The 442148-nt window shown below is 40.7% G+C and overlaps 2 protein-coding genes, 4 long non-coding RNA genes, 1 other non-coding gene and 3 pseudogenes across 30 annotated transcripts, besides 16 other annotated features; 7 read left to right on the top strand and 3 right to left on the bottom strand.

Annotated features, from left to right (window-relative positions):
• Positions 16703–17282: an enhancer, noted in NCBI's record as "OCT4-NANOG-H3K27ac hESC enhancer chr1:119837197-119837776 (GRCh37/hg19 assembly coordinates)". NCBI's record gives its function as "activates a minimal SCP1, AML or CMV promoter by ChIP-STARR-seq in naive H9 embryonic stem cells {active_cell/tissue: H9 hESC(naive)}" and the evidence as "EXISTENCE:reporter gene assay evidence [ECO:0000049][PMID:30033119]".
• Positions 17283–17862: an enhancer, noted in NCBI's record as "NANOG-H3K27ac hESC enhancer chr1:119836617-119837196 (GRCh37/hg19 assembly coordinates)". NCBI's record gives its function as "activates a minimal SCP1, AML or CMV promoter by ChIP-STARR-seq in naive H9 embryonic stem cells {active_cell/tissue: H9 hESC(naive)}" and the evidence as "EXISTENCE:reporter gene assay evidence [ECO:0000049][PMID:30033119]".
• Positions 17863–18442: an enhancer, noted in NCBI's record as "H3K27ac hESC enhancer chr1:119836037-119836616 (GRCh37/hg19 assembly coordinates)". NCBI's record gives its function as "activates a minimal SCP1, AML or CMV promoter by ChIP-STARR-seq in naive H9 embryonic stem cells {active_cell/tissue: H9 hESC(naive)}" and the evidence as "EXISTENCE:reporter gene assay evidence [ECO:0000049][PMID:30033119]".
• Positions 35883–171460, bottom strand: WARS2-AS1 (WARS2 antisense RNA 1). Of its 4 annotated transcripts, NR_125975.1 has the most exons (7): positions 171063–171460; positions 170043–170109; positions 164787–164903; positions 161110–161291; positions 50140–50409; positions 48912–48954; positions 35883–36668 (listed from the first exon to the last, which is right to left on the bottom strand). It is a non-coding gene; the product is annotated as a WARS2 antisense RNA 1 (long non-coding RNA). The 4 variants fall into 4 exon arrangements; NR_125976.1 differs by lacking the exons at positions 35883–36668; positions 48912–48954; positions 50140–50409 and adding an exon at positions 77678–78398; NR_125974.1 differs by lacking the exons at positions 35883–36668; positions 48912–48954; positions 50140–50409; positions 164787–164903; positions 170043–170109 and adding exons at positions 128033–129878; positions 130395–130466.
• Positions 45119–45288: an enhancer, noted in NCBI's record as "active region_1591". NCBI's record gives its function as "activates an Ori minimal core promoter by ATAC-STARR-seq in GM12878 lymphoblastoid cells {active_cell/tissue: GM12878}" and the evidence as "EXISTENCE:reporter gene assay evidence [ECO:0000049][PMID:35858748]".
• On the bottom strand, positions 52715–52815 carry LOC124904832 (small nucleolar RNA U13). The gene has a single exon (XR_007067428.1). It is a non-coding gene; the product is annotated as a small nucleolar RNA U13 (small nucleolar RNA).
• Positions 55915–63653, top strand: LOC107985192 (uncharacterized). Its single transcript, XR_001738199.2, has 2 exons — positions 55915–57335; positions 63519–63653. It is a non-coding gene; the product is annotated as an uncharacterized LOC107985192 (long non-coding RNA).
• RPL6P2 (ribosomal protein L6 pseudogene 2) lies at positions 91739–92563 on the top strand (annotated as a pseudogene).
• Positions 171122–171431: an enhancer, noted in NCBI's record as "active region_1590". NCBI's record gives its function as "activates an Ori minimal core promoter by ATAC-STARR-seq in GM12878 lymphoblastoid cells {active_cell/tissue: GM12878}" and the evidence as "EXISTENCE:reporter gene assay evidence [ECO:0000049][PMID:35858748]".
• WARS2 (tryptophanyl tRNA synthetase 2, mitochondrial) lies at positions 171184–280640 on the top strand. Of its 13 annotated transcripts, NM_001378227.1 has the most exons (8): positions 171203–171301; positions 171398–171588; positions 187173–187257; positions 235249–235506; positions 266194–266274; positions 269507–269592; positions 277643–277761; positions 278497–280640. In NM_001378227.1, the coding sequence occupies exons 3-8, from the start codon at positions 187237–187239 to the stop codon at positions 278943–278945; spliced, it is 1014 nt and encodes a 337-aa protein (NP_001365156.1). In that variant the 5' UTR covers positions 171203–171301; positions 171398–171588; positions 187173–187236; the 3' UTR covers positions 278946–280640. The 13 variants fall into 13 exon arrangements, with proteins under 13 accessions (NP_957715.1, XP_047285061.1, XP_016855527.1 ...); NM_001378226.1 differs by lacking the exon at positions 171398–171588; NM_001378230.1 differs by lacking the exon at positions 187173–187257.
• RPS3AP12 (RPS3A pseudogene 12) lies at positions 184545–185361 on the top strand (annotated as a pseudogene).
• RBMX2P3 (RBMX2 pseudogene 3) lies at positions 225856–227651 on the top strand (annotated as a pseudogene).
• WARS2-IT1 (WARS2 intronic transcript 1) lies at positions 248569–264451 on the bottom strand. The gene is made up of 2 exons (NR_126447.1): positions 264324–264451; positions 248569–249002 (listed from the first exon to the last, which is right to left on the bottom strand). It is a non-coding gene; the product is annotated as a WARS2 intronic transcript 1 (long non-coding RNA).
• Positions 251323–251523: a silencer, noted in NCBI's record as "peak395 fragment used in MPRA reporter construct". NCBI's record gives its function as "represses an SCP1 promoter by STARR-seq MPRAs in K562 erythroleukemia cells {active_cell/tissue: K562}" and the evidence as "EXISTENCE:reporter gene assay evidence [ECO:0000049][PMID:32103011]".
• Positions 268827–269328: an enhancer, noted in NCBI's record as "NANOG hESC enhancer chr1:119585151-119585652 (GRCh37/hg19 assembly coordinates)". NCBI's record gives its function as "activates a minimal SCP1, AML or CMV promoter by ChIP-STARR-seq in primed H9 embryonic stem cells {active_cell/tissue: H9 hESC(primed)}" and the evidence as "EXISTENCE:reporter gene assay evidence [ECO:0000049][PMID:30033119]".
• Positions 294599–294768: an enhancer, noted in NCBI's record as "experimental_115 CRE fragment used in MPRA reporter constructs". NCBI's record gives its function as "activates a minimal promoter by MPRAs in K562 erythroleukemia cells, with activity observed for the introgressed 1:119559796 or rs1325930 variant allele {active_cell/tissue: K562}" and the evidence as "EXISTENCE:reporter gene assay evidence [ECO:0000049][PMID:34662402]".
• Position 294683: a transcriptional cis regulatory region, noted in NCBI's record as "Neanderthal adaptively introgressed variant 1:119559796 (GRCh37/hg19 assembly coordinates) or rs1325930 in the experimental_115 CRE". NCBI's record gives its function as "modulates activity of the experimental_115 enhancer by MPRAs in K562 erythroleukemia cells {active_cell/tissue: K562}" and the evidence as "EXISTENCE:reporter gene assay evidence [ECO:0000049][PMID:34662402]".
• Positions 309386–310209: an enhancer, noted in NCBI's record as "H3K4me1 hESC enhancer chr1:119544270-119545093 (GRCh37/hg19 assembly coordinates)". NCBI's record gives its function as "activates a minimal SCP1, AML or CMV promoter by ChIP-STARR-seq in primed H9 embryonic stem cells {active_cell/tissue: H9 hESC(primed)}" and the evidence as "EXISTENCE:reporter gene assay evidence [ECO:0000049][PMID:30033119]".
• Positions 310451–311512, top strand: LOC105378933 (uncharacterized). 2 transcript variants are annotated; one of them, NR_135035.1, is made up of 2 exons: positions 310451–310566; positions 310963–311512. It is a non-coding gene; the product is annotated as an uncharacterized LOC105378933 (long non-coding RNA). The 2 variants fall into 2 exon arrangements; NR_135034.1 differs by having other exon boundaries at positions 310451–310587; positions 310966–311512.
• On the top strand, positions 322346–428809 carry TBX15 (T-box transcription factor 15). 8 transcript variants are annotated; one of them, XM_047429138.1, is made up of 9 exons: positions 322346–322501; positions 322727–322957; positions 380024–380237; positions 385245–385346; positions 387039–387210; positions 388253–388420; positions 397677–397741; positions 412731–412828; positions 426340–428809. In XM_047429138.1, exons 3-9 carry the CDS (start codon positions 380137–380139, stop codon positions 427122–427124), a joined length of 1491 nt encoding a protein of 496 aa, XP_047285094.1. In that variant the 5' UTR covers positions 322346–322501; positions 322727–322957; positions 380024–380136; the 3' UTR covers positions 427125–428809. The 8 variants fall into 8 exon arrangements, with proteins under 8 accessions (XP_047285094.1, XP_047285080.1, NP_689593.2 ...); XM_047429124.1 differs by adding an exon at positions 420891–420989 and having other exon boundaries at positions 322346–322957; XM_005271161.5 differs by lacking the exons at positions 322346–322501; positions 322727–322957 and adding exons at positions 323513–324265; positions 420891–420989.
• Positions 323580–324112: an enhancer, noted in NCBI's record as "H3K4me1 hESC enhancer chr1:119530367-119530899 (GRCh37/hg19 assembly coordinates)". NCBI's record gives its function as "activates a minimal SCP1, AML or CMV promoter by ChIP-STARR-seq in naive and primed H9 embryonic stem cells {active_cell/tissue: H9 hESC(naive and primed)}" and the evidence as "EXISTENCE:reporter gene assay evidence [ECO:0000049][PMID:30033119]".
• Positions 324113–324646: an enhancer, noted in NCBI's record as "H3K4me1 hESC enhancer chr1:119529833-119530366 (GRCh37/hg19 assembly coordinates)". NCBI's record gives its function as "activates a minimal SCP1, AML or CMV promoter by ChIP-STARR-seq in primed H9 embryonic stem cells {active_cell/tissue: H9 hESC(primed)}" and the evidence as "EXISTENCE:reporter gene assay evidence [ECO:0000049][PMID:30033119]".
• Positions 325966–326643: an enhancer, noted in NCBI's record as "H3K4me1 hESC enhancer chr1:119527836-119528513 (GRCh37/hg19 assembly coordinates)". NCBI's record gives its function as "activates a minimal SCP1, AML or CMV promoter by ChIP-STARR-seq in naive H9 embryonic stem cells {active_cell/tissue: H9 hESC(naive)}" and the evidence as "EXISTENCE:reporter gene assay evidence [ECO:0000049][PMID:30033119]".
• Positions 351119–351733: an enhancer, noted in NCBI's record as "OCT4-NANOG-H3K4me1 hESC enhancer chr1:119502746-119503360 (GRCh37/hg19 assembly coordinates)". NCBI's record gives its function as "activates a minimal SCP1, AML or CMV promoter by ChIP-STARR-seq in naive H9 embryonic stem cells {active_cell/tissue: H9 hESC(naive)}" and the evidence as "EXISTENCE:reporter gene assay evidence [ECO:0000049][PMID:30033119]".
• Positions 382596–382890: a silencer, noted in NCBI's record as "tiled region #5383; HepG2 Repressive non-DNase unmatched - State 13:Ctcf, and K562 Repressive DNase matched - State 10:DNaseD". NCBI's record gives its function as "represses a minimal TATA promoter and a strong SV40 promoter by Sharpr-MPRA in HepG2 and K562 cells {active_cell/tissue: HepG2 | K562}" and the evidence as "EXISTENCE:reporter gene assay evidence [ECO:0000049][PMID:27701403]".
• Positions 405120–405525: an enhancer, noted in NCBI's record as "ENSG00000092607_1:119250477-119250882 (NCBI36/hg18 genome assembly) insert fragment". NCBI's record gives its function as "drives selective reporter gene expression in differentiated C2C12 myotubes {active_cell/tissue: C2C12}" and the evidence as "EXISTENCE:reporter gene assay evidence [ECO:0000049][PMID:22144875]".

Below are 442148 nucleotides of genomic sequence, written 5' to 3'. Positions count from 1 at the left end.
TTACGCTGCAGAACAAGCAGCTGCTAAAATTTCAGTGGCTTAAAACAAAAGTGTATTTCTCACTCACACTGCATGTTCAAAACAGACTGGTAGAAATCTTCTTCTCATTGTAGTCCCTCAGGGACCCAGGCTGATGAAAGCTCCTTCCTCTGCATGGAGTAAGATGGTCTTCAAGTAATCCACAGTCATTCAAGTTAGTAATGAGCAGAGACAGAGGGTCTTGAGTTGTTATTTTAGTGCTCTGGCCCATATCATTTCTGCCCACAACCCATTGGCCAGAGCTAATTAGAGGGCCATGTCTGACTTCAAGGGTGTGGGTAAGTGTAGTCTCTACATTCTTCAAAGAAGAGAACTCAGTATTGATAACAGTAGAAAGATCTGATATAGACTGACTTCAGTCTCCAAATATTTAGTTCTGTCCTCTTAATACATGTGGAACATACTCCTCCCTTTCCCGACAAGATAACATAAATATCCTGCTAAGTCAATACATTAAATTCAAAGTCTCAGATCTCTGAATGAAGCGTCATGGAATCTTCCTTACGGAATCTCACCTTGTGGTTTCTCCATCAGGTCTGTATGCGGCAACTCTTTTTTTTTTTTTTAAACAGAGTCTCGCTCTGTCGCCCAGGTTGGGGTGCAATCTGAGCTCACCGCACCCTCTGCCTCCCAGGCTCAAGCAATTCTCCTGCCTCAGCCTCCTGAGTAGCTGGGACCACAGGTATCCATCACCATGCCTGGCTAATTTTTTTTTTTTTTTTAATAGCGATAGGGTTTCACCATGTTGTCCAGGCTGGTCTTGAACTCCTGACCTCAGGTGATCCACCTGCCTCGGTCTCCCAATGTGCTGGGGTTGCAGGTGTGAGCCACCACGCCTGGCACAACTCTTGACCTTAAGGAGCTGTGAACTAAAAAAACATGTGCTCTGCGTCCTCCTTTCTGCTGCACCCAATACACAGTGATAGAAGAGGAAAGTGATCATCTTGATAACACCTATTCAGAAAGGGGGAGAATGGGAGATGTGAGTGGCCTGTGGAAGTTCTGGATCCTGCTGGGTTAACTTTTGAGGCCCTCTCCTTGGAGTGGAAATATATTTTAATTAATCTCTTATTCTTCAGGTTAGAGGAGCTTTTGGATCCATTATTCTCTGTCACTTCTGGTCTACTCCATGGGAGCTTCTTTATTTTTCTTTGTCCCTCTTGACTACATCTAAAATAGGCATTGGGGAATATGATTTCATAGGAGATGGAGCATCTATTCCAGTCTACTTCCTTCCCTGAATGATTCGAAGTCAGGGTCTCAACAGTCACTGCCCTTTTAGCCAAGCCCCATGGCTCCTTTGGCTGCATGCCTCTCTCAAAAATTCAGTGAGCCGAGACTCCCCATATGTTGTATTTCAGTCTCTTTAAGTGCCACTAACCATTCCCTCAGCCCTTTCTCAAATGTGGTTCCCTTATTTGCTGTTTGATTTCTCACTCCCAAACCTATCTCTAGACTTAAGTGCATGCCACATCTTTCTTTCCTTCCTTGAGTGCTTTTATCCGATTAAAAGGATTTACTGGCACCCTGTCCTTCATTGGATCTTACTTTAAGATGCCTTACTCCACTCAGAGCTCTTAACAACTGTATTTAATGACTACACCCTTAATTTGATCCTCCCCACAAGGCTGAGTTTTATTAGCCTTTGTTTTTCACAGTCTTCCTCATTCTTATCTTTTATAGTTTAGAATTGAGAAGCAGTTGACTTTGCAACCCCACCACTCCCTGAAGTTTTAGATGCTCTCTATTCTCTTTCATTCCTATTTCCAAGTAAGTGAATTCTTTGCTGAGACCATCTCTTGCTTATAGGACCTTGACAGGTATAGCCAACAGCAACCAGTGCACACTACGATATTCTTTCCCAACCTCTTCTCCTAGTTAGAAGCACGATATGGCTCCAAAATAGTTAGATGCATGATATGCCTGCAAAATGACTGAAGGTGGCAACTTTATAAAATGCTTTGCCATTAAATGAAGTGGATTACCAACTTTCAAGCCTCTAATATCAGTTTTCTCACAACCTATCACCTGGCACATAAGCCAATGTCATATATTTCGGGACTGTTTTTTTTCCCCCATTTGGCCATATTATTGTTGTTGCTATTGTTATACTAGCCCTTCTTTCGGCTCCAATATTTGTATCAGTAGAATAGTCTAGGTTATGCTTTGGTAAACAACCACCCTAGAATTTTAGAAATTTAAAACAACAAAGGTTTTTGGTTACTCAGACTATGTGTTCAACAAAGATTGTCAGGAAGACTTTGCTCATTGTAATCACATAGGCACCCAGGTTGATGGGGGCTCTGTCACTGCACCCAGCATGGGAGGGTCTTCGGCTGATAATTAAATGCTCCAGCCTCAAAGGAACTTGCATCGTGTCCCCGTACTACTCATTAAGTAGCACTAGACATATGGCCATGCTGCCTTCAAAGGGTCACATCCTTAATCCATTGAGTGGTTTTTCTTTTTTACTTTCCTATCCTAGATACACAAAGCAGGCCACTGATAATAACATCTACCTGCTTCAGTGGTCCAGGTGAGAGTGATAATGGACGTGAACTTACGGATTTGAACTTTTTGAAGATCAGTCAAGATCAAGACAGTGAATAAGACAGGGAAAGGTCCAACTCAAACAAATCCAACTGTGGGTTGGTGGAGAAAGATGATTTTTTTTCAGCAATGATAACTCTGAGTGACATTCAGGCTAAAACAAAACCACCAACCCACAGAAAAGCACCTCTAATACCAAAGGGTGAGTGTTTCAGAGCATGAAGGAGGAAAGCCAACAACTAAAATTCTTTGTCAACCGCGCCTCCATTTAGCCTTACTATTAATAATTGAGTCCTCACTTAAACAGCAGCTTGTAACCCCAGACCTCCAAACCTTGCAGCTGCTCATGGCTGTGATTTTTACTTTACACATACAGAAACAGATGCTGAGACCTACTTTTCTATCTCTCTGACCTTACACTGTAGTTCTTTTATTTTCCTCTCCAAGTCTCCTTTTGAGATTGATGAAAACTCTGTGTGTTAGAAAAAGAAGCCCTTTCCATTTTCCTACCCAAATTCCTCCTCTGTCAAGTTTCTTAGTTTCTATGAAGGAGTTACTGCTGCAGAATCTTCAGACTTCATTATTAGGTTTGGTTTTGGTTAATGTCTTTTAATGATGTGGAGAGAGGTGATAACTGCATATTAATAAGATTCACAAAAGGAGCCAAATGGAAATCTGTTGCAAACTCCAGTGGTGACAGCAATAAACTAGAACTCTGGAGAGAACTGACTGACAAGCAGGGAGCAACAAGATGTGCTGAAACCTGCACATGTGATACTGACACTGCAGGGGAAAGAAGCAGAAGTTTAAACATTTTTTTTTAAAGGGAAGAAGCAATGTATAAAACAGCAGTCAGAGAAGTCTTAAGGATGAAATGAAAAAACAAATGCTGAAATTGCAAAAACCTAGTCTCCACGGGAGGAAGTTGAAAGGATGTGGTAATTCTGCTGACTTCACTCAGCACCTTCCACCTTACCTTTCTCCCCCATGATGATGGTCACAGGTCCCAGGTCGAGAAAGCCAGTATATCCCAATCTCATAAACACAGTGGTTCTGGTGTAGACATGTAACCTGATGAGTCAAATAAGACTCGTTTCTTGGATTTTGTATTTTATTTTATTAGAACTAGTATAAAAATAAGAAGCTTTCTTCCTACAAGGATTGGAAGTTATACAGGTAGTATAAACCTATAGCTGTCAGAGTTCACCTAATAGAGAAGACCTGGCTGTGACTGAAATCAACATAAAGAAAAGCAGAGTTGACAAGAGAGAGAGAGAGAGAGGGATAGGGGAAAGGGGAACAGAGGGAGAAAAAACAAAAGAGAATAAGCCTTCTGGAACCAGCCACGCCTGATGTCATAACCTTTGATCGCTCAATTATGTGTATTAATAAATTTCTTTTTGTATAAGGCAGTTTCAGAGCACTAACCCAAGGTATCTTTTCAAACATACTGCCTTTTTTTTTCTATACCCTTTACTTTCTAGCCATACTGGATGACTCCAATTTCCAGAGTATTTTGGAAAAATTATTCTTCTGAGGTCTCGCTCAAGCAGCTTTCCTCCCCTTATAATGGAATAACACTGATTCTGCTATATTTGTGAAAATTCTCCTATCCTCAGGGTCCAGTTCAGACTATCTCTTTTGGACATTCCTCCTGAACATTCAGTGGGATGTGATCTTTCCCTTCTTTTTTATTATATGTGAGTAGACTAGTATAGATTTGGAAAGTTTGAATAAGAACAAAGTTGGAGGATTAAGACTACTTGATTTGAAGAATCACTATAAAGCTATAGTGATTGTGTCAGTCAGGAGTCTCTAGAGAAACAGAACCAATAGGGTGCTTTTCCTCTCTTTCTTACTCTCCGTGGTGTGTGTGTGTGTGTGTGTGTGTGTGTGTGTGTGTGTGTGTGTGTCAGTTGGCTCAATTCATATGTATATCACACGATCGTGGGGGCTGGCAAGTATGAAATTTGTAAGGCAGGGTGGCACTGGAAGCCCAGGCAGGAGTTGAGATTGCAGTTGTGAAGCAGAATTTCTTCTCCTCCTGGAAACCTCAGTTTTTGTTCTTAAAGCCTTTCAAATGATTGATGAGACTTACCCACATTACTGAGGGTAACCTCCTTTACTTAAAGTCAACTGATTTTTTGTCCTTGTGATAGTTTGCTGAGAATGATGGTTTCCAGCTTCATCCATGTCCCTACAAAGGACATGAACTCATCATTTTTTATGGCTGCATAGTATTCCATGGTGTATACATGCCACATTTTCTTAATCCAGTCTATCATTGTTGGACATGAGAACACTTGGACACAGGAAGGGGAACATCACACACCAGGGCCTGTTGTGGGGTGGGGGGAGGGGGGGAGGGATAGCATTAGGAGATATACCTAATGTAAATGACGAGTTAATGGGTGCAGCACACCAACATGGCACATATATACATATGTAACAAACCTGCACGTTGTGCACATGTACCCTAGAACTTAAAGTATAATTTAAAAAAAAGTCAACTGATTGGAGATGTTAACCACATCTACAAAACGTTTTCACAAAAAAATCTACAAAATACCTTCACAGCAACATCTAGATAGATGTCTGATTGTACAACTGGGTACTATAGCCTAGCCAAATTGGCACATAAAACTAGACTTCACAGTAATCAAGACAATGTGGTATTGGTATAAAGATAAACAGATAAACTGATGGAATAGAATAGAGAGACTAAATAGCAAAGTACACACATATGGACAAGTGATTTCCACAAACGTCCAATGGCAGAAAGTAGTGAGAAAATAGTCTTTTATACAATAGATTAATTGGATATCCATATGCAAAAATGAACTTTGATCCATACCTCTCACCATATACAAAAATTAACTCAAAATGGATCATAGACATAAATGCAAATCCTAAAACTATAAAATTTCTAGAAGAAATCATTAGAGTAAACCTTTGTTATCTTGGGTTTAGCAAAGATTTCTTAGTTATAATATCAAAAGCATGATCCAGAAGAGAACAGATTGATAAGTTGGACTTAATAAAAGTTTTAAAAAGACAGAGAATGAACAGACAAACCATAGACTGTGAGTAAATATTTGCAAAGCATATATCTAATAAGTGACTTATACTCAGAATTTAGAAAGAACTGTAAAAAACCCGACAATAACAAAACAACATAATTTTAAAATGGACGAAAGATGTTAACAGACATTTTGCCAATGTAGATATACAGATGGCAAATAAGCACATGAAAAGATGCTCAACATAATTAGTCACTAAGAAAAGCAAATTGAGGAAATGTGCATTAAGGAAATACACAAGAGGTATTACTGCTACACACCTATTAAATTGGCTAAAATTAAAAGACTGAGTATATCTAGTGTTGGCAAGGAAGGGGAGGAATTGGGACACTCATATACTGCTGGTAGGATGTAACATAGTACAACCGCTTTGGAATACAATTTGGGAGCTTTGTAAAATGCTCCACATACACCTAATATGTTATGCAAACATCCCACTTCTACATATTGACCCAGGAGAAATGAAGACATTTGTCTATATAAGACTTGTACTGGCTGGGCGTGGTGGCTCATGCCTGTAATCCCAGCACTTTGGGAGGCTGAGGTAGGTGGATCATCTAAGGTCGGGAGTTTAAGACCAGCCTGGCCTACATGGCAAAACCTCATCTCTACTAAAAATACAAAAGTTAGCTGGGCGTGGTGGTGCATGCCTGTAGTCCCAGCTACTCAGGGGGCTGAGGCAGAATTGCTTGAACCCAGGAGGTGGAGGTTGCAGCAAGCTGAGATCGTGCCACTGCACTCCAGCCTGGGTGACAGCAAGACTCTATCTCAAAAAAAAAAAAAATCAAAAAAAAAACTTGTACATAAATATTTATGGGAACTTTATTTGTAATAGCCGAAACCCAAAATCAAGCCAAATGTTAATCAACTGGTGAATGGATAAACAAACTGTGACATAGCAATAGAATACAATACAATTCCCCAATAAAAACAAATGAATTGTTGATACATGCTACAAAATTATTGAATCTTATGCTGCAAGAAAGAAGTCAATAAAAAAAGAGTACATACCATAAGATTTCATTTATGTAAAATCCTAAGAAATGCAAACTGATATATAGTGACAGGAAGCAAATCAGTGGTTGCCTGGGGACAGTTGGGGAGAGCAAGAAGGAAGGCCCAAGGAAACTTTTGGAAATGATGATATGTTCGCTATCTTAATTATGGTGCTGATTTCACGGGTATATACATATGTCAAAACTTACCAAGTTGTGCTCTTTAAATATGTGCAGTTTATGGTATGTCAATTATACTTTAATAAAGATGTTAAATAAAAAGTAAACGCAGGCTAATGACAGGAAATTTCAAACAAAGTAACTAAAGAACTCCAAGGGCTAAAGTTGCATATTTTTCAGCCTAGGAGTTCTTTTTCTTTTCTTTTTTTTTTTTTTTTTTTGAGACGGAGTCTCGCTCTGTCGCCCGGGCTGGAGTGCGGTGGCACGATCTCCGCTCACTGCAAGCTCCGCCTCCCAGATTCATGCCATTCTCCTGCCTCAGCCTCCAAGTAGCTGGGACTACAGGCGCCCGCCACGCCCGGCTAATTTTTTGTATTTTTAGTAGAGATGGGGTTTCACCGTGTTAGCCAGAATGGTCTCGATCTCCTGACCTCATGATCCGCCCGCCTCGGCCTCCCAAAGTGCTGGGATTACAGGCATGAGCCACTGCGCCAGGCCCAGCCTGGGAGTTCTTAAGTGGAATTTGTCAAGTTCTGACTCTGCCATTTTTAGCCTCTCTAAGTCCCATATTTATCACTTGTAAAATGGGAGTAATAATCTTTCTTCCTCTGCTACCTATCTCAAGGGGATTATCGTGAGGACCAAAAGTGATACGGCATGTGAAAGTGCTTTGCAAACTACAGCACATTGCACAAATGTCAGCCATTGGTTTAGTTGTTATACACCATCTGCATACTATTCTTGCCTAATATATATGCCTTATGCCAGCTCAAGTCCTAATAGCCCGTATATAAAGTGTAATTAATTGTACAAGTTACTGGAAAAGCCCTGAAACCCAGTATTCTGGGCATGACACATCCTAAATACATAACAGATTTTGAAATAAATCAGTTTCAGCCCAAAGAAGAATGCAGGAAACAGACAGATGCCTTCACACATATGCCAAGTGAGTGAGACCCACCCAATCAGGGACAGAGTCCAGGGCAAGGGAACGCAGCCAGGATACAGGCTTTTTGTTCCCTGCTGGAGGCTGTCATAGGGGACAGTGACCCCATAATATGGCTAGCCCCAATGTGCTGAGAGGCTCTCTACATTTAGAGCCAAGCTCACTTGGAAATTAACTGCTTTTTTCTTGGCTTCTGACACTAGCCAGCCAGAATAATGGGGCCACAAATCACATTGGTTTAAAGTTGAAGACTACAGAAGGAGAAATGGGTAAATGTGCTTAGTGTTGCCCACCTTCTTTTCGTGCCTTTGGCTTTGTTATTTAGCTGATTCTAAATCACAACTAACACTGTCCCTATAATTTGGATTTATTTGAACTTGTTGGAACTTTCCCCCCCAAATCTTGCCAGGTCCCTTGAACAGTTAAGACCTACTGTTTGAGCCCATGTTTCTCCTGCTGACCTAGGAAGGGGAAATCCTGTGGGGTTGGGCTATGCATGGGAAGGGCTGCATTTGATGCCGCACAAAACCAGGGCTGGCATTCCCTGGATGAGCTGTGCCTGAAAGGAGCATTTGGGAAACAAAGAAGGAAGTTTGAGAGATGGCTTGGATGGAAGGAACAAAGGTGTCATGCAGGTGTGTGTGTGTGTGTGTGTGTGTGTGTGTGTGTGTTATAGGCAAGCAGAGCAGAATTACATCAAAAAGTGGGAAGAAGTCAGGGAACACAGTGCCCTCAAAAGCTGAATGGTCAGTAATAAGTCAAGGAATAGATGTAAGAGGCATCCTACAAACAAATGTCTCAGATGAGGCTGGACCTTCTTCTTTCATGGGACTCTATGCATCTCTCTGGCTGGGGCTGGTTTTCTGAGACTGAGTGCACTGGTCACCATGACCCCTAGACGCCATGCAGCAGAGGCTTCTGTGGCTGGGCATCTCCTCATCCCACATTCAGGCTGGGAGGAGTGGACAGACAGCTTGTGGGAATTCATAGGTCTATTTAAAAGCTCTAGGCAGAGACATTGCAGCAATTACTGCATATTGAAGGAGTACAGTTTGGCTCAAGGAAATCTCCTCCGGGATTTGGAAGTACATTTTTCTAATTCTCAAAATATTAATCCCAGCTCAACTGAGCTACGCTGATAGCCTGGGATGCTTGACCATTGCCCCAAGCAGATTTTGCTCTCAGGTACTCATAAAGTCCAGTTGAGGGGTTCCTGATAGGACCTGCCTTTTCTAGAAGGGGAATGATGATTTGAGGGATGCTGAAGCTTCACTGCAAAACAACATGAAATAGAATTCCTCTGTAGATGCTTGAGAGTTTATCATTAAAGATTTATTCATCTTGTTTGCCATTTTCTTTGCTTTTTTAAAAAAATAAGTTTTATTGTGAATATTTAAGGTATGCAATATGATGTTATGGGATACATACTGATACTGCAAAGGTTGCTGTAGGGAAGCAGTTTAACATATCCATCATCTCACATAGTTAACCACTTTTGTTTGTTTGTTAAATGAGCTGCTAAAATATACTCATTTAGCATGAATTCCATGTAAAGTACAATTTTATTACCTGTAGTCCTCATGTTGTATTTTGATCTCTAGACTTATTTATCCTATATCTCTGCTACTTTGTATCTTCTGATCTACATTTCCCCATTTCCTCCTCTCCACACCACCTGCTTCTGGTAATCGCTGTTTTGTTCTCTCTCTCTGTATAATGGAATTTTTTTTAGATTCCCTATGTAAGTGAGATCATATAATATTTTTCTTTTGGCGTCTGGCTTATTTCATTTAGCATAATATCCTCTATGCTTATCCATATTGTGGCAGATGGCAAGGTCTCATTCTTTTTGAAGGCAGAATATGTATTAATATGTAGCGCATTCACTGTTTCATATAGACATCTGCTCTCCCATGTTCACTGCAGGGGGTATTTCTAAGAGGATTTAGCCACCAAGTCCTAGACACCTCAATGTACATTTCCTGATCATTTTTTTTCCACTATGGTTAGAGGGCTGACTATAAGTCTACATTGGTAGAGTCCTATGTCTCAGAGGAGAGGGAGCTCCTATGAGGGGCAAAGGACAGAAAGTGAAGGGGACAGGAAACTAGGCAGAAAGGATCAAAGACAAACCTCATTTTTGTCACCTTTTTCCTCAATGTCAAGAGTCTAGTGTCCACCTTCAATAATTTGAAGGCTATTATTGTTTGGTAAATGTGATATCTGTAAACTTCAGATAAAGGAGCACAGACAAGAACACCAGTAGTCAAATGGGAGATGCATTTTGTTATCACCGGTAAAGGGGCAGATTCCAGGCTTCAGCACTGAGCCCAAGCTCAGCCAGGCCCCAGCACATCTCTGTTGTTAATAATGCTATTCCTCATGTCTCCATGGTGCCTCTAGCAAAGCCAGCCTGGCCATGTTGGGGGATGCTCTTTCTGCCAAATGTCTGTGCACTCTTAAGGGACAGGCTGAGAAGCACAGCCCTGTAGAATTGTAATTTGAAATATGAAAGCATGAAACTCTTCCAGATACTGGATATTCCTTTGTGTCCCATGCTGTAGAGTCCTTCTCTTGAGCCAAAGCTGCTCCTGCAAGCTCCATGCTAAATGAATGAAAGTGTGCTTCTCTACCTGGGGTACACACAACCAAGGGGGCCCGTGACAGATAGCAGGGTGGGACAGGGAACCACAGGATAATAGTTTTGCGTCTTCTCATACAGTCAGTTTTATTCAACAGGAAATAGCTGGAAACATTTTTCTGCATGGAATAGAATAAAAATTGCATATGAGATTTCAAAAATGTACTTTTGAGCTTTCTTTCTGCTGCCTCAGGTGGTGCCTTGCAGACTCCCAAAAGGAGGCTTGAGTCACCCCTTACAGAGGGACAGCCTTGCCCTTAAGCCCACCGTGGATTTAAAAGCCTTCTCAGAAATACTTTGGGTTCTTCTTCATTTCTGAAATTAATTCTACTAGTAGAATATAATTCTTTAACTCTAAGGCTTCGAATTTCAGTAACATAAGGATACCAACCCCTGTCTCCAAACACTTTTTGACCATTGTCAGTTATAGCTGATGGATTCAGTGTGAACAGAATCCATCGGGCTTTTAAACCCAAGCAAAATCTGGTGAAAAGGAGAGAGGAACACTATGTGGGTAGCGTTAGAGTGTATTTCCCTGATTTCGTGACTGTGCCAAAGATCAGTCTTTATCACGTCATGTTGTAGCTTTGCCTGCAAACACCTAGCCCTGAATTTGTCCACAGCCTTATACAGTGATGTGCCCTGGCAGTTTGAACCTAACTTCATTACATTTGGTCTGAAGGAACTATTCCAACAGAGTTTCCTGGGCTAGGAAGAGAGGTTCTCATTTAGCAGGGGCACCATCAACATTGTTGTTGATTTGCTACTGAACATTTCAGCCTGCCCTGGGGGTAGATCCAGGTTTTGTGTCCTATGAAGCTTATGCAATTTGGGGGAGCCCTATTTAAGAAAAATAAATGTTAAAATAGCATATCTTTGCAAATTTACAAAAATATATGAAGAACACATTGTTAGGCTCTCCCAAGCACTTGGAAGGGGCCGACACAATTGAGACAATTGAGGGGTCTGAAGTCTCAGCCTTGTTAGCTTGACCGTAATCTACCTCTGTTCCTACGCTTAAATGTATTTTTATATCTGGTGATGGTGCTTGCAGGGGTTGCTAGTGACATATTATTTTCTCTCCCAGATGTAGCAATCTGTATTTTTCCAAGTTGCATCTCATTTCATAGCTTCCTGCCCAAATTTTCCAGTCACATTGGGTCCGTATCTATTTCTTCTTTCTGGCCAGGCTTTAGAGCAGCTCCCTGGGAGATGTGCAGGGGCATTCAAACAATGGGGTTGGCCCAGGAGCATGGAATTTCCTGAAAGACAGCAGGCGTCTCTGGTGGGTTGTTGGGATAGATGATCAACAATGTTTAACACTGGAGATGGAGTTGTACCTGTCCATGCCAAGAGCCTTTCAGAGGCAGCTCATGTGGAAACCATCAGTCCCAGTCCCACTCATTAGCTAACTCAAAGGCAGCCAAGCCTAGGGACCAGAGCTCCCATAGCCAAGAACAAAAGTACCATATGCCCCAAACCAGCTAAGAGTGCTGATGAGGAATCTCCCAAAAAGAGTCCCCATTTTCCCATCTATCTATCTAAAAATAGGTATAATAAAAATTTACTGGATTTGTTAGTACTCACACATATACCTCAGTCAAGATGAAACATCACAAAATCAGTTACTTTATTTCTAGGCTTACAGTGCTTCAAAGGCCCCCCACTGCATTTATGATATTTATGACATTCTAAATAATACTTCCCTCTCTCATCTTATTCCTCTTCCTCACACTTCAGGATCAGGCGGCACTAAAGTTACGTCAGCTCCTTAGAAAAGCTCTGCACTCTTTCTTTCTTGCCCTCACACAAGCCCATGACTTTGGAACCCACATCTCTTTTATAAATGGTTAACTCCTACACTAACATCTCAACTTGGAGACATATTCTATACTCTCATAGTACCTTGGACACTCATCACATTTTACCACTGTACTTAATGCCGTTCTTCTCTGCTACACTAGAAGCATTATGTTTTCATTATCTACTCCATCATAAAAAATGACCAAATAGTGGCTTAAAACAATATTGATTTTATTAACTCTCATGATTCTGCAGGGTGACTGGGCTAGGCTGGGTGATTCTTCTCCTCTAAATGATGTTTGGAGCTTCAGTCATCTGGGGACTGGACCAGCTGGTGTGTCTAAGACAGCTTATCCATAAAGCTGTTAGTTGATGCAGGCTGTTGCCTGGAAATTCAGTGAGGGCTGTTGACTGGAGGGCCTCAGTATTCCTTCCATGTAGCCTCTCCATTTGACTTGGCTTCTTACAGCATAGTTGCTGGATTCCAACAGGAAGAAAGTGGAAATGGCAAGTCTTTGTAAAACCTGGGGTCAAAAGTCCCAGGATTTCACTTCTACTGCATTTTATTGGTTTAAGTAGTCATAAATCCAAGGGGAGGAGAAATAAACCCCACTAGTTATGCACATATAGGGAGGAAAAAAATTGATGGCAGTCATTTAAAAAAATTATATAGCACACTATGAGACCAGTGAATAGGTCTGTCTTGTTCTCCAGCACCTGGCTTAGTGCCTAACCACTAAGGGTTGGCACTTTGCCTATTCAACCAAAGCATCTCTTTCTTCTAATTCTTTGCTAATGCTTAGGTTTGGTCTTTGTGTTTGATGTATGTTCTACTCTCCAAACCATGTAGGTTGACTTTTCCTCTTTATGGTTTGCCAAAAGTAAAAGTAACAACTCTGATAATATATTACTTAAATAAGAGATGTATTACTCAAAACCAAAAGGGTACTGGATGCAACCAGAATGTTATATGCATTAGCTGAAAGTCTGCTTCCAGCTGCTGCTTAGCAGATTATTAGGGCCTCCAGGAACAGCACCTGCCTCCACCACCCCCATTTCTGTTGCTGTTACATCTGACCACCAGAGTATAGGCAAGGATGAGGGATCAGAAATTGGGGTTCTCCAGGAGGTGGAGGTTGCAGTGAGCTGAGATTGCACACCACTGCACTCTAGCCTGGGCAGCAGAGTGAGACTCTGTCTCAAAAAAAAAAAAAAAAAAAAAAGAAAAGAAAAAGAAAAAAAAGAAATTGGTCTGTTATCTGGTGATATACACTTGGAATCTGGCTACTCTAGCTGGTTTCTTTGGGCCAGCTTTACAGTTTCTATAGAGCATGGTAAGTGTGATTAAAAATGTTTCCTAATCACTCGCTTTTAGGTTAGAAACGCCTAGGGTTCCATTTAACTTCAATCATTAGGAAAGAAGGAGAGCGTGATGAAGTCAGTTATCGGTGGAACTTTAGGCAGCACATTAAATATGGGGTTGACTGCCACTATCACCACCCTAACTGGTGCCACAGGCTGGCACCAGAGGAACGGGCATTAAGATCACATATATTATCCTGGGAACAGAGTGTCTCGAGGACCAAGACTTCTGTCTTTTTTGGTCTTCAGCTGTGATACCTACCCAGGCTTATGCTTTCCATGCTCTCACTTACCCTCAAGGTACAGAAATGAGATGACTATACTTCTCAACTCATGGCACCCTCCTCAGGCCATGGCAAATTAGAAAATTTAGATTCAAAGTTCCTTTCTTCCTTGTACATTTTTGAAGATATTAACTACCCTTTTGTTCTTCTTGTTTTCAGTGTTAAGTCTGATATGAATCAGATTCTTATTCTTTTGTAGTCAGTCTTCCTTTCCTCTCTAGAAGCTGTTTTTGATACTCTTACTTTTCATTATAATGTGTCCTAAAGAGTTTTGTTGTTGTCGTTATTAATCCTGTTTGGCATTCGGAGCTGAGAATTACAGAATTTACCAATTTATGAAGGCCCACTAACTAGTACATTATGCAGATGGACATAAACATCATTTTTATTCAAAATTATAAGTGTTGAACTTTTCTGGATGCATAGAGACACACATATGGTAAGCGTTTAAAATAGGCTTTACGGACTACCACAGGTACTCAATAAACATTTGTGGGTCAGTGAATGAATAAATGAATGAGTAGCACATTGCCTAGCACATAGTAAATTCAAGGTAGCTATTATTATTAACAGAAGTGCCACATAAATTTAGAAAACTGCAAAAGACTTGATCTCTGCTCTGTAGTGATCTTAGTCTAGTTGAAATAAGTAGACAAACTTGCAGTACTTATCACATCATAATGTTCATTTGAAATACTACAGCATCACTGGAGAGGGAGTTAACTAACTCTCTGAGAAGCTTTCCCAGAGAAAATAGAGCTGAGTTTTGAGGATAGCGTAGGACATTACAGGATAGAATAAAATAGGACAGGACAGGGTAGGATAAGATAGGACAAGATAGGTCAAGATAGGCTAGGCTAGGCTAGGCTGGGCTGGGCTGGGCTGGGCTGGGCTGGGCTGGGCTAGGCTAGGACAGGACAAGACAGGATAGGATAAGAAAGGATGGGATGGGATGGGATGGGATGGGATGGGATAGGATAGCACAAGACAGAACAAGAAAGGATAGGACAGGACAGGATAGGATCGGATCGGACAAGACAGGACAAGAAAGGATAGGCCAAGACAGGACAAGACAGAACAGTATAGGACAGGACAGAATAGGATAGGATAGCATAGCAGAGAAGTGAAAAAAGGGCATTTTAGCCAGAGAAAGGCTCATGCAAAGGCCCGCATGGGACATGCCATCTTCAGTTTGTTGTGGCTAGAATGAAGACTAGAGGGAGAGAGAGGAAGAGGAGTGAGAAATTATCTCAGATAAGTGAGAGAGCTGCCTTCTGAATCCTTACTTGATCCTCAGTTACTCTTCACACAGTGCCCTAAGTAAGTTTTACAGATGAGGAGACTGGGTTGAGAATGGTTAGGGGAGTCACCAAGGCCACCTGGTTTTGAGAGGCAGAGCCAGGACATGAGCCTAGATCTGCACCATCTGCTAAGAACTTCAAGAACAAGGACTGCCTGCAGCAAATTCCCTGCACTTGGTTTTATCCATCTCCAAAAAATTATCAGGGAAAAAAACTCAACAAAGGAAAGGGCTCTGTAATTGTTTTTAGGGACAGTGACAAAGCAAGGGCATCTGCCTTGCTCTGCACAAATAGGAGCAAGACTTAAGAGGACCAAAGGGCCAGAAACAGCTGAAGGAAGGAAGGTAAATGGCTCAGCTGTGAGACTCACAGAGACAAAAAAGGGAGGCTTGGGGTAAGGGTCAAGAGGCCTATTCCTATTTGGGGCTAATGAAGACTATTAGACGCCCTAAGCACTGAAAAGAGGATACTCTCATCAAGTTATAGAAAATTAAAAAATAGGGGCCAGGCTTGGTGGCTCATGCCTGTAATCCCAGCATTTTGGGAGGCTGAGGCGAGAGGATCACAAGGTCAGGAGATAGAGACCATCCTGGCTAATATGGTGAAACCACATCTCTACTAAAAAAATACAAAAAAATTAGCTAGGTGTGGTGGCGGGCACCTGTAGTCCCAGCTACTCGGGAGGCTGAGGCGGGAGAATGGTGTGAACCCGGGAGGCAGAGTTTGCAGTGAGCCGAGATCGTGCCACTGCACTCCAGCCTGGGTGACAGAGCCAGACTCCGTCTCAAAAAAAAAGAAAAAAATTAAAAAATATACATGAAAACATAAAGTAATGATAAGGAAGTCCAACAGAATTCTCTCTCTATTTTTCTTTTTGGATGACAGCTCTAATTTATTAATTTTTTTTGAGGGTGCTAAGGTTGTATTTGGGGAACCTGATGCCCACTGAGTGGTGTTAAGAACTACTCCCCCATTTTGCAGACAAGGTGACTTCAGTCACAGGAGAGATGGGTCCAGGGCTTTGCCTGAGCCTTCAATCTGCCCTGGGAAATGAACAGCCTTAACTCAGATGAAAGTCTCGGTTTTTCCATTAAAAGCACTTTCCCATAGCAAATTCTGAATGCAGCCTGAAATCAAGATGTGCTATGAAATTTATTCCTCTGGGGCATACGTGCAGCTTAAACCGCTTGTTTTACAAACAGGAGAAAATTTATGGTTAAAAATTTACTCTGGGGAGAGGTTAATTAGAGTTTCTACTCTGGTTCTTGAAATACCACTAGCAAATCTCATGCTATTACCCAGAGCTCATCTTACTTGGCCAGAGGATAACCCAGGGCTTGAAATCAGCTGAGGTTCAGTTTTAGAGAAAGCAGGAGCTCTCTCCAAAACTTGCCCTCTTCATACCTGCTTGAAGCTCCAAAATTTGACATGAGGAAGGAATATGATTTCAGAATGCAGAATATGGACTGTTCTGGCAGAAAAGTAAGCTTGAAGAGAGGCCTCATAATACAAAGCAGTAAAGATCAAGAAAAGACACTCCAACTTCTTTACCTGTATAATTTCCTAGTGGGTCTGAAGGGGTGCTGAGACCTCTGATATTTTCAGCAAAGTGAGCCTTCTTATAGCCTGGTTCTTAAAGCAGCATGGTCGTCCTGACCTCTAGGAAGCTTAATATCAGGTCTAATGAAATACAACACGTGGCTGACATCAGAGCCTGTCTCAGACCACACATCAAAGGGAAGGAAGTAGATGCTTTGATCCTCTCAGTCATTGCTCTCTACAGAAAGCTTTAACAAAAGAAGGAGGGAACTGGATGGGGGTGGGGGTGGGAATCAGGGACTGGTTTTTCCTTCTGCTGGTAATGTTATTCTTCAAGTTTTGGAGAACAGGCAGGAGGGTGGGTGTAGGGAGTGATTTTCCTGTTGTAATTTCCATGGGCTGAGGTGTCTATCTTCCCCCAAATCCCTGCCCTGCCTGTACAATGATTCCTGAATTCTAGGGTTTAGTTTGCTTAGCTTGAGTTTTTACTTTTATTAGAATATAAACCCCTCCTAGGACAGGCAATAACAAATGCCATATTATCCCACTCTTCAGTAAAAGTATCATGTTAGAATGCATTTCAGATTTTGTCATTATACCAGCTAAAAGTATCTTGGCTCCTGGTGAGCACAGGGTGCAGTCTGCATGTGTTCCTGGGAGGGCTCGCCTTCCCACTAGGACCTCGACCCTGCCTAGCCTCTGGTCCCCATGTCTGCCCCTCCCTGCATGAACATTAATCTCCAGCAATTGCCCTGAGCTGTCCTGTGGCTTTTCATCCCTATTCATGCAGTTGCTTGCTCCTGCCTTAAGATATGCTGTCCTCTGGGGTGGAACACCAGCCAAAGGTCAAATGTTATCCTGGTTCCTTACAAAGATTAGGCCATGAAAACATTTATCATATAAATAAAAAAAGATAAATTGCACCATGGCGTATCTGTTTTTTGTTTGTTTGTTTTTCTATTCTGCAGGTTTTCAATGAAAGGAAGAGTGTGAGGCATTAAGAAGCCTGAGGAAGAGAGGAGAGAGGGGCTAGGGGCTCCCGCCTGGGAACAGGGAACTGCAAGAGGGCCTGTTCAGTGCTTTGGCCTAACTCGAAGTGGTGCCGCTAAGGTAGGGGTAGGAATCTGACTCAGAGCTGATGAGCACAGGGACAAGCCTGGCACACTTGGTTGGGGTGGGGAGGAGGGACAGAGGAAGCAAGAGCCAGAGGAGGGGGTTAGGCAGAGGAGGCAGAGCAAAGCTTAGGAAACCCTGGCTAGCAAGGCAGAAAGGAACAGGAAGGTTGCTGCCCCAGGTGCAGTGGAGTCAAAGGCCAAAGAACCCCAAAATAGTTGCCTATGAACTTTTTAGCGTCCATCATGTTGAGTCTGTTTTCCCTCGGCAGTTAAAACAAGTCTTAGTAAAATGTGAGGGAGTAATTGCTAAAGCCCAGATGAACCTGAGGAGGTGGTAGGTTAAATTGTGGTTGGAGGTGTGTGATGGGAGACTGAAGTGAGATACAGGGGTACAGAGAAAAATGGCCGGTGCCCAAATGGCCTTCCCCTTCTCTCCCCTGGGGCTGCGGAGGTCCACGGAAGGAAGAGCTCTCTCCCCCAGCGCCCCTCCTTTCCACCTGATAGGGCTGAGGCCAAGGTTTTCTCTAGGACCTTGACTTTGACATCTGCCCTGGGGGAAGATGACAGGGTGGTGACTGGCCAGGAGTGAAAGCACTGAGATAGGGACATGGGGACAACGTGGCATCATTCTCTGCTTCTTTTCCTGCAGCATGTGCTATTTTCACTATTCTCCTCATGCTGGTGGCACCTATGCTCCCTACCTACAAACTGAGAGTGGTAGCCACCTGTCACCCTGAATGGAAGTCATGGGTAAGAATGTGGCAGAGAGCAAGCACTTTGTAATCCATTAGCTTTGCTTCTTTGATATGCCTTGTGACGGCGGACATTACCTGTGTTAGTCAGAGTAATGTCCTAGAGGGACCCTGACTAGAGGGACAGAACTAATAGGATATATATATATATATATATACACACACACACACATATGCATATATGAGTGTATATATATACACATATATGAGTTTATTAAGTATTAACTCACACGGTCACAAGTTCACACAATAGGCCATCTGCAAGCTAAGGAGCAAATAGAGCCAGTCTGAATTCCAAAACTGAGAACTTGGAGTTCAAGAGCAGGAAGTATCCAGCACGAGAGAAAGATGTAGGCTAGGAAGCTAGGCCAGTCTCTTTTTCACATTTTTCTGCCTACTTATATTCTAGCCTCACTGGCAACTGATTAGATTGTGCCCACCCAGATTAAGGGTGGGTCTGCCTTCCCCAGCCCACTGACTCAAATATTAATCTCCTTTGGCAACACCCTCCCAGACACACCCAGGATCAATACTTTGTATTCTTCAATCTGATCAAGTTGACACTCAGTATTAACCACCACATTACCTAAGCAATCTGAGCATCAGTTTCTCCCCTGGAAAATGGAAGTAACAATAACATCCACTTCTTGGATCATTGTAAAAAGTAACTAAAGGAAGGTATATAAAGCATATAAAACAGCACCTGGCACAAGGATATGCTTAACATACTGTACAAGAGGAAGCTGGAACATCTTCCAAGGCATTGAGGAGCTTGGTGTGGGCGCCTTGGATTTTGGCTTCTCTTTATTACCTATAGTAATAAAGATAACGCGTGTTTTTACAATAAAAAAGTATGCAGAGAAATTTCAAATGCACTAAAGGCCTATCTCTGAAAAAGTAAAGGCATTATACACATCTGTCTTCTTGCTTTTCTTAGTTCAGCAATGCAGCATTCATCAAAGAAGAGGATAAAAATGGTGATTTTGTCCCACTGAAGTCCTAATTATGCTCATTGAAATTTACATATTTAAGTATTCTTCAGAGGTACTATTCTCCATTCTTAGATAAGGGGGTGTATGAATACCACTTAAATGTGTATATGTTTACTCTTTAAAGTCAAGTCTCTACAGACAGAAACAATCCCCCAGCAGAAAGAAGTTGGGGAGAGAAAAGGGAAATAATGAAAGAAAGAAAGAAAGAAGAGAGAGGAAGAGAGAGAGAGATAAAAAGAGAAAAAGAGAGAGAGACAAAGGGAGGCAGAAAGAGAGAAAGAGAAAGGAAGAACAAAGGAAGGAAGGAAGGAAGGAAGGGAGACAATTTATCCAATACTCCTCTCTCACTCTTTGCCTCCAATTGGTTAATGTTCTGCCCTAGAAAAGTAACTCCCTGGCACTTCTGGGTTGTATGACCAGTCCTTTGGTTATGCCCCGGGGAAGCCAGATTCCATGCCCTGGGGAAGCTAGATTCCATGCCTTGGGGAAGCCAGATTCCATGCCTTGTGGTGTGGAGCTTCATCCAAATTTGGACTTGGTGGTAGGAGCTAGAGACTCTAGCTGGTGCAAAGCTGGTCACCCTGACAGCAAAGCAAGCAATTGAGGGCCTGAGAGACAGTGCGGCTGAGAAAATCTGTGGAGACCCTTAAGATGAGTCTGATACAGAAAGTTAATTTCTTAAGATGGAAATTGGCTCATTCCAAGTAATCATTTCCTTAATATTGAATGTATTTCTCTTGCTTCTGGAGACTTTGACATTAAAAAAACTTCGAGTCATTTATAAATAACCAAATCTAAGCTTCTCATCTATCAGCTTCTTAAATTTTATTTGGAGGAACGAATAAAATAATATTTGAAATCAAATTTTTATTTGGAACCCTGGCATTCAAATCACCAGTGCTTTTATTTTAAATTTAGATTTTTAGGCATTACCTTACATATTTTAAAATTCATATTTATTATTGTTCTACTTCGAAATGGGAGGTCTTTTATGTGGATGGCTTTAGTAGTAGATACGTGATAGAGAACTGGGTCCTAATCGTGTTTGGTGTCATGTCACCTGGTCTTTCCCTATGGACTAGAAGAGTAGTTTTAATTTTTTGGGATTTGAGGTACACTAGGAGTTCTGGTAGTACTCCCTGAAGGGATGAAAAGCCTCTGAACCACATGAATTCACCCCATAATCATCATATCAGTACAGCAAAGTCTCACGGTGCCTGTTAACAGTGTCCTCTTAGGGCTCTAAGCACAGTCACCCTTTAGTTCTGGGCGGCTGTTTCAGTAGAATCTGCTCTGACCTTGGCTTCTCTTGCCTGCTCCCAATATTCTCGTGTGTGTTTTGGTAAAGGTCATACCCCTTAGCTCTTGGTCCCAGTGATCTCTTCTTACCAGATCACATGACCTGCTCAATTCTGTATTCTGTTGGACAGTATTGCCATAATGGCAATTCACATATAACAGAAATGGACATATCAGTGAACATTTGGCAGCACGCTTTTTTTTTTTTTTTGAGATGGAGTCTCACTCTGTTGCCCAGGCTGGAGTGCAGTGGTGTAATCTCAGCTCACTGCAACCTCTCTGTCTGCTGAGTTCAAGTGGTTCTTGTGCCTCAGCCTTCCCAGTAGCTGGGATTACAAGTTAGCACCACCACACCCAGCTAATTTTTGTACTTTTAGTAGAAACGGGGTTTCACGTGTTGGCCAGTTTGGTCTCCAACTCCCTAACTCAGGTGATTCACCCACCTCAGCCTTCCAAAGTGCTGAGATTACAGGCGTGAGCCACCATGCCCAGCCAGCAGCACCCTTCTGGAGGGACTGTACTTCCCTGTTGTGCTGTGACACACAGTTGCAAAACTCTGGACTAAACGTTAGACCAAATCCCTTCTAGATCTAACCTCTTTTTTTAAACAGCTTTATTGAGGTATAATTGATATACAAAAGGCTGTACACATTTAATGTATACAACTTGATGAGTTTGAGATGAGTAAGTTCTAGAGATCTGCTGTGCAATTTAATTGTGACTGTAGTTAACAAGACTGTATTGTGCACTTAAAAATTTGTTAAGAGGTAGATCTTGTATTTTCTTATTACAAAAGCAAACAAAACCCCCAAGAAACAAAGAGTCACGAGGAAACTTTTGGAGGTGGTCTATATATGTCTCTTACCTTAATTGTGGCAACCATTTCCTGAGTATATGCAGAGATCTAACATCCATTTTTATAATCACAACAGAGAATAGGGAAAATGACAAAGCAAGTTAATGACAAGCAACCTTAAAACCCAGAGATCTCCTATTCAATGCTAAGTTGTGGAAACTCTGGTTCCTGTTTAAGAAGCACATGTTTCAGTCTCCTTACACCCCTACCCCCACCCTGCCATTTTCTTGTCTGAGAAACACTGTTGTTAGACATTATTATTATTATTATTTTGACACAGAGTCTCACTCTGTCGCCCAGGCTGGAGTGCAGTGGTGCAATCTTGGCTCACTGCAACCTCCGCCTCCCGGGTTCAAGCGATTCTCCTGCCTCAGCCTCCTGAGTAGCTGGGATTACAGGCATGCACCACCATGCCCAGATAATTTTTGTATTTTTAGTAGAGACGGGGTTTCACCATGTTGGCCAGGCTGGTCTTGAACTCCTGACATCATGATCTGCCCACCACAGCCTCCCAAAGTGCTGGGATTACAGGCGTGAGCCACCGTGCCCAGCTGTTGTTAGACATTATTATCCATTCTTGATACTCCCAAGATCTCTTTTCCAGGAAAAAAGAAAGTGGGATGACTAGGTACGTTAGTCCATTCTCATGCTGCTAATAAAGACATACCTAAGACTGTGTAATTTATAAAGGAAAGAGGCTTAATTGACTCACAGTTCAGCATGGCTGGGGAGGCCTCAGGAAACTTACAGTCATGGCAGAAGGGGAAGCAAACTTGTCCTTCTTCACAAGGTGGCAGAAAGGAGAAGTGCCCAGCAAAAGGTGGAAAAGCTCCTTATAAAACCATCAGATCGTGTTAGAACTCACTATCACGAGAACAGCAGCATGAGGGTAACTGCCCAACGATTCAATTACCTCCCACCAGGTCCCTCCCACTACATGAGGGGATAATGGGAACTACAATTCAAGATGAGATTTTGTTGGGGACACAGCCAAACCATATCACTAGTGGACTGTTATTTAGTTTGGGTCTGGGTTCCCACACTTCTTCTGCTACACCAACCAGCTATGTGACCTTGAGCAAGTCATTTAAATTCTTTCTCTTTCCGGCCTTCAGTCCTATGAGATAAATATAGTAGCTGCTCCAGCTTCCATACTGGTACATTCTGAAGTGATGACTCCCCACCGTCACCTTCTTCATTCAGTCCTCCTCTTCTCACACGTGGTTCATTCTACTCCCTGACCCCCAGCAGTCAGCCCTGTGCCAAGTGTGTCCTTGGTCCAACCTCCTACACCTATGGCCACAGCATTTTTCTAAGCATACATCTAGTCATGTTTCTTACTACAAAAACCTTATGAAAATACTTTATTTATTTATTTTTTTAAGAGACAGGGTCTATCTCTGTCACCCAGGCTAGAGTGCCATGGCATGATTATAGCTCACTGTAACCTCAAACTCCTGGAATCAAGGGATTCTCCTGCCTCAGCTTCCCAAATAGCTGGGACTAGAGGTGCACACCACTGCACCTGGCTAATTTTTAAATTTTTTGTAGAGACAGGGTCTCATTATGTTGCCAGTCTGGTCTTGAACTTTTGGACTCAAGGGATCTTCCTGCCTCAGCCTCCCAAAGTGCTGTGATTACAGGTGTGAGTCACTGTGCCTGGGCTTTTAAAAAATATATTTCTTTTGAAAAATGTTTATTTTTGTAGAGATAGAGTCTATGTTGCTCAGGCTGGACTCAAACTCTTGGCCTCAAGTGATCTTCCCACCTCTGTCTCACAAAGTGCTGGGATTACAGGGTAAGCCACCATCTCTGGACATGATAATACTCCCTTAATGGCTTCTAGCTGTTCATGAAATAAAGATTAAACTGCTTAGCTTGACCTTCAATGTCCCCTAACCGTGCCCCTGTCTAACTTCATTTCTCACCACTTCTACCCTCATCTTCATCCTCAGGGTATCTTGGCACTGCTTTAGTTTCTCTACCTTAGGATCTTTGTACATGCTGTTCCGTCTGGAATGCTTTCCTCCATCTGACCCTGTCCACCTCCTCTTTGCCTAATAACTAACTTCTTTTCCTTTACATCTCAGCTGAAATGGTCCTTCCTCCAGGAAGGCCTTCCCTGAACATTCCATGCCCAACTTGATCAGCCCCCCATTACATTCCTTCATAGATGCCTACACTTTTACTTCCTAGAACTTGCTGCCATTTATAAATATATACTCATATGATTTTATTGATTAATGTCTATTTTTTCTCTACTAGAATGCATGTTGCCTAAAGTCAAGAACTATGTCTGTTTTGCTCACTATTTTCTTCCCAGGGCTTATTATGGTGCCAATTGCTCAATATATATTTGTTGGTAGAATAAAAGGAAAGATGGGTGGATGACAGATAAATGCAAAGGAGAAATATGTGACCTTTCCTATCCTGGCCTGATTTGCCTTTCCCAGCTCCATTTCCCATACTCTCTGCCTTGATTTTTCAAGGTTCCTCTATGTCTCTTGCATTCCAGTCACCTAAAGCTACTAAACTATTATTAAGATGACACTGTGTTTACTGCCTCTGCTGCTGTTTAGCAAGACAAAAATGCCTTGATATGTTATATCAGTTGTTGCTATGAAGATGATTCTAGTGTCACAATAAAAACAGAATTATAGTCTGTTTAAGGGAACAACCAATAAATAAGGAAGAGATTTTGGTTTAGAAAACCGAAGACACCCAGGAGCAATGGTGGCTGTTTGAATGCTTGAAGGACTGTTATTAAGATGACTAGACTAATTCCCTACAATATAGAGATTAGACCCAGAAACAAAAAGTGGAAGATACAGGGAAACAAATTTTGGCTTGATAGAAAGCAAGAATTGTGTGATAAACATATGTGGCAGAAAAGGAAATGGGTTGCTTCGAGTGCTGGTGACTCCATATACCTAGAGGTGCTTCAGCTGAGGTTAGATGGTCACTTTGAGATAGTTGGATTTGCTCATCTCCAGGTCTGCTTACACACATTCTGCCTGTGGAGTGATGTTTCTATTAAACCAGCATCTGAACCGGACACTACAAGAAATCTAGAGATGGCGGTAGGACCCAATCAGTAACTTAAATACTGAGGCCTTTTACTTCAAAATTTTACAAAGGGCTTAGATAAAATTGAGAAGTAATCTCTGGGCAGGCGGAAACCAATATAGACTCATGACATTACAGAATGCTCTCTCCTTTTTTTTTCCTTTTTAACCTATCAAGGAACCCAGTTCTCATGCGAAGGTTACACATGCTTCCAGACAACTCAGCACGCATCTTTTTCAAAGATTTTGGCTCCACCTAGTGGTTTGACTAGGTGTTTTGCACACCGTGGGTTCAGGGGTGGGGCTGTAGTGGAGGGTCGGGGGACCTCCTGTTGCTGGAATAGGTTTCCATACTCCTTGACTGGATCCTTCTCCCCAGTCTTGCTCTGTTGATTAAGAACTAGTTGACTGGAGTTGGTGATAGTACCACTCCACTTTGCACCTCTAAGAGGTTTGTCCTCCAGGTCCGTATTAACCCACATGGTATTAGCAAGGAAAAAACTTTAGAGGTCATTTTTTCTACTTACTGCTCCTCAAACTATGCCTTATGGAGACCAAAGTGTTCCAGAGAGGTGTTTTGGGAGTCATTGCAGGGTGTGAAGTAAGAAAGGCTGAGCTGTAGGCCAGGCGCGGTGTCTCAGGCCTGCAATCCAAGTGCTTTGGGAGGCCGAGGCGGGTGGATCACTTGAGGTCAGGAGTTCAAGACCAGCCTGGCCAACATGGTGAAACCTCCATCTCTACTAAAAATACAAAAAATAGCCAGGTGCAGTGGCATGCACCTGTAGTCCCAGCTACTCAGGAGGCTGAGGCAGAAGAATCGCTTGAATCTGGGAGACAGAGATTGCTTTGAGCCAAGATCACACTGCACTGCAGCCTGGGAGACAGAGCCAGACTCCATCTTAAAAAAAAAAAAAGCTGAGCTGTCAGGGATGGTAACATGGTTACCATGTTTTTCTGCTCCACTTCAGAATAAATTGAACTAAAATCTTTTCCATCTTGATAACATTTTTATTAGAGTAAACAGTTTAAGAAATGTTGAGCCAGGTGTGTCCAATATGCCTGTGTATGGTTTTATTCCTCAATAATAGAGGGTATTCTTAGAATATAATCATGTAAGATATAAAGGGATAATAGGAAAAAGGAAGTAAGTGTTCTAGGTCAGTACTCTATAGTTGCTTTACTGTTGATGTTATAGGACCAACAGTTTCATATGCCCCCTGTGCAGTAACAGATTAAATACGCTGAGACAGCAGGATTTGCAGTAGAAAAAGAGTTTAACGATCTCAGGGCACTGCACAAGGAGGTGGAAGGAGACTCTGAAATCCATCTCCATGAGGAGTCCTTGGCTAGGGTTTTAAGGGGATTATGGAGGGTGAGGGGCTGGAAACTTGAGGCTGTTGATTGGTTGGGGCAAGCAGGGATGAAAACATTAGGATGTGGAAACTGCCTTGTTTGGTGAGTCAGCTCCTCTTGGGATCCTTCAGACCAGCTGAGTCAGTAGTTTCATCAGTACACAGAAACTGAAGGAATATCTCAACTGGAAAATGTAATGTTTCATAATATTCAAGTCATTATCTATAGAACAGTTCAGGAGAACTATAATCTAGGGTCTACCTGATTCTAGCACAGTAGGCACCAAACAACTGTAAGGAAGCAGGTCCGAGAGCAGGCTTCCCTCATGAGTAATGCGGAATGTGCTGCAAGCTTGTTTATTTTTGTTTATCTCCCTCCCTTCTTCCCTGATTAATTTTATAAAGTTTATAGGGAAGATTTCAGTGATTGAACACCAATAATGTAATGCTTTTATATTTAATAATAAACTATTAACAATTATCTTTGGGTTTTGGTCTCACTACTCAGGAGGCTCCTAATCCAAGTACATTTAGCCAAATGTCACCCAGATTTCCTATGCTAGTGTCCAAATCAGCACCTCAACTTGTCATTAATCACAGGCAAAGAAGTCTATAGAAGGTGATGACAATTATTACAATGAATGGTGTAGTGAAAATGTGTATTTCAGTTATTTATTTATTTATTTATTGTATGTTAACTGTGAATTGTAACTGAAAGAAGGTATGGAGCACAAAATTCCTGCCCAGTGAGGAGAATTTCATGATAATTCTTTGACTACATAAGAAATAAGCAGATTTCATGGTTCTCTGGGGAGACTAAGAACACATAGTTTGAGGAGAACACACAGAAGCACTTTCTCATAATCAACATAACTCCTTGGAAGATTTTATTTCTGCACTATGATCATATGAGATTAGATATTAGATACATCTTAAAAGTCATTCCTAGGTTTTGAAGAATTTCAGACACGTAGATTCTCAAGTCCAATTTTCACCATTGCTAAAGTGCAGCCCTTAAGTTATCTACAAAAGACTGTGAAAACTTGAATCATATAGATTATATACAGGTCAAAAATCACTGGGCTGTGGCTCAGCTTGACCTATGTAGATCCAGTGTACTTCACAATTTAAGATCTGAATCAAAAGCACATGTATTTTTAGCATATATTTTTATTAGGGTGACAATGGTTTTGACAACTGTATTCTCCTAAATTTTTACTTGGTGGTTGAATACCATGGAAACTTTAGAAAACCTGTACTGATAAGCTGTGGAGGTACCCCATTTCAAATACCAGGGCAAGAAAATTGATGGTATCTTAAGGGTTGATGCCTTTTGAAAATTAGTTAGGCTAGAGGGAGAGAAAGAGAGAGAATCCTCTAATGCTCATATCAATTATTGGAATGATATGCTTCAAAGTAATACCTGCACCGCTGTTAACCCCTTCTCAGCAACTTGCTTTATGTAGTCCTTCTTGAATACTATGTACTATGGAATCCAAGCTTGTTACATCATATCTTATTGTGCAGCACACATAGAAGGGTCTTTTGTGAACTAATGCTGGGATAGATCACTAAATGCCAAATTGCTCCTGTAATTAGAGATGAGGTTTTTTGGCTAATTTCAAGTGGTCATTCTACCTGATCTTCTTTGGGAACCAGAAGACAAATTGGACCAATTATTTGCATTGTATCAGAATTCTTCTGATCAAAGATTCCAGAGACACAGATCTTTATTGGATATGGACTGTCAGCTTGAGTGGCTTTAACCAGAGTGAGGACTCAACTGTCTTCCTGAGATAGCTGAGTGCTGGTGGCTTGGGCTGGGCATGGGCTCTACCTCTTCACTTGAGAAGTCTTTTTTATTTTATTTTTTGAGATGGAGTCTTGTGCTATAATCTGTAGAGCTACAGAGCACACTTCAGTGGGAAAAGAGGAAGAAGAAAGAGGAATAATGGTTAAGCACAAAGAGAGAGATTGATTCTAAAAACCAGAGTAAAATTGGGAACAGAGTGAGGGGTAAGATGTATTTAAGAAATTCTGCTGTATAAATCCTGGTATAACCTGACAATTTGGAGTTGTCACATATAATCAAGTCTCTATTGGCTCTGAGACCAGATAACTAACTTGCAGTAAAATATCCATCTTTCTTTAATATCATCCTTCAAATCTCAGTGTCCTTATCTGTAAAATAGGAATTTTAATATCTTTCATTCAGGGATATTAGGTGGATTAAATTGAATACTGCAGGTGAGCTGTTAAGCACTCTACAAGTACTCTTTGATGTGACCTGAAATATATCTTCAGAAACATTTTGTTTTTGTGAAGATCTACATTATGGATGGAAAATAAGTTTCAACTTGAATGTTAAGTTCAGTAGTTGGGAGTGGCAGTCTGAGCACAGTGCTGAAAAATCTTTGTTTCTTAAGTTTTCTTTGAGCATTCATTCATAGACTTATGCTATCTGTGAAGCTCTCAAATTAATAAACTTTTGTAATATTTGTAAAGCAACGCAGCTTTTATGGCTGTTTGTAAACATTTGCCCCATCCACCATGGGTGCCATAATGATATCATTGACCACATGAAAACCAGAAGAAAAATATGCTGAGATTCTCTCCCATCTACTGTAAACATAGAAGTATTCAAGCATGTTATTCAACAAGTGGAGCCCTTTCCAAAATTTCAGATCTGAAGATCTTAGCAAATTAAAATTATTAAAAAACCCAGCTTGCCAGCAGGAATATATTGAAAGTATCATCACGTTCAAATTAACCATACAATGCAAATTTAAAGCATATGAAGCCAATATAATCTGAAAAGTCTTTGAGGGACAACTCTTAGTACCATAGGAAAAAGCTCTGTGATCAATTAGCAATGTCTGTAATGGGTATGGGAGGGTTGAGTCACAATATAGATGTTAAGTGTTTCCTATCCAGAATTTAGATGACTAAATATCTAATGTGAAAACTCAAGCCTCTTTGGAGCTGAGGTTTTCATTTTATAGTTAGCATATCTATACCATTATTATATGTATATAATTTATAATTTCAGATTTTTTAAGAGGTCTAAGATTGTATTGATAATGACTATTGCAGATATCTTTCTATAGGGCTCCTGGAATGAGCATTTTGCCATGAACTGTGTATACTAATTTCTACTGAACTAATAATACTGAACTTTCAAATACTTGCCCTTTAGTGGTATTTTACTAATGACACCCATCATGATTTGATCATAGTTTAAGCATATATTTAATGACACTCTATCAATGGTAACATAATTCAAGTGCTATGTAGTTTGTGTAAAAGAAAACATGTTAGGCATAGATTTATTTTCTTTGAAATATTCCTGGTTAAGTACCTTCCCCTCCCTGTAACACTCCTGACCATAGTTTTCCTGCCTCTCTGGAGCAAGGCCCAATGAACAAAGGTGACGTGAGATTATTCCCATCTGAATGGCAAATGATGGTTACAGTGAACAGGCTTTTAGAAAAGGGAATTCCAAGTACTGAACTGAGAGCGCAAGAGGACTTCTTTGATTCACAAGGATTGGGTGAACTCTGCTACCTAACATAGCTTAGGTGTTAGGTGCCACTGTAGGTGGCAATAGGTCCAGAAAAGCACCCCATGGAGTGCTTAGGTGACAGTGCACATCTCTTTCATTGAAGCTCATGAAAACAGGATGATTTTACTGCTTTGCATTTCACATTTGGTACATTTAATGTTTTCGCCTTCTGCCCAAGCTATTTCATTATCATCATTATCAAGACTTTTGATAATCCTCCCCATTATCATGGGAAGTATTTATTATGCATCTATTTCTATTCTGCTAGGCTTACCACAATGTGGGCTGGAGCTCATGGCTTTCCATAGTATCTGGCCTCCACCACACAGCAACAAAGCCATTTAACAACTATTAGAAATTAATATAATTCAGTCACTGGCAGACTGAGAGAGATAAAAATTGGAGATAAAAAATGGGCCCTGTAATGCACAGGTGAGATAAAGTATGTGGTTAAAAAAAAGTAAGTGAATACCATGCCAAATCCTACCCATCCTATAAAGCCTACTCAAATGCATCCTTCTCTAAGAAGCTCACCCATAGAACTTGCTTTACAAAAGCACATTTTTTGGTACTTCTTGAATTCTGTGCCTTTTATGCACATCTTATTTTCTGCTCTCTGAACTCACTGAGGAACATGTCACATATCATGAACATGTTTCATGATACCTAGCACAATGCATGAAATATTCAACAAAGTTTGATGAATGAGAAAGCAAATCAACAAACTCTGTCAAAAAACGTGTTGAATGCCTAAGCACTATGCAAAGCATTGGGGGTATAATGATGAACAAGACAGCCAAGGCCCCTGCCTTCAGCAAGCTCACAATCTAATAGGGAAGGAAGCCCAAGAACTCAACAGGCAATTACTTTAACATGGTATGTACATTGATGTGATTGAATGATATAGAAAAGAGGAAAAGTCATACTTTCTAGCCTGCCAAGTATCTTATGATTCAATATTAAATTTCCCTTTCTCTATTTAGAGCACAAGCGGCAAATTCAAATGTTTTCATGAGCCAGGTAGGTAATATCAAGTAAGACAATAGTGGGGAGTGGGGACTTTAGTGACCTGGAGAGTTTATGCTCCACTTCTAGGATGGAGGAGCTACTCAGCTTCAGCCAATTGTATCATGGAAGCCTGAACGTTGATTCAGTGTTGCCAGATCTAATTTTCTTCTAGGAAGCAAGCAATTTGGATTTTTATGTGAAATCTTCTGATTTTTAAATGTTGGCAACCAATTTTCTATTTTGTGGCTTAGATGTGACCTGAGAACTACCATTGACTGCCTCCAATTCAGGGCTTCCATAGAGTGGTGCCCCTTATGAGGAGCCCACACGCCATGCCTCCCCTGTATGGGTCCCAGAGCCCAGGCTATCAACTCTCCACCTCTCAGCCCTCTCTCTTCTCCTCGTCTTCCTTTCACACCCTATTCCAGTAAGTGTGAAGGGCTCTCAAGCTAAATCAGTTAGGGAAGGGCTGACATCTACAGTTTGTGGGAAAATAGTTTAACCTTTATGAAAAGTCAGAGGTACAGGGCCCCTGGGAGTTGGGGATGTGAGTGGGATGGAAGAGCCTAGTGGGGAACTCTCCCAAGCTTCTTGCATTATGGGCAATGCTCTCCTTTAAAAAGCATTAACAAAGGTCAGATTAACAAGTCAACACTGAAACTGTATCCAAACAAGTCTCCCTAATTGTAGGGAGAAAGCAGAGAAGGGGCTAGTGGAAAAAGTCCAGAGGACAAGACTGACTCCAAAGCCTTTCCCTCTCCATCCACTGGCAGGCTTGGGGCATATTCGATAAGGTGAAGGGAAATTGCAAAATTAGAACTGGCAACTTATACAGAGAGGCCTAGTGCAAGGCCATGGGCCTGAGGCAGGCTCAGAAAGTTGAGGAATTGTGGGGGAAAGAGGATTTGGCAGCCTGACTTCCTGTGGCTGTATCCAAGGCTAATTAGCTTGCAGTGTTCTGTGTGTGCCTGAATGGAAATGATCCCAGTCTTGAGAGGCAGGGGGGTAAGGAAATCAAAAACACATGCAGAAAGAAAGAAGGGGAAGGGATTGGTGGGAGAGGAAGGCCAGGGGTTGTGGGGGGCCGGGGGGAACCTGTCCTTTGGCTACATTTTCTTTTTTCAGGAGAGGGCTCTCATCATTCTGTTTCATGACCAGTAAATCACCACCACAGCCCTGTCCATCACATCTCACATCTGCTGCAGAACTCGTTAAACATCAAAAGACAGGCCTATCAGTTCTGCTTAGTTAGAAGTCTGACTTACTAGAGGTCTAACCAAGGAGGAGTTTGCATGTTTTTAATAATAGCTTAAGGAACTTCGTAGCACCCCATAAATTACTTAATGCAACAAACTCTTCCTGTAGTCCAGCTGGCATTTGAAAGTTGCTGAACCAACCCAGACCTGCCCCTATGGCAATGACTTTTTGGTGGTCACATTCCAGGACACCACAGGGTGTTAGTTAATGCTTTAATTCATAATTCTGAGCCCGTTATTAAAAATGAGTTACGTTGCTGTGTATGTCCTCCCTGGAATGCATGACTCACAATTCCTTTGCCTTTGTCTTTCTGACTCACTGTCTAAAGAGGTAACCTGGCCAGGCTATTCCATATGTGTGCTGTGTTATCACGTTGCCGGGCACCTCAGAGCAAAAAGAAATGGTCTAGTAGAGAAATGGATCAATAACTAGGGGCAATAAAATCAGAACCTTGTCCCAAACTTGAAGGTACATGCTCGACAGATATATTAATATAAATCAGTAAATATTTACCGAGTGCTTACTCTGTGCTAGAAACGAGACATACAAAAACAAATTCTGACATTCTGACTCCTTTTAAAGAGTCCACAATATTGTGGACACATATGAACACTCTGAGGTTTAAAAAACAAACTAACACAAATGGAAGGATAATATTATTCCACCAGTAACCCTTTAGAAGTTCCTTGGGTGTTGGTGCATTTTGCTGTCGCTGTTTGAAGCTAACCTCCTAGGTCTCCAGCCCCTGTGAGGGACACAGTCTGAGTAAAACCCACAACATCTGCTCAAGAGAAGCTTCAAAGAAGCACAATGCTTGGAATCATATCTTCTCTAAGAAAATGTAGGGTCAAAAACTCAACCCAGACCTCCTGACTTCATTTTTTCTACCCATTTGACAAGGCCACAAAAGAAATCTTTAAGCACCTATCTAAGTAATATTTCCTCTACACAACAGTCTATATGGCATGAGGCTAATATTCAGACAAAAATCAAGGGAATACACATCATACTACTAATTTATTATTTATGGCATTCTTGCATTGTGCCAGGAATTGAGCCATGCTGATAAATATTATTAGAACATAATCCCTCATTTCATAGACCTTCCCTTCATGTCAAGAGACAAAGTCCACCACAGTAAGAGAAATGACCAAAGTGTGCAGAGGATTCTATGGTAGCAGGAGAAGGTACTCAACTCAGACATGAGTACTGGTACTAAGGTACTGAGGACAGAAGGCTTTCTTAGCAAAGATGGTGTGTTAAACTGAGTCTCAAAGAAGCAATTAGCCAGAGGTAGGAGATGGGACATTCTAGGAATTCTAGTATCAGTGGTGTAGCTGTTTGCAATGATCTGTCTCCCAAACCCTCAGATGGTCTCATTATCATTGTCTTCACTAGAAAATTAATGAACAATTGCTTTGTGCAGAAGCTGTAGAAACTGTACTAGGTATTATAGATTCAACAATGTTTTCTATCCTTCTGTGACACACAGCTTAGGAGTGATTAGACAGCATGGATGGATGGATAGATATAGAGACAGACAGATGATGGCAATACCCAACCTGTACTTTACTTTTGTGTGGCAGTACCAGTTCTAAGGAGCTTCACAGTGGGCTTCATTTACCCTCACTGTCCTGAGATGGAGGTAGGGAAGACATTGCTTAATCCATTTTGAAAAAGAATAGATTCCTAGGCTAACGAATAGTGCAGATGACCAGTGCACATGCCTGATTACTTGAAAGGAAGTCAAGGGAGGAAAAACATCAAGGGAGGAAAAACATGGGTAAAGGGGGTAGATGTTCTGAAGGGAAGCAGATGAACTGGCCAAGCTGAGATGGGAAGAGAAAGCCATTGCTCTGAGCACCTGGAGCAGGTGCAGGTTCTCAGTTTTGGCAGCAAACTCACCTCTGGCTGAAGCAGCACCTCCATGAAGACCTAGAGGCTAGGCTGAAGGTGCTGTGGACATACCATTAACAGGAAGGCTGAAAAACACATAAAGTAGGAGTGACCTAGGAGAGTCTTCCCTGAGTTGGCCCTTTACAATATGTTTGACCACTTGAGCACCAGCTCTGTGGGGGTCAGCATGGTCTGGGGCTGGGATTATCACTATGATGACTCTTCTTCCACCCCTTCTCTCCATCTCTAAATGCTGCATCCCCCTGGGCTTAAGTCTAGATTCTGTTTAAGTGCCTCTTCCTTAATTTCACAACTAGGTTTAGAGGCTCAACTGAACTACCATTTGTCACAAGGTATTGGAACTCAGAGTGTCTCTGTCTCTCCTACTAGTCTGTGGGCCTTCGAGGGTAAGGATCATGTTCCTATAGTGTCAGCACTTACTACAGAGACTAGCAAATAGTAAGTATGCAATGAAATTTGTTGAATAACTAAATAAATGAATGGGTTTATGTACATAAGAATATCACCAGATCCCCCAGACCATGACATCTGTGGTTTCTATATAAAGAATCCAGTTCCTAGGGCATACGGGATTTTTTTTTTTTTTTTAATCTAGAAGCGCTTCTACTCAGAAACAGTCTTATTTCCAAACACTATTTATGATGGTCTTAATTTTCTTCTTTTTTTTTTTTTTTTAGAAAGAGTGTCTTACTCTGTTACCTAGGCAGCTGGAGTGCAGTGATCACAGCTCACGGCAGCCTTGAACTCCAGGGCTCAAGCAATCCTACTGCCTCAGCTTCCCAAGTAGCTGCAACTACAGGCACATGCCACCATACTCAGCTAAGTTTTTTTTTTTTTAATTTTTTGTAGAAATGGGGTCTCATTTTGTTGCCCAGGCTGGTCTTGAATGCCTGGCCTCAAGCCATCCTCCTGCCTCTGCTTCCCAAACTGTAGGATTACAGGTATGAGCCACCGCATCTAGCCTGTGATTGTCTTTTTGTTGTGTCAACTTGGATAGACTACAGTCTCTGGTTACAGAATCAAATACAAATCTAGGTGTTATTGTGAATGGAATTTTTAAATGTAATTTAAGACTATAATTAGTAGACTTTAACAAAGGGAGCGTATCCTAGATAATCCAGGTGAGCCCAATTTAATCAGCTGAAAGGCCTTAATAGCAGAGCTGAGGCTTCCCTGAAGAGGAAGAAATTCCACCTGCAGATGGCAGCTTCCACCTGTGCCTGACAGTTCCAGTCTGCCCTCCTGAGTGCCTGCCCTACAGACTTCAGACTTGCCTAGCCATCCCCCACAATCACATAAGCCAATTCTTTGTAATAAATCTCTTAATATTTATGTCCTATTCATTCTACTTCTCTAATTGGATCCTGACTGATACACTATAAATTCAAAGTGTCTTAGAGAGGCTGAGCTTGCAGTTTCCCAGTGTACTTTCAGTAAATAACAGAATGTCAAACTTTCAGAGCTTTAAATCAGACATACTCTTATTCCTGCTGATACATTCTACCAAGCATCTTTTCCTAACATGGACCAGTTAAATGTCTTATTTTTCTTTTTTTTTCTCCAAGAAATAGCGTCACTTGCCAAAGATGTTTTAAGTTCATTAATTTAACCCTTCTCCCCAGCCATTTCTGCAGGTGTGGTAGAGAATAGACCTCCTTAGAAGTTATGGTTAGTGTCAGACTGGGCTGCCTTGCCACCTTGAAGTAGCGTAGATTTGAGAGTATAGATTGTCTTTCAGATTACAGAACTAGTCCCTGACTTACTCCAGAAGTTAAGTAGCAGAGCTTTTACCATGCTTAGTTCCAAATTCTAGAACAACCCCCAGCCTTCTCCAAAGTTAAAAACAGTCTAATTGACAGTGGTTGATTTTGGCTGGCTGGGTGATGATGAAAGAAAGGAGAGCACTTGCATAGTTTATGGTGAAGATAAAGCACATATCAGGCATTGTAATTATCTAGCCGCACACTATAAACTTTTCCATTTCATTCATTTCCGTATCTCTTGCTCTTTATTGTCAGTTGCAGAGGCACAACACTTTTCTCAGGATTCATGATCAACTCTGCCCTTTGGAATTGTTCCTACTGTCTAAAAATTAATTCCACATGCATGTACAAACTTACATTTTATTTTCTCACTGCCTTCTGATTTTAAAAATGGTTCTACTTTCATTTTGTCATAATTATGCTCCTTTTTTAAGTAACACTTTTAATATTATTGCTACTTTTGCACTTCTCAGATATGTGGAGTCAAAAATGTTTCTAGAACATTTCAAAATCATGCACAAATGCAGCAAATTACCAAGTATTAAGGAGTAAGTGGTTGGCAGAGACCTAAATGGCAGGGCATTGGACAATAGCGCCATCTGTTGGTTGTGGATAGAGCTGGCTTCTCTCTATTCGGTCTTTATTCTTAGGTATAAAGGGTAATTTCCTGTGATAGTTCCTAGGAGGAGGAGCTTCTGTCATGATTTCACACACCCTTGACGTACTTTCTTTCTGTGAATGTTAGAAGCCTTTAATAGTAAGGGTCACTTTGGTCCCAAGTGGTCAGGCTGGGCCTTTGGAAGGCCAGGTGAGCCCACACAGGGAGTTCTGCGTGAGCCCCTCATTGCTCCTATACCAGTGCCACAGCTGTTTTCCAGTGAGAGCCATTACCTAGATTACAGGTTCTATACTCTGGCTGCACCTCAGAACCTCTGGGTTGTGGCATAGGCTTTGTGATTTTTTCAAAGTTTGCCAGTTGATTCCAATGTATAGCTAGGGCTGAAAAACACCTAAAGGAAGAGAAAGACATGGAAGAATTAACATTCTACACATTTGTTAAGATCTCCATTTTCCTCATGCCAGCATCCACTCTTTTCAGCCAAAGCACTGTTTACCAAATGTATCCCAAGGAGATATTAGAAACAAACAGGTTTCATGATTTTTCCAAGATCAGCCGATACTTCTGTGGCAGGTCCAGGTCTGGAACCTGGCACCCAGAGACCTAAGCCACAAGAGCTGTGAGCTGAAAGCCATCAAGTGTCCCAGTTTATAATTGTGTCCTCATCTGTAAATGGATGGCTTTAGACCTGAGTTTCCTTTTCCTGGAAAGATAAAGCCACCAGAGGTGAACTTCATTCTTCTTTTAGAGAAAGGAGGAAACAGGACGACTTTTGCAGCCTAATGTGACAAGGCAGCTTTCTACCATCTCAAGAGAGACCATAGCTCTTGGCTACGGTTGCCTGCAAGCCCAAGAATGGGACACAGGAAGCTGAATGAAAAATCCTCCTATCTTAGAAGCTTCCCAGGAATTTCATTAGGGCTGTTTATCATGAAAAGTTGTTTAAGATTTAGGGATACCTCAATATGTGTTCTAACGTGGAAAACAGACCTTTCTTTACTCAGTGGAAGAAAATATTGAATTGACAAATGTATTTACAAGACATTTCTGTGCCAACAGGTCACTCTCTACATTTCCTGATATATCATCTCCTGACACATTCTTTCAGAATTTTATGACTATTAGGATCTAAGATTGGATGGAACTAGGATTGGATCCAGTTCAGCAGTTCCTTAGACCAGGAAAATAGCCCCAGCTGTCAAGTAGCTCTAAGCAAATGACTTTAATCTTCCTAAACTTGAGTCTGTATCAGCAATAAATGGAGTTATTGTTATAATCAAATAACAGAGAGCACAAGAAAGGTTTGTAAACTATAATGTGCCATATAAAGCTCAAGCAATATGATGAGGACTGTTTTTCACTCTCCAAAGGGAATCTTTCCTCCAACCAAGTCCCCTCTTTGTCAATCACAGTGAGTGGAATATGCTTGGCCCCACCCTCTCCAAGACTGTCCCTGTGTCCCCATCTTACCCTCTCATCCTGTCCAAATCCTGCCATTATTCCACACCCAAATCAATTTTACCAAGTTCAAGAAAACACTTTCTGACCAATATAGTTCAGTGATTTCTCCCTTCTCTAAATTTCTGTAGCATTTTACAATTGATGCCAAAGAATGTATAAATTCAGATGATTTGCCTTGCCTCCTGTTCTTTCATCTATGTCCTTTCTGTCTCCATAACCTTTTTTAATACACCTTTTATAGAATCAAAACACACATACAGAAAATATGCATGTAGCACAAAATAACCCATGCAAGCACCACCCAGATCACTCACCTACAGAACCCTGTCAGCATCTGAGAAGCCCTTCTTGGGCACCTTTCCAACCACTGTCTCCACTCTCCTTCCAAAAGATGCCCACTCTGCTGACTGCTAATACCATACATTAGTTTCACCTGCTTTTGAGTTTTCTATAAAGTGTGTATTATTTGATGTCTAGCTTCTTTTGCTCAACTTTACACTTGTGATAATCATCCATGTTGTTGTACGTGGCAGCAGTGTCTTCATTTTAATTAATTTGCCATTTCATGGATATATCACAGTTTATCTCTCCATTCTATTGTCTGAGGACATTTGAATTGTTTTTAATTTGGCTATTTTAAATAATGCTGTTATGGACATTCTTATGTTTGGCTTTTAGTAAACACTTGTATGCATTTCTTCTGGGCATATATCTAGGAATAGAACTAGTGGGTCATAGGGTGGGCATATGTTCAACTTCAGTATATACTAACAGTTTCTCAACGTGGTGATTGCACCAATTTACACTCCCAATAGTAACGTATGTGTGTTCCATTACTCTATAGCTTCACAAATACCTGGTATTTTCAGTCTTTTAAATGTTAGCCACGTTGTTGATATACCATATATTTCACTGTAATTTTAATTTGCTTTTTCCTGATAGCTAATGAGGTTGAGCACTTTAAAAAAATGCTTATTGGCAATGTGGATATTCTGTTTTGTGAAGAAAATAGCATCCAATTTTTACTAGGTTTTCTGACTTTTTAAATTGTGAAAAATTTATATGAAATGTCATTTTATATATAATATTTTTATACATACATTTTCTTCCATTCTATAACTTTCTTTTCCTTCTCATAATGGTGTCTTTTATAAACAGAAAATGCCAATATTTTAATTTTTTTTAGGAATGTTATTTCTTATTTAAGAAATCCTTGCCTGCTCCAGGCATACAAAATATCATTCTATGTTATTTTTTAGAAACTTTACTATTTTACATATCATTTTTTGATCTAAAATCACCTGGAAATGATTTTTTTTCTTTTTCTTTTATTTTTTTTAAGAGACGGAATCTCACCCTGTCGCCCAGGCTGGAGTGCATGGAGTGCAGTGACACAATTTTGACTCACTGCAACCTCTGCCTCCTGGGTTCAAGCAGTTCTCCTGCCTCAGTCTCCCAAGTAGCTGGGAATACAGGTGCACACTGCCATGCCTGGCTAGTTTTTTTTTGTATTTTTTAGTAGAGACGGGGTTTCACCATCTTGCCCAGGCTGGTCTTGAACTCCTGAGCTCAGGTGATCTGCCCACCTTGGCCTCCCAAAGTGCTAGGATTACAGGGGCGAGCCACTGCGCCTGGCCCTGGAATTGGTTCTTTACATAACGTATGGACAGGAGTCAAGATTGTTTTTTCTCATATGGATATCCAATTGACCATTAATTAAAATAGTGTCTTTTTCCCACTGCTCTGCATGGACCAATGGTGTCCATATACGTGTGGGTCTGATTCTAGACTTTCTATTGTGTTCCATTGGTCTATTTGTCTATTTTTGTGCCTCTATTTGCATTGTATTAATTATTTGATAATAATTATTGTATATAATAGGATAAGTGTTCAAACTCTAATCTTCTTAAAGATTCTCTTACCTATTGCTATCATTGTACATTTCTATATGTAATTCCACACAAATTTATCTACTTTTAAAAAGAACATCTGTTGGAATTTTAATTGAGATTGCATTGAATGTATAGATCAATTTGAGGAGACTTAATATTTTTGCACTATTGAGTCTTCCAATCTATGGATCTCCATTTTAGCTCTTCTTTAATTTCTCTAATATTGTTTTATAGTTTTCTGTGTAAGGTAATACATATTTTTCATTATATTTATGCCTAGATATTTGATGTTCTTTTATTCCACTGTATTTTCTTTAAATTTCATTTTCTACTTGTTCGTTGCTACTATACCCTTACTTGATTTTTATTAATTGTCCTTGAATCCAGTGAGTTTACTAAATTGACTTATTAACTTTGGAAGTTTATCTATAAATTCCTTTGGATTTTCTAGGTACAAAATTGTGTTCTGTGTAAATAATACATTTTACTTCTTTCTTCCCAATCCTTATATGCTTTATTTCTTTTCTTTTCCTTATTGTACCATTACAATTTTAACCTCTAGTATCATGTTAATTAGAAGTAATGAAACCAGAGATTCTTGTCTTATTTTTAATTTTGGGAGGAAAATTATATTTCACCATTTAGTATAATATTTATAGTAGATTTTTGGTAGATGCCTTTTATCTTTTCAGCTCCAGAATTTCTATTTGGCACTTTTTAATAACTTCTATTTCTTTGCTGAAATTCCACATCTCTTCATTAATTATAATCATGTTTTTAAAAAAATCTTTGAAAACATTTATATAGCTGCTTTAAAGTCTTTGTTAACCCCAGAATCTGGGTCATGTCAGAGTATGTTTCTATTGACTGCTATTTCTTTTGATTGTATTTTCTTGTCACTGTGTGTGTGTGTAATACTCTTTTATAGTATGCCAGACATTTTGGAGGGAACATTGTAGTGATTGGATACTGTTATCACCCTCTGAAAAATGTTGATTATTTTTTCTCTCAGGCAATTAACTTGGGTGGACTCAAACCCCAAACTCCCTCCCATATGAGAGGAAGTAGCTGAAATCTCTAGTAAGTTCTTTCAGACTTTCACCTGTTGCTTTTCACTGGGCTCCTCAGAGTCTTCCTCATACATACATAGTTTAGGGATCATCCAGATGTTTGGGCAGAGTTTATGTGCACATTTTGGGGTTCTCTCTTAGGCTCCCGCCTTCCTGACACCTCACTCTCTGTTCTGTTAACCCTAACTCCATTTAATGATTCCTTGAACTGCTAAGAATAATGTTCTCTTCTTGAATTCTTGTAGCCCTATATTGTACAGACTGCAGAGTGCCTTCAGACAAAAGGCATATCAAGGCAAATCTCCATAAAAAATGCTATATTGAAGGGATGAATTCCTCTCCAATTTCTGTCTGCTTTTGGCCACTATCCAGTGCCTTCAAGTATTTTTTTATTTCCCTCAAGAATAATTGTTTTCTACAGAAAGGTTTATCTAATACAAGCTACTACAAAATTAATGGAAGTGGAATGTAGTGAAAGGCTTTGAATTATGGATTACACTTCTTTATTAGGTATAAGACTATTCAGATGTCTTATATTTTTCCCCAGCTTTAGTAAATTGTGTTGTTTGAGAAATTTGACTCATCTAAAAGTTCAAATTTTTTGGCATAAAGCTGTTTATAATATCTCACATTATATACTTTTGTAGATTAAGTATTTTGAATTTATATAAAACTGAGGAAGAAACTAGAGAAAATTGCAGGGCATGGTCCAAATTTAAATCCAACAATACTCTTAAAAATATTCTGTATGACATATATATATACTATTTAAATAGTACCTGTGTGACATTTTCTTATATTTTCTTATATTATTCATTTGATTTCAACTTTATAAAACTTAAATGACAAGAATTTTTTAAATTAAAATAGTTTTCAAAATATAAAATGTTTACATACTTAAGAATTTCTATTTTTTCCAAATATTATCATCTATAAGTTAAAATATATTTGAATTACCTCTCTTCATAAGTTATATATCCTAAAAATTGCCTCAGCCTTTTGCTTATTTTTTTTTTTTTTACTAATAAAATATGCTTTTGAAAGTGGCACTCTAATTCAATTATAAATGAACTAGCGTATACTGCCTAAAAAGTAGCCTTCTTATGACATCTAGATTCAGGTTCTGTAGCCAAAAGAAAAAATTTCAAAAAGATGTTGATTTAAAATCAAATAAAAAATTTAAAAGGCTAGTTCTGTGAATTTTAATTCTTAATGTGATCCATGGTAACCTCATCTGGGAAGTAAATTTCACTTGATACTCAACAAGAGAAAGTTTTTGTATGCTTCTCATGTATCCTTTGTTCATTTTCCTTGTCACAGCCTATAATTCAGTTATCACAATGCATCCTTAATTCATTATTTGAAATTTATACTTACTTTTCTACACTTAATATAACCCCATGTTTTCTCTTCCATTCAACAAATATCAATTTCACCATTTCTGTTTTCCATCAAAGGGTGAGGTAAAAATAGGAAAAGTGAGGTTAGATCTGTGTCTTCTTCATTCTAATGAAAAAAACTACTTTACTTTGACATTCTTTTCTTTGTTTTAAAGTCAGGTTTGTTGAGAAACAGTTTGTGTACAGCAAAATCTACCCTTTGTAAATGCAATGAATTTTGAAAAACATACACAGTTCAGTGTCCACCGCCACCATCAAGATAAAGAACATGTATCTTAACCCAAAAATTTCCTCATGCACTTTTGTTGTCAAATTCTTTCCTAAATTCCCAGCCCACAAACAACCACTTAGTTTTTTCTGCCCCATGTTTGCCTTTTCCAGAATGTCTTATAAATGTAATTGTGCAGTATGTAGCTTATTGAGTCTGTTTTTTTTCCATTTATTATAGTGCATTTGAGATTTATTCATGTTGTTGCCAATAGTTTGATTCTATTTTATTGGTGAGTAATATTCCATTGTATGGATGTACCACCACATTTTGTTAATACAATTACTACTTGACGGACACTTGAAATATTTCCAGTTTGTAGTAATATGAATAAGGCCACTATAAACATCTGTGGATGTGTCTTTGTGTGAACATATATTTTCACTTATCAGGCATATATCCAGGAGTGGAATTGCTGAGTCATATAGTAATTGCATTTTAATTTTATAAAAAACAGCCAAACTGTTTTTCAAAGTGGCTGTGCTATTCACATTCCCATCAGCAATGTATGAGAGTTCCAGTTGCTCTTCATTCTTCTCAGCAGCTTTTCTAACAGCTGGTGTCTTGTTTTAATCTGCAATTCTCTATCATTAGTGTTGCTGGACACCATTTCATGTGCATTTTTGCTGTCTGTGTATTGTCTTTGATGAGGCATTTGTTCAAATGCTTTGCCCAGTTTTTAAATTGGATTGTTGTTTTCTCCTTTCGAAAAACAAAAGAAAAAGAAAAAGAAATTGGATTGTTGTTTTCTTATTATTGAGTTGTGAGGGTTCTTCATGTATTCTGGGTATCAGTCCTTTTCCAGATATGTGTTTTAAAAATATTTTCCCCAAACTTATGTCTATATTTGAATGACATTTTCCTAAAACTGTTATTTAAATATGGGTGGCTTTTAAATTTTAATAAAGTCTCATTTATCTATTTTTTTTCATTTATGGAATGTGCCTTTTGTATTCTACCTAATAAATCTCACCTAGCCCAGAGTCACAAAGATTTTCTCCTATATTTTCTTCCAGAATTTTTACACTTGAGTTTTACATTTAGGCCTCTAATCAATTTTCAGTTAATTTTTGCATATAGTTTAATGCATGGGTCAAGATACATTTTTTGCATATAAATGTCCAACTGTTCCAGTATTATTTGATGAAAAGACTATCCTTTCAGCATTGAATTGCCTATGGTGGATTACCTATGTCTGGATTCTCTATGTGTGGATTCTGTACTGATCTTTATCTCTTTCTCAACTCTTGTGTGTGTGTGTGTGTGTGGCAGAGTCTCACTCTGTAGCCCAGGCTGGAGTGCAGTGATGTGATCTAGGCTCACTGCAACCTTTGTCTCCCAGGCTCAAGCGATTCTCCTGCCTCACCCTCCCGAGTAACTGGGATTACAGGCATGCACCACCATGCTGGGCTAATTTTTGTATTTTTAGTAGAGACAGGGTTTCACTATGTTGGCCAGGCTGGTCTCGAACTCCTGACCACAAGTGGTCCGCCCGCCTCAGCCTCCCAAAGTGCTGGGATTACAGGCATGAGCCACTGCACCTGGCCCTCAACTCATTTTTTGAGGCCAGCATTAACCTCACACCAAAATCAGACATTATAAGAAAATAGAACTACAAACAAATATCCTCATGAATATAGATACAAAACACCAACAAAATATTAGCAAACCAAATTGTGTAAGATATTAAAATAATGATCTATCATGACCAAGTGGAAATTTTCCTTGAAATGCAATATTGTTCAACTTTTGAAAGTAAATCTATAGGGCTGGGCATGTTGGCTCACACCTGTAATCCCAGCACTTTGGGAGGCCAAGGCTGGCAGATCACTTGAGGTCAGGAGTTCAAGACCAGCCTGAACAAAATGGTGAAACCCTGTCTCTACTAAAACACAAAAAGTAGCTGGGCATGATGGTATGTGCCTGTGGTCGCAGCTACTCAGGAGGCTGAGACACAAATCTCTTGAACCCAGGAGACAGAGGTTTCAGTGAGCTGAGATCACGCCACGGCACTCCAGCCTGGGCAACAGAGCAAGACACTGTCTCAAAACAAAAACAAAAACAAAACAAAACAAAAAGAAAGTAAATCAATAGGATTTACCATATCAGCCAAACTAAACGAGAAAAGCCATACCATCCTCTCACAAGATGCAGAAGGATGGTTTGACAAAATTCAACAACTATTCATGAAAACTCTAAGCAAACTAGGATTACAGGTTGAGACTTCCTTAACCTCATAAAGGGCATCTTTGAAAAACCTATAGTTAATATCATAACTAATGATGAAAGACTGGGTACTTTCCCCCTAATATCAGAAAAAAAGGTAAATATGTTCACTCCTATTACTTCAGTTCAACATCGTACTGAAAGTCCTTGTCAGTGCAGTAAGGCAAGAAAAAGTAATAAAAGGCATACAGATTGCAAAGGGATAAACAAAACTGCCTCTATTCACAGATGACATCACCTATGTAGAATCTACATAGAAACTTAGGTTTTAGTTGCTTTTCTTCCCGTTCTGTCTTTTTTTTTTTCTCTTTTGTAGAATTGGTGTAATATTTTCCTTAAATGTATGCTAGCGTTCACCAGTGAAGCATCTGGAGTTGTTTTGAGGGATGGTTTTAAACTATAAATTCAAATTTTAAAGTAAATGTAAGACTGTGTAGCTTATCTTGAGTAAGTTTTGCTAATTTGCATCTTTCAAAGACTTTATCCATTTCATATAAGTTGTCAAATTTTTGGTGTAAAATTGTTTATAATTTTTTTGTTATCCTTTTAATATCTCCTTTGTTCAGAGCAGCAGTTCAAATCACAGTCAAACTCTAAACTTCACTCGATGGCTTGGCATCTGTCCCATATGAGAGCAGCTCAAAGGTCAGTAAGAGATGTGGGCAGATGGGGATCCCCCTTTAGTCTCTATTCTTTTGGGGATTTCCTCTTAATTTTCTTTGTGCTGTGGTTGCCCCATACTCTGGTTCTTCTAGCCAGTAATATGTGGGGTTTATATGGAGCTTTAGCCATTCTACATAGTGCAGGCTAGAACCTGCCTTGGCCTAAAAGCTGTAAAATCTAAAAACTCATCAATGCCATTTTCTTCTTTCATATATTGGCTTCTTCCAGCATCTTCCTGCTTTTAATCACTCTCCAGTGTCTTCAGATACTGTTTTTAAAAATATATTTTGTCCTCTGTGTGTGTATATAATTTTTTATGTAGATTGATCTGATAAAAGATGCTCAGATCTTACTGGAGATGAAATCTCCATTGCTTTTTATTTTTAAACCACTACCACTAAGACTCCAAAATTATCAACTCTTTTCCATATGAAGTATAATCCATTTATAAAGAACAAGATTGTGAGGAAAATCTTTCACAGATCCTATAAGTCTGAGATAAATCACCCCAATAATTTCAGATCCTGTAGCATTTTCTTGAGTCTGCTTGAAATTGTAGGTATCAAACAATAAACCAGGAATCCCATACCCTTCCTGGCTTTTAACAGGGCAAAAGTTTGAGTCCTCACTTTATTACACTTTGTACATCATGCTTTCATATGTGACAGTGCAGGGAATACTTACGTCAGATAAAAATTTATTTTACATAAAGATTTTTGCCCTGAATCCTCCTTCCTTTCCTATCCTACTGAGCTAAGCTGGAAAACCTAAAAAGATATATGAGGGTCTCTTTAATACTTTTTCCTTAAGCCCAGTGGAAATGCTACACTATCAGCAACTTGCTTTTCTCTTCCAGGATGTCCTGGTTCCTTTTATCTTCCAGGCCATCAAAAAGTCCCAGAACTTTGATCATGCTTAGATTTTAAAAAAATCTCCTAGATAAAAGAGCTAGCTAAGTGAGGGACAAGTGGAGTAAAATCCTTTCTCTTGGGAGGTTGAAGCAGGAGGATCACTTGAGCTTAGGAGTTCAAGTCCAGTCCAGCCTGGGAAACATAGAAAAACCCTGTCTTTTTTTTTTTTTTTTTTGAGACAGAGTCTCACTATGTTGCCCAGGCTGGAGTGCAGTGGCATGATCTTGTCTCATCGCAACTTCTGCCTCCTGGGCTCAAGAGATCCTCCCACCTCAGCCTCCCTAGACTACAGGTGCACGTCAGCACTCCCAGCTAATTGTATTTTTTGTAGAGACAGGGTTTTGCCATGTTCCCCCAGCTGATCTTGAACTCATGAGCTCAAGCGATCTGCCCGCCTTGGCCTCCCAAATTGCTGGGATTCCAGGTGTGAGCCACCACGCCCAGCCAACTGTATATATATAGCCAGCTGCAGTGGCTCACGCCTGTAATCCCAGCACTTTGGGAGGTCGAGGCAGGTGGCTCACCCGAGGTCAGAAGTTCAAGACGAGCCTGGTCAACATGGTGAAACCCCGTCACTACAAAAATTACAAAAATTAGCCGGGCGTGGTGGTAGGGGCCTGTAATCCCAGCTACTCAGGAGGCTAAGGCACAAGAATCGCTTGAATCTGGGAGGTGAAGGTTGCAGTGAGCCAAGATCACACCACTGCACTCCAGCCTGGGCAACAGAGCAAGACTCTGTCAAAAAAAAAAAAAAAATATATATATATACACACACACACACACACACACACACACACACATACTTTTATGTAGATTGATCTGATAAAAGATGCTCAGATACGTATATATATATGTGTATATATACACATATACATATACATATATACGTATATATACACACATATATACATTTACATATACACATATATACACATATACACATAAACACATATATACACATATGTGTATATATATACACACACATATGTGTATATATATACACACACATATGTGTATATATATACACACACATATGTGTATATATATACACACACATATGTGTATATATATACCTCATACCCTACACACCAAACATACAAATGTCCCTGTAGTTTCCTGAAAACACCAGGTGGTTCAGGCCTGCCATCTCCATACCTGAGCTGCCAGTTCTTTCACCCTCATCTCTGTGCACCTTGCCAACACATACTCACATACAGAATCTCACCTGGACCCCCCACCCTCAGCCAAAACTGATCGTTCCTTCTTTTGTGAATCCTGACACACACGTGTATATATATACATACACATATGTGTGTGTGTGTGTGTATATATATATATATATATATATATATATATATATAACCCTTTCTCTATGGTAGGGCATCACTCTACGTCTTTATCTATTCTTCCTTTCGATTATCAGTAAATAAAATGCTTATTTATGCACAGACATCTTGATAGGCAAAGGAGAGTTGATAACTCAGGAATAGTCCTTGCCCCCAGGTCCCTTTCATTTAACTCTGTAAATAAAAAATGCAGCAGCATGTTACAGGCTTTATGCTAAAGATGTGGACAGTGTCAGGATTCACAAAAGAAGGAACGATCAGTTTTGGCTGAGGGTGGGGGGTCCAGGTGAGATTCTGTATGTGAGTATGTGTTGGCAAGGTGCACAGAAATGAGGGTGAAAGAACTGGCAGCTCAGGTATGGAGATGGCAGGCCTGAACCACCTGGTGTTTTCAGGAAACTACAGGGACATTTGTATGTTTGGTGTGTAGGGTATGAGGTATGATAGAAGGGGAGGCTGGGGAGGGAGGAAACATGAAGGGCTTTGTTACATGGTTAAAGAGTTTGGACTTCATTTTGTAGAGTATACTGAACTGTGAAAAATGTCTTAATCAGGATAATAGCAGGATTATCTCTATGTTTTAGGACATGTATTTATTTCTGTATGTTCTTGATGCTTGTCAGGGTCCCTCCCTAAGGAGTTGGTCTGAGAGGTAAGAGATAGGATCACAGGGAGGAGACATGGTCAACCATCCGGTCTAAAATTAGACTACAGTCATCTATTGTGTGCTACACTGAGCCTCTTTTCATGCCAGATATGGTCTGGGGACCAGACCTGTTTGGACATGGCTTGGGTGAGAAACTGGTTGCCTTTTCCAAAGATGATTTGGATTTCAAGAGGAAAATCACAGCATCAGAGTTCCAAGCAAAGGGGCACTGTAGGCCAGCAAGACTGTGCAAAACTTAAAGCTGCAAAACAACCAGAATTAAGTCTACCTGAGAACATCGCTGGGAAGAAAATTGAGGCCATAGGTATAGCTGGAAATAAAATTGAGAAGTGTTACCATACTGCTACTGCTTAAAAAGCAGAAAGAAAAGAATAAAGATGAATTCAATCTCTTCCTGAAAGCAGGACTTAAGGGGTCCAGGCATGATGCTTGGAGCTCTAAAATGAGCATAATAATGGAAAGTTGGGAGCTGCATGCAAATGGCACAGGAGAAATGTGTTTTTCCACAAGTCTACCTTTTCTTCTCAGGATCTGAAGGTCCCCACCAAAATCAGGGCAGCTTCTACAATAATGGGCTTAGGAAAGAGTTAGGCAGATATTCTCAAACTGTCTGTGGCTCACTGAGCCTCAGGCCAGTCTTAGCTAGTAATGACATTTATAATGTGACAGTGCCTAAACCACTTGCCTGAAATAAACTATAACATGGCAGTTGATTAAAACTATGACTTACCTCACCGGGGTCTTTTCAGAAGCAACCCCATCAGAAGCTGAATCTGTAAGGAGAGAGAGATTAGGAGGCCAAGGTCATAGGTTTATTCCCTGTATGGGTCACTTCATTCTGCTCTGCAATCCCATATCTCCTGTGACTTCCCCCAAGATAGGTTAAATGCCCTTTCCAAATGCTCTCCTAGAACCCTCTACCTATCCTATTACAGCACATGTTATAATTTACTGGACCTGCTATTTAATTTTCTTTCTTTCCCGTCAGAAGGGAGTGAGGGAAGCCACCGAGTGGAGGTTTCTTTCTGCAATGGCAGCATGTGTGTGGCATGGTGGGAAGCTCTGAACCCAGAACACCTGCTTCCAAGTCCTTGCTCTACCACTGAATAGTTTGAAATTGAACCTGTTTCTTCAACAATAAAGAGGAAATAATGGCACTTATTACATGCCATTATTAATGAGCCAATGAAAGTAAGGATTCTTTACTAAGGGCTATTTGGATGTTAATTAATCATAATATTAACCAGTCTTGAGACTGTCCTAGCAGATGTATCTGATCCCACCTAGCAGGGTGGGTGCGATTGAGGTGGCAGAGGTATGGGGAGGGCATTTCTGAATGAAACTGATAGTACAGAAGAGGGAAGAGGAGGGGAGCAAGTAGGGGCACAGGGCGTAAGCAGTGGAAAGACAAATGAAAAGGAAGAGAGAAAGGAAAATGAAGAGGGTTCCAGAGCTGTGCTGTTGAATACAGTAGCAGTAAGCCCCATGTGGCTATTAAGCTAGTTCAAATTGAGATGGGCTGCTAGAGTTGTTATAAAAAAAATGAAAAATGGCTCATTGATAATGTTTATGTGACATGCATGTGAAATTACAATATTTTTGATATATTGGGTTAAATAAAATATAGTATGAAAATTAATTTTATCTATTTAATTTTACTTATTTTAATGTGGCTACTAAAAAATGTAAAAGTATGTATGTGGCTTGTATTTGAGGCTTGTGCTACATTTCTATTGGGCAGTATTACCCTAGGGTATTTGCTGTCCGTGAAATAAGTGATAAGGAATATAAAAATTTTTTAGAATTTGGCTTTTCAAAGTAAAGTCAGGGTACATGTAAAAATTGAATTTATCTCACAAATTTATCCATTTTTAAAGTTAATTTCACTGACATGCTTTAAACATCTGTTCTGTGCCAAGGACTGAGTACAACACAGGCCAAGCCCTTCAGGAGCTTACACTGTAACCATAGATGAGGATGGGAGAGTCTCTTGTAGCTCACAGTATTCCATGGTCATCAAGAAAGTGTTTGACTGACTCTAATTCAGTGTCACCAGACTAGGGGTCCCCAAATGTATCTTCAGGTTAAGAACAAACAACATGATGCCAGGAAATCTAACTTGGTTTGAATGTTTTTCTTCTTGCTGCTGCCAGGCTGCCTTTGAGTGTTTCAATGTCGCATGTGGACTTAGATGAAGGGCAGGCTTTCGGGAGCTGTATTAGCTGAATCTGTAAGGAGATAGTGCTTAGGAGGCCAAGGTCATAAGTTTGTTCCCTGTATGGGTCACTTCACTCTGCTCTGATCCATGCCTCAGACTTGCTCCCTGTAAACCCAAGCCAGCTGTCTTGTAAATATGCTTTGAATCACTTGGGGAACAGGGCGAGAACATATGCAGGGAGCTGGGCAAATCTATCACCACCGATGGATTGGAGCAACAACTGAAAACACATTCTCAGTCAAAAGCAAGGAATCCCGGGAGGAGAGCCCATAAAACTTACATATCACCTCATACAGTGGACCCAACTGAAACCAACTTTTCCCTGCACATTTCTGCCTGAAGTCATTAACTAGGATGGAGCTTGTAGGGCAACGCTTCTGGAGGCCATAGTTCCTCGATAGAGCAGAACACAGGCAGCATTCACTGGGAATTCAGACTTCTGCTAAAGGTGGTGTTGCCAACAAGCACACGGGGCCTCCCTGTTTGACCTACAGAGATTGTTTAGACTTGGAAATATGGGCACCTATCTCTTGAGTGACCTGTCTGCTGGTAATATTTACATCCACATTCACACAGAAAGGTGGTATGTTTTAATTCCAAGCTGAGATTCAGCCCCATGCTCCTCACTGAAGCATCGCTGACAGAAAGGCTGGTCTGGGATCTCCAGCTACACAAATAAATACTGAAGTAAGGCCTAACAGGAAGACCCTCACTACCCAATTTCTTCCAGATGGCAGTGATGGATGGCTGTATGTTTATGTTTACTTGGTTTCCCAGGTGACTGGTGTCCTGGTTTCCACCGGTCATGGTTTGATGAGCATTTCTTCGAAGATGTGAACTGCCTACCCCAACGGCCCAGCTCTTGGCCCAACAGTCTACACCACGCTCAAGATTGTCAAGAGGTCATTGTGCTTGTTGGATGGCTAGTTAACTCTTTACTCACCACTTCTTCCCTGACCCTCTTCTTGTAAATTTCTAAAACTAGCAATACAAGATTCAAATCTAAATCATCATACAGAACTGCATGTTGGGCAGAATAATGGCCTCCAAAGTATCCATGTCCTAATCTCCAGAACCTGTAAACATGTTACCTTTCTTGGCAAAAGGGAATTAAATTTGCAGATAAAATTAAGGTTGCTAATCGCCTGACCTTAAAGTAGAGAAACCAGCCTGGATTATCTAGGTGGGCCCAATGTAATTACAAGTCTCCTTTAAAGGGGAAGAGGGAAGCAGTAAAGATGGTCAGAGGATGAGATGTAAGAGGGACTCGACCTGCCCTTGCTGAAGGAAGGGGGCCATGAGCCACAGTAGTGTCCTCTAGAAGCTCTAAAAGTCAAGAAGAGAATTCTCCCCTAAAGCCTTCTGAAAGGAACTCTGCCCTGCTGATGCGTCAGTCTTAGCCCGGTGAGATGCATGGTAGACTACTAATGGAACTGTAAGGTAATACATGTGTATCAATTTATGATAACTGCTTATAATAATTTGTTATAGCCACAGTAGAAAACAAATATACACCTAGATAGGTTGAACACTCCTTGGCCTCAACACTCTGCTTAATGTAAGAAGTACTCCTTCCCTTAGCACAATGTAACCTAGTGGAATGCATTCTTCCTCAGGGCTGCTAGAGGCTGGAGCACACACATGGCTTTCTACAAAATTTAGGAAAGTGAGCAACGATGGAACCCTAATTGGAGAAAATATGTAATCACTCATCAAGTCCTCTTGGTACTATCTGAGTAGAGAGAAAGCACATGGGCTTTGGCATCTAGCAGACATTGGTTCAAATCCTGGCTCTGACATTTAATGCCTGTGTGATCTTGAGTGAGTTAGCCTCCCAGATGTTCAATTTCTTAAGGGACACATCACACCTACCTCATGGGGTTGTTGTTGTAAAGAGTAAAAGAGTAAATAAAATAAGGTGTATAAAGTACCTATCTCAGAGCCTGGGGGGCAAGATAGAAATCCAATAAATCATGTTATCTTCTACCTTCTTTGTAATCATTTCTCAGATCTCTCCTGTTGTCTCCAATCTCATGACCCTGGATTGAGTTAGTTTCATCATATCTCTTGCCAGGACTGTTTTAACAGCTCCTAAAGGGCCGGCTCCAGACTCCAATCCTTCTTCACAGCCTCTACAGCTATCTTCCTAAAACATAGATTTTCTCATAACACCTCTTCTGCTGTAAAACCGTCAGCAGCTCCCTGTGGCTTGTGGATGAAAAAGTCTGAAGTTCTTTTCAAGGTTCGCGTGTATATTAGTCTGTTTGCGTTACTCTAAAGGAATATCTGAGACTGGATAATTATTTTTTTGTTTAGGTAAGGCAGATAATGTGCTGATGTAACAAGGTTCAAGGGTGGCATATCTCATACATGCTCATGAACAGCCAATCATCACACTCTTGAACTACAAAAGAATTGGGTAACATAAAGAAAAGAGGTTTATGGCCGGGCGTGGTGGCTCACGCCTGGAATCCCAGCACTTTGGGAGGCTGAGGGGGGCAGGTCAGAAGGTCAGGAGATCGAGACCATCCTGGCTAACATAGTGAAACCCTGTCTCTACTAAAAATACAACAAATTAGCTGGGTGTAGTGGCAGGCGCCTGTAGTCCCAGCTACTGGGGAGGCTGAGACAGGAGAATGGCGTGAACCCGGGAGGCGGAGCTTGCAGTGAGCCAAGATTGTGCCACTGCACTCCAGCCTGGGCGACAGAGCAAGACTCCATCTCAAAAAAAAAAAAAAAAAAAAAAGAGGTTTATTTTGGCTCACAGTTCTGTAGGCTATACAGGAAGCTTGCTGCCAGCATCTGCTTCAGGTGAGGACCTCCAGAAGCTTCCACTTAAGGTGGAAGGCCAAGGGGGACCTGGCATGTCACAAGCCAGAGAGGGACCAAGAGTGAAAATGGGGAGGTCTCAGACTCTTTTAAACAACTAGATCTTGAATGAACTGAGTGAGAACTCACTCATCACCAAGGGGATGGTGTTAAGCCATTCATGAGGGATCCATCTCCATGATCCAATACCTCTCACCAGGCCCCACCTCCAACATTGGGGATTACATTTCTTTTTTTTTTTTTTTTGAGACAGAGGCTCACTCTGTCACCCAGGCTGGAGTGCAGTGGCGTAATATCGGCTCACTGCAAGCTCCACCTCCGGGGTTCACGCCATTCTCCTGCCTCAGCCTCCTGAGTAGCTAGAACTACAGGTGCCTGCCACCACGCCTGGCTAATGTTTTATATTTTTCGTAGAGACAGTGTTTCACCGTGTTAGCCAGGATGGTCTCGATCTCCCGACCTTGTGATTCACCCACCTTGGCCTCCCAAAGTGCTGGGATTACAGGCGTGAGCCACTGTGCCTGGCCGGGGGATTACACTTCAACATGAGGTATGGAAGGGACACACACCCAAACTGCATCAGTATGAATCCTTCACAACTTCACCTTTGTCCCTTGCCTCCTTTACCTGTCTAGCCTAAGTTCCTTTCTTGTCATGCGTTTTTCTCATTTCTGTGCCAATGTTTTTTTTTTTTTTCTTTTCAGCTTAGTTGCTATTTTCTATCTCTGTAATTCCTGCTGCCTCCCTTTTTACCTAGAGAGCTCCTTTTAACTCTTAAGGCCCATTTTAAATGTCACCACTTTTGCAAAGTCTTTTCTAATTCCTCCAAGAAGTTAAGCACTCCCTCTGCTGTTTCCACCATATTATGTACACTGTAGAACTTATCAGACTGCACTTTGATTATCATTCTAAATTTTCTGATGACAGAGACAATGCATTTTGCACCTTTGCTCTCAAAGCTTAGAATATTTGCTTTCCTTATAACATATACTCAATATAAAAATATACTTAATATTTGTTTTTATTAGTATGAATAAATGAATGAACAAATATTATGTGAAGAACTCACATCTTTAAAGCTGTTTCCAAGGAATGGAGTTATACTTTTTGCATCCCAGGTTAGCTGACCCAGGATGGCCCTTCTGCGATGTTGTGCATACAGCGAGACTTCTAACATACTTGGATTATTGAGCAACTTCGCATTTATTCAGTAAGGTTTTAAGGATTTTAGTCAGGTCACTTTTTCATTTAAAATTATTTAGTTGTTTCTCCTTGCTTTAGGAGAAAGTCCAAAGTCCTTAGGAGGCTATTTAAGGCCTTAGGTGATTTGACACCTACATATCCCACTTTTTAATTTGCTGACTACTCTGCACTCCAACAAAACATTTGTAAAACAATTTCTTAAACATGTCTGGCCTTCACTCTCATCTCCATGCCTTTGCAAATACCATTCCTTTACCCATACCTCAATCTTCATCTAACAACTTCTTACCCTTAGAAATGAAGCCCAGGCATCCTTTGATCCAGGCATCCTTTGATACAGGAAGTCTTCTCTGACATTACCCTTGTCTATCCTGGTTCAGATGCCTGTCCTTTGTATCCCATGAACCCACCACCTCTATCATACAACATATGGCAGTGTGCTTTTAACTTTTTAATTTATTTTATTTAAATAATAGGAATGTAGCCACATAGAAAAAGAGAGAGAGAGGTAGAAAAAGAAAAGTAAAACATGTCATACCACCACCAACAGATCTTTGTGCCCAACTATTAACACTTTCTGGTTAACTTTCAGAAAAATTATTTATGTATCTATCACTCTACGTTACCCATAATCTTTTTTATTTATAAATAAGATAATATTAAATATGCTACTCTGCATCTTGCTTTCTTCACTTATATGAGAAAACATTTTTATCCCAACACATAGACATCTACTTTAAGATTGTAATGGCTGGCCAGGCTCACTGGCCTACACCTGTAATCTCAGCAGTTTGGGAGGCTGAAGAGGGCGGATCACCTGAGGTCAGGAGTTTGAGACCAGCCTAACCAACATGGTGAAACCCCATCTCTACTAAAAATAAAAATTAGCCGGGCATGGTGGCAGGCGCCTGTAATCTCAGCCACTTGGGAGGCTAAGGCAGGAGAATCACTTGAACCTGGGAGATGGAGGTTGCAGTGAGCCGAGATCAGAGCATTGCACCCCAGCCTGGGCAACAAGAGCAAAACTCCATAAAAAAGGAAGAAAAAGAAAGAAAGAGAGAAAGGCAGGGCAGGGCAGGGCAGGGCAGGGCAGGGCAGGGCAGGGCAAGGCAAGGCAAGGCAAGGCAAGGCAAGGTGGAAGGAAAGAAGGAAGGAAGAAAGAAAGAAAGAAGGAAAGAAAGAAAGAAAGAAAAAGAAAGAAAAAGAAAGAAAGAAAGAAAAGAGAAGAAAAGAAAAGAAAAGAAAAGAAAAGAAAAGAAAAGAAAAGAAAAGATTGTAATGGCCAAGGAGTTCAATACCAGCCTGGCCAACATAGTGAAACCCTGTCTCTACTGAAAATACAAAAATTAGCCAGGCGTGCTGGCAAGTACCTGTAATCTTGGCTACTCCATAGGCTGAAGCATGAGAATGGCTTGAACCCAGGAGGCTAAGATTGCAGTGAGCCGAGATCACGCCACTGCACACCAGCCTGGTTGACAGAGCTAGCTAGACTCTGTCTCAAAAAAATGTATATATATAGTAATGGCCAAATAGTATTCCTGTAGCAATAAAGCAGTAACTTTAATGAATAATTAAATAAAAGCAATAAAAGATAACTGTAGCAATAAATAACTTTATTTAATGATAAAATTGATGAATACTCAGGTTATTTTCAATTTTTACAATACTGTCCATCTTAGGTTACATTTGTAAGTATATATTTAGGATAAATTCCTAGTAGTGCATCAAAGGACATTTAAAATTTTAAAATATGTTGCCAAGTTGTACTCCAAAAATTTTGCACCAATTTAAATTCCCACCAACAGTATACAAATGTGTTTATTTTAATCTTTTCTTTCCAACCCCACATATAGCAGAACTTTCTAGTGTTTCCCTTTTTGATGAAATGTCTCTTTGCTGTTTTGATTGCATTTAAGTATTTTCAGTCAGGTTGAGAATCTTTTCATATATTTCAGGTCATTTGTTGTATTAGTCAGGGTTCCCTAGACAGACAGAACTAATGGGACAGACGTATATAAAAAGGGGACTTTATTAAGGACTATTGGCTCATATGATCACATTGTGAAGTCCCACAATGGGCTGTGTGCAAGCTGAGGGGCAAGGAAGCCAGTCGGAGTCCCAAAACCTCAAAAGCAGGGAAGCCAACAGTGTAACCTTCAGTCTGTGGCCTGAGGCCTGAGAGCTCCAAGCAAGTCACTGATGTAAGTCCAAGAGTCCAAAAGCTGAAGAACTTGGAGTCTGATGTTTGAGGACAGGAAGCATCCAGCATGGAAGAAAAATGAAGGCCAGAAGACTCAGCAAGTCTGCTCATTCCACATTCCTCTGCCTGCTTTATCCTAGCCGCGCTGGCAGCTGATTAGATGATGCCCACCCAGATTGAAGGTGGGTCTGCCTCTCCCAATCCACTGATTCAAATATTAATCTCCTTTGGCAACACCCTCACAGACACATCCAGGAACAATACTTTGTCTCCTTCAATCAAGTTAACACTCAATATTAATCATCACATTTGTATTTTATCTTTTTCTGAGAACTACCTGTTTATATTACTTGCATGTAGTTATTGTTTTCTTTTCTTTTCTTTTTTTTAATTTGGTAAAACTTTTTGAAAATTAAGTAGCCATTTATCTGTCACATTTATTTTGAACAACCAATGTAGTATTTGTCCTTAGACTTTGGCTATGGATTTTTTTATTTTTTATTTTTTTGCCATATAAATGTTTTAAATTTTAAGTTCTTAAAATTTCCTTTTTGGCTTCTGGGTGTGCTGTGTATTGAATGTATTTTCTTGGCTGCTTTTGTTTACCTATTAACAGGAGGACCTTTCAGTCACCTTTGTATTCCCAGTGCTTAGCAGAGGGACCTGCCCATAGACCACTGGATACCAATGGAATGAGGAGATGAGTAAGTGTGAGCACACATGCTCCTACTGGCATAGATTGACATGTTGCCAAAATAAAACAAAAACCAGGCTGACAACAGTTTGAAAACGTCTCTGGGATTTTCATGGGCACATGACGAGCAGTTACTTGATTTTAATTCCCACAAGCAGGCCAGAGTACATGATTCTGTGTGGCTCCCACTTACCTACAAACTTTACCAGTTTTACCACCACCTCTATATCCTTTAGTCCATGTTCAAGGATCCAGGTTCAATAACCTAAAGTGTGTGGGCCAGGTAACAGGGTAATTGAGCAAGAAATTAGAGCTGGGCTCTCACAGAATAGAATTCAGGTCACGTTTTTGTCCACTTGCCCAGCCAAAATTGCCTTTGACAAAAGCAGAAAATTTCCATCTTTTTTTTCTTTTCAGTAAGGCCCTTTTTCCCTTAATAGATAGTTACATATGTAGATAGATAGACAGATAATCTGTCTAGAGCTACATATTTATCTACATATCCACAAACATAAATACATATAATAATGAATTATTATCACTATGTAGAGATATCCAACGATTTCTATTAGGGAAATAAATCTTTTATTGAAGTTCAGAGAGAAAAGCAATCTTTCCTTTCAGAGTTTCAAGGCAACCAATGAACAATTTGTGATTCTAATGCGAAAATGAATATACATTTTATAGATTCTCCTGGAAATTTAAACTGGTTATATACTAGACTGTGACTATTTATATTATTTTTTCTTACTTACAAAATCATATCTTAAAATGCAGAAAACACATTAGTATTATTTCACTCATGCCATGTAATAATAACAACAAAAATAATATTTGTACAATATATTACAGTGTTCATTTGTAGGCACTTTCTTGTTTACCAATCTCAACAAAATGGTAAGACAGGAATTATTACTATTGTCTCTTTCATTTTTGTGTGACTCATGCAAACATATACTCTTGGTAAGATGAAATACGAACCTTGGCTGACTCCAAATGTAATGTTTTTCCTGATAAAACACTAGGGTAAAAAAAAGCAGTGTGTTTTCTTTATGTAGTCCTTTTACCTCTCCTCCCTAGCATTAGTTAGGTAGGAAATTCAGAATTGGGATTCAAAGGGAGAATGTCCATTCATGCCAAAAGATTACTTTAAGAGGCATGAAGAAATGAAAAATATATAAGGAATTTTATTACAATATGCTACAGCCACCATATACCTCAGTCCATGTTCAAGGATCAAGATTCAATAATCTAAGCCATGTGGGCCAGGTAATGGGGTGGTAGAGCAAGAAATCAGAGATGGGCTCTAAGAGATTAGGATTCAGGTCAGATTTTTGCCCACTCACCAGTCTAAAATTGCCTCCAATAAAAGCAGAAAATTCCAACCACGCCCCCCCGCCCCCCACCCCCCACCCCCACCTCAGGTGTTTGCTTTACTGAAGGCAAGAAGTCCTGGGTCCTAAGGAGATCCTGTGTCTGCTCTTAAAAGCTGGCAGGGCTAAGAGGGCCAGACAGTCTTAATTGAGAATTTCTTAACTTAATTGAGGTTGGGTTTCAATTCCAGTCTTGGAAGAAGCCGTATCTCTCTAACCATCTCCCTTGTCAATGCACAAATCTCACCCCGGCCTGCTTGTTGAGAAGCATGAGAAGAAAGGTCCTTAACTATGCAAAGCCATGGTTCTGATCCACACTGTATGGTTTAAAAGAAATTTAAGTTTACTCCTGGACTCTTTCCACATGTTCTTGATATATCATGAATTACAAAATAAATAAAAATCCTCATTTGGAGAGGTCAGTGTCCAAGCAAACTAAGAGAGACAGATTGGCTCAAGCTGGTGGCCCTCCATTTTCCTGCATATAGTTATAACTTAAGAAATACATACCACTTTAGACAGGTTGCTTCCAAAGTATAGAGGCTGTTAGAAACCACAGCACTGTGACTCCGGCATGACATTCTCACTGATTTCTCAGTCATCTCACCAGGATTCTCACGTGAAATTGAGAACAACTTCTTCCCCAACGGCAAGTGCCCCGTACGTGGGGAACTTCTGTTTTTTGGTATCCCTTCTCCCCAGCCCATCCTGGCCTCTTGACTGGCCATGTCAATGTTAAGACAGGATAATAGCAGCTTTGGAAGAGGATTGGGCAATGAAAGAAAGTGTAAGGAAAATGTCCAAATAGAGTCCCAGAAAAAAATCTGAGTCATAGAATTGGCCAGAATCTGACAGTAGGTAAACTCAAGAGAAGACACTCAAGTGGAACAGAGGCAGAAACAGAATCTATGGGCAAATCTAAGGTCTAAGTCATAAGGAGTTAATAAGGAAGCAAAGCACAGAAGTCAAGGTACAGAGATAGTAGTCACAATAGTCCAGTTAAATTCTAAAAAACAGCAGGGACGTCCTCTTTTAGAAGCCCTAGCTCCTTGACCTGTGGACATGACTCTTCACTTTGAGACCAAGGGTTGCAACCCTGAATTTCAGGAATAGAACAACAGCTGCCTGTACTGCAGCAGGAGCAACAATGATGCAAACATTGATTGGCTCTGCTGCCAGAGCATCACAAGTCCGGGAAACAGGTTGGTTCTGAAATGCCAGTGGTCAGGCCTGTGGGAAGAACTAGTAAGGAAACTCCAGTCATGGGAATCTCCAGGCTCTGTGTCCATGCTTGTATTCCTTGGCCTTACTACTACTGTCAGCTTTAGCTCTTTATTTTTCTTGTTCCTGGTTAAAATACTAGTTTAACGTTTTTCTTTTTGATTTTGTTTTGTTTTGTTTTTGAGACAGAATCTTGCTCTGTTGCCCAGGCTGGAGTGCAGTGGCATGACCTTGGTTCACTGCAACCTCCTTCTCCTGGGTTCAAGTGATTCTCCTCTTTCAGCCTCCCGAGTAGCTGGGACTACAGGCACACACCATCACGCCAAGCTAATTTTTGTATTTTTAGTTGAGATGGGGTTTCACCATGTTGGCCAGGCTAGTCTTGAACTCCTGACCTTAGGTGATCCACCTGCCTCGGCCTCCCTGCCTCGGCTGGGATTACAGGCGTGAGCCACTGTGTCCGGCCTCTTTTTGATTTTTAATTGTATTTTTTTAAAAAATTAAAAAAGTACTGCATGATCATTGTAAAACTTCAAGTAACTTAAGAGTATACAAAATACAAAGCAAGAGTGCCATTCTCACACTCTACTCTCACTCCCCAGTGGAAACCAATGGTAAAAATTAGACCTGTATACCTTTAGAATTTTTCAAGGTTATTATATTTTTGAGTATGGTCACTATATATATATATATATGTGTGTGTGTGTGTATATATATATGTGTATATATATATGTGTATATATGTGTGTATATATATGTGTGTGTGTATATATATATGTATTTATATATGTGTGTGTGTGTATATATATATATATATATATATATATATATATTTTTTTTTTTTTTTTTTTTTTTTTTTTGAGACAGAGTCTGGCTCTGTCGCCCAGGCTGGAGTGCAGTGGCGTGATCTCAGCTCACTGCAAGCTCCGTCTTTTGGGTTCACGCCATTCTCCCGCCTGAGCCTCCCGAGTAGCTGGGACTACAAGTGCCCGCCACTGCACCCAGCTAATTTTTTTTTTTGTATTTTTAGTAGAGACGGGGTTTCACCATGGTCTCGATCTCCTGACCTCATGATCCGCCTGCCTCGGCCTCCCAAAGTGCTGGGATTACAGGTGTGAGCCACCGCGCCTGGCCCCGTCACACTGTATATATTATACTGCAACTTCTTTTTTTTTTCTCATTCACATATTACAGATTCCATTCCATTTCAATATATATGTGTCTACCTTATTCTTGTTGATGGCTACATAGCAGTCATAGTAGAAATATGTAAAATGTATTAATCACCCCTCTATTAATTTGCTATTATAAATAATGTTGCCATGAACATTGTAATACAAGTATTCTGGCCCATTTGTACAAGGATTTCTATAGTATAAATTCTTAGAAGCAAATTGCTGAGTCAACAGGTATGTATGCACATTAAAATTTTTGATAGGTCCTGCCAAATTCCCTTCTTTGTTCCAGTTTATACTTTCACTAACAGTGTTTGTGAGACTCTTTCCTCCACACCCTAATCATCACTGGATGTTATTGCTTATTTCACAAACCAGAGTCTGATTTGATTTACAGTCCAGGCTTGGTAGCTACAGGCCTGGCACTAATCTTTTGGTTCTGAATGCTACCCCGGCAGGCTAGAAACCCTGGTGTAGGCTTCTTTTTCGTTTGTTTGTTTGTTGAGATGGAGTTTCACTCTAGTTGCCCAGGCTGGAGTGCAATGGCGTGATCTCAGCTTACCGCAACCTCTGTTTCCCGGGTTCAAGTGATTCTCCTGCCTCAGCCTCCCGAGTAGCTGGGACTACAGGTGCCCACCACCACACACAGCTAATTGTTTGTTTTTACTAAAGATGGGGTTTCACTGTGTTAGCCAGGATGGTCTCGATCTCCTGACCCATGATCCACCCGCCTCGGCTTCTTGACTTCTTCTTCTGCTACTACTACTCTTGCATACACTGGGGATTATAAAAAATTTGATACCAACAATTTCATACATTTTTCAGTTTACATAGTGTCTTCCCTATGTGAGGATTCCATTTGATCCTCACAAAGTTTCTGTTAGGTGTGTAGGGAGGAAATTTTTATCTTGGTGACTCAGACCAGCTTTCTTAAGTTCACATGGTTAATAAAGGAAAGAACTAGGACTTGAATACAAGTTGGCTAAGTTCAAAATCCAGGTTCTATTTGCCATTTCCCCTTCTTCCTCTTTGGAACAGATAACCATCAAAAAGTTTGTGTTTCTATCAATTGCTTTCTATTCATTTGAGATGTCCACGATCTCTAGAGAAGCTCAAGTTTGTTGATTGGTTGGATGGATATGGAGCTGCTGTAATTTGTGACTTAGACGTATCAATGTTGCTTATAAAAATGCTTTTACAATTTCAATATTCTGGCATATAACCCAAGATGACCCAGGGCAACATCTCCAGGAAAAGATGCCTGGCAGGGTGCCAAGAGGCCTCATGATGACCTTATCTAGTAAGTCTCAGTGCGGCAATTGGAACCAGACCTGTCAGACCCCAAAGCCTAAGCCTTTTGCATTTACTCTATGCACTTCCTCGTATAGACCAAGATGCTCAGGGCAGAAGATCAATGCATTCTTTCCTTACAGGCAAATTACACGAGAAGCCAAATTCTCAGAAGGTTGCATGCTGAGCATGGAATCAGAACAAGGAGAGTTCAGGGTGTCAAGAAGTGAATTTCAGCTCAAGTAGCTGAAGGCATGCTTACCCATTAGGGAGTCACACATTCAAAATCCAACAGATTCAGAAGAGTGTAACATAGATGAGTGAAGCGTGTCAGGGAGCAGGCGATGATAGGGAATAGTGGGGACTATGCCAACTGGAGAGTGCATGCCCTTCTAAAGGAGGCAGCCATGGCGTCATAGCTACAGCCCATTGTGGCCAGCCTGGTTAATCTAGGTTTTCCCAATTTTTCATGAAAGGCTCGATATATGGATTTTTCTATGTGAAATTAGTTAACAACTTATTCAACTTTAAAAAACAGTATGACTCAATGCAGTGTGGACCAGACTTGATCTACCAGCTGCTGAACCGTGAAGTTTTACTACGGGTAAACTTTCACCAAGAAAACTTCAATTCTCCAAGCCATTTAAAAATGGCATCTTCACCTCTAAACAAATCAAGATCAGCATTCTTCAGATCTTCCTTTTTCCCCTTTGGGGCCAACCTCTGTTTATGGTCATTCTCCAGATAGAATAGAACATATTTCTTTCTATTTCCTCATACTAAAATACACTTACATTTCAGTCATATCTTCTTGGAGGATTCCCATCTCAACTTTTGATTGGATTCACACTTACGTAGCATGACTTATTCCTTTGCATTTTTATTGCTACCATTATTATTTTTGGAGTTGTCATTCTTATGCTAGATGACTTTGCTGCATTGAGTGTGAATTTTACTAATTGACCTCTCAGAGACACACCAATTTCCAAGTCCTAAGAGGTCTTTCACTGCTGTTATATTGTGGGGACAACAAGATTATTTTGCCTTTTCAGACATTAAGAAATTGTTTTTAAGTAAATACATAACTTTATTGCCTTACAGATTATTATTTACTGAATGATTTATTCTCCTCAGAGAATTTGGCGAAGGAAGTGAACAGCTTATAGGAGAAGAAGGAGAGAATAGGGAAAGCTCTTCTAGATACCAAAACAAGCAAGAAGAGTTGGGCTGGATTTTAATTCAAAATAAAGTCTGAACTTTTCTTCCCCATCTCAGTGATGCTGAATTGACCCTCCTCCTCTCCAAATGGAGAGATGGCAGCTCCTGCCTTGTGGCACACGGTAGCCTTCAGGAACCTGAAACCATCACTGAAAAGTGCAGGAGGAGGGAAGGCACCCAGAGAATGGAAGGTAGCTCTGCCCTTCCTCAGGCACATCACATCATGCCAATCCATATACGACACTGTAACGCATCGGGTACATTTCCAGAAGAAATGAACTTATGAATTTCACAGCATTTGGGCACGGGGACTTCACCAACATCTTCAGTCATATTCATAATCAACTAAAAATACTATCTTCAGTTAACAAGTGTTGGTAACATTATAAAAGTATTATTTCTGAGACTAGTTCAATTTTTAAAATTCTTTTCTTTCTTTTTTATGTGTTCATTTTTCGTTATTTTTATTCTTTTAAAAAAATTTTTGATTCTCTTTTCCTTTTTTTAAATCTTTGATTTATTTTCTGTCTTCAAAATCTGTTCCCATGTAATTCAAAATTTACTAATCGGACTACCATCTTGCCTTTAGTGTTGAGAGATGACACACAATGACACATTACAAAATAGATGACATTCATCTAGAATCTAAATAGCTAAGAATCTAAAGCAACCAGATCTTTATCTCTCCCCCACATGGTCTTGTACAATGACACTGATGCCCACTCAAATGAGCCTGATACCTTCTAAGATTCTAAAATTTACCTGAATCATGATAAAGATTATTTTTGCTCTGTAAAGTGTGTCCATTGTTTTCACTGTATACCAATTCTTTGAAACTTAGAAATCCAAAATAAAAGACTTCCCAGTGCATCCTTAGCCAGAAAATTCCCCACATTTGCTTCTTGACAAGTCTACCAGATTATCCACAAATTTTGGGGGTTTCTACTCCTTAAACCCAGGTGGTGAAGAACATGGTTAAACAGACATGGGCTCAAATCTTGTCCACTTATACCTATAATCTTGGGCAAGTTGGTCAACTTTCTGAGTTCAATTTCTTTAAGTGAAAATTGAGAATAACAATATCTACCTCATAAAGTATTGGTGTGGGGATTAAATGAGGTAATGTGTAATAACTATATATATATATATATATATAAATAAAATAATCCTTTAATAAATGTTGCTGCCAACATCTTTTTCAACTCAATCACCTGTTAGAGGGCAAATCAATGACAATGAGGCATATCAAAATGCATTCTGCCCTGAAGGAACCCTCTCCTTTGCTGGAGAGAAGCTGCAAACACCCATGCAACATTGAGACCAATCTAAGACCCTTTGCAGGAAAGAGCTTAAGTGACCAGCATATGATGTCAGCATTGCAGGCACTGAGAGATATTCTTACTCGTCCATTTTCACCTGGTCTCTATTGCAGAGCTGCAGAACTGGGACAGAGGAGACCAAGCTCCCGATCTTCCTACCCAGTGTGCTTTACAACCTGCAAGCTGCAGGCTGAGCCTCACAGCCAGCCGGGGATAGTGGATACAATTATCTCCCAGCCCTTTGAAGCTCCAGTCAGGAATATCTGTCGTCACTATCACATGTGATTAGGACAGCAACGTCCTCTTGCAGAAGACATAACTCTTTGTACATCACCCTCCTTCCACCCCTGTTAGAGATCAGGAAGTGTGGAGAGAGGGTGGCTGGCCTCTCTCCTTTTGGTCCAATTTCACATATTGGATTCCCTGCATTAATAAATTGGTTACATTTGCCTAGCATTTGGCAGGCAAGGTTTCTAATAACATTCTGGTCCCTTCAGAGAACATGAATCGCTGGCATGCAGGGGGTTCTGTTTACCTCCTCCCCCACTCTCTGCTGCTAAAGGTCCTATACATTAGTAGGGGTCAGGCGCTTGCCTGGGCCAGGGCAGTCTAGGACAAGGGCCATGGCTTCAAGGCACTGTCACAGAGCTCAAAGATTTTCCCTCAGAGGGAAAACAGATAACTTTAAGCCCAGGCAACGTGCAGCTTTCTTCAGCTGTCAATCCTACCTGGTTTGCATACAGATTGAGAAAATGTGTGATATTTTACCACAATAATCAGTCTGGAGAATTCAAGGGGGTTGGTGGTGGGTGGAGAGTGAATGGGAGAGAAAAAAAATGTGTGATGCAGATGTCTGAGAGTCCCATGCTTCCTGACAACACTCCCTTTGTGAAGCCAACAGTCTTTGGGGATGGAGAGCCTGAAGGGAGACTGTGTAGAATGCATCTACATTGCTCTGACACAGCCTTTCCTATTGCCATGGTGCTCAAAAGTTCCCTGAGCAAGGAGAAGCTCTTGGGCTGAGAAGAGACCCAGAGTCAGGGTCCAGCCACACCTTCAGCCTTGGCGAGCCAAGCAGAGGGAGCAAAGCAAGGGGCAAAAATGAGCTAAAAGAACACTAGCCGACCTGGGACAAACCTAGGGAATCAAAAAGGAGAAAGAGATGGAGAGGGAAAGGAAAAAGAAACAAGAAGAATTGAGAAGAGAGGGAGAGGGAAGGAATTCGATTGAATTCAATAGATATTTTATGTTAGCCTGTACTGGGGAGAAAAGAGTGGGATGTTTGTTTGTTTTTTCCGAGACAGAGTCTTGCTGTGTGGCCCAGGCTGGAGTGCAGTGGCACAATCTTGGCTCACTGCAACCTCCACCTCCCAGGTTCAAGTGAGACTCATGTCTCAGCCTCCTGAATAGCTGAGATTACAGGTGTGCACCAACACGCCTGGCTAATTTTTGTATTTTTAGTAGAGATGGGGTTTCGCCATGTTGTCAAGGCTGGTCTCAAACTCCTGGGCTCAAGCTATCCTCCTGCCTCAGATTCCCAAAGTGCTGGGATTATAGGCATGAGCCATGATGTCCTGTCAAAAAGAGTGTTTTTTTACAGAGCAAATGTATATGGAATCCAGTTCCTGCCCTATAGGAGCTTGCAGATATCAGGCCAGGTGCTGTGGCTCAAGCCTGTAATCCCAGCACCTTGGGAGGCTGAGGCAGGAGGATCACTTTAGCCCAGGAGTTTGAGACTAGCCTTGGTAACATAGGGGAGGCCCCACCTCTCCAAAAAAATTTTTTTTAATTAGCCAGGTGTGGTGGTGTGTGCCTGTAGCTCCAACTACTCAGGAGGCTGTGGTGGGAGGATTGCTTCAGCCTGGGAGGTTGAGGCTGCAGTAAGCCGTGATTGCTCCACTGCACTCCAGGCTGGGCAACAGAATGAGACCTTGTTTCAAAACAAAACAAAATCAGCCACACAACTCAGTCCTGCAACAGTCCATGACAGGGTGTAATTCCAGACATCAACGCCACGAGGTATGGTAAGGAGAGAGATGATGGTGGGGAGACTTTGTGGAGGTGGTGAGTCTTGAGACTGTCCTAGCAGGGTGGGTGCAATTGAGCTGGCAGAGGTACATTTCTGAATAAAATTGATAGTACAGAGAGGGAAGAGGAGGGGAGTGAGTAGGGGCACAGGGAGTAAGCAGTGGAAAGACAAACGGAAAGGAAGAGAGAATGGAAAATGAAGAGGGGCCCAGACTGCCACTCACAATTGCCATAAGCCACCTACCCTTACCTTTAGACCTTTTCATCCAAAGGAATTGGAATTAGAAGCTTCCTATGGGATCCTGGAAACCCCGGGAAATCCACCAACCCAGAAGCCCAGCTCCAGGCCCAGAGGGAAAAGAAGGAAAGAGGGCTGGTGCACACTGAACTTAAGTAGGAAACCTTCCCCTTTCCTGCTGACTTCAGCCAGCCTCACCACAGAGGTCCCCAGTCAGCAGATCTGGAGCCACCGACACATCTCAAAGCCTCCCGTGGGAGAGTCCCAAGGTGGCCATGGGACAGTCCATGATCTGTCTCTCTGCTATTATCCTTTTCTCTGTGGTTTCCAGTATTTCCCAGGGAGATAGGATTTTTTTTCCCATCTATTTTTTCCAGCTTTTTATTTTGAAAAATTCCACATCTTAACAAAAGTTGAAAATATACCATACTGAGCACAAGGTACACTTGAAATGTTTCACCAGTTATTATCATTTGATTCCATATGCGGTAGTATGCTGATAAACTGGATCTAGGATAGGAGAAACCCTCATTTGTAGTAATTGCCAATTTCTGTGGTGTAAGAATTCCCACCATGGATGATTTTTTTTTTTTTTTGAGATGGAGTCTTGCTCTGTCGCCCAGGCTGGTGTGCAGTGGCACGCTCTCAGCTCACTGCAAGCTCTGCCTCCTGGGCTCACACCATTCTCCCGCCTCACCTCCCAAGTAGCTGGGACTACAGGCGCCCACCACCATGCCCAGCTAATATTTTGTAGTTTTAGTAGAGACCAGGTTTCACTGTGCTAGCCAGGATGGTCTGGATCTTCTGACCTCGTGATCCACCCGCCTTGGCCTCCCAAAGTGCTGGGATTACAGGTGTGAGCCACCACGCCTGGCCCATGGATTATTTTGAGCAAATAATGACTTAACAAATGGCTTGCAAAATTCCTAAATATTTATCTGCTCTCGAGAGCTGGTAAGAGTTGGCTGCCGTTTATCACATTTTTTTCTGAACTGTTTAAAATTGCAGATATCGGAGCACTGAATCAAATACTTCAGATACATTTCCCAAGAATATAATGTTCTCTGACATAATCACATTATCACACTTAGGAAAAAAATTAGCAACACATGTCCTAATATTAGCTAATATACATTTCCCACTAAAATTTTCCAAACTGTCCCCAAAATGTCTTTTAATAGCATTTTTTTAAAAAATGAAAATCTAGCCAAGATTATATATTGCATTTGGTGTTTTGGTTAGTTTCTTTTATTATTATTTTAATCTTTTTATTTATTTATTTATTTTGAGACAGGGTCTCACTCTGTCACCCAAGCTGGAGTGCAGTGGTGAGATCTTAGCTCACTGCAACCCCTGCCTTCTGGGTTCAAGTGATTCTCATGCCTCAGCCACCTGAGTAACTGGAATTACAGGAGACCACCACCACACCTGGCTAATTTTTGTATTTTTAGTAGAGACGGGGTTTCACCATGTTGCCCAGGCTGGTCTTGTACTCCTGGCCTCTAGTGATCTGCCCGTCTCGGCCTCCGAAAGTGCTGGGATTACAGCTGTAAGCCATCGAGCCCAGTGGTTAGTTTCTTTTTAAAAATTTTTAATTTTTATTAGTGAATAATTGTACATTTATGGAGTAAAGAGATGTTTTGATATATATATACATTATGACATTATTACATCAAGCCAATTAACATATCTATCACCTCATATATTTATTTTTTTTTTGTTAGTGAGTACATTTAAAATCTATTCCTTTAGCAATTTTGAAATATATAACGCATTATTACTATGGTCACCTTACTGTGCAATAGATCTTGAAAACTTATTCTTCCTAATTGGAATTTTATACCCTTTGGTCAACTTATCCCTATTGCTTACCCTCCCTGCCCCCAGACTCTGGTAACCACCATTCTACGCTCTACTTTTCTTTAGTTTCTTTTAATCGGAAATGATCCCTCTATCTTCTTTTTTTTTTTTTTTTTTTTGAGACAGAGTCTCGTTCTTGTCTCCCAGTTTGGAGTGCAGTGGCGTGATCTTGGCTCACTGCAACCTCTGCTTCCCGGGTTCAAGTGATTCTCCTGCCTCAGCCTCCTGAGTAGCTGGCATTACAGGTGCCCGCCACCGTGCTCGGCTAATTTTTGTACTTTTAGTAGAGACGGGGTTTCGCCATGTTGGGCAGGCTGGTCTGGAACTCCTGACCTCAGGTGATCCACCTGCCTCAGCCTCCCAAAGTGCTGGAATTACAGGTGTGAGCCACCATGCTGGCCTATCTTCTTTTTCAGTTGTAGTTTTGTTTTTGTTTTTTAATGACATTGACCTTTTTGAAGACTCCAGGCCAATTGTCTATAGAATGTGCCACATTCTGGATTTACATGTTTGTTCTTCACAGTTAGATACAAGTTAAATATTTTTTGGTAAAAATATCCCATCAATGTATGTCATATCATGAATGCCTCTTATCAGAAGTCACACAGAATATCAGATTGTTCCAATATTGGTGATGCTAAGCTTGATCATTTAAAGTAGTAGCCACCAGGCTGGGCACGGTGGCTCATGCCTGTAATCCCAGCACTTTGGGAGGCCGAGGCGGGCAGGTCACCCGAGGTTGGGAGTTCGAGACCAGCCTGACCAACATAGAGAAACCCTGTCTCTACTAAAAATACAAAATTAGCCAGACGTGGCGGCGCATGCCTGTAATTCCAGCTACTCGGGAGGCTGAGGCAGGAGAATCACTTGAACCCGGGAGGCAGAGGTTGTGGTGAGCCGAGATTGTGTCATTGCACCCCAGCCTGGGCAACAAGAGTAAAACTCCCATCTCAAAAATAAAATAAAATAAAGTAGTAGGCACCAAATCTGTCATTTAAAAGGTATCTTTCCTCCTTTGTAATTAACAAATAATTTGTGGGATAATATACTGATGCTCTGTAAATATCCTAAAATGCCAAAACCTTTTACTCAGTGGTTGGTATCTGTTGATGATCCTTGCCTGAATCAATTGTTACATTAGAGGCCAAAATATTGTGATTTTCTAATTTTATCACTCTTCTACATTTATTAGATGGCTTTCTTTTTTTTTAGTATGCTCTTTTAGTATCATAATGGACTCAAGGACTTAAAAAAATTCAATGGATTATAATCCATTACTGTTGTTTCCTTCTTGATATTGAAATTACCCCAAATTTGGCCATTGGGAACCTCTTCAAACAGGATCCTGTGTCCTTTTGACATGACCCCATTGATCTTTAGGCCCTTCCTTTCTTTCTGGCACACCAGGACTCCCCAGGCTCATTTGTGTTTGCCCTGTAACAGAGCCAGAAGCACATATTTCTTCAGAGAGCCCTGATTTCTTTAGTGGGAAATGTTGCTTAGAAATCAAGATCTGGGTGCTAGCTGTGCTCACTGCTGCAGGAATATTATTGCTTTTCGATTTTTTTCAGTTGACGTGGTTGGGGGGAAATGTGTATATATGTATATACAATACATATTATATATAATATGTATTGTATGTCATATGTACATGTATGTATATAAATTAAATTATATATAGTGAATTCCCTAACCCCTATTATTTCAGAATATAACCTTATTTGGAGATAGGGTATTTACAGAGGTAATCAAGTAAAATGTGGTCATTAAGGTGGGTCCTAATCTAATAATTCTGGTGAAAGGGGAGATTCAGGTGCAGAGGTACATACAGAGGGAAGATGATCTGAAGACTCAGGGAAAAGATGGCCATCTGCCAGCCCAGGAGAGGGGCCTGGAACAGATCCTTCTCTCACAGCCCTCAGAAAGGACCGCCCTGCTGACACTCTGATTTTGGATAGAACCATGAGACAATACATTCCTGTTGTTTAAGCCACCAATTTTGTGGTAACTTGGTATGGCAACCCTAGCAAACTACTATGCTGCTATATACATTACCATAAGTTTATCAGCATCATCTTGAAACAGCACATATTTATTATCTTACATTTCTGTAGCAGTCTCACAAGGGTCACACCAGACTAAAATCTAAGTGTTGACAGGGCTGTAGTGCTTTCTGGAGTATCTAGGAGAGAATCTATTTACTTGCTCATTGAGGTTGTTGGAAGAATTTAGTTCCTTGTGGTTGTAGGACTAAGGTCCCCATTTTCTTGCTGTCCACTGAGGGCCTTTCCCAGCATCTAGAGGCCATCTGAGTGCCTTGGTACATGGCCCCTTTCCTTCATCTTCAAAACCAGCAAAGGCAGTTTGAGTCCTTCTGGTGCTTTGAATCTCTCCTGCTCCTGCCTCTTCTTCGCTGTTGCATCTTTCTTGCCTATGATTCTTCCCTCATCTTTCACTGTTAAGGGCCCATGTAAACTCACTGGGCCCACTGAGATAATCTGCAATAATTTTCCTATCTTAAGGTAACCTGAATTCCACCTGCTAAGTTGCTTTTGCCACGTAACATAACATAATCATAGGTTCCAGGTGTGGACACCTTGGAAAAAGGAGCATTATTCTGCCTACCATGTAGTGACACTGATATACTTACTTATTTGTTTTGTCCAACAGCATGCACAGAATAGTTTCAGAATGCCAGTAACATTATAATTATTTAAAAGTAACCAACTAAGTAAAGTTAAAATTTCTTTGGAATTACTTTTATCTCTAGAACATTTCCCACTGAGGTAGTGAACACAGAGTACTATATTCAGAATTTTACTTGAATTCTTTTCTCTGTGTGGTGAGGTTATCAATGTGATATACAGCTAGATTCATTTGTTTGCTTTTGTATTTGATTTAAGGTTTGTTTATTTTTCATCTTTTCATATTTAATTTTATTTTGTGAATAAGTAAGACATTTCTATAACTCAGAAGTCAAAACTATATGAAAAGGTATTCCTAGAGAAGTCTCATTTCCATCCCGACCCCAGCTCCTGGTTTCTAAGGACTGGTCTGCTTCTCTGATTGCTTGTTCTGATGGTCACTGCTGTTACAGAAGTCAAATTACTAACATATCAATAGAAATATGTGTTAGTACAAGTCTATCATCATTTTCATCAACTATAGTCATTTATTGCAGATTAAATACTGAGAACAAAAAAGAAGAGAGCAGTCCCTGCCCTAGGGTGTGACAGTCTTCTTGGAGAAATAGACCTGAAGTGCAACAGAGAACCACAGGCAAAGTAGGCTCCACGTATGATGAAAGGTTTACCCCCAATGTGTGGTGACCCTGGATGATTCCTCATGATTAGGCCTCCTAAGAAAAACTTCGTGGAGGATGTAAGACTTGATTCAGAGCATTTTAAGAAAGAAAAATGACATAAACAAAGGCAAAAAGGTGTATACCAGAGTGTTTGGGAAACAATTAGCCAACCAGTCTGGAGGATGGAGCAAGCACTGGAGTTGGACCACAGGGAACTGGCTCCAGGTTCAAATGCTGCCCATGTGACCGTGGGCAAGGATTTGCTCCACCGACACCCTTCTCAGTTTCCCTACCTACAAAATGGAGATAAGACTAAGTATTAAGCCATTCTCAGAACAGGTTGATTAAAAAGCAGAGTTTCTTTATAGAAATACTGGGGTAGGGTGGGGGAAGTTGGAGAATCAGGTTTGAAGCACATCACATAGAACCTTCATTATGAGGCTAAGAAGTTTGGATTCTGTCTTATAGGCAATAGAAGCCAAAGGGAGGATTTTTTTTAAACATATGTAATAAATGAATTTTTTTATTACTTATGAGTAAATAAAACATTTACTCATGAGTACATAAAGTATACTTTGACTTTGGTTAGTAATATTATAGGTATATATTTCTGTAACTTGTTCTTTTTTTACTAAGTTATATATTCCAATGATCTCTCCTTGCTAATACTTTTGTTCTTTAACCAATGCATTGTATTTCACAGGATACATCAGTCTAATCTATTTAGCAACTTTTTATCATTGGCTCTTGTTCACACAAAGGTACTTCCTTAGAAAGGGTATTTCTATATCAGTGGCTCCCAAATTCTAAACACGCATTAGAATCACTTGGAGGTCTTGTTATAACACAAATTCCTGGATCTCACCCCCAGAAATTCTGATTTAATAGGTAAGTGGTGGGGCCTGAGATCATGCATTTTAACAAGTTCTCAGATGATATTGATGCTGTTGGTCTATATCAAACTTTGAGAACCATCTTTCTATATGATGGACTCTTAGAATTATTGGGCCAAAGCTTATGTGAATTTGTCACTTTGATGAAACCTGCACATCACCTTCCACAAAGATTGTTATCAGTTTGCATTCCCACTGACAATTGTATGAGCATGCCATTTCCCTGCCAACCCTGGTTATGATAACTTTTACTTTTTTGCCAATGAAATTGTAAAAACTGGAAGCTCATTATTGTTTTATTTTTCACTACTCTGAGTGTATTTTTCTTATTTTTATAGTAGCTTTTTTATCTTTTTACAAGAATAATCCTTACTACAAAAAATTTTAAGGACTACAGATAAGCAAAAGATAAAATCATTCATAATTCTGCCACACGCAGATCACCACTTTTTTTTTTTTTTTTTTTTGAGGCAGAGTCTTGCTCTGTTGCCCAGGCTGGAGTGCTGTGGCATGATCTCAGCTCACTGCAACCTCTGCCTCCTGGGTTCAAGTGATTCTCCTGCCTCAGCCTCCCAAGTAGCTGGGTTTACTGCACACCACCATGCCCAGCTAATTTTGTATTTTTAATAGAGACGGGGTTTCGCCATGTTGGCCAGGCTGGCCTCGAACTCCTGACCTCAGGTGATCAGCCCGCCTCAGCCTCCCAAAGTGACGGGATTACAAGCGTGAGCCACTGCACCTGGCCCAGATCACCAATATTAACATTCTATGTATTTTGTAATCTGTTTTCTTTTCACTTAATAACATACTCTGAACATTTTTTCCATATCATGTCATTAACTGTTATTTTCCATTATCAGCCTAAATGGCTGCATGGTGTCAATGGAGGGTTTCTGAATGAGAGCTGACATTGCAAAATGATGTTTTGAGAAGATTATCTAGCAGCAGGATTTAGAATGGGAAAAGACAAGGAAAGTTTGGAGGCAAGAAATTAGGAGACTATTAAAATAATGTAGGAGAGTGGTGACAGTGGGACTGGATAGACAGGAGTGAACACAGGAAACATTAGAAAGAAAGAATCAACAGTCTTGTTAGCCTCTATGATGGAAGCGAGGAAAGATGCAAGGCTAATCCAGCAGGAGGTCCCCAGTTACTAGGATCATAAATTTAAGAGATGCCTTACAAGGAACAATCACTCTTCCAATCTCTGATCCATGAATTTATCTTGGTATAGGGGATGAAGGGATAAAGTTAACTTTATAGTGGAAGAATTTCATTTAGGAAAGCAGCAGACTTTAAATCACAGAGCCCAGGTTTGATGCCCCCCATTTTAGTGTAAGTATTAATTATTTGAGAGATCCTACGGTGAGGTGGAAAGACTTCAGTATTAGACAGCATTGTGCCTTACTGCTTTGCCACTTCTTGTGACCTTCAGCAAACCTCCTAACCACCTTGAACTTTTTTGTCTGTAGAGAGTAATAATGTTTACTTCATAGGGTGGTTGCAAGAATTAAGTGAGATTATATATATATATCTATCTCATATATACATATATCATATATATCATATATGTATGAGAAACTTGCGAATCATCCCGTAACTCAGCTCTCCCTAGAGAATCACTCATGGCCGACCTAGACATGTTTGCTTGTCAGTGAAATGAAGCTCATTGATGAAATAAAGTGAGTTCTGAAACAGGTCCTTCCATGGGTAGCTGTCTGCACTGGCATGCAGAGTGGGCTGTGGCTGACTTCCTGAGCTTAGGCTTTGAGGGGTGCTGTGGATGGCTGGAGAGATTCTCTGTGTGCTGGACAACTCCAGAGGTGCCTTGAGAACGTTGCAGAGATGTACACAGCAGAAGCAATGGAGACTTGAAATCAGTGTTGACAAGCTTGGTCCTTACCCTTTCTTATTTCCTTCATCTTCTACCAGCTCACAAGGAACTCAGGCTCAATGTTACCTCTAGTTTCAGTATAGATACTGAAAAAAATAAGTATGCAGGCAAACAATTCAATCCTTCTCAGTTAAGTCTTTTCTTCCTTAAAGTGGAGATATTACCATGGCAAATCTGAAGGGCAAATGAGATGTTGCATTTGAACGTGCCTAGCATAATATCCAAGAGGAGTGGACACATTGTTGAGTTTCCTTTGGGAACCTCTGTAAAGCTATCTCCCTATAGGGCAGCAGTAAGTCAACCATGCCAGAAAATGTTTCAGCTGCCTGGTAACCATCTAGTCTATGATTAACGGAGACATCAAAATAGCCATCATCTCCTACTCCTAACCAACAAGTCTCTGACACAGAAAGAAAGACAAAATATCCATTTTCCTAACTTAACTCCCATCCCTCAAGGTTGGAAAAAGGGAAAACTTAGATCCAGTCACCAATACCCAATTTGCCTTATATGACAATACATGACATGTCATGTATTTCTACAATACCTTATTTGCCTTAGATGACTTGTCATTTATTTCTACAATACCTTATTTGCCTTAGATGACATGTCATTTATTTCTACATGGCAGCCAACAAATGATTGCCAGGAACACTGGTGACTGTGGATCTGGGCAGAGGGGTCTGCCAGAGAAAGTAAACCATTTATTTACTCAGTATCTACTGAGCTGTTGTAAGTCCTTGTGTAACCTTATCTTCACAACAAGCCTATGAAATGGGTGGTATTATAATCATTTTGCAGATGAGGAAACCAAGACTCAGAAAGATTAAGTCGAGGTACAGCATACTAGGTGGCAGCTACCTCCCCCTTTTCCATCTTGCTTTTAATTTAGTTTTTCAACACATATTCCTATCATCTTGATTGCTTTATAGACCAACAATCCTTTAATCTACCCTAAAGAAGAAGCAGTATAGACCTGATTTCCATCTTTGAATCAGTCTGTCCAATTTCATCCAATTTCAAGCTAAGTGCAAGTTAAATTCAGTGTGTGTAGCATTAAATTCTACTGTCTACTAAAATATTAAACCTTGTTATTCTAGTAAGTACTGTCAAGCCCACATTGATGAGATAGTGAATAGTAAAGGTGGCATTATTGTAATTTTTAAGTTAAAGCCTGATTTGTTTGCTCATTTTTTAAAAAGCAAATTCTCATATAGTATGAACCAGTCCCTGAATTTTTTTAAACAATTATGTTTTTAAAAGTGAAATGAATGGAAATATGCTGTTTCCTGCTGTTTTCCCCACTCCTTTGCTCTCTTTCCCACCCCGTGTGCATATATTATACATTTCTTTCTTCCAGAGATGCTCACAGCTGTTTCTCTTCCTCTCTCTTGAGCTCTCTAGGCAGCTTTCATTCTTTCACTTAAGCATGCTTGGAGCCTCATGGAAACTCCCCCACAGTATGATTGCTTCCACACTTTCATATGCTTTAAGGAATATCAGCTGAGAACTGCTTATTGATCCCAAGTGGGGAATCCTCTCTTACAAAGCCGTTGGCCATTGATGAAGAAATGTTAAGGCATCCTTGTCCTTGTCCTTGTCCACTTCCAGTTCCTCATGCTGATGCCTCCCAAACTAGGCCCACCCTCAGCTCAGAGCCTCCTTTTCTAAATATTTCTGGTGGAGCTGCTTTTTCTATTTCTCAGACTCTGATCAATGGAACCACTTGGTCATTCTAGTTTTAAATTAGATTGCTATCCAGTTTAGGGATTTTATTTTGAAATCCAAATATGGAAAAGAGTTAGTTGCTCCCCAAGTGCTTAAAGTCTTAAGAGACAAGGTTTCCATCTGCTCAGGTAGCATCACCGGCTCATGTCTTCTTCCACCCACCAAGCAGCAGGAACACTGAGTGGCTGGGCCAGGGTATAGCAGGCAGACGTCGCAGATCATGCTATTCTTGTTTGGCAGAGCCAGCTTTACTGTAGCCTTGTCAGTGCTCAGTACTGCAGGAAGAAATGAAGGAAGGAGCCAGCATGTTTGGAGTGCTTGTTTTGCTCTAGGAAGTATCCACAACCTCTTGAGAAGATTCAATCCCACAATCCTAGAAAGTGAAGACTTTCCAAGGACCTCTCTCCTACCATCACTGTTTTACCAATGAGAAAATTGAGCCCCAAAAGTTGAATGGTTTGCCCAAGCCCACACAGCACATAAGTAAAAGTGACAGATGGCAGCCTAGCCCTCTGACTCCTAATTCAGTGCATTTTGCATTTCTCCACAGCTGGCAGGTGTTCCACATACTAAAAGCTCACATTGGAAATGAATTTGGTGCATTGGAAAGTGGCACTGTGATGCCTGCAATCGTTTAATTGTTACATATCAACATGACTAATATTCCAAAGGTGATGCTTCTTTTCTGCCCAGGCACTGACCTTGGAAGCTGCTGCCTGGGCGGCAGCCATGATATCCACACTCTCTGCATCCCCTTAGGTCTGGGTAACTGAGTCAGAAAAAAATATAGCACACTTTCTGAATGGTATGCCTTTTGTCACAAAAAATTAATTTTTATTAAGCAACTAAAACTAAAGACTTACACTCTAGCAGGATGACATTTAAAAGATAGTAAGTAAAATTTGGAGCAAGGGTTTTAAAAAAAATAGAGTTCAAAATAGAAATGAGTTAACCTCTTAGCCTTTCCCTCATTTCTGTATACTGCTTTAAAAAAGAATGCTTAGCTATTCTTTTCATCTACATTATTAGGTAATAAAGTATTCCTCTCCCTGACATTAAAAGTTTGCCTGTAGGATTTTTCATCTAAGGAAATATGTAATCTCTCACTAATTTTTGGCTAATCCCAAGAAGAATTCTTCTTTACTTCTCCATGTATGCCCTTTCTAATTTATGTTAAAAAATCCTTTTGATGTTATTATTAAAACCAAAATGAAAAATTCTAGCTTATAACAAAATTAATTCTTAAAATACATTGAGATGAAGCATTATGTGGTTTTTAGATACATTAGATGATGTCTTCACAGGTATTCAGACCATCTACAATCCTCTAAAATTCCCATGAATATTTTTCAAATACCTCTATTCCAGTATCTTGTCACCTTTCTTGGATGAGTGATTTCTAAAACATTGTTTATTCATCGTTGCAGAACAATGGCCCCAGAACCACAGTGGCAAGAATGACTTACAGACCAAACAATTACATTGAAATCACTAAGGTATAGCAGTTGACTCCTTAGGATGAAGACAGACACCTAGAGAAGTAAAAAAGATATACTCATCAGCCAATCATTCAGCAAGTATTTACTGTGAGGTGTTTCAGTCAAGGCTCTTTGATTGTAGGGCCAGCTAGTTTAAATAAAGATAGAGACTGTTGTAAAGGTATCAAGATCTCATGTGAATTGGAGCGGGGAACTGGAAGGCCACAGGGAGCTGAGACAAACCTTCACACATCACTCCATCTCGGAATACAGGATTCCCCATCTTTGATCCTGTTTGTGCAGCTCCATCCTCCTCTCAGGACATTGTGGTTTTCTCTTGACTTATGGATTCTGCTTCCCCATTCTCCAGCCTGAATCTGAATTTGGCTTGCCATACTGTGGGTTCAGGTCCTAATTCTGCTAGTCCTTTCAGCCTGATTACCACAGATGATTAGCTCCAATGCTGAGTGTCCCAAATTTCAGAAAGGGGAATGTGATTAGCCCAGGTTGGATCAGGAGCAGTCCAGTCTGCTGTGGCCATGGAGTCGTGTTTTATAAGCATGGCCATCTCAGGACGCCTTTCATCAAGGGCAAGAATTTGGGGCAGTTACCAGGGAAAAAAGATGTGGGCTGCTTACTGTGAGCACCAACTATGTGTTCTTTCTAGTGCAGTGTGGTGGAACAAAGCTCAGGTATTAGATAGAGTCCATGTAAACATGGCATTCAAATCTAAGTTTTACCACTTGCTAATTCTTCTGGACAAGTTAATTAACTTTCCATTTTAATTTCTTAATCTGTAGAATGGGAACAATAACAGCCTCAGAGTGTTATAGTGAAGATTAAATAAGATGATGTTTGCCAACTGTTTGGCACCGGAAAGTACTAAAAACAATGCTAGTTTTCTTTAGTTCTTGTATATGCTAGGCTATATGCTAAATTTAGAAGTAATACATCTAATAAGGGTTTTCATGACACGTGGAAAGCACGTATCACATTAACATTTGGACTGCTGAAAAACCAAGAATTCTCTATAACAAAGAGGAAGGATATTAAACAAATAGATACTACCCCAACATCTCTCTTTTTGGCACCAAATAACAATATGAGTGACTAACATTTGCTTAATGCTGTACAGCATAAAAGGTGTTTTCTTTCTTTTCTTTTCTTTTTTTTTTGAGGTGGAGCCTCACTCTGTTACCCAGGCTGGAGTGCAGTAGTGTGATCTTGGCTCACTGCAACCTCCACCTCCTGAGTTCAAGCCATTCTCCTGCGTCAGCCTCCCGAGTAGCTGGGATTACAGGCATGCACCATAACACCCAGCTGTTTTTTGTATTTTTACTAGAGCCAATGTTTCTCCATGTTGGCCAGGCTGGTCTCGAACTCCTGACCTCAAGTAATCCACCTGCCTCGGCCTCCCAAAGTTCTGGGATTACAGGTGTGAGCAACTGGGCCCGGCCATAGGTGATTTTCACTTTCTTTTTGTTCTCTTTTCATTCTCCCTACAACCCTGTGAGACTGATACACTTACTAGCCTCTTTTTACTGTTAAAAAATTGGTCAAGATCACATGGTTTGTAATTAACTGATGCGGGATTCAAATCTAGGCCCTCTGACTCTAAAATTCATTACGCTTTTCTGCACACCCACCAGAAAATAATTAAATTCTGTATTGGTTATTTCAGGAGCAGATTGCCTATTTTATTATGTGATTCTTCACCCCCTGCCCTTGCTGCATTGAGATAAAATCCAGACACTTTACCATGGCTGCTAAAAGCTCTTCAACAGTTTATTCCAACCTCCCATTTCAACCTTGTGTAGCCCATTGTCCAAACGCTTCATAGTGTAACATGCCTCTTTGGGATTTTTCAACTTTTCCTATCCTAAGAGTGTCCTTCTCCATCCTCTGGTTCAGTGAAGTCCTGTGAAGCTTTCGTCCCATTCAATCGTTGCCTCCTCTGGAAACACTTCCTCTTTGTCCTTCAAGGCAGCTTTATTCCTTCCCTCCTCTGGGCTTCCTTGGCAGTGTGTTCACACCACTTCAAATTAGAGCAAATATGCAGGCTGTGTCAGGAATGAAAGCCTTTTCGCCTTTGTCTCCTAGTGTCTACTACAGCACTAGATATGGTGCCTGTAGCAACAGAACAGGTTGCAGACCTGTGAGATAAAGGCCTGAGCCCCTGAAAAAACATTGGTCTGTGTCAGAGTGGCTTCAGAACTGGGTAGGGCTGGGCTCTGCACGTATCTGGGAAGGAGGTACTCTTACTTTAAAGGACATATGTTAAAGGGGCAGCACCTTCCATTAAAACAGAGGAGGGTTTAAAATGAGTACTTAGGAAATAATTTTTTTTTTAAATAAAAAGCCAGAGCTATCCCTGTCTCCATCAGACAGCCTAATTTGTATAACTGGGCTTCTGCCTCCATTTTTTATTAAATATTTCTCTTTTGAGCTGGCACTCTGCTCTGAGCCCCAGCTGACTTAGCCAGCCTGGCTGCTCCTGTCAGTCCCCCTCTCATGGCAAGGAACGAGGGCACTGTCAGTAAAAAGGCTTCAGCTTTCAGTGCTTTTATGGGACAAGCTTAAGTTTGCTGAAGATTCAGGTCAAGACCAAGGTTAACTCACTGCAGGGAAATGCTTACAATGGCATAGTAACTCAGAACAATAAACTTGTGCCAGGACTAAAAATGTGTTACTATCCTATACTGATTGCTGCCATGTTGATTCATTATGTCAGAGCTTCTTGGATAGCAGTGGCTTCAATCAAGTCTGAATTCACCGGCATCTTTGGGCCCCGGACATTGGGCAATACGGTAACTTTCCAGAAGATGAACTGAGCCAGAAATAATTCCACCCCCTACTATATACCTCCAGCTCCTACAACAGAATCTCTGCTTAGCTTGGTACCATTTCCTCTGAGACTCGACTTTCTAGAGCTTTCCTCATCGAAAGCAGGGCTCAAAAATAAATTTAAGGATGGGAGAACATACCAACTTTCATACAACACCAAGTTTAGAGTCTTTTAACTTGAGTTCCGGGAGCTGCCACTGGCTCATCAAAACAGGGTACCGGCCAGGTACAGTGGCTTACACCTGTAATCCTAGCACTTTGGGAGGCCGAGGCAGGCTGACTGCCTGAGCTCAGGAGTTCGAGACCAGCTTGGGTAACGCCGTGAAAAACCGTCTCTACTAAAATACCAAAGAAATTAGCCAGGCGTGGCGGCATGCGCCTGTAGTCCCAGCTACTCAGGGGGCTGAGGCGGGAGAATTGCTTGAACCCAGAATGCAGAGGTCGCAGTGAGCCGAGATCGCGCCACTGCACTCCAGCCTGGGCAACAGAGTGAGACTCTGTCTCTAAAAAAGAAAAAAAAAGGTACTCTGATATCATTCTCCAGCCCTTATTCCCCCGACATTGTCATTTCCAACTACGAAGGTTTTTATTTGGTGTGCCTATTTGCCAAAACTCATATAAATCAGAGTGTATACTTTGTAAGGCTTAGGTTTAATTTTTAAAAATTTAGAAGCTGCATGAGTGAGGTTTGAGATTAAGTGTGCAAAGATGTTTAGGAGCAGCTGCCCCACCCACCTTCAGATTGAGATGGATGGGGAGCAATAGTGGGTTTGAGCTGCCTATAATTGAAAAAGTGTGTGCCCCAAATCTCATACTTATTCTGCATTTCTACAAGAGCCATAACTCTAAGGCTTTCCATTAGAACCCCAATAAAGGGGATGTCTTCAACTTTAAGCATCCCAGATACTCTTGGTGTTTGTTATACTTATAGAACAAGGTTAGACATGTCAAGGATAAAAGGGGAGAGAAGGAGGGCCCATTCCCTGGACAAGCAGCATAAACTAGAAGAGTAGCATTTGTGAATGAATGAATAATAGGAGGGCAAATATGAACCACACAAATCCAATCGCTAACCCTGGGAGGCACACCCATATTGACCACAGCAGTTCTCCCAGAAGGTGTCCAGGGCACAGTCAGAGCTGCCAGGTGCCAAGTCTGAGGTCTCCATTCACACTGTCTTCTATGTAAGTGAATGTGGTTCCTAAAGTTGTGCAACATGGTGGTTGTGAGCAGCGGAAGCCACAGGGGACACCAAAATGTGGGTCCCTAGGGCAGAATCCCAGATCTTCAGGCCGGCCCTCTGTAAGCCCTAAAATTGTGTCAGTGGCACCTTCAGAAGAAGCTGAGGAATGGCATTCATATGAACATTCAACTGCTGAGCACCTGCTCGGTGAAAAGTGTACTGTATGGTGTGAGGAATCAAACGTGTATGAGAGATGTTTAGTGAGTATCTGAAGGTGCATATGAGGATGGGCTCCCATCTCTTATCTGGCTGTGACTTTGCTGCTTGACTATAATTTTAATGTGCCAACAGCTCATATACTGTACACTCCTAACACCAATCCCTGTCCTTTCCCACCTCACCCTCCCCTGTTTCCTTAACTCTTTCCTTTTAAATGACATGCTACAGACCACAAAATATAAACAACTGTAGATTAGACTTTGGAGTTAGAATCTCTCCACAAATTTGATTTTGTTCTTTGCTCCTTTAGAATATTTAAATTTTGACATTTAAAAGCTCTACTAGTGCTTTGTGTGTGCGCATGTATTCACACTCATTACCTATACACAAATAATTCACAGATGACATTTCTAGTTAAGTACGAGCCCAGGGCTATAAAAAACAACTTTCAAGGGAAACCAGCTTTCAAGGTGAATCATAAATTATAGTATTTAAAAGTTGGCAAAAATCTGAATATGATATTTTATTTTCATTGCAGGTCTATGGAATTTGAATAAGGGCCATTCATAGTTGCTGAGTAGAAGAGTGCTATTTTAGAAAAAGAAAGGAGCTGATTTTCTTTGTTTATTTTTCTGGAAGAGTAAGGCAGGACCTAAAGAGACGATATCAATTAGCACAATATTCTGGTGACTCATTGGAGCTTGTGGAGTTGGTAACACAAAGAACTAAGGGGCAAGTTCACAGACACCTGACTCAGTGTGAGGCTTTCAAAAGGGTAGTTCACAGTTATCAGCACACAAACATTACCTGAGGAATTGCTCAAAGTACAGTAGCCCCGGTGGCCCTGAGATCCTATATAAGAGGTCTGAGGGTGATGTAGGTGGTCAGGAAACCATACTGAGAAACCTATGTTTGCAGTGAAAACCTGCTGACCGATAGTGAACATACATGAAGCGGACATGGGGGCTCATTTGGCTATTCTCACAACTTATTGGTAGGTTTACATTTTTATAGAATAAAAAGTAAAACAAAACAAAAACCAAAACATCCTCTCACTATGCACCTAATTCCCCAAACACCTCCATGTCTCAGAAACATAAGCAAATAAGACAAAGGACCGGGGGCCTCAGCGAAGGGGATCTCCTCCAGCCTCCAATTCGTGGCTCTGCCTGGGGTTATGTGTGCATTGAAATTTTCCACACTTGTTGAAAAGCCACATAGGGGATGCTTACTCAGAAGTCTGACCACTTCCAATCAGACCAGGTGTCAGACTGACAGCATGTGAGAAGGGGTGCTTTTGTCCCTGAGCCTTCCAGAGGACAGAAGGAGGCCCACTCAAATCCACAGGTGTAGATGTGCTTTGCACGTTGCCAGGTTGCATTTTCTCCACTAGCTGTGGTGAGGAGCCACAGCTAGAAATTCTTTTCCTAGGGGCTAAGAACCCAAACATATGTGACTGATTAGAGCTGATGTCTCATTTCTAATTCTATTGATTCCTTGAAAAGAGCAAGTCTCAAAGACTGTGGCTATTCTTAGCAATTTTGCCTCCTCCCCCACCATGATCGCTGCCTCTGAGAGAGGAAGGAGGAGGCCCGCAGGGACTCACTCTTGTCAGCTGGGCAGCAGGGATTCCTGCCTTCCTGGTATCAGTGGGGCTCAGTCTCCAAAGCACATGCCTGCAGATCAACACACACTCACACACACCCACATGTGGGTCTCTCTCACCTCCCTTCTTTCCCATTTCTAAGCCACAGCTGTGGTAAGGCCACTCTTAATAACAACAGGGCTTCTCACTGGGTTTAAGAACTCTGTGACTTCCACAGTCAAAGTGTGTTCCTTCTCCTTAGTCTGTCGTCTTCCTGTGATTTGGTAGGAAAGCCTCTTCATGGCCTTTCTTTTAGTTACCACAGGAAATAAAGGAAAAGCTTAAGCCTCATTCATCCAGATCAAGACTTTGGTCCTAAGAGAGGCTTTTCCAATGCAGACATAGCAACATCCCAGGAGTCCTGATCCTTGTGCCCCTCAGAGCAGAACTGAGGAAAAAACACTGTTGCCCGGCCATACCCAGTCAGCCTTTAGGGGAAGGTGGGGCTCCACGCAATGCCCTGCGAGGTTTTCCCTGTGGTGGCCCCATTCAGTGTTTGTTAAGTTGAACTGAATTAATCACATGGAAGTCCCCTGAGTGTTCTCCAAGTGTATCCAGCCCTAGTCTGTGCAAAGCCCTGTGGTTTCCCAGACAGTGTCTCAGACCTCATGCCTCAGACCTGGTACAAATGACCTGATGTCTAGTTCTAGCACTGCTACCAGGTAGATGCATGATCTCAGACAATCTCCTGACTTCTCTGAATCTTATTTTCTGCATTAGTGAAAACAAAAGCCTTGAACTGGAATTACTAAATGTTTTCTATGACCGCCTCCAGCTCTACAGAGGTAAGGATAACGATCTGATGGAATACCGGTTTTCCCTTTAAGTGAAAATGTCCACTAAGTTGCCAAAGCCCATCATATATGTTTGCACTCTGTTCTCCATTCTTCTGGCTTGGAAAACAGAACAAGTTGAATGCAATCTCATAGTTCACATTCATACAACAAAAATCAAAGCTTCCCAAGCCAGCACTGGGGATAAAATGATGATAAATGGAAACTAACTTTATCATCCAAAAATGCCCCCTCAAACGCTGAAGAAATATTGATAATAATACTCCATCTGCTGAATAAATCAGAACAAGACTGGAGATTCTACTCAACATTGTTTGAGCATGGAGGACAGCCAGTAAAGTACTAGGGTTTCATGAAAACTGATCTCAGGAGAACTGACATAAATAAAGCATGTCAAAGTTTAAAAGAGGAGAATGAAAATAAAAGGAATAGCAGAAGTGTTTTCTGTTTGTTATTATCTTCATTGTAAGAACTCTTGTAGAAATAGCACAGGTCTAGAAATCAAGATGCTTGGCTTCTAGGTCAGTCTCTACCACTGATTCCCACCTAAACTCAGTAAAGTCACTTCACCTCTCTATACAGGCTACCTTATTTGGTGACTGTGAGGCTTAAACAAAAAACATAAAAAGACACTTAGGGAGAAGAAAAGGTGTCTAAAGCTTAAGATGCTATGTGAATAAACTGCATGGTTAATTATAGATAATAATAGTAAAATAATCCTTCCAAGTACTGTAGTAAAAGAGCCCAGGGAGGCAGCTGCAGTTTGAGGGCACCCCCTGCAGGTTGACCTAGAAGTTGGCATCAGAATAGAGACCCGGATTTCCAGCCTTTTGGACCTTCAAGGGAACTGCGCTCAGCCTGGGCTAAGCAATGAGACTTGCAGTGGAGATGGGTGGGGGGAAATTGAGAAAGCCCAGTTTAGTCTTTACTGCCAAGATTCCTGCAGCAATATTATTAAGGTCCACTAGGGTCTCCTCCCCACCCCACCACCAGTCTCAGATCTTTTGGATAAGGTCCAGATTCCTAAAAGAGAGGCTGTTAGTTCTCTTGGCCTTTCACTACCAATGTAAATACTCTGGGGAAGTGCCCAGGTTCTCCCAAAGTCATCTTAAAGTGCAGGGTAGCCCTAGGTGACTGACGGTCAGCTGGTATTTGGAGTTGGAGTCCTCAGGTTTGAAAAGTTCCACCAGGTTGCAGAACTCTTGGCTTATATATAGATTCTTGGTTCCTCTAGTGAGTATCTGTGAGTTCCCCATCCCCAAACAATGTAATAAATGGAGCCTACAGTCTAAATGACTAATCAGCCATATAAATGGGCCCAAATAACTTCTGAGGCTAAAGTAATAACAGCTGTAAATATTACAGTACATAGTTGGAAACTTAAACTGGGATAAGTCCAGTAATTTATAGGTATCTCTGCATGTTTACATAAATGTGGTGAACTGCCAGGATTGCTAGCATATACCATATGGAAAATAAAAATCATTCTTTGTAGGGGGAAGGGATGCTCTCTTAGATATTCTATCTGGGAAAGAACATGAAAATACATAGAACATGAAAATAGAAAGTAGGGCATGCAATCTGAGCTACATATAATAATCTTTGGGAGTTCAATACCACAAAAAAATTCTTTTTAAAAATTGTGATTTCTGGCTTTTTCCTCCTCTTTCCCAGATCCTTAGCTTCCAATGCTGATAAAATATCTGAATTGCTGCTGCAGAAGCATACCTCTATATTCTCAGGCTTCTGAAATTGTGAGTGTGGAAAAAGGAAGTGTCAAAAATTGTGTTTGACTTTCTAATATCCAAGGTAAAGAAATCCCCAAAGATAAAGAAAAGGGGATTAAGCTATTACTCTGCTTGTCAATCATGACATAGTCGATTTGCACAGGTTTTTAGAGAAAATTTTTGGAGAAGAACTTTGGATTATTTGAACAAATGAGGTATTTCAAAGAATCATAGAATTTTAGCAGTAGAGGGAAATCTAAGAATTATTTTATTTTACAGATGCAGAACTATTTTCCAAAGAGGTAAAGTGGCTTGTTTAAAATGTACTAGTATCAGAGCCATGTCTTTCATTTGAAAATGGGAGAGAAAAAATTAAGTGGAAGAGGAAGAGGCAAAGGAGGGAAGATACTGATTTAGTAGAAAAAGGTACACACAGAAACAGAGATAGATACATACAGAAGGAGAATAAAGAGAGAATAAAGAGACAGGAGAAAGAGAAGAAGGCAGTCTTGTAAGAGGGCAGAAGATAGAGTGGTTGATGCACAAATATGAGAAAATGCCATCGTATATATTAATAGTAGCCCATGCTTCCTTTTCTTGACATTCTCTACATAATGAACCTACTCTCCAACTTACTAAATGGGACATCTTATAAGAATCCAGATTTCTGGGCATTCCTGAGCATTGGGAAGCTTGCCACCAGCTTAAATAAATTGCTCCTAGTCTAATTTGGACAGTGCAACTTAATATAAATGGCTGGATGAGACCTGAGCAATATCTGCTCATTTTCTGTTCTTTGTTTTTGTTTTTTGTTTTTTCCCTCAAGCACACTTAAACCATTCCAGAGAGATAAAATTCTTTAGTGATTTTATTTCCAGAAGGAAGTTGAATGCCTTGAAGCATCTGGCCTGATGTCCTCATGTTGTCATAGCTCATAGCTCATCTTTCTTTGTGCCCTGGGCAGCTGATCTGAATATAGAGTATACACGAACTTTGGAGGAAGCTGGTAGGATGGAGTTGGGGCCTCACTGTTTTAATCGAGATGAATTCAAAACCTTTGCTTATCGAGTAGAAAACTTAAACCAGCAGTGAAGAAACAATTGACACTGACAGAAAAGGAAGTGGCAATCAAAAAGGTGCAGGGAGCATAATAAGATTATATTTAACATGGTTATACTCTCCTAGCAGATGACGATGGATTAAATTTACTTGTTGCCTCCATAAATAATTTTAGCATGTGGAATAAGATAGCCTCCTAGAATGTATGAGATAAGAAGTTCAGGAAAATATGTAATAGCTCAAGACAAAACCACGGTTTCCACCTGTATGTCATGGTGATGATGTTTCTCCCTCCTTGAGCTGGGGACTCCCTGTCCAAGCTTCTCCAGCCAATGTTGGGAGCTGCATCACTGGCCACTCCCTTGTGACTCTGCACCTATGTGGGCATCACTGCGCACTGCATTTGCCTCTTCTCTTCTGGGGCTCTACTTCATATGGGGGCTATCCACATGGGATACATCAAATGATGACTTGGATCCGGAGTTATTTTTCTCCAAATCGGTCTGCTTCAGGGAAGCACCGAATCTGGCATATGGCAAGTGCTTGAAAATGTTTTTTTGAAAAAAATAAATCCATTATTCCTGAACCCCCTTCCCCACATCCAGCACAGTGCTAAGCACATAGATAATATTTGAGCTTCTTGATGGAGTTTTGCTTTTGTTGCCCAGGCTAGAGTGCAATGGTACAACCTCAGCTCACTGCAACCTCCGCCTTCCGGGTTCAAGTGATTCTCCTGCCTCAGCCTCCGGAGTAGCTGGGATTACAGGTGAGCACCGCCATGCCCGGCTAAATTTTTGTATTCTTAGTAGAGATGGTGTTTCCCCATGTTGGCCAGGTTGGTCTCGAACTCCTGACCTCAGGTGATCTGCCCGCCTTGGTCTCCCAAAGTGCTAGGATTACAGGTGTGAGCCACTGCTCCTGGCCAATATTTGAGCTTGTTTCATTGCCTATGGTGCCTTAAGGGACATGGTGAGGGCCTAAGGCTCAAGCCTAAGGAGTTTACTTTGTCCCTTGCTAAGAGGATACCCAAGAGCCACTCAGAAGCCTCCCAGTGACAAGGCAGGAAGAAGACTATGGGGAAAGGAAGGTGAACAAAGGAAGAGGTGCCTGGAGCCAGTCCTGGTCATGAATGCCTCAGCAACCTTTCCATAGAATACTTCTCTGAGTACTCTCCTTCATCCAAGACAAAGAAAAGTGATTTCTGGGATCACCACTTCCATCTCACCCTCTAATAGATATCAAAGGACAAAGTGTTCAACATAGAACCCAAGGAAAGAGACACTAACAGATTGGGTGTCTTTATCCTCACTCAGGGAGTTTTTTCAAATCACACAAACAAGAACAGCACCCACTTTCCCCACCCTCAGCCCCACCCTGAATCTGCTGCTGCTTCTGCTGTACAGTCTTCTTCACGTAAAGATGAGATCAAGGAGCAAGGATGCAGAACACTCTTGGGACTTTCCCCGATATTCCAAGGCAAAAGAAGAACCTAGAGAGAATTAGTAACAACAAACAAATCTCTCTAGGGAAATGTATAGTACTTTTTTAAAAAAGATTCTCCAAAGAAGATACGTAAGTGGTCAAGAAGCACATGAAAAAATGCTCAACATCATTAGTCACAAAAGACATGCAAATCAAAACCACAGTGTGATACCGCTCACACAGGTACAATGGCTAAGATTTAAAAAGACAGAAAGTAAGAGGTATTGGTGAGGACATGGAGAAACTGAAACCCTTCTGCAACGCTACTTGGAGTATAAAATTATGCAGCTTTTTTTGGAAAACAGCTTGCCAGTTTTTCCAAAAGTTAAACAGAATTGTATGACCTAGTAATGCTATATATCCAAGAAAATTAAAAACATGTATTCACACAAAACCATATACAGAAATGTTCATAGAAACATTATTCATAATAACCGAAAGGTAGAGATAACCCAAATTTTTATCAACTGATGAGTAAATGAATAAAAAGTTCTACATCCATATTATGGAATATTATTCAGCCATAAAAGGAACGAAGTATTGATACATTCTACAACATGGATGCACCTTGAAAACATTATGATAAGTAAAACAAGCCAGATATGAAGTCCACTTATTATGTAATTCCATTTAAGTGAAAATCCCAGAATAGGAAAACACATAGAGACAGAAAGTGGATTATTAGAGGGTGTCAGGGGTTGGGTGGAGTGAGGAGGGAGGATGCAGACTGCCTGCTAATGTGTCAGGGTTTCTTTCAGGAGCAATGAATATATTCTAGAATTACACAGTGATAATAGCTGCACAACCTTTTGAATATATTAAAAGCCACCGAATTGCACACTTCCTAACAGTAAATTGTAGGCATGTGAATTATACATCAATTAAAAAATTATAAGAAGAAGACTTTAGACTTGTTCAAAGGACAATTAGGACCCTGCTGGAAACTCTAATCTCAACTTGAAAAGTTTTGCTAGACTACTTGCCTCTTCATCTCACCCCCCAACTCATACTCCAAAGCAGCCCCAAACCACAGTCCCTAGCTATTACTAAAGGAAAAAAATAGGAGAGACACCAATCAGCATTGGAGGTGACTTGAGAAGCATTTGATGTTTGCAGACATTCCCTGTAGGGTGTGGGGGAGGAGGGTGAACATAGGAACGTGAATTAATGGAAGATATTGCTCCATCTCATGAAGGGATCCAATGCTGACTATGAAAGGAAACCAAAGTGTCTCCAGAGAGGCCTCTTTTTAATACCTTCCCATGTGTTGACTATAAGGGAGCATGGCCAACATAATCCTCTTTAGACACAAAGGTATTTGACTTGAAGAGGAGAGGTCACCCTGAGCAATTCTGAGGCTTGCTTGCTTGCTTACTGAGCTCCTCCTTGGGTCCCAACATTTTTGCTGGCCTAACTTCTCCCCTGACTCAGAGGCTGTGGGTTTCTTCTCCTTGAATCCTCTCTCTCCCTGTGATGTGTGTGAGAGAGGAAGGAATGTCAAAGTGCAACATGAGTAGTTGCCTATTTAACTACTTTAAAATCAGCTCTAAAAAACCAAATTGATTCTAACCAACAGAGTGCAAGATTTTCAGTTTTGCCACACTGATGATGGGAATCAATTTGCTACAGCTACTATGAAAACCAGCATGGAGTTTCCTCAAAAAATTAAAAGCTGAACTAAATCACATACCATATTATTCAGCAATCCCACTTCTGGGTATTTATCCAAAATAATCAAAATTAGGATCCTGAAGATATATTAGCACTCTCCTGTTCATTGAGACACTATTCACAATAGCCAAGATGTGGAAATAGCCTTGATATCCATCAAACTATGAATGGATAAAGAAAATGTGATATATACATACAATAGAATACTATTCAGCCTTTAAAAAGAAGGAAATTCTGCAATATGAAACAAGATATCAACCTTGAGGATATTTCATTAAGTGAAATAAGCCAGTCATAGAAAGAAAAATACTGCATGATTCTACTTATATGAGGTATCTAAAATAGTCAAATTGATAGAAGCAAAGGATAGAATGGTGGTAGCCAGGAACTGGGAGAAGTGAGAAATGGGGAGTTATCAATAAACAGGCATAAAGTTTCAGTTAAGCAGGATGATAAGCTCTAGATATCTGCATTACAATATAGAACATACAGGCAACAATAAGGTCTTGTACACTTAAAAGTTTCCTGAGGGTAGATCTCATGTTGTGTTCTTACCACAATAAAATAAAATTGCCCCCATCCCCACTTCCACCCCCTGCCAAAAAACCTAAATTGATTATCTTCAGAAGATGCTAGGGAACCAACTAGTTTTTGGAAAATTGGTAAATAAAAGTTTAAAATTTTTAAGGTTTCCTTTTGTTTTTACTATGCAAAGTGTGCCACCGAAGAAACAAAAACCACATGGGTACTTAAATTTCAACAAATTCGAGTTCTCTTTCCCATCCTGCAAGATGATGGGTGAAAAAGTTGAGAAGCTGCATACCAAAGAGAAGAAGCCCGAAGCCAAAAAGGCTAATGCTGGTGGCAAAGTGGAAAGGGGTAACCTCAGGGCTAAAAAGCCCAAGAAGGGGAAGCCCCGTTGCAGCTGAAATCCTGCCCTTGTCAGAAGAATTGGCACATATTCCTGATCTGCTATGTATTCTAGAAAGGCCACGTACAAGAGGAAGTACTCAGCCACTAAATCCAAGGTTGAAAAGAAAAAGAAGCTTCTTGCAACTGTTACAAAACCAGTTAGTGGTGACAAGAATGGTGGTATCTGGGTGATTAAACTTCACAAAATGCCTAGATATTATCCTACTGAAGACGTGCCTCAAAAGCTGTTGAGCCATGGCAAAATACCCTTCAGTTGGCACGTGAGAAAACTGCGAGCCAGCATCACCCCCAGGACCATTCTGATCATCCTCATTGGACACCACAGGAGCAAGAGGGTGGTTTTCCTGAAGCAGCTGGCTAGCGGCTTGGTTGGTACTTGTGACTGGACCTCTGGTCCTCAATCGAGTTCCTCTACAAAGAACACACCAGAAATTTGTCATTGCACCTCAACCAGAATTGATATCAGCAATGTAAAAACCCCAAAACATCTTACTGATGCTTACTTCACAAAGAAGAAGCTGCAGAAGCCCAGACATCAGGAAGGTGAGATCCTTGACACAGAAAAAGAGAAATACGAGATTACAGAGCAGTGCAAGATTGATCAGAAAGCTGCGGACTCACAAATTTTGCAAAAATCAAAGCTATTAAACATCAATGACTACTAACATCACAAAAAGAGAGACATTGAGACATACGTAACCTCTAAGGAAGAGCACCTAATAGTGAGGTCCTATGCTTTAAAACAAGAAGAAAGAAGAAAGAAGAAGGAGGAGGAGGACCTGGATTGGTCACTTAGACACAATCAGAAACACAGAGTAAACTTTACTGTGGGGAAGCAACCCGCTAATTCTAAACTGTAGGAACCTCTTTAGATTAAGTGTTGCATTTCTTTCAATGAATTAATTGTAAGGAAAAATAAGGAGATGAAGGGGAAGCCTATGGATTAAAAGGCACTTAAAAGATATTTATAAAAAACAGGTAAAGCTAAACAGGTGTTTAGGAATATACACTTAGGTGATAAGACTATTTTTAAAAAGTGAGAAGTGGTTGCAATAAAAGTTAGGACAATGGTTACTTTTGCTGGAAGAGGGGAGATGTTTGAGAGATGGGCATGTAGAGGGCTTCTGAGGTGGCTGGAAAAGTTCTCTTATCATGGGTAGTGTTTACAAGAGTTATACCTTTAAAACCATTATTTTAACTTGCACATTCTCTTTTCATGGTTTTTTGGTACTTACAATATATTTAACAATAAAAAGTTTTTTAAATAAAAATTAAATAAAACAAGCTTTGATGGGAGAAATGGGAAAGAAAAAACAGAAAATGGAGAAAAATATTAGGAATGTAAGAGAGAAAAGGGTCACATTTGTGACCCCACATCTATTTTTCATAGCAAAAACAGAACCCATTTTTTTAATCACAAAGATGATTTTGGGTGTCACCTAGGACTTCCCTCTTCAAAATGCACAGTTAATTTTGGCCACCTATGACCCTGACAATGAAATCCAGGAGGAGGGGGAAGAGCTGGTGGAGAAGAGACTGGAATTGAGACTGGCTAGCTGATTGTGCATGTGCTGGCTGGAAGAATGGGAAACCAACATCTTAAGACCACCATTTGTGAGAGGCCAGAGTGGCAGCACAGCCCCCAAGAAAGAATGTGGAATAGTGTCTTCAGTGACCCCATCAGAGAGACACCAGCATCCCCAGGAGCAGCTGGAGAAGTCAGGACCCATGTAGGGAAATGTCAGCTGTGTCAGAACCATGGGAGCAGAGAAGGAAGGCCTCTGTAAGAGAAATCTTTCTCTGCCTGTCCACATGTCTGTCAGCATGACATTTTGGGTCAATAAATATTCATCAGGATGCACCATTCCAGCTGACCTATGTTACCCCCTCCACTGGAGGAGAAAATAAACAGGACTGTGGGTGCAGAAGACGTCTGCCCCCTTCAGAGGTGCCTTTGTCCTTTGTGTGTGAGCCAGGAGTTCAGATGCATGTTTACCTCCTTGAATCCTTTGGGACTTTTGCATCTAATATCTGGTAGAAAGTCAGCTCCTTCCCTGTGTGTTAAACAGCAACACAGTGCCATCAACATTGTCAACTGTCAGAGAATAACATTCAAATGGAGGTTAGCTAATCAGTGAGCAACTCTTTCTGTTACCTGCTAATGGGAGGGTTCCCCAGGTGGAGTTTGTTTCTTCCTTTTTTGTGCTCCCAACATCTGTTTTCATACATCTGTTTTGGCTTTTCCTCTCATTGCTATTGTTTCTGTATCTGTCTCCACAGTGAGACTGGGAACCTCTCACTAATTTCATCAATATTGATTGAGCAACTCTTATGTACAAAGCATTATGCTAGCTAAAGTGGCAAACAAAGGAGTAACTCCTAGAGCTAAGAGGCAGATATTAACCAACCACACAAATACATGCATAATTATACATTATGTGAGTGCTAAGAGAGTGAAGGGTGAGATGAATGATTACCCAGGGAAGTCTGTTGGATAGTTCCACATTAGGAAAGGCTTCAGTGAGAAAGAATGTGGAGGGATTGGCCAGGCTAGGGACAGGGGAGTGTGTTTCTGGGCAGGGAGTATGTCCAGAGCAGGGGGTAAGAGGAACCCTGGTGCAAGCCAGGGATGGAGAAGCAGGGCCATAATATGAAGAGCCTGGTAGACCATGATAAGGATCTTAGAGTTTTAACCTAAGTACCACAGGAAGGGGTACATGTTTAGAAATGGGGAGATCACTTATTACACTGGACAAGCAGAATGATGATGGAGGCAGAAACAAGAGTGAAGAAGACAGTGATGAAGAAGTCAGCAGATCTGAGAGGTATCTGGGTGACATATTTGGTAGTGTTCTCAGGTGGATGCAAGCAGTAAAGGGTCATTCCAAAACTTCTGGAATGAACATGAACATAGATAAAGGTGTCATTTATGAGCATAACTCAATATCAAAACAAGACAAGACTAGTACACGCACACACACACACACACACACACACACAGCATGACTAAACTCATTTACAATTATCGATACAAAACTCATTTACAATTATCAATACAAAAACTCTAAATAAAAAATTAGCAAAGGTAACCCAGTAGCATAATACTAGTAGCTAACACTTAATGAAGTATTACTATTTACCACAGGCCAAACACTGTTCTAGAATTTTATTACTTCATTAAATTAATATTTGCTTATAACATAATTACTTGCACTAACTCATTTATCTCCACAACCACCATATGAGAAAAGTACTATTATTATCCTCATTTCACTGATTGGTGAATTGTAGCTCAGAGAGGTGGGCTATTTTTCGTGAATCAGCATAGATGACATTCCCAGACATAATGGCTCCTTTCCATGTAGGATTCCATTTATATGAAGAGGCAATACTAATCCATGGTGTCAGGACAGTGGTTACCTCTGTGGAAGGTATTTACTTGGGAGGAACATGAAGGCCCTTCTTGGGTACTAGAACTGTTATTTGCTAGATCTGGGTGGTGGTTGTGATATATGCATATGGAGTTGTAAACTTAAGACTTGCACACTTTGCTATATGTATTTTTTAACTCAAAAGAAAAGGTATGTGGAGGACATATAGAAGACAAATATTCAATATCTTTATATATGATGAGCTGTAAAAACCAATGAAAAGTGAACATCAATCCATTAGTGGATGAAGGATATAAACGCAGAGCTCACAAATAAAGAAATATAAGTGGAAAATAAATTTGTATGAAATATATGTAAACAGTAAATAAAGAAATGCAAGTTAAATATTAATGAAATATTTTTTTCCTAGCAAATTGATCAAAATAAAAAAGGTCGATAATACTTAGTATCAGTGATAATATGGGGAAATAGATATGCAAATGCTGTGGAAGTAGAAATTGTTACAAATTTTCTGAGGCTAATTTGGCTGCATGTATCAAAGTCTTTTCAGTTGTTACACTTTGAAACAGCAGCGATTCTAGTTCTACAAATTCATCATAAAGAATTACTTGGCCAGGCTTGGTAGCTCACACCTGTAATCCCAGCACTTTGGGAGGCTGAGGCAGGTGGACTGCCTGAGCTCAGGAGTTTGAGACCAGCCTGAGCAATACAGTGAAACCCCATCTCTAGTAAAAAAAAAAATACAAAAATTAGCTGGGCATGGTGGTGGGCAACTGTAGTCCCAGCTACTCAGGAGGCTGAGGCAGAAGAATTGCTTGAACCCTGGAGGTGGAGGCTGCAGTGAGCCAAAATCATGCCACTGCACTCCAGTCTGGGCAACAGAGAGAGACTCCATCACAAAAAAAAAAAGAAAAGAAAAGAAAAAAAAAAGGACAAGCTCCATTCCTAGATGGCCGAATAGGAACAGCAACACACTCCATTCCAAGATGGCCAAATAGGAACAGCAACACACTCCATTCCAAGATGGCCAAATAGGAACAGCTCCTGTCTGCAGCTCCCAGCATGACTGATGCAGAAGATGGGTGATTTCTACATTTCCAACTGAGGTACCTGGTTCATCTCCTTGGGACTGGTTGGACAGTGGGTGCAGCCCATGGAGGGCGAGCTGAAGCAGGGCAGGGTGTCACCTCACCCAGGAAGCACAAGGGGTCAGGGGATTTCCCTTTCCTAGCCAAGGGAAGCCGTGTCAGACTGTACCTGGAAAAATGGGACACTTCTGCCCAAATACTGCGCTTTTCCCAAGGTCTTAGCAACCGACAGACAAGGTGATCCTCTCCTGTGCCTGGCTTGGTGGGTCCCACACCCACGGGGCCTTGCTCACTGCTAGCGCAGCAGTCTGAGATCAAACTGCAAGGTGGCAGCCTGGCTAGGGGAGGGGCATCCACCATTGCTGAGGCTTGAGTAGGTAACCAAAGTGACCGGGAAGCCTGAACTGGGCAGAACCCATTGCAGCTCAGCAAAGCCTACTGCCTCTACAGACCCCACCTCTGTGGGCAGGGCATAGCTGAACAAAAGGCAGCAGAAAACTTCTGCAGACTTAAACATCCCTGTCTGACAGCTCCAAAGAGAGCAGTGGTTCTCCCAGCATGGCATTTGAGCTCTGAGAATGGACAGACTGCCTCCTCAAGTGGGTCCCTGACCCTCGTGTAGCCTAACTGGGAGACACCTCCCAGTAGGGGCCGACAGACACCTCGTATAGGTGGGTGCCCCTCTGGGACGAAGCTTCCAGAGGAAGGATCAGGCAGCAATATTTGCTGTTCTGCAGCCTCCACTAGTGACACTCAGGCCAACAGTGTCTAGAGTAGACCTCCAGCAAACTCCAACAGACCTGCAGCTGAGGGACTTGACTGTTAGAATGAAAACTAACAAACAGAAAGGAATAGCATCAACATCAAAAAAAAGGACATCTACACCAAAACCCCATCTGTAGGTCACCAACATCAAAGACCAAAGGTAGATAAAACCATAAAGATGGAGAGAAACCAGAGCAGAAAAGCTGAAAATTCTAAAAACCAGAGCTCCTCTTCTCCTCCAAAGGATAGCAGCTCCTCGCCAGCAATGGAACAAAGCGGGATGGAGAATGACTTTGACAAGGTGACAGAAGTAGGCTTCAGAAAGTCAGTAATAATAAACTTCTCTGAGCTAAAGGAGCATGTTCAAACCCACTGCAAGGAAGCTAAAAACCTTGAAAAAAGGTTAGATCAATGGCTAACTAGAATAAACAGTGTAGAGAAGACCTTAAATGACCTGATGGAGCTGAAAACCATGGCATGAGAACTACGTGATGCCTGCACAAGCTTCAATAGCTGATTTGATCAAGTGGAAGAAAGTGTATCTGTGATTAAAGATCAAATTAATGAAATAAAGCATGAAGACAAGGTTAGAGAAAAAAAGAGTAAAAAAAAAAAAAGAATTACTCCAAGTATGTATTTGGTTATACAGATAATCATCATAACTCTGTCGTTAAAAGCAAAAATCTGGAAACTACCTGTGAATATGTGATTAGTGAAAAAATTATTTTATATTCATATAACAGCACAATATGCAGCCATTAAAAGTTATAATGTTGATCAATATTTATTGGCATGAAAATATGGCCATGATATATTATTTAAATTTTTAAAATTGAGGGCCAGGCACAATGGCTCACGCCTGTAATCCCAGCAGTTTGGAAGGCCGAGGCAGGCAGATCACCTGAGGCCAGGAGTTCAAGACCAGCCTGACCAACATGGTGAAACACTGTCTCTACAAAAAGTACAAAAATTAGCTGGGCATGGTGGCATGCATCTATAATCCCAGCTACTTGGGAGGCTGAGGCATGAGAATCGCTTGAACCCGGGAGGCAGAGGTTGCAGTGAGCCGAGATCTCACCAATGCACTCGAGCCTGGGTGACAGAGCAAAACTCCATCTTAAAAAAATTAATTAATTAATTAAATTAAAAAAATCACATGTAATTATTGTGTGTATAATAATATATAAATAAAATTGCATCTATCAACCCATCATCTAGATTTTAAGCCCTGCATGCATTAGGTATTTGTCATAATGCTGTCCCTCCCCTTTCCCCCCAAACCCCGACAGGCTCTGGTGTGTGATGTTCCCTTTCCTGTGTCAACATGCTCTCATTGCTCAACTCCCACTTATGAGTGAGAACATGAGGTGTTTGGTTTTCTGTTTCTGTGTTAGTTTGCTGAGGATGATGGTTTCCAGCTTCATCCATGTCCCTGCAAAGGACATGAACTCATTCTTTTTTATGGCTGCATAGTGTTCCATGGTGTATATGTGCCACATTTTCTTTATCCAGTTTATCATTGATGGGCATTTGGGTTGGTTCCAAGTCTTTGCTATTGTAAATAGTGCTGCAATAAACATACATGTGCACATGTCTTTATACTAGAATGATTTATAATCCTTTGGGCATATACCTAGTAATGGAATTGCTGAGTCAAATGGTACTTCTGGTTATAGATCCTTGAGGAATCACCACACTGTCTTCCACAATGGTTGAACTAATTTACACTCCCACCAACAGTGTAAAAGTGTTCCTATTTTTCCATATCCTTGCCAGCATCTGTTGTTTCCAGACTTTTTAATGTTCACCATTCTAACTGGCGTGAGATGGTATCTCATTATGGTTTTGATTTGCATTTCTCTAATAACCAGTGTTGACAAGCTTTTTTCCCCATGTTTGTTGGCCACATAAATGTCTTCTTTTGAGAAGTGCCTGTTCATATCCTTTGCCCACTTTTTCATGTTGTTTTTTTCTTGTAAATTTGTTTAAGTTCTTTGTATATTCTGGATATTAGCCCTTTGTCAGATGGATAGATTGCAAAAATTTCCTCCCATTCTGTAGGTTGCCTGTTCACTCTGATGATAGTTTCTTTTGCTGAGCAGAAGCTCTTTAGTTCAATTAGATCCCATTTGTCAATTTTCACTTTTATTGCAATTGTTTTTGGTGTTTTAGTCATGAAGTCTTTGTGTATCCCAATGTCCTGAATGGTATTGTCTAGGTTTTCTTCTAGAGTTTTTATGATTTTAGGTTTTACATTTAAGTCTTTAATCCATCTTGAGTTAATTTTTGTATATGGTGTAAGGAAGGGGTCCAGTTTCTGTTTTCTGCATATGGCTAGCCAATTTTCCCAGCACCATTTATTAAACAGGGCATCCTTTCCCCATTGCTTGTTTTTGTTGGGTTTGTAGAAGATCAGATGGTTGTAGCTGTGTGGTGTTATTTCTGAGGCCTCTGTTCTGTTCCATTGGTCTCTATATCTGTTTTGGTACCAGTATCATGCTGTTTTGGTTACTGTAGCGTCAGGTAGCATGATGCCTCCAGCTTTGTTCTTTTGGCTTAGGATTGTCTTGGCTATATGGGCTCTTTTTTGGTTCCATATGAAATTTAAAGTAGTTTTTTCTAGTTCTGTGAAGAAAGTCAATGGTAGCTTGATGGGGACAGCATTGAATCTATAAATTACTTTGGGCAGTATAGCCGTTTTCATGATATTGATTCTTCCTGTCCACAAGCATGGAATTTTTTTCCATCTGTTTGTGTCCTCTCTTATTTCCTTGAGCAACGGTTTGTAGTTCTCCTTGAAGAGGTCCTTCATATCCCTCATAAGTTGTATTCCTGGGTATTTTATTTTCTTTGCAGCAATTGTGAATGGGAGTTCACTCATGATTTGGCTCTCTGTTTGTTATTGGTGTATAGGAATGCTTGTGATTTTTGCACATTGATTTTGTATCTGAGACTTTGCTGAAGTTGCTTATCAGCTTAAGGAGTTTTTGGGCTGAGATGATGGGGTTTTGTAAATATACAATCATGTCATTGCAAACAGACAGTTTGACTTCCTTTTCTTCCTATTTGAATACGCTTTTTTGCCTTCTCTTCCCTGATCATGAATTTTTATAATACAAATTTTATAATCATATATGTAATATATATTCAAAATAAAAAAGATAGCACATTTATCTAGATTTTCTAGCAATTTTTATTTTTAAGCTTCGTCTACCTTGTTTTTCTTTAAATAGTAAAACAAGCTTTAAAAGGCAGTAATTACCATACACATAGTGCAAGGGTTCTTACTTGGGGCGTTGATTCTCACCTGGGTGGAGTAGTTTGAGAATGCCTAATATGTTCTAAACATCTTTTATGAGTTTGTAGAGTTTTCCACACTGTCACTCCCCAAAGTGGGGCCAGAACTCACTGTTTCAGGCTCCCTTGCTGCTGACCTCAGAGCATGAGTCTTTGCATCCGTGTGAGTCCCAGCTTGGAAGGTAATGCTACAACGAGGTAGACATGCATGGCGTCCATTCCAGGTAAACATGACCACAGGAGCTCAATGGCTGAGCTCCTGGCATCTAGTTCCAAGCATTATCAATGCAAGCTACAGTGTCTCTGCAAGAAGCAGAGTTGTTGCCAAGCATTGGCAGTGACGACGTTTTCAATGGAGCAGATCGTACAGTGTGATTTGATGTTGTTTCTGGCCTGATACTTCCTAAGTCTGCTTCTCTTGCCCTCCAGGAGATTCTGTGAGTTGCTTAATATTTTGATAATTTGTTTTCTTTGCCTAAACTAGAGTAGATTCTACTATTTGCAACGAAGAACTAAGCCCAATAGTATTACCTTCATCTCCATTTTACAGATGAAGAAAGTGAACCTTTTTTAAAAATGAAGAAAATTTCCTAAGATTACACAGCTAATAAGTAATGAGGCAAGACTTAAGTGCAAGACCTTTGAGTCAAAGTCTAGGTTCTTCCTACCATGCCATGCTGCTATCTGGAAGATATGTACATATATTTTTACAAAGATTATTAATAATTAGCCAAATGATATGAGTATGGGATATCCCAGAGGAATTTAAAACTAAGATATTCCAATACTCACCATGAAGCGAGGTCATCAATAAAAACAAATGTTACCACTTCACAAATAATTACTATGTGCCAACACTGCCCATCAGCTGTGGGAGGGATCCCAGAGATTAAACACTCTCATTTACAGATGAGGAGCCTGCAGCCCAGAAACATGATAGAATTTTCCTGTTTCAGTCAGTAGGGGAGAGTGAGGAGAGAAAAGCAATTTGTTGACTCCCTTTTCCTTTATATCAGTGGAGGGTGAAGCCACTTATTAACCCATTTAGAAATGCTTGTATCACACAAGTTCCATGCCTAAATGAAAATCTTATTTTAAATGTTAGAAGAAATAAATATTGAATCTATGAGGACTAACCATATTTAAAATATTGCTAACCAGTCCCAGAGATACCCTAGACTACACCATCATCAGCCCTTCAGGGTGTGTAACTGAGAAGCCTAAAATAGCTTTTGAGAGAAACCTCATGAAAACATCCCCTGGGGAGCTGAGATCATATTTCCACCCAGCTCTGAAACACAGAATTTATTTGACCAGATTCGATGCAAGAAAATTGTTCCTTCTGCAGAAATTGGGAAAAATGTTAAATCCCTTGTGAATCCATGGAAAAATGTAAGATTTAGTGTCTAAATGTTTTAAAATAAAAACATTTTATAATAGACATTACTATCTCCATGTTCATAGATAATATTTTTTGTTTTAATAAAATCCAAGATGTGTTTTACCCTAAGGGCCATTTCTATTGAATCTGGAGGGGGAGAAAAAAACCAACTTGAGTTATACAAGGAAAACTGAATCTTTAAATTTCTGATTCATTTCCCCTTAAATCATCCAAACATTGCTTTTTATGGGCTATGTAATAGCAAAACAGTCTCTGAGGGGGTGTTAAAGCATTTCAAGCCTTGCTTCCCTTAAAATAAAGTAACATAAAATAAGTTTTAAAAGGAGGAAGCAGGCTTCAAGTGAATCTAAATGGTTTACAAAAGGTCTCATCAGGCCAATATCTAAAATGTTTAAGTGAATTCTTAATTTTTAAAATTCTCCTTTTCCTGTTTAATAGTGGAATCTTGCATGAAGACTGTCTTGAATGCTTAAAATATGTCTTCCTATCGGAATAAGAATAAACTTGGTCTCTGAAAAGAGAGCACTCTGCTTTTCTCCATTAGAAATCACCTTGAGATATTTTAAAGTAAAGGAATTGTACCAATTTAAACCATATGCTTGTTTACATCTAATTTATCAGATAACTATTGGAAAATTTTACCTAACTAAGAGTCTTCTTTTTCGCAACCATTGGCTGATTCAAATAGCGGAGTGTGCAGTTCACTTAGGGCCAAATGCAGAATCACGTTAATAGAATTTGAACTTCTTCCATTTTTTAACTCTATTATTGAGATGAATGTTGAATGAAATCAGCTCACTTTTGCCTTAAGCTCTTTTTGATTTTAGTTCTCCCATGGGCCTACTTACATGAATAATAACTTAGGTTGTTTGGAAAGAAAGTCTAAGAAAGCTAATAGCCAGTCACGGTGGCTCATGCCTGTAATCCCAGCCGTTTGGGAGGCTGAGGTGGGCAGATCACCTGAGGTCAGGAGTTTGAGACCAGACTGACCAACATGGAGAAACCCCATCTCTACTAAAAAAGCAAAATTAGCCAAGCATGGTGGCACATGCCTGTAATCCCAGCTATTTGGGAGGCTGAGGCAGGAGAATCGCTCTCCAGCCACAGCAACAAGAGTGAAATTCTGTCTCCAAAAAAAAAAAAGGCTAATATTGAACGAAACATTTTCTCAAAAATAGTTTAAGACATTGCACTAGTTTGCAAAGCAGAAGAAATCTACCATACATTCTACATTTCCAAGTAATTGGTGAATTGTCCATTTGAATTTTCAGCTGGCTAAATTTTTGGCTGCCTTGAATTTGAAGAAAGACGGGCAGAGATAACAACATAGTATCTTAAGCAGAATTCTAAGGAAGCCATTCAGAAATTCATCCATTCATTCCATCATCATTTATTCAGTGACAACTATGGGCAGGCAAGATGTTTGGGACTGGAGATATAACAGTGAACCATGGAGCAGGTATTTTCAAAGAAATTGGATGACAAGAGATCTGTTTGGGAGGGCCACAGTTTGGTAAAACAAATACTAATTTTGGGACCCATTTGTAGCATGTTTTATATTTTTAGAGAAAGGAAACATCAAAGCACAAATGGTGACATCTCTTCATTTTTAGTCCTGTGATATTTGGCCAATGTTTTGCATACCCTGAAGAGCAATTCCTATCTGAGATCCAATAACTTCACTCACTAGAGCACATATGATACCCTGGAACATTCATCATTTACCTCTAGTATGCATCTCACCTCTATTTTACTTGCTCCCAGCTTTGGGTCTTTGCCTCCTACTTCACTATGAAAATTGAAGTGATTGAACTTGTATTATCCCAACCTTCTTTTTGCCACCTTCAAATTTATCTATGTCCTATACATTTAATGCAATTCCAATAAATAGTATTTCCAATATTCAAGAAGGAACTTGCAGTTCATGCAGAAAAATAACATGTGAGAAAACTCAGAAATCTTAAAAATAAAAAATGAGAGACAGTTAGCCTTACTAGACAATGCAATATATTTTGGAACTCCAATAAGTAAAAAAGTTTGACATTAGACAAAAAGTGGAAAATCCATGGAATAGAATAAAGAGTTCAGAAATAGATTCAAATTCTATGAAGGTTCGGTTTATGACAAAGGTGCCATTTCAGACTGGGTAAGGAAGGAAGGGAAGAATTCAAAATATGACGTTGGACAACTGGCTGACCACTGGAAAAAATATTAAAACTGTATTTATCTCATCAAAAATAAATTCCAGATGGATTAAAGATATAAATTTAAAAAATAAAAGATTTTGAAGAAGGCATGAGGAGTAACAGGGACCATATTTACCTTCCTGTCTGAAACAACTAAGAAAAAAGACAAAAATACAATGATTTTAAAACATTAGACAACAGGCAACAAATGACAATGATCCTTGAGAGACACGAAACAAACTATATGAACCCTATTATTGCCCCAGCTCACTGCCTGGAAAGAGTTTTGAGGCCACAGCATAGGGAAGGGGGAACCAGCTAGAGCCCAATGATCTCAAGAAATTGAGGAGATGGAGCTGGAGCTGGAGTCCAGGAGGGCCAAGGCAGCTGAAGCTCACAGGGCAGAGTACCAGAGAAAACTGCAGTCCAGAAAGAGAACCCTGGAGATCTTCAGAGGATCCCCTTGCAGTATTCAACTCAGTACTACTCAGCAAATGTGTGTGAGTAAACTAGCAGAGGACCTAGATGCTGGGAAACAACCATCTGAAAGGACTAAAGAGAACAGTGTCTCACAATGGACTGGAAATAGTTCCTGTTCCCATCAACCAGAGTGAAACACCTCAAAACTCACAAGGCGTCATGTAAAGTACTCATAAGAGTTTTGCCTCATTCATGGGGGGAAAATATCCCTACTAAATGCTTATCTGGTCTTGCCTAACAGCTTAAAAACAAGACTAAAATGAACCAGAAAAAAAATCAAGAATATTTACAAGATTACAAAAATAATAAACATCCAACAAGGTAAAATTTACAGGATCTGGTATCCACTAAAAAGTTACCAAGTATGCAATGAAGCAGGAAAATGGACCCATAATACCAGTGGTTAATTCTGATGAACCAAGTAGGAAAAGACTTAACTTGTTTCACTGTATTTCCTTCAGTCTCTTAAAATTACATAAATATATAAAAATGTACTATATATTTATATATAAGATATATGGGTTTTATGTATGCAAATGTGCATTTATATATACTATATATATATACACACACACACACACATCTACTTCCTCCTGTCTACCTACTCTGCAGACTATCTAGAAATATAGATGGAGAAAAAATACACAAGAGATGATAGCAGGCATAGAGAATATATTGAAAAGTTTGACAAGATGTTAACTGTGAGTCCCATAAGGAAAAGGGAAAGTAGAAAGAAATGGCTGAGATCTTCCTAGAACTCATAAAAACATCCACAGGTGTAAGAAGCAGCCCAGGACTGCTCTAGTGGGTTAAGGATATATATATATACACACACACACACACACACATATATATATAATTTGAAAGGATCAAAATGTCCATTAATGTGGACTGTAAAATTATAGTATAATTATATTATAGATGCTATGTAGCCATAAAGTATACTAAAGGAGCTATTTTTTATGTCAGGATATGGACCAACCTCCAAGTCTCCAAAATATACTGCTAGGAGAAAAAGCAAGGAGGAAAGCAACACATAGAGTATACCATCGTTTGTATGGAAATGGAGGTGGAGAAAGTCACATTCACACACAGATATAAATACCTATTTGGTTGTAAATGAACAAAATATTTCTGGTATGATACACATATAAATAAGTAATAATGGTTGCCTCTGCAGTGTTGGATAGGCTGGGTGACAGGAATAGAAGGAATAGTTTGTTCCTTGTATATATTTTTGCATCTGAAATTCTGCAGGAGGTGCGACTATCATCTACGTAGATCAACCAATAAGAAAATTTAAAAGCAAACCCCAGCACCATCAAAATGGCCTTCCGCTCTGGCCAGCCAAGTCCTTTTCCCTTTAACTACCTTCTCTGGCCTTTTACAGTCTGTCACTTCTTGGAAAAACTTGGAATTGAGAATTTAAAAGCATGAGGATATCTTTCCTCTATAAGCATCAAACCCAAGGCTGGAGCTCTGTATGGGTTTGCAACAGACTGCTTTTAAATCCGCAGGGTGGAGAATTTAGCTTATTTTTAAATTAGGTGGAATTCAGAAAAGAACTGCCAAAATGATTAAATGGACTGGAGAGACTGGTTTATAAAGAAAGATGAAAAGACCTAAATGTGTGTAATTTGGCGACATGACAGCAGGCCTGGACTGTGGTTAACACATACAAGTACTGAATTTGATGAGTTCAAACACCAGTAGAGGAGCAGAGTAGTTGAGGATATAAGTAGGAAGACAAAGGAGAAAATACGAAAAGAAAAATAAAGTGAACAGATACTCAAACAAAAGTCTTAGTTGGCCTGTCTGTCTCTATCTATAGAGAGGCATCTCCAGGGAAGCAACTGATGTCTTGTTTCTTGGATACTATCCTAGAACACCTTTACCTTCTCAGCAATTATAAGCTGAAACCAGCTGCCAGACCAGGGGGTTAGAGGTCACCAGAAAGGCTTTTATCTCAACTTAAGCTCCCCTTTCCCACTGTCTATCTCCCTGATCTGGCACTTTGCTGTATTCAAGTGGCTATTTTGCTTCCATGTGCATAACCAATAAGGGGCAGACAGCCTTTTAGGGAGGAGTCTGTGCAGAGTACATTGATCATTCAGTCATATTTCAAGTTTCACTGGGTGTCTATGGTAAGTCTGAGAAAGAAGATTGCAGTTCCCTGCTACTGACTGTCAAGGAGTTTGTGGTAGCTCCTGATAGTTCTATCAAGAAGGGACAAGTGAGATGGCCACGTGGACACAGACCAGCTTAACAGCAGCACTGTGAGCACTATGCTGCACATTGGATGGTCCTATGTCCCTAATCAGCCTCTCACTGAGCCCATCTCTGGAGAATATTAAAAAGTCACATTATTGCTATGCCATTGAAAATGAGTACCATGGGGGTGACTTTGCTTGCTTGTAATGTAACTGCCCAGTCTCTTCACCTGCTACATCTAGTCCATTCCTTTTATTTCATATTCACTAATTCTTAGTCCATATTTATTTGGGCTTGCAAATTAACTTGCCAGAGTATATGCTCAAGGGTGTGCAAATTGATGTGGGCGCATATATAAAAATCTACATTTGTATGTATATGTAATCATGCACAAGTCTGTGTGTGCATTTCTGGATTCACATCCATGTGTTGCTGTGTATATGAGAAAATGCACATATGGGTAAAATGAACCAAAAATTAATTTAAGAAACACTCTGGTAGGGATTCCAAAACTAATACATAACAGCATATTTAAAAAACCATTCTTGGTTTATGTTTATTTTAAATTTTCTCCATTTTTCAAATGAAGGAACTGAACTGTGGCTGTAACTTGATCCTGATATGCTTATTACTGGCAGCATTAGGTGAGGCCATTCCCCTGTGGGAATAGAGTAGGGTTGGAGGGAATAATCACTATAACTCTCAATTATCCTGGACAAGAGGCAGCTTCTGGGTCAGGAGATGAAAAGTTGGCAGCTATGCCTTAGACTGTGGGTAAGGAAAGAATTACTTCTCTCTGGGCCCCAGTTCTCTTGTGAAGAGGCTCTGAGGAATCCAGACATGCTAAAGGCCTTTCCCATGTGGTGGAGAGAAGCTGAACTCTGCCATATGGAACAAGGGGAGGAGGCAGGCTCATAGCTACGGTGCCATGATTAGGTTTGCCTACAGATTACAGAAACCCCAAAATAACAGTGACCTAAACAAAAAAGTCCAGGGATACTGTGGTAGCTTCACTAGGTAATCAGGAACTTCATCTCCTCTCGCTCTGCCATCCTTGGCAGCTATTTCCAGCTTTAAGACCATCTCATGTTCCAGGAAGGCTGCTGTAACCTCTGTCATCACGTCCTTTTTTGGGCAGCAGAAAAGACAAAAAGGAGGCATCTCCCAGTTTTTTCTGTTGTATTAGCCAGAACTTAGTCTTGTGACCATATCTAGCTGTAAGAGAGGCTGGGAAAGACATCCTTATAGGCTGGTTCATCACCATCTTGAATAAAATTGTTTTTCTGTAACTAAAGGAGAGGATAAATATTGGGGGGAAAGTATTTTCTGCAACAGTTGGGCAAAAATGTGGCCTAGAGAAAAGCCCATAAGGATATGTAGTTGCCAGCTGAAGGATAATTTTGGTATATGCTTCCTTTTGGTGATACCTGAGGCTGTACCAAAAAAGTGATATTAGCTGTTATAACCTATAACCAATAACCAATAACCAATAACACAGTTATTGGTTGTGCTATGGGGTATTAAAGAAAGTGTCCATGTCCACTCTTGGGCAAAGGAGACAGCAGCACTCAGAGGCAAGTATGGTGTGTCTGCAGTGACCTCAGGGAGCAGTGGCCCACAGAGAGAACCACAGAGAGCTCTCTGGAGCAACAGAACCACTTCATGCTCATAGGCAATGTGTCTGAGTCATCACAACTGGTGAGGGGGACACAAGCAAGAAACATCCTAGAGACTCCCTGGGAAATACCAGCAGTAAGAATACCTCAAAAGTGGGACTGGGGTCTTGCTGTCCCACAAGTGAGGGTTACAAGGTCAGTAAGCTGTGCTGAACCATTTATATGACCTCATTTATAACCATAGACAGGTGAGGCCAGGGGATTATTTGAGTGACACGAAATAAAGAATATATTTCAGAAGTATTTGTTTTGTAAAGAAAGAGTTGGTTAAGAAAATGTGGATGCATGCATTTTAGACGAGGCTCCACCTTTTTAAAGTGAACACCAGTGAGTGAGCGTGGTGATTTTCAATGCATATTTCATGGAACTCTCTAGTTTCATGAAGTGAATCAGAGTGCCTCCAAGACCAGAGAGAGACCAATGGGCTAGACTTTGGTCCCCAACCCATACTGATTACATCATATTCATATTTTTAGATTTCAACATAACTTCTCATTTGAAAAATTATTTCTACTGGCCCCACCATTAGAAAGTAATGGTGTAGGTATTAAACTTAGTAATGGTAATCACCTAACAATGTTGATCTCACTGCCTTAAACTAAGAAATACTGTAGAAATGCTATTTAATGAGAGGAAATAGATATGTTAAATCTGCTCCTCTAAAAATTCCAGTCTATCAAGGATATAGAGAAAATGAAACATTTATACATTGTTGGTAGGCATGTAAATTTAGTTCAATCCCTATGGAAAAACAGTACGGAGATTTCTCAAAGAGCTAAAAACAGAACTACCATTCAATTCAGCAATCCAACTACTGTGTAACTATCCAAAGGAAAAGAAATTGTTTTATCAAAAAGTTACCTGCATTCATATGTTTATCACAGCACTACTCACAATAGTAAATTCATGGAATCAACCTAAGTATACATCAATGGTTTACTGGATAAAGAAAATGGGGTACATATATACCATGGAATACTACGTAGCCATTAAGAAAGAATAAAATCGTGTCTTTTGCAACAAAAAGGATGGAGCTGGAGACAATTATTCTTAGTGAAATAACCCAGAAATAGAAAATCAAATGTTCTCACTTATAAATGGTAGCTAAATGAAGGGAACACATGGACATAAAGATGGAAATAAGTCTAACTGGATGCTCCAAAAGTGGGTATGGTGGGAGGGGACTGAGGGTTGAAAAATTGCCTATTGGGTACAATATTCACTATTTGGGTAATGGGTTCAATAGAAATCCAAACCTCACCATTGTGCATCCATCTAACAAACCTGCACATGTATTCCCTGAATCAAAAATATGATAAATAACAAACAACAACAACAATTCCAGCCTATACCTACATGAACTGAGATATGCAATATTGGTTACCATGATTAACTCACTAACGAAGGTTCTAGACATCAATCAAAACATTTAGGAAAAGAAGGGATTCTACATGAAGACAGGCTTTGAAATTTCTTTTCATTATTTTTTAAAATTTTTGTATTATAAGTTCTGGGATGTATGTGCAGAACGTGCAGGTTTGTTACGTAGGCATACATGTGCCATGGTGGTTTGCTGCACTCATCAACCTGTCATCTATATTAGGTATTTCTCCTAATGCTATACCTCCCCAGTCCCCACCCCCCATCAGGTCCCAGGGTGTGATGTTCCCCTCCCTGTGTCCACGTGTTTTCATTGTTCAGCTCCCACTTATGTGTGAGAAGATGCGGTGTTTGGTTTTCTGTTCTTGTGCTAGTTTGCTGAGAATGATGGTTTCCAGCTTCATCCATGTCCCTGCAAAGGACATGAACTCATTCTTTTTTATGGCTGCATAGTGTTCCATGGTGTATATGTGTCACATTTTCTTTATCCAGTCTATCATCGATGGGCATTTGGGTTGGTTCCAAGTCTTTGCTATTGTGAACAGTGCCACAATAAACATACGTGTGCATGTGTCTTTATAGTAGAATCATTTATAATCCTTTGGGTATATACACAATAATAGGATTGCTGGGTCAAATGGTATATCTGGTTCTAGATCCTTGAGGAATCGCCATACTGTCTTCCACAATGGTTGAACTAATGTACACTCCCACCAACAGTGTAAAAGTGTTCCTATTTCTCCACATCCTCTCCATCATTTGTTGTTTCCTGACTTTTTAATTATCGCCATTCTAACTGGCATGAGATGGTATCTCATTGTGGTTTTGATTTACATCTCTCTAATGGCCAGTGAGGATGAGCTTTTTTTCATATGTTTGTTGGCTGTATAAATGTCTTCTTTTGAGAAGTGTCTGTTCATATCCTTCGCCCACTTTTTGATGGGGTTGTTTTTTTCTTGTAAATTTGTTTAAGTTCTTTGTAAATTCTGGATATTAGCCCTTTGTCAGATGGATAGATTGCAAAAATTTTCTCCCATTCGGTAGGTTGCCTGTTCACTCTGATGATAGTTTCTTTTGCTGAGCAGAAGCTCTTTTGTTTAATTAGATCCCATTGGTCAATTTTCGCTTTTGTTGCAATAACTTTTGGTGTTTTAGTCATGAAGTCTTTGCCCATGCCTATGTCCTGAATGGTGTTGCCTAGGTTTTCTTCTAGGGTTTTTATGGGTTTAGGTCTTACGTTTAAGTCTTTAATCCATCTTGCGTTAATTTTTGTATAAGGTGTGGAGGCCTAGTCTCCTCCACACCTTATACACCTTATTCTTCTGCATGTACACCTCCACACCTTATTCTTCTGCATGTGAATATCCAATTTCCCTAGCATTGTTTATTGAAGATTAGCTGGCTATAGTGCATGAATGTTTTCTGGAATCTCTATTCTGTTCCCCTGGTTTATATGTCCATTTTTATGCCAGTACCATGTTGTTTTGGTTACTATAGCTTTGTGGTGCGTGTGTGTGTGTGTGTGTATATATATATATTTTATATGTGTGTGTGTATATATATATTTTATGTGTGTGTGTATATATATATACATTTTATATGTGTGTGTATATATGTATATATGTATACATATACATGTATGTATATATGTATATATGTATACATATACATGTATGTATATATATACATACACACATATAAAATATATATACACTATGTATACATATATACACACGCACATATATAAAATACATTTATAACACACACACACACACACACACACACACACACACACACACATATATATATAAAATGAGATGGGGTCTTGCTATGTTGCCCAGGCTGGCCTTAAACTCCTGGGCTCAAGTGATCCCCCAGCCTTGGCCTCCTAAAGTGCTGGAATTACAGGCGAGAGCCACCTTGCCTGGCCTAGCTTTGTAGTATATTTTGAAGTCAGTTAGCATGGTGCCTCTAGCTTTGTTGTTTTTGCTCAGGATTGCTTTGGTTATTCAGGGTCTTTTGTAGTTTCAAAAGAATTCTAGGATTTTTTTTTTTTCCTATTTCTGTAAAGAATGTCACTGGCACTTGTACAGGGATTACAATAAATCTGTAGATAACTTTGGGTAGTATGGCCATTTTAACAATATTAATTATTTCAATCCATGAACACAAGATATCTTTCCAATTATTTGTGTGTTCTTCAATTCTTTCACCAGTATCTCAAGGATTTTTCATTGCCTTAGTTAAGTTCATTCCTAGGTATCTTCCTTTTTTTATATTATTGTAAATGAAACTGTTTTCTGGATTTCTTTTTCAGATACTTCACTATTACTATATAGAAATGCAGTTGATTATTTTTACCTTGCAAGTTTACTGAATTTATCAGTTCTAATAGGTTTTTTTTGGTAGCATCTTTAGGATTTTCTATATATAAGATCATGTCGTCTGCAAACAGGGAAATTTGACTTTCTCCTTTTTAATTTGGATGCCTTTTATTTCTTTCTCTTGTCTAATTGCTCTGGCTAGGACTATGTTGTCCTTCAACATTACGTTACATAGAAGTGGTAAAAAGTGGGCATCCCTGTCTTTTTCCTGATCTTAGAGGGAAAGCTTTCAGCTTTTCCCCATTCAGTATGACGTTAGCTGTGGATTTGTCATATATGGCCTTTTTTTGTGCTGAGGTATATTCCTTTTATATATAATTCATTGAGAGTTTTTATCATGAAGGAATGTTGAGTTTTGTCAAATGAATTTTCTGCATCTCTAGAAATAACTATACGGGTTTTGTCTTTCTTTCAGTTAATGTGGTATATCAAAGTTATTGATTTGTGGATGTTCAACCATCCTTGCATTCCTGGAATGAATTCCACTTGATCATAGTGAATGATTTTTTTTTTATTTTTATTTTTTGAGATGGAGTCTCACTCTGTCACCCAGGCTGGAGTGCAGTGGCACTATCTCGGCTCACTGTAAGCTCCGCCTCCTGGTTTCATGCCAGTGAATGATATTTTGAATAGGTTGCTAAGTTTGATTTGCTAGTATCATTTTGGGAATTTTGCATCTATGTTCATCAGAGATACAGGCCTGTAGTTTTCTTTTTTTGTTGTGACCTTGTCTGATTTTGGAATTAGAGTAAATTGTTGTGACCTTGTCTGATTTTGGAATTAGAGTAAATTGTTGTGACCTTGTCTGATTTTGGAATTAGAGTAATGCTGGCCTCATAAAATGAGTGTGGAAGTATTCCCTCCTTCTCCTCTTTAGCTGTCTGAAAAGGTCGAGGGTCAGTATTAGTTCTTTAAGTGTTTGGTAGAATTCAGCAGTGAAGTTTTCAGGTCTTGGTTTTTTCTTTGATGGAAAACGTTTTATTCCTGACTCAATTTACTCACTACTTATCGCTGTGTTCATATTTCTATTTTTTATTATTTAATCATGGTAGGTTGTATGCTTCCAGGAATTGATCCATTTCTTGTACATTATCAGATTTGTTGGTGTATGGTTGTTGTTCATAATACTGTCTTATAATCTTTTTAATTTCTGTGGTATGAATTGTAATGTATCCTTTTTCATTCTGATTTTATTTAATATTTTTTCTTAGTCTAGCTAAAAGTTTATCTATTTTATCTTTTCAAAAAACAAAACTTCATTTTATTGATCCTTTCATTTATTATTTTTTTAGTCTCTGATTTATTTCTGCTCTGAGCTTTAGTATTTCTTTCCTTCTACCAATCTTGGGTTTAGTTTGTTATTGTTTCTCTAGTTCCCTGAGGTGCATCACTAGGTTTTTTATTAGAAATCTTTCTTCTTTGATACGGGCATTTATTACTATAAACTTCCCTTTTAGAACTGCTTTTGCTGTGCTCCACAGGTTTTGGTATGATGTATTTCCATTCTCATTCATCTCAAGAAATTTTTTAAATTTCCCTTTTTATTTCTTTATTAACCCAATGGTTATTTAGGGGCATGTTGTTTAATTTCCATGTATTTATAACGTTTCTGAAGTTTTTCTTGTTGTTGACTTACAGCTTTTTATTAAAGCTACCGCTATTGCTGAAATTCCAGCAGGGAAAAAAATTATTATTGTAAATCCAAGCCTCTATCTTCTAGCACTTTGTTATCTTCTGAAACAATGGGATTTGGGGGTGGGGTCACACGAAGGTCCTTAGAAAGTTAACTATTTGCACTACAATAGAGCTGCTTGCAGTTGGGAGCTTTTAGTAGGCAATATATCATAATCAGCAGCAGAAGATGTAGATTCATGAAAGTAAATCAGTGAGATGTGACTCAGGCTGCTTCTGGAAAGACAGGAGTAATTTCCTTAAGACAGGGTCTGCTCTAACACTGTGAGAAGTGGAGCTTTTTGCAGAAAAGATGAGAATTCCTTCTGAATTAAAAAGCTGTGAGTGACCTTCCAAGGTCATCTAGTTTATTCCCTTCAGGCAGAAACCTGCAGTAATGCCATGATAAGGTGGCCTGTTTCACAGACCCTGAAAGAGAGCACATACATTCCAGAATCCCACACTCCAGCATGAAGAACCTTCACTCCCAAGAAATTCTTCTTGGGCGTAAATATAATTCCCTCTGCTATGGCTAGTTTGCTTTTGTTTTTGCTTTCTATTTTCTCTTTCTGAGAGACAAATAAGCTGGTCAAGTAAGACTAAGGAACCAAAGAAGCACAACTTCGCAACTTGCCCAGAGCTGGTGAATTCAAAACTAGAGAACTCATTATAGTATCCATTCTTATCCACAGATCTGAAGAACAGTAAATGCCTTTCTTGGCAGATAGAGAGCACTGACAGGAGGCAGCTGATCTACCTGTTTGCAGATAACTAAAAATCTTTAAAGCTCAAGGTACTACTCACCAGGGAATCAAGTGTTAGTGCCCCCGTAACCCCTCCACAATAAAAGGTTAAAAAAAATACAGGGAAGGAAAACAGCAATTTAAAAGTCTATAAAAGTGCCAGTTGCAAGGTCTGAGGCTAGTGCTTAAGGGTGAGCAGGAGGTCTCTTTCACCCAGGTAATGACTGTAAGCCCCATAAGGAGATGGTTAAATCAAAAACTGAGATGACTGCTCTTAAGAGGGGAAAAATATGTCAATCACACTTTGCCTTTGAAACAAGGAAATTCCTTGAAACTGAGAATGGAGAGTGGAAGGGAGGGAGAATGTCTCCTGATGTGGGTGGCCAGGAAATCAGGGGCCAGAAAAGCATGAGAGGAGAGAGGAAGAAAGAGCCTGAGAGGGAAAAAAACACAAGATTGAATTCTAATCAAAATGCTATGAGGCGTTCACACCAGGCCTTGAGAGAATATTAACAAGGTTACCCAAGGGGGGGCCTTTAGCCCCAGGAATTATTAGTGAATATGGAATTATATTTGCACAAACACTACCAGATGCAAGGGGCTAAATGTCCTGCAGATGTGGAAGGAGCCAGTGTACGTTCCAATAGGCGGCAGCTTTATTTGTTTTACCCTTCATCCAAAAGTCTGGGCAGCACGTTTCTGAGGGGTTGCATTTCTAGAATGACCACTACATCACTAGGCCCCTGTTTCCCAACTGCTGCTTGCACCAGCCCCAAAAGTATCTCTGCCTAGGACAATGTGGAGTGGCCCTGAGTTAGGTTTGACCAGCTTACCAGCTGACCTCTACCATTTTTTTGTGTGGGGGGAAGGGGATAATAGCAATCCTACGAGAGATTTTCTGAAAGATGAAAGAGTTCAGAGCCAGGTAAATCACAACAATTTCAAAGAGTAGTTTTGAACTCAAATTTTAACCAGTCAGTGTTGGGAAAAGAATGTACAGCAAAACAAAAAGGGCACAAAGGGTCTCCTTATATGAACCTTTAGAGCCCCACAACTCAATTTTATTTATATTCACCACTGCTGAAGGAGACATATCTCATCTCTGTGGTTGGATGAGATGCTGCCTTCAGGGGGTCTCCTGAATGCATAACCCCAAATCATGACCACCATCTTGCTCATGCTGAGCAAGGATTGCCCGTCTGGAGAGAAAGAACTGTTCAGCACACTGATATGACATGTAGAGGCAGTTGACCCTGAAGCTAATGCCATGAGCCTCTCCCAAGTTCCTTGTAGGGCCTTTATCAATATGTAGGCATGGCTGTATGTTTTCATAAAGTTTACGAAATTAAAGTATATAACACCAATTAGTTAATACTGTCCTGATTTCCCCTCTGTCACATTTCCCTTTGTGTAGGGTGGCATCAGAGTTGGGTTGAAGATATACTTAGCTTGAGTGGAATGAAATGTATTACATGGTTGGCATCACTTTTGTGTAGAGCTGACTGCTAACCACCTGGTTGTATTAATGGATTCCATAAACACTTCTATCATCAACTGCTCACCAGTGAGCTGGGTGACCAAGGGACATCATGTTGGGATGACAGGCATCCTATGATGCTGAGCCTATGTTGAATTCTGATGTTATGTGAATACATCCCACAATGCCCAGCCCTGAAATTAGGAGAATAGTGGAGGAGAAATAAGATTTGAAATGTACAGAGCCAGAAACTAGTCATAGAAGTGTTATCTAAATCTTACAACTCTTACAAGTAAAATCTTGATAAAAGTTTTCCCAAATTTGACAATTGTAAAATTTTACATGACGTTGCAAGCAACAAAATGTGGTATTGAAAAAAATTTCCCTAAACTATCAACAATAAAACACAAATTTTAATAATCATACTAAAGGAAAGTTGAACCATGTTTCTATTATCTCTATACAATATGGTATTACAAAATTGTCATATAAAGAAGCAATCAGAATCTGTACAACTACATTATATATATTAGAATTATATATATTCCACATAATAGAATATATTACATATTCATATATTATCTAATTATATATTACTAAATATAATAGAATTATATTCTTATATATTATATGTAATATATTATATATTTATTATTTATTTTATATTAAATTTTATATTTTATATATTTATTATGTATTACATGTAATATATTACATATTTAATTATATCTAATTATATATTATCATATATAATATAATTGTATTTTTATATATTATATATAATATATATAATTAGATATAAGTAATATATATAGTATACAATATATACAATAGAAATATTTCAGACAATTAATAAAAGCAGCATGTTGTTCTCCTGGATTTTGTGATTTTTGCAATATTTGTCAGCTTTCTTTTCGAATTAGTGATTTGTTATTTATTTATTTTATTTATTTATTATTATTTTTTTGAGATGGAGTTTCTTTCTTGTTGCCCAGGCTGGAGTGCAATGCCGCAATCTTAGCTCACTGTTCACCACAACCTCCGCCTCCCAGGTTCAAGTGATTTTCCTGCCTCAGCCTCCCAAGTAGCTGGGATTACAGTTGCTCACCACCACACCTGTCTAATTTTTTGTATTTTTATTAGAGACAGGGTTTCACTGTGTTGGCCAGGCTGGTCTTGAACTCCTGACCTCAGTCGATCCACCCACCTAAGCCTCCCAAAGTGCTGGGATTACAGGCGTGAGCCACCGAGCCCAGCTGATTTGTTATGATTTCTTACTGTAAAATATATTCACTTTACTATCTAATTTTATAGCCAGAGTTGTGTATTCTTTTTCTTAAAGAAAGCCTCCAATATTATATAAGATTCAAACCCTATATAACCTGGATTTGCCTTTGGTGCCATGTACCTTCTAAGCATTTTTCAGACTTAAAAATTTTACTCCTCAGCTTATAAGGTAGGCCTTGTTTATACTATTTTACAAATAAAGAAGCTGTGACTTTCAGTTATATAGCTTCTAAATGGATCTGAATGAAATATCTGTCTTATGCCAAAGGAAGTGAGCTAGCTCTAGCCCTAATTGTATTTCCCTGTCCCCATAGCTCTATGCTGATTCCAAACTTGAACTTTCTCTGCTTTATTCAGTCTGATTCAAATGGCTTCCACTAAGACCATTCTCTCTACTGTTCCACCCATCTGCCCCCTGAAATACCTCATTATGAACCGATCTGAAAGAACTCACTGTCAGAAAACTTTTCTTCATTTATTTTCCATTATTCTGAAATATGTCCTTGTGGACCCATCTGGCAATTTCTCTTTCTTGTGATATTTACCAAGTTTTATGTAGTGTTTACACTTAATAGAAAGAACCAGGAAAAACATTTCATCTTGCCCAAAAGATCTTTGAAATATTTTTTTAAATTGAAATTCAAAACACACTCCCTCCAGGAAGCCCACCAGATTAATTCCAGGCGGCAAGTCCCCATGCCATCCTCTTCCTTTGTAACTGATTACTAGCTATTCACAGCCACACTGTATGTATTTGCGTATACAGTATTCTCTTTCTTATTAGAAATCAAGATCAGCAATGCTTTAAAATCTTTACTACTTAAACTTAAATGTATGTTTGGATTCCAAAAACTTTGTGGGAACTCAGCAGGATTTTCAGACTACATAATGTAAGGAGGTGAGGTCTGATTTTTTCTTCAGCGCACCTCAGTATCTATCATGTTGCTTTCAAAATGAAAAATAAGCAAGTCCATTTAATGCAAAAACAGAAAACCTCAGTTCTGTGGTGGAACAAAAACTCATCAGTCTCCTGGCCTGGTTTCCCTGAATTCTAATGCATGGCTTTAGCTCTTTCAGTGTGTAACCTCCACAAACAACATGGCTTCTATTTCTCTATCTGTAAAATAAGAATTGTGTTATTTCTTTCCCATTTACTTTACAAAAGTCTCATGGGAACAAGAGTTAAATGATTAATGACTGAAAGCCTTTGCACAAACACAAAATACTGAATAAAAATAATCCCTCATTGCCACAGTGATAGGCACCAATGACCTGATGCTAAATCTTGACTGAGACTGAAGGTAATTCAGATCAACTCTGGGCCCTGTCTACGAATCCAGGCTGCTTTTCTCCTTATGAGGACAATCTGGGCTCATGTACCTTGACTTCCTTCACTGATAGGCCCCCTGCTCATGGCCGTCCCTGCTCAGATCCAACCCCAAGTAATATGAAATCTGGCTTACTGGTTGTAGGGAAGCAACATGTAGGAAATTGTAACATGTGCAATATAAATTTATTCTCTCTTTTTCAGCTTATACCACAATATTATTTAGAAAATTACTTGAGATCAAAGCTCAATATTTCATCTAGTTTAGGCCTTTCCAAAGAGAAGCCCCTGCATAACTCTGTAAAGGGTTTCCAAGTCAAACAAGTTTGCTGTCAGGACTGAAATAACTGGGGTGTTCTTGAGGAGCAAATACATCTCTATTGATGGAAATTTGTCAAGGTTATTTTAAAGGAAACAAGGGATTCGGGCATATTTTTAGTCAATTGTGCTTATTGAACATAATCTTTTTCTGGTCTTCAGGTATAAAACAGCCATGGGGACATCACCCTGGACTTGAATCTGATCCCTGAGTAAATTCAGAAAACTCAAGATGCATAATTACTCTACCAACCCTGATGCCTGTAGTACTATCTTGCCCTAAAACAATTTTCTTTTTATTCTCTCCTCTAAGATAATGAAAGACTAAATGGAGGAGTTCGTCAGAGAAAATAATCACTAAGCTTTGCTGTGTTTCATGGTAACAGAGGACAAAGCAATACAATGTGCTTGAGTTTTGGAATCAGACAGACCTGGGTTTGGAATCCCAATAGTACCAGTTACTAGTTGTAGAATCTTGAGCATGTTATTTAATTTCCCTGAATCCGTTTCCTCACCTATAAAAAAAGACTAAAATTTTAAAGGTAGAGAAATAAAAGCAATGGTTGCTACTGTTACATATTGAAAGAGCTAAAGCCATACATTAACATTTGGGGGTATCAGGCCAGGAGTTTGATGAGTTTATGTTCCATCACAGAAGCAATAGTGATGATTGAATTAGATACTGTATACAAAGTGTCTGGCAGATTGCCTAACTTATAGTACACAATCAATCCATAATAGTTATATTAATCATAATAATGAAAAAAATATATTCCTGGTCTACCAATAAGTCTATTATAGCCAAACAAAAAATAGTTTTTGAGGATATATATGCTGGGCACTATGGGAAAGGGAAGTACAATGACTTAGAGAAAATGAAACCTGCTTTCAAAGATCAGACTGTCAGAGGCATCTGAACATGAGCAACTCTATCTTGAATAGGGGCTGGGTAAATTAAGGCTGAGATCTACTGGGCTGCATTCCCAGGAGGTTAGGTATTCTAAGTCACAGGATGAAACAGGAAGTCAGCACAAGATACAGGTCATAAAGACCTTGCTGATAAAACAGGTTGTGGTAAAGAGGCCAGATAAAACCCACCAAAACCAAGATGGCGATGAGAGTGACCTCTGGTGGTCCTCACTGCTCATTATATGTTAATTATAATGTATTAGCATGCTAAAAGACACTCCCACCAGTGCCATGACAGTTTATAAATGTCATGGCAACATCAGGAAGTTACCCTATATGTTCTAAAAAGGGGAGGAACCTTCAGTTCAGGTAATTGCCCACCCCTTTCCTGGAAAACTCACGAATAATCCACCCTTATTTAGCATATAATCAGGAAATAACCATAAAAGTAGACAGCCAGCAGCCCTCGGGTCTCTTCTGCCTGTGGAGTAGCCATTCTTTATTCCTTCACTTTCTTAATAAAGGTGTTTTCAATTCATGGAATCACCTTGAATCCTTTCTGTGTGAGATTCAAGAACCCTTTATTGGCGTCTGGATCAGGATCCTTTTCCAGTAACACAACCATCTAGTTTCACTTTTTAAAATGTTATTAAAGATCTGTCTTTATGTATTCTCTGACTTTGCCTGAAGTATATACCAATCATACATTTCAATTGCACAGGTTCTTTAATTGTACAGGCTATAGCTGCTATACCACAATATATGCATTCTTCAAAATCATTGCCTACTATAAAAGTTCATGTTAAAAGAGAATGAGGATAAACGTACTCAACTTTGTAACCACAGCACTAACAAAAATGGTAATTATTACCTGAGAGATAACTTGAAAGTTATTCAAGTCCAGGAAAGCAGAACAGTTGGCACTTGCCTCTGGGGATATTTTTAAATGCATAAAAACAATAGTGTGGTCTGCTGGATGCAGTGGCTGATGCCTATACTCCCAGCAATTTGAGAGGCCAAGGCAGGAAGATCACTTGAGGCAAGGAGTTCAAGATCAGCCTGGACAACACAGCCAGACTCTGTCTCTACAAAAAAATTTAAAACAATTATCCAGGCACAATGGTGCATGCCCACAGTCCCAGCTCCTCAGGAGGCTGAAGCAAGAGAATTGCTTGAGCCCAGGTGGTTGAGGCTGCAGTGAGCCATGATCGTGCCACTGCACATGAGCCTGGGTGGCAGAGTGAGATCCTGTCTGTAAAAACAACAATAACCACAAGCAATAGTGTGGGACTTATGCTTCCGGCCAAGATGGAGTAATAGAAATTGGATTTACCTTCTTGCATAAAACACCTAAAAAATCCTGGACATCCTAAGCTAATTAACACGAGAACTGAAAACCAAATACCACATGTTCTCACTTATAAGAGGGAGCTAAACATTGGGTACTCATGGACATAGAGATGGTAACAATAGACACTGGGGACTACTAGTGGGGGAAGGGAGGGAGTAGGGGAAGGGTTGAAAAACTGTCAAGTTTTTACTATGCTCAGTGCTGGATGTCAGGATCATTAGTACCCCAAACCTTAGCATCACACAATATATACCCAGATAACAAACCTGCAGAGGTACCCACTGAATCTAAAATAAAAGTTGAAAAAAAACCCGTCAAAATATCTGGACAAAACCTGGACAAATATATAAAATTAGAGCTCTCAAGATATTGGAAATAAACAATAAAGGACAGTGATCTCTGAGTGAAGGAAACAAATGAGGCAAACTTCAGAATTTCCCAGTTTACTCTTTAAAAAGAGTTTCCGGTCATGACACAGAGAGGACAACACAGGTAGAGCCCAGTGGTCTCCCTGAGGTGAGGAGATGGAGCTGGGAGTCCAGGTAAGCCAATATGGCTAGAGTTCTCAGAGCAGAGAACCAAAGAAGAAAGTGCATGGAGAGTGAGTGTCTGAGATTTGCAGAGGGTCCCCTTCAAGGTTTCCGTTGAGAACTGATGAAGCATGTGAGAGGAAACTACCTGAGACCAGGGAATAAACCATGGCAAATGATAATAGCAAACTACCCCACGTCTCATACAGGGCCAGGAATAGTAGCTATTTTCATCATCCAGAGAGTAAAACCTCATAATTCATGGGGCTGAGGTTAATAATATGAAGGATTTTGACTCAGTAGTGAGAAAAAATTAACCCTAGGGTAAATGTTGCTCTGGTCCTGCCAAACAAAGCGTAAAAGCATGACCCGAAAGTATCCAATTATCTCTCAATAACCTGACCACGCTCCAGAAAAAGTGCAAGAATATTTTTAATAAAACAAAAATATACAGCATCTCTCAAGATAAAAATCACAATGTTGTGCATCTAAAAAAAAAAATGACCAGGCATACAAAGAGTCAGAAAAATCAAACTGACATTGAGGAGAAGAAAATAATTTATCAAAAATACTTTTAAAATGACATAGATTATAGCATTAATAAATAAGAGTAACACAGTTATGATAACACAGTTATGATATTTGAACACATCCCATATGTTCAAAAGTTTAGAGAAAAATTTAACAAATTAAGATACATAAGATGTTTTTAAAAATGAACTTCAACAGATGAAAACTAAAATGTATGAAATGAAAAACACACTGGATGGGATAAACATCTGATTAGACATCACAGAAGGAAAGATAAATGAACTTGGAGACATAGCAATAGAAACTATCCAAAACGAAGCACAGAAGATTAAAAAAAAAAAAGACCAAGAAAAAATAAACAAAGCATCATTGAACCATGGAACAACTTCAAGCAGCCAAATATGTGTGTAATGTGTAATGGGAGTTGCTAAAGGAAAGAAGGCAAGCAGGGAGTTACAAAATATTTGAAGAAATCATAGCTGAAATATTTCCGAATCTGAAAAAAAACTATAAACTCATAAATCCAAAAAATTCAATAGACTCCAAGCACAAGAAAGAAAACATGAGAACGTGGGGATACACCATAATCAAACTGCTTAAAACTAGTGATAAAAGGAAAATCTTAGAAGAAACCTGAGAAAAATGACACTTCACATAAAGAGAAACAATAATAAAGATGACTTAGATTTCCTGTCACATACTATGCAAGCAAGAAGATAGTGTAGCAATATATTTAAAGCACTCAAAGAAAGGCCAGCATTGGCTGGGTGCAGTGGCTCAATCCTTTAATCCCAGCACTTTGGGAGCCCAAGGTGGGTGGATCATCTGAGGTCAGGAGTTCAAAACCAGCCTGGCCAACATGGTGAAACCCTGTCCTACTAAAAATACAAAAATTAGCCAGGTGTGGTGGTGCATGCCTGTAATCCCAGCTACTTGGGAGGCTAAGGCAGGAAAATCACTTGAACCTAGGAGGCAGAGGTTGCAGTGAGCCGAGGTCACGCCATTGCACGCCAGCCTGGCAACAAGAGCAAAACTCCATCTAAAAAAAAAAAAAAAGAAAGAAAGGCCAGCATTATCCTGATACCAAAGCCAGACAAGAGCACTGCTGTAAGAAAAGAAAATTACAGGCCAATATCCCTGATGAACAAACATGCAAAAATCCTCAACAAAATACTAACAAACAAAATTCAACAGCATATTAAAAGGATAATTCACTATAACCAAGTGAGATTTATCACTGGGATGCAAGGATGGTTCAACATATGTAAATCAATAAATGTAATACACAACTTTAACAGAATAAAAGACAAACCCATATGATAATCTCAATAGATGCAGAAAAGATACTGAACAAAATTCAACATCCTTTCATAATAAAAACTTTCCACAAATTATTTATAAAAGGAATGTACCTTAACATAATAAAGGTCACATATGACAGGCCCATAGCTAACATCATATTGATGAAAGTCCATAGCTTTCATCAACAGTGAAAAGATGAAAGCTTTTCCTCTAAGATCAAGAACAATACAAGGGCCAGACGCAATGGCTCACACCTGTAATCTCAGCACTTTGGGAGGCAGAGGCAGGTGGATCACTTGAGGTCAGGAGTTTGAGACCAGCCTGGCCAACATGGTGAAACCCTGTCTCTACCAAAAAGTACAAAAATTATCAGGGCATGGTGGCACATGCCTGTAGTCCCAGCTACTCGAAAGGCTGAGGTGGAAGGATTGCTTGAATCCAGGAGGCAGAGGTTGCAATGAGCTAAGATCGCAATGCTGCATTCCAGCCTGAGTGACAAAGTGAGACCCTGACTGGAAAAAAAAAATAATAAAAAATAAATAAAAAGGAAAAGAGAAAAAAAAGAACAATACAAGGAAGCTCACTGTCACCGATCCTGTTCAACATAGTACTGGAAGTCCTAGCCAAAACAATTAGCCAAGAGAGAGACATGAAAGGCACACAAAGGGCCCAAAACTATAAAACTATTATACTAGGAGAAAACAGAGGAAATGCTTTAGGACATTGGTGTAGGCAAAGATTTTATGGGCAACACTTCAAAAGCATAGGCCACTAAAACAAAACAGATAAATAGGACTATATCAAACTAAAAAGCTTCTGCACAAGAAAGGAAATAGCAGAGTGAAGAGACAATGTATACAATGAAAAAAAAATATTTGCAAACTATTTATGTGACAAGGGACTAATATCCATAACATATAAGAAACTGAAACAACTCAAGAGCAAAAAAAAATCCCAAAAATCCCATTAAAAAGTAGATAAAGGATCTGAATAGACATTTCTCAAAAGAAGATATACAAATTACCAACACATATATAAAGAAATTCTCAACACCAGTAATCATCAGAGAAACGCAAATCAAAACTGGAATGAGATATCATCCTACTCCAGTTAAAATGGCTATGATAAAAAAAATTTTAAAATAACAAATATTGGAAAGGATGTGGAGAAAATGGAACTTTTATATACTCTTGGTGGAAATGTAAATTTGTAGAATCATTATGAAAAAACAGTATGGAGGTTTTTCAAAAAAATAAAATTACAGCTATCATATGATCCAGCAATGCCACTGAATATTTATTCAAATGAAAGGAAATCAGTATATTGAAGAGATAATCTGCATGCCCATGTTTATTGTTATTACAACAGCAAAGATATGGAGTCAAACCAAATGTCCATAAATGAATGAATGGATTTTTAAAATGTGATACGTACGTACAGTGGAATACTATTCAGCTGTAAAAAAGAATGAAATCTTGTCATTTGTGGGAACATGAATAAGCCTGGATGATATCATGTTAAGTGAAATAAGTCAGGCATAATAAGATAAACACCACATGTTCTTACTCATATGTGGGAGCTAAAAAAAAAGGTTGAGCTCATAGAAGTAGAGAGTAAAACTGTAGTTATTAGAGGCTGGGTAGGGCATGGGGGAGGGGAGGATAGAGAGGTAGGTTAATGAATACTAAATTACAGCTAGATAGGGTAACACTAGATAAATTCTAGTTTTATATAGTACTGTAGGGTGATTAGAGTTAACAATTTATTGTATATTTTCAAAAAGCTAGAAGAAAGGATTTTGAAGGTTTCTAACAAAGAAATAATAAGTGTTTGAGGTGATGGATATGCTAATTACTCTAATTTGATCATTACACAGATGTATCAAAATATCACTCTGTATCCCATAAATATCTACAATTATTACACGTCAACCAAAAACAAAAGGAAAGGAAAATAAAAAGACACAAATATTTTCCTTAAAAAAAAAAAGGCCCTCAAATTGGAAAGGAAGAAGTTAAACTGTCTCTGTTTGCAGATGACATGAAAACTCTAAAGACTCTACCAAAAATGTTGGCACTAATAAAAAATTTCAGCAAAGTTGCAGGATACAAAATCAATAACAATAAAAAAATGTAGCATTTCCATGTTCTAACAATGAACTATCTGAAAAAGAAATCAAGAAAACAATCCCAACTACAATAGTCACCAAAAAAAAAAAAAAAAAAAAATGTGTAGGAATAACATTGATGACAAAGATTGAAGAAGGCAAAAACATTTTGTGTTCATGGTTTAGGAAAATATTGTTAAAATGTCCATACTACCCAAGGTGATCTACAGATTGAATGCAATCCTTGCCAAATTACAATGACATTTTTCACAGAAATATAAAAACAATCCTAAAATTTGCTTGGAACCACAAAAGACCCTGATAGCCAAAGCAGTCCTGATAAAAAAGAACAAAGCTTCAGGTATCACATTACCTGATTTCAAAATCTACTACAAATCTCTAGTAATCAAAACAGCATGGTACTGACATAATAACAGACACACCAATGGAATAGAATAGAGAGCTCAGAAATAAATCCATACATTTACGGTCACTTAATTTTCGACAAAGGTGCTAAGAACAAACAATGGGGAAGGCACAGTCTCTTCAATAAATGCTGCTGGGACAACCGGCTATCTACTGACAGAATAATTACATTAGACCTTCATACATTAGAAAAAATGGTTAATATCTAAAATATATAAGGAACTCAAATAACTCTAAAAAGAAAACAAATAATTGGGTTGAAAAATGGCAAAAGTTAATGATCATGCCTTTGAAGAAAACAATGAAAGTAAATAAAAAGAAAAAAAAATGGGCAAGGGACCTGAATGGATATTTCTCCAAAGAAGACATATCTTAAAAGAAATAGATATTTCTTAAAAGAAGGCAAACAGGTATATTGAAAAATGCTCAACATCACTAATCATTAGGAAAATGCAAATTAAAACCACAGTGAGCTATCATGTCACACTTGTCAGGATGACCATTATTAAAAGACAAAAGATAAGTGTTGGTGAGAATGTGGAGAAAATATAACCCTTGTATGTTCCCGGTGGAGATATAAATTATTGCAGCCATTATGAAAAACTGTATGGAAATTCTTCAAAAAACTAAAAATAGAATTACCATATGATCCAGCAATCCCACTTCTGGGTATTAACCCAAAAGATCTGAAATCTTATGTTGAAGAGATGTCTGCACTCCCATGTTCATTGCAGCATTATTCACTTGGCAGTTATGGAACCAACCTAAGTTTCCACTGATAGATTAATGGACAGAGAAAATGTAGTATATGTACACAATAGAACACTAAAAGGAAATGCTGGCCAGATGCAGGGGCTCACATCTGTAATCCCAGCACTTTGAGAAGCTGAGGGGGGAGGATCACTTGAGCCCAGGAGTTTGAGACCAGCATGGCAACATAGTGGGACCCCCAGCTCTACAAAAAATAAAAAAATTGGCCAGGTGTGGTGGCAACCATCTGTAGTCCCAGCTACTCAGGAGGCTGAGGCAGAAGGACAGTTGAGCTTGGGAGGTCAAGGCTGCAGTGAGCTGTGATCATGTCACTGCACTCCAGCCAGGGCAAAGGAACAAGAAGACCCTGTCTCAAAAAATAACATAACATACATAACATAACATAACATAACAAACATAACATAACATAACATGACATAACATAACAAACATATAAATAAAATAAAATAAAATAAAATAAAATAAAATAAAATAAAATAAAATAATGGAAACTAAAAAGAAAGAGATTTTGTCATCTGCAACAACATGGATGGAACTGGAGAACACTGTGCTAAGTGGAATAAGCCAGACACACAAAGACAAATACCATAGGTTCTCACTTATATGTGGAATCTAAAGCAATCAAATTTATAGACGCAGAGAGTAGAATGATGGCTACCAGAGGCTAGGGGTTTGGGTGAATGGGAGATGACTGTCAAAAGGTACAAAGCCTCAGTTGAACAGGAGGAATAAGTGTTTGTTTTTTGAAATCTATTACATCAGCATGACGTATATAGTTAATTCTAGTGTACTGTGCAATTCAAAATCACTAAAACAGTAAACTTCAAATGTTTCATGACAAAAAAATAAGTATTTAAAGTGATGGATGTCAATTTTATTGATTTAATATCAACCTAGATTTAATTATTCCACATTGTATTAATAAACCAAAACATTGCTTTGTACCCCATAAATATATACAACTATAATTTGTCAATTTACAAAAAAAAAAAATTAACTAGACCCTCATCTCACACTTTGTAAAAAAGTCAACTCAAAATGGATTAAAGACTTAAACATAAGACCTGAAACTATAAACTTACCAGAAGAAAACCTAGAAAAAAACTCCATTATATTGGTCTTGGCAATGATATTTTTTAATATGACCCAAATCACTTCTCAGCCTTTTGGCTAAGATCAATTATGGGTATGTCCCCAAATGACAAGCAACAAAAGCAAAATTGGACAACTGGGATTACATCAAACTACAAAGCTTCTGCATAACTACAAAAATAATGAACAGAGTAAGGAGACAACCTGCAGAATGAGAAAATATATTTGCAAACCAAACATCTGACAAGGGGTTAATATCCAAAATATATAAGGAATTGAAACAACTCAATAGTAAGAAAGCAAATAACCTAATTAAAAACTGGTCAGACGACTTGAATAGAATTTCTCAAATGAAGACATACAAATGGCTAGTAGGTATATGAAAAAAATATTCAACATCACAAATCATCAGGGAAATGCAAATTAAAACCACAATGAGATATCACTTCATGCCTATTAGAATGACTACTATCAAAAACACAGAAGATAAGATGTGTTGGCAAGGACGTGCAAAAAATGGAACCCTTATTCACTGTTGGTGGGAGTGTAAATTAGTACAGTCCTTATGAAAAACAGAATGAAGGGCAACCCCCTTTGTGTCCCCTCCCATTTTATGGGAGCTCTGTTTTCACTCTATTAAATCTTGCAACTGCACACTCTTCTGGTCTGTGTTTTTTATGGCTCGAGCTGAGCTTTCACTCGCCGTCCACCACTGTTTGCCGTCATTGCAGACCCGCAGCTGACTTCCAACCCTCTGGATCTGGCAGGGGTGGATCTGCTGCACTTGTGATCCAGCGAGGCAGTGTCCATTGCTGCTCCCAATCGGGCTAGAGGCTTGCCATTGTTCCTGCGCGGGCTAAGTGCCTGGGGTTCATCCTAATTGGGCTGAATAGAGCTATAACACTCAATGCATGGCCCAAGATTCCATTCCTTAGTATCCGTGAGGCCAGGAACCCCAGGTCAGAGAACAAGAGGCTTGCCGCCATCATGGAAGCGGCCCACCATCATCTTTGGAGCTCTAAGAACAAGGACTCCCTGGTAACATTTTGGCAATCATGAAGGGACCTCCAAAGCGCTTTCGCTTGCTATTCTGTTCTACCCTTCCTTAGAATTGGAGGAAAATACCAGGCACCTGTCGGACGGTTAAAAACGATAGGGCGGCCACCAGACTTAAGACTCAAGTGTGAGGCTGTCTGGGGAATGGCTTTCTAACAACCCCCAACGCTTCTGGGTTGGAAGCGCTGGTCTACCTGGAACCAGCTTCCACTTTCAATTTCCCTGGGGAAGCCGGGGGCCGACTAGAGGCAGAAAGCTGTCATCCCAAACTCTCGGCATTAGCCGGTTGAGATCATGGCGCAGCCAGAAGTCCCTACTCAACAGTCACCCGTGCGTGTGCCTCTACCTTTCCTTCTGACCCATACCTCCTGGGTCCTGACCACAACTTTCTTGAAAGTGTAGCCCCAAAATTCTCCTTACCTCTGAATCTACTTCCTCTGATCCCTGCCTCCTAGATACTAATGCTTCAGACTTTCACTTCCTCTCCCAAGTATTAGTATCTCCAAAGGGATCTAAGGAAGCTCTATGCTGCGACCTTAGGCCCCTAGGCTATGAACCCAGGAGTCTTGTCCCTGGTGTCCCTCCCAATTTAGGCTTAGAGCTCTCGACATGGGCAGTTATGTGGGACCTGTTCCACACCACCCTTGCCAGGGCCTTAGAACTGATAACCCAGTATTGTAACAACTGGAACTGGGTCTACAACAACATAATAGATCAGGATAAAAGCAAATTGAGTAAATAAAAGGGAGGCGCATAGTCCTATAGTGGCAAATGGGGGCAATGAGCGAACATCCTTCCACTGGGTTTCCAAAATCCATCTACAAAGACAGAAAGGAGAAAGAAAGAGAGAAAGAGAAAGATAGAAGTAGTAAAGAAAAAAGTGTACCCTATTTCTTTAAAAGCCAGGGTAAATTTAAAACCTATAATTGATAATTGAAGGTCTTCTCTGTGACCCCATAACACTCCAATACCATTTTGTTGTCAGTGTAAACAAAGGCCTAGCCCGAAAGCACTGAAGCCACTGACAACCAGTAGCCTTTCTATCAAAAATCCTTAACCCAGGAACCCGTGGATGGCCCAAATGCATTCAATCTGTAGCAGCAACTGCTTTGCTAACAGAAGAAAGCAGAAAAATAACCTTTAGAGGAAACCTCATTGTGAGCACACCTCACCAGTTCAGAACTATCCTAAGTCAAAAAGCAAAAAGGGAGCTTACTAACTCAAAAATCTTAAAGTATGGGGCTATTCTGCTAGAAAAAGGTGATTTAACATTAACCACAGCAAATTACATTAACCTAGCAGATTTCCTAACAGGGGATTTAAATCCTCATTACCATACAAAGGTCTGACCAGATCCAGCAGAAACTACCTTCAAGGCAGGATGATAGATGGTTCCTCCCGGGTGACTGAGGGAAAAAAAAAAAACACAATGGGTATGCAGTAATTGATAGGGAGACTCTTGCGGAAGCAGAGTTAGGAAAATTGCCTAATAATTGGTCTGCTCAAACATGGGAGCTGTTTGCACTCGGCCAACCCTTAAAGTACTTACAGAATCAAAAAGCCCAGTGTAGACCCTCACTGGGACGCAGAATACATGGAGATTGGTGCCACAGACATTTACTAACTTGCATGCTAGAAGGACTAAGGAAAAGTAGGAAGAAGCCTATACATTATTCAATGGTGTCCACTATCACACAGGGAAAGGAAGAAAATCCTACTGCCTTTCTGGAGAGACTAAGGGAGGCATTGAGGAAGCATACCACTCTGTCACCGGACTCTATTGAAGGCCAACTAATCTTAAAGGATAAGTTTATCACTCAGTTAGCTGCAGACATTAGAAAAAACATCAAAAGTCCACCTTAGGCCCGGAGCAAAACTTAGGAACCCTATTGATTTCACAACCTCGGTTTTTTATAATAGAGATCAGGAGGAGCAGGAGGAAGGGGACAAATGAGATAAGAAAAAGGCCACCGCTTTAGTCATGGCCCTTAGGCAAGCAGACATTGGAGGCTTTGGAACACGGAAAGTCTGGGCAAATTGAATGCCTAATAGGACTTGCTTCCAGTGTGGTCTACAAGGACACTTTTAAAAAGATTGTCAGAATAGAAGTAAGCCGCCTCCTCATCCGTGCCCCTTATGTCAAGGGACTCAATGGAAGGCCGCTGCCCCAGGGGACAAAGGTCCTCTGAGTCAGAAGCCACTAACCCGATGATCCAGCAGCAGGACTGAGGGTGCCCAGGGCAAGTGCCAGCCCATGCCATCACCCTCACAGAGCCCCAGGTATGCTTGATCATTGAGGGCCAGGAGATTAACTGTCTCCTGGACATTGACGTGGCCTTCTCAGTCTTACTCTCCTGTCCCAGACAACCGTCCTCCAGATCTGTCACTATCCGAGGGGTCCTAATGTGTCTGGTTGGTGGGTTCTTGGTCTCACTGACTTCAAGAATGAAGCCGCAGACCCTCGCGGTGAGTGTTACAGTTCTTAAAGGCAGCGTGTCCAGAGTTTGTTCCTTCTGATGTTTGGATGTGTTTGGAGTTTCTTCCTTCTGGTGGGGTTCATGGTCTCGCTGGCTCAGGAGTGAAGCTGCGGACCTTTGCGGTGAGTGTTACAGCTCTTAAGGCAGTGCATCTGGAGGTGTTTGTTCCTCCCGGTGGGTTTGTGGTCTTGCTGGCTTCAGGAGTAAAGCTGCAGACCTTCGCCGTGAGTGTTACAGCTCATAAAGGCAGTGTGGACCCAAAGAGTGAGCAGCAGCAAGACTTACTGCAAAGAGCAAAAGAACAAAGCTTCCACAGTGTGGAAGGGGACCCAAGCGGGTTGCCACTGCTGGCTGGGGCAGCCTGCTTTTATTCTCTTATCTGGCCCCACCCACATCCTGCTGATTGGTCCATTTTACAGAGAGCCGAGTGGTCTGTTTTGACAGGGCACTGATTGGTGCGTTTACAATCCCTGAGCTAGACACAAAGGTTCTCCACGTCCCCACTAGAGTAGCTAGATACACAGTGTCAATTGGTGTATTCACAAACCCTGAGCTAGACACAGGGTGCTGATTGGTGTGTTTACAAACCTTGAGCTAGATACAGAATGCCGATTGGTGTATTTACAATCCCCTAGCTAGATACAAAGGTTCTCCAAGTCCCCACCAGAGTAGCTGGATACATAGTGTCAATTGTTACATTCACAAACCCTGAGCTAGACACAGGGTGCTGATTGGTGTGTTTACAAACCTTGAGCTAGATACAGAGTGCCTATTGGTGTATTTACAATCCCTTAGCTAGACATAAAGGTTCTCCAACTCCCCACCAGAGTCAGGAGCCCAGCTGGCTTCACCCAGTGGATCCTGCACCAGGGCCGCAGGTGGAGCTGCCTGTCAGTCCCACGCTGTGTAACCGCACTCCTCAGCCCTTGGGTGGTCGATGGGACTGGGCGCCATGGAGCAGAGGGTGGTGCTCGTCGGGGGGGCTCGGGCCACACAGAAGCCCACAGAGGCGAGGGAGGCTCAGGCATGGTGGGCTGCAGGTCCCAAGCCCTGCCCCACGGGGAGGCAGCTAAGGCCCGGCGAGAAGTAGAGCACAGCAGCTGCTGGCACAGGTGCTAAGCCCCTCACTGCCCGGGGCAGGCGGGGCCAGCTGGCTGCTCTGAGTGCGGGGACCCGCCGAGCCCACGCCCACCCGGAACTCTCACTGGCCAGCAAGCGCCATGCGCAGCCCTGGTTCCCGCCCATGCCTCTCCCTCCACACCTCCCTGCAAGCTGAGGGAGCCAGCTCCAGCCTTGGCCAGCCCAGAAAGGGGCTCCCACAGTGCAGCGGTGGGCTGAAGAGCTCCTCAAGTGCTGCCAAAGTGGGAGCCAGGCAGAGGAGGCACCAAGAGCAAGCGAGGGTTGCGAGGGCTGCCAGCACGCTGTCACCTCTCAATCCCCCCTCTAAACAGGACACCCCAACTGCTGTTGGGAATTTGGCTGATGACCGCTCTAGCTACTTCCTGCTGGATAGGGGCAAAGAAGGGGCCCTGCAGTTGTAGTGTCTTTCAGAGGGGAACTCTCTAGGCCAGGGGAAGTGCCAGCACGTCGGTCCAGGGGTCCTCAGTAGAAGTTGTAAGTTGAACTCAATTGGTGTTCCATTTGTAAGAACATCTGTCGCTTGATGGCCTTGATTCTAGAGGAAACAAATTTGACAACCGGGTTAAAAATACAGGGTCCAAACGCAAATAACAGCAAGATGGCTGTCACGGGACCTAGAAAGGGGAGAAGCCATGTTGCCCAACTCCAGAGGTTGGTGTAAGAGTTTGAAAGGCATTGTCTGATTTCAGAAGTCTTTTCCTGTAAACGCTGGGCGGCATCTTGTACTATCCCCAACTGGTTAGTGTACAAACAGCACTCTTCCCCCAAGAAGGTGCAGAGTCCTCCTTTCTCAGCAGTGAGGAGGTCTAGGCCTTGGCAGTTTTGGAGAGTCACTGCTGCCAAATAGTCTATTTGGGATTGTAAAGTAAGAACAGATTTCGTTATTTCTTGCAAACTGTCTGAGAAATCCTTTGAGAGAGTGTGGTAGTAGGATAATGAAGTAGATAAACCGGCTATTCTGGTTCCTGTAGCAGTAGCCATTCCTAACCCTATAAGTAGGGGTATTAGTTGTATGGCTCTGCACTGATGGACTTGAGCTTTGAGGGGTACTGATAAGGTCTGATTTCCTGGGGCAATGTTAATGTTGGGACTTAGAAAGACTAAGGTGCAGGTGCCCGTCCAGTTAGTGGGGAGGCAGATATAGGTTGATGTTCCACCTAAGAAAAACATGCCTTGGCTGGGTAGACAGAAATTTACTCTGGCTTTTAAAGGAATGGGATACACTGTTTTTTCCTTACTACTTCCATCTCTCTTTCTCTTTGACTTCTTCTTTGTCTCTTCCTCTCTTTCTGACTCTCTGACTTTCTGTGTCTGTCCCTCTTTCTCTCTGACTCCTTCTCTTTGTCTCTTTCTCTTTGACTCTCTGTTTCTTCCTCTCTCTGTCTCTTTCTCTGTCTCTTTGACTTCCTGTCTCTTTCTCTCTTTCCTTTCTGCCTCTGCCAGCTGCTTATGCTGCTGTTCTCCCCTCTCCTTCCCATTTTGATGGCTTTGGCAGTATAAGACTCCCACCTCTTTGGGTTTTTGCATTGCGTGCAATAACTCTATAATTTCCTTGTGGTATTTAATGGGGGTTCCCCCAGAGGTTAGGAACTCCCTCTCTTTCCATATTGCAGCATGGGCATGTAGGATTAGATAAGAATACTTGCTATCTGTATACACATTTATTCTTTTTCCCTTTCCCAGTTCTAAGGCTCGGGTAAGTGCCACTAGTTCCGCTAACTGGGCACTGGTCCCTGGGGAAGAGGCTTACTTTCAAGTATGGTTACATCACTAACTATGGCATAACCTGCCCTTTGTATCCCATTCTCCACAAATGAACTTCCATCGGTATATAGGTTAAGGTCAGAATTACTTAAGGGGACTTCTAAGAGATCATCTCGGGTGGCGTAAGTCTGGACTATAATTTGTTGGCAGTCATGCTCGATTGGTTCCCCATCCTCTGGGAGAAAAGTGGCAGGGTTGAGGGCCATGCACGTGTGTATTTGAAGCACCGGTCCCTCGAGGAGTAGCACCTGGTATCTAAGTAGGCGGTTGTCTGATAGCCATAAACTTCCTTTGGCACCTAGTATGCCATTTACATCATGAGTAGTCCAGACAGTGAGATCCTTTCCTTGTATTATTTTGATAGCCTCTGAAACTAAGACGGCCATTGCTGCAACTACCCTTAAACAGTGAGGCCAGCCTTTTTCTACTATATCAATTTCCTTACTTAGGTACGCCATTGGTTGTGGGGTTGTCCCACGAGTCTCAGTAAGGACTCCAGGGGCTATCCTGGCTCTCTCTGTGATGTATAAAGAGAAGTTTTGTCCTGTGGGAAGGCTTAAAGCTGGAGCTTGTACTAGGGCCTGCTTTAAGGTTTTGAAGGCTGTTTCTGCCTCTGGTTCCCATTCTACTAGATGAGTATTTGCCCTCTGGGTTTCCTTAATTAGAGTATAGAGGGGCCTGGCTATCTCTCTGTATCTGGGGATCCATAGTCAGCAAAAGCCAGTAATTCCAAGGAACCCCCGCAACTGTTTTAATGTCTTAGGGCGAGGATGAGCCAGTATAGGCTGTATTCGTTCCTTGCTGAGGGCCCTGGTCCCTCTGGCTAAGATTAGGCCTAGATATTTGACCTGCTGTAGGCAAAGCTGGGCCTTCGACCTAGACACCTTGTACCCTTGATGAGCTAGAAAGTTCAAGAGATCTGGAGTAACCTGCTGGCACGAGGCTTCTGAACAGGTAGCCAAAAGTAAATCATCCACATATTGAAGGACCAGAGTGCCTGGACTTGAGAAGTGGCCTAGATCTTGGCCAGTGCCTAACCAAACAGATGAGGGCTATCCCTAAACCCTTGGGGCAAGACCGTCCACATAAGTTGGGGAGTGTGGTCTGTGGGATCCTCAAAGGCAAAGAGAAACTGGGAGTCAGAGTGCAGGGGAATACAGAAGATGGCATCCTTGAGGTCCAGAACTATGAACCATTCTGCTTCCTCTGGTATTTGAGGGAGCAGGGTATAGGGGTTGGGTACAACTGGATATAGAGGAATTACTGCCTCATTAATGAGTCTAAGATCTTGCACTACTCCCCACTGACCATTCGGTTTTTGTACTCCTAGAATTGGGGTGTTGCAGGAACTGCTGCATTTCCTTACTAGGCCTTGAGCTTTCAAATGTTTAACAATATTCTTTAATCCTTTATGAGCTTCAGGCCTTAAGGGATATTGCCTTTGATAAGGAATAAGTGGTGGGATCTTTTAACCTGATTTGGACTGGGAGGGCATTTTTTGCCCTTCCAAATTGTCCTTCCAATGCCCAGACTTCAGGGTTGATTCCCTCCTCAAGTAGGGGACAACAAATGGGTACCTTGTTCCCCATATTCATGTAGATAATAGCTCCAGCCTTGGCTAATATATCCCTCCCTAATAAGGGTGTGCGACTTTCAGGCATAACAAGAAAGGCAAGTGAAAAAAACAAAGTCTCCCAAGTACAACTGAGGAGGTGGGAGAAATACCTGGTTACAGGCTGTCCTGGGATTCCTCAGATGGTAATGGACCTTGAGAACAGTCATCCAGGACAGTAGATTAACACTGAGAAGTCCGTGCCAGTGTCCAGGAGGAAGTCAATTTCCTGGCCCTCAATAGTTAAACATACCTGGGGCTCACTGAGGGTGATGACATGAGCCGGCGCTTGCCCCGGGCACCCTCAGTCCTGTTGTTGGATCATCTAGTTGGGGGCTTCTGACCCAGGGAACCTTTGTCCTCTGAGGCAGTGCACCTTCCAGTGATTGCCTCGGCATAGTGGACATGGATGAGGGGGCAGCTTGTTTCTCATTGGACAATCTTTTTTAAAGTGTCCTAGTAAACCACACTGATAACAAGCCCTACCAGGTGATTGGCCTGCTCCATTTTCTGTCCTCTCTGAACCACCAAGGTTTGTCTGTCCGAGGGCAATGACTAAGGCTGCGGCCTTTCTCTGATCTTGCTTTTCCTTTTGGGCCTGTTCCTCTTGGTCCGTATTATAGAACACCGAGGTTGCCAGGTTTAAAAATGTCTCTAGATTTTGTCCAGGGCCCAGGGCTTGCTTTTGGAGCTTTCTCCTGATGCCTGCAGCTGACTGGGTAATAAACTTATCTTTTAGAATCAATTGACCCTCGAGTGATTTGGGTGACAGGGGAGTATATTTTCTTAAGGCCTCCCGTAGCCGCTCGAGGAAGGCAGAAGGATTTTCTTCCTTTCCCTGAGATATGGTGGACATCACTGAATAATTCATGGGCTTTTCTCTAATTCTCCTTAGTCCTTCTAGAACACAGGTCAACATATGTTTATGACTCCAGCCCCCATGATCTGAGTCAAGGTCCCAGTGGGGATCCATACTGGGGATGGCTTGCTGACCGGTAGGGAATTTGTCCCTTTCTTCAGCTGTCATTCTATCATTTACTTGACTAAGATACCAGGTATCTCCAAACTCTCAGGCTGCAGCTAAAGCCACATTCTTTTTCATTAAAGGCCAGGGTTTGATCTAACAGTAGCATGACATCTCTCCAAGTGAGGTCAAAGGTTTGCCCTGGACCCTGTAGGACATCTATGTACCTATCAGGATCATCTGAAAACTTCCCCAGGTCTGCCTTGATTGGCTTTAAATCACAGAGGGAGAAGGGGACATGTACCCGGGTTGGGCCAAATTCCTCTCACCCTACAGCTTGAAGGGGACATAACCGATAGCCCGGGGGCTTTTGTGGACCTTTGGAGATTTCTTTGCTTATTTCCTTCTGGGCAGGGGAGATTAGAGGAGGATTATCATTAATAGGAAGGGGAGCTATAGGGAGGCTAGGATATGGGGGCAAGCTGAGGTCCTCCTGTGGGATGTAAATTGTAAGCTTTCCATAGTTGTGTATTCTCCCTCAATGAAAAGAAAGCTCGGACATAAGGTATTTCACTCCATTTGCCTTCCCTCTTACAGAAAAGGTCAAGCTGCAGGGTAGTATTGTAATTTGTACTTCCCTCAGGTGGCCATTTTTCCCCATCAGAAGGAGAATATTGGGGCCAAGCCGTAGTGCAGAAAAAAATGAGCCACCTCTTTTTCAGGGTTTTTGGGTCAAATTGGTCCCAGTGGCTTAGGATGCATTTCAAGGGTGAGCCTGCTGATGCCTGAGTGTTTCCCATCTGAAAGACAAAACCGCCTGCGGTTTTGGTTTGTTTCTCCCCCTGCCCAAGAACCCACAACGGTCCCTGGACCCTGCTGATCGGAATAGCTGCACTCACTGATGCAGCAGCAGAAACAACCCCTGCCCAAGAACCCGCAACGGTCCCTGGACCCTGCTGATCAGAATAGTTGCGCTCACTGACGCAGCAGCAGAAACACTAGTTTTCCTCCCAGACCACATGGAGGACCGAGGAAGGTTGGATTTAGTGGCCCTTACTGATGAATTCTCAAAAACCTGCACCCTTGCCTGTCCTCCTAGACCACAAGGAGGACCGACCGAGAAAAATCGGATTTAGTGGCTCTTACCGACGCATTCTCAAAAACCTGTTAGAGTCCTAAGCATTCTCCTGTTAGTAATGGGACTATACCCCTGTCCTATAAAGATGTTATGCCCCAAAAATGAAGTGGAGGGCCATACCCTGAGGGAGGGAAGGGATCTCCAGGGTTGGAAGAGTGACACCTTTTGTCCTCACTTATATGAATAGGAAGGATACAATTTCTAAGGCTCCCCATATCCTAGCTTCAGGAACAGCTTTTGTTAGGCCTGTTAGTCTGAGAAGGGATCCTAAAATTCCAGGTAGTCCCCACTACGATGGGGCTTTGGGCAAAAATTATGTCTTTCTGATTGGTGAGCCCGGGTGCCTAAAGAAGGTAACAGAGTCTTGGAGTTAATACTAGAAATCATTCTTACAGGAGAAACTAGAAAAGCACCAGAGACAGGCAGCAATTTTTAGAAGTGGGACTAACCTCGGAGAAGAGAGGTGAGAGGAAGTTTGTCTGGCAGGCATTAGGACCCAGGAGGCAAGGGTCAGGATAGATAGGATAGATGGGTGAGTCTCGCTTGGGCGACATGCCTTTGAGAGTTCCGCTCATGGCCACAGGGTCAACCAACTTGTTGGGACCCGGGAGCTGCACGGCTTTCCTCTCTGTTGACCCTCGGCTCAGCCCAGAAGTACAGGAAAAGCGGAAGCTGGTTCTAGGCAAACCAATGGTCCCAACTCCGAAGAGTTGGGGGTTGTTAGAGAGCCCTTTCCCAGAAAGCCGGACACCAGTGTCTTTAGTCTGGCAGCCACACTAGTCGCTTTTAACTGGCCGACAGGTGCCCAGTATTTAGCCCCCGAATTCTAAGGAAAAATACAACAGAGTAGCAAGCGAAAGGGGTCCGATGGTACTCACTGCTTGGCGATAGGTGACAGTCTCACCGCTCAGCGATAGGCGTTGGTGTCACCACTCGGCGATAGTCTCACTGCTTGGCGATAAGCAAAAGTCCCATCTGGGTCGCCAAAATGTGTCCAGAATTGGTGGGTTCTTGGTCTCACTGACTTCAAGAATGAAGCTGCGGACCCTCACGGTGAGTGTTACAGTTCTTAAAGGTGGTGTGTCCGGAGTTTGTTCCTTCTGATGTTTGGATGTGTTTGGAGTTTCTTCCTTCTGGTGGGGTTCGTGGTCTCGCTGGCTCAGGAGTGAAGCTGCGGACCTTTGCGGTGAGTGTTACAGCTCTTAAGGCGGCGCATCGGGAGTTGTTCATTCCTCCCGGTGGGTTCGTGGTCTTGCTGGCTTCAGGAGTGAAGCTGCAGACTTTTGCGGTGAGTGTTACAGCTCATAAAGGCAGTGTGGACCCAAAGAGTGAGCAGCAGCAAGACTTATTGCAAAGAGCGAAAGAACAAAGCTTCCACAGTGTGGAAGGGGACCCAAGTGGGTTGCCACTGCTGGCTGGGGCAGCCTGCTTTTATTCTATCTGGCCCCACCCACATCCTGCTGATTGGTCCATTTTACAGAGAGCTGAGTGGTCTGTTTTGACAGAGCACTGATTGGTGCGTTTACAATCCCTGAGCTAGACACAAAGGTTCTCCACGTCCCCACTGGAGTAGCTAGATACAGAGTGTCGATTGGTGCATTCACAAACCCTGAGCTAGACACAGGGTGCTGATTGGTGTGTTTACAAACCTTGAGCTAGATACAGAGTGCCGATTGGTGTATTTACAATCCCTTAGCTAGACATAAAGGTTCTCCTGGTCCCCACCAGAGTCAGGAGCCCAGCTGGCTTCACCCAGTGGATCCCGCACCGGGGCCGCAGGTGGAGCTGCCTGCCAGTCCCATGCCGTGCGCCCGCACTCCTCAGCCCTTGGGTGGTCGATGGGACTGGGTGCCGTGGAGCAGGGGGCGGCGCTCGTCAGGGAGGCTTGGGCCGCGCAGGAGACCATGGAGGCGGGGGAGGCTCAGGCATGGCGGGCTGCAGGTCCCAAGCCCTGCCCCGCAGGGAGGCAGCTAAGGCCCGGAGAGAAGTAGAGCACAGCAGCTGCTGGCACAGATGCTAAGCCCCTCACTGCCTGGGGCAGGTGGGGCCAGCTGGCCGCTCTGAGTTTGGGGGCCCGCCAAGCCCATGCCCACCTGGAACTCACGCTGGCCCACAAGCGCCGCGCGCAGCCCCGATTCCCGCTCGCGCCTCTCCCTCCACACCTCCCTGCAAGCAGAGGGAGCCAGCTCCGGCCTTGGCCAGCCCAGAAAGGGGCTCCCACAGTGCAGCGGTGGGCTGAAGGGCTCCTCAAGTGCCGCCAAAGTGGGAGCCCAGGCAGAGGAGGCACTGAGAGCGAGCGAGGGCTGCGAAGGCTAGCAGCATGCTGTCACCTCTTACTAGGACAGCCAGTCACTAGATACTTCTCCCAGCCACTAAGTTGTGACTGGGGAACTTTTCACATGCTTTTCTAATTATGCCTGAAAGCCTCACTCTCTTGTTAGGGAGAGACATTCTAGCAAAAGCAGGGGCCATTATCCACCTGAACATAGGAGAAGGAACACCCATTTGTTGTCCCCTGCTTGAGGAAAAAATTAATCCTGAAGTCTGGGCAACAGAAGGACAATATGGATGAGCAAAGAATGCCCATCCTGTTCAAGTTAAAGGATTCCACCTCCTTTCCCTACCAAAGGCAGTACTGCCTTAGACACAAGGCCCAACAAGGACTCCAAAAGATTGTTAAGGACCTAAAAGCCCAAAGCCTAGTAAAACCATGCAATAGCCCCTGCAATACTCCAATTTTAGGAGTACAGAAACCTAACGGACAGTGGAGGTTAGTGCAAGATCTCAGGATTACCAATGAGGCTGTTGTCCCTCTATACCCAGCTGTACCTAACCCTTATACTCTGCTTTCCCAAATACCAGAGGAAGCAGAGTGGTTTACAGTCCTGGACCTTAAGGATACCTTTTTCTGCATACCTGTACATCCTGACTGTCGATTCTTGTTTGCCTTTGAAGATCCTTCGAACTCAACGTCTCAACCCACCTGGACTGTTTTACCCCAAGAGTTCAGGGATAGCCCCCATCTATTTGGCCAGGCATTAGCCCAAGACTTGAGCCAGTTCTAATACCTGGACACTCTTGTCCTTTGATAAGTGGATGATTTACTTTTAGCCACCCGTTCAGAAACCTTATGCCATCAAGCCACCCAAGCGCTCTTAAATTTCCTCGCCAAATTTCCTTTCCATGGCTACACGGTTTCCAAACCAAAGGCTCAGCTCTGCTCACAGCAGGTTAAATACTTAGGGCTAAAATTATCCAAAGGCACCAGGGCCCTCAGTGAGGAATGTATCCAGTCTATACTGGCTTATCCTCATCCCAAAACCTTAAAGCAACCAAGAGGGTTCCTTGGCATAACAGGCTTCTGCCGAATATGGATTCCCAGGTATGGCGAAATAGCCAGGCCATTATATACACTAATTAAGGAAACTCAGAAAGCCAATACCCATTTAGTAAGATGGACACCTGAAGCAGAAGTGGCTTTCCAGGCCCTAAAGAAGGCCCTAACCCAAGCCCTAGTGTTAAGCTTGCCAACGGGGCAAGACTTTTCTTTATATGTCACAGAAAAAAAAGGAATAGATCTAGGAGTCCTTACACAGGTCCGAGGGACCAGCTTGCAACCCGTGGCATACCTGAGTAAGGAAACTGATGTAGCGGCAAAGGGTTGGCCTCACTGTTTACGGGTAGTGGCGGCAGTAGCAGTCTTAGTATCTGAAGCAGTTAAAATAATACAGGGAAGAGATCTTACTGTGTGGACATCTCATGATGTAAATGGCATACTGACTGCTAAAGGAAACTTGTGGCTGTCAGACAACCGTTTGCTAAAATATCAGGCTCTATTACCTGAAGGGCCAGTGCTGCAACTGTGCACTTGTGCAACTCTTAACCCAGCCACATTTCTTCTAGACAATAAAGGAAAGATAGAACATAACTGTTAACAGATGATTGCTCAAACCTATGCCACTCGAGGGGACCTTCTAGAGGTTTCCTTGACTGATCCTGACCTCAACTTGTATACTGATGGAAGTTCCTTTGTAGAAAAAGGACTTCTAAAAGTGGGGTATGCAGTGGTCAGTGATAATGGAGTACTTGAAAGTAATCCCCTCACTTCAGGAACTAGCGCTCAGCTGGCAGAACTAATAGCCCTCATTCAGGCACTAGAATTAGGAGAAAGAAAAAGGGTAAATATATATACAGACTCTAAGTATGCTTACCTAGTCCTCCATGCCCACACAGCAATATGGAGAGAAAAGGAATTCCTAACTTCCGAGGGAACACCTATCAAACATCAGGAAGCCATTAGGAGATTATTATTGGCTGTACAGAAACCTAAAGAGGTGGCAGTCTTACACTGACAGGGTCATCAGAAAGGAAAGGAAAGGGAAATAGAAGGGAACTGCCAAGCGGATATTGAAGCCAAAAGAGCCGCAATGCAGGACCCTCCATTAGAAATGCTTATAGAAGGACACCTAGTATGGGGTAATCCCCTCCGGGAAACCAAGCTCCAGTACTCAGCAGGAGAAATAGAATGGGGAACCTCACAAGGACATAGTTTCCTCCCCTCAGGATGGCTAGCCACCGAAGAAGGAAAAATACTTTTGCCTGCAGCTAACCGATGGAAATTACTTAAAACCCTTCACCTAACCTTTCACTTAGGCATTGATAGCACCCATCAGATGGCCAAATTATTATTTACTGGACCAGGCCTTTTCAAAACTTTGAAGCAGATAGGCAGGGCCTGTGAAGTGGGCCAAAGAAATAATCCCCTGAACTTCAGGCCACACATTTCAATCCCTGTATCTTTAACCTCCTTGTTAAGTTTGTCTATTCCAGAATCGAAGCTGTAAAACTACAAATCTTCAAATGGAGCCCCAGATGTAGTCCATGACTAAGATCTACCGCAGACCCCTGGACCAGCCTGCTAGCCCATGCTCCAATGTTGATGACATCAAAGGCACCCTTCCTGAGGAAATCTCAACTGCACGACCCCCACTATGCCCCAATTCAGCAGGAAGCAGTTACAGCGGTCATCGGCCAACCTCCCCAACAGCGCTTGCATTTTCCTGTTGAGAGGGGGGACTGAGAGACAGGACTAGCTGGGTTTCCTAGGCTGACTAAGAATCCCTAAGCCTAGCTGGGAAGGTGACCACATCCACCTTTAAACACGGGGCTTGCAACTTAGCTCACACCCAACCAGTAAGGTAGTAAAGAGAGCTCACTAAAATGCTAATTAGGCAAAAACAGGAGGTAAAGAAATAGCCAGTCATCTATCGCCTGAGAGCACAGGGGAGGGACAATGATCAGGATACAAGCCCAGGCATTTGAGCCAGCAACGGCAACCCCCTTTGGGTCCCCTCCCATTTTATGAGAGCTCTGTTTTCACTCTATTAAATCTTGCAACTGCAAAAAAACAAAAACAAAACAAAACAAAAAAACAGTATGAAGGTCCCTCACAAAATTAAAAACAAAACTACCATATGAGCCAGCAATCTTACCACTGAGTATATATCCAAAGGATATGAAATCAGAATGGTGAAGAGATATCTGCACTCCCATGTTCACTGCAGCATTATTCACAATAACCCAGCTATGAAACCAACTTAACTGTCCATCAACAGATGAATAGATAAAGAAAATGGGGTACATATACACAATGGAATAGTATACACTCTTTAAAAAGAAGGAAATTCTGTCAATTGCTACAACGTAGATGAACCTAGAGGATACTATGTTAAGTGAAATAAGCCAGACACAGAAAGACAAATACCACATGATCTCACTCATATGTGAATCTAAAAAAGTTGAGCTTCGCTGGACACAGTGGCTCATGCCTGTAACCCCAGCACTTTGGGAGGCTGAGGCGGGTGAATCACTTGAGGTCAGGAGTTCAAGACCAGCCTGGCCAACATGGTGAAACCTCACCTCTACTAAAATACAAAAATTTCAATTTTTAAAATAAAAAATTTCAATTTCTAATTGCTTCTGTTGTATATAAATACTATTAAATTTGTAAATGTACAAAACATCAAAAAGTATGAAACAGGGATAAACTTGACAATAGATGTTTAATATTTGGTTACTGCAAACTACAAAATATTGCTGAGAAAAATTAAAGAAGATCTAAGTAAATGAAGTGATACATTGCATTAATGAATAGCAAGATTCTATATTGTTAAGATGTAAACAGTACTCCCCAGATTGATCTATGGATTCAATGCATACCCAATAAAAATCTACATAGGCATTTTTTTGGAGAAATTGACAAGGTGATTCTAAAATTTATATGACAATAGAAAGGCACTGGAATACTCAACACACTTTGAAAAAGTAGAATAAAGTTGGAGAATATACTACCTGACTTCAAGACATTATAAAGTTGTAACAATCACGACACTGCGGTATTGATGTCAGAAAGATAAATAGATGTATAGAACAGAATAGAGAGTCAACTGATTTTTAACAAAGGAGCAAAGGCAATTAAATAGACAAAGGAGAGTTTTCCAATAAATGGTTCTGGAACAATTGTATATTCATAGGCAAAAAAAGTGAACTTCAATCCATAACTCACAACATACTACAAAAAATAACTCAATTTGGATTATACACCTAAATGTAAAACCTACAATTACAAAACTTTAAGAAGTATTTGTTTGCTAAGTCATTTACAAATGTAACATTTCAACCCTAAGTACTTCAGCATATATCTGAAAAATTGATTACTGTATTTATTCATGTTATTGTTATATCCAATAAAGTTAAAACTGACACCGTAACATTACCTAATATACAGTCTATACTCAAATTCCCTTAATTGACCCAGTAATATTCTTTTCTTGCTATTTCAACCCAAGATCAAACCCAGGGTTACGGACGAATTTATTTTTCATGTTTCTTTATCTCTTGTAATATAGGACAGTTCCCTCCTTCCAACCTTTACTCACTTTATGACATGGACATTTTTCAAAAGCCCATATCTGTAGTCTTAAAGAGTGCTCAACAATCTGGATTTGTCTGACTGGTTATTGCTGTTTGGATGCAGGTTAAATATTTCAGCAAGTATACTACATAAGTGATGTTGTACACTTCCCATTTCATCCCAGCCAATACACCTAACATCAGTTTGTCCCATTGGTAATGCTAAGTGTTAATCATTTATTTAGGTGGCATCTGCTGAATGTCTCCATTTGGAATATGCCTTTTCCATTTGTAATTGATAGCTATCTGTGATGTAACACTTTGAGATGTATGGATAATACTCTGCTCTCTATTAGCAATTTATCATTGATGATTTTTACCTGAATCTGTTATTGCATAAACGTTGCAAAATGATATATCTGTAAATTTATCACCCTTCTACATATATTAGTTGGTATTCTTTTGTAAAGGAGAATTTTCCTCCGTCCTCCTGTCTTTTCTTTAGTATCACTATACACATGGATTTTTAAAAATTCAATGCATTATATCCAATTATATTATCATTATATATAATAAGTAATCACACATTATAATTAATGTGTTATATGTTATTGAGATTCTCAAACTGTCTGAAATGTGGCCACTCGGAGCCCCATCCCATCAAGCCTGTTCCTGTGTTCTTTAGACATCTTTTTTTTTTTTTTTTTTTTTTTTTTTTGAGACAGAGTCTGGCTCTGTCATCCTCGCTGGAGTGCAGTGGCATGATCTTGGCTCACTGCAGCCTCCAGCTCCTGGGCTCAAGCCATCCTCCCACCTCAGCTTCCCTAGTAGCTGTGACTACAGGCACGCACTACCATGCCTGGCTAAATATTTTGTATTTTTTGTAGAGATGGGGCCTTGCCATGTTGTCCAGGCTGGTCTTGAACTCCTGGACTCAAGCGATCTGCCCATCTAAGCCTCACAAAATGCTGGGATTACAGGCGTGAGCCACCGCATCCTACCTAGACATGTCTTTTCCAATCTTTGAGCACTCCCTTGATTTCTGACACTAAATATTCCAGGGTTGTCTTGTGGTTTCCTTTCTCCAAACTTAGAATTAGCCATTTGCCCAAAAAGTCCTGTTGTCTTTAGTGAAGAATGATATCTGGAAACCAAGATCTAATTTCCAGATGTGCTTAATGCTACTGGTACAGAGCTCATCATGGTATCCTCCAGTTTCAGAGTTCCTCCTAACTTTTCCCCATTTGTATTTAAATCTCTTTTCTTAAACAGGGAAAAACCTAAGTTCCCAACTGCCTGAACACAATTTTTTCTCCAGCCTGCAATACAAATAAAATAATTTCAGTACTCTAATGCCACTTCTAATAACAAATCTACTATTTCAGATTTTATTGCAGATCTTTGAGTGATGGATCCCATTCACATTACTATCTTCAAAAGTTACTTTCATTCTTTTCACCTACATCATTGTGTTATCAACTTGTCAAGTGGTTTTTTTTTTTTCTGAATGTATTCAATTGTACGGTTTGCTTCTTTCAACTTTTCAATTTATTTCTGAAATTGTAAAACATTCATATGACTCAAAAATTCAAACTGCATAAAAAGATATACTCAAGGATATCACACTCCCCTCCCTGTCTTATCTAGCTCATTACCCCGCCCCCCACCCCCCACCCCACCGCCCAGTCACCTCAGGTCATTATTTGCATTTTTGGTTTATCCTTCCTGTGTTTACCTTTTACAAAAATATGCAAATACATACACATATTTTTATTTCTCCTTCTTTCTGACATAGATAAAACTTACTACATATACTCTGTGGAACGTTGCTTTTTTCCACAAGAGTATATCCAGGAGATTGTTTCATATTGGGACATAGAGGCTTTCCACAGTATTTTTTTTCTGAGACAGAGTCTCACTTTGTCACCCAGGCCAGAATACAGTGGTGCCATCTCAGTTCACTGCAGCCTCGACCTCCAATGTTCAAGCCATCCTCCTGCCTCGGCCCCTGCCAAGTAGCTGCGACTACAGGCCCATGCCACCACCTCTGGCTAATTTTGGTATTTTTAGTACAGATGGGGTTTTGCCATGTTGGCCAGGCTGGTCTCGAACTCCTGAGCTCAAGCCATCCTCCCTCCTTGGCATCCCAAAATGCTGGTGTGCCACCATGCCCAGCCAGCTTTCCTCAGTTTTTTTGTGGGTACATCATACTCCACTGTGTGAATATATCATAGTTCACCATTCTCCTATGGCAAGAAATTAGTTTGTTTCCATTTTCGTTCCTTTTTTGTGAATAATTTTTGTGAATAATTTTAATTATATATATATGTGTGTATATATATGTGTGTATATATATGTGTGTATATATATGTGTGTGTGTGTGTGTGTGTATATATATAATTTTTTTGAGACAGAGTCTCGCTCTGTCGCCCAGGCTGGAGTGCAGTGGAGCAATCTCGGCTCACTGCAACCTTTGCCTCCCAGGTCCAAGCAGTTCTCCTGTCTCAGCCTCCCGAGTAGCCGGAACTACAGGCACCTGCCACCACACCTGGCTAATTTTTGTATTTTTAGTAGAGACGAAGTTTCACCATATTGGTCAGGCTGGTGTCAAACCTCTGACCTCAGGTGATCCACCCACCTCGGACTCACAAAGTGTTGGGATTACAAGCATCTGTTTTGTGGAAATATGTTTCCGGAGTTACGTGTCCATGAGTGTCTGAGTCTGCTAGGGCTGCCATAAAAAAATACCACAGATTGGGCCAGGCGCAGTGGCTCACGCCTGTAATCCCAGCACTTTGGGAGGCCGAGGTGGGCGGATCGTGAGGTCAGCAGATTGAGACCATGCCGGGCGTGGTGATGGGCGCCTGTAGTCCCAGCTATTAGGGAGGCTGAGGCAGGAGAATGGTGTGAACCCGGGAGGTGGAGCTTGCAGTGAGCCAAGATAGCGCCACTGCACTCCAGCCTGGGTGACAGAGCGAGACTCCATCTAAAAAAAAAAAAATACCAGAGACTATGTGGCTTAAATAATTCGAATGCATTTTTTCACAGTTCTGGATGCTGGAATTCCAAGATCAAGGTGGCAGCAAATAGGATTTCTTCTCAGACCTCTCTCATTTGGCTTGTAGATGGCTAACTTCTCCCTGTGTCTTCTCTTCACTTGGCCTCTGTGTATTGTCTGTGTCCTAATCTCTTACTACAAGATTGGATTAGGGCCCACCCAAATGATCTCACTTTACCTTAGTTAACCTCTTTAAAGGCTCTGTCCACGGATACAGTCACATTCTGAGGTACTGGGGGTAAAGATGTCAACATATAAATGTGACAGGAACACAATTCAGTTCTTAACAAAGAGTAAATGCTGGTATTGTTAAATTCACTTCATTGGGTTTATACAAGCTTGCACTATCACCAGCAATCAAGTGCTTCTTTTTATTTTTTTTAAATACAGTTGAAAAAAACTACTGCTTAGCAGCAACCACACTAAAAGTATTTCCTTTCATATTAGAGGCTATAATTTTATTTCTTCTATTTCAGCTCTCCTTGCCTAGATGATCATGTTTGAGTTTCACAAATTTCACGTTATATTGACATAATTTTCCTTTTCAAGAATTGCATATGAGGTACTTAATGTTACAGAAACACTTTGTGGCAGGCCAGGATGGATTTTAAGTTGTCGTGACTCAGATGTCTTCCCTTGAATCTGGATGTTGTTTCCCAAGGAATCCTTGCCCTGAATATCTCCTCTACTATAATAATGATTCTGAGAGTGGGACACGTGGGTTTTCTAAACTAATGAAAATGTGTCAACCTGGAGTTGCATCCTAAAGTCGCCGAGTTTTCAAGTCTATGTGAGGAAGAGAGGAAGTAAGTACACTCTATTCTAAAAAAGCATAAAATGAAAAACATTTTAGGTATGAGAAAGAAAGACTAAGTGCAGTACTTCCTGATCATTGTCCCTTGCATTATCGGTGTATCATGAAAAATAAATTCTCATTCTAGGGATTATGACTTCATGCGGAGGCAGTAACACTGCAAGAGATTTATAGCTATCTCTGGTCTCCTGCATTTTGATACCACAGGGTTACCGTCTCCAATTCTCACAGGTGAGTCCTTTTTAAGGTCTGTTCCTTTCCCTGCCATCAGCTTGCCCTTATTAAATAGAGCTTTACCTGTTAACTGCTCCCTACAATGGTTTTCTATTGATGAATAGTCTCATATTCTAGGCCTTTATTTTCCAAGTGAAATTTCATTCCAAAACCAATTACAAACAAGTATTCTGAATCTCTTTAATCTTTTAATTACAAAAGAAAACATCCTCACTATATCAAGTTTACATAGTACAGATGTCTATGAAAGTAAAAAGCAAAAGTTATTCTTTAACTCCAGAGGTAACTTATAATAGTATTTATATGTTTTTTAAAAATCTCAGTGAGGGAGCAGTTGGGAAATACACTGTCTTGCACTGTTGCTGGGTGTGTATGTTTGTTAACATCTCTGGAGATGCACATAATCTCAGAATTAGTGATTCACTTTTAGAAATTTACTCTGCAGGTATAAGATTTATTCTCTTATATATACAAATATATATTTACAAAAGTTCACTGGAAGTATTGTTTGCATTAGTAACTATCTAAACACAATTCAAATGTTCACCAAAAAGAGGTTGTATAAACAAATAATAATACTCTTACTCAACAGAATACTATAAAGCTTTTGATTTTTTTCTTTTTTTTTTATTATACTTTAAGTTTTAGGGTACATGTGCACATTGTGCAGGTTAGTTACATATGTATACACGTGCCATGCTGGTGCGCTGCACCCACTAACTCGTCATCTAGCATTAGGTATATCCCCCGATGCTATCCCTCCCCCCTCCCCCCACCCCACAACAGTCGCCAGAGTGTGATATTCCCCTTCCTGTGTCCATGTGATCTCACTGTTCAATTCCCACCTATGAGTGAGAATATGCGGTGTTTGGTTTTTTGTTCTTGCGATAGTTTTTTTCTTAAGAGACAGGGTCTTGCCAAGATGCCCAGGGTAGATTAGAATTCCTGGGCTCAGGGGATCTTCCTGCCTCTCTGCCTCCCAAATTGCTGGGACTACAGGTATGCACCACTACACCCAGCTGTTGATTTTTTTTAACTGAGGTGTATATGTTTACTAATATGCAAAGATGCTTAAAGCACAGTAAAGAGAAAAATCAAGTCACAGAGCTTGTAAGGGAAGAAAGCATGTGGGTATTTGTGACACCTCTGTAATATGCATAGAATTCTTCTAGAAAGATGCACAACAAATGACTGTTTCTCTTGGCAGTGGGATTCAGGAGTTGGGGTAGTAGGTTGGAGGGTAGAACTTTTACTTCTTATTCTGTATTCTTCTTTAGTTTGAGGGGTTTTTTTAAACCATGTGAATGTATTCCTTTTAAAATTGAAAAAAAATATTTTAAAGAAGCAATTTCCATGATCTGGACTTGCTTCTATTTACAGTCCCCTGTTAAGCAGATCATGACGCATTAGTTTTCCACTGTTTCCTGAAAAAAATTTTTCTACATCCTTTCTTTTTAATAGCCACTGTACATAATGAAAGAAAATGGTTGAGTTTTGTCTAAGTTATAGTACAGCTGGTAGGGAAAAGAAAAACAAGTTGGGCTTTATATTACATAATTCTTTGTTCTGCTGTAGTAACACACATAAACTTCCAGGCAACATACCAAGATATGCTTAAGCAAAAAGGAAAAGAGCAAGAAATCCGAAGTGGACAGCTTAGGCTGGAGACGTGTAGAACATCTGACTACCCGATACCACATTCCTAATTGTTTGTTACATGTTTACTTTCTAGATCCTGGAGACCAGGAAATAGTTTTCTCATACCAAAACTACATTACAGTTGTAAAACGTGAATGCTTAGTTACTTAGTTATTGGGAAAGATTTGACTAGTATTTATTTGAGAAAGATCAAGAATGATTAGAACTCACTAGATTGAGGTTTTATGAAAGAATATATTACCCTCTTAGACTTACAAAATTTTTTACAGTTACACAGAGAGAAGTATACGCTAAGTCTTGTATAGCTGGCCACAGTGAAAATCACACAGCATTGGACTGCAGGACCATCAGCATCTTATTCGGAGAATTTCTAGCTGTATCTCAGAGTTGCAACATATTATTGTTGGTCATGTCATTCCATGGTACTGACATCTTCTAAAAGTATTGGATGGCACATGTAAATTAAAATAAAATGAATATTTAATTTCATTTTTAGAATACTTAGCAGTATTTTGCAATTACCCTGGAGAACTGGCAGCTCCATGGGCTGCTGCAAAGCCAGGGCTAGCAATCCCTGCCAGAGAAGACCACTAGCATCAACTGCTTCTAAGAAGTCAGGAATGGTATGAAATGGAAGCAGAATATGTCACTGTCACTGCTTTGATTTGATTTTTTAAAATCAAGAATTGGCTTTCCCAAGTAGGTACCAGAACAGTGCTACTGTTCAAATATTTCTTAAAACTCTGTACTGTCAATTATGGGAAAGCAAAGCCTGGGCACTTCCCCTGCCCTCCCTGACCAATTCCAGCAAGGAAAACCATCTGTTTTTCCTTGGGCAAAGCCCAGAACAACTGAATGCTCAGTGCAACAAGAAACAGTTCCTCCCACCATTCCTCTGCCTCATCCAAATACAGCTGTTTGCTTCAGTCTGCAAGTGACTGAATGCACGGGCGATTTTTGTGTCCATTGTGTGAAAACAAACTAACATTTGCAACCCACTTTTAGAGTTTTCAAAGCATTTTTCCCTCTTCTATATCCTGTGCTCTTTCTTCACACACAATCACAAGTTAGAGGTAAACTGAAGTTTTTATGATGTACTCAACCTTCCCCCCTCATCAGAGTGTCAAATCAGGTTGAAAATGAAATTGGTAAATAGCTATTTGAGAATTGTAGGAACATTTTTATGTTTTCTGAGAAATAATCAATTAAAATTGAATTTTAATCACATCCCCACCTTCCAAAATGAGAGTTGAAGTTCTGATGTTTTAAAATTTGACCAAACTAGTATCTATGCTGTTTTATTCTATTCAGTTCAACGGAGCAGTTATTTATTCAGCATTCACTGTGCACAGGGTATATGCCATACAACCTCAAGCAAGGCTGGTCATGGCTCTAGAAGGATCTTAGGGGTCTGTGGAGAACATTAGACAGTGAGGAAATGGGCTAGGGTGTGAGTGATCCTTTGAAATGTGGGAGCACAGGGTGCTGAGGGAGCTCCAGGAGGGACACTAACTCCATCTTGGGAGAACATTTCTCATGTGGCTTCACATCTTCACAGTATGTTAAGCAGAAACATACTGTTTGAATTATAGACAGTGGTGTGAAAGCATCCTGTTTGGGAAAAGCAAATGAAAACATGCATATTTTTCCCCTTGGCTTTGTCCATGTTCATCATGTTTTCTTCCAAGTTCCTCCTCTTATCTCATCATGGGCTTATGACTCCTCATGAGCTGCACAGGATGCTGGCTATAAACAGAATCCTGGGAAAGGGTCTGAAAATGCCTGTGTAATGCCAGGGCGTGGGAGGCAAAGAGTGAAGGGTCCAGGCGGGGACACCAGGAGAGAGGAAAAGACACCCACAACACAGCTGGCTCTGGTTAGCAAAACAACCAAGGCCAGGGTAGGCAAGGCCAAAGGGCCCGAACCTTGCTAAGGATCAGACTGCTCAGTTGAGATGTTACTTTTGGGAATCTCTACTTGACCCTCTCCACCCCAGTACTGTCCTCCAAGCAGGGTTGAAGGACCCCTCTGGGCCTCCACAGAAACCTTGTTTCTCTCTCTGGTCACAAGAGCTTCAGGTGGGGCAATCCCCTGTTCACTTGTCACTCCTATTTAGCTGTAAGTGTGTAGAGTTCAAGACTGCTCTTTTATCTTCAGTGTCTTTCATACTGCCTGGCTCAGACTAGCTTTCGGAAAATATTTCCTTTTTTTTTTTTTCCCCTGAGACGGAGTCTTGCTCTGTCGCCCAGGCTGGAGTGCAGTGGCATGATCTTGGCTCATGCAACCTCTGCCCCTGGGATTTAAGCAATTCTTCTGCCTCAGCCTCCAGAGTAGCTGGGATTACAGGTGCACGCCACCATGCCTGGCTAATTTTTTTGTATTTTGGTAGAGATGGGGTGTCACCATGTTGGCCAGGCTGGTCTCAAACTCCTGACCTCGTGGTCCACCCACCTCGGCCTCCCAAAGTGTTGGGATTACAGGCGTGAGCCACCATTTTTTTAATTAAAAAAAAAAAAAAATACTGGGCTGGATGCCATGGCACACACCTGTAATCCCAGCACTTTGGAGGCTGAGGCTGGAGGACTGCTTGATGACCTGTAATCCCAGCACTTTGGAGGCTGAGGTGGGAGGACTGCTTGATGCCAAGAGATCATGATCAGCCTGGGAAACACAGTGAGAACCCTTTTCTAAAATAAAAAAATAAAATAAAATAAATTGCCTGGGTGTGGTGGCACATGCCTGTAGTCATAGCTATTTGGGAGGCTAAGGTGGGAGATTCTACTTGAGGCCAGGAGATTGAGGCTACAGTGAGCTATGATTTTACCTGTGCACTCTAGCCTGGGTGAGACAGTGAGACCTTGTCTCAAAACAATTAATTAAAACATGAAAAAATACTGGAAATCTTCAAATTAAATTACACACACACACTTAATCCTACTGCTTTTTTAAAAAAATTACATTAAGATGTAAAAGTTCCCCTTTCATGTCCTCCCTGTTTTCTTTGCTAAAATGGATATATCAACGTATACACTAAATGGTGGTTGAGTCAACTAATAAATGAGTGAATAAACACTCTTGTCTGTGTTGAGATCAAATCCTGGAAGGAGGCTCCCAGCTGTTGCATCTGGAAGTCTAAGCATTGGTCTCGAGTCAGGTGCAAATCCTACCCCCTTGAATTCAAGGCTGGCCATTCACTAGCCATAGCTGTAGCTGCTAACTAGTAAGCTTCTGAGAGCACAAATTATGTTCTTTACCTCATATTACTACACACTGTTCCACCAAAAAAGTGAGGAGGGGTGCTCAATAGCTACTTATTAAATAAGGAATCAACAAACTGTCCCTGCCTTACCTGCCCAGCTTTCTTCTCTTAAGATGCAGTGAATAGAACTTGTATTAGTTTCCTATTGCTTCTCTAACAAGGTGTCACAAACTTGAAGGCTTACAACAACCCAAATGGCTGGGTGCAGTGGCTCAGACCTGTAATCGCAGCACTTCGGGAGGCCAAGGCAGGTGGATCACCTGAAGTTAGGAGTTCGAGAACAACCTAGCCAGCACATGGCAAAACCTCGTCTCAACTAAAAATACAAAAAAATTAGCCGGGTGTGGGGTGGAGCCAAGATGGCCAAATAGGAACAGCTCCAGTCTACAGCTCCCAGCGTGAGCGACGCAGAAGACGGGTGATTTCTGCATTTCCAACTGAGGTACCGGGTTCATCTCACTGGGGAGTGCTGGACAGTGGGTGCAGGACAGTGGGTGCAGCGCACCGTGCATGAGCCGAAGCAGGGCGAGGCATCACCTCACCCAGGAAGCGCAAGGGGTCAGGGAATTCCCTTTCCTAGTCAAAGAAAGGGGTGACACATGGCACCTGGAAAATTGGGTCACTCTCACCCCAATACTGCACTTTTCCAATGGGCTTAACAAACGGCACACCAGGAGATTATATTCCTCACCTGGCTCGGAGGTTCCTATGCCTACAGAGCCTCACTCATTGCTAGCACAGCAGTCTGAGATCAAGCTGCAAGGCGGCAGTGAGGCTGCGGGAGGGGTGCCCGCCATTGCCCAGGCTTGAGTAGGTAAACAAAGAGGTCAGGAAGCTCGAACTGGGTGGAGCCTACCACAGATCAAGGAGGCCTGCCTGCCTCTGTAGGCTCCACCTCTGGGGGCAGGGCACAGACAAACAAAAGACAGCAATAGCCTCTGCAGACTTAAATGTCCCTGTCTGACAGCTTTGAAGAGAGTAGTGGTTCTCCCAGCATGCAGCTTGAGATCTGAGAACGGGCAGACTGCCTCCTCAAGTGGGTCCCTGACCCCCAAGTAGCCTAACTGGGAGGCACTCCCCAGTAGGGGCGGACTGACACCTCACACGGCCAGGTACTCCTCTGAGACAAAACTTCCAGAGGAACGATCAGGCAGCAACATTTGCAGTTAACCAATATCTGCTGTTCTCCAGCCACCGCTGCTGATACCCAGGCAAACAAGGTCTGGAGTAGACCTCCAGCAAACTCCAACAGACCTGCAGCTGAGGGTCCTGACTGTTAGAAGGAAAACTAACAAACAGAAAGGACATCCACACCAAAAACCCATCTGTAAGTCACCATCATCAAAGACCAAAGGTAGATAAAACCACAAAGATGGGGAAAAAACAGAGCAGAAAAACCGGAAACTCTAAAAATCAGAGTGCTTCTCCTCCTCTAAAGGAACACAGCTCCTCACCAGCAATGGAACAAAGCTGGATGGAGAATGACTTTGACGAGCTGAGAGAAGAAGGCTTCAGAAGATCAAACTACTCCGAGCTAAAGGAGGAAGTTCGAACCAATGGCAAAGAAGTTAAAAACTTTGAAAAAAAATTAGACAAATGGATAACTAGAATAACCAATGCAGAGAAGTCCTTAAAGGACCTGACTGAGCTGAAAACCACAGCACGAGAACTACATGACGAATGCACAGCCTCAGTAACCGATGCGATCAACTGGAAGAAAGGGTATCAGTGATGGAAGACAAAATGAATGAAATGAAGCGTGAAGAGAAGTTTAGAGAAAAAAGAATAAAAAGAAACAAACAAAGCCTCCAAGAAATATGGGACTATGTGAAAAGACCAAATCTACGTCTGATTGGTGTACCTGAAAGCGACAGGGAGAATGGAACCAAGTTGGAAAACACTCTGCAGGATATTATCCAGGAGAACTTCCCCAATCTGGCAAGGCAGGCCAACATTCACATTCAGGAAATACAGAGAATGCCACAAAGATACTCCTCGAGAAGGGCAACACCAAGACACATAATTGTCAGATTCACCAAAGTTGAAATGAAGGAAAAAATGTTGAGGGCAGCCAGAGAGAAAGGTCGGGTTACCCTCAAAGGGAAGCCCATCAGACTAACAGCGGATCTCTCAGCAGAAACTCTACAAGCCAGAAGAGAGTGGGGGCCAATATTCAACATTCTTAAAGAAAATAATTTTCAACTCAGAATTTCATATCCAGCCAAACTAAGCTTCATAAGTGAAGGAGAAATAAAATACTTTACAGACAAGCAAATGCTGAGAGATTTTGTCATCACCAGGCCTGCCCTAAAACAGCTCCTGAAGGAAGCGCTAAACATGGAAAGGAAAAACCGGTACCAGCCACTGCAAAAACATGCAAAATTGTAAAGACCATCAAGGCTAGGAGGAAACTGCATCAACTAATGAGCAAAATAACCAGCTAACATCATAATGACACGATCAAATTCACACATAACAATACTAACCTTAAATGTAAATGGGCTAAATGCTCCAATTAAAAGGCAAAGACTGGCAAATTGGATAAAGAATCAAGACCCATCAGTGTGCTGTATTCAGGAAACCCATCTCACGTGCAGACACACACATAGGCTCAAAATAAAGGGATGGAGGAAGGTCTACCAAGCAAATGGAAAAGAAGAAAAGGCAGGGGTTGCAATCCTAGTCTCTGATAAAACAGACTTTAAACCAACAAAGATCAAAAGAGACAAAGAAGGCCATTACATAATGGTAAAGGGATCAATTCAACAAGAAGAGCTAACTATCCTAAATATATATGCACCCAATACAGGAGCACCCAGATTCATAAAGCAAGTCCTGAGTGACCTACAAAGAGACTTAGACTCCCACACAATAATAATGGGAGACTTTAACACCCCACTGTCAACATTAGACAGATCGAGACAGAAAGTTAACAAGGATATACAGGAATTGAACTCAGCTCTGCACCAAGCGTACCTAATACACATCTACAGAACTCTCCACCCCAAATCAACAGAATATACATTTTTTTCAGCACCACATCACACCTATTCCAAAATTGACCACATACTTGGAAGTAAAGCACTCCTCAGCAAATGTAAAAGAACAGAAATTATAACAAACTGTCTCTCAGACCACAGTGCAATCAAACTAGAACTCAGGATTAAGAAACTCACTCAAAACTGCTCAACTGCATGGAAACTGAACAACCTGCTCCTGAATGACTACTGGGTACATAACAAAATGAAGGCAGAAATAAAGATGTTCTTTGAAACCAATGAGAACAAAGACACAACATACCATAATCTCTGGGACACATTCAAAGCAGTGTGTAGCGGGAAATTTATAGCACTAAATGCCCACAAGAGAAAGCAGGAAAGATCTAAAACTGACACTCTGACATTACAATTAAAAGAACTAGAGAAGCAAGAGCAAACACATTCAAAAGCTAGCAGAAGGCAAGAAATAACATCATAGCAGAACTGAAGGAAATAGAGACACAAAAAACCCTTCAAAAAATCAATGAATCCAGGAGCTGGTTTTTTGAAAAGATCAAGAAAATTGATAGACCGCTAGCAAGACTAATAAAGAAGAAAAGAGAGAAGAATCAAATAGACGCAATAAAAAATGACAAAGGGGATATCACCACTGATCCCACAGAAATACAAATTACCATCAGAGAATACTATAAACACCTCTATGCAAATAAACTAGAAAATCTAGAAGAAATGGATAAATTCTTCGACACATACACCCTCCCAAGACTAAACCAGGAAGAAGTTGAATCTCTGAATAGACCAATTACAGCCTCTGAAATTGAGGCAATAATTAATAGCTGACCAACCAAAAAAAGTCCAGGACCAGATGCATTCACAGCCGAATTCTACCAGAGGTACAAGGAGGAGCTGGTACCATTCCTTCTGAAACTATTCCAATCAATAGAAAAAGAGGGAATCCTCCCTAACTCATTTTATGAGGCCAGCATCATCCTGATACCAAAGCCTGGCAGAGACACAACCAACAAAGAGAATTTTAGACCAATATCCTTGATGAACATTGATGCAAAAATCCTCAGTAAAATACTGGCAAACCAAATCCAGCAGCACATCAAAAAGCTTATCCACCATGATCAAGTGGGCTTCATCCCTGGGATGCAAGGCTGGTTCAACATACGCTAAATCAATAAATGTAATCCAGCATATAAAAAGAACCAAAGACAAAAACCACATGATTATCTCAATAGATGCAAAAAAGGCCTTTGACAAAATTCAACAGCCCTTCATGCTAAAAACTCTCAATAAATTAGGTACTGATGGGACGTATCTCAAAATAATAAGAGCTATCTATGACAAATCCACAGCCAGTATCATACTGAATGGGCAAAAACTGGAAGCATTCTCTTTGAAAACGGGCACAAGACAGGGATGCCCCCTCTCACCACTCCTATTCAACATAGTGTTGGAAGTTCTGGCCAGGGCAATCAGGCAGGAGAAGGAAATAAAGGGCATTCAATTAGGAAAAGAGGAAGTCAAATTGTCCCTGTTTGCAGATGACATGATTGTATATCTAGAAAACCCCATCGTCTCAGCCCAAAATCTCCTTAAGCTGATAAGCAACTTCAGCAAAGTCTCAGGATACAAAATCAATGTGCAAAAATCACAAGCATTCTTATACACCAACAACAGACAAACAGAGAGCCAAATCATGAGTGAACTCCCATTCACAATTGCTTCAAAGAGAATAAAATACCTAGGAATCCAACTTACAAGGGATATGAAGGACCTCTTCATGGAGAACTACAAACCACTGCTCAGTGAAATAAAAGAGGATACAAACAAATGGAAGAACATTCCATGCTCATGGGTGGGAAGAATCAATATCATGAAAATGACCATACTGCCCAAGGTAATTTATAGATTCAATGCCATCCCCATCAAGCTACCAATGACTTTCTTCACAGAATTGGAAAAAACTACTTTAAAGTTCATATGGAACCAAAAAAGAGCCCACATTGCCAAGTCAATCCTAAACCAAAAGAACAAAGCTGGAGGCATCATGCTACCTGATTTCAAACTATACTACAAGGCTACAGTAACCAAAACAGCATGGTACTGGTACCAAAACAGAGATACAGACCAATGGAACAGAACAGAGCCCTCAGAAATAATGCCACATATCTACAACTATCTGATCTTTGACAAACCTGACAAAAGCAAACAATGGGGAAAGGATTCCCTATTTAATAAATGGTGCTGGTCGGGCGCGGTGGCTCACGCCTGTAATCCCAGCACTTTGGGAGGCCGAGGCGGGTGGATCATGAGGTCAGGAGATCGAGACCATCCTGGCTAACAAGGTGAAACCCCGTCTCTACTAAAAATACAAAAAATTAGCCGGGCGCGGTGGCGGGCGCCTGTAGTCCCAGCTACTCGGGAGGCTGAGGCAGGAGAATGGCGTGAACCCGGGAAGCGGAGCTTGCAGTGAGCTGAGATTGCGCCACTGCAGTCCGCAGTCTGGCCTGGGCGACAGAGCGAGACTCCGTCTCAAAAAAAAAAAAAATAAATAAATAAAAATAAATAAATAAATAAATGGTGCTGGGAAAACTGGCTAACCATATGTAGAAAGCTGAAACTGGATCCCTTTCTTACACCTTATACAAAAATTAATTCAAGATGGATTAAAGACTTACATGTTAGACCTAAAACCATAAAAACCCTAGAAGAAAATCTAGGCAATACCATTCAGGACATAGGCATGAGCAAGGACTTCATGTCTAAAACACCAAAAGCAATGGCGACAAAAGCCAAAATTGACAAATGGGATCTAATTAAACTAAAGAGCTTCTGCACAGCAAAAGAAACTACCATCAGAGTCAATAGGCAACCTACAGAATGGGAGAAAACTTTTGCAATCTACTCATCTGACAAAGGGCTAATATCCAGAATCTACAATGAACTCAAACAAATTTACAAGAAAAACACAAACAACCCCATCAAAATACGGGCAAAGGATATGAACAGATACTTCTCAAAAGAAGACATTTATGCAGCCAAAAAACACATGAAAAAATGCTCATCATCACTGGCCATCAGAGAAATGCAAATCAAAACCACAATGAGATACCATCTTACACCAGTTAGAATGGTGATCATTAAAAAGTCAGGAAACAACAGGTCCTGGAGAGGATGTGGAGAAATAGGAACACTTTTACACTGTTGGTGGGACTGTAAACTAGTTCAACCATTGTGGAAGTCAGTGTGGCAATTCCTCAGGGATCTAGAACTAGAAATACCATTTGACCCAGCCATCCCATTACTGGGTATATACCCAAAGGATTATAAATCATGCTGCTATAAAGACACATGCACACGTATGTTTATTGTGGCATTATTCACAATAGGAAAGACTTGGAAACAACCCAAATATTCAACAATGATAGACTGGATTAAGAAAACGTGGCACATATACACCATGGAATACCATGCAGCCATAAAAAATGATGAGTTCATGTCCTTTGTAGGGACATGAATGAAGCTGGAAACCATCATTCTCAGCAAACTATTGCAAGGAGAAAAAACCAATCACCGCATGTTCTCACTCATAGGTGGGAATTGAACAATGAGAACACATGGACACAGGAAGGGGAACATCACACACTGGGGACGGTTGTGGGGTGGGGGGAGGGGGGAGGGATAGCATTAGGAGAGATACCTAATGCTAAATGACGAGTTAATGGGTGCAGCACACCAACATGGCACATGTATACATATGTAACAAACCTGCACGTTGTGCACATGTAACCTAAAACTTAAAGTATTAAAAAAAAAAAAAATTAGCCGGGTGTGGTGGGCGCCTGTAATCCCAGCTACTTGAGAGGCTGAAGCAGGAGAATCGCTTGAACCCGGAAGATGGACGCTGCAGTGAGCCAAGATCAGTCCACTGCACTCCAGCCTGGGCAGCAGAGCAAGACTCCATCTCAAAGAAAACAAAAACAAAAACAAAAACAAATGTATTAGCTTACGATTCTTGGGGTAAGAAGTCCTGAAATCAAGGTGGAGGCAGGGCTGTGTTCCATCTGGAGGCTTTAGGGGAGAATCCAGGCTTTTCTTTTCTACCTGCATTCCTTGACTCTGGGTCCTCTTCCATCTTCCAACCTCTGTTTCCATCATCACATTTCCTTCTTAGACTGACTCTCCTGCTCCCCTGTTAGAAAAACCTCTATGATTACATTGGACTAAACAGAATAAACCAGGATAATATTCTCATCTCAAGATTCTTAATCACATCTGCAAAGTTCCTTCTGCCATATAGCCATCTTCAGGGCCCATCATTCTATCTACCTTTGGGGCAGAGAAACAGAAAATCTGTGCACATACTGGTCCACCCTCTCCTAAAGAGCAGTGTGACTTCATTTGCATTCTCTTTGATCTTAGTTTCCTTACTTGTAAATAAGAAAATGCATTTAACAAATATGTTACTAGACATGCACATTCTGAACTTTGAGGATGCATAATAAAGCAGACAAAAGGCTATGCTCCCATGCTGCTTATGTTCTAGAGGCGGAGAAAATAAAGTAAAATGTTTTAGGTGGTAACTGGTGAGCATTGGTGAGGAGACCAGCATGTCTGGAGTAAAGCAAAGCAGGGGGAAGTTAATGGGGAAAGGGCCAGAAAGAGAGGTTGGGATGGGGGATGCAGGTCACTTAGGTCTTATAGGTTTTGAGAACTTTGGATTTTTTCCAAATGACATGGAAAGTCACTGGAGGGTTTTGGGCAGAGTAGTGACCATGAGCTGACATACATTTTAATAGGTCACTCTGATGGCTGATTGAAAATACACGTAAGCGGGTGAAGGAGGAAGCAGGGAGATGTGTCGGTACCTTATTCTCTTTACTCTCACCTTTCTTTATGCTCTATTCATTTGCATATCCTTGCTTTCTTCATGCAGTTCTCTCTCCTAAGGGCACCCTGCTCCTCTTTCCAATTCAAAATTCTATACAGACACTCCTTCAAGATTGAGCTCAGTACTCATCTTAGAGCAGTAAGGAAACTTTGGGAGCTTATTCTTTGCCCCCATTTTCAGATGAGGACACTGAGGTCCAGAACTCTTAGGAAGCCTGTCCAAGGTTATACGAACAGCAAGCAGTGAGGCTAGGATTGCTGACAAAGTGTGATTCTAAGGAAATCACAAGGGCTTCCTGATACAAAGATGTTTCTCTTGAATTTTCTTCTTCTTTTTTTTTTTTTTTGACAAACCCACAGCCAACATCTTATGTCTTGAAATTCTGTTTGTTGTTTGCCTTCTCCTTCATTAAACGGAGATCTTGACGAGCACAGATGGTATCCTATTCAGCTCTGTGCATTTAGTACAGTGCCTGGCACAAAAGACACCCAATAAGTATTTGCTAGGTGAGTAAATAATGGAATGTCAAGCTCTTGAAAATCTGTGTGTGTGTGTTACTAGTCTCATGTCTTCCCCAAGTTCACCATCTCATGGTGTTAAATGTCAGTTGGACAGGTCTAAAAACTTTTTTTTTTGAGACGGAGTCTCGATCTGTCTCCCAGGCTGGAGTGCAGTGGCACGATCTCGGCTCACTGCAACCTCCACCTCCTGGGTTCACACCATTCTCCTGCCTCAGCCTCCCGAGTAGCTGGGACTACAGGTGCCTGCCACCATGCCCGGCTAATTTTTGTTATTTTTAATAGAGTCAGGGTTTCACCATGTTAGCCAGGATGGTCTCGATCTCCTGACCTCGTGATCCGCCTGCCTTGGCCTCCCAAAGTGTTGGGATTACAGGCGTGAGCCACCGCGTCCGGCCACCAAGGACAGGTCTAAAAACTTATGAGCTGAGTGTTCTAGAAAAGGAGACCTTATTATTGTCTTAAAAAAAAAAAGGAGTGGCAACAGGATTAGAGTGGGGATCTTCCCAACACAGTAAAGATCAGAGCTAGAGACCCTCTTCTTTTCCTTCCCTCCTTAATTCTCAAGCAGTCTGGGATAAGAGGGATGAACTAAGTTCTAAACGAATGTCACTCTTTGAGGAGAAACCACAGCCCTGTGTCCTGTGACCTTCTGTGCACTAGGCATGGTAGTCTTGTTTTTACTGAGGTGATAACTAGCCGTGACAACGTAAGTGGTAAGTGTACCCCCGCCTCTTACTCCTGTGGTGGGGTTGTGCATGCAGACCAGGAGAAAGGCCCCAAGAAGTATGTCCCTGTTTTCACTGTCAGTGGTTGTGTGGACTCATACTGAATTATCTAGTGGCTAATATTTTTAAAAATAGGGGACTTGGCTGGGCGTGGTGACTCATGCCTGTAATCCCAGCACTTTGGGAGGCTGAGGTGGGTGGATCGCCTGAGGTCAAGAGTTCGAGACCAGCCTGCCCAACATGGTGAAACCTCATCTCTACTAAAAATACAAAAATCAGCTGGGTGTGGTGGTGGGCACCTGTAATCCCAGCTACTCAGGAGGCTGAGGCAGGAGAATCACTTGAACCCAGGAGGCAGAGGTTGCAGTGAGCCCAGATCACTCCACTGCACTCCAGCCTGGGCAACAGAGTGAGACTCTGTCTAATAAAAAAAAAAAGGTGGAAAAGTTAAGGACTTTCCAATGTCACTTTACTTGCTATAGCAGTGTTAGAACTGGGAATAAAGTCCCATCTTCTTTTCAGTGCACCCACTGCCTTCTGGGACACATTTTCTTGTTTTTTTGCTTCAATCCTCCTAGTGGAAGTTTACCCTCTCAGATTACAACTGATATGAACAGATCCTTAAAAACAGAACTGGCACACAGAGAACTTGATGATAAATTGGAAGATGATGCAAGCACAAGGACTGAATCCAGAAATAAATCATATCTTCACATAATGTTTATAGAAATTGCATTTTGAAAATTTTCCATAGAAATTATTTTACCCACGACAGGAATGCTACTCTCTCCCACAGGGATTTGACCAAACAGAAGGGGAAGCAGAACGGAGGAAGAGTAGTAATTTAGATTTATATACGAATTACTTGGAACCTAAGTAATAATGCTTAACTAATCACAATGTTTTATGCATTCTGCTTTTTAGCGGAAAGAGCAAACCACAAGAAAGCAAGCATATATTAGAGAATTAAAAAATGCTTCCAGGGTTTCTTAGGCTCAAAAACTTTTTTTCCCCAACTCTCTGCACTATCTAAAATATCCCATTGCACATTTCCCTCCTCCCCCTCACATGTGTTTTGTTCATTTAACCAATTTGCCAATATTTATTGAGCTCCCCCCTTTTTTTTTCTTAGTTTCCACACACAGCACTGATGAGCCTCTCTTGCATGTGCCTAGTACTGTAAGTCAGAGATGAAGATAAAGGTCTTGCCTTTAAAAAGTATAATGCCTGGTTAAAAAGTTATCCTAAGATGATTTTGGTTTTTATCATTTTTAGTTTATTCCTAGTTCTGTAAATAGATAGTTCTACAGTGAATATTTTCATTCGGATCCATTGTCTATCATTTTGCATCTTGTTCTGTGCATCTGGGGAAGGGGCTGGCGGAGGGACTGACCTTTACGGATTGGTTAAGTCATATTCCTTTGCCCTGAGGTTCATCAAATGGGAGTAATCAAAAGATCAGAAGATCAAAGGGTGAGAGGAGAGAGAGGCAGGGGTATTTATTTCCCACCCACCACCTCTCCAACACATATATACTTTGTTCTCCACACCTGCAAGCTGTGCGTTGACAATGGCTCCATTCCTCTTCTAAATGCCACAGCACCTGTTAGGTAGCCCTCTTCTGGAACTCTCTCTTGGGCTAGCAGCTGTCATACAAATCATTGCGACTGCCGATTACAAAAGAAGAAGCATATTTCTGAGAACAAGCAAAAAGTAATCCAGTTGGGAGCTAGAGGAACTGCCACAGAGAACAAAAACAGGTCAAGATATTCTTCCTACTTACCCTTCGAAAAGAGATCTGTGGAAAGCCACTTCATATTTAGGTGTCTGAGAGAGCTGCATATTCTCTGTCTTTCATAAACCGAAACCTGCTATGCTAGGATGACAAGTAGGGCCAATTTCATTTGGTTGAGCATAGCTTCCTGGAGCACAGTCTTCAGAAAAATTTTGAGGCCCATTCTCAGTACCTGCATCTCAGTATCTTCCACAGACATGGGGTCAGCAGATATACTCTAAAACGTGGATTCTGACTGTAATACCTATTTCTGTATCTCTAAATGATTGTAATCTGAGACAAGGCAGAAACGAGTGTCTTGAAATACAAGAGTTACAATGGTATCATCTAGCTCTCCTCTTTCTTTCACTCATTTTACATACAAGGAGAAAGAGGCACATACACGGAAAAAGAGGCACGTGAAGGGTAAATGGTTCAGAGATCAGTAATGTATGCAGATTTTCTCCAAGATCATGCTCAGTTCTACCTATTAAGGGAAAAAGTAAAGAAAAACATAGTTGATTGCAGTTGTTAATGCATCTGGGGAAGTCCAGTGAAATCTCACTGGCTGAAATGGAATTTGACTGAGACAGTGAGGTCAAGACCCTATTTTTAGAGGCAGAGATATCTTTTAATCATGTTTTTATAAATATCAAGATCTAAGCATTATGTTTTACTTTCAGTAGTCACACCTAGGATCATAGCATCATACTAGATAGACAGGGTGTTGGATAGGATCTAATGTAGTTTGATTACAAAGACAAACAGAAAAGAGCCTATCTAAAAGCCACTCGAGGGAGCTTTTTGGAGATCTTGTTAAAGTTCCTTTTGTAAAAGATAAGCTTTGAACGGCAAACCCTGCTCCCCCAAGTTATAAAGTAGCTGGGAGCAAAAGATGGTGATTTTAAAATAGAGTAAGTGTACAGATAGCATAAGGATCTTGTCTTTAGGACCATACCAAGTGGAAAAGATACACCATGCAAAGAGAGACAACAAAGTAAAATACACTTTCAAAAGTTGAATTTTGCTAATTTTAAAGTTGTATTTCCTCTATGGGATACATGTCCTAAGACTGATGATGAAAAATGGGGATAAGGACCATTGAAATAGTCTTACAATTCTCCCAAATTATTCTCTATTCTAGATCCATACCCAAGGGAGCAATTCTCTGCCTTCTTTAAAGACCTGTTCTCTAATGTTCAAATGGCCATTTGTAAGAGTATGGAGAGAAAACATTAAATATGAACAGGAATCCTGGGGCCTGTAACATTCCTATGTAATCAGTATTCCTCCTGGTTCTGAACACTAAGGACTCTACTTGTAATGGAGTCAGTTTTCATGCATATTATTCACTTGTGTCTGCTCTGACTCTACCCACCTTCCCCACCTTCTCTCAACTCTCATCAAAATATCTTCACTGTTGTGGGGTGGAAAATTGTCCTTAAGGCAAGAAGTTGAACCTGGCAATATAAAAAGTGTGGCCTTGACCCTTAATCTTAAGAAAAAAGTGCTCTGAGAAAAATCCCATTTTGCTATTCACATCACTTAGTCTCTTCTTGGATTTTGCCCTTTCTTCCAGAAATAAAGTGACAATGATGACTCCCTATAAAACCCTTTAAGCCTTCCCAAAGGTAAGATGAGCTTCTGATTATTGTCCTTACAGTAAGATGCTATAATTTGCTCTCTCCCAAAAACTACTAGGGAAAGACAACATCTTTTTACATTAGGGGTGGAGATGAGAGTATCAGCCTTTAAAAATAAGACATTTGCTTGTTCTGACTTTGAAACCTGACACAAGGATGTGGCTTTATGTGGAACCTTCCCCATTTGGACCCGCCCTAGCTTTAGCCTCTTCAGCTTTACTGTGGTGTCAAAGTAGAACATTCATCTGGAGATGGATTTCTTTTTTTTTTTTTTTTTGAGATGAGTTTCGCCCTTGTTGCCCAGGCTGGAGTGCAGTGGCACAATCCTGGCTCACTGCAACTGCCGCCTTCCAGTTTCGAGCGATTCTCCTGCCTCAGCCTCCCGAGTAGCTGGGATTACAGGTGCCTAGCACCATGCCTGGCTCATTTTTGTATTTTTAGTAGATGGGGTTTCACCATGTTGGCCAGGCTGGTCTCAAACTCCCGACCTCAGGTGATCCGCCCACCTCGGCTTTCCAAAGTGCTGGGATTACAGGTGTGAGCCACTGCGCCCAGCCGAAGGTTCTTCTCATTGTTGCTTTTACTTGTGTGATTTTGGTCAAGGTACTTAATATCTGTGGACAAGTTTCATTAGTTATAAAATAAGAGGAAGAACTAAAGTTAAGCCAAAGGTAAAAAAAGAATAATCATTATTACAGTTTCCCATATACTTTTATGACTCTTGGAGGTTATCTCACTCAAAAGCAGGATCTGCCTCACTTTAATTTGGGTCCTTATAATAGGTCCAGCATAAGATGGCATGGTCAGAGAACATGTACAGAGAACTATAGTCCATAATTATGAAGAGAGAGGTTTGTTTGCTTTTATTATGGAATCTCTTCTATATTTGAAAAAACATACTCAATATAAATGAAAGGTCAGGGGTGAATGAATTGTGCTTTAAGTAAGTTTTGAATACAATTGCCATCTAGTCTTTGCAGTCTGCAAAATTCTTCTTTAAGTGAATAAATGTGTAGGGCAACTCTCCATTACCTTGATCAGCATCTAATACCAACCTGACACTTAGAATTAAATTAGAGAAAGAAAATTGGATACTTTGAGACTTGAGGGCTGATTATACTGCTTGAGCTAAGAATGGATTTAAACTCTTCCCTTATCCCATTTAAATCTAACTAGGTATAAACTCTCCATTACTAAGGAATAGAGGTGTGTCTGCAGAGGTGGAGGTTCCCCTTGATGTTCTTGGACAAGGAAACCTAATCCTTTCTTCTGACACACATGGTTGCAATAGAAACCATTTCCCAACTGCCAGTCTGGTTTTAATCTGTTGTTTCTAGCAGGAGAGGATTTGCAGGGAATGTTAAGGAGAGAACAAAATTACCAGAACTTACTATAAAGTAAAAGTGTTGATGAGAAATCAAAATTTAAACAAGTGTTCAAAATTGTAAGCATGAACATATGTAGACATATAGTTCACGTTATAAGGATAGGACTATAAAACTTTTTAATCTTAGGTATGTTTAAAGTCTGCTTTCCATACAACATTTATATCTTACTTTACCAAAGTTCTTTAGCTTACTCAAATGATAGCAGTGGTAAAATACCGTCATTAAATACAGTGGTGCTTCATTTAAACACCACTGTTGGAGAATGAATTATTCCATAGGAGAATTTTCCATATAACCAACTGCATAATACACACTTTTCTTTTCTTTCTTTCTTTTTTTTGAGACAGTCTTGCTCTGTTGCCCAGTGTGGAATGCAGTGGCTTGATCTCGGCTCCCTGCAACCTCTGTCTCCCTGGTTTAAGCAACTCTCGTGTCTCAGCCTCCTGAGTAGCTGGGACTACAGGCGCACACCACCATGCCTGGGTAATTTTTGTATTTTTCGTAGACATGGGGTTTCACCATGTTGGCCAGGCTAGTCTCGAACTCCTGACCTCAAGAGATCTGCCCGCCCCAGCCTCCCAAAGTGCTGGGATTACAGGTGTGAGCCATTATGCCCAGCCCATGATATATACACACTTTTAAATGTTAACCATTTTGTATGAAAACATTTCAAAAGTGTATTGTAGGTTTTTTCTTCAAAGATACATTGAATAATATATCTTTCCCCGAGGAGTCATGGTTACCATTATTAAAAACTTATTAAAATACGTTAAATATACTGAGCTGAATATATTCCTCCTCTTAGAAGATGGTGAGCTTTGTAGTCATACTTTCCCCAACACCAAAATGCTTACTGTGAAAAAGTACAAAAGTAGACAGAACTGGTTCATTTTTAATACATCCTGTGTCTTTTCTGTTAACTGTTCCTTCTGGCTGTTAAAAGCATAACAATTGCTGACAATAAGCTGTGTAATTTGTTAAAATCCAATTTACTTTTAAAAGAGGTGCCTACTCTGCATAAGAGACTATTCTAGGTGCTGGGGGAGATGTTAGAAATATAAACTATAGTCCTTGTCCAAGAAGCAAGGCTGGCTGAGTGACACCTGAGAGTTACCAGGTCACCGCCACGGTGCAAAACACAGTTTATTACTTCTAACAAAGTCTAAAAATTAGCAAATATTTTCAATTTTAAAAATCAGGATACTAAAGTTATAAAACTTGTGGTCTTAAAGTCCCACCTTTTTTAGTGGGACTATGTCTTGGAAATACCTCCCACGGAAATATTATTGGTCATAGGAGTCTGCAGATACGACTAAGAACTACTTCTTGAAGAAATAAAGTAGGTACACCCTTTGACAGCTTTTGGTGCACCATAGTCTTATTGCTAGGTTTTATCTTGCTATCTAGATGACTAAAGATGTCAGAAAGCTAATCTTGCTAATTGCTAGGGTCATGTAATCTCATTAATAAAATATATGTAAAACACTGTACTATAATGCTTTGCTCTATGTATGAGTAAAACATGTAGGGCATTTATTAAACTGCATTTTACAAGGCATAACATATATCCCCCTTCCCCTGGCAAGGTTTGTTTCCAGGGTCTCAGTAATATCACATTCTTTGGGTTCTACAACACCTCTTGGCTCCTTTATTTCCATCATCTGGCTACTTTCACTCCACAAACTCTATCTGATGGTCTCAAGGATTTCCTTGGTTTCAATTACCATCTGTTTGGTAGTTCAAATCTCTTCTGAGCTCCAGACCCATGTATCTATTTAATGGGCATCACATTTTGGAAGTACTACAAGCACCTCAAATTTAACAGCCAAAACCAAACTGATCAGCTTTGTTGAAGACTATAACTTGATTTCCTAGTTTTTTTTTTGCCTTCATCCCTTTCCTGCTCACTTCTAAATTACACCAATTATACTTGAACTTCACCAGTACTTTGTATACCTACAAGATTATCCTATATGGTTTTAATTTACTGTTTTGTCTTACCCTGGTAGATTTCAGCTCCTTTATAGGCATCTCTTATCTCCTACCTCTCCTTGGTAATTTTCAGTAGCTGGATGAATTATAAACAAAACACATAAAGGAATTGTCATGAATTTCTTCCAGTTATATTTTTACTGAAACACTCGTTATCTGTCTGGGAGATTTTTAGGTGAATTAACAGAAGCAGAAAAACTGTATTAAACTTTCTCATAACCCCAAACAAAACAATTTCTTCCATCAGGTATAACCTTCCTGCAGCCTTCCCTAGACTAGGTTGAAACACCACAGTCATAACCACTCCTCCTTAAAACTTGCGGTGCTTGCTTCTTTAACACCTATTAAGTGTACATCATTTATTTATCCGCTACTCTATTAGACTGTACACAACTTGAAGACAAGATATGTCTTTCTCTGTACCTTCAGTGCCCAGCACATTACGGTAGGGTTCAACAAAGTTTACAGGACGAATGAAATAAGGCCACATAAGTCCAGTGCGGTGGCACATGCCTGTAATCCCAGCACTTTAGGAGGCCGAGGCAGATGGCTTGGCTTGAGCTCAGGAGTTTGAGAGAGCCTGGGCAACATGGTGAAACCCTGTCTCCACCAAAATACAAAAATTAGCCGGGCGTGGTGGCGCACCCTTGTGGTCCCAGCTACTCAGGAGGCTGAGGCAGGAGAATAGCTTGAGTCTGGGAGGTGGAGGTTGCAGTGAGCCGAGATCGCGCCATTGCACTCCAGCCTGGGCGAGAGTGAGACCTTGTCTCAAAGAAAAAAAAGGGAAATGAGGCCACACATGTCTAAAAAGACCACTTATATTACCCTCTAAGAGAACTGGGAGTTTCTAAACAAACTTTTTAAAGGTTGCCTTCACATAGCTAAGATCAGAAATGCAGCCTACTTGACTTTCTTCCAGTCTAAAGCGTTGCTACTAATAACCCCCAAGGAAATTCTCCTTCCAGGAAGGCTGAGCAGACAAGGGATCCAGGGAAAAACACTAAAGCCCCACCCCGCTCCTGTCCCCACCTGCTCGGCAAGAACTGCAGTCCGCCCGATAGCGGCTGCGCTGCGCAGCCTGGAGGCCCAAGCCGCGCCCAGCAAGCAGGAGTCGCGAGACTGGGATTGGCTCTCTGAACAGACGTCATTCCAAACAAGACGGCTCCGCCCTTCTCAAGATGGCGCTGCACTCAATGCGGAAAGCGCGTGAGCGCTGGAGCTTCATCCGGGCACTTCATAAGGGATCCGCAGCTGCTCCCGCTCTCCAGGTAACCAAAGACGGCCCTTCCCTCCGCGGCTTCCCATCCCGCGAGGTTCTTCTCATCCCACTGCCCTCTATTTATTTCTCTCCTCCCGCTTCTTAGGGAAAGTACATGCCTTCCCTCGCCTAAGGTCTACTCGTCTATGACTGTCGGCCTGCTCAGAGCGTAGTGACGTTGCAAGGATACGTGATGACGTAAAGGTTTCTTGGTGGAAAAAGCGCGCCGCTTTCTGACCTCTTGCCGCCACCTCCAGTTCTGGGAGCGGAGCGCCGCCGCTGTTGCCGGGCAACGCGGTGAGCCTACCCCGCGTGTGATGTTTTCAGAGACGGGTTGTTTTAGAGACTGCTCTTCTTGTGGTCTTATTACTGTTTTTACCCTCCTTACCCTAACAACACGCTAAGGGGCTATCGGAGAGAGTAGAGAAGTTTTGTTAGGCATTGGGCAGCTTGGGTCGGGGCAGCAGGTTGGCAGTGTGGTACTTGAGCAAGTGTCAGTGCATCTTCCATTCTGGTTGCTCCTGGTGGCTCCACAGCACTGCTCTATCTAGCAGGCTGTGAAAGAGTGACCGCAAGCTGCTACAGAGTTTGTCCTGTCCTGCGCTTGACAACACTGCTGTTACCATTAATCTCGTCGTACGGAGACCATGTCGCGGCCTGGTCTTATTGGGAATTGTCTTAAATATTTGGAATTTTACCCTCATAGCAAAAAAGTCAGGGGGAGGGGATACCCTTTCAGTTATTCAGGATTTTACCAAACGTCTTCCAAGTACAGTCTCAGTGGCAAGCACTTTGACATACTTTATCTACGGGAGATATATTCTGGGAACTAGAGAGAAAGGAGAGAATGTGATTTTATTAGGTAATTTCCCGGCATCATTTGCATATGTATTGCCATAATGAGTAGGTGTGAGGATGTCGCACCTATTGTAACTGTTGTGTTGAAAACAGCGCTAGACAGGAAGGTAGCCTAGAGGTCAAGGGTTTGGTCTGCCACTTGACAGCTGTGTGACAAGTCACAATCTCTCTGGGACTTTTCTTCTTTTTTTGCTCATATTGAGTGGAGGAAGAGAGCTGGACTGATTGACACGTTAATGTTCTTTCAACCTCTGGAAAATCTATAGTTCCATGATTATGAAGCCAAAACAAAGCCAATGAGAGTAATTATGAAAACCAAAATTTAAGTTCAACTTATTTTTCTAGTCATGTCATAAATTTTTTGAACTTCCGTTTTTTATTAATGTGAGCCTCACAAAATTCTTATAAGCTAATATATTAATATATACCGGAAAGCTGCTTGTCAGCAAACAACTATTCAAATGTCACCTTAAATTTCAGCAGCAATGTTAGGTAAGACAATTCAAAATTAGATAAATTTATCAAAAATTCCTCTCCTTGAAATTTGAGGGTTTGATTCTGCAGAACTAGAATGAGATGATTATTTATAATTTATAGCACATTAACACCTATGCTATCAAAGTAGCTAAGCCGTAGACCCAAACTTCCCCTTATTCCAAACTAAAGAATTGAAGATGTCTTGAGAATAGAGAATCAAAGAGAGAGAGAAAAAAAAGACAAACTGCAGCCTGCTAATGACTGCCCAGGGAAGTTTAAGACACTAAGTCATTATAAATGCTAAAGAAAAAATTTCTTAAACCTCTACTATTGTTTCAGTGGCATTTATGAATAGGGCTATTAAAGTTAATTATTAATCTAGATTGTTTCAAGATGTAGAATTTCCAGTACCGATGAATGTTTCTAAACCTTTAATTTAGCTTTGAGTAGAATAAGTATTAAATGTGAGAGTATTTTTTTAAAGTATAAATCTACATATAATTTCAGTCATTGAAAATGATGGTTTGAAAGATTAATGTGGTTTTTTGAAAGACTGAGAAAAGATACAAAATTGTGTTCATAGTGTTATTACGATGTTATGTTTATATATAAGTGTTTATATAAACGTATACATAGAAAAAAAGCCTGGAAGGGAACAAACATTTTTAACTTTTTTATTTTGCTTTGGCCTTCCTAAATAGTGGGTTAAAAGTTATTTGTTTCCTTTTATAGCATTACATATTTTTCACATGTCTAAATTGAAGACACACACTTTTTAATAACCAGAAAAACGTTTTGAAATCATAAATCTTTATACAGATCTTTAGTCATTAATATCATTTGTGATATTTTAGGATTCTGAGGAAGATACTTGTCCCACAATGCTGTTATTAAAATGGCCTTAGAAAAGGACTACTAAAAATTTATGGCCACTTTTCCTGTATGTATCTTCTTTTTCTCTTGAAAAGCTTCCTTTGAAGTCAAAGGGATTTTGTGAACAGATGCAGAAATATGTGAAAGAGGCATTGGATTCTTAAACCAGATGCATTAGACATTTTTATGATATCTCATAACCTTTGTAGAAAAAAATTATTTTGCAAGAGTATAGTATAATGGGAAAAAATGTATATTTATCATATGAATGGTTCCATCAAAAACCAAGAAATAGCCAAGTTAGTTTTTATTAGCCTTGGCTGTGCACTTACTCCCTTAGGTGTAAAGCAAAAGTGAATGAGCCATAACAGTGCTATGTTAGAAACTCTAACTAATAAAGTGTTGTGATTCCTAAGTTGTTTTAATGGTTTTTAGTGTTTTCTTTTTTTAAAACAAAATCTTGGGTAAAAATGTTGGCATAGGGCATCTTTGCTTATCTCAGAGGATGCAGATGTAAACTCAAGTTGAAAATAAAACAGGGAGAAACAGGAATAACAGCACATCACTCCATACTCATTATGGGATGTCTACAATTTATATGAAAACGGTTTATTTTGCCAGGTGTTGCCTGACAGAAAACTGTTGAAATCTGACAAGATGAGCGTAGTCATAAAGTCAGAGGAGTTAAGATCTGACATGTTCTGTTTAAATGTTGATGGTATTAGGTAAATTTAAGCCTGTCATCATTGGCCAAACACAGAATCCATACTTCTTTAAGCACTAAGTCATGATTGTATTGTGCAAAGAGTGAAATATTGATGGTTAGTAGATTTTTGCAAAAGTATTTGTTATTCAGTTGAAGTATGATAAAGTGTCCACATTTTATTGCAGTTGAACATGTTTCATTATTAGCGGTTCCTAGTCTGGGTTTGGCCAGTATTCACATAATGTTCTTGCTGTTAACTATCGCTAAGTATAGCCATTAGATGAAGAATTACGCCTAAAAAGAAAAAAAGCGTGGTTTAAAATTTTTGACCCTGTATTTAATTCTCACAAGATTTAAATTTTTTTAATTTTAAAATAATTTTAGATTTACAGAGTTGCAAAATTAGTACAGAGAATTTCTGTATACCCTTCACCAAGCTTTGTCTTGAATAATCATAATACAGTTATCAAAATCAAGAAATTAATATTGGTACAATAATAGTAATTTAGCTACAGACTTAGTTCAAATTTCACTAGTTTTTTCACTGTCCCTTTCCTTAGTCCAAGATCAAATCCAGGGTCCCACAATGCATTTAGCTTTCATGTCTCTTCTAATGCATACATTTTCTCCTTCATGACCTTGGCACTTTTGAAGAGAACCAGTCAGTTATTTTGTAGAATGTCTCTCAGTTTAGGTTTGTCTGATTTTTCTTTGTGTTTAGACTGAGGTTATGGATTTTTGGCAAGAATACCACGAAGAGATATTGTTCATAACAAGGCCTTGAGGCAGGTATTGCCACCTTATTTCAAACGTGAAGAAATAGTCTTTGGTTAAGTAACTTGCCCAATGTCACACAATGGTGGAATTAGGATCGTAAGATTTAATGTAGGCATTTCATTCCATATTTTGCAATTAGTATTTGTTATTGTAGGTTTCTGGAATGTTAATGACATTAAATTGGCATAGTGTTCCCACTGACTTTTAGCTTTTCTCTGCCATGTATTGTTCATGCAACATGCAACATGAGCTAATCAGCATGGTATGTGTTCAAGAGCTACTACAATCATCTGGGAATTTTGCTAGTTGATTACTCTGCCAGTTTGATGAGGTTACTTCATCTCTCATGGCAAAAAAAGGTGTTGCGTGGATCCACTCTAAAGCTCCTTTTAATCTCAGTCGGTGAGTCTTATTTGTTTAAAGTGCTTTTGTGGTTGGTTGCTTTTGTGAACTGACCTAGTTTATTAAAATGATAATAATATTTAAATTCTTTGCAATATAGCTTTGAGGAGCTAATGAAAACTACTGATAGTAACTGTTGAAAATATAGAGGAAGGAAGAACTGTAGCTGAATGCTGAGGATTTATGCTAGCAGATAGTACGGCAGCCATGGCCTGGAAATGCTGAAGAGAGTGATGCTGCTGACCTCCAAATTCTTGCTCAGTATATCTTTCGAATGACTGCAAGTTACAGAAGAGCTGTCTGCAGAAGCTTCTACAACTATATGTACACACACACACACACACAGACAAATATATATTTTTTATACAAATTTATTTATTTATTTATTTAAACATCTATTGGCCAAGCACGGTGGCTGACGCCTGTAATCCCAGCACTTTGGGAGGCCGAAGCAGGTGTATTTCTTGAGCTTAGGAATTTCAGACCAACCTGGGCAACATAGTGAGACCTTGTCTCTATAAAAAATTCAAAAAATTAGCTGGGCTTAGTGGCATATGCCTGTAGTCCCAGCTAGTCAGGAGACTGAGGTAGGAGAATCACCTGAGCCCAGGAAGGCTTCAGTGAGCAGCGATTGTGCCACTACACAGTTAAGATCCTGTCTGAAAAACCAACAAACAAAAAAACCCCAAAACCCATCTCTCTCTCTCTCTCTATCTCTCTATCTATCTATCTATCTATCTATCTATCTATCTATCTGTCTATCTAATCTATCTATCTCTATATTCCATGTCTTTCAGAAAAGGAACTAACAGCTAGTGCCTGCTATGTGCTAAAGTCTCATGGTATGTGTTTTACATACTTTATCTTATTTACTTCATACAACAATTTGTAAATATTATTCATCCCATTTTATAAAAGAGGAAACTAAGATTCAGAGAGTTTAGGTAATTTTCCCAAGTCACAGAGTAAGTAAATAGCAGTGACACAGTTCAAACCTAGTCTTGCCTATGCTTTTCCCACCTTACCAGTAGTCTTTTATCAAATGAAATCTTACATGAATCCCTGTTATATAAAACAGATAAAAGCAAAGCTTTTCTGATTTAAGAAGCAGAGGAGTATTTTTAGCCCTGCTTGTTTGATTTCCCTCTCCCCCATTACCCGCCCCACTCCACAACCCAGGGGCTCCTGAGACAGTGCCACACAATTTTGGATTTCTTAAGATGTAGTTTGAAAAATACTGCAGCTTCCATAAATATCTAAGTAAGTTTGTTGATCAGGACCACATATGATGGATGGATTATTTTTAAGGAGCTGCACCGTAAATGAGTGGTTTGAGAGTATTTACTTTGATGTGTATATATTTTATAACTACAATACAGTATTCTATTGATCTTAAGCTACATAAGAGTACATGAGATAATAGCAGTCAAACAACTTTCTTTCCTTTTCTTGCCTTCTTTCTTTTTTACAGCTTACTGCTGCCAAACATGCTGATCTTTGTGCCCAAAGATAATGCTTTGGATTCAGTCTGTCACTGTTGTAACTAACCTAGCCTCTAGCCTCCTCACAGAGAACACTTACTCTAGTTCTTTTCTTGACTCTATTCTAATACCACCATTCAAGAGTTCAAGAGTTTCTCTTCTGAAGATTACAATATGAGGCCTAAATCTTTCTCCTAAATTTCAACAGAGAAATTTACTCCTTTAGGGTAGAAGCTGCTCAGCCACACTGTGAGACCCTAGATGCCTAGAGATAATTTATAGGCACAGAGATGATATGCTGACTCCAGCTTGACTTAATTTAACTCTGCTCAGGCATTTAGTTTTCTCTCTCTACCATTTCTTGACAATATTCTATCTTTTTTTTCTCCAGTTCAGAGGCTTCACAGATTTCCTGAACTTCTCTGCTTACTGAGCATAGCAAGGTCATTTATAGGTCCTTGCACTGACCCATCACCTGAGTTCTGTTAGGTTTCTACTCATTAACCAAAATTCATCTGTAGCTTTCTTTTTTTCTTGCCACACAGTCTTCTGTTTTTTTTCTAGAGCTACTGCTCCATTTCTAATTGAGAAAGTTCTAATTGAACCGACTTCTGGTTGACTAAAGAACTGTTTTTTGTTTTTGTCTTTGTTTTTTTTTTTTTTTTTTTTTTGCCCCTTTGCCTCCTAAAAAGCAGAGTGAAGCCAATCTGATTTTTAATTCATGGATATTCTTACAACTTCCACTTCTACATCTTTTGCATTCTTTGTGGATGCACCAAACAGCATGCAAGAATGTCAGTTTCTCCTTCACATTCTTATCTTCATGTTCTGATTGTGACTCACTGAGGATGGAGCCCTGAATGACCTTGGTTAGGTTGCTTATTATCCCATTTTCTTGAGATGATAGGTGTAGATTTTTCAGTAAGGTAGTTGAAAGTATAAAATAAAATAACATTTACCTTGTAAAACATTTTAAAGTGGAATCTATTCTCTTTAATAATATCCTATTTTAATACAGCATTTTGTAGTTTTTCAGAATGCTTCACATTCTCATTTACTCTTGAATACAATATACAAAGTTCCTCTATTTAGCCATCAAAAATTTTTACTCGTTGATTAAACTTTTATTGTGCCTTCCCATTTTTTTTAACCAGTTTTGCAAGATGATGAATATAAAGTAAATATCAGTGTTCTTTCAAGTTTTACTTCAGTGACTGTTATCCTATTTGTACTAAAATTAGTTTAATGTTTAATTCATTTTTGGGCCCTGGTCTGATAGTACCATGATAATTTCAGTTATTACTAAACATGATGATAATGGAGGTGGTGGTGATAATAGCAAACATTCATTGGATGCTTACTATGTGCCAAGCATGGTTTTAAGTATTTGACATTCATTAACTCATTTAATCCTCATAACTCAATAAGGTAGGTGCTATTAGCCCTATTTTATAGATGACGATGTTGGGAGGTTAAATAACTAACCTAAGGTTACATAGCTAGCAAGTGTCAGAACCAAAATGTAAACCCAGCTAGCCTGATTCCAAACCCTGTGCACTAACTACAATGATGATAAATTCTGAAGCAAAGTACACATGTTAATTTGCTGATAACTGCCTTGTAACTTTTAAATCTGTTCTATGAAAGTCACTTATATATCTTGCCATGGTGACATGTAGAGTAGAAATTATAAATCATCCTTTGTTGTTGCTATTCTTACAGTCTTGTTTCGCTCAATGAATTATGAGGAAGAAGCAAAGCTGTCTTGTAAATTTATCTCCATGTCTCTATTTGGCTACTACCACTAGGATTACCTTGTATAAAATAAGGGCTTTTAACACATGAGTCCCAAGGTGCATGTAGGAAGTTCTGTTTATACACAGTCTATAGCTAAAAGGGCAACCTGCACAGAGCCCTGCAGGTAGAGGAGAGGTGGTGAGAGCTAAAGTTGATGGCTGACCAAGGGACCACTATCTAGGGTCTAGTTGGGATTTATGGCTAGAGTGCTTTCTTCAAGAAGTGGCAGAAGTACAGTCAGAAGGTGGGAAGTAAGAAAATAGTGTTGTGGGCCATTTCTGCAAGGGACAAGGAAGAATTTGATTCTGAAAGATTGTCCTTTGAAGGAGTTCTTAAAGAGGTCTATAATTCATTAATTATAGAGTATTAAGGTGAGTATATTAGTATATTAATTAGAATGGTGATGAGGCTTTAAAATTAGCAATATTGAACAGAATTCATTTTATACATCAAACAAAGGGCTTCTCATGAACTTTTTGTCACACTCCTCATGAACAGAGACTTTGCATGGAGTGTTCAACTTTATTATATGAATAAAGCCTACTCTTTATTCACCACGTTACTTTGGACCCCTTTTGGGAAGCAGGAGAATATAATAGTGAAGGGAAATGGAGCTGTTTACTCAAATCGCAGATTTGGATTCCTGTCCTCCCATGGGGAGAATGGTCTGAGCAGCCAGTTCATAAATTTGCTGGAAAAGAGAAGAGGCTTCTTGGGCTGAGGGTAAGTGTGCAGTGCGAAGTTGGAGTCCCAAGGGAGATGTAAAGGACCAGACTGTGTGGAACTCTTGCCAGTCCTGGGGAGAGAGTCAGATTGGCCCACCGACTGGCTACTAGCTACCTGGCAAACTTTGGCTTTTCCCATGGCTGGCAACCTTCCAGCTACTCCCATGCCACTAAGCTATGAGACATCCAGACTCAATAAGTTGACTGGCTCTTCATTAAGAGGAAGTGGGGGAAAGTAGACCATGCATGACTATTTGGATCAGCCAGGCCTGGCTCTACCACCACATTTTAAATGTGATTCCAGGCAGTTTTTTGACTTCACTAAACCTCAGTTGTCTCATGTGCAACATGTTAATAATACTCCTCACATTGTAAGAATTTTATGTAGATTTGAAATCCTACCATATATAAAGTTCCTTGGCCACTGCACAGCACCTGGTAGGTCCTCCCTGCTTGATGATGACTTCTTCAATAATATATAATTCTATCCAACAACCTTTCTCTCTTTTACTCTTATCACTCTTAGTAGGATTCTTTCCATTGCCATACTATTCTTCCCGCCCCCCACCACACCCCCTAGAATCAGTCTGACTTTGTTAATCTCCCAAAAGCAGAGCTCTAATTATGTTGTTCCCTTGCTGAGAAGCCTGTGGGGGCTTCTCATAAAGTCCAGACTTCCCACAGAACGTTTAAAACTTTGTACAGTCCGGGCCGGCGCTGTGGCTCACGCCTGTAATCCCAGCACTTTGGGAGGCCGAGGCGGGCAGATCACGAGGTCAGGAGATCAAGACCATCCTGGCTAACACGGTGAAACCTCATCTCTACTAAAAACAAACAAATTAGCCGGGCGTGGTGGCGGGCGCCTGCAGTCCCAGCTACTCGGGAGGCTGAGGCAGGAGAATGATGTGAACCCGGGAGGCGGAGCTTGCAGTGAGCCGAGATCGCGCCACTGCACTCCAGCCTGGGTGACACGAGTGAGACTACGTCTCAAAAAAAAAAAAAACAAAAAACAAAAAACTTTGCACAGTCCGGATCCAAAATACCTCTCTAGACCATTGCTATCTTACATAGATCCTTTGCCCTAGAGTTCACAAAATTTCCAAGTTTCCTCGGAGCTACTCCCTTTTACTTCCTTATTAATGCCATTACCTCTTCTTGGAAAGGCCTTTCTTCCTATCCTTATCTGTCTGTACTCTATCATTCTTTAAAAACAAAACAGAAATATGTACAGCTTTTTGCAATGTCAATTATACCACAATAAAGTGTTTTAAAACAAACAGCAACAACCAAAAAACCTCAGATATCGGTTCCAAAAACTTTGTTCTTAAGCTGGAAATGATTGCTTCCATTTTGAAATTTTATAGGACATTGTATCTCTCTTATAGAAAAAAATACATCCTTTATATTCTGTCTCTGTTTTTAGACATTTGCTTTAAGATAGATGGAAGAGCATGCTCTTTTTCATTTAGACCTTTTGTGAATACCTCAGCAGAAAACAGTTTAGTATGCACCATACCACAGGTGCAGCATAAGCTGCTACTCAACAGGCAGACCTCACCAGGCAGTATGTTTCTAGAGGCCACCACCAGTCATGAAAGACAGGAAGATTTGCCTGTTGAGCCGTGGCTGTGATAACTATGTGTGTGAGAAAATGAGTTATTATAATAAAGATTTAATTCTTAAATCTTTGGCATAATAACTCCTGTTACAGAAGGAGCTCAATAAGTATTTAATGAGTGAATGAATTCAGTGAAAAAAAATCAGTGAGACAACACATGAGACAGTGCATAGCATTGTCATCAAGGAGATTGTTGAACTTAAACCATACATTTTTGTGTGCATTTTTATTTATTTAATTACAAAAGTTGTGTAATGTTTGTTGCAGTTAATAAGTGATCTTATTATTGCCCAAAGTATCCACATGTTTATAAATGATTGGAAGGTCATACCAATTTTATTTCAACAATTTTCTGAGAGGGTATGAATTTCAAACTTGTCGCTTAACTGACTTTTATTGTCACTCTGGCCCTAATTGTATTTTTCACAGGTACCACTAATTATACTAGGATTTGCCACCTCTTTATATTATACTGAGGTTTGTTACATCTGTATATAGAAAAGTGTAGACATACTCAAGATTGAGATGAAAAGATTTTATTTTGAGTATGGTTTTGTCTCAAAGGACTGTCTAGTTCAATAAGTGTGCCATATTATCTATACAACAACTGATGTGGTTTTTGCTTTTATAATCAAGAGTATGCTTTCTTCAACTTATAAAGGAAATAAAAAGCTCATTTATTGTATTGACATTGCCTTTTTTTTTTTCTCATTTACCCACCTTAAGTCCCATTTAAGCAACCTGTCAAACCATGCCTAGCACTTTTGCTCTGTAGATCTTGGTATGCCCTGCATAGATGGAGAGAACAGCCCTAGGTCTCACTGCACCGTTACACGATGTAGACAGGCCATTTGTAAGCTAATGCAACTTCATTTTTCTTTGCACCTTGATAAATGCAGAGAAATGTGATTCAAGCAGATTTTATATCTATATAGCCAAGGTTGTGCAAAGAATTTATATTTTCTTCTTTTAAAGTGGCCAGTGATATTATAGTAGTTGGTCAGGAAAGCTTTATTGCAATGCTTGCTTACCAAATTGTCATTACATGTTTAATAAAACCTTTAATTGTGCTATATCATATCTGTTAGAGAGAATGGGATTTATTTTATTTTATTTTTTTTTTATTTTTATTTTTTGAGATAGAGTATCACTCTGTTGCCCAGGCTGGAGTGCAGTGGTGCAGTCATAGCTCACTGCAGCCTTGATGTCCTGGACTCAAGCGATCCTCCTTGTGATACTCAGCTTCCTGCGTAGCTGGGGCTACAGGCACAAACCACCACATTTGGCTGATTTTTTTGTTTTTTATTAAACACAAGGTCTCACTATGCTGTCCAGTCTGATCTCGAACTCCTGGGCTCAAATGGTGTTCCTGCCTCAGCCTCCCAAAGTGTTGAGATTACAGGTGTGAACCACTCTGCCTGGCCAAGAGGACGGGTTTGATTGTGGCATCTTTCTGGTAAATCTATGTCTAACTGTATTCAAGCTGCTATAACAATATACCATAGACTGGGTATCATAAACAACAGACATTTATTTGTCACAGTTCTGGAGGCTGGGAAGTCCAAGATCAAGGTGCTGACACATCCACGTCTGGTGAGGGCTTCCTTCCTAGTTCATTCTCTGAGATCTCTTTTATGAGGGCACTGATCACCTCCCAAAAGCCGCACCTCCTAATGCCATTACATTGGGAATTAGGTTCCAAAATATGAATTTTGGGAGGACACAAACATTCTCTTGCAGTCTGTGACTACAGTGGCCAGACATCTTGTAAAATCCAGAACCAGTTATACTTTATAACCATAAATCTTTAAAGTGTCTTTGAAATTTCAGTGTTTCAGCATCCACATGACATCTCCTGCACCATTTCTAACATTCTAAAATAGAACAAAACTTCTTTAGCAGACCATATTTCCTTAATTTTGATTGAGAATATATGAACATATCTATGACTAAAATAGAGACACAGCTTGCCCTCTTGTCTTTCTTTTCCATCTAACTAGCAGGGTTTTTGGTCAGGCTTCCATGACACCTGTCTTTTTGAAAGTCAGATGCTTACCAACCATGTGGATATAAAGTCAGCCAGTTTCCATTTTGACCACAAGTTAGAAGGAATGGGGAACGAGAGGGGTGGCTCTTCAAAAAGGAGTAACAAAGCCATGACCACTGATGGGATTACTGTCAGCTGAATACCATTTAAATTGCATTTTCTGCAGGGAGATCATTAAGAATAAAGCATGTATATTGTGGGGGGCGCAGGGTGGGGGTGGGAGTGGGTGGGTGGTGGGGAATGTTAAATCAAGCTTTTTTAAACTTCTCTCAGTTCAAACCCTGGGGAAAAGACCAGAGTTGAGGAATTAAAAAAGGGAGACAGAGATGGCAGAAGAATCATTAGAGTGTAGATCTAAGGATTCCGAGGGTGTAGAGAATGTCAGGAAGAAGAAATGAAGAGCAAGATAGTGACATGGTAAGATAAAGACTAAAAATTATCCATTAGAATTTAGCCTATAATCCCAGCACTTTGGGAGGCTGAGGTGAGTGGATCACCTGAGGAGTTTGAGACAAGCCTGGCCAACATAGTGAAACACGATCTGTACTAAAAAATACAAAAATTACAGGCCAGTGGTTGTGGGGGCCTATAATCCCAGCTTCTCGAGAAGCTGAGGTAGGATAATAGCTTGAACCCAGGAGGCGGAGGTTGCAGTGAGCCAAGATTGCACCACTGCACTCCAGCCTGGGCAACAGAGCAAGACTCCATCTCAAAAGAAAAAGTTAAAAAATTTTAAAAAAAAGAATTTACAGTTGGTATTATCACTAAAGACATTAGCAACAAAAGCTTTAGAAGAGTTATTAGTGCAGAAGGTTAGTTACAATGAGAGAAGAGGTGAGAAAATGAGTTTTGCTCTTTTGACGATCCCAATTGAGAAGGGAGTGAGCATGTAAAGGGAGCTATAAAGAATGGCCTTACCAAAATTTTCTTGAAGGTAAGGTCTTTTGGGATGAAAGAAACTTGAACATGACCATTAGAGCAAGTAAAGATAGAGAGATTGACAATACAGGAAAGAGATGGAAAGAAATGGGAAAAAATGTAGTCCAGAGCAAATGATTGAACACTAGGAGAGTGAGAGAAAGGTAGAGGTAGGTGTGGGTCTAGGTAAGTTTGCTGAGAATAGTGTGGGAAATCGAGGAGCTCCAAACCCTGTTGAGCATCATTCTCTCAGATGGCTTTAGACCTGAGGAGATGGTATAGGTTAGTGGGTTTGTATATGGGTTCTGCAATTTGTCTCCTTGCATTCAAACCAAAGTTCTTCCACTCAATAAATGGGTATCCTTGAGCAAGTTACTGAGCCTCTCTGTACCTCATTTTCATTTATAACATCGATAAGAACATCGAGATAAAAGCTTGAGCTAGACTGCCAGGATTTGGAGCTAGTAAGCTCTACTGCTTACTGGCAGTGTGACCTTGTGCAGTCGCTTGATTTTTCTGTGCCTTAATTTTTTTTCATCTGTAAAACAGAGACAGTAATAGTATCTATCTCAGTTTTTGGCTCTGAGCAGCACCATGGAGGTTGGCAAGAACAAGCGCCTTATGAAAGGCGGCAAAAAGGGAGCCAAGAAGAAAGTGGTCGATCCATTTTCGAAGAAGGATTGGTATGATGTGAAAGCACTTGCTATGTTCAATATAAGAAATACTGGAAAGATGCTAGTCACCAGGACCCAAGGAATCAAAATTGCATCTGATGGCTTTGAGGGTTGTGTGCTTGAAGTGAGTCTTACTGATTTGCAGAATGATGAAGTTGCATTTAGAAAATTCAAGCTGATTACTGAAGATGTTTAGGGCAAAAACTGCCTAACTTCCATGGCATGGATCTTACCCATGACAAAATGTGTTCCATGATCAAAAAATGGCAGACAATGATTGCTTCATCTGTTCTGTGTTGGTTTTACTAAAAAATGCAACAATCAGGTACGGAAGACCTCTTATGCTCAGCACCAACAGGTCCTCCAAATCTGGAAGAAGATGATGGAAATCATGACCTGAGAGGTACAGACAAATGACTGGAAAGAGGTGGTCAATAAGTTGATTCCAGACAGTATTGGAAAAGACATAGAAAAGGCTTGCCAATCTATTTATCCTCTCTGTGATGTCTTCGTTAGAAAAGTAAAAATGCTGAGGAAGCCCTAGTTTGAATTGGGAAAACTTATGGAGCTTCGTGGTGAAGGTAATAGTTTTGGAAAAGCCACTGGGGACAAGACAGGTGCTAAAGTTGAACGAACTGATGGATATGAACCACTAGTCCAAGAATCTGTCTGAAGTTCAGACTTTTAATAGTGGCAAATAAAAAGTCCTATTTGTGAAAAAAAAAAAAAAAATAGTATCTACCTCAGAGTGTTACCATGAGTGTGAGAATTCAATCAATTAATATTTGTAACGATGTAGAACAGTGCTAGGCACACTGTAGGTATTATGTAAGTTTTTAAAAAGGGTTTTATAAGCAGGGTTGAGAGCTTAATTGAAATTAGAAATTGTAAATTAGATTTGAAACAAAATTCTGCATTATTTTGAGATTTTTTTTTTTTTTTTTCAAAACTGCTCAGCTATTAAGGGGTATAAGTGAAGAATGAGTTCTTTAGCCTTGATCCAGGATTGGAGTTTTTGTCTTGGCTATTGGGACACTATGGCAAGGGGAGTTGAGGTTGCTCGGGAGAACATAGTCCAAGTGATGACCATGGGGCCAGGCTGGGTAGGGAAGAAGAGAAGACAGGTAGGGAGTGCTGTATCAGCAAAAAATGGAAAAATCAAAGTCTGTAATTTCTAAATAAGCTTGAAGATACAGTGGGAATTAAAGGATGAAAGAGTTAAAAGGTAGAAGGTTGCAGACTGAGTAGAATATTGACATTTATGATTTCAAAAATGGAGAAATTCTGTGTGATGGCAAGGCCCAGGGTATAACATGAGAATAAAGGATTGAGGTTGAGGAGATCCAACAAATGTATTGAATGCTAGTGTATTGGATGGGTAGTCTACCTGATAATTGAACTCTCTTGGAGAACAGAATTTGACTCAGAGAGACAGCCAGCTTCCTAATCCTTTAATCAGTTTAGAAGAGTATTCAAGAGGTGGAAAGATAATAACAGAGGCCTGAATAAGTGTAAATATCTACTCTCCTCTCATTTATGTAGTCATGTAAAATTTTTTGGACCCATTGTCTCCTGAATGATTAAAAGACCCTGTTCAGTGGAGGATTATTTGAATATGTCACCTGGTGAATTCTGTCCTCATCTCTAATTCATGAGAGTAATAAGGTTGTGAGTATTTTATAGTATTGATTCATTCAACAAATATTTATTGAGTACTTATTATATGGTAGATATTGGAGATAGACTAGTGCAAAGCAGAAATCTTAAATTCTAGTAGGAGAGACAGGCAACAAGTAATTAAGATATATAGTATGTTAGATAATAGTGATATGGAGAATAAAACAAAACAAAGCAGGAATCAGGAGGTGGGGACTGCCAAAGGGTATCACAGTTGTAAATTAGGTGGTCAGCAGAGGACCCCAAGAAGGTGACTTTTAATGGAAGACCTGAAGGTGGTGAGAACATGTACAAAGTAGACATCTGAGGGAAGAGGATGCCAGGAAGAGGAAAGAAGAATGGAAAAGCCATGAGGTGGGGGCTAAACTGTCATGTTTGAAGACCAGCATAGAGGCCAGTATGGCTGCAGGAGAGTGAGCATTTTCTGTAACAAATACTATATAGCACTTACTATGTGTTGGATACTTTTCTAAATACTTCACAAGCATTAACTCATTTAATTCTTGTAACAGCCCTATAAGACAGTACAGATGAGAATCTGTGAAACAGATGTTAAGTAACTTGTCACACAAGCAACAGAATGCACACAGCTAACAACGGTGAAGAGCCAGGGCCTTAACCTTGGGGTGGTTTGCATTATGCTGTTTATTATAGTAATAGTATACGAAGTCACATGGCTAACAGGAGGGTGGACGTGGGGAGGTCAGTTGTATAGTACCTTAGAATAAATTGTAAAGACTTTGGCTTTTTCTGGGATTAAACTGGGAAGTCATGGGAAGGTTTTGTGTGGGAGAATAACCTGATCTGATGTAAGTTTTAAAGTCTCACTCTGGTTATCATGTTAAAAATAGAATATAGAGGAACAAGAATAGAAGCAAGGAGACCAAGTAAGAGGCTACAGGATTCAAGCAAGAGATGATGGTGGCTTGGACTACGGTGAGTGGTGAAGATGGTTTCATGAGGCATGATCAGGTTCTGGATATTTATTTTATTTTTATATTTTATTTCATGTCATTTCATTTCATTTCATTTCATTCCAATTTTTGAGACAGAGCCTCACTCTGTCACCCAGGCTGGAGTGCAGTGGCACTATCTCGGCTCACTGCAACCTCCACTTCCTGGGTTCAAGCGATTCTCCTGCCTCAGCATTCCAAGTAGCTGGGACTACAGGCGCACACCATACCTGGCTAATTTTTGTATTTTTAGTAGAGACAGGGTTTCACTATGTTGGTCAGGCTGGTCTCGAAATCCTGAGCTCAAGTGATCTGCCCACCTTGGCCTCCCAAAGTGTTGGGATTACAGGCATGAGCCACCATACCTGGCCATGGATATTTATTTTAAAGGTAGAGCAAATAAGATTTTCTGACTAATTAGATGGAGGATGAAAGAAACAAAAGAGTCAATGATGATTCCAAAGTTTCTGGCCAGAGCAACTGGAAGAATGAATTTGCAATTTACTGAGACACAAAATAATGCAACAGTAACACGATTTTGGGAGGGAAGATCAGGGGTTATCAGGAGTTAAGTTTTAGGCAAATTGAGTTTAGATGCTTCGTGAACATATAAGTGGAAATGTCAGGTAGGCAGTTAGATATGTGAGACCAAAGCTCAGGAGAGAGGTATAGATGGAGATGTACATTTGAGAGTTCTCAGTATAGACTGTGCTGAAAGCCTTGAGATAGGGTGTAATTATCTGTGCAGTAGGTTTAGAAAGAAGAGAAGAGAGGAGAGGAGGGGAAGGAGGGAGGGGAGGGGTGGTTCAAGTACTAAGCCTGTGAACATTCCAACATTAAGAGGTTGGGATGATGAGAACCAGACAAGATAGTATTATCCAGATAGGTAAAAGATGAGGAGGAAGTGGTAACATGCTGGAAGCCAAGTTAGGAAAATGTTTTATAGACTAACATTAACGTGTGTGTGTGTGTGTGTGTTTGCATGCACACAAGTGCATGCTCTTGCACACAGTCAAAAACACCCTCCCCTCCCTGACACACACATATCTTATATGTACATGGAATGATAAGGAGTATCAACTACTTTTCTTCACTGATTAACATAGTCTCTACTTGCAGGCAGATTTAATTGGGAAGCCAAATTATTAAGTAAGATAGCTTGATGGGTATGGAATCAGAGCAAAGGGAGTTCATTAAAGCACCTCATTGGCTAGGGTAATCAAGCTATCATTACCCAAAGATCCATCTCCAGTATGGGACACACGTGTTCCTTGGGCAACACATTGCTGGCCTGTGCCATAGTGCCAATTGACTTGGGCAGTTCTTTAAAACACAAGGCCAGAGTTTTCCCAGTAGAGCTTCTTTTTTAAAGTTTCCACCCTTCAAGGGAACATATTCTTTCTTTAGATATGTTAATGTGCCTAACTTTGTTTCTATAAGTGTATTAAGTCTTGTCCTCAGAGTTCTTAACACTTTTTGATGAGGAAGGGTGTGGTCACTATTTCCTTTGATTAAAATGTGGATCTTCTATCTTGAAAAATGCGTATATGCATTCTCAAAACTGTATACAGTTTCACAAGTTAATAAACCCAAGTTAAGAACTCCTACATTTTTTTCCTATCCTCAGAGAGCTGATTTTTTCTTCTCAATTTCTCTTACTTTTCTTTTTTTTCTCCATCACCCGCCTCACACCCATTTCCCCAAGTCCCCAGAGTCCATTCTATCATTCTTATGCCATTGTGTCTTCGTTGCTTAGTTCCCACTTGTGAGAACATACTATGTTTGATTTTCCCATTCATAAGTTACTTCACTTAGAATAGTGGTCTCCAACTTCATCCAGGTTGCTGTGAATGCCATTATTTAATTCCCTTTTATGGCTGAGTAGTATTCCATGGTATATATGCCACACTTTCTTTACCCACTTGGTTGATGGGCATTTAGGCTGGTTCCATATTTTTGCAATTGTGAATTGTGCTGCTATAAACATGTGTGTCTACATATCTTTTTCATATAATGACTTATTTTCCTCTGGGCAAATACCCAGTAGTGGGATTGCTGGATCGAATGGTCATTCTACTTTTAATTCTTTAAGGAATCTTCATAGTGTTTTCCATAGTGGTTGTACTAGTTTACATTCCTACCAGCAGTGTAAAACTGTTCCTTCTCACCACATCCATGCCAACATCTATTACTTTTTGATTTTTAAATTATGGCCATTCTTGCAGGAGTAAGGTGGTATCACATTGTGGTTTTGATTTGCATTTAGCTGATAATTAGTAATATTGAGCATTTTTCCATGTGCTTGTTGGCCGTTTGTATATCTTCTTTTGAGAATTGTCTATTCATGTCCTTAGCCCACTTTTTGATGGGATTGATTGCTTTTTTCTTGCTGATTTGTTTGAGTTCTTTGTAGATTCTGGATATTAGTCCTTTGTCAGGTATATAGATTCTGAAGATTTTCTTCCATACTGTGAGTTGTCTGTTTACTCTGCTGATTATTGTTTTTGCTGTGCAGGCACTTTTTAGTTTAATTAAGTCCCATCTATTTGTCTTGGTTTTCATTGCATTTGCTTTTGGGCACTTGCTCATGAATTCTTTGCCTAGGCCAGTATCTAGGAGAATTTTTCTGATGTTATCTCCTAGAATTTTTAGGTTTGAGGTCTCAGATTTAAGTCTTTGATCAATCTTGAGTTGATTTTTGTATAAGGTGAGAGATGAGGATCCAGTTTCGTTATTCTATATGTGGCTTGCCAATTATCCCAGCATCATTTGTTGAATAGGGTGTCCTTTCCTCACTTTATGATTTTGTTTGCTTTCTTGAAGATCAGTTGGCTGTAAGTATTAAGCTTTATTTCTGGGTTCTCTATTCCTTTCCATTGTACTACGTGCCTGTTTTTATACTAGTACTGTGCTGTTTTGGTAATTATAACCTTGTAGTATAGTTTGAAGCTGGGTAATGTGATGCCTCCAGATTTGTTCTTTTTGCCTAGTCTTGCTTTGGCTATGTGGGCTTTTTTTTTCTTACATATGAATTTTAGGATTGTTTTTTCTAGTTCTGTGAAGAGTGTTGGTGGTATTTTGATGGGAATTGCATTGAATTTATAGATTGCTTTTGGCAGTATGGTCATTTTTACAATATTGATTCTACCCATTCATGAACATGGGATGTGTTTCCATTTGTTTGTGTCATCTATGATTTCCTTCAGCAGTATTTCAACGTTTTCCTTGTAGAGCTCTTTCACCTCTTTGGTTAGGTATATTCCTAAGCATTTTATTTTATTGCAGCTGTTGTAAAAGGGGTTGAGTTCTTGATTTGATTCTCAGCTTGATTGCTATTGGTGTATAGCAGTGCTACTGATTTATGTACATTGATTTTGTATCTGAAACTTTACAGAATTCATTTATTAGATCTAGGACCTTTTTGGATGAATCTTTGGGTTTTCTAGGTATGTGATCATATCATTGCCAAAGAGCAACAGTTTGACTTCCTCGTTACCAATTTGGATGCCCTTTATTTCTTTCTCTTGTCTGATTGCTCTGGCCAGGGCTTCCAGTATTATGTTGAATAGAATTGGTGAAAGTGGGTATCCTTGTCTTATTCCAGTTCTCAGAGGAAATGCTTTCAACCTTTCCCCATGCAGTATAATGTTGCCTGTGGGTTTGTCATAGATGGCTTTTATTACCATAAGATATATCCCTTCTATGCTAATTTTCCTAAGGGTTTTAATCATAAAGGAATGTTAGATTTTGTCAAATGCTTTTTCTGCATCTGTTGAGATGATCATATGATTTTTGTTTTCATTTCTGTTTGTGTGGTATATCATTACGTTTATTTACTTGTGTATGTTAAACCAACCCTGCATCCCTGGTATGAAACCCACTTGATCATGGTCGATTATCTTTTTGATATTGTGTTGAATTCAGTTAGCTATAGAAGATTTTTGCATCTATGTTCATCAGGGATATTGGTCTGTAGTTTTCTTTTTTTGTTATGTCCTTTCCTGGTTTTGGTATTAGGGTAATGATGTTTTCATAGAATGATTTAGGGAGGATTCCATCTTTATCTTTTGCAATAGTTTCAGTAGGATTGGTACTAATTCTTCTTTGAATGTCTGATAGAATTCGGCTGTGAATCCATCTGGTCCTGCACCTTTTTTTGTTGGCAATGTTTTTTATTACTGTTTCAATCTCATTACTTGTTATTTTTTTTTAAGAGTTTTTGTTTCTTCCTGGTTTAATCTAGGAAGTTTGTATATTTCCAGGAATTTATCCATCTCCTCTAGGTTTTCTAGTTTATGCACATAAAGGTGTTCATAGTAGTCTTGAATTGTCTTTTGTATTTCTGTGGTGTCAGTTGTAATATCTCCCATTTCATTTCTAATTGAGCTTATTTGGATCTTCTTTCTTCTTGGTTAATCTCACTAATGTGTATCGATTTTGTTTATCTTTTCAAAGAACCAGCTTTTTGTTTCATTTATCGTTTGTATTTTTGTTTGTTTCAATTTCATTTAGTTCTGCTCTGATCTTTGTTATTTTTCTTCTGCTGGGTTTGGGTTTGGTTTGTTCTTCTTTCTCTAGTTCCTTGAAATGTGACCTTAGATTGTCTATTTGTGTTCTTTCAGACTTTTTGATGCAGGCATTTATTACTGTGAACTTTTCTCTTAGCACTGCTTTTGCTATATTCCAGAGGTTTTGATTGGTTGTGCTGCTATTATCATTCACAGTTCAAATAATTTTTTAATTTCCATCTTTATTTCATTGTTGACCTAAGGATCATTCAGTAACAGATTATTTGATTTGCATGTATTTGTATAGTTTTGAGGGTTCCTTTTGGAGTTAATTTCCAGTATTATTCCACTGTGGTCTGAGAGAGTACTTGATATAATTTCAATTCTCTTAAATTTATTGAGATGTGTTTTGTGGTCTATCATATGGTCTATCTTGGAGGATGTTCCATGTGCTGATGAAAAAATGTATATTCTGCAGTTGTTGGGTAGAATGTTCTATAAATATCTGTTAAGTCAGTTTGTTTTAAAGTATAGTTTAAGTCCATTTTTTCATTGTTGACTTCCTGTCTTGATGACCTGTCTAGTGCTGTCAGTGGAATATTGAAGTTCCCCACTATTATTGTGTCTATCTCATTTCTTAGGTGTAGTAATAATTGTTCTATAAATTTGGGAGCTCCAGTGTTAGGTGCATATATATTTAGGATTGTGATATTTTCCTGTTGGACTAATCCTTTTATTATATAATGTCTCTGTTTGTCTTTTTTAACTGTTGTTACTTTAAGGTATGTTTTGTCTGATATAATAGCTACCCCTGCTCACTTTTGGTGTCCATTTGCATGGAATATCTTTTTTCCACTCCTTTACTTTATGTGAGTCTTTACGTGTTAGGTGAGTCTCTTGAAGACACTAGATACTTGGTTGGTGAATTCTTATCCATCCTCCCATTCTGTATCTTTTAAGTGGAGCATTTAGGCCATTTACATTCAACATTAGTATTGAGATGTGAGGTACTGTTTTATTCATCATGCTAGTTGTTGCCTGAATACCTTGGGTTTTTAAAAATTGTGTTACTTTTTTATAGGCCATGTGATGTTTATGCTTTAAGGAGGTTCTATTTTGGGGTTTTGTTTCAAGATTTATGACTCCTTTTAGCAGTTCTTGTAGTGCTGGCTTGGGATTGGTGAATTCTTTCAGCAGTTGTTTGTCTGAAAATGGCTTTATCTCTCCTTCATTTCTGAAACTTAGTTTTGCTGGATGTAAAATTCTTGGCTGATAATTATTTTGTTTAAGGAGGCTAAAAATAGGACCCCAATCCCTTCTGGCTTGCAGGGTTTCTGCTGAGAAATCTGCTGTTAATCTGATAGGTTTTCCTTTATAAGTTACCTGATGCTTTTGCTTCACAGCTCTTAAGATGTTTTCCTTCATCTTGACTTTAGATAAACTGATGACTATGTGCCTAGGTGATTATGTTTTTGTGATGAATTTCCCAGATGTTCTTTGAGTTTCTTAAATATGGATATCTAGATCTCTAGCAAGACCAGGGAAGTTTTACTTGATTATTCCCTCAAATAAGTTTGCATAACTTTTAGATTGCTCTTCTTCCTCAAGAACACCAATTACTCTTAGGTTTGGTCATTTAACATAATCCCACATTTCTTAGAGGCTTTGTTCATTTTTAAAATTCTTTTTTCTTTGTCTTTGTTGGATTGGGTTAATTCAAAAGTTTTGTCTTTGAGCTCTGAAGTTTTTTCTTCTGCTTGTTCAATTCTATTATTAATACTTTTCAGTGTGTTTTGCTTTTCTCTAAATGTGTCTTTTATTTCCAGAAGTTGTGATAGTCTTTTCTTTACCATATCTATTTAACTGGGAACTTTTTCCTCCATATCCTGTATTTTTTTAAATTTATTTAAGTTGGTTTTCACCTTTTTCTGGTGCCTCTTTGCTTAGCTTAATAATCAACCTTCTGAATTATTTTTCTGGCAATTCAGAGATTTCTACTTGGTTTAGAGCCATTGCTGAAGAGCTACTGTGATCTTTTGTGGGTGTTATAGAACCTTGTTTTGTCACATTACTAGAATTACTTTTCTGGTTCCTTCTCATTTGGGTAGACTGTTTCAGTGGAAAGATATGGAACTCAAGGGCTGCTGTTCAGGTTCTTTGGTCCCACAGGGTGGTCCATTGATGTGATGCTCTCCCCGTTTCTCTAGGGATAGGGCTTCCTGAGAGCCAGACTGCAGTTATTGTTATTGCTTTTCTGGGTCTAGCTACCCAGTGGGGCTACCAGGATCCAGGCTAGTGCTGTAAAGAGTCCTGTGATGTGACCCATCTTCAGTTCTCCCAGCTGTGGATACCAGCACCTGCTCTGGTAGAGGTGGCAGGGGAGTGAAGTGGACTCTCTGGAAGTCCTCGGTTGTAGTTTCGTTTAGTGCACCAGTTTTCTTCAGTACTGGTTATGCTCACAGTGAAGTTGTCACGTGAACAGACTCAGGACCTCTGGTTAGCCAGGGTGGAATTAGCTGTTGTCTTCTCTTTCTTTGGAGCAGGGTTGTTCTGCTATTAGTTGAATTGGTTGGCCTCCAGCCAGAGGTGGCACAGAGTGCCAGCTGCAATAGTAGAAGGGGGATATAGTCTTGCCCTACATTGGCCAGGATGAGTACTCAGGTTTCTCAGGTGATGGGCAGGGCCATGGAGCTCCCAAGAGATTATGTCTTTTGTCTTTGGCTACCAGGGCCGATAGAGACAAACCATCAGGTGGGTGCAGGGTTAGGCAAGTCTGAGCTCAGACTCTCCTTAGGTGGGGCTTGCTGCAGCCACTATGGGGGATGGAGGGGTGGTTCTCAGGCCCATTGAGTTATGTTCCCAGGGAGATTATGGCTGCCTCTGCTGTATCATACAAGTCACCAGACAAGTGGGGGAAAGCTGGCAGTGACATGCCTCACTCCACTCCCATGCAGCCAGCAAGGCCATTCTCACCTTCACCGTGCCTCCCTAACTGCACTGAGTTTATATCCAGGCAGCAGGAGAGCAGGGCTGAGATCTTGCCTTAGCCTAAAAGCCTCCCAGCTGAGAAAGCAAGCAGGGCTCTCAGTTCTTACCTCCCTGCCTGCCTGAACCTTTGGCTGTGACTTCTGTGTTTGTATCTGCACTTCCTGTTCATTCCTCTCTACTCCTCTGCCCTGGATTCTACTCGGGGAAGTTCGTGCTCGGTTGAAATTATTACAGAGTTCAGCTAGGAGCTTCCCTTAGCCTGTGGCCTCTCCCCAGTTCCACTGGCTGCGTTTCCTTCTCCAAGGACCTCTGTGAGATAACGCGAGGAATGGCTTCCCTGGGGCTTGAGCTGAGGACTGGGAATGCTTACAGGGCTCTTTCTGCTACTTGTACTTTTATATTTCACTTAGCTCCCTAAATCCATTTCAGCTCTAAGTATGGTTAAATCCTCCCGTGATCTGGATTTTTAGGTTCCCCAGTGAGGATGTGTGCTCAGAGGCTTTTTCCCCCTTTCACACTTTGGGAACTCACAGTTTTTTGGCTATCTTGTGGCATTTGCAGCAGAAAGCCACTTCTTTCAAAGGGTCTGTGAATTTTTTCAGTTTTCCTGGTATATTCCTGCGATGGTTCTTGGAGCCAAAGTTCACAATGTGAGTCTCCAGACACTGTTCTGTTCTTTCTAAGTGGGAGCTGCACATTAGTCCTGTCTCTTACCTGCCATTCTTTTTTTCTCCCTAACAACTCCTACTTTAAGTTGACTTATCTTTGTTTTACGGAAGAACCTGGAAGGTAAACGTATTTATTTCTTTCAAATGCTGAGCCCTCCTCCTCATTGTTGCCTCCTCCACTTACTAACTATACTTACTCCACTTACTAACTACAAAGCTGGTCTTATGCTGTATACCACAGGACTTTTATGTGAATAATTAGGTATTTCTGGTATGATAGAAAGTCAAATCTTCAATAAGTAAAGTCTGGGAGAGTGAAGCAGACTTTATATCATATTCCTTACTATACAAATGTACTTAGAGTGAAGGTCTAGTGTATGCTTACACAATAGCGCAAACGCATAATGCTTATGCTAGTCAATTCTGAAATCAGCCTTTAGTGAGGGTGTGAGAGTCTTTCTATAAGACAATGCTGCCTAAACATTTGGGAACACACACACACACTTGGTTAATGTTTTGAAGGAAATAGTGGAAGAGTAAAAATATTTGCCTGAAGGGAGAGAAAAAAGCTTTCCAGAATATTAACAGTAACACCCATCTGAACTTCACAGAAAGTGTCATGGGTGTCAGTGATTAGAACTCATCAGATATTTGGCTGTCCTTTTCAACCAGAAGATCGATTTGAACCAGATTACCACATTCATGGTTTAGTTTTGAAGAGAGAAAGAAAGAGAGAGAAAACTAATTATTTGTCTCTTTGTTCAAAGGCCTTTTTGTATTGTATATCCCTGAAAAGCTCATAGGGGAGCCAGCCTTCACATCCATTAAGGTTAGCCCTGAAACTGTTGAATTTGATCTCTTCCATTTGCCATCTGGATACAGTAGAGAAAAAGCTATGCTACATTGGGTTGCTGGACACTATCCAGAAAATAACATGTCAGGGCATCAAAGGCTTGAGGCACTTGGTCCAGTCTGTCTAATGATCACAGGCAGGGTTTGCTCTCCAGTTTTGTAATATGTTTTATTTTTTCAGTGACAATATATATCCCAGCAAAATAGATCACAAGGGTTACTGCCAACTTGTCAAAGCTAGGATGCTTCCATCATAGACTTCAAAAAAAGACCATATTTTAATTGGGCAAAGCTCGATTGCCACAACTGAGGAAGCTCCATCGCCCTTTATCCTAGTCTATCCCCTTTCTTATAGACAGCACTTACTGCAAGAAGGATTCTAATTCATAGATTGTTTCATCCCATCCCCAAGTCCCAAATTTAAAATGTCATTAATATTGACATTATTTAAAATTGTATTAAGTGTTTGTAAGTGGGCCTAGTATCTGGCTAGTTAATGACCATACTGGCAGCTTTCCAGAAATCTGACAACCACATCTCATTATTCACACCAACTGGAGCCAATTGAAGCTGATTTTTCTTTTATTCTGTTATTTTAAAATGTGGATGGGAAGCAACAGCAGTGGCATGTCTTCTAGTCTCCTCTGAGATTGGGGAGGAGGCTTGCATAATAGGACTTATAATATCAGGGAGCATATGGCTGCATTTAAGGTAGCTGGAAGCCATCTACGCTGTGATAAAACAGGCTTTGGTTTAGTTCTTTGCAGGATGTACTTAGGAATTCATTTATAGCTTCTGCAGTAGGTAAAATTGTAGGGAATTGCTATTTTGTCTCTTACACAGGGATGGGATGGCAAGAAGAGTTGCCAAATCCTACCCATGAAAATTACTTTTCTTGTGGACAGTAATGGTCCTCAACTATACTCTGATTACTAGGACAACTCCCAAATCTCCTAACCTGAACCAGGAAGCTGAAGAAGCCTTGCTAAGTTGTGTTGCTAAGGGGTGTTGTTTACCTTGTTCAGGTTATCTGGAAGGTCCAAAGTTATTATATTCTGCTCCAAACTGATACTGTCAGTACTCCTATCTTCTCCTCATTTAGGGACTTTACTCCAGAACTTTCTTGTTATTATTTTCTTCTTTTAGATGCTGGTATTGAAAACAAACAAAGTCTCCTCCAAACTATAAAACAAGCAAAGCAGTGTTAATTCTTAGCAATATTATCCCTGCTAAGCATTGTACACATACTCATAGCTTCCATTTGGGCACTTTCAGACTAGTCTGTCCCTTTCTGTAGGTTGGCGACTTGTTTTTCCTTTAGCGTTTACCTGCTCTCAGATCCCCTCTCTGGTTTAAAAATAAAAGAGGAAAGGCTGTTATAATCAAGTCATTACTAGAGCCAGACTTCCTGGCCCCACCATCTCCTACCTGAGTTACTTAAACCCTTCTGTGCCTTAGTCACCTTATCTGTAAAATACAAATAATAATAGTGCCTATGTTATAGGTTTGTTTTGATAGCTAAGTAAGGTATATAAAGAAAAGAGCATAGTGTAGGAGAGTGCTCAGTACTGTGTATATTTACTACTGTTGTTTCTTATTAGATATAACTTAGAATAGACAAGTTTACTTATTTTTACCTCAAGCAAGTATTTAGCATCTTAAGCCTTTTATTAATTATTGTAAATGAAAAGAGCTAGAGGTGTGCTGAAAGAATTACAGAGATTAGCAAGCAGGAGAGTTGAAGCAAGAGAGATCCTTAAAATTATATTATTGTCTTATTATAGTTGAAGAAATAGCAGAAGCATAGGGTGTTGGAAAGAGCCAAGAGGCTCAATCTCCATGAGAAGGTAAACTCCAAAAGTGCAGGGATTTGATCTTTTTGTTCAGTTTTGTCTTACCAGCACATAAAACAGTGCCTGGCCTCATGATGGTGACCTCCTTATCTTCAGTCATCTCCTTGATCTCAGCTTAGTCCCTCACAAACTCCCATGATTTTTTTTAAAGGACATTTATCTTTTACTTTTTAACCTTAAAAAAAATTTACTGCCAATATCTGTCTAGACCCCTTCCTAGTCTTAAGGAATCTGCTATCTGAGTGAGCTTTGGGGTGACACAAACCCTTTCTGCTACAACGGAAGCCAAATTGAGGGATATCCTTACTTTCTTTGCCCTTAGGTAAAATGAGCAAGGAAAGGCACATGACCTGGGCTCAGACAATAGGTTTCACCTGCTTGGGCATATGACTCTTACAGGGGGCAACTAAAAGACAAAGGATGAGATTCATGGTTGTGTTCTAGGCCCTAGCAGTATACAGTGGCAGTGTCAGCATCCTGACTGCGTTGTTTCTGCTACTCAGCCTTTTCTGCTTTAGGTAGGCAAACTCAATTTGTTGCATACAGTAAGAAATTTTGAATGGCTTCAAATCCAGATCTTGTCATCACTAACAGTAGCATAACTTCACAAATATCACCTTTTAGCATTCTAATCTCTAAACCCTACCTACTGACCATGGACTCACTTAGTCAACTATGTTTCAACCTCATCATGTCACTTATCTATTGACCTTACTTCTTTCTCATGATGTGTCACCCTATTCCTTACGGTCAGTCATGGTAGTCACTGCCTTACAAATACTCTCAATCCCTTTGCAGTCTCTTCCTCTGTTGTGTGCACTCAGCAAACCCCCACTTACTCTTCACTTTCTTCACACTTATACTCAAACAGCCAAACAAGACTGCAGAAGAATATTATATATTACAGTTAGCTAACTTTAAATTCCAGAACAAAAACTGGAAATGGGCATTTACTGTTGCCTGGTAACTTTTTCTAGTAAATTGGCTTGCCCCACTCTCTGAAACTCTGTGTTATTTCTACTTCTGAAACTCTCCTTACTTCCCAGACAGATAATGTTCTCACTTCATACTTCATTAAGAAAATAGAATGAGACATGAGCACCGTATTTTTGTGTTAGCAGTACGCCTGTGTTCTCTGTTGTTGCAAGACACAACGGAAGAGATGTTCCTGCTCTTAACATTGGTTGCTCAGTCCTTCTGTGTTCTGCATTTACTCTCTGCTGACTTTGATGATTTAACACCTGTTTTTATATTCTCTCTCTTCTGCATCATAAATGTCTCCCTCTCTGCTGGGTAATTTCCATCACCATAAAAACTGCTCTGATATTTCCCAATTAAAAAACAATTTCTTGGCTCTACATCTTTCTTTACTGTTGCCATGCTTCTCTGCCACCTTTCATGGTAAACTTTTCTAATAAAGTTGTCAGAGTTGGGTATATAAGGAATTTAGACATCTCCACTTCATCCTAACAACAATTAAAAAGCTGAACAGGCTAGACGTGGTGGCTCATGCCTATAATTGCAGCCCTTTGGGAAGCTGAGGCGGCCAGATCACCTGAGGTCAGGAGTTTGAGACCAGCCTGACCAACATGGTGAAACCCCGTCTCTACTAAAAATACAAAATTAGCCAGGCATGGTGGTGCATGCTTGTTATCCCAGATTCTCAGGAGGCTGAGGTAGGAGAATCGCTTGAACCCAGAAGGTGGAGGTTGCAGTGAGCCAAGATCGCACCACTGCACTCCAGCCTGGGCAACAAGATCAAAACTCCGTCTCAAAGAAAAAAAAAAAATCTGAACAAACTCAAAAATCAAACCTTCTTAGATCTGTCAAAGAAATGAGGTCACAGCGAAGACTTCTGCCCCCCAAAATTGGAGATACAGATATTTGGATACAGAGAACCACAATGTACTGGTATAAAAACCCATGAGCAGAAACCTCCCTAGGAACCAGTGACCGAGCGGGGATATCCAAGCTGTAATTGAGGAACTCCTGGAGGCTCAGCATGGAAAACTCTGACAGCTGAAAATATGAGGGGGACTCAGTCATGTGGGGAAGCCTACATTTTTGTGAATTTTCCTTCCAGAAGTTTTACCAGGTTCTCACAACAAATATTAGAGAAAAATCCTCTAGTGCTTCCAGCAGGGAGAAGGGGAAAGGAGTCATTTTGAAATATGCCAGAGCACTCTTTTTAACAAGGCCTCAGAGGAAACTATTTTACCAGAGACTAATCTACTGAAATTTGGCATAGTTGAACCTACCTGGAGGAAGGCAGATTCCCAACTTCAGCCTCTTCCAGCCATCCTGTCTCACCTAAGAGGGGGAGAGAGATGAAAAAATAAGCCGAAAAGCACTTGCGAATTTCACAGTTCAGGGTCACAGGTTCACCAAATCACTGAGACCTAATCATAAGACTGTAGAATACTTCATCACCCCCTACAACTTGCCACTACACTATTAAAAGCCTGTTTACTGAAGTTCCTTTTACCTAGTAGATTATGTCCACCTTTGAACAAAAAGTTACAAGACATACTAACCAGTAAAAAACACAATTTGAAGAGACTAAACAAGCCTCAGAACTAGAGTCAGATATGTCAGGAATATGAGAATTATTAGACCAGGAATTTTTTTTGACTATGATTAATATGTTAAGGGCTTTAATGGAAAAAGTAGACAACATGAAAGAACAGATAGGTAATTTAAGCAGAGAGATGGGAATTCTAAGAAAGTTTTAAAATGCTAGAGATCAAAAACATTGTATTAGAAGTGAAGAATGCCTTTGATAGGTTCATTAGTAGGGTGGACATAGTTGTTGAAAGGACCTCTGAGCTTGAGACAACAGAAACTTCCAAAACTGAAAAGCAATGAGAAAAAATAAAAGATAAACAAGAAAAGAATATCCAAGAACTATAGGACAACTATAAAAGTTACAAATACATGTAATGAGAATATTTGATGGAGAAGAAAAAGAGACAGGAACAGAATCAATATTTGAATAAAAATGACTGAGAATTTTCTCCACATTAATGTTAGACAGCAAACACAGATCCAGGAAACTCAGAGACCACCAAGCAAGATAAGTGCAAAAGCAAACAAATAAAACCCCCAAAACTATACCTAGGCATATCATATTCAAAATTCAGAAAATCAAATATTAAAAAAAAAGTCCTGAAAGAAGCCAGAGGGAATAAACACCTATAGAGGAATAAAGATAAGAATTACAATTGACTTCTCTTCAGAATCCACGCAAGCAAAAAGAGAGTGGAGTGAAATATTTAGTGTTAAGAGGAAAAAAAATCAATCTGGAATTCTGTTCCCTGTGAAATTATTATTTAAAAGTGAAGAAGAAATAAATACTTTCTTAGACAAACAAAGATTTAGAGAATTTGTTACAGGACACCTGCCTTGCAAGAAATGTTAAAAGAAGTTCTTCAGAGAAAAGGAAATTGATATAGGTCTGAAATTTGGAGCTACATAAAGAAAGAAAATGCATCAGAGAAAGAATAAGTGAAAGTAAAATGGAAACTTTAATCTTTCTTATTCCTAATTTAGCTAATAGATAACAATTCATTCAAAATAATTATAGCAACAATGTATTTGATTACATATGCATATATATATGCTTATTTATGCTTATATATAAGGGAAATGAATGACACCAATGATACAAGGATGGGAGGAAGGAATTAGGCATATTTTGTTATTACTAGGTATTTGTACCCCCTGTGAAGCAGTAGGTGTTATTTCAAAGTCACTTGGATTAGTGGTAAATGTATGGTGCAAAGTCTAGGGCAATCATGTAGAAAAATAAAAAAAGTGTAATAGATATGCTAAAAAAGGAAAGAAAATTGAATCATATAAAATGCCCAATTAAAAACTACAGAAAAGTATGGAAGACAAAAATAAGAACAAAAAAAAGGCAGAAAAGTGTGGAAGACAAAAATAAGAACAAAAGGCCACAAGTAGAAAACAGTAGCAAAAATGGTAGATGTTAATCCACCTATGTCAATAATCATTTTAAATGTCATTGGTTTAAATATACCATTTAAAAGACAGATTGTTGAAGTGGATCAAAAAAACCAACAAGAATCAACTTATGTTGTCTACAAGAAACCCACTTTAAATATAAAGACACATATGGATTTAAAGTAAAGAGATGGGGATATACCATGATAAAACTAAATAAAAGAAACTAGCTAAAAGGGGATCAACTGTATTAATTTCAGACGGAACAGACTGAATGTCAAGGAAAGTTATCAAGGATAAAGAGAAACATTACTTAATGATAAAGAGGTCAATTCTCTAAAAAGACATGATAATCCTTAATGTGTATGTGCCTAACATCAAAGTGTAAAAATACACGAGGCAAAAACTGATAGAACTCCAAAGAGAAACAGATGAATGCACTCTTATAGTTGGAGAAATGGAGAGATCTAGCAGGCAGAAAATTAGTAAGGCCATAGAACTCAACACTCCATAAATCAACTGAATAGAACTGACATCTATAGATGATTTGTATCTCACAATAGTAGATTACACATCTTCTTAAGCTTACATGGAATATTCACCAAGATAGACCACATTCTGAACCATAAAACAGATGTTAACAAGTTTCAGAGAATAGAAATGTTACAACATCTGACCTTAGACCATATGGAATTAAACTAGTAGTCAGTAACAGAAAGATGCTGGAAAATCCTCAAATACTTGATGATTAAACAACAAACTTATAATAACACGGTGCTCAAATATAAAATCTCAGGAGAAATTCTAAAATATTTTGAATTCCATGAAACTGAAGGTACAACTTATTGAAATTTGTGGGATGCAGTGAAAGCAGTGCTTAGAGGGAAAATTATAGCATTAAATGAATATATTTGAAAAGAAAAAGATCTAAAATCAGTTATCAGAACTTTCACCTTAGATAGTAAACTAGCAAAATAAAAGCACATTAAGTTGAAAATAAGCAAGTGAAAATAAATAATAAATTGGAGCAGAAATCAATGAAATTGAAAATGGGAAATCAATAGGGAAAACCTACAAAACCAAAAACTAGTTCTTTGAAAAGTTCAATAAAATCAATAACATGCCTCCCAAAAAAATAGTAATAAAATCACTAACCCTTAGCCAGGCTAAGAAATAAAGAGATGACACAAATTACTTATATCATAAATGAAAGAAGGAATATTACTATGGATCCCACAGACATTAAAAGGATAATAAGGGGATGTTATGAACAACCCTATGCCCACAACTTTAATAACCTAAATAAAATGGGCCAATTCCTTGAAAAGCACAATTTGCTAAAACTCACAGAAGAAGAAATAGACAATCTGAATGGGTCTAAATCTGTTAAATCAATTGAATCAATAATTTAAAACCTTCCAAAATATAAAGTACCAGGCCTTGATGGGTTCGCTGATGAACTCTAGTAGATGTTTTAGGAAGAAATTGTACCGATTCTCTGTAATCCCTTTCAGAAGATAGAAGCAGAGGGAATACTTCCAAACTCATTCTGTGAACCCAGGCATTACCCTATACCAATAAAAGACAAAATACAAAGACATTACAAGAAGAGAAAATTATAGATCAGTATGTCTTATGAATATGGATGCAAAAATCATCAACAAAATACTAGCAAAGTGAATCCAACAATGCATAAAAAGAATTATACACCATAATCAAGTGGGATTTATATCAGGTATGTGAGGCTGGTTTAATATTTGAAAACCAATGAATGCAATCCATCACATCAACAAACTAAAAAAGAAAAATCACAAGATCATATCAGTAGATGAAAAAAAGCATTTAACAAAACGCAACACTCATTCATGATAAAAACTCTCAGTAAACCAGGAATGGAAGGGAACTTCCTCAACTTGATAAAGAATGCCTGTGAAAGACCTGCAGCTAACATCATACTTAATGCAGAGAAACTTGAAGCTTTCTGCTAAGGTTAGAAACAAGACAAGGATGTCACCACCCCTTTTCAACATTGTGCTGGAAATCCTAACTAATCTCTCTCTCTCTCTCTCTCTCTCTCTTTCTTTTTCTATTTCTCCAACTATAAGAGTGCATTCATCTAGAGAGAGAGAGAGGCATTATATAGGAAACAGGTAGAAGGAGACTATATCAGTTGACTGTATATATATTTACAGTCAAAGAAAGGCAATACAATGGAAGAGAGAGTCTTCATCAAATGATGCTGGAATGATTAGACATCAGCTTGAAAGACACGAATCTAGACACAGACACTACACCCTTCACTTAAATCAAAATGGATCCTAACACTAAATGTAAAATGCAAAACTATAAACCACGTAGGAGACAGCATAGGATAAAGTTTACATGACTTTGGGTATAGCAGTGACATCCATAAATGAAATAATTGCTAAGCTGCACTTCATTACAATTATAAACTTCTGCTCTGCAAAACACAATGTCAAGAAAATGAGAAGTCAAACCACAGACTAGGAGAAGATATTTGCAAAGGACAAATCTGATAAAGGACTGTTACCCAAAAATATACAAAGAACTCTTATAACTCAATAATAAGAAAATGAACAACCCAGTTGAAAAATGGGCAAAAGACCTGAACAGACACTTAAACAAAGATATACAGATGGCAAGTAAGCATATCAAAAGATGTTCAACATCACTTATCATTAGGGAATTGCAAATCAAAACAACGAGATATGACTACACACCTAACAGAATGGCCAAAATTCAAAGCACTAATACCTCCAAATGCTGGCAAGAATGTGAAGTGACAAGAACTTTCATTCACAGATGGTGGGAATGCAAAATAGTACAGACACCTTGGAAGACAATCTGGCAGTTTCTTACAAAACTAAATATACTCTTACCATACAATCTGGCACTCATGCTCCTTGGTGTTCACCAAAATCAATTGAAAACTATGTTCCAAAAAACCTGCATGTGGATATTTGTGGCAGCTTTATTTATAATTGCTAAAAGTTGGAAGTATCCAAGATGTCTTTTAGTAGGTGAATGGATAAACTGTGGTACATCCAGACAATGGAACACTCTTCAGCACTTAAGAGAAATGAACTATCAAGCTATGAAAAGATATGGAGGAAATTTAGATGCATATTACTAAGTAAAAGAAGCCAATCAGAAAACGCTACATATTTTATGATTTCAACTATATGACATTCTAGAAAAGGCAAAATTATGGGGACAGTAAAAAGCCTAGTGGTTACCCAGGCTTTGGAAAAGGGAGAGATGAATAGCCACAGCACAGAGGATTCTTAGGGCAGTGAAACTCTCCTACATGATACTATAATGGGGGATACGTGTTATTATACATTTGTCCAAATCCATAGAATATACAACTCCCAAGGGAAGACCCTAGTGTAAACTGTGGAGTTTGGGTGATTATGATGTGTCAGTGTAGGTTCATTGTTAACAAATGTACCACTATGGTGTGGGATGCCAGTAGTGGGGAAGGTGATATATATGTGGGGACAGGATATATGGGAACTCCATTTTCTGCTCAATTTTGCCATGAACCTAAAACGTCTCTAAAAAATAAATTTATTAATTTAAAAAGAACTGTTAATACTTTCTCTACTTCTGACCTTCTAAAACAGCCTATTCCAAGTTGGTTTTTATTCCGTTGTCTTCCTTCTACCTATTTCCTACCTATCTTTCTTATTAAAATCTTTAGTAACCTTCACAGTGCCAAATCCAATAGTCAATATTTAGTACTCATATTCTTTGATCAGTCATTAGCATTTGACACAGTTGACTCCACCCTCCCTCCTAATACACTTTTATTTTTTTGAGATGGAGTCTCACTCTGTTGCTTAGGCTGGAGTGCAGTGGCTCAGTCTCGGCTCACTGCAACCTCCACCTCCCAGGTTCAAGCGATTCTCTGCCTCAGCCTTCCTAGTAGCTGGGATTACAAGCGCGCATTACCACACCGGCTAATTTTTGTATTTTTAGTAGAGACAGGGTTTCGCCATGTTGGCCAGGCTGGTCTCGAACTCCTGGCCTCAAGTGATCCGCTCACCTAGGCCTCCCAAAGTGCTGAGATTATAGGTGTGAGCCAATTATGCCCGGCCTAATGCCCTTTTTTAATGCCTTGGTTTCCAGGACACCACATGTTCCTGTTTTACTCCTACCTCCCTGGCTGCACTTTGTCGGTCACTTATCTTGGCTCCCCACTCCACCAACCTGTATGAGTTGGCGGCTCCTAAGCTACCTCCTGAGTTCTCTACCACACAGTTTCCCTCAGTGAGCTCATCTGGTTTCATCTTTTAAATACCATGAATATGCTGATGATTTTTGAATTACTGTTCCAACTCTCCCCTATGCATCAGATTTGTCTCCATTTACCTAATTAACATTTGTGTATAGAAGACTAATAGTAAGCATCTTAAACTTGTCCAAAATAGAACATTTGATGATAATTTTCCATTTAGTCCCATCACAGAAAATGGTCCTAGGTACCAGTTTTACCAATTAATCCTTAGTATTCATCCTTGGTACCACCCTTTTCCTCAGCCCCACACCCATTTCACCAGCAAGTCTTATTGAAATTCCCTTCCAGGTATTTGTCAAGTCTGTCCACATCTCTCCATTTGCTTGCCAAAAATACCCTAATCAAATCCACTGCTGCTGCTTACCTCTGCTCCTGCAATGATTTTCCTGCTTGGATTCTTGACTGCCTTCTATCATTTCTTGATCTAGAGGCCAGAGTAATCTTTGTAAAATATAAATCTGATTGAATCACTCCTTTCTTAAAAATCCTCGAATCATTTGCCAGTCCAAGCTCCTTGTCATAGCATACAAGGCCTTGTATGATCTGCTCCCTCACTGCTTTTCCAACCTCATTTCCTGCTGCTCTTCGTCCTGTGATCACTTGATCACTGCACACCAGGAACACTGATTTCCCTTTTTGTTCTTGCTGGTTTTTTTTTTTTTTGGCCTCTTCTTACAATTTATTATCTCCTATATTATTTAGGTAAAAGTTCAAATGTCATGTGCTCCAAGGTACTTTTCATGTGCGTCCTATCTAAAGTAGGGAATTCTCCATTACTCTGTTATTTCACCATGTTTTTTTTTTTTTCATGGCACTAATCACATTCTGTATTTATCATTGTTATTTGCTTTCTTATTTTTTACATGTCTCTTTATGGAATTTAAGCTCCACAATACCAGGGCCACATATTAGATGCTGAACAAATAATTTGTTGAATGAATGACTCTCCCACTAATTTAGTGTTCTTGGGCAATTTGGTTAATTTCTTGAGGCATCAGTTTTTTCATCAGAAATGTGTTGCTGTTTGACTTTTCTATATTTATATTTTTATATTTTATATTTTTAATATTCTTATGTTATATGATTCTCAAAAGGAAGAAAATGGAGGCAAGGACACCAGTCAAAGTTTATTGTAAGATTATAGGTATAAGGGGGAAAGGATCCTAATATTATGGGTATTAGATAGTTTAAAAAGAATTTGTTACATCTCTATATATTGACCTGGAAGGATGTCTATGGTATATTGTAAGATGGAAATAAAAGCAGAGTAATATATGGAAATATATGGAAATATGGAAAGTGGAAATAAAGGCCTGGCTCAGTGGCTCATGCCTATAATCCCAACACTTTGGGCGGATGAGGTGGGAGGATCACTTGAACTCAGGAGCTTGAGACCAGCCTGAGCAATATAGTGAGATTCTATCTCTATTTAAAAATATATTTTTTATTTTAAAAATATATTTTTAATTAAAAATAATACATTTTTTAATTAAAAGAAAAAAATATATATTTTTCCTTTTTAATTAAAAGAAATCTATTTTTTCTTTTAATTAAAAAGGAAAGTAGAAATAAAGTGCAGAGTAACATATGATCCCAATGTTGTTTAAAAATGTGCCCTAACATATGTAAATTGTTTCATATTTTTAAATAAAGTTATAGATAAATACACTTGAGTCTTAATTTTGATGGCTTTATTTAGGGGTAATATGAAGGAAGGAAGAACAAATTTTTTACCTTTTAATTTATATAGTTCTATGTTATTTGACTTGTTACCAGAATTATTTGACAATTTTTTAAAATCTAGTATGGTGAAGAGGAGTAAAAAGATGACATTATGGCCTGAAGTTTCAGTACAAAAAAGTTAAAGTACAAATTCTCCTTTAAACCACAGGATTCCTTTTCCAGAGCTTCTAAAGGAGATATTGGGTCAGTGGCATATGATAATTAAAATAGTATATTATTAACTACTAGGTATGGGCCTGATATTCCTATGTCTAGCTCTTGTAAACTTGATTAAGCCCAAAGCTCTTGACCCAAATCCAAATGTTGGGATGTGAATTACCACCTATCTGAGGTAATGGGTACCAGAGACCAACTTGAGCTACTGCATGAGGGAAGAGCAAGTTGAGGAAGCCAGACCTGGCCCTAGCGTAGGCTTATAGGGATAACAGAAACGGCAAGACTCCTCTGGTGAAAAAGAAACAAACAAAAAACCACAAAAACCAAAACAACCAACCAACCAACAAACAAGCAAACAAACATGGACCAGTAATGGTCCTTGAATCTGGTCAATTCGATGAGCAATTCTTTGACACAAGTGGTAAACAAGATCAGATAAATAAAGTAAGCTCTCTTGTTCTCTTTTCCGTGAATATTACCTGTTGTAGCAGAAAAAAAAGTAGAAAACTGCTGCTTTAGATCCCCATTTATTGAGAATAAAAAATGAGGAACCAACAAAGACAAAATTAGAGAAATCAGAGTGTAAAATACAAACAACGCAGTGTAGCTTCATGAAAGTGAGAGGGGAGTGTTTTATAGGATGATAATAAACAGTGTCAGTTGATAGATTCAAAGAGATCATTGAAGAGCAGCAAGACAAAAACAGCCTATTGGATTAAAGGATTAGGAATCATTTTTTGTTTTTATTTTAGAAGAGCTTTAGTAATTCTGTGGGTAAGAAAGCAGATTGTGGAGAGATTAAGGTAGGGGGTAGCTTATAGAGAGTTAAAGTGGTGGTGGCAGGTATAAAGTTCTTAAAGGAATATTTGGGAAGAGTAGGAAAGGGAGAAATGGCCCAAGATGGGGGTAAACCTCTTTATATTTCCATAGAGTAGGAAAGACTTGAAGGATCTGATAAAGAGTTAAAGATTAAAGATGGAAAAAACATAAAACCTGATGCAGAAATATTCTGAAGAACACAGAAAGGATAGAATTAGTAGCACTGCGGGAAAGGGTTAATCTTAGAGGGACCCCTTTCTGTGAAGTCAAAGACAGAGGATGGTTATCTATGTGGAAATATTTGCAAGTACGAAGTAGAAAAGTTGGTACAATGTACTGAATTCAGTAAAGTAAGAACTGAGGTTACCGGTTAAATAGAGAGAAGCTCTTGGGAGCTTAAGCAGACGGAGATTTAAAATTAGTTCTAAGTAAAATAGACCAATGAATTGGTTGTGCTTGGCACAATCACAACTGGACTATAGACTTCTCAAGGGAATTACTATTTCATGACTGTTGTGTTCCCACTCCTCAACACGGTGTTTGGTACATGGCTAGTGCTCAATAAATGTAAATGGATGGATGAATGAATGAGGATCTGGTATTTTTATTTTAACTAAATCGAATTATTGCCCACCCCCCCAACCCCCACCGCCACCACCGCTTCCAACAAGGGCCTGGGTGAAGTTAAATGTAATCATTAAACTAAGTCCATAGTGGTCTGCAGTTTGTAAATAGGACTTAATAAAATAGATGATTATCTTTTTTATAAGCCCAAAATTGTGTGTGTTGGCTTTCTTAGGATAAAGGGTAGTGGTAATATTTTATTTTGGCAGTGCTGGATGAAAAGGAGGAGTTGTTAGAACTAGCACACATTGTTCTGCGGCTTGTAGCTCTGGAATATTTGTGGTTTCAGTGGCCCTTAAGGAGCCTGCTCTTTCCTGCTCTTGTGTCCTCATCAGAATGTTCCAGTAACTTTGAGATAGTTCAGATCTCCCTATTTAAAACTGAAGAAATGACTAGCATGTTTGTTAGAGAGGCTTGGGAGCTTGGGTTCAGGAATCCTGTGTTAGATGTGATAAGTGAACACCAAGATTGCAGATTTGAGGACATGTGGGTTTACTTCAGTAAAAGATTTTGATGAAAATGAGGACAGGGACAGACACTGCTTGAAAACATAAATAGGCTTATAGTCTTTTATTTTTCTATGAGAATAAACAGAAAAGTAATTATGAAATTATCTCATTTACTCATTTATTTAATAAGTATATATTAAGCACCTGTATTATGCAGAGAAAAATGTTAGTAAAATGTGACTTGGTAACTGGGAAACATTTTGACTATCCTTCATAAAAAGTAACATGACTCTTATATTGTTTTTATTTTATTTTTATTTTTATTTGTACAAATTTGTGGCATACATGTGAAGTTTTGTTACATGTATATAATACATAATGTGAAATTTTGTTACACGTATATAATACATAGTGATCAAGTAAGGGTACTTAGGGTGTCCATCATCCAAGTACAATACATTTTTGTTAACTATAGTCACCCTACTCTGCTGCCAAACATTGAATTTATTCCTTTTATCGAACTGTATGTTTTTACCCTTCAACCCACTTCTCTTCATCCTCCCCTCTCACCCACACTCATCCCTCCCAGTCTCTGTTATCTATCTTTCCACTCTTTACTTCCATATGATCAAATATTTTAGCTCCTACATATGAGTGAGAAGATGGGATGTTTGTCTTTTGGTGCCTGGCTTATTTCACTTGCCAGGGACGGTGGCTCAAGCCTATAGTCCCAGCACTTTAGAAGGCCAAGGTGGGAGTATCACTTGAGCCCAGGAGTTCGAGACCAACCTGGGCAACATGGTGAAATCCCATCTCTACAACAAATACAAAAATTAACTGGTGTGGCTATTCAGGAGGCTGAGGTGGGTGAATCACTTGAGCTTGGGAGGTCGAAGCTACAGTGAGCCGAGATCAGGCCACTGCACTCCAGCCTGGGTGACAGAGTGAGACCCTGTCTCAAAACAAACAAAACCCCCCCAGTTCTATCCACATTGCTGTAAATGAAAGGATTTTATTTTATTTTCTAATGTCTGAGTAGCATACCATTGTATATATGTACACATTTTCTTTATCCATTCATCTGTTGATGAACACTTAGATTGATTCCATAGCTTTGCTATTGTGAATAGTGCTGCAGTAAACATGCGAGTGCAGATATCCCTTTGATATATTGATTTCTTTTTCTTTGGGCAGATACCCACTAGTGGGATTGCTGGATCAAATGGTAATTCTATTTTTAGTTTTTAAAGACATCTCCATACAGTTTTCCATAGAAGCTGTACTAGTTTCCATTCCCACCAGCAGGGTATAAGAGTTCTCTTTTCTCCACTTCCTCACCAACATCCATTATTTTCTACCTTTTCTGATTTGGGTAAGATGATATCTCATTGCGGTTTTGATTTGCATTTCTCTGATGATTAGTAATATTGAAGATTTTTTCAAATACCTGTTTGCCATTTTCATGTCTTCTTTTGATGAATATCTATTGATTTCCTTTCCCTACTTTTTAATGGGATTGCTTTTCATTTGTTTGTTTTGCTGTTGAGCTGAGTTCCTTGTATATTCTGGGTATTAGTCCCCTGTCAGATGAGTAGTTTGCAACTATCTTCTCCCATTCAACAGGTGTCTATTCACTCTGTTGATTATTTCTTAAACCAAAATAAGCTTTGAAGTTTAATTAGGTCCTACTTGTCTATTTTTGGGTTTGTTGCCTGTGCATTTGAGGACTTAGTCATAAATTCTTTGCCTAGCCAGTGTGCAGGAGAGCTTTTCCTGGGTTTTCTGCTAGTATTTTTATAGTTTCAGGTCTATGTTTAAGTTCTTCATCTATTTTGAGTTGATTTCTGTATATGGTAAGAGATAAGGGTTCAGTTTCATTCTTCAATATGTGGCTCTCCAATTTTCCCAGCATTATTTATTGAAGAGGATGTCCCTTCTCCAGTGTAAGTTTGTGCCTATTCCAAATTTATTTCCTAATGAAAGTTGAAATAATTCTGATGCTAAAACACACATTTATCCTCTACTAACTAGATGACATTAGGAGTTTGCTGTTTCTTCCTTACTGCTGAAGACATTAGTAAGACCAAAGCGTTTTCCTCCATATTGCTTTTGGTTCTTAGGAATCTTCGCAGTGGTAGGAAACCCTGACCCCTTGAACCATAGCAGCAGCAGGTGAGCAGAAAAGGAACTAGATTTCAAAATATTTTAAGATGTGTTTTGTTGTATTGAAGTCATCATACAACATCTGATATTGATTTTGAGATTCTTAATTCATTCTTTTTAAAGATTGGGATTAAAAAACCTAAACACATTTCCATGCAGTTTTCCCATAAATCCCATCCATTAACTCAATTCAAAACATCCTGATCCTGCAGTGTTGTGCTGTGTTTCTGTCCTTGCTGAATTAGGAGTGCTCTTGGGTGTCTCGTGGGGTATGTGCAGTGCTGTCTTCCAGAAAAGAGAAAATGACACTGTATTATAAGTTCAATGTATACTCTAGCTAAGGGCAAAACTAGTCAAAAATCAAACTGAATTTATATTGAATTTCCCTATATACTTGTGAATGCCTCTTTCACAGAACATTGTTAAAATAAATATCAGGGCCGGGCATGGTGGCTCACACCTGTAATCTCAGCACTTTGGGAGGCTGAGGTGGGTGGATCACCTGAGGTCAGGACTTCAAGACCAGCCTGGCAAACATGGTGAAACCACGTTTCTACTAAAAATACAAAAATTAGCCGGGCATGGTGGCATGCATCTGTAATCCCAACTACTCGGAAGGCTGAGGCAGGAGAATCACTTGTATCCAGGAGGTGGAGGTTGCAGTGAGCTGAGATCACGCCATTGCACTCCAGCCTGGGTGACAGAGCGAGACTCTGTCTTAAAAAATAATAATAAAGCCCGGGCATGGTGGCTCACGCCTGTAATCCCAGCACTTTGGAAGGCCAAGGCAGGTGGATCACCTGAGGTCAGGAGTTCGAGACTAGTCTGGCCAACATGGGAAAACCTCGTCTCTACTAAAAATAACAAAAATTAGCTGCGCGTGATGGCGGGCGCCTGTAATGCTAGCGACTCGGGAGGCTGAGGCAGGAGAATCGCTTGAACCCAGGGGGCAGAGGTTGCAGTGAGCCGAGATCGTGCCATTGCACTCCAGCCTGGGCAACAAGAGCTAAACTCTGTCTCAAAAGAAAAATAGTAATAAAATAAAATAAATATCAGGAAATTATCACATAACATCTACTCTGAACTTTAAAGTGAGATTACTTGCACTCTAAGGAGAGTTGAGGAACTTTATAAAGAGTTTATGAGGTAGCTTTTAAGCACTTATTATTCTAAGAGTATTTTATTAAATTTAATGTATTAGGGGTTGTTTTGTTTTGTTTTGTTTTGAGACGGTGTCTCGCTCTGCTGCCCTGGTTGGAGTGCAGTGGCACGATCTTGGCTCACTGCAACCTCCACCTCCTGGGTTCAAGCGATTCTTCTGCCTCAGCCTCCCAAGTAGCTGGGACTACAGGTCTGTGCCACCATGCTCGGCTAATTTTTGTATTTTTAGTAGAGACGGGGTTTCACCATATTGGCCAGGCTGGTCTCGAACTCCTGACCTTGTGATATGCCCGCCTCAGCCTCCCAAAGTGCTGAGATTACTGTTCTGATAGTTGTAGGTATTGTTACCTGAAAGATGGCCAGCTGGGATAGGCAGTCTGAGAAGGGATAATTTGAAAATTTTCCCTACTCATCTTGGGAAATGGCCTGCCTCTATCTTCATCCATCATGGGGACTCTGAGTGTCATGGGATTTAAGACGAGACTTCAGCTCCTGCATTCTATAAGCCTCATGTAGTATTCATTTCTACTTCATTGACATGCATATATTGAATCTCCGCTCTGTTGGTGTTAGGGATAACAGCATGGTTCTTTCCCTCGAGGATTTCACTGGCTGGCGAGGGTAGTGGACATGTAGGAAAAGTAAGTTACAGTACAACTATGTGCTATAATAGAGGGAGGACAAAGCATTGTAGTTGCTTACAGGAGCAAGTGACTCATCTTGTCCTGGGGATTTGGAGAGTGCTCCACAAATGTGGTAACAGCTGCACCAGGTCTTAAAAGATATATTGAAATTTGTTAGGTCAAGAAAGGGATTCCAGGCAGAGAGAATTGCAAGTGCAAAGTCTTGTAAGTTAGCAAGAGTATGGAAGTAAAAGAAGTATACAATTCATGGAGGGGAATGGTAGAAGAAAAAGGCTGAAAAAGTAGACTTGATTCTTATTAACCCAGTAGTGCCGGTGGGGTGGGAGGTCAGGAAAAAGTTAAAATTGTCAGAAATATGAGAGAACTTGAAAAATACTTTGTTATATAAAACATCTGATCGGTAATTGGGCTATTTTTTCTGCTACAGTATTTTTAAAAATCACACATTTCTCATCAAGATAGAAAATAAACAAAGAAAATCACTTCATTATAACTCGACTGATGACATTTCAATAGCATTGTTTTTACCCAGCTGGGGTTCCACCTGTCCACACAAAACAGCTCTGTTCCACTTGGTACATACATTTCTCACTGTCCTTTACTGTTTGATGGTCCAGACATGAGCATTTACAGTTACCTTATAATTATTTGATAGTAACAGCAAAACAAAAGTCTGTGTTATTTTTCCCAAAAATGTCCAGGAGTTTACCAGTTGAGGCAAGCAATGGTATCACGTGTGGTACCAGGTATTTTATCATTAATAACTTTTCATGGTACAGTAATTTGTCATCTAAGTAGATGAAAAGTAATGCACTTTGAAGATACATTTTCAAACCACGTGTTTGAAATTGTCAAAAATGAGAGCGCTATTTGATTTTTTAAATGGAAACATTGTAATTGTACATATTTATGGGGTACAATTTAATATTTCAATACATATGTATATAGTATAAAAAGCCATATTCTATTCATGCTAATTATTTTATCTACTAAAATGTAGTATAGAGAATAATTATGTACAACATTTAAAAATTTCCAGTTGGGGAAGGAGGAGTCTCAAAAACTCATAAGTAAATTGCATTTAAAATTATTACAGTTTGAGTGTGAGTGTTGATTTTATGGTGAAGCTATTGAAAAATTATAATTTATTGACTTAAAGCATATTTGCAAAAGTAGAATATACCCATCTAAAGATATAAAATATATAAAAATAAAATCAGAATTGAAAGTGTATTGTTTACTGCAAAAGGGATATGGTAAATATTTCGCTGGTGAATAAAGTCAACTTGTTAGAGTTGTTAGAAAAGCAAAATAAAATATTAAGGAGAACATTATTTTGACCTTTACATTTACAATTGATTACTACAAGAATGCTCATATTCCAAATGATATAATTGACATTAGAGAAACAAAACTTTGTTGCTGCATTACTTTACAATTGAAATACATGTTTCCTCAGTGTATTAAACAATACATTATAAGCTAACTTAATAACAATTTTTAAATTGTCATCATTTATGTAAGCAATCAGGAAAGGAAAGGCTCTCTTAATTAAAGAAATGTCCTTGAATTTTATTAGGCACAATAAGACAACTGACTAGGAGTGTAGTTATTTTATAAACATACACAGACACATAGACACACACAGAGCAAGTGCAAATTAGAACCATGATGGTGCCACTAAACATGAGTGGAAGATTCAATGTGATGGTAAAAATTTAGAGGAAGAACTAAGTACTCGATTGTGTCAAATTCTAAGGTTTACCAGTGAGTTTGAGAAACTAAAAACTCTTCAGTGTCCCCCAATACTGACACTTCCTTGGTAACATCCTCTCTGCATCTCTATATAGATTGCCAGTTTCTTTACAACTTGTATAAGAGGCTCAAAGATATGACATACAGGAAGCTATGTGGTATGTCAGAAATATATTGGACTACTGGCTGGGTGCAGTGGCTTGCTCCTGTAATCCCAGCACTTTGGGAGGCCGAGGCAGGTGGATCACGAGGTCAGGAGTTCAAGACCAGCCTGGCCAAGATGGTGAAACCCTGTCTGTACTAAAAATACAAAAATTAGCCGGGCGCGGTGGCAGGCGCCTGTAATCCCAGCTACTTGGGAGGCTGAGGCAGGAGAATCCCTTGAACCCAGGGGTGGCAGGCAGTGTGGAGGTTGCAGTGAGCCGAGATCGCCACTGCACTCCAGCATGGGTGACAGAGTGAGACTCCATCTCAAAAAAAAAGAAGTCTTTTGTTCACAGTGAAAGGAATGTTGACTTTGAAATTATGGATTTATATTAATGTTACTATAAACCAATGGGAATGGTAATTTTTAAACAAACTTGCTAAATATTGAGAGACTAAACTACTAAGTTAATAAATTATATATAGCAGTGTAGCTTTCTCTCTAGATGGTGTCTCACAATGGATTTCTGTTGCTTGACTATTTTCTTAGTGAATATTTAAACTAAGGTAGTGACTGAGATTTGGTGATCTGGTTAAGTATTTTGAAACACATTTTGAATAATATAGCTTAGTGTTAACAGGGAATTAAATATGATTTTTTTCTTACTCATTTCACCTTCCCTATACTGTATATTTGGAATCGATCATAAAAAAAACCTCCAAAAGAAAATTAATCTGTATAGGACTATTTGTTCCCCAACCTTATAGGCTGTCATTCAGAGCTTCCAGAGATTATTGAGATAATCTTTTAAACATAAAGAGGGATGGTGAATTAATGATTGGCTGATGATACTGGTTTGCAAATTTGAATTTTTCTCTCTTTTTTTTTCCTAAAGTTATTTATTACGTACAAGAATTCTTTGTAAAGGAGGAAATGGAGAGATGTAGGTCAGAGGATGCAAAGTAGCAGATATGTAGGATGAACAAGTCTAGAGATCTAAATACAACATGAGGACTATAGGTAATAAAATTGTACTGTATTTGGGATTGATATTAAATCAGAATTTAGCTGCTTTTGACATAAAAACAAAAGAAATTGATAACTATGTGGGATGATGGATATATTAATTTACTTTACTATAGTAACCTTTTTGGTATCTGTATATATCCCATAACATCATGCTGTATACCTTAAATATATACAATAACATTTATTTTTTAGAAGTTTTTATAAAGAGCTTCAAAGAAAATTTAAAGACATATTTACTTGTTTTTTTAAAGTAAAAGAAATAGTTTACTGCTTATTTAAAAAAAAAACAAACACATATCTCAAAACCGTTTGGGCTGGGGTAATTATGCCAAAAAACAATCTCAAGATTTCAAAGGGGGAAAAAAAAGTCCTTTTGGAGAGCAATAATTGATCATGGAAGTTGAAATAGCGCATGCCATCCATACTGCTTCATCTGGAAAATGGTATACAATCAATATTTTTTTTTACCAAAGGAAATAAATATTTGCTAAGTTTAAATTTACATTTTTCTGAGAGATTACAGCATAATGAAAATTTCAGAGCTACTGTTTAAATGGAAGAAATAAATGGAGCAAAGTCAACTATGTGCAGTAATTTTATGGAATCAATGCAAATGTGATCCTAGAACTTTGATCCCAGAACAAAGTAACAGCAACTTCATCTATGATTATAGCCCCTTAGTTGATGGCTGTTTGTTTATTTGACATGGTCTATGTAATAATGCTTCCTGCCTCTCAGCACTACTACCTACATACAGTTGTGGTTTGGTCAGTCACCACAACCCGTGCAGAATACTTTTATTCTACTCTGCATTGCCCCAGGTCTTGCACAGTCTTGGAAGAGAAGGCCAGTGTCCTGGATGTGAATTTCTGACAGAAATAGTAACCAGATTACAGATCCTGAACAACTGACCTTACTTACCTTATCAGTTTAAGACATTAGTCAAGTGTGCTATTAATAGTTTTCTAAGGCTGCCATAACCAAGTACCACAAACTGGGTGGCCTAAAAGAACAGAAATGTATTCTTTCACAGTTCTGGAGGCTAGCAGTCTGACACTGAGGTGTTGGCAGGGCATGCTTCTTAAGACTCTAAGGAAGAACCCTTCCTTGTCTCTTCCTAGCCGCTGGTGGCTCTTCGCAATCCTTGGGATTTTCTTGAATTGTAGCTGTATCACTCCAATCTCTGCCTCCATTGTCATGTGGCCCTTTTCCCTCTATGTGTCTGTGTGTCTTCTCTTCTTTTAAGGACACAAGTCATTGTATTTATGACTTCATCTTAACTGATTATATCTGCGAAGATCCTATTTACAAATAAAGTTACATTCTGAAGTTCTAGGTAGACATGAATTTTGGAGGGACATAATTCAACCTACTACACCAAGCAATGGAAGTACACTAGAAAAATGGCATGTAATTTTTTTTATGTTTTAGGCTTTAAATTATAGATCCTAAAGATTACTCAGTGGTTTTTCAGTGAATATGATACTTACTCTAGTGTTAGGATAATCAATGAAAAATAGCATGTTATAAAATGTTAAATGTAAAACTTGAACCCTATATTTCTCATAAGACTTCTCACTTGCTTAATTAATGTTGATTCATGGGGATAATTGCCCTTACTATGTCTAAGTAATCTACATATATTTGAAGTCAGATTATGAAGGATTTTATACACTAAATTAAGGGTTTGGATTTGACTCTGTGAAAAAGGAAGAATCAGTGGAGATTCATTACTTTTAAATGCTGGTTCAGGTAATAGTGTAGAAGATTAAAAAACTCAGAAAAAAGCTATTGAAACAGCACAGGTGAGATGATTGTGGTTTAGACTACATTGATGGAGATGGAGAAATGAAATTGTATTGAGAAACATCCCTGATGATTTAGTAATTGATTAGATGATGAAGATAGCTAATATTTATTAAGCATTTTCTATGTGCCAGGCACCAATCTAAACACTTTTTATGTATCAATTTGTTTAATTCTTGCAATTCTCCTATAAATCAGTACTATTAAAATTTTTATTTCAGGTGATGAAACTGAGGCACAAATACTTGCCAAAGATCACATAGCTAGTAATTGGAGGAGGCAGGATTTGAACCAACAGAATCTGGTAAGGGAAAGGAAGGAGTTGGGGATGAATCTTAAGGTTAGGAGACTAGGTAGATGGTTGTATCATTAGCCAGAATTGAGAATACAGTGCAGAATCGGGGAGAGTTGACCTGAAGGTCATGAGTCAATAGATTTAGTTTGGGATATAGTATTAAGTTTAAGAGCTGCTCGTGGGAAGTAAGACAGGTGATAGTAAGTACTAAAATAATATTTGATGTTAATTAATTTTTACATTAATTTCCTTAATAAAGATAATGTCATTTTAAATGTATACATTATGCAGCTATGGTAAAACATGAAGAATTGGTGACGCTGGCTACTAGTCTTGAAAAGCAAGAGTGCTTTAACAGGGTGCAATTCCTTGTGATAACGTATTCTCATATCATCCCTACATTAAGTTAGGTAGGCAAACAACTATCTTACTTGGAACTTTGTGAATGTTTTGGTCAGTCAGAGAAAGTAGAGGAATTCCTAAGTTTGTACCCAGCCGGTCATTAGTGAATTTACTTCATTACAAACTCTCTTTATATTCTCACTCTTTGATCCACGCATCCCACCAAATATACCCCTGTGTTGCTCTAACCACGGGGAATTCTAGATTCTAGTTCAAACCGGGCAGTTTATGGGAACTGCTTTTGTTGAAATGATTAAATAAAGAAATGCCTGTGAATTATCCTTCCGAAGCACTGCCTGTTTTCTGTGTCATTTTGGTCTCATTAATCAGTGTTGCAGCCAGGCAGACACTGTGCTGTGTATTTTACTGTCCTCAGCACAGCGGCTTCTACGTCTCTGCTCCCAGGCCGACACATTGGGGAAAAAGAGAGAGGGAAACCATCAATCTTCCCAGTTGCACATGTCAGCAGTGATTCCTTCCCCCTTCCTGTTGGCTGTCTCTCTCACCACCTGTGTTTAGAATTAGCACTGAAGCTGCTGCCCAGATGAATAAGAACCACTGTCCTTGTCACCTGCCCTGGTATGGGCCACCACTTCTCAATGAAACAAGTATATCAAGCAGTCAGTTATCTTTAGCGTGAGCAGTGTAAGAGAATCACACACCCCTTAGAAGTTTATTATAACATAAAATTAAAATTTTAGGCCATACATTCTAGTGAATCAAAGGGGTAAAACAAATAATTTCTTGAGTGCCTTGCTATCTTCTCATAATCTCCCTCTGAAGTACATATGGCTGAAGTTAATCGACCTGGGTTCAAGTCATGGCTCCACTATTTACTAGGTATGGACCACTCATTTAACCCTTCTGTGCCTCAGTTCCTTCATCCTTGTGAAACAAGTACCTCAGAGTTTTTATGAGGATCAAATGAGATAATACATTTATAGCTCTTGCTATAATGCTTCCCATTTAGTAAGCACTCAATAAATGTTAGCTATTATTACCATTAACCTCAATGTCCAAATAATAAAACTGAGTTTCAGAGAGGTTACATAATTTGCAAAAGGCGCTAGGAGGCATAGAAGGATTTTGAACCTAGCACTGTCTGATCCTCAAAACTCAAGTCCTTTAGATTACACTACATTGTTTCTATTTTAGTTTCATTTTACAAATTACTTAATATCTGAACTTAATAAATCATTTAACATTGTCTGTCTTAATTTCCCATTATTTAAAATGAAAATGGTAATAACCAACATTCCTGTTAGTATGAGACTCTTTTAGTTACATATCAACTAATTCAATCAGACCACCATATGCCGAAAAACTAGGCCGATTTTTCTTTTGAGACAGGATCTTGCTCTGTTGCCCAGGCTGGAGTATGGTGGCACAATCATTGCTCACTGCAGCCTCGATGTCCAGGCTCAAGCAGTTCTCCCACCTCAGCCTCTTGAGTAGCTGGTACTACAGGCATGTGCTACCATGCCTGGCTAATTTTCCTGTATTTATTTGTGTATTTTTATTTTTTTCTGGTAGAGACAGGATCTCCCTACGTTGACCAGGCTGATTTCAAACTCCTGGCTCAAGTGATCCTCCCACATCGGCCTCCCAAAGTATTGGCATTACAGGTGTGAGCCACTGCATCTGGCCCAGGCTTATTTTTAAAATTTGGTGACAGAAAAATGACATGCGTTTTTTAAAAAGTTAAACAATACAAAAAGTCAAAAAGGAAATCATTACTCCCATTTCCTTGTATAACCACTAGTAAGTTAGGTATGTAGGCTGTCTTCCTTGTCAGCATTTATCTATTTAACAAATGTCTATATAGAACCTTCAGGGGAGTACTGTCATTCCTCCCATTTTACAGCTAAGGAAGTTCCGTGATTTGTACAAGGAAGCACAGCCAGTGCACAAGAAGGCTGGCACTGGACTCACATGTCTGACTCTAGATTTGGGCTCCTCACCTCCACCCTGTGCCAATTCTCAGTACTTAACAGGACCTACCTTCGTATCTATTCCATAGTATTTCATTATATAAAAAGAAAACTATAACTTATTTAGTATTTCCCCTAGTGATGGACATTAGTTGCTTATAATTCTTTTTTTTTTTTCAACTTTAAAGTTCAAGGCTACATGTGCAGGATATACAGAGTTGTTACATAGATAAATGTGTGCCATGGTGGTTTGCTACACAGATCATCCTGTCACTTAAGTATTAAGCCCAGCATCCATTAGCTATTCTTCCTGATGCTCTCCCTCTCCAACCTGACAGGCCTCAGTGTGTGGTGTTCCCCACCATGTGTCCATGTGTTCTCATCATTCAGCTCCCACTTATAAGTGAGAACATGTGGTATTTGGTTTTCTGTTCCTGGGTTAGTTTGCTGAGAATCATGTCTTCCAACTCCATCTATGTCCCTGCAAAGGATATGATCTCATTCCTTTCTATGGCTGCATAGAATTTCATGGTGTATATGTACCAGTATAATTCTTTTGTAATTAAATGATCAGGGGGAACACCAGATCTTCTTACATTCTTGTGTGAGTATTTCTATAGGACAGATTTCCATACATTGAATGGTTGGGTCAAAATAAAATAAAATTTTGATCTCCAGATATGGTTAGATTACTGAGAGCTTATTCTGTGCCAGGGTTATACTAATAAACTTGTCACAGTCCTCCGAACCACCCTCTGAGATAGGTACTATTATTATCCCTATTTTGTACATGTTCAACGCCACATAAGTAACTGGGCAAAGTCTTGAATCCCGGCAGTGTGGCACTAGATTCTGCTTCTCAGCCATGGTTTATAACCAAGCTAGTTATCACAATCATATTTTAGTGCTTGGTTTTGTCATTCTTCGAACTTACTATAAGGCTGAGTTAACAACCTGAGCTGACAGAAGGGTCTGATGATGCAAATGTGGTTGGAACACCCTGTAGTCTTATATCAGTCTACAGGTTGGATGAGAAAGGGAGCCATGATTAGCTGGAACATGAGACTTATTTGCTCTTGGAAGAGGTGAAATAACAGTCAAAAAAATTCCCTTTTTTGTAAACTATTTTATGCCAGGAAACTAACTTTAGAAATGTGTTTTCCTGTTTGGATTGTGAGTACTTTGTAAGAAATTCACACTGTCTCTCAAAGGTTCAGAACACTTGAGATAGGGAATTATATCATACATTATATATAAGAATTACTGGCATCTCAGCTTCACTTAGCCAAGGCCACATGATATTAGTCCAGGTCTTGGCCAACCAACTGAGCTAACCATGAGACCCACTTACAGTGCTCGAGTGTTGAATCCAGACTTTCTGGTAGGAAAGATCAGAAGGAAGTAGGGAGTTTGCCAAGCAGGGACATGGGTAAAAACAGTATCTCTATGCAGAGATAATTTTGTCTCCAATCCATTACTGATGTTGAACACTCCTCAGTGGTGTTACTTCCTTGGTGATGTCCAGGCTATATATGCTTTCTGAATCCCTGAGCCATAGAGATTTATGGAATTGGACTTTGCCAAGTAAGTCTACCTAGCCATCGAAGATAGCATGCCTACTTGTTGTCATAGATGTCTTCTCTCACCAGCATAGAGGCTACGACCACAGCGTCATAATCTTCTGTCCTTCGTGGCTGCCGCATGTAATATCCAAACTGCTGGGAGCCAAAGGGGCCTCTGCCTATACATGATTAAATCATTGCATTAGAGATTTCATTACCTTGAAATGTAAATTACTAGCAAGTGAACTTACTCTTCACATTTTTAGTCCTTTTATTTGTGTGTGTGTGTGTGTGTGTGTGTGTGTGTGTTTCAGTGTTTCCTAGCAGGTTGGCAGCTTTGGAAGATAATTATGTAGCAGTTGGCTTAGAACAGTGGTTTCTCATTCATGGCTTCATGTTAGAATCACCTGGGGAGCTTTTAAAACTCCCATTGCTCATGCCAAATCCCAGACTGATTAAATCAGAATCTCTGGGGGTGGTGCCCAGGCATCAGTATTTTTTAAAGCTCCCAAGTGATTGCAGTGCAGCCAAGATTGAGAACTGTTGGCTTAGAAGGGACCTTCTCTTTTTCATTCATAATGTTTTTATCTGTACCTCATTTTCTGCAGTTGAAGTGAATTTTAAGACTAGATTATTGTTGCCCAAAAACCTCGCTCAAACTTTAGCATACATCAGAATCACTGAAGAGGCTTGTTAAAGCCCGGGCCGCATAAATTTTCTCATTTCTTCTTCTGGGATAAGCCCCGCTCTTAGAATTCCTGATTTAGTAGGTCTGGGTTGGAACCCAAGACTGCATTTTTAACAAGTTCCCAAGCCATGATGCTACTGCTGGTACTGGAAACACACTTTGAGAGCCTCTGCTGTAATCCCTTCCTCTCACCTTCTTTCTGCTCTTTACTTTTCCACCAGCAGTGGCCAGGGCTGCTGCCTCTGACAGTCCATACAATATCAATAAGAAAGGCAATTAATGCATGAGGATGTTTAACCTGTTACTCCACCTCAAAGTAATCATACAATCTAACTAAAAACAATTTACTGTATATGCAAATACAACCTCCTCTGCATGCATAATTGCTCCCCTTAAGTCCTTTCTAATACAAAATCAAAGCCACCACTGAATAGATTTCTGGTGTCCAAAATGGACCTCGGATTCCACTTTCCCACAGAAACAATTTTATGGATGCTGGTTAGGTACAGCTGAAATCATGCTGTTAAAACCATTCTTCAAGAATATTGTAGGCTCAGAGAGACTTTGATGGTCTGCTTCCCATTTAAAGAACCCAATTTCTGAGTTTCAAAGAACCAATTTTTAAACAAACTCTTAGAACGTAACTTGTTTAACAATTGCCTGCAACTGAAACATATGACTTATTTTCTTTATAGTTATTTTACCCTTTACATTTGGAACTAAAGTATGGGAGAAAGGATTTGTCATGATTCAGTTAACATTTATAAGGGGACCACAACATACCTGGCACTGTGCTATTTACTGGGTATATAAAGAAGGAAAAGATAGTCCCTGCCCTAGAAGAGCTCATATTCTAGGCGGGAAAATATATCTATGGAGCAAATAAAAAAATATTTACCAAGTTATCAATGTGATATGTGCAATAATGAAGAATTGATGAAGGAGGCATCTGTTCTTCTGAGTGAGAGAGAGAAAAAGAGACATTGGTGGTGTGTGTGGTGGAGCATGGAACAGGTGTGGGTGTGTTTGGTAGGAGGAAGAAGCATGTTTAAGAGTCTCAGAATCAGTGAGAGATTGTTAGGGCTTAATGACCAAGGAGAGTTCCCCACGCAGAAAAGAGGTGAAAGGGCATTCTAGGATGGTGGAAGAGTGTGAATGCAGAGAGGAGTACTCTACAGAAGAAAGGCAAGTAGTCAGCTGAGTTCCCCAGGTGGTGTGATTGGAGAATGACTGGGAAGGGCATTGACCACCCCACAAAGTCAGAGTCTTGTCTCAGAGGAAGAAATGAGAAGAGTTATGCTAAGTCAGTATATGTGATATTTGCACCTCTATCCCATATTTTAGTATCTTTCTTCTCCTGTATATTCCCCAATACCCTGAGGAAGACAGTTTCAATTTCAACAAAATATTAATACTTTGAAAATGTCTGAAAGCGGTTTTCAGACTGTGCTCTGAGAAGCCCCCTTTGTGCTTGACTGGGGTGAGGTCAAAAGAGCAGTCAGGGACCCACCAGAGCTCCCCCACTGACTCTGCTATTATCCATCCACCTCTCAAGCTTTTCTTTGGACAATTCCACTTATTAGGCACATCTAAGAATATTATATTTGAAAAAGGGTACACAGTTAGAAAAGTATTAAAACTAGTGTAATTAATCCTCGCATGTTTAGTAACAGTCTGACGACTTGGTGTGGATAGCCACATATCTCAGCTGCTGGCCAAAGGATGAATGTTCTCAGATAATCAGCTGAAGAGGGGAATCAGGCAGGTGTCAATGTGGATGTGTGAGCAGTGATAATTGTTGGTATGATAAGCCTTTAGTTGGCCACAAGAGATAATGAAAATATCATATACCCCCAGAATGAACACTTGAAAATCAATGTTAGAATTTTCTTATGAAGGCTGGGTGCAATTGCTCACACCTGTCATCCCAGAACTTTGGGAGGCCAAGGCAAGAGGATCACTTAAGGCTAGGAGTTTGAGACCAATCTGGGCAAGATAGCAAGACCTTGCCTCTACGAGAAATTTAAAAAATTAGCCAGGGTATGTGCCACACTGCCTTGCCTGGGCACTGATACCTGAACGCTGAGTTTGGGCCCGTGGAGATGAACCCTTTAACTAAGGTGAAGCTGATCAATGAGCTGAATGAGCGAGAGGTCCAGCTTGGGGTGGCCGATAAGGTGTCCTGGCACTCCGAGTACAAGGACAGTGCCTGGATCTTCCTGGGAGGGCTTCCTTATGAGCTGACTGAAGGGGACATCATCTGTGTGTTCTCACAGTATGGGGAGATTGTTAACATTAATCTCATGTGGGACAAGAAGACTGGGAAATCCAAAGGATTCTGTTTCCTCTGCTATGAAGACCAGAGGAGCACAATTCTGGCCATTGACAATTTTAATGGGATCAAGATCAAAGGAAGAACTATCCGAGTGGATCATGTGTCTAACTATTGCGTTCCTAAGGACTCAGAAGAAATGGATGATGTGACCAAAGAGCTCCAGGAGAAGGGCTGTGGGGCTCGTACCCCCTCACCAAGTTTGTCTGAGAGCTCTGAAGATGAAAAACCAACAAAAAAGCGCAAAAAAAGACAAAAAGGAAAAAAAGAAAAAGAGACAACTGACTGGGAGGTACAGGCAGAGCAACCATCCTCTTCGTCACCCAGAAGCAAGACAGTAAAGGAAGAGGACAACCCTGGCCCTAAGAAGCACAGCAGCAAGAACTAGGAGAGAGCTCAGAAGTCAGTGCCCAGGGAGGGGCGGAAGCTCCCCAAGGCCAGGACTGCCTACTCTGGTTGGGCAGAGAACCGAGAGAGGGAGCTGAAGAAGGGGAAACCCAAGCACGAGCACAGGTCCTCAAGCAGGAGGGAGGCAAGAGAAGAAAAGACCAGGGATAAGGACAGAGGGCGGAGCTCAGGCACACTTTCTAGCCCGTACAACGGGCGTTCTGAAGGGCGTAGTCATAGAAGTAGAGGTAGGAGCTGAGATAAATCCCATAGGCATAAAAGGACCCAGCGCTGCCGGGAGCAGGAGTCTTTGAATTCCAGTGACTGTAGGCGTCACTGAAGACTGTTCAGCTGCTCGGTAGATTTGGAAATAATTATGTTTTTTAAATGCAGTCAAATTCAGTTGGATTGTTACTATTTTTGTATCTAAAACTCCTGGGGCTGGATTCTTTTAACTCCTTGAGTATTAGAGTCATTGAGAGGGCTGCAGTTTCAACAGCTACATATCCTAGATATTCTTCGTACCATTCATTGTCCCTGAACCAGAGTACGTGCCCTGAATGTTGATTCATAAATATGGCTCTTGAACCCGTAGAACCAATTGAAGATGGAATTTTCAGGAAAGGGAAAATACCAGATAATTCCAGAATTCTAGTTTTGTGTTTGATGTTTAGAGCTCAGCATCGTGGGACCTTTCCAGTTACTCGGTTTGGACAGCTTGATGTGAATGAATGGGATAGGATTTTTAAGATCAACCAGCTCCATGCCCAAAACCTCCTGTTTAAAAAAATGTTTAATGTCTTTTCTTTTTCATTACAACTTTTTTGTTTGATTGGCCTCTTTCCAAGTTTTTTCCTTGCAACGTATTTATTATTTATTTGTATTGAGGTGAAATTCACATAACATAAAGTTAACCATTTTAAAGGGAACAATTCAGTGACATTTGGTACTAAACATCCACAATGTTGTGTAACCATCGCCTCTGTCTATTTCCAAAACATTTTTTATCATCCCAAAATGAAACCCTGTACCCATTAAACAAGAACTCTCCATTTCCTCCCTCCTCCCCATCCCTAGCAACCACCAACTGACTTCCTGTTTATGGGTTTGCCTATTCTGGATATTTCATATAAATAGAATTATACCAAAAAAAAAATTAGCCGACGTAGTTGTGTGTGCGTCTAGTCCCAGCTACTTGGGAGGGTGGGTGGACTGCTTGAGCCTAGGAGTTTGAGGCTGCAGTGAGCTCTGATCGTCCACAGTACTCCAGCCTGGGCAACAGAGAGACACTCTGTCTCAAAAAAAAAAAAAACATCGTATGAGGAAAAACTAAATTTTTAAAACATTTTATATCATTTTTTGTACTTTTAAAATTGTAGTGCTTCTTGATCGATTACCTGTACTTACTGTCCTGTTCAAGATAATAATATGCTGTGTTAGTTAGTATGTTATGGCAAGAATATGACACTTGCTGATTTGGTTTAGCAAGTAGTGTTATTAGGAATTAAAATATTTTGCACTACATTTAATTTTCTAATTATTTATGTCATGTTTAGATAATTGTTAATTTAGTTTTAAGCATCTAAGACAAAAAAAGACTTGCCTCCTTATTCTTTACTTACGTATAACCTTTGCATTTAAATATAGATTAGCTGCCCTGAGGTGATGATGTAATCCTTCCTGGGAGCCAAAGTGTCATGACTCTATATTTTATCATTTCTTCCTGCTGGGGAGACAGAAAAAAAGACCTGAAGAAAATAGCCCAAAGAGATGTTTAGGTACAAAAGAAATAACTACAGAAGAAAAGAACAGTATAAAATTAAAAACCTGGTGTCTTAGTTCATTTGTGCTGCTATAACAAAATACTACAGACTGGGTAATTTATGAAGAACAGATACTTATTTCTTACAGTTCTGGAGGCTAGGAAGTTCAAGAGCGAGGCACCAGCCTTGGTGTGTGGTGAGGGCCGCTCTCTGTTTTCAAGATGGTGCCTTGTTGCTGCATCCTCCAGCAAGGAGGAATGCTGTGTCCTTACATGGTAGAGGGGGTGGAAGGACAAAACAGTGTATACTTTCTCTAAATCTTTCCTTTCTTTTCTTTTCTTTTTTGGAGATGGAGTAGCGCTCTGTCACCCAGGCTGGAGTGCAATGGCGCTATCTCATCTCACTGCAACCTCTGCCTCCCGGGTTCAAGTGATTCTCCTGCCTCAGCCTCCCAAGTAGCTGGGATTACAGACATCCACCACTGCGCCTGGCTAATTTTTGTATTTTTAGTAGAGACGGGGTTTCACCGTTTTGGCCAGGTTGGTCTCAAACTCCTGACCTCAAGTGATCCACCTGCCTTGGCCTCCCAAAGTGCTGGGATTGCAGGTGTGAGCCACCACACCCAGCCTGAAGCCTCTTTTATAAGGGCATTAATCCATCCATGAGACAGAACCCTCATGACTTAATCACTTTCTAAAAGGCCCTGCCTTTTAATACTACCACAGTGGGGATTTTCAATTTGAATTTTGAGGGGGTCACACCTTCAAAACATGGCACCTGGGGAAGAACATTATGTGGTGTGGTGGCCAGAGCACTGGAGTTCTGAATTGTGGCTCCAGCTGTGCCACTAGTTGTATGCCCTTGGCCTTTTCATTAACATCTCCATGGTACACTTTCCCCTTCTGAGAAGTGTGTTGGGGAGAGGGGTTGGGTGGGAGTGGGATGCTTGAAGCCAAGAAGTTCTAAATTGCATTCAGTTCAGTGTGATGGAAGGAATATAGAATTTGGAGTCCAGTGGCAAGAGCTCAGATCCAGATCTGACTCACCTGCCTGTGACTTTATGCAGGTTATTTAACTTAGCAGTGTCCTTCCCTAGAAAATGATGCCTATGATTCCTACCTTCACTACATGAGATGAAGTACATGAAAGGGCCAGGGCATGTTTCTGATAGCTAAATTTCATCACAAGAAGGAAAATACATGTGCAAAAGCATTCCATCACATGATAGAAGGATGGTAGGTACAGCACGTGTAAGGAAAATAGATGTGTAACTCTTGAAATTTGAAAATGGCCTAAATAAGCCTGTGGGGGAATATTTTTAAGAATTAAGTTGATTCCTTTTAAACTCTTTTACTGAACTAACAATACATATTAAGTGCTTATCATTTATGCCCTTAAGGAGCTCACAGTCTAATTGGTTAGTCACTCCTTTTTCTTTCTTTTTAAAAATATTTTTCCTTCAGTTTTAATTGTTGGCCTCCATATTTTTTCTTATTTGGAGGTGATGTAGGACCTTCTTTCTCTTATACTGAATTAATATTTACTCTATTGATTCCTAGGTCTGAGCATCTGGTTTTATTTCTAAGCAGATGCTTAGAAATGATGAACCCATTTTTCTTGGTGCTGAGTGAGCATTTCTTAACAGACCTGGACTCTCCAGTGCTTTCCGGAGGAAAGAGCTGACTGTAGCAGAACAATGCTGAGGCATGGCCAAACCTTCAGAGGAGCACCAGTGTCACGCCGGGTCTTCTCTGTTTCAGCTCTTCAATCCTTAATTGCCAATAGAGGCATTTTCAAGAAAATGTTGAAGATAATTTCAGGAATGTAGGATTGAAATAGTAGGGCAATGTAGATGATAGAATTGAGAAACACTAACAGAGCTAAGGAGTGACAGCTTTAAACAATATTTTAAAATTTATATACAATGAGAAGAATAAATAGACTTATAGAAAGAGATTTTCATCCCAATTACCTGGTAATGTTATTGAATACTTTTTTATTACAATCTGTGATAAAATGCCATTTATGTAACCAATAAGACATAGTGTGGCCATTGAGCCAAGTTTGTGGTTTACCTTTGACTGTAGTTAAAACAAGTGTGATGAATGAACAATTGCTGTTACAGCTGGATACAAGCAGGACTTTGTAAGAAGAGTCTTGAAATCTTTAGTTGAAGTCTGTTTCTCACCACTGTACTGAAGCTGAAAGTGTTTCAAAGCTAGTAGGCAGCCTTCTTTTGATGGATCTTATTCACTTGAAATTAAAGACAGAAGCTCTCCTAATCACAAAAATTCTTTTGCCATAATTAATAACTTGGGAATTTTCAATTGCTTTTGAGTACAGTAAGAAAATTAAGGAAATTACACATTTTGGATGTGCTCAGTACCTTACAACAGGAATAGTTTCAGCTATGTCTGTCAAAATGATAAGTATGCTCTACCTTTGATTTGAATACCCACCCTCTCTTCTAGTATATGTCAAATCCTAGAGCTGAAGCTCCCCAGGGATTTGGTACTGCTGGTTCTGTTATAAAAATGAGCCAATAAATGTATAGGCTGGAAGTGGCATTTACCAGGGAAATATGCCTGAAATGAAATGAAGACCTACTTTCTAACATGCTTCTTTTTTAATCCTCTGCATACTGTGATGGAATTGTAGGTTGATGCTCCAGGCTTCCCCTTGAATGAATGCCTGTGGGCTAGGCTAGAAGCTGTTTTCTTTGTGGTTTGTCTCTTGTCCAAACCCATGGGAAGCCCAAGCTCCTTTCGTTTTCATTCTTTTCTAACTCTAGTGCTTTTGAACACAGAACCCCCATCCTCCCACCACCCAAACTCCACATTCCAACCCCATGATTTCATGGTACCTGGCATGTCTCCCCTGCCATGCCGTCAGGCCGCCTGCTGACTCCTGCAGAGGGAACAGACGGGAACATAAACTCACTGCAGAAGAGCAGGATGCTCTCTGTATATTTTTAAGACCAGGTATCCAGTTCCCATTTAGAGGCTGTATTTTTTTAACAGCGCCTTGAAAATTGAACAAAACACTTCTCGTTGGTCTCATTGCTTGATAATATCATTCCCTCTGCACTAATGTATAGAATCCCAGGAACTAGAGAATGGAAAAGATGTATTAGATCATTTCTAGCCCATTCCCACTGGTCACAATACTTTTTTCCCACAGTCTCTTCTCTGGTGCTTTTCTCTTCTAGTTTTCTCAAGAATTTGTTTTCTCCATTTCTCCTGGGGAATAATTTCTGAGTTTGAAGATGGAGGAATATATGTGAAAATATTCCTATTATTTTCAACTTAAAATTCCTGGTCTTTATAACCCTTTACATTACCATAAACAGTCCCTTATCTTCCTAGGTCAAGTATTTCAGGATGGTATTTTTTTCCTTTCCATTTATTAACTTCAGAGTTTGTTTTTCTGCTTTGCTTTCTCTCTTCATCAATCAGTCCCTAAAGCCCATTAATCATTTCTTACTGCACTGAAAATTCCTTTGCTTATTCCCATATCAGGAATCCAGAGCTGGTTAGGGTTCCTAGGTCCTGGAGGAAGCCTCGCTAATAGGTACTCATTCTATGCTAACTTCTCTCTCTCTCTCAATTCTCAAGTAGGAATTATTTTAAAAATATTGTTTCTAGATTATGATTTGGGGATTTCATCACTTGAAAGCCTTTTATGTGTGTGTTTGTGATTTTGAGTGTAAGATTATATTTGTTCTCAATTACCTGAAAGATATTTTTCATATCCTCAGAGCCACAGATCATTTGGGTTTCCTCCTCAGTTCCTGGATCAAGCACAATTCTGGACCATGGAACTATGATGTAGCATTCTATTTTAGGGCTATCATCTTAGGAGTTGAGAGGAAAATAGACTATATTTGTAGGATTTGGAATACTTGGGGAAAAGGAAGTGCCAAATTTAAGTAACCTTGGCACTCACATATCAAAAGTAGATTAGCTCTCAGGAGCTAGCATTAGGTATAAAAAAGACTTAACATGGCTTGTGGCTTCCTGGATTGGAGGACTCAATATTATAAAGATGTCAGTTCTCCCCGAAACAATCTATAGATGCAGTGTGATCTCAGTCAGCAACCCCAACCAGCAATTGCAGCTTCTAATCTGATCTAAAAAGAAGCAGCAAAAAATGAACAGGGTTTTTTTTTCTCTTGAGACTTGACAAGATGATTCTAAAATATATTGATACGTATAAAGGGCCAAGGATGGATAAAGTACTCTTGAAGAAAAAGAAGGTTGAAAGCCTCACTTTAGCAGGTTCCAAGACATATTTTTAAAAATCAATGTTATACTGACACAGTGACAGACAGATAGACTAATGAGTCAGAATTGAAAGACCAGACCCTTACCAGATTCTTCATAGAGGGATCCTTGATTTATGATGGCGATGGAATTTCAAAGCAGTGGGAAGAGACAGTCTTTTCAATAAATGGTGCTAGAATAATCAGATATTCATATAGGAAAAAAAGAAGAAATTAGATGCTTACCTCACACCATATGCAAAAAAACTCCAGATGGATACAGACCTAAATGTGAAGAGTAAAGATAAAACTTCAAAGTGCACACACACACACATTTTGTATATGCATATGTGTGTGTGTGTGTGTCTAGCTATATGTATGTATCCATATATGCACACACACACACACACACACACGTGCACCTTCATAACTGCAGGGTATTGAAAGATTTCTTCTATGATACAATAATCTGTTATCAGAAGTTATATATCTGATTCATAAAATTAAGTACTTATCTTTGTCAAAAGATAATATAAATAGAAGACAGCCATACAATAAGACAATATATGCCCTACATGTAATTGACAAAATATTAGCATCTAGAATATGTACAGATTCTGAAATCAATACAAGACAATCCAATCTGAGAAAAACAGGCAAAATAATTTAAATAGGCTCTTCATAGAATAGGAGGTAAAAATAGGTAGTAATCATAAAAAGAGTTCCCAACTTCTTTAATAATCAAAGAGAGTTAAACCATAATGAGATTCTACCTCATTTCCATCAGATTAGCTAAAAATAAAAAGACTGCTAATACCAAGTGTTGATGAGGATATGGAACAACAGGAACTTGGTAGAAAGTGTATAATGTTACATACTTAGGAATAGTTCACTATATTGAAGTACTACAATTGAAGATACGTATACATACCTTATGACTCGGCAATTCTACTCCTAGATATATACACTAGAGAAACTTGGCTCATAATACATTAAGATACCTGTATAATAATGGTCTTTTTTGTCCCTGTAATTTTTTATTTTGCAAATTTTTAAACTGACTGAAAAGTTGCAAAATTAATACAATGAATATAATAAAGTCTTAATAGATGGTAGCTAAGCAAAGCATAGTAGCTAGTAGAGAGAGCATACATGGGCTTTGAAGTCAGTGATATCTGGCCTGAAACCTCAACTCCACCACTTACTAGCTGTGTGACCATGGGCAATCTAGTTAAATCTGTGAGCCTCACGTCTCTCATCTATAAACTGGAGGTAATAATATGCCTACCATATTAGGTATTAAAATGATTAAATGCATTAATATATGTAAAGCACTGGGCATAAATGCTTGCAACATAGTTGTTCAGTAAATTATTGCTGCTATTGTTTTGCTGTGGTGGTGGTTAAAAATGATAATGATGCATTATATTTTCTCAGGGCCTTTTAGTTACAGTATATTTATTGATACATACTCATTTTTGGTTTTTCACTATGGAATGTATTATAAAATAATTCAGGGGAAAAATAGCAATTTTTTTTACTTTGTATTGCATTTTTTTTCTTTTCATTTTCCTATTATGACTTCAGTATTAGAAAGTACAAACCAAAGGGAAAATATGACCAGAGTAAAAATGCTTTTTATAATTTAAATAATTATGTAGAATTAAAATTTCCTTTTGAAGAATTGAAAACCCAAATATGATTTTATTAAAAGTAAAAGGAAACCAAGGCATAGAAAATGTAAATAACCTTATTAAGAAGTAATATTAGAAATAGAGTGTATGTTTTCTAATTTCTAGCCCAAGATCTCATACACCAAATTATAATATCAACAATATAAAAAAATCTTAAGGCAATAGTAGTAGCCTTTAGCACTAATGCTAAGGCCTTCATTTCCTTAACTGCAAAATAAATTAAATGACATGAAAAACCCTTGAGGCCCCTTTAATCTCCAGTGAAATTTCATTCTATGTCTGAAGGCTTCCTCGTTGACCACCAAACCTCAGTTATCTTTTCCTCTTGGGAATTCCTCTCTGAACCCTATTCTGTATCATTCCAAACTGGTCATGATCATGTTACCATGTTATACCTTTACTTATCTTTTCATAAACAATACCCTCTATCTCCAATTAGATCACATGCTCTTGGGGATGCAGATCTTTTCCTTTTTTTTTTTGAGACGGGGTCTCGCTCTGTTGCCTAGGCTAGAGTGCAGTGGTGCAATCTTGGCTCACTGCAGCCTCCACCTCCCAGGTTCAAGCAATTCTCCCACCTCAGCCTCCGGAGTAGCTGGCATTAAAGGTGTACCACCACGCCCAGGTGATTTTTGTATTTTTAGTAGAGACGGGGTTTCACCATGTTGGCCAGGCTGGTCCCAAACTCCTGATCTCAGGTGATCCACCCTCTTCAGCCTCCCAAAGTGTCGGGATTACAGGCACGAGCCACCACGCCCGGCTGCAGATCTTTTCTTATATGTCTTTGCATTTGTCCATGTTTGAGTGCAAAAACATTTTTAATATCATTTTTTTGTGCCTAGTAGCACCTAGCATAGTGATTTACAGTGTAGGCACAAAATAAATGGATGATGATGACTGTCAGATTGTAGTTTACAAAAATATAACTAGCTCCCATAGCTATGATAACATGGGCATAGGATTCATGGGATTCTGCCTCAAAAGCAAATATGCTTGTTTTCCTTTGTTCCAGAAAGACAGCAAGAAGCGAGTATTTTCCGGCATTCAACCTACAGGAATCCTCCACCTGGGCAATTACCTGGGAGCCATTGAGAGCTGGGTGAGGTTACAGGATGAATATGACTCTGTATTATACAGCATTGTTGACCTCCACTCCATTACTGTCCCCCAAGACCCAGCTGTCCTTCGGCAGAGCATCCTGGACATGACTGCTGTTCTTCTTGCCTGTGGCATAAACCCGGAAAAAAGCATCCTTTTCCAACAATCTCAGGTCAGCTTCTCAGATTAGAACTGAGAAAACTCTTATGTGTAGATTATTTGAGGAAAAAATGTTGAATGGTTCATACAGCCCCTGCTCGTGATTTTTAAAAAGTGTTTGAAGGTGACTTTTTCAAATGTGATTTTTTTCAGCTTAATGTTTTACTTGTATTTATATCATTAAGTATCATTATATTGCAAGAGTATTTTTCAGCTTTTCCTCCACTGTATTCGGTAAGTTTATGATGCTTCATATACCAAGAATTGTGTTTCATTAGTACTTCTAGCCCTGGAATTGTTTTGCTATGCTGGGTTGCTTTCAAACTGATTACTTTGTGTTGTTGACTAATCTCCTTGTGATCAAGGATAGAAGTTAGTGACCAATAGTTTTATGTAATTCCAATGTTGCTTTATTAGATGTTCTATTTAGAAGGTCTGTTGGATGATTCCCATTGTTCATTCTTTTTATAATAGTTTTTGAGAAGATTTGATAGCACAAGTTGGGAAATTGGAAGACAAAGTCCCAGTGTGTTGTGTCTAAGCCAAGAAAGGCTTCATAGTAAAGCCAAAATATTTGACTCATATCTTCACTATGGATGAATCAGTTTATTCTTGGACAGGCCGATAGTCTGGCCTAGAGACAAGGCAATCAAGATACACCCTAGAAAAAGATGAAAATTCTAACTAGATCATGCCTTCATTATGTATCTGCTTTAACCTTAGGACAAAGCCCAGCCAAGGAATGGTATGTTATACATGCTATGGTACATGTTAACATGCATGTATATATGCAACCTTCCTTGATTGTACATTTCTATCATTATTTTTATATATGTTTTGTTATACATAAAACTTAATGTAATGATTCTTACAGAGCAGACAGTTAAAAAATATGTGATAAACGAAAAGAGTATAATGATCCCTTGGCATCCAAAGAGTGTTGGCTCCAGGACCACCAAAGCTACCAAAATCTGCAGATGCTCAAGTTCCTTATATAAAATGGAATCATATTTGCATATAACCTACACATACTCTCTCGTATACTTTAAACCATCTCTACATTACTTATAATAACCTAATACAATATAAATGCTATGCAAATAGTTGTTATACTGTATTGTTTTTTAATTTGTATTATTTTTCTATCGTGGTATTGTTATTTTTTGATGCCTAAATACACACTGATTTCATATATATGTATATATATACACTAATTTTTTAAATTTTTAGAGATTAGGAAGGTGTATGTGCAGTTTTGTCACATGGATATGTTGTGTAGTGGTGAAGTCTGAGCTTTTAGTGTACCTGTCACCCAAATAGTGAACATTGTACTCAATAGGTGATTTTTCAACCAACATCCTCTTCCTGGCTTTTGGAGTCTCTAGTGTCTGCCATTTCTCTCTATATGTCCATGTGTACCTATTGTTTAGTTCCCACTTATAAGTGAGAACATGCAATATTTGATTTTCTGTTTCTGAATGATTTCACTTAGGGTAATGGCCTGTATTTCATGTTGGCCTCCATGTTGCTGCAAAAGACATGATTTCATTCCTTGTTATGACTGTGTAGTATTCCATAGTGTATATATAGTGGCGGTGTTATTTTTATTAGTTGTTTTTTCCTAATATTTTCAATCTGCTGTTTGGTTGAGTCCATGGATGCAGAACACACAAATTCAGAGGGCCAACTGTATGTTTAAAAAATAAATGCAGTTATCAACTTTGTTGCCAGCTTGTAGATAATTTGATAAAATAATAGAATCTGATCTTTAAAAGGACCATAAAGTCAATTTACCTCAACTTCATTCCTTATAGTTGGTCAGGAAGGCTTTGCTTACACATGACTTTTCAAATTCAGCGTTGGACAGATCCAGTTACTATAAAATACTTGCTTTTACTGACCAAATATCTACCTCCATATAGTTTCCATTCATTCATTTAATTTCTGCTCTGTAAAAAACAATAAATCAACTCTGTTTCCACACAACTGCTCTTCAAATACTTGGAAAGACATTTATTATGTACCATTTGTATCTTACCCCGTAGGTCCTTACTGTATAGGTCTTGCCTTCTACAAACTAGCTGTCCCTGGGTCTCTCGCCTTCTTGGTCATCCTATCTCAAAAGCACTCTCACCTTCTTTCTGAAAAGAATGTGCCTGGAGCTTCACATCCATTGCCAATGTTGGAGAGCTGTTCATCATTAGAGCCACTTTTTGAGTCACCTAATGCATTTTGCAAAGCACATCATCTTCACTTCATCTAAGCTGTTTTTAATACAAGCTGGCTTTTGATCCTTAGCTGATACTATTTCTAAAAATTGTATTCCCAGCCACGAGTACCTATTTCCATACTTCTTGTAGATGAATGTCTAATCTCCACAAAGTAACCACTTGCCAGATTGCTTTTTAAAGTGATCTTTAATATTAAAGGCTTATTTACAACTACATCCTATACTTGCACTTTGAGCTCAATCTCTCAGGAATGATTACCATAGTATAATTTTTTTTCACTTTGTAAAGGATTTTTAGCAGTGATCTTCATAAGCATCTAAAATTTGCAATAATTGAGATATGTTCTTCCATGTGGAACTTTGTTGTTCAAAATAGCAATTGAAGAAGTAACCCACAATATGGGAGACTTTGTAAAGACTTCCCCATTAAGGAGGGACAAAATTCACCTTCTCTTAAAATGGAACCTAATGAGCTCATTGGGTCTAGGTCAGAGAGTGGAAGGGACAGACTTGACTGGTATGTGCCCGTCTTCTCCTCATAGCCTTAATGCAGTTGTAAAGCTGTTTTATAATTCACCTCCTGCCATCCCTCACTTCAGCTCCATTGTGGAGAATTTTGATAGTTTGCCAGCAAAATTTAAGGGAGGTACTCATCTTGCCTACATTATACAATTTGTCTCACAAAGGCAATATGAAAAATTTCCTCAGGTGTCTTTGTAACCTAAGATAAACTTGGTCTTAGCCATTTCGTCCTTTGGCTCAGGCAACCAACCTTACTACAACTCTATGGATGGATGGATGGATGGGATATTTTATCAGGCTTTCTTTCCCCCTTTTTAAAAAATGTAATTTTATTTAAAAATATTTAAAAAAATTTATAACAATAGAGAGAGTAGTATACTATACCCCATCACTTGTTAACATTTCATTATTTGTCTCACTGATGTTACTTTCTTTTCTTTTTTTTTTTTTCTTTTTTGAACTAGAGATATGGTCTTGCTCTGTTGCCCAGGCTGGAGTGCAGTAGTGTGATCATAGCTCACTGCAACTTCGAATTCCTGGGCTCAGGATCCTCCTACCTTAGCCACCTGAGTAATAGCTAGGACTACAGGTGTATTCTACCACACCTGGCTTTTTTTTTGGAGAGATGGGGTCTCACAACGTTGTCCAGGCTGGTATCAAATTCCTGAGCTCAAGTGATTCTCCCAACTTGGCCTTCCAAAGTGTTGGGATTATAGGAATGAGCCACTGTGCCTGGTTGATGTTATTTTCTTTGTTGAAGTATTTCAAAGCAGATACCACACATCATGGCATTCCAATCCCTAAATATTTTAGCATGCCACTATAAATTCAGGAAATTTTCTTACATAACCATAATACTGTAATGACGCCTAACAATGACAATTCCATATTATCATCTAATACCCAAATTACCCTGACTCTCCCAAAAATGACTTTTATAGTAGGCTTGTTTGAGTGAAGATCTACCAAGGTTCACATATTACATTTGATTATGGATCTTAAGTCTCTTTTTTTTATGCCTTTTGATTTGTTCATCAAATTTTAATTTATTTCCTGTAAAGTTAGTCCTGGGCTTAAAAAGAATTAAAACTTTGATTTTTTATGCTTCTACTTTTTTTCACACCTTTGATGTATTGATCAAGTTTTCTGTTTGCTATAAAGTTAATTATTTTGAACTTAAAAATAAACCTTAGTTTTTTAGTTGCTTTCTCTTTACACTAATCTGTGTTAACTGATGGTTAGTGACTATAAACTGCTGTCCCACATAGTTGCTCATCACCATTTTCATTAATTTGAGTAGAAGCTGTGCTTACCTACTGCCCGTGGATTGCCTGGAAATGAACATTAGACATCAGCTTCTTTAGAATGGCCATAATGCTTCAGTTTGTTCATGGGTGATGATGGAAAGGTCCTCCTCATGCCTTATCTTAGAGCCATGAAGGCATGTATTGGCTTTTGCTTCTTAGAACCATTTTCAAGTAGAAGTATAAGTGAATAAACTAGTCTTCTGGAAACAGTTATTATCTTAGCCACATGACCCCATTATATACAGAGTTCTAGTAGGTGAAAGATCATCATGGTGATGACTTATGTTTTGTAATACAAAAATCAAGAAAAAAAGTCTTTTTTTCTTTTTCTTCTTTTTAACAGGCAATGCTAGGAAGAATTCTTTTTTCTTTATTTTAAATTGACAAATAAAAATTGCATATATTTATGGTGTACAACATGATGCTTTGAAATATGTATACATTGTAAAATGGCTAAATCAAGCTATATAACATATATATTACCTCACATACTTAGCTATCTTTAAGTGATTTTCAGGTATACAATACATTATTATTAACTATGGTCACCATATTGTACCATAGATCTCTTGAACTTATTCCTCTCGTCTAACTTTTTTTGTGTCCTTTGACCAACATCTTCCCATTTCCTCTTGCCCCATTCTACTGTGCTTCTATGAGCTCGATTTTTTAGATTTCACATGTACGTGAGCTTATGCTGTATTTGTCTTTCTGTGCCTGGCTTATTTCACTTAACAAAATGTCCTCTGGGTTCATCCATGTTGTCATAACTGACAGGATTTCCTTTTTCAAGGCTGAATAGTATTCCATTGTGTGTATATACTGTATTTTCTTTATCTGTTCATCTGTTGATAGACACTTAGGTTGATTCCATATTTTGGCTATTATGAATAGTGCTGCAATAAACATGAGAGTACAGATGTGTCTTTGACATACTGATTTTCTTTCCTTTGTATATATACCCATTAGAGGGATTGCTGGCTTACATGATAGTCCTGTTTTTAATTTTTTTGAGGAACCACCATACTGTTTTCCATAATGGCTGTACTAACTTACTTTCTCACCAACAGTGTGCATGGGTTCCCTTTTCTCCACATCTTTGCCAACACATATTATCTTGTTTTTGTTTTTTTAGACGGAATCTCGCTTTGTCAGTGCAGTGGCACAATCTTGGTTCACTGCAACCTCTGCCTCCCGGGTTCAAACAATTCTCCTGCCTCAGCCTCCCAAGTAGTTGGGATTACAGGCGCCTGCCACCAAGCTTGGCCAATTTTTGTATTTTTAGTAGAGACAGGGTTTCACCATGTTGGCCAGGCTGGTCTCGAACTCCTGACCTCAAATGATCTGTCCACCTTAGCCTCCCAAAGCGCTGGGATTACAGGCATGAGCCACCACACCTGGCTTGTTATCTTTTTAATAATAGTCATTTTAACAAGTGTGAGGTGATCAATCTGTATAGTCTTCAGTAGTGGGGGAGCTGAAAAGAAAATAATCATATCATTTTCAGATTTATAAAAAAATGCTTATTAGGAAACTATTTTATTTATTTATTTATTTATTTATGACAGGGTCTCACTCTGTCACCCAGGTTGGAGTGCAGTGGTGGAGTGATAGCTCACTGCAGCCCCAAACTCCTGGGCTCAAGCAGTCCTCTTGTCACAGCCTCCCAAAGTGCTGGGAGTACAGGTGTGAGCCACCTGTGCCTGGCCAGAAAACTATTTTTAAATGTGTAAGGCTGGCTGGACATGGTGGCTCACACCTGTAATACCAGCACTTTGGGAGGCTGAGGCAGGTAGATCCCTTGAGCTCAGGAGCTCCAGATCAGCCTGGGTAACAAGGTGAAACCCTGTCTCTACAAAAAAATTAAAAAATTAGCCAGGCGTGGTGTCGCACGCCTGTGGTCCCAGCTACTTGGGAGGGAGGCTGAGGCAGGAGAATCGGGTGAACCCAGGAGGCAGAGGTGGAAGTGAGCAGAGACCACGCCCCTGCACTCCAGCCTGGGTGACAGAGTGACACCTTATCTCAAAAAAGAAAAACACAATGTGTTAGGTTTACCAAGCTATTTCATGTATATGACTTCTCTCTTAATCATCAAAACAGCCACAGGAATTAAATATTACTGTTATCTTTCACTAATGAATAAATTAAGGTATGAAGAGATTAAGTAAATTGAAAATGTACTTAAAATTATCTTTGAGCAGTACCTGGTACTTAGTAAATACTCAGCATATAGAACTTTTTCATTAGCTGCCTAAGGTCACCCAGTTTGTAGGTGGCAAAGCCAGGGCTTTTACGGTTTTCCCCTAAAGCACCACTTACGGAAGATGTACTCATGAGGCGGGAACCTTGTTCTGTCCCCTGCCTACATACCCTTCTCCAGCCCTCACGTCTCTGCTTCTGGAGATGCTTGTGGAGGGGAAGTGGGGAGTTGGGGCTGACCTCAAGGCCCTCATTATTTCTCACCTGAACAATTAAATTACTCTTTCACTCCTGCCCTAGCCTCACAGTTTGGCAGTTCATTCCCCACAAGGCAGCCACAGTCACCTTTCTACTAAAAACACATCAGCGTCTCTCTCCTGCCCTCATGTAAAAATCTAAACTCAGCTTAGCTAGAAATCCCTTAAAAAATGAAGCCCAAGAGTACACTAGGCCAGTGTTTCTTCTACTACACCACTCAGTTATGCAGACCTTTTATTATCAGTTTGTGTTTGGATGATCTGATTACCTTCTACCAATGACTCTTTAAAGCTGAAGAAAAAATAATTTCTTCTGGTTTAATTTTGAGAAGATTTGATAAATCAGTCCTTAACTTACAAAACAGATAAATTAGAGATTATTTATCTACATTTTTAAAAGGCTTTTTGCTATTTCCTTTATACTGGTAGGTTTATAGTGTATTTAAGCATTTAATTGATCATTAAATATGTAACAGAAAGGATAAGAATTTAGAAAACAATTTTATTTAATGTTTTGGGAGCCAATTCCAGTTAACATTAGTTATACCCACCTCCCCATCACACAATTATTTACAAGTAAAATTAAGAATTTTTGAAATTATGAGTTAGAGAAAAATATTATTTTATAATGTGATTTTTTCAGCTATATTCGTTGTGTTAAGCAAATTACTTACAGCTAAATTATAAAGGCTATTTTTCTGTGTGCTATTGTTGAACATTAGAAAATGTTCTAATGATGGCTTGAAATAGGGAAAGGATTTAGCTATGTTACAATGTTGACTTTTACCAGTAATTTTCATCTCCAATCCTTTGCATTCTTTCTCAGCAGTCTGACTGGAACAATTCAGACTTACTGAAGATTTTTCTCATTATTTTCTTTTTCTTTCTCTCCCACTGGCCTCTAGTCATGTGCTTCCCCTAAAATATGTTCACCATATGTGGGGAATTTTATAGACCCTCTCCTCTCAAAGGTGTGTGTGTGTGTGTGTGTGTATGTGTGTGTGTGTGAGAGAGAGAGAGAGTAAGAGAGAGAGGGACACGTCGTGGGAAGGGGGTCATGCCTATGTGTGTATTTAGCAGAGGTTTCCATCCCCACACCATAGTTAATGGTCTTTTATTTCTAGCAAGCCAGCAGGCCTGAGTGCAGATCCAGTCTGAGTCGTACAGCTGCCTGGGGTACAGGCCTCTACATCTTTCACTGTTACTCTGCAGATGGAAGATAAAAAGTGGAGGACATAGCTCTAGGCACTGGATTTCTGCCAAGGCAAGGAGAAAAGGACAGTTGGGGCCACCAGATATTGTGTTACGAGGGTCCAAAGAGACCAAGGAAAAGTTGAGGGAGGAAAGGGGGATTTGCATCTCTGGAATGTGGGCTCATTCTCTAATTAGAGTTATGTTGTTTCCCAGGAAACAAAAATCAGTAATGATGAAGAGAGGCAATGGAGGAATTGGTTTCTGAATGACAGCCAAAGTAACTGACTACATAAATCTTGGCTTACTATACATAAATAAAAGTTATACCTCACCAACTGTCCCTTGTCTCAGAGGTATAAAACCAAGGCCTTAAACTGGACAGAGAGTCTAGTGCTTCCATTATTCTGGTAATTTAGGAAACATATTTGAGTGTATTTATATTTGTTAAACTCTCAAAGTTGTTCGCTACCAACAATAGGTGCTCTTTCAGCTCACAATGGAAAGGGAGCAAACGTCTGCGTAGATTAGTGGACTTGGAGAATATATTTGTAAAATTGGCATCACCTCCAAAGTTCCTAGGAGGAGATAAGAATCTAAATGGCCCATGGCATAAATAATAAGTTTGGAAAATTATTATATCATCAAACTCTGCATGTATTTCCTTCTCCACAGTTTCCAATAATACCACTTCCTTGCCTGGATCTATGCTCCTGTGTGACATGATGAACAAGCTGCAGTACTTGTGTTACTTCTATCCTGGACATAGGAACAGGTGATAGGTTAATTATACCTTCAAGAAGAATTCTTTTCTTGCTGTCAAAACAGTAGTGAAAAAAAAAAAATAGAGGCTTTGAAGCCAGACATACTCAGCTTGAATCTTACTGTCACTTCTTTTTGGTTGTGAGACTATGGGCAAGTGGCTCAAGCTCTCTGAATCCCATTTTTAATGTCTTTAATAGCAATTTAAATAAGATAATATATTTTGTCTAGCAAATGTTAACTTTCTATCACCCTCCTCCACTATATACAATGCTCCCACCCTAGGCTCCTTGATATTGAGAAGGATTTATATAAGGGTAGAGTGGGATTAGAAGATGGAGATAAAGTTAATGACAATGCCTCTTTTTATCTTCAATAATAAAGTATTTTCAGAAGAGTTTGTTGTCTAAGGTTTTTTGAGGACTTTTTAAGAAATATTTGAAACATTCATAAAAGGATGAAGATGAATGGCTGCCTTTTGAATTGCTTGCCTTTTGGCATACTTGCTTCATGTGATTTTTGTTTTTTACATATTAAACATTACAAGTATAATAGAAACTTTTCTGCTTAGTTGTAACGCCATTTTCCTCTGTGCCTTCCCAGAGGTAACCACTATTATATTGATTTGATACTCATCATTCCTACAAATGTGTTTATATTTGTATTGCATATAATATAGCCATTAACAATCTATATTATTTGTTTTGCATGTTTTAAAACTGTGAATGGCATCATGCTGCCCATATTCTCTTGCATCTATTTTTTGTGTACAATGTTACATGCTTGGGATTTATTTAGTTTGACTGCTAAATACAGTCAAACTAACTAAATGGAAACTGCTAGTACAGTGTTCCATTGTCTGCCTCCTTAACAGTTTATCCATTTTCCTGGCAAAGGATATTTGGATTTTTTTCCAGCTTTTTATTACTGCAAACAATATTACAGAGGGCATACTTTTGTCTGCCTTTTGTGCACATGTGAAAGACTTTCTTTAGCTGTATTAATATATGCCTAAGAGTACATTCAGGAGGATATATGATATATACATCATTGGCCTCAGTGAATGTTGTCAGTTTGTTCTCCAAAATGGTATTCTAACTTACATTACCACCAACAGGAACTCTCCTCGGCAACATTTGGTGTTATTAGACATATTACTTTTGGCACTGTAATGCATGAAATGTGCCATCTTATTGTTTGAATTTCCCTGACTACTGGTAAGATTAAGCATTTATTTCTTATGTTTTAACTCCTTTGTTTTCTTTTGTGAATTGTTTGCTCATATCTTTTGACTATTTTTTAATTGTATTTTCCTATTGATTTGTAGAGGTTCTTTACATATTCTGAGTACCAATCCTTTGTTATACATTATCATTTTTCAGTTTGTAGCTTGTCTTTTTTTTTTTTTTTTTTTTTTGAGACAGAGCCTCTCTCTGTCACCCATGCTGGAGTGCAATGGCATGATCTCAGCTCACTGCAAGCTCTGCCTCCCAGGTTCACGCCATTCTCCTGCCTCGGCCTCCCGAGTAGCTGGGACTACAGGCGCCCACCACCACACCCGGCTAATTTTTTGTATTTTTAGTAAAGACGGGGTTTCACCGTATTAGCCAGGATGGTTCTCGATCTCCTGACCTTGTGATCCGCCCACCTTAGCCTCCCAAAGTGCTGGGATTACAGGCGTGAGCCACCGCACCCAGCCTTGTAGCTTGTCTTTTAATTTTTAAATGCTGTCTGTTGTTGTACAGAGTTTTGTTTTTTGTTTTTTTTTAATATAGCCAATTCAGTATTTTCCTTTATGGTTGTATGCTTCTGGAGTATGTTTTTAAGTTATTCTATACTGGCCTAGTGTGATAAAGCTGTTCTTTTATATTATCTCTTGAATGTGGTAAGTTTTGCTTTTCACATTTAAGACTGAGTTATGTAGATCTTACAAATTCTGTCACATTTTATTTACAGTATTTTTAAAAATCACATTGGTTAATACCACAGCTCTCATCAGGAATGTCTCGACATATTGGAAGCTGTCTAACGCATAATGATGGATATATGTTTTCTAAAATTCTAATTTATTCTAGAAAGCTGAAATGTTTATAACCAATACCATCTGTGGGTTGTTTTCCTTGAAATGCCTTTGTTCCTTTGTTTCCTCTTGATAAATTTTGTTAGAGACTACTCTATTAATCATTTAGAGGATATACTTTTGATTTTGTGAGGCTGTTATTGTATCTTTTTTATTTATTTCCTTTTTTTTTTTTTTTTTGAGACAGAGTCTCACTCTGTCACCCAGGCTGGAGTGCAGTGGCATGATCTTGGCTCACTGCAACCTCTGCCTTCTGGATTCAAGCTATTCTCATGCCTCAGCCTCCCAGATAGCTGGGATTACTGGCGCCCACCACCATGCCAGCTAATTTTTGTATTCTTATCTAGTAGAGACGGGGTTTCGTCATGTTGGCCAGGCTAGTCTCAAACTCCTGACCTCAAGTGATCTGCCTGCCTCCTTTGTTTTTTATTTCATTAGTTTCATTCCCTCCTCCATTTTATTTTCTTGGAAATTATGTGGTTGTGCTTTTACTAACTTCTTGAGTGGACCTCATTAATTTTCAGCCATTCTTCTTTCTAATATAAACATTTAAGCAGTATAAATTTCCTTCTAAGTTCTGTTTTGTCAGCATTGACAAAGTTGTGATATGTTATAGTATTTTCACTATAAATCAGTTCTGAATAATTTCTAATTTTCACTATTATTTCTTATTTGATCTATCATTTATTTAGAAGTATGTGTTTAGATTTCCAAGTACAGGGCTCTTTTTTTAACTTAACTTTTTTAAAAAATTGATTTCTAATGTCATTACATATTAATCAAAGAATATAGCAATGCTTTCAGATCTTTTGTATTTTTAAAGCTTGAATTTAGCAAATGGCGAATTTTTACAAATGTTCTATTTGTGCTTGAAAATACTTTCTATTTTCTGATTCAGTGAATTTCAAATTTTTTATTGTTTATGACTATCAGTAAAAGATTTTTGAGACTTTCCTTTAAGATAGGTATATACTGTACATCATTGTATTAGTCTGTTTTCATGCTGCTGTTAAAGATATACCCGAGACTGGGAAGAAAAAGAGTTTTAATTGGACTTAGAGTTTTACATGGGGAGGCCTCAGAATCACGGCGGGAGGTTAAAGGCACTTCTTACACACCAGCGGCAAGAGAAAAATGAGGAAGAAGCAAAAGTGGAAACCCCTGATAAACCTATCAGATCTGGTGAGACTTATTCACTATCAATAGCATGGGAAAGACCGGCCCCCATGATTCAATTACCTCCCACTGGGTCCCTCCCACAACATGTGGGAATTCTGGGAGATATAATTGAAGTTGAGATTATGTGGGGACATAGCCAAACCATATCATTCTGCCCCTGGCCCCTCCAAATCTCATGTCCTTACATTTCAAAACCAATCATGCCATCCCAACAGTCCCCCAAAGTCTTAACTCATTTCAGCATTAACCCAAAATCCACAGTCCAAAGTCTCGTCTGAGACAAGGCAAGTACCTTCTGCCTATGAGCCTGTAAAATCAAAAGCAAACTAGTTACTTCCCAGATACAATGGAGGTACAGGTACTGGGTAAATACAGCCATTCCAAATGGGAGAAATTGGTCAAAGCAAAGGGGTTACAGGGCTCATACAAGTCCAAGATCAGTGGGGCAGTCAAATCTTAAAGCTCCAAAATGATCTCCTTTGACTCCAGGTCTCACACTCAGGTCACGCTGATGCAAGAGGTGGATTCCCATGGTCTTGAGCAGCTCCACTCCTGTGGCTTTGCAGGGTACAGCCTCCCTCCTGGCTGCTTTCACAGGCCGGCATTAAGTGTCTGTGGCTTTTCCAGGCTCACGGTGCAAGCTGTCGGTGGGTCTACCATTCTGGGATCTGGAGGATGGTGGCCTCTTCTCACAGCTCCACTAGGCAGTGCCCCAGTAGGTACACTGTGTGGGGGCTCCAACCCCACATTTCCTTTCCACACTACCCTAGCAGAGGTTCTCCATAAGGGCCTCGCTCCTGCAGCAAACTTTTGTCTGGGCATCCAAGGCATTTCCATACATTTTCTGAAATCTAGGCGGAGGTTCCCAAACCTCAGTTCTTGACTTCTGTGCACCTGCAGGCTCAACACCACATGGAAGCTGCCAAGGCTTGGGGCTTCCACCCTCTAAAGCCACTGCCCGAGCTCTGTCTTGGCCCCTTTCAGCCACAGCTGGAGTGGCTAGGACACAGTGCGCCAAGTCCCTAGGCTGCACACAGCACCAGTACCCTGAGCCTGGCCCACAAAACCACTTTTTCCTCCTGGGCCTCTGGACCTGTGATGGGAGGGGCTGCTGTGAAGGTCTCTGACATGGCCTGGAGACATTTTCCCCATGGTCTTGAGGATTAACATTAGGCTCCTTGCTACTTATGCAAATTTCTGCAGCGGGCTTGAATTTCTCCCCAGAAAATTGGTTTCTCTTTTCTCCCCAGAAAATTGGTTTTGCATAGTCAGGCTGCAAATTTTCCAAACTTTTAGCTCTGCTTCCCTTATAAAACTGAATGCCTTTAACAGTATCTAAGTCACCTTTTGAATGCTTTGCTGCTTAGAAATTTCTTCTGCCAGATACCCTAAATCATCTTTCTCAAGTTCAAAGTTCCACAAATCTCTAGGGCAGGGGCAAAATGCTGCCAGTCTCTTTGCTAAAACATAACAAGTCACCTTTGCTCCAGGTCCCAACAAGTTCCTCATCTCCATCTGAGACCACCTCAGTCTGTACATTATTGTCCATATCACTATCAGCATTTTGAGCAAAGCCATTCAACAAGTCTCTAGGAAGTTTCAAACTCTCCCTTATCTTCCTATCTTCTTCTGAGCCCTCCAAACTGTTCCAATCTCTGCCTGTTACCCAGTTCCAAAGTCACTTCCACATTTTCAGGTATCTTTTCGGCAATGCCCCACTGTACTGGTATCAACTTACTGTATTAGTCTGTTTTCATGATGCTGATAAAGACATACCTGAGACTGGGAAGAAAAGAGGTTTAATTGGACTTACAGTTCCGCATGGCTGGGGAGGCCTCAGAATCATGGCAGGAGGCAGAAGTCACTTCTTACATGGAGGTGGCAAGAGAAAAATGAGGAAGAAGCAAAAGTGGAAACTCTTATAAACCCATCAGATCTAGTGAGACTTATTCACGATCATGAGAATAGCATGGGAAACACGGGTCCCCATGACTCAATTACCTCCCTTTGGGTCCCTCCCACAACACGTGGAAATTCTGCGAGATACAATTCAAGTTGAGATTATGTGGGGACACAGCCAAACCATATCAATCATACAACTTTTGTATAAAGCAAAAATTTAAAATATGGGATTAAAAAATGAATATAAGTAAAAGTCCTTTTTTTTTTATTTGCTGTGCTTCAGGAGATAGTCTTGCACAGCCTCTGAGAATCACAAATCTCATTTTGGAAACCACTGTTTTAATTGCTCATCTCCAGTGGCCACCATGCTATCTTTGTAGGTTCAAGTAAATATTCAGAATCATGAGACCACCACAGGTTATGTTTGGTACTAGTCTACTTAAAAAGGCATAGAACAAGAACCTTAGCTTGCCAGCAAGGTAGCTTCTCTAAACAAGAGTCCTTACTAGAGCAGTCCCTGTAGCAGTAGGCAGCTAGCTCCAGGAGGTATTTTCTCTCCAGGTGTACTCATAGGTGTAGGAACTATTTTTTCTCCAGCTCAAATGCAAGGAGATGAGATCTACATCAGTGGGTGGTACAATCTCCCTTACCAAAGAAGCCTCAGTTTTCCACAAGAGCCAATATCTATTTTTACATTTCATATATAGACCTTGGGGTCACTGAAAGAGATGTACCAGTTACAAGGGTCACTATACTCAGGAAAGCCTAAACTATTACTTTCTCTCAGGTATTTATAGTTCTCTAAGCCTAGATGTACTTTACCAGCTGGGGATTATTTTTATCATAAGCAATGTTGCCTAGCAGTGTTGTTAACACATACTGTTTTATCTGGTAAATACAGACCTAGGTTGTTGATCCAGAGTCAGAGTCTCATGGAGCAGGTGAAAATGTTTTGTTAACCTGCTTACTCAGTTGGCTACTAGATTCCATTAACTAATAGAATCCATTAGATCAGTCATGTTGCTGCTCTTTTGATTCTCTACTACCATTTCTGTACTTACAGACAGAGCAATAACCTGTGAACACTTTAATGCTGTAAAAATAACTATGAGGAATTAGTTTCTCCCTAAGGGAGAAGGTAGCATCCAACTTCCTGATCCTAAATATGTAGTTTCATGAGACTATGTTCCTTTATTTTCTCAATCTTCTAACTCTATCTTCCTTAAGTGGGTTAATTTCTACTGATCTATCTTTTCATTCAGTGACTCTTCTGCCCTCCCAATCTGTGTTTAAGACTTTATAATGATATTATTTCAGATATTGTATGTTTTTATTCTAGTATCTTTATTGGCCCTTTTTTATTGGTTTAAAAAATTTATCTGCTGAGATTTTCTATCTGTTTATTCATCTCAGGAATATTTTCTTTTGTATCTTTAAGCATAGTTGTAATAATCGCTTCAAAATTTTTGCTAATTAAATACAACATATGGAACATCTCGGGTTTGGTCTCCATTGACTGCCTCTTTTCTTAAGAATGGTTTTTGTTTACCTATTTTTTAATATGTCTAATAATTTTGGCTAGTATCTTGAATATTTTAAATGACAAATTGAAGAGATTTTAAATTATGTTGTATTCCTCTGAAGAATATCTTTAAATAAAAATCTGTTGTTTTTTTAGCAGGCTCAAGCCCCAAATTGTCTTTCCAGTAGTAAGCAATAATTGAAATATTTTGCCAGTTGTTTTAGCCATTGTTGGACAGCTTGGAGGTGGCCCCGTGCATGTGGAATTCAGGGGTTGGCCAGATACTTGGGTAGAGTTAATACATAGAATATAAGGCTATACCACTCTGACTCTTTATTTAGAAATTTCACTGCTTATTTTCCAGGCATTATGGTGACCCAAACTTTGTTTTTTCATTCTTCAAGCCAGTAAGAATGCAGGTTTCTATCATATTTAGATGCTTTTTATGTCTGCAACTGAGGACTGCCCTCAGACAGAAAGTCACAAAACAGGACACTTACTCCGTGTTATCCATTTTTTAAAAGAGTAAACCACACCCCTAGTTTCTGCCTGCTTTCGATTGTTCTCCAATGCCTTCAGGCCGTTGATTTTTATATTTTGCTCAGAGTTGAAACTTGCTATCTGTGTTAGAATTTATCCAATAGGAGCTTGCTATCAACTGAGTTGTATCCCTCAAAATTCATATGTTGCTCCCTTAACCCCCAGTATGACTGTATATAGAGATAGGGTCTTTAGGAAGTAATTAAGGTTAAATGATGTCCTAAGGAGGGAGCCCTAATCTGATAGGCCTGTGGCCTTATGAGAAGAGGGAAAGATCTGTCTGTTTTTCTCTTTTTCTGCCTGCCATGTGGGGTTATAGCATGAAGGCAGCCATCAGTAAGCCAGGAAGACAGGAAGGGAGCACTCACTAGAACACAACCATGCAGGCCCCTTCATCTCAGACTTCCAGCCATCAGAACTGTGAGAAAATTAATTCCTGTTATTTCAGCAGCCCAGTCTATGGTACTTTGTTATGGCAGCCCAAGAAGACTGATACCAAGCTAAGTAGCCATTACTAGAAGTGAAAGCCTTGTTTTTAGATTGGATTGGAAAACTCAATATTGTTAATATGTTATCTTTTAAACTTTTAAGTTCAGGAGTACAAGTGCAGGTTTGTTACATAGGTAAACTTGTGTCTTGGGGGTTTGGTGTACAGATTATTTCATCACCCAGGTATTAAGTCTAGTATCCATTAGTTATTTTTCCTGATCCTCTTCCTCTTCCTACCCTCCACCCTTTGAAAGGCCCCACTGTGTGTGCTTCTCCTCAATGTGTCCATGTGTTTTTATCATTTAGTCCCCACCTATAAGTAAGAACGTGCAGCATTTGGCTTTCTGTTCCTGTGTTAGTTTGCTAAGGATAATGGCCTCCAGCTCATCCATGTTCCTGCAAAGGACATGATCTCTACTTTTTTTAAATATTGATCTATAGACTTCTCACAATCGCAATGAAAATTTCAACATACATTTTTATATAAACTGACACACTGAATCTGAAATGTATAAGGCCATGCAAAGTGTTTAGAATACTCAAAACAGCTTTGAAAAAGAAAACACAACTAGAGGACTTATACTGCCTTTTGAAGCTTATTATACAGCTATAATAATTGAGAGTGTGGTATGGACATAGACTTACAGGTCACTGAAAAGAAATGTAGAAAGCTGAAACTGGATCCCTTCCTTACACCTTATACAAAAATCAATTCAAGATGGATTAAAGACTTAAACGTTAGACCTAAAACCATAAAAACCCTAGAAGAAAACCTAGGCATTACCATTCAGGACATAGGAATGGGCAAGGACTTCATGTCTAAAACACCAAAAGCAATGGCAACAAAAGCCAAAATTGACAAATGGGATCTAATTAAACTAAAGAGCTTCTGCACAGCAAAAGAAACTACCATCAGAGTGAACAGGCAACCTACAAAATGGGAGAAAATTTTCACAACCTACTCATCTGACAAAGGGCTAATATCTAGAATCTACAATGAACTCAAACAAATTTACAAGAAAAAAACAACCCCATCAAAAAGTGGGCGAAGGACATGAACAGACACTTCTCAAAAGAAGACATTTATGCAGCCAAAAAACACATGAAAAAATGCTCATCATCACTGGCCATCAGAGAAATGCAAATCAAAACCACAATGAGATACTATCTCACACCAGTTAGAATGGCAATCATTAAAAATTCAGGAAACAACAGGTCCTGGAGAGGATGTGGAGAAATAGGAACACTTTTACACTGTTGGTGGGACTGTAAACTAGTTCAACCATTGTGGAAGTCAGTGTGGCGATTCCTCAGGGATCTAGAACTGGAAATACCATTTGACCCAGCCATCCCATTACTGGGTATATACCCAAAAGACTATAAATCATGCTGCTATAAAGACACATGTACACGTATGTTTATTGCGGCACTATTCACAATAGCAAAGACTTGGAACCAACCCAAATGTCCAACAATGATAGACTGGATTAAGAAAATGTGGCACATATACACCATGGAATCCTATGCAGCCATAAAAAATGATGAGTTCATGTCCTTTGTAGGGACATGGATGAAATTGGAAATCATCATTCTCAGTAAACTATCGCAAGAACAAAAAACCAAACACCGCATATTCTCACTCATAGGTGGGAATTGAACAATGAGATCACATGGACACAGGAAGGGGAATATCACACTCTGGGGACTGTGGTGGGGTTGGGGGAGGGGGGAGGGATAGCATTGGGAGATATACCTAATGCTAGATGACGAGTTTAGTGGGTGCAGCGCACCAGCATGGCACATGTATACATATGTAACTAACCTGCACATTGTGCACATGTACCCTAAAACTTAAAGTATAAAAAAAAAAAAAAAGAAATAGGGAATCAAGAAGTAGACCCACATATATATGGTCAAATATTTTCAATGAAGGGTTCAAAGCAGTTCAGTGGGGGAAAAAATAGTCTTTTCAGCAGAGGGTGTTAGGTCTCCAGCTAGATGTCCATGTGAGGGAGAACATGAACCTTGACTCTCACCTCATACCATTCACAAAAAAGATCAACTTAAAACCACCACAGACTTAAATGTAAAATCTGAAGCTATGAAACTTCTGAAAGAAAATATGGGGAAAATTTTCCAGGCCTTTAGGATAGGCCAAGATTTCTTAATAGTACACAAAATCACTTAATATAAGAGAAACTATTGATACATTTGATTTCATCAAAAGATAAAGCCTCTGTTCTTCAAAAACACCATTAAGAAAATGAAAAGGTAACCCATAAAGTGGGAGCAAATATTCACAGTACATATATCTGGCAAGGCTTTTATCCAGCTGTATAAAAAACTCTTAATAATAAGGAGACAACCTAATTTTTTTTCTTTTTTTTTTCTTCTCAGATGGAGTCTTGCTCTGCATCCAGGCTGGAGTGCAGTGGTGGGATCTCGGCTCACTGAAACCTCTGCCTCCCGGGTTCAAACAATCCTCCTGCCTCAGCCTCTAGAGTAGCTAGGATTACAGGCACCTGCAACCATGCCTGGCTAATGATTATATTGTTAGTAGAGACGGGGTTTCACCACATTGGCCAGGCTGGTCTTGAACTCCTGACCTCAAGTGATCCTCCCGCCTCAGCCTCCCAAACTGCTGGGATTACAGGCATGAGCCACTGTGCTCGGCCATGCTAATATTTTAAATGGCCACTTTATTTGAGTAGACATTTCACAAACAAAGGTAACAAATGGGGCCAGGCGCAGTGACTCACGCCTGTAATCCCAGCACTTTGGAAGGCCGAGGAGGGAGGATCACGAGATCAGGAGTTCAACACCAGCCTGGCCAATGTGGTGAAACCCTGTCTCTACTAAAAACACAAAATTTAGCCGGGCTTGGTGGTGTGCACTTGTAGTCCCAGCTACTCAGGAGGCTGAGGCAGGAGAATCACTTGAACCCAGGAGGCAGAGGTTTCAGTCAGCCGAGATCGTGCCACTGACTCCAGCCTGGGCGACAGTGCAAGACTCCATCTCAAAAATGATAATAATAATAACAAATGGCTAATAAGCACATGAAAAGTTCAACATCATAGTCGTCAGAAAAAAAACCATAGTAAGATACCAGTTCACCCACTTGGATGACCAAACTTAAAGATACTGAGAATACTATGCTTTGGTAAGTATGTTGAGAAACTGGGATTATTTTACATTGCTAGTAACACTGTAAAATGATAAATCTACCTTAGAGAACAGTTTGTCAAAGTTAAACGTATACTTACCACGTGACCCAGCAATTCTACTCCTAGGTATTTACCCAAAAGACTTTACCAATAATCTACAAAAAGAGTTGTATAAAACATGCTGAGTATTAAAGCCAAGCATAAGAGTTTATATTATATAATTTCATTTAAATGATATAGAATAAGCCAAACAAATCCACAGTAACAAAACTGATCAGTGGTTTCAAGAGCAAGGGGTACAAAGGGACATGAGAGAACTTCTTTTGGGAGAATCAAAATTTTCTGTATCTTGATTGGTGTATAGATTTGTCAGAATTCATTGAACTGAACAGCTAAAATGAGTGCATCTTATTGTTTATAAAGTATGCCTCACTGGGCTTGATTTACTATATATAATATATATATTTAGTATATATATATATTATATATTTAGTCTATAGTCTAAGTCTACAAATATATAGAATGTATATGGACTAAATATATACTATAAAAATATATAATGTTTAAATGAATAGGCTCGTAGGATGTTGTTATATGAACCAAAAGAAAGAAGGAAAGCCCATGGAATTGTGTAGTGTAGGGAACACTGCAGGTAGTTTACTGCAGCTAAAAAATTGGTATGGGCCAGGCGTGATGGCTCATGCCTGTAATCCCAGCACTTTGGGAGGCCATGGCAGGCAGATCGCTTGAGCTCAGGAGTTTGAGACCAGCCTGGGCTACATGGCAAAACCTCGTCTGTACTAAAATTACAAAAAAAAAAAAAAAAAAAAAATTAGCCAGGCATGGTGGCACTTGCCTGTAATCCCAGCTACTTGGTGGGGCTAAGGCAGGAGAATCGCTTGAGCCTGGGAGGTCGAGGCTGCAGTGAGCCAAGGTCACACCACTGCACTCCAGCCTGGACAGCAGAGAAACAGAGAGAGACCCGTCTCAAAAAAAAAAAAAAAAAAGTTATGGTATGAAATTTTCATCTGATCTTTGAATCATGTATTCACAATGCAACCAAGAAACAGCCTGCTCAGAGTTTTATTCCGTAAACTAATAATTTGATTTGTTGATGTATCATGTTCCCTATACTGATAGTTTGTTTCTTTTATCAACTGCTTTTCTTTAATCCCCCAAAATTGTCCTCCAATCCATAACTTTTGACTATTTCCCTTCAGATTTTCTTTCTTTCTCCTTTCAGATATTCTTTCTTTCCTTCCTTCCTTCCTCCCTCCCTCCCTCTTCTCCTCCTCCTCCTTCTCTCTCTCTTCTTTCTTTCTTTTCTTTCTTTCTTGCCTTTCTTCTCTGTTTTTTGTTTGTTTGTTTTTTCTTTTTGGGACAGACTATCCCTCTATTGCTGAGGCTGGAGTGCAGTGGCATGGTCTCGACTCACTATAACCTCTGCCTCCTGGGTTCAAGTGAATCTTGTGCCTCAGCCTCCCAAGTAGCTGGGACTATAGGTGCGCACCATCATGTCCAGCTAACCTTTTTGTACCACCATGCCTGGCTAACTTTTTTGTATTTTTAGTAGAGATGGGGTTTTGCCATGTTGGCCAGGCTGGCCTTGAACTCCTGACCTCAGATAATCCACCTTCCTCAGCCTCCCAAAGTGCTGGGATTACAGGCATGAGCCACCATGCCTGACCACTTCTCAGATTTTTTTCTAGCCATTTCGTTTCTCTCTAATTCTAGACTTGTATTACCAGCTATCTTCTAGACATCTCTGTGAATATCTTCAAAGTCTCAAGTTCAGCATATCTGAAACCAGACCTTTCCTTTTTGCCTCAAACCAGCCCTTCCATGTGACTTTTAAAAACAATTTATTGAAACAAAACTCACATAACATAAAATTTACCATTTTTTCCAACTTGAGAAATACGTTTCATCTATATTTTTATATACCTTTTTAAAAATTTTTGAAATTTGTAAAACACATTAAATTTATCATCTTAACCATTTATAAGTATAAAGTTCTGTAATGTATATTCACATTGTTGAACAACCAATCTCTAGAACTTTTTCATCTTGCAAAACTGAAAATTCTATACCCATTAAACAATAACTCATTCCCCTCTCCCCCACAGTTCCTGGCAACTCCCACTTTACCTTTTGTCTCTATGAGTTTGACTACTCAAATGTATACCTCATACAGATAAATCATACAATATTGGTCTTTTTGTGGCTGGTTTATTTCATTTAGTATAATGTCCTCCAAGTTCATTCATATTGTAGCATGTGTCAGAATTTTCTTAATTTTTAAGGCTGAATAATGTTACATCATATGTTTGTACATTTCATTTATCTAGTCATCTTATAATGGACATTTGGGCTGCTTCCATCTTTCAGCTATTGTGAATGATGCTGTTTTGGGCATGAGTGTACAAATATTCTTTGAGACCCTGCTTTTGATTCTTATGTATATATATGAGAAATGGAACTGCTGAATCATATGGTAATTCTATTTTTAATTTTCTGAGGGATCGCTATGCTATTTTCCATAGCAGCTGCACCATTTTACATTCCTATCAACAGTATACAAGAGTTCTAGTTACTCCATATCCTCACCACACTTACTATTTTCTGGGAGATATATATATATATGGCAGCCATCCTAGTGGATATAAGGTGATATCACATTATGGTTTTGATTTGCATTTCCCTAATTATTAGTAAGATTGGGCATCTCTTTCATATGTTTGTTGGCCATTTGTATATGTTCTTTGGAGAAATGCCTATTCAAATCCTTTGCCCATTTTTCAATCGAGTTGATGTTTAGTTTTGTTTTTGCTGTTGATTTGTAGGAGTCCTTTATTTAAAATGTTTTATTTAATAATAATAGTTATTGTTTTATTTAACAATAATTTATAATTAAATAAATTATAATTTATTAAATAGTATTATTTAATTATTATTATTATTTGATAGGGGGTATCTCTCTGTTGCTCAGGCTGGAGTGCAGTGGTGTTATCATAGCTCACTGCAGCCTTGACCACCTGGGCTCAAGCCATCCTTCTGCCTCAGCCTCCTGAGTAGCTGGGACTACAGGTACATACCTCTATGCCTAGCTAATTTAAAAAAAAATTGGTTGGGGGATGATAGAGATGGGGCCTTCTTGTGTTGCCTAGGCTAGTCTTGAATTCCTGGGCTGAAACAATCCTCCTGCCTTGGCCTCCCAAGTGCTGGCATTAGTGGGGTGAGCCACCGCACCTGGCCTTAAGAGTTCTTTGTATAATCTGGATGTTAACTGCTTGCCAGACATATGATTTGCAAATATTTTTCTCCCATTTTATAGGTTGCCTTTTTACTCTGCTGATTGGGTCCCTTGATGGAGAGAAGTTTTAAATTTCGATGTAGTTCAAAAAACCTTTATTATTTTGTTGGACCTAAGTTCCTGGGGCTATCAAATATATCAACATAGAAATTTTAAATACAATCTTACTGAAAAGATAGGTTTGAAAAAAATCAGCTGTCTGCCATCAATTTCTCTACAGGTCAATTCTCTTATTTTTTGTCATGGTAGCTAATTTGGGGGATGTACTAGTGGTAGATTATTATTGTTCCCAGTTATTCATTTTTATTTATTGTAAGAGCAGAGATTATCAAACTTTCTGTGAAAGGATAGATAGTAAACATGTTAGACTTTGCAGGCAGCACGTAGTCTCTATCGCCACTGCCATTGCTACTATCTCTTCCTTGTCTTCTTTTTCTCTTTCTTCCTCTCCTCTTTCTCCTCCTCCTTCTCCATTTTTCCTCTTCTTTTTTAAAAAAAAATTTGATTACTCTTATGAAATGCAAAAACCATTCTTAGCCCATGGGTGGAACAGAAAGAGTCCACAGGCCAGATTTGGCCTGGGAGCAGTAGTTTGCTGACCCCTGCTTCGGAGGATTATATGTCCTCACCCATTGCCTTGTGACTTCTCCTGTGGGAGAGGCATCTCTTTCTGTCCCACTGATGTTGGACTTGTCCATGTGGTTTACTTTAGCCAGTGGAAAGTGAGTGGGCATGATGTACACCATGTTCAGGAAGAATCTTTAAGAGCCATTGCATGTTTGCTCTAGCTCTCTTGCTCTTTTTCCTTCTGACATGAGAACAGAATGTTCAGATAGGGGCTATTTGTTCAACTTGGATCCTGGAATGAAAAGATCTATAAAGCAGAATTATAGCCAAGCTATAGGTACCAATATGTCATGTGAAAGAGGAAGAAACAATTCCTGTAAGCCACTTAAATTTGGGGGCTGTCTGTTACCCTGTATAGCCTAGCATAATCTGATGAATATATTGTTACAGGTAAACACACACACAAGCACAATAAGCAATAGAATTTACATAGAGGTGACTTTTAAATCAAGAACAGCCTGACAGAAGCTACTTATTTAACTTTGGAAGTATTAGACTAAGAAAAAGTATAGAGAACTCCAGATGTGTACAGACAGATGTTTATTGGCAAACAAGAGTACTGAGTGGGGGAAGACCAGTTGAAGAGAGTGAGCTTATATTGATACAGAGATTCCTTAATTAAAATCAGAACCCCAGAGTTCCTGTTAAGGGGATTTGTCATGGGGATAGTAAGAGTCTAATAAAAACAACTCAGCATAAATTGCTAGTTTCCAAGAGGAAGCAATAAATGAGAATTTCTGAGTCTAAATAGTCTTCCAAGTGTCCTAACTAAAACTTACAGGACCCAATTCCTAGGAAGATAACATTTACATGCGAAAAAATAAAATCTTAAGGGACACAGAGATTTGATCCAGGATTTACTGAGCCAGCTAATTGCTTGAATCAATTGATTGATACCTAGCAGCTATATCTTTCAGAATCATGCTGTCTATCCTGCACTCTTTCTGTTAATTAAATATTTTTGAAATTAAAAAAATATTAAAAATTAGCCCATCTCAAATCTTTAAAAATACAGCAAGGGCCGGGTGCGGTGACTTACGCCTTTAATCCCAGCACTTTGGGAGGCTGAGGCAGGTGGATCATTTGAGGTCAGGAGTTCAAGACCAGCCTGGCCGATATGGTGAAACCCCGTCTCTACTAAAAATACAAAAATTAGCCGGGCGGTAGTTGCATGCATCTGTAATCCCAGCTACTTGGGAGGGTAAGGCAGGAGAATGCTTGAGCCTGGGAAGGTGGAGGTTGCCGATCGCGCCACTACACTCCAGCCTGGGCAACAGAGTGAGACCTTGTCTCAAAAAAAAAAAAAAAAAAAAAAATTACAGCGAGATACCAACTCATATCAGTCTGAATGGCTATTGTTAAAATATCAAAAAATAACAGATGCTGGCCAGGTTATGGAGTAAAGGGAACACTTATACACTGTTGACGGGAGTATAAATTAGTTCAACCATTGTGGAAAGTAGTGTGGCAGTTCCTCAAAGAGCTAAAAACAGGACTACCATTCGACCCAGTAATCCCATTACTGGGTATATACCCAAAGGAATGTAAATCGTTCTACCGTAAAGATACATGCACACATATGTTCATTGCAACACTATTCACAGTAGCAAAGACGGAATCAACCTAAATACCCATCAATGGCAGATTGAATAAAGAAAATGTACATATACCACATTTTACCATGGATTACTGTGCAGCCATAAAAATAAAAAATAAGATCATTTTCTTTGCAGGAACATGGACGGAGCTGGAGGCCATTATCCTTAGCAAACTAACACAGGAATGGAAAAACAAATGCCACATATTCTCACTTATAAGTGGGAGCTAAATGATGAGAACACATGGACACATAGAGGGGAACAACAGACACTGGGGCCTACTTAAGGGTGTCGAATGGGAGGAGGGAGAAGGGCAGAAAAATAACTAATAGGTACTAGGCTTAGTACCTGGGTGATAAAATAATCTGTACACCAAACCCCTGTGACATGAGTTTACCTCTATAACAAACCTGCACATGTACTCCTGAACCTAAAATAAAATTTAAAAAAAAAGCAAAATGCAGAAAATGGTAAAACTTTCATATTCCCAACACCAAAAATGAATATTAATATTTTGTCATATTTGTTTCAACTTTTTTATATTAAAAACATTATTGATGAAGTTGAGGGTTCCTTCAATTCTTTCCCTTCCTATTCCCTTTACCCCTCCTGATTGCATCTCTTTCCTCTATTCCCAGGCAACCAAAATCTTGGATTTGGTGTCAATCTAGCCTATTTTTTATAATTGTTTTCATGTGTAATTCGATGAACAGTATATAATATTTTTGTTTGTATGGTTTAAAATTTTTTTCGTAGTTGGTATAATAGTACAGTACTTTTTTGCAGTTTTTTTTCACACACTAGTATGTTTTTGTTATTCATGTTTATTCATTTAAATCTACCTCACTTATTTGTATACAGTATGCAACTATATACATATGCCACATGTTTAGACATTGTCTATAAATGTCTAATGTTTACTTTTATGCATGCATTCATTAAATATTTATTGAGTACTTACCATGCCCTAGGTACTATAGCATGATATATTAGTGAATATATCAGAGAAAAATCTTTGCTACCATGCTACTTATGTTCTATTAGAGTAATATAAAATAATAAATAAATAAGCCAAACATAAAGTATATTAGAAGGTGATGAGTGATATGGAAAAAGATTAAGGAGAACTGGGAGTGGGATTGAGGGGAACAGACTCAATCAGTGTAGTTTGGGTAAGCCTCCTTGGTAAGATGATATTAGAGCAAAGACAAGGTGAGGGCGTTAGTCAGTGAATATCTAGGGAAGACAATTCCTATCAGAGAAAAGCCAGTGCAAGCCCTTAATGTAAGAGTGTACTTGGTGTTTTCTGAGAACACCAGAAGGCCAGCATGGCTGGAGAAGAGGGACAAAGGGGATAGGAGTAGGACTTGAATCACAGAGGTTACAGAGTTGAAACGGAGGAGATGACTTTGCCTCATCTTACAGGCTGTTATGAGGACTCTGGCTTTTACGCTGAAAAAATGAAAAGTACATGAAAGATTTTGAGCGGAGGAGTGATGTGATCTATGTTGTAAAGGCGTCACTTAGGCTGGTATGGTAAGAATAGACTGTAGGGAGCTAGAGTGGAAGCAGGGAGACCAGTTGGGAAGTTATCACAGTGTTCTGGGGGAGGATTGATGGTGTCTCACACTGGAGTGCTAGCAGTAGATGTGGTGAAAAGTGGTGAGACTTTGAATATATTTTGAAGGTAGAGGCAACAAGATTTGCCAATGGATTAGATACAGAGTGTGAGAGAGTACGAGGAGTGAAGAATGATGCCAAGGTTTTTGCCTAAGCAACTGCAGAGTTGGAGTTACCATCCAAGAGATGGGACAGCTGTGGATAGAGCAGATTTGGAACGGAGGATCAGGAGTTACGTTTTGGATGTGTTGAGCTTGAGAACCTGTTAGATATCCAGATAGAGAGGCTGAATAGGTAGCTGGATATATGAGTCTGGAGGTCATCAGCAAGGTCTGACTGGAGTTATAAATTCAAAAGGCATCAACTATACATATTTTACTTAAAGCAGTGAGATGATGTGATATTGCAAAGGGAGTGGGTATAAAAAACAATAGAAGAAACAAAGACTGAAACCTGGGTGTCAGCAATTAAGAAGTCAGGTTAAAGGGGAGGAACCAGCAAAAGGAGACTGAAAAGAGAAACTATTGAAATACGGAGAAAACAGCAGATGGGGGAGCCAGAAGGGAGATGGTTTTCCCCTGGAGTTGGGCCGCTTGGTGGCCCAGGTTGTCCTCCGACTGCCCCAGACAAACCCCATGTCGTTCCGCCCGTCAGTGGCCCGCTGGTGTGCTGCCCGTGTTTCATGTGTTCCTCCGCTGATGTGCTCCCCTCGATGTCCAGCCGCCTGTGTGTCTGCCTGCTAAGGTCTCAGTATTTTATTTTATTTTATTTTTTACTTTTTATATTTTTGGGACAGAGTCTCGCTCCGTTGCCCACGCTAGAGTGCAATGGCTTGGTCTCCGCGATCTCAGCTCACTGCAGCCTTTGCCTCCCGGATTCAAGAGATTCCCCCGCCTCAGCCTCCCGAGTAGCTGGGATTACAGGCACCCGCCATCATACCCAGCTAATATTTGTATTTTTAGTAGAGACGGGTTTCGCCATATTGGCCAGGCTGGTCTTGAACTCCTGACGTCAGGTAATCCGCCCACCTCGGCCTCCCAAAGTGATGATTACAGGCGTGAGCCACCGCGCCTGGCCGGGTCTTGGGGTTTTTATAGGCACAGGACGAGGGTGTGGCCGACCAAGGTGATCTTGGAAAATGCAACATTTGGGCAGGAAAACAAAAATTTTTCTCCTCGTCTAGGTCCATGGGCACATGTCCGCGTGTGGAGCCCTAGCCATAGACCATGCCTTGCCCCTCTTTGATATCATTTAAAGGGACCACACCCTTCTTTCCCCACTTCTGTATCATTGTGATATTAAGCTGTAGTTATGCATGATGTTGCCATTGAGGGAAACTGGGTTAAGGGCGTACGGGATCACTCTGTATTATTTCTTACAACTGTATGTGAATGTACAATTATCTTAAAAGTTAAAACAGAAGTATTTCTAAAAATTGTAATAATAAAAGCCACCATTTATTGAGTAGTTACTATATGCTAGGTTCTGTTTACATACTATCAAGTGGATATTATTGTTAACCTCATTTTATAGAGGGGAAAACTGAGACACAAAGAGATTAAATCACTTACACAGAGTCACTCAGCGACTAAGTGGCAGAACTTGCATTCAGATCCAGGCAACCTCACTCCAAAGACAGGGCTCTTAACTACTTTGCAATGCTTATTGTGTATCTGCCTTTATATCCTGCCTTCTAGTCTCACTCGTCAGCCCACTGCAATTTACCTTTCATCCCAATCACTCCCCTGAAACTGCTTTTGCCTCAATCACCAAGTCTGTTGCCAAACCTAATGGTCCCATTCTTTTTACAGCCTTTGCTATTGCCCACGCATTCAACAAATATTTCCTGAGGTACATTGTATGTCTCAGGACATGCAATGTACCAAGTTACTTTCTACAGCTGTGAAAAAGATAGGCAAAACTGCTGCAACTGAAGAATGCACCTTTTAGAATTAGAGGTCTGAAATCTTCAGTTCTTTCTTTCTACTCATCACTGCTGACTTGTTTGTGGATGGTCAATAGGCCACTTTATTGTCCATGCCTTTGTTTTTCTGTGGCTAATCGGGTTATACAGCTAGTTTGTTTTTGGTTTCACAGCATAAATGATAAAATATTATATTTAGATACCATTTTTCCTTTTTCTCCCAAGTGGAACTCTGAACCTTTCCATGCAATTGTCATGAATATGAATGAAGTAAGACAACCAAATCCTGAAGTATCCTACCCTTCTTATATAATTATTAAAAATGAATTGTAAAAAATTAATTGCCATTGACCTTTTACCTACTTTTTCTGTATGAAGATAATTTGAATTAATTTTATGCTCACCATTTTGGAAACACCAGGAAGATCTCTGCAGAATATTAAGTAAGTTTCATTCCATATGTCCAAATAAAAAGCTACTCCAAGGAAAATACTCAGCTTCGTGGAGACATAGTGGTAGCTTTTTGCGTATCACCAAAGCTAAGCATTTGAATCAGAGTTAAAGAGGCGTCATCTTGTCTCCTTCCACATATCCATGGTTATTATCTGTGTTTTCATTCCTTTCTTCCAATTCAGTAAAGAAGAAAAAAAAAATTCTCTCCTACTTCTTCATGCCAGAAAAACAGCTCTTGTTTTATTACTTCTAATGGGAATGTATTTTCCTTGGTGATTGGAAGCAACTCTAGTCCTCTTGCCTACATCCAGGGTTAGTTTCTGTTTTTGTCTGATAGCTATTTGTTTACAGCAGCAGTTAGCAATTTGCATGGACAGTGTGTCAATGTCACTGCCCTGAATGAAACCCAAATGCCTCTTGGAAGAAAGATGACAGATTCAGCCCAGGGACTTGCAAAACTTTAAAAGTGATTCCTTATCAAACACGTGAAAAACAACTCTTCCCTCTCTATAACTTGAGGAAAAAAATGAGAAACTATCTTACAACAGATGGCGATTCCTTGTTAGTAGAACAGGCCTGGGCTGATTCAGCTCCACTCCTTTATGTTCTTTTTGCAAAACCCACAAAGAACACATTTGGGGCCACTTTTCAGAGTTGGCAGCAGTCTCTGCTTTTTAAGGAAATCATGTGGATGAAAAAAAAAAAAAAAGCCACAGTTGATGAAGGGCTTGTAATCCCCAGAGTAAAGAAACGGGATGCATAGGCCTTAAATTCTAGGTCATCAGGTTTGGTAGCTTGATTAAATTTGGTTGAAACAAACAAATTTGGGGCTGGGCGCAGTGGCTCACGCCTGTAACTCCAGCACTTTGGGACGCTGGGGTGGGTGGATCACGAGGTCAGGAGTTCAAGACAAGTCTGGTCAAGATGGTGAAACCCTGTCTTTCCTAAAAAGACAAAAAAAAAAAAAAATTAGCCGGATGTGGTGACAGGTACTTGTAATCCCAGCTACTCAGGAGGCTGAGGCAGAGAATTGCTTGAACCTGGGAGTCGGAGGTTGCTGTGAACTGAGATCACACCACTGCACTGCAGCCTGGGCGACAGAGTGAGACTCTGTCTCAAAAAAAAAAAAAAATTGGGGAAAGTTTATATTTTCTTGCTGATTAGACTTCTTCTTAAAAAAAAAAAAAAAAAAAAAAAACAGAAAAGGAGGAGAGGAAGATGAAAAAGAGGAGGGAGAGGAGGAAGTAGAAACTATAAAAATACCTTTTGGGGTGATGGAATGATAAAGTGATCTCTAACTTTCAAGTTACCCTATATCTAAAGAATTCAATCTTTAATGTTAAGTCCAGTACCTTTTTCCACCACTTATATGTAAAGTACTATAGCTGCTTTGATGTATTTAGAAGTTATTTAGAGAGGCTTGGAACCAGTGTGTGAGTGTGTGTGAGTATGTGAGTGTGTGATAGAGAGAGAGAGAGTGTGTGTGTGCCTTCTTAATAAGCTTGGCTTTTTACAGATAGAACAGATGCCTCAGGACATCATGAAACTTTCTCACTGAAGATGTTGAAGCAGAATCTGGTGGGGTATTGTGGAGTAGACTTAAACACTAGATTAATAACCAAATCAGTTAGCTTGTATGATTTTTTTCTTCACCTAAGAGTCTATGCTTCATGAATCAGAACTAAGCCCCCTTCACCTGTTCTTATAATAACCTTAATTTGGGGTATTTTCAGACATTTAGGGTAATACTTACTACTTAGTTCTTCTTATATGCAAGAAAACACTGGCCACCTTTACTAATGTTCTATTTTATTTCTTTAGGTGTCTGAACACACACAATTAAGTTGGATCCTTTCCTGCATGGTCAGACTACCTCGATTACAACATTTACATCAGTGGAAGGTAAATGCCAGTAATCTGATTAATAAACAGACAAGAAGCTATTTTTCCCTTCCTGTTAGGCTCTGGGAATCCTGAGTTTACTCTCCTCCCTGGTCTGCCACTCACTAATGGTTGGAACATCATCTTTAACCTCCCTGCTTCAGGGTATTAAAAGGAAAATAAAAGGATTTTCCAAGATTCCTCCTGACTTAAAAATTAGGTTCATTGTTTTTATCTGTGTACAGTTGAATCAGAGTTACCTTTGGATAGACTTGGTAATGACTTTGAACAACCACATTATAGTTAATAAACAATCACAGATTGTAGATTACTAGACTCTGAGGTTGCCTCCCATTTCCACTGGAATTAACTGGCAGTAAGGAAAGAATGTTTTCATTGTGGAGAGAAGAGACAACATATTTTATTTAACATTTAAACAAGTTGAGTCCAGGCAACAGTTCAAACTCACAGAATAATTAGGGCTATACTTTTTGTAAGAAGTTCAACCAAGAAAGATAAATTGGATAATTCATAGTACTTTACTTCCATTTATTTTTGCAGTCGGATAACCCCAGGGTAGGTAGCCCCCAACTACGTCAACACTAATTTCAATTTCAAGCTTCTTTTGAGGTATTTTCAGGGCCATTGGTTTCCTCAAAAGCTGGTCTTCAGAAGCCTTCACACATGCTACAGAAAGAAATAGATAAAGCTTTAAAGTGACAGTGCCTAAATGATATGGTCTGAATGTGTTCCCTCAGAATTCATATGTTGAAACCTAACTCCCAAGATGATGGTATTAGGAGGTAGGGCCTTTGTGAGGTGATTAGATCTTGAGGGTGGGACCCTCATGAGTGAGATTAGTGCTCTTGTTAAAGAGGCCCTAGAGACACCGCTTGCTCCTGACAGCATCTGTGGACAGAGCTAGAAGTCACTATCCATGAACAAGGTTCCTCACCAGACACTGACTTTGCCTTAATCTTGGACTTCCCAGCCTCCAGAACTATGAGACATAAATTTCTGTTGTTTATAAGCCACCTAGCTGGGTATTTTGTTATAGCAGCCTGAGTGGACTAAGACACTTAATACATAAGATGGTACTAGTAATGCTGCAGATTCATTACTTGCCACAAATTAGAAACAAAGTTTCATAATGTTATCTGCCATATTTTGGTTTTAGGCAATACTTTCCCATTGTACCATAGTATTCTACCATTAAGTGTAATGTTGAAATCCTTTTTATAGGAACTGAATACTAATCTAATAGGAACTATTCCCACTTTAAAACAGCATCTAAAGATCTCCTGCTAGTATATTACTAGTGCATGTACTGATATTCTGGAAAAGCCTTTCCATTAGTATATAATTGCTTGTTTGTAGGAAATACATGAATTTCAAATCCCAGTCTTATCCTCAGATATGTTACTGTCTTCTGTGGTGATTCCTTCATTAATACTAATTAAATACTAGTGATATCTTCTGTGAGTCTTATGTCATAATAGGTGCTAGAGATATAGCAGTCAATAAGAAGTAACCCCCTTCGTGAGACTTATAGTCTGTTTGGGAAAAGACAATTAAACAAGTAATAAGAAAGTGTAAGAAGTGCTCTGAGTACAGGATTCCAGTGCTATAGGAGGATCTGATAAAGGCATCTAGCCTGGTTTCCATTGGGACAGCAAAAGGTGGAATAGTGGCACAGAAGGGTGGGGTGAGGGTTGCTGAGGTCAGGGTTATTTAGAGGATTAATGAGTAACATATATGTAAAACATCTGGAGCACATAATAGGCACTCAATAAATATTAATGCTCTCCACATTTTCCCTCTCCCTTGTAATTTCAAGGTCCATTATGCTAATACGAAAAGGCTATAAATTGAATGTGATGGCAACTTTTAAAAATTGGGTTCTTCTTCAATTTGCACGTTTCCAAATTAAACTTTCATTATCTTTACCTGGTGATAATTGTGAACTAGCCTTTATCATGAACTTTGTAATTAGGGGATGTAGTGAAGAAATTGTATGTTCAAACATTGAAATTTCCTTTGAATGGCCTAGAGCATTGGTTGCTATAAGCCAGAAACCACTTGAAGTATACTCAGAAAAGTTAAGTTTGTAACTAAATTATGAAACACCAAAATTAAGATGGCTAAGGAGAGAAGCTGTTGTATTTTCAGACTGAGCCTTAAAAAATATGTCTGCACCTTGGTAGGGGTATCCCAAGTTTGTAAGCTCATGAGCTTGGTCCCTGGAATAAAACAAGTTTATAAATTCAGTTGCCCAGTTCATTTGGAAATAATCAGACTTGAGGGAAATGATTCAGATTAACTCAATGAGTAAGATTTGTCTACACACCAAAGTATCCATTTATTTTACAAGAGATGCTATACCTTAGGCCTTGAAACTGCACAGAATATTGCCATCTAATAAGTAGCTCTACTCAGAGAATCAAACGACATGTCAGCAATGTGCAGCCACAGCAAGGGAGTTAGCATCATTAGGATCATGTTTAGTGAGTACACAGTAGTAGTTTATAATCAGCATCTATTGCCCCCCCCAGTTATTAAATGTTTCTAACATCATCTCAGGTGTTTCCATCAACTTCTCCATTAAGGAACTGTTTTGGTCTATACAACCTGTACTGCTCATTGGGTCACTTGACCCTCACTGCTTCAGCATGCTTAATCACCTAAGAATCAAGACAGGTCATTAGGATTGGTTAGATGAATATTTCTCTCACTTACTTTTATTTTTTAAATGCCATGACTTTTTTGTTTTTTGTTATTTAAATGTGATTTTAAGGGAACATTCCAGTTTTCTCAGTGGCATGCTGTGAGACTTTTTGGAAAGTCTCCATGTATAAACAATAGGGCTTTTGATATTAACTCATGTTAATTTGTAGAGATTTAATTTCATGACGGTTTGTGGCCTTGTCTGTGAAATCTGGAATTTATCCGATTTGGAACCAATAAATGCCTGTATCCTTACTTTAATAAAATAAATAAAAAATAGTAGCAGTGCAGGATCCCTTAAAGGGGCAGTGATGAAATGCACTCACCTTATTCCTGCCTCAGCCTGGAGCATGAAGACAAGCCAGCCAGAAGATGGCTAGAGTTGCTAAAAAGGAACCGATGTATAATGTTATTACAGGTGGCTTCAGATCACAATTTGCTTGTTTTAAAATTTTCTTAATCTAGCAGTATAATTAGGTTCAAGTCAGATTTCAGATTTCTTCCCCTCCTCTCTTTTCACCTCTCACAGGCAAAGACTACCAAGCAGAAGCACGATGGCACGGTGGGCCTGCTCACATACCCAGTACTCCAGGCAGCCGACATTCTGTTGTACAAGTAAGAAGAGAGTTCAGCCCAGTCTTATACATACTCATGGTGACAAGAGAGTGTTTTAACCTATTCAATACAGACTTGGTTCATGGGCAAGGGGAAGTGCAGAAAGCGTCAGACATCTGAATCAGTTTATATCTATTCCCCAGAAATACTACATTATAGAAGTATGTTTCTACATGTATAATGTACTACATTATAGAAGTATGTTTCTGTGAGAAACTAATAATATTAAGAGCTGACATTTAAATAGCACTTACAATGTGTTGGAAACCATTGTAAGTACTTTATATACATCAACCCTTACAACAACCTTCTAAAATTTGCACTCTTATTGTCCCGATTTTACAGATGGAGAAATTGAGGGACAGAGTGGTTAATAGCATGCCCAAAGTCATGTAATTAGCAAGGCTTGGAGCCAGGATTTGAGTCCAGGAAGTTTGGATACAGAGTCTGTGCTCATAACCAGTAGCTATATATATTTCCCCAGTAATGCCTGATTAAACTTCAAGCATTTTACATGTTGATTTTTTATATATTCTAGACTCTAAAGCAATGCTGTCCAATAGAATGCTCTGTGTTTATGGAAATCTTCTATGTCTGTGCTAGATCCTGTAGCCAGTAGCCACATGTGTGGCTATTGAGCACCTGAAGTGTTGCTAGTGCCACAGAGGAACTGAACTTTAAATTCTATTTAATTTGAATTAAATTTAAATAACCACTGTATTAGACCTACAGGTTGAGAGCAAGTTTTTAAAATATGATGTAGGGTACCTGTACTTTTCCTGGACCCCTAATCCATCCAGTCAGCTACTGCTGCCACTTAAAGTCCTCAAAAATATACACCTGAGGATGCTGATCCCTGCACTCGCTGTACTACTGGCCAGGGCTTCTGATTTCATCCCCCTCTCAATTCTTCCGTGCAAACCCCTCATCAGCCTCCCTTGACCCCCATTTGGCCTTCTAGAGATAAAGCCTCCCAATTGGCATGTGCTTAGGGCCATGCTACTGTGAAAGCTTCTGGGAAAAGAAGACACTGCACCAGTGTTTTTGCATCCCTTTCCCCTAAAGCTGTGAATTGCAATTCTTTGCATGGAAGTCTGATAATAGCATGAAGATGACAGTATCTGTACCTCGTGGCATGACTCCAGAGCCCTTGTGCAATTATGATGGAAACGGCCAAAAGAGCAGCTGCTTAGCTCTACAAACAGGGAATGTCCATGAGTACATGCAGCCTATCTTCAATTCTGATGAAAACTTGCAAGGCTTATTTGTCTGTTTGTTGTATTAACTTGTATGCTGGACTCTTGATAACATTTATTATTTGTAATAAGTAGCTTTTGACTTATTTAAAAGGCTAGAACAATATTCTCCAATAAGTAACAAATGAAAGTATAATGAAAGTCTTAATAATACATTTTCTAGAGAGGTAGGATATTTGCTTGTAAAGGTTCTGTGAAGAAACTTGACTTTCTCACCTGTAAAACGGGAATAATTATTAAGCACAGGATTATTAAAGGATTAAAATGAAATATAGGCCAGGCAGTACTGTGACTAGGAGCTGTTACTTGGTTATGACTAATGATGACTATGTCTTTGATAATTACAATGTTGTCTAATTTTGTTTCAAGGCCTACTTCTTTATAGAACCAAAGGCTAGCCAGGTGTGATGTTGCATGCCTGAAGTTCCAACTACTTGGAAGGCTGAGGCGGGAGGATCACTTGAGCCCAGCCTGGGCAAAATAGTGAAACCTTGGCTCCAAAAACAAAAACAAAAAACAAAACCTGAGAATTGTCAGCACTAGAATAAGAAAACACATGAGCGTGGTAGGTTTCCTTAATAGTTCAAGAGCTGTAATGGAAGAGTCCTCTGAGTTTAGGGCTATGGAAAAGCATAAACTTTAACAAGAATGACTACATTCTTAATGATACCATGAAGCAAAGGATGGGAAGGAGCTTTAAGGAGCCTCTTCTTTAATTCCATTGCTTTACAGCTTCAGTCCAGTGTGGTTTAACAACTTGCCTGAAGCTAAGTAGCCAGTCAGTTGACTTTGGAACATCTGGGCAAGACTATGGGTCTACAGCACTTTTTCTGCTAATGTACATTTTGTATTTGTCTCATTATGTTTTCTCTCAAGTTTAGAAGTTCCTAATTGCTCAATAATAAGTAGCAGAGTCAGGATTTAAACTCAGGTTTGATTTTTAAGCTATATCATTGTTTTCCCTATAACAGAGATGAAGCACTTGAAGGTATTTTTATTTGTTTTTGTTTTGCTTTGTTCCACACATTTCTGGATTTTGAAAAAGGTCATTGCCAGAATGTCTATGAATATTTGTATTATAAATGTAGACAGGTAGAATGGTAGATTGAAGGGTGGATAAAACATCTGTGTTTTTTTTTTCCTATCAGCAAATCTATGTGTGACCTCTTCATAAAATTTTGACGCAAGCCAAATATTAGTGTTTCCTTTTGTCAAAATCATCATTAGAATGAGTGGCATGGTGGGTCAGAAAACAAACATAATAGAAAGGAATGGAAGAGGAGCCTTTCAGATAAGTTTATAAAAGATTTATGTAACTATTTTGGCAGAACTTGGTAAGGAACCCTGGAATGGACAGCTGAGACCATCTTCAGCTTGAGAGTATGATAAGTACAAGAAATTTGAATACAGACAAAATATTCCAATGCTCAAAAATAGCAAGTGTTCATAGTTTTTATTTTGCATCTGTATTATTTCTCCAAATGCCTAATTTCAAATAGCTGGCTATGTATTAAGTAAATGTTTATTTCTCCCCTTTCTCTCTCTGTGTATATGTCTCTCTCTCTCTCTTTTTCTCTCTCTCTGTTTGTGTGTATGTATATGTGTTATATATATGTGTTGTATACATATATATATACACACACACATACACATAAAGGCACACACATACATATATAATTTTTATTAAACAACAACAAATAGTTGCTAAGTACCTACAATGCCACTGATCCGGAAAAAGGGCACTATACATGGCCTTGAGGGAAAGGAAAGGAAGGACTTGACATGTGTTGAGAATTATTTGCCAGGCATCTACTAACTGCTACACACTCATTATCTATTCAGTTCTCACAATAGGGCTATGAAATAAGTGGGTGGCATTATCCCCATTTTACAGATGGGGAAATGAAGTTTCAGAGAGATTCCACTAAATTCATTCAGATAGAGATGAAAGTGAGTATCTGGGCTAATCAGATTATCTTTCTCAAGAATCTGAAAAATTTGGGAAGAGGATAAGAAGACTGGAAACTGACGGGCACAGTGGCTCACGCCTGTAATCCCAGCACTTTGGGAGGCCGAGGCAGGCAGATCACCTGAGCTCAGGAGTTCAAGACCAGCCTGGCCAAAATGGTGAAACCTTGTCTCTACTTAAAATACAAAAAATTAGCCGGGCGTGGTGGTGTGTGCCTGTAGTCCCAGCTACTCGGGAGGCTGAGGCACAAGAATTGCCTGAATCCGGGAGGAGGAGGCCGCAGTGAGCTGAGAGTGCACCACTGCACTCTAGCCTGGGTGACGGAGTGAGACTCTATCTCAAAAAATAAAAACAAAAAGAAGACTGAAAACAAAAGCAAAAATGATATAGAAAAATGAGAAAACAGAGGCCTCAAGAAACTGCAGGCAGAAACCAAACCAAACCAAAACCCAGAAAGTATAGAGAGTAAAATGATTGCTCAGAAACTTCAGACTGGTAGAGTCAGAGAAGAGGTGTCATCATAATGTCTAAGAATCAGGCTACTGCCATTGAGGACCATTGAAAATAAGCTTTTTGAGAGCTTTGTATTATTATTATTTCTCTTTCTTTGAGACTGTCATAAAACAGCATTTGAGAGCTTTTTCTAAGAATGCTGGATTTCCTATAGCTGCCTTGGAAACTTCCAGTTCTTGAAGTGCTTCATTCTTTGTGAGGCCGGTTGAGCCTGGATTTTTCCGAGATGCAGGAAGCTACTCATTTCTGTAGTCTGCTCATATCCACATATTCACCCACTCTACCTAAGCAATAATTTTTTATCTTTCTCTTTCCACTTTACCTCTATTAGGCAAATGCCTACACCAAACCAGAACCCTACTGAAAGGCAGTATGAAAAATGTAGTTTCCAGGCTGCAGCCCCTGAAAATCAAGAGGTAGCATAGAAGGGAGAGAATGGTGCTGAGATGTCAACAGATAATCCAGTACACTCTCTAAAAAGTAACAGGAAGCTATTTGTACATTTTAAGGATACAGCAAATTTGATATGACTTATACTTTTAAAAGAGAATTGATTAAAATACAGAGAATGAGTTTTAGGAAGAGAAGAATATCTGGGGCCATCTATTTAGAGGCTATTTCACTAGTCTAATATGGGCCATGATGATGACAGTGAAGATGCAGAAAAGTAGACAAATATAAGAAACATTTAGGAAGTAAAACTGATAGGACTGGATGTGTATGAGAGGGAGGTGTCAGGGATGACCCGATATTTCTGACTTACCCAACTGGATTGATAGCATTGCCATTCACTGAGATAGGGGATGCTGAAGGAGGACTGGCCAGAAGAATTTAAAGCTTCATTGGGTATTATCTCTCCTCCTGGTGGCCTTAAATCTTTAGAAAGTAAACCCTTCATTATATCTTTCACAGTACCCAGCACCAGGACTTTCACATCGTGGGTCTTCAATAAGTAATTGCTGAATTAGAGAGTCATTATTGCATATCCTACAAGCAACTAGTCATGAGGAATTAATCCTTTATGACAAGAAAACACCACCAAACTCCTGTCCCAGCCGGGCTGGTTAAAGGCAGCAGCACTGAAAACTTACAAACACAGCCAAAAAAGTAGAAAAAGAAATAATAAGAGAACAAATCTCTGTGAGCAGATATATGTAGGCAACGTTTATTCATCTGGACACTAATTCTGCCAGAAGGGTGGGGTGATCTCAAGTATCATAGATGCAAAAAGGAACTAAGCAAAAGAAAAATGGTTTAGTCACCAAAGGAGAAGATCAGAGGCATTATTATATGACAGAAGTTATAACAATCAAAATTATGAAAGGCTTTTGTTTTATGTTGTGTCTAAGAAAGCACAGTCAGAGTAACTTAAAAAAAAGGAAAACAGAAAAAAAGAGAAGACACATTAAAAGGGATATCATTATGCAGGGTATAAATTTTTAAAGAACAGCACTAAATTATTTGAAGTGAAAGAAAGACTGAGGAGAAAGGCTGAAAATATGAAGAGAATAAGGCACATAAGTGAGTAGAATCAAAGACAAGATGAATTAATGTAAAGTGTAAACTCAATGGATGAGAAGTAAAGGCTAAGATAAATTATAGGAGGTGAAAGGAGCAGCAGGAGCACAGGGAGGGAAGGCTAGAAACAAACACACTAAAATCAGATGAAAAAGCCAAGTGGAGCAATGGGGCAGATGAAAAAGATTAAAATTTTTTAAATCCTTTTTGTTTTTAAAAAGCAAAACCCCACAGAATTGTTAAAAAAGAGGCAAGGATCCGACATCAGGCAAAGATGCATGCAGAGTCATTATGAAAACTAAATGTGTTTTCTGTTTAGTTTGGTTGCTTTGTGAATCTGGAACCATTTTGACATGTGGAAATATTCATTTTGATGTGCTTAAAGTGTATTGATTATGGTAATTGTTTTTTCTGTGTTGGTTGCAGTCCATTGTGATTTCCTATGGGCTACTGTAATTGCTTTCTAATCTGCTCTGTTGGCTAATTTGGCTTGGGGGCGTCAAGGTGACCTCTGCATGTCAGCCTCACTATAATTACAAGACAGGTATAGCGAAGTCCACTCAAAGAAGAGAAAGTTACAAAGGTGGGGTGTCTGCATGTACATCCCAGAGAGGAGTATCATGTAGGACCATGAGTGCTGAGGAAAACATAAAAAGGAATATTTTTGTTTTTGCCACTCACTGATCCAGTGGCTTTCTACTCCAGGCTGCGTGGAAGAGAGCAATGGCTATGGCCCTAATAGTTATTCTGTAGAATTTCCCACATTAACTTATTTATTTTTATTTTTATTTTTATTTTTCGAGGCAGAGTTTCACTCATTTCCCAGGCTGGAGTGCAATGGCGCAATCTTGGCTCACCGCAGCCTCCACCTCCGCCTCCGGGTTCAAGAGATTCTTCTGCCTCAGCCTCCGGAGTACCTGGGATTACAGGCATGCACCACCACACCCAGCTAATTATGTATTTTTAACAGGGACCGGGTTTCGCCTTGTTGGTCAGGCTAGTCTCGAACTCCCGACCTCAGGTGACCCGCCCACCTTGGCCTCCCAAAGTGCTGCATTACAAGCGTGAGCCAATGCACCTGGCCAACATTCACTTATTGACCTTAGAAGAAGAGAAACCACTCTGGGTCTGCTGTCATGGTCCTTACATTTTGCCTTTCCATTGATTGTTCTGTTCTTGTTTTCCTTAAATTAAAAGAGCTCTCAGAATTCCTGTAACATACCATTTATATTTTGGGATTACCTGATCAGATATGTGAACTGTCAGTTTCAAGTAAGTTTTCTATGCATATCAGGATCACTGCCCAGGTCTGTGACTATCTCTGGGATTATGCATTACTATTTGTGGTATGTCAGCTCTGAAAAAGGAAAATGATCTGGTGTGAAAAAAGTCAGTGTACCCCTCATCAAGGTTCTCTATAGTATCTTTATTTTACCATTTGTCCTTCATTTTACCTTTATTTGTCCTTCATCATGTCAGATATTAATGAATATATAGTTATATATTATATCAATAGCAACCATTTATTGAGCTCTTACTATCAATTAGTATACGTGTTATCCATGAAAGAGCTATATGAGGTAAGCTCCATGATGAACCTCACTTTACAGAGGAAACGAAGGCTTAGAAAGGGTAAGAAACTTGCCTATGATGGCTCGCTGCTTTTTTCACAGGAGCAATATTGTTTCTTTGATTAAAAAAACCTCAGCGCACTGTATTACTTGTATTATCAGGTATAAACTCCCAGCCAAGCATTGCATGTATAAAATTGCCTGTTTTTTAATCCCGCCATATTGCTTCAGTATAAAATTTTCCTCATCAAGACTTCTCTATAATGGTTCATTCTTCCCTTATTTGATGTACTATGTCATGATCTGACACTGCAAACTTTACATATGGGATTAAACTCATGATGAAGTCATTCCCTATATTCTGATATTTTTGGTTTCACATCTTCATTTCTTCATAATATGAAATATTACAGATAAAATTCAAGTCTCCTTTGTTCTTTTCTTCAGATCTATTTCCTTTCCACCTTCTCTAGAAGCAGCTACAATTACAAATTTGGGGAGGAGCTTCCAGTATGTTTTTTTACTTATTATTACAGATATATTTCCATAGGCACTTGTAAAATTTACGTAAATGTCAGTGTATTTCATGTTTTCTCCAACTTGCTTTTTTCATCCCACATAGTTTTTGATAGCCATCTACATTGTACTTATAGATTTTAAGTTCTCTGCAACATATTAATTGTCCTGTGATTGCAATGTACTTGAAAATGAAGCTTACTCCAAAGAATATTGAATTACTCCCTATGTGACAGGGAGGAAAAACTCTTGCCTGAAGAACTTTCTGCTGCCTTTGATTTGAAGAGTGGGGTGGGGTGTCTTTCAAGTATGAGCTGTAGTTCTGAGGTAAAGAGCATCTGGTCAGGGCTGGGAATAATATGTGCTGACTGGGTGAGGGAATGAGGAGTAGTTTTAAAACACAATTGTGCCTAGAGCATATGCTATTTAAAATCCCATTCCTCCCTCCCAGCAAGATCCTGTCATGCTGGTGTTGATGGCTGTATTCCCCTGCTGTGGAAAAAACACAACTAGAGTAGAGAAACATCTCTTTGGCTTTTGTCTGATCCATAGATAAAGACTTAGGTCTAAACATTCCCTCTATAGTTGGTGAACATTTGTTGAATACCAACAGTGAAATATTCACAGGAAATGCAGCTGCTTGCAATATCATTTCTGTCTCTAAGAAAGAGCCTTGCTGTTGTTTTTCTGTCTGTCTTTTATTAAAGGTCCACACACGTTCCTGTTGGGGAGGATCAAGTCCAGCACATGGAACTAGTTCAGGATCTAGCACAAGGTTTCAACAAGAAGTATGGGGAGTTCTTTCCAGTGCCCGAGTCCATTCTCAGTAAGTAAGAAACTTATAATTGTTACATCAGGGTATATTCTAAAGAGAGGATTGGACAATAGATAGGCTTGGAACTTTCTTGGGACTAACCTCAGCTTTCTTGTAGACAGGCTTCAGGATCTGTAACTAGAGTCCTCATTGTTTTCTCTAGTGTAGGACTAGAAAGTAGACTACGTTGGATTCCTGAAAAAGATGTTGGATTATTGAAAAGGATAACTAAAAATATTTTAAAAGTATGGAAGAGACCAAAAATTTAAAATAATATTTATAAAGTAGTATATAATTTATGAAGTATGAACAGATGCTTCTTGACTTATAATTGGGTTACATCCTGATAAAGCCATTGTAAGTTGGAAACACTGTTAATCAAAAATGCATTTAACACACATAACCTACTGAACATCACAGCTTAGCCTAGCCCACCTTCAGCGTGCTCAGAACACTTACATTAGTCTATAATTGGGCAGAATCATCTAACACAAAGCCTATTTTATAATAAAGTATTGAATATCTCATGTAATTTATTGAATACTATACTGAAAGTGAAAAACAGAATGGTTGTGTGGGTATTTCAAGTACAGTTTCTACTGAATGGATATCACATTTGCACCACTGTAAAGTTGAAAAATCATAATTCAAACCATTGCAAGTTGGGAACTGTCTGTGTGTACATCTTGGTGATCTGTTTGTTTTGTTTTTGTTTTGGGTATGTGTGTGTTGGTGTTTTTAACCTAGCATCCATGAAGAAGGTAAAATCCCTACGTGATCCTTCTGCCAAAATGTCGAAATCAGACCCTGACAAACTGGCCACCGTCCGAATAACAGACAGCCCAGAGGAGATAGTGCAGAAATTCCGCAAGGCTGTGACAGACTTCACCTCGGAGGTCACCTATGACCCGGCTGGCCGCGCTGGCGTGTCCAACATAGTGGCGGTGCATGCCGCGGTGACGGGGCTCTCCGTGGAGGAAGTGGTGCGCCGCAGCGCGGGCATGAACACTGCTCGCTACAAGCTGGCCGTGGCAGATGCTGTGATTGAGAAGTTTGCCCCAATTAAGCGTGAAATTGAAAAACTGAAGCTGGACAAGGACCATTTAGAGAAGGTTTTACAAATTGGATCAGCAAAAGCCAAAGAATTAGCATACACTGTGTGCCAGGAGGTGAAGAAATTGGTGGGTTTTCTATAGGAAGTTTCAACGAATCACAGCAAGGCTTTTGTGCCTTGCACTCCATGCATTCTGATAACGGCAGCTTTCCTAAAAAGAAAAAGTTATAGTTTTGGGACATTTAATTTGGTATAGCTGATTATTGGCTTTATTTGATGAATATTGCTTTGTAGCTTTGAAATACGACAGTGTTCCAAATCCCATCAACAAAATGCTGTGAACAACAACAACAAAAAATAAATCAAGAAGGCATAGCTGTCTGAATCCCCAATTATTGAGGCACACTCCTTGGCCTGCAGAAATGTGATTGAAGTAAGGAGTAATTTGGGAAATGGAGTATCATTTGTGCTTCTCTCTGGAGTACTTACTGTAACAGATGCACACGTTATCTACTTCAACCCTTTTATAAAGCAATATATAGAGGTCTTAGATGTATAATCCTTGAGATGCCATTTGATCAGATGCCAATTTGTATTCAGAGCTCATAAAAACAAGTCCATTCTTATAGTTTGTTTGTCACTGAGACGGTGCCTGATTTAATATATTTAAGCTGCTTAACTTGTTTTCCAAGAGATAACACCAACTGTTCCAGCAATAATTTGTTTTTTAATTCAGAGATATGGGATATGATCTTCTAAGGAGGTTGCATTATTTTGACCTGATTTATTTATTGTACAAGAGCCCAAGTCCCTGAATTATATTCTTAATAAGTGCTTTCTTGCATTCATTTCAGTTTAGTCTCACCAACCCCCTATGAATTAGGAGAATTATTGTCATTTTACACATGAGGAAAGTGAGGCTGAGAGAATCCAATTAGCTTGTACGATATCACTCCATAAGAGAAGCAAATCTGAGAGTAAAACCCTTACCCCTTATTCTTAAGAATAGTGCTTGTTTATTCAGTACAAAAAAAATGCTGAAAGGCAGCGTTTTTTAGACTCTAAACATTCTGATTTTGAAGGTGGGTGTTGGAACGACTGATGATGTTTTTTATATCATCAATTCAGCCAATGGATGCGAACTTAAAATCTGGATTCACAGAACCGTGGTCACATTTCCCCATCAAAATCCCCAAGGCGGGTCCCAAGTTCTCTCCTCTACGCTCATTGCAGAAATACTTTGAAATAGGTTCTGCCAGTCTACAATAGCAGTGAAGACTGACAAATCAGATATTCCCAATGACTGACAGCTTCTCATCTTGCCTCTACCTCAGTTAAGTAATGTCACCCTGAAACCTAGCTTTTCTGCACTTCCATTTCTGACACCTGAAAATGAAAATGATAATCCTAACTTATACACCAAGACCTGTTAGCAAGATCGATTTTGTAACAGAAATTGCTTATAAGTTTTTTATCAGTAAGGACCATGATCACCATTTGTACATACATAACTAGGTTGTTGAGCAAAGCATTTTTGCTCATGTTTCTTAAGGAAGTAGAGTAGTCCTTGTGTCAGAACACATGTTAATCCACAAAACGCCCCATCCCAGATTCCAAATTAAAACATCGTTTTTAGGATTCTTGGAGCTAGCCTGGATCATGGGTAAAGGAAACATTTTGCCTTTTGTATCTTATACTGGAATGGGATGTCTGTAAGTCCTAGAACCTCTTTGAGCATATTTCTTACAAGCCTCTGTTTTTTCCCCTTTAAAGGAAACTTTGAAAGGATTGTGAATACTGGAAAATGACAAAACTAAAGGTAGATCTATCAAGCCAATTGTCTGTTTATCTGTTTGTGTGGTTTTTACCCCCTTGCAATACCTTTCCTCCAAAAAATTAAGGCACTATGGAAAGAATCTCAGAGGAGAAAAACAGATAACTTGTGATAACTTCCAGGGACCGAAGTCTATGCATTGGTGAGGGTGGACTTGTTTGCAACCTGTTGTTATTTTTTTTAAGTGACCCAACTGTTCAAGTCCAAACTTGGCCCATAATTATTAAGAGAATCTTATCCGGTTAATCAGTATTAATCAGGATTCTTCAGAGAAACAAAACCAATAGGATATATATCTATATATTAGAGAATTTATTATGGGGATTAGCTCACCCAATTATGAAGGCTGAGAAGTTCCATGATAGGCTATGTGCAAGCTGGACCCAAGAGAGATGATGGTGTGATACAGTCCAAGTCCTTAGGCTGGAGAACCAGGGGAACCAATGATGTAACTGTCAGTCCAAGGCTGAAGGCTTGAGAACCTGGGGGCCACTGTAAGTCCCAGAGTCTAAAGGCCTGAGAACCAGGAGCTGTGATGTCCTAGGGCAGGAGAGGTGAAGTTCCAGCTCAAGAAGACAGCAAATTTGCCCTTCCTCTGTCTTTTTCTTCTAGTCAGTCCCTCAACTGATTGGATGTCAGCCCACATCGATGAGGGCGTATCTCCTTTATTGAGTCTACTGATTCAAAGGCCAATCTCTTCCAGAAACACCCTCACACACGCGCTCAGAGTAATGCTTTACCAGCTATCTGGATATCCCTTAACTCAGTCAAGTTGACACATAAAATTATCCATCACGGCCGGGCACGGTGGCTCACGCCTGTAATCCCAGCACTTTGGGAGACCGAGGCGGGCGGATCACGAGGTCAGGAGATGGAGACCATCCTGGCTAACATGGTGAAAACCCCGTCTCTACTTAAAATACAAAAAAAAAAAATTAGCTGAGTGTGGTGGGGGGCGCCTGTAGTCCCAGCTACTAGGGAGGCTGAGGCAGAAGAATGGTGTGAACCCAGGAGGTGGAGCTTGCAGTGAGCCGAGATCAAACCACTACACCCCAGCCTGGGCAACAGAGCGAGACTCCGTCTCAAAAAAAAAAAAAAAAAATCCATCACACCCAGTGATCTCAGGAAGTTGATAAAAGAGCCAACAAGTATGGAATCTAGATCTATTTTCACATCCCTTCCACTTATTGTTTATAGGCCCTTCACAATCTTTCTAATGGAGATGACACATTGGAGAGAAACCTAATTTTTTTTTTTCTGTATGTTTTGTGGGAAGTTGAAATGGTGAAAAATATTTCAGGTGGTAATAATAATGGTCCTGTAACTGGTGCTCTGAAACCCTGCTTCAAACCGACTTTGACAGCTGGTCACTCAACACAGTGGGGGTGTCTTGCCCTTTGTAGGTGACCCATAAACATTTATCAAAAGTATGTGTCAAAAAATGGGCTAGAGATTTCTAATAAAGTGTGAATTTTTTTTTGCAAAAGCCCTACTGATGTACACCATCAAGATGCTTATCATAATAACACTATTGAGTTCTCATTGTGTATCAGGCACCATACTGAATGGCTTATAACAGTGTTTTTCCAAGTGTGGTCCCCAGACCGGCAACATGAGCATCACCTGGGAACTCATTAGGAATGCAAATTATCTGACTCCCTCAGACCTGTTGAGTAAAAAACCTAGAGGATGAACCCAGCAATTGGTGTCTTCGCCTTCCAGGTGATACTGATGGCATGCTGAACTTTGAGAACCATTGCTTTATTTGCATTCTCTAATTTAATTTACAAGCCAATAAAGTAGATACTGTTATCAACCTCAGATTGCAAAAGTTGAAACTGAGGCATGGGAGGCTGAGTTACTTGCTTAATGTAGTTCAGCTTCTAAAGGGAAGATTCTGGTTTCAAATCCAGGTCACCTAATCCAGAGCCCCACTAGGCCACAGTGACCTGTATAAGGTCTTTTGGTACGTATGGGGGGCAACACTGTCCAATATGGTATGTGTCCATTTAAATTGAAATAATTAAATTTTAAAAATTGCTTTCTTAGCAGCACATTCAAGTGCCCTGTGGCTTCATGTGGTTAATGCCTGTCATAGTGGATAAATATAGGTGGAGAACATTTCTGTCATAGAACCATCTATAGATACTGCTTCTTCAGTATTCAGTTTACTGGTTTTGCTTATAATAGATCAAATACGTAAAGTTCAAGACTCTTCCTGGAGAGTTCTTCAACTGGACAATTCTTGAATATAGTAAAAACATTACTTGAGAATGACCATATAGTTTGCCAAACAATGTTAAATAATAAGAGCTATTACAATATGTATTATATACTTGCCATATGCTGAGCACTTTGTAAGTGTGTTTATGTTCAATGTCTTATTTCATGTTTATATCAGCTCTATAAGATAGGAACTATTAATACCAGTTTTTAAAGTAACATTCAGCAACTTGCCAAAAGTCACATATTTATTATGAGTCTCTAGCTTCTCCCAATTAAGAACTAAGAAATATCCCTTAACTATTGTGCCTAAGGGAGTAGTCTGCCACTCTTCATTGAGTCTAGAATCTTCTCCAAGTACTTGTGATACTCTCTTGTGTGTCCTATGATATTCTTAGCCCTCACTTCTCCCTCCTTGCCTCCTTTTCCCCTCCCCTCTCCTTACTTTAATGCTGTTATAATTATTCCCCCAAAAGTTCTTCATTTGTACACAGAGCAGTCCTTAGTTTGCTCTCACATGCAGCCTTTGATTTCTTTCAGTTCACCCTATCAAGTGCTGTGTGCCCCTGTTACTAGTTAAAGGGAATAATTGTGCATGTGACAATTCTTGGTCTCTTTCTCTTCAACACAAGGACTCTGTCTGTGTTCTCTTTGTGTGTCCTCCCTATGTGATCGACATTCTCTTTTCAGTCTGTCAACTGGATGCATCTTTTGAAATGTTTTGGCTAGGAAGTCAATCCCTCCCTGAGATTGAGCTGAAAACAAATTGCCTATTAATAGCACTTAACATTTTCAAACCACCCCCTTTAAGAAGAACAACCTGGAGGCTTTACTGTTAATCATTTTAAGTCCTCATATGTTAACTCTCAACAGTTCTGTTATATTGGCCAGGCAGGGATTATCTTCTTTCTCTAGGAAGGAAACTGGGTTTCAGAGCTATAGTGACTTTATCCTTAGATAGGTAATTCAACATTATGACAAATGTTTGTGTAGGCACTGAGGAAATGCAATATGACTACAATTTAGAGGAGGACACACAGAGATACCAGCTAGCAAATGCTGGGTGTGCCTGGGAATGAGTAATTCACAAGAATGTTCAAGGAAGGAATATGATCGATATAGGACAGGAGAAAGGGCTTTTCAATTAAAAAGTAGGGCACAGAAACATGAGCACATTTAGGGAAAGGCAAATTCATACAATATGTGGACAAAATTAGATGGAAATATTATGTTGAGTCACATGAAATTGTAATATTTGATTACTATTTTTTACCAAAAACACTGGCAGTTCCATGTGGATTCACCTAATATACTCAGTGAACAAGCATTTGTGGAGTGCCTGTTTTGCAGGTACAATCCAAGTACGAAGAATTAGAAATGAGACACAGTCTCTACCCTCAGGCTCCTTGTCTATGTAGAGATGGACATGGAAAGCCAGTGAGAGGTCGAATAGGAATTATAACCAAAGTCTTCTGAGTCTTGTCCCTCTCCTGTGCATTAGCTATGGCATTTGCTCTTAATTACTGGGAATGTGGCCTCTAGATGTCACAATCACTTAGTAGTCCTTGAATAAATAAAATATTTAATATTTGATATAACCATGTTGGCTCAATGGAATGCAAATTCATTTTATAATATGCCCTCCTCACTTCTACCCACCTATGCACATAGTAAAGCAGGCCTACAGTCGTCCTTTTCTTCTAAGTGTTTCTGAAAATCAAATGATATGACTTTATATGACTCTAGGACAAAATGGTCTGGTTTTACAGATTTCCCTTTGTGGGAGTAATATAAACATACAGGCTCTTCCTGGGAAGAAAGCCATGTCCCATTTCCTATCTGTAAATGCAGTGCTGAAGAAGTGCTACGTGCTTGGCCTTTACCACCAGATCTCCCCACACCAGCCTGTCCTGTAGGGAAACCCATTGCGAACAATTGTCAGTTCCAATAAATAGGTTGTTCAGCGAGTTCCCTGAGTTTGCAGTAGCCTCCCCCAAAAAGAGGCTTCTGTAACGACTTTTTTTTGTTTTAATGAGAGACTGCGTGGCTTATTCAGACATGAGTGTGGGAACCAGCCCTGGGGAGAGAAGTGTTCCCACCATGAACCGGACGGCCAGTGAGCAGGAAAGGTGTTGATCCTCAGCAATATTCCAGAAGAAAGTTCCTGCACTGAAGGAGGAGGTGAGGACTCATGAGGATGAAGGCCACAATATTATTTTATTATAGTTTCCTCTCCTGGGCCCCTTATAGAAAAATTAACAAATAGAATTTCTGAGGTTGCTGATTCCTCAGTGAATTATTATGCTTTCATTTTTTCTGTGCCTTCCTTTTCTACTTGCTGTTTTCTTTTTTTTATTATTATTATTAATATACTTTAAGTTTTAGGGTACATATGCACAATGTGCAGGTTAGTTACATATGTGTACATGTGCCATGCTGGTGGGCTGCACCCACTAACTCGACATCTAGCATTAGGTATATCTCCCAATGCTATCCCTGCCCCCTCCCCCAACCCCACCACAGTCCCCAGAGTGTGATATTCCCCTTCCTGTGTCCATGTGTTCTCATTGTTCAATTCCCACCTATGAGTGAGAATATGTGGTGTTTGGTTTTTTGTTCTTGCGATAGTTTACTGAGAATGATGATTTCCAATTTCATCCATGTCCCTACAAAGGACATGAACTCATCATTTTTTATGGCTGCATAGTATTCCGTGGTGTATATGTGCCACATTTTCTTAATCCAGTCTATCATTGTTGAACATTTGGGTTGGTTCCAAGTCTTTGCTATTGTGAATAATGCCGCAATAAACATACGTGTGCATGTGTCTTTATAGCAGTATGATTTATAGTCCTTTGGGTATATACCCAGTAATGGGATGGCTGAGTCAAATGGTATTTCTAGTTCTAGATCTCTGAGGAATCGCCACACTGACTTCCACAATGGTTGAACTAGTTTACAGTCCCACCAACAGTGTAAAAGTGTTCCTATTTCTCCACATCCTCTCCAGCACCTGTTGTTTCCTGACTTTTTAATGATTGCCATTCTAACTGGTGTGAAATGGTATCTCATTGTGGTTTTGATTTGCATTTCTCTGATGGCCAGTGATGGTAAGCATTTTTTCATGTGGTTTTTGGCTGCATAAATGTCTTCTTTTGAGAAGTGTCTGTTCATGTCCTTTGCCCACTTTTTGATGGGGTTGTTTGTTTTTTTCTTGTAAATTTGTTTGAGTTCATTGTAGATTCTGGATATTAGCCCTTTGTCAGATGAGTAGGTTGCGAAAATTTTCTCCCATGTTGTAGGTTGCCTGTTCACTCTGATGGTAGTTTCTTTTGCTGTGCAGAAGCTCTTTAGTTTAATTAGATCCCATTTGTCAATTCTGGCTTTTGTTACCATTGCTTTTGGTGTTTTAGACATGAAGTCCTTGCCCATGTCCTGAATGGTAATGCCTAGGTTTTCTTCTAGGGCTTTTATGGTTTTAGGTCTAACGTTTAAGTCTTTAATCCATCTTGAAATGATTTTTGTATAAGGTGTAAGGAAGGGATCCAGTTTCAGCTTTCTACATATGGCTAGCCAGTTTTCCCAGCACCATTTATTCAATAGGGAATCCTTTCCCCATTGCTTGTTTTTCTCAGGTTTGTCAATGATCAGATAGTTGTAGATATGCGGCGTTATTTCTGAGGGCTCTGTTCTGTTCCATTGATCTATATCTCTGTTTTGGTACCAGTACCATGCTGTTTTGGTTACTGTAGCCTTGTAGTATAGTTTGAAGTCAGGTAGTGTGATGCCTCCAGGTTTGTTCTTTTGGCTTAGGATTGACTTGGCGATGCAGGCTCTTTTTTGGTTCCATATGAACTTTAAAGTAGTTTTTTCCAATTCTGTGAAGAAAGTCATTGGTAGCTTGATGGGGATGGCATTGAATCTGTAAATTACCTTGGGCAGTATGGCCATTTTCACAATATTGATTCTTCCTACCCATGAGCATGGAATGTTCTTCCATTTGTTTGTGTCCTCTTTTATTTCACTGAGCAGTGGTTGGTAGTTCTCCTTGAAGAGGTCCTTCACATCCCTTGGAAGTTGGATTCCTAGGTATTTTATTCTCTTTGAAGCAATTGTGAATGGGAGTTCACTCATGATTTGGCTCTCTGTTTGTCTGTTGTTGGTGTATAAGAATGCTTGTGATTTTTGTACATTGATTTTGTATCCTGAGACTTTGCTGAAGTTGCTCATCAGCTTAAGGAGATTTTGGGCTGAGACAATGGGGTTTTCTAGATATACAATCATGTTGTCTGCAAACAGGGAGAATTTGACTTCCTCTTTTCCTAATTGAATACCCTTTATTTCCTTCTCCTGCCTAATTGCCCTGGCCAGAACTTCCAACACTATGTTGAATAGGAGTGGTGAGAGAGGACATCCCTGTCTTGTGCCAGTTTTCAAAGGGAATGTTCCACTTTTTGCCCATTCAGTATGATATTGGCTGTGGGTTTGTCATAGATAGCTCTTATTATTTTGAGATACATCCCATCAATACCTAATTTATTGAGAGTTTTTAGCATGAAGGGTTGTTGAATTTTGTCAAAGGCCTTTTCTGCATCTATTTAGATAATCATGTGTTTTTTGTCTTTGGTTCTGTTTATATGCTGGATTACATTTATTGATTTGCGTATATTGAACCAGCCTTGCATCCCAGGGATGAAGCCCACTTGATCTTGGTGGATAAGCTTTTTGATGTGCTGCTGGATTCGGTTTGCCAGTATTTTATTGAGGATTTTTGCATCGATGTTCATCAAGGATATTGGTCTAAAATTCTCTTTTTTGGTTGTGTCTCTGCCCGGCTTTGGTATCAGGATGATGCTGGCCTCATAAAATGAGTTAGGGAGGATTCCCTCTTTTTCTATTGATTGGAATAGTTTCAGAAGGAATGGTACCAGTTCCTCCTTGTACCTCTGGTAGAATTCGGCTGTGAATCCATCTGGTCCTGGACTCTTTTTCATTGGTAAGCTATTGATTATTGCCACAATTTCAGCTCCTGTTATTAGTCTATTCAGAGATTCAACTTCTTCCTGGTTTAGTCTTGGGAGAGTGTATGTGTCGAGGAATTTATCCATTTCTTCTAGATTTTCTAGTTTATTTGCGTAGAGGTATTTGTAGTATTCTCTGATGGTAGTTTGTATTTCTGTGGGATCAGTGGTGATATCCCGTTTATCATTTTTTATTGCATCTATTTGATTCTTCTCTCTTTTTTTCTTTATTAGTCTTGCTAGCGGTCTATCAATTTTGTTGATCCTTTCAAAAAACCAGCTCCTGGATTCGTTAATTTTTTGAAGGGTTTTTTGTGTCTCTATTTCCTTCAGTTCTGCTCTGATTTTAGTTATTTCTTGCCTTCTGCTAGCTTTTGAATTTGTTTGCTCTTGCTTTTCTAGTTCTTTTAATTGCGATGTTAGGGTGTCAGTTTTGGATCTTTCCTGCTTTCTCTTGTGGGCACTTAGTGCTATCAGTTTCCCTCTACACATTGCTTTGAATGTGTCCCAGAGATTCTGGTATGTTGTGTCTTTGTTCTCATTGGTTTCAAAGAACATCTTTATTTCTGCCTTCATTTCATTATGTACCCAGTAGTCATTCAGGAGCAGGTTGTTCAGTTTCCATGTAGTTGAGCGGTTTTGAGTGAGATTCTTAATCCTGAGTTCTAGTTTGATTGCACTGTGGTCTGAGAGATAGTTTGTTATAATTTCTGTTCTTTTACATTTGCTGAGGAGAGCTTTACTTCCAAGCATGTGGTCAATTTTGGAATAGGTGTGGTGTGGTGCTGAAAAAAATGTATATTCTGTTGATTTGGGGTGGAGAGTTCTGTAGATGTCTATTAGGTCCGCTTGGTGCAGAGCTGAGTTCAATTCCTGGGTATCCTTGTTGACTCTCTGTCTCGTTGATCTGTCTAATGTTGACAGTGGGGTGTTAAAGTCTCCCATTATTATTGTGTGGGAGTCTAAGTCTCTTTGTAGGTCACTCAGGACTTGCTTTATGAATCTGGGTGCTCCTGTATTGGGTGCATATGTATTTAGGATAGTTAGGTCTTCTTGTTGAATTGATCCCTTTACCATTATGTAATGGCCTTCTTTGTCTCTTTTGATCTTTGTTGGTTTAAAGTCTGTTTTATCAGAGACTAGGATTGCAACCCCTGCCTTTTTGTGTTTTCCATTTGCTTGGTAGATCTTCATCCTTTTATTTTGAGCCTATGTGTGTCTCTGCCTGTGAGATGGGTTTCCTGAATACAGCACACTGATGGGTCTTGACTCTTTATCCAATTTGCCAGTCTGTGTCTTTTAATTGGAGCATTTAGTCCATTTACATTTAAAGTTAATATTGTTATGTGTGAATTTGATCCTGTCATTATGATGTTAGCTGGTTATTTTGCTCGTTAGTTGATGCAGTTTCTTCCTAGTCTCGATGGTCTTTACATTTTGGCATGATTTTGCAGTGGCTGGTACCAGTTGTTCCTTTCCATGTTTAGCACTTCCTTCAGGAGCTCTTTTAGGGCAGGCCTGGTGGTGACAAACTCTCTCAGCATTTGCTTGTCTGTAAAGTATTTTATTTCTCCTTCACTTATGAAGCTTAGTTTGGCTGGATATGAAATTCTGGTTTGAAAATTCTTTTCTTTAAGAATGTTGAATATTGGCCCCCCACTCTCTTCTGGCTTGTAGAGTTTCTGCTGAGAGATCTGCTGTTAGTCTGATGGGCTTCCCTTTGAGGGTAACCCGACCTTTCTCTCTGGCTGCCCTTAACATTTTTTCCTTCATTTCAACTTTGGTGAATCTCACAAATGTGTGTCTTCGTGTTGCTCTTCTCAAGGAGTATCTTTGTGGCGTTCTCTGTATTTCCTGAATCTGAATGTTGGCCTGCCTTGCTAGATTGGGGAAGTTCTCCTGGATAACATCCTGCAGAGTGTTTTCCAACTTGGTTCCATTCTCCCCGTCACTTTCAGGTACACCAATCAGACGTAGATTTGGTCTTTTCACATAGTCCCATATTTCTTGGAGGCTTTGCTCGTTTCTTTCTATTCTTTTTTCTCTAAACTTCCCTTCTCACTTCATTTCATTCATTTCATCTTCCATCGCTGATACCCTTTCTTCCAGTTGATCTCATCGGCTCCTGAGGCTTCTGCATTCTTCACGTAGTTCTCAAGCCTTGGTTTTCAGGTCCATCAGCTCCTTTAAGCACTTCTCTGTATTGGTTATTCTAGTTATACATTCTTCTAAAATTTTGTCAAAATTTTCAACTTCTTTGCCTTTGGTTTGAATGTCCTCCCATAGCTCGGAGTAATTTGATCGTCTGAAGCCTTCTTCTCTCAGCTCGTCAAAGTCATTCTCCGTCCAGCTTTGTTCCGTTGCTGGTGAGGAACTGCGTTCCTTTGGAGGAGGAGAGGCGCTCTGCTTTTTAGAGTTTCCAGTTTTTCTGCTCTGTTTTTTCCCCATCTTTGTGGTTTTATCTACTTTTGGTCTTTGATGATGGTGATGTACAGATGGGGTTTTGGTGTGGATGTCCTTTCCATTTTTTAGTTTTCCTTCTAACAGACAGGACCTTCAGCTGCAGGTCTTTTGGAGTACCCGGCCGTGTGAGGTGTCAGTGTGCCCCTGCTGGGGGATGCCTCCCAGTTAGGCTACTCAGGGGTCAGGGGTCAGGGACCCACTTGAGGAGGCAGTCTGCCTGTTCTCAGATCTCCAGCTGCGTGCTGGGAGAACCACTGCTCTCTTCAAAGCTGTCAGATGGGGACATTTAAGTCTGCAGAGGTTACTGCTGTCTTTTTGTTTGTCTGTGCCCTGCCCCCAGAGGTGGAGCCTACAGAGGAAGGCAGGCTTCCTTTGAGCTGTGGTGGGCTCCACCCAGTTTGAGCTTCCAGGCTGCTTTGTTTACCTAAGCAAGCCTGGGCAATGGTGGGCGCCCCTCCCCCAGCCTGGCTGCTGCCTTGCAGTTTGATCTCAGACCCCTGTGCTAGCAATCAGTGAGACTGACTGGTGGGCCACGTGTGGGATATAATCTCCTGGTGTGCCGTTTTTTAAGCCCGTTGGAAAATCGCAGTATTCGGGTGGGAGTGACCCGATTTTCCAGGTGCCGTCTGTCACCACTTTCTTTGACTAAGAAAGGGAACTCCATGACCCCTTGCGCTTCCTGAATGAGGCAATGCCTCGCCCTGCTTCGGCTTGCGCATGGGGCGCGCACCCACTGACCTGTGCCCACTGTCTGGCACTCCCTAGTGAGATGAACCCGGTACCTCAGATGGAAATGCAGAAATCACCCGTCTTCTGCGTCGCTCACGCTGGGAGCTGTAGACCAGAGCTGTTCCTATTCGGCCATCTTGGCTCCTCCCCCTTCTACTTGCTGTTTTCTAGTCATCTTTAAAGCTCCTCTAACTCAGCACAAAGACAAAGAATTCCCTGGTGATTAGTGTGCACCCACATTTATGCATAATGGTCATTTGCTTTTGCCTCTGGGGCATCCTGAATTCATCTCTTCCCCCTTCCCTGTATCGCGGTTGATGTCCAATTCAGCTACTGCTGTCATTTCTCTTATCTATTGCTTTTTCTGCTTTTTGCTAAAGAAACAAACCCCTTCCTGAGCCCTTTTCAACTTTGGCACTCTTCTAGCTTGGTGCTTCAGAACTCCCGCCCATGCTGTTGTTGCTGTTTGTAACGTGTAAAATGTTCCTGTCAAGCTTTTCCCTGCCTCCCATGTAGGTTACATTACTCTCTTCCATGGTCTCCCTTGATGTCTAACACTACACGCTTATATTGTAACTGAGTGTCTCTTGTGCTCTTCCTCTCCTCCCACTATTCTGCAACAACTACCACCATGTGTCTCACTCTTACCCACTGTCAGTCCCATTGTTCTTTCTGCCCCAGCTACTATCAAGGCTTCCATTCTGGACTTCCATGCATTTCTCACACCTACAACTTCATATTCACCAAACCATGTGTTCCTCCATGCTCCTCTAGTGAGTACAGGACATTCTCATGCTCCTTTGATACACTGGCGTATTGACATGTTGATATAAATGAAAGGGTCTTGCTTTTAGATCCATATTAATACCAAATTAACAACATCTGTATTAAGCGTAATTGCTTCCCTATCTCACTTTATTCCCCCCCAAAATATGTACAAATACATAGAGAACCCTAATTGTATCTATTGCTCAGATTTTTGTCACTGTACACGTATATTTGCCATAAAGTTTTTGTGACAGAAACTGCCAACTATCCGCCAGTATCCAGTCTCTTTTTCCTCCTTTTGAAGTGGGAGAGTTCCCTGATACCTCTCGCAGGATGTGTGACAGGGTTGTGGCTCACCTGTTCGGTCACCTCACTGCTCAAATCCCTAGCCAGAGGGGGAGCATACAGATGGGCATGTGCAGGGCCCAGGGAGAGCGCTTTTGGGTCTGGCCCCACAGTAGTATCTAGAGGTGGGTACCTGCAACCCCAGTGCTACAAAGTTCTTTCAGCTTTGCCATTGCAGACAGCTTGAGTGTTAATCAGCTCAGTGGACCCTCTGCCTTTTTGCAAAGGCAGAGGGCCAGTGTGACAGCCTTCTTTATCCCGAGCTCTTGCCCAGTGTCCTGGAAGAATCAGGTCACACGCAAGCTTGAGGATAAATGCAAGATTTTATTGAGTGGTGGAGGTGGCAGTGAGATGGATGGGGAGCTGGAAGAAGGGGATGGAATGGGAAGGTGATCTTCCTCTGGAGTTGGGCCACCCAGCAGCTGGACTCCTTTCTGACTGCCCCCAGCCAAACTTCTCTTGGCATTCAGATGTTCCTCCTCTTCTCTTTTTCTCTGCCACGTTGTTCCACCATCCATCATCTGGTCTGCTGGCTTGCTGGTCTGTCCCTGGAGCCTGGGATTCATGGCTTATATGGGTGCAGGACAGGAGGCATGGCGGGCCAAAAGGCAACTTTTGGGGCATAAAAACAGGAATGCCTATTCTCATTTAGGGCCCCAGGATCCAGGCTTGAGGCTGGGGCCTTTGCATGGAGATCATCCTCTTCTATCCAGTATTTCACTGTGTCCTGTCCATATCATTTTTTAGTAATGGAACCCTCACTCTGAATTTTAGCAGAGCACATAGCCCAAGGTAGAGACTAAATTTCCCACCCTACCCCTACAGCAAGGTATGGGCCTGTAAATTCGTTCTAGCCAATGGGATATGAGCAAAAGTGATTTGTGCAATTTCAAAGTCACTTCTTTTTTAAAGCAAAGTGTTCCTCTTTGCCCACACATCCTGAAACAGCATGTTTGACCCATTGCTGGAAACCACAAAGGAAAGATGGACAGAGTCAACCCCTCAGCCTGGGTTTCCGGACTCAGCACGCACAGCTACCTTTCTACCCTGGACTACTCACCTACCTCTGGACTGTTGTGTGATAAATCACTTTTATCATATTTAAGCTATTTTGTCTTGGGATCTCTGGGTTCCAGTACTTTAGGTACTACCCCAACTAATATACTGATCTTACTAGACTCTTTGTCTAATGTCTTGCCTTCAAGTAGGTTGCTTCAATTCAATGCAACCAACATTTTGTGAAAGCCTTCCATATGCTGAGGCAGCGAGTAGTTCTCCAGGTATGGTTCTCAGACAAGCAGCATCAGAGTCTCCTGGGAACTCATCAGATACGCATATCCGCAGACTCCACCCCACACCTACTGAATGAGAAGCTCCAGGAATAGGGCTCTGTAATCAATTTTAATAAACCCTTCAGGTGATCTAGATGTACAGATGTTTGAGAATCACTGTGCTGGGGTGAAGTGGGTCAGGAGCAGGAGGTGGTTGAGGGCAGAGCTAAAAATGAATAAAAACCACCTTCTATCCTGAAGGAGTTTACATTGGAGAGAGAAGTACAGAGAAATAATGTTATGAAAACAAAATTATTGTCTTGACTTTCTGCTATTTCCTGCTTCCCTTTTTCTTCAGATTAATTCACAACAATTTAGCCTAGATTGTTTTAGTTTTTATATGTGATTATTTATAAACAGCCTAAAATTTTAGGCCATCTGGGTCTATGCAAATCCTAAAAGGGGAAATAATTTAAGTTACATTGGTAGATAGGGTGAACAGAGATTAGTTCACCAATATTAGAATCTTAGAATCGATGAGGATTTACTGAAACCAAGAATGGGGTGTTATTTTTCACAGTGGGTAGTAAAATTACAGTACTTATTACCCTGTAAAGGGTTATATGGCCTAGAAATAAAAACAGTTGAGCATGGATTAGATTTATGAGTGAGAAAGTCATAAAATTCCAATAAGCATGAGTTAGGAATGTTCAAATTATTTCTGAAAATGTCTGACATCAATATCGTAGAAGGAAACTACCACCTTTGCTGTCACCACCTCTTATTATAATCTTCAGTGTTCAGAACACTAGTCTAGACCAGACCAGACCAATGTGGTATTCGTTGTGGGCTGGCAAGTAGACTGTGTGAGAATAAAGACTCTTGTACCTAATGTGTTTTGTATAAAACCTGTGCACACTTCAGATTAGATAGATAATAAAGGTAGAGAAGATAAGGGAGACAATGGATGCAACTCATAAAAGAAAATAATTATGATTTGAGATTAAAGACAGTTTGCCATTATTCTTACTAACAAGAGACAACCGAGATAATTGAAATCTGAAGATAATCTAAAACCTAAATAAAATATTATTATTACTATACACAGCAAACTAATCTAATGTCTTTGGCATAGGAGCCAAATACTTTGGACAGTGCTAACATGATGAAGAAGAATTAGCAAATTCAAAATCTAGCCAAACTTGGGACTTCAGTGAATCTATAATAGTTTCTTTGGCATAATGAAGACATGGCAGTTAGCATTGCCCTACTTCCCCCAAATTATGTGACTCTTTAAAAAAAGGGTTGAATTTCCCCACCTGCTGTTAGAAACACAAAAGTCTTTCTGCATAGCTGCTAAAAATTATTTTAGCTTTGGCCCATACATTTTTTTAAATCTTGCAGTGTCTTTACTGTCAGTTTGGTAAGATACAGCCACTTTATCTCTTTTTCTCCCTTCTTTTTTCTTTTAAGAATTCTTCATCCATCTTCTTTCCAAAATTACTGTGAGTCAGGATTTCTATTCCAAATAATTTGGAATCAAAAGTATTCAACAGTCTGGAGGCAAATTAGGTTTTTATTGCATTTTTATTAAGAGCAAATTGAACTGTGTGGGCAGGCTAGAGAGGGGCTCCTCTGTAAGGCTTCAGCATGCCCCACTGTTGCACCCAGCAAGGACTCATGTTACAAGAATTACATCTGTGATCTGCTTTTATTGACTGGCCGGGCCCAACAGGCCCCTGGACATTGTCAGACAAGTTAACTCCTTCTTGAGCCTCAGGAACCTTCCACAGGAGGGCTTATATGGCTCCCACAGGTCTCTCTGTCTTTCTTCTTATAACTTACAAATATTTTCCTAATATGAAGTAGTGTTTGGTAAACTATAACGATATTTCATCTTCACAAACCCCTATAATACATAAGAATTACTGGCCGGGCGCGGTGGCTCACGCCTGTAATCCCAGCACTTTGGGAGGCCGAGACGGGCGGATCACGAGGTCAGGAGATCGAGACCATCCTGGCTAACACGGTGAAACCCCGTCTCTACTAAAAATACAAAAATTAGCCGGGCGTGGTGGCGCGCGCCTGTAGTCCCAGCTACACGGGAGGCTGAGGCAGGAGAATGGCGTGAACCCGGGAGGCGGAGCTTGCAGTGAGTCGAGATCGCGCCACTGCACTCCAGCCTGGGCGACAGAGCGAAACTCCGTCTCAAAAAAAAAAAAAAAAAAAAAAAAAAAAAAAGAATTACTGTCCCCATTTTAAAGACAAGTTTTCCCTGAGTACTTTGTTACCAACTTATATGTTTTTTTGCAGTTGAAATTTGTACCATAAATTACTATCCTTTTTAAAAACTCTTATGTGTTCCTATTTGTAAGTGTCTTGGAATACAAATTGTTGCAAAAAGATTGAGGGCTTTTATGTGTGTTTTTGTTTTTGCAAATTACTCCAATATGAATCACAACGCTGAGCACAGAGCAAATGCTAAATTAATGCTTACTGATGGAAAACAACCCTGATAAGAGAGAGGTTAGAGGTTGCAAATTCACATGGCTTCACGGAACAGGTAAGTATGTAAATCCATTAGATCATTTTACAAATATTTATTCAGTGCTTATTATATGCCATGCAATGTTCTAGTCACTGGGTGTACAGCAGTGAACAAAAAAGACAAAAATCCCTGCCCTCTTTGAATTGACATTGTAGTGGAGAGATACAGACCATAAACCAGCAAGGAAAGGCAGGTTGCCAGGTGATGAGTGCTATGTAGAAATAGAAAGAAAATGGAGAAGGAGCATTATGAACTGAATTGTGTTTTCCCCAAATTTACATGTTGAGATCCTAGTCCCCAGGATGTCAGAATGTGACTCTTTTGGAAGATGGGCCCCTTAAAGAGATGATTAAGTTAAAATGAGGCCATTAGGGCATATCCTAACCCAATTTGATTTATAAGCAGAGGGGATTAGGACACACAGGCGAACACCAGGAGAAAAGACCATGTGAGGACATGGCAAGAGGGTGGCCATCCACAAAGCCAAGAAAAGCGGCCTCAGAAGAAGTGAAACCTGCCAGACCTTAATCTCAGCATTCTAGCCTCCACGACTGTGAGAAAATAAATTTCTGTTTAAGCCACTAGTCTGTGGTATTTCGTTATGGCAGCCCTAGCAAACTAATACAGGGTGCTTGTTTTAATAGAGTTTCAAAGGATGGTTTCATTTAAGCAGAAGACTGAATGAAGTGAGAAAGAAAGCAATGTGATACGTGAGGGAAAACCAGTCCAGGCAGAGGGAACATCAAATGCAAAGGTCTTGAAGCAGAAGGATGCTTGACTTGTTTAAAGAGCAGCAAGGAGACCAATGTGGCTAGAGTCAGGTAAATGAGAGGGAAAGTGGTAGATGAGGTCAGAATGTTGATGGGGGTCAAGGCTTTACAGGCCATGGTAAGGATTTTGGCTTTTACTCTAGGGAAGTAGGACTGGGGAGCCATTGTAGGTTTAAGTTATAAAAGGTTCATGTTGGCTATTATGTTAAGAAATAGACTACAGGGGTCAGAGATGGATGTGGGAAGACCAATTAGGTGGCTATTTTGATTGACCATGCAAAAGGGAAGGCTTGGAGTAGAATAATGGAGATAGAAGTGGTAAGGCATGGTAAGATTTGGGATACCTTTTAAGGTAGAGCTGACAATATTTGCTGATAGATTGGTTGTGATATTTGAGAGAAAAAAAGAAGTCAATGATAATTTAAAGCTTTTTGACATGAGAAGTTAAAAGAATAGACTTTCCATTTACTGAGATGGGAAAGACTGTAGGAGCAACAGATATGGAAGGGTTAGGAGTTTGGTTTTGGGCATTTGGAGATGTTAATTGATCACTTGTCTACCTGAAAGTAGAAGTTGGCCAGGCATGGTGGCTCACATCTGTAATGCCAGCGCTTTGTGAAGCCAAGGAAGGAAAGTTTCTTGAACCCTGGAGTTTGAGACCAGCCTGAGCAACATAGTGAGACCCCCATCTCCACAAAAAATAAAATAAAAAAATAAAGTAGCCAGGCATGGTGGCACATGCCTGTAGGTCTAGCTACTCAGGCGGCCTAGGTGGGAGGATCAATTGAGCCTGGGAGGTTGAGGCTGCAGTGAGCCATGATTGTGCCTCTGCACTCCAGCCCGGGCAAGAGTGAGAGCCTGTCTTAAAATATAATAAGATAAATAAAAAATAAATAAAAGTAGAAGTCAGAGAGAGGTCCAGGCTAATTAATTAATGAATTTCAAAGTCATTAATATATAGATAGCATTTACAGTCAGGAGTCTTGATGAAATCTCTAAATGAGTGAGCATGGACAGGGAAAAGAGGATGTGCAAAGACTGATCCTGTTTAGAGGTAGAGAGAAATGAGAAACTATGCAGCAAAGAGCCTGAGAAAAGAAGCACAAGATGACAAAAGGAAAAGCAGGGTAGAGTTTTGATTGCCCTGAAAGCCAAGTAGAAAAGCTATCTTCAGGAAAAAGACTAGTCTATGTCAAGTACAGTGAGGACTGAAAAAGGATCACTGGATTTAGCAATGTGTGGGTCACTGTTGACCTTGATTAAAGCAGTTTGGGTGGATAGTGGGGTCAAAAGTCTACCTGAATATATTTAAAAAGGAATGGAAAGAGAAAAATTGGAGACAATGTTCTTGACAACCCTTTCAAGGACTATTGCTGAAAAAGGAAGCAGAAAAATGCAATAGTATGACAGTGATTTGGAATCAAAAGAGGGTTTTGTTACTGTCTTAGTCCATTTTTTGTTGCTATAACAGAATACCCAAGACAGGGTAATTAATAAATAAAATAGGTTTATGTAGCTCATAGTTCTAGAAGCTGGGAAGTTCATGATGGGGTAGCTGCATTTGGCAGCTTTTGGTGAGGGTCTCATTCATGTCATGTCAAAACATGGTGGAGAAATGGAAGAGGAAATGGGCTTGCGGAAAAAAGGACAAAGCAGTAGAGGTCACCTCACTTTATAACAACCCACTCTTCTCTCTCAGGAGCTAATCCATTCCTGCAAAAACTAATCCATTCCAAAAAAAAGAAAAGAAAAAAAAAACACTCTTGTCTTTCAAGAAAGACATTAATCTGCCTTAAATACTTAATCACGTCTTAAAGGCCCCAACTCCCAACACCATTACATTGGCAATTAAATTTCAACATGAGTTTAGGAGGGGAGAAACCACATCCAAACCATAGCAGTTACTTTTTAGAATGAGAAAAATAATTGCATATTTGGATGGGAGTGATCCAGTAGAGAGGGTGACTTTGATGATTGAGAAGTTAGAAAGGACAATTACTGGAGCAATGTCCTTGAGTAAGTATGAAGGAATGGGATCCAACCTGTTCACATGTAGACAGGATTTGGATGGGAGACCAGAGAAGAGAGAAGGAATATATAGACACAGAAGCAGATGGATTTTTACATGTGGTTAAAAAAAAAAAAAAAGCATGAAGAAGTTCTCTTGTTGCTTCAATTTTATCAGTGAAATAGGAATCAAGGTCCTCAGCAGAGGACTGGGATGAGGGAGGATGTGTTGGAAGTTTAAGGAGAGAGGAGTAGGAGGTGTGAAATAGTCATCTAGGGAAGAGGGAAATGTAGTAGAACTGCCAGGCAGCATTTAAGGGCTCTCTTGATGCTAAGGAACATGAATTTACAATGAGAGCAGTCAGCTCAGTTGATTGTTTTGTTCCAACCACATTCCATTGTGTGGGTGTAGGTGGAGACAGAATGTAGATAGAATTGGATTTAACCTAGAGCTGGGCTTCGCCAGGTGATTGAAACAACGGACAAAGAGGTAAACGACCTGAGTACATGTGCCAGATGCCAGGGTGTGAGTAAGGGTCATGGCATTCACCCAGGGCAAGGCGGGAAGTGAGGATGTGAGGAGTGTGGAGATGTTGAACGATGATAAAAATCAGTTGATTGAAGGTCCTGGTGGTGTCAACAAATTGAGGGAGTGAACTGGAAAGAGAGGCAATGTTGGTCAGAGCTTGAAATTAAGATTATGGGGGTTCAACTCTTGGTAATGACAAAGATCGAGATATGGCCCAAGGAATGACTGTTGATATAGAGTGGAAAACATAATCTCTGGAAGACAGAAGGTCAAGAGTCTACGGTATTATAAGATCATTTACTTCAACATGAAACCACAAAAACTATGCTGGGAGAAGCACTAGAGACAATGATAATGATCCAGGAATAAAATCTTCAAGAAATGAGGGAGAGTGGTCTTGGGAGTCTGTAGACTGATAGCATCATTTCCAAAACCTGGGGCAGCAGGGAAATTAGGGAGAAGAAAGGGATAACAACCTAGAAGTATCAATAAGGAGCAAAGAGGACAATTTCTCTACCTCCAGCTGCCAGTATTTTGTGTAGGCTGGAGCACAAGATTCCCCACAATTCCAGCACCAGCTAGGTAGCAGGCCTGAGCTGAGTCGTGAGTGCGGAGTTTTTCCGTGGTCAGCACTTTGGAAGATTATGTTGGGGGCATTCAGAAACCTGTGGTTGGCCATGTGGCTGTAATTTCTTAAACTACAAATGCTCTTTCATCATTTATGTCATCAGTAAACTTTCATAATTCCACTGTTTAGCCCTACTAGTCTGAATTCTAGTCAAACACATTCATTTTTGTTTTTTTTTGTTGTTGTTGTATTTGAGAGGGAAGATGAGTAAGGAAGGGACTTACAGCTAGTCTAATTCTTCTTGAAAACTTCCTTAGAATATCTCAGAAACTTCCAGATAGGGCTGCTGTCCTAGAACAAGCTCTCTCTCAAGTAAGGAAACCCGGAATATCTGGGGCTGCCCAGGTAGACACAATCCCTCTAGGAATCTGCTGTGATTTCCTTTGGCAGCTTTGTTCCCAAGGTCTGCAACCACTGGCCCACAGTTGCTTTAGGCCACCATTTTGCTTGCTGTGTGTTCCATCTCAGTAATACCACTAAAATGACACCATTTTTCTAGGCAAAGATACTATTCTGCTCTGGATACTCCCAGCTTTTAGAGTTAATTCCTCAGCATGAGCAGCTTTGATTTCCCAGAGCGCACCCACATTAGCCAGCAAGAAGAAAAGAGCATTGAAGTAAGTGATGATGCAGAATCCCTCAAGTCATTTCCAAAAGAGGCATTCCAGAAATGTTTTGAGCAATCATTTTTATAAGCTATAGAATCCCAGGGTAATTTCTTAGAGGAACAACTCTCATTTGTTATAAATTCCGGGGTTTTAAAAGATACATCAGCCCCATTACTCTCTACACAATTTCAATCCTTTAATTCTTTAAAATTTCTTACCTGATCAAAAGGAAGAGCCCTGCCTAGTTACAGTTGCTATTCACCATTATAGGTAGCGTGTATGGCTGAGATAGAAAATACTTCTGATTTTGTGGATTTTGGATCAAACCCAGCATTGTGTGCCTTCTAATTTAGTCAACATTCAATTCAGCTATAGGGGGTTTTTAACATGCTAAAGCAGAAATGTAGTAAATAATCAAAAGGTGAAATAGTCATTACTAAGAAGGCCAGCATTCCATATTATGCTTTACATCCTAGGTGCAAGGTGCTACTTAGATGGCAATTCAAGAACGCAGAAGTCATTCTAGTTGGAAAGCCATAACTTGATCTCCAGTGCCTATGTTTGTGATGGGGAAATTTTCAACGAAAAACACAAAAGAGGAGAAAATAGAATGCTCCTTGAAAACATATTCTATGTCTTATTACACAGTCTGGCACAGGCACATAAGCCTACATGATGCCTTGGCTCCTATGGGAAAATCCAATTGATTGGCATTCCTTTTCCAAAAAATATAACCTTCTGTGAAGATATATTAAGGTTGTCTCTTTCCTGATTCTCTCTGGCCAAGCAGAATACATTTATAGGAAAGGATGTCATGGATGTGCTTGGAATAAGGCCAAACTAGTGCCCCAGTGGATAGAACCTCTGTGATGATCTCATTAGTATCCACACGAACTGACTGCTAACCAGTCATCACAGCTTATGACAGTGCAGCTCAACTCATCCCCTTTTCTGTGCATTCATATCCTAATAAGGTAAGATCAGGAGGGAAAAGTGGTAGTTCTGGAGAGAATGTGGGCAGGAAGAGATATGACCCAATCAAAGGAGGAGTCTGAACAAAAATTTTCCTACCCCTGGACCACTATTACCCATCTACAGGGATACTTGGCACTATCCAAGGGGATACCTGCACATTAACTTCCACTTAACATGTTCCATCTTAAGCTGAATCTTCCCCTTCACCATACTCTAAGATGATTAATCAATGTACCCAGCAATATGCAAGATGTTGTATATAATGAAAGTATTAACATTGAGTCTCTGATCTCATGTTACAGTTCAGTGGGGGAGACAAAATTTAAACTGATTAAACATAGTGCCTCACGATTTAGCAGAAATGGTCTTGCTTTGTAGGACACACATTAGTGCAAGAAACTTGTCATTTTTTAACTAAATGGAGTTAAATTACCAATCCTGTTTGTGCTCCTTTGCTTTACATTTCTCAAACATTCAACCAACAATTATTTGTTGCATGCTGCCTGTTATAAGCAAGGCACTATACTGAACTCAAGAAAAACCATGATAAACATGTAATATTCCAAGGATATTAGTATTGATTAGTAACCCTCCCACACCAAATTCAGCGTGGCATTCTAAACAAATACTTTTTTAAAATATGATTTTAATCTTCTCTTTCCCCTTCTGGTGCGCATTTTCAATCCTAGTACAAAAGCACTGAAAGTATTTTGGTGGAGTGACATGCAAAAAAAACAAAAACAAAAACAAGTTTGTGGTGTAAAAGAATAAACGGTATTAGCACTCTCTTCTGCCCCTGGAAACATGAGGACTCTCTGACTGCTCTGGGGGTTCCCGTTCTTTTGGAAGCCCTCAGCTGGTCTTCAGCAGCAGTGATGACATTAAGGAAAATTGCATTCTGCTGCAGAATTCAGTCCCTTCATCTTTCTCCTTTCTCTAGAGCATGAAGCTAGGGGCCCATAAAGGATCCAATATCAAAAGGAAGAGGGTAATACCACTACATGGAGAAGAAAAAAATAATAATTACCAAATTTCCTGAATAGTAAACAGCTTTTAAAAAGAAGAAAAAGCTGAACCCTTTGATAGCTTGGCCCTTGGTCTGCCCGTGAATGCCTTAAGGATTATATCATCAGACTGACTCCAGCAGCCCGCGCTATTGTTTCAGAAAGAGGAAACTAGAAAGAAGGAAAAGAAGAAGAAAAGGGGATGGGTGGGAGCATGTCTGCCTTTTGGGGAGGAGAGCGTTTGATTTTTGGAAGTGCAGTTATCAAATGTAAGGCTAGAAAGACAAATTGAACAAATTCTCAGTGTCTGTGGGCAGGAGGTTTCTGGGGCCATTTTTTCCTTTTGGGGGGATTAACATAGCCTTTGGATTCAATAACTTTTCTATCACAGATGAAATTAGCTCCGAAGAGAAATAAGCGACCTGAGATTGCCCAGAAATGTTATTCCTGAAAACCATCACCTGGGGGCAGTCTTGGGACTGTTAATTTCCTCTACCTCACTGGTAGATAATTCACTACTTTTTTTCAACGATGTAGTGTTTCTTTATCTGTGGTTGAGGAGTGAGAAAAATGGGCAAGAGAAAAGGAGGCTTAGGCACTAGAACTTTCACTCTCCTCAACCAGCCAGGAAGCGACCCCATGTGAATGCGCAGGACGTTCTTGAAGTCGCAGAAGTTTTCCTTTGGAGCTCTGAAGCGGAGAGCCTCGAAAGCTGGAGGCGGAGGGGTGAGGCCGTACACACTAACTGGTCCACCGACCCTTAAGATCTCCGCGCCGGATGAGATCGAGAAGCCGGGATTCCCAGATCCCAGGAACTAAAGGAGACCTCACCTCCACCCCCACCCCGCACCACTGCACACACACGCCCGGGAGTTCCTGGCCCGCCGCGCCGGGCCAGCCCCTCTGTTCTGAGACCCTTGTCTCCCGCCCACTACCCCGCGGAGCCTTGTCAGCAAAGGAAGACAGGGCGTGGGCCCCGCTAGGGCCCATGTTTAATAGCTCACGAATTCCGGTCGAGGAAACGGAGGCTTCGGCGCTCAGGCCTCCCCTAGGTCTAGCTGCGGCCACAGTTATAAGCTCTGGTTCATAACCAAGAGCGCTTGGTGGTTCTCTCCCGGTGCGTTTCCCGGCCCGAATCTGGGCATCCCCGGGGACCTCACCTTGGGGTGAATCAGAGCTTACCCCCAGGCCACGGAAGCCGACCCAGGCGGCCTGCCTCCTCCTTGGGCCGGGCCGGGGCCGCCGGGCTGCTAGGCGCGTGGCAGCGAAGCTGGATACGGGCTCACTGTCCGCACCCTGCGCAGTCAGGGCCACCAGGCTACCTCAACCCTTCGTGGTGCTTCCCATTCCAAATTAGCATTGAGAGCCCGTGTGACCTTCGCGTGCCAGCGGATAGAATCTGCGAAAGGGAAGCAGACAGTGGCCTTTCCCGTTTCCTGGGCTGTGCGCGGGTGTGCTGGGCCCAAGCGCCCTCTGGGCGTCGGGGCTTCGCCTTGTCCCGTGTGCCTGCGCGGGGCCCGAGCAGCGGCCAGGGCCAGCAGTCAGGCGTGCGAGCCGGAGTACAGGCTCCCGAGAGCAGGGAGGCCGAACAAAGCCAGGTCCCGCTCCACAGAACAGCAGTGGAGGAACACTTCTCCTTCCTCCCCCACAGGGCCACCCCGTCAAAGAACAAGACACCCTCAAAAGTCGGGAAGGGACACTTCCTGAGGGACAAAACGTCAGGCAGAGAACTCAGAGTTCTTCGAAGGGCTTGGCCTCGGCGTTAACCACGACCCGGTCCCGGGAGCCTTGGGCCCAGTCCCCACGCCCAGTGGGCGCCGCACCAGCCGTGCGACAGGAGCCTGGATGCCCAGGAGGCGGCTCCAGGGAACTCACGCGCCGCCCGTTTCTCCGAAGGTTGTGCCTACGGGGCAGGCCTTCCTAGGAAAGAAGGGAAGGGCCGTCGATTTTCAGAATCTAAATATGTTGAATTCAAAACAGCATGGTTTTCCCCTTCTAGAAGACGGAAAAGAGGGTAATACCCGGGTTGGGGTAGACGGGGACACTCAGCCGCTCTTCATCTCCAAGCCCCTAGAAATAAGGCGAGGTTGCCTTTTTGCCACATCGCCGGCTGCCGAACCCACCCGCGAGTCCGGCTCACCTGGGGAGGTAACGCGGCCAGGTTACAGGGGACGATCCCCAGTTCAAAAACCTCGTCAAAGGTCCCCGCGCGTCCCGGAGCGCGTGAATTCACCGGCAGCGTCAGGTCCGAAGTGGCCCACGGACCGAGCGGCGCGTTTGGGCGCAGAGCGGGCTTTCTAGAGGACCTTGGCCAGGGATCTGCCCCGCGGCTCTCCCTCCCCGCAGCCCCACCTTGCTCCGAGCGGCGGCTGCCCGCCCGCCCCGACAAAGGCAGGCGCAGCAGCGGGTCTGCGTCTTAACATCGCAGAGTCGCTGGAGTGGCGCAAGACGCCCTCCTCTTCGTCAGGTGCGGACGGAGCTTCACACGGAGGCTCTACTCTCCTCCAAGACACGAAGAACGTGCAGAGCTGCGAGGTGTGTGTTGGCACCGCCCGCTTCCTGCGCTACAACGGCGGGCGGCTGTAGTCCCTTTCCCGCCTGGCTCCGGCGCGCCGACAGCCTCCCTGCCTCCCCACTGGCGGCAACACTGCGGGCCCGGCTGCTGAGCTCAAGCCTGGTGAAAAAGCTCGCGGCCAGGGCTTTCCCTGAGTCGTACGCAGCCGCCAGATTAGATAATTTAGAGATCCGACGCCACGGGGATATGCGCCTGTCTCTCCCGCACAGGTGCAGTGGAAACGATCATACGCGGTTAAGATTGAGGCTACGTTCCCAAAGACTAAATGGAAAAACAAGAGCGATGTTAGTAAAGGGAAAACCCGTTTGCTTCACCAGTTTAAGGTGAATGTGAAAATGTTTTCAACTTGATAGAGCTAGATGTTTTTTTCTGCTCTCTACTTCACTAGACAGAGCTAGGACGAATGGGCCATTAGGGAGGTAGTGTGCAGTTTTATAATGTCCTCTTCATCCTTAGAAGAAAAGTCTGCAGTTCGCAGTGCCCTCTCCTTGCTGCCTTAGCATTAAGAGAATTGTTATTTACTTCGGCCGCGGGTGCTGGGAGAGCTTGAACGCAGCGGCATCTGGATGAGTTCGGGTGGCATTCAACTGCGACCCCTTACCTTTGCCCCCAAGGCTTCTCGTGCCATTAATTTCCACTGCAGTCTATGGCTGGATTTTCTATTACTTAGGTTATTTTGCCTTCCTCTCCACTCCTTTGTTCTGTACTCACCAATTAGACCCCCAAAATACAGAATCCCAATATTGGTGTACCTCTCTTTTCTTGGCCTGGATTCAAAGTCGCCGTCCAGGAATGTGCTTGTACCTACAGATTCCTATGCTAAGGCTGCTGAGCGTCTTCCACTAGCTCCGCTAGGGAGAGAGTCTGAGCATTTCATACCGTGAAGTATGGATTGGATTTTACCGACTATTCCATGAAGCCACAGGCAACTGGGTCATTTGCTGCTACAAGGCTGGGATAGTGTCTGCTGGCCTGGTTACACGGATATAGCAGATAAGTTGGTAAGGGCACATGAAAATGACTGTTAAAAAGCTAAGTGACTGGTCAGTTAGGAAGAATAAGTTCAAGAGACCTATTGTATCACATGGTGACTGTTGTTAGCAATTTTCAAGAATGTATTGTTTTCATGAAAATTGCTAATAGATTTTAGATGTTCTCACCACACACACCAAAAAAAGTATGTGAGGTAATGCATGATAATTAGCTCAATTTAGCCATTCTACAACGTACACATATTTCAAAACAACATATACATGGTAAATATATATCATTTTTGTCAAATAAAATTTTTTAAACTAAGTGATATTTTGAGTCTACTTGTGGAGTTACTGAATTTCAAAAGTAAGGAAAACTAAATCCACCCTCCCCACTCCATCCTACTTTTTTTCTAGGTATGATTACATTCTATGTAAGTAAATTTGTATAGTCATGTGTATATTTGTGTATACATGTGCCTGTGTGTGTATATACTGTTGAAGTGTACACTTATGGAAATTGCCTTAAGTCAGTCTCTTCAATGCCATAGTCATTGAAAAGAAATCCATTGGTTGCCCGGTTATTTCCAAACTCCTTAGAATGATTCTGGAAGAGGAACAGACTTTAGGAATGGAAAGCATTATTTTAAAAGGATTTAACATATTTTGCTTCTCAGCATTATCCCCAAAGGTAGTAGGCTGGAAGTTGGAGCTCAAGGCTATTCCCCCTCCACTTCCACAACTGCACAAAAGGAAAAGTGTGAACTCCTAGGGCACCAGCAGACTTGTTGCCACCTCTGGCATTGACCCAAAGTGTGTGTGTATCCTGAAGTCTGAGTCCCATCACTCAGAGTTCTGAGTTGTGTCACAAACCCGCTATGAAGCCAAATTGGAGTTTGCTGGTTGAATGTGTACTCGGACACAACACACACACACAGACACAGACACAGACACAGACACAGACACACTCATACACATATTTACAAAAGAGAGCCTAGCAAAATGCCCTGTTTATGGTAGACATTCAATGATTATTTGCTGAGGGAATGCATGAACTTATGTGCATATCTACTTTGTTCAAGGCAAGGGTTTTCTTTTTAAACTAAATAAGTTTGTATGTGCATATGTAATACATATGTGACTAAGAATTGTGTGCATGGAATATAGGAAGATTTTTTTATTTGTTCCTTTTTGTCTTCTAGTTCTCCTGAGTAGCCCCCTCCCCCATGTCTCTGCCAGGGCCTTAGGTCTTTGAAACCGGTTGGTAAAATTATCCGACCCCCACCAAAGCCTGTCAGTCAGCCAGTAAAAGCAAATGCATCGCTTTAGTTACATCCTTGCTTTCCTCACAGATCACATTCATGTTTCTATAAAGGTTCTTGGGCTGATTTCATCCTGCACACCCGTACATTCCTTTGCAACTCTCTCTAGGGGGTATACTGATTGGGTTTCACAGGCCTGCAGACAGGCAGGTCGCCCCTGTTAGCCCACCTCAGCCTCAGTCAGCATTTTCACAGAGTGGCTGAACTTCTCAGAAAAGCTTAGAGTCTTAATTTGGGATGGGATTGCCAGCTCCAGAAAGGACAGAAGTCACTGTTCTCACTCTAGCTAAGACTAGTCTCATAGTCTATGTGTGTTTTACAAAATCATGCATTTAATCACAATAGTGTGACTTCAGAAACTACAAACCTGGCACCTCGGAGAGAAGAGTTCAGTGGCAGGACTTTGGAGCTTAGTGGGTCTCACTCTCGCCACCCAGAAGACCCCAGGTCTTCATCCCTCTGAGGGAGTTGGAGGGTCTTCTTCTAGACCCTAGCCAGGCCTGCTGCCACCTAGAGGATGCTGATACCCTCTTCTTTCCACCTTGCCCAGACCACACAACCCCCCTGCCCCCACCCCACCTTTTTTTTGTTTGTTTGTTTGAGAGGAAGTTTTGCTCTTGTTTCCCAGGCTGGAGTGCAATGGCGCAGTCTTGGCTCACTGCAACCTCCGCCTCCTGGGTTCAAGCGATTCTCATGCCTTAGCCTCCCAAGTAGCTAGGATTACAGGCTCTTGCCACCACGCTTAGCTAATTTTTGTCTTTTTAGTAGAGACGGCATTTCGCCATGTTGGCCAGGCCGGTCTCAAACTCCTGACCTCAGGTGATCCTCCCGCCTCGGCCTCTCAAAGTGCTAGGATTATAGGCGTGAGCCACCGCCCCAGGCCCAGACCCTTTTTGACCCTTTCTAAGGGATAGCAAGCTTGGAAGGAGCAGCTAGCAGTGCCCCAGTTGCTGCAGGGGAGAGAAGGAGCTAATTTCTCCCCATTAGAGCAGAATCAGTCTCCTGTATCCGGAAAACCCAAGCAAACAGAACAAATAAAGACTCTTCCCTTTCTCTTTCTCCTCTGTCTCCTTTTCCTTTCCTCCACCTCTCCTCTTATTCTCCTCCTTATACTTTGGGAGTACCAGAAGTCCATGAAGGGAGTCATCTCTAAAGGCTTTGGCCCCAGAACCACTGTCTGCTTAATCAGGAGGGTGATGGGGACAGAAAAGTATTTTAAAAGTTCCACTTAAAGCCCCACTTTGAAAAACAACAACAAAAACAAAAACTAGTAGCAGCTGTTGAGGCAACCTGGAATGTTTCAGATCTCATACCCAGCCCATCAGGAGAGACAATGTTCCTTTTTTAAATGAGATAGAACAATGATCAGGACTCAGCATGTGTAGGGGAGAGATGGGCAATGGAGAGGACTAACTTGTTTCTAACCCAAACAACTACAAAAAAGTCAAACTATGGTTGCCTCTGGAGCAGTTCTGCTGTGAGTACTTTCTCCTTTTCCCAGTACACTCCCTGTTGGCTCCCAGGAAAATATACCCCAGGATCCACACTGGAAACAGGAAACCCAGAGTGCAGCTCTCCTACTGAGACCTCTGATTGGAAGCAGGAAACCTTTGAGCCTCAGTTTTCTCACCTGCCTGCCCCACCCACATCAGAGGCTACGGCCCAGAAGGGCTTTGCTAGTTGCTAGCACTTTAATATTTATAAAGAACGAGAGTGGTGACAGCCCAAAGGCATCTTAGTGCAGGGACCTCCACAGCCTGTAGCCTGCTGCCTTCTTGAAGTTCTCCAGGGGCTACTTTCTGAGTCGCCTTTAAAAAAAGCAAAACCAAACCCCAACTCAACAGTGTTGAATCAGCTGCTCATTCTACCTGGTCCGCCCCATGTGATCTACAGCCACAATTGCTAACGGTCACCCAGGGACAAATTAAGGAATTGAAAATGCTGAGCTTGAGAAGTCGAATTCCTTACACTATTTGGGGTCGTTAATCACCCAGCAGAAACAGCAAGCAGGGAAAGTAGCCGGAGGGACAGAAAGACAGTGTAGGTCTGTGCGCTGGTGTTAGCGGGGCTCAGGTGGTCGGATTCAAATACAGATGTGCACACGTGTCAGATGTACTCTAAGTGGGCACCCAAGCACATAGTGGACCATTCCCAGGAAACTTTAGGCTGCCCCAATCACCCCAGTTGGACAAAATAGGAATGTGGTTTCTGTAATTAAGAGACTTGTGCAAGATTAGGTGGTGAGTCAGTGTTCCAGTGAGTCCTCTGGTCCACACCCACATCCGGGTGTTTCCTGAGAGGAGGTAGCCGGTTTCTCACCCAAGGCTGTGAGAAAAATAAGAGATTCCCTGACCCTCTCGGGAATCTACCCACAAGCGCGCCGGGTGAGGTTAAGGGTGCTCTGTGTGTGTGTGTGTGTGTGTGTGTGTGTGTGTGTGTGTGTGTGAGAGAGAGAGAGAGACACACAGAGAGAGAGAGAGAGAGAGAGAGAGAGACTGACTGACTTCTGTGCAGACCAGGAAGGGTGAAGCTTCACCACCACGAGCCACCTTCTAGAGTGGGGAATCCTGACAAATTCAACCTCTCCTTGCAAGGCCAGGAAACCTGGCGCTGGGGTTGGGTACCCTGGTAAGGGTGTTCCAAGACAGACGCGCTTTCTATAAGCGCCCACCGATGCTTGATTCTGCTCCCTTGCCCATTCGGAACCCATGAGTTTAGGCCTGGATCCCCCTGCTCCTGGGGCGTCCACACCGCTTGCTCGGCTTCCCGACCACGACGCAGGGCGGCACTAAGGCGCCGCGCTCTTCTCTCCTCAGTGGTTCTGACAGTGGGCGGGGGGGGGGGGGCTTCCGGTCACACTTTATGGCAGGCAGGCTCCGGGGCACAGGGCCACACTAGAACCTGCCCTGATCCGCTCTTCGCAGCTCTAAAGTTTTAGGGACAATTTGTTCAGTGAAGCTTCTCAGACAATAGAAAGTTCTGAGGTTTCCTGGACGTTGCGTTCGGGAGGCGGGGCCGGGACCCGCTGACGGCAGTTTCCCAGCCCTGTTCCCCCTCCCCTGCCCCCTCAGCCTGCGGGCAGCAGAAGGCGGCGGCCAGCCTCCTCCTGCCCCTCGGCCGGACGAACCGCGGCTGCCGCGCCTGTCACCTCTGCACCTGCCCGGCTGAGGTGAGATGCCTGGCGCGCAAGGTGAGGGCGGTGCGCGCAGGCCCGCACAGAACTGTTGGGGCTGCCCCGGGGTCGATGACTTCAAATGACGGGTGGGAGAAGGGCCTGCGAGGCTAACAGAATCACCCTCGGGGGAGTGGAAAGAACAAAAATTTTTAGGTGACCTAGGTAATAGTCCTAGATTTGAGGCTCAGGAACCTGGGACCATTTAACGTCAAGTTGTAGGGACGTTGGTTTCCTTATCGGGAAACGAGAATAACATTGTTGCCCCACCCTCCCAAGGTGAGGATAGCTCCCAGATTGGAGATGCAGTCTGGTGGGCGGCTAGAGAGATGTAGAACCCAGGGCGGGAAAGAGCAGGCGCGCTCTCAGCTGTTTTAACCCATCCTTTTTTAGTAGAAAAATCTGAAATTTGAAACAGAAATGGCCACATAAGGACAACTCAGATGAAGTGCAGGCGGGCTGACATCGCGCACTTGGGTCTTTCCGGGAAAGACAGCCGCGCTCTGGGAGAAGCCTAGTCCTCCGGCTTGTCCCCGGACCCGCCCCAAAGGCCGCTGGGAGCTCGGTGAGGACGTGGCGGTCCCCTTGCTCATCTGACTCCGGAGGCAGGTTCCGCAGAAAGAGCTCTCAATCTCGGCCGCTGGGCTCCAAGATAATCTCCTGGCGAAAGCTAAGAGGCGGCCATCCCTTCCCGGGGACTCAGCCCCTAGATTCAGCTTCTTCCGCCGCAAAAAACTCCCAAGCCCTGCGAACTCGCAACTTGCCTCTCCAGGCTTCCGGCGTGGGCGTCCCAGCTACACTTTCGAGCACTTTGCTTGGCCGGCATCTACCCGCTCTTCGATTAAGGAAAGCGCAGTGGGGACAGAGGCAACTCCTGCCTCCTGTACCAGGCCTACGTAGTCGCCCAGGTGGCCGGGTCACAAATAAACAATTCCACCATCAAGAAACCCGCTAACCTCTGTACCCCGCTAACCTCTGAAAACCTAATACTGATCCAGGTCTCCCAAATAATCTGAATCTCCCCCAGTCCTTCCGGTGGAACAGCTAGCCTGAGCGCAGGGAAAATTGACAAGGAGCCTTCAGCTAGCCTTCTAGCTTTGAGCTTGAGTAGGGGCATGGCTACTTGGTGGCTTCTTTGCGGTTTATTGGTGTATTTGGTGACTCTACAGATCCAGATCAGCCCCCACCCCACTCTTCCTCACCACGCCTCCCCACCCCCACCCCACCACCGCAAGTTGGTGTCTCTAGAAGAGCCTCAGGGTTCTGAGTCCCGTGGGGGCGCTCAGAGATGGTCAAAGCAAGGTTTCTCCACAAGCTCTGAACTCTGAAGCTACACGCTTCTCCGCTGCGCACCCTGCCAAACTGGTGGGGAAGAGATGTTAAAATACAATGGCAAAATGCACTGTTGAGAACCCTTTGAAGTTGGGCAACCACGGCTGCGCCACTCTCCCCCTCTCTTTCCTCCCCATCTCCCCACTCCTCCAGATGCACCAGAAATCGGCACTTTGATCTTGCAAAGCAGCAATTTATATTTATTTAATTTTTTTTTCCTGTAAAACGATGATTGGGCCGGGGAGAAAATAATGTAATTTCACGGGCGCAGGGCTGAGCAGCGGTTGTCTAGGCCATGCCGGGGCTGGGTGAGGGCACCATGCACATCTGTTCACCCGGGTTTGCAGCGCATTCCTCTTCGCCAGCGTTCTCGTTCGTTCTCACTCTCTCTCTCTCTCTTCCCCTCCACCGGAGAACCGGTCAACCCAGGCAGGAGGCTAGGCTTTATTTGTCTTTGACGAAGAGATGCTGGGGGCGATGGTGGGGGCTTGGGGAGTGCAGGAGGAAAAGTCAAGGCTGAGGCTCCAGTCCGGGAAAGTGAATTAAAGAGAGGGGAGGAGACGCTCAGAGAGAAAACCACCTCCTGCCTTGGAGAGGGAAACTCAAAGCCGTTCACCTTCTTCTCTAATAGTGGAGGGGTGGGGGCAGCTGCGGACTCAGTGGGTGGAGGGCCAATGTATATATCTTTCCCCACATCCAGAGCACGGAGATTTACTGGAATAACTCTGATGTGCAACCTTTCTCGGCACTTTGCCTAATAACCTCAAATTGGATTAACATTTGGGAAAATATTAACTACTTAAAGCGACAAACACCACGGCTTCCCACTAATTTCTCCCACCTTCACGCTGAACCCAAGGTCCCTCCGTCCTCTGCCCGAGTCAATCTGGCCAAACTCCCACTGCTCTGGGTCTTCCACTCCCTAGGGCCCTCAGTCTCTTAGCCCTTTCTCCCAATAACCACGTTTTCTTTCTGTACTCTGAGATCTCTTGTCTTTGCTCTCTGGCTGCCCAGAGCATGCTGTATCCAACACATCAGTGTTTGAGAAAGGAGTTCAGGAGACCCACCCCTACCTGGCCTTCAATCTGCACGGCTGATTCCTCCAGGCCCTTGACCCTCCCACCCGGCCCCCTGATGCTTTGTGCTAGGAACCCTTTGCTGAGGCCTTCAAGCCCCAGGCAGTGGGCCACCCTGGCTCTACTATACATGACGTGATTGGCTTGCTCAGAAGACATGTTCTAGGACCCCTAGTCCTCTGCCAGTACCTCAAATTCTGATAGGCTCAAGCTGCTTGGGGAAACCAGGCCAGTGGGGGGGGGCACTGATACATGCCCCAGACAGAGGTGCAGCCAAGGTCTCAGTAACTGAGAAGCAGTGCTCACCACTTCCCTTCTATTTTTCTTTCCCTTTGTTTCCTTTTTCCATTCCTTTTCTTTTTTCCATTCCTCTCTTCTTTCTTTCTTAAATTCTGTCTTCTCCTTCCATTCCCTTCTCATGTTTCCCTAGCTTTCATTAGCCTCTCTCGGTTCTAAATGGCTGCAATCCACATTCCTCAGGACCACAGAGGCTGCTAGTACACTTGTCCACTGGCATCTCCAGCCCTAGATAGAGCCCACAGGGCGTGCTCTGGGAAACTGGGAGCAAAACAGGAGCAGCTAGTGTTAGAGCCCTCAGGGGCCTCCCAGGGCCCAAGGCCCAGGTGAGGGACTCAGTGGCTCCTCCTTGCACATATCTTTTCTTTGAGCATCTAATGCTTCCACTTGCTCACCTCCCTCCCCACAGTCTTCCTCAGGAAATAGGTGCTAGCTGGGCTTCCAGCCACAGGTTAAAAAAATCAGGAAAAATAGATGGAAAGAAGACAAACGGTGGTGGTCTCTGGATGATACAAGAGTCTGCCACAGTCAGTTGGCTGGGTGAAAAAAAGCATCTGTAGCACTGAAGGAAGCTCCCCCAGGGGGGCGGACATGGTTGAGAGTTACTAGGGAGGACAGGAGGGAGATCCAGGAGCAGCACAGAGCAAACGCCTGGGCAACACCTGCACCAAGGAAACCTGGGCAACACCACCTCACCTCAACAAGAGTTTTAATGCAGCATTTGCACAGAGCAAGACGGCCAGTGAGACTGGATTTGCCATCAAGGGAGAGAAAAAGTAGCCTGAGAAAAGAGGCTGCCAACATTCCACTGAGAAGTCCAAAATGGGGAAAAGGCAAAAATAAAGAGGGGAGGTCTTCTTGCATTTCACCCTCTTCCCTTCCCTTTCTGGATCCCACAGGAAGCGGTGGTTTGGGGCCTGGTCCAGGTCATCCCAGGGACTGGCTTCGTCCCCTCCATCCCTAAAAGCTTCCTTTACTCTGGCAGCCCAGGCCCTCCTGGCCAGCCTTTGCTGGGGGCAGGTGGGAGGGGGTGGGAGTTGGGTGGGGTGGGAAAGAGCTAGGCCTGTGGTCTCTGCCAGGGGAGGAGGCTGCAGCCACCTGGGCGCCAAAACAAGACCAAACTCACTCCCAGAACTGGAACTCCTCTAAGCCCAGAAGTCGAGAGGGGCTTTGCAGCATCGCTGCCAAGGTTCGTCTTTGAGGGGTGGGGACTTTGATGGCGAGGCTGTCTCTCCTTTCCAGCCGCTTTTCCTAAGGCTAGTCTGCAGCTTGACAGGAGCCCTTCAAATTAAGCCAACAGCTTTTTCTCCCGAGCTGAGGTTTTTCCTCTGAACTCTGGAGTTCTGCTCCCTTCCATTGGGCTCCAAGGACCTGTGAGGTTTCTCTGTCTGTCCCCTTTCTCACAAGGAATCTGATTTCCAAAGTCCTCAGCTACTCTGATAAATAACTGACACCAATAAGTGCTCGGAACCTTAAGACCATTTCTTAATTGCATTTCAAGTGGATCTGAGCTGTAGGGATGCCAATTAAAATAAACAGAGGACCCCTGAGTTGAGCCCTGTGAGTGTATGTATGTGTGTGTGTTTGGGGGTGAGCGAGAGGGGAACTCAGTTTGAAAATATTTGAGGGCCCACCATAGGCAGCTTTATTTCACTAGTGGCCATGATAGAGTGATGGAGATAGCTCCCATGCTGGGTTAACACACCCTGTCCTCAAGAATCTCCCAATTGGCAGGCAGAGATGGTCTGCTTGGCACTTGCTACAGACCACCACTGCGAGGACAAATTCTACTTAAGACGTAATTGCTGTTACCAGCCTACAAGTGGGTGGGGTTGAAAGTCCAGAAGCCTTCAGAGAACAAGTGGCTCTGGGGTTGAGCCAATAAAGGGTCAAAGCCATCTAAAGCAGATGCTTTTGAGGTGAAGCCACCAAAGCTGACTGGCACCCAGAGAGAAGGCTGACCAAGGGCTGGTCTGAGGCGGGCAATGGGGATCCTGATGAGCAGAATAAGAGCTTAGCAGCATGATCCCAGTTGATTGCCCATAGCCCTAGGTGACTGCCTCCAGGTTGCCTTCCTGGAAGCAACCACTGTGGCTCCTGCAGTGATACATGTTCTGTTAGGCATCTGGCTGAGCCGTACCTTGAGTAATGTCACAGTGGGAGACCCTGCCCCATTATCCTTTTGCTGGCAAGGATGCTTTGAAGCCTCTCATGTATATTTTAGATCTGGGCAGGCAAGACTTTTTGGCCTGTGTAAGACAGTTCCATCAGTGCCCCATCTTTCCCTACTAAGTTACTTGAGTCAGTTGCAACCGGAGAGAACTTAGGTGTGCACAGAGAAGGGCTGAGGGCATAGGAGCAAATAATTCCAGCTCTAGAATTCTTTTTAGAATTTTACCTGCACTAAAAGCTGTGAGACCTTTGCCAAGCCGCCTAACTCCTTTGTACCTCAGTTTTCTCATGTGTAAAATGGGGCCGGTAATACTAGTTCTTGGCTTGCAGAGCTTGAAGCAGGTGACATAAATCCATGCAAAGCACTTAGCACAGGGTGCTAAAGTCTGGAGTAACAAGCTCAGTAAATATTAGCTCTTCTTAATTTGTGCAGACCAGAAAGAGAGGAGATACAGAATGAAACTTGATGGCAAGAGAGGAAGGCCGTGGAAATAAACACTTATCTTGTTCTCTTTGTCTTTCCTGGAAGGAGAGGCCTCTTGATAGCAAACACCTTCTGCTGTTTTCTGAGCTGACTCAGAAGTTCTCATATCCTGTGGGAAAGGCAACCAAGGATAGTAATATTGGGTGTTGGTGAAGCTTCCATCCACCATAGTGCCACTGACCCTTGCCCCTCAGAGTCATCATGCCTCAAAGGCCCCTAATGCCACAGACACCATTGATAATTAGGAGAAAATGGATTCATGAATGGTTCCATTTTGGAAATTCCTTCATTCGCCTAGATTTGTAGGCTGTCTTACAAAGTCCTTGTGAAAGTATGTGAGTTCAGTATTTTTCTTGGTTTCAGATGGACCACTTTTCTCCCTGCTGGCTTTCCGGGGTACTTGGCAATGGGCCAGAGTGCAATGCCTCTTGTGGATGTTTGAGTAGGACCAGCAGTTGGGACTGTTCTGCCCCCAACTCTTCCCCAGCAGCAGCTCAAGGGACTCTGGCAATGTTTGACTCTCAGCAGACACCCACATATGTGTCTCTGGTCTGAAAGTACAGGCAGGTTATAAAACAACATTTAAAAATTACATATATCAATCTATATCTACTGATTTACTTCAACCATTTGGAGGGCTCATTTGTGCAGGGACAACTGTGCACCTGATCTTGGTAATCTCCTTACCCTGACTAATTTCAGTGTCACAGGATGCTATGCATACCACCCATGAGTTCTGGATTCCTTCCTATCCCCTTAGATTTGGTTTCAGGTAGAAGAGGTAGCCCATGAGTTATGGGCCAAAGTCACATAAAAGCCTCCCATGGACTAGCTCACACACCGCCAGCTCCCCCAACCTCACCTGAGGCTGTGGGCAGAGGCAAGAACAATTCCAGCTGCCCCAGCTACCCTAGCTACCCTGACCTCGGCAGCCTGGAGGATCTAATGCCCCAGCGCCACCAGGGAGCTGCCCAGTTGTTCCGGTGTGGAGAGTTGTTTTCCACTCTCCTTGAATAATGGAGAATAGCTATTGAATAATGAAGAATAGCCACCCCACTCTCCTTGAATAACTATTTCCACTGGTGGAGAGGGGAGACTGAGCGTAAGGAGGCTGTAAAAATCCACATATGGGACTTTTTGGGCGATGGCTCAGGGCTGGGTAAGCTCTTGAATTTCCACCTTGGACATTTTGTGGCCATTTATTAGCAACAAATGAAATTCAACCACTTCTGGAAAAAATAAAGTCATCATCAAATTAAATCCCTAATGCCTAAATTCAGCTGCCTTTAGCTGCTGGTCCTTGTGCCCCAACAGATTTCAGTGCTAGAGGCCCCTCTCCCCTCCCTCCTTTCTGCCAACCTCAGCCTCCCCACCACCACCCGGCAGAAACCTCAGGTACCCCCTTTATGTTCCAGGGTTGCTACAGAGATAGACTGCAGGGCCCGGTGCTTCTTCCCTCATAAGCTTTAGATAATTCTTCCTCTCAGTGGAAAAAATAAAGGGAGAACTCTACTTAGCCAAGCACCTGCAAACCCAGCATGAAGCGGGAGATAGAGTCACATTTAGAGGGTGAACCTGGTAAAACTGGGGTTCCTGAGACCAGAAAGAACAGGAAAGAATTCTCTGTGTAGGACTCATCTGGCTCCCAAGATTTAGCTTTTTGGCCTGAGGCCTGCGGACTAAAGGGCCAAGGGAGTGCACATGAAAGCAAGACAAAGCCCTGCTGCTCCCACTTGGCCCCACCATTTCTCACTGTCCTGTCTGTCAGTCCCTGCTGAGGATCTTGGGGCTTTGGAAAAAAGTCCTAGTCACCGCCAAGAACTGGGTGGCTCTCCGGAGTAGCGAGGGCTGGAAGCTGGATACTCCTCATGTTTCATTTCTTTTGTTGCTTCAGAGACCTTGACCATTCAGGCAATCCCTTGCAGATAAAGGAGAGGAGGCTACCGGACAGCCACATGGATTAAGCTTCAAGAAGCCAGGGAGATCCCGGGAGAGTTATGGATTGGGGACAAGAGATGCAGCAGGAAGGATGCGTGTTGATTTCTGCAGACCTTGGGGGCAATTGAGTGGGGCCAGGATGTTTCCTCACATGCCTGTGTGTGACGCTGTGTACCCACGTATGTGTTGTTTCCACATTCTTGTTTGATTCTAGAAAGGTACATGGATACAACGCGTGTGGGTGTACGAAGTGTATGCATGCTTATGTGTGCTGCCGGATAAACATATGGCTTTGTGTAGTCACACATGATACGTGCATGACGCTTGTACTTAGCTTCCTATAAAAAGTATATGGTAGTTGCTGATGTACCCGTATTTTTTTCGGGGTGCACGTTGGGGCCTCAAAACTCGCCGACTTTGGATTGGGTTTTATGGTGCTGCTAAGCAATCCCGAACTCCTGAGAGTGCAGAATGTTACCTTCCAGCATTGCGGAAGCAAGGCAAAGGAGAGGGGCTGGAGGGCTTCCCAGGAAGCCCCTTCACCTCGCACCCAAGGCCTGTCTTTCCGCCTTGGTAACCTGAGGCAGGCTCCTCCCTCATGCTCAGTGGGCTCAGCTCAGGCTCGAAGTTACGCATCCTGCATCCTGCGAAGGCAGGCAGGACCGGAGCTGGCGCCTGGAACGGCGGGCGCACCCTGCAGTCGAAGGTCGGGCTGCGGCGTTGCACGAAACGCCGTGGGGAAAGAGAAGCTGGGCCTGGGGGAACAGGATTTCCTCACCTCTTGGGCGCGGCCGCTCCGGCCTGGCCACACAAGGCTCCCTTTGTGGAGGGGCCCTGCTCCTGCGCAGACCGAAGTCAGCGAACAATCGCGCAATTTTGCGGCCCGCCGGCCCCGGCTCTGCCGGCCACACCGCGGCGGCCGAAGGCGAGGAAACCGGGTGGCGCTTTTTTATAGTCACAAATATAAAATCGGGGCTTCCCCCCCCTTTTCGCTCTCCTCTTGCCCCAATGCCGATAGAACGCAGATAAATTTATGAAGGGCAAGCTAAGAGAATAATTACAGGGTGAAGGCCGTTAAATTTTATTTCCAGTCCCAAAGGCAAAACCTGCGATTTTATTGCAAACATCTGGAAGGACCAAGGGATGGGCACGCTGCTGGTTTAAAATAAAAATAAAAGATTTTATTTCGTGAAAACAAAAAAACATCATTAAAGACCTTTCACCCCCATGGACTTTTATTTTTAAAAAGTGTGAGGGGGTGCTTGAATAGTTAACGACTTATGCGGGTCCCGCAGCTCTCTGCGACTTAAAGGAGCGACTGGAGGTGCGGCCCGCAAGAGTGGACCCACGCTACCTCCGCGGCGCTGGCCTTGGGCGGGCGTTTCCAGAAATCCACTCCCTCTCCCCATCTCACCACGCCCGAGGGTTCCAGATCAGTTATGCTGTCCCATTTCATGCTCCTGTGTTTTTTGTTTTGTTTTGTATTGTTTTGCTTTGTTTTGCTTTGGGGGCACCAATTTGGGAAAACATGTGAAAAGTGGAATCGTTGACCTCACATTCCCAGAAGATTCGATCACAGCAATAATAAAATCTCAGATCTGTCCAGCCCCACGGTCGATGACCTTGCCTGCTTTGCTTAGTTGTAAAGTTTTAAGAACCCTTTCACTCTGAGGATAAGGAAACTGAGGCATGGGCCATTAATCGACTTGCCGAAGGTCACACAGTTTGGAGGTGAACCAGACCTGGTCACTAGGCTCCAGCTCGCCTTGCAGTCTAGATGGTTTCTTCCCACCCCATAGACGCCTCATAATGTTTTATACCTACCTTGATGGGCGAATTCATTGTAATTCTCTCACCCCCACAGGGTGCCTTACCCACGTGTTTAAGGGCAGCCTAATATGTCCGGCTGGCCAACTATTTTTAACTTTGTTTTCAATTACTCACTCAAAACTCTGAAATCAAAGCCGGCTGGTGGTTCACCTTGGTATTGAGGCATTAGCAGTGGTGTTATTTAAGGTGCTATTCAGTGTGGGGTAATGGGAGGAAAAGACAGGTATGTGGAGGATGTGGGCGCTCCGTTTCTTGGAATGCCTATTTGTGTTTATGACTCTGATCTGTTGTCGCATGACTCTGCTCTTCCTTTGAAAAATCAAAATATCTGGACCTGGTCAGTTGTAGGTGAACAGTTACTGTATTGCCTTTCTCTTTCTAATTTTTCCCCTTCCAAGACTAGGCCTGGACCTCCACCCCTCTGTAAGCCCCTGCAGGTAGCCTGTGAAACCCCAGGGCTCCTCAGACTTCCCAGGTATCCAATAACCTTCGCTTCCTTTTGGGGGACCTGCAGGGGGTAAGTGGGAGGCAGACATCTTGCTTGGTCTTTGTCAATCAGTTTCAGGCCAAAAACAGCCCTGAAATGGAGTCATTTCAGGGTGGATCGCCTGTAGGATGCACTCAGGGCGAAAAGTTGAAGCCTGTAGCAGGGAAACCTAGGTAGTGCCTAGGGAATTAGCCTCATAAACTGCGGACCCCACCCTTACCCATAAAGGTTAAAAGAGAGATAAGCTGGGGTAATGAGGAGAGACTTTTAAAGCCCGTTGATGTAATCAGTAGAAGGAAAATTTGTATCACACTTGCAGATTCTTACATGTAATCTCCCAAAGCCTCCCTCAACTGCACACGAGTGTACACCTAAGCACACATATTAAGCCATCCTGCTTACTCTTTCTCCAGATTTTCCTTCCCATCAGCAGTCACCCACCAAGGAGTGCATGCTTCTGGGAAAAACCTTACATTAACTCCTATAGAGTCACGGGAGTTTTCACTGCTCCTCCCATTTACTTAGAGGAAACCCCTTATTTTCAAGACTGTTAAAAACCATCCTGCTTTCATTTGGGTTCGGTTGGTTTTAGTGGCCTAACCTACAATTCCAGGATATGTGTGTCTGTGGAATGGGGGTGGGAGCAGCCTATGTGCAATCTGAAGGAGGGGTGTGGAAACTCTTCTGGCTGACTCCTGACTCTGCGGAGTGCAAGCTTCGGAGAGGATGCAGATGCATGCTGTTGAAACCATTGCTCATTCCTCTATGTATGCCTCTCAGATGCTGCGTCTTTGGACACACAGGAACAATCGGGCCTCTGGACTTGCAATTATGTTCCTAGATAACCAAAAAGTCCTCCTTTTTTTTTTTTTTTTCCTTTTTTTCTATTTTTGAGAAGACAGGTTCTCACTCTGTCACCGAGTCTGGAGTGTAGTGGTGCAATCTCGGCTCACTTCAGCCTGGACCTCCTGGGCTCAGGTGATCCTCCCCTGTCAGCCTCCTGAGTAGCTGGGACTACAGGCCCACACCACCACACCTGGCTAATTTTTGTATTTTTTGTAGAAATGGGGTTTCTCCATGTTGCCCAGGCTAAGTCCTCCTTTTTGAGAAAATTCCATGGTCTCAGAGAGGGTGAGGCATATGGTGTACCCGCTTCTCAGTCCAAACCAGGCCTGTGAGAAACTGTGAAAGGCAAAAGGCTGCCAGAGAGAGATGGGAGATACCGGCTATGGGGATGAGAAAAGAGCTGGGAAAGTCTAGAGGCCGGCCCCATTGCTACCCCACCAAGCTTGGTAGGGGCAGGCTCCAGCCGCAGGCGGAAAACGCCGGGCGACACCAGAGTTGGGAGGTGAGAGAGAGGCCCCAGCCGCTGGGGAAGGAAATTGCGGGTTCCCGTCTGCCTTGTCTCCAGCTTCTCTGCTGAAGCCCGGTAGCAGTGAATGCGCGCTGACTTTCAGCGACGACTCCTGGAAGCAACGCCAAATGCTGACTGAAGTGGGAGATCCTGCGCCTCTCCATCCGGGCTCCCCAAGTCCTCTGGGCAGAGCTGCAGGAGGCGGGGACCAGTACCCTGCTTCCAGCTCCCCAGAGTTCATGTTCGTGCTCCCTGGGGACCTCCAAGCCTGAGACACAGGCTCCGGGGAGGTCAGGCTTGGCTGAATCACACTCATCCGGTGGCTTTTCCATTGTTCTTTTTGCATTCGCCTGGGATGCTAGCTTCCTGACATCCTGGTTGGATCCTAATTTGGGGCGGGGGTGAAGGAAGGGGGCAAAAGTAGCCTCTTGTCCAAAGAGGCCCAAGGTGAATTCACAACACTGTGGTTGCCTTCAGCACCAGAACACTTCCAACTGTAATAATAAAGACTAGATTTCCCTGGGCCCCTCCGCAGTCCGGCAGAGAATTCGGCGTTTCAGAGGCCTGACAAGTCATCTTTTCTTGCCGCAAGGTGGGAGAGCTGATTCTCCCGGGCCTCGCGAAAACAACAACAAGAAATCTTAACAGGCTGTGGGCCCCCTAACCTAAACTTTCAGGTTTGGAGACTTCTAAGGGCCTGGCTGTCGTCACGACTGGCCTGCTTGGCCTCTCAGTCTGTCCCCCGCCCCCGGGACCCAGCTCTTTCCGGCTTCTTTGCAAAAGGATAGAACCGTCTCGACCAGGGCACTAGGACTGGAAGATCGGGCTGTGTCTAGGCCGCTGTCCGCGAAATCCGAGACGTTTTTTCAGCTTGGCTAGGACCGACTTCGCTGCCGGTTTGAGCTTTCTCTGCACTCGGGGGTCTCCTGCCGTCCTCGACCGGTGGCGTAACTTGGGAAGAGGTGTGGGAATTAAGAATGGCCAGGAGCGTTGGATTTTTTAATTCCTTAGAAATCCATGTTGAATGCAGTCCTTAGAGATCGCAAAAGGCAGGGGGCGGCCAGGGGGGAGATCAGCTGGCCGGGAAAGCCATGGTCTTGAGGTAACGGGATTTGCAGGGAATTTTGAAAAAGCTCCTTCTCTTCTGTTAAAGTTCCTAGCTGTTCTTGCCTGTCACCTCTCCATAGGTTCTCTGCAACAAGAGCCCGGAACAGGCGAAGCGCAGCCCAGCGTTCGGGCCGTAGGGAAAGAGAGTATTTGCGGCGTGAGGGGGCCCAGCTGGAATACGCCTGAGGAGCTCGCCCTAAACCCCGCGCTCCGCCGCCCGCCCCTTGCTCTCAAGGCGCCTGTGTCTCCTTCTCCACCAGGTAGAGCTGGAAGGAGGAAGCGGTCTTTGAATTTTCAGTTACAAGACCCTGGTTAGTAACAGGGCTTTCTGTTTGCTTGTTTGTTTGTTTCCTTTTGCCTTACCCAGATTTGCTTAGAAAACGTTCAGTAGGAACATTAAAACCTGTGTGGCGAAATCCAGGAGGAACCAGAATATTCTAAAGCACCTAGGGGCTGACGCGAAATTATCAGAATCGTTTTCTGGCATTTTGGACAGGTTAACATTTTGTCAGAGCCCCAAAATTCCAGATCTGCAACTAAAGTGACTCTGGACTTGCAGCGTCTATGAGACCAGCAGATCTGGAAGAAAAACGTATGGATTTGGGATTTGCAGGAGTTTGTAAAGGCGCAGATCAGACCTCAACTTTCAACTGTCCTACCTCCCTCTTGGAGTAACCCATGGGGAAACCGGGAAGCCAGGGGTTAAAGTCGGCCCAGGAGCATCCAGGGGACGACTGGCGCTGCGCTTTGGCCCGGGCCTCAGTCTCTCCCTTCCTCTCATTGGTTCGCGCTCTCGGAGTTTCTCTTGTTCCCTCCTCGCTATTGGTTGGGGGCTGGCTTTTTTCCCCCTCAGTCTTTTTCTTCCTCCCCCTCCCTCTCCCTCACCCCTCGGACAGGAGCGCACCGCCTGCCCCCTGTTCCTCGGGAAGGGAGGAATTTAGCGGAAAAAAAAGTTTCCCAGAAGTTTGGATCACAGGGAGGACGGGAAGGCAGAGAGGAAGAGAGAGAGAGGGGGAGGAGAGAAAAAGAGAGGGAGGGGAGAGAGAGAGAGAGAGAGAGAGGAGAGAGAATAATAATAATAACAAAAACAAGATGAAGTTCAGTGGACACAGTCTGTGAGCGCCTGCCCCGGTGGGTGGGAAGCAGGACTCGGGCGCTCATGCAGCGAGCGGGCGGCGCTCGGGGCGCTAGTTCCTAGCAGCTGGGCCAGCGTAGGGGCGCAGGTCGGATCCGGCAGAGGAGGGCGGAGGAGGACGCAGGGGGAGGGTGGAGAGACCCGCGAGCCGCAGTCTCAGCCTCGTCCGACGCGCCTCCGCCTCTCCCGGGCCGGGCCCGGTGGGCGCTCAGAGCTTGAGGGCGCCGGCTGCTCCCTCGGTAGCGGGGGCAAGCGGAGGCAGGGGTGTGGGCGGCTAAAATGAGTGAAAGGAGAAGATCTGCAGTCGCCCTGAGCTCGCGAGCACATGCCTTCTCCGTTGAAGCCTTGATCGGCTCAAATAAAAAACGGAAACTGCGAGACTGGGAGGAGAAGGGGCTGGACCTGTCTATGGAGGCGCTGAGCCCCGCGGGCCCACTCGGAGACACGGAGGACGCGGCGGCACACGGCCTGGAGCCTCACCCGGGTGAGTGCGTCGCAGCCGACCGCGGGAGGCGGGCGGAGAGGGGACGCCGAAGGGCCAGTCGCCGGTCGCGGGTGAGGAGCTAGGCCCTGCCATTGACGCCCTGCCTTGCCCCAACATAGGTTTCTGTTTCTTCGCGCAAATGCCCTGAGCCTCCCTAAATTCACCGGAACCAATTTTTGGGGCTGGACTGAGCCTTGCATTTTCGTCGCCAGCCTAAGCAAGGAGTCCTGTTTGTTTGCATTTCTTTTTCTTTTGGGTGGAGAGCGCAGCTTTCTGGGTGTCCGTGGATGAAGGGCTGCCGGTCCCTGGGATTGGGAGGGGCGCGGGCCGAAGGCAACGGCGGGAGCCGAGATCTAGGACTCGCTTCTGAGAACTCGGGAGGACTGGCGCGGCGTTCTCCAATCCAATACCTCAGTCTTCGGGGAATGACCAGTTGTCTCATTTAGCCTTCAACCTCGTCCTTGCCTTTCTCCCACCAACTTTTCGATGGTGGAACATAATTATATTTCTACTCCTTTGGCGTTTACGGAAACAAGAATGGATGTTAGACCCCTTACTCCTTGGGTCACTCTTCAGGGCCCACATCTCTGTGTATTTAGGGTGTGGGTACGATTGATTTGTGTCTCAGATCCTACAGTAACCCATGTATATTATGTGCACGGAACATGTAAAAAGCAGGGGGGATGTCATGTCTGTATTTTAACAGAACCCTAGGAGGGGAGAAGCCAACTTTAACGTTTTGTGTTAAGTGCCAAGATTTCAACTGTGCAAAAACAGCCCGGGGGAACAGCTGTTGTCGGAAGAATCTTGAGTGTGCGCGCGCGCACATACAACGCTCGCAACTTGGTTTAGCGGTTTCAGAAGCTTTCCAGCCCGGACTTCTAAAACCATGCTGGAAGGTGCTCCTGCTGAACAGCCAGAGCTGGGGAGTAGACCCCGCTTCACACGCTGACAAGCCCGGGGAGGGGGCAGCGGCCTGCACTGGGATAGAGACGGTCTGGGGCTCAGGAGCTTGGGGATCTCAGCCACAAAGCTGTCCAACTCAGAGGAGGGACAGCTGTCGCTTACATTTTCTCTTTAGGCAGTGACAGTTCAATTTCCATGCTCCCGAGGCTAATAATAATGCGATTAGCGGGTGACCTGCAGAGATAGAGTTTTATGAATTCTCCGTGTTTTTGTGGCCCGTTACGGTATTTGAGTTTAGTGCTGGGGAATTATTTTTATTAGTCGATGAAAAGAAAATTAAAAGGAGATTTATTTCGACCGTCCAAGCCTTTTCCTGTATTTGAATGCAAGTGCTTGTCCACGCGGACCCCTGCGTGGGCATTCCAGAAAGGCACCCAGGGCTACTGTGTGTTTCCCTTCGCTGGCCAGACCCTATTTCCTCAGCTCATTTATCTATTGTCAAAATCTCGCGTGGGCCTTCATACAGTTAGAAGTTCTTGCAGGGGTTATGACGCCTTAGAATTTGTAAGGTTCTTTTATTTTCCCCACGGCGGAAAAAACAGAAGTTGTTTAGCTGCGCGTGGCAGACGTCCTGTCCCGGGGAAGTTTTCTCTTGGGAGGCCCCAGATCGCACGGAGCCCGTCTAGGGCCTTATGTTCAAATGGGTAATACATGGGGTCATAATTAGAGATTCAGATCAGAGTTTGCTCTTTCTGCCGTTCTCCTTAGCCTGAGCTCCATTCAGGAGGCAGAAGAGAGAAAACTTAGGGAATGAGGCAAAAAGAAACCATTCCAGAGCGTGAACCTGGGGAGCTAAGCTCATGAATTCTATTTACTCGCTCCCGCGGGATGGGGGTGGGGTGGAAGATCTAACAGAACTAACTTTATGTAACAGAGTTCGGTTGGTCATTTCCCATTACGTTATCATTTTTTAAAAAAGAAAAAGATGGGTATTTGGATTAGAGAAAACGAAATATATTTGTGGGGCAAGTGTCTAGGAGGAAGAAGCTGAAAGCCCAGCACCCTCTGGCTTTCTGCGGAGCTGGGCTACAGGCCGGGCCTAGCCTTTTAGTGGGCCGGGGGAATCCTTAAGTTGGAGCCCCCGCAATGGCTAAGCCTTTCTTAACGATTTGCTGATAGGATGAGAAAAGATCTTTTAGTAAAAAGGGCGCCGTGGCGTGGAGACGCGGCGGTCCAGGGAGCAGAAGAGGTGGAGCTGTCGGCTCCAGACTCAGGCGGTAGCGAAAGGCGCGACCAGGGCTGGGGGTGTTTTTAGGCCTTTCTTTTTCTGTAATACAGCACCCTAACGAACACACACAGGGACACATTTAAAGATGTGTGTATGGAGGAGTAATGCAGGCGACCCTATTGTGCCCAGGGCAGCGTCTCTTCCCGGGTGAGCCTCATTGTTTTAACTCTTTTGTCCTTAGGGCCCAGAAGCCGCTGCGTGGTTCTCCCGCCCTAGGCCGATAACAAACCGGGAATAGGAAAAAAACAAAAAATTGTTTTGCGGGAAGAATGAAACACACACACACACACAAACACACACGCACACGTTCATGCCTAGAGTATTCTCACCATCTCTCATAGCACCGTTTTTTAGTCCGCTCTGCCGGAGCTTCAAAATTCCGCGATCTTTAGACAACTCTAGGGTCAGATTTTAATGTTTAACTTTCATTCAAAGACGAGGCCTTTTGCTTTTTCACAGCCCATTTTTCTTTCCGCGTCTGGACAGAGCTGGCTTTAGTTGGCGCCCGAGCACCCGCAGCTTGGGGCACCAACCTGCAGCAACGGGGGATCAGTCCGGCCTGCGCGTTGTAGGCACTCACTCCACAGAGGAAACTATGTATTTCGAAAGCGTTTCAAAAATTCCACCGAGCCTGGTGGCCCCGAAAAACCCCAAGGCCCGCCAGACTTTGGAGAAGGGTCTGTGAGGTACCCTCACTGTCATACCTACGCCGGCACTCTCAGTCTTTTGGAGAAGCTACTAGAGAAGTGCCTCAAGACCAGCCTCGGAGGAGCCTGGCTCTCGAGCCTGCTCTCCCCCGCCCTCTCCCAGAGCAACAGAGGAACTTTCGAGCTAGGATCGGCTGGAACAGCTGCTCCGGCTGCGGCCTTGCAAGTATATTGCTGCGGCCTTGCAAGTATATTTCAGGCGCTCGGCGGCGCCATCTGCGCTCGGACCTCAGCCCCTGCTCCACCCGGAGTCCTCAGCTAGGGCTTGGGCCTTTCCCGCCAAAATCTTCTGCTAAGTGCTGCCGAAGCCGGGTCTCCCGCGGAGCGAAATAATGTAAACCTTCTGTGGAGGGATTTCCTCCTCCAGAAACTTCGGGCCGGGCCACACAGCAGCTGCGTTCCAGAGGCCTGGGGATGTGGTGGCGCGCGCGGGTGGGCACCTAGACAGGCACATCCAAGGACACGCAGGCAGATCGACACTCCGCGTACACGTGTACACGTGGCAGGTCTCGCATTCTCGCACGCACCCGTCAGCTCAACTGCTAGTGAAATGAGATAGGAAAAGCCCTTGCAGAAAGCGCGGCCGCCCCAGGGCACTTTCTTCTTTGGAGTTATCTAGATCAAGTGGTCACATGAATTAATCTGCCAGTTTATGGTTTGTTTGCTCAAAATAAAACTCAGAGATTTTAATTCTGACATCACCTCTCTACCAACCTCCAACCCCCAATAGGGTAACAGGGTGAACACGGAGGAAGTGACTCTTTACTGACGTTTAAGTAACGAATAAAAAGTGATGAGTTCAAGCCAGCGGGGGAGAATGTGTTTGTGTTTGCGCGGGGCAAGCGCCAGCCAGGGCACAGGCCGGAGCTCAGACCGCAGGGACAGGGTGTTCGGCGAACGCGTAGAGTGAGATGCCGGAGGGTCTGCTGGGGTTGAGTCCAGGGACAAGGAACCTTGGTTTGTCTCTGCCGTGCACGCCCCTGCACTGGTGCTGGCCTGGAGGTGCCTGGCTCCGAGGAGTCAAGGGTGAGGCCTGGTGGACTTACGCAAGGTACTCGCTTGTCAGGTTAAAACGGTCTTCCACGGAGGTCACCCTTTTGGTAAGTGACCTTGTGTGAAGGGAAGCGAGAGGGATCTAAGGCCCGAGTTTGTCATGGGCCAGTGAGGATTATTGTTCGCTGAGGGGATGACCGCCAAGGGCCTTTTTCTGCGCACTGATCGGATCTTACTAAATTAGACGCCCTTTGGGTGCGCGGGGCTGGGTTCCCGGGCAGCGGGGATGGTTATGAAGACATTCTATGTAAAACTCCGGCCCCGGCGCGGTGGCACAATAGAAACCAGTAGGCAAAGGGAAGTAATTGTAACCTGTTCCCACCCAAAGAAATGACCACAGCAAACTGCACTAGGGCAATGGGAAGTTCAGAGAATGGGAAAACCCAGATGTAGAGTTTGGACTGTGATAGGGAGGAAGGTAAAATGTGCTATGGTTTGCATCTCCAAAGGTCCCTTCCCACCCTAGGTTCCCGCGCTTCAGAAGCCAGTAATGATAGACCCAGGGATCACAAGGGGGTGTGCGGGTCTCTCCTTTTGCTGCCACGAAGTGCAGGGCGACCCCTCACCCGCCTCTGGCGTCCACCTCTGCACCTCAGAGACCCGCTGGGGAAGCACAAACCTCATGGGCAGCGAAGGCTTTCCTAGGCAACTTCACACACAGTCTACCGCCGCTGCAATTCTAAATTCAGATCTACTCCCAACTCAACGTTATTTCTTGCTGAGCACTATATTTGGGCTCTGAGCTTGCCACTTTGGGTATCTTGATTTGTATAGGTGAAACTCCCAGAAGGAAGATTTCATGGGGGCAACCTTCATGCAGGGAGGAAGGGAGAATTAAATTTCTTAAACAGGAGTTCAGACTGAAATGATGCTGACACAAATCGTCTGCCATTTTTCTGACACCTCCCATACCAATGACTTCAAATGGTTAAAAATCTTTTAATTATGAAAGAAAATTTGTTTAAAATCTTTTAATATAGACAGCATGTGAGGAGTGAAGAATGGCATGCAATGCCTAAACTGGGGACCAAAACTAAAAATACTGGGTATTGTGTTTTGTGTTCCCCATTTATCTGTATAATGTGCTTCATGAGTGTAAACATGGAAACGAGTTCCTCGTCATTAACCCTCATATTAGGCCACAAGGAGAAAGGGACAACTACATTTTGGCTTAGAAGGCCTAAACATTGTGTTCATCCAGTCCTCTCTTAGGGCATGCAATGCTATTATTGAGTGAAATATTTCCGGTCCATCACAATCGTTCTATTGCCAAAAAAATTATAAGATGAGAGGATCGCTTTGAGATCCTGATTATAGACTCTGGTAGAACTTTATTTCTCACACCCGGGAGAAAAACAATTACCTCTTAAATCTGTGAATTCCTTCTCAGGGTGGCTATAATTTTTTCTTTGTTTTTTGTTTTTTAAAGCAAGGCCGAACTGTACAAATTCCACAGGGATAAAGGGCAGATTGGCATGCTATATACCTTTCTCCTTTCTGGAAACAGGACTCCATTCGATTATTATTCTGGGAGTGCAGCTGGTTATTGCTTTCTTACTCTCAAAAGATAAAGTTGTTCAATAGGAGAAAATACTTAAATGATTTTCCCATCTGAGCTTTATGTTTTGACCTTTTGAGATACTTTTCACAAAAGGGAAAACTAAGGAACTGGTGGAATGTGGAATCTCTTTTCCTTACTCTTTCTCATCCGTGTAGTTTATTTTTGCTTTGCTTTTCCTGGTTTCTAGTAAGTCTGGAATTTTATATGTGCATGACTGACATACTCAGGGGTCTGCACTGGGAACAGCAATTAGCAAATTTATAAATTAGGGTCCTGTTTACACTTCTTTGGGGGAAGGATAATCATTAGTTAATTTAAGTGAGGCCCTTGCTCTAAGTGTCAGAGGTGGAAAATATGATTTAGTAGGGAGGACCCGCTGTGAAATGGGAAAAGGGGAATTCAAGAAACTGGTGAGGACCAATCAACATTTCTTCAGTGCCACTAATGGCTTCACTTTTAGGCAGGATATCTTGCTGACTGCAAAACTGATGATGAGCTTTTGATACCAGAAGTGAAAACAGGCCTTGCAAATGACTACTTTTCATTTTATACTTTTAATATTAGCTAGTGTTTTATTTATTTTATAGATAAGTGTATAAAACATATGTTCACAAATGTATGTGCTTATACACAAACTTATGTGTGAACACCATAATATCACCAGAACACTATATCTACATCAAAATATCAGTTCTGAATTGGATGTAGACAAAATTTGGGACAAGAAACTGCCATTGTGTGTGTGTGTGTGTGTGTGTGTGTGTGTGTGTGTAGCTAGTTTAACAAATTGGGAATGTATAAAATTTGGGAGGCCAAAAGTTTTGTCACCCCTAGGTATCATGGGACGATTCTAAAGCATCCCAGTTTTGAAACTTCCAGGTAATGGGCATTTTCATTTAACTTGTAAATAAACTGATGACTGTGACCAAAGTCAGAAGTACCAGTCAAGGCCAGGCTCATGCCTGTAACCCCAGCACTTTGGGAGGCCGAGGCGGGGGGCGGGGATCACGAGGTCAGGAGTTCAAGACCAGCCTGGCCAAGATGGTGAAACCCCATCTCTACTAAAAATACAAATTTTAGCCAGGTGTGGTGGTGCGGGCCTGTAATCCCAGCTACTTGGGAGGCTGAGGCAGGAGAATCGCTTGAACCAGGGAGGCGGAGGTTGCAATGAGCCGAGATAGTGCCACTGCACTCCAACCTGGGTGACAGAGCAAGACTCCGTCTCAAAAAAGAAGGAAAAAAAAAAGCACCAGTCAAAATACCAGAAATTGAGACTGTACAGATGCTATTTAAAAGAACAGGAGGAGTGGAAACTTTTCCAACTAAATTTGGCATTTAATTTTGTAATTTGTATTAATTTTGGATGGGCAGAATGCTACTTTTTATTCTAAAAAGTGGTTTCATGTTCTTCCATGTAGAAAGTAAACGGAATAACTAAGATAAATCTTAATAATAAAAATGGCTTATAGAAATAACTAGAGAAACATCGTGATTTGGGGAAATTAATTTAAGAACGTAAGAAATGCATGTAAAAACGTCCTCTTATTTGTCTTCTTACATTTTCTACAATATAGTTGCCAAGGCTCAAATGAGCTGACAGTTTCCAAAATGTTGCCATACACTTTAGAGGATTAAAAAACAAAAACACAAACCACCCACTACAGATGACGAGTAGAGTTCCCTTGGAAAGGGAACATTAGAGAGGTCATTATTATAGACCTAGCCCGGAGCCTTGGAGTTTTTTTAGCTTTTAGTTGTCAACTGGATGAACCGATTTTCCGAATCCCCTCACCGCTGCGTTCTCTTTACTATCCCACAGCTGGGAGCGTGTAGTTTAAACTCCGGATAGGGTCCGGGAAGCAGTTAACCCCCTTACTTGCCACTCACTTCCCCTCCCCCAATTTTCCTCCACGCACGATGAAAACGTCCAATTCTTCCCCCTCTCCAAGAATTTCAGATCCCGTTTCGCCGCAGAAGGAACTGGGATTGCATCTCTTCTCTTCAACCCATCTCTGGAAAAACAGCGCAGTTTCGGTGACCTTCAGAAGTCAGAATTAGGCCGTGGCCGCGTCTGCCCGCCCTCGGCCCCTCGGCCCCTCGGCCCGGCCTTGGAGGCGCCGCGGGGCCGGAACGGCGAACGGGTCAGGCGCGGCTTGGCTGCGAGGCCTCGGTGTGCCAGCCCGAGTTCCTGTTCTCGCGCCTGGGGCTCCGCGCTGGCCCCACCGCCTCGCCTCGCCTCGCCGCATCGCGCCGCGTGCGCCCGGGGTTATCGCGGGGCCTTGGAAACCCGGGACCCTGGAAACCCGGGACCCGGAACCCTGAGGGATGGCGGCTGTTCTTAGCTCTAATTACATCCTGGAGAAATGTGGGGACCCTGGGCTAACCGGGAAGGCCCTGGTGAAAGACACCCCCCAAAAAACAGAACAGACCAAAACAAAACAAAAACAAATCAGGAACCCGCCAACGACAAACCAGAAATGCAAATGGAACCCAAGGGTCTCACACCTCGCGCCCTGAGGGGAGTTCGAGCTTTTGCTTTCATCAGGCAGAACAAATTTCCGAGGAATCAAACTGACTTCAAACATTAGCAATTAGAAACCAAGAATCCGCTGGCTTGAAGAACTTTTAATCCCTAACCATTTCCAAATGGGTAAATCTAGGGTCAGTATATATCGTAGCTAGTCTGTTAAAAAGGAAAGTCATCCTGTGGGATCGTGACGTGGAGGATCCCTGGGTGCCTAAGAGGCAGGGACGCTGACGCCCAGAAAGCGGGCATTGCCCACCGAGACAAAGAAAAGCAAATGATTGTCCTTCCCGCTGCTCTTGGGGATTAAAAAACAATGAACGAATTCTTTTATTAAAAAAAAAGAAAGAAAAAGAAACCAACCAAGTGTAAAAGCAGAGTGAGAAGTGACTACTAGTAGCTGAAATAACTGCGTTCTTTTAAGAACCCGGCGGGAATGGCTTCCCTTTGGAGGGAAGTCCTGTCCCGATGCATCCTTGCTCCAAAGCTTTAATCTCTCCAGGATACAGGGCTCCGAATTGTAAACCTAGGGGCTAGGTGCCTCGGGTGGTTTAGTTCTTCCACTCTTGCTCCTGAAAAATAAATAACTGATTTTCACAGTGGGGAGGGGCAAACATTTGAGCCAACAAGAGATTGTGAACACAGCAGTGCCTTCCCTGGGTTCAGAAATGTTTTCTCAATTTAGAAGGTTAATTAATAATTTGATATTTTTTGGCATCAAAGGGTGGGAGGGGCTATACGTACTATTTAGAAAGAAGGATTTAGTTAAAAAATTAAAGGTATAAACAAACTTGCAAAGGAATACTGAATTGTAAAATATATCAGAAACTTTACTTACTTATGTGGATATATATGTCTTCACTCTCCTGCAAAGCTTTCAACACAGACCTTCATGTTCTGTATTATATCCATATTTTTATGGTAGAAAGAGGGCTGAAGGAGCTTAAGTTAGGAGTCCTAGATTCTAGTGCTAGCTTTGAAATTGATGTTGGAACCAGGGATATTTGTTTTAAAACCAGACATATTAATGTTGAAAAAAAGTTTCAAAATTGTTTTATAGCCACTGATGAGGCCTCAGTGCCTCATTTGTGAAGTGAGGGAGACAAGGCTCAAATGACTTCTGAGGCCCCTTTAGCTACGAGATTCTGTGATCCTAACTTTGGTTTTGCTTTTTGAAATATTAACATTTTCTCCTAAAGTACTTTGGTCATCACTTGACCCATCCTTACTTTGTTGGAACGAAGGAATTTTACTGCAGTTGTAGAAATTAACAGCAATAGCAACACAAGACCAAAAAATAAAAATAAAAGAGAGAGATTTTTAGAGCTAGAATTAAAAGCTTTGGTAAAGTTCTTGAAAAAGTTTTTATATTAATATCACGTGTTCAACAGTCCTGGATCAGTGATTTCCAGTCCTTGTGTATGATGTAACCTATTGTTGCTTGCGTGAACGCTGTTGAAAGGGTTCTACGGCATTAGCGAATTTAAAGGAAATGTAAGTTATTTATGCTTTGAACATTTTCTGTGCCATTCCCAGAAATAACTGGAAAAACTCTGGATTTGAAAAATGAGGGTTGAAAAAAGCAACTTCATCACTGGTGAGTTGAATTGGTGGGCTAATAAAAATCAGTTGCCCCCTCATTACTATTTGAGTCTGATGGAAAGCACTAGTAACTATTTTCCATGTCTAGTCTGCTTAAGCCGAGATCTTGATCTGGCAGAGATGTGAGAATGCTAAAAGGATGACTTAGTAACAGGCAAAACGCTTGTCAACAAGATAGATCAGAAGACAGCTTAGCATTCAAGGCCTCTATTCATAGCTGCTGAACTTGAGGGCAGGGTCAGATGCAAAACTGTGCCCAGCATACACCTAGGAGGGTTTCTAGTGTTTCTATCTGTAGGACTTTATTTCCTTACAGAGTTCTGCAGGTGGGTTCAAACTCCAGTGATGGCTCCCCACCGTCATCTGATGTCCACATTCTGCACAGCCCCTGTGCAGACTTCTGCAATCATGGAACCTGTGGATTTACTAGTTGTCCTCTGTCGCTACTACCCTATAAACTACTGTAGGCCAATGACCTTGTCCTCATTGTTTTTGTATCTCCAGAACCTAGGACAAGTGGCTGTTACATAGGAAGCACTTAATAAATAACAAAACTATAATAATGATAACACGATAAGAACAACGATAAGAAACAGCAACATTTATTAAATAGGCACTCTGTGCCAGCCCCTGTGCTATATATATATATGTGCATATATATGTGTATATAACAATTATATGTATATCAAAACACTCACAAAATACTCTATCTTATTATCATTTCTATTTGGTGCAATGAATGAATGAATTATACAGTGTAGTGGTTAAGAGCTCAGATTCTTGGGGTCAGACTTCATGTGTCTGAGCCCTGGTTTTAACACTTGCTAGTTGTATGACCTTGGGCAAGTTAGTTAATCACCCTCAACCCTAGTTTCTGCATCTATGAAATTGGAATAATAAATGTGTTCACTAAAGGATTACTTGAGAATTACATGAGATAGTTCACATACAGGAACAAAAGATTTAGCACAAAGCCTATTATTCCTGTCAATTGAATTGACAGCGATTACTCACCTTAGTGAGCAGCTTGGATAAGAAATTGTTTGCAAATTATAATCTATAGCAGCCATTGCCCCTCTCCCCCATTCTTTTGCTTTAAATGGAATGTGTGGGACTTGAAGTGGAATCCCCACTTTGTTTATAGCCCGCAGTTAGAAACAGTACAGAATTTGAGTACCTGTGGCTAATAAAGACGAAAGGAATTTTGACAGCTCTTGCTATTGAATGTTCCACTGAGGCAAAATGCCAACCTGAGTGAGCATCTGGGGAAGGGGTGGGGAGTAGCTGGCTGGCATACAGTAGGAAGAGGGGGTGAGCAGAAGCCGGGCTGAGGAGACTCAGCCTTACCAACTTCCCCAGGAGCTCAGCTCTGAGAAGACAGGAGGGCCTTTCTGAATGCAGGGAAGTGGAATAATGCAAGCATGTTTCTCTTTGGTTAGTTTTTGATATTTCTTCCCGGAGCTCAGAAATCCCCAAAAAACCAGACTTTACCGGATAGGAAATAGAAGGATTCATTCTTTGTCTGTAAAGCCATATTCCAATGTACCCCCAGGATTCTGGGAAAAATCAGCCAGTTGCCCCAGTTAGTTGAAGCTGCAGTAGAGGATTAGTGGGTGTTGCATGGCTGAATTAAAACAACAACAACAACAAGAATAAAAGAAGAAAGAGACTAAATTAAAAGAAAACCTATAACTGAGCTGAATGTCGGGGAGGAGGAATCTGGGAAGTTTTTTTTTAGAGGAACAACAGAAACCCCAGCTCTGTTTTGCCATGTTTACGGCTGGACAACCCACATTTGGCAGCCCTGGTTTGCCCAGTTTTCTTCCTTCTGTAAAACAGAAGCCTGGATTTGATCATTTACTACTTTTTTAAAATTTTTGTTTCACCCTAGACTTTGTTTATATTATTTCCTGGCAACAGAGGGAGAAGGTGGCTTCCCTAGGAAAGAGGAACAGAGAAGAGATCCTTTCCTCAGCCTCCTTCAAGAAGCCCAGGGCCCTTAAGAAGAAGTGCTGAGGTCCTGACCATCCAGAGGAAAAGGGAGCTGCACTTTCCTTCTGGAAGCCAGGTCTCAGTGTTCAAATTAGACTCTGCCCTATGTTTTATCTCCAAGACAGATGTTACTATACTTCTCCAATTTTCCAAGCATTGTCTTTGCTCAGTGTCCACAACTCTAACCAGCAGTAGCTTTCATGGATTGAGAGCACACTCTGTACCAGGTACTGTGTGGATGGTTTTATTCACATTCTCTCATTGCATCTACCCAATAGGCCTTGAGGAAGGTAATTCTTTCCCCATTTTACCAATGAGGAAATTGAGGCTTAACAGATTAAATAGCTCACCCACAGTTGCACAGTTCCAGTATACTTTAAGTGACCCAGCCAGAATTTAAACTCAGCCCTGCGTGGCACCAGAATAATATCCTTAACCACTAGATTATATTGCCTGCCCTGTAGATGATGCTTAAGAGCTCTAGGGAGAATGTTGAACCTTTGTAGGTGGAAATTTATGTTTGCTGCTCACGTTGTCACCAAAACAGAAATTGTTAAATTGTGAATGAGAGAGAGGTTATTTATAGTTTCCAGGTCTTTTCCTTCCTTGCTTGTCATTCTTAGTTCCTCTGCTCCTAAGGTGACTTTTCCATACCTGCTAGTAAAGGTCTTTTTGTGGCAGTGATATAGGGTTGTTTTCTAAGCCATGGTCTTTGGAATGGCACACGTGCAGCCTTCCCGACATGACCTGCGTTTCTTTGACTTTAATGCACAAAAATCTCAGTGTCTGAAGTGTAGTGACTACATATTGAATTTTATCTAAAACCTCTGCATCCTAAATCTCCTCATGCAGTGAAATTCGGGGGAAAACTTTAACTGTTCTGTTTTACCCATTCCCTTCTCCATTCACAATGGGATGGATGGAATCTCATTGGTAATTGATTCAAAATGGAACAGCTTAGAAACATATCAGTTGCAATGACGGGCAATTCGTGCATTTCTAAGTACTGTTGACTTTTTTCAAACTCAGTAATCACAGCTGAAATCCCTTTGCCATGGATTGAATTTACAAAGGAAGAGATTCTGATTTCCACAGTGGCTTCTTTTTAATGCCCTAGGATTAGGAAACTGCCTTGAGGACCCACGGCAAGTACACCCGCTGTTAGGGTAGAGGTTTTAACTTTAACCTCTGAGTGACTGCTCTGATTCATTTATTTTGTAACAACTCTATTTAGAGTAGCCTTGTTTGGTATGGTAGCAGTTATTTGCAGAAGTCTCTCTTCTCAATGAACACTTACACCCTGTGCTCCATTACTCTTCTAATGCTGTAAGTGGATGAGATGCCAGCAGTGAGTTTCAGAGAACTTAACAGCAGGTTTCATGCTTTTCTGGCACACCTGTTCACTGTCTTTCCATTACTTTTTCTCCACTCCAAGTAACCTTCCTCTCTTAGGAAGTCTGATGTCTCCAACAGGGATTTGAAGAAAATCCAGCCCCCTGCCCCTGTTTTGGTGCGTGGATTTTAGCATTAATGTGTTTCTTGGCTGTTTAGTTGTACAGTCTGTCATATTCCTGTCTGTTGTGCCCAGTGATTAAAAAAATGGCTTTCAGAAGCAAAAAAGAGAAAGATGTAAAATCCATCTCTGTTTTAAAGCTTTGCTTTCTCCTGTTGCCAGCACCACTCTATGCAGGCAACTGATTGATGGGATTTGATACGCTCTTGCAGCAATAGAAGCATATGAATCTCTGGGTCCATTTCCTTTCCTAAGGAACCCATAGAGAGCCAAACTCTTGAAATATAGAATGTGGCAGAGGATGAGATGAACACTGCAATCTTGGGTGATTTACTGGATCTCATCCATCAGATCTATCACATTAGAAATGTAGATTCTGCAAGGTATGCAACCAGCCAGGCCTTGGTCATTTCATTTTCCCTGCAGTGTTCAGAGCACTAGTTGCATGACCAACATTAATCCTGGGAACATTAGATCCCATCTGGTACAACTGTGCGTTACCCAGATTAGACTGTGACAACACAGAGATTTAAGGCATCTCTGTGATATTCTGACTGGGTGGTAGGTACTGTAGGAGGTGCTTCCTGAAGACACAGGCCAATTTGATGGCTCTAGGGGTGAGCAGAGAGTAAACCAAGCCTCAGCCAGTGTGTGTGCGTGTGTGTGTGTGTATGTGTGTAGGGGAGTGTTGGGGGCGGTGCTGAGGGGTGTTATGGAGAACTGGGTGTAACAGTTCCCTAGCCTGCGTGGGTGAATTGGTTCCGGATGTTAACATTTTTTTCTTTGGGGCTTGACTACATTCTTCTTTTTCTTTGCCAGTCTATTTTCCTGCCCAAATTCTTAGGCTTCCACAGCTGTGTGGCTCATTGCTGGCCAGTGCTGAGAATGAAAAATCTGCTTTATTATAAGGGCAGTTTTTGGGCATGTGTATAGGTTTAGACTTTTGAGAGGTTTTTATTCAGCGCCTTTTCTGAATTCTGAGGGCTTTTTTTTTTTGCCCATAATCTTGTCAGCTGAGTACTAACCCTGTAGTGTATTGGATGGCCTCTGTTGGGAGATGAGCATGAGTGTGAGTATGAAAGCATGAAAGCAGACAGCCTTCATATACTAGAAGCAGAGAAAGCTGGTTGGTATGGGAAACTAAGACAGTAGATAGAGGCCAAAGAAGTAGCACTGAACTGCAGGGAGGAGTCAGGGAGACCTGATTTGAGCAACTCTTCTGGCTGTGACTTTGAACACATGACCTGGGCACACTGTACCTCAGCTGTGTACATGTCAAATGAGGGCAATAATATTGCTGCAGAGTTGTTGTGAGAATTAAGTGAGATAACAAATCTAAGGTGCTTGGCATAGTACCTGGTACATACATCATGTCAATTAACGTTTATATCAAATTACCCTTTTCCATCTTAGAATATTCCTGTCATATTTGGTGCAAAATTAGGGAGTGCTCAATATTATCATCTGTCTACCTTGCTCATAATTATACTTTTCATACATTGAGACCACTCAGACACTCTTTAGTGTTTTTATGAGAAACCATTTGGCCGGGCATGGTGGCTCAGGCCTGTAATCCCAGCACTTTGGGAGGCCGAGGCAGGTGGATCATCTGAAGTCAGGAGTTCAAGACCAACCTGGCCAACATGGTGAAATCTCATCTCTACTAAAAATACAAAAATTAGCTGGGTGTGGTGGTGGGCACCCGTAATCCCAGCTACTTGGGAGGCTGAGGGCAGGAGAATCACTTGAACCCGGGAGGCAGAGGTTGCAATGAGCTGAGATTGCGCCGCTACACTCCAGCCTGGATGAAAAGAGTGAGACTCCATCTAAAAAAAAAGAAAAGAAAGGAAAAGAAACCATTTGGAGAGTGTTGGCACAAGATGGTCCCAAACTACCAAACTACCCTCCTCGCCTACTTTTCACTGCTGCCCTATTCACAGCTCCTCTCCACACAGGCTTTTTCTCCTCTTCCATGCCATTATTGCTGCTGTCTGGAGCACCGTTCCTCCTGCTTTTTCCCATAAAATTCTTTCTAAAGAAAGTTTATTCTACTTTCAAGATCTATCTTGAGCACCAAATATGACAGGATCATTTTAAGAAGGAAAAGGGCAATTTGATATAAATGTTAATTGACATGATGTGTAAATCCAAACATATAATGGCTTCAGAACATTACATGTGTCCATGCAGAGCTCATATGTTTGGGTATACTGTAATGGAGGAAAATTCTTGGATGCACCAATTTTACCTTTAACTTGGAGTTGGCTAAAGGGAGCTCTTCTTTTAGGGATGTCTTTTTGGTTTCCTCTCAAAATGGCACCAGGGTGTTTCTGTGGTTTTGTGGTCACAAAAGAGCCCCAGTTAAGTATTCTGCAACTCTCAAAGGTGTAGCCAAGATTGTACAAATACAAGGGTCCCCCTTTGGCCATCATTATCAGCTCCTCTTGGAAGGAGGTCTTCACCAAGTAACCTGACTTGACCATTAATCAAGGCTCCTGTCCTGCCTTTATCATTTATAGAATAACTGCCGGCTTTACACTATCAACAGGACAGTAATCTGGTTTTAACCTGTTATTTTCTTGGCAGGATGCACACCTATTCTATTCCTTTTGCCCTATTAGATTGACATTAACTGTTAGACTTTTGGGCAATTGATGCCTATACCCAAGGGGTTGTTGGCTTTGGCTGTCCCTCTTATTCTGTGGCCATCTTTGTGCACATGTAAACATATATGCACACTCACACAATTGTTTTGGTTGATCTTTTCTACATTTTAGAATTGGTCGTAGATGAATGGATAAGTTAGAAGCCTTTAAAAATTAATATTTTGTACCTTTCTTATGACATCCAACATATTTTTCCTTGAATTATAACTTTTTGGAAGAAATATTTATTTTACAAGCCCCAACTAGACTGCAAAACCCTGGAGAGCACTGTGTCTTACTCATCTTTGAATTCCTGTTGGCACTCAGTTAACATTTGTAAAACTGAATTGGTGGTTGTCAAACTTTAGTGATGGGTTTTGTGACCACTACAGCCACTTTACAGATGACTTGGCTTCAAGATGATCCTGGAGCCCAGCATGAGGTGCCTGCCAGTCACCTGTAGGTGTGACCTGGAATGTGTCTGTTGATCTCTCTATATTCTGGAATCTCTATAATAGGAATAAGACCTCTGGACTTAGAGAAGAAAGAAAGAAAGGACATTTAACATTTTTGTAGATAGAAATTGTTGAATGCTCATGGAGTCTTTTTTGGAGCTTTTGCCTGATGAGGTGTTAGCATTTAGAAGCATAATTAGATTGTGGGAACCTCTCTGCCTCCTCTTTTCCTATTTGTTTCAGGATTGTGACCACGGCAGCCTCTGTTTTCTGCCCAGCAAGGGAGAAAAAGAAATAGAATAAAAAGCAATCTGAAACTATCTAGTGTTCTTAAACAGAAGTGCAAAAAAGTTTCTAAGTGAAAGACAGATAGTGTGTGTTTTCCTGAGAGAGCAGAATTGGGTTAACTTGAAGCAGAATGACAGAAATTTTTTCTGGCTTTTCCTTCCCAAGAGCAGTGGGGAATATGTGCATGAACTGACAGGAGATCCCAGCTTAGGGCTCAGCCACATGGTACCAGGGAAGGTAGATTGTCAGGAGAAGGAAGGAGAAAAACCCCTCAAACACAGGGTAATCACTGAGCAAATGGAGGGGTGAGAAATATGAGGCAGCTCTGTGAGAATGCATTAAAAAACTGCACAGTCAAGAGTCAGCCGCAGAGATCCACAGAGTGCCAGGTGCTTTTTGGTCCTGTCAAATTACATGTAAAATCCTCAGTACTGTTTTGGTTCTGACACAGATGGTCAAGGAGAAAAACAGCCTCACTTTGCTATTTCCTTTCTTCTTTTATGCCTTATGACCTGCCTTCCTGCTGCTGCTTGGAAAGAGATGTTCTGACTACTATGCCAGTTGCTTTTCATGACTTGCAAGACGGTTTCTCTTTAACCCAGATCTTGTTAACAATCCATTGGTTTAGAAGATAAAGGTCTCCTTGATTCAGTGTGAACTCTCAGCTAGTATGCCCACAGTGGCAGTGGACTGCTAGGGCTGACCCAGTGTCATTGTGGGTTCTGCAGGGGTGGTGGTTTCCAAGCCATTGTTATATTCTAAATCCCGCAAAGTGGAGACAGGTGTGGAGGGCCAAACTTACACAAGGAGGCTGTACTAGTCCATTCTCACACTGCTATAAAGAACTACCTGAGACTGGGTAATTTATGAAGAAAAGATGTTTAATTGACTCACAGTTCCACAGGCTGTACAGTAGGCATGGCTGGGGAAGCCTCAGGAAACTTACAATCATGGCAGAGGTGAAGGGGAAGCCAGCATGTCTTCACATGGCAGCAGGAGACAGAGAACACGCAGGGGGAAGTGCTACACACTTTTAAACAACAAGATATTGTGAGAACTCACTATCACAAGAACAGCAAGGGGGAAACCCCATGATCCAATCACCTCCCATCAGGTCCCTCTCCCAACACTGAGGATTACAAAACAACATGACATTTGGGTGGGAACATAGAGCCAAAGTATATCAAAGGCCAACAGACTGGAGGTGAATGGATGCCTTGAGCTCCAAGCATGGGAAAAGAGAGTTTCTCTGCACTTAATATGTAAATGATCAGAATAACCTAGTCTATCTTTCTCTAGTTGAGAATCCCTGATCCTGAATCTTGGAGGATACTTCTTCAAGATACATTTGTGGGTTTCTAAATGTTAATAGCCAACAGACTCTAGGAATTGTTGAATGACCTAGTGTCTTCTGGGAGAACGCCACTCCAACATGGTTCTTATTCTGTATCCTCTTTAGAAAGGGAGTCTGACCCAGGACTCAACCCAGGAAGGGTTGTACAAGATGACTCACCAAGATCTGATTATAGGTCATGAAGGACCCAATTTGATGCCTCTGAAGAACAAGAAGTCTCTTCAGATGCTGAACTGCTTTCTGAGGATATATATTGTCCATAAAGATTTGAAAGTTCATTATTCATTCATCTGTATGCTGATCCTTAAGGCTTACAGAATTCTCTTATAGGCTTCCCTTCAGGTCTTTCATGGTCCAGAGGCCAGAATCAACAACTCCAGAGAATAACCCCAGAAGGTCACTGCCTTGACACCCCTATAATAATCACACAGTTTGAGCTCTCCTATTTTCTGTTTCACAGTGAAATGGGTCCTATTCAGTGATGGAGAAGATGGGATGAACCTGAACCATAGGCTACTGGGAGAGGTCTATCCTTTGAGCTCAGTAGGTACAGGGAATGAGTCCATTTGTCCACGATGCTAAGGAACATGGTGCAGATAATCTGGGGCAAGAGATCTGACTGCTGTGCCAGTTGCTTTTTATGACTTGCAAGAAGGTTTTTCTAACCCAGATCTTGTTAACAATCCATGCTAGGTGATGTATTGATTATGCCATTTGGGCTGTTCTATCTTAGGAAAACCCCAAAACCTACTTTCTAATCCCAACCATATTAATACTTTTCAAAGAAGCTGAAGTGCCTGGTATTCACGATGGAGATAGAGGCCTGGTGTCTTTATCTCCCTCCTCCCTCCTCAAAAAGAGGGTCTAGGTAAACAGGGAAGCTCCCTGTGCCTGGCTCTGGGGCTCACTGTAGACTGTAATCCAAGTTTCACATCATATGGTTCTCTTTAGATGGGAAGTGGGGCACCAACACCCTCTTTTGGAAGCCCAAATCAGAACAAACCCTCAAACTAGTTTCCATGCTGAGAACTTCTGGGTCTTTCCTTCTTCACCCAACAGCATTGGCAAAACAGGCTGTTTACTCACAAATGCAATATGCATATATTCGCAATATATATGTGTATGTGTGTATATATACACACCATTGAGAGAAAGCATTTAAGTTTGTTTTTCAGAAAATTCCTCAGACGATGTTAGGCTGGGCGTAGTGGTTCACACCTGTAATCCCAGCACTTTGGGAGGCCGAGGTGGGCAGATCACTTGAGGTCAGGAGTTTGAGACCAGCTTGGCCAACATAGTGAAACCCCATCTCTACTAAAAATACAAAAATTAGTGTGATGCATGCCTGTAATCCCAGCTACTCTGGAGACTGAGGCAGGAGACTCACTTGAACCTGGGAGATGGAGGTTGCAGTGAGCCAAGATCACGCCACTGCACTCCAGCCTGGGTGACAGAGGGAGACCCTGTCTCAAAATAGAAAAAAAAGAAAAAGTCCTCCGATGATTTTGATGGACAGCCAGGTTTGGAAAACACTGTTCTGTACCACTCTTTTTCTTAGGAATTCCCAGGAGAAAAAGACTGACAAGTGTACATTTGGCAAAAATGGTCACAGTGCTCCGGAAACTGTATTTGTAATGCTATTGTAATAGTTCTACCAGTATACAAACAAATGTCATAACTGAGAATATTCATTACTGTAGCTAAGTCAGAAAATTACTTTTTGTTTTAATAGGAGGGACTATGGCTATTGAAATAACGTGAGAGGAGTAAGTAATGTCTGATTACAGGCTCCCTAAGCAAATGAGGCCTGGGATGTTTTTCTGGCTGTGGCAAATACAGCTTGTTATTTTATAGAGGTCATGGAAAATGAAACTCCTTCAGGGTTTTAACACTGACAACAGAATACCATTCTGGAAATGAATTAAATTAGAATTAAATTTAATTTTATGCAGGTTAACTCTGGGAGCTATGCTCAACATTTGCAACTCTTAGGATGATATTTAGACCTGAATGAAACACCAAATCGAATAAAACACAAGTTTAAAAGTGAAACATTTGGGTAACCTCTTCTTGTGTCTACATGGCTTTAAATAACTGCTTTGACTATTTTATCTTCTACTTGTCCCTTTCCTTCACTTAACTGATGGATTTGATTTGTTGAGTTGGCAGATGAGGTGCTGTTTGTACGGAATATAGCTATCTTTGTCAGGCATACAGAGAACATAAAATCTTAGCTCAGTGGTGGCAAACACATCATTTTAAATCATTTTGTTTGAAATATTGCCTAATTATGCTGCTACTTATAGGTCATTTTTATGATTTTTATATAGCATTTCTACCACTGTGAAATCTTGACAATTTTAGTCCTTCATTTTTGAAATTATTCACTTAGATGCTTGACTAAGTGAAAACAATACAAAGCAATAAATAAAAAATAAAGATTTGGTGAATCTGCACGTGAAGGTCAATAATGTAGGTGTCTCGAGGTCAACCCTTTTCTTTTTCTCTTGTGGTACTTTGCTTATACCTCTAACAGAATACCACAGTGATGGTATTGGAGTACAATTATTTGTTTACGTCTGTCTTCTTCACTAGATCTGGTATTTCCTATAGGTCAGGAGTCTGTCTTTATCTCTGTATGTCTAGTTTTCACACCATCCCTGGCTTGCAATAAGTGCCCTATTAATTAACATGTGTGGCAATTAATGAATAATCATAGTTTTGGCTTTTGTCTGTGCTGAGCTATCAGATTAACTGTTTTGACTGAACCAGCTGGCTGGAAAATTTAGTCAAATCACTGGCTTTTCTCCAAAAAGATCACTTGCATAATACTGCTAATATTTTATATTTGTATATTAGTTTATTTTCTCAAAGTACTGTCTGTCCCAGGACAGAAAATCATGTTGACAATTTTATTTTATTCTCTCAAAAACATAGAAGATGAAACCACTAGTCTTATCTTAGAAGCAGGAAAGCAAATGAAGACAGCTTAAGCAAGATCACAGCCAGGTATGAGCAGAGCTGTTGGGATAGACCTGTTGCTTTCCTGCTAAAATGCCCAGCCTCAATATACCTTCCTTTCCTCAGTATACTCTCCTCCTTTCCGTACCTCATTTCCTTACCCTGGGCAGTGTGGATGGAAGTTTAGAGGATGTGCTGGAGGCAGGCCGAATACCATTTTACATTCTAAGGGCCTCTGAATGTGCAATGAGTTTTCTTCTAGTTCTCCTAGGAATTGGGTTGAGGGCCAGGCCTAGAGGCACACAGTAGTGATATAGAGGGTTTCCTTCACTTTTTTTTGAGGAGCCAGTGTTTCTAAGCCCAGAATGTCTACTTTTGTGTTTCTTCAGCTGCTGCCCAGCAGGCCCAGGAGAACCTGCTCTGCACGATTTGTGAAATCGCTGCTGGGTGACAGCCCATTAGGTATCTTCTTCTGTTCATGGGCCTCCAGTTTTCCCTGAAAGACTGAATCAAAACCTCAAAGTCACAAGATTGGTTCTATTCTTCTTTTCATCTTAAAGTGCCAGGTGCACCTCTGTGCCTGAGAAGATTGTGTTGGCCCCAGTTTCTATTCTCTAATAGGCTGTGATATTTTTTACTTATTCTTCTTTTTTACTTATAAATTTTAAAAAACTCAGATAATTTGTATACTTTTAAAAAATCCAAACAGCCCAAAATGAACAGTGAGAAGCATAAAGAGCAATCTCCCATCCCTAGTTTCCGAGCTTATCCCAGGATAACCACTCTTACCAGTTTCCTTTTGCATCATTCCACATACATGTATGATATATTATATGAGTCCTTATATACACATACACACATATGTATATATACAAACCTTTAAAATGAAAAGAGAGATTGTGGCATAATATATATAGTACTTTAGACTTTATAATTTTAGTTTTGAGCTGTTATGTTGGAGACTGTCAAATAGTCATTCTTGCAAGTTCTCCACTTCCCCCTCTTTTAAAAGTCTCATAGAATTCCATCGTGTGGATCTTTCATAATGTTTATTGAACCTATTTTGACGAGCCTTCAGGTTGTTTCCAGTCATTTCCTTCTTTAAATAAGACTCCATGATTATTTTTGGGCATTCTTGTGATAGCACTTATAGAATAAATTCTAGAAGTAGAGTAGAGTTGTACAGTTGAAGTCATGGCATTTAAAATTTTGATGGTTATTCCAGATTACCCTCCCGAAAGGTTGTTCAATTTACACTTCCACCCACAGTGTATGACAGCCCATTTTCCTATCCATTTGCCAACAATATATTAGAAAATATTTTTGTCTTTGCTACCTAATACCCTTGTATTTGAAGGGTATAATGCTTGCAAATTGATTTCATCATAAATTCTCTTCTGTTCTCCCTCCAACTTCTCCATTTTTTCCAGATACAGAGCTTAAGTTTATAGATTTGTAGAGTAATTCCTTCTTCTCTTTAAACAGGCATAGGGTTTTGTTTGATATCTCAGGCTTCCCTGTTCCTCCATTTATTACCAATCATTACTTTAACTCATTCTTTTAGGATCCTGGGGTGCAAGTCTTCAGTGCCGGAGGCTTTCAAGGTGTTGAGTAAATAAGAAATGGCAGCAAACATTTCTTGTTAGTGAGGGAGAGAATAAAAGGCATGTCAGTCAGGGTTTCTGGGTGCAACTTTGGTTCAATTATCTTCAGATGTTTAAAATAAAGGCTGTTTCCAAACCATTTCAAAGAACGGCAGGGCAACCTGCTGAGACCTGTGTGAAATGAACACCCTGTTACAACTAATTAGTGTTACTGTTTTCCTTGCAGTTGGGGGTGAGAGGAAATATATGAAGGGTGTTTATCTCTTCCTGTAGTAGGAAAGAATTGGAACCACTGGAAAAGCCTGGAGGGGGACCCAAACCATGACTCCAGCTGGCTATTCCCACCTTTCTCCAAAGAGTGGCTGCAAGCAGCTATAAGCCATGTGGCTGATTTGACCCAGTGCATATGCCTTCTTTCACCATGCACAGCCTTCAGGTTGTTTTTACAAGATGCCTGAGACAAATAGCCCATTCAGTGAAATTTGACAACTATTTATTGAACACTTACAATATGTAGATGAGTAAGGAATAGTCCCTGCCCTAAAAACTTTACAATCTAGGCAGAAAGGATAATTGAGTAGATGTTTGGAGCCCCTGGAAGTTTTCAAGGAGGATAGTGGTTATGAGCTTAGGCTGGGTTTGAATTGTGACTCTAATCCTTATTAGCTCTGAAAACATGGGTAAGTTGCTTAATTTCTCTTGACTTCCATTTACTTATCTATAAAGGTTTTGTCATAAGAATTAAAGTCACCAACAATTAGTGATCTATTAATGTCAGTAACTATTACATAACCAGGGCTATGCCTTAGGAAGATTCATGTCACAGTAGTAAATAGGATGCTAAAGCATGGAATGGGGAAAGATAAGAAATGGGGAGATATGAGTTTAGTCAGGATAGGTTCAGCCCCATGGCAAGACAAACAAACCCTGAAGTCTTAGTGGCTTAATATATACAAGTTTATTTCTTGCTCACTGTTTCAGTTATCAGTTTCTGTGCTTAGTGCCTTAAAACCCTTAGTGGCACCATTTCATTTGCTCCTGATTCTGTGGGTCAGGTATTCAGGGCACAGCATGATACATGGGGCCTCAGCTGGGGTGGCTTAAATGGCTGGCTGAGATGACCTAATATGGGATGTATGTCTGTAGTCTCCATTTTGGCTGTCAGATGGTCTCCACCGTTCTTCTCCATATGGCTTCTCTATGTTGCTAGCTTGGGCGTCCTCACTGCATGTCAGCTGGGCTCCAAAAGCATGTGTTCTAAGAGGACAGGCTCCAGTGTGCAAACATGTATCAACTCTTGCATCATGCTTACAAAAGTCCACTTGGCTAAAGCAAGTCATGTTACTAAACTCAGGGTCAGTGTGGGAGGAGACTGTACAACGGTACAAATACTGAGAAGAAGAGTTCATTAATTGAGACCCACTGATGTAATAGTCTGTAATACTGTGAGAAATCTGGACATCTTCCAGCATGGCTCTCTTCTGAGTGGTGACTCAGGGACCCAGTCTGCTTTCATTTTATAGTTCCACCATCTCAACACATGGCTTCCAATATTGCCATGGCTAGGGAAGAGAGTTACACTGGGGCCTTAGCCTGTAAGTTAAATATGTCACAGTTCAAAACTAATCATAGCCCTGTCTAAGAACAGAGGGCCTTAGCTATGTATTCTGATGCTCAGGAGAGGGAAACAAGTAAGAATGAAACTAGAAATATTTTGTACTATCACTAGGGAAGGTGCCTGTGGTGGTCCAGGTAAGCAGTAATGCAGGTCTGAAACAAAGTGTTTAGGAAGACATTGTAAAGGAGAGGATTGATTCAATGAAAGAGCCGTTCAAATACCTGGTTAGTAATAGTTCAGATAAAACAGTGTCCTAAATCAACTTTTTGCTATATTTTTTAACCTCATAAAAACACACGTTTTCTTCATTTCTGTGAGTTAATATTATGGCTGGGTTTTGCTCTAAGGATGTGAGGTCTGTCATGGATTATTTTATTTACTTAGATGTATATTCTCTACTTTTCTTTTTCAACAAGAATGTTAGGCTTTACAGCATAAAGGTTAGAAAGACTTTCAGAGACTAGACAATGTAATGATAAGCCTGAATGAAAAACTTTCAAAAGTGACTTGTTTCTTATCTCCATTTTCCAAATATGCCATCTTCCTTAAAAGTTTCATTCTTCCCTTTTCTAGAAAGTTTTAGTTTTAATGGAACTGAGGGGTTGTCATAAACTATTTCTGCTTTTGAGATCTCTCCTACCAACTTGTAATTTAATTATGTAATAACCATTTCTAAATTAATTCAGTTACCTAAATGGTCAGTGTTCACTGATATTTTTCCAAAGATCATCATTGTCACCAATTTTCTAGATTCCCACTGAAGGCTTTATTGTGTAGCTAAGTAAACCGATACAGTGAGGAAACTGTAAAGGGGTAGAGAGAGTCCCTTAAATCCTAGAGGTTACACTTTATGGGGACATGAAAACTTCAGTTTAGCACTTGGTTTGGCCATTTTTGAGAGCACTTTGATATGATACACTAGTATTTCATAATTGATTAGAGGTAGTGAGGTGGTTCACTGAAGTTCATGAAGCCTTATCAGTTTTCCACTTGTCCATCTAGGATATTTTGAGGCTTTGGAACGAGCATCATTGTCATTTAAATACAGAAGGGGGTGTTGTTGGTTGCTTTTGGCCACAGAGACAAGAGTAAGTAGCCTGCTTTACTTTTGGGAGAAGTGATGATAGTTACCCTTATCATCAGCTGAATTGTCATTACGCATTGAGGAAATGTAGGCACGATTTGAGGTTATGTAGGCAACCAGAAGTTGAAGGCTGTCTTTAGGGTTTACCTAAAAAAGCGATAGTCAATTTTTTATTTATCTGATATTGGAACAAATTGTAAGCTCACATAGCCAAAATGTTATCAGTGCTGGTCTGTAGTAATGGACCCTTACACAGTTTTCCTTAGAGTTCTACAAAAAATGAATGTGCCTTTTGTGTAACACTGTCCTCATAGAAAAAAGAAATTTTGTTGGCTAGGATTTGGGCTTAATGTACTAGAACTTTTGAAAAATTGGCATATCCTCATGATATAAATGTTAATCCTGGCTTCTTGTAGTTCTTCTGGAAAAGTAGAAGTTGACTGTAACTTAAAAAGTTCTTCAGTAAACATCCATATATTGGGTTGTAGGAAGACCAAAGCCATTGTCATTTGCTTCGGCATGGGTACCAATAGGTACCATAGCCTGTCTTGATTATAGGAGAGGGTCTTATCTCAGCACTTGGACTGTACATACCTTGAAGACAGGGATAGTGCCTTAATCATCTTTGCATTCCCCTCAGAGCTCACCAGAGAGTCCCCCAGGTAGCAGGTACCAAGGAGATGCTCATGGAAGTGACTCAGCTTGTAGTGGGAAAGAATGGGGTTAGACACATGATACTCCCAGCTCTGCTAGTACTAGATAGGAAATTTTGAGCAAATCACTTTTCTTCCCTAGGCCTCAGGATTCACACTTAAATATGGGGATCTAGTGAGATGAAACTTCTTATCCTTTTTTGGCCTCCATCATCAAGCTTCTGCTTCAGAGAGTCAGAGGAAGGCTCTAGGAACCTGAATTTTACATAGTAAATGGGGCATTCTTCTGACATCTCCCTTCCCCTCATGCACTTTGAGTAATGCTCCTTCTCCCCAAGGAAGATGGCTGCCTGATTCCTAGCAGTACTTTGCAAACATCGAGACTGTAGAAGAGTACATGCTCAATTTCAGTGGAGAGAATGAATCACACTCTCATCATAGCAATAGTTGATTCACTTATTCAACAAATATGGTATTAGGTGCTGGGAGGTATAAAGATGAATAAACACCATTCTCTGCTCTTAAGAAGACAGATATGTAATCAGACAAGTGAAACACAGGGGGATGGGTGTCTCGACAGAATATGAACAGAGTATGGGGCACAGAGCCTGAGTTAGGAAGGGGGAACCAGGAAATCATTTTTAGTCTCTTGATTCCCATCAGGTTTCCTATAGCAGGGCCTGGATGAAGAGGACCTTGCATGAATTCCCAGTCCTTGGGGGCCACCACTCTCCTGCAGTTCCTATAGCCCAGCACAACTGCCACTCACTTCTTTTGCTCCCCAGCCTTTCCTGCTACTGCTGCTGCCTGCAGATCTCTGTCCATGGCCGCCCAGTGTCGATGACAGCAGCAATAACAAATTGCTCCTCCCTCACACCAAGAGGATGGGTTGGGCCAAGTCCAGGATGATTAAATTGCACTTTGAGCCACTGCTGTGTTGACCAGACCTCGACTCTGCCCTCCCTCCTCCCTTCAAAGCAACAAGTAGCAAACACTGGGGATGATTGAGTCAGAGTGGCCGCTTGTCCCTATTTCCTCACACCAGCCTGGACTTTGGAACACGAAGCCCTGATCCTGAGGGAGACTCTGCCGGCTCACTCAGTAGCCTGCCTGGGAGGCTGTGTCATCTCCTATAAATTAAACCTTGTGCTTTCTACCCTGGCAGGCCTTCCCTGCAGCCATTCCTCTCATTGTCCAGTTTGGCCTCCTGGTCGCTCAATTGTGTTGTATAAACTTTGGTACTTTTTAGGACTGGCCTCCTCTTCTGGGTCCTGGGAAGCTTGCAGCTGTGGATCTCAAAGCTTGGAGAAGCTCAGTCACTGAGTCTGGCCACCCAAGCCATTCGCTTCAAAGGTTAGATGGAGGTGCAAGGGCAGTGAAGAGCTGCAGGTGTTCTCTAGGTCTGATTTGCATCCAGTTGTTTCCATTCAGCTGCAAAAATGCATGGGGCTCTCGAAACTAGAGCTTCCTGGTGTGAATCAGATGAAACCTGAACTGGGCGGAAGGTGGCAAGTTTTCCAGTGCAAGCCTAGCGGATGTACTTAGTTGGAAAGTCACGTCAGGCCCATAAACACAGCAAGATGGAGAGGCCGCCAAAAACAGAGGCAGAAATAGCCAGGGGGTCCCCCATCCCGCCTCACTCAAACCACAGGCTCCTGCCAGACATTCTTCTCCCTTGCTCTGACTTCCCTTTTCTCTTCTTTTTTTTTTTTTTTCTCTTTCTCTTCAAGTTTTGCTTTGCTCCAGTGATTCTTCAGCTAGCCCTGCAGCTGTCTTGACAATTTCTAAGTTGCTGCTGGGCCTTTTCTTGGAGTGCAGGAGAGATTCAGAGAAGATGGTTTCAGTCTAGGGCTTTTCTCTGGGAAGCCGCAGGTGAAACATGCCTCTCTACTCCACCCCAAGGTACTATATTCCAGGTGTCTGTACAAGGAGGAGAAATTGGCTCCTAACTCTGGTTGTAATCAGAGCATCTTTGGATGTACTGAATTTATTGCAGACATTTGTGCCTATTCTGATTTCGAAGTCAGATTTCATCTCTTTCTCATTTGGTCTATATGTAGCTCCCCTCGCTCACTGAACTGAGTTCATTCACTATTTAACAATGATGAATTAGGGGGCTGGAGTAGGACTGACACTGTTCTGGAGAACAAAGCTCTATATTTTGCTAGTGCTCAGAGTGTTCAGGTGGTTTTAGGGAAAACACAACAGCAGTGAAACAGGTGCTGCAGTGGCAGTAACTCCAGGGAAGGCTCAGTTCAGCTTGGCAGGGCTGATGTGTTTTTTTCCAGCTACAGAATCTGGAGCCTCTACAGTGCTGACAGAGGTTAGGTACTGGAAATATCAAGGACCATCATCTCTCAGGCCTGAAACACCTTGTACATTTCATGTTCAGCTGCAGAAGCCTTGAACACCTGGCAGAACACAGCTGTCTGCCTTCCAAAGGAGAGCTGATGGTCTCTCTTGCAGATGTCTATAAATACATATTCTTATTCGCCTGAAGGCTTTCTGGCATGGATCAGGGTGTATCCTCCACAGCCCAGCATTCATAGTTGGGAGGATTCACTGAGGTAATGTGGGAGGTATCTAGCACAGTTCCTGGTGCAGAAGAGGCCTTAATTGTTGACATTTCCCACTCTATTCCACATTCCCCTTTTTCCTTTGTTCTTAGTTTCTACCCTCTCCCTCAAGGAATGTTACCAGAGTATATGTTTAACTTCACACACACATACTCTCTCTCTCTCTCTCTCTCTCTCTCTCTGATATTATACCTTCTGATGACCACTAAGGCCTTTTCTTCCCAAATTAGAGAGCCTCCCTATTAATTAGTATTTATAATACTGGAACAATAAGCACGGTCTTCTACCCATCTTTTACCAATCTTCCTTCTCATTTACTATTCCAGCCTCTGTTTTTGCTCCTTCTAGGGTGAAACAGCTGTTTAATATTTTTCTTCTTTTGAACCAGGCCATCAGAAAGCAGAGGAGGTAGTGGCCGGGTAGAGTTGGTAGGAATTGGTGAGCATCTCAACATGCCTAATAAGATAAGACATTGGTGAAATGCAGTCCCAGGAACCATGAGGTTTAGCTACTTCTCTGGGAGGTGGGAGGTGGGGCTGGTGGGAATATGGAAGGATATTGTGGTGGGAATGGAGTCATAGACTGTGTTTGTTAGGGTAGGACCAGGACCATGCGGAGGCAAAAATTATATCACTGATCAAGATAAATAATATTTAGTGCAGTATTTTAAAAATTCAGAATTAATGTAAAAAAATCTATGTTGAACTAAACATCAAAATATTGGCGTGATATTGGAACCTGAAGCAAAAGAAAAAATCACGAATACTGATCCTGTCTGTTTTAGTCTGCTCAGGTTGCTATAACAAAATACCATAGACTGGGAGCCTTAAACAACAGAAATTTATTTCTCACTGCTCTGAAGGCTAAAAGTCCCAGGTCAAGGTACAGCAGGGCTGGGCTCTGGTGAGAGCTCTCTTCCTGATTTACAGATGGCCATCCACATGGTAGAGAGAGAGAACAAACTCTCTGCTGCCTCTTCTTATAGGGGCACTAATCCCACTGGACCAACCCCTACCCTTATGACTTCATCTAATCCTAATTACCTCTTCAAAGTCTCGTCTCCAAAAACTGCCACATTGGAGGTTAGGGTTTTGACATAAGAATTTTGTGGGGACACAAACATTCAGTCTATAGCACTATCTTTATTTTATTAAATATTTTGATAACTTCATTCATGGCAAATTTTTGCATTAATTTTAATTTTTAAAAATATTGCATTGAGAATAGTGCCGCAATAAACATACGTGTGCATGTGTCTTTATAGCAGCATGATTTATGTTTATTGCGGCACTATTCACAACAGCAAAGACTTGTAACCAACCCAAATGTCCAACAATGATAGACTGCATTAAGAAAATGTGGCACATATACACCATGGAATACTATGCAGCCATAAAAAAGGATGAGTTCATGTCCTTTGTAGGGACATGGATGAAGCTGGAAACCATCATTCTCAGCAAACTATCGCGAGGACAAAAAACCAAACACTGCATGTTTTCACTCATAGGTGGCAATGGAACAATGAGAACACATAGACACAGGAAGGGGAACATCACACACCGCGGCCTGTTGTGGGGTTGGGGGAGGAGGGAGAGATAGCTTTAGGAGATGTACCTAATGTTAAATGACGAGTTAATGGGTGCAGCACACCAACATGGCACATGTATACATATGTAACTAACCTGCACGTTGTGCACATGTACCCTAAAACTTAAAGTATAATTAAAAAAATAAAATATTGCATTGAAATATTATTTATCTTGATTGCTGAAATTTTTGGTGTCCCTCAAATTTTTCACTCCAGGCCAGTGCATTGCCCACCTCACTCCAGTCCTGGTCCTGCCCTAGAGAAACCCAGCTCCTGGATCTGGGGTAGAGCAGTGGGCCAAGGCATTACTCTAAGTCAAAGGGGCAAGGTCTGACCCTCACTGGATTGGTCCGACTCTGACCAAATTCTTCATTTCCTTTTTCTTCCTTGATTATTGTCAAGTGCATGGTTGTGTTTTCAATGCTCAATTTTTTTCATTGTTCAACAATAGTTTGAATTTTACCCAACATTACAATAATTAGTTAAATATAACATTCAGTAGCCAAGTATAATTTTCTAAATTTCTCACAGGAATGGAGGTAGGCAGGAACTAGAGAACCCATTCGGAATCTTCAGCTTTGTTAGGCTGAATGTTCTTTTGTTGTGACTTCTGTAATCTTGAAGTGTTAGTGGATTTAATCTATTTTTTTTTTTTTGAGATGGAGTCTCGCTCTGTTGCCCAGGCTGGAGTGCAGTGGTGCGATGTCGGCTCACTGCAAACTCCGCCTCCCGGGTTCATGCCATTCTCCTGCATCAGCCTCCTGAGTAGCTGGGACTACAGGCGCCCACCACCATGCCTGGCTAATTTCCGGCTAATTTTTTTTTTTTTTAGTAGAAACGGGGTTTCACCGTGTTAGCCAGGATGGTCTCGATCTCCTGACCTCGTGATCTTCCCACTTCGGCCTCCCAAAGTGCTGGGATTACAGGCATGAGCCACTGCGCCCGGCCAGATTTAATCTATTTTTAAAAGACTATGAATATCTTTCAGCTCTCTGATGATGTGGTTATTTTTTCAAAATTGTTGGGATGATTTTCCAAAATGATTAAACATTCTTGAACTTTTAATTCTGATGTAATTTTAAGTTTACAGAAAATTTACAGCAACTATTAGAAGGAACTCCTTCATGTATACCCTTTACACAGTTTCACAAATTGTTTATATTTTGCTCCATTTGCCATCTCTGTGTGTGTTTTTGTATAAACATTTATATATAAATACCTAACTTTTTTCTGAACTATTTGTTAGTAAACTGGAGACGCATGCATTGATACGATCTGTTATTTAACCCAGTTGGTATTTACATTTTACCATTTGTCCTAATATCCAGTACTAGTATTTTTTTTTCCTAATCTAAGATCTAATTCAAGATTATTGTCTTAGTCTGCTCAGACTGCTAGAAAAAAATACCATGAACTGAGTAGCTTATAAACAGAAATTTATTTCTAACAGTTCTGAAGGCTGGGAAGTCCAAGATCAAGGTGGTGGAAGATTTGGGGTTTGGTGTCTGGTGAGGGCCTGCTTCCTGATTCATAGATAGCACCTTCTAGCTGTGTCCCCATGTGGTAGAAGGGGCGAGGTCACTTTCTGGGGCCTCTTTTATAAGGGGCACTAATCCTATTAATTAGAGATCTTCAAGGAGATTATGGATGGAGAAGCCAGGCATGACCCACAGCTCATAACCGTTAGGATGAGAGGTCTTTGAAGACCTAGGATAAACTCTGTGCTCATTTACCTTGCCTGGAAGGATAACTATTTGGTAGACGATCTTTTATACCTGAACTATAAATCTCCATGAGGCACACATAGGGAAGAGTGGGCTGTTGTAACTAATCCTTGGGTCTTACTAAATTTCCATATACAAGCATTCCATAAACTCTAGAATAGGGTCAGGGAATTGAAACAGAAGAGGATGACCTTATGTGATTCCCTGCCTTTTTTCACTTTCTAATGGCCCTAGAGCAGGGAGTTCTTACTCTTTGTAAAATGACTCTGAGAGTTCTTTTTCTAGACTCTAGCGGAAAATGTCTTGACTCGCAGAAAAGCAGACCAAGGTTTTCTTCTGGCTGAATAGTTTTGTATTTCCACACTGTCTACACACTAGATTGTAAAAGCCTTGGGAGCAGGGCCCTGAATTATTCTTATTAGCATCCCCCATTATTCATTGATTGATTGGTTTTCTGAAACAACACCAAATGCTTTGGGATATGTGAGATGGGAGATATAGTGAGATGCTGACTTGTGTATAAGTATAAAGTTTTTCTGTGTTAGTTTAATCTTATAACCTTGGGTGGTTCTGGAGTTTCCCTTGTATGAGCAAAATCACTATAGCAGTTCCAGACTTCACTTTTCCTAAACATCCATTTTTTTTTTTAATCACATTGTTCATATTTAAAGGGCAGATGGCATTTTAAAAGAAGGGAGCTTCTACATATTTAAAAGCCCCTTTTAGATAAAAATAAACCTGTGGGCTAACTGATCTTCCATGGTGAGGTATAGGCAAACTTAGGGCAGGGGAGGCCTTCTTGGCAAGCCTAAAGTGATGCCATGTAGGTGACTCCTATGCCACCCATGAAGAGGGATTCTGGAAAGGTGGCTTACATTCTTCACACTCCCTTTGTGGGTCTCACTCTTGGGCCTGATGAAGCCTGAAGCTTGACATATTGTAATTCTGCTAGCCAAGGAGGTGCTTGGGACTCTTCCCTCTTTATGGTGGGGATAGGCTCTGAAGGAACTTGAGGGGTATGCTCAACAAGGGCCTATAAAATCATGCAGTGCTTCCAGCTGAGATGCCTGTGTGCATCAGTTGTGGATACCAACATTTGGATTAGGGAAATCCCCCAACCTGGAATGAATATCGGGTTGAGTTATTAATCCCAGAAATATTTCCTGTCTTTGAGATTGGCTGGCAGGCCATTCTTGCCTTAATTTAAAGGGTCAGATTTTCCCGAAAGCAGTTGAGCTCCCTTGCTATTTTGGGTAATCATCTCTCCACACACATATGGTTAATCAGGAGTTGGAGCATAGTGAACTTTATTGACTTTGTCCTGTGCCTGAATCAGGATCTCTTCCTTGGCCAAGTGAATGCTCTTGATGAGTTTGCCTCCTTCTGTGATCCTGTTGTAGGGCTTTTGATTAGACATTGCTGTATGTAATCCACTCTCAAGTTGACAAGCATTCCTCCACGTAAAGATAAGATCTGGCTCATGATAGATGATGACTCTTTTCCTGAGATCTCCTGGGGATAGGCTGGTGCTTTTAGAACTGCCTTGTGCCTTGATCTTAATTTATCTGTTGTATTCAATATCATTGGAAGCCAGGAAAAGGCCAAATACCTGACCTCTGGTCCAGGGCTGTGATATGCCACCCACTCCAAGCTTCCTTTGATCCTTGCTTTGCCCAGCCAAGCAGGGAAACTCCTTAGCTTTCCTTGGTCTCCAGAGGTCCATCTGACTGTTGATTTGCGATATTTAGTCTTCCTATTACAGTTTGATTTGATTATGTGTTGGGGAAGAAGAAAGCTTTGACAGCCCCTGGAAAGTAGCTATTTAGAATGGTGCTCTTCCAAGTGTCCATGTGAAGATTAGTGTTTCTCCCATGACCACCTGGCTGTCATGTGACAAATCTTGAGGGATAGAACCTTGGCTTTATTTGGTCTGGCCTGGTTATAAGAACTTAGAAGGGTAGGCAAAGGACACTATAGGTAGCTCACAATATTCTCGTTAAGTTCACTGCCTCCTCAAATAAAGACAACTCCTTGACTGTTCATTTCAGACTGTTCATTAAAACTAATTCAGATCTGCTGAAATAATGTCTACCTTTGTAGGGGGCAAAAGAACATTCATCAAAAAATTTCACATAGTGAAGAGAATTGTTCACTTTCTTGAGAGTGAAAACCAATAAACTTAAAAAAAGAAAAAACTTGGAACAATCCTGTGTATAAAGTGTTGGTACTGGGTTAGGAAGACATGGGTTTCAGATAATTCCCATATGTGTAACATCAAACATATTATAGGCACATGGCCCTTCTCATCTCACTTCCATTCCCATCTGAAATATTATTTTGTAAGCTGTGGAATAATGAAATTTCACTTTAAAATGTGTTTTATAATTGGAATTTTGAGTGTCATTCTTACCTTTCTTTCTAATTGGAGTGAGGCTCTGAGGATCCCAAGGCCCAGAGTGGGAGGTTGGGAATGAGTGAAACAGTGGAGACCCCATGTTTCTCTTGGGGATGTGGAGCAGTTGGAATTCGCCAAGATTCTATTTAATCTCTTCTTATTTGTACATTCTATTTTGTATTTATTCTATGTCTTGTATTTTACGTTTGGTTGGCTAAGTCAGGTGTTATAAGGGTTAAAATAAAAAGTAGCATTTAGAATGAATTAAATTCCAGTGACTCATTTATGAGGGTTAGGTTCAGAGGACAACCTAAGAAATCACTAGTGTGAAAAAATACCAGTGGCCTTAATTAATTTAGTCACAAAAGCAAATCTTAAAGAGAATACTGTTAGTTGGCCACAGGTGTATTTTTTTTTTTTCAGAAACTATTCCTTGGCAACATGGAAAAATGTCAGTATTGGGTTTATACATTTAAAAAACATGAAGTGCCTCTCTTTCCTCCAGCCATCTTTTCCTATTTCTATTCTGCTTTAAGAAGCCTGAGCTGTGGGTGGATCTAAATATGAGATGCACCATTCCTTCAAGTGCTAAAGGCACTTGGCTGACAACAGTTTTTCCTGGTGGTTTCCTGTACTTCATTTTCTGAGATAGCAGAATTTCAAGTAAAATAAATACTTGATTTCTGTCTCTTGTGGCTCCTAGTGTAGTTTCTTGGCCAAGGAAAAAGTCCTTATTAGCTTTCTGAGTCAAAGAGTTACTATTATTTATTGGTCAAAACTACTATGGCTAGCCCCCTTGGGAAGTTTAGCCATACTTTATGCAGGTGCCTAGTCTGGGCCTCTGTAGGTATTTAGAGCTATGTTAGGGCAGACTGCCCAGGAGAAGGAGGGATTAGACATCGGGAACTGATGGTTGGCCCAGGATTGTAAAATGTCTTATAAAAAAAGAGGGCATAAGACTGTTGACACTCAGTGAGGGCACTGAGTGAGATGAGAACCCACACTTAAAATAATTGAGAATTTAGAGTCTTGGTTTGAATCTAAAGACATGGTTGGTTTTAAGGACAGAAAATTATTTTTTTTCTAAATTTTTCTTTCTGTATTATTGACCCTTGAAAAATGTGAGGGTTGTGGTGCTGACTCCCTATGTAGCCAAAAATCTCGATATAACTTCCGATTTTCCCAAAACTTAACTGCTATAGCCTATTGTTGACTGGAAGCCTTACCAGTAACATAAATAGCTGGTTAATACATATTTTGTACATGTATTATATACTATATTCTTACAATAAGGTAAGCTAGAGAGAAGAAAATGTTAAGAAAACCTCATGGAAGAGAAAATATATTTACTGTTCATTAAGTGGCCGTGGATTATCACAGGCCTTCATCCTTATTGTTTTCACATTGAGTAGCTGAAGAGGAGGAGGAAGAGGAGGGGTTGGTTTTGCTGTCTCAGGGGTGACAAAGGCAAAAGAAGATCTACATATAAGTGGACCTGCACAGTTCAAATCCTTGGTGTTCTAGGGTCAAGTGTACTTATATCAACTTCAACTGCAGCCCTACATTCCTGCCAGCTGAAGGCATGGATAGAGAGTCACATTCAGATTTTGAACACTGGCAGGAGCAGGGCCCTCCCACCCTTGCCCAGGGATGGCACAGGGAAGAGACATAACCTTGTTGGGGCTGTAGCTGTGGAGAAGCAGTGAGGCCCAGATAGGGCTGGGACACTAACATCAAGTTGGTGACCTTTTGAGTGTGTGGTGCAAATTGGCAGATATAGGAGCAGGAAGCAATTCTGGCCCAGGTTAATGGTGACCTTTAGGTTTTGCCACTTGGAATCAGGAACAATAAGATGTTGCAACTGAGGGCATGAGGCAAAGTAGAAAAAGGCACCTGTGGTTGCAGCAGGTGACCTTTAAAAATTGCCAAGAAGAGCTAAGGAACCATTTGGAGACCTTGCCAACAAGAGAGGAAGGACCAGGGTTCTGGGTCTCCACATATCTCCTGCCTCTCCTGCCCTGGGCTCAGAGCCAATGACTATTATTGTTACTCAAAACCCCTCCACTGGACTTTCTCCAGCTGCGAGAAGTAGGGGTGGCATAGGTTATCTCTATTTCTTAGGAGAGAGTTGTCGTTGCTTCTTATTCTGGGAATTGCATGTTAGCTGCTACCTTGTGTATCCCAAGAATTTAGAATGCTGAGCCAATTAGGGGAAATGTCTTCTACATTGGGAGGTAAACTCCTTTCTCATGATTTTGTTATCCTTTTGACAGTTGGAGTTTGAACATTTCTGGTCTCTGGATAAAAGGAATCTTTTTTCTCCTGTCAAGGAAATTTATTTCAAGCCAGGTATTTTATGACATTGAAGATGTAGTCATAGTTTGTAGTTTGTTTTCTGTAATATCCTATTCTTTTTATAGATAGCTACATGGCATCTGAATTGTGTAATGATTCTATCTTTTCTTAAAACTTTAAATTTGTTGCAGTATGAAAATTGTTCTTCTGCATTGCTCTTTTGGGGGCAGTAGATGCCAGTGTCTTTTCGGAGTGCACAGTGGCATGTTGGACTTTTTTCTTTTAGCACCACTGCCTCATTTGGTAAGGAACCAAGATGACATGGTGATGTTTGGACTGACCCAGCTGATCCTTCGATGAGAACTGTGAGGCATATTGTGCTTTTATACTGGCAAGCTTGAGAACTGAAGCTGGTTTTTTTCTTCCTTTTTTGTGATGGTCTTTGAAACATAGCTGACATTCTGAGTTAAGCTTTCCTATTAGAGAATAATAAAGGCCCATACTTGACAAGGTATGAATATCAGATGTTCATTTAAGAAACAGAACAGCAACAACAAAACCACATGAGAGGTCAGGCAGCTCAGTCCACTACCACTTCAACAGGCTTTTCTGGGAAGGCCGCAGCCTGGCCCTGTACTTGGAGTTTGCTCTCAGGGAAGGTGCTTGTATATTTTCAGCTGCTATTGGGAGATACTTTAATGGTCCAACATGGCTCTTGTCCTCATTTAAACTATGTTTAAGGCCAAAGATGAGACCACATCAAGTGGCCTCTGCCCCAAGGATGCATGAAGAAAGAGCTCCTCTTTATGTCAGTGAGTCTTGGCTCAGCATGAGCTGGCTTCATCTTGGATTCTGCATCCTCAATCCTGTCTTTGTCTCTTCTCAGTGAAGCACAAGTCAGACAAGAGCCTGTCCCAATGAAGCCAGAGGCCTCAAAGCAGCAGAGAAGTCTCTCCTCCAGAAGCCACATATGCCTAAACCCTAAGAGTATATGACTATTACCATGAAGAGGGGGTTCCTTCTGCCACTGAAGAGCAGTCTTTTACAATTTCTTCCTTCATCCTCCCTATTTGCTTCTCTGAGCTGTGTCATGTAGCCAGAATTTTATCAAGTTAAAAGCAAGGTATTTATTGTGTGCCCATGCTAGGAGCTGGTTTTTCAAGCCAGATAGTAGGAGATTATTTTAAATGCAAATGTATCTCAGGGACCACAGAAGGGAAATAAGTACTGTCTTGGAGAATCTGGATTGGATGATGGCTACAACTATGGATCACATAAAAGAAGTTTAAAACTATTCTTTCTTTAAGGTTGTTTTGAGATTTTTGTGAAACTCACTGAGAGATCCAGAGACAACCTGAATAGTGGGTCATGGGTTCAAATTGTTTGTATTTTTCTCCCATTTTCTCCCAGTTCTCGGGGTCCTAGCAATCTGGACCATCTTAAGCCATTGAACCAGTGCTGATGGAAAGGCAGGAAAAGTAGCAGCTCTTTCTCTTATCCTCAGACTCAAGGGCCTCAGCTAAGAGGCCTCACGGCCAGGTCCCTGCCAAGGACATTGGGTTTCTTGAGTGACTTGATCACACGCTGATGTTTCAAGGCTGGGTGCTCCCCAGCTGGAGCCCTGAAAATGCTTGTGTGACATCCTTGGAGAAGGAAACAAACTTGAAAGAAACTCCCACAAAGTAAATCACCAGGACTGGATGGTTTTCATCCAAGAGTTGGGGAGGAAATGAAGTGTGAAATAGCACAGATACTGATGAAGACATTAGTTCTCCATTAAAACCACAACTGTGTCAGAGCAGAGGAAGTTTGCTAACATGATGACCTTATTTCTAGAGGGGAGAGATTAGTGGCCTCTCAGATGCCTCTGGAAAATCTGGGCCACTTGGAAAGAATAACATAAAATATGAACAATGACACAATAGCTTTTATTTCCTGAAAGCATGTAAGAGGGATATTGTGACAATTCATGCACAGCAGCATTCCAGTAGAAGCCTTAGAAATAATATGATAATAAATATGTAATGCATATGCTGCTATTCCTGACTCCTGTGTCCATGAAACACATCACTAATCAATCTGGTACTCTTCCCTATGAGCTTGGATTGGGCCTCATGCTTCTGAATTTCAAGCTCTCAAATGCCACATTCAAATGGCTAGAGCTGACATGCATGTTGAAACTCATTTGCTCTCCCTTCCTAAGAGGATATATTTTATCCTGGTCCACACTGACTCATAATTAAATTGTAAATAATGGCAAGAAAGAGGTCTTTCACAGGCAGTTTAGGAGCATGATAAGAAACATGTTGCGTTTTTTCTTCTAAGGACCAAGTTAGCAGAATATTTATCTCTAATTTAGTAATATTTATCTTGTGCAAACTGAATTCAGATGTGTAATCACAACTCAAACCATGGTAGGGTCTTTCTGGAGGGAAGAAAAGTCACTTTCTCTGAGGCAACAAGCAGCATGTTTCACAAGATCATTTTGAGAAATGAGAATCAATAGCAAGATCTTTTACTAGGTGTTTCTTTGTGAAGTTGAAAAACAGTTGCAAACATTGAGTCCTGCCACAACAGTGACTCTGTGGGGTAAAGGCAAAGTGAGGTATGCTTTGAGAGAAGAATTGCACTGAGGCCCAGAGGGGAAAAGAGCCAGGCAGGTTGGACCCTAGAGAAGTTGAGCAACTTTATGTAAAACCTGAGGTTTCTTTGGGACTAGCTTTTGTTTTAGGAGGGAGCAGAAGGCCAGCTCTGCTGGTGGTCTCAGAATCCCACAGGACCAGTCCCTGGAACATTTTGCCATTGGATTGAGCAAAGCCTTCTTTTGCTGAAAATAATTAGAGCAATTTGGCCATACTAATTATCCTGCAGCCTAGTGGCCTCTGTGTAAGAGGATATGTGATAGAGCCAATCTCTCGGTGTGGACTGTAAACTGACCTTTTAAAGATGTTATCTGTCTGCCCCCATTATAAAATGGGTTATTTTGCTTGATCAGTGAAAAGTTGCTACGTATGTCTCTTAACAGAGAATCAGAATATAGGAAAAGGCACTTAGCATAATAGAGACCCTGACTGTACTGTGACTCTTCACTGAGTCACCACTGGGGAGATGGTCAGATGCTATGCTTCAGAAACCAAAAGAACAAATGGGGTCCATTGGTCAGCACACTTGGCTGCTAGTTCCCTACCACCACAAGATAACTCATGACCTTGCTCGCATTTTGCAGAATCACAGATCATGGAACAAGATGCTGGGTAGGTCATTTTGTCTAGATCTTTGTCTCATAGGAGCAAGCAGTTAACGTCTCCATTTTAAAAATGAGGCAATAGTTGCTCAGCAAGAGTAAATGAAGTACTGCTGCTGGGGGAGGCATGGACCAGTTTGAGGAGAGAACCCAGGCTCTCAGCAAGCAGGTCTTCTCACTTCACCACTTTGCTTCACCGAGTCTCAGTTTCCTCATCTCTAATGGGCACTGCAAGTATGGATTAAGCATGGTATTTAGAGCACATTGAGAAATCTCTGCAGGGTGAATGATTAAATGTAATGCTGATAAGTTACATTTTTATATGGCACTTTATAATTTACAAAGTGCTTTCCTCTGCATTGTTTTATTTTGCTGGTGCCTCATTGAGTTGCGTAAGCAGTAGGATTCCTTCTCCACTTCTCACAGATGTGTCAACTGAGGCACCACAGGGTTAAATGGCTCCTCAAGATCATATCTCTAGGTAGAGTCAGAATCAGGACTCACACTCTTGCTTTCTGATTCCAAACCAGGACTAACACTCCTACCTTCTGATTCTGAATCCAGAGTTCCTTTCACCATAAAATGACAAATAATGCAGTTGACTGTATTTATTATTCACTTTAATGACAGCAGAGTCTTCAGTGTCACAGTGTGGTAAAAATAGATGTTTAGCTGGGAGGACCAGGAGGTTCTTGGTAGCAGACAAACTGAGCTCACCAAAATGTTCTTCTCATGGGCAGGCTCCATTGCCATGGCCTTTAGGAAAGCCTTGGCAGGCCTACCTGGGGCAGCCTCACTTACTCACTGTGTCCAGCTTTCCCTGTGGAGCTGCCTCTCAACCCCAGTGCCAGATGCAGACATTGCCTTAGAGGACATGAGGTGGAGGGATTTCTTCTGAGATACAGGGACCACTGCCTAAGAGCACATCCCCAGTGAGGGGATTGGACTGCAAGTCCCGCAACAGCAGACTTGCTGTGCAGACTTTTGGCACACATAAGGAGAAAGAACCTGGTAAGCTTGGGGTTCCTGTGCCACTAATGTTTTCCTGGGAGATAGGGGAAAAGAGAACCAGAGTAAAAGCAGCAAGACCAAAGGAAAAGCCACGTTTTCATTCACTCAAAAATAATTTATAATTCATCTACTTTCCCCAAGTAAGTAGGTGAATATGGATTATAATTTATCCAACTTATATATATGTGTATGTGTGGTTAAAATAAAGATCAATGGAAAATAGGGAATCATACAGAGAAAGCAAGATGGTCTCAGGTGGCCATTTTAATACTCATTACTACATAGAGAAACACAATCCCTTCCTCTTCATAATAAAGATAAAATATATTTTTATTAAGATGCACCATTAGTAATCTGTGTCATATTCTTTTGAATCTTTTTCATTGTAAATATCTGGCTGAGGGAAAAAGCATTTTGTTACAGCAGAATAGAGCTTGGAAAGATGGATGTTTATTACACTTGAAGAAAACCTATCAAACCAGTGTAGTCCTTAAGGCCTTTTAAAGTCATAGATTCCTTTGAGAATCTCATAAATCCCATGCATCCTTGCCCCAGAAAAGCACACAAGCTTTTGCAAATTTAACTTATCATTTTAGGTGACTTGTAAACCTCCAAAGCTTGTCCATTGACTTTAGGTTAATAACCTCTTCATTTAAATAATTAGAAGTCAATATTTTATATAATAAATTTTTTCTTTATAAAAATATTCATCTCAAACTATGACTGTAGTTAAAATGTACAAGTATAGCAAGTGTCATATAAAATATTCTGATATCTATGAAATTTCCTAGCCTATAGCATTTGTATTTTAAACTTGTACTCATTGCACATTCACTTATAGTTTTACTGTAGTCTTATTTTTTTAAAGATGCTATATATTGTATACTTTATTGTAATTTGCATTTGATAATACTTGTGTAGTACTTGGTATAAAAAGGGAAATCTGCCTTCACTCATACATCAATGTTGATTATATGTAGAATATGTATATAAAGTAATACTTTAATATATACAACAGCTCATACACCATCAATAAGATCCCATCCTCCAGACTTGTAAATTCTTGGAAAAAATTACTTCCACATGTTCCTAAAAGTACTTAAGGATTTTTGACTGGTTGGTGGACCATTGACTCTGAATATCTGACCTGTCAAAATGCCATCTTTAAACTCCAGTGATGCATAGAGGCTTGGAATTAGCCAGGGTTGAATTTATTACAGAACAAAGAGAGGTGATGATTAACACACCCATCTGAACAGTAGGGGGGGAAAATAATCCTTGAATGGATTAGATGCCATGATCCTAAAACCACATTCTCTGAGTGTTGGGTTCTTGCCCAGGAATGGGAGAGGCCAAACGTTGATGCCTTTTAAATGACAGGGTGTCTCCATGGAGCTCTGGTTAGGGACAGTGGGGTAGAGAGTTTGGGGTCAATTGAGAAAAAGCCTTTCTTTCTCCTGTGACCTATCAGATTGAGGACCTAGACCTGCTCTGTGTGCAGTAACCCTCAAAACTTACAGCCCACCTGATTAGTGTTATACAATTATCAGTCTGCCTGTCTAGGTGGAGATTAATGTGAATATGTAAATAAATGGACTTAATTTTTAACCACTAATCAGAGTTAACTTACAATTTTGGGGGGACTGTAGTATGCTGCTTTAAAGACTGGAATAAATGCTGCCAAAAAGATGAAATGAATTCTTATACACTGTCCCACTTAGTTGTGAAATAGACAGGCTCTCTCAATTCACTGGCAATGTCTGGTAGGTTCTGAACACTCCCAGGCTATGTTTTCAGGGAAATTTATCTTTGTAAGAATAGTCCATGAACAGAGTACTAAACCCATTTTCTGATTGACTTTCCTATTCTCCTCTCTTTCCCCTGCTACGTATTGCAAGCTTTCTAAAAAGTATGGATTTTTAAACAGCATTGTGTAATAGCATTGATGGAGATTGACTCTGAGAAGAGGCCTCCAACAGAAGGACACCATCCTAAGAAGGAAACAGGTCATCAGAGGAAAGTCATTTTGACCCCCATTCCCTGGGAAGAGGAGTGCTCGAATCGCAAGCCCAGGTGCTCAGGAAATCTCCTGTCACTGTGAGATGTGCTGGAACATGGTGCCATGTCCAAGCTTCTAAATACAGTTCAGGCTGGGTCATCATGACAGATGCTGAACTGGCACCACTGTGGGAATTGAAGTGGGAACTCTGACAGTGCTTAAATGCCATGGCCCCTGGGCTCAAAGTCTTCCTAGGCAGGGACAGGGAGAGGCAGGGCAGAGTCTTGTGGGGAGGAGGGTAGGAGCAACTTTGGCAAGGAAATCCTGCTGTCTCGGCGACACTGCCACTCTTTCAGAAGGCAACAGACACTCAACAACACACCAGCTATTTTGGAAGCTGTCAGTTTCTGAATTGCTGACACACTTGAAGGACACTGTCTCTTCAAGGGTCATTCTGACCCTTCAAGGTAGGTAGGCCTGGGGAAAAATAGAGCCTTGTTGAAGCCAAGATGTTGACCATGGAATGAGTGGAATTAAGTGACATGGTGAGGATGACTCAAGGAGTCGGGAATGGAGTTAAGAATAACATGTTCACTTTGCGATTCCCAAATCAGCCTTCTACACAGAAGACAGTGTAAGGCAATTCCTTACCTCACCCCACCCTCCTTTTCTTGGCCATCATAAAAAATCCATCCTGGGGTTAGCATCCTTTGATGACTCATTCCCTTTTGGGAAGAGCTTTAGAGGAAAAAGAAAGACAGGAGAGACTTGGGAGGAAGACTTTTCCTGGAGGGTCTGGGAAGTTGGGATGTGAGGGTGGGATTCTAAGTTTTGCAAGCATCTTAATCTGGGTTTGTTGAGTTGTAAATATAAAAACACTCAATGATTTCACTCTCAATGATTGCCTTGTGCCCCAAAAGTGAACTTCTTTCTGCCATCAAAGCATTTGATTTTAGGGTTTCTGAAGGTGGTGTGGGATGGTGGATGAGGTGAAGTTTTGAAATGGGAGAGACTTGGGTGCATTTGTTCTCTCTAATATTTCTGGGTGGGTGGCACTGGGCATGTTCCCTTGTATAAGTCTCAAAATAGGGTTAAAATGCCTACCTTTCAGGCCTCCTGCTCGTGCTCCCTGGGAGCCTCACCTAGGTACTAGATTTTTTTCTGCCTCCTCAGTGTGTTTTCCTTATCCTGAGCCAGGTGAGTGTTTCTGACAAGGCTATCCATCTGGAGTCAGGGCTTCCTGCAGCTTCCAAGCTCTGCCCTGTCATTTCCACCTCTCATGGAACAATGCCTTTGGGCAGCTTTTTCAGCCTCAGTTGCTATCTCTGCTTCTCTGTTCAAGGTGAGAGTTTGCTCCCTGGCCCATTTTCCTTACTGAAGACCCAATATACCTCTTTTCTTAGTGATCTACCCTTTTCTCTCTTCTTTTAGACCTTATCACTTTCTTTCTCAGATATTGTGCCAGCCATTATGGACCAAGAGAGCATCACTCAAGCAGACCCACTCAAAAGCAGGCTTCCTTACATGGCATTTTCGTTGTTTCTTCTGCTTTTCCCTCTTTCTGCCTTTCCACCATTTCTCCTAACACCATTCAGTTTTGATAGTTTTGCCCTAGGCCCTGAAATATTTTCTTCATCATGTGATCTTTTCCCATTCTATATTTTACATTTTCTTTAGTGAGGTTTGCATTTATTCATTTGAAAGTCTTCTTTCTGTCTCTCTCATAGGGACAGGGAAGTGACTGAGAAAAGACTTAACGCATATGGTCATTTTCTGTTCCAAATGATGGAAACAATTTATATTAAGTATATTCCTATTGTGCGCCAGGGGCTTCACTGAGACACATGGTATCCACTATCTCCATTTTAGATGAAGAAATTGGCTCAGAAAGGTTAAGCAGCTTTCCCAGTCATAATCTGGGTCTGTGGAATTCTAAAGGAGGTTTGTAATCTTTTGCCTTACTTCTTAGCGACTCTGGAAACCCCACTTCACTGCAGACAACAGAGACACCAGATGTGTAGGGGACCTGGTGAGCACAGCAGTCATTCTGTTCCTGAAGGAGGAGGATATCTGTCTCACTACCTCTCCCTTAGCATTACTAGCTCTAGCATTTGTAGAACTTGATCCTTTCCCCATTTTATCCTCATGACTGTAAGCACCTTCTCTTCTTAGGTTAATGTGGAGGAGAGTTAGTATCTGAGTATTTTCTAGGTGTTTGACTGACTGCTTCTCACAGAAGTGACTGAACTCTTTGAACTCAGTTGAAACCCCTGAAAGATTTCGGGTCAGACCTCGCCACTCAGTTTGACACAGCTCACAGTCATGCAAGGAAAAGCTGGTAGGATTCCAATAGTTCAGGTTATGATGTCAGGAGGTGACCCTAGGACTTAATAGGGATTTCATTGGGAACATGTCATGCAATTAAGACACCTCATTACTAGGGATATATTTGTCTCCTGGAAGAAGATGAGAAGAATAGCATTCAAGATTCTTCATCTGGCTCCAGCCTACCCTCCCAGATCTTCTCTGGCTATATCTCTTCTCTTACTTTGCTAAACCTACAGCATTTCATTCATTAATTCATTCAACGAAAACATTTTATTGAGTGCATAATAGGTGCCAGACACTGTTCCAGGTGCTGAGGATACAAGAGGAATAACACAGATGTGGTCAGGATGACATAGATTGCTGCCCTCTAAATACATTTGGTAGATTTTATTGCCACGCCTCTGCCAGAAAATTCCCTTTTCCTAGAAACCCCTCTCTTTCTTCCCCATTTCTGCCTTTGCATCTCACAGACATATCTTCATTAGGCCCAGAAAAAATCCCTGGACTTGGAGAGATTTCTCTTACCTCTAAACTCCCATAGGATTTTGTTGCCATTTCTCTTAGATAATAATATCTGAAAATTAGCATTCGTATGTCTGGACCTTTTTTGTTGATGAAGTATTAATGCAAATACACATACACAGGCACCTTGTTAATAGTTCATAAAAGTTTCACAAAGTAGATACCAATGATATCCTCATTTTACAAATGATAAAACAAAGGCTTAAGAAGTTAAGTGACTTGCTTAAGGTTAGATGGTTGGAAAGAGGAGAGATGAGCTCAAGAACTCAGTCTTTTGGATCCTAAGCCCCAGCATGCTGTGTGCTATGGTGGATTTTGACTATTCTACTTTTATTAGACTTATTTATGGACCTATCCTCTCTCCCTAAATGATTGTATAAGCTCCTGAGGACATGGATCATCTCTTACTCAATTTTGTGCCCCTAATAACACCTCGTACATTGCCAGGCCCAGCCTAGAAAATGAATATTATTTGCTGAACGAATGAATGATTGATTGAATGGATGAATTTTGATTACTGGAGAGGTTGTTACATTGTTGTCAGCCATGTTATATTTACTAAACGGGATGGTTTTCTATGTTTGCATGGTGAGTTGGGTAGATTTTAAACTTGGAATAGTTGGTGGTCTCCTGGGATCATTTGAAGGGCATTCCTGGCTGTGCTCAAATGTTTATCCTACTTACATCTTTGAAACTGCCACCTCCAGAGGCACTCTCTCCAGAAGTCATAGTTAAATTACACTTGATGTTTAGAAATTGGCTTCTTAGTTCTTCCCCTTTAGTGCGTCATCATGAATTTGTTTATTTATTGGTGCTCAGTGGGAACATTCTAACAAGGTATAAAGCAAATGCTTGTAAGGCCTTTGGAGAAAGGCCCACTTTTCACATCATAGAAATTAAAAGACCATAATGGCAGATACACAATGGTGCTATGACAGTGGCTGATGTCGGAGGTGGTGGTGGGAGGTTGGAAGTGGTGGTTGCAAAGAGCAAATAAACATTGACTTGGGGATGAGATAATGTATCGCTTCACCCAGGAAAAATGCCAAGAGCCTTAGGATGGGGCCTGTGTTGATAGCTGCTCACCTGAAATTGGTAAATCTTGAAGACCACCCAGTTTATCAGAATGAACTTTTGAAGGACCTTTGGTGCAAGAGGTACTTAGGTTGAACATTTCCATGTGGCTTGTGGCCAATTTTTGATTATTCCATTTATGCACTGTCTGTGTGTTCATCACGAATATTTTCTAACCCAAAAGTTGGTCTCATAAATATTAATTTTGTGGGAAGAATAAAATAAAATATTTGAAATTTGAAATTAGGACTGTTTTAGAAAAGTCGGGGCCCATATTTGTCCTTTATTTATTTTTTTTTGTTTTTCTGATATGCTTGGTCATTGGCGTAGAATCTTATATGTTAATTTGACACTTTACTGTTTATGAAGTGCTTTCATATACATTATTATCAGCTGAATTCTCTTCAAACATAGATATCCACTTAGGACCATCAAAAACTTTTGGGTCCTGCACTCTGACTTGAGTTAAGCCTAAATAAACCAAATTCTGCACAAGTAGGGCCCACTTCAGTTGCCTTCTGTCTTTCAATGCTTCCATTAAAAATTTCTCAAAGCCCAAACATCTTCCAAGTACCTTGTAATGTTTTGCTTAATGGTCTAGGCTAAAGCAAAAGGGTGATTTGACATTGACAGTGATCTTCAGTGTCTGTCACATTTGGATCTTCTACCTAGGTTGGATTGGGGATAGGAAGTGAAATATAGCAAAAGAGGCCTTTTATAGTTGTACTTACTTACTAAATAATGTTAAGTTGATGAAGAGAGCTAAAATATTCCTGAATATAACTGCCCTTGTACTAACAGGGGAAAATTCCCATCAGACCTTCGTTTGAATTTTCCTTTCTCAAAAAACCGACAGTTTTAATTTCTGTAGCGCTACCTTCTGATTGAGCAGCCTGAGCGTTAACTCTGCATTTCTGAGTTCAGAGTAGGATGTGCACAGCTCTGCAGTTCTAGTTCTGAAAAATGGGCAACAGAGTATAATGAAAAGAGCATCAACTCTAGTGTCAGACTAATTCAATTCACACTCTGACACCTCCCATTTATATAATGTGAGACAAGCCTTTTATTCATGTCATGCCTCAGGTTTCTTATATATAAAATGGCAGCAATAATGCCTACTTTAAAGGTTTCTGTGAAAATTGTATGAGATAATAACGTACATAAAGTGCCTAATACAGTACTTGCTACTTCTCTTCCTTTTTTTCATTTCCAGCTTCAAAGCATGCTGGATCACTAGAGGTTGAAACTTTTGCATATTGTTCTAGGCTAAAGCAAAGTTTTTTTATAATTTCACCTTATACTTGAAATTTCAACTTTAAACAATTTTAACTTTTATTTTAGATCTAGGGGATACCTGTGCAGGTTTGTTACATGGGAATATTGCGTGATGCTGAGGTTTAGGGTATGAATCCCATCACGCAGGTAGTGAGCACAGTACCCTATAGGTACTTTTTCAACCCATGCCTCCCTCTTCCACCATCTAGCAGTCTTCAGTGTCTGTTGTTCCTGTATTTATGTCCATGTGTGCTAAATGTTTAGCTCTCACTTATAAAAGAACATGAGATATTTGGTTTTCTGTTCCTGTTTTTGTTTTTTTTTTTTTTTTTTTTTTTTTTTTTGAGACTAGATCTCATTCTGTTGCCCTGGCTGGAGTACAGTGATGCCATCACAGCTCACTGCAGCCTCGACCTTCCCAGGCTCAGGTGATCCTCCCATCTCAGTCTTCCAAGTAGCTAGGACTACAGGCACGTGCCATCATGCCTGGCTAATTTTTGGATTTTTAGTAGGGATAGGGCTTTGCCATGTTGCCCAGGCTGGTCTCAAACTCCTGGGCTCAAGCGATCTGCCTGCGTCAGCTTTCCAAAGTGCTAAGATTATAGGCATGAGCCATTAGGCCTGGCCTGCTCCTGCGTTAATTCACTTAGGATTATGGCCTCCAGCTGCATCCATGTTGCTGCGAAGGACATGATTTCATTCTTTTTTATGGTCGCATAGTATGCCATGGTATATATGTACCACATTTTCTTTATCCAATCTACTATTGATAGGCACCTGGGTTGATGCCATATCTTTGCTATTTTGAATAGTACAGCAATGAACATACAAATGCATGTGTCTTTTTGGTTAAATGCCTAATATACAGAATCTATAGGGAATGTAAACAAATCAATAAGCAAAAAGCAACCCCATTAAAAATGGACAAAGGACGTGAACAGACACTTCTCAAAAGAAGACATACAAGTGGACAATAAACATAGGAAAAAACCCTGAGCATCACTAATCAACAGAGAAATGCAAATCAAAGTCACAATGAGGTACTATCTCACACCAGTCAGAATGGCTATTATTAGAAAGAGAAGAAAACAAATGCTAGCAAGGCTGTGGAGAAAAGGGAATACTTATACACTGTTGGTGGGAATGCAAATTAATCCAGCCACTGTGGAGAGCAATCTGAATCTTTTTCAAATAACTTAAAACAGAGGTTGAAACTTTAATGGCATTGAGCCTTTGTCTGCTCAGCAAGAAACAGATATAAAAAATTACTACTACCACTTCTTTGCAAAGACTCTCTCAAAGGCTTTGTTCTCAGGATGACTTTGGGTCCTTGCTGTGGTTCTATGTATCGCTGAGAGAGGTGCTGCTTGTTAAGTGGAGAGTGCTGTAGGCAGTTGGTGAGATATGATGTGCCCTTAGTCTCCTTAATTGGCTTATTGGCATGGGAATTGCAAGCTTCAGGTTACTCCCTTTTCCCAAATAGAACTTGGAGGGCATGGAGAGCTCAGAGACACCATTCCATTACTAAAGCCATTTAACAGGCTCATTTGAGTGTTTGCTATCATCATAATTTTAGTTTAATCCATCCCGGGTTATAGTTCATTCCCTTGAAGCTCTGGACTGAGTATCAAATTTGGGCTCAGTTCGTACTCAGGTCAGTGCCAAATGCTCTGCTTCTGCCATATTTAGAGTTACTCTATGAAAAATTTCGTCACCAGCATTCTCTAAGATACTCGATAAAATCTGATAGCCCACAACCAATTTCCACTGCAGAGGTCCTCTGGAAATAGGAACTTACTTGCTCCTGGTACAGACAGGGCTGCCTGGGTTTTAAGATTCTGGTATTTGCCCTTCTGTGAATGGGAGCCCTGAGATAGTCATGAGAGTTTTGGTTTTAGAGACTTTGTGATTTATGAACTAGATCAAGAAGTGGCTGTCCTACCACTATCAGATAGGAAACACCATTCAATGTGGTTGTGTACCAGTATTTGGCAGAAAAGAAAGTAAGATGAATTGTCTATCATCCGGGTTGGGTTTTTCTCCTTTAATTGTTTCAAACTATTTTCTTCCTTGTGGAAAATATGACAGCTGAGCTCCAGTCTTACAGAAGTAACACTGTGCATCTAATCTCAGAGCATTCTACATCTCTTATCTGACTCTACAGTCAGCTTACACATTTCACATAGAAACCAGGCTATCTTGCATCATTCACACATGAGATGGGGCAAAGCATTAAACTGAGCTTATGGAATTCATAGTCTGGATAGAAGACAGAACTATCACTACCTGCACGTTAAAGAAAACTTTAGCATGTAGATGATAAAGTCTAAACTCCATATCCTGACACCCAAGATCTTCAGCCATAAATTTTTGTTTGTTCCCTGATGTCCCAAGAGTTTAGAAGAGTGACTGGCACATAGTAAATGTTCAATATGTAGTCATTTAGTTGAGTTGAACCTGACCTTCCACCTTCATCATTTATCTTACTTCTCCTCTACCTTTACATAATCTAAACTCTGACATACCAGTTTGTTTGTAATTCTCTGAAACTCCAAATCCTTAATCACTGTTATTCCCACTACCTGAAATTCTTTCTCCATCATTTTGTTGTTTGTTGGTTTCAAACTTCTATTTCAAGACCATATTCAAATGTTACCTCATAAAGTCTTCTCAATCCTCTCATCATTGACTTGCTTCCACTTCAAAGCTCCTCAACAATTTTCCCCACCTCTGCAGGCGTATCTGTCACAGTCAGCCTTCCTTAACAGTTTCTATGTCCTTTCTACCAAATTGTGAGCTCCTTCAGAACAAGAACCTGTTTTATTTGTCTTGGTCCATTAATATGTAACCTAGTCAAGGCAAAGCAGAAATATTTGGTGACATAAAAATTGAATTAAATGTAGTCTTCTGTGCTGGACATCCTTAGGCAGTAGAATGGATGTAACCTGGACTCTGGCATCAATAATGTATAAAATGGAGATAATAATAATAACAACTCTTAGGCTTGCCTGTACTAAGTGATGTTTTGCATGTACAGTCTTGGCAGAGTGCCTGACAAATAGTAAGAGCTCAATAATGTTGACCATTAACTCTTTGTGTTAGTTCTTGTGAGCTTATATTCATCTCCCTGTCCCAAGTCAATAATATTATTATCAATAGAACCATTACACTATGCTTTATCATAAATATATAACTTTTTTTAGCAGAAAGATATCTTATACCCCCACCCCCCATGGTAAAGATAAGGAAACTTAGGCCAAGTGAACCAAAGAAACTTTTAAAGATCCCACTGCTGATCAGTAGCAGAGCCACAGGAGTAAATGTGCTTTGTTCACTGCAGTAACGAATAATTCCTCAAAATTAACTGTTAAGTGGAGATGCCAAGACTGTAAAATATGCTTTTAAAATGTCTAATTTGGATATTAAGTTTTTATTAGACTAAAAGTGTATGCAATTTAGGCATTTTCTATGTATGGTAACCAAATGAACCTATTGTAGTTGGTTCGCTTTTGTTAGACTTGGTGGTCTCTAAGCTGTACTACTAATCCACCCATTAGACATTCAAGTTAAAAGGGACCTTATACACTTCCAATTAAATGTGCATGTGCTGTGCCATAAGGATTAAGGAAATTGGGGACCAGAATAGTCATGTGACTTGGCCAAGATCAAACATATTTAAGCCACCTTAGTTGTGAGGATGGTTAAAATAGTTAGGGGGTGTTACAGAGTTGCCAGCTGTTTTGGCTGGGTTGAACCTAGTGTGCTTTTGGGGAGATCTGACCATTGGATCAGGATGGAGAAGATGTGCATTCTAGTACATGTTAGTTTTCAATTTCTCTTGTTTCAGTGTCCTTGTCCACAAAATAGACATAAAAATACAAGCTATGTCTATCTTATCAATGGGAAGACAATATTAGGTAATGTGTAAAACATAAATTAAAAGTTCTTTTATTATTATTGCTAGAGTGAGAAGTGAACGTACTTTAAGCTAAACTCAACTTTCTGTGGGAACTTAGTGTTACAGCATTCATTTTATCAAAGTGAAATAGGTCAGAGATAGAAAGTAAAATGATGGTTAAAATATCTTTTTAAAGGATTTTTTTGGGGGGATGAGAATAGATATGTTGCTTTGGCCCTGTGAGTCACAAAATGTTCTCTAGTGACTTGTAACTGGCTCAGCGCAGGTTACTTAAGTTTTCTCCTTTAGCTGCCTTGGTTACATGTAACATTTTATGTTCCTGATTTACTTAAACTTCTTCTGTTGAAATACTATTCTGACAGTATCTGATAGCCAAGAAATCCTGCATCATTCATATGAGTTCCTAATGGCTATTTTTTGAGGACAGGAAGTCACAAATTGCCAAGAATAAATGACCTTGAAAACACAGAGGTGTTTTTTGATCTTTAAGGGACTGACTGATTATATTTCTAAATGGATGATCTGATTTGATTAAAATAACCAGCTGTGTGTTTCTTCCATGACTTAGATAACTTTATTATACATCCTAATTAATAGCTAAAAATTTTGATCTGGTTAGCCAAAATATTTTCTATAACTATGATTTAGAAATGTATTTTACAAAAGATTAAATTTTATTTTTACCTAGGCTGTTAATCTTGACTCTGAGATTACTATTTTAAGGGTTTTGTAGGGTTGCTTACCCCACGGGTGGCCCTAACCCTTCTAGAAGCTTTTTAAAAAGAGCATCTATAAAAGTAACAGTAACTTTATTTCAAGATTATAATATTTAAGAAACAATTGAGAATAGAAGATTGCATATGCATTCATGTTATTGAACATGTGGGCTGTTGCTTACATTCTTTATATAAAAGTCACTGGATCCTGTTTTGTGAGAGAGTGAAAATCTAGAAGTTCAGGGTATTTCCAGTTAAATAAATGTCTTTGAAAATCCTCTTCATGGACAAATACTGCCTATGCCTCCACAGACTTGCCCATTTCCTTTCTAGTAACAATGGGTTCCCCAGGAGTGTTCTAGCCCTCTTGGATCTCTTTCTCTTCTGGACTTCTAAGAGACATCTGAGACAGTATGTAATGGTGTGGAAAACTGTGTGGCAGTTATTTGTGTTGCTCTCTGATTATTTTTGAATGCTCATAGTCTCCACTGTACTGTACTTGAAGAGAGGTCCCATTGTGTACTTTGTTATTTCCCAGAATCTAGCACAGTGCTGGGCACATAGTAAGCACTCAATAAACACATAATTAATCAACACTAACTGGGAAATTTCTTAAGGTCTTGGATTCTGTTTCTAATTATCTGCATGGTACTTCATCTAAGGCCATATGCTGATAGGTGCTTATTGATTGATTTGATTGAAACTATAAACCCTTATAGAATACCCACTCAATTATTTAACTCCTATGGTAATGTGAATCTGAGCCCCCGGTCTTTTCCCTTATTTAACTTGTCTTGTTCAAAGAGTTTTAAATTTGATGTTTCTAATTGAGGTTACCTGGGTTAGCACTTGCACTGGGGAGGATTCTTACATTCAGGTCATTAGAGGTGTAATCCTTAAGTTCATTCTTTTTCATTGCACATTGAGGACCTAGGCCCCCCCTGTGGTTAAATGGCTTGTCTAAGGTTATTCATTAATTCATTTGATGTTACATTTTGAGTCCCTGTTTTGTTCCAGATGACATACTGAGTTAAGGGTAGAGTCTCTTATTTCATAATTCTCTAGCCGTAGTCCCAATTCCAATCTCAGCCTCAATTTAGCTACCATTAATACTTATCTCTTAGTGTAGTGATACCTTTCCTTCCCTTTTCCAGTTCCTAAACATACATTGGAGAAATCATATGTCCAAAATTTCTGTTGGGTCCTACTTAAGGTGTCTCTTTCCAATTTTTTGTAATTGTGGCACTTTATGGTGAATTTTGTAACTTTTTGCTTCCAAAAGCAGGACAATAATATATTTTAAAAATCTTTTTCTGAGGAGGTTTTTTGAAAAATTTACAGTATTCATGATAAGTGAGGAGCTCTTAAAATATCCCAGACACAAAATAGGATTTGGGAATCCATGTCTCAGGGGACATGAATTAGTGTGTTTGGCTGAGTGTGTGATGATATAATGGCTCTGCTACTGAAAGGCCTATAGAATCAGGCTAGGATATAGATTTGTCACTCAGCAACAGCTGTCATCTTAGATAAGTAGTTCTACTTTTCAGTGCTTGGAGAAGACCAAAAATAGCTGCTACTTAGTCCTAGGTATAAAATTATGTGCTTAGACATGTAAAACCTAGTTATAAAACTTTATAGTTTTTTTTTTTTGTGGGTGGGGGGCAGAGGGGGAGGGAGAATGAAGATAGTGACTACATCTTCATGTAGTGATTATGGGTAAACTGAAGTTTTTGGTCAGAAACTTCCCCTTTATTTAGAAGTTTGATTTGGTTCTTTAACAACCTGAATATCTTCACAAGTGACAGGTGAGGAATTAGGGAGATGGAGAGAAATGACACTTTTTCCCCTGTGGGCACTTTATTCCCTGTGGCTTTGACACAGCTGTTAGATATTCTTGCCAGAGATGCTGCCTGGGGTTGCAAGAGAAAAAAGTCAGTGACAAAAGGAAAGAAAAGTAAAGGAACAATGGGGTGTATCTTTCACAGGTCTGCAAACCTGCTGCAGGTAAGTGAGGTTGGCAGCAACGTGATTGGGCATTCTGTCCCATTCTTTTCCATCTTACTAGTGTCAAGGATTGATGCTCAAGAAGCTCTGACCCTTGACACCATTGAAAAGTCACTCATCAGAGTACAACACTTGTTTCCAGCCTTTACTCATGAATATATTTAACTCCAAGGAAAGCAATCAGAATTCTAGATGTTAAGGGTGGGTTAGAGAAATGGATTCTTAGGCTTGACTTGCAGCATCATTTGACCTAAGAAAATTATACTAGATAATCTGAATTTGAAAAATGTTAGGACACACAATTCTTGGCATTAAGCTCCTAAAGGTAAATATTTAAAATTCCAGTAAATCTTCCCGGGTAAATCTGGCTCTAGCCTTCTCCATCAGTCAGCTTCCCCTGCCCCCCAGCCCCACTTGTCTTCATGAGTACAGAAGACACAGGAAAGGACCATCTGGACCAGCATGCCAACTTTTTATTTGGTTGCTCTCAATCCCACCTTCCTGTTTGGATCACCCCTCCCCTCTGCCCATACTTCAGAAACCAATCAAGGTGTCTCCTGAACTCATTTATTCCCTTTGTTTCAACTGCCTTTTTGGGTAACTTTTTCCATATGCTTACATCCTTGACTCACAACAGAGGTTTTTTTCCCATCCAAAATGGCCTGATTAGACTCTTAGGAAAAACCATTTACTCAAATATATGACAAAGTACTTCTAAAGATCCCAAGCAGCTTTTCATTACTTTTGATGGCCATGGCTTATGTAAGTAGAGGAAAAATTTCTGTGTTTAAAAATAACTGACAGGCAGTGATGCTGAGTGGTATGGAATTGAAGAACATAATGTTTGCACTGAATCTTTACTTGCACAAATGTAATAGTCTAATCTAGGTTTGGACCTGTAATTTATAATTATTTTAGTTTAATATGGCATTTATTTTGTTGCCCCAGTTTGGCCTCATTCTCTTCAACATGGTGACATTAGTACTATTTATATTGCCTGTTGTGGACCAATTTTCTTCAGCTGTTGCTAAAACTTACTAAAATGCCAGATGTCATGTTGGAAACACGAAACCTGAAAGAAGGTCATAAATCACAAAAACAAACCATAAAAAATAATAAAATACCCTGAGTGCTGTGCTCTGGAGCTTCCCAGCTTTAAGTCTCCTTTTGTTTACCCCTCTCCCCACTTCATTGCATTTCCCACCCCCATCTTTTAGGGCCATGGGTGAGGGGAGCTCAGCAGTTTCTCACCTAAGGCTTGATTGTTTATTTTGCAGATTCTGAGCAGAGCACTGGTTCAGATTCTGAGGTCCTCACTGAGCGGACTTCCTGCTCCTTCAGTACTCACACTGACCTGGCCTCTGGTGCTGCAGGCCCTGTGCCTGCTGCCATGTCTTCCATGGAGGAGATTCAGGTGGAGCTGCAATGTGCTGACCTCTGGAAGCGGTTCCATGATATTGGAACTGAAATGATCATCACCAAAGCAGGCAGGTAAGGACAAATTCCTTTGAGTGGCCAGATTCAAAGAATTTGCAGAAGTAGGAGCCATTACATTCTTCCATTCTTATTTATTTGTGATGGCATCAACAAAACCAAAGCAGCTTGCACTCACTTCTCTGCATTTGGACATCTTGGTAAAGTTGTTCTGTTGTGTTTGTTGTGATTGTATTATTTTCCTCCAAGGGCCAATCAAATGTAAGTCATGTAAATCACAAACATTTTCCACCTACAAATGTATTTCAGCTAATATTGGAAGTCCATGGGATCTTAACAGCCAAAATATATATTTCCAAAGCAAGTGTTTACTTCACCATTAAATACTTTCAAGAAGTTTGCTTCCCAAATAACAACTTGCATCTTCTAAAGTATTTAAAGCAACAATGCTTTTGTAGTAATTTTTAAAAAAGAATTGACTTGATGCATATTCTGAGCCTGTTGATGTCCATTGTGTTTTATCATTGACTTGAAATTATTACACAACTTTATTGGTGACCTATGGAATTTCTTGTAAAACTGTTTTTCTAGGATTACAAAATTTTAAAAACACAGCTTCTCTTGATATAGACACTTTTAGTTAAGCTACTCCTTTATTGGTATGTTTCAACTTTCCATAGTTAAGTATTTATTTTGTGCTGGACACTCAACATACATCTTTGAAACTTACAGGAACCCTATGAGGTTGGACATAATCATCCCATATATGGATTAGGATGCAGAGGATGAAAGACATTAATTAGCTTGGCTAAGGCACATGGGTACTAAGAGGCAGCTCCAGAATTCTGCATAAATCTGTGTGGCTCTAAAACAGTGGTCTCAACTCTGAACTGTGAAGAAATGGCTGTAGTTCTTGCCCCTTGGATTCAAAATGAAACGATTTAGATAAAATTAAATTTGGGCCGGGCACGGTGGCTCACGCCTGTGATCCCAGCATTTTGGGAGGCCAAGGTGGGTGGATCACCTAAGGTCAGGAGTTCGAGACAAGCCTGGCCAACATGGCAAAACCCTGTCTCTTTTAAAGTTACAAAAATTACCTGGATGTGGTGATGGGTGCCTGTAATCCCTGCCACTTGGGAGGCTGAGGCAGGAGAATCGCTTGAAGCTGGGAGGCGGAGGTTGCAGTGAGCCAAGATCGTGCCGTTGCACTCCACCCTGGGTGAGAGAGCAAGACTCTGTCTCAAAAATAAATAAATAAACAAACAAATAAATAAATAAATACATTTGGACTAAGCTTTTCAGCATATAGGAATAGTTCATTGAAATTAAGCAAAACAGTTATGCTACTTTTGTGTTTTCAAAGCCAGTGTACATAATCTCACATGTCATGGGGAACAAAAATCGCATCTTACTGATTGTGAGCTGTTTTCATGAACATAGCCATTTAAAGTAAAATAATATTTTGGTTGGGTCCAGTTTATCTACGTGTATATAAGGAAACCTCCCAAAACAATAAGATATGACAAAAACATGAAGTTAAAATAAATCTGAAATTTTGTTTATTTTCTTTCTTTTCTGGAGCTCTCTTCCTTCTCTCAGTAGTGAATAAAACCATTAAAGGCTTCCTAGGGGGAGAAGATGGGCTGGATAACTGTGTTCAATATCATCTCTTTTTCGTTGCTTGGGTCTCAGTGTACTTCTGTTCCACATTTTGTGGTGTAAAGGCTTGGAAGAAAACAAAGTAACTCAAGGAAATTTTTTTAAAGTTTTTGGTAGAAGAGTTGGTTTGGAGAGAGAAGAAATATTACATTTTTTTTTTGTCTATAAGATTTTCCGGTATTCTTTTTGGGTTTTTACTTTATTACTCTTGGGTCTCTGTATTCCAGTCATGTTTGTTCCTGATATCACTTCGTTATTCCCTGTGCTTTAGTGAATTGAGTTCATTTGAGCATCTCCTTGACAACCTTCTTGTGACTCATTTTGTAATTCTTCTGCAGTATTTTCATTTCCATATCCCTGATTTCACAAGTTCACCTTAATATCTGGATACTCTACACATTCCCCAAGACAGACACATAGTTTGTTCTTTAGTAATAATTGAAATCCTTTGTTTAAGTTTAGAAACTACATTAATTGGTTCTGTATTCAGTTGTCTCAACTGTTGTTACTACATCTAATTCTTCTCAGGTAATTCTGAAACAACTCTGAATCATACAAATAAGGCTTTCTCTTCTGTGAATTTTCTTCATTCCTTCTCATTCTCCTGGTTAATTTCTTGCTTCTCACTCATTTTTCTTGCTATGCAGTATTGTCAGTATTCTTTTCCATTTTAATTCCAATCTCCATCTTCTTAATTATGTTAGTTATATATGGCTTTCTCTCCTTTTTCTTACTTAGATGATCTTAGTCACCATCTACCTCCTTCCACACCCCAAACTGTGATCCTATTGATTCAGAGCTGCTGAAGTCTATAGAGCCCTCAGTCTTTGAGTGTACCAACCCAACCTGCATAATCAGCACCATGGACAGAGGTGCTTGCAAGGATTAATGGGTTTAGAAGACAAAAGAACTGGCCTAAATTTAGCCATAAAATTAAAACCAAACACATCTCTTTTTGTAAAACATGAAAGGTTAACTTTTCTTTAGACTGTTGTGACTTCACTTGATATTCTATGCTAAAATGTGACAAAAAGAAAAAAAAGGCTTGCGAAGTTTTTAAGAAGAGAATTCAAAGGTAGTCACAGAATTTTAAAGCAAGGGGGCACTGTAGAGATTATCTAGTCGATTTCCTTTGTTTTATAGGTGATGGGGTTAAATGATTTATCCAAAGTCACATAGTTCATTTATTTTAGAAGTCAGGTACTGGAAAGGGATGGGTAGCTTCTCCATTAAAGGTCATATAATGGTTCCAGACAGAACAGATATTGAATTAAAAACATCTAACACCTTTTTTTGTAAAGGTATGAATAAAAGAAATCTCTCTCTTTCGTGTAATACAGCCTCTCTAGGTGACTGGGGGAAACCATATTTTCTTATCTCAGGTAGTAAATGAGAGGACTTTTGCCCCATCTCTGGCAAGATGCCCTCCAAACATTTACATATACAGGGAAGCTATAAATCAGTGTTATTAAGAAGGGAATTACTTATCTGTATTTAAATGTGTAGATCAAGTTTCCCAAATTTTTGGAATTAATTAATGCAAATTAAAGTGCCTAACCTATAGTGAATGTTAGATTTAGTCAATGTGAGTATCCCATCATCAAATTTCATTAGCCCACCATAAGACAAAAGTATGAGGCCTTTAAATAAAAATTGTGAGGTAGGGGGAGAAATTTTTAAATGATAATATATCCTAGAAGCTTCTGAAGAGTAATAAGGTGAGAAAGATGAAATAGTTATGCATTAATTTTGTAACCATATAAGAATTAGCCACCATCTCTATTAAAGGACTGTGATCCTTCTTGTGCTTTCTCTCAGATATGATTATGATGTCACTGACCTACTGCCAGGGGATATTAGCCTTTTGGGTTGCTTCTCCTGGATGAGTAGTGAGTGTGTAACTAGCACAGAGAGCCTCTCCTGTGACCAACCAGTACATATTTGCAAGATGGCTGTTTGAGGTCAGGGTATGGTCTATGGCCATGAAATGGAGCAAAGCCAATTAGGCCATATGTGGATCAAGCCTGTGACCTTGACCTCATTAGCACTGTGCTCTGCCCAGCTCAACTAACTAGCCCCAGATGGTTAAGCTTAATGCAGCATTTTGCATACAAGTAGCCTAGAGCACATTCAGGGCAATCCAAATTTTTGAACTGAGAACTTTTTATGTCCGGCTTGATACAAAAGAGCTTGAGCTTGATGTTTTTCTTCTTTCTTATGGTTAAAGAAGAATGGTGAACTTTATTCTAGACTTATTGAAACTCAATACCTCTTTTGGGCTGCTCTGTCTCCTCCTCTCTTCAATTATGAGAGAAGTCGTAAAGTGCTATATCCTGACCTCACTTGCTTTGGCAAGTTTAACAAGCCATTGTGGTAGAAACAAGGTATTGCCCAGAGGCCACGAGAATTCATTTGGTATTTGCTTCCAATTCCACAGGGTCCTTCCTCTGACACACACGTTGACAGCCTGAGAACTTGCAGAAAATTTTCTACAGTTTTATGCACTAAAAAATCTTGGTGGCTCTTTGTTTGGAGACTGGTAGCACCTTCCTTTTTTTCTTTTACACTTGAGAGACTATTTTTAGAGTGGTTATTTTCAAATAAACTCAGTTGAAAATATTTTATGATAACTTGCAATAAACTGAAAAGCTCTTCAGATTATAAGAAGAGTGTAAGTTGCTATACTAACCTTTAAAAAGATTATAGCTAATAGGAAATGTATGCATGGCTACACACATGCACACACATGCCTGTGCATACATTTATATCACAACTAAGATTAACTAAAAATACAAAGCAGGGTTGAACCCTTGGAGAGTATGAATCATCAAATAGGTCAATTTAAGTTAAGAAGAGATAGTAGTTCAGTAGTATAAGTCTATTGTATATTTCATAGTGATAATTTCCAAAGTGAAAAAAATTAGTCAACTTTGAGAATTAGAGGACATTAGAATTTGATATGCTTAGAGTACCTAATAAGAATACGTTGTTTAGGCTGGGTGCATTGGCTCACACCTGTAATCTCAGTACTTTGGGAGGCCGAGGTGGGCAGATCACGAGGTCAGGAGTTCGAGATCAGCCTGGCTAATATGGTGAAACCCCATCTCTACTAAACACACACACACACACACACACACACACAAATTAGCTGGGCGTGGTGGCTCATGCCTGTAGTCCCAGCTACTCGGGAGGCTAAGGCAGAAGAATCCCTTGAACTCGGGAGGTGGAGGTGGCAGTGAGCCAAGATTGTGCTACTGCACTCCAGCCTGGGTGACAGAGCGAGACTCCATCTCAAAAAACAAACAAGAAAACAAACAAACAAAAAAACCCACATTGTTTAAGCTTTTACCCCTGCTACTTCTCCCACCCTGATTTCTGAGCTTTCTGTTTTATTCATCTTCATAGGAGGATGTTTCCTGCCATGAGAGTGAAAATCACTGGCCTAGATCCACATCAGCAGTACTACATAGCAATGGACATTGTGCCTGTGGACAATAAAAGATACAGGTAACAATAACTCTGGGATGTGGAAATGTGGGTATCACCAGCATTCCAAGACAATTCTTCAAACTCCTTAGAGGAAATAGTTTAGCAATGCATGCTGTACAGAGAACAAGGAATGGAGACTATGTCAATGGCCTGTGGCAGAGCACCAGGTGGAAAAAGTGTTAACTTTGACCTGGGATTCCCCCCTGTGTCTCTGGATAGAATGGGATTGTATAGTGTCTCCTAAGGTAGCAAAAATCAAGTGGATCTTAAGTCTAAAATTAATTTAATTAACATTGGAAGTGATTAACATATTGAATAATTTGGTTTGTGAAATGCTAAATAAATTGGGGTGATTTATTTTGGAAAGAGGAAGGAGAGGTGGAACAATAAGGCATATTAAAATGTATATTTGATGGATCGCCCCATAGATGATGGAGAGGAAGAACAAGAGAACTGGGTAAAATTTCAAGAAGAATATCTACTTATGGAGAATTATTATTCATTGATATGGGTTGTGAGTGAGATTGTTAAGTAATTTTCCCTCAAACTGATTAAAAGCCAACATAGTCTCCATGTCTCTTGGATGGCTTATACATAGTTCTTGCCAGAAAAAAAAAAAGTTGTGGCTTATTTCTTCTCTTGAGGTCTCACTCAAATCAGTAAATCATTACTCATTTTTGAAATATCTGAAGTCTAACAACTTGGCCCTAAACCCATGAATAGGGAGGCAAGAGCTGATGAAAAAGGCCAGGACTAGTATGGCAAGTGGGGAGAGAGATGGCTGAGAGAGACACGGTCTGGATTTCAGGACTTAGGAGAAAAGATGCTTCCAGCGTGTTTTAGGGGATCTTGGGAGTTGTGATTTGGACTGGGTGCCTCTATTTCTCAGGGTCCAGGTCCCATGTGGTCCTTTAGAACTGAGAAGCAGGAAAGTACCAGATCCATGGAGATGTTTCTTCTGAGCTATGAGAAAATTGGCAAAGTCGGGAAAACTGACTTCCTTTGCTACCAAACAATGTCTTTTTTCCAGTGACTTTGTGGGAAAATAGTGTAGAAGATGGTGTTCAAAACGGGTTCATCAAAGGCAATGTGAACTGGGAGTATTTGGTGGTGCTTCTGAAATGGTTGCAGAGAGGCAAAGGCCCGTCATAGAAATGCCTCAAAGTCCAGATTCTTAGCAAGGAAATGGTTAACCAGTGAGAGGCTTGGGAGGGCTCTGCACATGGCTGCATTTTATAGGACAATATGGAAGATGTTTTTAATAAGGAACAAAATCCTGAACAAATGGCCAAGGGATTATATGGTTTGCATTTGAAAGGTGAAAGGTTGCAGTAAAATGCCTTTTCTATAGCTAGACATGTGAGTTCAGGATGCATGTGTGCACACAGGGGTGCACGGCATGGAGAGAGGGAAGAAAGGAAGACGGCTGTGAGAATGTTTTCCTTGCGAGGGCTGAAGATTTGATCATTAACCACAACACTTCTCTGCCCTCCCCACTCCATCTTTTTGTCCATTTCTATCTCTATTTCATTTCCCTGGTTATCTGCCCTTCTCTTTTCCTCCTTTGAGTCTCTGTTTCTTTCCCATTACTTCTCCATTCATGTAATCTCTTTGTTTTTCTCTCCTTTCCCCTGTCTCAACTTGTTTCCTGGGCCTCTGTCCCTTCTCTGCCTCTGTCTCTGAATTTTCCTCTCTTCCTCTTTATCTCAGATATGTGTATCATAGCTCCAAGTGGATGGTGGCTGGCAATGCTGATTCCCCTGTGCCCCCAAGAGTTTATATACACCCTGATTCTCTAGCTTCTGGAGACACCTGGATGAGACAGGTGGTCAGTTTTGACAAACTCAAGCTTACCAACAATGAGTTGGATGATCAAGGACATGTGAGTCAAAGAATCCTATCTCCCCTTTCTTTCTCTCTTCCTCTGTTTGCTTTAGAGCTGGCTAGCCCCAGTCTTTTTCAAATAGGTAAAATAAGGAATCTCTATGCCACTTTAAGTAATTTTAAGTAAGTAAGCATAAAAGTGTTTTTTTCCAGTTAAATTCCATTTATTACAAATCTAACATTTAGCAAACATCTGTTATACATCAAGTTGTGTTTACCAGACAAAGTCCTTGTGCTCCAGAGGCTTACAGTCTAGTCGAGGAGGCAAGAGAGCAAAACAAGACAAATCAACCAGTGGTAGAAAAAATCACAACATTCAGTAGAATAACCCACAAGGCTATAAAACAAGAGAAACAAGTGAATGACAGTTTCAGCTAATTTGTCAAGAATTTTTTTATAGGGAAGACTAAATCTTAAGGCTTTCCAGGTATAATTGGAGCGTGTGATGTTATTAATTTATCTTTGGCAGTGAAACACATACTGAATTTTCACTGAATGGCAGGACCCATACTGGGTGCTATGGGAAGATTGAATAAGCTAAAACCATTGCTTCCATCTTCAAGGAAATAACAATTTTCTGAAAGAGTGAAAACCCATATCTACCATTTACTCTCACATAACAAAATAATGTTCACATATTCAATAATGAATGCAAATAATAGGATGTAGAATTTAAAGACAGCATGAATACATGCTGAAAATTTGAAGCTGGAGGGAACAACTTGTCACATGGCAGAGGTTCTGAAACCTTTTAGTGACATGTCCATTGGTACTAAAGAAGTCATTCAGCATTATCCAATTGAAGCAAACATATTACTTTTACCATCTATGATAAGGATGTCCTGCTATTTGGTTCCATGTAATGCTATTTAATCACTTAGTTCTTCCTGGGCAAGTATACTGATTTCTAGTTTTCTGTACATCTCACCTCCAATCTGTGCTTTTCCTATAGTGCTTCAACTTAGTGATTTATTTTTGCATGAGAACAAAATGTAGGTTCCTTAAAGCCAAGCCTGGTACAATTCCCCTTTTTATTTCAGATCATTCTGCACTCTATGCACAAATACCAGCCTCGAGTTCATGTGATTCGCAAAGACTTCAGCAGTGACCTTTCACCCACTAAGCCTGTTCCTGTTGGGGATGGGGTGAAAACGTTCAACTTTCCTGAGACTGTGTTCACCACAGTTACGGCCTATCAGAATCAGCAGGTAAGAGGTGGCCCTTGAGAGTCTTCTGCTACATCTGTTTTTTGGTCCTTCTGCATAAGATTCCTTAGGTATTATTTACTTTCAGGGGAATTTGACATACAACAACCCTTAGTCCACTAAATGTTAAGTACTATACAGTGTTAGAGTTCTCAGCAGCTGTAAAGTGTTTTCAACTTCAGATTTTCCTTGTGAATGCCACATTTGATCTAAAATAGAAGAAGAGCTTTAGTTTGGTTTGGGTGCTATTTAAGAAGCTATTAAACCATCTCAAATTCCTTAGATAGTAAAACTGCAGAAGCCATGGAGGGTCCATACAGAAAACTGTAATAATTAAGATTTTTCAAGCTCTGATACGAGATATAGCATCAACATAGACAAGGACTTTGGAGCAACCAGAACTTTGGGATTAGTTCTGGCTCAGAAGAAGGGGAGTAAGAGTCTGAGTTCTTTGGATAACTGATTATAGACTTTCCTAAGAATACTCCAGCCACCATTTAAAATAGTTTCTGATGAAGGCAGTGATGTGACAATAAATATTTCAACATCAGAATTTACTTTGTAGAACACTGAAGAACAAACATTCTACTGCCTCATTGAGATCAGTTACAGAGACTAGGAGAGCCATTATTGTAACCCAAGTTGAAACTAGAAAGCTACAACTCACTTTGACAATGAAAGAGGACTAAGCATGGGTTTCTGACAGCCTCTTCACATCCTTTACCTTCTTTTATAGACAGTGTTCTAGCACATGAGTACATTCTACTCATAGAAATATTTTGTTTACATCTGGGCTGAAGTGGGAGCAGGATACCATGGTTAAGATCATAAAATTTGGCAGCAGATAAACTTGGTTTGATTTCTGATCTTTTCACTGACATTGTGTGGTATTAATTTCTTTCAACTTGTGTTTCCGGTCTTGAAAATGCGCCTGCCTCGTAGAGCTATGAGGACTAAATAAGGAAACGTGTATAAATTCACTGACACAAACCTGACATCTAATTAATAGTAGTCAGCCTACATTGCTCCGTGGCTGGGTCTGAACAGGCATGAAAAGCGGGGCATAGAAGCAATTTTAAAGAATAGATTGCTTATTAAGGAAAAAGTGCATTGTTCGAAATTGGAGGAGCTGCAATGGCTCTCAAAGGAATTATAATCCATAGGTAACTACTTTGATCTCTCTGTCGTCATGTCATATTGGTGAATTCATGATGTGCTGACATGCAAAATAGATGAGTCATACTCAATTCTGCCCATTTTGGGATCAAGATGACAGCTTTTGCCTGTTTAACAAGCCTCTAATCCCTGGATAAATCAACAAGCATGCTTATTTAACATTCCCTTTGGCTGCGCAGATATGATTTAATATAATACAGTACCTTCTAGTAATACAAAATAACCTCGGGTCTTTCCCCCAGGAATCCTGAAGTTTGCATCCTGTAGGTCAGAGCTGTTACCTAACTATACTTTTCGGACTTGTTCTGAAGATGCCAGGTAGCATAAATTGTTCTCTTTTGTGAGCTATTTTCACCTCTTACTGTGTTTTTATTCTTCATAACATTCTAGAATGAGAACAATCAGTACGTCAAAATTATTTACTTCATTTATTTCTTTTTAAGGAAACGGTTAGGAGGCCTGTGAAATAGTAAAGAGAAAAAAATTTAGTGGTAGGTCCTTGGTGTTCTTAGGAACTTGTTTGGGGAAACACTGAAGAAAAGACAATAGAGGGAATGTAATGGAAATGGAACATTACCCAGACTTTCTAAGGAAAAGCAGTGTCCTGCTCCACAGACAGCAATGGGCTAGACATTTGGAGACCTGGGTTTTAGTCTTAAATTTTCTACGAGTTACACATGTTGCTCTGAGCAAGTTGTGTATTTTTACAATAATTGTGCTTCAGTGCTTCAGTTTCTTGTCTTAGAAAATGAGGAATTGGCCTGTGCTTTACAAGGTCCCTGAAAGCTCTGGAATTCTAATTTATCCTTCTTTTTTTCTGCATGATTTTAAATGAGGATTGGGAGCAATTGTTCTCAAACCAAGGCAATCAACACGATTTTCAACTACTGAAAATTATTAGAATGTTCATGTCTGAAAATTGTTTTTATTCACCAGATAATCTTTACCAATAAATTTTTAGTAAGTCTACACTTGAGAGGTATGAACATGGTGTTTTGTAAATAAAATATTCCCCAAGATACTGTTTATTTATGACTCTTTTCAATTCTCCTGTTGTTTTTATTTTTTTGTTTGTTTGTTTTTTGGGACAGGGTCTTGCTCTGTCACTCAGGCTGGAGTTCAGTGGTGTGAACATGGCTCACTGCAGCCCTGGCCTCCTGGGATCAAGCCATCCTCCTGTGTCAGCTTTCTGACTGTAGCTGGGACCACAGGCGGGTATCACCATGCCCACCTAATTGTTTTGATTTTTTTTTAGAGATTGCCTCTCATTTTGTTGCCCAGGCTAGTCTTGAACTCCTGGGCTCAAGCAATTCTCCCACCTCGGCCTCCCAAAGTGTTGGGGTTATTAGTAGCATTGTTAAACCTCCTGTTTCTGCTAACTTCCATTTTGTCACCCAGGTTGAACACCTGGTTGTCACAACATCCAGTCTGTCACTAATGTCTTTTGCTTCTACTGACAGAATATTTTCTTCTTTCTAATCTGATTGATTTTGCCCTTGTTCTGTTCCTGCCTTCCCCCAACCTTGGGTTCTTATGATAGCTTCCAATTAGGTCACTTGGACTGCAAGCTTAATGTCTCACAAGCCATCCTATACATCATTGTAAAGCCCAGTGATAATTGCACCATTTCTATGCCAAAAATTGTCAATGACTCCTCAGTGCCTAGGGAGTCAAGTGCTGGACCCCGAGTCTTTCCAATAATGTCCTCTGTGGCTAATGACCAACTACATTTCTAGGCTCAATTTCTGTTATTCCTCCTCACACATCTGCAAGAGTGTCGCAATCTGGTCAGATTTTTACTGTTGCCTGAACTTTGCAGCATCCTTGCCTTTGTATGTCCCTTTTTCTTTTCCAGGAATGCCCTTCCCTTTTGTTTTTATTTGTCTTGATTCCTTCTACTCTTCAAAAATTCAGTGAAAATACCATTCCCTACCACTTCCTTTCCTTTTTTCAGCTGCAAATGAGCTCTCCCCAGTTAGAACTGTTAGGGGACTGCACTCTCTCGTGACCTCATCACATTGCAACTTTGGCTTGCATGTCCAATCTTCCTCTTGATATTTTGAGCTTTTTGAGAACAAAAGTTGTACCTTTTACAAATAAACAGTATGATGTAGAAAACACGAAGTTGGGAGTTAGGAGACTTGAGTTCTAGACCCAACTCTGCAATTGACGGACTGTACTACTTTTGACAAATCACTCTACCTTAGTATTCTCATTTACAAATTGATGATTTTGTCTGAATCAGTACTAGTCTATGGAGAAGTTTTTTATGGTCCACTGAAAAATGAGAAAAATAAAGAAATATGGGTACTTTTATGAATGTAGACATTCAATTTAATAGACTATTTTATTTTGTCTTTCCTACTTTTTTGATATAAAAATGTCACTTATTTTATGAAATTATGAGACAAGAGAGAGTAGATAGATGTTAACTGTCTCCATTTGGTAGAATGAAAAATTCGGATGTAATGTTGATTGCTCAAATAATGGGAGGGGGATTAGAATTGACCTAAAAAATTCTGAAGCACATTTCTGTAATTCTAAGATATTTGCGTCTGACCTATATTGCATAGCACTGAATATATATGGTTGGCAAATGACTGAAATGAAACTGAATGAATGATTAGCCAACATGACTCTACCACTGGTTTCTTTATATATCTGTGGTTCTGTTTCTTTGGGTGTAAGTAGTAGTAAAGAGAGCTTTTCTATTTTCATGGAATATGTTATGCTTTTCTTTCCCCATTTTCCATTCCTTCCTTCCATCCTTGCTTACTGACCAATAGACTCTTAGGGCTGCTAGCATACTGAAGTTATTATTACTATTATTGGCTCTCTATGTGCCAACTTGGCAGGCCTATGGCAGAGAGAAAGGTGTAGCATGCCCAGAATCTCTTCAAAGAGAATAAAATGGTAGATGTGGGAATAAAGGTGACTCAACACTTCATGCTTTTTCTTAGAAGAATCTGATGCCAACATATCCTCACAGAATTAGCAAGAAATTTCCATTGCAAAGTCTTTGTCTTCTCTGGGGGAAAAAGAATGCTGAACGTTGATTTTTGTTTTCGAACAGGAAACTAGATTTCAAAAAGACATGGCCTTGTTTTCCCAGGTAACACAGTCTTATTTCTTGATGAGAATTGGCTACATGAACCAGATAGGAAGTTGGAAACCACAGCCAGGTTTGTGTGAGCAAATCCAATAGGATTTCTGAGCCACTCATTATGGTCTAAACTAGAGAGCCATTTTGCTGGCTCAAATCAGTGTGGAATCTTTTTCATATGGGCTAAGGTTTTTTGTTTTGTTTTGTTTTCCCCCCTATGGAAAACCTTTCAAGCAATATAGTATGAAATAAAAATAACGAAGAGTGTTAATAAGAGAAGGCCCCTTCAGCCTTCGTGCTGTAAAACCATACTCAGGATATTCAAGTTTCATTTCCTTTTCAGGTTGTGCTATTTATGTCTGCCTGGTGCACTGTGAAGTATACCTCATTTATTAACTGCCTCCATGTTACTAGGCAAGAAGTCCGTGACAATGATTAACATTAATGGTGGCAAGTCGGCAACCACCCCCTTATGTGCCTCAGTGTTCTATAATTCAAACTACACAAATTAGTATAAGGTTATGGAAATAAAATCAGTAAAGTAAAATGCTTTTACAACCTCTGTATTTTCCCTGTCTTCTCATTATCACTGGACAAAGTTTGGACATGTAGACTAGCAGACTTGTTTTAGTCGCACAGGAGATTACTAATAGACCTTGTTCTATTAGTATAGGATTTTTGTCTCTAATGCCTCCAGTGAAAGCAAATAGAATCAAGAGCATTGTTTGGTCTAGATTCTCTGAAGCTTATCATGGTTTTGGGACTCTTGATCCCTGGCTCTCACATCATCATTTATTCATTCACTTGCTCATTGAATAAATATTCAATGAGCATGTCACACTAGGTTCTGCTTAATTAAATGGTATATAAAATAGACATGGTTCCTACCTGTGGTCCGGGGGGAGTTACATTTAGTAAACATGTAAATACAAAAATACATGTGTAATTACCAATTGTGTTAAGAGCAAAGATGGAATTTAAAAGGATGCAGTTAAGAAGAGTAGCAGAAGTATCCTATTTTGGAGAGATGATCAGAGAAGATCTCTCTCAGGAGATAATATTTTTGACTGAGGCTTAGGACGAGGAGTCAGCTATGTGCAAAGTAGAGAAATGAGCATTTCAAATTTGGTTGTAGAGCAAATGTGAGTGGCCTGAACACAGAAAGAGCTTGGCACATTCCAGAACTGGGAGCATCTCAGTCTGGCTGAGTTGCTCAGTCTGTCCTGAGCCTGTGGATCAAGGCAAGGGAGTGTGAATGGGTTGGAGAGGCAGGCCAGAGTAAGGGCCTGCTGGCTCTGCAAAGCTAGACAAGGAATTTGGATTAAATTCTGAGCGGTAGTGGCCACTAAAGAGAATGACATGGTCCAGTTACATGTTAACGAAGACCAAATGGGGTGCTGGATAGAGAAGAGATTGTACAGGGACGAGAATGGAAGAAAGGAGTTCAGTTCTAAGGCTACATAGAATAGTTCAGTCAAGAGATGATGATGACATGGGCTAAGGTTTCTGGAATATGTGTTATTCTTTCCCACTTTGATATTCATGCTTACATAGGGCCTTTCTTTTAAAAATTTTAAATTAAATTTTATTTTAAGTTCCACGACACATATGCAGGATGTGCAGGTTTGTTTCATAGGTAAATGTGTGCCATGGTAGTGTGCTGCACCTATCAACCCATCACCTAGGTATTAAGCCCCACATGCATTAGCTATTTATCCTGATGCTCTTCCTCTCCTGCTCCCTGACAGGCCTCAGTGTGTATTGTTCCCTTCCCTGTGTCTATGTGTTCTCATCATTCAGCTCCCACTTATAAGAGAGAACATGTGGTGTTTGGTTTTCTGTTCCTGCGTTCGTTTGCTTAGGATATTGGCTTCCAGCTCCAACCATGTTCCTTCCAAGGACATGATCTCATTCCTTTTTATGGCTGTGTAGTATTCCATGATGTATATGTATCACATTTTCTTTATCCAGTCTATTATTGATGGGCATTTTGGTTGATTCCACGTCTTTGTTATTGTGAATAGTGCTACAATGAACATACACATGCATATATCTTTATAATAGAAGATTTCTATTTATTTGGGTATATATCCAGTAATAAGATTGCTAGGTTAAATGCTATTTCTGATTCTAGGTCTTTGAGGAATCCCTGCACTGTCTTCCACAATAATTGAACTAATTTGCATTCCCACTGACAGTGAAAAGCATTCCTATTTCTTCACAGCCTTGCCAGCATCTGTTTTTTCTTGATTTTTATTTATTTATTTTTATTTTTTATTTCTTTATTTTTTTTGGAGACAGAGTCTTGCTCTGTCATCCAGGCTGGAGTGCAGTGGTGCAATCGTAGCTCACCATAGCTCCCACTTCCTGGGTTCAAGCAATTCTCTCGCCTCAGCCTCCCAAGTAGCTGGGACTACAGGTGCACACCACCATGCCTAGGTAATTTTTTGTATTTTTAAGTAGAGATGGTGTTTCATCATGTTTCCCAGGCTGGTCTTGAACTCCTGAGCTCAGGCAATCCATCTGCCTCGGCCTCCCAAAGTATGAGGATTGCAGGCATGAGCCACCACGCTTGGCCTCTTGACTTTTTAATAATCGCCATTTCTGACTGGCGTGAGATGGTATCTCATTGTGGTTTTGATTTGCATTTCTCTAATGATCAGTGATGTTGAGCTTTTTTTCATGTGTTTCTTGGCCACATAAATGTCTTCTTTTGTGAAGTGTCTGTTCATATCCTGTGTTACATAGTGCCTTTCTTAAGAAATGCTTCCTTTGTCCTTTTTCCTTCTCTTGTGTTTTCATTAAAATCCTACACATCTTTCAAGGCCTAGCTCACATGCTGTCTCTAACATGAAACCCCAGAGCCCTTCAACATGGAGTAATTCCTACTTCGTCTAAGCTTTCAGGGTACTTTGCCTTTATTGTGAACTTTATGACCTTCTTTTTTATATTGTAATTGTTAGTGCACATCTGCTTCTTTCTTCTGGATTATAAGCTCCTTGAGGAAAAATGGATGACACACAGCTATACACTGGCTGTACACCATTCTGTCACCTGTGTTGCTTGTCACACTGCTTTGCACACAGAAGGCACTTGATGATAAATGATAAGTGGCACAACCACTCTCTTCATAAAGCTCCCTAATTCTCACATTAAAAGCTTTAAAACAAGTGTACAGATATTGTTTTTTTCTAACACTTGAGACATTTGCTATTAAATTTCCATGCATACCCATTGGCCTGGGATCCAATGAGCTGTGGGAAATATATTTTTAACCATTTCCCCCGGGCCCATGAAGTAGAGTGCTGTTATATTTACAGGGGTCTGTGGAGACCCCCAAAACATGGTATCACAGTCATGTGTCAGAAATCCCTATCATAAATGAGTTGGACAGGATAAACCAACTTGAAAGAGAAAATAAAATATTATAACTCCAACTTGAAAAGAAAATATGGTGCATGGTTTATTGCTGTGGATTATGGAGGAAGAAAGAACTGATTTTCGGTCAAACACAGAAAAGCAGTGACACTCTTTAAACTCAATACAGTATTCATATGGCAGACACTCGACTTTAGAAAGCCAAACCTTTAGACTCCTGCTATGGTCTATAAAATACATGTAAAATTGCTTTTGCTACATTGTTGGTGCTGCATAATTAGTGTGCAATTTTAAAGGCAAGGAATATTTAGGAAGAAAATAACCTTGAAGCCTGGAAGACTCTTTCAAGTCAGAGTCTGTTTGTCAGAATCTCACATTGCTTTGAAAGACCTTTAAAGACTGCGGTCTTGGGAAATTCCACTCTGATAAAATGAGGTGAAAGAGAACTAGGAAAGATTTGCAATGTAGGAAACAACTTTAGCTGTCCTAGTGATACGTTCTACAATTATCAAAAATATGAAGATGGTCTTAAATAATGAGATTCCCTTATTTCTAGAATCACCTTGCATTGGGAGTGCCTTCCTTCCTTCCTGAGCTCCCTAGCACCTATGCCTAAGTCTCCATTGCTTGCATGTAGTGAGTCATTAACAATTCAGACACAAAGGTACCAAGGCTGAAAGTGGAAACACTAGAGTGCATGTGACATATGTTGTTCAGGCTTGTTCTAGTCTACAGGCATGAGGGCAATATATACAACCATGGCAGGGTTTGCCAGAACTAAGATAGGATGCAATGGATGGGGACTTATGCATTGAGTGGGGGTTGAACCACATGGCCCCTGAGGACCAAGCTGGTGACACAATTGGATGTGCTAGCTTGGTCAGCCTTATGAAACTGGCTCTTTGTTTCTGATTTGCTTGTGAGTCTTGGAGACTGGATAACATGTACTGCATCCTGCCCCATTCAGTCTCACATTGTAGATTTTCCTTTGGGTAAGACCCTGGCAAAAGTCTGCTTTTTCTGTCTTCTACATGAACATTTCAAGTCATTAAATGAATAATTTCTAGTGGTAGGAAAGGCATGCCTTCAGTGAAATGGCAAATGCAGTCAATTTTTTGGGTCTTTCAGGCTAAGGCAGATTGTCTTGTGGTCTGATTCCACCTAACTGAATTGACTGAGTCCATTATTAATTATTAACTCACTTACACATCATTTGTTTACTCACTCATTCAACAAGCATTTTTTAAGTGCCTCCCGTGTGTCATGTACCATGGACGTGACCATTGACCAATTTTCCATTTCAATATCTGTCTAGGCAAGTGATTTACCACCACTCTGGGGCAAGGAAGGTGAGTAGGAGAGAGTTTTTAGAGTCACATACTGGGCAAATTTTAGTTTTTATAGAGAAGTGAGTCGGGTGGGTCAGACATCTGTGTGCCAGGCCAAGTTCTATATCCAGCTTCAAATTAAATCTTGAGCTGAAAGGAAATTAAATAAAAGCAACAACTGTTATTAAAAAAGTGATTTTTGTAATTTTCTAGGAGTACTAAGAAAGAAATCAGTTAATATAAAAGCAATTCATACTTATTTGTTTGTTTCCAGATTACCAGATTAAAAATTGACCGAAACCCTTTTGCTAAAGGATTCAGAGATTCTGGGAGAAACAGGTAAGAATCACTGGGGAAGAGGCACTTCTTTTCTATGTGACATTACTTCCCTCACATCCTGCTGATGGTTGATGGCTCCTGCCTTTTAGAAAACACCTGTATGCTCCGCCACTGTGTACACTTCGGCAAAGAGAAATGGATAGCTAACGTAAGAATCAAATTCTTTGTTGCATAGTCTAAATCACCAGATCAAATCCCTCATGCTGTTTTCTTCCCCACATCATATTTAGTAATTGAGTCACTTAAAACAAATTTTATGGTAATTTATTATCATTAAAAGATTGCCATTTTTCTCTGATAAGTATCTATAGGTGGCTTCAGCACCTGCAGTGATATCTCATATATTTCTCATTCCCAGGAAACAAGGAGTTGTAGACAAATAACATTTTTTCAGAAAATTACTACCTTAAGAGCTAAAACAGTGTGAAAAAAAATGTAACTGTTTTTCTCCTGGGAAATAGTTCCAAAATATATCAGATGCTTCCTGCTTTAGAAAAGAGAGTTTACAGAACACCCCTTTCTTGATGACTTAGCCTCAGTCACTATGACTAGGTTATTATATAGTGAATCTCTTATTGCTGAAGTTTATAGGACCATTTGCTCCTGCTATAAATGTCCTTAGAGACTGTGTCATTTCTCTTGTTGATACTTCTTTCTTTTCTCGAAATTCTTTCTCACTCCTCCTATATAAAATTAAAAGCTGTTACCTATGGAAAGTTAGGAGAGAATCAAAATGGGTAGGGAAACCAGCTATATCTAAGATTATTCAATCAGAAAATTTCATCTTGTATAGACAGTATTGAATCCACAAATGTGACACATCTGTCTCATAAGTGCGTAGGCTTTGCAATGACTGTTTATTTTAATAGATTTTTTTTTTTTATAGTTTGAGGGCATTTATTTACATTCAAATGACAGATTACCAGGGGTTATCTTTGGTATTCTGTCTGTAAGAATTTTCAAATAAACCAAAAACTTTTATTTCAAACCATTTTGTGAAATGTGCAGTACATTATATTAAAATCCAGATTTATGCTAAAAATCAGTTATGGCAATCATTTTCTTTACAAAATGACTTATGAATCACTTCTCTACTAAACTTATGTATATTTAAAATATATTTAGATTTGAATAAAATGGTATTCACCTCAGAATTTTTAAAAATTGTATGTACTGAGAAAAGTAAAAATCACTCAAAATTCCAGCTTGTAGACAACAAAATTGAGCAATATATTTTTGGTCAAGCAACTACTTGTTAGTGGTAGAGCGTAGTAGAACTCAGGCTTATGGACTACATGTCAAATGCTCTCCTTTTGATCATTCTTTGTTTATAACAAGACAAAGGCCGTCATTTTCAAAATTTAGCCAGTGAGGAATGAATACCTACTACTTTCATTTCAGATGGCCCATCCTCTTCCTTCCCATTAGCTTATTTTACATGTCCAGGTCAGCAGAATGTGCTTGCAAGCCATTTCCTATTGCCTTTTTTTCCAAGGTTCTGCACTATGGGCTAACAGAAGACCTTGTTAGTGATAAGGAGATCAAAAATGAAGCTAGCCTTTTGTAAAGAAGCCTCTAGACCTGTCTTGGTGGTGATTCTTTGGGGCAGGACTTTCATGACAGGCTATTTCTGGAGGTAGGCCATGGCATGCAAGGGCTTTTAAGACCTTCAGCTTGAAGTACATGGATAGATTTTTCAGGGGTTCCAGATATTGTAGGTAAAATTGTGTTTGAATGAATAGATGCACATTTTTCCTGGAGAGAGGTCTATATCTTTCTTCAGATTTTCAAAAAGTCTTAAAGTTAAGAATTTCTGCTCTAGATACAACTCTCTCTCTCTCTCAAGGGTTCCAACCTACTGGTGTTAGTTATTAAACTATTTCTTTCTTTTTCCTTCCTTCTGTATCTCCAATAGCATTTAGTATTTGCTTATTTTATTCTTGGCACTTGAAATATTTTATTTTCTTTGCTTTTTTCTCCCATTTGAGTCATTGTTTTTCTGAGTTTTTATTCGTTTTTCTAAAGTTGAATTTGATTTCTAAATAAGTGCTTTCCTATGAGCAGCCACCCTATCCTTGGAAATTGCCATCTGAACATACTTTAACCATTTATTGTCTGCACTGCAAAGGCATCAAGAAATATGTATGTCAATTATTGATAAATGCAAAGAAGAAACATAAATCAGATTAAGAGGTAGAGTGAGAGTGGAAGACACTTTTACAGTGTGAATAGGGATGGTGTCCTGATAAGATGCCATGAATGTTGCAAAAGAAGCTACCAACTATGCACTCTGGGCAGTAGAAACAGCAAGTGCAAAGACAGACGTGTGCCAGGCATGTCTGTGCAACATCAAGGAGGCCCTGTGGCTACAAGGCGTGACCCCTGCCCAGGAACATGACTGAGTATCATGAGAATGAAGGTGCTGAGGCATGATTTAGAACAGAAAAGTAGGCTAGATAAGCTAGTGTTGACCAGCATTAGATCTATGTTGTAGGAATTAGAGCCACTCTTTAACTTTGAGAATTAGACTGTTGCATCTTGAAGGATTTGCTTTTGGTTAGGAATTGTGATGACATCTCAGTTCAAGTGCTGAGGCCCTCGTTCCTCTACTGGCCTGAAGGCTGGTGACTGTCTTACTGCTCAGGGCAGACAGTTATGTGTGTGTCCTTCCTAATGGGCTCTATTCTCTCTAAGGGATTCAGGAAAGCAGAACTATGGATCTTCGTTAATCCATTTCACAGCATTATTTATTTATTCTTTTCTGATACCATGGGAATTCTTCATTATGTTCCATCAAAATCTGAGGGCTACTTTAAGTACTATCAGAAATTTTATCAGTTAACTTACTGTGTTCCAGACCTTTAATTACGCTTTCTCTAATCTTCAAAACAACTCGTATTTTACAAATGAAGCAATTGAGGCTCAGAGAGGTTAGGCAGTTTTCCTACTGTCACAAAGTAAAGCTGGAGCAGGTATTAAAACCGACTCTGCCTGACTTCAAAGCCTGAATGGTTTGTGCTTTATCATGCTAACAGTTTACACTTGACTTATTTTATCTTCAACAGATATTGAGAACAGAATTCTAACTCTAAAAGGCAGAATCCTACCTCTTAATCTGTGTAAAAACACTATTCAAGTCACCTAGCACCTTTGCTTTTCCAAGTAAATCAAACTGTATATTCTCAGTTTGTCTTCGTAGTCTACTCCCCATGACTTCTTTATCAACTTTCTATCCCCATGTAAGTAAGTGTTTTCCTAGTAGAGAACAGGAAGCCAGCCTGACCTTCCCTAGCAGGTGAAACTATGATATAATGACATTGAAGTCATGTGTCTCATGATGGGGCAAGGATGAATTACTAAAGATAGAAGCCATTTTTGTCCTTCAGCATTCTGGAAAACTAGATTAAAATAAATTGCTACGGCAAGTAAGGGGACCCTTGTATTTTTCTCTTTAAATATCTCAAAATTACCTGATAATCACACTTTAATTCTCACTGGCTACCCACAGGATCTGATAAGGGCAACAATTATTAATGCCACCTTGCAGGTGGGAAATATTGATAGATGAGGATACAGAGAATTATTTGCAAATCTTCTGGGAACTGGTGGTTCTGTGCCAGAATCAGGACCCAGTTCACCACCTTCCATCAAGCACCTCATCTATTGCCCTTCTGTGGTAAAACAACAACAACAACAACAACAACAAAAATCTTGTAAATCTAAGATCTTCCCCATGCATTTTAGACATCAAGTGACTACTCATGCAGAGGAGCATGGTTTGATGAGTTGCATGTAAATGTACCCAAAACATACGGATTACATTTCCTTTAAACACACATGGGCTTAAAAATTAGGAGGGAAAGTGCTTGTCCAATGTTTTTTGGTTTTGCAGAACACAAAACATTTGTGGAAGACTTTGGAGTTACAGAGTTTGCCAAACCTCAAACCAAAACATGTTCAGGTTTGTCAATCTCAATCCCTCCTAGTACAATCCAGAGGCTCAAGAAGAGGGGAATGAGAGGAAAGATGGGGAGGACACAGCCACCCACAACACTCTCCTCAAATGCCTATGAGAGTCTCTCTCAGCCCATAAGCCTCTCACACTCAGAACCATCCGAGTGTAGCCCCCTGGCTGACAACTATGTCCTCCGAAGCATAGAAAAGAGTGCTTGAGGGACCTGTGGCTGAGCATACTAGCTTCCCATTTTTCATATGTTGATGTAAAGAGACATCTGGCAGGGTGCGGTGGCTCATGCCTGTAATCCCAGCACTTTGGGAGGCCGAGGTGGGTGGATCACGAGGTCAGGAGTTTCAGACCAGCCTGGCCAACGTGATGAAACCTTGTCTCTAGTAAAAATACAAAAATTAGCCGGGCATGGTGGCGCGTGCCTGTAATCCCAGCTACTGGGGGCGCTGAGGCAGGAGGATTGCTTGAATCTGGGAGGTGGAGGTTGCAGTGAGCCGAAATCATGCCACTGCACTTCAGCCTGGGCAACGGAGCGAGACTCCGTCTCAAAGAAGAAAAAGAAAACAAACAAACAAACAACAACAACAACAACAACAAAACAGAGATATCCATGGAGAAGTCCTCCTGGCTTCCAGCCCCATCCCTTTCTCATTCCTCTCAATGGGAACCAGAATGACTGATCTGATTCATGAGTCTGGAGGAAGGAACCCCCCAGATTCTTGCCTGCTTGCCTGCAGAACATACATTCCCAGCTGTCTTTTCATTATGTGGAAAGTCTAGCAGAGGAGGCCTACATTTCTGGGGCATCAGCTTATTTCAGAGGAGTTCAAGCCAGCTCATTCAGCCTTCTCGCTTATGCCACAACCCCCAAACACCTTTATCTATAGTAAAAATGGTATTCTGGTCTCCATGGCATTAGGCTCCTGTGCCTTCCACAGAATAGATTCTGAGCTTGGGTGAAACAAGAGGTGATATTCATTGGACTGTGTAAGACCCCAAGGGGAGCCCCAGTGAGTCCACATTTCAGTCCTGTGGTGCCACCATCATTAGAGCCTATTGTAGTTCTCCCTGCTTCTTTAGGAAGTGTCAGGTGAGAAGCATAGGAAGGTCTCCACCCTTCAGACTTGACTTATGGAACTGCTACTTTCCATTACCAAGTAATTAAGCCCCTGATGAGAAGTCTTCACTGGGAGCATGCATGCATGTGTGTGTGTGTGTGTGTGTGTGAATGTTGAGTGTGCGTATGTGTAAGTAAACCTGTATATGTGTGAGTGTGTGTCTATGTGTGTATGTATAAATATTGTAAGTATTCATATATGTGTGAATGTGTGTGTGTGTGCAAGTATAAGTATACCTATATATGTGTGAGTGTGTGTGTGTGTGTGAGAGAGAGAGAGAGAGACAGGAGTAGGTGTACGTGTGTGTTCACGTCGTGGGGAAGCATAGCAGATGGCCATTTATTCTGGAGTGAAATCACTGACAGATTTTGCTTCCAGGCATTGTCTCTGCAATAGGAGGGAAATTGTTTTATTTTCTTTTTTCTAAGTTGTTTCTACTTCTAGATTTCTTAGAAATTGTGTGGCCCAAATCTGGTTTTGGGTGTGTGTGTGGGATGGGGGCAGTGTTCACCTATTATCAGGCCTGTAGCTGTCAGGCACAATATCCAGGGTTGCCTCTGGGAGATTTCTCTTACTTGGGGAGACAGTAACACTTGCCTGTTTTCAGGGAGAAATAGCTTTTCTCAGCTTGAGATTTTTTTTTTTTTTTTTTGGTCTTGTGCTCTGTGTTCCTGGGCTCTGCCCCCTACTAGAATATAAGCTCCTGGAAGACTGGGACTGTACCTATTGCAGGTTTCTGTTCTTGTATTTTTTTTCCATGGTGCCAGGAATAGAGAATAAAACAATAATTTTTCATTTAGCTACAAAACAGTAAAAAGGTGTTGATGAATGGCACAGAAATTAAAAATCAGGAGCTCTAGAGAAAGAAAGCCCTATCCCAGCCAGGGGGAAATCAGGTAGGTCAGCAGTGAGGAGCTAGTTTTGAACACCACATAAGGAGGGAAGAAGGAGCAAATCTCTAAATAGGCTTAGTTTAAAGATTAATGGCAATTGTGATTAAAATCGGAGACTGATCACTGCTGTAAGACATTGATTTAGCCTAACTGTAGATTAGACACACACACCCTTGAGACCCTCTGATCTGGCTCTGGGTAGCTGGGGCATGTCTGTGTGTTCTGGCTCCCTGGAGAAAGATACCTAGCAATTTTCAGTGCCTGCGAGCTTCAGGAAAGAAGTGGTTCCCAGAGACTGAGCTAAAGCAGAATGAGGTTTGGTTGAGAAAGGACACCCAGTAGTGAACCAAGAGGTAAAATTATGTCTTTGAGGTTGGCCACCCCAATGGGGAACCTGCACCAAGGAGAAGACAAAGATCCTGAAGCTAAAGAGGAGCAAGAGTCTTTGCACTGGGTCTAATTGTTGAGAAGCACCTATGGGAGGTGCATGTGCACACATACCTGGAGAGTCCACTGTGCTCAGCTAGAGGGAGCATGACAACTGCCAAGACCCTGCACATGAAAGAGATAACCAAAGAAGTGGAAAGAAAGAGACTGCATCTTTCATCCCACATCTGATGTGAAAACTTCTTCCTATCAAGCCATCCTTGATAGGGTGGCTGCCAAGATTTTACAGAAAGCACAAGTCAGCTTGGAAAATTTTATATAATAATTCTCAGGGACTTCCTCCAAAGCAAACACATACATAAAAATGAGATTATTAAGGTTGTGGTCTGTCTGAGTAGTGAAGGGTTCTATGAACTTGTCTTAAAAGTGCTATGGAGTGAAAGACTCTGGGATTTCCTCTGACGGAGCCTTCATCCTGTCTGTGACCTTGGGCTTTACCCTTACTCCTAGCCTCCATTGCATCTAGTACAGCTGCAGGTGGGACTGTCCCATCTGACACAGTTTCCTCCAGATATTTCCAGCTGGTATGGCACCCCAAAGCCACTGCTGTTGGTCCCATGATAGGGCCCAAGTGGAATGGCCCTTCTGTAGCCCAGGGAATTGGTACAACTTTTTAGGAGGGTATGTTTTTCTCTTTCGAATCCACCATTGGAAGCCTGAGCCAGAAACTCAAATTCTATAACTTAGAAACTGTCAGAAAGGAGCCAGTGGCAGGCTCTGTATCACAAGGAAGTTGTTTTATATGGGTAAGTAGTTTTAATGAATTGCCCCTCACTGAAGAAACAATAGGGCTTGCAGGATGAGGTGCAAGAAGAAATCTGAGTCTCAGTTCATTCTTGGAGTGTTTGCAGCCAGCAGTGCTGTTTGCTGGGAATGTGGCTGGTGGCAGTCCTTCTTGGTGCCTAGTGTCCTTTTACATAACATGTCAGAGGATGCTGATCTAAGACTGGTGCCACTCACTGCATTACGGGAATGGATATATTTGCTCACTGAAAGAGAATGTTTAATGAGGTTGATACTTAACCTGAGAGAAATAATTTCTGTCTAGGGGAGGTGGAGAAAATATCTGGGAGTAAAGAACTTTCCCATGACCCCCTCTTCAGCAGCTGCTGTCCCATGGCCATGTTTATAAAGAACCACCTCTCTTGGGCACAAATAGGCGTCCCCTGTTGGAGGGCCAGCCCCTTCTCACAACACCCAATGGAAGGTGGAATGTAAGATGAGGAATCAAAGTGCCTAATATTAGCAGAAGGAAAAGAAGGGACGAGGAAAAGTAGGCTAGAAATTAATCCCAGGGCCAGTTTGTTTTTGCTGAAATCTGAAACAACTTGTCATTGGGGGTGGGAGGAGAAAGGGTATACAGAGGATCTCCGTTAAAATTTGCTAATAGAGCTCTCTATTATAACCAAGTAACTCAAATCTTATCTATACCTTTATCTATTAAGTTAAACATAGAAAATTACTGTATTTATAGGTCAAAAATGGCAAAATGCTAGCAATTTCATACAGTTTAACCTCATATATTTATTGTTAGCCATTCAAATCATAAGTATACAAGCAATAGTAACAATTATTTCACAGAGTATCTGTGGTCCAAGTTGTCCATTTTTATCTCCAAGTTGATGACGTCAATGCACTATTTCCCATTTTACTGATGGTAAGACTGAACACCATGAGGTATTAGCTTTCAGAATTTGTAAATCCAGCTAATGACAGTGTACAGAGAATGGTTTCACTCTCTTCTGCTAGGCATAGCTTGCTAGTTAACAGAAATTGTATCTTTGTCCACCTCTGGCTCCCTGTCACTCCTGAAGACTCATGTAGTGAGCTTAGAGCCAGTGAACTGACCACTTGTCTTTAATTCAACCAGCATGACATCTCAAGTGTCTATCTCACTTTCAATTTCTATATTTTCATTTGGTTTCCCTAAAGCCATTGGGTATATTTGTCCAGCCAATCTCTTTCTACTCTTTCCTGGCACTCTTACCAGCCCCCCAAAATTTTGCAAACCCTTTTGTTATCCCTGGCATGGGTGGCTTATGCCATTTAGCAGATCTATGGAAGTAATCAGTGCTGGACACTCCAGCAGGCACTACTGCATCTACAATTCAAGGTAGCTGGCCCTGTGCTGGATTCTGGCAGATGATCCAGCTGGACTCCTGCTTTTCATGCAGGCCATAGCTGTTTATCATATTCTTTGGCTTGTAGTCTTTTATCCAGTACTTAACATTTTTTCTGCCTTATTTGTTCGCCCTCCCTTGTCATGAGCCTTTTCCACCATTGTCCTCTTGGCTGTGTGGCCTTGCCAGAGAAAATTGGCGATCATTTTGTTATCTGTGGCTTTTGCCCAGGGATGGTGTCATCGAACAGAGAGACGTCTTTTTAATGGCTAACATATTGGAGTCTGAAATATCTGCAAGATAATGAGGCCTAGAGGGACTTGAGGGACACGTTTTTGTTTCTTTGAGAAGACAACGAAAAATGGAATTAGGTACCATACAGCTCCCTCCACATTTAATCCAGAGCCAGAGGGCTGACAGAACTTTGGATTTCAGTGAAGTAAGAGTATATTCTTCTATTATAGGTTACAGTCTGAGGAGAATGATTGTAATTCTTTTGCTTGAGTTAGACCAATGGTCCTCAAACTTTCATTATGTTTTCTCTCTTTTTTTGATACATTTTGTCTTTAATCAGTCTGCATTTATTAAATCACAGTTAGGAGGAAGTATTATGATTATCTCCATTTTACAGATAGGCAGACTTAGAAATGAAGAGGTTATATAACTTGGCAAAGGTTGTACTAATAGTCAGCAGGGTAGCAGTTTGAAGCCAGGTAATCTAGCCCCAGAGCCTGTGCTCTTAACCATTATGCTATTTTGTCCCTCATGTGATTTTAGCATTACTGAATTAAAGTTAGACAATTTCAGTCAAATGCAAAGAAACTTAATATTCTAGTTAGCCAACTTTGTATGATCATGGGTTATTACTACACTTATTGAGTCAATGAAAACTCTTTATGGACTGCCATTACTGCTGATTCATACTCCAAGGGAGGACAGGGTTCTTAAGTTGGGAATCACTTGGTAAGGAGCAATTTTAACTCAACTCCAGGCATCTGTCCATTGGACACTTGTTCTCCCAAACCATTGCAAGGCACATTAATGACAGCTACTTCATCATGTAGATATACTTATGGTACTATTTAACACCAAGTTTTGAATGATGGTTAGGTTTTTAGTCAATTTGCACACCTCTGCTGGGAGGTCTTTTAGAATATCCCTGGACAATAACATTCCTGAGTAATCTGGATATTTTGATCTGAGTAATTCTATTTCAGATCCAGTGAAGGAGAAAGAAGTATGGAAGGTTTGGCCTTACCTAAACCAAGCAAGAAAATCTATGAATGTTGAGATGTGATAATTATATCTGAAGGAACAGTATATTCTAGTTATATGTCCTTTCAAATACTAGAAGGGAAAAGAAAGGGGATCAGAGGCATAGCACCACCCATGGGACAAAATCTAAGCACCTGTCATGGAATAAATGCTCATGGTGTCTACTGCCCTTCTCCCATTCTGTACCCTAGGCTCCAGTCACCCTGAACTATGTCCCCAAAACATGCCTTCTCTTGCATACCTCCAAGTCTTTGCACATACTGTTAAGTCTACTAGAAAAACTTTTACTGACTCTTTTCTGGATGGAAAACTGCTGATTACTCTTTAATAGTAAGCTTAAATAACTGGCCTTTTGTGGAATCTTCCTTGACTTTTTCAGGTATATTAAGTGATTCTTGCCCAATATTCCATGGCATCTTGGCATACATGCCTTCAGTGTAACATTTACTGCATAGTTCAGAAACTAGTCATTTATATCTTGTTCCTTTTTTAAAAAACAAGACAGTCATAAAGGGTAGAGACCCTGTGTCTTTTCTGTCTTTATATTTCCTGAACTTAGTATTATAAGTATTTTTTTCTGGTTGGATAATTCTCTTATTACTTCAAGACCTCTGTCTCAGTAGGCTTCCCTTAGTCCTTTTCCATCTTCTACTGAGAAGACCAATGGCCTTATCAACCTATAGCATACGTTGTCTTTGTTACCAGTGTCACCAGCAAATAGTATGGGGAAGAGTAAAAATTAAGGAAGTCAGAACTAAAGAGAAAATAAACAAAGGAAACATTAAAAAGCAACTCCCTATCTCAAGACAAAAGAAAAGCAGAAATATGCATTGGAGTGCTACCAAGTAGGGTCATGAAATTTATTATAATTATTGTTGTACTTATCAAATATTTGCTGAACTTTGAAGGAATGATACTGCCATCTTTTTTGGATTGAAAATGTTGCAAGGATGTTTTTTTCTGTAGTCTGACTATTTTTCCAAATAAATTGATTTCAAGCCATCATCAATTTGCAAAAGAGGTCCTTGGCTTGCTTTCTCTTCTTCCTCTTTCTCCTTCTCTTCAGCACATTCTGTTGGTTTGGCTAGTGAGCAGCCTGAAAAGCCTAAAGAGAAGAGGCCTGGAAACCGGAGAGGTGATTACAGCCAAAGCACTGAACAAAGGTGGTTTGGATACGGCCTATGTTGTCAATGGAGCTAACAGGGAAAAAATGAGCAAGAGGGGGACACTTGCCAACTTGACCGTCTCTGATTGGAAATCTCAGAGATGACATCAGGTCTCTGCTGTTCAGCAGACCTGAGAGGCTCACCATGTGGAACACGTTAATGGCATACCATTACCTAGGACTGCTTTTTTCACCCGTTAGACAATGAATTCACTTTTAAAAACTTGGAGATAAAATTTTACAAAACTAGAGTAAAATGATGACAAATGAGTAAACAATGTGTAGCACAGGGTAAATTTTGACTAGACATCCAACTGGCTGAAGACGTTAATAGGTGGTTGGCAAGAACTCTCAAAAGAAAAGATGGGAGGTGAAATGACTCACCCCTGCAAGGGAACTCAGACTCTGCTGAAGCTCAGAAGTTCTATGGCTGGAATGGAAAAAGACAAGGAAAATGCAAACCTCTCTGAACCTGAAGTTAATAAAGGCACAATCGCAATCAGCTATAGAAACAATTCCCAAATCTCTAATACTGGAGGATGTCTTCTGTCTTCAGATACTTTATTTTACACCAAGTTGTGTTCCTAAGTTTTAGGCTTAGAAAAATGAATGCTTGTTAAAGTGTAAGAATGACTCAGCAATAAAGCATTCATTCTTCTACTTATTAATTCAATGCATATCATTTGAGATCTTATCCTGTAACCAGCACTGTGCTAGAAAACTGGGCATAGAAGAACATGGGACCTAAGCCCTTGAGATGCGACCATACTAGTGGTGGAGAGAGGTGAATTGTTTAATCTTGCCATGGCACTACACCAAATATTGATATATAGAACTAGTACCTTCTAATAATTAGATCTATCCAATGAAGCATAATAGGGTTGAGGACAAATAAAACAGGTAGAATATGGTAAATAAATAGGATTAATTTTTCTAAAAAGCAATACACACTGAATACATAAATAAAATCAATAATATAAATCTATGAGACCAATATTATTCTCTGTAGGATAATATATATTATAGGATCATTTCTATTATAGAATAATTTATATATATGCTATGTAGGATATATTTATAAGACATAGATCCACTGTGGATTAATAAGACATGGTTAGGCATGTATGGTCTTAGCCATTATTTTTTTGGGAGCCATAACCCTCCCCACACAATTCCACTACCAAACTGATCCTTGCTGTAACAGACCCCTGGATGGATTACATATGTGTCCATAGGTGGCATGTTGTTCTTTATGTTCGTTAGCTAAGGAAGGTCTCCCTGCTGAGGATGTGGCAGGTGGACTCCTTGTGGGAAATGCCTGTCACTCTCACTATTTACTTATTGGTAATGGAACCAGAGGGTGAAAGTTATATCAGATCAATCAAAAAACTGAAAATTTTCCTGGGGATATATATATACCAACAGAGGTGGATAACCATTCAAGATGGTGTCATAAGAGTTATAGTAGATGACATCCAAGATTCTTCCTAGATTTAAAATATGTGATTTTACAACTCAGTTCTTTTATTTGGATTTTAGATTTGAATTCATGAGTAAATAGTCACTATTCTATATAGAGTTAACTGCTTAAATAAAATAAAACTATTAACACTTTTGTCACAGTCTTCTTGCCTATTATGAAAATGAAACTGCTATGGTTTGAATATGTCCCCCAAAGTTTATGTGTTCCAAACTTAATCTGCAATAAAACAGTGTTAAGAGATGGGACCTTTAAGAGGTGATTAGGCTCTGAGAGCTGTGCCCCATGAATGGCTAATTAACACAGGAGTGTGTTCCTGATGAAAGAATAAGTTTGGTGCCTTTCTCTCTTGCTCTTGCCCTCTCTTGACCTTCCATCTTTCACCATGTATGACTCAGCACAAAGGCCCCTACCAGGTGCCAGCACCTTGCTCTTGGACTTCTCAGCCTCCAGAACTGTGAGCCAAATAAACTTTATTGTTTATAAATTACCTAGCATATGGTAGGTTATAGCAGCACAAAATGAACTAGGATAGAAAATGAAGTTCATTTTCTATTTATTCAACAAATAAAATATTGGCAGTGTATCAGTATATTATTGCAATTTCATAGTCTTCCAGCACTTCATTATGAACTGAGAAGGGACTGTTCTTTGTCCTTGAGCTAATATTTTGTCCTCATCATCAGTACATGTTCCTGGGAAGAATGAACTAGGAGGTGGAACAATAAAGACTCTGCCATTTTCAGTGAGCCTCCTGTGCCATTAAAGGGAATCCTAAGATATTCTGGTGGGTGGCCAACATTCCAAAACAAAGCAGTAAGACCTAAGCCTGGCCTATCTATTTCTTCTATCCATCCAGGCTCAGTGTGGCTTTATCTGCCTATCCCCTTATTATTCTGAACTCCCTAATTGCCTGGGCTCTTTCTCTCCACAAATAGTTTCATGTACTGTATTCAACATTAATGTAGAGTGACTATGTGGAGATGTCTCCTATTCCTACTTCTAACAGATTAACAGCTAATAAACACCATGTAACACTCTCTTCTCTGAACCTCTTCTTAAAATACAGAGTTTGGTTTGCCAACATTGGTGTATTTAAAGCCTCCAAGATTCCAGGGAAGACTTTAGAAAGTTAACTGTGCAAGTGAGGCCTGTTCAGAGAGGAAATTTTCCAACACAAAGAGTCAATCAGCGTATCAGCAGCTCATCTGAGAAGAACCTCAGGGTATCCTATAGTTGTTGATAAGTAAAGGATATTTGTTCTCACCTAAAATAAAATTTCTTTATTCTTGTTGTGTAAGGCTGAAGAGAACTCTGGAAATACATTACCAAGAAAGAAACACAGGCAGCAGAAGTTTCATCTCAAAAGGGGAAGCTAATCCATTTCAGGAAGGGATGCCATACCACCCACCTTCCAGTGACCTTGCAATGAAAAGATTTATGCCATCTGCTCTTTCCTATTCTCCTCCCACCTTTCTCACAGGTCCCACACTTCTCCTCTCTCTGTTTAGTTAAGTGAAGCAGTTTTTTTTTTAAAGAAAGATCAATAATTAGAAGCTGTGTTCAAAGCTTCAAACAAAGCCCCAGCTGATATTTTGTTTTGAGGGTATGGATATCATCAAGAATATGTCTGAGATAATCTCAATAATCATGTGAAAATGATGTATATCAGCACTTGCATATGTGTTAGAGACATAGTTAATTGAAGGGTAAAAAGACAGTATGCACATAGTCCAATTTATGGAATTTCCAATACAAATGAACCAGGAGCCTTAAAGGAATGTACTCGTAAAATGTTGGATACTTCCTGAACTCTGACAGTTTGTGATGGCCAAAGACCAGACTGATTATTAGGTTACTAAAATGCAGATGAATATTTGGAGAAATGTATTAGTCTTTTTGCCTGAGCCATAATTTTTGAGACCAAGCCCTTTCTTTATCTTCAGGTAGGTGTTTCTTATTGCAGCAGAAACCCAAGTCTATTTCACTGCTTACCTCTCCTTTTATTTCTGTTGCCCTATTCATCTCTGTTGATTTAAGAAGCCTTTAAAACCACAGCAGTTTGACAGTTCCATTCGTTCTGTACATACCCAAGGTGAGGAGTTGACTCTCGGTCAGGCTGTGTCAGTGCAGTGTGGTAATGATGACGACATTGTTCTGTGCTAGAGAAGCAGTCAATGTTACTTTCTGCACAACTGTACTCATGATATTAGTGGCCTTGACCTTTAATACTTACCATGCTTTTTTGCCTGCAGACCTAGCCTCATTTAAAGGAGGGTCAGAATAAAATTCCATCATAGTTGTAGATTTGCTTGCAAATGATCTGAATTGGGTTAATTTGTTATTCCCCCTGCAGTCCAGCATCATTGTACCTTGAGTTTTTTCACCCGAATTTACCTTGATGGTGGTAGCTTAGTATCTATGTTTTTATTACCTGTTTGACAGTCCACCTCTGGATCTCTGAAAAGTCAATGCATTTCTTGAAATTATTTATGACTTCCTTTGCTGGCTTTTCTCTTGTCAGAACTGGACTTGAAGCCATCATGGAGACATATGCATTCTGGAGACCTCCTGTGCGCACACTCACCTTCGAAGACTTCACCACCATGCAGAAGCAGCAAGGTAAAGCCCTGGAGCAAGGCCTCTGCTTAGTGATAGGGCCAGGGACAGAGTGGGAGCTCAACCGAATATAGCACATCTGGCCTCAGGCCAAGATATGGGTTATACCAATTCTCCTGGAATGAAGAGAACTCAGGAGCTCTGTAAATAACCAAAGCATCACCACTTGGGTAAACAAGCTGGTCCAAAGGCAGCATTTCATCTGGCACTCAAAATGCTCTCTCCCTTCCTAAGAGTGCAGTTATATATTTATAATGATGATGATATTATTATTAATATTGCTAAGCATTCACATATGCCTTGGTATTTGAAGAGATTTTTTTAATAACTTCATTTATTCCTCATGGTAGCCTTCTCAGTTTTCTTAGAATAAGAAAAGTTTCGTGATGAGCAAAATCTTAGCTCTGGACAATGGGAATAAATTGTATCAGGTCTCCAGGTGAGGAATGGGCTGCTGCAAGCCTATCTGGACCTTGCAACTTGTGTTCTTTCCTTTTTTGCTTATATAAAACAACACCCCTCTCAGTTGGTGGAATAAGTAGACTTTCCCCCCTACTGCTTTGAACTTTGTGCTTTTTATCCAATTTATAATTTTTCTTTCCTCGCAGCTCAGGTTGGGAAACCTGTGGCCAGATGGGTTGTGACTTATTTCAAATTTTCTCAGTCTTGTCTGTAGCTTTCCCAGGCATAGCACCCATATATTATATTTAACTTACCCTTTTCAGGGGAGCTTCTAACATTTTGCACACTGAATTAGGTTTGTAACCTAAATTGCTGAAATCTGTCAGGTTTTAAGATGAGTGTAGTGATTAAAAGCATAGACTCTGGAGTTAGACTAGGTCTAGGCTAGGCTCTTATCACTGATCCTTTCTAGCTTTGTGACCTTGGTCAAGTCCCTCAACTTTTCTGACACCCAGTTTTATCGTCTGCATTATTTGGAAAAGTAGAATCAAATAGAATTCTTGAATTAAATGAGATAGTGCATTTAAAATCATAGTAAGCATTTAATACAACTAGTTATCATTGTCTTCATCATCCTCATTATCTTCACCTTCAAGGCCCTTATGTCCCTGTATGTAGACACTTAAGCAAAGTTGTGTCAGGACCAAGGAATATTGCCTTTCTGACGATTAATTATTTAAAACATGATTAGACTATTCATTTTCACAGCGATCTGGTGAAGTAAGTGATCCAGAATTTCCATCTCTTTTATATATTCCTCCCTACAAAGCTGTGATTAGAAGCAGAGTCAATAGTTATTCAAGGTGTCACCATGGCTTTGAGGCCCTCACGGATGGCCATTAAGAGACAGGGGCTTAAAGAGACTCAGGAAAATCTAGGCCCCCGTCTTTGATGGTCATGAATTCTCTACATTGAGGCAATTTACTTCTATTCCTGCATGCCAGTATTCTCACCTACAAAAGAGGGATAATTTTTTGGTGTGAGGAAATTTATATAAACATGCTGTGTATACAAAAATGTGTCATTGATTTGATTTAGTTCTCTGGTGGCTTCTTTGCTTCTCTGCCCTTGCTTTACTCATTGCCTTTCCAAGCTCTAGCTAAGCAGGAGTTTGTATCATGGAGGCTGGTCGGAGAAGGTTGGCAGGGATATTGCCAGTTCCAGAGGGCAGGCATTAATGGCAACAATTGTGTTCAATGCTGTATCCCCAAGATCTACTACAGGGCCTGGCACCCAGTACGTACCCAATGAATAGTGAATGGGATCACTTGCTGGCACTGTGGCTCAGGTGGGCAGAGCCACTCTCAAACTTCTTCTTGGAGCACAACCACCTAATATGTATGTAGACATTGATAAGGAGTGATCATTGAGGGACGCCATTGGGCAGGCACAGACACAGGAAGCTTGCATGGGTTACTTAGATGTGCAGCATAGCAGGCTTCATGGTACTTATACTAAAAATTTACCAGTATGAAGGGTTATTATTGACATTTTGAAAACAATGGTTTCAAATAAACTGAACTTTCAAAACGCTTCAGTGACCCTCACTTTTATCGGAAGAGAAGAAAGAACTTGAATTATTGGATACATATGGTGATGGGATGGGGTTAGAGAAAAAGCCAGGACTCTATTAAATAGTTTAATTGGAATATATTTTTGAAATATCCATTGAAGTTGATCCAGATTCTCATTATTAAAAAATATGTGGCTTGGTTTCTTGACGTTAACAAAGGATGTAAAACCAACAACACCCATCCCCTCTTCCCTTAAGAACTAAGAGTTTCAGTGACTCTGGACAGTATCATGAATGAAGAGAAGAGACACAGCCATGCATGCTGAACTGCTTTGCATCTTAGAAGGAATAGAGAGGAATGAGCTTCTAGTGGAAACTGCAGTGGTAGGCTATTTTTTACAGCAATTCCCTTTTAATGAGGTGAGTATTGGCAGTGTTTGCACCAAACCTAAGATTGGTGCCAAATAGTGACTGACTTATCCAATTGTCCATATTACCTCATTGTTTCAGCATATGAGTATCTGTCATGTCACATAGCAGTCCTAGACAGTTTTGTGCTGCTACTGGTGAGGGTGGATCTGTCTTTCTGCATAGATGAGGTTAAGAATGCTTTTTTCATCCTGCCTTGGCTGCCATCTTTTATTTCTCTTGTCATTAAGACTCATCTGCTGATAAAACTTTGAAGAAAGCACTTAGGTAAATTCTCCACAGTTTTGCAAAAATTTAAGTCTTTTTATTTTTAAAATCACATTGAATGGAGTATTGTAAATAGTTGTTTAAGGAGAAGAATGCATGAGATTCATTATCTTCTGCCTTTGACACAAAAAAGAAACTGAGGCATGACACAGTCTAGTACAGGGGTGTCCAGTGTTTTGGCTTCCTTGCACCACATTGGAAGAAGAAAAATCGTCTTGGGCCACACATGAAATATACTAAAACTAATGATAGCCGAGGAGCTAAAAAAACTACAAAAAATCTCATAATGTTTTAAGAAAGTTTACAAATTTGTGTTGAGCTGCATTCAAAGCTATTCTTGGCTGCATGCAGCCCTTGGGCCATGGGTTGGACAAGTCTGGTCTAGTATCATATCTGTAGTTAAGTGGTGGCAGAGCTAAGTTCAGAGTACCAACGCAGATCTCTTATTTGACAGGACAGTTTCCTTTCCACCAGGTTACATTATTTTTCTTATTCTTTCTTACTACAGCTTTAATTTTCCACAAAGATTTTAGTTTGCTCTTCCTATTGATGGTTTTTATTGTTCAACAACTTGAGCATTAACTCTCAATAGGTCAATTTTTTTTTTATAAGTCAAGTATATGGTCTTCAGATGTCTTCAGTTAGACTCAAGGGTGTTTATGTGTTTGGAGAGTCCAGAGAGGCTGGAGGTTCTGGAGATGAAGATTCTACCTCAGGAATGGCTTTTGCCTGAACACTGCTAGTGACAAGGAGCAAATGAACTAACCAGGCAAGTTATGCTTGGAGAAAGTGACTGAGGAAATATAAACATAGAAGGAAAAGGAAATAAGAGTCCAGGTCAGTTATAACTAAATACAATGCAATCCTGTTGTTGTTCTGATGGATATACTTGAATAAAATCTGTGCCTCAACTTCCTCATGTATATAATGGAGCTATTTGAGTGGCCAAAACCGAGAGCTTTATCAGCAGTGACTTCAAGCTATTTGATAACTGTTGTTCTAAAAGGAATCATTCTGGACCAATGACACCAGAACTGCCAACTTTCCATCTGTGGACATGAGGGGATCCACCATTTACAAAAGCTCTCCATTCCCCAAGAGAGTTGGTGGACATCACTACCGAGTTCAGTACCATTGGGTGTTTCAGTGTTTGTCAGGCAGTTAAAGAGTTAGGATTATGAGGGTCTCTGTTGATGATTGAATTTTCATCAGTTTGACTTGTATTAGTTGAGGTTGGTTAGTGAGAGGGATCAGCTACCGATCAAGTCATACAAGTAAGATACTGGGAAAGAAGGACAATTTAGTGGACATGAGCCATTGAACTATGACGTCACTGTAATGATAAAAACATAGCTGATTTATACAGATCTCATTTATCACTGAGGTGAGGAATAATGCCCATACGTATGGCTTATCACATAGAATTTTTTTTAAAGCACTCCCTTTTTAGCTATAGGAGAGCAATATCCTAATTCTGCACTATAATCATGAAGAGCTCCTGATAGGGGGTAGGGAGCATCTCAATTCAATCCATTAAAACAAACAGTAATTGATTACATATTTTGTTTTGTCCCCGAAGTTCCTTATGCTCAGCATGTCCAAAACTGAGTTATCATCTACCTCACAGCCTGGTGCCCTCTCCATGGGGAAGGAGAACACTTGATATCCCGGAAGTTTCCCTCCCTGCCCTACCCCCATGCTCAACCATTACTAAGTTCTTAAATCTGTCCACATCTCTAACCTTCCTTGTTACCATGCCACTCTGCACTGACGTCACCTCTCACTGCATGACCTTAATGTCTTCCATAGTTTCTACATTTTCTTCCAAGCCATTCCTCATGTAGAAATGAGAATCATTTTTTTCAAAACACACATCTTTGCACCTCAACCTTCTATCTCCAGTCTGCTTAAAGCTGCTCAATGGCCACAGTTTACTTTCACCTATGAAAGACATATTCCTTAACATTGTCGCTAGACCTTGCATGTTCTGGCTTTTGCTGCCTCACCTCTAAAATAGGGATAACAACAATGAGGATTAATGAATGTAAAGTGCTTAGGAAAGAGCCTAGGATTTACTGAGTGTTCAAAAATGTTCTCTATGATCATCCTCATTATTGCTATTATTACTACTCTAGCTTCAGCCTATATCACCTCCCCTCGTTCTCTCTGTTGTTTCAGCATCACTCATCTTACTTCCCTTTCTCAAACATGGTGTGCTCTTTCCTGCCACGTTGTTCTCTTTCTCTGGAAGGCTCCTTGCTACCCACTTGCCTTCTTAGTGCTTAGTGCTATCTGTCTTTGAGATCACAGCTTAAATATGACTTCCTTGGGGAAATTCCCTGCCATCCAGAGTAGGCCAAGTATCCTTAAGGTGAGCTCTTGTTTATTTGTGTCATTCTTTCATTAATGTCTCTTATCCACATTTTTCTCACTATTTTTTTCCCGCATGATTAAATCCCTGGATCCAAACACTCCCTGTTGGTTGAGTGTATATTTAGTACTCAAATAGTGATTGAATAAGTGAATAAACTCTGCTAGGTTCTGTATCATAGGGACTAATGTCAATGTGTTTGGCAAACATTAACCAGAGACAACTTTAGGATAAAATTTGAAGGGCATGATGATTAGAAAAGAAAAAAGAAGAAAATAAGTTTTGTAAAGGATAGTGAAGAAAGTACTCAAAATTCTTTTATTTTCCTTCCTTCCCTCCCTCCCTTTCTTTCTTTCTTTTTCTTTCTCTCTCTCTTTCTTTCTTTCTTTCCTTCCTTCCTTCCTTTCTTTCTTTCCTTCCTTCCTTCTTTCCTTCCTTCCTTCCTTCCATCTTTCTTTCCTTCTTTCTTTCTTTCTTTCTTTCTTTCTTTCTTTCTTTCTTTCCTTCCTTCCTTCCTTCCTTTCTTTCCTTCCTTCCTTCTTTCCTTCCTTCCTTCCTTCCATCTTTCTTTCCTTCTTCCTTTCTTTCTTTCTTTCTTTCTTTCTTTCTTTCTTTCTTTCTTTCTTTCTTTCCTTCCTTCCTTCCTTCCTTCCTTCTTTCTTCTTTCTTTCTTTCCTTCCTTCCTTCCTTCCTTCCTTCCTTCCTTCCTTCCTTCCTTCTTCCTTTCTTTCTTCCTTTCTTTCTTTCTTTTCAACAGAGTTTTGCCCTGTCACCCAGGCTGGAGTGCAGTGGTACCATCTCGGCTCACTGTAACCTCTGCCTCCTGGGTTCAAACAATTCTCCTGCCTCAGCCTCCTGAGTAGCTGGGACTACAGGTGCACACCACCATGCCTGGCTAATTTTTGTATTTTTTGTAGAGACGTGGTTTCACCATGCTGGCCATGCTGAAACTGGTCTCAAACTCCTGACCTGAAGTGATTTGCCCACTTTGGCCTCCCAAAGTGCTGGGATTACAGGCATGAGTCACCACACCTGGCCCCCAAAATTCTTAAGTGAAGATAACAACATAGTAAGTTGGGAACAATTATTTATGGTCTCAGGAATCCATATGTCAGTGCGTATAATATGAGGAGTGAGTAAAATGACCTTGAAGCTTTAACATTAAGAAGTAAGAGTCACTTGTTCACTCATGCAGTCAATTAACATTAGCATTTCTCATGCTGTCGTGGGTAATGTTAAGTCTTCTTGGGACAGAAATAATGACAAGAATAGTAAATTAAAGTGATACACTTTGAAAGAAATAAACCCAGTAGGAGAAAAAACATGAGTATTACTGTTAGAGAAGACTACAAACTTCACTTAATTCTGGGCATCCTAATGTTATTCCCACAAGATCACACCATTGTTTTTCCTGCTTTTATTTATATATTCTTCCTTTTATGTCTTATCTAACTGCATTTCACAAACCTATCAGAGAATGGCCACTTTGACTTTGATGTCTTTAGACACTCCTCTTTTATCTTCTTACCATTTGTGGGGTTGTAATTGGTTTTTGAAATTACCTTTTTGTTTAGATTTGTGCATTTCTTTCTACTGAACTTTTAGAAAACTTAAAAAAAGAAAACAGCAGCTGTTGTTTTTCTATTCTGTACATTATCTTCCTTATTTGCCAATTTGCCAGGGACACTAATATGAAAAAATCATCTTGAAAAGTTTCCAGCATTTTTACTTCATTGTTTAGCCTGTTCTTATTGATCAGAATGAGGCCAGCAACCATTTAAGAGATTATGTATTTTTCTAAAGTAAAGTCACTATCTTATTAGATATTTTTTTTACAGAGCTAGATGTCTATTTACGTAGCTGAAATCCCTTGTTCCTACTCATAGGTAATTTATCATGTCTTAGGAAGGAATCATCCATAGCTTCCATTTGACAAAGTGGTTCATAGTCTAGTCCTACCATTCTCATTTTTATTTCTCTCTCTTCCAGCTTTATCTTAATATTCCTACCCCTTCAGATTCATAGTGGAATTACCTATAGAATTAGGGATGTATATCAATTAGGATTCTTACTGTTGTAAATAAAATAAAACCCAAATGGCAAAGCAAAAAAGAAACTCATTGGGTCATGAAACTGAAATGACTCAAATAGGCAGTTTTAGGCAAAGCTTAATGTAGGCACCCATAAAAGATCATCAACTCCATTTCTCAACTTTGCTCTCTATCATCCTGACTTTATTCTCAGTTTCCCCATGGTATAAACATGCTTACCAGAACCCCTGGCCCTACATATTTTGAGGTTTAAATCTGATGGGAAAAGGCATGTACCTTTCTCCTAAGATTTCTACCAAAATCTCATTGAGTATAATTGTCTTTAATTGAGTCATCTCCATTTTAATTACTGTGGTAGGGGGGAATATGATGCTTTGATTGTCCAGGCCTGAGTCACATGCCTTCCCTGAAGGTAGGGCTAAGGCAGTGAGAGTGGGAGAAAGTGTGTAATAGTGGGAAAACTAGATACTGTTGCCAGAAAGAAGCAGATGAATTCTAAATGAAGATAACAGATGCATGCTGCAGCAAGGAAGGCAGTAAAACAAGTAGGGGAGAAAACAATTAAGTTAATGGAAAGTGAAGAAATGCTGCAGTCCACCTAAGGAATGTGGTAGATACAAAATAGGACCATCTAAGAAGCGGAGACACTCAGAGCACAGAGTACCAATGTGCAAAATGAGAATTGGATGAATATATTCAAAGCAATTTTAAAGAGAAGGAGTTTAGGTCTGTGCATACCTTTAACTTTTATGGAGAATGATTCACTAGGAGTCTTTCTAAGATTGAAACCACGCAATTCCTATTAGCACTCTAATGTTCATGTTTGCATTATGAGGATGGTACTCATCTCAACTAAGTAATTCTTTTGTTGAGATGAACAGTGCTGTGCTCATTAAACTTTACGATCTCTGGGTTTATTCTCTGGGATCAGTCTATAGGGTGCTGATATTTTACCTTTTACCTGTTTGAAAGCCTCAAAGAAGACTTCTCAAGGATACACAGTGAATCAGCACTCCTCAGAGACAGATGCCATTGAATTATACGAGAGAAGAGTCTGGCTCATGGAACGAAGTAATTACATGGAAATTTATTCTTTACTAGCCTAGATGGGGTTTTGCCTTACTGTTTTTCAATTTTGGGGGAGGAGGGAGAAAAGCACAGCAAAATAAATTGAAAAAGAAACTGTATGTGAAAGCCCTTATATTACAATCTGGAAATGATCAATTTAGAGATGCAAAAGTCAGCAGGTTTAGTATTCAGGATTTTCATGGTCACGTTTAACTTGTCTTTATGGTAAAAACAAGTATATTCTAGGTTATTGTCCTCATACGGAATTACTGCTAAACGTATCCTTTTTGGTTATTTTGGCCATTAGCCTTGGATATTGGAGCAATTTAATGTCATATATGAATTTTCATGTGTGTCACCTCATATTGGCCCATGGGTAAAATAGGATGAAGGGAGCTGGTGCTGTAGGAGATTGATCCTACAGATCCTACAGATGCTACAGAACTCCTGAAAGTTTTAAGCTACTTAGGGCATTATATTTTAATCACTTCTCAGAAGTGAATTAAGACCTCTAAGGATAGTGGGAAAAACACCAGTCTAGCTATTTGTGTTCTGTCAATCCCACTTTGCTTCATTTGAGGAAAGATGGAGACACGGGCAGCCATTCTTGTCCTGAACTGGAAGTGAGGGAGGAGGGACAGATAATTCAGAGAGGAACCAGAGTTAGGTTAGCCTTTGGGAATATGGCACAGGTAGGGCCTTAGCTGCTACCTGGCCTAGTGCTCCATCATTCACAGTGATGGAGGTTCCTCTAGCATGTACAACAAACATGTAGCTGTTGTGACATAATGCTCATCAGGGTGGGGAGAGGCCAAGATGCTTAGCTCCACAGACAGAGGCCAACACCGCAGAGCCATTCTCATTAGAACCCAAGTTCCTTTCTCCTTCCTTCACTCTTCTCTCATAGAAGAGAATAGTTAATGCTTTTGTGCTGGGCTAGGTGCAGTGGCTCACGCCTGTAATCCCAATGCTTTGAGGCTGAGACAGGAGGATTTCTTGAGCCCAGGAGTTTAAGACCAGCCTGAGCAACATAGTGAGACCCTATCTCTACTAAATTTTTTTTTTTTAAATTAATGCCTATGTGCCAGATACAGTTATGAGCACTTTGTAATGTATACTATTATATCTTACCTATTTCTCAAAACATCTCTACAAAATAGATATTGGCAATTCCTTAAAATGTAAAAGGCTTGGAGTTGCTAACTTGCTAAGGTTCTGTCCTTAATCAGTAAGACATCTGGGATTGGAACTGGGTTTTTTGGACCCTATAGAACACACTCATCCATTAAATAAAATTTCTGTCAAGATGCTCAGAGCACTCGGGACCTGGCAGGTACAGAGGGGAGGAGGGCACAGGGAAGAGAGTCATGCTTTGCTTTGAGAGGCAGCTCTGACCCTCCTGTATCAGTATGGCCTGGCCTGGACTGGTGTCCCACCCTGCCCTAGCTTTTCTGTGATGAGAATCTCTAGTCAGCCAAGTGTTGTAAATGATCAAAGAGGATGGGCTCCCTCTTTGTGCTCATTTTGCACTTGGCTGGAAATTCCAATCTTGTTTAACATTCGACAAGCTGTTAGATCATAGGAGGAGAAAGACTTGTCAGTATCTCGGTTTGTTCTCTGCAAAATGAATACCATAGTCTTCTCTTTCTATGGGAACTTTGAAAAATTGCTGTTATCTGTATTGAGTACTTTATGTTCACAAGAGCATTTCTTCAAAGTGCATGGAAGCAAGGTGACCTTTTCTTGGACAGCCTTGCCCCTGCCTCCTTCAAACACTAGTTCATATGGAGGCTTCACCCACTCAAGCTCAGCAGGCCACCAAGTCTCATTTCCAGTGAATGTCATTTAAAAGCCCAAGCAAGCTGACTACAAACTTTTTAACATTTGCCTCTCATCTGGTCAGCAGAAATCCCTGTAACTTGTTAATAGTTCCACCCCCCACCTTTTTTTTTTTTTCTTTTTGTAGTGAAACCAGTTGAGGCCTTAAATCAGTACCATTCCTTCCATCTTGGGCCATCAGAGAAAACCATTTAGAGTTGTAGGAAGTCATCTGCTCCATCTTGCACTTCCTGCTGCAGGGCTAGGACCAGTGCCTGATAGAACATACCTGTGACAGGACAGTATGACATGCTGAACAGGTGGTCTCCTCAGGGACCACATAAACACCAGATCAGGGAGAGCAAGAATGAACTTTCAAAGAGAAGTGACCAGATAACTATCCCATAAAACAAATCTCTTTACAGCTGGAGTCAGGTTTCTCCATTTGTGCCATAGCCTTAATTTCAGAGAAGCTCATAGCATTTGGAGTGGAAAATAAGGAAAATGTGTAGGATGCCTCAAAGAGGAACCACACGCTTGAAATGAATCCTTGAGATTTCTGCAAGGCACAGAAGGCCTGGCCATTCAGCTGTATAGAAACAAGACAGATGAGATGTTCTGCCTCCTCCTTCTAGAATCTTCTCCTGCCAGAGATCCTTCATTATATCAAAATAATTCCATGGAAAGTACTTGTTGTTGGCGATTCACACTTTATATTATTTGAAACCTCAGTTACAGATATGCTGAGAAGGACAGAAACTGAGGCCCACTGGTTCAAGCCCCTGATTTCACAGCTAATGAGAATGAAGAGGTGGCCTGCATTGCTAGTGGTCATGAGCTGGACAGAGGTTAATAGGCCTAGAATCAGGCTCAGGGCTCTTTCCGACATGGCCAGCTGCTGTCTTCCTTCTCTCAGTGGTATTTACAATGTTAGCCTTGTCTCAAATTGTGGAATAAAAATCATTTTACTTTTCTTAAAGGATTTTAAGTTGAGTATTAGAAAGGAGGAAGGAGAAGTTTTGAAATGTCTCTAAAATCAGCAGCTATTTATATCTAAATACAATTCTTCCTTGAAGGTTCATTGGGGGGAATTCTTTTGAAATTCTTTCGTTATTAGTTAGGCTTTGTCAAAATTTACCTCTGAAGAAACTATTATAATAACAACAGCCAAATTTGTACTTCTATAGCCAGCACTACTACCTATGCCCATGGATGTAAGATGAACGCTTTTTTTTTTCCTGCTAAAAATTAACTTTCGGTTCCTCTTTGAGGGCATCTGTCTCTTAATTGACACATCTGGGACCCCTGTGTCCTTAGCACACTGTGGATGGTTTCTTTGTATTCCAGTGTCTCTGGAATCCTGCTTTTTTTTTTTTTTTTGAGAGTTTTGCTCTTGTTGCCCAGGCCAGCGTGCAATGGCACTATCTTGGCTCACTGCAGCCTCCGCCTCCTGGGCTCAAGAGATTCTCCTGCCTCAGCCTCCCAAGTAGCTGGTATTACAGGCGCCCACCACCACACTCAGCTAATTTTTGTATTTTTAGTAGAGACGGGGTTTCACCATGTAGGCCAGGCTGGTTTTGAACTCCTGACCTCAAGTGATCCACCTGCCTTGGCCTCCCAAAGTGCTAGGATTACAGGCATGAGCCAGTGTGCCCAACCCCTGCTAGTTTTTATAACATTTTCTTCACTGAGAAAAACCTTATTCCTGCTCTTTTATACCTAAAGTGCCCTTTACCCTTTTATAATGCTCAGCTTCTAAGAGTCCCAAAATGAGTGGGTAGGTGATCTAAAGGATATTACATTCCTTGGGGGAATCACAGCTCTTGACAATGCTGGGAAACTCCTAACCTTGCTGTGAAGGAGGAAGTTACATCACGGAAGATTCCCTATGGAAGACAAAGCAGCTGCTCTTTCCAGAATTCAAATAAAGGGCCCCGCAGCCCTAGCACTCACCCATGTCTTTAACTTCCATTGGATGAGACAGGAGGCAGATGCTGCACTGCTGCTTCCTGACTTTGGGAAAGAGGAGGCTCGTAAAGGTCATTTTTGGCCTTCTTAAATTATCTGAGAACACACTGAAGGAGGTTGGATTGAACTGGTCCTCAGTCTGTCGGTGCATCATCCACCTGTCTAGCTCTAACATTCACACATCATAAGATCAACTCGTTCAAATACAGATTTAGGGACTTTTGGAAATGAAAGGAATCTGGAGTTCCTCTAACCCAAAGTGTGGTCTCTGGACCATCACCTGAGAACTTGTTGGAAATGCAAATTCTTAGGCCCCACCCCAGACTTACAGAATCAGAGACTCTAGGGATGGAGTCAGCAATCTATGCTTTAACAAGCCATCTAGCTGATTCTCATACACACTCAAGTTTAGGAAAGACTATTCTGAGTACTTAGAAATGAGGAATTTGGGTTGTATGATTGGTTCTTAAGCCACACTACACATCTGGGGGAGCTTTTAAAACAATACTGATGTGGAGGTTCCATGCCCAGAAACTTTCCTTTAGTTCATCCGAGGTAGGATCCTGGAACGTCAGCATTTCTTTTAAAAGCTGCCAGGTCCTCTATGCCTGAGAACCGCTGATCTAAGTTAATTCCTCATCTCTAGATGAAGAAACTGTAACCTGCAGAGGGTAAGTGATGTGCCTAAGGTTACCTGGGCAGTTAGTGTGGCAGAGTTGTGAGCAGACCCAGATCTCCTGACTCTCAGGTCACTTTAAGGCCTTTTTAGCTTCTTGTTCTGATAAATATTAAAACTCCAAAGGCTCCATTTACAGTCTTTATTCCAGTCTCTGAGAATGGACATGATCCTATAAAAGGAGATCAGCAGAGCCTCTGGTTCATAATGATTTTGTTTTGGGTTAGCCCTGCTTTATTCTAATCTAGCTCTTATAATTGTGTTCCCAATGTCTTTTATGTGATGCAACTTCAATCTCATACCCCAGGCTCCACTGCTCTGCACCCCCAGGCCTCAATTTTGACTTGGCACTGTCTTCCATTACCCCATTTCCTCTGTGATTAGGGTCCCGCGTTGGTGTCCTGCATGTTTGGCTGGAAGACTAAAAATGGCAAAGTAGGCAACAGCCTTTGAATAAAATACATATTTAATGCATTTCCATTAAGAATGGGAAAAGCTGAGCTAGTGGATTTTAATGCTGACATCAGAGGTCTTATTAGAAAGTGAATTTGATGGTGAGAAATGGCAACGTGAATCTTGGAAGGTTTATTGTTATTTTTATACAAAGGACTTACTAAGGCTCTTACAGAGAAAACAAACAAAAGAGTTTAGTGTTGTTTTTGATCCTTCTGGAGTGTGTGTGTGTGTGTGTGTGAGAGACTGTATGACTGTGTATATGTCCACAGGTGGAATCGCTTAGCATAGGTCTGCTGAGTTAAGAGGAAAAATGGTTCTGTAAAAATCAGCCCTATCTTGGACATTTGAAGGCACCTCCTGTATGGCTTGCATGTGACTTAGGCAGACTCATCTTAAAAGACTCTGTCTCAATAGTATTCACGTTTTATTTTTCAGGAGGCAGCACAGGCACTTCCCCAACCACCTCCAGCACTGGGACACCATCCCCTTCGGCTTCTTCTCATCTTTTATCTCCATCCTGTTCTCCTCCAACTTTTCATCTGGCCCCCAACACTTTCAATGTGGGCTGCCGAGAAAGCCAGCTGTGTAATCTAAACCTCTCTGATTATCCACCATGTGCCCGAAGCAACATGGCTGCCTTGCAGAGCTACCCAGGGCTGAGTGACAGTGGCTACAACAGGCTTCAGAGTGGCACCACTTCAGCCACTCAGCCCTCTGAAACCTTCATGCCTCAGAGGACTCCATCCCTGATCTCAGGAATACCAACTCCTCCCTCGTTGCCTGGCAACAGCAAGATGGAAGCCTACGGTGGCCAGCTGGGGTCCTTTCCCACTTCCCAGTTTCAGTATGTCATGCAGGCAGGCAATGCTGCCTCCAGCTCCTCATCACCACACATGTTCGGGGGCAGCCACATGCAGCAGAGCTCCTACAATGCCTTCTCCCTTCACAACCCTTACAACCTGTATGGATACAATTTCCCCACTTCCCCTAGGCTAGCTGCAAGCCCGGAAAAACTGAGCGCCTCTCAAAGCACTTTACTCTGTTCTTCTCCTTCCAACGGGGCCTTTGGAGAGAGGCAGTACCTGCCGTCAGGGATGGAGCACAGCATGCACATGATTAGCCCTTCACCCAATAACCAACAGGCAACCAACACTTGTGATGGCCGGCAGTATGGGGCAGTTCCAGGCTCCTCCTCCCAGATGTCCGTGCACATGGTTTAAAGGCCAGTCCAAACACCACGGAGCATTTGGCAATCAAGGCCCCAGAGTCTCCGTGGTCAGATCCTCCTCTTTGGGAGTCCAGTGTCTTTGAAAAACAGGAACCGTGTTTTTTTTTTTTTTTTTTTTCTGGCCGAAGACATATACCCAAGAACAAGAGATACCTTTAAGCCAGTGAAGGATACTTGCGATAGAATCATCCGCAACTCAGTGGCCATTCTTCTGCCTTCCCAGACCTTAGTTTTATAAAGCATTGTCTGTTCCAGAGTGGCCTTTGAAGAGACTGAATAATCACTTCGTCATAATGTTAAGGGAGATGCTAGTGTGTGGCAGCCATGAAAAGTTACACATACACACCCACATACAGACAGACCTACCTATACATACGTGCACACACACATACATATTCATACACAATTCATACACATGCAATCATACATGCACACTGACTCTGAACTGGGTGAACTCTGTGGAGGGAGGCCCAGAATGGGTGCTTTCACCAAGAATTTGTCTGTGTACAACTCTAGATGGAGTGGGCCAGCAGTAGCTGCCAGTCTTTCTCCCCTGCAGCTTCCTCTGCTTCTGGAATGAACCATGTATCCTGGAGACCCTCCCAATGGATGAGAGTGGAAAGACATCAGTACAACTGGACTTGGCTTCCGGAAAAAGATTGCTTTTGAACTTTGGCTCTCTTCACTTGTATGCTATCATTGATATTCCCAGTGGTGCCCGTGGAAAGAGGGAGAAAGAGAAGCTGAACAGGAGAAAGACAAACAGAAAGAATAGAGAACAGGAACGAGGTGGAGAGCAAGACTGACAGAGAAAGTGTGAGCAATGATGAGAATTTTAATTCACCAAGGAGACGTGTTTTTGGTTTGTCCCCCCAAACCCCGCCCGCCCCACTACAGGTTATGGAAAGAATCATGGCATTACTGAGGAGTAAACCTCTCTGGCACACTGAGCATGGTCAGGGCATTGGTCAGAGGGACAGAGCAAGGAATGCATCCTGAGCCCACAGCTTTGACCACTGTGATCCAGAAGAGAGGTGCACTACGTGGGAAGTGCTGATTCCACAGCATGCAGCCTGGTAGGGGAAGGAAAATAAAAGGGTGTGAAGAAGGAATAGTTTTATAATCTCGGAAGATGATACCAAGAGCAGAGGCAACAAATAGAGGCCTGGCCTCCAGGTGCCGGATCCAGACACCTGACCTAGAATGCCTGCCCGCTATCCCTGTGGCAGGAAATATCCCCTCATGTCCCAGGGAATTGCAGATGGGTCTTCTATACCCTTCTACCTGCCCTTAGATCTCCATTTTTATCAAATAGTACATTGCATTTTGAAGTTTTGGGTTTTGTCCTTCATCTTTCCCTTTCCCTTCAAATCTTTTAATGGTAAGAAAGCAAGTGAAGCTTGGTGCAAGCTAAAATTTTTAAATGGTGTGGAAATGCAAATAATACCAAGTAAAATAATACAGATATTATTAAAGTTTCTGGTTTTGAGGTGTTGTAGATAAATGTATTTATGTGCCTAGTGGGGAATCCAATATTATGAATATGAAAAAGGGGGCAATAAAAGGGTATGTAAAATATGTATGAAGAAAAGGTGTACAAAAATTTGCCCTTATGCACGGAACTCTGTTTCTAAGTGCCAAGCACAGAAAGCCGCTAAATAAAATCTTTGCAATTGTTTTCTGCATGTTTGTTCATACAGAAAAATCAAATAACAGCCTTGTGCATTTTCATCGTGCATTACAGTGAGTATAGAAGTTATATATATATTACTCTATGTGATTTTTATATAGGCCCCATGAAGTGAATATTAGCATCCTTTTATAAGTAGTAACTGCATTCCAGAGAGATTGAATGAAATTTGTAGCATTATCCAGCCTGTCACAGAGGGAACGAGGACTTGAAACCAGATCTTCTGACTCTAATGGGATTTTTGCCTTCATATTAGCTGCAGAAACCTGTGTGAGGCTAATAGTAATTGTCATTGTTACTGTGTGCCACCTGATACTACATCATGTGTTTTACGTGATTATCTTATCCTCCCACAATTCTGTGAGATAGGTAACATTTGAATCCTCATTTTATAGATCCAGTAACGAGCTCATAAAATGTTAAATATTTGACCAAGTGGGGAGCTGGCAATCTGACCTTAGGGTCTGTGCAATTAGCACTGTCATTCAGCAGTACCACGAGGCACTTGGACAATCAGGAAAGAAGACATATCTTAAGGGATTGAGGTGAGAGTGCCTCTGGATTTTGCTTGGTATATTGAACAATAAGTATGTACTATCCTCCTTGAATGCATCACTGCAGCATGGGGAGAGTGGTTTTGAGTTGTCATGCACCAACTGACAACTTAGACTAATAAAGAGGCTAGGACTATGCCATTTACAAGAACTTTCATATATTATCTCACTGGAGCCTCACAATAACCATGAAAGGTGGACAGGCCAGGAAGTATTGTTTTGCAAATGAAGAAGTAAAAGATAAACTTTGTGACCTGCCCATTCTTAAGTGGCTGGGAAGCAGCAGAGCCAGGACTTGAAACCTCTTGCTCTTGCCCCTACTCCAGACTGTTTCCTGGTGGACAGTTACACTGGTTGCTCACTGACCCATTTCATCAGGGTTTGATTTGGTGGGCTCAGGTTGCCAACCACCACAGCCATTCACTGGAAATGGAGGTTGGTTTGGGAGAGCAAAAACCTTATTCATTGCTCTGGTTTTATAAATAACTGCAGAGGGTGGCATGCTAGTTAATTCCATTAGCCATCAGATCATTGCCAAAATAGCTGGACAATGACTGACTGAGTACCTCCACGGATTGTAGGCTCTCTGGGAATGACATGCCTCAAAACTTAGAAAACCACTCCTATTTGGAAACCTTGCATCACCCCTTGGTTTCATAATGGTATAACAAAAACAACTACATGTGAAGCTTACGGTTATTATTATTACTTTTTAATTTAGCAGCATACCAAACATTGTTCACTGATCTAACACCCTTTGAGGTTTGGGGTAATAGATAATCATAGTATGCCAATCAGAAAACTTGACATAAAAATCTCCATATTTTCACCCAATAGTAAGAATAATAATTTCAATAATCATTTAGAATATTAAGTACAGAACATTTTTGTAATTTGGGTTAATTAGAACAATCCAAGTTAGTTACATCTGAATTATGGCATATGTTTCCATGTGTACCTGAAGAAGTAATAAAAATGTTTTTTAAAAGACAAACTGGATAAAGAATTGTGAAGAATATGCTCTACGCAATTCTCTTTCATGAAATAGTGAGCATTCATTGTAATTGGCATAATGATTACACAAAGGGGTGTTTACTAGAAGGATTATTCTTCTATAGTCTAAGGTGCTCCACAATTGCTCATTTTTCTGGGGAAAGGCTATCTTATTCATCTTTGCATCCTCAATAGCTAGGACAGTTCCTGATCTATTATAGAATCTCAATACATACTTATTGTTTAATTTGTTGACCAAAGCCTTTTTTTAAGGATAAGAAATGGTTGCATGGCTAAATAATATTATTTACTCCAAGTTAAAGCTACCTAAATTAACAAAGGTTTATTGTTCTTCATATAGTATTCTGTAATAGATTAGTGTAAATGTAAATAGTAGCTAGCAAGCATCCGTTATACATAAGGAAGAGTAAAAATCACACCATGGTTTCTTTCTTGAAAGGGCTAGCTTTTTAGGCAGCCATTCACAATGAGGTGCATGATATAAAAGGCTCTGGAAATTCAAAGAAGATGTTTAGGGTAAGAAGAGGTTAATTGTTTTCATTGGTGAGGCAGAACTTCTACTGAGCTTTTAAGGATGCTCAGAATTTTTATAGAAATAAGAAATGGTGGGTTAAGAACAAAATAAGATTTTAAAAGACACTACAATGAATAAACATTGGAGGAAAAATAATAGCATTTCATTTCAGGGAGCAATTTAGTAAAGATAGAGATATTCAGAACTTTCTTACAGCCTATAGATTAATATCTTTTTCTATGGAGTATTTTTTCATTAGTGGGAGTTTTGAGAGCTGAGATCCAAGAGCAGAGCTGTCTGGTTGACGTGATTCACTGCTTAGTACTTTGAGCATTTCAGAGAAGCTCTGTTGTACCAGTTTGCATTCAGTAAGCTAAAGGAGAGTTGTTTTCCCAAGGAAACCCAGCCAAAAAGATGCATTTCACAAAAGCTTTTTTGCTTATGATCATCAATTGGAGATTTGTTCCCCACACTTATGTCAAGGTTCATCAGATTCAATTCAATACATATTATATAATGCTCTTTGTTAAGCACTGCTCTGGGCACTGAGAACGTAGCAATGAACAACCAGACATGTTCTTGCCTTTAGGAGCTCATGGTCTAGTGAGAGACTGACATTGAATACACTAGCAAGTAAATGAATAATTTCAGATTGCATTGATGACTTTGAGGAAATTAAAAATAATAGAATGATAGAGAATGACTGGGCAATGAGAACGAAGGCTTATTTAGATATGATTTTCTAAGAGGGCTGCTCTCAGAGGGTGATGTTTGAGCTAGTACAAATATAGCCATTTTCTTAGAATTGGCTTACTCTAACTCGTGCTGAGGGCAGCCATGTGTCACTGGAAGATGTGTTCAGCTGTTATTATGTCAGCGTAGGCCAGGCATTTTTGTCTTTACAATAGCTTTGTATAGCATTGATACTAATTTTTTGAAGTCTTCTTGGGACTGGAGTAATTTAGAGACTCTTCAAAATATGAATCTATCTTCTACACAGCCCGAGTAAAATCATATTTTCATGACATTCTTAGAGGATGAGAGGCACCTTTCTAACTAACTTTGTAAAAGGTTAAAACTAATGATCAACCAACCAATTGATATCAATCAGACTAATGATGAACAGTAATTAATAAGCAAAAATATTAAATATGGCTTGGTAGTCTATAATGATCTGAGACATTATTCTGTTCTAGAAGGGGATTTTACCCTGGTTGAAGAGTCAAGCTACGTGCATAAGAAACAATAAAAGTATTAAATTGGTGGTAAAGACCATATATGCTGCAAAATTTCAGAAGAAAACTAATTTTTATTGAGTGTTTATTACATCTTACACATTATGCAAGGTAATATCCTGTAATCCTTGCAGCCATCCTGTAGGATTTATATTTCAATCCCTATTTTAGAGATAGGGAAACCGAAACTTACAGAAGTTAGTAATGTGCACAAAATCACAGAGCTTGCAAGTAACAAAGGCAGGGCTCCAACCCAGGCCTTTCCACTGCTATATTTTTCCAAAAATGAGATTTACAGGGACTATAATAAAAAGTCGTGGGCTCGTGGAGAAAGTTGAACTTGAATCGTACTTCGAAGAATTCATGGAAGCTGCCTAAACCTAGGAGGAGGAAGGTGTCCCGGTGCGAGGTGGGGGCCAGCACAGTAAAGACACATGTTCTCTGTGTGGTATGAGCTATGGTAGTGGGATTGAAGCAGAGGATATTCATTTTCTTGAGTCAAATCTCATAAAGTTCTCCCTGCTGTTCCTGGCACCATGACCTCTGGGTTCCCTTTCCCTATGTGAGGTGTCCTTGCTCTGTAACTTGGGCAATTCAGGATTTCCTCCAGTGTCTCAATGGGAACCTTCAACATGGAAAGCGTCAGTAAGGCCTGGGAGGTGATGAAGAAATCAAGTTGCATCCCTCCACCCACCCCCAGCACCTCCACCCCACTCTACTCCCCCAGCCGGGGCCCCAGGGTTAGGCTCAACTGCCACACTCCCTGAGTCAGGCTTTGCACAGAGGCCCTTGCTTTTTCCAGCCAGGCACACAGTGCCACGTGGGATGCTGAAATGGGATCTTGCTGCTTAAGGCCGAGAAAACATTCATCATGTTTTCCTTCTTAGCTCATTTTACTGCTCATAGCACTCATCTTTTATGGGCCAGCCTAACGGCATTTCCCACTTCAGATGCTTCCTACTCACAGTTTCTACTTTTATTACACTTTACTGCAGGCTCTGCAGAGGCACAGAAAACCAAAGGGGTTTTGAGTCATTTTTAGTATTTTCACCTAGTGAAGCCAAAGTGGACAAAGGGGGCTATCAAAGGATTGCCAAGTCAACCTCTGTCAGCTCTTATTCTCAGGGAAGCTTTTGAACTCCACGAAGAAGATTCTTGGAGTTCTCCTCATCTTGCCCACACCATGCATCCTTCCTCTACACATGAGCAGGTAGAGCCTCTCTTAGGCTGTCTCTAGATGAGGTAACAGATAAATCTCCAAATCTTAACATAATAATGTTCATTTCTCACTCATCTCACAACTCAACATGGAATTTCTCATTGAGTGGCTCTTCTCCAAGCAATGATTTAGGAAAACAATCTTCTTCCATTTGATGGCTCCAATATCTTCAGCACTTAGCTCAGTACCTCTCCATTCAGCTAAACTATGAGGAGAAAGAATAAAAACTTGTACATGGGAGATATTCATAAGCCCAGTCTTGTATTGATGCATGACTTCCTCTCTATTCTAATGGTTAGAACTCCAGTGACCACACCTAACTGCAAAGGAAACTGGGCAATATAGTCTAGCTGAGTGCATAGGAAGAAGAGGAAACAAATTTGTTAGGCATTAGGGAGCTTCTGCCAGCCCCTGAGCCAACCTAGCCTGAGCCAATCTCAATCTGCTTTTCCTATAAACCCAGCAGTCAAAGATAAGGCTAATTTCTAGTCCCAGCTTCTCAGATGCTTTGCAAAGCAATCTGGAACAGTTAACTTTGCCCCACTGGGGTTCGGTTCATCTGTGAGATATATCTTTTAGTAGGATTCCTTCCCGTTCTCCTAAAAGATCTTGAGGATTTATAAAATGCTGAGTAAGCTTTTCTCAAGTGATAAGTATAAAACAAGAAACATTTATCAAGTGCTTATTCATGCCAGCTTAAGTGCCTTAGTTAGTACCATGTCTTATTTAATTCCCAACGACTTTATGAAGCTGACAGTATTATTATTATACCCACATTATAGGTGAGAGAAAAATGCAGAAAGACTAAGAATCTTGCCAAAGGTCACACTCAGGCAATCTGAGGTTAGAACCATTAATATTTGATAAGGCAGACTTTTAGAAAATATTTCTTTTCCTGGGCAAAATTCTGAGAATGCTACACAAGCCATGTTCCCTGGCTTAAATAAGCTTGTAGTATAACAGGAATCACCTCTTGTTTGGTTTCATTCAGAAAGAGCTCAAGTATGACTTGCATATGGAAGTCATCTCTAGAGTGTCAGGATCACACTCCACTCAGCCTGTAGTTTTTGCAGGTCTTTGCATAATACTTCCTACCTCAAGGCAGGAGTGTGGAAGGCCTGAACATGTAATGTTATTTGCAGTCCCCAAAGATTCAGTCTGTTTGGAAACTATATTCATACATGGCTTCTAGACTAAGCTTCTGGAATTAGGCTTTGTCTAACTCTGTGACAATGCTCAGGCCTTTGACCTAAGGGTGTTGCTGGTGGTGCTCCTCAGAAAGGAAGCTCACAGGGTGAGGCACCCTCTACAACAACAACTATCTTGGGTCCCATCACTAATTAATCTTCACAGAGAAAAATTAGCTATCCCTTCATCCAGAATGGTGCCCAGAACAAATAGGCAAAATGCCACTGGTTCCATTTTCCATTTCCAGAGTGTGCTGGTCTCAGGAGGGTTTTTGCTTCATCAACAGAGCCTTTTTTCTGTATTCTTGTTTTGTCTCTTTGCAACATGGGCTTACATACATCTTCTCATTAAAGCTCTCCAAATCTTATCCTGACAAGGGCTCATTGTTCTCAACCATGGCAACAGAAAGACTTTTTATTAACTGTTAAGAATTAGAGAAGAGTAAGGCCCTAGTAAAATAATCAGGGCAAAAGCCAAAGGATCCAGAGTTGGAAAAATCTCAGTTTTCTGGTCAAACCTCTGGTATACAAAAATTCCCCAGACTTAGTCTCTCAGGGACATCTTTACCATGTAGCTTAACAGAGAAAACTGGAGATGCTGAGATTGGTAAAGATTATCTCTTGGGCTCCCAGTCTATATCTGAGACAAAGGCATGCTTGCGTTTCAGTGGAGGGTGGGAAGACGATAGATAAAAAGTTGAAACAGAGGTTGAGGGGTACATACGTCTTATCAGGCAGTTTAGTTTGGTAATGTCCATGAAACCTTATACAGACTTTTGGGAAGATTTAAGGAAGATAATACTGAAGGATACTGAGGTATAGGCAAAACTAAAGGCCAATCTATGTGGCCGCCAAATTCCTTGTCTCCTACAAGGTGAAAGCATGGGGAAGTCAGTCATTCTTTCAACACCTCCCCTCCAACAAAGGCATGGTAAATAAAGTTACCCTTTGAGAGTTAAACTAATTAGCCTTTTTGCAGTGACAATTCTAGTGGGCCATATGTCCTTCTGTCTGAGTGTCAACACAAGTCATACTTAATATTTCATCACACTAATATTGGCAACAGAAAGAGTTCTGGAATAGAATTAATTCACAGGCCTGGAAATAATTTTTACCTTAACCCATTCAACTAAACCTTCAACAATGGCTCACCAATATGTACTGAATGTATATTTTCTGCAGGACATAGTGCTAAGTGTTGGTAATATGCAGATAAGTGAGAGCTAGTCCATCCAACTTAGGAGCTCTAATGTGTCTATTGTGGTGACAGACCAAAAATAGAAACAATTACTGTAGTGAGGAAATGCCAAAATAGAGGTAAATATGGATACTATGGGAGCAGTTGGGTCAGCCTAAAGTTCAGGGGAGGCTTTCTGGAGATGACGATGAGTAGTTGAAAGTGAGACTGCTTAACACAGACAGAGGATAAGCTGACAACCAGTGATTATAATTAGAGTGGCCTGTCATAATGCTCCAAGGAAATGCAGAAGCCCACTGCCACGTGATGCAGTATGCCTATGGATTTCTGGAAATTTTATATAAGAGGAAATGGCTCTGGGGTGGTATGAAATAACAACACATGGTCTAAGATTTAGAGTCTAAGGGACTAAGCACCATTAGACATGTGGAAGCTCACTTTTATAAGAAGTGCTGTGCAGCTCAAGGGGCTACGCAAATCAGAACAATAGATATACGTAGGGCATTCATCATCTTGCCATATCCTTATATCCATACTTATCCCAGAAAAGACTGCAGGAGCCTGAGCAGAGCTTCAATGTCCTTTGAATATTTGGAGATCAATAGCATGTATGACCATGTCATCTTCACATCGGGAACATGATGATGTGAATGTGTGCAGACACTTAACCCACCACAGAAAAGCCAAGCACAGAGTGAAAAGGTCACTTGTGGGAAGGTGTGAGATGTGTGGGGAAAGCCAAATCACAGAAGAGTTACCCATGAAGGGGCCAAGTCAAGCAAGATTCAACAGGGGCCGTCTTGCCCGTTCAGGAATTTTATAAGCCCACACTCAAGGGTGCTAGTGGGACCCAGAGATCCAAAATTATGGGTTATTTAACTTGGCCTTCAGCATGACTAGCTCTTTTGTGACTTGGCTGTTCTTGGGGATGTCACACCTTGATTCTATTGGGCTTTACTGAAGAATATTTTTTTAGGTGCATTTTATGCTTTCAATGGCACTGTCCTTTCTGTTTAGAGAAAAAAATAAAGAAGAATCAGCAGTAGGGGATATATATTTATTTCAGCTCACTATCTCAGGGAAAACTTTGCTTTGAAAAGAGTTGCACTACAAGAACACAGTCACAATGGGACCTGCTATTGTAAACAAAACATCATTTTTCTCTTACTGCATTAAGCAGTAGACCCTGATTAGAACTAGGTGACATTAAGATGGAAGTGAGAAGATGGGAGAGTAACCCTTAGATTTAAATGAGCATCTATTTTTGGCTTTAGCACTCCTAAATGCCCACCACAAAAAAATCAGTGGTTTAAAGTCTAAGTTCTGTCATCTGTCCAAGACAGCACAGATTTCTTATGCTTGGACAGGATGGAGTGCTGCTGTGATGAGAGGAGATCAAGAAACTGGCCTGAAGACAAGATTGAAAAATCTGGAACAACGAGAAATGAGCAGAGACTCCTGTAAGGCCTAATGGCAGCAACTCTCCAGGAGTCTGGTCTTCTAACTCTGTTTTATAGGTCAGGAGATGACAGAATGAAATACATTCTTATTTGATTTCCATTGACTCCCCCTCTGGAAACCGAGATTTTATTGGCATATTTTGCTTCTAAAGAAGCTACAGTCTTTGGGATAAATTCAGTGGTTTTTCTGCCGTACCCTGGAAGGCAAAACACAGAGAAAGAGCCCTAGACCTAGCTTTTTTTAAAAAAAGTCCTGGATTTTAGCCTTTGGTTCCATTATTTATTAGCTATAAGATAGACTTCAATACCTCATAGACTATTAAAGATAATGTTAAAATAATGCAAACAAAAACCCTAATCTCATTGAGGGCCCTATAATAGATACTTGATAAATGCTAGTTGTGCTGGTGTTTGCCTATCTATCTTCTGGACAGAAAACAACATGTCAGCCCAAGCTATTTAAAGAAAGACATGATTAGATGAGCATGACTGCCTATTCCATTAATGCCAGTCTGCAGAAACATTGAACCAGTGAGAATTTTGCTTAGGTCAGATTGCAATTGATGAGAGCACCTTCCTGGTAAAGTGGGGCACTGAGGAATGCTATATGGATGTTTCACTGGGTCATTCATAATGATAAGCATGGCATGGATGGGCTGAAAGAGTAGTAGATTCAAGTCCCAGCTCTGCCACTAATCACCAGTTATGACAGCCTTCAGGACTTTCTGGGCTTCAGTTTCCTGTCTTTAAAATGGAAGTGTCAAAAGAGAGGATTTCTAAGTTCTTTGCCATTGCTAATGCTCCATGAAAGATAGCCGGGTCTTGTCCATGATTTTTGGTCAATCTTTGGAGTAGATTCTGTTTAAAGAAATAAATAAGAAAGATGAGTAATAATAAGCTGACAAATCTCATTTGAATAGAAAATTAAACTAGAAAACTTGGGTACATCATCTCTGCCCAGGCACTTGTAAGTGCTTCTTAATACTTAGTTTTTATTGAAATATATTTTCTCTTCATAGCCATGGCACTCTGAGAAACAGAAAACCTGAAAGAAGACACTTACCCATCAGCATTCGGTAGAGAAACTCCTGGATTTGGAATCACAATAGAGTTCTCTCACTTGCTGGCATCAGTTTCTCTGCATGTCACCTTCCTTCATCTATAAAATAATGACAGTTGTTTTTTACTTATGAAAAAGAAAGGACTGCTAGAATTTGAAAAATATTTGTAAACTATCCATACATATAGGCTCCTCTACTGGATTATGATGCTTAAGGACAGAAGTTTTTTCTTTTATGTTTTTGGTGGCATAGAGTACAGTTGTGGGGTCACAGTAGGTGCTAAGTTAATGAGCTAATGAGTTAATGAGTTGATCTGATAAGGACTAAATATTTTCTTTATATATTCACTTTTAAAATTTACAAAATGACTTCTTGCTTGTTGTAACAAAACGAAATGCCAAAGTATATTCAACAAAAATAAAAACTTTCCCCAGATGTACTATTGTTAATGGTTTGGTATGTAGCTTTCCAGATTTTTGTCTCTAAACCTGTTCAACCTATGTGCTCACCTATATGTTTACTCTGACACATATATTCACATAGATTTTTATTTCCTTCCTTTTTTTCTTTATTTGCTTTAACCAAAAAGGAATAATACCATACATATTATTCTATACATAGCTTTTGAAAAATTCACTTATCCCATAGCTGGCTGCCTATGATTCCATATTATTGATGTGCCATAATTTTTTTTTTTTTTGAGACAGAGTCTCACTCTGCCACCCAGGCTGGAGTGCAGTGGTACGATCTCGGCTCACTGCAAGTTCCGCCTCCTGGGTTCACACCATTCTCCTGCCTCAGCCTCCCAAGTAGCTGGAACTACAGGCACCCGCCACCACGCCTGGTTAATTTTTTATATTTTTAGTAGAAATGGGGTTTCACCATGTTAGCCAGGATGGTCTCGATCTCCTGACCTCGTGATCTACCCGCCTCAGCCTCCCAAAGTGTTGGGATTACAGGCATTAACCACTGCGCCCGGCTTATGTGCCATAATTTTTATGCAGTTCACTGCAGATAGTCATTTAGTTTGCTCTTATTTATTTATTTATTTATTTATTTATTTATTTCCAGTATAAATAATGATGAAATAGGCCCGGATGGTGGCTCATGCCTGTAATCCCAGCACTTAGGGAGGCAGAGGGGAGAGGATAGCTTGAGTCCAGGAGTTTGAGACCTGCTTGGGCAACATAGTGAGGGCTTGTTCTCCACAAAAAGAAAAAAAAGCCAAAAAATGATGAAATAAAATTTTAAAATATATTTTGACTACCTATAGGCATTAAATTTTAACTAACCCTAGCTCTAGCTCCCTGTGGATCAAGTCTGCAGGAAAATTATGCAGGATTCCAAAGATAGACTTTGCTCTTAGCGGCTTATCAAGGCTTCCTCAGCTCTCTTATAATCCCAAAATGAGCAAGGCTTACTCAACAGCTGCTGCCAGCCCTGGTTTCCCCAAATGGATCATCTTGTGGGCTTCAGCAGACTTGAGAGTGAACACGTTGGATGCTGGCCCCAATAACCTCCTCGTCTTTTCCACAAATGTCCAGGGCAGGGGTGGGGTTCTCCTTGTCTCTAACCATACATAGGCAATTTTAGCAACAGCTTCTCTGGCATCTGTTTTACCGGGTTCTTAATCTCAGGAGCATTAGTAATTGATACCATAAATAATATCACCGGTGAGTGGCTGGAATCTTGGGATGGGCTGAGAATTTGACCTGGAGGTTCCGGGGGATCTTACAAGAGTAGCCTTGTGGTAAACTAATATCTGTGGCAAATAAAAGGGTGACTCTAGCACATAGCTGAGTGGACACGCAGGTTTCCTAGCCTGGAGGTGCTCCATAAATAAGATAAGGTTTCCTGACCTATCTCTGGGATTATTTGTAGTCATGGTAACAGCATGTGGTAGCTACAAGTCTGTTCTGTGACTAGGGGAGTGGGGCTTCAGACTTCAGGCTGCAAGCCAGAGGTTGCCAACAGGTGGTATGTTGTTAGTAAGTACGTAAGTGCTAGATATTGAAAAAATAACTTGATGCCATTTAAAAATTGAGAAATTTTACATAAAAGTCTGGATTTCCGGTATCTCTTGGGACAAATGCAAAGGAAGATTTGGTAATTTTGAGGTCACAGTTTTATGTGGGTGCCAAGTAGGGCTGCCCTCTTGAAAGTGTCATCAGTTATCCAATTCGACAGTCGTCATGTAACCTGCTCCACTGGTATTCGAGTTTGCAACTTTTGGCTTGGATGTAATGATATTTACAACTCAAAAATTATGTTGCTGCTTATTGCTAAGTGGAAGAGGTAACCACTCACATGATGTAAATTTAGTGGCAAACTTCAGAGTTCTCAATCCTCAATTATTTCTTCTTTTATTTACCAGAGGACAAAAATGCCAACATTAAAATTGATTTGACGATAAGTAATAGCTGACATCTGTCCTAGAAGAATTGTTATCCCCATGCTACGGATAAATAAACTGAGGCCCAGAGAGGTTAAGTACATTGCCCAAGTTCACCAAGTTAAGTACATTGCCCAAGTGTAAGTGGTAGAGTCAGTACCAGACAGCATCTCTCCAGAAATTGTACTTGGAATCAATGGGTCTCATTTCTTCAGTTCCTTCCAAAGATGAAAAATGCCTCCAGGTAGAGGGAAACTTAGAGTGTTTGTCAGCTGAGGCTAAAGGGTAGTTAGTTGACAGCTGTGTCTTCAGCTTACGGGTATCCTAGGGCATAGAATGCCCTGATGGAGAGTGGGCAGGGCACTGAGAAGAATCTCCTAGTTAAAGATCACGACTGCACAGAGGGCATGGGAAGGGCCCTGATGTTCAGGAGAATGGAATTCAAAGAACAGTGCTGATAGAAAAAAGATAACCTTAGGATAAAGAGCAAAATGCGCATCCTGAGGACTCAGGGAAATCAAGGCTCACCAACAAGACCAAGGGGATTTTAGGCTACATGTGGAGGGTGAGGATGGAGTCAAAATAAAAATGTAGAATAAGTTGAAGCTTATGAAAAAATAAGAAAGTTTCTTTTGCTAGAATATGCTCAGTCACTTGGGGGAGTGCCTATAATGTATGACAGAGGAGAGGGGAGAAGCAAAGTGGCCTCAGTTTCTGACAAATCCCCACTTCCTTCACCAAGAAGTGTCTCAGTACTGGAAAGTGTAGAACAGCATAAATGAACAGGAATTGAAAACCCCAATAGGCAAGAAGAGAGTATAAGAGCCCTAGAAAAAAGGGAGGTGTGACTCAGTGGAGAGAATCTGCATTTGGGATTTAGAAAGACCTGGTTGATTCCAGACTCAGCCTGACTCTAGATGTAAAACCTTTGTCAACTTTTTTTTCTGTGAACCTCAGTTTTCCCAGCATTGTGGTTAGGATTAAATGTGCTACATGTATTAAATACCTGGTACATAGCAGACCCTCAGCACAAAGCTGGGCGGACATGCAGGCTTTCCAGATTGGAGATGCTCCATAAAGGAGATAAAGTTTCCCAACCTGTTGCTGGGATGATTTGCAGTCATGGTTACAGTATTTTGTAGCTGCAAGTGCTTTCTGTGCCTCAGGGAGTGGTGCTCCAGATTTCGTTAAGCTCAATTCTTCCCAGATGAATCTAAATATGTGGGCACTAGAGAAATGTATAGATGAGATGAGGAAATGGTTGGTAATTGTTAAGAACATGGATATTGAGAGAAGTCCTGGAAGAATTGGAGAAGGGCAAACATCATTATTTTGAAAGAGAAGTTGGGAGGAAGAAATTTTAAATGCTATAGACTTGATGTGAAACCCAGGAAATATTCTGAAATGTATTAGTAAGCAGATGACTTGAGAGTACTTGGAAAAGACAGCAGTGATGTCAAGGAGTCAGCCCAGGATCATTAAGAAACAATTA

The sequence above is a fragment of the Homo sapiens genome, chromosome 1, assembly GCF_000001405.40.
Source record: "Homo sapiens chromosome 1, GRCh38.p14 Primary Assembly".
Taxonomy (NCBI): Eukaryota; Metazoa; Chordata; class Mammalia; order Primates; family Hominidae; genus Homo; species Homo sapiens.
This window is presented reverse-complemented; position numbering and strand designations above follow the sequence as displayed.

What these genes read in the sequence shown, in the direction of transcription:
- WARS2 (NM_015836.4), top strand. Translation starts at nt 171,212, where the DNA reads ATGGCGCTGCACTCAATGCGGAAAGCGCGTGAGCGCTGGAGCTTCATC. An exon ending in AACATTTACATCAGTGGAAG is followed by an intron (nt 266,275 to 269,506) that starts GTAAATGCCAGT and finishes CACCTCTCACAG; the next exon opens with GCAAAGACTACCAAGCAGAA. An exon ending in AGTGCCCGAGTCCATTCTCA is followed by an intron (nt 277,762 to 278,496) that starts GTAAGTAAGAAA and finishes TTTTTAACCTAG; the next exon opens with CATCCATGAAGAAGGTAAAA.
- TBX15 (XM_047429124.1), top strand. Translation starts at nt 322,564, where the DNA reads ATGCAGTCCTTAGAGATCGCAAAAGGCAGGGGGCGGCCAGGGGGGAGA. An exon ending in TTTTCAGTTACAAGACCCTG is followed by an intron (nt 322,958 to 380,023) that starts GTTAGTAACAGG and finishes TTTATTTTGCAG; the next exon opens with ATTCTGAGCAGAGCACTGGT. An exon ending in AGTCTGGCTCATGGAACGAA is followed by an intron (nt 420,990 to 426,339) that starts GTAATTACATGG and finishes TTTATTTTTCAG; the next exon opens with GAGGCAGCACAGGCACTTCC.